General features: G+C 39.5%; 2 protein-coding genes across 60 annotated transcripts in view; one reads left to right on the top strand and one right to left on the bottom strand.

Moving 5' to 3' along the window:
• The first annotated feature begins 46,424 nt into the window (after positions 1-46,424).
• Positions 46,425-299,555, top strand: CAMK2D (calcium/calmodulin dependent protein kinase II delta). 11 transcript variants are annotated; one of them, XM_063458274.1, is made up of 21 exons: positions 46,425-47,165; positions 63,269-63,363; positions 109,792-109,851; positions 176,522-176,576; positions 216,707-216,772; positions 223,377-223,449; positions 229,944-230,046; positions 232,618-232,701; positions 245,549-245,643; positions 245,792-245,914; positions 246,968-247,051; positions 248,754-248,796; positions 258,717-258,754; positions 260,599-260,631; positions 266,842-266,895; positions 268,052-268,096; positions 274,326-274,374; positions 285,531-285,606; positions 292,122-292,216; positions 292,716-292,948; positions 299,235-299,555. In XM_063458274.1, exons 1-20 carry the CDS (start codon positions 47,104-47,106, stop codon positions 292,946-292,948), a joined length of 1,566 nt encoding a protein of 521 aa, XP_063314344.1. In that variant the 5' UTR covers positions 46,425-47,103; the 3' UTR covers positions 299,235-299,555. The 11 variants fall into 11 exon arrangements, with proteins under 11 accessions (XP_063314344.1, XP_063314347.1, XP_063314350.1 ...); XM_063458273.1 differs by lacking the exon at positions 223,377-223,449 and adding an exon at positions 222,644-222,716 and having other exon boundaries at positions 46,426-47,165; positions 299,235-299,554; XM_063458275.1 differs by lacking the exon at positions 223,377-223,449 and adding an exon at positions 222,644-222,716 and having other exon boundaries at positions 46,426-47,165; positions 258,720-258,754; positions 299,235-299,554.
• A 69,520-nt stretch (positions 299,556-369,075) lies between these two features.
• The window catches only part of ANK2 (ankyrin 2), a 540,585-nt gene continuing 332,944 nt past the window's right edge, over positions 369,076-576,716 (bottom strand). For 3 of the 49 annotated variants that reach the window (XM_063458285.1, XM_063458292.1, XM_063458293.1), the window contains exons 4-52: positions 576,050-576,148; positions 537,668-537,766; positions 536,093-536,278; positions 533,422-533,445; positions 524,034-524,132; positions 522,687-522,785; positions 517,784-517,882; positions 513,039-513,236; positions 511,431-511,529; positions 511,115-511,213; positions 506,488-506,586; positions 505,451-505,648; positions 493,679-493,777; positions 493,289-493,387; positions 492,586-492,783; positions 491,849-491,947; positions 489,652-489,750; positions 487,403-487,501; positions 483,986-484,084; positions 481,554-481,629; positions 477,122-477,175; positions 475,530-475,674; positions 471,643-471,654; positions 470,222-470,324; positions 469,395-469,498; positions 466,561-466,596; positions 459,115-459,339; positions 456,698-456,796; positions 455,871-456,025; positions 455,468-455,679; positions 453,938-454,142; positions 445,581-445,677; positions 444,327-444,555; positions 438,706-438,831; positions 426,775-426,897; positions 425,646-425,678; positions 424,318-424,339; positions 415,364-420,973; positions 412,664-412,738; positions 408,626-408,757; positions 408,402-408,545; positions 401,413-401,695; positions 391,094-391,394; positions 385,814-385,906; positions 385,285-385,368; positions 381,161-381,325; positions 379,749-379,925; positions 376,139-376,230; positions 369,076-371,277 (exon numbers count right to left, since the gene is read on the bottom strand). In XM_063458285.1, the coding sequence (XP_063314355.1) occupies positions 371,094-371,277; positions 376,139-376,230; positions 379,749-379,925; positions 381,161-381,325; positions 385,285-385,368; positions 385,814-385,906; positions 391,094-391,394; positions 401,413-401,695; positions 408,402-408,545; positions 408,626-408,757; positions 412,664-412,738; positions 415,364-420,973; positions 424,318-424,339; positions 425,646-425,678; positions 426,775-426,897; positions 438,706-438,831; positions 444,327-444,555; positions 445,581-445,677; positions 453,938-454,142; positions 455,468-455,679; positions 455,871-456,025; positions 456,698-456,796; positions 459,115-459,339; positions 466,561-466,596; positions 469,395-469,498; positions 470,222-470,324; positions 471,643-471,654; positions 475,530-475,674; positions 477,122-477,175; positions 481,554-481,629; positions 483,986-484,084; positions 487,403-487,501; positions 489,652-489,750; positions 491,849-491,947; positions 492,586-492,783; positions 493,289-493,387; positions 493,679-493,777; positions 505,451-505,648; positions 506,488-506,586; positions 511,115-511,213; positions 511,431-511,529; positions 513,039-513,236; positions 517,784-517,882; positions 522,687-522,785; positions 524,034-524,132; positions 533,422-533,445; positions 536,093-536,278; positions 537,668-537,766; positions 576,050-576,148 (11,586 nt within the window). In that variant the 3' untranslated portion in view covers positions 369,076-371,093. The remainder of the gene's footprint in view (positions 371,278-376,138; positions 376,231-379,748; positions 379,926-381,160; positions 381,326-385,284; positions 385,369-385,813; positions 385,907-391,093; positions 391,395-401,412; positions 401,696-408,401; positions 408,546-408,625; positions 408,758-412,663; positions 412,739-415,363; positions 420,974-424,317; positions 424,340-425,645; positions 425,679-426,774; positions 426,898-438,705; positions 438,832-444,326; positions 444,556-445,580; positions 445,678-453,937; positions 454,143-455,467; positions 455,680-455,870; positions 456,026-456,697; positions 456,797-459,114; positions 459,340-466,560; positions 466,597-469,394; positions 469,499-470,221; positions 470,325-471,642; positions 471,655-475,529; positions 475,675-477,121; positions 477,176-481,553; positions 481,630-483,985; positions 484,085-487,402; positions 487,502-489,651; positions 489,751-491,848; positions 491,948-492,585; positions 492,784-493,288; positions 493,388-493,678; positions 493,778-505,450; positions 505,649-506,487; positions 506,587-511,114; positions 511,214-511,430; positions 511,530-513,038; positions 513,237-517,783; positions 517,883-522,686; positions 522,786-524,033; positions 524,133-533,421; positions 533,446-536,092; positions 536,279-537,667; positions 537,767-576,049; positions 576,149-576,716) is intronic. The other 46 variants (XM_063458312.1, XM_063458326.1, XM_063458324.1 and 43 more) reach the window with 34 other exon arrangements.

A 576,716-nucleotide genomic window follows, 5' to 3' on the forward strand; every position in this document is an offset into this window, starting at 1 on the left:
CGCAGCTCGGTTATGGGGTGGTGGCCCCTGGTTATGCCAGGTTGGTCGGTTCCTGTTCCGTCGGCAATCTCTTTTAATATGTCCTTGCTGGTTGCAGGTATAGCAGCGGTTTGGTGGTCGTGTATTGTACCTGGGAGGGTACGAGTTGTTGCTTACCCCTGGTCGTGGATGGGCCGAAGTGGTCACTGCTGGAAGAGGGGCGGTAGATCCATAAGCGAACCGGTGTTGCCTGTTGTCTGTGACTTGTACCGACATCACATTGTGTAGAATCCCCAGGGGCTCTTCGGTCTGATTAAAAAGTATCTCCTGGGTTGCTGGCTCCGCTTGGTAGTGGTGGGCGGCTGCTCTTGGTGCTGGATTCTGCCGTACCTGGCTCCATGCTTGGCGGCTCCGGTTCTGGGTACACTCTCTCGCCATGTGGCCCCATTGTTTGCATGTGTGACAGCGGATAGAAGAACGGTTGTTGTACCTGGGTGGCGGTTGGTAGTTTCCCCCTCCTGGACGAGGTGATGATGTGGTGGCGGTAGCTGGAAGTGGTGCGGTGGTCCCGGGAATGGGACATGACTGTGTCCGTTGTGCCCTCCTGGCATCTTGGTATTCGTCTGCCAGTTGTGCTGCTTCGGTTAGGGTACATGGTTTCCGGTCCCTTAACCAATTCTGCAGGTCTGGGTTTAGTCCTTGAAAGAACTGTTCTAATAACAGCAGTTGCAGCATGTCTTCCACGGTAGTGGCTCGAGCTGCTTGTATCCATCCCTTGGCAGCCCTGGTCAGACGGTGTGCCCACTCAGTGTGTGAATCTCGGACCTGCAATTCCCGAAACTGTTGACGGTACGCCTCTGGGGTGATGGCATACCTGGTCAGGATGGCCTGCTTTACTTTCTGGTAGTCTCTGCTATCCTCGTCTGGCACGGTGCGGTAGGCTTCTGCTGCCCGGCCCGCTAGCTTACCCACCAACAGGGGTACCTGGTCGGCGGCGTTGATCTCATGTAATTGGCATAACCTCTCAAAGTCATGCAAGTAGCCATCGATGTCTTCGGTCTCCACATAGTTTTTAAAAGCATGGTACGGGATTTTAGGCTTCCCCGGTACTATGTGGGGTGTGGTTAGGGACCCCTCTCTGGACCTCCGGTCTGCCCGCTGCTTTTCCATTATGTATTCGTGGACATCTGCCATAATCCTTTCCAAGGTTTCTATGGGAGGCGTACCTGGGAAAAGGCCAGTCTGCTTTGGAGTTCCCTTCCAAACTCATTCTGTGTGCTGTCCGTAAGAGGTGCTGCAGCAGCTGCCCGGTCCCCCTCCATGAATTCCATACGAAATAGCAAATTTCCCAAATTGCTGTAACTGCCGAACAACGGTCTGCTGTGAGGTTTGAATCCCGTCGCTTGCCACCAATTGTAACGGAGCTCCAGTACTCCGACCGAGTACCTCCGCCAAGTCTGCTTCCTTGTAGCTATCAGGGACCCTGAAACACTTCAGACCCAGACGCCGAGGCTTGACTGGGATCACTTAGGGCCTTTTCCACCCTGGACCAAATACCAGACGACACATGATGAAGGTTGAACAGCAACTCTTTTATGAAATCAGCACGCATGCAGCAAAACAACTCCTCCTCAGAGGAAAACAAAAATGACAGTTAAAAACAGACAGTGTTTGAAAATATGACAGTTATTGGAAGTTGCAGAACTGTGCCAGTACCATTTAAAGGGCCAGAACAGTCTTTTAAAACACCAATAAGTCCAAATGGTATTTCTAACTGGCAAAATCTCCCAGTGACCATAGTCATATGGCAAGAGGCTGGTAATTAGTCCTCTCCAGGCACAAGTGGTGAAGGGCACTTCGTCACACAATGTATCTTAGGGATGCTGTAAATTATAGGTGTGCGAGGATGCAGTTTAACCAAAAATTGGTAAAGTTGGGAATCGATGTAACCTGCCGCTAGGGCCAACGAGAGAATGTCTTCTATTTTGGATTGAATGCCTTTGGTGGGATCACTTGATAACAAACTATATGTGTTAGGGTCATCGAGTTATAAATGTAATTCTTCAGCATAATATTGGTAGTTCATGATCACTATACCCCCGTCATCTGCTAATTGCTTAATCATTTTTGTTTGATATTTCGTGATGTTCTGTGGCTTGTTACAATGCTGTGAAAGGAGGTTTTGGGTAATCTTATTTGTAGTTGCCAAATATTTCTTTATCGAGGCTTTATTGGACTGTGGATCAAAAGTAGATTTACACTTGAATTGCTCTATACCTTGTGCTGCTGAATGTGTCTTACTAGTTCCTGAACAATTGAAATATTCTTTTAGGCGCATGGTTCTACCGAACTTAAAAAGTTCCACGTTCCGTGAAAATTGATTAGGGTGAGAGGATGGAGCGAAAGATAAACCCCGACTTAAAAGTTCAATTTCCTTGTCATCTAATGCTCTGTGTGAGAGATTGAAAATTGGCACTACTTCCTGAGGGGTGGCTTGCCCCGCATTCCAGGTCTTGCCTTTATGCCCTCTCCTTGTTCTGCTCCTTCTTGACCTACTGTGTGGCTTCTGGTGATATATATCATATATATATATATATGATAAATCTTTATATATATACCCAATATATATATATATATATATATATATATATATATATATATATATACACATAATTACATAAATAATTTTATAAATATACATGTAGACTTTAAACCCTTAAGGACACATGACATGTGTGACATGTCATGATTCCCTTTTATTCCAGAAGTTTGGTCCTTAAGGGGTTAAATATGTATTATATTTAAATTTTCCGTGCATATTTATGTAAAATGTTTACATAATCAATTAATTTTTTAGATTGCAATTTGGGGTACCTGCCTGACAACCCAGGCTGAAAGTCCATAGAATTTTATTTGCTAGCACTGTATTTAACCCTGTAACTTTCCATGACACCCTAAAATTAATGTGATATTCATATGTTAGCATACCGCTGTTTTTATCCAGGTGTATTGATTTGCTCTAATTAAGATAAGATATCTTTTTAGGCAAATTAAAATTCGGCTTATAGAATCTGGCAGATTATTCTTATTGGATGGTTCCAGGAAATGATTAATGAGCTGGTTTGAATGTTATTTTAATTGAAACTTACAAGAGAATAGGATATGATATGCCTAGGGGGATCTAGCCAGCATTGAAAGGGTTACTCAGTTAACTGTTAGCCAAGGTTTTACAACTTTTCACTGGGCTGTGTGAAGTTTTAGCTTTCTGTCTTTTTTTCTATTAGAAAGGTACATTTCTCAGTATGTATCATTGGGAAATAAATATAAAAGAAACAAATTAAAACCAATGTGGCTTACTAGAAAAGTAAAACAAGAGATTAAAAATAAGAAAAGGGCATTTAAAGCATTTAAATCGGACAAATCAGATGCATCTTATTAAAGCTATAAGGAAGCAAATAATGCGTGCAAAAAGGCAATTAGACTTGCTAAACTTCAAAATGAAAAAATGATAGCTATGAGAGCAAAACCAACCCCAACGCATTTTTTAAGTACATAAATTCTAAAAAAAAAAAAAATGAAAGTGTAGGTACACTAAAACCTGAAACGGGGGTGTTAGTCAATGAAGACCAGGAAAAGGCAGGAATTTTAAATAACTATTTCTCCTCTGTATATATTAAGGAAGAACCCATAGCAATAGATGTGCAAATGATTGCTACTAAAAACTTGCAGAATAATTGTAATTGGTTAACTCAAGACAAGGTGCTGCAGCAACTAAAGAAAGTTAATATAAACAAAGCTCCAGAGCCTGACGGTATCCATCCACGTGTACTTAAGGAACTAAGTGTAGAAATAAGTGAACCTCTGTTTTTAATCTTTCAAGATTCTTTTCTTTCAGGAAGTGTTCCGGAGGATTGGAGGAAGGCAGATATGGTTCCTATATTCAAAAAAAGTTCCAAATCCTTGCATGGAAATTATAGACCTGTGAGCTTAACTTCTGTGGCTGGTAAAATATTTGAAAGGTTATTAAGGGATTATATTCAAGAATTCCTTGAGAAGAACATGGTTATCAGCAAAAATCAGCACGGTTTTATGAAGCACAGGTCGTGTCAAACTAACTTGATTGCATTCTACGAAGAAGTAAGTAGAAGTATAGATCAGGGTGTTGCAGTGGATGTGATCTATTTGGACTTTGCCAAGGCATTTGATACAGTTCCACACAGAAGATTATTGTTCAAACTCAAGGAAATCGGTCTAGATGAAAATGCTTGTTCTTGGGTAGAACATTGGCTTAAAAACAGAGTACAAAGAGTTGTCGTTAATGGTAAATTTTCAAGCTGGACAGAGGTGGCAAGTGGTGTCCCTCAGGGGTCTGTTCTGGGACCCCTTCTATTTAACATGTTTATAAATGATCTTGAAGACAGCATTGAAAGTCATGTTTCAGTGTTTGCAGATGACACAAAAAATTGTCAAATAATACAATGTGAGCAAGATATTACTTTGCTGCAGAGGGATTTAGATAGACTGGAGGACTGGGCACTCAAATGGCAGATGAAATTTAATGTTGAAAAATGCAAAGTTATGCACTTCGGCGTAAAGAATACACAAGCAACGTATACCCTTAATGGAAGCGAATTAGGGATAACAACACACGAAAAGGACTTGGGAATTGTAATAGACAACAAACTATGCAACAATGTGTAATGTCAATCAGCAGTGGCCAAGGCCAGTAGAGTATTGTCATGCATGAAAAAGGGCATTCATTCTCGGGACGAGAATATCATTTTGCCTCTTTATAAATCACTGGTAAGACCACACATTGAATATGCTGTGCAATTTTGGGCACCTGTTCTAAAGAAGGATATTATGGCACTAGAAAAAGTGCAGAGGCGGGCTACAAAATTAATAAAAGAAATGGAACATATCAGCTATGAAGAAAGGTTAACAAATTTAAACCTATTTAGTTTAGAAAAACGTCGCCTGAGAGGGGATATGATAACATTATACAAATATATTCAAGGCCAATACAAACCATTGTGTGGAAATCTATTCACAAACCGGACTTTACATAGGACATGAGGTCATGCGTTTAGACTAGAAGAAAGAAGATTTTGTCTAAGGCAAAGGAAAGGTTTTTTTACTGTAAGAACAATCAGGATGTGGAATTCTCTGCCTGAAGAAGTGGTTTTATCAGAGTCCATAAAGATGTTCAAACAGCTACTAGAAGCATACTTGCAAAAACAGAATATTCAAGGATATAATCTTTCAATGTAGGGTAATAACTGCTTGATCCAAGGATAAATCTGACTGCCATTCTGGGGTCAAGAAGGAATTTTTTCCTAGCTTGTTGCAAAATTGGAAGTGCTTCAAACTGGGGTTTTTTTTGCCTTCTTTTGGATCAACAGCAAAAAACATATGTGAGGAAGGCTGAACTTGATAGACACAAGTCTCTTTTCAGCTATGTAACTATGTAACTATGTCTGTGAAGTACCCTCATAAATCTAAAATCTTGACAGTTGATGCTGTTAGCCATTGGAACGTGTTTAGCCATTACATTGTATTGCATACTTATGTTATACTAAATATTCACTGATTATTATCATGCATGCTGCCTAATATTATTATTATTTTATTTGTCACAATAAATTATATCTAATTTTATAACAAATTGTGATTTTATTTGTATGGAATACATTTCACTCACATGATAACGATCTCTAAGATCTAAGAGAATTGAAATAGTGGGCAATTCTCAACTGTTTAATATTATCATCCCATAAATATCCCCACAGTGGTGTGAGGGCATGCTGGGACATCATTATTATTATAATTATTATAATTTAGGGTCCCCACCAACCGCTCAGGGGTGGGGGCCCGGGGGGGACGGGACATTAGGTCCCCCCCTAATTGGTAGTTAGGGCCCCCACCCACCACTCAGGGGTGGGGGCCAGTGGAGAGGACATTAGGTCCCTCTCTTTATTATAATTTAGGGCCCCCACCCACCGCTCAGGGGTGGGAGCCAGGGGGAGGACAATAGGTCCCCCCTTATTTTAATTTAGGGCCCCCACCCACTGTTCAGGGGTGGGGGGCAGGGGGAGGACATTAGGTCCCCCTCTTTATTATAATTTAGGGCCCCCACCCACCGCTCAGGGGTGGGGACCAGGGGGAGGACAATAGGTCCCCCCTTATTCTAATTTCGGGGCCCCACACTCTGCTCAGGTGAGGGTTCAGGGGGGAGGACATTAGGTCCCCCCTAATTGATATTTAGGGCCCCCACCCACCGCTCAGGGGTGGGGGCAAGGGGTGAGGATATTAGGTCCCCCCTTTATTATAGTTTAGGGCCCCCACCCACTGCTCAGGGGTGGGGGCCAGGAGGGAGGACATTAGGTCCCCCCCTTATTATAATTTAGGGCTGTGGGAATTACGGAGTTATCTACTAAGCGGCTGCAGGAGAAGTCCCGAAGTGCCGAAGTCCGGAAATTCCGAAATGCCGAAGTTCCGAAATTCCGAAGTTCCGAAGTGTCGAAGTACCGAAGTTGCCGAAGTGCCGAAGTTCCGAAGTGTCGAAGTGCCAAAGTGCCGAACTGAACCGAAATCCCGAATTGCCGAAGTCCCGAATTTCGGAATGCCGAACCGAACCAAAAATTTTCCCCATGCACATGCCTAGTTTCTTGTCCACCCAAAAAAGATCAAAAGGGTCAAAAGTTCAGCATAATCTCATTTTATGTATATACCATGCTTTTAACTTTGATTTATTATTTCCCCATTCTAAATAGTGAGAAAACATTACCATATCATGGATATAAACTAAATTCGGAAATGATAAAACTCCTTCTGCTAATCTGGCTGACGTAACTCTAAATGCAATCCTAACATAGGATATAAATAGACAGTGAAATAGTTTAAGTATTTTCTTTGGGACTCTAAGAGGGATTGTACGGAAAAGGTATTCCAATTTTGGGAGTAGATATGCTCTAATAAGGTTTATTCTTCCAAGCCATGATATTTGTAGTTTAGACCATTTTAAGATAGTGTTTCTAAATTATTTAAGGAGTGGGTTATAATTATCATCAATCCACTCTTCAATATTGAAATGAATGTTTATTCCCAGATAACGCAGGGAGTTAGACCAGTTAAGTTTATGATTATTATTCAAATTTCCTATTTGAACACTTGTAAGATTACAATGTAGAACTTGTGTTTTATGCATTTGAATGTTATAATTAGAAAATCTACTATATTCTTCTATACATTGTAATGTAGATGGTATGGAGGACTCAGGATTTGTTAATGTCATAATTATGTCATCAGCGAACATAGTTATTTTTTGTTCTTGATGACCTAAGTCCAGCCCAGTTATGTTATGGTTTTGTCTTATATACGCTGCCAGTGGTTCTATAGAGAGGATATAAAGAAGAGGTGCCAAAGGACATCCCTGGCGGGTTCCATTTTTAATAATGAACCAGTCGGAGTCTAGAACGTTGCGATATATTTTTGCCACAGGAGAAGAGTATAGGGACATTGTCAGATCTTTAAAAAGTCCCTCTATCCCAAATGAGGAGAGTGTAGCAGACATAAATTTCCAATTTAACCTGTTGAATGCCTTTTCGGCATCGACAGCTATAAAAACTGTAGAGATAGATTTTTTTTTCAACTTCCATCATCATGTTCAGAATCTTACGAATATTATCACTAGCTGATCTTCCTCTTATAAATCCAGATTGATCTAAATGAATTAGATCTGAAATTATCTGGGTAAGTCTATCTGCTAGGATTTTTGAGAATATTTTTATGTCTAAATTAATGAGAGAAATTGGACGGTAATTGGATATATAGTGTAGATCTTTCCCAGGTTTTGGGTTTGGGGAAATCGTAGCTTTTAACATTTCAGAGGAAAAGCTTTTGGAAGTTGTTATATCTAGAAATGTTTTTAATAGTAGAGGGGTTATCAAGGTCTCAAATCACTCACCCACGCGACCCCCTCCTTGCCTCTGTAGAGTGGAAGGGGTGGCCATACAGTGGGAGGAGGATGGGGAGGGGTTATCATTGGAGTGGTTGGTGAAAGTGATGAGTGGAATGGACCGTGGTATCACTTCCGCTCTCCACAGAGATATGGTGACACACCCCATCAAGTCCCATTGGAACCACTAATGAAAATAGGAAAAAAGATGATGGACTTTTTTAAAATGATGGCAGATTCCTAAGACTGACTAACAGCTGAATGAAGAAGCTCAGAGGAAAGTGAAATGTGTATTGGCTGACTTTGGATATCCAGATACAGTGTGGACAGTATTTATTTTATTTATTTATTTTACTGTTTTTAACCTTTTTTGTTAATAAATTGTTTAAGTATTTTAAAGATATCCCATTCAGTCTTAAGGAATCTTAATTTTGGGGGGAAGTGCCATCCCCTCTATAGTGGCACTAAACCTTTATACCTTAGAGCCAGAACATTTGGCTCCAGATAAGGTGAACTCAATATTTGACCTCATATTTATTATCGATTTGATTGACATACTACACCATATCGGTCTCTTTCTCTTTTAATTGGAGGATATATCCCTATGAAGGAGTGGTGTGATGCTGCCCTAAGAGCATAACTGCCTGATATGCGAAGCCAATATATATAGGCTCCGTTACATGTGAGTGGTCTGACTTTACACTATTGCACTATTGAAATATTTTTACCATCTGCACTATATTTGTATTCTTTTGTGTTTTATGTATTGAATTTCGTACCGTATATACCTGTTCAAAACAGGGGTAAGTTAATTCCCTATATTCTTGCCCTTTAGCACTTCACTATAGGTACAAGTGTATCGTGTACCATTAAAAGGCGTTTATAAAAAGGTTAGAATAACCTGGACTCATTTGTCAAAAAGATAAGTATTTTTCAAATTTAAGACAGAGTGGTTGAATTAGTCATCAAATTAAATAGTTATTACCATTGGATAGCAATAAAATGAATCAGCTTTTCGTATATCTAAAGAGCTATGGCTAATTCTCCAGTTGCAGCAAAATAGTCCTTCCAATGAATTTTATAGGAGGATAACATGGTATAGTAGATTATGTGCAGGCATGTAATAGCTTACAAATAAAAGATAAGACGTTTTCTCTCTTTTGTATGTTAAGCTGTTTGGTGCAGTTGGGAAAGTCACTCGTTCTAAGTTGCAGATGGGTCTTGTAATGTGTCTTTTAAATGGAGGAATTATGACAATTCCACATATGAAATAATTATCTCAGTAGCCAGTTTACAACATGAGATAGTAACCTTTTCTTAAATTCTTTTATACAAATATGTGTATAAATTAGCCAAATGTAAGATAGAAGGTGTCATCAACCTAGAATTCCTACCCTCTGGCTTATACCTCTTTCACAGCCGGCTTAAAAACTTGAGATGGGTGCACAGTGTCTATGAAAGGCAAATTACCATTTTACTGAGGTCAAGATCTAATGTTGAGTATGTTGCCATTTTCCTTGCCTTGTTAGTGTAAATAATTTATCGTCTATTTTTCATTTATGCACTATAACTACTTATGTTCATAATAAATGTTCTTTTAATGTTCATAATAAATATGTATTTGCCTTTGTCTGGTATGATAATCATATTTTCTGAAGAGCGACCTATGTAATAATATTTCTGAATATAATAGATATTTTGCTAAATTGTGTTTTGTGGGTTTTTAAATCTTATTTGGTGGGGATAACCAAAGAAACCCAATTTTAAATTGCCTTGGTGATGTCAACGTTCAATGCTAGAGATAAGTATGGGCGGTATTAAGATGTATCTTTTTATCATTATTTTGGTCTAATGTGGACAAATAGTGATTTTATTAACCCTTTCACTAACTGAACTAAGTCACATGACATTTTGGGGTAGTGGTGTTCATGAGAGATAGTGCTCCAGATTATTCACTGACCTGTAGAAGTTTTGTAGTTAAGTCAAATAAAGCTCGCCTGGATTAATTAAGAGGTAGAAATTCAATAGTGTGCTTGATTTAGCTCGGTCAGATAGAGCAGGGCTTCTCCGATGCATACTCAGTTTGTTAAAAAGTCAAACAATTGCTTGTAAAGTAACTGTGTTATATCACGTCAATGTGCTGATAAAGGTGTTAACTTAAGTACAGCAAAAATTACCCAAAAACAAGCACGTCTTATGCTCATATGATTGTTTCCAGATTCCATACGTCTCATTCAGCAAATGTATCTAATTAATTAGCCATTTTCAGTTGAATTAGTGAGTGGAACTTTGTTTCTGTCAGAACTGCAATTTGTTAGCAATTTTGCCCGATTGAGTTATTGGTCAAATTCCTGAACTCAAAGCGGAAATGTGACCAAATCATGAACCATACAAAATATGCAATGGCTGAGCACATCCACTTTGGGACATGATTCTGTATTTCACCCATGATGCTAAAAGAAGAGAGGGAAAAAAGGAGGAGCAGTAAAAAAACATATATTATGTATATATTTTGCTGTAAACTGATTGGTCAAATTTTGCATGATGAGAAAGTTCAGCTTGGGACAATCATTTTTGATTGTTGATTTCCAAAGCAGTGTTTTGGTATTGAAATTCTGTCAAGATGGACAAACCTTTTGCTGAAATTCCACTGAATTTGTGAAAAACTGTTGTGTCCAGCAGAATGTTCTCATCGTGCAATCATCTATTTTTTTTTAATTTTAGTAATGTGGCAGAGTAAGAAAGCTGACTTTAATTGTTTTTTGTTGCAAAAGGTCTACTGAGTTTGCAAACTTCCAAGACAAAGTAGGGCTGGGCGAAAAGATGAGGGGCAATTTAAAATATGATCCACTTGTCCCTAACCTACCAGCCCATTCATTACCTTTCTGCAAATGAAATGCTCAGTCCCATTGGAACAAGGAGTTATATTACACTTCCACCCCAACATGCCATGTAAGACAAGTGCCTGCTGCTTCTTGTAATCATAATTTCTTCATTAATTTCATTAGGTCATCCATCTCTGATGATCCACCCTCTTATGTAGGATGTAAGGTTCCTCAATCCCTTTGGCAAGATTCAAGATTTTCACTCATTCACTAGCAATTTGCAATTGAAATTTCACTTTGAGCAAATGTGCCATGAACTACAACTGTCTGTAAGCTCAGTTAATCTTATTAACAGTGGCTGCACAGCTGACATCTACAGCTATAAAGAATATAATTAAACTATAGAGCATTCAAAGCCTTTGGGCACCAAATAGTTCTTCAAATGCTTCAACAAGCAGTCTGCATGTCACCCAAATCAATATTGCTATAAAGGAGTTAATGTACCTCGGTATGCCCATCCGGCAGTGGGGGCATGTCTGATAAACATTAAAATCTAAAGCTAGAAAGTGTCTGGAAAAGGTCGCTAGAAAAGGCCTGAAAGGGTCGCTAGGAAAGGTCTGTGAAATAATGGGGGCGGATAGTCCTCTCCATGCCCCAAGACATGACATTGGGTGTGGGCTACTTTAAATTTTAAGGTGGTGGACATATTGTCCCCCCTTACTCGACTCCCACACATGTTGCTAGGTGAGAGCGAGAGCCCATATAGTTATAATAAAGGGGGGGACCTATTGTCTCCTCCTGCAACTTCACTCATGCTAGTGAGTGGGGATAACTATTGTCCCTTCCCCTGGCCCCACCTATTCCAGCGGGTGGGAGCACTAATAGTTATAATAAGGGGGGCCCCTCATACTTATGCCACCATATAATTAATCCTTGCGCCGCCAACGGTTTTTCACTATTTGACCACTGGCTGCTAGCGCTGAAAGTGGACAAACAGGCTGGTTCAAATTCGAACCTGAATTTTTCAGGCCCAGATTTGTAGCATTCGGTCCAGATTTCAACCGTCCAGGAGTGTTCAGTCTGGCTGAAATCCAGACTAAATTCAGACCTGTTCGGGGCCCGATTTACAAGATCTGGACATTAATGAAATCCATCAGTATCCTGCAGGATGGTTTAACTCCATTCTGTTCAGACTTTAATGAATAACCCTGTAAATTATATTATATTAAGTGCAGGAGTCTGTAAGTCATCCTGTTAACTGGAGGAAAGACCTGCTTCATAGCACTACTTATTAAAGCAATGACCAGAGTTTTCATAATTATCTTACTCATTAGTGGGTACCTTCAACATCTGAGGAAAGGGGTTTAGGGGTAATTATTTCAGATGACTTAAAGCTAGGCAGGCAATGTAATAGAGCAGCAGGAAATGCTAGCAGAATGCTTGGTTGTATAGGGAGAGGTATTAGCAGTAGAAAGAAGAACGTGCTCATACCATAGTACAGAACACTGGTGAGAAATCATTTGAAGTATTGTACGCAGTACTGGAAACCGCATCTCCAGAAGGATATTGATACTTTAGAGAGAGTTCAGAGAAGGGCTAAACTGGTTCATGGATTGCAGGATAAAACTTACCAGGAAAGGTTTAAATAACTTAACATGTATAGCTTGGAGGAAAGAAGAGACAGGGAGAATATGATAGAAACATTTAAATACATAAAGGGAATCAACACAGTAAAGAAGGCTATATTTAAAAGAAGAAAAACTACCATAAATTAGAGTGGCAAATGTTTAAAAATAATATAAGGAAGTATTACTTTACTGAGAGGGTAGTGGATGCATGGAATAGCCTTCCAGCTGAAGTGGTAGAGGTTAACACAGTGAAGGAGTTTAAGCAAAGCATGCATGGGATAGGCATAAGGCTATCCTAGCTATCATATAAGGCCAGGGACTAATGAACATATTTAGAAAATTCAGCAGACAAGATGCAGGGACGTTTTAGCCGCGAGGCAAACAAGGCATGGGGATGTCATATGCCGGCTCCCGGCATCACTCTGCGGCGCGCAAGGGAGCTGAGCAGAGCGCTTAGGGGAAAGTGCTCCCTCGCCAGCGCCGCCCGCCTGCCCGACCGACCAGCAGCCCCACTAGACCCCAGGGAGAGGGAGACCCCCCCCCCAGCACTCCCAAAGGTAAGGAGGCTTAGGAGGAGGGGTTAAATAAAAAAAGTGAGTGTGTTAATGTGACTGAGTGTCTGTGTGTGTCTGACTGTGTGTGTCTGTTAGTGTGTGTGTCTGTTAGTGTGTGTGTGTCTGTTAGTGTGTTTGTGTGTGTTAGTGTGTGTGTGTGTCTGTTAATGAGTGAGTGTATGTGTCTGGTAGTGTGTGTATGTTAGTGAGTGTGTGTGTGTCTGTTAGTGAGTGAGTGTGTGTCTGTTAGTGTGTGTCTGTTAGTGAGTGTGTGTTTGTCTTTTAGTGAGTGTGTGTGTGTCTGTGAGTGAGTGTGTGTTTGTTAGTGAGCGTGAGTGTGTGTGTCTGTTAGTGTGTGTGTGTGTGTCTGTTAGTGTGTGTGTGTTTGTGTTAGCTAGTGTATGCGTATCTGTCAGTGAATGTGTGTGTGTGTATTTAGAAGGCGGGGAAGGGTTGGGTGGGGGTGGCGCGCGAGGGGTGGGGGGGCCTGAGTTTTGTCCTGCCTAGCAGCCTAGGGCAGCACAAAAACAGGATACACCACTGACTAGATGGGCCGAATGGTTCTTATCTGCCCTCACATTCTATGTTTCTTCATAATTCGAGTGCCAGAGGAATGCCCAGTTCTACTGGCATGATATAGTTGCCAACATTTGAAAAAAATTCATGACACTTTGAGGGAGATTTATCGAAGTGTCGTTGGCACTTTAATATCTCATTTTCTGTGAAACTTTGCCACAATTTCTTAAATCCCTCAGGTTTTTCACCATCGTCTTTCAATACATGCCATTTGTTCAGCAACACAACAGATTTATCAGTCCTTCCAACACTTCTTCCTCCAGAACAACCTTCCCCACAGCCACATTCCTCCTCCAGTACATATCTCCACAAGTCACACTCTTATTTCTGTATGGATTATGATTACAGGAGACAGGGATGGATCTTAACTGCAACATTTCTAAAAGTATTTCTATTCAGTGGTAGAACTAATGATGAGAGGGCCATGGTACAATACGTTTTTGTGTCCCCTCATAGGGCTGGAGTAGCCAAGTATCCTCAATGACTGTACAATACCCACCAAGGCTTGCCAGCTGGGGATGTGCCATATCCCCACCCTTGTAAACCATTGTAAACCTGTTTACATTACTGGGCAAACCCTGTTTTTCTTTTAAATGTATATAATTGAATGTATTTCTATGGAAAGCTCACAGTAGTTGTTTGAAAGTCACCAGTAGTAGTGAAAAAAGCAAAATGTTAATATTGTTGTTTTTCTTCTATGCCACAAATCACTCAGTTATGATTAGACTGTCCCTTTAAAAAGAAAATAATTCACTATTCATGAATCAGCTAAAGGAAAATAATGTTATAATCCTCTCCAGACTAGCATTATCTTATGTTCTGGGAAACTCCAGGCATTACCCCTGTCTTTGCATTCCTTGAGAAAAGTGCATTGAAAATTGAAATGCCAGTGTGGTTTTTATGATGACATTGAAAAATGGCTTGCTTTACTGTGGTTTCTTTGTAAGCATCATTCTAAAGGTCAATAACAAAATGTGAGCCCAATCAATTAAATAAATAACAGCTGCTTGAACAAAATATTTCAGTAGCAGGATACAAATATGTATTTAACTTAGGTCACAATCTAGCTCTGGTATTTGACTGATAAAGTTTTTTTGAACTTTGGACTGTGATGACAATATAAAAAATATGGATCTGTTTTCTGCTAGTAATACTGGCAAAACCATCAATCAGGTAGTTTAATCATATGATCTCGTGATCTATACACAGAAATTGTAAGATTAAGGACAAACAAAATGGGTCTATTGCCAGACTTTCAATTATATAAATGGTTAAAGATTGTTGACAGCAGCAGTTATATTGACATAGTGGCATTAACCTGTTTTTTTTTTCTCCAAATGGCACATTTATATCTGTGTATCTTTAAGAATGTTCAAACTAGGGGTTTTGGGTATGGTGTATACAGGGAGTGCAGAATTATTAGGCAAGTTGTATTTTTGAGGATTCATTGTATTATTGAACAACAACCATGTTCTCAATGAACCCAAAAAACTCATTAATATCAAAGCTGAATATTTTTGGAAGTAGTTTTTAGTTTGTTTTTAGTTATAGCTATTTTAGGGGGATATCTGTGTGTGCAGGTGACTATTACTGTGCATAATTATTAGGCAACTTAACAAAAAAAAAATATATACCCATTTCAATTATTTATTTTTACCAGTGAAACCAATATAACATCTCAACATTCACAAATATACATTTCTGACATTCAAAAACATAACAAAAACAAATCAGTGACCAATATAGCCACCTTTCTTTGCAAGGACACTCAAAAGCCTGCCATCCATGGATTCTGTCAGTGTTTTGATCTGTTCACCATCAACATTGCGTGCAGAAGCAACCACAGCCTCCCAGACACTGTTCAGAGAGGTGTACTGTTTTCCCTCCTTGTAAATCTCACATTTGATGATGGACCACAGGTTCTCAATGGGGTTCAGATCAGGTGAACAAGGAGGCCATGTCATTAGATTTTCTTATTTTATACCCTTTCTTGCCAGCCACGCTGTGGAGTACTTGGACGCGTGTGATGGAGCATTGTCCTGCATGAAAATCATGTTTTTCTTGAAGGATGCACACTTCTTCCTGTACCACTGCTTGAAGAAGGTGTCTTCCAGAAACTGGCAGTAGGACTTGGAGTTGAGCTTGACTCCATCCTCAACCCGAAAAGGCCCCACAAGCTCATCTTTGATGATACCAGCCCAAACCAGTACTCCACCTCCACCTTGCTGGCGTCTGAGTCGGACTGGAGCTCTCTGCCCTTTACCAATCCAGCCACGGGCCCATCCATCTGGCCCATCAAGACTCACTCTCATTTCATCAGTCCATAAAACTTTAGAAAAATCAGTCTTGAGATATTTCTTGGCCCAGTCTTGACGTTTCAGCTTGTGTGTCTTGTTCAGTGGTGGTCGTCTTTCAGCCTCTTACCTTGGCCATGTCTCTGAGTATTGCACACCTTGTGCTTTTGGGCACTCCAGTGATGTTGCAGCTCTGAAATATGGCCAAACTGGTGGCAAGTGGCATCTTGGCAGCTGCATGCTTGACTTTTCTCAGTTCATGGGCAGTTATTTTGCGCCTTGGTTTCTCCACACGCTTCTTGCGACCCTGTTGACTATTTTGAATGAAACGCTTGATTGTTCGATGATCACGCTTCAGAAGCTTTGCAATTTTAAGAGTGCTGCATCCCTCTGCAAGATATCTCACTATTTTTGACTTTTCTGAGCCTGTCAAGTCCTTCTTTTGACCCATTTTGCCAAAGGAAAGGAAGTTGCCTAATAATTATGCACACCTGATATAGGGTGTTGATGTCATTAGACCACACCCCTTCTCATTACAGAGATGCACATCACCTAATATGCTTAATTGGTAGTAGGCTTTCGAGCCTATACAGCTTGGAGTAAGACAACATGCATAAAGAGGATGATGTGGTCAAAATACTAATTTGCCTAATAATTCTGCACTCCCTGTATATGTAATTTTTGTGTTAGAATTACACATGTACAGCCTTATATCATAGATACTGTGCAGTTTCTAGTTCTATTGACTACATAAGGAAATGGGAAATCTTTGTTACATTGAAAAGTAATATAAATTTCCTTAATTTGCACATCTACAAGAGTAAATGGAATCACCATCACAGCCTTATTTCCTGACTGCAACAACAACAAAAATGGTATCTCCAACATAACTTTATTCCACCATCAAACATCGTTTCAATGGTAGTCTCTGTGAAACCTTCTCCACATCAATTGTGTAATAAAGTCTTTACCTTGTTTTAATATTTTTTATTACTGTAGTCAGTCATTAAAGCAGGCTGTGGGCTGTATCAATATAACCAAAGGGTTATAATAAAGTCCCCTCACTTCATTTTGCTGAACACATCAAGCTTACTCCTCTGGCACCCAATGCATTAATAAAAAAAAATACATGTTTGTTATTTCTTTGGAATTTAATGATTTTCCCCTTAGGCTATTGAAATAAAAGCAAACAACTACTCACAGTTTACCATGATATATTTGTGAAGGGTCGTTCATGTATTTTACAGTGATGTGACAATCACTAATAGAACGGATTCAGGAAATAAAGTGTGTGCTGTTCTTAAAAGAGAGTCCGTTGAGATTGTTTTTTGTCTCCCATGGTAGTGAGCAATGGTGAACATTTTTTAAGCTGGCAGACTCATAGCTCGTTGGGTGCAATCCAGCCTGTGCAGTGCTGAACATTTAAACTCTGCTTCAAATCACTGACTGAATGGAATATTAGCTTAGACATATCATAAAATATAAAGAGACATTTTGAGAAAAATTATCTGGTCCTCAACAATCATGCTGCATGTATTGGAGACTTAGAAAATGCAGACTGCTTTGTATGTGATTTCCTCTCCTTGTAAATTAAGATGTTCTAAATCATTCGTCTGTCCATTGGCCTTTATTAGATGGGCTGTATTGTAGTTGTTCAGTTTATGACCCTAATCAGATTCCTGTCACTTCCTTATATTTTATCTCTTGAAACAAGTGCAAAAGAAAATACATTTCTATTCAGGGTGACATTTCACTGAAGTCATTTAAAGGTGTTATATGGAGAAACCAGAGTTTTTATTAGCCAGAAAAAAAGAGCTGACAAAGATACTGATAACTCCTATTTTAGATTAAAAATATGGGTATGTAGTTACATAAAGGCCTGTGCTACCCTACCACAAATCCAGTATACCCCATTTCTACCTGGTCCTACCCTTACTTGTAATTCCTATAACAGATTAATCCATATTACATGTCTTGCTTATATAGGACCTTCATTCTTTTTATACCTACTGAGACTGTCCTTAAAGACGTGGTTGCCTCTGTGGATTGACTGTTTCCATCCATGTAACAGCCATGTGATTTTATCGTCTCTGCTGAGATTTTAACATTCCATGACAAAATGATTCCTTCATGAGAAAATTGCAGCAAAATTGGATGTTTCCTGTTGATACTGGGTAGTTCCTTAATTTGCACATCTACCAGAGTAAATATGACCCCCCCCCCCCCCCTCTATCTACAGGGGTTACAATTAGTAGCCACATTGACCAGTTAGATGTGCCTAGCATTTCATACATTTATAGGTTTAATGGTGTAAAGCCTTCTTGTTGACATATCTTGGTATTCATTAAAAGAAAGACAGTTCCTTAGCAAACCCCATTGAATCTCCATGCATGTCTTCTTTGTTTATTCATGATCTGTTTAACAATTTCAGTGCTAAAAAAATAAAAATAAAATATTCATTTGATTTCCCTCCATAAATAGATTTTGTTCTCTTTACCCTTGAAATTCAACCCAACCATCTCCCATTGGAAATATATAACAAAAAACTGTTACCATACCTTTCATTGACCAATGACAAAAAGTGACAAGTACTTTATTTTGGCACTTTAGGTTGTTGTTACCACTTCAGGATTATTATTCAAAATGGCTATGTCTGTAATGGCATATTTTAGGTGAATATATTTTTTATTGAGATTTATCAACATTCTGAAATTAGAGAAATCAAAGAGTTCAATTGAAAACGAGACTCATAGAACCTGGCATTGCAATCATACTGTGTGCAAGACACGCAGGTCTCACAAACGTACAAAGTTGTAAATGGCTAAGTATCATGCTTAAAGGAACACTATAGGGTCAGGAACACAAACATATATTTCTGACCCTATAGTGTTAAAACCACATTTAGCCCCCATGGCCCTCTCTTTACTCCCTAAATATAGTAAAATCTTACTTTTATTCTAGACTGAAGCTGCTGGCACTGCCCCTGTCTGCCTTTGACCTGCATGCTGACATCATCAGAAGTGGTGGTCTGAGCCAATCACAATGCTTCCCCATAGGATTGTCTGAGACTGTGAAGGAGGCAGATGAGGGGCAGAGCCAACACAAGCCAAACACAGCCCTGGCCAATCAGCATCTCCTCTTGAATTGAATCAATGAATCTCCATGAGGAAAGTTCAATGTCTGCATGCAGAGGGAGGAGATACTGATATGTTGTGATGCACACTAGTCAAGACTGAGATAGGAAGCAGCTCTAGCAGCCATCTGAGGAGTGGCCAGTGGTTATCACTAGGCTTTAATGTAAACACTGCCTTTTCTCTGAAAAGACAGTGTTTACAGCAAAAAGCTGCAGTTGTTCTGGTGACTATAGTGTCCCTTTAATAAAAGATTATGCAAAATTAAGAAAACAAGCATTCTATAACCACAAGGTTCAATTATGTGTGTTTTGATTTAGGGTCAATGTCACGACCACGACAACAATCAGGCCTGTAAGGTGGAGGAACTCCTTGACTCTATTTTGAAATAATAAGAGTAATAAAATGTTTTTTTTTTTAAAATAGGCTGATGGTTATTTTATTTTGAATGGGGCAGCCAAGAATAATGTGATAGACAGACATTTTCCTCCTTCCCTGCCAATCTCCAATAAGTCTATTTTTTATTTGAGAACACCCAGCCCCTTGTTTCCTCCTGATTCATGCTCCATAACTCCTAATTTCCTCTATTCCAACCATGATTATTTTCTTTACTCCATCACAGCTATGCCTGATATATTTTTCTTGATTCCCCAACTGCTCCCAAATGTAACAGATACTTTATTTTCCCCTGTCCAGTCTGCCTGTAGTGCATCTTCTTGAGCCTATCACAAACTCAAATTGTGTATCTGTCAAGATTTTTAGCTACACTGAAATGTTCTGTAGAAGATGCATCATACTCCTTAACAAGGTCCTAACTTAACTGTATGTCTCCACCAATCTCATTCAGAAGTATATTTGTATTTCAGTGGTGCCATGAAAAATAGTTATTGAGTTTATGTGAGCCAACTACCTGCCATGTGACATTTAAGGTAATACATGCGTACTGATGAAAGCCTGGAGTAGCAGATGTGACCTTTTGTTAGTCTAAATGGCACAGAGCTGGCTTTTACAGAAGGAAAGGGGATTGTAGTCTAAGGCCAATACATTTCACATATGTCTATAGTGATAGGTCTTGTTCCTTGTGAATTTATAATAATTATTTTTTATTCAGTTTGGGTTTCCCAGCTCATGCTGTGATTGGGGTTGTAAAGCACTTAATATTGTAAACTTTTGAAACTAGAAAACCTTTAACCATTTCTACTGTTTTTTTTTTTCATTATTATTTTTGTTTTATTTCCTGTTGTGCAGTTACATGACAAAAGAGCATATCAATAAAAAATAACAGGTTAGAACAGTCACTCGGTGCAGAAGTTGCTGATCGTGTAATTCCACACTTTCAGTTTAGGTTATCACGCATATAACATTGAGAAAACAGTATAGTAAATGCTCTAACAGGCTAGTAAGGAAAAAGAAAAAGAAATGGAGCCAAAAAGTTATACCTCTCCTTTAAATGGGGGTAACCCAATATTAAAAGTATAGTAAATGGTTAAGAAAAAAAGAGATAAAAAAAAGTGCTAGTGCATTTAGTCACACTGCTTAGTCTATTTAGTTCTAATTATGACCATCATCTAGAGCAGGGGTTCCAAACCCAGTCCTCAAGTACCCCCTACCAGTCCAGGATTTGGGGATTACTCTGTTGTGCTAGCATCAGGGCCGGTGCAAGGATTTTTGGCTACACAGGCGAAGATGAATTTTGCCGCCCCCCCCCCCCCCCCCCACATGGGGCAGTAGAGTGGGGACAGAGGCTATAGAGGGGCTGTTAAGGGGCAGGGGTAGTATGGTGGGGCAGGGGCTATAGAGGGGCTGTTAAGGGGCAGGGGTAGTATGGTGGGGCAGGGGCTACAGAGGGGGCAGGGGCAGTATAGTGGGGCAGGGGCATAGAGGGGCTGTAGAGGGGGCGGGGGCAGTATGGTGGGGCAGGGGCATAGAGGGGCTGGGGCAGGGGCAGTATTGTGGGGCAGGGGCTATAGAGGGACATAGAGGGGTGGGGGCTATAGAGGGGCTGTAAAGGGGGCAGTATGGTGGGGCAGGGGCTAAAGAGGGGCTGTAAAGGGGGCAGGGGTAGTATGGTGGGGAAGTTTGGAGGGGCAGGGGCTGTAGAGGGGGCAGGGGCAGTATGGTGGGGGCATGGGCTATAGAGGGACATAGAGGGGTGGGGGCTATAGAGGGGCTGTAAAGGGGGCAGTATGGTGGGGCAGGGGCTAAAGAGGGGCTGTAAAGGGGGCAGGGGTAGTATGGTGGGGAAGTTTGGAGGGGCAGGGGCTGTAGAGGGGGCAGGGGCAGTATGGTGGGGGCAGGGGCTATAGAGGTGTCAGGGGGAGTATGGTGGGGGCAGGGGCTATAGAGGTGGCAGGGGGAGTATGGTGGGGGCAGGGGCAGTATGGTGGGGGCAGGGGCAGTATGGTGGGGCAGGGGCACTATAGTGGGGGCAGGGGCTGTAAAGGGGGCAGTATGGTGGGGCAGGGGCTATAGAGGGAAATAGAAGTGCTGTAGAGGGGCAAATGGGGCAGTAGAGGGGGCAGGGGCACTATGGTGGGGCAGGGGCTATAGAGGGGTTGTAAAGGGGGCAGGGGTAGTATGGTGGGGCAGTTTGGAGGGGGCAGGGGCCATAGAGGTGGCAGGGGTAGTATGGTGGGGGCAGGGGCCGTATAGTGGGGGCAGGGGCCGTATAGTGGGGGCAGGGGGAGTATAGTGGGGGCAGGGGGAGTATAGTGGGGGGCAGGGGGAGTATGGTGGGGGCAGGGGGAGTATGGTGGGGGTAGGGGCCGTATGGTGGGGGCAGGGGCCATATAGTGGGGGCAGGGATAGTATAGTGGGGGCAGGGGGAGTATAGTGGGGGCAGGGGGAGTATAGTGGGGGCAGGGGGAGTATAGTGGGGGCAGGGGCTGTAGAAAGGGGCTGAAAAAAAAACTTTTGATTTAAAAAAAATAAAAATAAAAATGCTTCTTCCCCACCCCCTTCCCCTCCCAGAAGCTTACCTTGGGCCAGGAAGGGAGAAACTTTCAACTGGTGGTCGGCTGGGAGGCTGGAGCTGCAGTCAGGACCGCTGGGGAGTCTGGGAGCAGTAGAAGTCCCGCCCCCTTCTGACATCATCAGAGGAGGACGGCTGACTTCACTGCCCTGCTCCTGCTGTGTGCTGGCTGCAGGGAGAGAGGGGAGTTTACAAATCCGAGTCTCCAGCCAGAGGCAGGAGATTCGGATTTTTGCGCCCCCCATCACTGGCGCCCTAAGGCGGCCGCCTGTGCCGCCTTATGGACGCGCCGGCCCTGGCTAGCATAGACAGCAAAGCAGTCCCTGAGTCTCCAATATTCAGCTAGCTTAAATTGTTCATGGCATTCAGGTGCATACCATTTGGCACTTTGCTCGATAGCTCCTTATAGCTCATTTAAGCTTGATGGTAGTGCCCCATTATTACAGTGTTCCATTATATATATATATATATATATATATATATATATATATATATATATATATATATATATATATATAATAGATATGTGGAGATATAATAGATATAATAGTTATTAGGTGATATGCATTTAAGACCGCAATATTTATTCTGTGCATACTCCTCAGGGCTCAATTATAAAGTCATTTGTTTACCTGCTAGTAGCTGCACCTGACCCAAAACGCTCCTAGCTTTCACGTGTTCCTGTGGTTCTCCTCTGCTTGCAGTTCCCACATGCCCTCTTGGACTGCCTACAAGCAGGCAGCGGTGTTTGGTTGTCGAGTTCATGGAGCTGAAATCGGACACAAATACTCCCGAACACCGCTGGACCTCCATCATCGCCTGCATTCCGTTTTATACGACTTAGAAGGGCATTGTTACGTGGAATCGTTCCCACAAACAAGGTAAAAAAGCTCCAGGGTAGAACTATGGGTTCCGTTCGGTACTTTGTTCGTTTTTAAACTACCGAACTTGACCGACCGTTAGCACTGATTTCATGGAACTGTTTTGGGCATAGGACCATGTGCACGGTTGGTCAAAATTATGACTTCCAGGAAAATTCCAAACCCCTGAACCGACCTGGGTGATTTTTGGATATGTTGGTCACCCAGATCGGGGCTATCAGGGATGTGTTTGGTGGGGTTTTGATGTGTTTTAAAGGTATTTTGGGGGTTTTGTAATATTGTATGTCTTTCTGTGCCTTGAGATAACTGAGTTAGTTCAGTTCCTGACTCAATTATCTCTCAGGCACAGAGGAGGAGTTTGTAACTTGTAACTAGTCCCAACTCAGCTCCAGGAGAGGGATTATCCTGTTTGTGTGGGAGTGTCAGGGGTGTGCTTAACTGTATCTGAAATTGTATAAAAGCAGACCATCTGGCCAGATTAAAACATTCCAGCTTGTACTATGTGTCGTCTGGTTAATGGGAGGGGAAAGGGCTAATCACAATTCTAGTGTGGAGGATTCAATGGGAAAGTCCTTGTAAGTCCAGTGTCGTCCAGTGCCTGGGTGTGGATAGAGCGAGTTCCCCATTCGGCTCCAGGAGGGAGCAGTTCCAGGACCCCAGTCTAGCCACGGTGACTGTGGGCAGAAGTGCTGCGGTTTGTCCCCTGTTCCGGCTAGGAAGCAGTCCTTGGCGGAGGTACCCAGCCAGGGGTACACCTCACATCCAGTCTGTTACCAAATCCTGTAGATTCCACCTTAAAAACATAGCCCGCATCCGCCCCTTTCTTACACAAGATGTTACTAAGGAGCTTGTCCATACTCTAGTAATCTCTTGCATGGATTATTGTAACTCTCTCCTAATAGGTCTTGCCACAAGTCGTATTGCCCCACTGCAGTCTGTAATGAATGCTGCAGCTAGACTGATTTTCCTCTCCTGTCGCTCCTCTCCCACCTCTCTCAGTCCTTACATTGGCTTCCTGTATCCTATAGGAGTCAATTCAAGGTACTAATCCATACCTATAAAGCACTGACCAATTCTAACCCCTCCTATATTTCTTCACTGATCCTCAGGTATGCCCCTTCTCGGTCTCTCTGCTCTGCTCATGACCTTCACCTGTTCGCTGCTCGTACCCATATGGCCCACTCATGCTTGCAGCACTTCTCGCGGGTGGCTAGTCTTCAGTCTTTTAAAAAGTGCCTCAAAACCCATCTCTTTAGGAAAGCTTATGGCCTCCCAGACCCTCAGACAAAGGAGGAAACATTGTTATTATGGACACTCTAAAATATGTGGAGATGAATAAACGAATTCTTAAAGACCAGACTACTTATAAAACTTTAAAACAAGATCCTACTAAAATATTTGCCGAAAAACTAAAAAACATTCTATTACAAGGTCTAGATGACAAAATAATCTCAAAGGATGAATTTAATTTCATGGTCATTGGTAGTCCCCGCATTTCCACTTTTTATAGTCTACCTAAAATCCATAAACTGTACAGTGTTTTAACAGGTAGACCGATTGTTTCGGGAAATGACAACATGACTCAAAATGTTAGCGTTTACTTGGATTATATTTTGAAACCTTTGGTGACGAAACTCCCATCATATTTGAGAGATACCAAGCAGACGCTATCAGTTCTGACCCAGATCCAACTACCGTAAAATTCCATAATTTGTAGTTTGGATGTAGAATCCTTGTATAGCTCTATTCCACACCTCCTGGGTATTCAACACACAGAGCATTTCCTGAGGAAGAGAGGGACACACTTAGACAAGCACACAGACTTAGTATTGAACCTCCTAAGATTTGTGTTAACACACAATTTTTTTCTATTTGATGGGATGTACTACCACCAGGTGCAGGGGACCGCTACGGGGACATCGTGTGCACCCTCATACGCGAACCTGCACCTGGGGTGGTGGGAGGAACAAGTTGTGTTCACATCTACCCCAAAAAATCCCCTGACCCAGTACATTCACCTCTGGAAAAGGTACATTGATGATATCATAATCATCTGGACTGGGTCAGGGGATCAGTTCCTCCAATTTGTGCAATGTCTGAATGTTAATGATCTGAAATCGGTACTCCCTCACTAAGTTTTCTTGACCTTACCGTATCCTCGGATCAACAAGGTATGATTAAAACCAACCTATTTAGAAAAAGCACAGCTACAAATAGCTTGTTGAATTGGAAAAGCCATCATCCGATCCAACAGAAAAAGGGGATCCCCATCGGCCAATATTTACGTTTAAGACGTAATTGTTCGGATACAGAAGATTTCAAGATAAAAGCAAAAGAATTACTCCTAATGTTTAGGTCCAAAGGGTACCCCAATAAGTGTCTAAAGATGACACACCACAGGGCTCTCCTAACTAAACAGGAAAGCCTTCTCAGAGAAAATACGGCCCCCTCCTTAATTTCAAAGGAAGCAGACCAGAAACAACTTAGATGCATCGCCACTTTCGATGCAGGTTGGGACCAGGTCAAGACAATTATGAATCGTTTCTGGCCCCTTCTAAAACAAGATGCACAGCTGAAAGATGTACTTCCGTCATATGCATCTTTAACAGCTAGAAGAGGCAGTAACCTCAAAGACATGCTAGTGCATAGTCACTTCCAGCCCAACAAACCACCTACACACTGGTTGTCAAATAAAATCAAAGGCACATACAGATGTGGAAGGTGCAAAGCTTGCAGCTATATAAGCACAAGTTCAAAAGATTTCAGCAACAGCACCCATACAGAAAATTTCAAATCATTATCATTTTTTAACTGTAATTCCAAAGGGGTGATTTATTTAATTACCTGTCAGTGCCATCTCATGTATGTAGGTAAAACCTTTAGACCTTTTAAGAAAAGAATTCTCGAACATATAAACTCAGTCAAAACATTGAAACTCCTGTCTCTAGACACGTCAAGACAGCCCACAATGGGGACCCTAGTGTCCTCAAATTTCTGGGCATTGAACTGATCAAACCAGATCAAAGGAAGGGCAATTGGGATCAACGTCTAAGAAGACGTGAATGCTATTGGATTTACCATCTAAAAACATTGTCCCCCAGGGGACTTAACGAGGGTTTTTCATAATCCCCATTTATTTAGAAAGTCTCTATAATCTTTAGAACGCATATAAATATTATATTGTTATACCTCAGTCAGTCTAGTTATTAGTTCACTTTTTTCCTTAACAATAGTCCAATAACATTGCATTATTGGCAGCACTACACTTGGTGATGTTTTATTTAAACTTCCCATAATCCCCCCTCCCCCCCCATTTTTTTTCGTCTCTGCCCCTCTCTCCCTTCTTTTGTCCCTTTATTTGGATATTAAAGATAGGTAAAGTATTATCATATCTATATCTCTACTGTTTATATTGGGGGATAATCTTATCAAGAGATATAGGGCATACAATGATTGGATCAACTATACCTTTACATAACTTGGAGATATCCCCTTGTATATCTATTACAGTGATCGATATACACAAATCATTTGCAGGCATGCAACAATGTTTGCATATACTAATGGGGCGAATAAGAGTCAGTGTGGCCATTCAGTATCTTGTGACAACTTTACAGTTGGCTTCTAACATATTTAATTCGCTTCAGCGCCTCTATAGTCCGGGCAAAGAGGGAGTGTACCCACTGTCAATCATTCTGACAATATGGGTTTCATATCCCGCCCATTGCAATCCCACGTGGTCGCATAGCGATACGTCATCATTGACGAAAATTACTTCAACACCCTGGATTGGCCAATTCACATTTAAATACCGAGGGCTTTTGGGCGGCAATTTTCAGCCCCTGACGAAGGAGTCTCGTACTCCGAAATGCGCATCGGGTTTTTTCTGGGATTCCCTCTATTCACTCGAGCACTTCACTATGCACGAGGGAATCCTCCTGACACCTTCACTTTTGCTTTTTTCGTTAACTTAAATGTTTATCTTCTATGGAGCAATACTAGGGTAGTGGCAGTATTTTAAGGGAACAGTGGCTAGTTAGCTTATCTACTATAGAACACCCACGAAGGTGTCAAGAGGAGATCATAGGAGATTAGAATAGTGGGGATTTTCAGGGGTTTTTCCCTATGTATTACTCTAACCACCGTTTATACTCTAATACACCTACTGCTCTGAATATACTAGCAAGCTATCTACAAGCAATTCAATAACAGCTATTTCGTTTTTCATGACTTTGCTATACTGTCTCCTCTATTGCCCTACCTATCTATCCATAATAAGATACTAAGGTACTATATTCTTTTTTGTCTCCTCTGTGGATAATTTTTATGTGATATACCTCACTGTAGTAGCCTCCAGTATACCTCAATAGAGATCTGGACACTAAGACAGATCCACATAGGATTTCAGGGTTATAAGCATTTTAGAGACACTGAAACATTGTATCCTCTCTACAGTTCAGTTAATAAAGTTGCAATGTATCACTGTTTATGCTTGGATACATGGTTACACAGTGCCTACAATATCATTATATGCTTTCCCTGTAGGAATTACCTTTATTCAACTTTTGACAGTCTTTTGGCATATAACTGTGATATCAGTTGGCGTTTTTTCCACTATCATTACCAGATTTATTGGGAGCCCCCCTTTTCCTAAGGGGAGCTATGCAATTATTATATTTTTGTATCTTGGCCTCCCAGAGTAACCTCTACCTCACATACCTGTCCCTCTATTCTCTCCTCCAGCTCTGCTTCACTCCACCTTGTTGATTGCTACCTCCTGATTTTTAGCAGTATTAGCAGTAGAAAGAGAGAAGTGCTCATACCACTGTACAGAACACCGGTGAGACCTCACTTGGAGTATTGTACGCAGTTCAGAAGGATATTGATACTTTAGAGAGAGTCCAGAGAAGGGCTACTAAACTGGTTCATGGATTGCAGGATAAAACTTACCAGGAAAGGTTAAAGGATCTTAACATGTATAGCTTGGAGGAAAGACGAGACAAGGGGGATATGATAGAAACATTTAAATACATAAAGGGAAGCAACACAGTAAAGGAGGAGACCATATTTAAAAGAAGAAAAACTACCACAACAAGAGGACATAGTCTTAAATTAGAAGGACAAAGGTTTAAAAATAATATCCGGAAGTATTACTTTACTGAGAGGGTAGTGGATGCATGGAATAGCCTTCCAGCTGAATTGAGAGGTTAACACAGTAAAGGAGTTTAAGCATGCGTGGGATAGGCATAAGGCTATCCTAACTATAAGATAAGGCTAGGGACTAATGAAAGTATTTAGAAAATTGGGCAGACTAGATGGGCCGAATGTTTCTTATCTGCTGTCACATTCTATGTTTCTAAGGCCAGTAAGGTATTGTCATGTATAAAAGGGGCATTAGTTCTCTGGATGAGAATATAATTTTGCCTCTTTATAAATCACTGGCAAGACCACAACTTGAATATGCTGTGCAATTTTGGACACCTGTTCTAAAGAAGGATATTATGGCATTGGAAAAAGTGCAGAGACGGGCTGCAAAATTAATAAAAGAAATGGAACGCTTTAGTTATGAAGAAAAGTTAACAAATGTATTTAAATCTAAACTTTCAAAGCTAATATGATAGCATTACGCAAATATATGCAAACTGTTTTTTTTGCCTTCTTTTGGATCAACAGCAAAAACAAATGGAAGAAAGACTGAACTTGATGGACGCATTTCTCTTTTCAGCTATGTAACTATGTAACTTTTTCCTCCTGCTAATATTAATCCTCCTCTCTCGCTCTCCCTTCAGATTGGTGGTACCCATATCAGTCCATCCTTACAAGAATGTTGTCTTGGTGTTACTTTTGATTCTGGCCTCACCTTTGAGCCTCACATCCGGTCTGTTGTCAAATCATGCCAATTCCACCTCAAAAACATCGCCCGCATCTGCCCCTTTCTTACACAAGATGCTACTAAAGAGCTTGTCCATGCTCTAGTAATCTCTTGCATGGACTATTGTAACTCTCTCCTAATTGGTCTTCCCAATAGCCATATTGCACCGCTACAGTCTGTAATGAATGCTGCCACCAGACTGATTTTCCTCTCTAGTCGGTCCTCTCACACCTCACCCCTCTGTCAGTCCTTACATTGGCTTCCTGTATCTTATAGGAGTCAATTTAAAGTGCTAACCCATACCTATAAAGCACTGAATAATCTTAGCCCCTCTTATATCTCCTCACAGATCCATAGGTATGCCCTTTCTCAGTCCCACCGCTCTACCCGTGACCTTCTTCTGTCCGCCGCTCGTCCTATGGAATATCCTATTCCTATGGAATAGCCTTTCTACCACCATCAGACTCTCCCCTTGTCTTCAATCATTTAAGAAGTGCCCTAAAACTAATTTCTTTAGGAAAGCCTATGGCCTCCCAGACTAACCTCTACCTCACATACCTGCCTCTTGCTCTCTCCTAAAGGGCAGCACTCTACTCTCTCCTCCAGCTCTGCTCCACTCCCACCTAATTTGACTTGTTTTGACTTCCCTGTCCTAATGTGTTTTATACCCCACCTCCTATAGACTGTAAGCTCGTTTGAGCAGGGTCCTCTTCAACCCTTTGTTTCTGTAAGTTTTCTTGTAATTGTCCTATTTATAGTCAAATCCCCCCTCTAATAATATTGTAAAGTGCTACAGAATCTGTTGGCGCTATATAAATCGCCATAATAATAATAATAATAATAATAACTTATAATGAATCCTGAAATTCTTCCATTCAGTCACTCCCAGCAACAACAAGAGCATAAGAGCAGCATACATTGTCCAGAGTGTCTTTGCTCATCATAAAACCCACCTGCTCAGGATTACACAAACATGGCAAAAATAATGTCCATCCGTTTGCTACAACAGATTTGCTAGAACAGCATTTTTAACATTAGAGTAAGTCACGCAAACATTACATTACAAAAAAAATCACTTTATGGAGAATTACATTTTATGTAAAAAGCAGGTACATAGATACCTGTCTCTCTGACGATGACCTTGTAATATACACATTTTGTAAATGAAAAATATACTCTGTTACTCATTAATCAAGCATATATTGATTGTTACATGGCAATGTCCTATTTCAGCACATAAATTCCAGCCTGTTGCTTTTTTTTGAGTTATTCAATAAACAATGTTGTACTGAAAACATAATTTGCTGAAAATAAATATCCAGTTTATCTATACTCTCCAGTTTGCTATGTTTTTCCTACAAATGTACAGTTCTGTTTTTAACATCACAATTCTCTGTTAAGTGAATCAGCTCCATTAACTCCTGGTTTTATACAAGAAGAACGTATCTCTAGATAGATGTTTGGGTTTTTTTTGGGTGGGGGGAAGAATTGTAGTATTGTAGAACAGCTTTAGATGTACTCTGGGCATCCAGTAATTTAACATGATAGCTAGATCTGTCATTTCATACTAGACCTCTCTGCATCATGGTCTGAATAATCAATTGCACTGTCTGTTCCCTGGGTTTCTATGGTGTGAATTTTAACAGTCTTCGTGCATTTTATCTCTCTCTATTGTGATCTTTTGCAGGTGGCCTTGAATACCAAAACTCATGGCAATTTCATTACTAGCAGTTTTCTTCCCCCAAACAATGACTTGAATAAATCAGCTACAGTTATCAGACCATAAGCCAACAGCTCACAGTGACTGGGGCATAGTGAATACCCCCCTGACCCCTCAACAAGAGAACGCTTTTAGGGGAGAGGCAGGAGGCGATTTGCATAATACAGATCTTACAATGACTGACAAGGAGTCAAAATGGAAGCATTCAATTCCAAAATCAAAGTAAATAGTTTGGTGAATTTCTCCATTTATTTTAGTGTTCAGACTTCAAACAAAAATAAATGTGTTAAAATATAGAGGAAAAGTTAACAGCAATATGAAACATCTTGAGATGTGACAGTTCACCTTTAAGCTGGCGCAGAGATTGCCTCTACATTTATCTAAGTTTTTAGCAAAACCAAATGGTTTACTTTTAACTTCCACTGTGTGTCAAATCAATTTACAAATCATATTGATGAGGAGACAGAAATCAATGTTATTAAACCTTCTCACTGATACTGGCTATATTACTAAGATATTAAATACACTTTCACCCATTTAATGATATATAAGAATAACAACAAAATCATAAAACTTTAGCCAGTTTGGCTTTGTTTATGTATACTATGAATTAGAAACTTTAGCCAGTTTGGCTTTGTTTATGTATACTATGAATTAGAAACTTTAGCCAGTTTGGCTTTGTTTATGTATACTATGAATTAGAAACTTTAGCCAGTTTGGCTTTGTTTATGTATACTATGAATTAGAAACTTTAGCCAGTTTGGCTTTGTTTATGTATACTATGAATTAGAAACTTTAGCCAGTTTGGCTATGTTTATGTATACTATGAATTACAAAACGCTTGCAGGAGTCAAATGTTAGATTGTGCACTATCTTTAGGCAATCCTGAATTTTTTAGCAGCTCTGATTGAAGCTGTGGTTAGACTATCTGATCGATTGCAGCCTTTTTAAAACCACACTTCTGTGACAAATTGGCTATCATGTCAAACTGCCCTCCAAGTAATATACAAATGCTTTGCCCTTGTGTTACATTTTTTATTGTTACTTCTTGGAAAATGTCTGCTACAAATTATATATACTACAAAATATTTTCAAAATTATAAATATGCATTGATTAAAACAGCAGATATTTGTTTCAAACAAATGTGTAGGAAGGGGAGTTGGTGCCTGCCTCTCATCCTCCCCTCAAGATAAATTATTGAGGGGAGGATGAGAGGCATCAGCTCCTTCAGTTATGCCCTGTTAAAATTTCCCAGATATCACACACATGGGTTTATTAATTAATGTCCGAAGTGCCCTGTGCTAAATGGGGGGAAAACATTCACCTGCATACGGCCATTGCAACATCCAGACATTGTTTATGCTATTCAGCAAAGTCCAGATTTTGCAGTTCAGGCTCCGAAACAGATTTCTGAAGTCCGGGCACGAGCTCTTCAAATCCAAGCCTAGATGCTTGAAATCTGGGCCCGGGTTTAAAATTTGAACTATTTACCTGATTGCAGCCAGCAGGTAAAAAACTATAAACCCTCAGCAGTGTCAAGTTGTTTTTAAATAGTTAAAAACAAATCAATAAAAGGCTTGTGGGGGTAAATAAGGCTATGCCACACAAGAGGTGGGGGCACATCTACTGATTCACAGTCACTGCTGCCAGTTGCTAGAAGGGCTACTTCCCCATAGCCAATGGGTGGGGGACATTATTATAAATAATAAGAGGTGGACAGATCACAGTCCACTTCCCTGTACCCTCCTGTGGCACCATATGGGTTATATTATAATATGCCAGGTTATATTATAATATGCCATATTATAATATGCCCATTGGGCATTGGTTGGGGCCATAAATTATCTCTCTAAATGTTCTCTCTCTTTCTCCACCCGTGGGCAGAAAGTGGTGGTCCTAATTATCATATAAAATGGAAGAGGTACTAGTGTCCTCTCCCCAGCCCTCAGTAGCATGGTTGGCATGCTATTGTTCACCCCCACTCTCAATTACTGGCATGGCAAGGCTTGTTGGCTGGTCAGGCCAGTAATTGCATAATGGCTGCCCACTTGCTAGTATTAAAATTTAGCAGATATGAATAGCAGATGGTGGTCTAGGGAGGTTTTTAACTTCCCTTACAGTAATATTGGGCCATTTTGCCCCCATAGGTTTCTTTGTTTGTTTTAACTTTTTAATGTGCTCTCTTTTTGTGTGTCATATATGTTTGTGTGTCATAGATATTTATTTGAATACCTTTAGTGGAAAAGGAGCCCCCTCTCTTTCTCTGAGAACACCCAGTTTCAACTGAGCTGAAGTTATATTTATTCAGCATCTAATATGGTGGCTTAACCTGCTTTCCTGATTTTTTTCTTACATTAAACACTAATTTATTTGATCGCAATCATGCCAAATAGGAGTTATTGGCCCATTATCAGGACCATCAAAAACGTGAACATTTCAACATATCAAATGACTTCAAATAACCCAAATCATATGTGTTATAGTAGCAGAACTAATTACAAAGGGTCCTGGTGCAAGATGTTTTTTGGCCCACTCTAGACATAATTCCCTTAAAATGTCCCCACTTGCCACTAACAAATAACTAACTGTATACTGTAGTCACAAGAACCTACCTAATTAATTATCTTCCTCCTTCCCCAGCTTAGACTGCCACATTCCCCTGACAATTAACTCTCACCTTGCCCTAGTTCGATTTTGACATATTTACCTGCTTATGGACCCCTATATTCCCAAACTAGATTTGCACATTTGCCTGCCCACTAACCATCTCCCTTCTCTATCTAGATTAGAACATAAAAAGATGAAAGAGCTGTATTATTGAAACACACATACTCTGCAATGTCTCTGTGCAATATAATGGGTTAATTACTCACATGTCACCTATTAACATCAACAGTTAGCGTTCTATAATTAACCTCATAATATCTGTTTATCAAAACGTGACATCATTAAAGGATCACTATAGGGTCAGGAACACAAACATGTTTTCTTGACCCTATAGTGTTAAAACCACCATCTAGCCCCCCTGGTTCCCTTATGCTTCCATAAATATAGCACAATCTTACTGTATTCAAGCCAGAAACTGTAGATCTGCATGCTGTTTGACTCAGAAAAAAACAAGCAGTGTGATGACATCATCAGTAGTGGTAGCCTGATCCAATCACAATGCTTCCCCATAGGATTGGCTGAGAATGGCAAAGAGGCAGATCAGAGGCAGAGCCATCATGATTCACAGCCCTGGCCAATCAGCATCTCCTCATAGAGATGAATTGAATCAATGAATCTCTATGAGGAAAGTTCAGTGTCTGCATGCAGAGGGAGGAGATACTGAATGTTTGGATGCATTTTAGGCAGCTATGGCCCAGGAAGGATCTCTAACAGCCATCTGAGGAGTGGCCAGTAAAGTTACCACTAGGCTGTAATGTAAACACTCATTTTTCTCTGAAAATACAGTGTTTACAGCAAAAAGCCTGAAGGTAATGATTCTACTCAATTCAATAAGCTGTAGTTGTTCTGGTGACTATAGTATCCCTTTAAGTCAATGATGAAATCATAGTTTAGGGCTAGCTTTAACCCCTTAAGGACCAAACTTCTGGAATAAAAGGGAATCATGACGTGTCTCACACGTCATGTGTCCTTAAGGGGTTAACACAATAATACTTTCTGCCTGCATTACTGTAGATAATATAACTAATGAATTGTTGGCTGTGATCTCATTGATAACTGCTGAGCAATAATGGTTGAATATCAGAAAACGTTTACGGATTGGTTTCCAACATCAGACTGTAATATAAGCCATAGTGACTTAGAAAAAATTAACGGAAGAAAAATGTGTAGTATTTTTAAAAACATATGTACGTAAACTTTAATAAAGAGCTTTGCCCTCTAAACATATGTTGGTAACACGAATAACAATTGCATTCCATTCTTGCTCCCGAGCATCCATTGAAAAATAGATATTTTATGTCATTAAGGTTTTTCATTTGTTTCTCAGCAAGCTTTTGAAACAGCAGTTTGGAGATAGTATCCAAAACACTTCAAGTGTTATGTATGGAACACAAGGAGTATTTTTCTTCTTTTTCATTTTTGCACTTTTTAGGAGTTTGTGTATATTTTGGACTTTTTATAGAATTTACTTTTTTTTTTTTTTAACTGGATAAGTATAGTAATCAACTCATCCATGGTACCTCTAAATGGCCTTAACATTTCTATTTAATGTACTGCTTTGTCCTACCAAACTTTTCCCTTCTCTCCAGTTATTAGAGAAGTCCTCTAAAACCCATCTTTGAATGAAAGACTGTCATCTTCCTGAATAACTTCTCTCTTTACAACTGTCCTCCTCCCTCAAATAACTAGTGCGTCAATACTATGCTTCATTCTCTCACCTTCCATCCTACAGCACTCCCACACAACTTGTTTCATATGTTTAACTAGATACAGGCATCACACCTGTCAGCCTGTTCTTTCCTCTGACATGCCACTTCTTCCTACTTTGTAAGATTGCTCCAGCAGGATCCTCCTCACCTCTTGTATATAGTTTGCATAGAGAACATCACCTGATGTATCTTGACAAATAATAAGGCCAAGTCATGTGTTTTGCAACAAAAGTACATGTTGCAATTTATGTGAGGAAAACAGTGTTATTTAAAAGGTACGATATGATCAAAGCTTCTATGAACCCCCGGGAATCATAACACATTTTTATTTTTTTTCAATTCTTTATTTTTGTTGTGCAGGTAGGTACAAAGCATAGTCATGCGCCACAACAGCGAACATTTACACATAAACATAAATAAGGTAAACAATGGCATGTGAACTTGCACATTTTTGTTTAAAGGCATAGTAAGCGAAGCAGGTATGTCTAAACTATAGACTATTAGTGAACGTACAGGTTTGCATCATCCTGACTTCATTAGACCTCAGAATTGCACTTAAGATAAAAAACAATAAGATGGTGTCAGCATTTGTGCCCTTCAACGATGTTGTGTCGTGATGATCATTGTGTTAAGTAATACGTTTTTGTTGTGTGATTTTACCCATTGTATGAGTTGCTAGCTCGGGGGATGCTCTTCAGTGAGTGCGAGGGTAGTCATGGACTTGTCGATCTGGGATGTCCCCTAGGACGTTGGCATGTCCTCTGACTAATGTTAGGTGTAGTAGACTGCTATCTAAAAATAAAAAACGCGTAACAGATCAAAAGCACTAACAATAAAAATACATTTTACGCCCCTCTGGTTAAGGTCGTGCTGAGTCTACAATATGAGGCAGTGTGTTGTGATTAGAGGCCGGGGGGGAGGGGGGGGGGGATTAGCATTGGCTTTGTAGCCTATCCGTCTGGGTGTGTGTTAGCTTCCTTGAGCTAGGTAAATATGTGGTGAACATTGTTAGAAACAAATATCGCATCAGAGACATGTTTCAAAGGATAAGAACAAATTAAACAAAGGTAAGGAACAAATTAAACAAACTATGCGAGGATCTGCTGGGGTTGGTTGGTAATAGTCCTGTTTCACCTCGTTTCTAGGGTAAGTCTTAAGTAGCCGTTGCCGCACCGGCACTGGCTGTCGCTCGTTGTGGGACAAATGGGGTGATTTTAGTGGGGTCCCATCTGCGTGATACCGCTGGGGCCTTCTCCCGTCCGGGGGGTCCCAGACAGTCTTGTGTGAGGCCGAGTGCCTCCAGTAAGGAATCCGCCTCAGACAGTTCTCGTATCGAGTAGGTGGTTCCTCCGTGCGTGACCAGGAGGATTTGGGGTGTCCGCCAGGTGTATCAGATGCTGCGGTCTCTGAGGAGGGTGGTTAATGGCTGGAGCGTTCTTCTCCACTCCATCGTGCTCCCGGAGATGTCCGCGTAAAATGTAAGTCCCATGTTCTCGAAGGAGTATTGGGTGGTACTCTGGAGGGCCGCAGTCACTGCCGCTTTGTCTTTCATGCTTTGGAAGCGGATTATCAAGTCCCTTGACGCCTCTGCTGGGGCCTTCCTCGGCTTAGCTATGCGGAACACACCATCCAGAGTGACGGCCTTGGCGTGCTTGGGAGTCAGCAGCGCTGCCAACAGGCGTCTCACCACATGAGGGAGTTCAGCCTCCAGGGTTTCCTCAGGTATTCCTCGTATTTTAAGGTTTTTGCGCCGTCTTTGATCTTCCAGGGCGGCAAACCTTTTCTCGGTGTTTGCTTGCTGGCACTGGAGGTCTCTCACCATGTTTTCCAGTGTCGCAATCTTCTGTGCCTGTGCGTCTGAGGAGGTCTCCAGCATGTCTAGCCTTCCTACTAGGCCTGTGATATCTGTGCGGAGGGAGGCCACATCGGCTTGGAGAGTCCTTTGGAGGCCTGTGAGTAGGTCTTTCAGTGCCCCCATCGTGACCGGTTGGGAGTCTTGGCTCCGTGAGGGTCGTGGGATGGGATTCCGGTTTGGTGTGTCAACGGGTTCCCCATACAGTGGGTCCTCGTCCGAGGATTCTGTGAATTCATCTGGGTAGTCGGCCAGCTTGGGCCTTGCCGCCTCGTGCACTTGGCGGAGCATATCACCGATATTCATCCCCATCCCAGGTTTGTCGGGTTTCTTCTTTTTAGTTTTCCTTCCCATGCTTGCTGAAGTCGATAGCAGAGTAGTTTTTGTTGTGAAATGTACGTTTTAAGCGAAGTTATTATCACAGAATGCCGGAGCTCAAAGAATGTGCGTCTGTTCGCTTCAGGCATCAGGCTCCGCCTCCATTACACATATTTAAAGGGAAAATTTAAAGTGTTAAGATAGTATGATGCTGTGGATGATGAGAGATATAGTGGATTTATACAGGCTTATTTACTAAAGTGAGAATCCAAGAAGAATTTAAAGTGATTATAGGGTAAAATAGCTGAACTAGAAAAGTTCTCTACGTCAGCCTTGCTTTCAGTTCGGCTACTCTGGCCTTAAATTTAGAATTCACTTTGAAGCCTCACTTTAGTGAATAGTCCTTGTAATCCTCACTTCCAATGTTTGCAGATGTCAGACTGTAGTTAAATTCCCTTCAATAATGTTTCCAATTGTGTGTCACTTGTTAGTGTGGTTCCAACTTCCACTAAAAAGAGTGTTGCAGTTAAGTGGCTCGGACACTGACATCCCTGTGTGCCTCAGCTACAGGCTGAAAATGCAGAGATACTACTGGCAGATAAATAAAAGATTGCAGGTTCCCGATGTTCCCTTCCTTGAACCCCCAAAGGTTCTTAGAATGATTAATAATGGAACCGCAACACCAAAACCTACAATGAAGGAGCCTGCAACTTTCAAGCAAATCACATGGTGTTTGTCAACTACAGGCTTAACAGGCCCAACAAACTGTGAATGACTGCCAGTATTTCCACCCATAATAACACTGCGTTAGGCAGCAGGTGATCGGATCTGATCTTGGCAAACTTTGACGTGGCTAAGTTAACACGGGCCATTGCCTTTTTGGATGCAATTTCCTCCTCTGTTTCCTGCTGCAGGTTGACTGCAACTTGAGGGAAACTTAGAGACTTATACTGCTTCCTCCACTGGCCTTTGAAAATTCATTTTACACTCAAACTGTTTTTTATGGACTCAACTGTTGAACATGTTTAACCCAGCATTAAAAGGGGTTCAGGGTATTTCAAAGCTACCTGTGCACAGCCTCCGTTTAGAGTTGGCTTGGGATTTCTGAGACTTGAAGTTCAGCTATCACTGTTCTACTTGTGAAAGATGTTAGTGAAAGATGTTAGTGAAACTAGCTTTGTGGTGAAATGTACACCATTGTTACCAGACACTGGTAAGAAGGGATAAATAGGGAGCTGTACACAAGCATTGTAAACAGCAAGAATGCACTACTTTAGAATTGAAGATGCAGACAGGAGAGGCAGTGATGCAGAATACTGCAAAATATATTTTGTTATTATGTATATGAAAAGGTATGCAGAGAAACGGACAAAAAGCTATGAAATGTACACAACTTGTTTTAGTGAAAGGAATGTCCCTTTAGCAGGTTCACATGCTTGCATAATGGAATGAATGTTTTATAGCAATGTCTGCCTTGTCCGATCTGTTCCAATCTGCTCCTGGAACTGAATGTTGATATTTACACAAAATATGCTAGGACAGTTGATTTTTAACACATCATTACCTCAACAATAACTATGACCTAAATAGATGCCATTAGACTGTTGCTTATTAATATGTAAATATAACATGCTTGTTTTGGTTTCATTTTAATTGCCCTGTGAATCAGCCAGCTCTCCATTGTTGTTCTCCTACTTACAAAAATTGTAAGTCACACCATTCCTTTGCTGCTTGCTCGGGCTATGTTTATATATTTTGATGATATTGATCATGGTTAATTTTGGAGCACTGGACACCTGAGTGAATTATGATAACCAGGTTTGTGCTGTGGGATGGCTGTAAAATGTAAAAAAAAATCAAAAAATATCACACAGATACTTGACTCCTCTTTGATGATAAATTCACAAGAACAAACGCAAATATGCACAAAAATGATCCAAATGTTAAAGGGATAAACCAAGCACCAAAACAATTTCAGTTTAATGAAGCAGTTCTTGTGTATAGACAGTGGTGTACATGGGTACGGCAGGTATGGCACTTTCCCTGGGCACCACTTGAAGGGAATCCACTGAGCAGTTGCTGGATAGGGCATATTTATTTTATAGTTTTAGCCCTGCCACAGGAGGACTAAAAGAATAAAAAAAACTGGTCTGCGTTCACCGGTGGTCCACACAGAGTAAACCCCTGATGGTCTACAATTACATTGGATTACCAGGGTTAATACCCCCTTCCTTGTCATGCCACTGCTGTCTAATTTCTTAATTCTCTGCCATTTAGAAGTTAAATCACTTTTATTTCTGTTTATCCTGTCCTAGTAACACCTTACTCAGTTGTGACTCTCACATTCTCAGATCTTACAGTGCAGTGTGTTTACTTTAGAAGTGCTGGTCTCCTGCTCTGTTAATTGAACTTTATCCACACACGAGGCTGGTGCAGACACTAGCAGTTTATTGACAGAGCAGGAGAAAACACATTCTAAATTAAACAGTAGTTTAAGCAAAAAATACAATAGGTGAAGCTAAAAAGGTAGACTATTTTCTTCAGGACCTGTGTAGAGAGGCTGTGTGAGTCTCAGCAAGTGGAAGTGTGTCTAGGGCTAAATAAACAAATGTGTGTAACTCCTATGAAGAATAGAGCAATAAGAGTGCAGGGTTGTGATCTATAGACCAAAATACACTGCGTGCAGAATTATTAGGCAAATGAGTATTTTGACCACATCATCCTCTTTATGCATGTTGTCTTACTCCAAGCTGTATAGGCTCGAAAGCCTACTACCAATTAAGCATATTAGGTGATGTGCATCTCTGTAATGAGAAGGGGTGTGGTCTAATGACATCAACACCCTATATCAGGTGTGCATAATTATTAGGCAACCTCCTTTCTTTGGCAAAATGGGTCAAAAGAAGGACTTGACAGGCTCAGAAAAGTTAAAAATTGTGAGATATCTTGCAGAGGGATGCAGCACTCTTAAAATTGCAAAGCTTCTGAAGCGTGATCATCGAACAATCAAGCGTTTCATTCAAAATAGTCAACAGGGTCGCAAGAAGCGTGTGGAGAAACCAAGGCGCAAAATAAGTGCCCATGAACTGAGAAAAGTCAAGCGTGCAGCTGCCAAGATGCCACTTGCCACCAGTTTGGCCATATTTCAGAGCTGCAACATCACTGGAGTGCCCGAAAGCACAAGGTGTGCAATACTCAGAGACATGGCCAAGGTAAGAAAGGCTGAAAGACGACCACCACTGAACAAGACACACAAGCTGAAACATCAAGACTGGGCCAAGAAATATCTCAAGACTGATTTTTCTAAGGTTTTATGGACTGATGAAATGAGAGTGAGTCTTGATGGGCCAGATGGATGGATTGGTAAAGGGCAGAGAGCTCCAGTCCGACTGAGACGCCAGCAAGGTGGAGGTGGAGTACTGGTTTGGGCTGGTATCATCAAAGATGAGCTTGTGGGGCCTTTTCGGGTTGAGGATGGAGTCAAGATTAACTCCCAGTTTCTGGAAGACACCTTCTTCAAGCAGTGGTACAGGAAGAAGTCTGCATCCTTCAAGAAAAACATGATTTTCATGCAGGACAATGCTCCATCACACGTGTCCAAGTACTCCACAGCGTGGCTGGCAAGAAAGGGTATAAAATAAGAAAATCTAATGACATGGCCTCCTTGTTCACCTGATCTGAACCCCATTGAGAACCTGTGGTCCATCATCAAATGTGAGATTTACAAGGAGGGAAAACAGTACACCTCTCTGAACAGTGTCTGGGAGGCTGTGGTTGCTGCTGCACGCAATGTTGATGGTGAACAGATCAAAACACTGACAGAATCCATGGATGGCAGGCTTTTGAGTGTCCTTGCAAAGAAAGGTGGCTATATTGGTCACTGATTTGTTTTTGTTATGTTTTTGAATGTCAGAAATGTATATTTGTGAATGTTGAGATGTTATATTGGTTTCACTGGTAAAAATAAATAATTGAAATGGGTATATATTTGTTTTTTTGTTAAGTTGCCTAATAATTATGCACAGTAATAGTCACCTGCACACACAGATATCCCCCTAAAATAGCTATAACTAAAAACAAACTAAAAACTACTTCCAAAAATATTCAGCTTTGATATTAATGAGTTTTTTGGGTTCATTGAGAACATGGTTGTTGTTCAATAATAAAATTAATCCTCAAAAATACAACTTGCCTAATAATTCTGCACTCCCTGTATATTTTAATTAAGCCAAAGTTACTTTGCTTAGAGTGCCACTTTAGCATCAAGTTGCAATAAAGGGTGCCACCCAAAGTTTCTAAATTATTACAAATAGTGGCCTAAGGTTGGACTGCTCAACTAAACTTTCAGATGAAGTTGTCTGTTTGTAAGGTCCTCCATTACTCTGGCCGAATGAATTTTTAATAATTTAAACTGTATTATTTGTTGTGTGCTCTTGATATGTGCTGGTTCTTCTATTCATAAGTTGGTAGTGTGAGAGGTCCAATTGCCAAGGATGTCCTACAGAAACAATGCCATTGACTACTTAAACCAGACGTCTTGGTCTCTAGGTTGAAAATTGATTGACAAGTGAGGGGAGGGACCATATCTTTACATGGCATTTAAATAAAATATATATATAAATAATGGCATATCTGTCAGTGTATAATATGTGTGATAAATTGGGTAATTATGGTACAATTTATGCGCTGGTTACAGAACAGTAAGATAAACACTGATTCAAAAATATGTTTACATATTCAAATCTTACATTAAAAGGGTTACTTACTAAAGTGAGAATTCAAAGTGGATTTCAAGTTTAAGGCCAAAGTAGTCAAACTAGAAGCATAGCTGACTTATATTATTCACAGTTTGTTTTTTTTATTATTATTCACAGTTTTATTTCAAATTCACTCTGAATGCACTTTGAATCTCACTTTGATGAATAACCCTGCAAGTTTCCTTTACCGGTTATTTTTTGCATGTTAGCAGAACTTTAATTTACTGCAGCAAAATACTAATTTTAAATGTTGTCTCCTTTTCACAAATACCCAGAGTTCTAGAAACCACAGTTCTATCATGAAAATAAATTGCCAGCACACTGTGTAGCTCTGTCATTAGACTCATTTTGTAGTCAAAGCAATACTGAAACAGTTTAAAACCACTAGACCTCTCCATGCATCTTCCTGTTCTTGCAAAGGTGCACTGGAGCTTGGCAATAGCACAAAATTAGTCAAGAATATGACATTTGTGTAGTGCAGACGTGGATTAACTAGTAAAAGATAAAAATCTTCAAGAACCTATTTAGGCTTTATGGGCCCTATGACAGTGCTCTTCGTATTCTTTGGGCCCCATCAAACATAAGGCACAGTCTAATTACTCCTTATATTTCCACCTTAAAACCAAAGGATATTCCTTAACTGACACTTACAGCACTCGTGATATGAAATAGTGATGGCTGGTATTTGTAGTGGTTACAGTGTAAAGAATCTTTGCGTGCCTTCCCATGATTTGAGACAAACCATGAAGAATTTAACAATATCTCCTCACACCTAAAGCCTTACTGCTACACTATGGTGTTAGTGAATGTACACGTTAGTATTATACAACTAGCTTTGGATGGAAATAGAAAGCTGAGTGCATTGCAGATGGATTCAGTACTGCCATCATGGGGTACAGATGATACTTTGTAATGGGATCAAGCATTGGGGCTCACATGGAGTCCTGTAACTCTATACAGTCTAGGAGATATAAATATCTCTCCTAACCAGACCACCATGCAGATTAGAAGTGGGCCTAACCACCTAGTGGGCAGTAATGGCAGAACCTCCTGTTGTATAGTGTTGTATAGCAGTATAGAGAAGATGTGGTGTTATATCACTGCCTCCAAGGCTAGCACTCTAAGGGAGCTCTCACTCTGCACACAGCTCAATCCTCATTAGACTCAGGCAAAGCCACCCTGCTACTTCAAAAAGGCAAGAAAGTGGAGGGTGTATGAAATTAAGCTGTATTTAAACATTGTTATGTTTTTGTGTATGCATGTATGTATGTGGCTGAGTGTACCTGTGGGTATTATGTATCTGTATAGCAGAGTAAACAAAATCAGGATGAGGAGGAGCCTTTTTTATAAGAAATATGTGGCCCTTAGAGAGCGTCTGTTAAAAGGACACTATAGGCACCTAGACCACTTCAGCTCATTGAAATGGTCTGGGTGCTGTGTCCCAGGTTCCTTAATTCTGCAATTGTAATTATTGCAGTTTTGAGATAAACTGCAAAAAACATTTTAAACACCTAAACCACATAAACAAGTGTAACGGATCGCCTGGCACCCCGACTTGGTACCTCCGTTAATGGATGCTCCTAGTGCTTCCTGAGGACTCCAAGCACTCTGGCAGACACCATAATCACCGAATCCGAGAAACCTTTAAATTCTCCCAAGCATATGAATGCAGTAGACCATTGAATAGGAACCATATGAATAGGCTTGTACTCCTAGCAGTCAACTGGAACAGCATGCAATATATCCTTCCCCCCAATAATGAGACGACACATCACTTTGAGGGTAAAACAGGAACTCTGGACTGGCTCATCCAGCCTGGCTTTTATTACACTAATCCACATACAGGCCACACCCAGGGGGAGGCATAAAATAACCAATCACATACATGGTTCAGCCCACACATCCCCTCCCCTCAGATAACATTAAACCCAATTATCCGGTACACTTTTTCAGCCAAGTTCTGGATGTACCCCAAAACCCGGGGGTACACCTTTAAATCCAGCATCGCTGGATAGCCCTTATTCAGGGGGACAACATATCCAAAATTCAAGTAATTCGGATGAATGGTTCGTGAGATATGGGGTTCCAAAGATTTGACCGACCGCATGGGTAAAGTATCCGAAAACAGTTCCATGCATTTTGGCCCTGCGGTCGGTCACAAACAAGGGAATGAAAACAGGCGAATTGCCTGTGTTATAGAGCCTGGAGAGGGTTTGAATGAATTCCCTTGTTTATGGGGTTCTTTCTACCGAACGGCGGGTCATTCGGTAGTTTCCATACGAATTTCTGGAAGTATGGAGGTCTCAGCGGTGTTTGCCTAGTCAAGTGTCCGATTTTAGTTCCAGACACTCGACGGCAAAACACCGCTGTTCGGTAGTTTAAGATGGCCGCCGCCACGTGTTTGTTTCCCGAATGGCGGCCACCCAGAGGACAAAGAATACATTACACTGATTGCCAATTACCCGTTTGCAACATTGTTGCAAACTGTAATTGGAGGCACACTTATTCCTGGGTGGTCTGGTTGTTCGGTAGTTTCACTCAATATAATAAATGGAGTGATTCTACCGAACAATCAGATGAATGCTGCATACATATCCCAGGTTAAACTTAATACACATATAATATTACAGGCAGTACACTAGAATATGTATCACAGTCTTAAAGGGACAGTAGTCCCAAAAGTCCCAATATGTCCATAGATGCTGTTAAAAGGGCCAGTAGCAGCAATATACAGTACAATATGCCCCAAATAACCCAGGGGCCATAGTCAGCAGGTAGGAGGCTAGCAAACAGGCTTCTCCAGGGCCCAGTGGCGAGGTTGGTTTCGCCACAACAAGGAACAAATGATGGGGATTTAGTTACACAGTATATCATTATACATTTATAAGCCTGCCACAACGTCAATATACCCCATTTTTGGCAGGTCCTATCCTAGCAACCTAGCATCAGCAATCTTATAATGTATGCATGTTTAGGTGAGTGCAGCCCTCTTCGGTTTCATATATATATATATATATATATATATATATATATATATATATATATATATATACTCATTGTCCAACAAATAAAATTATTTATTCAGGTTTTGTGAGGGTTTTTTGCATAATTTTCAAGAAATATAATTGTTTTATAAGCTTTGTGGAGAAACTAAATATATCTGTGGGTATCTATGTTTGTGTATAGCAGTGTGTATCTGAGTATGTATGTGTGTAGTATTGTGTAACTATGTTTGTGCCTGTCTCTCTGGCAGTGTGTATGTGTGTATGTATATGAAAGTGTATCTGCGAATGCTTATCTGTGCACATTATGAATTATGTGTTGGGAAGACCCAGCCAGTGTTCCGCAAGAAGACCCTGGGTGAGTAAGACCAAACAAACACTTTCCACCTATCACTATATATTTTTTTAATGCTTCACCATTCACAAAAACTGCTTAGAGTGAATACTGAACATATGGTAATAACGCATTTACCTCTTTGTGCATTATGGGTATTGTAACAGCTGGGGTGTCATAATTTATATACCTTCATTGATATACCTGACCTGTAAAGTACACATCAGAAAATAAAACACTATTATCTGTTAAGTTAACAGTTTATGTGGCTTGCTAAATGGCAACATTTATGATAAGATAATTAAAATAGAAAATATTACTAAGTGTCTATATTTGCCTATTTATATTTTCCTATTTGTGAGACAGGGATCAACTGACCACAAGTCATACGCATAAGTGAATTGTAAAAGAATTTTAAACCTAACTCAAAACAAAAGGTTCAGAATTGAAAGACTTGTCCAATATAGTTACAATTTGACTATTTTTCTCAACATTTTGTCAATTGGTTTTCAATACATTTCATTTCAGTGTACAACCCTTTAGATTTAGGGCATGTTTACTAAAAACTAAAATGTGATTTGAACTGAATACTGAATTGCTAAATGTTAGCTAATAGCCAAAACTGGTATAAAATCCAACTTATCTATAATCACAGCTCAGTTACTTTAGTCTATTTTTTAGATTTTTTTTTTTTTTTTTTTTTTTTTTAGTTCTTCGTAATTGGTTTACCCAGCTTACTGAATACCAATTCCTTCAGTGAAGTCTATGGGAAAATTGCTATTTCAATAAGCACATTAAACCCTTACTCTACTAAATGAATCCAGCCCTTAAAAAATAAACCCCTAACTGAGCAGAGCTCTGACTATCGCTGAATTGGAGAATTTGCTCACTCATCTGAATTTATTTATTCAGGTCTTGAAGCACCGCAATTCAAGGTTTAGAGGTTTTTTTCAATATACAATAAAATATTGTGAATTGAAAACCGAACTGCAAAATGTAGGCAAAACTAGCCGATTAGGTAACACCGTCAAATGAAAGTGAATAACCCAGGAATGTGGTTCATTCACTCAGCTGAGTATTGTGGAAAATTGACAATATAACTGAATTTTAGGCCAAAACAGCAACAACAAAAGAGCAATTTCCACATCCCTATTTGGATCTAAAAGTTGAATTTTCTTGCCAAATCTTCCCCATTCCCAGTTTGCAAATAAATAGGAAGGGGGGGGGGGGAGGTTTGTGTGTGTGTGTATATATATATATATAATATTTATGTTGTTTTTTTTCTAGTAGCAGAAGACATGCCCTTATTATTCTAGGCAGTCTCTGTGTGCTGCTGCAGGGTCGCTAGGGGGAGATATTATCCACCGAGCGGCTAGAGGAGGAGGGAGGGAGAGCAGCTCATCCTTACCCACTCTCCTGCACACTGAGCACTTCTTCTAACCCACATCCTATAACCCTGCTGTGCTTTCCCTTGGCTGTCACTGAGAGCTGGAGGCAGTGTACAGGTTGCACAGGCAGATTTTTTTACAGATAGTGCATACCTGGCTGGGCTACAGGCATTGTTTGCTGCATGCTCACGGATACATTGTTTGCTGCATGCTCTGACAAGCAACTAGCCTCACACCCCCTCTGTTTGCGCGTTCTATTTTTTTAGTTTGACGCTTTGCTGGTTACTTTGTTTCTTAGAACGTTCATGACACCGGACAAGGCAGCAGAATCTCGATTTGCATTGGTTTCAAAGCTTTCCCTGGCGCCTGAGTGGAGGGAGGAAAGTGAAAGTGAAGCCAGAGGAAGATAAAATAAATCTCTCCAGATAATAAGGCAGTAAGGAGGGCTGGGCTGTGACCCTGCTGCGTGTAGAGAGGTGGGGAGGAGGAGGAGAGGGGCTGAGGGTGAAGGAGGAGGGCAGGCACCGCATCCTCCCCAGGCTCAGGTTAGGAGCTGCCCCGCGCCCTTGTTCTCCGGGCTCCCGCCGCCGTCGCCGCCTGTGCTTCTGCCTGTCCCTGCGCTGCTGCGCGGCACCCAGCACCCCGACCCTGCACCACCACAGGAGAAAAGCCAGGGGAGGCGGAGGGATGGCCACCACTACCTGCACTCGCTTCACGGATGAGTACCAGCTGTTCGAGGAGCTCGGAAAGTAAGCAGCCTGTCATTAATTCCTGGCATGTCTCTGTACACTGCATGCAGACTATAAGGGGTGTATTCACTAAATGGCTAGTTTGTGGCGATTTAATATCCCAATGGTAAAATGGAGGCAGACAGAGCTAAGCTGCGACTAGAATTGAGTTGGAGAATATTTTAGTTTTTTTTTTGCCTGAATTCAGCAATTCGGATTGTATTCGCCACAGTTCGGAGTTTAGTGAATAGCCCTGTTTACCTGATCAGCTTTTACTGGGCATGAATATGGAATATGCTTACTGCAGTGAGGCTTTAGAGAGTGACTGGAATCCTGCAGGGAGCATATTTTAAAAAGCTTCCCTACTGAAAGGACCCGGATTGCTACTATAGCCTGTGGCACAATTTGGTTCCTGGTAGTTAATACATTGAAGTCTACTTTTAATAAGCAATTAAACATTAACGTTTACTTAGTGCCTTTCGTGTTGACGCAGGATACAGTAAATTGTCATTTATAGTGATTTTTTCATATAGTGTACAGTTACCTCTGTCATCAAGTAACAATTGTAGTTTATTCACTAAACATCGATTTGAAAACAAAATTGCCACATTTAGACTCAAATATCTGATTTGGAAAATCAGCTTTAATCGTTTTGGCAGTTGTAGCCTACATTTTGCAATTTGACTTTCAATTTCCTACATTTTGGTGTTTTGGTTGGGTTTTTTTTTTTTTAAAGGCAACATTTTGTGGGTTGATCTGTGGCATTGATGTCTTGTCCAATTTTAAAAAAATAAATAAATAAATTTCCACTATAACTTGCCTTGCATCATGGGAAATGAAGTACACAGACAGGTGGGGTGCCAAGACTAGTCATCACTGTTTTAAGAGGAAGGTGAAGATGGCATCAGCCTGATTTTAGATCTGCGCAAGCCTTATTATTAATTAGTTGTGTTTGTTGTGAGTGAATTTATAGATTGGATGGTAAATGCACTGGGTTGATGTGCACCATTTGAATGGGTTAATGAACCCAACCCTGAAAGCCCAACATCCAAATGGACTATAGAAGCAAGAAGACCAGCATAGGACAATCATTAATCATATTTATATAGCCATGTACATACAATCAGTGAGGTGTGCTGTCCTTTATTTGTAATGTTTGCTTCTCTGTGACTTTGGGGAATATGCTGATGATAAGGTGTGTTTGTCTGTTAATCATTTCCCAAATGACTTACTAGCTGGAGTGTGTGCTTTGCAGGGCTCTTGCAAATAGAGATGTTAGTATATTGTACTTAGTTGGAAACTCTTTGCCCTGTATAAAGGCACTGACATCTCCTTTTGGTTTAACCCCTTAAGGACCAAACTTCTGGAATAAAAGGGAATCATGACATGTCACACATGTCATGTGTCCTTAAGGGGTTAAAGTGTGGAGTATTTGGATGATTAAGCCTTACATTTACAGTGCTATGTCTATACAATATTTAAATAACAAATAGCTCATTAGTCATTGCTGATTAAGTGTTGTCAAATTATCTGGGTGGAGATGTCAAACTGGGGGCAGATTTCATTTGTTTTGGAAGGTTGCGCCATGAAAATGGTGAATAAGCTGGCAGTGGTGTAGTGCAACTATAGTGGGTGTGAGCAGCTGGTTTACTGCCCAGGAAGACCTTTCAGGGAGCATTCTAGAGAGGTGGTTGTGAATCAGTCAAGAACTGTATGTTTTATGTCTGAGAGAGCTGAGGAATTTTATCATGTCTTGATGATGGTTAATATCATTACATAGCAAGACCTTGCACATGGTACTGTCACATCAAATATTGACTCTCTGAAAAATCCATGTAGAGTGTGTGTATATATATATATGTGTATATATATATATATATATATATATATATATATATATATATTCACACACATGAGAAAGAGACCATGTTGTATTGTGTAATTGACAGTTTACGGCAAAATAAGTTCTGGTTTAATGGAACTCAATCTCAATAAAGTTGTTTTGTGAGTTGGATTCCCTTTTAAGCATTGTCTTCTTACTTTAAGGTGTTACAATGTTGTAAAATGATTTAACCCCTAAGATGCTCCCAGGGTTTCTGCTTGCATTCTCCTGTCCATCCTCAGCTCAGCTTGTACGTGGCAAGAAGAGAAAGGACAATTGGATAAGTGCACCCAGTGCTATCATAAAACACTGGTTTTGGTTAGAATAACCCTTGCTGTGCTGCTCTGTGCTACTCCTACCCCCTCCCCTCCCCTTCCAAATACAAATTTGCACAGGATTCACATAAACCATCCTTAACACATATATTCCAGGCTGGCTAGTTATGCAGCCGAGGGTGGCGTTACATCTACGGCAGCAGAGGGGTTAAACTCTGTATGTGCAATGTTTGATATGTGCATGGTGCTTGGCGTAACCCTTGAAAGTAGGACTATATCAAGGGACACAGGCCCTCATAACAGCTTCATTAAAGTCTGTTTTTAATTAAATCTGTCAGGCCCTGACCTGACCCTCCATGCCCCTGTTGCATTCTCCTTACAGAGGTCAAACCCTGTGCTACTCCTGTAGCCTTCACTGATTAGGATTGCTTGGGGATTTCCTCCATGATGCCGACACACAGGCTTAATTGCCAGCATGCCGGCAGCAGTTACTCCATTCCTATACTACCTAGTCAGTGTTACCATAGCAACCAAAGCATATGCACTGTGGTTGCTGTGGGTGGAGAGCTGAAGGACCACCTGTGAAAGGTCCCTTCTACTCTCCCAGTCAATCAATTCTTCAGCATAGAATTTATGCCAAAGAGTTGAATGAAAGATGGGAGAAAAAAAAAAATGTTTTTAAATAGGTTTTTCTTCCAATCTATACATTTGCTAGAAAAACTGCTCCATGATGCGGACTGCATCTCTATGGGGAAAGTTCAGCGCCTATATGCAGATCATGCAGAAGCTGAACGTCAGTGCTGCACAGACCCAGGGAGCACCTCAAGTGGCTGTCTGAGTGATTGTCACTGGAGGTGTCCCAACGCAGCAATGTAAACACTACCCTTTCTCTGATTTTTTTTAAATTAAAAAGCCTGCAGGGGTAGGCTATACACATCAGAACTACTACAATAAGCTGCAGTTGTTCTGGTAACTACAGTACCCCTTTAATTTTAAATATGGAAATGTGACGCTGTCTTTTTTTTTTTTTTGTCTCGTCTGGCATATCTGATTGCAGGTATGTAATCCATTTATTATGTGTTGGTTGGTGTTCTGGAATATGTATTATCAAAAGTAGCCTCATTCATGTACATTATGAATTTGTGTGTGTGTATGTGTGAATATACATGCACATCATTCTAGCCTTGTGCCAGGAAATAGCCATTGATGTGCACATCGTTATCAGCACTGACAGTGTATGCATGCAGTATGAATAGCTAACAGATGGATGCAAAGTCATTTCATGGATATGAGCTCCCAGCATAAAAAAGCAAACATTTCCTGCCGAGGGATTCCCTACCCTGCAGATCTTCTTGCATTATGAACAGAGGCTGAAATAAATGTCACAGCCGAAAAGAGCTCAAGTGCTAGAAATTGAAGGTTTGTGAGGAAAAAAATTCTATTATGCTACCTAATACACAGCTAAATAATGTGGATGTGGGTAGCCAGCGGCAGGTTTTAAAGTAATCTGAAATTGTAGATATGTGTTCGCTATTCAGAATTCTTCCAGGTATCTCTGGAAAAGAGTACTTAATGATGGTTGACGATGATTCACTCTTTCAGGAATGTGGCTCAGCACAAATATGCTGAATCTATTCCCTTCTTTTTAGAACAGATGATCTTGGTTATAGCTTATGATGTTAAAATATTTACGGTAATGTGCAGGAATTCCCATGGTTGTGCAACCCACTTGGGTGAACACCAGGTTCATGTTTAACTGCTGGAAACTCAAGTCTGTAGCCTATTAACATACAGATTTCAGAATGTGGATGTTTATTTATTTATTTAAATTTATTTTTAAATATCTATGTGGTTTTGTCCACCAGGGGAAAATAGACTAATCCCAACAAAACAGAGCAAGACTGTATTCAAGGTATTTGTTAATATGAACAGAGCATGAAGGAATAAGACAATGATTAAACTTGGCACAACCAGAATTTGTGTCTTTGGAAAAGCAAATTCTTGCACCAAATTGATGTCAGAATTTGTCAGGCTCTTCTCCAAATAAATAGGATTGGTATGCTTTCACACTCAAAAGCAACTCAAAATGTGCAAAATGGTGCTACTACAAAATTCTGAAAGCATCAAGTGACTTCTGAGGAATATCCAGGGCAGGTTGAGTCCAAAAACACCAAGTGTGGAAAGAAAAATATATATTCTCCCTGTTGCAGCATGTGACATGCAAATTACAAGCCATGCAGAGCTAAACAGAAAGGTGTCCATAGGTTTGTTCATGACACAGGTCATTACTAACCATAAGCACATGTGGACACTGAATCCCTGAACTATGGCTGTGTGCATGAATGAATCAATCTGAAGACATTTTAGAGAGAGGTTGGCAGCCATAATCTTTGCTTGCTGTTTGATGTTACATAGACCCACCTACCACAAAAGGGGCAACTGTTGGCACAAACAAAAAATAACTCAAAATATGAAGGGAAAAAAAAAGAATCAATACCAGTAATACCAGGAACTACCAGTATACCCATAAGAGCCACCATGGAAAAGAGAACACAGATGAAAAACATCCAGTTATCAAGTGTCAGACAGCACTAGGACTGTATGGCTTGACCCTAATAAAGATATTAGAGTGGAAAGAAAATACTCTGTTTACATATAGTGAACCTAGTGTAATATTTGGATACAAAGTAAACTGGCTGTTCTAAAAAGAAAGAGGTTGTAGCCATCTAAATTAAAACTAAAATAACGAATATACAAAGTAGCAAGCCCACCCACCACCTTGAGAGCAATTCAGTTCATAAACCATTACTAATGAAAAGCCTAGTTCACTACTCCTAGAGAGAGGGGGATTGGTGGTCAAATGACACACTAGAGACTGTTCCTATTAATTTGAGTTTTTTTTTTTTTTTAAATGTAATCCAGTCTACTTGGTGCAGCTGCTACTTTTCCAATCAAGTAATCAGTTTGATAACATTTGCTCAGTCCAATTCTTCTGCTATTAAAGTTCTGGGGACAGAAGACACATGCACAGCCATCTACCAATCCAACCAGAGCGAAGCATTATTCACATCCAAAATACAAAAATTGATACCGCACTCAACATGAAGAAAATATATAAAGATTAATTAGCAGAACATTGCCCTATATCTGAATAGAACTCCAATTATTCACATCTGGCATTGTCAAGCTGTGTGTGATGCCACTGAACACCTTCCATTCTTAAAGACCTCTGTGAATAAGTACCTCTACTGGCTGCCACTATAGGCATAGTTTTTAATGTAATCATTGTCGTTTCTCAGAATGGCGGTGTTTTACAACGTCCCCAAAAAAGCGTATTACTGTCCCTTTAACAGAATGGCTATGAGTACCTTATTAAAGGTAATGTCAAACATGTTAAAGGATGATTGCAATTACGTTTCTAGATGTCCTTTATTAATAATTTATTACTTGAAAGATACTAAATGGTGTTGTTTTTAAATTATGTACCGTTATATCTATTGTATTTGAGAACATTTCACATTATCTGACTGGGCAGCCATGGGCGTCCGCAGGAATTTTAATGACAAATTGTAATGACATCTATGCTTGGCCCCTTTTTGACAGTATCATGAAGGGGAGGAGCATAGTGATTATCACATAAAGCCAGGGTGAATAGCGGTTTCACAACTATGGTGTCAGTAATACATGTTTGTATTCCTGACACTATAGTGTTCCTTTAAGCAAATTAAAGGGACATTTGGGTCACCATAAGAACTTCATCTAAATGAAATGCTATGATGCCAGGAAGCCCCTGTGTGCTCTTTCCTTTAAGGGGTTAAACCGCTCTCAAATGGTTTGACCCCATAGGCTTCCTCCAGCTCCAGGTCCCTCAGTGGTATTCGGCATCTGAAACGGAGTGTCAGGAAGTGCAGATTGATGTCAGGCATGGGTGCCACTGATTGGCAAGAGTTGACAGTTGACGCTCTAAGCCAATCGCTAGTTCCCGGTTCATAATTATTTTTAACTTTTTTATGAATGGGGAGCTACTGATTGGCTTAGATTGCCAGCTGACCGCTCTAGCCAATCAGCAACACCCCTACCCAGCGATACTCTGTGCTTCCTGACACTCAGTAAATAAAAGTGAACACATTAACACTGATATTTTTTTTTACCTGGGGAGATGAGAAGGTCCAGAGTTTCCTGCCAGGCCCAGGTACCAAAGCCTTATGATGTGGTGTCGAGAATAAAGTGGAGGGTTCACTTCATTTGTCCTTCCTGCTCCAATCTCCTTTTCTTCTCCTTCATTTGGCAGTCTTCTTTTTCTTCTGACACTGTCTTCTATATTTGGCTCCTTTACCTTTCTGCTTATTTTGCGCCCTTCTGCTCCTTTCTCATTCTGATTCCTTTCTGCTCCTTGCAGACCCTTTCTGCTCCTTCTCCTACTTTAGCTTTGTGCTCCTTGCTGTCCCTTTCTGCTCCTTCTTCAACTTTACCTTTGTGCTCCTTTCTGATTATTTCTGCTCCTTTACCTTTGTGCTACTTCTGTCCCTTTCTGCTCCTTGCAGACCCGTCCTGCCCCTTGCTGCCCCTGCCCCTTGCTGCCCCTGCCCCTTGCTGCCCCTGCCCCTTGCTGCCCCTGCCCCTTGCTGCCCCTGCCCCTTGATGCCCCTGCCCCTTGCTGACTCTTCATTTAGCCCCTCCTCCACCATGTCTCACTTGCCTAATCTATAGGCTGCCCCCCATGCCTCACTTGCCTAATCTATAGGCTGCCCCCATGCCTCACTTGCCTAATCTTTAGGCTGCCCCCCCATGCCTCACTTGCCTAATCTTTAGGCTGCCCCCCCATGCCTCACTTGCCTAATCTTTAGGCTGGCCCCCATGCCTCACTTGCCTAATCTTTAGGCTGGCCCCCATGCCTCACTCCCCTAATCTATAGGCTGCCCCCCCATGCCTTACTCCCCTAATCTATAGGCTGCCCCCCATGCCTTACTCCCCTAATCTATAGGCTGCCCCCCATGCCTTACTCCCCTAATATATAGGCTGCCCCCCATGCCTTACTCCCCTAATATATAGGCTGCCCCCATGCCTTACTCCCCTAATATATAAGCTGCCCCCCCATGCCTTACTCCCCTAATATATAGGCTGTCCCCACATGCCTAAACCCTCTAATATATAGGCTGCCCCCCATGCCTTACTCCCCTAATATATAGGCTGCCCCCCATGCCTTACTCCCCTAATATATAGGCTGCCCCCCCATGCCTTACTCCCCTAATATATAGGCTGCCCCCCATCCCTCACTCCCCTAATATATAGGCTGCCCCCCATCCCTCACTCCCCTAATATATAGGCTGCCCCCCATCCCTCACTCCCCTAATATATAGGCTGCCCCCCATCCCTCACTCCCCTAATATATAGGCTGCCCCCCATCCCTCACTCCCCTCATATATAGGCTGCCCCCCATGCCTTACTCCCCTAATATATAGGCTGCCCCCCATGCCTTACTCCCCTAATATATAGGCTGCCCCCCATGCCTTACACCCCTAATATATAGGCTGCCCCCCATCCCTCACTCCCCTAATATATAGGCTGCCCCCCATCCCTCACTCCCCTAATATATAGGCTGCCCCCCATCCCTCACTCCCCTAATATATAGGCTGCCCCCCATGCCTTACTCCCCTAATATATAGGCTGCCCCCCCATGCCTTACTCCCCTAATATATAGGCTGCCCCCCATGCCTTACTCCCCTAATATATAGGCTTCCCCCCCATCCCTCACTCCCCTAATATATAGGCTGCCCCCCATGCCTTAACTCCCCTAATCTATAGGCTGCCCCCATCCCTCACTGCCCTAATCTATAGGCTGCCCCCATCCCTCACTGCCCTAATCTATAGGCTGCCCCCATCCCTCACTGCCCTAATCTATAGGCTGCCCCCATCCCTCTCTCCCCTAATCTATAGGCTATTTTAAACCCCCCCACCCCATCCCTCACTTACCTGATCTGTAGGCTGTCTCTGGCTGCATGTGTTGCTCCCCTGCGGTTTCAATCAGCAGAGAGAAGCAGGGATAGATGCAGCTTCCTGTCCCTGTCTCTCTCTCTCCCTGTCCCCCCCAACGGACACCCATGTGGGCAGCCATGGTTGGTCATACTCTGTTATACTGCTGCTCAACTTAACTGCAAAGTAACTGAAGGGAATTTAACGTGTCTCCCCTAGTTTGTTTTTGCTCAACCTAACTTGCCTGCTGCTACAGATTCACATAGAACAATGGCACCAGCAGGAAATTAAGGTGAAGCAGCAGTTGGTCAGATAACAGTAGATTCTTACCCAATATGGCTGCACTGCCAGATTAAAAAGTGAAAATTGCTCAATAAAAGGAGGAAGAGTTTAAGGTAAATATTTCACTACCACTTTCCCTCTGGTCACTACAATACAGGTCGACATCACATTGAGGGATGTTTTCAAATCATACAAAAGACCACAGAAGTAATAGTGCCTCTCCTGCCACAGTGGTTATGGTGCCAGAAGTGCCCTGGCCCAATCACAATGTAATTTGCGGAAATTATAGGTTTCTCCTACTGAGCAAAGAAGGGTCACACTCATTTGCTAAAAGCATCAACTGAGCTCGCTTAGCCACTGAGTCTGATCCTATATCATCTGTGATAAGCTAAATAGAGAGATTGTTTCTGCAGAAGAACTGTTCTAAATTACACTGGGCTGGTACTATAACCACTACAGCAGCCCATAGTGGTTGTGATCCTTTAAGGGAGAGACTAGACAATGAAAGGTCCTCTGTTTTAGTTTGACATGTAATTAAGCTTTGTAAGTTATTGAAATGTAGTTATATTTCAAAGCAATTTGCTCATGTCTAATGGTGGCTTAGAGGCAATCCCTTTCAAGAGTCATAAGGTCAAAGATGTCTAAGAAATATAAATGTACTGAAAGTGCTTGTATGCAGACTTTACCTTTACATATTTATTGTATTTAGGATTCATAATAGGGATTTTTACACATAAACCCCAGATCTAAAACTTTCGCATGATTATTTACTAAAATCATAATGAACTCCAGATTAGAAAAATGTGATTAAAACAATAAAAAGTTTGGTGATTTTTATTGAGTAGGCATTCCTTACAATCCAATTGTAAGGATTCACTCTCTGTTAATTTGGCATGCTTAAGTAGGAGGCACATTTGCAAAGTAAATTTACCTGTTTTTGTACCTATATAAATCAATTCCCCAGTGTTAATTCAAGGAAAGTAGTTGACACAGTCAAATGCAAATATATGTATGTGTTCACAGGAATTCAGAGAAAGAAATTTGGAACTTTTTGTGCCAACGGGTGTACAGATGATCCTCACTTACCGACTGGGTTTCGTTCCTGCAACTCGGTCGTAAAACAAATTGGTCGGTAAATGAGGATGTGCTAGAGAGCAGGTCTATGTTTGGGGCACAAAGCACAGGGAATCCCTGGAATCAGTGTTCGAATATAGAATTCAAATATAAATCAGCTCTCTAAGGGGGGGAATCCCTAAAATCCCCACGCTGGAAAGCTGGGCTTAAGTCCGAGCAGTCATTTTACAAGTAAGTCGCTAAGTGAAGACTAGCTGTAAGTATTGATATAGGCACTTCTCTATATATCAATATATGTATTTAATTTATATAGGCAAGTGTCAATAATTTTTAGTAAATGATAGTCCCATGCATAATTGACCAAACTATCAGATTACCATTGTTCAATTGCATATTTTACTTGTTTGGTTTCAGATTTCAAGGGGCGCAACCCAGTGTGTATTTACATCTGTTCAGAAGCTGTGTAGATGGGTTTGATAATCAGCCCATGTGACCTTTACAAGCAAATTCCATTATTCTTAGAAAATTATTAAGGCTAAAATCTATAGCCGCAAAGAATGGAAGACTGGCACTCTCATGAGTTAGTGAGTGATATATAAAAAATAAAAATAAAAAAAATGTATTTTTACTTTTAATTTTCATTCGTAAAACCTCCATAGCTTTTCAGTGAATTCAAGTGCCTCTGAACCATTCAAGATGTTCTGCTGTCCCAGGTTCGATCATTGATGTCTTGCATCATCATTAGAGACCGTCCTGCTGTGCAAACTGCTCTCAGAGCTCTTCCCTGAGGCTGGGGCCCCTAACTTCAATGGTAGTGCAAAGCAGAGATATACATGTCCAGGCCTGCCAAAGATTAGTAGGAGTTACACTCTCAGGCAGCAGCTGTTATTTGCAGCTGCTATCATTGCTATCATTTTAATTGAGCCTTCTTCTGATAATGATATGGAGTAGAAGAGCTGAGGAGACAAAAACAGTGCAATCCTGTCTTCTCAGCTCCACTTAAATTATCGGAAAAAGGATAAATTAATGGTGGCCATTAACAGCTGCGGCCCTGGTATGTAAATGTGTAACTCCCAATATCCTCAAGCAGACTGGGACATATTTGTGCAGCTGACCTGATATTGATGGAAACTTGCCGAACCCTAATCTGCAAACTAAAACTTAGGTAATATAAAATACATATAACACTTTCCAATAAACCATTTTAGATTTATTTATTGTTTGTAAAGGAGTTGTATAATTATTCCTGAAGTCTAATAACTTTACATGCATAATAAATATCAAATAATGTATAACATTATGCAAACAGTAATTTGAATACCGGTACTCCTATCCCAATCAGCATACTGTATTTATTTGCTTGCTACACAATTCACCTCATATTGCACAAATAACACCTGCAATGCTTGCGATGAACATTTTCATATTTCTGGTTTTTTTTTTCTGTCCATGCCATTTTAGATATTTAACATTTAATATTTAGATATATAACTTTCTAGTTAGCCCTCTTTTCCTTTTACCTTTCCTTGGATATTAACCCCTTAAAGACCAAACTTCTGGAATAAAAGGGAATCATGACATGTCACACATGTCATGTGTCCTTAAGGGGTTAAAGGGACTCTCCAGTGCCTTTTGGATGCTGTCCAGTGCCAGATTTGGATGCTGTCTAATCTGTAGACAGTTCACTATATTGCGGCAGGAGATTGTATTTTTGAAGTCTGAGATTTGTAAATTATCTGGTAAACAAACTCAAGCTGGAACTGCTGCAAAGCCACTGTTATGGAGTGTTATGGAGACCAGCACTGAGGCTTGTGGTGTTGTGGAGACAGGCTCAGGCTTGGAGACTATGGTGAGGCCTAATAAGAAAGCAGTTGTTGTTGGTGGGATTCTATCATAAGAGGTGTGCAGGTGATCTTGTGAGATGTCTTCCCAGAGCTACTGCTACAGAGACAGGAGACGTATTTGTAATATTGTTAAGTGAGCAAAGCAGGAAGGGGAATTGGATGTACTTGTCCATCTAGGGACAATGACTTGGCTTGCAATGAGGTTTCAGAAGTAAAGGAAGTTTTGAGTGTTTTTGCAACGTCCGGTTGCTTCCACGCTGTCATTCTCTGAAGTTCTGCCTTGCATAACACTCAGAATCACAGGCGAATGCATATTAGGGACTTTAACTTGTAGCTTGGTGAATGGTGTGGGGAGCAAGCATTTGGCTTTTGTTTCTCATGGTAGCTCTGTTTGGAATGGAAAAAAACTGTACAAAAAAGATGGTTTGCATCTTTCTCAAAAGAGAACAAATATTCTCAGTGAGCAGTTCAGAGGTTTTGCTAGGATGTATTTAAACTAGGAGGGAGGGGGGGCAAAAGGGTGATAAAACATCAATTTAATTGCCCCCCACCCCCAGAACAAGGACAGAAGGTGCCTGTAGCAAGTGTGTTTAAAATGTGATAAGCTTAGAGTCATGTCTTCAAATGCTCGAAGTTTAGGGAATAAGATCCATGGCCTTGTGGTAATAATGGCAACTGATAATGTAGATTTAGTCACTGTTACTGAGACATGGTATAATGAGAAAAATGACTGGGACATAGCAATACCAGGGTACTCTTTTTATATAGAAAAGACAAGTAAAGCAAGAAAGGGGGAGGGGTGGCCCTGTATGTGAAGGATAGCCTAAAATTTAGTGAGGCAAACATAGAGTCCGTTTGGGTTACGTTAGAATTTGGTAATCACACAGTAACTCGTGTAGGTGTGATTTATAGGCCCCCAGGACAAATTGAAGAGTTAGATAATCTACTAGTTGAAGAAATAGCTAAAATGACAATGAAGGGGGAAGTTATCATCATGGGTGACTTTAATCTTCCTGATGTGAATTGGACAACCAAAATAGCTGCTTGTGCCAGGAGCGCACATATTCTAAACTCCCTACTGGGATTGTCTCTAAAACAAGTCGTTGAGGAGCCAACTCGTAAAGAGGCCATACTAGATTTAGTGTTAACAAATGGAGATTTGGTATCAGATATTACTGTAGGTGAACGTTTAGGATCCAGTGATCATCAGTCAGTGTGGTTTAATATACAAACAGTGACTGAGTCACACAACACAAAAAAAACAAAAGTTTTAGACTTTAGAAAAACAGACTTTTCTAAAATTAGAATATGTGTAAAGGAGTCATTATCAGACTGGAGCAATTTAAATGCAGTCCAATAGAAATGGGATTATTTAAAAGTTGCACTACTGAAGGCAACAGAGAATTGCATTAGGCTTGTCTGTAAAAACAAAAAATTCAAGAAACCTCTATGGTACTTCACAGATGTGGACAAAATAGTAAAAAAAAGAGAAGAAAAAAAAGTTAGTGGGAAGACAGAATGATCTATAAGATTAGGCAGAAAGAGGCTAAGCAAGTTATAAGAGCTTCCAAATCACACACAGAAGAGAAAATAGCACAGTCAGTAAAAAATGTTTAGATACATAAATGAGAAAAGGAAAGTAAAACAAAGATTACTTAGATTAAAAGCAAAAGGAAGGAATGTAGAAGAGGATAAAGGTCAAGCTGACTGCCTCAATGAATATTTTTGTTCAGTATTTAAAGATGAAAATGAAGGAAAGGGGCCTCAGTTAGGAAAAAGGACAAATGAGTAATTTGTTATATGTGAGTTTACAGAGGAAGAGTTTATATTTTAACTGTTAAAAGTAAAGACAAATAAGTCAATGAGACCCTATGGAATACACCCAATGTTATTAAAGGAGCTTAGTGGTGTATTAGCAAAACCATTAACAGATTTATTTAACCAATCATTGTGAACAGGAGTAGTCCCAGAAGATTGGAAGTTGGTGAATGTTGTGCACATTCACAAGAAAGGTAGGAAGGAGTCGGGCAACTATAGGCCAGTAAGCCTTACTTCTTTAGTGGGGAAAGTAATGGAAACCATGTTAAAGGTTAGGATTGTTGAACATCTAAAAGCACATGGATTTAAAGATCAGAGACAACAGGGGTTTACTTCAGGGAGATCATGCCAAACTAATCTTATTGATTGTTTTGATTGGGTAACTAATAGATCAGGGTGGTGCAGTATACATGGCTTACCTAGATTTCAGTAAGGCTTTTGACACAGTTGCACGTAGAAGGCTTATAAATAAACTGCAATCTTTAAGTTTGGTTTCCAATATTATTGAATGGGTAAGGCAGTGGCTAAGTGACAGGCAACAGAGGGTTGTAGTCAATGGAGTATATTTGAAGCATGGGCTTGTCACCAGTGGGGTACCTCAGGGATCTGTACTTGGACCCATTCTCTTTAATATTTTTATTAGGGATATTGAAGAAGGTCTTGATGGTAAGGTTTTTGCTGATGATACTAAGATATGTAATAGGGTTGATGTTCCAGAAGGGATAAGCCAAATGGCAAATGATATAGGTAATCTAGAAAAATGGTCAGAGTTGTGGCAACTGACATTTAATGTGGATAAGTGCAAGATAATGCAATCTTTGCATAATCTTTGACGTAAAAACCCAAGGGCAGAGTACAGAATATTTGATAGAGTCCTAACCTCAACATCTGAGGAAAGGGATTTAGGGGTGATTATTTCTGATGACTTAAAGGTAGGCAGACAATGTAATAGAGCAGCAGGAAATGCCAGCAGAATGCTTGGTTGTATAGGGAGAGCTTTTACAGTAAAAAGAGGGAAGTGCTCATGCCATTGTACAGAACACCGGTGAGACCTCACTTGGAGTATTGTACACAGTACTGGAGACCATATCTCCAGAAGGATATTGATACTTTAGAGAGAGTTCAGAGAAGGGCTACTAAACTGGTTCATAGATTTCAGGATAAAACTTACAAGGAAAGGTTAAAGGATTTTAACATGTATAGCTTGGAGGAAAGATGAGACGGGGGGATATGATGGAAACATTTAAACACATATAGGGAATCAACGCAGCAAAGGAGGAGACTATATTTAAAAGTAGAAAAACTACCACAACAAGAGGACATAGTTTTAAATTAGAGGGGCAAAGGTTTAAAAATATCAGGAAGTATTACTTTACTGAGAGGGTAGTGGATGCATGGAATAGCCTTCCAGCTGAAGTGGTAGAGGTTAACACAGTGAAGGAGTTTAAGCATGCGTGGGATAGGCATAAGGCTATCCTAGCTATAAGATAAGGCCAGGTACTAAAGAAAGTATTTAGAAAATTGAGCAAACTAGATGGGCTGAATGGTTCTAATCTGCCGTCTCATTCTATGTTTCTATATTGTTGCTTGAAAAATACAGCCTTGTGCTACATAACTAATCCCTGATGAGCAATATTTGGACTATAATGTATATTAAATAGATTTTTCCTTCAATAGCTATTTTTTTTTTAATGATACATTTATTTAAAAGCAATACAATTTACAAAAATATACACTCCCTCCCTCCCCCCCCCCCCCCCCCCCATCAATATTTATGTACCTTGCTTTCCACCCTTGCTGTACCATCAGGGATTATCGCTACCCTCCCTGCTTAAACAAGGTTAGGGTTAAAACATGGCACAAGTACATTCATAGCCATCAGACCACACACTCTGCATACTACACACAACAAGCACACCCATGTGGGGGAGAACTGAGGGAGAGACTGTGGGGTTTGGAGGTTGAGACACTATACCCAGGATTCTAGATAGGGACCTCAATTTTTGTGATTTAAATTATTTTTTGGGTCAGGGCAAATAGCCTGTCATGAGGGATAAGTACATTAGGCTGTTGCTTTAGTGCTTTGGAGATTTAAAAAAAAAAAGTAAAAATTGTACACCCTGGTAGTTCTGTGTATTTTTGCTTTTGTTTTCATGCTGTTGTAATGGCAAGGACTGACCTCCTATATCTCTGCAACCTACATCAGTATAACCTGTTCATTGTGGGGAACATGTTATAGAGATTTGTGCTTTCCTACAGTCCCTGTTGTTGCTAGTGATGCCCAGAATGTGGAATATGCGTAAATTGCTGCAGGTTGAGATGAGTGATGACAAACACTTCCACAGCGTGCATACTCCTAGCCTAGCAGCCTGGTTATCCCACGGGTTATGGAGCTCTCCCACGGGTTCAGTTCAAGTCTGGAGAGCATTGAGATTGCAGGCCACACAACCTCACACTGTATTGGGATAGCAAAGGCCCCATACAATTTCCTGTCTGCTGCCTTACTCCTGCAGTACTTTGTCAACAAATGTCCAAAGCACTTCACACTGCATTTATTCAACAGAAGAATGAATCTGGGTCTATACCCCACAACCATCTATCCTGCTGGTTTAGTGGCTGCTCGCTCTCACCTGATTGTTAATTTATTCTGTCAAATGTTATGATATTTATGTCAAATAATGTTAGTTTTTTTTGTATAGTAATTGCTTGTTTTTTATTTATTTATCTATGTGAGTGTTACATTCAAAAATCAAATAATATAATTCTACAGTGGATTGGTTATGTGTGGATACAGTGCAAAGAAATGTCAAAAAAAACCAGATAAATAAACTTTCATGATGCACAAACAGTCTGGCATACATAGCTCCATGCAGGATATAAAATACAGCTCGTTTCATTGACATTATTATTTCTCTGTTTAGAACCCTCAAGAGGCCTGTTCAATTTACATACTGACTCTTGTCAATTGATTTACAGGGGAGCCTTCTCTGTGGTGAGAAGATGCATGAAGATTACATCAGGACAAGAGTATGCTGCCAAAATTATTAACACCAAAAAGCTCTCTGCCAGAGGTAAACCTTAAAATGCATTATATATGTAGTATTGTCTTTTTTTTTTCTATTTATTATGAAAGTGTGTGTGTGTGTGTGTGTGTGTGTGTGTGTATATATATATGTATATATGTGTATATGTGTATATGTATGTATATATACACTATATATATATATATATATATATATATATATATATATATATAGTGTGTATATACATCCAATTTTCGTTTCTTTTTCATGGAATTATGGATTCTTTTCTGTAATATATAAATTATATATTTGGGTATAATTTATTTTATTTCCGTAAATCAAGTAATCTTGTTCTCCATCGTAGCGTAACATTTTTGAAATTCCTTGACTGGAATTCAGTAATTGCACGGTGAGAAGAGGCTGTTTTTTGCTATGTAACCAATAAGCATGATGTGTTGTAGCAAGAAGATTCATGGTAGAGCGATATTGCTGGAGGCTCGTTAATGAGCAGTAGCCTGCCTGAGAGCTATCCTGCAACATGGGAGTAAAATGCTCCTGCAGCTTGTTGTGAATAAAATAGGTCAGAGCTTAATTGAATCATATTTCCCTTCATTATTTACAATGAACTTGCTTCAGCAGAGCCTGTTGTATTTTTAACTGTGCAGCTCCATAGAATGCACTGAATGAAGAACCGGCAGCATGTTTAGTACGTCCAAGGCAGAAAACAAGGAGACATTTTCTTTAGGCAGCTTAATATCACGTGGTGACATTGCTTTGCTTGTTTGCCCCCCACCCCCTTAAACATTAATCAAACAAAGGATAACACTAGTTTGCCTGCTAGAAACATGTTTAAAAATACACCAAGTAATCACGTGGTACCTTAGCTGAAGTGTTCATTTGTAGAGCTGGATGTCCTAAAAATGTCCATCTTGCCTGGCTGAAAATAGGTTGCAGTAAGCAAACAAAACAATGACAAACTCTTCTCACACATTATTTTTTAACCTGTGAAATGTACCTTATAAACCATTCTACAGAAACTACTCTTTCCCTTGCCATCATTTGTGTTTTGTTTTTGTTTTTGTATGCCAACTTTCCCTCATAGTTGATATAACAGACACCGGTTAGCAGTAAGGCTCAACATATTTTAGGATTTATTGAACACACCTCAAATAAACACAAGAAATAACAGTCTACAGCCTCAGGGATAATATCAAGTAAACACCTTATGCAAGATGTGGTATTGGAAATACCAAGTTAAAAGTTATGCGGTCAAAGCTAGTATTTTAAGTGGGCTAAGACAGAAGAGTAAATATTCAACAAATGTCTCTCCATCTGATCAAGTATTCTAAAACAATAGGGATTTTTTTTTTGGATCAAGTTTGTTGAGAATATCAATTCGTTATTTGTAATGTTATAAAGCTGTTGTTTATTGGAGGTGTAAAGGGTATATTGCTCCGTAGAACAATGGTAACGTAACACCTGGAAAATATCGGTTACGATCCCACCTTACTAGTAAGTGTCATTGGGCAAAACACCTAATGATCTATATCCTCCCACCTCAAATCCAAATAGATTGTACGTTTGTTTGAGCAGGACTTTCAAATATCCCCATGCTATAATTGATAAGCTCAGTGGAAGATGCTGGAACTATATGAGTGATAATTAATATATGGTTGCCAGATTTAAAAAAAAATAAATGTTTAGTGAATTTATCATTATTGGTACAAACTTCCAGTAAAAGAAAACAAGGGTCGGAGGGTTAGAATGAATCCAGCTTTGTAGAATTAATTTCCTAGCTACAGCTGCCATAATAAATATTAATCTAATCATGATGGTATATTAAAGTAGGAAAAAAACAACAATATTGGTAATTCAGGATATATAATCAAGGAGATGCGTAAGGTGTGGGTAACATATGTTTTGGATATCCCTCCAAAACCTTTGAGTGTTCCTAAACGGAGAGTCGGAGACAACGGTACAGATCTGCAAACTCCAGCTCACACTTCTCACAAATGAACAAAGATCTTCTTTTTAAACAATGTTATAAATCTAAAACTAATCCTTGTAATAAATCTGATTCTCTTGGTATGTGGAGGCTGGTAGCAGTTCATGAATAGAGAGAGAACCTGAGTTTAGAGTTCAGGGCAATGGGTAATCCATTTTATAGGACCAGTGATTTGAGGCTTCATGTGTGAGTAAAGTGCACTCAAGTATTGAATGGTTTGTTGTAAGAAAATAGTGTGCCCTCATTTCAAGAATTACCTCATTCTGAATCAGTGAGGTGTGATCCAGTGGAGTAAGAAAAGCAAACTATGAATTGGAGACAGGGGTAAAAATGTATTATGAGTTGAAGATATTTATTTCTGAGATCCAGAAATGTAAGTAATGCTTCAGTGAATAGGTCTAGGCAGTTGTTAATACAATGAATCATCCCCCCTTACCACTGCAGGTATGAGTATTCTGCTTGTCCCTCTTGAAATAGAGAATTATTCAAGAAGGGCATAAATCGTGAAAATTGTCATTGGAGACCAATGCGTAGTCTGACCAGTTTCTATTTTTTAATTGGTGCATAATGGAGGGGATTGGTTTTGATGTGCAGTGAATGATCTAAGGTGGATGAAGTAATTGAGCAGTTTATGAAAATTTTTAAGAATCATGTCCTTCTCTTGAAATCCAGTCCACAGCATGAGCCACTAAACTATAGTCCATGAGACTGGAAAGTTTGAGACCTAAATTGGATATGCATTGCTGTAATTTATTTCAATACAACCAGAAAGGAAGAATATTAGTTTATCGGAATGAGACCGATTGGTCCTCCGTTTAAAGTCTGTATGTATGATGGTGATGTTTTCATGGGGTTCTAGAGACATCATAACAATAAGAAATCAAAGTCCCAAACAATGATTACAGGGTTATTCACTAAAGTGAGAATTGTTGAGAATTCAAAGTCCAAATATTAGGTCAAAATAGCTGAACTGAAAAAAAACTAAATCTAAAATGCTTCCAGTTTGGAATCTTAGGTCATACATTTGTAAATATTTTGTCAGTATTTTCTTCATAATCCATGACAATAATTTCCCTGTTTAATACACTGACCATATTTTAGATTATATGAGATTTGAAAGTTAGTGTTAGTTTTAGGATTATGGCAAAGATTAAAACTAAGATTTCTGTGAATTGGTAAATGTTTTATATTGGATGGGGTGCCAGAAATGACCAGTTTCCACTTATTCCTCTTCCTGTGGAATGCAATGTGAGGACCTGACACAGATACTGTTTTGGTCCCTTTCCTTGGTCTTAGTCCAGGGTGTGTGTGTGTGTGTATGTATATATATATATATATGTGTGTGTGTGTGTATATTTTTTTTTATTTTAATTGCTTGAAATTAATGTGTCACAGTGCCTGGGCCCCTACCCCTAAGTACACTAGTTCTCTACACTCACTTAGAATTATTACTAATGTACTAAAGGTAAAACCGTGTGGCATGTTCTGGTAAATGCATTCTTTGTTACATTCTACTGGACTGGGTGTTTGACAAACCAGTAATAGAGGGACTTCTGTCAGTTAACAAAATCCTTCCAAACGCACCAAACTTAAACTCCATACAGTCTCTTGAAACTTTTATACAATAAATCAATGACCGTAGTACTTACTGTCTCATTAACCACTGTAACTTAGTTACATAGCTGAAAAGAGACTTGTGTCCATCAAGTTCAGCCTTCCTCACATATGTTGTTGCTGTTGATCCAAAAGAAGGCAAAAAACTTAGTCTGAAGCGCTTCCAATTTTGCCACAAACTAGGAAAAAATTCCTTCTTGACCCCAAAATAGCAGTCAGATGTCTCCTTGGATCAAGCAGCTATTACCCCACTTATTAGAAATTATATTCCTGTATGTTATGTTTTTGCAAGTACCGTATATACTCGAGTATAAGCCGAGTTTTTCAGCACATTTTTTGTGCTGAAAAACCCCAACTCTGCTTATACTCGAGTCAATTGTCTGTATTATGGCAATTTGCATTGCCATAATACAGACAGGGGCTGTGGGGGCTGCAGAGAGATGTAACTTACCTTTCCTGCAGCTCCTGTCAGCTCTCTCCTCCTCCGCCGGTCCGTTCAGCTCTTCTGTCAGCTCACAGTGTAAATCTCGCGAGAGCCGCGGCTCTCGCGAGATTTACACTGGGAGCTGACCGAGGTGCTGAACGGACCGGCGGAGGAGGAGAGAGCTGACAGGAGCTGCAGGAAAGGTAAGTAACATCTCTCTGCAGCCCCCACAGCCCCCTCCTACACAGTGCCCATCCACTGAACCACCAGGGAGGGAGAGCCCCCCTCCCTGGCCAGCTAGCAAGCAGGGAGGGGGGACGAAAAAAATGTGTATATATATTAATAATAATAATAATAAAAATAAAAATAAAAAAATAATAAAATAAAAATAATAATAAAATAAAAAATAATAATAATAAAAAAATGTAATGAAGCAAAAAAAATATTAAAATAATTAAAAAATAAAAATGCCCACCCCCCACCAAGGCTCTGCATCACACTCTGCATTACACACACACTGCATTCATACACACACACACACTGCATTCATACACACACACACACTGCATTCATACACACACACACACTGCATTCATACACACACACACTGCATTCATACACACACACACACTGCATTCATGCACACACACTGCATTCATGCACACACACTGCATTCATGCACACACACTGCATTCATGCACACACACTGCATTCATGCACACACACTGCATTCATGCACACACACTGCACTCATGCACACACACTGCACTCATGCACACACACTGCACTCATGCACACACACTGCACTCATGCACACACACAGCACTCATGCACACACACAGCATTCTCATACACACACACTGCATTCATACACACACTGCATTCATACACACACTGCATTCATACACACACTGCATTCATACACACACTGCATTCATACACACACTGCATTCATACACACACTGCATTCATCCACACACACACTGCATTCATCCACACACACACTGCATTCATCCACACACACACTGCATTCATCCACACACACACTGCATTCATCCACACACACACTGCATTCATCCACACACACACTGCATTCATCCACACACACACTGCACTCATACACACACACTGCACTCATACACACACACTGCACTCATACACACCATTCTCATACACACACACACACTGCACTCATACACACAGCATTCTCATACACACACACTGCATTCATATACACTCTGCATTCTCATACACACACTGCATTCATTATATACACACACTAAATAAATATTCAATTAATATAATTTTTTAAGGATCTAATTTTATTTAGAAATTTACCAGCAGCTGCTGCATTTCCCACCCTAGTCTTATACTCGAGTCAATAAGTTTTCCCAGTTTTTTGGGGAAAAATTAGGGGCCTCGGCTTATATTCGGGTCGGCTTATACTCGAGTATATACGGTATTTATCCAATTGCAGTTTAAACATCTGTAGTGACTCTGACAAAACCACCTCTTCAGGCAGAGAATCCCATATCCGTATTGCTCTTACTGTAAAAAAAACCTTTTCTTTGCCTTAGATAAAATCTCCTTTCTTCCAGCCTAAATGTGTGACCTTGTGTCCTATGTATAGCCCTGTTTATGAATAGATTTCCAGATAAAGGTTTGTACTGGCCCCGAATATATTTGTATAAAGTTATCATATCCCCTCTCAGGCGCCGTTTTTTCCAAACTAAACAGATTTAATTATTTTAACCTTTCTTCATAACTAAAATGCTCCATTCCTTTTATCAATTTTGTAGCTCGTCTCTGGACTTTTTCTAGTGCTATGGTATCTTTCTTTAGAACAGGCGCACAAAATTGCACAGCATATTCAAGGTGTAGTCTTACCAGCGTTTTATAAAGAGGCAAAATTATATTTTCATCCCGAGAATTTATGCCCCTATTTATACTTGACAAAACCTTACTGGCCTTAGCAACTGCAGATTGACATTGCATATTGCTGCCTAATTTGTTGTCTATAACAATTCCCAAATCCTTCTCGGGTGTGGTTATCCATAATTCACTACCATTTAGTGTGTAAGTTGCTTGTGCATTCTTAACCCCAAAGTGCATAACTTTGCATTCATCTATGTTAAATTTAATCTGCCATTTTAGTGCCCAGGCCCCTAATCTATCCAAATCCCTCTGCAACAAAGCAATATCCTGCTCACATTTTATTACTTTACAAAGTTTTGTCATCTGCAAACACTGATACATGGCTTTCAATGCCTGTTTCAAGATTATTTATAAATATGTTAAATAGAAGTGGTCCCAAAACAGAACCCTGAGGGACACCACTTACCACTTTAGTCCAGCCTGAAAATTTACCATTAATTACAACTCGTTGTACTCTATCCTTGGCTATGTTCTACCCAAGAACAAGAATATTCCTCTAGACCAATTTCTTTTAGTTTGAAGACTAACCTATTGTGAGGAAACGTATCAAATGCCTTGGCAAAATCCAAGTAAATCACATCCACTGCAACACCCTGATCTAAACTTCTACTTACTTCTTCGTAGAATGCAATTAGGTTAGTTTGACATGACCTGAGCTTCATAAAACCCTGCTGATTATTGCTAATAACAAAGTTCTTCCCAATTAATTCCTGAATATTATCCCTTAATAGCCCTTCAAATATTTTCCCAGTTATAGAAATTAAGCTCACAGATCTATAATTTCCAGGCAAGGATTTTGAACCCTTTTTAAATATAGGAACAACATCCGCCTTCCTCCAATCTTCCGGTACAACACCTGAAACAAAAGAATCTTGAAAAATTAAACTTCACCACTGATTGATCATTACATGTACTGATGTTACTGCTGCTATACAGAACGTTCCTCTCTTTTAATAAGGTAGGAAGAGGGTTACCTCTGAGCAAAGTGTATAAATGCTGACAGGATGAAATGGTCACCTCCACAAAAGGGTAGAAAACAAAGTGGCACTCTGGGCACCTATAAATGCTTTGCAGAATTCTGCACGATAAGCCTACCTCTTTATCCACACACCCTCACTGCAGAAAAATACATCCTTCGCAATAAGGTACGCACAGAGATCAGCCACTTTTCATGCTGAGAATGCAGCATAGTTAGCAGTATCTGCTTCCTATAATAAAGGACTAGCAACTGGGTGACTGGGCACCTGTGGCAATTAGATGAAGGCTTCAACCCACAGAACGGGAGTTGTCTCATGGTGAGGGGTGTTCAAAATAAATAATAAATCTGGTGCACACTGTTAATAATTATGGGGAGAGGGCATAGTGGCTCCCTCAAATCCCTCCCTGACCAGTGAGTGGGGATTATAATTAAAATGAAGGAGTTGGACTTGGTGTCACCTTGGCCCCACAGGACAGTGGTCAGGAGTGGGTAATCCGGAAGACCTAATAATGAAGAGAACCAAGTGTCCCAACCTCCACCCATGAGTGGCGGGTGGGGACTCTAATATGGATAAATGAGGGGGGTGCCTATGGGTTCTCCACAGTTATCATCAATGGGAGGCGGTTGAGGCTTTCATATTGAGAACTCTTTACATTGAAATAACTTTGCATTTTGATATCGCTATACTACTATTTTTTTTTTGTGATCTTCCCTATCTAACATGCAGCGTTCATTTTACTGTATGCAAACTAGACCTCTTCATCCATACAATCACCTTGTGTTCTGGATTATGTGTAGAGGGCTTTATTTGTTAATCACTAAAGTGTGAATTGTCAGGAAACTAAATGTCTAATTTTAGGCTAAAATAACTGAACTAGAAACATTATTCTAATTCATTTGAATTTGCAACAATTTGCACTAAAGATAAGAACCACGTGAGATCGGATAGAAAGATGCAAGCAAGTCCGCAAAATGCTATTAAAACCATGCAAAGAAAACTATTAAAGTGACAATGTAGGCACCTAGACCATTTCATCTCATTGAAGTGGTCTGGGTGCAGTGTTTACACTGTCTCTTAGTGGCTCTCTGCCAGACAGCCTCTAGAGGCGTTTCCTCGATGCACATGGACTTTAACTTCGTGAAACGACGTTGGACGTCCAGCATCTTCAATATTCATTCAATACTTTTCTATGGGGAAGAACTAATGTGCGTGCGGCACTCGCTCCGCATGTGCATTCGTTTCCCAGATCGTGCTGATGAATGTGGAGAGCACCAAGGGACCTCAAGAATTTAATGTGAATTTCAAAGATTAAAGGTCCGAGTAGCTGAACTGAAAGCATAACTGAAAGACGGTTTGGCTATTTTCACTTTAAATTTGAAATTCACTTTACATTCTCACTTTAGCGGATAACACTCTCTGTAATTACCGTCTGTAATTAAACAGGAGACACTTATTTAGTCTGTATATCTTTAAATTCTAAAATGAATAGTTTATTTTTCTATAGTGTGAGTGCAGGTGTTTCCATGTGTGCCATGTTGCATATTCATCATGTTACTGCGGGAGCAGATGGGATCTCTTCATGATACCCAGATTGAAATCTGATGGGATTTACCCAGTGCAAGCTCTCATTTCACATTTAACCTCTGCAAGAGGAAGCTGCTGAACTTCATTTATGTGTCTGTGTGTATTGTTTGCTCAGTGCACAGCGCTGGTGAATCTGTTAACCCTTTATGTCATAACGTGCCCGAACTGTTTTTGGGTGCTTTTGATAATGCTTTATTTTAACTTCTCAGTAACGTTAGAATGCAACTGTTAATTCATTACTAAATAGTCAGATGTTTTGACAATGATTCATGAAATGTGACTTTTTTTTTTTGTATTCCTTCTTCCCATTTAACTCATGATGCTATGATACTGGATATACTGTATGTATTATGTCTATCAATCAGCCTGAAGCTGATTGCATAACTGCTTCACTGCTATGTGTCATGGATTGCAATATATTTGCTTCAGTGGAGTTATGCAAGGTGCATATTTTCATGTGTGTTATTCACCTCTGCATGGCGAAGTGATTATCTCTGATTGATAAGCTCCTTACTCCTGCTGTGTCTGCCTGTATCTCCTATTGGTGGCCTGTGTGGCTATATTTAGATTCTCTGCTGATTGCACACGTGCTTGCTTGCGTGTTTTCTTTTTTTTTCTTTTTTTTGCTTCTTCTGGACTCCAGTGAATTTCTAGAAATGTTTAATCTGAACATTCTGATTCTGAAACACCTCTCTTGGAAAAAATAAATAAATACATAGGACACAGATAATACGGCCATTCACTCAAATCTCCAAGTTATCTAGAGCTCCTATGTATTTGCACTGATGTACAATCCCTGGAGAGTTAAAGGGGCACAGCCGGGAAACTCTGATGCATGTTATGGGTAGATCCAGGTAACTGTATATGCTAGGTTTCATGCCCAAAATTGTCACAATTTGGGGAAACCCCCCACCAACTCACCCCACCCCTATTCTCTTATCCAGAGGAAAGAATTATAGATTATCAAAGTAACATAAAGTCTTGTGTTGATGCTAGTTGTGAATATGTGCAGACCTACTGTATCTAGCTAAAAGTAAGCAGAATTCATAGTTGCCATATGCCCTTCATTCTTATTTAAAGGGCAATGTAGGCACTGTAATTGTTTCTTCTCATTTGAAGTGGTGATAGTGTCTGGAGTAACTTGGCATAGTCCTTCCATTCAGCACTAAACCATTTAAAGAAATCAAATTATTGCTAAACAAGAGTTCTCTGCTGCCTATCTCCTCTGTGCTGGTGAGCTACTCAGGATGCATGAGCATGAACTACAACAAAACTAGGAGATGAAGGGTTGTGGGTCATGTGCCCAGGCACTGAATAAAGATGAGCTCCACTAGAGATGGATTTACCCATTAGGTCACCACCAGGGATTACACTGGACAACCAGGAAATCCACTTAATCACTAGAGGATGTATTATTACCCCACTTCCTGCTGAGAAAAAAAGCCTCTCCACATACTATCACCCCCCCCCCCCCAACATACTTATCATGCACTCACTCACCCTGTTACAGTCACTCACCTGCAACTTTGCCATACTTGCCACCTTGCCACACTAACCCTGTAACACCACCGCTCACCCCATCACATCACCACCAACTCTCACATTCATCCACCTCACCTGGTCACACTCACTCCCTAAATCTGTCCCACTCACCCACTTTCATCCTGTCACACTCTCACCCTCCACCCTGCCGCACTCACACCCTCCACCTCACTGATCCTAGCGTGCACTGGCTGCCTGCACTTGATCAAAGAAATAAGATGTACCCAACTGAGTCTTTGCCCTGGGTGCAAGACTATTTAGCTTCACCAATGTGCCTGAGTAGCAGTGGCTGCCAGTTATGGTCTGAGAGTGTCTGCTGACTGCTTTCAGTCTATAACAGTTGCTGTTGCTGTTATGAATTGATATGGCTATAAGGAAGTGTTATCTCTGCCTTAGCCATTCCTCCCTTGGGGGCTGGACCTTTGGTCGCCTGGCACCCTCATTCAGAGTTGAATTGTTAAAAAAAAATTGTTTAAAATTGAACGGAGGGACAGCGGCAGGGATCTTCAAGCACTATTACCAAATTAATGAGAAGAAATGGTGGCTAGAGTGTCCATGTAACACCAATAACATTTTTCTTTTGTTTGTTTTTTTGGTATCTTATCATGTAACTTTCACATCGGTTGTAATGAGAATATCACACAAAGCACCCACTAGTTTTCCATTTCACTCCCTTTGTGGGGTAACTACAATTCCATGCTCATTCAATTCTTGACCTACTTTGTGAAGCGGCCAATTGAAAATATTTTCTATGTAGAGATTCCCCGAGGAAATGGAATTGAACAAGCTACCTCATTTCGGAACGCTGATCACTAGCAGCAGTAGTGGATATATTTAGAATCTGTCACATATAGCAGTTTTGTGTTCCAGCTGAAGTCAATTTCCAGGTTGGAACTGTGCTCACTAAAATGGATGATAAATGTTCTAGACAAAGGCAAACACCTTCTTCGTAAGAATAGCAGGTCAATAGCCATGTTGCAAACATTACTTCTGTATTGTATTTGCGGATACCTATTTCTTGACCGCAATACCGGCTTTATTTATAGCTGCCGTTTCACACCTAAATTGATCCTCTTTGTGTAATAGGACCGCAATTTACACATCTAATTATCATACCGTGGAAATATAAAACCTTCACAGAAATTATTGAAATACAATATAATGTAAAGGGTTAATGTATTTCTTGTGTGGAAATGCTTCCTTATATTAGACTGTTAAAAAATGTACTGGTTAAATTATTTTTGTTTGTGTGTGTTCCACTGTTTCTCCAATTACTATTCAATATTATTGGTGTCAACATTTTGATTCTACAGTGTTCTTTCCCACATTTCTGCTTTATATTTTATCATACAATATATAGTGTGCTTTCTGAGAATCTGCTTTACGCTTCTGCAGATGCAGATGTATTTTACGTTATTTGCTCGATTCCATGCACTTTTCAATCAAGGTTAAAAAAAATAAAATCAAGCTAGAATTATCACGCTGTATTACGGTATTTCAATGTGTAATGTGCTTTAGCCTATTAAGTTCTTTTCAAATTGCTAACACTGTTAAATGAATAAACAGCAGTGGCTTGACATCGGTACCATAAATAACTTAATCGTGGATTCATTTGCATTACAGATGTTTCTTTTTTTTTGTAATCATATTTTTAAACCACATACAATGCTGCTACATGTGTAAAATTCTTTTTTTTTTTTTTGTGGCAATTCTCTTAATTTCTTGTTAAAATGGAAAATAAAATAAATTAGTCTTTGGTTAATGTGCCAACTATATCTCCTTATCTCCTTCCATAGGTCCACGTTTCCTTAAATAAACTTAATGGTCACCATAACAAATTCATTTTGATAAAGTTTTTATAGTGCCATGAGGTCCCTAATGTTGGCTCCCCCTTTTTTTATTTTATTTATTTATTTATTTTTAAAATTCTTTATTTTTGTGTGCATAGATTATACAGAACATTTTTCTGGCCATGCCACAAAAACTATCGCCAGGAATTTAGTTGACAGGTAAATACAATGTAATGGCATGAGTAACTGTGCACATTTTTTAAGGTGTAGAACCAAACATCAAACAGATAGTACTAGTAGAGTGTTATTTGTCAGTAGTTGAGAAAATCTCCATAGCTTGGCAGGTTATCTATACTGACGTGTGTGCCCTAGGCACTGAGTGATTGGCTCTAGTTTGAACGTGTTAGCAGATTATTGGAATGCCTCAAATTCAATGTTTTATACGTTTGTACATTAGGGTTAAGTTTGGTGACGCTTGTCATGAGTCAAAGTGGGTGCCTGAGCCCTAATGTTTGCTAGTGTGGCATTCTAGATTGTTTTCCTCGCTTAATATAGTGTGTCAAGCATGCTGTGTGGGTGGAATGCAGTGCGTCTGGCTGAGCACAGTTGAAGTTAGTAATACTATGAGTGAGCATAGTTCAATGTCCCTGGGTTCGAGCAAAGTTGCATGAGTCCACTTAAGTTGAGCAGGGTTTGTGGGGTCGTCTGTGCTTGCGTCGGCACCGAGGCTGGCCAGCGGGAGGGTCTCCTGTGGCTCTTGCTGCTCTGCGTTTGCCTGGTGAGTGCTGCTTGTGACCTGGTGGTGCAGTTGTTAGTTGTCCTGCGCTGTTCGTTGGCTTGTAGCGGTAGTCGTGGTTTCGTGGGACAGGGCAGGTAGGGTGTATCATGTCTAGCAGGATGCAGGGTGGGTGTCTCGCTGTTCCCTCTGACTTGTCTTGTCAGGTTTGGCAGTGCTAGGGTCTAGGGACCTCTGTGGATCTGCTGTATAGGGGCGGTTCAAAGGGTCCCGTTTTGTGGATTCCCCTTAATACTTGCTCACAGCCTGTACCTTAGTCTTGCCAGCTTAGTTCTGCAGCAGAGGCCTGGGTTAAGCTATCCTGGTGGTCTGGTGATGGTTTCCCCCCACTCAGCTTGATCGGTCCAGCAGCTCTCGCACATGGCTGGTGTGCGGCGGCCATTTTGTTGATTGTCGCCGGTGAACATTTCTCGCCAGGGCGGGTGATTAGGCCCCGAGGTGACCCACTGCTCGATGCCCTTGCAGACCGGGATGACCCCCCCGGTCCAGAGGGAGTGGGGGGAAGCACGACCCCGGCCGGAGACCCGAGAGAGCGGCCGTCTCAACCCGGCTCAAGCTCCATCCAGCTCCGGGCCCCAGTCGGGTTACTGTCGGCACCTGGGTAATCAGTTTCCCCGATTTGCCCCAGCTCCTGGGGGCCAGTGCGGATTTGGCGTGGCTTGGTGGTCCCGGTTTGCCTCCAATTTGCGCCGTCTGTTGGGCCCTGGAGCGGGAGCTCAGACGAAGCGCATCTGATCCCGCCGGCGGTGAGGCCCCACCCCCCCCTTTTAAGGGTTAAAACCTTCACAGACAATCTAATTACACAGTCTGTTCTCTACGGGTGATCGATCTGCCCCCATGTCTTTCCACTATCTGAAATGATTGACTCAAGCAGCATCAGGCAGGGGTGCCATTTATTGACTTAGAGCGCTAAGCCAATCAGTAGCTCCCCTTTCATACAAAAATGTATGTATCTTTTTTGAATGGGGAACTACTGATTTAGAGTTTTGGCGTATAAGTAATCTCTCAGGCTTGACGGATAACTGCAAACTTCTTTTGGACCTTATTAGAAAAGGAGAGACACACAAACCATAGTGCACCAATTAAATATAAAGTTAAGTGGTTTTATTAGATTGCACTCACACAAAATCGGTTGAAATCCAGCATATCAGTCACTTAGGGAGTCACAGTGTCGACATCTTTCTTCCCAAAGTATGATGAAAAACGAAAGCCGGATAAAAAACCATAAAAACAATAAAATTACATGAAATAAAAAATAAACAATAAAGTTCAATAAAGTGCTGTTGTGGTCCCTCCGCCCTACGCGTTTCGTCCGAAACCGAACTTCCTCAGGGGAAAAAAATGAAGGTCTTTTTTTGCCCCTGAGGAAGTTCGGTTTCGGACGAAACGCGTAGGGCGGAGGGACCACAACAGCACTTTATTGAACTTTATTGTTTATTTTTTATTTCATGTAATTTTATTGTTTTTATGGTTTTTTATCCGGCTTTCGTTTTTCATCATACTTTGGGAAGAAAGATGTCGACACTGTGACTCCCTAAGTGACTGATATGCTGGATTTCAACCGATTTTGTGTGAGTGCAATCTAATAAAACCACTTAACTTTATATTTAATTGGTGCACTATGGTTTGTGTGTCTCTCCTTTTCTAATAAGGTCCAAAAGAAGTTTGCAGTTATCCGTCAAGCCTGAGAGATTACTTATACGCCCATATTTCGTTTTTATCTTGTGAGTGCAATCTTATCAAGCGCATTTATGGTGTTTTAATTTTACTACACTATATTTTTCTATATTCCTTCCTGTAGATTGTATTTTGTATATTTGTATTAAGAAGATTGAAGGTTCTTCTTACAATCTAACATTTGGTAATTTTATTTTATATATTTTTTACCTACTGGGGAGCACGTGTGTCGTGTGTATACATATATTTCTGATTTAGAGTTTTAGCTGACCACTGTCACATGCCTATGATGACCAGAAAATGACGTTCTTTCACTCTTGTTAAAGCCGGCCTGTCATTTTTGGTATCTCTGCAAAAATCTTTACCCCTACCCACAGACCATTTGTCCTCTAGTGTCTAGTGCCTAGTGCCAAAAGTGCAAAAATTAACTGAAGCTTCCTCTATTTGATGGCTTCCGTCTAAAGGAACCTAATTATCTTTGTATTCTCATACTATCCATCACTGGGAGATTAGCAATTGGGACAGGGTTGGGCAGCCTTATGGAAGGAACTGAAGATGCCCAAACTAGGCAGGCATCCTTAGTAAAGGGATAGGACCACCCACATAAATGGTGTATCAATCTTTTACCTGTTTCTACTCAGGACAGACCATGCATTAAGTTCTTCTGAAACACTAACCGCATAGTTGACGGTGGAACTCTGCCTTTTGTCATGTTTTGTCACCCATAGTCCGCATGCAGCAAAAAAAGGAAAAATCTGAATCCCAGGCCTCTGGCTGGGGATTTAGATTTTTTTTAACTTACCTGTCTCCTTGCAGCCTGCAGCCAGTGGAGTTGGCCGGCCCCTCCCGATGATGTCAGGAGGAGGAGGCGTGACTTTCACTGCTCCTCTCCCAAGACCGCTGGGGAGTCTGGGAGAAGAGCAGAGGAAGTCACGCCCCCTCCTCCTGATGATGTCAGGAGAGGTCGGTCAAATCTGCTGGTTCCTGCCTCCTGCCCACCCTTCCCTGGCCTAAGGTAAGACTCAGGGAGGGGGGGTGGAATACACTTTAGTTTTTTTTTTCTATCCAGCTACTCTGCCCCTGTCCCCCTTACTCTGCTCCTGACCCGCTCAGCTCCTGTCCACCCCCTCTCAGCTCCTGTCCACCCATAACATCCCCACTACAGCTCCTCCCGCCCAATTGCAACCCATAAACCTACTTCAGCCTCTATCCCCCACTACATTTCCTAGCCCCCCAATTAGAGCCCCTACTACAGCCTCTAGCCCCCTACTGCAGCACTCTCTTCTTACTCAGCCCCTGACTACTGTCTTTAAAGGACCACTCTAGGCACTCCGACCACTTCAGCTTAATGAAGTGGTCTGGGTGCCAGGTCCAGCTAGGGTTAACCCATTTTTTTATAAACATAGCAGATTCAGAGAAACTGCTATGTTTATAAATGGGTTAAGCCTTCCCCCAAATCCTCTAGTGGCTGTCTCATTGACAGCCGCTAGAGGCGCTTGCGTGATTCTCACTGTGAAAATCACAGTGAGAGCACGCAAGCGTCCATAGGAAAGCATTGTAAATGCTTTCCTATGCGACCGGCTGAATGCGCGCGCAGCTCTTGCCGCGCGTGCGCATTCAGCCGACGGGGCGGAACGGAGGAGGATCGGAGGCAGAGAGCTCCCCGCCCAGCGCTGGAAAAAGGTACGTTTTACCCCTTTTCCCCTTTCTAGAGCCGGGCCGGAGAGGGACCCTGAGGGTGGGGGCACCCTCAGGGCACTATAGTGCCAGGAAAACAAGTATGTTTTCCTGGCACTATCGTGGTCCTTTAAAAGTGTAAAGTTTGTGTGTGTGTGTGTGTGTGTGTCAGTAAGTCTTTGTGTGCAAGTATGTCTGTGTGTGTGTCAGCCAGTATGTCTGTCTGTGTGAGTCAGTATGCCTGTAAGTGTGTGTGCGTGTGTGTTTCAGTGTATGTCAAATCAACAAGTGTGTGTGTGTGCCTGTCAGTGAGTGTGTCTGTTTGCTTAGGTGACGGCCCCCTCCCCCCTTTCAATCACATGGGAAAGGTGTTTTTACTCTCCTCTTGGTGCAATGGGCCACTTAAATGGATTTGCCCCCTCAATCCCCCAGGCCTAAGGCTGCCAGCCCACACCTGGTGGAAGAGAAATGGTACAGTTTTCTGTTAACAATTAGGTTTACCTCTGGATCGCTCAGTTACAAAGTCACAGCATCCATTAGGCCTTTAAAATTGATTTTCAACTTTTTTTTTTTTTTAAGTATATCTTGTTGTTAATCTAACCAGACTTTGCTGTAAAAAATGCTTTAAAGCTAGTTCTTTAGCCATAAAAAGTGAAGTTGTAATGTTGTTTGACATGTGTACATTATTAGGTGTGTCTTTCTTAGCTTACCTATTTCAATCAGGCTTCGAAGAAATGTCAATAGTTCCACATTTACTGTTCTGTGTGCACAAGAAATTACATTGTGGTGGCTTGTAGAATGTAACACACACACCTTGGTAGTTCTTTGATCATATCTGAAAGTTAATGCACCTGTTCTTTAGAATGAATCAATAACTTTTTTTTTTCTGGGTCACCCAAAGAGCATTATTTATTTTGAGGCCCCCTTCATACTTGTTTGTAGTAGTGCCCTTACTGCGACAGGGAATTCTGCAGCATGAGTTGCCCCAGAGCAGCTCTGACCAATAGTTGCTTAACCCCTTAAGGACACATGACATGTGTGACATGTCATGATTCCCTTTTATTCCAGAAGTTTGGTCCTTAAGGGGTTAAGCAGAGCTCTCTGCAGCTGTTATTAAAGGGTTTCTCCAACCCCATTTCATGTCTAAAAGAATAATGCCCCCTTTTACTTACCTAAATCCAGCACCGGACAAATCTCCCCACCACTGCTCGGCTCGGCGCACCTATGTCTGATGTTTTGGAAGCCTTGTAGAGAAGCCTTGTAGAGGACCATTTTACAGGCTCAGGGCACATGCACACACTCTGAGCTACAAAAGGGAGAGGGAGGTAAGGAGTTGGAAGGAGGGCGACTGCGAGGATTAAAAAAAATTGCCAATGGGATTTGGGGCTGCATTGAAGAAGCAGTTACGACTGTCCTCAACGTTGCACTGTGATTTGCAACGAAATGGCAAAAATACTTTTTTATTTTTTTATAACCATTTTTATGGTGATTATTGGCACATCACAAGCTCCCTGGCCACAAGCAATATTCGTATATATTCTTTAAAGATGGATATTTGTGTTGATTTTCCTTTGTTTAAATTGAAGTGGTCCCTGTACGAAGATAAATACGCCCCAGAGCTGTAAAAATGAGACATGACTAGAAGTGTTAAAGGAAGGGGTTAAACTTGGCAATAGTGTATGTAAATATCTAACTTACGCCATGTTTTGTTGTTCACATCACAAAGAGAAAGGAAAGCAAATGTGTGATCTTTTGTGCTCAAATAACTTGTTCATACGGACGGCTGGTTAGTATTCAAAGGTTTATGATTACGATTTTAGACCTTTTGAAATCATTACCACATTATCTATGTTTGCCAAATGTGGGCTGTGTTTTCCCATAGGCAGCATTTTTGTAAATATCCGTTGTGTCCATGGTAGCAAGCTAATGCAAAATTGTAGATAAGGCAGAACTATTGTCTGTAATACATTAAAAACAAAAATCTACTTTGAAAATGGTATGGTCAAACAAAGAATAAAGGCATTACATTTTCTTCATACATTGAATTTGCAAGTGTTCATTATCTGAGGAAGCTGGAGTGAGGAATCCTCTGAATACCAATCAATTAAGACACTGGATCCTAAAAAACGAGATTCCAAAACGTCCTCCAAACACAAACAAACAAATATAGATGAAAAAAGTAAAAAAATAAATATATGTGTATATATATATATATATATATATATATATATATATATATATATATATATATATATATATATATAGTATGCTGTATAACATGCACTTTATACTACAGTGTGGATGTGATCAGCAGCTTAAAACGCTCTGTGGGTACTACCTTAAAAAAAACACAAACACAGTGTTTAGGTGATATACTCCACCACAAAATCACACAAACAATAATTGAAGTGCTCAAAAATTTAATGACTTGCTCTTTAATAATTTGGGGTGCCCAAGCAATCTGAGACAAAAAATTGTGTGATATAATATGGCTTGGAAAAAAGTGGTTATGGTAATATGTATTACACTCACGGTTTTTAGAGCTTTTTTGCAAACGGGCTGTAGACATGTAAATCTCTGTGCCCTCCCGGCGACAGCACTAGTTTTTATGCAGACTTCAGAAATATCTCTCAACAGTAGGTATACATAACAGATGGAGAAAAGGTAAAGCAAGACCGGATTAATGCAGTATGTCTTGGTTATACAGAGCAAATTAATTAACCAAAGCTGTCTGCTCACCTTATTAGGGAGCGCGTACTAGACTGGCTCCAAGTTCATGAATGAATTAACAGATATACTTAACATTTATTGAAAAGTAACAAATACTATGCTTTTCAATATAAATTAATTAAAATTTTAGAAAGAGCTGCTTGTCCTGCTTTACAATGAATGTGGAATGCCAATGGAAACCTGTTGATACATGTAGCAGTGTTGCTAACATTTTCTGTAATCTAAACTATTATACTCTAACACATAAAAAGATACATGGTTTAAAGTGTGTGTGTGTGTGTGTGTGTGTGTGTATATGTGTATGTGTATAAGTTATAAAATATGATTTGTGCTTTATACTAATGAAAATTCAATATGCTGTGACATAAATCTTAATGTGGTTTATTATTTTTTTTGTTTTAAGTTAAGCTTGGAGTTATGTATTATGACTCTAAGGTTGTCCATGAGATATTTCTCTTTTTTTCCTGTGTGACTTCTGCCAAGCTGCAATCTTTTAAAAGGGTGTGGGCTCCATGATTGGAGTTGGAGGGATCAGGGTATTGGGAGAGTGGAGGGTGAGTTGGAATTCCCACAGTGGGTCACCTTTTTTTTTTTTTTTTAATCTTGCACATATTTAAATAACTAGGTCGGTTTTTAGTTTTTATTTATTGTTCCAAGGAGTTTAATTTCATGTATTTACCTTTTTCACTTGAGAGGTCATGGAGGGCATTCGCAGTTCACTGCCTCAACCACTACTGCCCTGTCCGACATCCCAGGAGATGCTTAAAGTGTCTATGCATCCTTATGTTATGTTTAAAGACAGGGGTGTTTCTTGGACATACAGCTTCCAATGGACAGTAAGTCCAATGTGTCAGAGTATAGCGGCCCTTTTGACTTTTTTGCCCAGTTGACAATGTCCACCCAAACATGTCCTTGACTGTTGTAACTTCAATATTGTTTGTTTTTGTATTTGTACTGTTAAATTATTGTAAAATGGGCACTGTATGTTCAATATGTGTGATTCAGTGCTTTGTGCCTATCCTAAATAAAGAATTAAAAAAAAAAACAAAAAAAAAAAACTTATGAGCATACCATGAGTGCTCCTTCATATATTTCTATGTAAGTGTGGCTGCATGTATTGTAAGATTATACAAATAGCTACAATGTTAAGGTGCTACATATATTTTCTTTTGCAAAATAATTAAAAGAATAAGCAACTCTAAGATTTGTAACAAAATGTAACTCATTCCTGAAGGTTTTTTTTTTGTTTTTGTTTTTTATTTGTGTAAAGTCCAACAACATACATAAACAATGTCATTCTCCATTCATTTTTTTTTATTTATTTATTTATATTAATGTTATCAGGTTGGTCTGGTATGTCTTGCTTTTAAACAATGGAATGCATTCAATTACAAATACTTTTTCACTTCCTTTCTGTTAACATTTTTGTTTTCACTGTGGGCTGTCCTTCAAGAATTACCCCTTCGTCATTGCATGTCATTGGCAGAAGATGTATGGTTACTTGATGAATGTTGTCTCTCTCTATCCAGAAAACTGCATTTTATATAATATATCATGTTCCACTGATGGCAATAATACACATACAGCTGCTTTTACTGTGGAAAAGCAAATTGTGAAAATACTTGGCTTTATGTATAGATTTTTTTAATATATTGTCCTTATCTTTTCGTAACAAATAAGTGTTCATAAATATACTTAGCACTCTCTGAATTGAAGGCCGCTATCGCGTAGCGTTCAATAACTGTGAAATATAGCCCAATGTGTGGTGTGGTTTTTTTGTTTTTTTAAATCTATTTTTACCCCTGCATTCTCACACCACATTAGTTTCAGGTCAGATATTTCAGTAATTTGAAACAAGATTGCTTCTTACAGTGCTGTGTGCATTAGCGTTACTCGTCATGGAATGGACAAATCAAATCACACATTTTTATTTACAAAAAGAGACATTGAGTGAATACCTTAGGTCTACGTATAGATGCGTAAATTATTGTATCTGTTACTCTAAAATCTAGAATTCTATTCTAAAGAGCTGTCCTTGGCAGTGAAACATATGACATCTCTTGCCCATTCTTCTTGATTCTTCATTTTAAAATGGGGGAGGAAACATAAGTTTTATGTCTGCATATTTTCAGTGTTAAATTATTTATGCCATCACACCATTTGTGGGTTTTTTTTTGTTTTTTTTTATATGACTGTAATGTCATGTGAATTAGTTGTGTTACTGCTACAATGAGACCAGTCTTGGAACATTAGAATGTAAAGCAAGGGAGTATAAATTCTTAAGTTTTTTTTAACTTCAGTCGTGATATAGGAAGTTGGCTTTCATTTGTACTGTCTGCAGTATCATAAACCATGGGTGAGTGCCTCTAATAAATAGTTTAAAAAGAAAGTAACACCCTTCTTTAATTTTATCACACAAAGCAAAATATACTTACATTCAGTGGTTGTTTATTTGGTTTGAATCTCACATCTGCCCCTTGTTTCTCTTGCCACAACTTGTCAATCTGGTGTTTATGTATAAGTTTCCATCAGGGACTAATTGTCTACCTCTTTAAGTGAACAACCTCTATGTCAGACACTCTGTGCTTTGGTACCAGCTTTCAGTTTGTGACAGTGCAACCTTTTATTTTTTTACTCTACACTGATCAGCCACAACATTAAAACCACTGATGGGTGAGGTGAATAACATTCATTATATTGTTACAATGTCACTTGTCAAGGGGTGGGATTTATTAGGCAGCAAGTGAACAGTCCTTAAATTTCATATTTTAAAGGACCACTCTAGTGCCAGGAAAACATACTTGTTTTCCTGACACTAGAGTGCCCTGAGGGTGCCCCCACCCTCAGGGACCCACTCCCGCCGGGCTCTGGGGGGAGGAAGGGGTTAAACTTACCTCTTTCTCCAGCGCCGGGCGGGGAGCTTTCCTCCTCCTCCTCCTCTTCTTCCTCGCGACGTCATCGGCTGAATGCGCATGCGCGGCAGGAGCCGCGCTCGCATTCAGCCGGTCTCATAGGAAAGCATTCATAATGCTTTCCTATGGACGCTTGCGTGCTCTCATTGTGATTTTCACAGTGAGAAGCACGCAAGCGCCTCTAGCGGCTGTCAATGAGACAGCCACTAGAGGATTAGGGGGAAGGCTTAACCCTCAGTATAAACATAGCAGTTTCTCTGAAACTGCTATGTTTATAAAAAAAAAAAGGGTAAAAGCTAGCTGGACCTGGCACCCAGACCACTTCATTAAGCTGAAGTGGTCTGGGTGCCTAGAGTGGTCCTTTAAAGACGGTAAAAAAGGCAAGCAGAAAGATCTGAGTGACTTTGACAAAGGACAAGTAGTGATGACTAGACAACTTGGTCAAAACATCTCCAAAACGGCAAGTCTTGTAAGCTGTTCCTGGAATGCAGTAGTTGGTACCTACCAAAAGTGGTGAAAGGAAGGATAACCGGTGAACTGGCATCTGGGGTGTCCAAGGCTCATTGATGCATACGGGGAGCGAAGGCTAGCCTATCTGGTCTGGTCATATAGAAGAGCTACTGCATTTTAAATTGCTGAAACATGTAACTGGAAACTATAGTCACCAGAACAACTACAGCTTAACCTTGTCATAGGCAGCATTTACTTTGCTGGCTCGTAATACCTCTAGTAGCAGTCACTGGGCCACTGGAAGTGCTTTCTGTCTCAGTGCTGCACTGATGTTCAGCATCTCCACACTCTGCATGGAAGATTCAATGCATCTCTAAAAGGAGATCTAAAACATTGGATTGGCTGAAATAATCAAGATTGATGTCAGCCATGGATGTGGGGCAGGCGTAGGTGAGACAGGCTTGGCATGGGGGGAAAATGTGAGTAAATTGGCTTTTTCCATGTAATCGGAGTGGGGAAGGCCACCTTAACAGCCACACCAGCACTATGTCTGGAATATATGTTTGTATTCCTGACCGTAAAGTCTCCCTTTAATGCTGGCCATGAAAGGAAAGGGTCAGAACACAGAGTGCATTGTGATTTGCTGCAGATTGGTCAAAGTGCCTTCAATGGGATGTGCGCATCAGAACTTAACCATGTAACAAGAAGGTTGCCTGGTCTGATGATTCACATTTTAGATCAGATGGTTGGGTGCGTGTGCATCATTTACCTGGTGAAAAGATGGCAACAGGATGCAATATGGGAAGAAGATAGGCCGATGGAGGCAGTGTTATGCTCTCTGCAATGTTCTGCTGGGAAACCTTGGGTCCTGGCATTCATGTGGATTTTACTTTGACACTTAAAACCTACCTAGAGATTGTTGCAGACAACGTAGACCCCTTAATGACAATGGTGGTCCCTGATGGCAGTGGGCATTGCATTGTCTGTCTGTGTAATATGCTGGAACAACAAATCTAATCAACAGAGGCCCCACCTCATAACTTGCAGGACTGACAGGATCTGATGCTAATCCAAGAGGTCTTGTAGATTCCATGTCTCAATTCATCAGAATTGGTTTGGCAGCACCAGGAGGATATTGGGTATGTGATTTTAATCAAGGAGAGTACTAACACTGTTTTTACCGTGAAGAAGTAAAAAGGTGTTTTGTTTGTTTTTAAAGGGTGGTGGATTTGTGTGTCACTTTAGTATAATGCAGTCTGATCCACTGAGAGTACAAAGCACTTTGATTGAAATCCTAAGCAGTCCGTGTGTAAGGAGAATAAAGAAATTTACTGTGTGAAATGTTGCTTCAAGCATAGGATGCAGTGATTTACCTTTTTAACAATGCAAAGAGAGCAGTTTCTTGTAATACTCAATTGTGTTTGTGCTTACAGCTGAAACAACCAAATAGTTTTCTTTATCTCTCTCTAAAAAAAAAAAAAACACATAATGTATTTTTGAGAGGTAATGGTTTTTGCCCTCAAAATGACACTTTTCACAAACAAAATGACTAAATCCCAAACTATACTTACTTAAAAAAAAAAAAAAATTCAAACATTTTCATATCTACCTTTTACATAGAGTAGGTGCACATCTTGTCTGGCATGTGTGTGTAAAGGATATAGATTGTATTAGAGTGGAACAGTGACCATATTCATTAACATGGTAACTAGAATTAAGTGTTTAAAGCCATATGTAAAGTCTGTGGCAAACAAATTATAGAACTGTTTCATACTGCTCTTACTGAACAAGATGCTTATAAATAGTTTTTATATTTTCATTTCTGAATGTTTTTGTCGCTTTTATTTTTCTTTCTGCAAAATATGGTATGGAAGAAGTATTTATACACTGCATTTTGTATAAAGTTATTTAAAATGGGAAGTTATGTGTAATAAAAATGTATTTTATTCAGTTTCAAAATCTAGTGTTCCAAAACTTATCTGATGCTTCCATCTGATTAACATGCTTTTATATTTTACATGATTTTAGACATTAAACACGTGGATAGGTTTGTTTACTTCCTAATGTTATAAAAAGAAAAACCTGCTCCCTAAATTAAGATTTTGCTTACCTCAAATCCAGCTGATATATAATAAAAAATCTTATATTTGGAAAAAAGAAATTGGTTTTCTCACCCCTCCTGGGTGTTATGCTCATTCCTCATGTCCTCTACCAGAGGCCTGGTAGTTAAGGGTTCTACACAGTATCTTAGCTGTTCCTGGAACTGTACTCTTCTGGACCAAGTTCAACCTGGAATATGTTAAAGCCAATCCCCCAACTTGGGAGTCACAGCCCCGAGTGCTCCTATCACAACTGGGACTACTACTAAATAATAATAATAATACTATACAATACACAAGATTTAGTGCATTCACTAGCAACTTTTTTTTTTATACCCCTAACTTAGGCAAAAATAATAGGGGTTTAGTTACAGCTTATGATCATACATTGCATAAGCCTACCCCAAGTTAATGTACCCAATTTTTGCAGGTCCTACTCTAGCAACCTAATGTCTGCTCTTATGAGATTAACTAGGGTTCATAAACAAAGGGATTTAACTCCTAAATGGCAGAGGATTGAGCAGTAAGGCTGCAGGGACATGTTCTATACACCAAAACTGATTCATTAAGCTAAAGTTGTTCAGGTGACTATAGTGTCCCTTTAACAAATGAAAAAAAACAACTGAAATGGCTCAACACAACAAATGTTTTTGAGTGGTTTCCCCAAATTCAACTGAAAATGGTACTCATAATGACTTCTCCAGTCTCAAAAACATTCAACCCCCTGAATAGAATCCCACACAACAGCACAAATATGCAAAACAGGTGTTGTATCAAGCACACCTTATGGAACTAATCAAGGGCTTCATTATTTGCAAAAGGTGTGCTTGAGCTGGAACACTTGAAATACCTGAACTAGCTAGGGGTTTGTTGAGTGTCATGGTTGACTTCATGTTAGAAATATGGTTAAGTCAAAAGAATGATCCACAACGTTAATAGAAGATATCATCGCCCTTCACAAACAAGGAAGAGGATACAAAAGGATAGGGAAGGCACTGTTGGAAGTATAGTTCACAAGTTTAAAGTTGCAGGAACAGTGGTTACACTGCCTGGACAGGGCAGAAAAAGGAAGCGATCCATGGCTACAATTAGATATCTGAGATGGCAGGTTGTGAAAAACACTTGAGTGACCGCAAGACTTGGTGGCAACAAGCACTGAGGTTTCAGTGAGCACAGTAAGGTGCGTACTAAATGCAGAAGGTTTTCATGCCAGAACTCCAAAATGTACACCACTACTAATCCAAAAGCGCAAGAAAAGTCTGCTCAGATATGCTCAAAATCATGTAAATAGAAGTTTAAATAGAAGTTTTGGAATACAGTGCTGTGGAGTGATGAAACAAAACTAGAACTTTTCGGCCCAGTGCATCAGCACTATGTCTGGGGGAAGAAGAATGAACCATACACTGAAAAGAACACTCTGCCTACAGTTAAGCATGGTGGTGGATCAGTGATATTCTGGAGCTGGTTTGCCTTCTCTGGCATGGGAAATCTGCAGCATGTGGAAGGCAAGATGGATTCATTGAGGTATCAGGAAATCCTAGAAGAAAATGTAATGCTGTCTGTGAGGAAGCTGAAGCTTGGGCGTCATTGGACCTTCCAATAAGACAATAATCCCAAGTATACATCAAGAAGTCCTGCAGTGGCCATCAGTTACCTGAATTAAACCCCATAGAAAATCTCTGGTGGAGTTTTAAGAAGGTGGTTGCTGCATACAATCCTTAGAATATCCATTAGAGTAAGAGAGCATATGCTTAATATCAAGAAGAAGTACATGCAGCATACGGTATCGGCCCATTTTGCAGAGTACCATGGAGCAGATATGAGTCTCCTGAATTTTAAAGCCATATGTAAAGTAAAAAAACATTGGAGAGGTGGAGACCATATCAAGCAGTTGGGAATACAAGAAATAAAATGGATATACACTTTAAATACACTGCAACCAAACGGTTTGAATGCAGAATTCGAACTATGCCACTTTTTATGTTGAATCATCTTAAAACAAGCCGATTATTCCCATATAACACCAATCTGAGAAATACAAGAATGCTACAAAATCAACTAGGAAGCTCCTTTGAAAAGAATCTAAAATACTTTAGAATAACAATAATTAAGTAAATGAGTAAGATAGGTCCCTTTAATGAGGACGTTATTATATCTATATTTTTATTCTTTATTCTTATTTTAATTTTAATTTATTTATTTTTTATCTATTTTTTTATTTTTATCCTTATATCTATTATTTTTTTATATTTCATTTATTTTTTTTCATTACATTATACATTTTTTTTTTTTTTTTAAAATTCTTTATTTTTGTTGTGCATGTTTTACATAGCAACGTCAGACGCCACAACAGCGTGTCTAAGAACATACTTAGGTTGAACAGTGGCAAGAGGAATTGCACATTTTTATATATTTATGTTGAACATTGGCTTGGTTATACAGTGAGGTCATTAAAATAAAATGAAAAGGCAGCATATTCTAACCGTATTAACTGAATGTATCCTAATTAACGTCGTCGTGGTTACCGTAGAATAACAGAACTTAACTTATGAACTGATTGGTACAAACTAGGTCTAGCTGCTACATGCAGGTGAGTCACAGATCATTAACTATCATAATAATATATAGAGGTAGCTTTATCAGAACAGGTATAGCTGGGTGCAGCTACGCTAGAGTTACTGCGATTACCATAAGGAAACATATGAACTGAGTGGTACAGGCGAGGTCAGTGCGTTGAGAGAACAGTCAGGGTCTCACAGTTGAGTACATTTAAGCTTATGGCAAAACACATGAGTCAAAGCAAGAGGCGTATCATTATCCCAGTCTATCAGGAGTTATACAGCATGCATAAATGTGATATTTTATCCTTAACAATAGCTATGATTAGAGTGTAAGAGGGAGGGGAAGTTAACCCTCCCCTCGTATATAGGACAGGCCATTAGCATGGAATACTCTTAAAGGCTTTCCTGTCGTGTTATCTAGGAGGGACTACATATTCCTGGTATTTGTTGTGTGTGGTTTAAGCTGGTAGTGAGCAGTGTGTTAAGTGTTGATTTAGTTGGCCGGTATGTAATCATAAGTGTTTAGTCGACCCAGCAATACTAGGGGGATGAGAGGCAAGGAAAGGAATAAACATTTTGAGGTCAGGCATTAAACTTAAGTAAAGTGAGAACTGTCCACTGAAGCTGAAGATACTACAGTAAAATAAACATAAAAATAAAAAAATTTTCGGCGGGCATAGTGAAGCCCCCGTTATGCACTGCCTAGTGCATGAGCCTCACTGGGTTCAAACAAGAAAAGCGAAAAAGAAAAAACCGGGAAGGAAAAGTCCGGTGTAACGTATGGACCTGTGTCCTGTATTAAGTTGCTGCAGCTACAAGTCTCAGTTGTGGTGCGTCCTGCGGAAGCAGGTTCCTGCTGAGATCGCTGGGTCCCTCGCTTCAGGTTGGAGCCGCTGCTGTGTTGTTCGGTTGTCGTGGGACGAATGGCGTGGACCTCGCTGGGTCCCATCGGTGATTTATTTCGGTAGTGACCGTTTTGACTGCGGGTGTGAGGGAATTTTCTGAGAGGCCGAGAGTTGGTAGTAGCCGCATCGCCTCATGCAGGTCTTTAATAGCGTGGGTTTGTCCGTTCATCTGGATCAGTAGGGCTCTTGGTGAGCGCCATCGGTAGGCTATGTCATGCTGCCTCAGGAGCGTCGTGATCGTTTGGAGGGACCTGCGCCATTGCAGGGTATCCCCTGACAGGTCTGCGTAGAAGGTAAGATTAGCATTTTCAAAGGTGAAGGGAGTTTTCCCCTTGAGTGCTGTGAGCATTGTTGCTTTGTCCGCCCCCGAACGGAACCTCACCACTAGGTCCCTAGAGGCACTCTCCGGGGCCCTCCTTGGTTTAGGAATCCGGAAAATCGCCTCATAGCTCATGGCTTTGGCCTGCTGTGGTTTCAGCAACGCACTCGTGAGCCTCCTTAATAGGTGTGGGAGCTCTTCTGTTGGTATGTCCTCAGGGACGCCTCGAATCTTGAGGTTGTTGCGACGTCGATGATCCTCGAGGGCTGCATATCGTTGGTCAGTAACCTCTTGGTGCTTCTTGAGTGCCTGTATTTCGGCATGTGGGTCGGTTAACTCTTGGGCCTGCCCTTTTGTGGAGGCCTCAACAGCCCCTATGCGACTCACCAGGCCCGTCAATTCACCGCGGAGCTGGGCCACATCGGCTTGGAGCACACGTTGTAGCTCCCCCAGCATGTTCCTCAGCGTATCTGTGGTGACCGGTTCAGGCGGCTTTTGTGGTTTAGGTGGTAGTGCCAGCGGGGCAAACATTCCGCTTGTGCACTCATCCAGGCTCAGTTCGTCGGAGTCTGAGTATCCCGCCATGTCGGCGGCCATTTTGGCCCCATGTGCGCCTTGTGCCAGGCGGAACAAGTCCCCGATATCGGGCCCCGATCTGGGTTTGTCTGGCTTCGGCTTTTTCGTCTTCCGCCCCATGACAGTTGTGGGTCTTTGGGCTCGGTTCGTGGGTCGTCGTTCAATTAACAAGCCGGTTTTAGTAGCCGTGAGTGAGGAGCTCTGCTATCATGCGACCGTTTCGGCTGGCTGCTAGGCTCCGCCCCCCCAATTCTTTTCTTTTTACTCCTACATTACAGATTGTGTTATAAACAACCAATACTAAAAAAAAAAGTGTCCAATTCTTCTATGTTACTTCGTTAAATCTGTGTTTAAATTAAGTCTCTATTGATAGTGCTGATTCATAAATCCACTGTACATTTTCATTACATTATAAATTTATGTCACAAATATCTATTTTAGAAATTTTTAAACCTGCAACTATTGATATTGAGAGTCTCACTCTGCCCAATTATGCAGGACATTTTTATTTCATTTATGTCCAGATTCTAATACTGCCATTGAGACAGCTCATTTCTATCTGACAATGTCCTAATTAAACATTAAAAGGAGGACAAGGTCCCTTTAACCCCTTAAGGACACATGACGTGTGTGACACGTCATGATTCCATTTTATTCCAGAAGTTTGGTCCTTAAGGGGTTAATAAATATGTGTGGTAAAACAGTGGGAAAGTCCTATATAAATATAGTACCAGTCAGTACTAATTTGAGCTATTAGTTTAGGTACTTCACCCTGCAAATGAAACACTATTGCAGTATTAGATAGAATATACAAGTATTATCTGTATTAAAATCAGTTTTTCAACTTGCCCATCTAATTTACTTCCCTCCCAGATAGGTACGAATATTATGTGAACTGTTGCACATTATTGAAATTGTTCTTTCTTCCGTAATATACCAATGCGATAAGTGTCTGAGTAAATGACAGTTACGTTTAAAACTGATATTCAGCGGGAGTTACTATGGTTACAAATAGCAACAAGAAGTGTAACATAATATTTAAGATTAAGAATGAGAATTTAAAAATACGTGCCAGTATAATGACAATGTAACAATATTAAATGTAAAATGTATGTAAGACAACTAAAAATGTGTGCTTACTGATATGTGAAAATTGAAGGAAAATACATCGCTATATAAGCGGCAACTGCCCGACAGTCCGTATCCATTGAAAAAGCCGTTTTGACGGAGAAACGCGTCTGGAAGGACTGAGGGCTGATCACTGCAAGCCAGCATCTAGGGAATACTCACCTATATTGTATCCAGCGAGACAACATCAAGCTGCTGATCCGGGAGGCCGTGAGCAATACAAGGTCTGCACCTAACATGCACTTTGCAAATCAGCCTATAGACATATGCCAATGAAGTTTTTTCTGTCATTATTTTATGAAAACTTTTTACTTGAGCTTTTATATATCGATTTCAGCAGAGAGCTAAATAAAGCAAGTTTTATTTTAAATTAATTCTGACTACTTCTTAAGCATTACATTAATACAGAGATTTACTAATTATTATTTTTTTCTCTGTATACTTTTTTCATATATTCAACTCTACTGTGGAGTGTTACTACCGAAGAGAATACCTGGGATAAAGGAAATTTGCACAGACCACAATTGGACTTTAGTATTTAGTCTGTTGCATTCAATACATAAGATCTATAATTGATTCTTTTTTGTCACTTGTGCCATATTATTGTTTGACTATCCAGGAAAGATAGGTTCATTCATATCACTGTAGTAATAGAGACTGCAGTTAGAGGTTAAGGGTATAACCTGTTTCCATTGTATGTAATCCTTAGAATATTCCTGAACTGGAGGTCATCGCTCATGAGCAATGGGCAAAGATTCCTCAGTAACGCTGCCAGAAGCTAGTGTCTGGCTATGCATCGTTTGTTGCAGGTCATAACTGCAAAAGAGTGCTCTAAGGGTGACTAAAGATGCTTGCCATGAAGGGGATGAATAATTTTGAGTAGAAAATTCATTATAAGTTGCATTTTCTTTCTTTTTGGTTTCTTTGAATTTGGAGAAACCACTCAAAGCATTCATGGTGTTGAGCTATTTCAATTGCTTTTGTTTCATTTGTTCATTGCAAACAGCTTAAAGTCTGTACCTAGGCAGCGAGCTTGCGTGGTGGAGCTGATGGTATCACAATTGACTTGGAGGGAGACAGACACATGAGTAGCAACACATGAGGGAGGATAGACCAGAATTTCAGTTTTGGTCAAGTTGAGTTTAAGGAAGTGGGCAGCCATCCAGTTAGAAATAGCAGAGAGGTAGTCAGAGACACTAGTCAAGAGGGACGGGGAGAGATCAGGAGAGGACAGATAGATTTGCATGTCATCCGGGGGGAGCGGTAGATGATATAAATTCTTAAAGGAGTGGATTTAAATAGGCGGACAGTGTGAACTTCAAAAGAATAGGGCAAGGGGGAGTTATGATTGGTTGAAAGGTACTTTGAGGGGAGAGAAGGATGCCTACACCACCTCCTTTACAGTTGAGTGTGAGATAATTGTAGCCCACCAAAACATAAAGAGGCAGGAGTAGCACTATCAGAGGGGGACAGCCAGGTCTCTGTAAGTGCAAGTAGTGTGAGTGAGTTTGAGATGAAAAAGTAGTGTATGGCTGTTGATTTTAAATTACTGCAGACGGAGTGGGCATTCCAAAGTGCACACTGAATGTTGGTAAGTGAGGGTAAAGGGCAGGGTATTGTGATGAGTTTTCTGGGGTTTCTGGTTTTCTTAGTGTGTGGAGAGAAGGTGAAGGGCCCTGGGTTGGGAGAGACATCACCAGCTGCTAGAAGCAGGAGGAGAGAAAGTGACAGGAGGTGTGTGGGTTTTGTATGCATGGGGTCTAGGATGAGATCGATTGTGGGTAGGAGTCAGAGAGTAAAAAAATGAGTGCAAGGCATAAGATGAGCGAAGGGGGAGGGGGTGTAGCAGAGAAGGGCACATGTAAATGTGGATGGGGGATGAGTGAAGTGGGTGTAAGGAGATATTTTTATACTGAGGGAGAAGACCTTGCTAAACTGGGAAAAAGTAAACTGGAAATAATTGGAATATCAAGAGCAGGTGGAGGTAGGGTAAATCTGAAGTTTTATGGGTTAATCAAGTGCAGGAGTGTACTAATAAGAGGCAGTGTGTACACCTGTTATTTTTACTAATCTAAAATTTGGGTCGGACAGACAATCTATAAATGTAATAATGAGTATGGGGTGTGGTGGTGAGGGGCCCAAGGGGCCCGGCCTCCGTGTAACCGGGTGCCTGCCGCAATGTGTTGCAGCCCCGTCCGCGCAGTATAATTGCCGGGGCCATGCTGTTAGGGTCACCTGATGGAAATGAAGATCATCATCAGAGTGGGCCGGTAACAGCGCGACCAGGCCCCCTCTGATGATGTCAGATGCTGGGAGGAAGTGACTACCACGGTCATTCCTACAGGCAACCACCAGGAGCCTGCGCAGGAGGAAGCAGAGGGAGTAAGAGTGGGAACTCTGACTCCCATCGACCTGAGCCACTGGACCCCAGGGAAGTCACCCTCCTGCACCTCCCTCCTGCAAAAGGTAGGTAATAGAAGGGTGACTAAAATATTTTGCGTGTATGTATGTGTCTCTGTGTATGTGTCTGTATGTATGTGTGTGTCTATGTATGTGTCTGTGTGTATCTGTGTGTGTCTGTCTGTATGTGTGTCTGTATGTATTTCTGTGTGTGTCTGTATGGCGGTGGGATGGATGGGGTGGTGGTGTGGGGGCCCCATGGATCAGTTTTGCACTGGGGCCCAGTGGATTGTGTGTACGCCACTGGAGGGCGGGTATCAGACTTTCTTACAGCAATATAGGAGCTTGATAATTCTGAAATCAGGCTGTTGAATAAAGATGTGAGGGTCAGATAGGCTTGCAATAAAGCTGAGGGAGGGGGATATGTATCTAGGCACAGAGATGAAGGGATAGTTATTCAAATAAAAACAAACATATCAATAAAAGAAGGGAGGGGTCAGAGGTCAGTCAGAAATCAGAGGGGAAATAGAGGAATACATATAGGTGAATAAAACAATTACATACATGGCTAGCAAAACTACACTTTAGCATGACAGACAAGATATAAAGGCAAGAAAATATACAATGCACACAGGATATATAAAATAAAATAAATGTACAGGGTGGTTAAATTAAATATAAATGATGCTGTGCAGGATAGTCTTAGTGTGGTCTTCCAAAAGGCTACCTATGCTTAGTGCAGATGATCAGCTGATGGAGCACTGACTTTCTTACAGCAATATTGGGCCTTGATAATTCTGAAATCAGGCTTTACTAAGTGCAGACGTTCGTAATATTTGTCTATGATGCCCCTAATTCTTGCAGGTGGTATAGCTGCCCATTCGTCTTGGGAAAATGCCTCCAGGTCATGCAAAGTCTTTGGTTGTCACGTTTGAGATCTCCCCAGAGTGGCTCGATAATATGAAGGTCAGGAGATTATGCTGTCCACTCCAAAACCTTCACCTTTTTCTGCTGTAACCACTGGAGGGTCAACTTGGCCTCATGCTTAGGGTCATTGTCATGCTGGAAAGTCCAAGAGCGTCCCATGTGCAGGCTTCGTGCAGAAGATTCCCAGTGCCTCAAAACATCAAGATTCCACACACCCTTAAAACATCTGTGAGCCACCACCATGCTTCACAGTGGGGATGGCATTGTTTTCACTATAGGCCTTGTTGATCCCTCTATAAATATAACGCTTATGGTTGTTACCGTAAAGCTCTATTTTGGTCTTGTTACTCTAAATTACAGTCTGCCAGAAGCTGTGAGGCGTGTCAAGGTGGTGTTGGGCATATTGTAACTGGCTTTTTTGTGGCATTGGTGCAGTACGTGTTTTTCTGGCAACTCGGCCGTGCAGCCCATTTTTGTTCAAGTATTTTGCTCCTTGAAATAACCACACAGTTTTTTTTTGTTGTTGTTTTTTTTTTAGAGCAACCTGTATTTCTCCTGAGGTTACCTGTGAGTTTTTGTTTGTATCCCAAACAATTCTTCTGGTAGTTGGGGCTGAAATCTTTTTTGGTCTACCTGACCGTGGCTTGGTATCAAGAGATACACACATTTTCCCCTTCTTAAAAGGTGATTGAACAGTACTGACTGGCATTTTCAAGGCTTTGGGTATATTTTTTATATCCTTTTCCATCTTTATAAAGTTTCATTACCTTGTTACGCTTGTCTTTTGACCGTTCTTTTCTGCTCCCCATGGCTCAATTTCTAGCCTGCTCAGTGCATCCATGTGAGAGCTAACAAACTCATTGACTATTTATACACAGCAACTAATTGCAATTTAAAAAAAACACAGGTTTGGGAAATTAACCTTTACTTGCCATTTAACCTGTATGTGTCACCTTGTGTTTCTGTAACAAAGCCAAACATTCAAGGGTATGTAAACGTTTGATCAGGACCATTTGGGTGATTTCTGTTATCATGATTTAAAAAGGAGCCAAACAACGAAGTGATAATAAATGGCTTTATATGATCCTTCAAAAAAAATTTTTTTTTGCATGTGGCATGATATATATACAGGTGATACTCGAAAAATTAGAATATCAAGCAAAAGTTAATTTATTTCAGTAATGCAACGTAAAAGGGGAAACAAATATATGAGATAGACGCATTACATGCAAAGCAAGATAGTTCAAGTCGTGATTTGTCATAAGTGCGATGATTGTGATATATATATATTATGTATGTATATGTAAACAAAGAAAAATACCGGCACTCAAGGATTTTCCAGAAGTTTACATCTCCATTTATTGTGGAAGGATAATCGACGTTTCAGCTCCTCTAGGGAGCTTTCATCAGGAAAGTTTATTCTAATTGAACTCATTCTGTTTTTTTTTTTTTTTTATTCTTTTTAAGTTTTAGAATTATTTACTTGTAGGATTAGTAATTGATGGATTTACTTTGTTTTGGAAGCAGAATGAGTTCAATTAGAATAAACCACATGGCCCTGATCTTACCCTACTAAACCGACATATAGGTAAACACTTATTCATTATGATTTCATGAGACCTGCATTTCTTTCACTATTATACACTTAGAGATAACTTGGCCTTGACACTCAACAGGCCCCAACCTCCTTCCTTCCAGCAGGTGTACATTCTCTGGGTGCTGGGTTTCAGGTGGAATCCTACATTCATAGTGAGTAGTTTCCTGGTCTTGACATCCATGGTGACCAGTTCTTCTCTTGGCCAGGTTATTATTTCAGCTGGGCACCTGATTACCGATAGGGCATATGTGTTGATGGCTTGGATCTTGTTCTTGCCATTGAGCTGGGACTTCAGGACCTGTCTGACTCTTTGGAGGTACTTGGATGTTGCTATCCTCCTTGTCTCTTCCTGGTGGTTGCCATGCGTTTGTGGTACCCCCAGGTACTTGTAACTGTTCTCTACATCTTCTATTTGGCCTTCTGGAACTTCACCTCATTCTGTCCTGATCATCTTCCCTCTGTTTGTGATCATCCACCCACATTTCTCTAGTCTGAAGGACATTCCAATGAGTCAATGTCTCGCTCATTCTTGGCATACAGCATGATGTCGTCCATGTAGAGTAGGTGGCTGATGGTAGCTCCACTCTTGAACCTGTATCCATATCCACTCTTCTTATGATCTGGTTAAGGGGGTTGAGGCCTATACAGAACAGCATTGAGGATAGTGCATCAACTTGGTATATGCCACATTTAAAGGGACACTGTAGGCACCCAGACCACTTCTGCCCATTGGAGTGGTCTGGGTGCCAACTCCCACTACCCTTAACCCTGCAAGTGTAATTATTGCAGTTTTTTATAAACTGCAATAATTACCTTGCAGGGATAAGTCCTCCCCTAGTGGCTGTCTATTAGACAGCCACTAGAGGGAACTTCCTGCTCTATAGCACAGGTTTGTGCTAGAGCGTTGCTGGACGTCCTCACGCTGTGTGAGGACCTCCAGCGTCGCTCTATTCCCCATAGGGAAGCATTGAAATTAATTGCCGCGCATGCGCATTAGGTCTCCTCGGCCAGTGAGCGGGATCAGTCTCGCACACCGGCCGACGTAGGCAGAAGGTGGAGCGGCGGGGGAGGAGCAGGCAGTGACGTGGGACAGGTAACAAGAAATAGTATAGAAGTGGCGCTAAAGGATAAAATCGGTGGATGGTGCAGCCAAAACCAAGTATATCACCACTATATATACTTAAAGAAACATGTACAGCCAAAAAAAGTTAAAGCGCACACACACACCAAATAGGAGTGATTACCTGAAGTATAGCAAATAGGTATCTCCTCCTTAGTACACAATGATTAGATTGACTAATGGAAAATCCCTATACAAAAAATATAAACACAAAGAGGGACATAGTGCAACCTGTATAATATATATACTATAAAGGGAAATTTTGAGATGGAATCACTCACACTTTTTTGAGCCGTTTAGAAGTAGGCTCAGGACTTATACAGCTTTCATGTCACTTAAATGGGACATGCACATTTCCTTAAATCCTCAGGCCGGTTCCCCTTAGGTCTCAATGATCATCAAGTTTGGAGTCAGGAGTCAGGAGCCAGGAGCCAGGAGCCAGGAGTATCAGGATAAGTAGTTTATTTTAACAAATAGTTAAAAGATAAGTTATAAAAAGCAATATTGCACACACAACGCGTTTCAACCAACTGTTTGTGGTCTTCCTCAGGTGCTCTTCTAAATTACAATGGATATACCACAGTTTATATAGGGGGAAGCATTACATACTTAATTATTGAATTAACAACACTTGTATAGATAATTACCCTTATATGGTCCGGACCGGATGTGGTCTGCCACCTCCAATATGGCTCCACATCCGGTTCGGAAGGGCACATTAGTAAATCCAATAATACATACATAACAGCAAAAACACAGAATAAACAATAAATATATCCTCCCCCCATCATAGTCAACTTCCATGATATGGTAAAATCATGTGTGACTACGAAGATAGGTGTATCTAAAATCCTCTCGATGTTCCGTTGCGTCACTTCCGGTGACGTATCCGAAAATGGAGTCCGTCCGTCGCGTCACTTCCGGTGGCGCATCTAACAGCAGAAACCGTCCGTATCACTTCCGGTTTCATGATCAGGCGGCGGAAACACTCTCTTCACTCTCCTAGGAGTATAGGGATATCCATTTTCGATTTGAGGGCAAGGTGGCCATCTTAAGAGTGGGCAAACAGTCCTCTTTTAAATACACTCATTCGCAGGGCACATATTGCATACAAAAAAGAAAAAACACAAAAACGAAAAAATATATGTATTAATTACATCATCCAATATAAAAGTAAATATAAATATAAATGCAACTCATTATGTGGCTCATTAATACAAATAATAAGTGAACTGCATTATTTTAGAGTGCATAGATCTAAAAATGCTAAATAAACCCAATATAGAATTCCTATGCAAGGATAGCTAAAATATGTAAAAACAGCTGTCCAGTAATAACTCGATCCCAACCGACAAGACCAGAAAAAAATATATAGAATAAAATAGTTGCTGATAATAAAATTCCAAAAATAGATAAAATCTATAAAAAATACTAAAAAGGACCATAAATAAATATGTATAAAAATAGAAAAATATATATTAAAAGAATAGTACTCTCGTGAATGGACTATCTCAGGTAACATCAATTATAGCAACTTATTGATCTCAAAATCAATGTTAAGACCTTTTAGGGCCAGGGAGCGCAATTCAAAAATCCACTTGGATTCTTTTAAACTAAGGGCTTTAGATATGTCCCCACCTCTCCAGTGTCCTACTACTTTTTCAATAGCAAAAAAACTCAGAAACTTAGGATCCGAGCCATGGTGTTGTAAAAAGTGTCTAGATACACTATGGTTCGGAAACCCTTTTTGGATATTTCTCAGATGTTCACTAAGCCTTATTTTAAGTTGGCGGGACGTTTTCCCCACATATTGATATCCGCAGCTACATTGTAAGAGATAGATTACATAGGTAGAATGACAAGTAATTAAGGTTTTAATATGATATTCTTTTTTAGTCACTGTAGAATGGAATTTTTCTACTTTCTTGTTATTCAATCTTAGGGTGTTGCAGCAGGCTCTGCACGACCCACAGTAGAAAAAACCTTTTTGTTCTTGTGTCCAGTCACTCAAAAAGTTTCTCGGTACTTCAGTTTTAATAAAACTGGATGTTACCATTTGTTTAAGGTTTCTTGCACCCCTAAATATAAATTTAGGCTTGTTGCCTATATATTGTTTAATATCCTCCTCATGTTGTAAAATGTGCCAGTTTTTATTAATAATTTTCTTAATGGCACCTATGTTGCTAGAAAAATTAAAAATAAAGGGGATCTGTTTTTGTTCACCTAAATCATTTTTTCTTTTATATTGCAACAGGGGAGACCTGTCCATGTCCCCGACTTGATCTATTTTTTCTTGTAAATCATCACTTTCATACCCTTTTTGTATTAATTGATTTTTAAGGGACATAGCCTGACTAGTGTAGTCCTCTTTTTTGGTACAGTTCCTACGTATCCGAAGGAACTGTCCTTTGGGTATATTGTTTAACCAAGGATGATGGTGGCAACTATCCAATTCGATAAAACTGTTAACGTCTACCTTTTTAAAAAAAGTTTTAGTCATTAAAACTTGGTCCTGGATAAAAACATTCACTTACCTTAATGATAATGAGTGGGGAATCTCCCTCACACAGAATGTGAGTAATAATAGTGTTGACTTTTTGGATCTGAATGTTTTTATCCATGTCCTTTTTAGTATTTTTTATAGATTTTATCTATTTTTGGAATTTTATTATCAGCAACTATTTTATTCTATATATTTTTTTCTGGTCTTGTCGGTTGGGAGCGAGTTATTACTGGACAGCTGTTTTTACATATTTTAGCTATCCTTGCATAGGAATTCTATATTGGGTTTATTTAGCATTTTTAGATCTATGCACTCTAAAATAATGCAGTTCACTTATTATTTGTATTAATGAGCCACATAATGAGTTGCATTTATATTTATATTTACTTTTATATTGGATGATGTAATTAATACATATATTTTTTCGTTTTTGTGTTTTTTCTTTTTTGTATGCAATATGTGCCCTGCGAATGAGTGTATTTAAAAGAGGACTGTTTGCCCACTCTTAAGATGGCCACCTTGCCCTCAAATCGAAAATGGATATCCCTATACTCCTAGGAGAGTGAAGAGAGTGTTTCCGCCGCCTGATCATGAAACCGGAAGTGATACGGACGGTTTCTGCTGTTAGATGCGCCACCGGAAGTGACGCGACGGACGGACTCCATTTTCGGATACGTCACCGGAAGTGATGCAACGGAACATCGAGAGGATTTTAGATACACCTATCTTCGTAGTCACACATGATTTTACCATATCATGGAAGTTGACTATGATGGGGGGAGGATATATTTATTGTTTATTCTGTGTTTTTGCTGTTATGTATGTATTATTGGATTTACTAATGTGCCCTTCCGAACCGGATGTGGAGCCATATTGGAGGTGGCAGACCACATCCGGTCCGGACCATATAAGGGTAATTATCTATACAAGTGTTGTTAATTCAATAATTAAGTATGTAATGCTTCCCCCTATATAAACTGTGGTATATCCATTGTAATTTAGAAGAGCACCTGAGGAAGACCACAAACAGTTGGTTGAAACGCGTTGTGTGTGCAATATTGCTTTTTATAACTTATCTTTTAACTATTTGTTAAAATAAACTACTTATCCTGATACTCCTGGCTCCTGGCTCCTGACTCCTGACTCCAAACTTGATGATCATTGAGACCTAAGGGGAACCGGCCTGAGGATTTAAGGAAATGTGCATGTCCCATTTAAGTGACATGAAAGCTGTATAAGTCCTGAGCCTACTTCTAAACGGCTCAAAAAAGTGTGAGTGATTCCATCTCAAAATTTCCCTTTATAGTATATATATTATACAGGTTGCACTATGTCCCTCTTTGTGTTTATATTTTTTGTATAGGGATTTTCCATTAGTCAATCTAATCATTGTGTACTAAGGAGGAGATACCTATTTGCTATACTTCAGGTAATCACTCCTATTTGGTGTGTGTGTGCGCTTTAACTTTAGTGACGTGGGACATGTCGCTGCCTCAAGTAAGTCACTGAAGGGGTTTTCACCCCTTCAGCAACTGGGGATTGGTGGGTGGGAGGGAGAGGGACCCTCCACTGCCAGGAAAATGGATCGTTTCCCTTTACTGTTCACTTGAGTTATTGTCCTTGAATTGGCTTCTAGAGTTGTTTTCCACTTGCCCATCAAGTTCTTGATGAAGGCTCTAATTGTCTTGCTGACCTTGTAGAGAGCCAAGCATTCCAGTATTCATTGTGTCATAGGCTTTCTTGTAGTCAATCCAGGCCGTACACAGATTGGTCTGTCTGGTTTTAGAATCCCTTGTGACTGCTTGGTCTACCAGTAGTTGGTGTTTTGATCCTCTGGTGTTGTTTCCAATCCCTGGAGTATTGCCCTTGGATCTTGGAGGCCATGATGCCTGACAGGAGTTTCCATGTTGTGGGGAGGCAGGTTATTGTATGGGGCTGTTCCCTTGTAAGGGTCCTTCATGACCAGTATTGTTCTGCCTTGTGTTAGCCAGTCAGGGTGGGAGTCTGTTGCTAGTAGCTGGTTCATTTGTGCTGCTAGGCATGCAGCACTGTTAACTTCTTTATCCAGTAGTTGTGGATTATGTCAGGTCCTGGGGCTGACCAGCTCTTCATGTGTGCTGGCAGCATGCAGTGGTCTGCTTTTAGGTCTAGTAGCTGCTGGGCCTCGGTGTTATGAGATGCTTCTTGTTCCCAGATATTCTTCCAGTACTGTTCAGCATCAGCTCTGGGTGGGTCTTGCGAGGAGATGTGGTGGTTACCCTGTAGCTGTGCATCCACCTTGGATGGTTCTTTGGTAAAGAGGGCATTGATTCTCTTAGCCTCTGCTTCTTTGGTGTATCTGCTCAGTCTGGTTGCCAGTGCTGGCAGTCTTTGCTTAGCTGTTTCCAGTGCCTCCGGTATGGGCATATCCTTGTACTTCCACAGCAGCTAGGATCTATCTTTGATCTTTCCACCTCTGTTAAGTTGATCCAGCTTACTAACTTCCGTAATATTTTGTAGTATTTTGTAATATTTGATCAGGACAAGAAAAAAAATATATATATATTTTTTTTTGTCCTGATTAAAGCTCCATGTGGGGGATGAAAGGTTGACACTTTTATATGGATTAAATAAAAGTAAAATTTTACTTGAAAACTTCTATAAAGAACTTGGAGTGCGGTACTTTCTGCTACATCTACATGACTTTGCCAGACCAGCACCGGGCATCATAGAATATAACCAGGAGTGCAAGCCTATAATATAAAATTTGTAGTCGGGGACAATACGCAGTTATAGTAGTGGTGGTACAAGTCGGTTTTGGTGTGCCGAAACCGAAATTCGGGTAGGCCTGTAAAAGAGGGCAACAAGTTTAACAGTTTAATCCTTAGTACGTGTATGTGTTCTTTTTTTTAAAGGCACTCTTACTTTAGAAATATATAGGTAGGTATAGTCCGTTTTGAGAGTGTGATGACAGACCCTCATAATTTTCCATACCTGGAATATTTGAGCAAGCCCTAACTAGTTACCTTTTACCGTCACATAGGACAGACTTGCTCCATTCATTTTACACTATTTTTATGTGAAACCTTTGACCATTTGTGGAAACTGAGTCCCCAGCCTATGACACAACCTCCCCTGCAGTCATCAATTTGACAGATTGATGGCAGCCCCCATGTAGCTGGAATGCATCCCTCCGAGCTAGAAGCTGCTCTAAGCATGTCAAATGAAGCTTAGTAAGCAAGATAATGTTTTGAAAGCCACTTTTGTATCTTGTAACTGTAATGGTTTGGGAACCAGTTGACTGTTATGCCCAAATTATGTGTGCGTTAAGAAGTAGATAATCCTAAATAATCCATATTTTTATTCTAGACCAATTTTTATAGATGTTAATGTAATTATTACATATCGTGTTTGTATATTTTGTTTATCTAGTAAGTCACAAGTAGTCATATTGCATACCTCCCAAATGTCCCTATTTAGGGACAAAATCCCTCTGTACCACTTTGCTATTCTAATTACCCTCCTTTCTATGAGCTCCATATTGTTGGTGTATCTGAGTGTTTAAAGGACACTATAGGCATCTAAACCACTTCAGAGAAACTGCAATGTTTACTTTGCAGGGTTAAGACAACCACTAGTGGAGACCAATTCACCAAGGTACCTCCTTGCTCAATTCCCTGCCATTTATGCATTAAATCACTGTGCTTATACAGCGCTAGTCACACCTCCATGCATGTGACTTGCACAGCCTCCCTAAACACTTCCGGAAAAGGAATCTATACTATGATCCTTTATTGCACATTCTGTTTTTCTTCTGCTCTATTATATATCATCCTAGACCGTGCAAGACTCTTGTGTGATTAAAGTTCTATTTACAGAGTAGGCGATAAAAACTTCTACAGCAATTTAACATATGTTTGAAAATGAAGGTTTGGCTAGGGCTTCATAAACAGAAACAAAAGTGATGACTAAATGACAGGTAATTAAGCAGTTAGATTGCAGATACATGATCTATACACTCAAACTGCTTCATCAAGCTAAAGTTGATATGATGCCTATAGCATCATTTATATCAGAAGGTCCAGTACACAAAATATTCTCAAATGGCTTTTTAGTATTTTTCCTGACCCTTTACAATCGAGCCCCCCTGTCCTCCTAGCCCTCCCTAAATATAGCAAAATCATACCTTTATTCAAATCTGCTGCTGCTGGCTCTGCCTCTGATCAGCCTGCATCATCAGAAGTGTTATTCAAAGCCAATCACAATGCTTTCACATAGGAAAACATTAGATTGGCTAAGCTTATCAAGGAGGCAGATCAGGGGCAGAGCCAGCACAAGCCAAACACAGCCCTGGCCAATCAGCCTCTCCTCATATAGGTGCATTGAATCAATGCATCTCTGTGAGGAAAGTTCAGTGTCTCCATGCAGAGGCTGGACACGCTGAATGGCAGTGCTGTTCACACACTGTGCAGCACTGCCCCAGGAAGCACCTTTAGCAGCCATCTGAGGAATCACTAGGCTGTAATGTAAACACTGCCTTTTCTCAGAAAAGACCATGTGTGCTGCAAAAAGTCTGAAGGAATGATTATACTCACCAGAACAAATACAATAAACTGTAGTTCTGGTGACTATAGTGTTCAGAGGTTTTTATTATATACAACAATCAGAACAGTGATCGGCTCAGTTTTCAGTCAGGGGGGCCTTACCCCTAAAGTAAAAGAGTTTACATGCATTTTCTTCCTCACCATGGTGCTCTCTATACAGCCAGCCCTGCCTCCTTGGCTGACATTATCAATCTTGACAATCTCCACTAACTTAGTGCTTTCCCATAAGAAAACATTAAGAGGCTAGTGTGATTTCACAGCATAATGCCATAGGGATGTGCATGGGTAACAAATTTGGTTCAGAAATTCGGGTAAGTAAAATTTGGTGGTTCGGCACTTCCGAAATTTGTGACTTCGTCAATTCGGGAATTCTGCAATTCGGGACTTCGGCAATTGGTGAGCATCCCTCTCTTGCCACCACAACCACTTACACATCTGTAGGGCTTCCTAACCCCAAACCCTACCTCTAACCCTAACAGTAAACACAACCACTTACATATTTAGGGGTAGGGTTAGGTGCCCGGACTGCCACAACAACCACTTACACATCTATAAGGCTCCCAGTGCTAGGAATAAGCTTATTGGTCTAGATTCCTGTCATCATTCACGTAATATTCCCTCCCTCTCTTGTTTTGCCACTTTTCAGAAATCCAAAGCACTTCGGCAATTCGGTTTCGTTTGGCACATTCAGTTACATTCGGAACGAACCGCATTGCACATGTCTATAATGCCATACTGCACCCGCTATGAGACCATCTGATTGAAATAGTCAAGTTTCACTCGGCTGCTTTGGTGGAAGAACCTTTAGTGGCTATCAGTGTGACATCCTCTAGAGGCATTTTAACCCTGAAATGTGAACATTGAGATAGTGTCTATTTGATTATTCCTTTACTCATCATATGAGGGCAGTCTCTGTACTGTTGTTTGAGGTGTTTCTCTCCACCACTTGGTACAGGTGAGTATTGTTTGAGGCATGTACCATTTACTGCTGCTTGAATATTTCTCCAGAATTATAGTTAAAAATAAATAATTAAGATACAAATGTGCACACTTTCTGGCTTGATTGCATTCATATTAAGGCAATAGCAAAAAAGCACAAAGGTGATTCATATTGGTGGTGGAGGGATGATTAGAAATTGTGTGTAGTGGTATGGAATAGGACTCAGGGATAGGCAACCTTCGGCACAACAGATGTTGTGGACTACATCCCCCCAATACGCTCTTACTCCCATAATGCTGGCAAAGCATCATGGGAGGTGTAGTCCAAAACATCTGGAGTGCCGAAGGTTGCCTATGCCTGGAATAGGTTAATCGCAGGCAGAAATTTTTTTTCCAATCTGCCGTAGGTTTATTTATTTATTTAGAGTGTATCTCACCAGATGGCGATTAGAACAATTCATTCATAACATTTCATTCACAAAAGGGATTGACTGTTTAAATGAATGTTGGAAACCTTACACACAAATCCTTCCACTTCCAGAACATTTATATACTGACCTCAATAAACCTTTAAGGATTACTGTCAACAAATGTAGGTCAGCCGTTGAAAATTACTTATTAAATCAATTCAATCGTATCTTAACATCTACATGTACATGTTAAAAGATGTTTGGAACAACCTACCTGCACCTGTGTGCAAGTATACCTAAAAGATATGATGCTGTTTTGAAGGCAAAGGATGGTTGTATTAAATAATAATTTGATATCGACAGGTAGTTGCAAACTGTATGTTATATCTCAAAATATGTCCAGCTTTACAATCTGTTTAACAAAACACAACCCATTTGCTGAAAGTGTGGGAATGCCATATCTGTCATGTGTCCACGTCCAACGTCTTTGGTGGTATCAGATTGATATAAAAAATGTTTAGGTATGTACTCTCTGTAATGGCAAAAGATGAGTTAACATCAAGAATTAAGATGGGACCTGCAAACGGGAATTTAGCAGTTGATTGTTTTCAGAAGTCTCTTGTGCTCTGTTATGGTTTATTTGCAAATTGCCTAGGGCCTTGCTCACTGTGCTTAGGGGTGATCAGCCACACCTCACTGATCTAGCTCACCAATGCTGAAACGATCACCTGAGCTTTCCTGTCATTTCTCATGCAGAGGGAGCTGCCAGATAGTATTTTGGATCTGGAGCACCTATGTAGTTAGAGCAGAAAAAAGAAAAAGGTCCAGGCACTCGAAGGCTTAGATAGGCAAATAATTGGAACTATGGTGTCCAGCACTGTAGTTCCAATAAGTTTGCCTATATAAGCATTGGAGTGCATGTACTTATTTCTTCTGTGACTACAAACTACTTTGTGGTTCTTGGGGCTGGTCCCAGGTTTGGTTGCACCCAAGTTTTTATCTATGGATTGAGTGCAGTTCCTTTGTTTTGGCTTTTGAATTTGTGGTCGGTTTAGTCTGATATGCAAATGGGGTTTAGGTTCTCTCTATGTTAAAACTGAACTGAGCGGAACCCATTGAAGAATAAGTAAATTAAATTGTTGTCCATTCTCAGTATTTCCTTTCACCCTGTTTTGGCTTGACAGCTACATTTAGCTCCATTTTGTGACTTTTGTTTACTTGTGAACTAATTTAATAAATGTTTGCATGGATTTGCTGCCAACTGAACCCACTGTGTAGAATTTGAAAATGTGTTATGTGTATAATGCCCTAAACTGAACTTCAGCCTGTAGTATCCCTGTAATCATTTTTTTTTTTTTTTTTAGCTGGATTACGGTCTTATAAGTGCTAGAAGATATGTTCCCAAAGTGTGATAAAACCATGCTGTAAAATGGCTATATTAACATGAAGGTTCAGCATATTTTACTATCCTGCTCTGTACAGCATGATAATCAGTCATTCTCAATCACAGTGTTGTAACATGGTTACTTCATTAGAATGCAAAATAGCTTACTGTGGGTATAATGAATCATCAATTTTCGTGAATGTTTATACACTCTCCAATACATACAATTTCTCAAAATACCTGCACACAGATACTTGTACAATATTTGTTATGTGTGCGCTTTTCCTTGCCCAAACACAAAGATTGACTGATTTTTGCATATATTCATACTTACAGAGAAAGGAAAAAGTCAGTTTTATGACACAGCACGCTGAGGAGGGATGTTCTGGGTGTCAGAACGTCCTCTTTACAGATAAAGCTGAAGCTTCATCAATAGATGTATAATTTTTGTAAAAAATTATTTTTAATTTATTGACAGTGCGTCGAGTAATGAAATATGTTGAAACATAGTCAGGAGAATTGATTGTCAAACTGTGGGACTGCACCAGGGTACTCATGCCTTCATAACCACAACAGCAGACTAGTGGTGCTTTGGACATTGTAGTCATGAGTAGAAGAGGAAAGTGAGCTGCAGGTATTAACACTGTCAGGAAAGATGAGATGTTTTGTGAAGCTAGGTGGAAAGGCACATATCTGGTTGATTGTACAGCCCACATAATTCAGCTAACATCTACTACAGGAATGTGCAAATATAGAATGGCGATTTATAGCAAGAAATTTTCATACTGAATAGGAAGAGTTGATATTTCTCTTAATTTATTAGTTATTCTGGTTTTAAACTGTATCAATCCTTGCTCTTAACTATTGTTTTGGTACGATTTTTATTTTTATGTATTTTTCTTTCTCTAGATCACCAGAAATTGGAACGCGAAGCTAGAATCTGCCGCCTTCTAAAACATCCTAATATTGGTAAGTTATATATTATCTTATTGGTCACATTGCATATAAACTTGTCCAGCTATCTTTAATTTCAAGAGAGGACATTTACATTGAGCAAATTACAGGTCTTCTGTGAAAGACCAAGTCGAGGTTTTTTTATTTCCTTTTAGGAACAGTAAAATTTTCTGAATTTTTAATCTTCGCTGTGAAATAGAAATACTTGACAGCCAGTCAACTTTCAGAGTACTATAAAGGTCAATCCAAGATGTCTTCATCTAAGTTTTATTAAAATCCAATTGAACTTTTTTTGCATTGTCTCATCACTACAGTCACATGACAGAATAAATTTGGATCAGTGTTAAACAAAACCTAGGTTTTAAGCTGACCTCATTAGACTTTTTCCCCAACAACTTTCAAATAAGTCTGTTAAACAAAATCTGATCTTAGGTGTGTGAATTGCATCAAAAGGGAATAACCTGAAGAACAGTACGGTGCATTAAAAGTTTGGGGGGGTTTCCTACAGGATAAAAAGCCTTCATCCGTTAAAGGATCATTTTTCACCAAAAAATATCTTTACAGAACATGAATCATTGTCCTGTGTTTTGCAACTATAAAACCTTGAAGACCAAGTATATTAAAATGTTGTAAAAGGGTTACTTCAAGCACTATGATCACTTCACTGATTTTAAAATGCTGCACTCATGTAGATTAAACTCTTGGCTGCCCATGGTGTAACTTCACCTCCATCTGCGTCATTTGTCAGCCTGGAACAAGAGTTCCAGAATACAAATGCAAAATTCTGCACTCTGATAGTCAATGGTTTCACGCCCCTGTCCCATTTCACACATGCCCTCTCCTAAGCCCACCGTACCTGACGTCTGTCCCCCTTCTGAGAGGGGAGTGATGTCAGCGGAGGAATATCAGAATATCAGGTTACAGGGAGAGTTGAGCTTTGGTTGTTGTGGGTTTTTTAATTATTGTTTTTTAGCAGCAGTGGAGGGCAGTATAAGAAGGGTGTGTATTACCTTCCATCTTGCTACTTCTTTGTTCCACATCTAACTGTCTATTATGTGATTGAGCAGTCAATTATTTCTATTAAATCATGTGCTATCCATGCTACCGAAATTAAAACTATATTTAAACCGTACTTTCCAGGACACCAAATATACTTTGGTATTTATTTATTTTTTGCTTTGCAGTAAAGGGGTTAATCATGTGTTACTCAAACTTATTTAACTTTTTCATTTGGCTATGGCAGTTGAATATTTTGACTTTGAAGTAGCAACTTTGTTGCCAGATTTTAGTAGCCCGTAGTATTGGGTGTATTTGCCATCTGCCATGTCTGCTTAGAAAGCTTCAATCTGCTCAAAGCTTATTTTAAATTGTTTTAAATAGACATTTATTTAGCATTATCTTCATTAAAAGCAAGGCCATCAAAGGATTGTACAGAAAGGAATACCAAAAGGTTTGTAACTTATAACATGAAGCAATAATTATAAATATCAAAATGTGTTTGTGTTGATAAGCATAATCAAAAACATAGCAGATCAAGAAGAAACCCTTACAGGCACAAGAGTTGATAGTGCCCATATCATGAGAGCATAAAGAATGATTACATTATCAGAATAAATCAAACAGTCAGTTTAGCCTCTTAACGAACTCAGTAGCATGTCATGAATATATCATTGAACCTATAATCTGGTTAAGGCAATGGTTTCCTCCCTTATTCCCCAACCCAGGCTTCATAAAATAGAAGAATTCAGAATATCATTGTGATCTGCTGATTCAATGTGCACGCTCTCCCATTATGTTTGAAAACAAGTTATAAGTATACCCACAGAGTGAATCGGGAGAAATACTTGGAAGGCGGAATAGGTGGGCCTATGAGCATTATAGCAGTAATCTATTCAGTGTAATGTTATTATTATTAGCATATTAGAGGGAGAGAGACTGCATCACCAAGCTGCATTCTATAATCTCAGCACTACCAATCATTTATAAGATTGTAATGGTAACTGGCTATGATGAAAAAGATGCTGGTTCAAATGCTCATCATAGTGTTTCCGAAGATCTGTGTCTATGACATACCAGAATGGCTGTATTATATTGCAGTCCCACCAGATGTGACGGAAACAGTGCTAGCATGTGTCTGGTACTAAAGGATCAGATGTGTGAAATGCCTTAGGCATAAGGTACTACCTTGAGTAAAATTTATCGGAGTTTCCTGAAGACAGGCTGAAGCTGGCATCTTTTGTATAAGGTGTGTCATTTTATCCCATTCCTCATTCGTAAATGTCATTTGGATATCTTACTCCCATTTACTAATACAAGGAGGTGCTAACAGATATCTGCCCTCCACCAGGATGCCACCTCAGATATGTTCTGAGGTGCCAGAGATTCCTGAAGACATAGATATTCAAACAATGTCAATTATGTTGTAAGGCTTGGTTTCTGTGGAATAGATTTAATGTAGTTTGTGATTTGTACCATCATGCGAGCTGAACGGACAATGCGGATGAATCAAGGTGTTACACATTACCTACATGGCTAAGACTGCACTTTGCAGAGGGATTAAGTGTGTGTGTGTGTGTATATATATATGTGTGTGTGTGTGTATGTGTATATATATATATATATATATATATATATATATGTGTGTGTATATATATTATTATTATTATTATTGCAATTTATATAGCGCCAACAGATTCCGTAGCGCTTTACAATATTATGAGAAGGGATTTAACTATAAATAGGACAATTACAAATAAACTTACAGGAACAATAGGTTGAAGAGGACCCTGCTCGATCGAGCTTACATTCTATAGGAGGTGGGTGTAAAACACATTAGGACAGGAATTTGCAATCAAATAAGGTGGACTGCCCTTTAGGAGAGGGCAAGAGACAGGTATGTGAGGTAAGGGTTAGTCTTGGAGGCCATATGCTTTCCTAAAGAGATGGGTTTTAAGGCACTTCTTAAAAGATGCAAGACTAGGGGAGAGTCTGATGGCGGTAGGCAGGCTATTCCATAGGAAGGGAGCCGCCCGCGAGAAGTCCTGCAAGCGCGAGTTGGCCGTACGAGTGCGGACAACGGACAGGAGGTGGTCACGGGCAGAGCGGAGAGACCGAGAAGGGACATACCTATGGATCTGTGAGGAGATATAAGAGGGGCTAGAGTTGTTAAGTGCTTTATAGGTGTGAGTTAGTACCTTGAATTGACTCCTATAGCATACAGGAAGCCAATGTAAGGACTGGCAGAGGGGAGAGGTGTGAGAGAAACGACTAGAGAGGAAAATCAGTCTAGCAGCAGCGTTCATTACGGACTGTAGGGGTGCAGTACGGCTTTTGGGAAGACCAATCAGGAGAGGGTTGCAGTAATCCATGCGGGAGATTACCAGAGCATGGACAAGCTCCTTGGTAGTATCTGGTGCAAGAAAGGGGCGGATGCGGGCTATATTTTTAAGATGGAATCTACAGGATTTGGCAACATGCTGGATGTGAGGCTCAAAGGTGAGACCAGAATCAAGTATGACGCCAAGACAGCGCGCTTGCAAGGATGGACTGATGTTGGTACCACAAACTTGAAGGGAGAGTGAAAGAGGAGGATCAGTATTAGGAGGAGGAAAGACAAGGAGCTCAGTTTTTGAGAGATTGAGTTTCAGAAAGCGGGAGGACATCCAGTCAGAGATGGAAGAAAGGCAAGCAGTGACACGTTGCAGGATGGCAGGGGAGAGGTCCGGGGAGGAGAGATATAGCTGGGTGTCATCAGCGTACAGGTGGTAGCGGAATCCAAAAGAGGTAATAAGTTTGCCAAGAGAGGCAGTATAAAGAGAAAATAGAAGGGGACCAAGGACGGAGCCTTGGGGGACTCAAACCGAGACAGGGCGAGGGGAGGAGGTATCATTAGAAAAGGAGACACTGAATGAGCGTTGGGAGAGATAAGAGGAAAACCACGAGAGGACAGAGTCACAGAGACCAAGCGATTGAAGAGTCTGAAGAAGGAGAGCATGATCAACGGTGTCAAAGGCCGCTGAGAGGTCAAGAAGAATTAGTATGGAGTAGTGGCCTTTGGATTTAGCTGCGATTAGGTCGTTAGTGACTTTGATAAGGGCAGTCTCTGTAGAGTGGAGAGGGCGGAAGCCAGATTGAAGGGGGTCAAGGAGAGAGTTGGAATTGAGGAAATGAGACACACGGGTAAAGACAAGCCTTTCCAGAAGCTTTGAGGAAAAAGGGAGCAGGGATATGGGACGGTAGTTAGAGAGGGTGGATGAGTCGAGGGATGGTTTTTTTAGTATAGGTACTACAGTGGCATGTTTAAGGTCAGCAGGGACGATGCCAGAAGAGAGCGAGCAGTTGAAGATGTGTGTTAGAGAAGGCACGAGACAAGTGGAGAGAGATCTGATAAGGTGAGATGGGACAGGATCGAGCGGGCAAGTGGTGGGGCGAGAGGAGCAAAGAAGAGCAGCCACCTCTTGGTCAGTAGCTGGGGAGAATGTCTGAAGGGTAGGAAAGGCATGATCTATGTGTGATTGAGAAACAGAAAGGCAAGGAGGGGAGAATTCTTTCCTTAGGTGTTCAATCTTGTCAGTGAAGTAACATGCAAAGTTATCAGAAGTAAGGTTAGTTTTGGGGGTGGCCACAGCAGGGCGAAGAAGAGAATTAAAGGTGTCAAAGAGACGCCTGGGGTTGCGGGAACATGAACTAATGAGAGAGGAAAAATAGGACTGTTTGGCAAGGGCAAGGGCTGCACTGTATGAACACAATATGAATCTATAATGGAGAAAGTCTGATTGGGTACGAGACTTCCTCCAGGAGCGTTCAGCACAACGGGAGCATCTTTGCAGGTAGCGCGTTGATTTAGTATGCCATGGTTGGGGGCGGGTCCTCCTCGAGGTGCTTGTTTGGAGTGGCGCTGCAGTGTTCAAGGCAGATGTAAGAGTAGAGTTATATATGGAGATGGCCAGTGAAGGACAGGAGATGGAAGGGATGGACAGCAGTTGTGAATCAATGTCAGCTGACAACTGTTGGAGATCCAGAGAATGAAGGTCCCTCCTGAGTTGAGGGGGGTTAGGCTGAGGTTGTTGGATGAGGGGGTATGCAAGAGCAAATGATAAGAGGCTGTGATCAGAGAGTGGATATGGAGTGTTGCAGATATTAGTTACTGTACATGCATAAGTGAAGATTATGTCAAGGGTATTGCCAGCTACATGGGTGGGAGAATTTGCCCACTGTGATAGCCCGAGGGAGGAAGTCATTGAAAGTAGTTTAGTGGCTGCAGAGGTCAAAGGTGGGTTTATAGGAATATTGAAGTCCCCGAGAATTAGGGATGGAATGTTAGAAGAGAGGAAATAGGGTAGCCAGGCAGCAAAGTGGTCAAGGAAGAGAAGAGGGGAACCAGGGGGACGGTAAATAACAGCAATGTTAGCGGAGAAGGGTTTGAAAAGGCGAATTGAGTGTATTTCAAATGATGGGAAAGAGAGGGAAGGGGGGGGTGGGAAGAGGTTTAAAAGAGCAGTGAGGGGAGAGGAGAAACCCAACACCACCACCTTTACATTCAGAGTTTCTTGGGTTGTGGGTAAGTTGGAGACCACCGAATGACAAAGATGCAGGGGTGGCAGTGTCAGAGGGGGAGAGCCAGGTTTCTGTTAAGGCTAGTAAATCTATTGAACGAGAGATAAAGAAGTCATGGACAGCAGTGGATTTAGTAATATTGCAAACAGAGCGTGCGTTCCAGAGGGCAGTATTGAAGGAGGATCTAGAGGAACATGAGATGGGTATGAGATTAGTGTGGGTCCTTGGGTTAGTATGTGCTGTGTTTGTTGAGAGGGGACCGGGGTTTGGAGATACATCACCAGCTGCTAGGAGCAGAAGGATAGAAAGGAAGTGAAGGTGGGAGTAGGATTTGAATGTTTTGTAGGAGGGTATGTATGTAGAGGATTTGGGAGGAGTTGGTGGAGATAGGCTGGAAAGGTATGTGTAGAGTGCATGGGATGAATAGAGAGGGGAGGGGAGTAAGGTGGAAGTAATGAGGATTGTGTTGCCAGGGACAGGTGAGTGAAAGGATAGGGATATTTTAGTGATCAGAGACGTTAGTGTTAAAGTGAAAAATAGAAGGGAGAACATTAGAGAAAATGTGTATTATATAGATATGTAGATCATATATACAAACACACACAAATATCAATGAGTGTTTAAACCAGTGTAAGTATGCAGTGTGTTAAATGAATTCAGGTGAGGAGAGGTTTGGTAACTGGATTGGTGTGTTAAGGAAACCAGCTGATGTGCACTATCTATAAGTAAATTGTTGACCATGGGGTGGGATGGTGTGGGGAGGGGAGGGTGGGCAATCTTCCAGAGATGATACCTCTGCTCAGAAGATTTTGCAGGACTTGGTTGCTTGGGAGTGCTGGGTGTTAATGCTGTTTTAAGGGGCCCAGTCTCTGCTCAGAAGATTTTGCAGGACTTGGTTGCTTGGGAGTGCTGGGTGTTAAATATATATGTGTATATATATATATATATATATGTGTGTGTGTGTGTGTGTGTGTGTGTGTGTATGTATATGTGTATATATATATATATATATATATATATATATACACTTTTTTATAACCTCCCCCCCCCCTACTTTTATCCCTGGCCCACCATGTGCACCACCCTCTTGCGGTGGTCCGAGATGGTCATCACCTCAAGCAGAGCTTGAACATTAATTATACAGAGAAAAGAGTAATGCCATTAAATGCCCTGAATTGTACCATGCATGTCTGCCTTGAAGTCTGGGGTTCTGACCAGGGGAGCATTGATCCTGGATCCGTGGTGAGGTTAAACTTTGGCGGTGAGGTAAAACTTTGGTGGTGCCAAAGCGAGAGAGTTTCCTTGACGAACAAGTTGGAAGTGGCCAAGCATCAACCTTTCTCAACCCTAATACATGGCAAAGCTTTTCCAGTCAGCCTTGACACTAGCTGATTCTAAGGCAACCCACAACTTATGATCATCTGCCTCTGTCCAGCTTCCAACCCTTGTGAAGTGTGTAGCCACAGTTTTTGAAATATGGTAGGGCTAAACAGTTTGGGAAATATACATTGGGTATGGGCTATTCTCTGGGATTTGCCTCACCATACAAATTTCCAATTCTCTGTCCCCAAGGACCTGAAATATGCCAGTAGGATATATATCAGAATGGTCTGAAAGAGAAAATACAATGTAAGCAGGATTGTCATCTTAACTGCCTTGATCCTGCCAAACCAAGATAGAAAGCATGAACTCCATTTTACCATGTCATCAGCCACAGAATTAAGGACAAAATTAACTGCATATAAATTAGGATTTCTCGCTGGTCATATCCCAAACAGCACATCTGTGTTGGGCACCAACATAACAGGTACTGATTGCCAAGCGATCAATGCTGTGTTGGGGAAATAGTCGCATTTAAGATTTCTGACTTGGAATAATTAGTCTGAAGATTAGAGGTCACACCATACCAGTCGAATTCCACCATGATTTCCAATAGAGACTCTATAGGATTTGTGATTCTAAACAATAAGTCAAAGCTTTATTTTAAATTGTGGGTTTCAAGTGCCAAAGTATCAAATGTTTTCTATTGGCAATAATGTCTGTAAGCTCTGCTGAAGGCAATGTGAGGCTAAGCTTTTATTGCACACAAACCTAGCTGCTGAAATTCTGTTCCACAAGCCTCACAATGATATAAAGAATGCGGTAACCAGATCAAATGCCTGAAAACTGAAAGGCTTTGATTCTACCATAATGCTTTTGCAATTCTCAAGCTAGCTTGAAGCTGCATTTTGACAGCTCTAGATATTAAAATAATTGTTTTTTTTTAGACCCTGATTCATCTAAAAAATGCAACAGCCAGCTGCTTCAGATCACCTCCATAATACCTGTACTTGTGACCCAAATTTTTTTTTAATAAAACATGAATTTAGAAGCACAGTATTTATGTTTGTGTGAGCTGTAGAGAAGAAATTCAGAATATTGTTCTTTTCAAACCTAGTAAATAATAGACATGTGCACCAGTGAAATTTTCATTTCGTACGAATGATTTCTTACTAAATAAAAATTTAATTTGTCAATCCCGTTTAGTTTATTGCCCCCCCCCCCCTTCACTATTATTGGGGTGAGGGGGGTAGGTAGTGTTTTTTTTTTTTATTTGGGAGGGCGGGAGGGGGGGGGTGACTAGGGGCTTGAGGACCCCTAGTCACTTTATTATTTGTGGTCATGGGTGGGCACCTTGGGGTGACATTAGGTCCTGCCATTTATATTAATAGCCCCCACCTGGTCACGGGTGGAGGCGCGGGGGGAAGGGGGCACTATGTCCCCCCATTTGAGGTATTTGTGTTCCCCACCATGGGGGAATGGGGGGACTTGTGTCTGGTCCCCCCTTATTGCACTGGTGACTGGGCAGCAATAGCTGCCCAGTCACTAGTACTTTTAAATTTGTTCAGGCGACATGCCCCTACTCGTGGCATGCAGGAGGATTTAACCTCCCTTAGGTTTTAACGTCGGGGTGTGGGGGGGGGGGGAGTGTTGCAATTAATATTTATTACAAGGAGAGAGCTGGTAGTGCTGCCGGCATCCCTCCTTATTTTTATTTTATTTGCACATGCGCATTGTTGTTTCTCCGTGCTGTGGGGGTTAATTCCCCTGCAGCACAGAGTCTATGAAATAAACGAAGCAAATCAGCAAAAAGCAAAAATTTTGGCATTTGCCCTTTCATTTCGTTTATATTTCGTTTGTAGGGCTTTCGTTTACGTTTCAGTAAACGAATACATAAAAACCTGAATTTTCGGACGAAATTGTATTTGTACAAAAACGAATGCACATGTCTAGTAAATAATTAAAGGGGCACTATAGGCACCAGAACATCTATAACTTATTGCATTTGTTCTGGTGAGTAGAATCATTCCCTTCAGGTGTTTTGCTGTAAACACTCTTGAGAAAATGCAGTGTTTACATTACAACCTAGTGATGACTCCACTGGCCACTCCTTAGATGGCTGCTAGAGGTGCTTCCTTGGACAGTGCTGCATGCAGACACTGAACTTTCCTCATAGAGATGCATTGATTCAATTCATATCTATGAGGAGATGCTGATTGGTCAGGACTGTGTTTGGCTTGTGCTGACTCTGCCCCTGATCTGGCTCTTTGACAGCCTCAGCCAATCCTATGGGGAAGCATTGAGAGTGACTTAGACCACCACTTCTGATGATGTCCGCAGACAGAGGCAGTTCAAGGGCAGAGGCAGCAGCTTCAGACTTGCATACAAGTTGGGTTTTACTATAATTAGGGGGCAAGGGGGAGCCTGGGGGGCTAGATGTTGGTTTTAATACTATAGGGTCAGGAAAACATGTTTTTGTTCCTGACCCTATAGTGTTCCTTTAAGTTGGCAACAGCACTTTACAAAGACGGGTAACAAGGCTCCTGGAATATTTTGATGAGAATGAGCAGGGTTATGTATAAACATTGTTTCTGAGCATGAGTTGGGAAGGACAAATTGCCAACATTAAATGTTTTTCTGCATGGAAAACTATGGGCAAGTTTAAATAGGGTAGTGTAATAAAAGTACACTATATGGGTTATTCACTAAAGTCTGAATAGACCTGTTCCTAATGGACTTCGAAATCTGAACAAGTCTGAATTTTCTCTGTATTTCAGTCAGAGTGAAAGCTGCTGAATGGCTAATATCTGGGCCTGGTTGCTTCAGTTGCTTCAGACAAGGGTCTGAATCGGGGCCGGACTGGCCCACCGGGATACCAGGAAATTTCCCAGTGGGCTGCGGCACGTGGGGCCAGGCAGACAGCCCTAATAATCAGGCTCCTGTAATCTAAGTATTTTCCCGTCAGACTGTACCAGGCTATGTCAGACTGAGGGGAGAAATGAGGGAGGAGCTTGTGCAGCTGCAATCAGGCTGCTGGAGGCCAAAGGGAGACCTGTCACAGTCTCCCTTCCAAATGTACATGAATTTTGGCCGCATGCCCTGCATTGAAGCCACGTCTCCTGAATGGAAGCTCCGCATCCCGCATGCAAGCTCCGCCCCCACGCACGTTGCTGACCTCGCTGGAAGGAAGAGGCAAAATGGCAACTTCACCTACCAGTGACAGGTAAGCTTTAGCCATGACAGTGATTGTGTGTGTGTGTGTGTGTGTGTATGCCTGCTTGTGAGAGAGCTTGTGTGTGTGTGTGTGTGTGTGTGTGTCTTCTTATGAGAGAGCTTTTGTGTGTGCCTGCTAGTGAGTGAGCTTGTGTGTGTTTGTGTGTGCCTGCTACTGAGTGCTTGTGTGTGTCTGCTAGTGAGTGAGATTGTGTGTGTGTTTGCTAGTGAGAAAGCTTGTGTTTGTGTGTGCCTGCTACTGAGAGAGCTTGTGTGTGTGTGTGTGTGCCTGCTACTGAGAGCTTGTGTGTGTGCCTGCTACTGAGAGCTTGTGTGTGTGCCTGCTACTGAGAGCTTGTGTGTGTGTCTGCTAGTGAGTGAGATTGTGTGTGTGTGTGTGTGTGTGTGTGTTTGCTAGTGAGAAAGCTTGTGTGTGTGTGTGTTCCTGCTACTGAGAGAGCTTGTGTGTGTGTGTGTGTGTGTGTGCCTGCTACTGAGAGCTTGTGTGTGCCTGCTACTGAGAGCGTGTGTGTGCCTGCTACTGAGAGCGTGTGTGTGCCTGCTACTGAGAGCGTGTGTGCCTGCTACTGAGAGCGTGTGTGTGCCTGCTACTGAGAGCGTGTGTGTGCCTGCTACTGAGAGCGTGTGTGTGCCTGCTACTGAGAGCGTGTGTGTGTGTGCCTGCTACTGAGAGCGTGTGTGTGTGTGCCTGCTACTGAGAGCGTGTGTGTGTGTGCCTGCTACTGAGAGCTTGTGTGTGTGTGCCTGCTACTGAGAGCTTGTGTGTGTGTGCCTGCTACTGAGAGCTTGTGTGTGTGTGTGTGTGTCTCCGCATCCTGCATGCAAGCTCCGCCCTCACGCACGTTGCTGACCTCGCTAGAATGAAGAGGCAAAATGGCATCTTCACCTACCAGTGACAGGTAAGCTTTAGCCATGACAGTGATTGATTGTGTGTGTGTGTGTGTGTGTATGCCTGCTAGTGAGAGAGCTTGTGTGTATGCCTGCTAGTGAGAGAGCTTGTGTGTGTGTGTGTGTGTGTGCGCTTTCTTATGAGAGAGCTTGTGTGTGTGCTAGTGAGTGTGTGTGTGCCTGCTAGTGAGTGAGCTTGTGTGTGTATGCCTGCTAGTTAGTGAGCTTGTGTGTTTGTGTGTGCCTGCTACTGAGAGCTTGTGTGTGTGTGTGTGTGCGTGCCTTCTACTGAGAGCTTATGTGTGTCTGCTAGTGAGTGAGCTTGTGTGTGTGTGTGTGTGTGTGCTTGCTAGTGAGAAAGTGTGTGTGCCTTCTACTAAGAGAGCTTGTGTGTGCCTGCTACTGAGAGAGCTTGTGTGAGTGTGTGTGTGTGTGTGTGCCTTCTACTAAGAGAGCTTGTGTGTGCCTGCTATTGAGAGCTTGTGTGTGCCTGCTATTGAGAGCTTGTGTATGCCTGCTACTGAGAGAGCTTGTGTGTGTGTGTGTGCCTGCTACTGAGAGAGCTTGTGTGTGTGTGCCTGCTACTGAGAGAGCTTGTGTGTGTGTGCCTGCTACTGAGAGAGCTTGTGTGTGTGTGCCTGCTACTGAGAGAGCTTGTGTGTGTGTGCCTGCTACTGAGAGAGCTTGTGTGTGTGTGTGTGTGTGTGTGCCTTCTACTGAGAAAGCTTGTGTGTGCCTTCTACTAAGAGAGCTTGTGTGTGCCTGCTATTGAGAGCTTATGTGTGTGCCTGCTGCTGAGAGCTTGTGTGTGTGCCTGCTGCTGAGAGCTTGTGTGTGTGCCTGCTGCTGAGAGCTTGTGTGTGTGCCTGCTGCTGAGAGCTTGTGTGTGTGTGCCTGCTGCTGAGAGCTTGTGTGTGTGCCTGCTGCTGAGAGCTTGTGTGTGTGCCTGCTGCTGAGAGCTTGTGTGTGTGCCTGCTGCTGAGAGCTTGTGTGTGTGTGTGCCTGCTACTGAGAGAGCTTGTGTGTGTGTGCCTGCTACTGAGAGAGCTTGTGTGTGTGTGCCTGCTACTGAGAGAGCTTGTGTATGTGTGCCTGCTACTGAGAGAGCTTGTGTGTGTGTGCCTGCTACTGAGAGAGCTTGTGTGTGTGTGCCTGCTACTGAGAGAGCTTGTGTGTGTGTGCCTGCTACTGAGAGAGCTTGTGTGTGTGTGTGCCTGCTACTGAGAGAGCTTGTGTGTGTGTGCCTGCTACTGAGAGAGCTTGTGTGTGTGTGCCTGCTACTGAGAGAGCTTGTGTGTGTGTGCCTGCTACTGATAGAGCTTGTGTGTGTGTGCCTGCTACTGAGAGAGCTTGTGTGTGTGTGCCTGCTACTGAGGGAGCTTGTGTGTGTGTGTGCCTGCTACTGAGAGAGCTTGTGTGTGTGTGTGCCTGCTACTGAGAGAGCTTGTGTGTGTGTGCCTGCTACTGAGAGAGCTTGTGTGTGTGTGCCTGCTACTGAGAGCTTGTGTGTGTGTGCCTGCTGCTGAGAGCTTGTGTGTGTTCCTGCTGCTGAGAGCTTGTGTGTGTTCTTGCTGCTGAGAGCTTGTGTGTGTGCCTGCTGCTGAGAGAGCTTGTGTGTGTGCCTGCTGCTGAGAGAGCTTGTGTGTGTGCCTGCTACTGAGAGAGCTTGTGTGTGTGTGCCTGCTACTGAGAGAGCTTGTGTGTGTGTGCCTGCTACTGAGAGAGCTTGTGTGTGTGTGCCTGCTACTGAGAGAGCTTGTGTGTGTGTGCCTGCTACTGAGAGAGCTTGTGTGTGTGTGCCTGCTACTGAGAGAGCTTGTGTGTGTGTGCCTGCTACTGAGAGAGCTTGTGTGTGTGTGCCTGCTACTGAGAGAGCTTGTGTGTGTGTGCCTGCTACTGAGAGAGCTTGTGTGTGTGTGCCTGCTACTGAGAGAGCTTGTGTGTGTGTGCCTGCTACTGAGAGAGCTTGTGTGTGTGTGTGCCTGCTACTGAGAGAGCTTGTGTGTGTGTGTGTGTGCCTGCTACTGAGAGAGCTTGTGTGTGTGCCTGCTACTGAGAGAGCTTGTGTGTGTGTGTGCCTGCTACTGAGAGAGCTTGTGTGTGTGTGTGCCTGCTACTGAGAGAGCTTGTGTGTGTGTGCCTGCTACTGAGGGAGCTTGTGTGTGTGTGCCTGCTACTGAGAGAGCTTGTGTGTGTGTGCCTGCTAGTGAGAGAGCTTGTGCGTGTGTGTGTGTGTGTGTGTGTCTGCTAGTGAGAGAGCTTGTGTGTGTCTGCTAGTGAGAGAGCTTGTGTGTGCCTGCTAGTGAGAGAGCTTGTGTGTGTGCCTGCTAGTGAGAGAGCTTGTGTGTGTGCCTGCTAGTGAGAGAGCTTGTGTGTGTGCCTGCTAGTGAGAGAGCTTGTGTGTGTGCCTGCTAGTGAGAGAGCTTGTGTGTGTGCCTGCTAGTGAGAGAGCTTGTGTGTGTGCCTGCTAGTGAGAGAGCTTGTGTGTGTGCCTGCTAGTGAGAGAGCTTGTGTGTGTGCCTGCTAGTGAGAGAGCTTGTGTGTGTGCCTGCTAGTGAGAGAGCTTGTGTGTGTGCCTGCTAGTGAGAGAGCTTGTGTGTGTGCCTGCTAGTGAGAGAGCTTGTGTGTGTGCCTGCTAGTGAGAGAGCTTGTGTGTGTGCCTGCTAGTGAGAGAGCTTGTGTGTGTGCCTGCTAGTGAGAGAGCTTGTGTGTGTGCCTGCTAGTGAGAGAGCTTGTGTGTGTGCCTGCTAGTGAGAGAGCTTGTGTGTGTGCCTGCTAGTGAGAGAGCTTGTGTGTGTGCCTGCTAGTGAGAGAGCTTGTGTGTGTGCCTGCTAGTGAGAGAGCTTGTGTGTGTTCCTGCTAGTGAGAGAGCTTGTGTGTGTGCCTGCTAGTGAGAGAGCTTGTGTGTGTGCCTGCTAGTGAGAGAGCTTGTGTGTGTGCCTGCTAGTGAGAGAGCTTGTGTGTGTGCCTGCTAGTGAGAGAGCTTGTGTGTGTGTGTGCCTGCTAGTGAGAGAGCTTGTGTGTGTGTGTGCCTGCTAGTGAGAGAGCTTGTGTGTGTGTGTGCCTGCTAGTGAGAGAGCTTGTGTGTGTGTGTGCCTGCTAGTGAGAGAGCTTGTGTGTGTGTGTGCCTGCTAGTGAGAGAGCTTGTGTGTGTGTGTGCCTGCTAGTGAGAGAGCTTGTGTGTGTGTGTGCCTGCTAGTGAGAGAGCTTGTGTGTGTGTGCCTGCTAGTGAGAGAGATTGTGTGTGTGTGTGCCTGCTAGTGAGAGAGCTTGTGTGTGTGTGTGCCTGCTAGTGAGAGAGCTTGTGTGTGTGCCTGCTAGTGAGAGAGCTTGTGTGTGTGCCTGCTCGTGAATGAGCTTGTGTGTGTGTGTGTGTGTGTGTGTGTGTGTGTGCCTGCTAGTGAGTGAGCTTGTGTGCGTGTGCCAGCTCGCACATGCATCAGTGAGCTTGTTTGTGGTGAGCATTTGTGTTTCAGTAAGCTTTTCTTTAGTGAGCATGCATGTGTCAACAAGCTTTTCTGTATGGAGCATATGTGTGACAGTGAGATTGTCAGTCTGTCAGTGAGCCTATGTGTGTGCATCTGTGAGCTTGTGTTTTTATGTCAATACGCTTATGTATATCAGTGAGATTGTCTGTGCATATGCATATAACTATGCTTACTCTATAATTAAATGTTTTACTCCGAAAGGACCAATATTTTATATTAGAAAAATAAATATATATTTAGATAGATATAGATATATATATATATATATATATATATATATATATATATATATATATATATATATATATATATATATATATATATATATATATATATATATATATATATATATATATATAGCTATATCTATCTCATTCGAATTTCCTTGTACTTCAGGCTCAACAAATCTATCCTGGCCATGTACTTAAAGCCCAGGGTTCAATATCAAATGGGTACAAATTTATATAGGCTAGCACTCACGGTCTTGTAATGTAAAATGTCTTCCTTTATTGAAAAATCATTAAAATGTGCAGAATGATGTTTCAGTCCCGGTCCGGGACATTCCTCAGGATAATAGACCTAGAGGTATTAGATCCTGAGGAAAGTCCCAGACCAGGACTAAAATGTCAATCTGCACATTTTAATGATTTTTCAATAAAGGAAGACATTTTACATTACAAGACCGTGAGTGCTAGCCTATATCAATTTGTACTCTGTGTGTGTGTGTGTGTACGTATATGTGTGTATATATATATATATATATATAATGTGTGTGTGTGTGTGTGTGTGTCAAAACTAAAAATAAATAAAATTAAAAAGCCTGTGGGGTCAATATGACCCACATATTCGTAAAAGGGAGCTTTTCAAACTTCATAGTATTGCCTGTTCATACAAATGTGGGAGGAAAACAAAGGCAAAGGTCACGAGTAAAACCAGCCCCGGGTGTTCCTCGTGTCAGAGCAGAGCCCATGCAGGGCTAGTCTGGCATGTCATGAATCCAGGAGATTTCCTGGTGAGCCGTTCATACCTGGGCTGTGCAATGCTGTGTAGGAGAAACTGCGGGGGAACAAAATGCCATTTGCTTCCTCACAATAAAGTGACCTTGTGACCTTGTGAAAGGCTGAGATTTGTGACAGCTTCCAGATTTCAGGCAAAAGGAGTGCTAGAGAAAGAGTTGTGGTGGCCCAACTGGGTAATGTAATATTTACAGTGAGACTGCAGTGAGTGCAAGACAGTGAATGTTAGGGTCGCCACCTTTCTTGGGGAAAAAAAAATACCGGCCGTGCTCATTTGCATAATTAATTATGTATGCATGATGTCACTGGACACAATGTCACGAGATGTTGTGTAACATTTGGAAGAGGAAAGTTACATATAGTGATATACAGACATACAGGCAGTGTCATGCACTGACATACAGGCACTGACATAGACAGACATTCAGTGCTGGGAAGGCAGGCAAGCAGGAGGCAACCACAGCACATTCAGTGGAGTTGTCCTCACTGAGTGTGAGTGAGGAAGCAAAGCAGGAGAAAGAGGACAGAGCTCAATATTAATCTGAGAGCAGACACAAATACCGGCCCCTGCATTGTTGGTATTTCTGCAATACCGGAACCGGCCACACAGCCCCAAATACTGGTCATTTGGCAACCCTAGAATGTGTATATAGATGGAATACTGAAAGATAATTATGCCATACTGTGTGATCTTTTCAGTTCCCCTCTCCCTTCTTAAATATATTTCTAAGGTACTTGTGAAAAAAAAAAAAAAATAAAATTCTGTGATCTTAGCAATGTTATATTTTCTCTCTCTTCCTTTTCCTCGTTTCTTTCCTTGTTTTTATAGTAACAACTTGACTTGTATTATCCGGAACACACACACACACACACACCCCTTTTAATAAGAGAATTTCATAAGTATCAGTGATGGTCACTGATACTAAAATCTACAGAGAGCATGACAGTTGCAGGATAAAGTGTTATTTGCTGGGTAGTTCTCAGCATTATGCTCCTTGTGAAAAAGGTTCTTTGAATTTTGTAATGTGTTTATGTGCAAGGGAAGTAATATTTTTATTTTCTTAATAAACATAAAAAAGGGGGGAAGGGGTTAGGGGGAGACACAAAACTACCAAACCTATTTGAAAATGATCAAAAAATGAATAGGCAATTTATTTATTTTTAAATTTGTATTTTATTGGTTTTGTATACATAAGCATACAATGTTGTCAGCAACTGGGAATAAAAAGAAAACATGACTATGAAATTAGCATTGGGATACAAGGCACATAGTACAGTATTATCTAACAGAAGCTGTGTGGGGTGCCACAGCTCATCTAGTGTGCTGTGGTGGGTCATGGGTAAATAACTGCACCCAGCTGGGCTAAAACATGGCTTTGAGTAAAACAATTGGGGGCTCTGGTAGCATTGACCGCACAGACTGATTTGTGACTAATGGTCATTGTCTGACTCTTGTGGGTATTCGTGCTGTGTACAGGATCGATGTAGTGCCTTTGTCCGGGTCTCTTCCTGCTGCTTTCTAGCCGATGCTGCCTTCACTGGGCCAGCGTCTGAAAGCTGTAAGTTCCTGATTAGTGACTCAGGATCTTGATCTAAAGTTAAGGAGGACCAGCAAGGCTCCATCAAAGCCCCATCTGTAGCGGACTGATCTGTCCCTCAAAATTCTTGGGAGACAGTTTTCGTTTCTCTGCGAGAACCGCGAAGGAGAGGTCTCCATACAGCGACACCATGCTGCCTTCAAATTTAACGGACCCCGTTGTCCTGGAATGGGCCAGGATAGCGGCGTGAACCGCAACATCTCTAGTGACCACAATAATGTCTCTGGAAGTGTTAGTTGGGGATATTGCAGCCTTTCGGATCCAGAAAGCTGATAGCAGCGCGCATGGGTCTACACGTCCCTTAATGCCCATGGATGTGAACAGCCTCTGGATGTAAGGCAATAAGGCCTCTCCACTAACCTCCTGTAGGGCTCCTCTCAAGCGGACATTCTGGTGCCTGTGTCTGAATTCAACGGATTGAGTTGCCGAACTTGGCGGATGAGCTCTGTCATTTGAGTCTCATTTGTTGGCAACCTCTCTTCCTGTGCTCGCTCACTCTCTTGTGTCTACTTCTTTGATTTTCTGGCTGACAATGCCTAGCTCTGTCTGGGTTTCTTACAAATCTGTTATCCAGACTTTATGCAAGTCTAGGAGCAGTCTCTTGATGTCTCTTTTTGTTGAGGGTGTAAAGTCTTCATCAGACTCAGTCTCATGTTCAGCTTCACTATGCTGGGAAGAAGCAGTAGACTCCAGTTCCTTTTGTAATCCTCCGATTCATTCACTGCGGGTTGCGCTGTGCTCACCATCTTGGGAGTCACTTGAGGTGTAGGCCTCTCGAAGGAGAGCCTAATGTCCTGTAATCTTGGGCTCTCAGGAACCCGGAATCTCTTATTCTTGTGGTCCATATTGTCATATGGTGAGGGCAGTATATTAGGTGTCTCTGTAGGGTATGTTCGACTAAAACGGTCTTTAGTGCGGTGCCGGTATGGAGCTTCTCTGGAACACGTCTAGTAAGTTTCATAGTCCGTCACACCCCCCCAGGTATAGGCAAATTCTAAAACTCTATAGTGCATGGGCAGTTTCTGATGACAGTGTCACTTAAAATTGCTATAATTTGATGTTCCAAAATGCTATGTGCTTTTGATATGTTGTAAAATGGAAATTAGTAAAACAGTTCTATTTTTGTGCTAGAAAGTCAGGCAAATAAGAGACCTTACTGGAAAACAGATAATCTAGCGACACAATTTGTCATGTAATTGGCGCTTTCATTTCTGTACAAGGAGGGACCCTTGGTTTTAAAAGTTTCTTTGTCCTTCTAACTGAAGCTCATTTAAGTTGAAGATGATCGTTGACATTTAGATTTATTGTATGGTATAAAATCTTGACAGGGGTCGGATAAAATTAGCAACTTCAAGTATGTATGCATATGTCAAAGATTAGTGAAGTCATTGCATCTTGCCAACTTTTTATTACAATGCTATCTTTTAGATTCAATAGCATCTAACTTGTTGGTTATCACACATCTGACCTATAATTTGTTTCAGTTAAAGCAAGGTTTATTCAGAAAAACAGGAATTGTTAAGAAATGACAACGGGATAGCAAATCTTAGGCCAAAATATGTTAAATGGAAAAAATTGCCTAGTCGGTTCTTCTTCTAGTTTGCTTTTTTTTTTTTTGTTTTTTTTTTTGCCATAATGTGTAATTCTCTTGTCAAATCTCAACACTTCTAAGACGCTTCAGCTGTATATTCAAAGTGCATTGTCTGTCTGTCTTCACTGCTGCATTCTCTAGCATTTGCTCTTGCATTACTGATGTTTTAAATGGAAAACCTAAATTTTAATGGTTTTGAAAATACACTCTAATTACCATATTCACTTTATTTGAAGTGGATATGGTGCCTTGAGTGTGTGTGTGTGTGTGTGTGTGTGTGTGTGTGGATAGACTGTGGGTGCAAACTCATTGGGGAGAGGCAGGAAGAATGCTGTGGCCCTGTAGGAAGCAGGAGAGCTGGGGAGAACTGGTACAACTGAACCCTGTGGATAACGTGTAGAACCATTGAGGAGTTCTAGGAAGACAAGTGCATACCCTCCATCGCCACTGTGAAACAAAAAATTAAAGAAACCCTTGATATGAACAGACTAACCGGCCAGATCCATGACCCCCCCCCCAGGGTTTTCTACAGGACCTAAGATCCCTGGTATGACCGTAAACTATAAAATGGCCTGAATTCCCCATACTTCACTGCTTCTTACATCCCAGTTGTAAATGACAAGTTCTGTTGAGTTGATGATTGATTTGGAAGATTTAGGCTAAAATAGACAAACAACCAGTTGAGAGATTTCCTAGCTTGGACCAGTCCTGTGTGTGTTAAAGGAGAAAAACCCCAACAAAGCCGAGGACATGGTAGTGCTGGGTTGGAAATAAGGTCAATGAATATCTCAAAATCGAACATTGGATGCTTTGTGTGTCTGTGTGATATATTATCTGTTCAATACATTATGGGATGATTTCTGTTAAAGTGAGCTTGTCATGACAGATCAGCTTGCAGTAATATAGAATTCCTTTTTGTTACTGAAAACTAATAAACCATACATGGCAATTTTAATGGGGTTTCTTATTATTGAATTTAACTTTTAACTGTACTTATAAACCTCATATATACTGTAGACTTGTGCATGGCAAGAAAATTAATAAGCAAAATAAATCCCCCCCCCCCCAAAAAAAAAAAAAAAAAATTATATATATATATATATATATATATTTGAGGACAGCTGTATTACAATTCAGCTCAGCAGACATTTGGGAAATTAATCCAACAATTCAAAAAGGCCCCATTAGGTTCACAGATTAAGTGAGAAAATGTAATCAATAGATTGAAAAACAAGAGGCACAGTAAAAAAAAAATCTATATTAATGTTATTTTATATATATATATATATTACTACTTTACTTCTCTCGCTTCTCACTTGATCTGTGAATACAATAAGCATTTAGTGACTATTCCTTAGCCACCAATCCTATTATTTCACTTTATTTATTTTTGCGGCACTGGTGTAATTTAGAATTACAAATCAAACAGGACATGCTCATTCATTAGGCGCTTTGTTTGGTTCGTGATTCGGCTACATTTCGACTCTGAGTCCAAGAATTCGATAGATCACCTGATGGGCCCAAATTCAAACTATTGCAGATTGAAATGAAATGAAGATCTCAAAGTCTAGTATACTTCACATACATAACACATTGTCAGTCCTGTGCTGCTCTTATTGTGCGCACTCTGACATCTGTCTTATGAATACAGGTTATTATATCTGCATTTTCAGGACTTCAAGAATTGTCATGGAATTTCTAGAGAGAAAAGGTTAGCTACTTCAACTAACATATCAAAAGCAGTTAAGAGGTAATGATGTCAGAGGCATGTCTGCTTTGTAGCTCAGATTATTCTGTTCAGTTTTCTGGTAAACAAGAGATAATATGTAAATATGTAAAATTAAACCAATGTCTGGCAGTACTTCAAGGCAGCATATTTTTATTTTTTTTAATTCAATTTCAAAGTCTATTCATTTGTTAAAGAGGACCATGAAAAATGGGTGAACAAAATAAAAGGAATATGAAATGAAAGGCACATAAGCTGGTATTTACCTATTCCCTGATGTAAAGGTTTATTTTTTTTTTAATATATATATTTATTAGTGTATTATTAAATAGCTTGCATGAAATCTCACAAGTAACATAAAAACAAATTACATAGTATTCTCAAAGCAGAACATGGCCGCAAAAAAAAAAAAATCCATATGGAGATGGGTATTGACACACTTGGGCCAAATTTAAATCACAGCAAAGGGAATTTCCATGTTGGGGGAATGGCCTCCCTTTGGCCTATATTGTGGAAGCCCACTGTGGTAGCGCTATTGTTCTGTATTATTCTGCTCACTGTAATCTGAACACTGAAAAATGGAAGGTATTTGATACAAAGACTTGGCACAAGCATTTATGCATGATTCAATATGAATGGAAATTCATTGTGTGATGCTCTTATGGTGTATTCATTATGACACATGTCTTTGGTATGTGTGCGCATATGTTACACATACACACTTTTTGAACCTGTGGTATAATCTATCCCAGTCCCCAAGTGCAATCAGTGTAACGTAACATGAATGTGAGTGATGTCTTAACATAAAATTGTGTCCATAGAAACACAAACCATATTACCAAGTTCAACAAATATACAAACAAGGACATAAAACACTAAGAACACCAGGCAGAACAAATGAGACAGACAGGTAAAAAGAGGGGGAGAAAGTTTATATTGACAATGGAATGACTAAGTGACACTAGAGGACACTAAAGGAAAGACTATATAATAGACAAGAAACTATTTGGGTGTTGAGGAGAGGACCTTTGGTTTCGTGTGTGTGTAAATATTTGGGAGAAATATTGAATGAAAGTGGAATATAACTAAAAAAAACTAAAAAACCATCTATTATTTTTTTTATATTTTTTAAATTAATTATTGCACACATGAAAAAAAGTAATCTAAACTAATATCTCTGTTTTAAGATAACTACTAGAGGATCTATTCTCTTCATGTTGCCTTGCCTCCTTCCTCTAATCACAACCAAAAGGGGAAGCCCCTCTAACAGAATAAATAACCCTCAGTTTGCAATATTATTTTGCAAAGGCTTACAAACCCCCCTTCTCCCACCAAAAAAAAAATGTAAAAAAAAAAATTATTGTTTTTGAGAATTATCAAATATAATCCATGGCAGATATTTGTGTATAAGGCTATACTACATAAAATAAGCATTTTATTTGATGACCTAGAAATGCTTTCAGTACTAGAGCATCCATTCACTTGTTTCCGTCACAGCAGAGGTTCAGTAAGCAAACGTTTTGCTGTTGAACAGATTGCATTACAAAATTAAACTGTGATGATTTGATTTAGTGAAACCTTATCTGGGAATGCCATCTACAATAATGCAATTCTGAATCCTTTCCAGTGCTCCAAAAAAAGAAGAGCATAAAAGTGATCTAATATTGGAATTCCACAAATATTGACTCACTGCATAGAATTGTTTTAGATTTTATAATGTACTCATCGCTTTTAGTATATTTAATTTTTTTTTTTTCCCTGTAGAAAAACAATAAAACATTTTCTTTCAGAAGGTATATTATTAACACAATGACTGATGAAAGAGAATAGCAAGTACGCCCCTTAAACGCCATTTGCATAAAAAAAATGCTCTTTTGTAAAATTTACTTTATTTCATGTAATATTTAAAATGGATAACACATAAAGAAGACATCCAGCTTTGTATGTTTTTTTTTTTTTTTTTAATACTCTTGGTACCAATCAAGGCTCAGAATTTCTGCTTGCTGTTTGCAAATAGAAATGGCTCGATGGACTTTTGTTGAGCAAATATTTATATGCTACTCAAAAGCAGGACTTACATTTTTTCTGTAGGTCTAGTTGGTAGGACGCCTGCTTTCAACTGCGCATTGTTAGATTTCTTGAGGCAGTAAAAAGCACAGGTAGCCTTTGTTATTGCTAAAAAAAAAATACGCTCTGTTGTGCTTACTGTAATGTCTGACCTCACATCTCTATGACCTGCATTTTTACAGAAAGGAAACTTGGCTCATCAGCACTAGCGGGAATCACTGTGTAATACGAGTGTTCACACAAATACTCCTCGGAGTAGAAATGAAACTATCCCACACATAGCCCATCATTGCCATTCTGCTTGGATGGAATGTTAATATGGCTGCAGAGGGGAAAGTGGGTGCCAGAGAGAGCCCAAGTGTTTCCCCTTTACCCACATATTTATCTTAGCTAGTAGGGCTGTCCCAGTTTCAGGGTCCTAAATTGCCCTCTCTGGTGTTCTGAATGTTGGGTGGTATGATTGCATTTAAATAGAGTAGAAATAGAAGAACACTAAATTATATAAAAGAAGCAGAAAAAAAAATATATAGCATGTCATGTAAAATTTAAATAAATATACAAAATATTGCAGATTATCTTGGCACCAATAATTTCTACAAACAAAATAATGTGAGAAAACCAGACTAGGCTCCAGTTTGTGCGTGTGTGTGTTTGTGTGTAAAAATTCACCAGTGCTCTTGAAACATCATGGGTGTTAGCAACAAGGGAGTTCTGTTGCACAAAAATCTATATTATGCTGTTTGTCAAAAGGAGTAGGAGTCTCAATACTGAGGGGACTGTCCTTGGACAGCTTACCACAAGCACATCTTTAGATGTGATTGCGCTGTGAACAAACCAGCACTCTGTGCATGATCCTGTATGTTGGAGGTCGGCATGCTGTCAGTCAGCCTGACTTTGTTGACACCCAGCTGGCATGCCCCTTCCGTGAGCCGGCCAGCCCCTCTTCAGTGCAGGATAACCCATTATGAACAAAGTTGTGGTCAAGGCACTCAAGGGTCAATTTTGCAGCAGATTCATTGGAAAAAGCACTTTTTCCAATAAATCTGCTGCACAATTGACCCTTGAGTATCTGGACCCCAACTATGTTCAACTATCATGGTAGGGGTAGCCAGCCCATGGTCTGGTAGCACCTGGATCTCAGTAAAAGTGAGTATTCCCCTTCTTTTTTGGATAACCCATTATAGCCATCAACAATAATAGGAATTGCGTCACTGGCAATGCCGCCCCTTGCACAACCCACCCACTGTCCCAATCTGCATACCTTCCAGTTTTGGGAAATATGTAATAGGGGTAAACAAAAATAATAATATAAATATATATACAAATTTTTACCTTTAAATAGACCAATGTGCTGTCCCAGCGCAATGTATAACCATCCAAAAAATGAGAGCCCTCACTGGATTTAGTGAATAAATTCAAATAATTGTATTTAAAGTCGCATAAATTCGATCAACGTTTGACTGTCCAGCTGTCTTTATCAAGATAAAGATAAAGATTGCTAGACGGTCGAAACCTTGATCGAATTTATGTGACTTTAAATACAATTATTTGAATTTATTCACTAAATCCAGTGAGTGTGCTCGTTTTTTTTTAGATGGTTATACATTGTGCTGGGACAGCACCTTGGTCTATTTAACGGTAATTTTTTTTTGTTTATGGGGGAAGAGTGTCAACAACAGTTGTGTGTGTGTGTGTGTGTGTGTGTATGTATATATATGTATATATTCATTACTAATAATTATGTATAGCACAGGGCTCGGTAGTTATATGTGTAAATGTATAGAAAACCACTCTGAAAGAGTGTAAATGCCAGGAGCTAGCTAAGTGACTTATGGCTAAAGCAAAATAGATGGGAGATGCTGTACCTTTAAATGTACAATAGGTATGATATCTCTTTAAATGTGAAATAATTGGAACGTGGTATAAAAAAATCACAGAGTAAACTTAACTGCAAATAGACTTAGATGAAAATCTGGACCAAAAGTAGAAAATTAAAAGTAAAAAATAAATAAAAATTAAATGTGGATGAAAAATGATTTACCCCCACTGATTGGAGATTTAGATACTTATTCCTCACATTTCTTGCTGCATACTCGGTTTTTACATATATTTTTTATCCACATTTAATTTTTATTTATTTTTTTACTTTTATTTTTCTACTTTTGGTCCAGATTTCCATCTACGTTTTGTATGCCTAACTCTTTAGTATTCATTTAATGTGAAACATAAAATAAAACTTACTTCTAGTAAGGTAATTCTTATGAGAGAAGAAAACAAACTGACCTAAATTTCCAATGCCATATAATTATTAGATCATTTAGCAGTAAGTCTACTTCTATCTCAACTGAAAAATGCCCAAGTCCTTTAATAATATCAAAATGTTTAAATGTGTGTGCATTTTCATGTATTAAGTTGTGAAAAAAATGCACCTGGTATTTATACCTGTCACATTTATACAATCGAGTGACATAAACAGCAGTAAGAGAATCAGTCTCCAGCTTTCTTTTCTCACAGTTACAGTTATCTGCACAAATTACACCAAGCCTCCCACACAATATTTATAATGATGGAAGAGCAATTTTGTTGCTCAGAACAGTTTTTGATTGTGAGGTTGAAAACTACATTCCCTTATATCTTGGCAACTGCCTCCGTCAGCAACCCATTATATTATCCTTAGAGCTTGATGAGCTATAGAACAGAATGCCGCCTCATAGACAGGAGACGTCCAGGCACGGTCACTTTTTATGCTGCAGCACTTCAGTTTTTGTTTTATTCTATTTTTTATTTTATTTATTCATTCATTTATTTCTTTTATAAGTTATTCCTTGGCAAAGGCTTTTAGTCAGTGATTGGCAAAATTCCTATTTCCTATTGTAGTCTTTATGCTAGTAGAATCCATATGAGATATAAGAAGTATTAAAATACTATTGTATGCTTTGAACAAAGTCACCTTGCTAATGCTGTAAAATGATTAGTTTTTTTTAACTATTCTATATAGTAGTAAGAATTGTCAGGCACTGTATTTTAAATTCTAGATACAAGCTAGGCACCATAGCTACTCACATCAAAACATGTGAATATAGCACAGGTCAGTAGGAATGTCCACCTTATTGTATAGTGTAACCACGTGGAGGTGTACTAGCATGTAGAAAAATGTATAGAATGTTTCTTGCAAAAGCACTGTTATGGAAGCTGTGGCATGGATTGCCCAAATATAATCATTATCGATTCCATTTTTCTCCTCTTCCTGGTAACTCTCCCAGTGAGCCACATAACCTGTGGAGCAGAATACTTCTTCTAGTTGCTTGTTAGGTAGAGACAATTCCACTACAGATTGTATCCACTATATAGAATTCCCTGAAGCTTTTGATTTGCAAAAATCTGAAGAAGTCAGAATTACCTAAGAGATTATTAGCTGCTAAACTCTGATAAAGCGCCATAAGACCATCCAGAGATAACAGAGTCAGACTTACATTATTTTTTTTTATACAAAACCATCATATTTACTCTTCAAGAATACAATCATTTGTGCATTGCAGTCAGGGACATTGCAGTCAGGGACACAAGCCACAAGAAGTGCTTCCTGGAGTTTCACGGAGTTTGATTCCGTGAAACGACACTGGATGCTCTCATGCTTTGCATGAGGAAATCCAGCATGTTGAAAGATCCCATAGGAGAGCATTGCCAATGATTTTCTATGGGGAAGGCCTAATGCACATGCGGGGCTCCCATACATTTGCATTAGTTTTCCCCATCAGCTGGTGGAGGAGACTGACCCAGTTCTAAGGAAAATCAGCGCTTGATACAGGTAAGTTTTTTATAAAAAGGTTTTTAACCCTTTACATGGTGGGACTGAGACATGGTGGCAGAGTGACACTATAGTGCTAGGAATACAGTTTTGTTTTCTACCCTTATTTTTGTACAAAATACTTTTTTTTTTTTTTCTAATTTCTTCACATACTGCTTTTTAATCTCTGCCTTTTGGACTTTCTTCTCTCAATGATGACAGAATGGACGGACCTCAAAGTTCTTCTGAAATAATACCATATATCTAATGTCACTTTGCCCTTGATCTTTACTTGACAGCCGAGCAATCTTTATCTTTGTAAAACATTTATTCTTGGTTATCAGGCATCTGGCTACTTGGAGTGTCCAAATAATTTTTTACACCAATCAACATACATTTTTGATTTTAAAGGAGTTTGTTTATAATGTTTTATGTACTCTCTGCCAGGCTTTAATCTGATTATGAATATTGATATTTTGTTTCAAGATTTGCTCATCATTTTTTTTCTTATTGCCCTACGGCAATTAAGTGTACAGTTGTAACGTTTCTATTCACACAACCAGTGTGATGTTACTTACAGCAGTATTTTAGGTCTCTCGAGAACCAAAATGTAGAGCGAAACAATAACCCTTGAGGCTGGATTTAGTACTTTTAACAGGATTTAAAAAATAAATAAATAAATAAATAATCAAAAAAGACAGCTAATTGAAATTACTCCTCTTCCTCTAAATGTTTCATCCTTGGAATCCTGCGGGGAATCCTATGCTGAGGCATTGACTGACAACTGGGGGGAAAAAAACTATTTTTAAAGAGGCTTTCCTCCTAATCAGTACATTTGCTTGCAAAACTGCTCGAATAATGTATAGATAAAATCTTGTGCTCAGTCGATTGAGCATAAATTGTTTGGGGCATGGCAGGTGCCCTTTAAATAAAATATGATTTAAACACATGATTCCCTGTGCTATTTTAGTTTGTCGTCTGATAACAGTACATCAAATTCCTCAGACCCTCGGACACAGCACACAATAGACTGCTTACTGTAGCAGAACTGCCTTCATGAGTTCATCGGATAAATCTTTGACACTAAAAAGAGTCTAATGAAGGAGCTTCCAGAATAATATTCTATTACATAATAGTTTAAGAATGGGTCACCAATGTAAATGTTTTTTTTTTTTTGTGCATTGCCAAGCTAATGGTCTTCATGTAAATTGTGTTTAAAAAAAAAAAAAACTTTTAATCCATAAGAATATATAGTCTACAAAAAAAAAGCATTCATAGCATTTCACAATACATTCTATGATAATTAACTGTTAAATTCTAGCACACAGGGATTTCTGAAAGAAAAAAATAATTAGTTGCTTATCCGATTCGAGCGCTGATGACCCCTGGCGCTGGGTTGGCACTCTACCTTTTTTTATATCATCCAACAGGGGGACTTAATGTGCATGCACCGCGAGCGCCATAAGCACATTAGGCCCTGAATCAATGCTTTCCTATGGGGATTTCACAACAATGAGCTGAAGTGGTCTGGGTACCCATAGTGTCCCTTTAAGAGGTCACAAATTCTACAGTCTTCTTCAACCTCTATAAGAAATCTTCGAAAAGTTAAGCCATATTGTTTTGTATTTTTTTTTTCTAAACATGCTTAATTTTGAGCATAGCTGTATGCAGTGTTCACTCGAATCTAATGCACCGTTGTATCTAATACGCACCTCAATTTTTGAAACCTTGAAGCTGAAAAATGTTTTTTTGCTGGTGAATGTAATGCGCATTTATGCAAGAAGATACTACTATGCAACACTGTGCTAAAATGTAAATGTTCATTGCGATATACCATAGTAACATTGATAGTATTTTAATTTTAGTGTTACATGTTAAGTCTATTCTTTCTTAAGCCCTCTTTCAGGAACATCATTTGCCTGTGTGAATTAGCCTTTTTTAAATCACTAGTTTTAATACATCAGTTTTAATTCACCTGTGTGAATTCACCGGAATGAAATTTGCCAGAATGAAATTCGTAAAAAAATTTTTACATTTTGGCCCGAATGTAATGCTCCAAATCTAATGCACATTTAAGTTTTGGTAACTTTATTCTCCAAAAAAGTTGTGAATTAAATTCATGATTTCAGTAAATATAGGGTTTAATTTGTTGGAAATGTTTAAACTCTTTTTATATTCTAATTGTAGACGTAAAGTACAGTCTAGGCACTAAATAAAAACTACAGCACTGTGGTTTTTGAGCTAGGAGTCAGCTAGCATCATCTCACAGTTAATTGGAAACCATTTTTGACCATTTTGGGGCTCCTTATTTACCCATGGTTAGCCTGCCATGATGACGCAGACTCTGATATGCTGCTCAAAATGCACTATATGTGTCATCAATGACTGAATCAGTCGCACGTATTTCCTCGCTATACCCGGGTAATCTGATATCAGTCTAGGAACTGCTCTGTAGAGATAGTTAGAATCTTCGGATAATTCCAGCACAGTTCATTGATTGTCTTTATCTTTATGCTTCAGTTTCTTGATCCTTCTGGTATTTAATTATACACATTTTTTTTTTCAACACACATACTTTGTTCTAATTTTACAAGTTATGTTGAGGTACTGAGCACTGCTTAGTCGAGGGCTCCCCCTGGCAAGCACAACTGCAGTAAACAAGCATACAATGTAGCCATTTCTTTGATTGCATTACATGTTACTCTGATGGATACAATGAAACATTTTATGACTATTTACTGCTATATATTTACTGCTCTACCTCTATCAACATACAAATCCAGGGGAAACTTTAGCATCTTTTGTACATGTATATACCTTTTTTTATTTCCCTGTTATTCGTGTATCACTCTATATAAATTCAATATTTATGTTTCATGTTTAAATATGTTGATTACGGATTCCGTGGATCACTGTATATAAATACAGTATTTTTTGTTTTGTGTTGATATATATTGACTATTCACTTAGGTCATACAATTGTATGTTATCGTAACTAACAATAATTAAAAGCTATATTTTAATTGAATCACACACCCCCCCCAACCCCCTGCCCCACCACCCTCCTGATACCAGGGCAATTAGTAGTTCTATCCTCTCCTCTTACTATTCACCTGGGTTCATGCCCCTAATACATATATTTACATTACTCCAGTTCTTCCATTTGTCTCAACCATTTTTGACCAGTTTGACACTTAGGGCTCAAATGTTATATTTTATTTAAGCTTTTCAAATTATTCAATCTGTTAGAAAAAACTTTCCAAATTACTTAGCTACATAAATCACGGTTAAAGTCTATGAAATTTTTATTGTAAAAAAATTTTGTAACGTTTTTCAAACAAATTAAAAAAAAAATCTTATCCAAAAATATTAAATTCATGCCTTACATCGGTTCCCCAATACCAGCAGTCCTTCTGGTCTTCTGTGACATAATGTGGACGTAATCCTTCTACTTTAGCAATACCAACAAGTTGTTATTTTTACATCATTTACTGATTGAGAGTGTCAGCTGACACAACTGATGAATGATGTTAAAATAGCAATAAACATATATATTGCTAAAGAGGAATACAAACGTTTGCTTTAGTGATATATTAGGACTGTGGGCACTCAAGGGAAACGGGAAGTGTCAAACCATTCAGAACAGTTGGATGACCTATTGTGAGAAAGAATCAGTTAAGTCCTTTTTATTATAGTTGGGAAAGAAAAAGGCAAAATAAAGTAATTGCAAATACACATTTTCCCTGATTGTTCTCTTAATGGTACTTACCCTTACCCTTTTCTCTGGTTTAAATATGAAGTTTGCGCTTGTTAGACACCTTATTAGTATTGGCAAAACTGTGAAACCAATTTAAAAATAATGGTGCCAAGTGGGAGGTATGTTCCTTCAAAATACTAATATCTGTTACCAGGTCAACAAACCGAATACAATAGAAGATGTGTACAGATTAGAGTTTAAGATTATAATGAACTCCTGGCAACATACATAAACAATACATAAACAAGAGTCCATGCAATGTTTCTGAAGAAAGTCAATGGAATGCAGTTTTGAAAATGTAATCTTGTACTATAAATTTGAGGCCATGTTTTTCTCTAATGACAATACTAAACATTGTAGAGTCATGCCGTTGCTGGCTCAGTGTGTTATGGGTATTTGTGAGGAAACCAAGAGCTTTCCAGGTCTGCTAAGGCAAGAATAAAATGTGCAGATCATTGGACTCTCTAAACTATACACTTTTTTTTTAACCTACGTGCCAACATTGAAAATCTCTTTGTGCAGTATTTCTATTTCCAGTAGCGGCATCGGAGCATCGTTAGCCAGCCAGCCTGGGACAAGAGTTCTGGGCTGGATAATGGAAGTTCCCTGCATATTTGGCATCTGTTGTCAACATGCACAGCATATAATAAGACGGCCAATGGCAGGACGACTCCTCTGTGCCACCCATGTCTTTCCCTGACCTCCGTCTTCCGTCCCCATCTAGGGGGAGTGGTATAAGTAGAAGAGGACTGGGCTGAGGGTTTACTTCTGACCTTGACACTGGAATGAAGGTTTGTTTTAGCCATTTTCTTCTTTGCTTGTGTTTATTTTTCTTGAGGGGAGACAGTATTAGGAAGGGTTTTCCAGAAAGTGTTTTCGTACAACACTGTTTTTAGGTTGGAGTGACGCTTTACAATGATTCTCATCAAAACATCTGTAGCTTAATGAACCAGTTTTGGTGTGTTCTGCAGTCTCACTGCTCAATTCTCTTCCATTTAGGAGTTATTTATGCAGCACTAGCCACACCTCTCCTGGCTCTGACTCTTACACCTTCCATGAAAAAAGGTTTTCAGCATAGTGTGTTCACTTTAGAAATTTTTATCTCCTGCTCTGTTATGTGAACTTTAATAACACAGAGGAGGTTGTGGTAGACAGGCAATTATCAGTGCATGTCTAAATTAAACACATTGTGCAATAAGGGAAGCTAAAAACAAAAGGTGCCTCTGTTTAGGTGTGTAGGCATGTGTGGCTAAGGATGATGCTATGTTTTTCTTTTACATTTTATATTGAGCAAATGACTTAATTTCTCATTCTTTGTATGCTTTCTCTTTGCCGATTGACCCCTGTAAAGGACAGAGCTTGTAACAGCTGACAGGGAGCCAACATCGAGGTATCCAGTTGGAGAATAACGATGTGTGGATAACTATATATAATTTTTATTTTTTAAACATCAAAAATACATCTTTTCAAAATCATACCTAACCTGATTTCAAATGAACAAACAGGAGACACTTTAAGTTTAAGTATGTATGTGTCTGTGTGTGTCTCTGTATGTATGTGTCTGTGTGTGTCTCTGTATGCATGTGTCTGTATCATACAGACACATGCATACAGAGACACACAGACCCATACATATAGACACATACATATATACAGACTGTATATATGTGTGTATGTGTGTCTGTATGTATCTGTATGGATCTGTCTGTATGTATGTGTGTGTCGGTGTGTGTGTGTGCCTCTGTGTATGTCTGTCTGTATGTATGTGTCGGGGGGGAAAGGATCGGGCGGGGGGTCCACGGATCAGTTTCGCACCGGAGCCCCATGAATTGTGTGTACGCCACTGACGAAAGGCCTTCCAACTATCCCAATGACAATGGGCAGTCCTAATTTTAGGATCCTGTTCCAGTCCCAATTTTACCCCCAAGTTTCAGAACACCAGGGAACTTTCCCCAGGCAGCACAGTGAGAGTACATCATTAGACTTGCATGGGCATATCCAGAACCTAATCTTGGGAGGGGCATGAGCATATTATGTAAAGAAATAATCCAGCCATGATAACCACTACAGCTCTCTGTTCGACAATTTATCTGGGGTCTGCCAGAATAGGGGCAGTAGTAGGGTCTGCTGTAGTAAGGGATTGGGGCAGAGGAGACCCAGCAGAGCTACAGAAGAGTCTCTTCTCCCTGCCAGCTGCCCAGCACACAGTGTCCACTGATCTCCCCTCCGGTCCGTGAAGGCATACAGCAGGGCTGGTACTTGGATAGTGCCAGCCCTACATGGAACAGTAGAGCAGAGGAGAGCAAGAGGGAGTGCCTTAACAATTTTTTTTGGGTGGGGTGATTTCCCTGTAGCGCCGCCACTGGGCCCACCTACACACAACCCGAATCCTTATCTCCCATCATTTGGAATCCATACCTCTCAACATGTTATTGCATTGGAGCCCTGTTATACACTGAGACACACTAAGAATATGGAGCTCATAGAAAAGAGGGACAGAGTAATTTGGGCCTAATATAAAACTGCTAAACCAGAGTAATAAATATAAACCTTGTAATAAAAATAAATTTTGCACTATAAATGCTCAGTGGGGTGTAACTATTAGATCCTAACCTGTCAAACCTGTAAGAAACATGCCTTAATCTATGATCTTCCACAAATCGCTGTAACTATGCTCTCTCGCAGTTCTCATAAAGAAGTCTGTGGACTCTTTTGCCAGCTAAGTGCATGCACACAATCTGAGCTATTGAGGGGAGGAAGAATGGGAAAGATGGTGGGAGGGTTATTTAAAATTTAACAAAAAAAAAAGTGCATGATTTACAATTTATGTAGGTGGAGGGAGGGGGAGGCAACCATCCCCTTACAGGACCCTCTGCCTACAAGGTGAAATATATTTATGGCTGATTTTATGCACTGAATTGACATTAGGTAGCCTGAAACAGAGATAAAATTAGCCTCCAGCACACAATTAACAATATATAATATGTAATTGGAGAACTAAATGAATAGTGGAATCAGGACTGCAGTGGAAACAGCGTCGAATAGGTATAATAGAAAGATAAAGAAAAAATAGGACTAATGGGTTGCAGATAAAAGACCATCTGCCTCGCAAAAAGACCTTGTATCCTTATGTGAAAAAAAGCTACTCTGCAATAATAAATATAAAAGTGGAGCGCAGAGAGCAAAAAACGAAAAACTCTTTATTAATCCCTCTTGGGGGAGAAACACACAGATACTAAACAAACAAGTAATAAAATTAGGATCTAATAGGATAGAATCGACTAGTCCAAAAATAATAGTAATATGGTCAGAAGAAATGCTATAAGTATGTGTGTGGCAGAATTGCCATAAATAGTAGCAAATAACTATGACCAAAAGGGGGGAGATACATTAAATGTAGCAAACTGAAGATCGCTAAATACAAAAGTAAATAAACTCTATAATTAGAACAAAGAGTATATCAAGTGCATAATAAATATATATATGGACCCATTAGTCCTATTTTTTCTTTGTATTTCTAGGGGTTAGGCCCCATTGTATCTCTCAACCATCACAACCTGGCGGATGGACTTGTTCCATTCCTAACCAGTGCTGTGTTTCTCTATAATAGAAAGATGTTTATAGCGGTAGGAATTTGATACAAATATAGAAACATAGAATGTGATGGCAGATAAGAACCATTCGGCCCATCTAGTCTGCCCAATTTTCTAAATACAATATGATAATTGTATCCAATTTTAAGAGATTGTATCAGCTTTTTATCAGACTATTAACTTCCCATGGAATAGACAGGAATGAACTGATAGTCAGGCATCCTATTCAAACCCCCAAGAAACAGCAAAGTTGAACGCATCCAGAGCCGCAGTGGAACGCACGCAGCAGGCAGTGTTTACACCTCACTGTGAGTTCCTGACTCACTCCTGTCTGGCCGGCGAGAGCGAGATGATAATATATTCTGGGTCCTCAGTCAGCTATCTGGTACCTGTGCATCTCTATGGGACATTTTATAAGTATATTACTTTTATACTTTTATATTTTTGATTTGTGTTTTATTTTGACAGTGCCTATCTGAAATAAATATTTAATAGATAGTACCCTGTCTGCTGCACTATTTGATTGATTGAACATCATAACCATTTAAGTTCAATAATACAACACTTTGATATAATATATCATTCAACAACTGTGTATTGTTTTTTTTGTTTTTTTACTTTCAAGTTACAGAACCAATACTATATAATCATTTACAGCTTTATCAGTTCATTCCTGTCTATTCCATGGGAGGTAAATAGTCTGATAACAAGTTGATACAATCTCTTAAAATTGGATACAATTATCATATTTGTATCAAATTCCTACTGCTATAAACATTTTTCTATTATACCTATTTGATGCTGTTTCCACTGCAGTCCTGATTCCACTATTGATTTAGTTCTCTAGTTACATATTATATATTTTTTCCTTAATAGCCTAGGGTGGAGGCTATTTTTTCAGTGAGACGGTGGTTATGGTTGTCTAAATTAAGTCTCTTGATTTAACTTTAGCAGGATATTTTATCATCTATTTAGGTGTGCTATCCTGCCTAGAAGTTGTTTTTACGTACACAATTAACAATAACTCTGGATGTGCAGTGTTTCAAGAAGAAAAACTGCACATCCAACCTCCTACCACCAAAACCACTTCAAATCACTGATGGGCTTATAAAGGTTGGAGTGGCCCTTTAAAATCCTGGGAAGTGAGAGTACCCTTTCAAAAGGTTTCCGCTGGTTGGATTTGGTCTCCTTTTTTAGAAATGTATAATGGAGATAAAGAATTAAACAAAAGAGAAATGATATGGAAATTGTATTGCCAACTCTCTCGACACATCGTTTTATTTTTAAAGTTAATTTTCCACATAACCCATAAAATCTAGTGCAACAAAAAATAAGTGAAAGCCCAGGTTTTTCAGAGGTTTTTGTGGTCAACGAATCTGAAAATCCCTCAAGCTGTGAAAGGATAAATGGTAAAAAGGATAAAAGATAACGGAAGGTATTTTGAGTATTTCCTGAACAGTTCTCAGCTTGAACTTGATAATCCTGACATTCTTGTCCAAGATATTTTCGTGCAGGAATTCACTTGATGCTCTCCCTCAAGAACTTGTCTTGAAACAATTCCGTGTGATAGTGTAATATGGCAATACAAATCATTCTGGAAACATGTCCATACTGCAAGGTTTATTGCAATACTTGAGTATATCGCTCTGATAATGGAATTTTGATTGATTTTATAAGCTTTTATTGTATGTGCCAAAAGGTTGTTGGTTTTTTTTTGTGGTTTTTTTCTTTTTCTCTTGTATTGTGTGGGCTTGAACTAAATGTTTTACCTTTTCTCTGTTGACCTGGAATAGATCAAATAAGTAAGAGTAAAGTGTGTTTACATTCCACACATTCCAAATCATTTCATTAAAGGAACAGTAAATGCAAATAATTAATGTTCAGTTAGTGGTGTTATCTAAATATTTGTTTTAATATGCCTCTTACCTTTCTAAGATGTAAAGCATTAACTATAGTTTATCACAGATACCAGTAGACACCCAGGTGGCGAAAGTGATCACAGCACAAACTAAAGACCACCCGGGAGCTTGTTAAACATTGACACCTTGTAACGATTCTGCCCGCAGTGTTCTAAGTGTTCGTCTGGGTGGCCATCGTTCATATACCCAAACACATGGGGGTGGCCATCTTGTTCCCGAGAATAGAGGCAGTGGCGTTGAGTGCATAGAACTAAATTCGGACACTCAACCTCGCGAATACCGTTGAACTACCATCCCGCCTGCGTTCGTACTTTACATCCTGGAAGAGCGCTGTTTGGTGGAATCGTTTATCTAAATGAGGTGAACAAGCTCCCCGTTATACTTATGGATTATGTTCGGTATTTTGGTTGCATGTGTAAGGAAACCAAGTGTATTTAAACCTCCTTCGGTAGTTTCCTCCCGAACCGCCAGAGCCTAGTATATATAGCTCTCCGTTCGGTAGTTGCAATAGACGAAATCCATACGAAATACCAACAGCTTTACAAGATAATTCCCTTAGTAAAGCATACAAATTCCCAAATATCAGCCGAAGTCAAGAAAAAGGGTACAAAATGAACTGTCTTTAATTATCATACACAGGCGTTTATGCAAGTCCCCATGCAAGGGGACATCCCACAGGGAGGGACAAAATATAACCAATCACATACAGTAAAAGCATAAAACACACCCAGCACAAACATACAATTCCCTCCCCTAGCCCTGGAGATAATCAAGTCTGATAAAGTAATAACTTGATTATCTCCAGGCAGAAAAATCACTATTTTCCCCAATATCTAGAACACCCCTTTATACATGGGGTATCCCCACAAATAATATGTCCCTTGATAGCCCCGATCTGGGTGACCAACATATTCAAATTTCACCCAGATCGGTTCAGGGGTTCTTAAAAACCATGGAAGTCCTCTGTGACCGCTTCACCGTGGGTGGGCTGCCCAAAATAGTTCCACAAGTTTGGGTGGTTTTGCTGGTCACTTTAGAAAAGGGAGAAAAACGAATAAAAGTAGTGAATGGATTTCCCTGGCTCCTAGCAGCGATTGTTCCCCTCATTCGTATGCACAACTGTACTGAATAGCACTCTTCTAGCTAATCGGTACATATAGATCCAGCGTTCGTGTGTTTGAGACCGGTGTTCGGGAAGTTGAGTGTCCGATTTTAGTTCCAGACACTCGACAACCAAGTCCCGCTGCCTTTGTTCGTATGAAAAAAGATGGCCGCGGTTTTCTCAGCCACGTGGCGTTTGTTAGTACGAACGCTGGCCGCACACGTAGAGGGTTTAATTGACGCAGGCTTTGAAGTTAAATGAGCCAGGGGGTGGTCTTTGTTCGGTAGTTCCATCTACTGAAGGGAAAAATGAAGAAATACAGAATAAAAGGGTAATTTATTCACAGCATGGGACTTCCGAAGTTGACCGGCAAAAGCACAAAACGTCTTGGAACTGTTTTGGGCATAGGACCAAGTGTGCTGCTGGTCAGAACTTTACCCCGATGGAAATTCGACTGTGCTCGTGGGATCTGAGCGCTTTTTGAATATGTTGGGCTCTCAGATCCAGGCTATTCGAGGATGTATGGACTGTGGGGGTTCCTATTTGGGAAATATTTATTTTTATGTCTTTTTCATATTTTATGTTTTATGCTGAGTCACAGTGACACTGTATTTCTTGGGCATGTTGTGGGTGTGTTTATAGGTGTGTTTTGGACGTGTCACTGTATTCAGTTTTGTATATAAGTGAGCCATTTTGCTGGAATAAACAGACTACCCCCAGCATTCAATCTCTGCTAATGTCTGTTGGGGGAAAGCTATACATGCCATAATCACTTGCCATACAGCTATACTCTCTTGGAGGATAGGTCTTCCCACTGAGAGCTGGATCCAGGTGTTGGTCCAGGGTGGGAAGGGATGGCGAGACCGTAGCCAAGCTGTGGCGGCTAATGAGAATACGGTGCTCATGGTGTCCAGTGTGGTGCTTATGGTACTCGGCGGCAATTAGGAAGCGCAATTGGCGGAGGTACCCAGTCGGGGTCTCAGGCGGTCCATCACAACCCAGATTTAACAATCCCTGACACTCCACTATTACACCTCTATTCTCATATTTATTTATAAAATACTTTACCAGGAAGGATACATTGGGATTTATTTTGTTTTCAAGTATGTCCTGGGTCCACAATACATTGCATTGTTACAATAGGGTACAATAAAGTACAATATTAATACACAACACATATACAAATTTAATATAGAGCAGGTAAGACATATATAATCTACCATGACAGGTTCTGTTTGGAGATATGTAGAGAGTGATCTCTTGAAGGATTTTAGGCCTGGGGAAGATTTAAAAGTGTGCGGGAGGTCGTTCCATAACTGGGGTGCTCTGTAGGAAAATGAGGACCGAGCAGCTTTCATTTTGTATTGAGGTACTCTGAATAAAGTGCTGGTACTGGATCGGAGGTTATGGGAGGTAGGGACAGCTGTGACTGGCATTAGCATTTGCTGTTAAATCTTTTCCTTTACTGTGGGGCTTAGGAAGGATTTGTTTTTGTACACAGCACCTAGTTTTCGATAGAATTTTGATGAAAGTTTTTCTAGGTGGAGGCCAAACGATAGAGATTGGGGTCTAACACCATTTCCAAGTATTTGAAAGAATGGACTGCGGTCAGTATGTTATTTGATTTCGTTTTGATTGATAGATGGAAATCTTGTAATTTAGGTACTGTTCAAAGATCATTGTGACCGTTTTATCAGTGTTTAGGAAGAGTTTGTGTTTTGCAATCCACTCCTCATGTTGCGGTATATTACGTTTTGGTTTGCTTGCATAGATTACTGTGTTGTCTGCATACATGTGTACATTCAAAGCTTTGCACACATTAGGCTGGTCTTATATCAATAATGTGAATAGTAGGGTTCCAAGTATGGAACCTTGGGGAACACCACACATGACTAGGAGAGGGAGGGAGTCGCTGTCAGAAATGGACACATATTGCGATCAATCCGATACATATGATCAAACCAGGTTAGCGGATGGTCACCAATACCTGAGTTTTTGCAGTTGAATGTCCTGGTCAAAGGCCTTGGCAAAATCAAGGAAAATAGCTCCAGTTAGGTCTTCTTGTTCCATGCAAGTTTGGATGTCATTGCAAACGTTTAAGAGGGCAGTTGTAGTTGAGAGATTCTGGCAGAAGCCAAAATGATCAGGGGACAGATAGTTTGATTGTTGGTAATACTCACATAGTTGCATAAGGACGCATTTTTGTAAAAATTGTTGACAAAACAACATAACCTTGTTCTCCCCTACCCGTCCTGGGTGACTTCAAGGACTGCAGGCACTTTGTCAGCAGACGGTAGGGGAGGGAGAGAGGACACGGGAGCTCAGCTTGCAGTTCCTCCGGGTCCTTCTCTCACTAGAACAGAGCATTGCCGTGGTTACCACAGCAATGCTCCGGTTCTCGTGAGAGTGAACGCTAGCCTCAGGAGCTGCAGGACCATCAGGGATTCTCACCAGACCACCAGGGATTGCAGGAAATATAAAAATTGTTTTTAATTAATTTTTTTTAATTTAAAAACAAGTATATATATTTTTATTATCTGCCCTCCAGCCCCCTGATAACTCCCCACACACATACTGCTCCCCAATATATATACACACACACATTGCCCCAATATATATATATATATATATATATATATACACACACACACACAAACACTGCCCCCCAATATACACACACACACTGCCCCCCAATATACACACACACACTGCCCCCCAATACACACACACACTGCCCCCCAATACACACACACACTGCCCCCCAATACACACACTGCTCCCCAAAACACACACACACACACACTGCCCCAACACACACACTGCCCCAACACACACACACTGCCCCAACACACACACACACACACACACACACACACTGCCCCAATACACACACACTAAATCTCTCACACATACTGCCCCAATGCACACACTACTTCTCTCACACACCCTCCCTCAATACACACACACACACAATGCCTCCCAATACACACACACAATGCCTCCCAATACACGCACACAATGCCTCCCAATACACGCACGCTGCCCCCCTTACACGCACGCTGCCCCCCTTACACGCACGCTGCCCCCCTTACACGCACGCTGCCCCCCTTACACGCACGCTGCCCCCCTTACACGCACGCTGCCCCCTTACACGCACGCTGCCCCCTTACACGCACGCTGCCCCCTTACACGCACGCTGCCCCCCTTACACGCACGCTGCCCCCCTTACACGCACGCTGCCCCCCTTACACGCACGCTGCCCCCCTTACACGCACGCTGCCCCCCTTACACGCACGCTGCCCCCCTTACACGCACGCTGCCCCCCTTACACGCACGCTGCCCCCATACACGCACGCTGCCCCCATACACGCACGCTGCCCCCATACACGCACGCTGCCCCCATACACGCACGCTGCCCCCATACACGCACGCTGCCCCCATACACGCACGCTGCCCCCATACACGCACGCTGCCCCCATACACGCACGCTGCCCCCATACACGCACGCTGCCCCAATACACGCACGCTGCCCCAATACATACATGTACACTGCCCCTATACACACATGTACACTGCTCCAATACACACACACTCACTGCTATCCAATACACACACACTCACTGCTACCCAATACACACACACTCACTGCTACCCAATACACACACACTCACTGCTACCCAATATACACACACACTCACTGCTACCCAATATACACACACACTCACTGCTACCCAATATACACACACACTCACTGCTACCCAATATACACACACACTCACTGCTACCCAATATACACACATACGGCCCCCCAATACAAACACTCTCACATACATACACTGCCTCAATACACACAAACACACTGCCCTAATACATACACACACACACACTGCCTCAATACATACACACACACTGCCTCAATACATACACACACACACTGCCTCAATACATACACACACACACTGCCTCAATACATACACACACACACTGCCTCAATACATACACACACACACTGCCTCAATACATACACACACACACTGCCTCAATACATACACACACACACTGCCTCAATACATACACACACACACACTGCCTCAATACATACACACACACTGCCTCAATACATACACACACACACACTGCCTCAATACATACACACACACACACTGCCTCAATACATACACACACACACACTGCCTCAATACATACACACACACACACTGCCTCAATACATACACACACACACACACTGCCCCAATACACACACACACACAAACACACTGATCTTCCAATACACACACGCTGATCTTCCAATACACACACGCTGATCTTCCAATACACACACGCTGATCTTCCAATACACACACGCTGATCTTCCAATACACACACGCTGATCTTCCAATACACACACGCTGATCTTCCAATACACACACGCTGATCTTCCAATACACACACGCTGATCTTCCAATACACACACGCTGATCTTCCAATACACACACGCTGATCTTCCAATACACACACGCTGATCTTCCAATACACACACGCTGATCTTCCAATACACACACGCTGATCTTCCAATACACACACGCTGATCTTCCAATACACACACGCTGATCTTCCAATACACACACGCTGATCTTCCAATACACACACACACTGACCCTCCAATACACACACACACTGACCCTCCAATACACACACACACTGACCCTCCAATACACACACACACTGACCCTCCAATACACACACACACTTACCCTCCAACACACACACACTTACCCTCCAATACACACACTTACCCTCCAATACACACACACACACACACACACTTCCCCCAATATAGACACACACACTGCCCCCAATATAGACACACACACTTCCCCCAATATAGACACACACACTGCCCCCAATATAGACACACACACTGCCCCAATATAGACACTGCCCCAATATAGACACTGCCCCAATATAGACACTGCCCCAATATAGACACTGCCCCAATACACACACTGCCCCAATACACACACTGTCCCCAATACAAACACACTGCCCCAATACTCACACACTTCTCACAATACACACACACACTGCCCCCTTCCCACCCACACTGCCCCCTTCCCACCCACACTGCCCCTTTCTCACCCACACTGCCCCTAATACACACACTGCCCCCAATACACACACACACACACACTGCCCCCAATACAACCACATACACTGCCCCCAATAAAACCACACACACACACTAAACTCCTCTTGCCCCTATACATATTGCATCCCTCACACAAACAATGCATCCCTCTTTACACACACACTGCCCCCTCACACACACACACTGCATTCCACACACACTGTACCCCTCACACACACACACACACACACTACTGCCCTTATTCCTTACTAGTGTCCCTATTCCCTGGGAGGGCACCAGAACACGCCTGGCACCATAACCACTACATAGAGCTGTTGTGATTATTGTGCCTGGATTGTTTCTTTAAATAATCTACCAGTGCCTCTCCCGAGATTAGGTTCTGGATCCGTCCCTGGGGAGGAGTTGACATTTTCCGGGAGGCAACGTTGTGGTTAAATCATTCTTGATCGGTTAAACCCCTTGATGTAAGGGTGCCTCCATGGGCCTCCTGGCACCATAACAACTTAATTTAGATAACATTTTTGTTGTTGCCTGGAGTGTTCCTTTAGACCATTTAATTCCTTATTAGTGCAGGTTTTTTTTTTTTGGTTTTTTTTTAAATAAGTGGCAAGTCTGCCTAGCTTGTGTTTCAGACTAAGACCACAACTTAAATTAACTCTTTACTGGTAATGCTTGCTGCAGCATGTGTAACCGCTATGCTGACCTTTATAATAGCTAATTGAATCGAGCAGCTGAGTCTCCTCATACAGTGTTCTTACATGATCTCATCTATAGAAGATTGATTCAGTGCTTGTGGAGTGGCCACTGACGTTATTTGTTTTATTGTGCACTGTCACAGCAATACTAACCTCATTCATTAATCTCTGACTAATACCACCGTTTGGCATGCATACGATGTGTCCTTTTTCTAAGGATAGGAAAATAATAGTATTATGTGGCAGAAGGAAAAAGATATTTGAAGTAAAGACAGTGTGAGATGGTATTTATAAGCCACTTTCAATTGGAAATCTACAAAAGTGGGTATTTAAAATCATTTATCAAAGTGTCATAGATTGTTAGGGGCATGATTTCTACTGAAGAAATTGTAAAAGCAATCTTAAAGTGAGTAGGGTGAGGCAAGATTATTAAGAAAATACAACTAAAGGTTTATAGAAGTTTAGTTATAATGATCAAAAAAGATACTATTGGGTTTTAGTATGTGAGGTTTTTTTTTGGGGGGGGGGGGGGCAAGGGGGTTTGTGCTTTAGTAACAAAGCTGACATAAAATAATTTAACTCCCCGCCACCTAAAATAGGAAAAACCTACCTCAATCCAGCAAAACAAGTTCTCTTGGCAGCATAATCCTCCATCAGTAACATCACTCCCAGTCTGGGCGTGCTGAAAACAGAGGCAATGACGCTGCCAAAGGTGGAGCTACACTTCCAGCAAACAAAGAGCATTTTCTATGTACATGCATAGTTTCATTGTGAAATGCTGCACATACAAACTTCAAGCACCATGGCCACCATGGTGCTTTGAGTAACCCTTTAATGCAAGAGATGCTAGGATAGCTATTGAGAGAGCATGTGGCCAATAGCAGCTACACTGTAGGTTGTATAGAACAACCAGAAATATTTGGGATACGGCTGAAAAATCTAAAATTAAAAAACATACATAGTGTAAATCTGTATCAAATAGTGAGTAAGTGTTCATGAAATGCACTCACAAGATTAGACGAGAAATAGCGCTCTAGGGTGCCTCCCCTTGTAGTAATGGGGGACTATTATCTTCCTCCAGTTGCTCCAAAAGAATAGATGGAAAACAGGACTCCCAGGATAGTGGAAAAAATTTAAAACGGCTTTATTAAGGATGAATTTTCACCCAGCAATAAAAAATAAAATATAAACTTAAAATGGGGTCCTACGCGTTTCGTTCACAGTATAGAACTTCCTCAGGGACCAAAAATTAAAACCAAATATTATACAACAGTGACAGAGTATAAAATACAGCCTAATCCCACCCACCCATCAGTCCTGTTATATAGGGCTAACCCCTAAGTTTATTGGTGGCGATCTGGGCGTCCTCCTGGATTCCTTCCTTCATTGGTGTAGTGGTTAATGACATCCAGCTGACTTTTTCTTACTTTGATTGCAGTCAAAATGCAGTCAAAATTCCCGCGTGTCAGCTGAAAACCGGAACCGGAAGTGAGCACTCACTTCCGCGTTCCATTCAGTCGTGCGTTCCAGCAAGGGAGGCCAAGAAGTGTATTAACAGAGCCCTCTGGTGGTCGCCAGGGGAACAGTCCCAAATAGTGAATATTGAAGATAATCATATATCTATTGAGACAAAACACAATAGTATCGGCAGCAACATGGAGGAGTGTAACTATAGAGCATGAATTAATCACTTTTGCCATTTTAAAATCCCCAATAGGTATTTAATGTAGATCTAATCTCAAAAAAATAATTATAATCACAGACTAACAATTGTGGATAATGTGAAATATTAAAATAATAATAAATTTAAAATATATATATATTTTTTTATATATTGTATATTATATCTGAACACAATTTTTTAACTAAATTAGAATATTATATGTAAATTTAGAAGAAAAAGCACACATATCTACCGTAGATAATCTCTCAGTATATAAGTAATTATTTATCCAAATCAAATACCCTTGACTAAATAATAAAACGTATATAAAATGTATATAAAGGATGGTAACGTGAAAGCTTAATCAATACAACTATGTATCTCTATGGAGTTCCCAAAAGGTGAAGGAGGAAACAAGAATAAAATATACCAAATGTTGTTATAATGAAACATAGAGACATGTAAACAGACCAAAAAAACATAATGTGATTTATGAAAAACAGACCAAATCAATATCTACATTTAATCCCATGGGTTCTAATGTTTTTAGTTGGTGAATCCAAAAGGTTTCTCTTTGGGATAGATTCTTAATCCTATCACCACCATGCCAATGGGAGGCATCTCTTTCAATACCTATGCATCTGAACTCCTTCCATGTACTGCAATGAGCAGAGACTGAATGGGTGGTTAACCCCTTCCTGATATTGTTCAGATGCTCAAGTATACGAACTTTAACCCCTTAAGGACACAGGACGGTTCAGGACCGTCATCGGCATTTTTCCATTGCCGACCGCTGACGGTCCTGAACCGTCCTAATTTTAAGATTTACTTACCTGATCGCCGTCGTTCCCCTGGCGGCGATCGGCGGTGCTCCCGTTGTGGGGAGACTGCCTGCAGCCCAGACAGTCTCCCCATGGCAGATTAGGACCCCTGTGGCCATGTGATCGCTCAACAGGGCGACCACATGGTCACAACAGGTGTCCATGTGTCTGCCTGCAGGGGGACTGTCTTATTCAGCGATTTATGACAGATAATATTGTTACAATGTCACTATTGATACATTTTAAAAATGTATGTTTGAAACCGCAATATCCTACTTGTACTTATAGCCCTATAACATGCAAAAAAAATAGTAAAAAGAATGTAAACACTAGGTATTTTTAAACTCAGGACAAAATTTTTAATCTATTTAGCAGTTTTTTTCATTCGCTTTTGTAGATGAGTAAAAGATTTTTCACATAAAAGTCAAAAAACATGTATTTTTTTTAAATTTTTCATCATATTTTTTCATTTTTTAAAAATTTAATTACATGAGGTTATATAAATAATGGTATGTAAAGAAAGCCCCTTTTGTCCTGAAAAAAACAATATATAATTTGTATGGGAACAGTAAATGAGAGAGCGGAAAATTACAGCTAAACACAAACACCACAAAAGTGTAAAAAGATGCCTGGTCGCAAATGTACAACATCGCAAAAACAGTCCAGTCCTTAAGGGGTTAAACATTCTTGTGGTGCGGCCCACATACTGTTTGCCACACGGACATCGCAGTAAATAAACCACAAATTCCGTGTGGCAACCTATATCTGATTTAATATGATATATCTTCCCAGTATTGAAACTAGAGAAGGTGTTTGATCTCTTAATAGTCACAGTCTTACAGGCTTTGCACACATTACATCCCCTACTGAATCCTACATTCATATTAATGGAAGAGGTTTTAATAGCGTAACTAGGAGCCAACATATTTTTTAAGTTTTGATTTTTTTTTTTAAATCACTTGAGGATGTTTAGGTAAATGTGCTCCTAGCACCGGATCTTGTAACAATATTGACCAGTGGTTCTGCAGTCCTTTTTTAATCTTTCTATGGTCAACATTGTATTGGGTCAAAAAGGCAGACCTAAATCGATTATCCACGGTATCAGGTGTAGGTTTATCCGTTAATAGTGTATTTCTATTTGTTTGTGTTAGATGTCGAATTTCTTTTTCCAAGGCATTTCTCTTGTATCCCTTCTCCAGTAATTTATTTTTAATGTGGTGTGATTGAATGTAAAAATCATAATCATGTGAACAGTTACATCTAAGACGTGTGAATTGGCTTTTGGCTATCCCCTTAAGCCACGGCTTATGATGGCAACTGTCCTGGTGTACAAAACCGTTGCCATCAGTTGGCTTGAAATAGCATTTAGTACGAATTTGGCCAACTAAACTAAACAATGTGAGGTCCAAAAAATTAATTGTGTCTTTACTCCAAACAGGAGTGAAAACTAAATTATATTGATTGGAGTTTAAAAAAATTCACGCATTCAAAAAATAAAGTAGAAGGCCCTTTCCAAATAATAATAACATCATCAATATAACGCCGCCAGAGCACCAGGTTTTCCCTCCAGTCATGCCTTGACCACACGAATAATTCTTCCCATCTCCGAACATAAATATTGGCATAACTGGGGGCAAACCTGGTGCCCATAGCGTTCCCCGTGATCTGTAAATAAAACATTCCATTGAAAAATAAATAGTTGTGCTCTAAAATAAATTTAACAGCAAATTAAATACATGTTTTTAGACCCTGTGAAAGATCAGGATCTTGAGCCATGAAGTGATCAATGGCCTCTAGCCCTAACGAGTGGCTATATAAGAAAGTGACATCCAAGGTCGCCCAACTATACTCTGGATCCCACTCGATATTTTCAATTTCTTGTAGGAACGATTTTGTGTCCTTAACGTATGATGGTAAACTTTGAGCATATTTCTGCAGATAAAAATCTGCAAAAGCAGATAAATTGGCAGTAATCAAATTTATCCCACTGCCCGGGGGGTTGGGAAGACGTTTATGGGTCTTAGGGAGAAAATAAAAAATAGGTATGGTATGATTTTTTTGAAATGAATATAAAAAAAAATTTGAGAAATAATTTCATCATTGTTAGCCTGCTCTAGAATGTTTTTCAGTTCTAAATTGAATTGATGTGTAGGGTCAGTTTTCAGAGGTATATATGTATTTATGTCGTTCAAAATATTATAAGATTCCTCCAAATAATAAGTCATTGTCATCAAAACATCCCCCCCCCTTTGTCAGCTTCACTAATAACCAAATCGTCTCTTTTCATAAGATTTTTTAAAATATTGGATTCTTTTTTAGTGAGTACAACTTTTAAATTTTTTGAAATTCTTGATCTACCATCCGTTCAAATATTTCTAAATAAGGACCCCACTTTGTATGGGGAAAAAATGAGACTTCGGTTTCAATTTAAAGTTGGATTGTATATTCTCACTAGGGCCATTAGTATCAAGTGGTGAGGGATGCAAGAGAAAATGCCTTTGGATAGTCATAGACCGAATGTATTTTTTTAAGGTCTATATATAATTTAAAGTCATTTGCTGTTTTATTGGGGGCAAATTTCATCCCCTTGGAAAGTAAATCAATTTCATCATCTGATAACGGTATTTCGGTTAAACTAAATATACCGTTCGCTACTTTTTTCCTCAAGGGATGTGCCATAGGGGGAGAAATATTTAATCTTCCGTCCTTATTCTCTTTTGAGGAGAATCTTGTTGTAACAGGGAGAATCGATTGGGATGTTCCCATGTTTCTGCCCTGGGGAGGAAGTAATTGGTGATGTTTTTTTCTCGTGGGCCTTTCAAACGCCCCTGAAAATTTGATTCTTTATCATTAAACTGAGTGTTAGCCCTTTTTCTGTCGTTAAACTGAGTATTAACTCTTCCTTGGTCCGATTTATTTCTAACAACCTGAGCATAGGAATGAGTATCTCTATTAAGATCAGAAGATGATTTCCTCTGTGGTAAACGAGATCTCTCTTGATGGGGAGTAGTATTAGAGTAATACGAGTTATGATGTTGAAAAGTGTGTGGGCGATATGTATCCCCTTGGCCATCTCTAGACACTGAGGTAGTCCTATTTTTAAAGGGTACTCTAGAGGAAATTTTCCTATAAGTATGGGATCGTGTTTTTTTACGAAGTAATTTGTTTTGTGTTGAAAAAGTGTTAGACATTTTGTCTTCTTTGTCCCTCTTATATTTTTTTGTTTTTGGTCTCAGCTATTTTCTCATCAAGATTCACTGTAGGTTGTGAAAGTAAGCACAGGATGTCAGTCTGTGGGAGAAGCTACTTCTCAAGGAGATGGCTAAGGATACCGCTCAGGTGGAAGGAAAGAAAGGCCTCTGAGTTCGATGATGAACATTGACAAAGGCCGATTGTTCTGCGACTTGGAGAATTAGCTCAGGGTTGGCCCTACTTCAAGAAGAACATTTGCAGTTTGTGTAAATGAAGTTGTTATTGTTACAAATATAGTGCTATATAGATGTAGATTAGAGGAGGCTAAGCATCTCTTTAGTAATTTTCATTTGTTGCTCGAATTTCCACCACCCAGAACATGTATCCCAAGCTCCCACATAGGATATGCTCTGAAACTGCAATGCCCTGCCCTAAAATGTAGGGGGTGGGTTATAATGTACTGTGAGACAATGTAAATCAATACCATATTCTACTTGGGCACTTTAAAGGTCATGTTACAATTTAAAAAAACTCTTGCCCCACATTCCACACTTATTCTTGAATCAATTTTATTATTTGTAAAGTATGTTGGGCTTTCTGGTGGCACTGCTTTTTCTAGGTGTATTTAAGGACAGTTCTGTCATATCAATTTGCAAACCCTATTACAGCAAGAAGGCTTGAGCTATGTGCCGCTTTTGTCCCTTGATACCAATGAACATTTGTCCACTTATCTCTTAAGGTCTATTGATCACTGCTTAGCTGCTACTTATTGTTCTTTTTGTGCAACCGCTTGACCGATTGCACATCTCTCACTGCTGTCTCCCTCTTTCAAAGATTAAAATAAGAATGAATAAAAAAATAATCAGAGGTGAGCCAGCAATCCTTTACATGAACACATTTCCTCAAACTTTCTTTTTTGAAATTATCCAAGTCCTGCAATTGTTGACATAGATGTAAAATTAATTACTTTAACATAATTTCCTACTTACCTTACTAAAATAATCCATGACCATTTTATACTGCCAAGCAGCAGCAGCTGTGATTGATTCTTCGAGTGGAACAAGGTAACTTCATTTTTGCTCATCATGCTGCTGCGCAATCGTGATATACATTTCATGGAAACTGTAGCGATTGCCAGGGAAATATACTTTGCAGTTTTAGTAAAGGATATCAAACACGGCGTGATGTTAAATTTAATATGTTCTTTCATTTATCATAGTCAGCATGGTTTTATGAAGCATAGGTCATGTCAAACTAACTTGATTGCGTTCTACGAAGAAGTAAGTAGAAGTATAGATCAGGGTGTTGCAGTGGATGTGATCTATTTGGATTTTGCCAAGGCATTTGATACAGTTCCACACAAAAGATTAGTGTTCAAACTCAAGGAAATCGGTCTCGATGAAAATGCTTGTTCTTGGGTAGAACATTGGCTTAAAAACAGAATACAAAGAGTTGTCGTTAATGGTAAATTTTCAAGCTGGACAGAGGTGGCAAGTGGTGTCCCTCAGGGGTCTGTTCTGGGACCCCTTCTATTTAACATTTTTATAAATGATCTTGAAGACAGCATTGAAAGTCATGTTTCAGTGTTTGCAGATGACACAAAACTTTGTAAAATAATACAATGTGAGCAAGATATTACTTTGCTGCAGAAGGATTTAGATAGACTGGAGGACTGGGCACTCAAATGGCAGATGAAATTTAATGTTGAAAAATGCAAAGTTATGCACTTCGGCGTAAAGAATACACAAGCAACGTATACCCTTAATGGAAGTGAATTAGGGATAACAACACACGAAAAGGACTTGGGAATTGTTATAGACAACAAACTATGCAACAATGTGCAATGTCAATCAGCAGTGGCCAAGGCCAGTAAGGTATTGTCATGCATGAAAAAGGGCATTCATTCTCGGGACGAGAATATCATTTTGCCTCTCTATAAATCACTGGTAAGACCACATATTGAATATGCTGTGCAATTTTGGTCACCTGTTCTAAAGAAGGACATCATGGCACTAGAAAAAGTGCAGAGGCGGGCTACAAAATTAATAAAAGGAATGGAACATATCAGCTATGAAGAAAGGTTAACAAATTTAAACCTATTTAGTTTAGAAAAACGTCGCCTGAGAGGGGATATGATAACATTATACAAATATATTCGGGGCCAATACAAACCATTGTGTGGAAATCTATTCACAAACCGGACTTTACATAGGACACGAGGCCATGCGTTTAGACTGGAAGAAAGAAGCTTTCGTCTAAGGCAAAGGAAAGGTTTTTTTACTGTAAGAACAATCAGGATGTGGAATTCTCTGCCTGAAGAAGTGGTTTTATCAGAGTCCATACAGATGTTCAAACAGCTACTAGATGCATACTTGCAAAGACAGAATATTCAAGGATATAATCTTTCAATGTAGGGTAATAACTGCTTGATTCAAGGATAAATCTGACTGCCATTCTGGGGTCAAGAAGGAATTTTTTGTCCTAGCTTGTTGCAAAATTGTGCTTCAAACTGGGTTTTTTTTTTTTTTTTTTTGCCTTTTGGATCAACAGCAAAAAACAGGTGTGAGGAAGGCTGAACTTGATGGACGCAAGTCTCTTTTCAGCTATCTAACTATGTAACTATGTAATAGTATTGGTCACCACAAGGTATGTTGATGAAATTTCGCCAACTGTTTTATATAAACCTGCAAAATTGTGGATGGACAAGTAATTCTGGAAAATGTAAAGCAATTGTGAGAATAAAGAGTTTTAAATCAAATAGTTTGATACAATTGTGGCAATAAGATATATACATTTTTTTTTTTTAAATTCTTTATTTTTGGTACGGTTGAACACCACATGTACAATACACATCAATACAAATAACGCCACCTGAACACATGCAGGAATCAATAGAAACATAAGGCACATCGTATAAGGTACATTAGAAGTCTCTTGAAGCTTCGTCGATGTCATCGGCGGGTTGGTAACGAGGCTTGCATATGAGATCGTGGTGTCCCTCCATTTTCATATATATAAAACTCAAAAAGAACTAGAATGGCTATAGCATGTGATATACACCTCCCATTGTGCTATGTAAGTAAGTTCCCCCCATTCTGACGTGGATGTGCTTAAATGCGCGTATAAAGTTATGAGGCCTCTTGGAAATTGCTCCTTTAGGCACATGTTTTCTAAGAAGGTGGGCGGCCACAGCGCGCAGGCTTTATTAGCCGGGGTCTGTGCGTAATCCCGGAGTTGGATGAATCGAAAGAAGTCAGAAGGGCGTAGAGCAGCCCTGGTCTCCAAGTCCTTAAACTGAAGGAGTGATCCTCCTTCGTACAGGTGGCAAAGGCGTTGAACGCCCGTACCCTCCAGCCCCTTAAATTCTCTAGCGTCCATTCCTGGGGGAAAAGCCTTGTTCCTCAAAAAGGGAGTTAGTGGAGATGCTTGGGAGGACAACCTATATTTAAGTGACACAGTGTCCCATAATTTCATCGAGTTTGCTATAGCCGGACATTCTATATACGTCGTCGGTCTGTGTTCCCGAGGGACCCACATGAAGAACTGGGGGATATCCGGACCCATGAGGGATGCCTCCAAGTCAACCCACCTCCTTTCTTCCGGGGGGGAGTGCCAGAGTGCTACTTTTGTGAGCTGGGCCGCTAGACAATAAAAATAGAAGTTTGGTAATCCCAGTCCCCCCCTCGACTTCGCCCTGTACAGAATGTTTCGAGAGACCCTGTGTTTCCTGTTCTGCCAAATGAACTTTCCAGCTGCCTGCTGGAGCGCGCCCAGGTCCGACTTAGTGAGTCGTACCGGGAGTGCCTGAAATAGGAATAAAATCCGGGGGAGTACATTAATTTTTACCGAGTGGATTCTACCAATCCATGAGATCGGTTTGTCTTGCCAGTGCTCCATATCTGCAATAAGAGTGCGAATCAAGGGGGTATAATTCTGTTGGAAAAGCCGGGCGGGGTCCGCCGTCAAGTAAACTCCCAGATATTTAATATTACTCCTTGAGATTCGAATATTGTGTGCAGATCCCACTTGGGCAATTTCCGAGTCGCGCATACAAACAGGGAGTGCGCTAGATTTGGGTAGGTTCACCTTATAGCCGGCCAAAGCTCCATAGGACTCCAGTACCGTTGCTAACGCATTCATTGATTCCGTCGGTTCCGTCAGAGTCAACAACACGTCGTCCGCGAATGCGGACACCACGTACCGCTGATCTCCTATCGAGATCCCCCGAATCTCCTGGGTACAGCGCACTGTTTGCAACAGAGGTTCCAGTGATAGGGCAAAAAGCAGAGGTGACAGAGGGCAGCCCTGTCTGGTTCCATTGCCCAAGGTAAAGGGTAACGCGTTTCGAACCTGCTATGCGGACCCGTGCCTGAACACCTGTGTACATTGCCTTAATTGCAGTGACATAAGCGACAGGGAGGCCAAAGTGCCGAAGAACCTCGAATAGATAAGGCCACTTAACTCTTTCGAAGGCCTTTTCTGCATCAAGCGATAGGATCAACGTCGGGATCTTCCGAGTCGCTTGCCTCCATATAAGGTCAATGTTGCGTCTAGTATTCTCATATAACTGTCTGCTGGGTATAAATCCCACTTGGTCTGGATGAATTAAGTGTGTTAAGAAGGGGCTTAGGCGGGTCGCCAGTATTTTGGCCAAAGTCTTAGAGTCATGGTTTATCAGCGATATCGGGCGAAAGTTCTCAGGAAGCCAATCGTCCCTGCCCGGTTTTGGCAGGAGAACCACGTCGGCCAGCGACATGTCCCTGTCCGGTACTCCCCCCTCCATGAGATCGTTGAACAACGTCTCAAGATGTGGTGTAAGCTCTTCACGAAAAACTTTATAGTATCCGCCCTCAAAGCCATCCGGGCCTGGGGCTTTATTGCCCTTCAATGCCGTAATTGCCGCTTCTATTTCGTCGGCCGTGATCCGCGCTCCCAGGACAGCAATGTCTCCTTCCCCCAGCTTCGGCATAGCCAAGCGATTCAATAAAACTCTCGTTTCCTCAATCTCGTGATGTTGTTGAGTGCTGTCTCCGCCGTCAGAGTGGTTATATAATTTAGAGTAATACTCTGTGAAAACCTTCGCGATATCGGTGGGGTCTGTGCGATACGTACCTGTGGCGTCTTTAATCCGTGTGATATGAGAGTGACCCTGTCTCGGGCGAAGAGATCTAGCTAGCAACGTGTCCATCTTATTGGACTTTTCATAGTACGTCCTCTTAGACCATACCACTGCCCTAGCTGTATCATCCATAAGTGTCTCGCGTACTGACGTGCGTAGTTTCTGCACGTCCGCCAACATACTGGCGGACGGGGCAGCTTTATGTTTCTCCTCAGCTTTTCCCAAGGCCTCTAGGAGGGATGACAATAGTTGCATTTTGCGTTTCTTCTTTAACGTAGCTTCACGGATAAGTATGCCCCGTATGACCGCTTTATGAGCGGCCCATACCGTAGCCGGGCGTACGTCGGACACCGTATTCCGAACAAAGTATTCCGATAGTTCCTTGCGGACTGTCTCCACTACGACCGGATCTTGTAGTAATGAAGTATTCAGTTTCCAGAACCATGGGGACGCCGAACACAAGTTGTCCATTGTCAACGTGACTTCAGCATGGTCCGACCAAGTGATGGATCCAATCGCGGAGTCCAAAACCCTGGACATCGCATGAGAGTTCACCAGGAACAGGCCGATCCTGGAGTAAGTGCCGTGGGGTGCAGAATAGTAAGTAAAGTCACGGTCATCAGGATGGTGGGCCCTCCAAACGTCCAATAGGCCCGTGCGCTGAATAAACGTGCGGAGCAGCTTATCTTGGCCCCCCCTACTGTGTGACCTTGGTATCCCGCTTCTATGGCTCCGGTCAGCCGCTGGACACGGGGCAGCATTAAGATCCCCCTCCTATGACAATCATGCCGTGGGGTAAACAATTGACAGTTTGGGCCATATTGTCCCAAAATGCAGCGGAAGGGTCATTGGGGGCATAAATATTTAGAAAGTGGATCGTGTGGGAATACAGACTCCCGGAAAGCAGTAAAAAGCGTCCAGCCGGATCCATTATCACATTTCCCAATCGAAAAGGGCATCTATGGTGGATAAGAACAGCTACTCCATTCTTTTTATTTAGGGCTCTCGCCTCAAATACAGTCCTGAACGTATGATCCCTCGCTGGTGCTGGCACATGTGTCTCCTGCAGGAATGCTATGTCTGGGTTCATGCGTTTAAGTTCTCGAAACATAAGGCGCCTTTTTCTTGGGGCATTAAGGCCCTTAACATTCAAGGATAGTAGTTTCAACGGCATTACGGTGGGTTAAAAGGCGAGCTCGTCTCAACAGGCAGACCCACCAGGGGTCGACCCATATAAAGCATATGAGGCACAGCGACAACCCCTCCCAAAGGGATGTGGGCAGGGAAGGGGAGAGAGGAAGGGGGAAGACTGAGGAGGGTAGAATAGAGGGGAAAAAGAAGAAGAGAACAATAGAATAATAGAAAGAACAATTGCCTGGTCTTACATATCGCCTGGACAGGATGGGGTATATGTTGAAGCTCCTCCAGAGCGCCAAAAGGGCGCCGGACATGCCTAAACATAGACCAACTAAGCAAAGCACCCCTGGGGTGCCAAGCGAACCTATATTAGAGACAAAAATCGAATAAAGGGGCACGAAAATCCCCATAAAGGCAGGGGAAGTCGGACGGGCCGCAGGGAATGGGATCCCGAGGGACTCGCATCCCGCTCCCCCGGCTCACGACAGCGGGCTGTTGGGCAAGGTATCTTTATGGTAAAACTGCAGGGCCTCAACAAAGAGGGGGAAGCAACATAGGATGCCAAAGAGGAAGGCTACCATAGCAGGCCCAGTTGCAAGAGGGCACAGCCAGGGAATACACGGGTAATAAGTAAGGGGCCACATAGCGCGATAACATGACCTGAGCTAAACATGTCAAACCTCAATTTTCGCATGGATAACAAGATTGGCTACATATGTTAAGTGCACAAACGGATACAACCAGTCCAGTTTAAACCATTATCCCCTGTTGCATAGTGCCTTGTGGCCGCTGAGGGCATTCTCGGGGGGGGGGGGGGGGGGGAACACTAGCGTTATGAAGAAGCCTAAGGCTAAAACCCCTGGGGACCTGCCTGCCCCCCAATAGAACCTATTTTGCAACAATACCGTCAGTTGGGAAGCTATTATGTAGGGGAGGTAGGGGCATAAACGGCTTTCTTCCCCACAAGCTTAAACTTGGGCCCCGTATTACAGGACGGACTGGAAAACATAGCATGCACAGTTTCCCACATAAGATCCCCCGCCGCCCCGGGTCCCAACCCCTCCCGGCGAAACACCCCACCGCCACACAATGAGCATACAACACAATCGGTACCCGGCATAAATATATTTGCAATATACAATCCGAGGGCGCCAGGTGACTGCCTAGAGCCCAGCCCGCCGCCCGCCGCCCGAAACCGTTCCCGCACCCCAACACCAACACTATCAAAACGAATATGAGACCCCAATCTCGAGGAGCCTAACAATAAAGTTATAAACAAAAGGGTATGTGGCATAACAAGCCAACAGTCTATGGAGTCCGCAGATGAGGGTCAGCCCAAGGAAACTAGCGCGGGAGCCAAGGTGAGGCCCAGGGACGTTAAGCAACCCTAACCCACCCCAGGAGAACCGAGCCCACCCTCGAGACCGGGAACCCGTTGACCCACAGGAGCTATATCGAGGATCCCGCCATACTGGGCCCCAAAAAAGAAAATATAGGAAGCGGGGCTCCAGTACCACCCTCCCAAACAATATTATCCCCCCCCCGTGAGGCCTTACCAGCCGGTACAACAGCCAGCCAGCCTGGAATTTCAACGGGAGATCCGCCCTCCTCATTCATCTGCCGCATACCACTCACGGGGGAGAACGGCGAGGACCTCCGCCGACGCCCCCGGCACCGCGAAGTCATCAGGAGTTTGGATCCCAAATTCGCCAAGAAATTTTGTCGGGTCGCCATCCGGGAAGAGAAGTTTCGTGCGGCCATCTTTGAAGGCCATCAGCCGAAAGGGGTGCCCCCAGGCATACCTTATGGAATGTTGCTGTAACAGTTCCGTAATCGGGCGCCAGTTACGCCGCCTCTGCAGGGTCAGCGGGGTGAGGTCCTGGAAGAGAGCGAGGCTTACCCCCTTGTGAACAATCGGGCGGTCTCTGCCATACTTCATCAGGGCCTCCTGATGAAATTTAATTATCACGTCCCTGGGACGCCGGTCATCCGCCCTCCTAGCCCGGAGTGCCCTATGCGCCCGTTCGATATGCCACAGATGATCCGGGATGTCGGGGAGCAGCGGTTTAAAGATCCCCAGTACGACTTCTCCTAGAGACCCTTCCCCCTCTTGCTCCGGTAAGCCCCGGAGGCGGACGTTATTCCGTCGCGATCTATTACCGAGGTCATCAATTGCCGATTCTGCGGTAAGTAGTTGGGAGGTTAGACGATTGATTTGGGTGGCGGCAGCATTGTGGGCCACAACTGTGGATTCCACCCGGTGCTCGAGCGCTGCTGTCCGCACCCCCAAGGCCTGGATTTCGGCCTTCACTTCTGCCGTGTTGCGGGTAATCTCAGTGGCCAGGTACTCACGGACTTCCGCCAATTTAGCCAGGATTTGGCCGGTATCGGAGTCTGAAGAACCCATGGTCACGCCGCTCGCTGGGCTCGAGGGTGAACGGGGCGCACCATGACTGTCCCGTCCGCCATCTTGTGTGCCTGAACGCACTGCTCGAGAGGCCGCGAACATATCGGTCACCGTTAGACCTGTTTCCGTCACTCTTTTCGTTTGTTTTCTCGAGGCTTTCCTATCCATCCTGCTTCCCCCACCGAATTCAGATGTTTTTAGGGATTTGTCTCTGCTTTTGTTAGCCGTTGGCACCGCGGTCGCAGCAGAGCCTTACCCGGACACGTCCAGCTCGCTCGGCCGCAAACCATGCCCCCCCAGATATATACATTTTAAGAGGATAAGAGTGGAAGGTAAGTGGAAGGGCTAACAGATGGCAATGAGCGAGATTTTGGGAGACTCCATACAGGTGTGTGTCTCTATTTCTAAATTCTTGCCACAACTCACAACCCATTAATGAACAAGGAAGCAGCAGGGAGCTCTTCCATTTTGATCCCATCACCAGCCAGCAATATGTAAATGATATAGCCCCCAAATATAAGGCAATATACCCCCCATCACAGATCACATGGGTCGGGGTTGGAAAGAGGAGCAGGGAGCAGATTCTGAGCTTTGCCTCCTTATAGTGTTCATTGTAGTGATTCTTAGATCAGATGCACGACCCTTACCTTTATTATAAACAATAAAAAAGTGTGCATTGTATAAAAACTATAAATAATCTTTTAATATGAACTTTAAAAGCCAAATGTCAAGACCTACAGAGTTGTGAATTGTATAATGTGAAAAAAGAAATCTTATGAGCAAAGCATCAATTAACATTAGCAGGCGGCCACAAAAGTTACCTTCAGGTTCACTACATAACTGGCAGCATGCCAGCATTTCAATTCTCTCCCTCCATAATGGAATGGTTACGCTTTTAACGCATTTCGCCTGACTGCTGCAGGCTTTATCAAGATAAATATACTCTCACCTCCTTATATTGGAAACCGGCAATTTGTAAAGATGGGGCACCCTTTCCATACAGCATAGCTTGACTTCATGTATGAATGATGCAACATAGTAAAAAACTTTAAATTTTAAAGTGCAAATGCACACATAACCTAACATTACACATAGCCAACATATCAACACAATTACGAGCATAACTTTAAAGAGTACCTGTAATGGCAAATACAATTTAGTCTTAAATTATAGAGATTTAAATGTCATGTATACTTTGTGTTAGCAGAATTGCTAGCAAACAGATTTCTTTAAAATCTGATATCAATTGCTGATGATTTGTGTCTGGTGTTGCCATAAGGGGGATACCAGAGCGCAAAGTGGGAAAAGGGCTCCTGGCCTATTCCCACAGTATTGTGAATGCTTTTGGAGGCTGCTTGTTGGATTGTGTTTGTGTTAAGGGGTTGTTTGTTGTGTATTGTGTTTGTGATATAGTTTTTTGTGTCTAGAAGCTGTAGAGAGACTATGTAGAATGTAGTGGTTTTTGCTGTTTGTGCTTGGTACTTAAAAATAAATAAAATAAATGTTTTATTTAAATATAAAATATTGTTTATTCCCTTCTCTTCTCTGGTTGCCTTGAGGTGAGGGGGAGCATCGCTTTTGGCATTCACAAGCTCTGGACTCATTATGCTGTGGTAACCACAGGAGGCATGACTAGGTCTGCACCCAGCAGGGGGTGAGACTAGAGGCTCTCTGCTCCCACTAACTACTAAAAGTGGGTGCCCACTGGCCCATAAAAGTCATCTGATGGGGAAAAAAATAAATATAAAAAAAATCTGGGGGCTATAGGACCCTCGGTTCTGAGCTCCCCATCCTCCACACACACCTGTTATTGATGCCACTGACCCTTAACATCCCAGTGAAATAATTTTTAGATTCCATAGAATTGGAAATAACTTTAAATTCTATAGAACTAATTTCTTCACACCTACAAATATACCATCTATTTAACGACTTTTGCATTTTACTTCACTTCCTTTAGAATGTAAGCTCCAATTGAGCAAGGGCTTTTACCACTTCCTGTTCATGTTTTGTCTGTTTCCAACTCCTTCTTTATTAGTCCACTTGTTGTGTTGTACAGCACTGTTGATGATTCATAAATAATATTGTCATAGTAGTGGCAGTCTAATCATCACCGACTGATGTGGCTACTGCAAAATGTAAACGGTGACATTTCGCTGCAATAGCACCGTTTTCTTTTGTGAGGCTCTAGGGACAGTATCCATACACACAAATAACTGCATTAAATTGATGTTGTTTTAATATATAGAGTGTACCAGTTTTTGTTTTTCAAATCCAGTTTTTGCATATCTCTTTTTCATATATTGCTGGCATTGATGATTTTGTTTAGGACAATATGTGCTTCTTCAGTTCATCATTCCAGGTCAGAATATGAGCATGCCATGATCTATATTAGTATTGTTACACAGGATCTGTATTATGGGAAATGGAGATCTGTCATACTGGATGGTTGTTGCAGTGAGATTTTTAGTTGACATTTTGAAAAAAATCTACTTCGTAAAAAAGTGAAGTTACTCATTTAATATGACACTGGATAACATGCTAGCTGTTTAAGGATGTATCTAAATCCGGACATTCTTGCTTGAATCTTTGAATAACAAAATGCACTATTTTTAGGGTAACAGTAGAGTATTGAAAGGATGAGTTATAGCTGAATTGTATGATAATCTGTGCTATTCTAGGGACACAATTGTACTCAATCTTTATCAAGCACAATATGTGAAATATCTTAACTGGCATACAGCAGTTATGTCCCAGCAAGCGCAAGAACTGAACTTGTAAATTAGACTAAAAAAGTGTATGCAAAGTTTTATTTGCTTTGGAAATAAAATTGATATCAATAGCGTGTTGCTGATTTTTAACTCTTTCAATGTTAGCGCAAAAAAAAAAAAACACCCTTGTTCTTTGCTGGTTCTCACTTCATGGAGAAATTATTTTCATTGTATCTTGGCCAATTCAGCAGAAGCCAGTTTATGTAAGTGCTTATAAAAACAAAGTGGGCTCAATTACACTAAGAGCTAAATAGAGATACATCTATCAAGTATTTTGTATCTTAAGAATGTAGGTTCTTATGTGCAAAATGTGTCCACTGCATTCAATTCCTTTCTAAATAAAGTTTCAGAGCATATAATGTCCTTCAATCTAATGAGTGCAGCACCTTAGTGGGAATGAAAAACAGCCCTGGAAAAAAAATTCTATACCAGCCCCATAATGCATTGCGCCAGCATAGTGTGCAGATATGGAAGCGGGGAAAAAAAAAATCTTAAAACTGAAAACTATCACTCAAACGTGAAAGAAAGCACTCATAGAGCTTCAAAATAAACAAAAGAGCGGATTTATTGTAAGCAGACGTGCATTAGCATTTAATCATTCAGTCCATTTTCTTGAAATATCAAGAAAAGTTTGGTCATTTGGACTGAAATTGTGAATGTATGCTATTGCACAGCAGTAATTTTTTTTTTTTTAAAGTAATAAGAGTTTTATTTCACTTTGGCTTCCAACTAGATACATTTCAGTCAATTCCAATTCAATTCCCATAGGAAAGCATTGGGGGGCTATTGTGCATGTGTGGCAAAATGCTTCGCTTCACTGCACCAGTCCCATTGTCTTTCTCCCTTTCATCAGCCCTTCTGTGAGACTCTTTCCCAGGCCCCAGAACCTCTATGTGTGTCTTCCCCACAGCTCCTCTGTGTGTCTCATTCTCCCCTTTCCCAGCCCCTCTGTGTGTCTCTTGTTCGTCTTCCTCAGCTTCTCTGTGTATGTCTTCTGTTCCCCTTTCCCAACCCCTCTGTCTCTTTCTCCCCACACACCTCCTTGTGTGTTTATACTTCCCCTTCCATGTGTCTCATTACCCCACAGCCCTCCATGTGTCTCATTTCAGCCTCTCCAGTCTTCCTTGTGTCTCAGTAGCCCCCACTTGTCCCATTAGCCCCCAGCCCTCCATGTGTCCTAATAGCCCTCTCTCCATCCATAGAGCTCCCCCCCAGCCCTCCATGTGTCCCACTAGCCCTCCCTCCCAGCCCTCATTGTGTTCCTATAGCACCCTCCCAGCCCTCCAGGAACTCCTAGACCCCCTCACAGCCCTGTATGTGCCTCATTAGCCCTCCCATGTGTCTCAGTAGCACCCCCATGTGTCCCTTTAGCCCCCCTTCTTTGTCCCATTAGCCCCCCCCTCCATGTGTCCAGTTAGACCTCCCTCCCAGCCTTCCATGTGTCCCTTTAGCCCCCTCGTAGCACTTGATGTATCCCAATAGGCCCCATCCCAGCCCCTATGTGTCCCACTAGCCATCGCTGCCAGCTCTCCCTGTGTCCCATTAGTTCCCATCCAGTTCTCCTTGTGTCCCATTAGTACCCCCCAGCTCTCCCTGTGTCCCATTTAGTTCCCCCCCAGCTCTCCCTGTGTCCCATTAGTTTCTCCCCCTCCTAGCTCTCCCTGTATCTTGCTGTTGCATTGCCGAGCAGGCAGACCATGGTGGAGGAGCTCCTGCTCACTGTACCGGTCTGACAGGAAGCAGTCATGTGCTCTCTGTGAGCACTTCCTGTCAAACCAGGTTTTACCACGGTCTGCCTGCTCGGCCACGCTACATTCTGTGACCAGCAGGGGGGAAGCGCATCCCCTCCTGACGGTCACGCACACTGGCCCACTAGTATGCCGGCCCACTGGGAAATTTCCCGGTATCCTGGTGGGCCAGTCTGGCCCTGAATGAGTGGTGAGGGTACAAGTGCCACTCTTTTATTTAAAATATCTTGTATCATATCTAAAACATTTTGTTTTAAATTAATTGGCCTTTATCTAATGAACTTTTCAGTCTTTCTTAAGCCATTTACATTAAGCTGAGCAGTGAGCATGGCAGTAACAGCCTAATAAAGTGGCCATAATAAGTATGGCTAATGCAGAGTTATACTACCCCTTGGCCATACCTACAGTGGGGGTTGGAGCCAATAAACCCTCCTTCAGTGTTGAGGGGAGTCCAGGCACCATAACCATTTCAGTGAAAAGTTAAGTTAAGTGGTTATGGTGCCTAGAGTGGCTCTTCAAGCTTTGAGCTAAATTCAGATCCAGCAACCAAGTACTACTTTAGATCCAAGTCGTAGGTGAAAAAATGAATCATAGTGCTAAAAATAACCTGCTTGAAATAGCAGTAGCAAAACAAAACAAAACAAGAGCACAGAGCTGGCAACTCGGGAAAGTGCCTTTATGACCCATGTTACTTTTAAATGCCTCCGTTTAGCAGCTGTTTTTGTTTATTTCAATAAATAAACATATGTACACCCAAAAGATATGGCTGTCCTTTGCTTCTTCGACCAACTCTGTAACTTTGCATTAACAAAAATGTTTAAAAACAGCAGAGTGTTTTATTATTGTGTGCCTAATACTCCCTATGAACTGTATAATGTTACTATATAATGTTACCACTGCATGAGTCTTCTCTGTGGTTTAAAATGATGAAACCTATGGTGTATAATGACTGAAACTGACAGTTGGTGTTATCATTCATATTGTTTTGATAGTAGAAATTGAAGTTAACAAGAAAGTGGTCTAATAGGCTCGAACATAATGAATATGGCAAGAGATTAACACAATATAACTATTTAATAAAAATACAGACGCAGAACTGATAATCCCTATTTTAGTTAAAAGCATTTTGAGTAAGCACTATATGTGGCATGTTGGATATAGTGAAAGATCTCGGCAAGGTTGAGATTCAGGCATGGGATGAAACCACATTTCAAAGTGAGAGCGGCTACTTTTGTGTATGGTAAATGTTTTGTGTATGTTTTTCCCTTCTACTTGTGTGTTTTGATTTAGAAAATTGTGCATTGCCTGTTAAAAAAAAAAAAAAAAAAAAAAGCATAAGTATTTTTGGCGCCTTGTGTACTAGCAGTGAAATGTCTTCCCCTGTTGTTTGGGGCTTAAGGTAGCTGTGTTTGCTGTTGCATCTTATCGCCATCTGAAGTCTGGTTTGTAAAAGATGGAGATGTTATAGTGATTTTTGTAGAATATGTGCAGATTGGTTATTACTTTAACAAGCTGTGTAAGAAACCATTAAACAACTGATATTCTTGGTTTCTGTTTCTCTGGGTAGGACTGGTGCTTTCTTACATAATTCCCTGTGCTGTAGAAGTCAATCTTTGTGTATGTTTTTATATAAATAGTCTCTCGCTTTTATCTGTCAGCTCAGTTAAAAAGTGCGTGGTAAAGGACTTGTCAAGCTGCCATATTTTTTTCTTTTTTACAGCTTGTTCTGAAATGATGAGATTCATCACGTTACATTGCAATGACAGTGCGGTTTTTAATTAATATGCAACTAGCCTATATGAATATGTGATATGTTTGCTTTGTATGACAGGTGCCTTTTTTTTTTTTTTTTTTTTTTTTTAAATCTTGTACTCATAGTATTTTAGAGATTGCTAGTTAAAGCACCAGTTTTAAGAGCTATAAAACCGCAGGTTTGATTCTCAGCAAGGTCGATTCAACCTTTTATACCTTCTAAAGTCAATAACTAGTTGAGTAGTGTTTAGTATAGATAGTGAAATTTTTAATACAAATCAGGCTTGAAAACGAAATAGTTTGTTCTTGGCAGAATATATAGATTTACACAAATCTGCTACGTCTGCTGACTAAAAATGTAATCTGTACATTGTCCTAGAAAAGCTGGCAGACAGCTCACAGAGTAAAAGATGGTTGCTACGGAGAACACTTTTGGATTTGTGCATATTCTTCCTGCATCTAAATTCTACATGCAGTATCCCACAGTGTCTTGTACACGCATTAATTATAAGCATTGTGAGTTGCCTTTTGGCAGTAGGGTATGAGTGAATGAGAGCACTCTTGCTGTGGTCACATTTTAGCTAGACAACATTCTTGCAAAATACATAATTACTTTGTAATCTATGTTAAGTGATACCATATTGTTTTTACATGATTTGTATACTTTCACTATACTTAAAGGAAACTATAGTGCCAGGAATTCAAAGCTGTATTAAAGTGCTGCCACCATATTTAACTGTGGCCATGAGGTACTTTTCCATACGGCTTCCTCGCTGTGTAGACCAAACCCACCTCTGGTGTTTATTGCCAAAAGGCTCTATTTTAGTTTTATTTGACCATAGAACACGATCCCATTTGAAGTTTGAGTAGTGTCTGGCAGACTGAGGACAATTGAGTTTATTTTTGGATGAGAGTAGAGGCTTTTTTTTTTATCTTGAAACCGTTCCAAACAACTTGTTGTGATGTAGGTAATATCTGATTGTAGTTTTGGAGACTTTCTGGCCCCAAGGTGCAACTAACTTCTGCAATTCTCCAGCTGTGTTCCTTTGAGATTTTTTGGCCACTTGAACCATCCTCTTCACTCTTCTTCAGCGCATTGAGACTTTATAGACACACGCCCTGTTCCAGGTTGATTTATAAAATTCATTGTTGATTAAAGGTTTTTAATTATAACCTGATGGTTTAAAAGGCAATTTACATTCCTTTTGCTCTATACTTTTAGCCATTTCCCATTTTGTTAAGCTCAACAACCTTTTGCCGCACATCAGAGCTATATTCCTTTGTTTTACCCATTGTGATGAATGACTAAGGGCATTTGGCCTCTGTGTTGCCTCATATTCATACCCCTGTGAAGCAGGGGGTCATAGTTGAACAATATCCTGCTCATAATCACCTAGGTGTTCTAAATTATCAATGGGAATATGCTTCAGATATATTTTCTCATAGGGGTGCCAATAATTGTGACACATATATATTTACTTTTTTTGTTGTTGTTGTTTATGATATACATGTGTTGTTTTTGCAATTGTTTACCATCCATGAGAGCAGAGCATTTGCGTGTATTTATTTGAACAAAATATCAAAATGTTGAACAATAAAAACTATTTTTCACAGCCTTCTTTGCTCATATTTACCAAAGGTGCCGATGTTTGAGGAGGGCACTGTATATTACCAGGTAGGCTTCTTATCAGAACTTAAAACTTGGAAGGCATTGCCTTTGATGTAATTTATCTTGTTTCAGATTCCATTGTAAATTGAACTTCTCCTTATCTTTCCAACCCATTTTATCAGTTGTACCTTGAGGAAAAGAGATAAGCAATATAAGAGCCAATGAAATTGTAATTATGTAGGGGAACGTGTGTAAAGAAAAGCATTCTGAGTTTGAAGCAGATTAAGCAGTCAACACCACTTGCTCCCTATATACACTTTTTGCCAGCGTCATTTATATATATATTGCTTTGTATTGTACTGTGGAGATTGCCAGATTGGTGATTAGTGAGGTCTTAAAAAGTATGATAGAGAGGTCCTCATTCTTCATTGACATCCCTCTTGAATTTAGTAATTACTGAATCAGTGACAGTTGAGGCAAATAAGCCAAATAATTTGAAGGAAAAAAAACAAACAGACTGCATTTTTATTATTTGTATTTTCTTTGGAGAGCATAAGGTCATACCTCTAAATTAAACTTGCTGCTAATCACAGCTTCACAAAGTTCTCAAGGTTTACCAGGGCCGGTGCAATATTTTTTCCCGACCTAGGAAAACAAAAAATTGCGCCCCCTACCCCCCCCCCCCAATATAATCTGCCCACCATGTGACATCACAATGCCCCACCCATGTAATCTGCCATATGGGCCAATGCCATACACACAGTGTATTTTATCTTTTACATTAAAAAAGCCTGCAGAGACAGGCTATAGACACCAGAACCACTACATGAAGCTGTAGTGGTTCTGGTGACTATAGTGGCCCTTTAATGTGAGGTAAATTAGAGATTAGTGCCACTAATAATATACTGAATTGCAAAAAATCAACGAACAGGAAGCAGCCCCATTTTTGGGGCCCCTTACACAGCTTAAGGTCTGGGCCCCCAGGGCCTGACTGTGAGTATGCCTACAAGGCCCACCCAGAAGTCCACTTACATGGCCCACTTATGAGTTTGCTCACAGGGAGTGGAGTGTATATGTGTAGGGGATGTGTTATTGTAGAGGATGTAATGTGTGTGTGTGTTCTTATAGAATGTAGTGTATAGGGATACCAATTTGTGTAAGGGATGTAGCATGTGTATAGGGGGTTTAGTGTGTGTTTGTGTGTAAGATATGCATTGTGTGTTTCTGGGTGTGTAAAGGATGCATTGTGTGAATCTGTGTTTTTATGTGTAAGGAATGCAAGGTGTGTTTCTGTGTATGTCATCTAATGCAGTGTGTGTGTAAGAGATGCATTTTGTTTCTGTGTGTGTGTGTGTGTAGGGATGCATTGTGTGTTTCGGTGTATGTGTAAGGATGCATTGTGTGTGTGTAGTGTGAAAGAAAGGATTTGTGGGGTACAATAGGGGCTGAGAGGGGAGCACTTCCTGTCAGTGTGGCCGGGTACAGAAGCTCATATACTGCAGTCCGCGCCGCCTGGCCATGCTATGTTGAGTTACTGGCAGGAGGGAGTGCTGTGTACTTCCCTCCTATCAGGTCACCCAAATCTGGCGCCCCCCCAGGGCCGGTGCGCCCTAGGCGACTGCCTAAGTCGTCTATAGGACATGCCGACCCTGAGGATCACTAACAATTCAGTATTTAGGGAATACCAATTCATGTTCCATTGAAGGTAAATAACACTCTGAACATTGGATCTTGAGAACTGGTCTCAAAAACAACAATGAACAATTTTACCAGCTCTGTAAGCATTTCAGTCTGTTTTCTACTCAGATGATTGTGTTGTCTACCTATGAAAGTCCGCATATTTGTTTTTAAATGACAGTTCTCTTACATTAAGCATTAAAGGTATGTAAGCTTTCACTTGGTTATATATGTTTCTTTATTAAAAATATATTCAGACTTGGTTATTAATTTTATTCATTATTATTGTGTTTCCATTCACAGTTCGACTCCACGACAGTATATCAGAAGAAGGATACCATTACCTAGTCTTTGACTTGTAAGTATTGGTCTGTTAGCATACTGTTTTATTGTATAAATTAAGTTGATTCTAAATAAAACACAATCTGGATACCCCATCTGTTTAATAAACAAATATTGACAAGTGGAAAGCTTTTCAGGAAGTACTTTCAGAAGATGATATCATATATGATGTGCATGTTAGTGTGGGTATAGGTGTGTATGTTTACCTGTGTGTATATAGTGTTTAATTGCAGGGGTGTGTTTGCACATAATGTTGGCTTATAGTTTGATTGCTTATAGTACTGGCATTTGATTGGTGGAGTGTATTTGTATGGAGTGTTGATGTTTTAATTTGAATGCTAGGATCCATGCACACATGCAGCTACAAACTAACATACAGATACACATGCACACTGACACACAAAGATACACATGCACACCTATACCCACACTGACATGCACACAGACAGGGACACACACTGACACACACACACACACACGCTGAAACACACATTTGCATACACACACAAGTCACAATTTACATATTTTTCACTGGCCCCTGCTTCCATACCCTTTGGCTTCAGGAGAATGGCTTCATGAGCTGGTTGGATATAATGGGAGTAGGAGGCTCTCTGCAGTGCTCTCTGTCCTACGTCCTCCCAGCCTCTACATGATATGTAAGCTGGGAGGAAGTGACAGGTAGTCATTTCCAACCAACACTGGCTGACATAAATAAAGAGGTCAAGTATCTCTGCTAAATGGCCACAACACCTGACCCGGCCCCCTGATCTGACCTGTCTGCCTATCGAGTTTACCCTAGCATGCCTCCACCCATGGGCAACTGGCTATGCTGCTCAAATGGAAACTCAATGGGATGCCCCTGAAATTCATTCATAAATGAGATTAGGCAAAACATGACCAATTTCAAATCTATCCCATTTTTTGGCAGGCATAGTTGCTCTCAAAAAAGCTTTTCCACACAGCCACGAATGAGGTGGAAGGGGTCCTGCAGAATATAAATTACAGAATTAAAGATTTTTAAAAATCTGACATAGTAATCTAAAAAGTATAGGGGAAAAGTAGATCTAATTTCTTATTTTAGTGTTTCTAAAATATTGCAAATACTTTTTTCCCCTCGCAGAAACTGGTGGTGAACTATCCCAAGTGCTCTTATACACTAGTCTCCACTGAATCTGTTGCAACATTGTGTGTACTTGGTTTACCAAATCTGCTGGGTGGTTTCAATTGCAACATTATACTCATTATTAGGCTTATTCTCTGCCAGTTTATAGGCAAATTATGTGACTACTAAATAAATGAAGTGTTAGCCTTTTAGTGAATATAAAGTCTTTGGGTCAACACCATGAAATTTTGTGTTGCATGTGCTTATTATCTGGTGTATTTTTGGCTGATTGAAAACCTAGACAAAACAACAATTTAGAATAACTATTAAATATATATTATAAAAATAGATACTTTGTAATAAATATTAAAATGGCTGTCACCGTTGGGGGCATTTTGTACATTTTGTGGGCACTTCTTCCTTCTTCTGCTCATGGCACTTTATCGTGCAGGAGCCCACAACATCGCTGTGCTCATGTGCACACTCAGGAGGAAAAACACTGAGGACTATGTATAAGGCTCTGGATCTCCTTTGGATAAACTTGCATGATACATGGCAAGATGCCTCTTTTCCATCAATAGCGGGAGCTATGCCTTTTTTTTTTATCAATCTCTGGCTTTACATTAAGACAAATTAGTTTCTTTTTATTCTCATGATATCTATTGATTAGATGGAATTTCAGTGAAATTCCAATGCAGTAAACTTTAGTAAAGATTTTATTTTATGAACTATTCATAAAGTGACAAAGTTACACAGCAGCTTTAACCCCAAAATGCTGTACAGCAACAGCAACATTAGCTATCATGTGGAATGACTGGTGTTCACAACTTTGATATATGAGTTTAACAATTAAAAATATAACGTACATACTAATTAAAAATAAGATCCACATTTATTATCATACAACATTTCTAGAGAAATGAACACAATGCAGTTTTAGCCATTAATCAGATTGTAAAACTGAAGATGATTTAATTCAAAATGCAGATAATTTTATTTACGAATACATAATCTAAAATGATGCTATATGCTATTAAACTATGTTTCAACAAATTAACATTACCATTAGCAAGAGTGTATTCTTTTTTTTTTTTCTACCTTTTTATTTATTTGTAGAGCTTGCTTTTCAGGGTTTGTATCAGGTTCTTTCTCAAAAAAATCTTCCACCATCCTCCTTGTATTGTACACTACACACAGTATTCAAAACCCAGTATCAACCTTACAAATCCAAAATCTAATCCCAAACCTCATCAGTTTCTGCAGGCTCCGTGACTTGTGTCAAACCAAGAAAAATGGGTCTCTGGCTTAATACTGAGGTTTCAAGTCCGATAAGATGTAATAGATCATATACTAGGTTTGCCTGGACATTGCTTTATAATCATCTTGTCTACAAATGTTCTTAAATCCCTCATTACTTTTTCTGATTCTTATAGAGAACCAGATGGTAGAATGGGCATAGAAATAAATGTTCCAAAATAATGAAGAGAATCTGTTTTCTGTGTTTTTGTTAGTAAATCAAGAGAGGTAGAATGCTCTATGGCCTGGGTTTTCCTTTATGCTGGTACCATTTTGTATTTGTTTTTTATTTGTTATAAAATTTTCTTTAAAATGTTAATGTCTTTTAGAGTAGTTAAATCACTATTAATTCATCAAGTCCCGCTAAATTGACACAGACAATATCGCACTAGCAAAAGCATTTGGTTAACAGTGGTTTGGTTGCTGTGATGAGCATAATTGATACACTGAATGGTTAAATCTAGGGATGTGCATTGGCAAAAAATTCAGTTCGGGACTTGGGCACTACGGTTCGGCACTTTGGTTGGGTGGGGGTTGGGGTAAAGGTTGGGGTAAGGGTTGGGGGTTAGGGCAAGGGTTAATGGTAGGGTTAGGGCTCGGGTTAATGGTAGGGTTAGGAGTAGGGTTAGGGTTAGATTTCTGTAATCATTCCCTTAACTTTACCTCCCTCTCCTGTTTTGCAACTTTTTTCAGAAATCCGAAGCACTTTGGCACTTCCGAAATTCGGCACTTCGGGACTTCGGTAATTCAGCTCGGCACTTCTGAAATTCTGGACTTCGGCAATTCGGACATTCGAATTGCTGAAATTCATCCAAATTTAAATTAGGACCGAAACAAATTGCACATGTCTAGTTAAATTCGGATCGAATTGCAAATGTCATCCAATGCTTAGGGTACGCACACAGTGCATAGTGAATTTCCTCATTGTGATGTCTACAACTGAGGGAGAGGGAGCTGGGGGATCGTTCCTGATAAGGGCTTAAACATAACCTGTAATTTAAAATTTCACTTATCTGAAATCACTCACATATACATTGAATACAACATAAATCGCAAAGATATATGATGTATTCAATGCAAAATATATTCATTTTCTCACCTTTCCTCTGTTCCAGTGCTCCTGTGTGGGTGTTACTCTTTATATCACACCCAACTCTTAGCCGTCTTCTTCAATTTGCTCTGCTTGGCGACGCATCCACAAGCAGGGCAAATCTGTTCAGTGATGTCAGCATGCTGGCTGCATTGCCAGTGTGCTTGGGTTGTATCAGAGAGACATCATGCCACTCCATTCCTATACTCCCTAGCGAGCGCTAGAAGTGCCTGCCTAGGGAGTTTCCATAGCAATTTACAGTGCATGCGCCATGGCTTCTATGGGTCGAAGGCAGAGAGACCTCCTGTGGAAAGAACTTCTCTGATCTCACTTGTCAATTACCTTCCAAAGCATTGACTCACAGCTGGGAGAAAAACTTAATTTGAAATCTGTTTTCTCCACTACAGACAGATTTCCTTTTATATATACAGGATGCACTTTCCTTTAAAGGAAACCTTCCCTGAACCATACACAATTGACTAAAGCATTAGTAGAAAATTACCTATAACTTGAGTTAACATTTTTTTTTCATGAGATGCTCTATTTTCTTTGATATGAAGGATTTAACATACGGCATCATAATCCAGTTCACACAAGGCAAAGCAGACTGTATAAAGCTGGCCCTCTTACACTCCTCCTCCTCCCCCCCCTTCCCCCCACTGTATTTAGTTAGTGCTATGTTTTTGATGTTTTGCTCTGTAAAAATGAAGATTTTGTGCTGCCTTATTAGTAAGGTAATAGCAATTGTTTTTTGAGTTATTAACAATTAAATAAAGGTCACCAAAGGCTAAAGCCAAAAACACATGAAACTTGGCTGGTTGGTTAGTGCTACGTTCATGCCGTTAAAATATTTATTTGTTCTGCTTTGTTTGTTTTTTTTGTTATAACAGTTTGGAAAATATGTCACCTGACATACAATTCGACTCAGCTGTGTAAGGTTGACACCCCATGTTTTTAAAAAGGGAAATAAAAATATACGATTCGTTTGTACTGCAAAAATTTACAATTGTGCCAGTTAGTTTTGGAGATATTAAGCATTACATATGATCAAATTCCATCCATTTTGCGCCACACAATATTCAATTTTAGAAATAAATATGCTGTTCGTTTGTACTGCTTTGTGTCGCCAAAATGTATGTTTGTGCAAGTTTCGTTTTGAAAGCATTGCACGTTATAAATGACCAGACTCCGTCCACTTACATCCCACATTACATTTTAAAAACCATTATACCATTAATCTGTGCTGCCGTTTTTTTTTTTTGTTTTGTTTTTTAATGCTGATTGTATTTAATTTTTTTGTTAATACAGTTAGATTTTATTTATTTTTTACCCTCAGGGAAAATCATGTAACCCAGAACCCAAGTTGACTCCAATTTTATCCAAACCTGACAAGTTTGCTAGGGTTGTATATGTACCTGTTTGTGCCATTTAAATAAATACATCTTATAGTTTCTGAAATATTAATGATTTGAAAATCACAAAAGATCACCCAGCCCCCGACAACAGCCCAGGGATTTGAAACTAGTCTGGTCTGTTAGCGCCATGTTTGTGCCGTTTAAATCTCAGTTCTGTTTTTTTTTTTCTAAATTATTAACTACTTCATCAAGGTTTATCAAAAATTGAAAGAGGCAGAACTGATATTTAAACAATTATTTATTATCATTATTTGAAGATGTGTTATCGGATATGCTATAGTTTTCTCCAATGTTTTTGTTAAACTTGTATGTAATAGTGACGTTTGGTATTCACCACTAACTTAACTTTAAATTGCATATACTGGTATATTATGCGTTATTAAAAAATGTGTTTTCAGGTGGACATTATTGATTGGTTGAGATAAAATGTCTCCCTCTTAATATATGGTGCTAATTGCACAACTGTTCCAGTGGAGCTGGTGGTAAGACATGCTTTTTGTAGTCTTATTTCACATTTTCATTTGCTCAACATTGAATTAATTATGGATAGTGACAGAGTGCTCCCTGGCTGCACAGAGTTGTCGCAAACCAATCAGGTGGATCTTTGATATCCCCACCGACATCGGGAGTGGCATTGTGTCCCCTTGGAGCAGTGTTTGTGCATTTAAGGATGATGGCACACGACACACACCCTCTGCGCATACTTATGCATCTATTGTTGATCTAGTGGTTTAAAGACCAATATCCGTCTTTTACAATGTAGGTAAAAGTTTAAATCATTCTAGTATTATTTCTTAAACACAGTGTGAAATTTGATCATCATCATCAATAATCATTGATAAAATGCATTTATTTATTTTTTATTTGACACTATTAATTGCTATTTGTTTGCAAAATATGTTACTGTTTTAAAAGGATTTTTGGGGGGAGTGCCTTTACTTCTGTAAAATACCATCTTCCTACTGAATGATACAGTATAATATAAGACATGTTTTACCAGATTGTTTTTATTATGGCACTGGCTTATTTAGCAATGAAAGTATGTTAATGACTACATCATTATGGTAGTCAAAAATCTGCCATTTCAATTGGTACTTTAATTTCCCTTTTCATGTTTCAAATATAAATAAAAATGATTTATATTCCAACTGAAGTGCTTATTTAAACGCTTATTTTGCCCCCTTCTAAGGACTACTACATTTGTAGCAATTTTCAGATTTAAGGAAAATCGGTGTCAAATTCGGTGCTGGATTACATATTATCCTTTTTAAGAAAAACTGGTAAAACTAAAAAACTAAACCGCACAAAAACATTTTAACACACAAACACAGCACAAATAATTGTTAAATTTGTTTTTAAAGTGTAATAATATGGAGTACAAAGTGGACGGGGTTTAATCATATATCATGCTCAATACTTCCAAAACTAAACTGGCACAAAAGCCTGTTCATTACGACACAATGCAGCCCAAACAAATGGTATATTTGTTGTTAAAATGTAATGTGTGGTGCAAAGTGGATGGATTTGATCATATAGTTGACAATAAACCTGATTTTTAATGGGGTTTTAATAATTTTGATTCCAACTATATATAATGCTTAATATCTCTAAAACCAAACCGGCCCAAACATAAACGTTTGTTTGCAACACAAGCGAATAGTATATTTTTATTCACATTTTAAAATCATGGGGTGGCAACTTTGATGGCATGTTACATAATCTTCCCTGTCGATTAAAAACAATGTGTTATAACTAAAAATCAAACCAGAGCAGCACAAATACAAATTTTAATGGCACAAGTGCAGCATAGTGATGTCCCGAATGGTTCGCTGGCGAATAGTTCCTGGCGAACATAGCTTGTTCGCGTTCGCCACGGATGGCGAACAGATGCGATATTCGGTTTGCACCCTATTTGTCATCATTGAGTAAACTTTGACCCTGTACCTCACAGTCAGCAGACACATTCCAGCCAATCAGCAGCAGACCCTCCCTCCCAGACCCTCCCACCTCCTAGACAGCATACAATTTAGATTAATTCTGAAGCTTTTTTTTATACAGAAGTGTGTTATATTTGAGCATGCTAGGCTGAACGTGCGTATATCATGGCTAGTTGCACTGAGGGTATGAGTATATAGCAGTACATTGTTGTGAAAGATGGCTGTCATGTTTAGGGTGTAGCTTGCACGTTATCAACTGTGTATTTATATCAGCAGCTCCACCACTAGTTATAAATCAAGTGTGAGTCGCCCCATGAGATGAGACTAGTGAATAACATAATACATGAACGGTTAAGGTAAAGGCATGTAAGGAACTACGACAATAAACAATTTAGGAGGTGAAATAATGACCTGTTTAAACGCTTGCTACTTTACGATTAGTTAATGTGCAGAGAGCAGTTCATGTGATCAAGGGCATGGTGTGGAGGATCGGCTATAGTGGGACATGCTTGGCAGGCTGCTGTTTACTGCTTGTGCTCATCCGATCCCTTCTGGGCGCCAGGTGCAGACCCTGGGAGTTCCTGATACCTGGAACAACAAAGGCAAGTCTCTGGCTGAGTGCCGGGTTCATGACTTGAGGTGGTGGAAGCTTGTTTTGTCGGGTGGTCGGATCTGTCCCGGTAGTGCTTCACGTCCGGTGCGGGACTGTGGTGGATTAAGGTGGAGGCGAGTGCTTGACGTGGGGCAGGCTCTGCATTTCTGATTGTGCCTCCGGTCCCGTCTTCGACGCCTTTTGCGTTGGTGGATTTTAATGGGGACTGCTTCGCTTAGCTGTGGTGGAGCTTGTTGGGGCTGTGGTGGAGCTTGTTGGGGCTTCCTGCTTGTTATTTGCTTCCAAAATTGATTAAAGTCTGTCCAGCTTAGACTACATATCCTGCCATGCTTTGCTGGTACCAGGAGGACATGCGGCTGCCGCCGTATTGGGAGAGTCGCAGATGAGTATGTCAGCCTGGGCGGCTGTGCTCTGTGTATCCATTAGCTCCAGACAGCCTCTCAGAGGTGGACCGGGATAACCCCCACCGGTCCGAGGGGGGGGGTTAACGGAGCTCCTGCCGGGAAGTAGCTGCTCCTGGGCATCCCAGGATCGGGAGATTGGCCGCCTCTCCCGCCCGATGAGCACCAGGCCACACTTGCCACGCGGAGGTAAGTAAGACTCTGTCGAGTTGCTGACCGCTATTAAGCATGTCGGGTCGGTCAGGTAGGAGCAACATTGCTGGGTCATCCCCTTCTGGATCCCCCGGAAGCTGCATTCTTAGTGAGGGACAGTGTAGCTGCTGCTGCTGATTTAATAGGGAGATCGATAGCTAGGCTAGTGTATTCAGTGTCCACTACAGTCCTGAAGGACTCATCTGATCTCTGCTGTAAGGACAGCACCCCAAAAAGCCCTTTTTAGGGCTAGAACATACGTCTGCTTTTTTTTTTGTGTAATCTAATTGCAGTTGCCTGCCTGCCAGCGTGTGTGTCAGGCTCACAGCGTATACTGTGCCCACTTGCCCAGTGCCACCATATCTGGTGTCACAATAGCTTGCATTAAAAAAAAACACTTTTTTGACTGTAATATAATAGCAGTCAGTTTCCTTCACACGTGTGCGTTTCAGGGCCTGCCAGGGCACAGTGTCACACCAGTGCAACTCATATCTGGTGTAACAGTAGTGTACATTAAAAAAAAAAAAAAAATAGAAATTTGACTGTGAAATAATAGCAGTCAGTTTCCTTCACACGTGTGCGTTTCAGGGCCTGCCAGGGCACAGTGTCACACCAGTGCAACTCATATCTGGTGTAACAGTAGTGTACATTTAAAAAAAAAAATACAGGGGGCTTGTTGTCACCTTTCGGGGACCCTTGGTGTTGTACGTGGCTGGGTGGAGGAAGAGACCTTCAATGACATCAGTGAGGACAAGGAACGGGACATGGCTAGCTTGGTATCCAACCTTGTGCAAATGGGGAGTTTGCGGTTGTGCAAACGGACTGTTTGCGGTTGTTTGCGATGCTTTAAATGGGGAGTTTGGTCTGTCACTGTGAAGCGGCGTAACCCTTACACTACCTGATCGATACAACATCATACCTGATGTTTTAAAGCACGTTATTCCAAACAATTTAGGAATGTTAGGTGATTTATGCACTTTATGGATTAAAACCAGACTCTGCATAAACTATGTAATTTTCCATGGGAGTTTTGCCATGGATCCGCCTCCGGCATGCCACAGTCCAGGTGTTAGTCCCCTTGAAACAACTTTTCCATCACTATTGTGGCCAGAAAGAGTCCCTGTGGGTTTTAAAATTCGCCTGCCTATTGAAGTCTATGGCGGTTCGCCCCGTTCGCGACCATTTGCGGAAGTTCGCGTTCGCCGTTCGTGAACGGAAAATTTTATTTTCGCGACATCACTAGTGCAGCACTAACCAACTAGCCCAGTTTAATGTCTTTTGGTTGTTGTTTGTGGAATTGTGAATTGGCCTTCAAATTAGTTTTTGCATTTTTCACACACAAACAAATATTAATGCTAACTTTGGCCAGAGTTTGTAAAATAGACTGGACATACCCCTGTTGGGGTTAATTCAGCTATACACGAAACTCTCTTAGTTAGATGGATATTTTGCTAGAGCCACACCCTCTGTGATAGACAGGATCCCGGGAATCAGTCAAGAAGACAAGAGATGTGTTCTATAACCAATTCAAAGTTTATTTAAACGTTAGTAAGATATATACCCCATTTCCATGTTGGTGGGGGTCATGAGCGTTTATTACATAATATGTTGGTCACAAGTTATAAACAGCTGTTTCTAATTATAATCTTTCGCAATACATATTTGATTAAAACCAGATATTTACAAAATACCGATATCTTGGACAATTAACAAGAACATTTCGAAATCAGTATTTTTCCAGCAAAAAGGATTTTATACAAATCCTTTTTCCGAGAAATAAAGATGAAATGCCAAATTCATTCTTTGTTCAAATTAACTCTTATATGGACAGCTAGGATAGATATCAAAATGGATATTTGCATCTACAGTTCCCCTCTTAGATCATATCATGATCTATCTTACGGTAAATATCCATGGGAGGCCTGCGGCAGAGAAACAAGAGGAGGTATATTCAGACGTGCTAATCATGTCTGCGGGACTTTTATTATTTCTTCACCTCGATTTCCCCCATTTGCTCTGTGCCATAGGTTTTCCCTTAAAGAGGAGTTCGAGCTGTTGATTTCAGCTTTTTCAATTATCTGTTGAACACATCTTTTAAGTGTACATCATGTTATCTGTATCTTGAGTCTTGGGTCAATATAGGCAAAGTGTATTTGTGAAGGCAAAGTGTTATTCCCAACAACGGGAATATTATTATTATTACAATTCAAAATGTAAGCTCGTATAGTCAAAACGGGAATAAGATCCATCCCCTCTTTGGACCAGGGTCTTGGATTACCATTCCACCCGGTGATCTGGGGCCAGGTCAAAAAAAACCCAGTGGCAAAAACTCATATTTGAGGAAAAAAGCACATCTGGGGAAACTCTGAGTGAGGGCCATCCCCTCACGTTGACAGCATTAGTGACTTATAAAACCCTGCATTTGTAAGTAAATAGCTGGGTATCGGGATTGGGAAACATTTCTTGATTAGTTTCAAAAGGCCCATTTACATATTAAATCATGAGATAACTTATAATCAGTTTGTAATTCTAACAATAATACCAATCATGACCTTGCGTCCTATGCCTCCTAATCACATCGCTATTTCGATGGTCCAGTCATATCCACACTTAATAAATAGGAATCCATCCTTAGTACACTCAACATACATCAATGACACACATAGTACATCCATGCCTGAGTAAGTTAACACTTCCTCTCTCTCCGGCTAACTCTACAAAAATAAAAATAACAAAATAGTTCAATAGTCCAGCATAGTCCAGCATAGTCCTAAAAAATAGAATAAGTCTTTCAAGGAGAATAACGAATGTTAGACACCATAAACTTTGTTCCATAATCTTAGACACCATAACATAGCTAAGGGTAGCAATATGGCTGACAACAAGACAATGTCAGCTTCCACATAGTTCTTAATTCTTCTGTTTGCTGGATGTTCACCACAATGCTCTGTGCAACACCCCAATTGTTGAAAGGGTTAATACAGACATAGCGGCATTAGACAGCACTGCACCTTCAGGACTTTCCAAGTCAGTCTATGTACTCATAAGTAAGCATTTTAGTTTCTTCGGCCAGCATGGATTTTGACCAAACAGATTTAATTGCAAAAAAAAGGTAGGTAGGTAGGCAGGTAGGTCAGCCAGAGAGATTGGTGTGTAGTCCCAAATATCAGGCGGCACAAATACTCCAGTATGGTCTCTATAATCATACAAACACAAGGATCAGTACGACATCAATAAATTAATTATCTAGGCTAAACTCAAATTAGAGACTAATGTTAAATCCTTAACTTGTGTAACATGTACTTCTCTCAGTGTTGCTTATATTTCATTGCATTGTCCTTTATACAATTGTAATACATAATTTCCCTTTAGAGATGAGAGAAGCACTCATTCTATATAAATGCTTGTTGAGTACTAAAACACTAGCATATACATATTGGATTCCTAATAATTCCTAATAAAATACTGTTCTTAAACTTAAACCTTAATTTGATAATCCCAATTAATTACTTTAATAGAATTGGAATGCTGAATTCTGTCAAAAATGTTGTGGACCCAGGTAAAAATTTTTTTAAACCAAAGCCTTTTATAGATCCCGATGTCCAAAAAGCCACCAGTTCTGTATGTGTGTGATCATGTTTAATACATGGTGGAACCTCCATACAGTTATCCCACTTAGACAATATTTTTTTTCAGAACAACTAGGAATGAAATAGGAGAAACAAAATGAATTACTGTTGTTGCAAAGTGCTTTGTTTAATACAGAGTTGTCTTGCTTTGCTAAGGTTGCAAGTGGTCTCTGATAAGGAAGGGGCAGCAAACTGTAGACATATATTATATTAAACTCACTTATTTCATTGCAGATGCCTCTATGATACCACGTTACAAATTGACTAAGCATACTTATTATTATCCTATTTTATAGCCTATGCAAACAATGTCTACATCTCAACTTCAGCTTGTACTTTCCCTAAGAGCCAGCATTAATACTGTTTTATCTATATATAAAACATTAAGAACATGAACCATCTGTGTATTAGGCTGAGGTTGTTGACCAGGAGTACCAGTGGAAATGGGCCAGCTTGACCGGGTTCACCACGAGCACCTTGGGGTGAACCCCTGCTCTCCACAATTAAAACAATTAAAACAGTGCTGAAGTTGCCACCTCTACAAAAGTTAGACCCTTTGATAAAATTCTCTACCTCTGTCTCTAAAACATTTCTGATTCAATCTCCTATCACCTCACAAATGTCCTTGTCTCGCCTGCTTAAAATCACAATCCTTTGTGACCGATACAACATACTTTTCTTTATATCAAAACAACCTGCCGTATCTTTCTCATGAAGCATATTCCATATGCAGGTCGAGATTACCTAACCCACACCCCCTCTTTGTGTACACTTCTTTGTGTACCACACAGATATAATATTAATAAGCTTTTGAAGAATTAGTACGTAAACAGTGAAAGCAGAGTCTTCCTACAGGGTCTGCAATACTGACAGTTTGGGTCATAGATGTAATGCAGTTAGTTACTTTTCTATTGTTAGAATACATTGAAAACATATATTGCAAATATTAAAATCATATTGCAGCCGTTTCCTACACCTATAAGGATATGTTTGTTATACTTCAATTGAGTTCAAATTGAGAATCAAAAGACTAACCACAAAAACTAAACTTTATATGCTTATACAAAAATGAGTTTAACCCCTTAGAGAGTTAATAGGGTGACCTCTTCCCATAGTATGGTTCCTTTTAGAATTATTATATTATTTATTCTCTCCTGGGTCTGCAAAATGCTTTCAATATACCAATACAAATATAATACAGTAGTTTAGAATTGCCTCAAAATATTGTCTGATCTCTATTAAAAATACCATTTCATCATTTTGCTATAATCAATGAGGCACATAAGATTAATCTTAATCTGGGAAAAAACTTATCCTATATATCCATTATTTTTCTTTTCTTGTTAAATACCCATATAACATAACAATTGTTTATGTTAAAGATAACGCTAAATACTCCCCTAATAATATGAAGAATGAGAGATCCACGATTTTGAGAAGCAGATTTTTTTTCCAGGGGCCCCTTTTTCGTGAGCTGATCAGCATTTAATCTGTTGTAAAAAGACACTAAAAGCTTGCGTTAATGACATGCAAATATTCTTTAAATAGTCTTCATACTCATTGTAATATCACACATGTCCTCTTATAACACAGAACACAACGAATGTAGCAGATATCCAGCAGACATCCCAACACAAAAACCCATTAATGGACAGGCAATTAACTCAATCCAAAATAAATTATTAAATGTCACACCCAAAAGGAACACAGACATAATGTAGGTTTCCCTTGTTTGTGCATTCTGCAACCATGCAAGCAGTACTGCTTTAAGATCAGAAAACCTGGCAGCTGGACTAGAAAGTCGAATTTTGGCAAGAAGTCCATTATTACAACAGAATTTTGGAAAACAGCTAAAACTTAGCGTGTTTTTTTTTTTTCTTTTGCTTTAAGGATTACAACTCATATTGCTCTTGGATTAGTATTCAATAATAAATCAGTTATTTAATAGATTATTACGCTGCCATTTCCATCTATGTCAATACTGAGACAAACATAGTTTAAATATAATTTAAAATAGCACAGCAAATTACCCATTAACATACATGACAATCAAACTGCATACTTTAAAATGAGTAACCAAAACACATTTATCACAATCACCATTTACACAGAATACACTTTTAACAGTTAGTATCAATTTTATTTAAGAGTTCTGGTACCAAAGGTTTTCTTATTAAAGAAGGGATCCCGTATGGCCATATAACGCGTTTAACTTAAACATTTGTATAACACTTGCATTAACTGCATTAACCAGTTGCAACATATGTACCCTGTCAATAGAATTCCTCTCCTATACGCTTATAGAACATTTGGACCAGATTACACAGACATGGTATCACCTGCATTTGTCAGAACTCTCAAATACTCAAAATATTTATACTACTCCATGTTAAAGGCATGGCAAAATTTTGACCGGTCAATTTGAGTTCCCAAAAGTCATTAAAAACACAGGTAAAAACCTTTGTCCATGGTTTCTGATCCTACATTCCATGACCAAAATTTCAAACCCACTTCTGCACAGGGGGTCCACCATTTGGGTCACAATCAATAAAATCTCTGCATCCCCAGACAACAATTTACAGATTTTCACAATTCTACAGAATACATACAATTTAAAGCATTTACAACATGTCAGGTACCTGTAGCAAGCAAGTTAGTTTACAGCACGAAATGAAGCATGTGCTGAAAATATAAATTTCATATTAATTTATAATCACCTACATTTACAACATGAATTTGTAGACCCCCTTTAATTAACCTCTATTTTTTCTTTTATTTATCATCACCTTCTCATGTACCTTTGACATTCCCTCAATTATTTTATTCCCTTAATTCTTATACCTGGTTTAGACACCCTCAGGGCTTTAGAGGAGCTGCCCAATCCTTTCTTCCTGGGGAGGGGGTAAAAGGGAACTCTATGGAGCAGTGGGTACTAACTACCACAGCAAGGATAGCACCCAATCATCATTATCTTTAGGTAATCAGGAGGGGGCAGTGATTTGCAGGTATCAACAACAGTCTCTCCTCTTGGGAAACAGGGTATCAGTGAGGTGCAATCTTAAGCCAATTCTCACCCCCCTGTATCATGTATTCCTTATCCCATCCTGGATCTCCCTCATATCAAGGAAAATATTTCTTATCTCACAAACATAATCCCTTAACCATACTCAGAAAATCATCATTAGCCCCGTCTTTAGGGAAGGGAGTTTCACTACCCTGTCATGGTGTCCACCCTGACATATTATCCACCCAAGGATCCTCTGAATAATCCCCCAGCTCACCAACTCTAGCAACATACTGTTTGCAAGTCTCCCCTGGATTAGGGCGAGGGTCTTTTTTAGACTGGGAAGTACCCATTTCAAACTCAATGAGAATTGGATTTGGAATAGCTGATTATTCAGTGGATAAAGAACAGCTGTACGGAATCAAATGTTACAACAAAACTGCTACTTCTCCACGAGCTGTATCGCTTAAAATCAGAAATTCCAATCCCTTGCAAAAAGCACAAAAGCCAACAGATATATCGCAAGCAAGCAGAACAGCCAAACAGGTTGCAGGACAGCCAAATACCCATCAACAGAGTACGTAGTTTAACACAATTGCCTTTTTAATTTTGTTTTATTTATTTTATTTTTTTTCCTTTGCTAAAACATTACAGTTTGCAAAAGTTTTACCTGTACATAACTTTACCGCAGTCTGCTAAGAGACTGAATTATACACCGCAGTCTGTCTAACAGACTGAATTATACCGCAGTCTGTCTAACAGACTGAATTATACCGCAGTCTGCCAATACCTGTCAGACTGAATACCTTTTTTTTACAACCTTAACAAAGGCAACCTCTTTTCTTTCAAAGAAAGAGGGGTCCTGGGACGTCTCCCACAGTTATGTACAACCTCATCTCCTACCTAAGGAGTGAAAAAAATCTCAAAAGTGAAATTCCCCTTTAAATAAAATCATAATCTAATGTGCAATGTGTAAAGGTTGGGAAAAGACAGGTAAAAGAATAAAGGTCAAAAAAGACACCAAATCCTCCTACCTGATTTCCTCCTTTAATTGACCCCACTTCTGGTACCAAGTTGTTGGGGTTAATTCAGCTATACACGAAACTCTCTTAGTTAGATGGATATTTTGCTAGAGCCACACCCTCTGTGATAGACAGGATCCCGGGAATCAGTCAAGAAGACAAGAGATGTGTTCTATAACCAATTCTAAGTTTATTTAAACGTTAGTAAGATATATACCCCATTTCCATGTTGGTGGGGGTCATGAGCGTTTATTACATAATATGTTGGTCACAAGTTATAAACAGCTGTTTCTAATTATAATCTTTCGCAATACATATTTGATTAAAACCAGATATTTACAAAATACCGATATCTTGGACAATTAACAAGAACATTTCGAAATCAGTATTTTTCCAGCAAAAAGGATTTTATACAAATCCTTTTTCCGAGAAATAAAGATGAAATGCCAAATTCATTCTTTGTTCAAATTAACTCTTATATGGACAGCTAGGATAGATATCAAAATGGATATTTGCATCTACAACCCCATTTGCAATACCTTGGGTTGTCTACTTGCAAATGGTATGCCATCATGGGGGTAATTCTTATTCCTGGGCTACCATATGGTCTCAAAGGCAACATAACCAATCTGGCGAATTTCAATGTGAAAAAACTGAAATATGTAACATGCTATATTTGACCCTGTGACTTCCCAAAACACCATAAAACCTGTACATAGGGAGTACTGTTTTACACGTGAGACATCGATGAATACAAATATGTGTATTTTATTGCAGTAAAAGCAAACAGTATGATGACATTCACAGTTAAAATATCATGCAGAACTAAAAAAAATAACAACATTTCTTAATTTCTCACATTTTTTTTATATTTTACTTATATTAAATGATGTTTCATAGCAAAAACGTTGATGTTAAATGAAAGCCCTGTTTCCCCTGAATGATATATGAATGATATATAATAAGTGTGGGTGCACTTAGTATGAAAGAGGTGAATTACAGTTGAACAGACATATAGTCAAATTTCAAGTTTTGTTTACGTTTTATTTGGATCAAAACATGTACATTTGACTCAGTCCTTAAGGGGCTAATAACTCAAAAATGATTTGCTATTATTTTAATAATAAAAGCAGCACAAATCTTAATTTTGACTGCACAAAACAGCACAAATGTTGCACTGATTAAACAGTGTTTTTTTGTTTTTTTTTTATTTGTAGGGAAACCAGCTTCACACCTGACAAATGCATATTTGTAAAATATAGGGATAATTAAACATAATATAAGGCTGACAAGTGCAAAGCTCCATTCTAAACAACCATATTTTATTTCTGTGCTATGACCTGGGAAATGACACATTAGGCTCTGTGCTTGATTAACCCCTTAAGGACCAAACTTCTGGAATAAAAGGGAATCATGACATGTCACACATGTCATGTGTCCTTAAGGGGTTAAAGGGACACTATAGGCACCCAGACTACATCCACTCATTGAAGTGGTCTGGGTGTAGTGGCCCTGTGCCCTTAACCCTGCAATTTAAAACATTGCCGTTTTAGAGAAATGGCAATGTTTACATATCAGGATTAAGACTGCCTCTACTGGCTGTCTACCAGATAGTTACTAGAGGCACTGCCTGCAGTTTTATAGCGTTTATCTTTATGAAATGATCCTGGACACCCTCATGCTTTGCATGAGTATGTCCCATGTCTTCAAAATCCCCATAGGAAAGCATTGATTCAATGTTTTCCTATGTGAGCAGCACCTGATGTGCATGCATATTCGTTTCTACCTCGCAATGACATCTGAGGAGATGGATCCTTAGTGGTGCAATCAGTTGAGTGAAAAGTTTTTGTTTTTTGTTGTTGTTATTTTTCCACCCTTACATTCCTGTGGGGGGCTGGTCAGAGAAACACTATAATATTGTTAATATAACTTTGTATTCCAAACACTATAGTGTGTCTTTAACTAAATTGTTCTCTACTGAAAATGGTCCAATCCACACAGCAAATAACATGATATGGTATAACACTGTTTGTGTTTGAGGCCATTCACACAATTTATCTTTGTGTAAAATAGTTTATAGTATTTTTTTGCAAGGGAGGTTTCCTGTTGAAGAAAACCCCATCATATTTTTTAAGTATTGTTCATCTCATTAATCATTGCTTATGAACAAGCCCCCTGCAGTGCTTCTTTTAATGATAATGCAATGACAGTGGTGTAGTGTTTGCCTTTCCACCCACACACAACTGTTCTGACTTAATTATTGCTTTTAGTAACTATGCGAATTAACCATGCCATAGTGAAGTATCTACTGATGGCATCCTACCCTATGACAGCGGGTCCTTTAATTATGAATAAGTCATTTCTACCTGTAGCCACTGACTGCTCTGGAATTACTGTCAGCGGTAATTGTTTTCTGCTGCTGAAGAAAACACTCTCCTAATATCTGAACACAACTGCTGCCATTCCTGATACACATATTAACTATTGTGCGACACCTATGCGCTCCTGAATATGGTGATCATTCGTGTTGTTAGAAATATGTTCTCTTTAGTTTTTGAAGCCATACATTTTCTGGAAGAAGAAAAAATAATTGATAGAAAAGGGGCTTTTTTTTTTTTGTGACATTTGTTCTTTTTCAAGATATTTCATAAGTACTTGCATTCGACTGTATTTTATTTCAACAACCTCATCAGATAAAGACTGATGAGTGAATAAGTTCTAGGTTTGTAAAGTAGTAGATAGTTACTAGCTAATAATTAATAAGTTTGCATTATGCAAAATTTTGGTCAAGAATGATGCTTTGCTGACAAAATACTTATTAGTGGGATGGATACTGTTAGGCTTTGCTAAATAGAGCATCTCAACTCTTTTGTGAGTTTTAGGTTTAAACATGCATATTTGCTGTAGTTCCTTACTAAATTAAATTGGCTCTGGTATGTTTAGCTGGCACGAATGGCTGATCTAAAGAATTTTTTTATCTTATTAGAAATGTTTCTGAAGTCCACAGTTGTGTGGACCGCTGAGCTTATTATTGTATACAGCATCATGGAACACACTGCCACAGACAATGGAAACACATCATTTGGCAGTAACAAGCCAGCTCCATTACCTTCCAACATTTGAAGCAGCAGCATGCCATTCCATTGATTCAAGTTGGCAAAGACATTGTGAATGTTCGCTGCCTAAATATCAAGTAGTGCACTGAGCATGCTAAACGATATTATAAACTGAATAATTTGTAAGGCCCTTCCCTCTAAAAAATAAATTAACCACTCTTTATTTTGGAGGAGAGCCCAGACATGGCAGTAACGTTGGAGAGCTACTAATACTGTTCATTTAATAGGCTGCATCAATCTGCAAGGTTTGTTCAAACATACATAATGCAAGTTTTATTGCTTCTCCAACTGTTACTTGTTGTACCGTGCATGAATAAATGACTCCTATGGAGCGTCACTATTTTAAGAGTACAATCAATATCTAAGCAGGAATTAAAAGCTTTGATAAAAAAAAAAATTGTTTGACATTTGTCACACTAACCAAAATCACTACTCTCTAGTGAAGTAAATAGGGCATGACAAACATTTTTAGAGGGTCAGGTCAAAATGTATTTTTTTTTTTCCTATTATAATTGATCAGTTTAGATAAAAACTTTCTAATACCATCTTGCAAAGTGTCAGATAATTACCAATAGTCTTGAGGAAGTGATATTTCTGAGAACGAAAGCAATGATAACCGTAAACGCGTGAATGTTTCCAAGGATTGGTAACATGCTAATTTATTAAATTTAAATGTAATTGCATATGGTTTTTTTTAAGCCTGTATTTATGGCCAGTTAGACTCACCTGGCTATAATAATGTATATAATTGTTGGGGAGATGATCATAAATAAGTAAACCTACTCTTAGTGTAAGTGTGTGTGTGTGTGTGTGTGTGTGTGTGTGTGTGTGTGTGTGTGTGTATATATATATATATATATATATATATACACACTGAGTGAGGCATAGAATGGAAGGCAATGATGCTGAATTGGAAAGAAAGAGGTACGAGGATATGAACAAGCGATCTGTGAGAAAAGGCCTGAGAGACTGAAATTAGCTATTTAAAGTCTTGCTTAAAGGTTTGATCCATTCTTGTGACCCCTTACCTTTCTATTGCACTTCTATTTGATAGGCCTTTCATTTATTTATTTTGACACTGTACACACATCCATCAAATCCTTCACCTTACCCTAAACACGTTAAACAGTTCTATTCTCTAATAGCATTGGCTTTAACCTCCTGATATTGGTGTTATATTGCTTTATATCTTATTCATGGGTGCAAATGTAACAGTTTCTAACCTGAAAAGGTGCACTGGACAAACTATATACAGAGCACTTCTAAGTACTTCATAGTACCCTGATACTACTCAGTGCAATACAAAAGCATCTGATGATGCACTTTTACTCTGGGCAGATATGAGATAATTTCCCTGGTGTCCCCAGATACAAGACACCTGAGACCACTCGAAGGACCAATTCAGAATGGTCTGATAAGCTGGGACAATTTTAAGTGGTATCAGCCCTGCTGATTTTCCCTTGGTTCCTCTACTCTGTGAAAATATCCGTGCTGTCAGAAAATGGCTTATTACATGATTGGTTGTATGGTTGATATCTGTGGGCATCATATGAGGCATTAAACAGTACAGCAGGGAGCTGGCAGTTTAAAGCTCTGCTGATGTGGTAGAAATCTGCCAACAGCCCTCATTCAGTGTGCAGGGAGTACTTAAAGTGCTGCAACATACAGCCAGTATACCTCCAATATGGGCAATTAGATCTAAAAGAAAGACAAGTTACACTTTTGGCACACTAAGTTGACTCGCTAACTACAAATATACTCCTGTGCAGCTGAACGCTGCTGGAAGAAGTCGTGCACCTTGTCAGACTTTCTCAGTTACAAATTCATGCTATTCTCATACAGCACAGCCCTCTTCCTTATTTATTTATTTATTATTGCCATTTATATAGCGCCAACAGATTCCGTAGCGCTTTACAATATTATGAGAGGGGGATTTAACTATAAATAGGACAATTACAAATAAACTTACAGGAACAATAGGTTGAAGAGGACCCTGCTCAAACGAGCTTACATTCTATAGGAGGTGGGGTGTAAAACACATTAAGACAGGAATTTACAATCAAATAAGGTGGGCTGCCCTTTAGGAGAGGGCAAGAGACAGGTATGTGAGGTAAGGGTTAGTCTTGGAGGCCATAAGCTTTCCTAAAGAGATGGGTTTTAAGGCACTTCTTAAAAGATGCAAGACTAGGGGAGAGTCTGATGGCGGTAGGCAGGCTATTCCATAGGAAGGGAGCCGCCCGCGAGAAGTCCTGCAAGCGCGAGTTGGCCGTACGAGTGCGGACAACGGACAGGAGGTGGTCACGGGCAGAATGGAGAGACCGAGAAGGGACATACCTATGGATCTGTGAGGAGATATAAGAGGGGCTAGAGTTGTTCAGTGCTTTATAGGTGTGAGTTAGTACCTTGAATTGACTCCTATAGCATACAGGAAGCCAATGTAAGGACTGGCAGAGGGGTGAGGTGTGAGAGAAACGACTAGAGAGGAAAATCAATCTAGCAGCAGCATTCATTACGGACTGTAAGGGTGCAGTACGGCTATTGGGGAGACCAATCAGGAGAGGGTTACAATAATCCATGCGGGAAATTACTAGAGCATGGACAAGCTCCTTGGTAGTATCTGGTGCAAGAAAGGGGCGGATGCTATGTTTTTTGCTAAACAAGCGTACTTTTTTCTCTTTTAATAGTTCATATTCGCACAATCCCAGACGTCACTGCTTCACCCCAATGTGGTCATCCCACATACTAACCTTAAAGCTGATAAGTTTACATGCTATGTTACTGACTAGATTAATCAAGGAAAGATTTCACCCTACTTTGCTCACCTCCCTCTTAACCTGACTTAAACTTTGCTTTTCGTACCCAGCATGCCTTCTCCCAAGCTACTGAACATGAGATGTGTATTTCTCCTTTCCTTTTATCCAAATGTTAGGCCCTATAGCCCTGTATTTTCCTCACCAAATGCTGGGATGGCCCTATAAACACTGATACTATGAAGCATGGAGCTTGCAAGCTATTACACAAGATCTTCTCCTGGTTATATGCAAACTGGACAACGCAAGAATCAAATGTAAGCCCCATCTTACTCCACTTTCACACAAACTACAGCCCCTATCCCATAATACATCACACTCCCAGCACCCCTAAACATCCCTAGTACAGACACACACTGCATCAGCAGCCCACACAATACATTCCTTGCACCTTACCCAGACTAAGTCCCCCTACAGAAACAGTAATTCCTCTGTGCACACTGCGTCTTATGTAAACATACACTGCAGCCTCTATACACACACTTTTCTCACTGCTGCCCCTAGACACACATACTACAGCACAAACAAAAACGTATTTACACAAGTACTACATCTCAACCATCCCGTTTAACATGAACATAACCCCACAAGCAGCCTCCACGTTCACAATACTGTTTCCTACGCCTGTCCCATTTTGCCCTCTGATATCCTACTTAAAGAGATACCAAAGAAAAAAAAAAGCCACCAACAGTTGTAAGGTTTATTACAGTGGAACTCTGTTATACTGATATACAAACTTCACATTACTCTGTATATTATAGCCATGAAGCTATGTTATACACTACTATGCAAATTACTGTAAGATTTTGTCTTTGCCAGTGGGTGCCTATCTGTGTGTGTGTGTGTGTGTGTGTGGTGTCAGCCCGTCTGTCTCTGTGTATCTATGTGTGTATGCCAAGAAGCGTGTAACTTATTTAGTGGGTCCATTCTATACTCCATTACTACTTCAATGCCATGTTTTTATAACCCATCTCCTCTAGATTGTAAGCTAGTTTGAGCAAACTCTTCGTCATCGTTCCTGTCAAGATTTGTATTAGTTTATCTTAGTTGTTCTTAAAGTCCTACTAATACATTGTAGAGTAATGTGGTATAAGTTGGATTTATATAGATGCCAATAATCGTAAGTTCCCTTCTCCCTCTCATATATGTAAATGTGGAAATGTGTATTGGACTTGCATAACTAATGAACCTTAGCTGGTGCTAAATCCATACCAATCATGCTTAATTAGGTCCACCATTCTGATCAAGTGGCTAATCTGTTGTGGTTTACTGTACTCCTTAGCTGTTGAGCTGATCAATAAAAGATAATGAGTACACTTTCTAGTTATGGAATGTGCATAAAAGAAAATAATTATCTGTTTAATTCTTTAAATAACTCACGTTTACTTTGAATGCATCTCAGTAGGAACTTATTTAGCCTCTGTTTTCTCAAATAAGATTCAGTTTTAAAATCTACACAAAACAAGCAACAAATGGGAAATATTATACCAGTATATATTGGATTTAGAATGTATATTGCAAACATTTTTCAATGCCCAAAAAACTTTAAATATTTACTTGTTGTGTGTTATGTTTCAGTCAAGTGCTCTGTTTGAATAGAATTGTTCTTGACAAAGTGCAGTTCCAATAGGAAATGCGTAGACATTGCTTGTCTTGAGATTATATCTGCTTTTACATGGCGCTTGGATGTTTCATACCGAAACACTGTTGTTATGGTAATTTTAAAAGACCCTACGAGGTGAATAAAGTGTTCTTGGATTTTAATATATGGCTGCCGGTTTATTTTCAAATATATGGAGTTAAGTGTTTGTGGGATTGACTGTCATTTTGAATTGTGGCAGCAGTGAATACACATTTATAACCATCTGTTTGTAAAAACAGGAGTGTTATATTACAGTGGACACTATCTGGGGTGAATTTGTCCATAATGTCATATTTGTTTATACATAATGAAATTAATACAAAACACAGTTTTAATTGTGGGAAGTGCCATTTCAGGCGCAGAGTATAGACCATTCGAGAAAAAAAATAATACACAAATACAATTTTGACAGAAAAAACGGTCAACATGCACTACTAGCAAAATGTAATGGCTTCACATTAAAGGGACAGTAAAACTCCTTACTTTTATTTCTGATTACTTTTATTAGCTTTATATAGCGCAAACCTTTTCCACAGCAATTTACAATAATACAATAGGGATTTTTTAATAAAAAAACAATTGACATAATGGTGACAAAAACACTGTAAATAATGCCCTGCTTAATCAAACTTACAAATCTTCAAAGAAAAGAGCATTTTTACTAGTATTTTGTCATGAAAGTTCTGTCCAAATACTTATCCTCGGGGGCGGGGCCGGGCCGCCGAGCTGCATGGCAGCAGACTAATGTAGCTTGAAACCTAAACAAACCAAAATGGCTTTTAAAATGACTACAGAAGGCATAAAGACCGGATTGCCCACTGCAACAGCGTGGAGGATAGCCCCAGCTTTATGGCGATACTAACTGGAGCCCAAAGGCAGGCTGTGAGCACCGCAAACAAATTTCACGGCCTCCCTGTGACCGCAAGACCAGACTCGGGTGCACATGAGTCGGTCAAAACACGTGCAGATCCCCCGCGCCAGGAACCAGGCAACACGATGGAGAAACTCGCCCTGGTGGCGGAGGCAGCTGGCTCGGGGCACGGCCCCGCTCCCCCCCTCGGCCGGTGGGGGAAATCCCGGCCTCATGGAGGCGACGCAAGCCGAGACGGGAGATCCAGTACTGGGCCGGGCCGTCCTCCTGGACTGGCAAAGGCTGCCGACAAGGAGCCCGCGAGCAAATGGGATTGAAGAGCTATGATGGGACACCCTGATAGTGACCAAAGCGACATATGCAACCACAGGTGCTACAGAGGATGAGGACATAGGTGCGCCTGCACCCCAATGCCTGTACATTCTCTACAACTACACATTTGCCAGATCCGCAATGGAGATGAGGGGAGGACGAAGTATTGCTTACGAGGGGCTGGCCAGGATGGCTCAATTGACCATAGATGCCGCAGACATCCGGACGGATTCCCCGACTGTCCGCCCGCCGGAGGAGCGGGTGCCCTGACCTGCCGAGTCTGTGGGGGTCCTCGGCGGGACCTGCCCCTGGTGTTGCGAGCCCGGTGGACCAGGAGCCTGCGGGCCTCCCGGCTGACAGGTGGCCGGGAGTAACACGCACCACCCCCAAGTATGCGGCCGGCGCCAGGAGAGGCAGGGGGACACACGCTCTGCAGAGGCTTGAGAGGTGCAGGGGGCAGATTGTACTCGGACTCTAGGTGTGGGGGTCTCGTGGACGATCTCCACCTCTGGGTGCCCACAGGGCCAAGGAGAGCCATGCTGGTGGGCTGAGACCTGTACGGGGGGGACAGATGGAGACCTGGCGCACTGGGGTCAAATGGTAGCTGAGATGTGGACGGCCCTAACGTGATTAATACAGAGTCCTGGGCTACAGTTAATTTGAAGCTATGTACTAACCTTTTTACACTCCACTCTAACTGCTGTTTATATTTTCGTTCTAAATTTGCAAGGTACCACTGATAGATGAGCACTCGTCCATGCAGCAATGCAGCTGACTGCTCTAATTAAAATGCAAAATACAGTTTAATATACAGTTAATGCTTTTTTATACGCTGTCATACTAAGAACATATAGATTATTGTTAGCGTTACTAATACGTGTTCGAAGATTGCGGTCAATTAACCAGTCTATATTATTTTTGCGCAACTGGTAACATTCACCTGCTTAGCCGTAGGGTATTCAATAAAAGGCACGCAAACACAACACCCTTTGCCATAACACATGCCATATTGCCATATATCGCCTCACCAAGAGACAGGCAGCCACAGGCCGCTCTCACCCACAGTGCTCAGGAGTCGAGCTCCATTCACAGCACCTAACGCAGGCACCTGGCTTGAGAAGAGCCCACTTAACGCTCACAGACCTGAACATGACTGCGACTCAATAAGATATAAGCGCTCCCTTTTAGCCGCGCATCTAAGCAAGCACTGCACTTATTGACCATCTTAGACTTAGCACCCGCATATAACGTGCACAACTTTTAATCATAATTACGCTTCCCTTTTATCAGTACTATTGCTATGGTTTTTTTAGGATTTATTTAAAGCAAAAACAAACCTCGCAAAGTTTATGTACGCTTAATTTACTTAACTGCATGTATATTTCAGTAAGTATAAGACTACTCATACGGAAAGCGCCATCGCGCGCATAGTTAGACATAGGTATGGCTCGGATGACTAAACAGCCTGTATAATGCGTTAATATGCCTGTTGCATGCCCTTGCTATATCAAATCTCGCAAAGTCTATGTACATCCAATTTACTTTATTGCTTGTTTCTTCTGACTGATATGCCTCTGCGCAGGCAACCATATGTTACCTTCAGCAATTCATAAAATGTCTGCCTACGCTTTTATGCAACTCAAATAAACATATTCAAAACAAATACTTATCCTCTTCCTTTGTGTCTGGATTCAGAGACCAAGTCCTTAAAGGGACACTTTAGGCACCTAGACCACCTCAGCTCATTGAAGTGGTCTGGGAGCACTATCCCAGATCCCTTAACCCTGCAAAGGTAATTATTTCAGTTTTTAAACTACAATAATTACCTTTGTGGGCTAACTCCACCAGACAGCCACTAGAGGCACTTCAGGGTCGGTAGATGACTTTTGGTGGAAAGCGGATGCAGGACATCCTATGCATGAGGACATCTAGCGTCACCTGAAACCCCATAGGAAAGCATTGCATAATGCTTTCCTATGGGGGAAGAGCAAGTGCGAGAGTGGCAATTGCTGCGAAAGCGCATTCGGTCTTGTGGGGGGTGGAGCGGAGGCAGAGTCCGAGCAAGCGCAGGGAGACACAGAAGTTTTGGGGTTTTTTTTGTTTTGTTTTTAACCCCTTCTGCACCACTGGGACCTAGGGCTTAGTTTTCCTGGCACAACTATTTCCCTTTAACTACAGAATTATTTAATTTTGCTTCATGTAAGTGTATGCGAATGTAAACTTCAAATTAGCTGTATGGAACAGCTGTTATGTCTGGCTTCAGGATTTAATTAGGAATATGGAGTTAAGTTATACAAGGTTAACATGTAATTCTCTTTTGATGCAGGACTGGGATGATTGTTTACAACTTTATTTAGTTTTCAATTTTAGGGGGGGGGGGGGCTGTGTGCATTGTGTAACCATTGAAACATTTTACCTATACATAAATCACAATGGGTGTGAACAAATGATTGGGACATGGCCATACCTGGGTACTCTTTTTATATAGAAAAGACAGGGAAGGCAAGAAAGGTAGAGGGAGGGCCCTGTATGAACAAATTGAGATTTGGTATCAGATATTACTGTAGGTGAAAGTTTAGGATCCAGTAAACATCAGTCAGTGTGGTTTAATATAAGAAAAGTGACTGAGTCACACCACACAAAAACTAAAGTTTTAAACTTTAGAAAAACACTTTTCTAAAACTAGAATACATGTAAATGAGTCATTATCAGACTGGAGCAATTTAATTGAAGTCCAGGAGAAATGGGATTATTTAAAAGTTGCACTGCTGAAGGCAACAAAAAATTGCATTAGGCTTGTCAGTAAAAGCAAAAAATTCAAGAAACCACTGTGGCCAAAATAGTAAAAACACAAAAAGTTAGCATTTAGTAATTATAAAGAAACCCAGAGTGAGGAAGACAGAATGGAGTATAAGATTAGGCAGAAAGAGGCTAAGCAAGTTATAAGAGCTACTAAATCATACAAAGAAGAGAAAATAGTACAGTCAGTAAAAAAAAAAGGGACAAAACATTTTTAGATACATAAATGAGAAAAGGAAAGTAAAACAAAGATTAGTTAGATTAAAATCAAAAGAAGGAAGGTATGTAGATGAGGATAAAGGTCTAGCTGACTGCCTCATTGAATACCTTTGTTCAGTATTTACAGATTAAAATGAAGGAGTGGGACCTCAGTTAGGAAAAAGACAAATTAGTCATTTGTTACATGTGCGTTTACAGAGGAAGAGGTTCTATTTCAACTGTCAAAAGTAAAGACAAATAAATTGATGGGATCTGATGGAATACACCCAAAGTTATTAAAATAGCTTAGTGGTGTACTAGCAAAACTATTAACAGATTTATTTAACCAATCATTAACAGGAGTAGTCCCAGAAGATTGGAAGTTAGTGAATGTTGTGCCCATTCACAAGAAAGGTAGTAGGGAGGAGTCGGGCAACTATAGGCCAGTAAGCCTTACTTCAGTAGTGGGGACAGTAATGGAAAGGATTGTTGAACATCTAAAATCACATGGATTTCAAGATCAGAGACAACATGGATTTACTTCAGGCAGATCATGCCAAACTAATCTTATTGGTTTTTTTGATTGGGTAACTAAAATAATAGATCAGGGTGGTGCAGTAGACATTACTTACCTAGAATTCAGTACGGCTTTTGACACTGTTGCACATAGAAGGCTTATCAATAAACTGCAGTCTTTAAGTTTGGATTCCAATATTGTTGATTGGGCAAGGCAATGGCTGAGTGACAGGCAACATAGTGTTGTAGTGAATGGAGTATATTCGAAGCAAAGGCTTGTCACCAGTGGGGTGCCTCAGCGATCTGTAATTGGACCCATTCTCTTTATATTTTTATTAGTGATATTGCAGAAGGTCTTGATTGTAAGGTATATCTTTTTGCTGATGATACTAAGATTTGTAACAGGGCTGATGTTCCAGGAGGGATAAGCCAAATGGCAAATGATCTAGGTAAACTAGAAAAATTGTCAGAGTTGTGGCAACTGACATTTAATGTGGATAAGTGCAAGATAATGCAGAATACAGAATATTTGATAGTCCTAACCTAAGGGAACTTAGCATGTACAGCTTGGAGGAAAGACGAAATGGGGGATATGATCGAAACATTTAAATACTTAAAGGGAACCAATACCGTAAAGGAGGAGACTATTTAAAAGAATGAAAAAGTACCACAACAAGAGGACATATTCTTAAATTAGAGGGGCAAAGGTTTAAAAATAGCAGGAAGTATTACTTTACTGAGAGGGTGGTGGATTCATGGAATAGCCTTCCAGTTGAAGTGGTAGATGTTAACATAGTAAAGGAGTTTAAGCATGCGTGGGATAGGCATAAGGCTATCCTAGACTTATGATAAGGCCAGGGACTAATGAAAATATTTAGAAATTTGGGCAGACTAGATGGGCGGAATGATTGTCATCTGCCGTCACATGCTATGTGTCTGTTGTATAAAAATTGTAATTTAGCAAGATAACTTTCAAATTGGCCTAGATTTTCTTTTTTTTTGGTGATCCATAAAATTAGTCAACTACCCCTTTGTACTTCATCTTATATTCTTACCTGTTAACATTATTTTCTGATCCACTGAAGGTTGCGTAATATTTTTATGTATGCTTTTCAGTCATTCATATCACTCAAGTGAGGGAGTTTGTTTATATTACTCAACATGACTGGAGCCTATACTACATTATGATGTTTATTCAGTAAAACAGAAATTGTGGAGAATTGACAAGGAATTTGACATCCTAGGCCAAAATAGCTGAGCTGGAAATATTTGGATATTTTAGCCAAACATTGTAACTTACTAACATCCCCTGGTTTAGTGAAGAAATCGTTTAAGCATTATTGCAGGCCACAGAAAATAACAAAAGAAGTCCTGTGTATCAGAAGCACTGATGGGGTCCAACTACTGTGTAATAATTTGTTTGGTGTATAGGAGGAGTTGACATTAAATATAGTAAAATATTTTTCCAAAGGATATGGTTAAAGGTTTCTAATGAGTCATCAAGCCGCCAAGTCTCTTGCTAAAGAATACACACACATGTCTGTGAAAGAGGGAGTGAAATGGAAGGAAGGATTGAGTATTAGTGAGAAGAGATACTTAATAAATCTTGATACCTTATACATGACTAGGATAAAAGAATACTCCGGGGTGGGTTTACCATACAATTTTAATAGGTTATAGACATAATGAATTTTAAAAATACATCATGGCAAAGTAGATGTATACATTCACTGAATGTCCCTCTTTGAAATGCTCCCTCAGAATTCAGATGCATGCATGCATGTGTATCTCATGGAGTCGTGTTAAACGTTTGCTTTGTGTAGTTTAACATCTACATATGTTTTAAAGGAACACTCCACGCACCATAACAACTTCATCCCAGTGAAGTTGTTATGGTTTGTGGAGGTCACAGGTGCCATTTTACCTTAAGGGGTTAAACAAGTGGAGAGGCTCAATAAATTGTTAGGAACACAGTTGTGTATTCCTAACACTATAATGTTCCTTTAATTTGGAACTTTTTGTAATATTTTTTTGTTTTAAAATAGAAAATCTGTGCAGGCTCGGCCTAAATGCATATGCATGATTTGCAATATTATATGCACATTTTAGTGTCTCTTGCAAAGCAAAACGATTTTCTGCATGCAAATCATGGTAATTGCAGAAGATTACAGCCCTGTCCAACCAAGGAATCTTTTCCCGTGAAGAAGTCCATTAAAGGTAGATGTATTCCCGAGTTCAGCAGGCCTCTTGGACTTTATTTCACTGTGGATAATGGATTAATACAAATGTAAGATTTAACAATTACTAGCTTCGTATTTTGGTGTTGACTATAATCACAAAATGACATGGTTTCATAATAGATGGGTAAAGTTTAGAACGATTTGTCATGGGAGCATTTCTGTGATTTAAAAGGAGTAGAAAGAAAAACACATTCATTTAAAATTATGCACTGTGTGATGGATTCCAGCACAACAATGTTCATGCTATTTTTTTCTTATTTGGAAGTAGTTTGAAAACTCAAATATAAAATGTTACGCAGACCTGTAAATGAAGGTTGCAGTTTGAGAAATAGAAAGAAATAAAACTGTGGGGACTTACAGCTGGAAGCTCAAGATTATACTGCTTCTTATTTATCAGATAAATAGTATTTGGAAGCGATAGTGATCGTAAGAATTTGTACCCAGACATGAAGCAATGGATAGCTCCTAAAACTGTCACCAATTGTATGAATGATGAAGAGATACCAGGAGATTGGGTTTAATATACAGGAGCAGGTTTGGGGATGCTTTGCAGGTTAGAAAGTAAAGCCATGTTCACAACAGACAGGACAATGGGCTTCCTTTATAATTTAAAGGAACACTCTAATTATTAGCAATACAAACTTTTCTTTCTAACTATACTAGAACTGTTATACTAGCTTTTTTGATTGGTCTCCCCCAGTATAAAGGAAGTAAATCGTTTTATTTACCTTATATCTCCCAGTGTGCTGGTCTCGCTGCAAACTCTGCTCCTCCTCTGGCTGAGAACTCTATAGACACCAGATCACTTCATCTCAATGAGGAGATCTGAGTGCCATATCCCCCTTGTTTTAACCCTGCAGTGTAAAACATTTCAGGGTTTAATGCCTCTAATGGATAGAACTCTGACGGCCATTAGACACGCTTCCTCTGAAATGCAGAGTGAAACCAGACTATTTCATTCGGATGGTCTCTATGAGACCATCTGATTTGGCACATGTGCACTATCCTCCCAATTCTTTCCTAAAAGCATTGGATTGGCTGAGATTATCAAGCTTGATGATCGCAGCCAAGGAGGTGGTGTCAGTCACAGAGAGAGCAGCGTGGCGTGTGATGGTAAGGAATACCTTTTCAAACCTTGGTGGGGGTGTTGGGACTAGGACAGTATAGCATTAGTAATACATATTTGTATACCTAGTTCTATAGTGTTGTTTAATGATCTCGGCAAATCCAATGCTTCCCCTATGCATGCACATAGATATATGTTGACTAATGAACTAAATGAACACACTGAAAGTGGGTACTACAATCTGTGCAGGGCTGCTGTAGGAAACCCCTCTAGTTACTGTCTTAGTGATCACCTCTAGATGTGACATAAAGCACTTTTGAGAAAATGCAGTGTTTGTTCCTGCAATCTTAGCAGTGTAGTCTCTTTTCCCCAGAACCATTACATTAAACTGTAGTGGTTCTCTTGCTTAATGTCCATTTAAGTCATTTTACAACTTCTCTTTAAGTAATAACTAAAGAACATGTGGACTGTGCAGATAACTGAAAGACAATGTGAAAAATGACCAAAACAATATCAAATGTGCGATCATAAATCAAAATAATTTTCACAATATGTGTACAAACATGTGGTTGGTACATCTTTAACAATTGGTTAGTTAATCTGTAATTCTGGAGAATTTCACATGTTAGGCCTGAAAAAGCTCATCTAAAGTAACTTTAATGGAATTTTATTATATATATTTTTTTCTTTTTAGAGATTGCCTAATTTTGCATAAAACTTTTCTTGGTTAATTATCTACAATCCCAATTTAACATAACACCAAGAGTGTTTCTTTTCATGAGTGGTTTTATGTGACCATAAAATATAGATTTAATTTTGAAAACTCAGAGTTTGATTAACACAGCAAGATTCATATTACACAGGCATTTAAGATGAAATGTAGAGTTTCACATGGGTTTGAGCAGCTGGTGTGCCCAGACTAATGCCTCTCTGCCTCTGTTTAGCTATGTCATTTTTTTGAAAAGTTGATGTTATGGATATATATGTAAATGTATAAAGCCATATATATAGTTGTTGTTGCTGCTGTGTTTTTTTTGTTGTTTTTTTTTATTTTTATTTTTTATTTTGTTTTTTTAAGCCAAGAATCATCTGTTCATCACCTGGCTATCAGTAAAGCAAACTATTTTTATTTTATACCTAATTTTTAGAAATTAGCATATTTTAAGTCAATATTGCATTTTTTTAACTGGGTGCACACATTAATACATTGTACTGTGATAAAATTCTACAAAGTGTACAAAGTTTACATAGAACTTCTTCACCTAGAACTGTTTGTCATTGCTGTTGATATGCTGTAAGTTTTGTCACGTTACACAGCTGAAAAGAGACTTGCGTCCATCAAGTTCAGCCTTCCTCACATTTGTTTTTTGCTGTTGATCCAAAAGAAGGCAAAAAAAAAAAACAGTTTGAAGCACAATTTTGCAACAAGCTAGGAAAAAAAATTCCTTCTTGACCCCAGAATGGCAGTCAGATTTATCCTTGGATCAAGCAGTTATTACCCTACATTGAAAGATTATATCCTTGAATATTGTTTTTGCAAGTATGCATCCAGTAGCTGTTTGAACATCTGTATGGACTCTGATTAAACCACCTCTTCAGGCAGAGAATTCCACATCCTGATTGTTCTTACAGTAAAAAAAACCTTTCCTTTCCCTTAGACGAAATCTTCTTTCTTCCAGTCTAAACGCATGGCCTCGTGTCCTATGTAAAGTCCGGTTTGTGAATAGATTTCCACACAATGGTTTGTATTGGCCCCGAATATATTTGTATAATGTTATCATATCCCCTCTCAGGCGACGTTTTTCTAAACTAAATAGGTTTAAATTTGTTGACCTGTCTTCATAGCTCATGTGTTCCATTCCTTTTATTAATTTTGTATCCCGCCTCTGCACTTTTTCTAGTGCCATAATATTCTTCTTTAGAACAGGTGCCCAAAATTGCACAGCATATTCAATATGTGGTCTTACCAGTGATTTATAAAGAGGCAAAATGATATGCTCATTCTGAGAATGAATGACTTTTTTCATGCATGACAATACCTTACTGGCCTTGGCCACTGCTGATTGACATTGCACATTGTTGCATAGTTTTTTGTCTATAACAATTCCCAAGTCCTTTTCGTGTGTTGTTATCCCTAATTCGCTTCCATTAAGGGTATACGTTGCTTGTGTATTCTTTACGCTGAAGTGCATAACTTTGCATTTTTCAACATTAAATTTCATCTGCCATTTGAGTGCCCAGTCCCCCATTCTATCTAAATCCCTCTTCAGCAAAGTAATATATTGCCCACATTGTATTATTTTACAAAGTTTTGTCATCTGCAAACACTGAAACATTACTTTTTTTAATTAAACGTAACATTTTCTTTATTTACTTACTGTATTTTGAAGGCATGGATTGATTATTTTATCTCATTCATGGCAGAGGGGGTTACAAACAATGTAGTGTCAGCACTCACTTTCCTATGGATTGCCACAGGTCACCCATCTGTTGTCTAATAGATGCAAATGAAGGACACTTTATTGAACACTCACATCAGTAGAACTACCATGTTTTGTCTTGTGACCTTTCTCAAGCCCTATTATAATCACAGCACCCACACCTGTGTAAATCCCTAACTAAGACCATAAAATGCAAAAGGGAGTGTATAATATTGCCATAACAACCAATTTATACAAAACTTTACCAAAGATAGTAAACAAAGTTAAACTTTTATTACTTCAACAATGTATTTTAATTCATGTTGTATAATCTCACTATTTATATTAATAGCTTGCAACATTTGTTTTAATATAGGCTCTGCATAGGATCAAAGGCAACAATGTAGTCATTTACATACAAAATCTACCAAAGAACAGAAAACAATAGTTCTATTTCCCAATATTCCAGATTAACGGTCTAACTCAGCTAAAATTATTTAAAGGCAAAACACTTCTAAATGACTAATATTACATTATAATCCTCATTTCTTCCCAGCTAAATAAGAATAGTCACCAAGTATTCCTTATGTAAACCAAATCATTAATCCATGTGGAATCTATTAATCCACGTAATTTGACTTTTTTTTTTAAATTCAATAAAGAAAACTGTGATAACCCCACCCAGCACAATGTTTAGGCAGCAGTAGAGGTTGCTTTAGCAGCTTGCTAAACAAGGGAAAGCTTGGGTAGTCAGTCACCATGTTTACCGGACTCCCGGGTGATCTGTGCATACCCCTATATCAATGGTGTCTCAGTGACGTGTTATTCACCCTTGACAAAGGCCCCTCCCTGCTGTAACATTGGGTGTTTTGCGGTAACATTGTATGTATGGACTGTCTTTTGTCATTGTATTTACATTTATTATAGTTTCCTTTTTTGCCTGTATTCTGCATATGCATTAACATGAACCAACACTTTTTAAAATTATGAATTATATATGGGATACTGCATTTTGATTTCCATATAATTTTTTTGCATAGTTTTGTGTATATTAATGAATTCTAAAATAATTGTTTTATTTTTAGAATTGGTGTGCAGTGGGTATTTTGTCTTTTTGCAGTATTTTAAATGGGTCTCGTGCTTCTCTTTCTCTGTCACTAAGGGCCTCAGGTTAACACATAATTTTACATTTCTTAAACAAGTCTCGTCAACCCAGATTTCAGCAGAAACTAGATGCCTCACCCCAATCAATTTTGGGGTTTTCCTAGCTAATGAAGTAATGGTATATTTAAAGTGGAAACTACATCAATACATTATTTTGATCTGTAGGTTTTACATATAATTGACAAGCCAAACCACTATCTTGTTTGTATGATCAGATGTTTAACAGAGCAATGTTTTCCAAGTCAGCAGAAAAGGTAAATGTAATACCTTCATTATTTAATCTAAGTCACAAAACAGCCAAAAGAGCCTTTGAACCTCCAAGCAACCAAACATTATCTATAAATCTATATGCTTTTGCATATCTAAAGGGACACTATAGTCACCATAACAATTACAGTTTATTGCATTTGTTATGGGGAGTATAATTATTCCCTCCAGGCTTTTTGCTGTAAACTCTTTCTTTTCAGAGAAAATGCCGTGTTTACATTACTACCTAGTGATAACTTCACTGGCCACTCCTCAGATGGCTGCTAGAGGTGCATTCTGGGACAGTGCTGCACAGTGAGCAGCACTGCCATTCAGTGTCTCCTCCCTCTGCATGCAGATACTGAACTTTTCTCATAGAGATGCATTGATTCAATGCATCTCTATGAGGAGATGCTGATTTCCCCCGGCTGTGTTTGACTTGTGGTGGCTCTGCCCCTGATGTGCCTCCTTGACAGTCTCCGCTAATCCTATGGGGAAGCATTGTGAATGGTTCAGACCACCACTTCTGATTATGTCAGCAGACATCATGTAGTTTTAGAGGCAGACAGGGGCAGAGCCAGCAGCTGCAGATTTGAATACAAGTAAGAATTTACTATATTTATGGTGGCAAGAAGGAGCCAGGGGGCTAGATGGTGGTTTTAACATTATAGGGTCAGGAATACATCTTTGGCTTCCTGATCCTATAGTCTTCCTATAACAATAAATTAAATTAAAAAAATATATCAGAGTATATCTTCAATGTTGGACATTAACACATTGATATATAATGAGGTCCACATTAGAACCCATGGCTATCCCCTTAATACCCTTGCGTTAAATAAAAAAAATAAGCATCTTCAAACAAAATCAACAAAACAAATTCCTCTTCAAAACATTATCCAACATGGAAACAAAAAAAACGCACTGTTTCTCCAAGTAAACAGTGCCCTCTTGTAACTTAGTTACATTTAATGTGGCCAAAATTCTCATCAACCTGTAAATCCCCAATTTCCACAATATCCAATGCTATCCATTACAAAAGATACATTTTTGGCATGAAAGGTTTTCAAACACATTATAAAAAACTAGTTGATGGATAAAATATAGATTTGATGCCAGTGATTATCAGTCTGTCAGGGGATAATCCCGTGCCTTGTGCAACACAGCTGTAATGGGGTTCTTTTGTAGAGGAAAAGTGCACAATCGCCTCCGCAATGGCCCAAACAACAGAAAGTGTGAATCTCCTGCTGCATTTTAAATGTTGTATCTTCATTACATTTATTATAAACCTCTGTGCTAGTTGTTTCGAAATTCATCTTCTCTATTTCCTTGTCCATGACTTTCAAGCACTTTAAGCCTCTGTGTTTATCTTATCTTCTCTTTTCCATAGACATGTAAAATATCTTTTCAGTAATATAACCTGACATAAAATCTTTAGAGATAATGTAAACCATTCTATACTGCCGTCCGTCACCTTTTTTTTTCCCAGCATGCATAGTATTTGTTTATTGTGCCATGTTAGAGCAATAATGCTGATTAACAATGATCCTTGATCATTGCTTTTGATCAGTCACCAGGGAACGTAACAGTAAGCTTTTAAATCTTTAAAAGTTGTTATACATTATAGTTTATCCATCAATCAATTAATCTATTGATCGGAAACAGCAGAATAATTGATCTATGTTTTACCACAGTGGAGATACAGATAATTCAGTAAGTTGGCCGTTATATGACCATCTAAATGCTCTTAAATTTGTTATTTTACTCTGGGGAATACCTTTGCAAGACTGCGTGTCAGATATATGGCCAGTTCATTGTTTAGCAATGTATGACACTTCTAGCATTCAAAAGGTTAAAGCATGTTTATCTGTTTTCTAGTATACACATCATCATATGCCAATATGTGAGAAACTGATTATATACTAGTATGCTATCTTTGTCTAGATTATTTTGCCATCAGTTAAGCCATAATTTGTAACACACTGAGGATATTAAACAATGTGTATTAAAAAATATGATTTATGTTATTCAATCTTAAGTGTGTGGTGGTAATACAGCACAGCTCATAGTTGTAGAAAGTGATAAGAGAATACAAAACAAATATATAAATACGAAGTAATATTGAGTCCATAGATTTGTGTTAAAGAGTGAGAACCGCATGGTAGTGTATGTATTGTAGTGTGTTGATAAAATATATCACATTTCCCATTTCTGTTACAGATGTTTGAAGAGCATCACCCCTATATGGCTACAAGGTCACAGTCATGTAGGTCATGAGGATGCAAATTCCTCACCTTTGCTCTCAAACTTCATGAACTTGGTATCTCTCTGTGTTTGAGGGCAATCTACTGATCTGTAATGACTGTGTTGGGAGCTATAATGGATTTTCCTTTTAAGTAGCAGGATTAGTAACCAAGCCTGACACAGTTGTATAGGGTAAAGAGTACCTTTATGAAGGTATTGAGAGCATGGATGCCTAGTACTGGAGGGGAGTCCTGACTATCTCCTTCTACACAGGGTTGTTTCTCTTCCCACCATGGACTATAGACATTTTTTAAAATCTAGAATCTAATTTTTATGGCTTCTGGCTTTAAATCTGGAATGCTGCATTACCCTAATAACTAGCTAGAAAAGAAAAAGTAGTTTTCCACACGAATCACAATGGGGAGTGAAGGCAAAAAATGATTTATTGGAGATCAAAAAGGACACATGATTAAGGCCTCTAGACCAAAACATTATATCGTTTTTTTTTTTCTTTTTTGATCTCCAATAAATAATTTTTTGCCTTCACCCCACATTGTGATGCATGTGGAACTCTACTTCTTGGTAATCCTGGTATATGTGGACCGCCCTCCACAAAGCTCATACGTAAACTTACTTGTGGGCAGCACTCCTTTGACTTTATAGCTAGAAAAGAAGAACTAAACACCAAGATGTTCTTTACTGCTCAGTTGAGATAATTATCCAAAGACCATAACCACTGCAGTGCAATAGTGGTAGTGGTAACAGGAATGTCATTGTGCATGGCGCCTCCCCCCATATACACTAATGCTGACAGAGTGTAACAATATTCCTTTCAATACTGGGATGTATGGAATGAGGCAGGTGGGTAGGCCATCAGGGTGCATCACCAATGACACTACCTGTGTCCCTGGGATTGCCCACAATGAGTGTACCCACCCAGAAATTGGGCCATCCCCTGAGGGATGTGCAGGCTGATATGAACTACACCAGGCTGACAGGAAGCCTCCAGGCTGGCCCTCTGCATGAAGTGCTGATGACGCTTTTTACATGGTCCTAGTGCCCACCGCACAAGCGTGAGCACGTCTAATATGCAGCTGTGCTGCCAATTGAAGGCAGGATTGGAACCCAAAATAGGGACTGTCTTGCTGAAAGCAGAAGAGTTATGAGACCGTTAGCTGTCGTGAGCCCGTTAGCTGTCATGAGCCCAGGACTAGCTTATTGGCTTAAAGTATCAGCTGATTGCTCTCAGCCAATAAGCTAAACCTTGCACTGCAGGGCTAAGCTCATGACAGCTAACAGAGTTTCCGGCTACAGTTTTTTTTTCTCTGTACGCTCAGTCACTCACTACTTTTCATGTACGAAAGCCTTGGGTTGGCTGAGATCATAAGTTTTGATTATGTCAGCCAGCAGGCAGATCAGGGGTGGGGTCAGTGCCAGCAGACCTGTGCAGTGCTGGAAACAAGGTAGGTCAAGAATACACGTTTGTGTTTCTGACTCTATAGTATTCCTTCAAGGACTCTTTCCAGGAATTAAACTTGAACTTAAGCAAATATTACTGCATACTAAGCACTGAGCGGCCTTACTAGTTAGCTAGCATTCCAGAGTCATTATAGTTTAGTGTATTTTTCATAAAGGTATCAAACTGCTTTAATCGCCGGAAAACAATTTGTTTTCTGATCTAGTGAAACTATAAACTTTTAGCCCACTCTACATCCATTGCATTGTTGTAGGCAATATATACTAAAATCTGTGATGCACTAGGTCTAGAACAATCTATTGCTTTTCAAAACATGAACATGTCTATTAAAATGTCTACAACATGAGCATCTAGTTGCAGAACATTACCTGGTGGAGAGAAGACAGAGACCAGATCAAATAGGTTCAAGCAATGGTGATCTGCTGCAAAGACACCCATAATCGTGAGAGGAAAATCTTTTTTTATTAGGTTATTCAAAACATCAATTTTAATGTCTGCGCCAAGTCTCTCTCTATTGCAATTTCAATTTGATCATTATGGGATTTCCGCAGTAATAAGTCAATTACAATAAACCTTTTCACACATTTATGAAAGAACTGCCTAAACCATCAGTTTTATTTGTTGGTTTAATCATAGAAAACTGTGTTCCTGGCTTACATTAAATTTTCAATACCCCATCCCGTTTCATAATTATATTAATTTACAAAAGTTACTTTGCGTCTTGTAACTGGGACACATATTATGTTCCCTGTCTGATGGTTATTTTACAAGAATGTTGCAGAATTAATGGCTGTGGTAAAAATACTAGAATAAAATGGCGTTGGAAAATTAACCTGATTGCTCACAAAATCACAGTAGAACCCCAAAAATGAATCTGTATCTGAGAAATAACATTGACATAGCAAAAGTAAGTCTCTATATAGTGTGTAACATTGAAAAGTAAAGCTTATTTATGATTTGCGTTAATGGTTTCATCAATACCTGTGAAAAACATGGGTGCGATATAAATAATAATCGAAAACTGAAAACCCATTTAAAAAATAAAAATGTGTTAAGCAATTTAAAGCAAATGTTACATTCTCGTGTAGGAGTAGTCTCTGTATGTACTATTTATTCTTTTAACTATTGAGTACGATTTATTTATTTACTATTATGGTAAACACCCGACTGAAAACTAATAATTTTAACACTGTGAAATTGTGTTTTTAGTACATGGCAGTGATCAATTTGTTTGTTAATCTTTCCAAAACGGCATCGTTTTTGTTTGATTGTTTTTATTTTACTTTCAATTATTTAAAGTTTGCACCTTTCTGTGTTTTCACAGAGTTACTGGTGGGGAACTATTTGAAGATATAGTAGCGCGGGAATACTATAGTGAAGCAGATGCCAGGTAAGTTTTCTTTGTTTGTTCTAATCATTGAAGCAGGTCAACATCTAATTTGCAATAGATCTTTGTAAGCTAGTTGCTGATAATTTGTCTGCTGATTAGTGATCACACTGTAATCTCTATTTGTAGTTAGTTGGGGTAGTGCTCCATAACCAAATCCGTGGTTATATTGCCATGAGTTCCTTGGCGCTGTCCTCTGGTCAGACCATTTGCAAAATATTGCTAGTCCTCTCTACCACCTTTGTTGCTTCATGATCTCCATAAAGCTACAGTGGAATTTTGGATATCACTTTAGCTATTCAAGTTTGTGCAAGTTTTTAGGGCACTCATTGACTGAGATTATCAGCTGTTGTTAGCACAAAATTGACATGACAAAAGCAGATCTCAACATTTCCACTAGCCTCTAGCCATTGGCAAGTGAAAATGTATTGCTGGTGAGTAAATATTTACTCTTGGTGTGTGTGCTATGGCTTGCAGTGGCAAGTTATTGTTAAGACCTGGCTGGTAGCATAGGACATCAAATTGTAAGCCCTTACTAAAGTGATGGAGGATACCAGGAGTAGCGTGGACATCCATAAGGGGACAGGTAAGTGTAGAACCATGTGACACCTTACTAGCAGACTACTGGCACCATAATAATTAAAGTGTGTTCTAGTATGATGCTTATAGTCTCTCTTCAAACATTAAAACAGAGCACATTTGCTAAGGCAGCTACTGATTGTGAGACTTACTATGGACCAGTTTAATATTAGCATACTTAATGCTGTCCAATTGTAATTTGAAGGATATGGAAAGGTTACATTTGGCACTTAACGGCACTATTGTCCACAGAACAACTACAGCTTAACGAAGTGGTTCTGATATCTAGAGTCTGTTCATGCAGGCTGTTTAATGTAAACACTGCTTTTTACCTGATCTGCTATCTTGGACTTTGCAGCTGACTTGTTATTGTTTCACTGTCCACAGTACAGTAAATAAACCCATGCAACTGTAAGTCCTAGTTTGGCCTATTTAATTTATTGAAAATAAGTCTGCCAAATATCTCCAGTCTCAGGACTGTCATTAAAGAAGTTATCCTGATGATTTGAACTACGAATTTCGTAGCTGCAGCGCACATTGACAAATATAAAGAGCATGAATAAAATATTGCATGGCTATGATCACAATGACAGGACTACTATTGAGAGATACTGTTGGAAAAGCACGTTCATAGATTGTCTAGCCCTTGAAATTGCAGATAGATGTACATTGTGCTGATATTGTTTACTTTTTTTTCTCAGCTATTTTAATCGGTTGTCTTTCATTATTATGTAATTTGCAATATGACATTAATTCCATGTGCTCAGAATGTTTTTCTTCCAGGTATCATGCTGCCATGTTGGATTGTGATATTTGTAGTGCATCAGATATTTTAAAGTCATTGATGTGACAATGATTCTGCAAAACCTGTGTGAAATTGATACATGTATACTGTTTTGTCTAAACATATATTTACGCAATAAGTAATATATGTTACATGTTGTTCACATATTAATCTGTATTTCATTTTCACACCTGCATTTGTGCTTTGCTCTTTTTCCTTTCTTTCTTATGGCACTTTTCAGTAAAATTAGTCAAATGATTATTTACAGAACATGTTTTTCTTTTGTTTTGTTTTGTTTTTATGGAGCCATCATAGGTCATTCCTAGGTGTGCATGCAAATCCAGAACTCAGTCACTTTATTTGTTTAAAATAAAATTTCTATAAAGTGCCATCTACGTGTAGCTCATGTTGTGGTGGTTTATCACTTGAAAGTTTATTTACATTATTTTGAAACAATGTTCCAAACATTGTGAAATAACGCTCGGATAATAAAAAATGTTCCTATAGGGACAAACATTGACATTGCTAAATGCGGAATGTTAACTATAATTCAGATAAATCTGTTGACAAGACCTGAATGACCCAGGTAAGTATTGAACCATTAGAAAAGCAGTTGGCTCCTATGATGACACAGCACCAACAAACCACTAGTGCCCAGTGATCTGTTAATGGGTGCTTATTCTGAAATGGCATAGTACATGTAGCCAGCCAACTGCAATGTGCATACTTCAGGAATGAGCTTCAAAGCTCTAATGCCTGAGGTGTTTTTTTTGCAGTTAAAAACAAAAGTGTTGCACTCTGATTACTATTTTGTCTGCAACATCTTTTTACTAGTAACAGTTTTTTGGTTTTTTTTTAGTGTGGGGAAAGTCATCATGAAATTTTATCACAATTTGCCAATTCTCAGAGTTATCTAAAAACAAAAACAAAAAAAAACTATCAGTGGGACATGTAAGGTACAATCAGAACCTTGAATTTTAATCTGATTATTTTACTGTACAGGCTGTTTAACCTGCCTCATGTAGAATGTATTGTTAATAACAGAGTTACTGTTTATTATTCCTTAAAAAAAAAAAAAAAAGATAAAACTGCACAGATTGAAAAAAAAATAATAATCATACAGATTGATTTATAACACTTTTTGTTTTGTTTTGTTTGCTTTTTTGTTTTATCCATGATATAGACTGCCCTCATTATAAAATAAAGGTCATACTTACGCTTTATGTTTCTGAGTATGCTGCCAATCTCCAGCAAATTGCTGCTGTTCTAAGCAGTTTATTGCTGGGAAGCTCCTTTCCTTAAAATCTAGAGACATTTAGTTGATTTTGTTTGAATAGTAAAAGCCTGTTCAGGTCTGTATTCCCTACCGTGCCATTTTCTGGTGAAATAGACACCTCTAGAGACCCTTACGAATTTTACAGAATAGAGAAAATATAGAAAGAACAGGAATTAATTTACTACATCAACTTGAATATCTAATGAGAATCTGTAAGTGTTCTATAAGACAATCAAGCAAGGGCTAGACTGATGAACTTTTATAACGCTCTAATAGATACTTTAGATATAGAAATAAAAACAGGAGTTAATTCATGGTTGTCAGGAATGCCCTGCAGTACAATACAATATAGTAATAATAGAGAAAGCAGACAATTCCAAATTGACATAAATGTCAATATTGGTTGTGGGAAACAGCTAAAAGAGTCATGCCCAACAACAACAACGCATCACTTACACAACAATATTATGTTGGCAGGGTGCTACACCTTAAAGCTTTGCCATGGTTAGTCTGGACATGGAAGAGTTTAACCATACATCTATTGTTCATTTCTGTTTTTTTCCGCAATACTAGGAATAATATAGAAGTTACAATACTAGGCATAATTTAAGTTTTTTTTTCTAATCCATGCCGCCATGCTAGTTAATTTTTATTTTTATAGAATACTTTTTTCAGAAAAAGTAACTAAAAAGATAATAAATAAGCACTATTTATATATGTGTGTGTATGTATGTGTGTATATATGTGTGTGTGTGTGTGTATGTATGTGTGTATATATGTGTGTGTGTGTGTGTATGTATGTGTGTATATATGTGTGTGTGTGTGTGTATGTATGTATGTATATATGTATGTATGTATATATATATATGTATGTGTGTATGTATATATATGTATGTGTGTATGTATATATATATATATATATGTGTGTATGTATATATATGTGTGTATATATATATATGTGTATATATGCATATATATATAAACATACATACAGGTGTACCACACCACACAAGACCCAGAGGGCAGATTGTGCAAAGCAGAATCAGATACAATCCAGCACAAAGTATCTGGGTGCAAGATGTTAGCAGGGACAGCATACAATGAGAGGCCCAACCAAGTTGCTTAAAAATATTTGCACCGAATATGGGCTGGACCTGCCTAAGTCCAGATGGGAGATACCACAAAGGGTATTTGCAAATGATAGGGTTAACATCCTGTGGGGCTTTCAGATCCAGAAAGACAAGCAAGTACTGGCCAATTAACCTGACATTGTGGTTGTAGACAAGGAACAGAAGACTGCAGTGGTGATTGCTGTGGCAATACCCAGTGACTTTAAATCAGGAACACTGAGCATGAGGTGGACAAATACCAAAGAGGAGCAAGAAAGGATGTGGAAAGTGAAGGCATTAGTTGTCCCAGTTGTGATTGGAGCACTTGGGGCTCTGAGATTAGCTGTCCAGAACAGTGCAGTTCCAGGAAGAACACATAACATCCAGACTCCCAGGCCTCTCGTAGAGGGCCAGAGAATAAGGAATACTCCAAATACCATCTGGAGGGTCAGACAGTCAAATTAGAAAAAAATAAATGATACATTTATTTTTTATGCAGCCATCAAACCTGTTTTGGTGGCATTCCAACATGTGAATCAATGTAGGGCACACAATCAAATAATCAAACGCTTTGGTGCCTGTGTTGCAGTCACAGCCCTTGTTTACTGAACCAATATATCCATGAAATAACAGACAACCTGGCACACTATTTTTCCATTTGATATTTAAAGTGCTACACTACTAGTTAAGACTAAACGTTACACCAACAGTGATTTTCTAATTGCCAGGGCTGATTTTCTAATTGCCAGGGCTGAATTTTTAATTGCCAATATATTAGCTTGTCCAGAAGAAAATCAATCTGTAAATTTCATGTTTGATTTACTTGCTACATGAGTGGTAAATGAAAGAAGAAAATGTCTACCAAGAACAAGCAAATGCCAAAAAGCATGATATGTGCCATGCTACTGAAATGTTAGGGGGCGGGAGGGCAACAAACTAAATATACAGTTGACCCTGCCACAGATGATAAGAGAGTGCCACCATCTTGAACCCTAGGCGCGGAAAGTTAATTTGTTAATAATTGGTTTTTGCATGACCATTTATTTTCAATCACATTTCCATACCCCTTGGATTTAAAATGTGTGCTAACTGCAAAGAGCCATTTCTAGTTGAATGTTTTAACCCCTTAAGGACCAAACTTCTGGAATAAAAGGGAATCATGACATGTCACACATGGCATGTGTCCTAAAAGGAACACTATAGTCACCTAAATTACTTTAGCTAAATAAAGCAGTTTTAGTGTATAGATCATTCCCCTGCAATTTCACTGCTCAATTGACTGTCATTTAGGAGTTAAATCACTTTGTTTTTGTTTATGCAGCCCTAGCCACACCTCCCCTGGCTATGATTGACAGAGCCTCCATGAAAAAAAAAAACTGGTTTCACTTTTAAACAGATGTAATTTACCTTAAATAATTGTATCTCAATCTCTAAATTGAACTTTACTCACATACAGGAGGCTCTTGCAGGGTCTAGCAAGCTATTAACATAGCAGGGGATAAGAAAATCTTAATTAAACAGAACTTGCAATAAAGAAAGCCTAAATAGGGCTCTCTTTACAGGAAGTGTTTATGGAAGGCTGTGCAAGTCACATGCAGGGAGGTGTGACTAGGGTTCATAAACAAAGGGATTTAACTCCTAAATGGCAGAGGATTGAGCAGCGAGGTTGCAGGGGCATGTTCTATACACCAAAACTGCTTCATTAAGCTAAAGTTGTTCAGGTGACTATAGTGTCCCTTTAAGGGGTTAAATACTAGTAGTTACATATAAAGAGTGATTCTGTGGCAGAGTTCTGAAAGTGGAGCAATCGCCCGGTATTGTTGCTCAGTATACAGAACTAATTTTTATGTCTGTTTAATGTGAATGTTTGTTTTCATTTTTAACTTCATATTTGTTTCCAAAGACACTGTGATGTCTAACATAAATATATGTGTGTTTTTCCTATGTTTTGTTTTGTTTTTAAGGTAGCTTTCCCATTATAATGTCTAAATGAAATAAAATGTGATTACAGTTGATGCTGACATCTTTGTATGTGTCTGCCGTTTGTTTCTTGTTTAATGTGTATCAATTTGTGATTATTTTACCTTTAAACGTTTCCCTCCCATTTTGCCCTTGTATTTTCACAGTCATTGTATACAGCAGATTCTAGAAAGTGTAAATCATTGTCATCTTAATGGCATAGTTCACAGAGACCTAAAGGTCAGTATTCTGGTGCTCATACATTGTTTATCAATCAATATGTGGGGAGAGGATCAGGAGCAAATGGTTAGAGATTCTTTCTTGGCCAGTTCTTCTTTTTCCCCTCTCCAAAATTAAAGAAATGTAAATGCATGATGCCTCCATTTGCCAGTCTGCAGGCTATATAAGCAACATGGCTACAACATATCAACAAGAAGTATCATTTTTAGTTTTCTCTAATGTCAGTGTCCCACATGTTGGCTTATTTAGTCTGCAGATTTCAACACCACTTCTGTCCTCAGACACTGGGTTCCACTTGCAGAACAGCTGGCTACTTGCAGTACTTTAATGGCTCTTCAATAATCACGTTTACAAAAAACAATGTAAACAAACTATTATGCATTTAGAAAAAAACATTCATATTGACCAACTTTTTTGCTATATATGTTAAATGATGAAATAGAAAATACATAGTGTTTTGTAATTTATGTCATTATTTTAGTTATTATTTGCAACTACAATAGACACATGACATTTTTTAAACTATTCACTTAATGCGGTTTGATCTGCATACCCCCAGTTTTTTTGCTTGCTTTAAGTTTTAACCCAGTTGTCATGAGGGTACACAGACAGTAGGTGCAAGCTTGGAACTAACACAAGCCCCCTGGTGTTTGCATGCAGTCATTGCATTCAGCAGATCCTGGAGGCTGTGCTTCACTGCCATCAGATGGGCGTAGTCCATCGAGATCTAAAGGTAAGTGAATCCTTCGCAAAAAAAAAGCTGCTATTTTTGGATGCTGTAGTTTGGCTGCTGTCCTGCATGTGTGGCTGGAATATGCAAACATCAAATATGTTCATTTTGTAGACTGTGTGTTATGCTTGAGCACATGGTTTCGCAAGTAAGAATAAAGAGTGATTGTTCTATTAAAGTAGCATTGTCATTTTTTTTTTTAAATGAGGCCTTCATAATTTATAAAAATATAAAATATATATTCAGAAATATATATAGTAAAGCCCTACTGGCTCACATAAACTAGGAAGGGCCTATTCAGTTTGGTAGTATCAATTCAGAATGAGGCGTTTGTCTAACATGGGATGCATGTCCCTCTAACTGATAACTGTTGAATAATCTATCTTCAGGTTCAGGTAATATATACAAATAAATTTTACAGCAAATACAGTTTTTCTTTTTTTTTTAGTAATATTATAGAGTTGCACTTCTGCTTGAAAGAATGATGTCATATACAACTTAATTGCATGATTTTGCTATTACATGACGAAATGTCATGATTTTATTAAAGACACGGAGGCGAGTATTGCATATCCCTTTCTTTACTGTCCACCAATAGCAGCAAAGGATATAAACAGAATGAAAAAACAATGAACATACAGTGACATAGGCCCCTCCCTGCACAGGTCCCAGTATAATAGGCAGCACTTCCCTTCCATTTCCCTCTTTCTGAAGATGCGACACTATACACAGAGTCCAAAACAGGAACAGCAATACAGTCCAGAGATAAACGAAAATGTAAAACTTCAATCCAAGAGGATGATATAACATCAATTAACATGGAAGCACAACTTGATGACTGCCAACCAAACAGTATTCGCAGGGAGAGATCGTCACATGCCGAAGCCAGACATTCCACCGGAGTAGATGAGGCTGTGAAAACATAAAGAACAGGAACCCAAGGGTTAAATCGGTACTTGAGACTGGCATCCAGGCCAGACGGAGCAAGGCCCCACCAATATCTGCAGAGAAGCAACCAAAGAGACCAAAATTGACATAGTTACAAAGTCAAATCCCCTCCAACACAGATCCCACTTACCGTACCAATCAAGCGATATGTGTCACCTTTAAATAGAAATAAACTGGGGGGGAAAAACAAACCAGTCATAACCTGAGTAGTATAAATGGGTGGGACAATACTCGCCTCCGTGTCTTTAATAAAATCATGACTTTTCATCATGTAATAGCAAAATCATGCAATTTTATGACAAGACACGGAGGCTCATATTGCAAGTTTAAAGCTGATCGACTACCACTGCGAACGTATGAGGAACTGGTCTGAAGTCGAATTCCCGACGTTGTGTAGTCCTGGCAGGTATTCCGCCTGAACCACCAGGTCCCTGGCTAAGCAAAAATCCCAAGTCTTTTGCCAATCTGGCCAGGAGCGCAGATTGAGTACCGCCCAAGTGGTTGACATACCTGACCGCTGACATATTGTCCATGCGGAGGCGGATGCATGTATAGGCTTGGTCCCTCGCGAAGCTGCAGATCACGAAGGAGCCTGCCAAGAGCTCCAATGCGTTGATGTGGAGTCGGGATTTGGATTCCGTCCAGCGACCCCCTGTCGCCACACCCTCGCAATGAGTCCCCCAGCCATGGAGGCTCGCATCTGAGTCGATGGTGAACTCCGGCATGGAGCCGAAGATTGCCCTGCCGTTCCAAGCAGATAGGTTGAGGATCCACCCTCGCAATTAGTCTTTTGTCTCCTTGTCCAGCGATACCAGGTCCGTGTCGGACCTCAGGTGAGCTATTTTCAAGCGTTGCATCGCCCGGTAATGTAGCGGACCCGGGAACACTGCCTGAATAGAGGCTGCTAGGAGGCCGATGAGGCGCGCCAGTTGCCTCAGGGTTAGTTGAGGTTGTGTGAGAGCCCTGCGGAGCTCCTTGCGTATTGAACGAGTCTTGGACCCCGGAAGGCTCAAAGTGGCCGCCTCCGTATCCACTAGGAATCCCAAGAATTCCATACGAGTGGCGGGGTTCAGGCACGACTTTTCCTGGTTGATAATGAAACCCAGGCAGGAGTGCAGGTTTATTGCCAGCTGCAGGTGTGTCAGGAGTATGTCGCGATCCTGGGCCATGAGCAGGATGTCGTCTAGGTATATGATTAGACGAATGCCTCAACTGCGTAGCCAGGCCATAGCTGGGTGCAGCAGTTTTGTGAAGCACCAAGGTGCTGATGATAGGCCAAAGGGCAGGCATGTGAAACGCCAAGTCCCTGTCCGCCAGTGGAAATGCATGAGATCTCGGGATGCTTCGGCTATAGGCACGGTGAGATATGCATCCTTGAGATCCAGCTTTACCAACCAGTTTCCCTGAAGGAGTAGATCTCTCAACAGATGGATACCCTCCATCTTGAAATGGCGGTATTTGACCATAGCATTGAGTGGGCGTAGGTTTATTACCGGGCGCATTTGGCCGCCCTTCTTTTCCACCAGGAAGATATTGCTTACGACTCCCGTGGAGTCCGAAGGTGCCCTTTCTATCGCCCTCTTGGTGAGGAGCGAGGATAGCTCTTTGTCGATCGACCTGCGATCCCGGAGGGAAAAGCAGATCGGTCGAGGAGATGGGATGGTTACAGGGTTCCCTACGAGGTCTATGTGGAACCCTCGAATAGTGTTTAGAACCCAGGGGTTGGAGGTGATCTGTGCCCAGGCTGGGAAAAAATGTTGGAGTCTAACCCCTACATAAACATGTGAAGAAACATGAGGTATGAGTAAACTCACCATAGGGTCTTCTGGAGCCGGTGTTACCACGGAAACCTCTGGATCGCCACAGGCGTCCACGTGATGGGAAGAATGAGGAGCGGGTATTTGTCTCCTGGAAGTTGGAGCGGTGTTAAGAGACTCGTCCCGAGCCACGGGACTGACAGTAGGACCGGCCGGACAGACGGCTCCTGGATCTGCCGGCCCTGGTGGAGACCCGTCCCTGAAAGACCCGCCTCATGGAGGTTTGGGCCTTGTCAAGGGCCATAAATGCCCCCACAAAGCGGCCTAGGTCTTTAATGAAGGAATCGCCAAATAACAATCCTCGGGCGTCCTTCCCAGCCCCTGTTAGGGCAAGGTTGGCCAGTTTAGGCTCAATTTTAAACAAAATGGCTTTACGCCGTTCAATAGAGAGGGGGGTGTTTATGCTCCCAGCGATACAAATAGCCCTTTGGACCCAACCACGGAGGTCTTCTGGGTCAACCATATGGTTTCCAGCTCTGGCATCTTCCTCCAGTTCGAAAAGTTTTGCCAGTGGGCCAAATATGTCTAAATGTTTATCCTGGCATGCCTTCAGGGCAGAGTCTAGGCCCTTACGTGGGTTCCAGCCCAATTTGGTTAGGAACTGGGTCATCTTTGGATCGACTTCAGGGGTAGCACAGACCTTATTAGGCACCGTAGGCCTTGAGCACTCTGTCCTCAATTTGTTCCGTGCCACTTTACTGAGCGGGCGCCGTACCCAAATTTCTAGGTACTTGGCTACATGGTCCGCTGGGAGCCACTCCGCCGACCTCAGATGGTGAAGCTCATCCAGGTCCAAGAGAGGTTCACCCAACGGATCCAAGAGGGTGGACCCCGCGGTAGCTGGGTGAAGCACCCCCGTGTCACCTCCGGACGTCACTGCCTGAGCAGAGGGAAGGAGGTCAAGGCCAATCTCAGCAGAGTTAACAACCGAGTCGTTATCCGACTCAACCATAGCCTCCTCACCTGACCCGATTTCTGAGTCGTAGTCACTCTCAGGTTGTGCCCTAGCACATTTCCAGAGCCGCGCCCGTTCTGCCTGGCGCGGAAAGGCTCTCTTGCGTGGGTGGGACACGCTTTCTGGGGCGACCGTAGGTACGCCAGTTGTAATAGTTCTGGAGGCAGAGGGGTGTTTGGATTTATGGGTCGCCTTCTTAGGTGCGCCCTCAGACAGGTCCATAGAGGGACGCGGAAGAGGCGTCGTGGAACCTGACCTATGCGCGTCCAAAGGACGTGGCAGGAGGGCTTGGGAGATGTAGAGGACATGAACCCCATGGCTGCCATAATGGCCTCTGTCATCGAGCGTTGTAGCGCCAAGAATTGGTCCCCTTCAGGTTGGGTGGGCCTATCTGCCATAGTGGATGGCGTGTCATATATGACGGGGGTCTCTCCCAAAGGCAAAGGGGCATCAATTACCTCAGAGGGTGGTGAACTGGAAGGCATCCTGGGTTTGGGCATATTGGATGCAGTTCAATATTCTTATCAGTGATATACAGAGTAGTAAGGGTTAGTCACCCAAACTATAGGGAAAAGAATGACAGGGATCTCACCAGGGTCCAGACCAGAGACACACAGACACACACGAGGCAGTAGGAGAGACAGGAAGTCGGAAAATGGCCACCGCGAGTCTCGCGAGGTTCGCAGCAAAACCAGTGAATTCATAAATGGAGAAAAACATCGGACGTGCGGTCAAAGAGGCGAACTCGTATGAAGGAAAACAGGCGAATAGTAAACCACACTAATAAATTAGTCGAACGCGGCAAATAGGTGAATTTGCTATATGCCGGTGAAACTAACGAATGGTCTGGATTCGTGAATTTAGCTGGACGGCATGATACGTGCATAAACAGCCGAACGGAACTGAGAAAAGTAGCGCAAAATGGCACCAGAGGACAGGGAGAGGAGAGATGGCGAGAAAAATAAATAAGAGGTCGGAGCAAACACAGAAAAAGTTAAACTGAGTGCAAGATAGACATTTCACACAGAAGGTCTAGAACCCTGGGAGACAACAACATGTATATACAGACATGTAATAAACAGAGATAGATAAACTGAGGAAAAAAAGATTCCTAATATAATCAAAATAATAATAATACAGAATCAATCAATAAGGAAAATAACAGAATAACAAATGACCACAAATAGCAGAAAAAACAACCATAACTGACATAATAAACAAGTAATCAATGAGAGAAAAAATGTGAGCTGTTACTTATCTTTGGAGCAGCAAAGAAAGAGGGAAATGGAAGGGAAGTGCTGCCTATTATACTGGGACCTGTGCAGGGAGGGGCCTATGTCACTGTATGTTCATTGTTTTTTCATTCTGTTTATATCCTTTGCTGCGATTGGTGGACAGTAAAGAAAGGGATATGCAATATGAGCCTCCGTGTCTTGTCATAAAATTAATAATTAATGCAGATCTAGTTTCTGGCCTTTTGTGAAAATGCAAGACCATATTTTGTTTCTTTATGAGAATTGGTTTTATTTACTTTTAATATAGAAATGCTTAAATTATACTGTACACCTTAACTAAATCCATCACATTTTAGTCAACTAAAATCTTATATTTATTTGACTAAAACTAACCTAATTTAGGATACTAAAATATGACTAAACTAAATGTAATTTGAGTCAAAAAACTATGACTAAAACTAAATCCAAACTTGCTTATAAAATTAACTGTTTATCTAATTTGGAAAACAAAAATCTTATCTAAGTTACCCAGTCAAGGATCAATAACAAGCTATGCATGTAATGAACGATATGCCCAACCTCTAGGTTTAGGTGTAGAATGAATAAATAATGTAATGACCATTGTACTGTACATAGAAATTGAGATAAATTAATCCTCTATATTTGGTTTCTGTAAATATGGATATATTTGTTAACCAAATGTGATGTTAAGTAAATGATGTATAGTATCTTCTTCATGATAGTATCTTCTTTACAATGTCCTTTATATATTGTTTACCAAAGTCGGACCATGCCCAGAGAAAGAATAGTACATATTACTTATTTGTTCCAAGATAAGGTCATGATACAGCATGTCCAAAAAGTGTAAAAATCTGTAAAGTATTACATTTTGCATATTTATTGGGAGATTTATCAAGGCAAAACGCTAATGGATCAGTCACCATGGAAACCAGTAGAGTTCCATTCAACATTTAGCGGTTTGATTCAAAGTAGCAAATGTTTTACATTGATAAAGCTCCCTATTAGCTTAATAATGCAAACGTCATACTTGTTATAAGCGTTTCCTGGGGGTTTATTTATTTTTAATAATATTTGAGTGTCATTCTAAATGAAAAAGAACATTATAAGCAATTGGTCTGCGCTTTTCTAAATATGCATCAATGATATAAAGCGTATGTCCGTTATTTTCCTTGGTAAAAGAAAAATGAACCAAAAAAAGCTAATTTAAAAGTACACACTAATTCAAGTTAGTTTCTTGCGACACAAGTCCTGTCCCTCCAGGCGGGGTGGCACCTGATCCTTTCCCAACAAATATACAAACTGTATAAGACCATCATTTTTTTTTCTTCTTCGCTTTTTTTTCTGCATATGATTCAGTTGTCAATAGATTTTTACTTAAATGGTGTCATCAGTTGATTTGCATCAACATTTGTTTTCCTATAAAGATATGTACAATTCTTTATTATATGGTAATAAAATTATTTTATCTTTGTTAAATAAATCTAATCTGAATATTTTTTTATTTTTCTAAAACAAATTAAGCCTGAAAACTTGCTGTTAGCTAGCAAGTCAAAGGGTGCTGCGGTGAAACTAGCAGATTTTGGCTTAGCGATTGAAGTTCAAGGGGATCAGCAGGCATGGTTTGGTAAGCAAAGCTCCTTTGTAATATTTAATGTTTAAAGTTTTTAAAATCTTTATTTCTATGTGCAAAATAATGTATCTATTTTACCAATGTTGTCTTTTTGATTACATGGTGAGACCTCACTTGGATTATTGTACGCAGTACTGGAGACCGTATCTCCAGAATGATATTGATACTTTGGAGAGAGTTCAGAGAAGGGCTACTAAACTGGTTCATAGATTGCAGGATAAAACTTACCAGGAAAGGTCAACATGTATAGCTTGGAGGAAAGACGAGACAGGGGTGATATGATAGTAACATTTAAATACACAAAGAGAATCAACACAGTAAAGGAGGAGACTATATCTAAAAGTAGAAAAAGTACCACAGCAAGAGGACATATTCTTAAATTAAAGGGGCAAAGGTTTAAAAATAATATAAGGAAGTATTACTTTACTGAGAGGGTAGTGGATGCATGGAATAGCCTTCCAGCTGAAGTGGTAGAGGTTAACACTGTGAGGGAGTTTAAGCATGCGTGGGATATGCATAAGGTTATACTAGATTTAAGATAAGTCCAGGGACTAATTAAAAGTATTTCGAAAATTGGGCAGACTAGATGGGCCGACTGGTTCTTATCTGCCGTCACATTCTATGTTTTTATGGCATACTAATGTTATTTTACAGTTACAATTTTGCCATGGTGAATGCAAAAATGATAACATTTATTTAAAAGAAACATTTTTAAATTGTTACAGTGACCTGGACACATGCTACTTATATTAGATACAAGTTAAAATGTAGTTGTCAAATTATGTAATCGTCAAACGACTGCATAATTAGCATAATAACTTTTTAAAATACATTAATAACCATGAGGGATAAAAGAAAAGTAGTATTGTAACAGACTTTATTTAATGATGTGTGAAAGTTAGTGTTGTATGAGAGAAACATTCGAGAAGGATGTCACTGCAGTTTAGGTCACATGACGGGGGGGGGCAACATAATTCGGGGCTGATAAAAAAAAAAAAGTGTAGAAATTGTATTTAGGGCATAAAGAGAGTGGAGGGAGGTGAATAAAGAAAAAAAAAATCAAGAGCATCTTAAAGATTGAACGGGATCCCAAGTCATAGGACTAATGTTGTAGATCTGCTTGACATATAGACTAAGAAAATTTAAAGTGGAAGGAGCAAGTTTGTTTTGAAGTCTGATATAAGTCTAAGGTTGTTGCTCAAGTGACACAGAAGAAAAGTATCTGTACTTGTGTGTGCTCCATATTTATACCTGGAGGTTTTATTCATTATACCTTTGAGGTTTTTCTCAAAAAAAATATGCTCACTCGTGTAATTTATGGGCGGAGAATACAATATGCATACGGACTTATTTGATTCCTGGAAATAAAAATAATCACGGATTGGCTTTTACCCATGAGTGAATAGCCTCTGGTCCTGGGGCTTTGTTTACAATAAAGTTATTTAATTGATTTAGCACTTTGTTCTGTGTCATCCAATCCTATTTGCTATAGGTTTTGTTTGCTTGTAGCCAAGATTGTCATAGCTAACAACTATATGTACTTAATTGCTATATACTGAAAAAAAATATTTAAAATTTGTACATTTTCCTTATACCCATGTATTAACACACTGTTTCTGAGTTTGGTCAACCAACACTTTCACTCTTGAGTTTTTTTGGTTTTTAAGTTACTTTAAAAAAAACAAAAAACATTTTTTTTTGTGGATGATCTTACTCTCTTTGGCTATCTGTTTTTGAGTTTCTAATATAGTCCATCGAGTTGCCCTTTTGCAAGTTTGGTGGCATCTTTATGTTTTATTTATGATGCCTCTGATGTACCTGAATTAAATGCTGAAATGCCCTTTTCTGTTTCTTGGCACAGCAATAATGGTATTATTTATATGACTGGATAGACAATTATAGCTGTGTCTATTACTAGTTATACTTATTAAAATGTTGGCAAAATTGACCATTGTGAGACTTGCATTGTTCAAGCTCTACCGTTCCACCTACATTTTGACCTGCTTAAATATTTTGCAAAGAACCTAGCACACCCTTAGGGACAGCCCTGACTGCATCTAATATTACATTGTAAGTAGCTTGCATTATCCCTCCTTTATTAACATTCCATTTTGTAACTGAGGCATATTTAAAATGGTATGCGAATCACGCTGAGTTTGAATTTATAATGCAACCAGAATCATTTGCTAGACGTGGGCGAGATGGTCTTCATGTCAGATACAGCTTGAATTAGCATAAAATGAATCTGCTATTGTTTCTGCCAAGAGCATCAATTTGTCCCTTTTTCAGAGCTAAAATATAACACCATTTTACACTTTTCACTGTTGGGTAGACTCTGAAATATTGAAAGGAATACAAAGGCTGCAGATATCTGCAAATGTTTCTTGGGACAATGGAAAACCAAACTAATTTGTACATCCCCCAATTCGGTTTCCATCATGTTCCCCCCACAATATTTCCATAATTATTTATCATTATTATTATTTCTGTGCATTTGACTTTTATCTGCATACCTTGAACTGTTGATAATGACATTTATTTAATTTTTTTTAATTAATCATTCAGGTTTTGCTGGCACCCCTGGATATCTTTCTCCAGAAGTATTACGAAAGGATCCTTATGGAAAACCGGTGGACATGTGGGCTTGTGGTAAGCATTAATTCCAAATATTTAGCGTTCTTTGTAAGAGTTTTCTCTTGAGGCACAGCCAACCTCCAACACACACATGCTAAATTGGATAAATCTTGGCGATTATGTGAAAAAGGCAAAGAAAACGTTATCCAAAACTGAATTAAACTGTAGAACACATATAAACAGGGGAATTTCAAGGCCAATAGTTTTAAGATGAATCTGACTTCCTCCATGTGGTAAACACATAGATAAAAGTCATAGTTCAGTGGAAACAGTGTTGCAAATGTGACCAGACTAGGAGCTGTATCCCAGACAAAGGACTCAAATATTTTGTGTTTATTTTATGTGGTTAGAGCAGGGGTTCCTAATTAATTTTTCCTGTGTAACCCTTTGACATACTGTATCATCAACATCGTGGAACCCCTCCCCCCTCCCCCCCCCCAACCCGGAAAAGAAAAAAAAGTAAATTGCACCATTTTTTGTATGTGTCGGTGTGTGTCAAGGTGTGTATATCTGTGCTTGTATGTACCAGTGTGTGTATGTGTATATCTGACACACAGATACACACTGGCACATAGATACACACACTTTGACACACTGTGTGTGTGTGTATGTATGTATCTATCTGTGTGTCAAGGTGTGTGTATCTGTGTTTGTATGTGTCTGTGTATCAAGGTGTGTGTCTGTGTTTGTGTGTGCCAGTGTGTATGAATCTGACGCACAGATACACACACACTGGCAGATAGTGGCACACAGATACACACACTGACACAAATACACACACCTTGACACACAGTGTGTATCTGTGTGTGTATGTATCTGTGTATCTATGTTTCAAAGTGTGTGTATCTGTGTTTGTATGTGCCGGTGTTTATATGCGCCAGTGTGTGTATCTCTGTGTCAGTGTGTATCTGTGTGTGTATATGTATCTGACACACAGATAAACACACACACACTGGCACACTGATACACACCTTGACACACACACTCAGATACACACTGACACACACATCTTGAGTCACAAATACACACACACTCAGATACACACAGTGACATATACACACACTTGCACCCACAGATACACAGGCACATACAAACACACTGGCACATACACACACACTTATATACACACAGTGACACATACACAAACCTTGACACACAGATACACACACTGACACACTTAGACACACATACTCTTTGACACACACACATACACTCTCACTGACAAACACACATGCTCTTTTACAGACACACATACAAACACATATACACTCTCACTGACAAACACATACACTCTTACACTCTCACTGACAAACACACATATACTCTTTGACAGACACACAAACACATAAAAACTCCCTAACAGACACACATACATTTTTTTTTACAGTTTACTACACCCAGCCCCTTACCTGTAGGAGTGCTGGCATGGAGTCTCTGTGGTCCAGTGGGGCTGCTGGGATGGCTGGCGAGTGGTCCCTGGGGTCCAGTGGGGACGCTGAGCGGCTGGTGTGTGGGCAGCAAGGGAGCAATGATCTCCCTGCTCAGCTCTCTTGCGCGCCGCTTAGTGATGCCGGAGTGATGTCATGTTCCAGCTCCAGCATCACTTCTGTGCACATGAGCGAGCAGGGAGATCATTTCTCCCTCGCCCCCCGCAGTCATTTTATTTTTTAAACTTTTGGCGGAACCCCAATTGGCGGTCCAGTTTCCGCAGAACACCAATTGGGAAACGCTGGGTTAGAGTAAGCATGTGATCATCAAGTAACCAGGAACATTGGAGAGGAACATATATCAATTCTGGTACCTGTGTTGTTAAAATCTTCCACACCGTTCTTCCAGAGGGTTGTAAATATTTAACATAAGGGAGAAAGTGGATGAGAGAGTACTTGAAAGGGGGAACATTAACCCCTTAAGGATGGAGGCATATGTCCAAGGTCTGAACCAAAACCAAACCGAAAATTTGCACTATAGGTTTGTTCAATTGTAACTTGAGGGTTACTCTTTAAGTGCTCCCATATACCTTATATACTGTTTTAAAAGGCAGTAAAGGCTTCATTTTAATAACCTATAGGTTTACCTAACACGACATTAAAGGGACACTATAGTCACCAGAACAACTACAGCTTATTGTATTTGTTGTGAGTATAGTCAGTCCCTTTAGGCTTTTTTTGCAGTGTATAGTCACTCCCTTTAGTCTTTACCGAGAAAATGCAGTGTTTACATTACAGCCTAGGGATACCTCCACTGGCCACTCCTCAGATGGCTACTAGTGGTGCTTCCTGGGGCAGTGCTACAGAGTGTGACTGACATTCAGTGTCTCCACCCTCTGCATGGAGACACTGGACTTGCATTCAATACAATACATCTCTATGAGGAGATGCTGATTGGCCAGGGCTGTGTTTGGCTTGTGCTGGCTCTGCCTCTGATCTGCCTCCTTGACAAGCTCAACCAATCCAGTGATTTTCTTTGAGAAAGTATTGTGATTGGCTTTGATCAAGACTTCTGGTGTCAGCCAAGCAGGTAGATCAGGGACCAAGCCAGCAGCAGCAGACTGGAGTAGAAGGTGGGGGGGGGGGGGGGGGGGATTGGAGCTAAAGGGTCAGCCATACATGTTTGTGCTCCTGACCCTATGGTGTTCCTTTAAATGTGATTACATTTTAAATAATTACGGGGGGAAATGTTTTCACATTTTTCTTTTAATAATGTTTACACATTCAGTGCAGTTAAACACAAAAGCGCAAAATAAAATCATGTATACGTCCTAGTTATTGAATATCTCCCATGTCTAGGATGTAAACACATTTTTGGTTGTCAATGCCAACCCTATGCCTGCACTAACTCTAACTATAAACCTGCCCTAACCTTATGCCTAACCCTAAAACAGCATTAACCCTAGCCCAGCTCTATCCCTTACCTTAACCCTATACTATTATCATTACTGGGCAGATAGGTTTCCTAGTTAAAACAGTAGAAAGCAACATGCTACTGCTATTTACTGGCTGCTTTGAGAATTACAGGGATATCGTAATATCCATGACCTATTACAAAGTGTCATGATTTATTTAACAAAAATAAACCCAAAATGGAGAAAGTCATGTGTGAAAAATGAAGTACACCTTATGATTCAATAGCTTGTAGAACCTCCTTTTGCAGCAATATCCTAAAGTAATGGTTTTCTCTATGACTTTATCAGTCTCTCGCATTATTGTGGAGGAATTTTGGCCGACTCTACAATGTTGCTTCAGTTCATTGAGGTTTGCTGGCATTTGTTTATGCACAGCTCTCTACTTTTTCCAATTGTACTGTCATGAACGTTAACATTTAACATGCTAATTGAGGCCTGTAGAGTACATATAACTCTTGGGTTTTATTGCAATTTCTCTGAGCATTGCATGGTCTTAATTTGCTGGGACGTCCACTCCTGGCGAAACGGTCTTGAATGTTTTCTACTTTTTAATAATATTTCTCACAGTTGAATAATGAACTTTAAATTGTTTGGAAATTGCCTAATAACCATTCCCAGTTGGATGGGCAGTAGCAATTGCTTTATTCCTGGTATCTTGTCTCATTGGTATTGTGTTAACACACACCTGAATGCTCCACACAAGCTGTCTGCTACTCAGCCTCTATGAAAGCAGTAAGGGTGTACTTAGTTTTTTTACACGTAGCTTCTCCATTTTGGCTTTATTTTTGTAAAATAAATCATGACGCAGTTTAACATCTGAGGTTGTGTTTACCTAATTTTAAGAACTGCTAAGGAACAGATGGTTTATGTCCTATGTAAAACCATAGAATTCAAAGATGGTGTACTTTCTTTTTCCCATGACTGTATATACCCTCTCTGCTCTAATTATTATTATTAGAACTCTCTGTTCAGAAATGCAGCACACTTAATAAAAGGGAGAATCTCCCGAACACTTATGTTACAAAGTTCTGTTAGTTCAATTAAAAAATAAATAAATAAAAAATAATTAATAAAAAACAATAAAAATATATAAGTAAATATATATTATTTATATATATATATATATTATTCATAAGTCCTCCAAGTCCTCCAACACAGCCACCTTTTTACACAGATTACGATGTAAACGTTTGAAATAGCAACCACTAACACAGATGAATAAAAATAAAATCAGTTGTAAGAGAGAAATAACTACAACTGGATGCAACATTACATAAAAAAAAATGTGTAGCAGTATTACTGTATCCCAAAACAGATTCCCACCATGAGGTCTGACCATCTTGTTTAACAGCAGCAGAGACCTGTTTAAGAATCCCTTGTTTATGTGTGACAGTAATTTGAGCTTGGTGCGAAACACTCTTTAATGAATTAAGCAATGTCGTAATTGATGTTGAGTCAGTTAACCATTTTTTCATCTCAGAACCCATACCTAGGGGCAAATCTGACATGGAAAAATCAACAATACGTTCCCATGATAAATCCAAACTTACCGTATATACTCGAGTATAAGACGACCCGAATATAAGACGAGGCCCCTAATTTTATCCCAAAAAACTGGGAAAACTTATTGACTCGAGTATAAGACTAGGGTGGGAAATGCAGCAGCTACTGGTAAATTTCTAAATAAAATTAGATCCTAAAAAAAATATATTAATTGAATATTTATTTACAGTGCGTATGTGTGTGTGTGTATGAGTGCAGCGTGTGTGTATGAGTGCAGCGTGTGTGTATGAGTGCAGCGTGTGTGTATGAGTGCAGTGTGTGTATGAGTGCAGTGTGTGTATGAGTGCAGTGTGTGTGTGCATGAATGCAGTGTGTGTGTGTATGAATGCAGTGTGTGAATGCAGTGTGTGCAGGGCCGGTGCAAGGATATTTGCCGCCGTAGGCAAAAAAAATTTTGCCGCCCCCTCCCCCCCCCCCCATATGTCCTGACTTCCCCTCCTCCTCCCTCAGTGGTCCTTACCTCCCCACCCCCGTGTTCCTTCACCCCCCCCCAGTGGTCCTGACTCACCCCTCCCCTAGTGGTCCTTACCCTCCCCTCCCCTAGTGGTCCTTATCCCACCCCCTCCCTCTCATAGTGGTCCTTATCCCACCCCCTCCCTCCCATAGTGGTCCTTATACCCCCCTCCCTCCCATAGTGGTCCTTATACCCCCCTCCCTCCCATAGTGGTCCTTATACCCCCCTCCCTCCCATAGTGGTCCTTATACCCCCCCTCCCTCCCATAGTGGTCCTTATACCCCCCTCCCTCCCATAGTGGTCCTTATACCCCCCTCCCTCCCATAGTGGTCCTTATACCCCCCCCCCCCCTCCCATAGTGGTCCTTATACCCCTTTTTTTGTTATTATTAATTTTTTTTTTATTCTTATTATTTTTTTATTATTTCTTCTTATTTTATTTATATATTTTATTTTTCGTCCCCCCTCCCTGCTTGATATATGGCAGGGAGGGGGGCTCTCCTTCCCTGGTGGTCCAGTGGCATTGGCAGTTCAGTGGGGGGAGAGGGGGGCTGGCAGAGCTGTAACTTACCTTTCCTGCAGCTCCTGTCAGCTCTCTCCTCCTCTGCGCCGTCCGGTCAGCTCTTCTGTCAGCTTACACTGTAAGTCTCGCGAGAGCCGCGGCTCTCGCGAGACTTACACTGGGAGCTGACCGAGGTGCTGACCGGACGGCGCAGAGGAGGAGAGAGCTGACAGGAGCTGCAGGAAAGGTAAGTTACAGCTCTGCCAGCCCCCCTCTCCCCCCGGTCTGTATTATGGCAATGCAAATTGCCATAATACAGACCTTGACTCGAGTATAAGCCGAGTTGGGGTTTTTCAGCCCAAAAAATGGGCTGAAAAACTCGGCTTATACTCGAGTATATACGGTATGTTAGTAAGTTGAGGCATAGTGAAGTTCCATACTGAAGAAGCAATGTAAGACACAGGAATGGAATTACACCACGTGCCAGGCAATAAGTGAGTGCTGAGAAGGGATTCGTCCATTGTTTTAAAAATAATTTGATCAGGCTGAAATAAGTGAAAACAAACACGATCTAACCCCAAGTAGTAGACAGGATTTGTAACATTAAATTGACCATGAAAACTGCATTCATCCTGATTAACCCAACATGTTTCAGTAGTAGTTTTATATTGGGATGGAGAACATATATAAGAATTAGCATTCGAGTGACACAAAGAAATGTCTACAAGGGTCCAGTTGGAACTATCCGTACCCTGGGCTACCCATTGATGTGAAAGTTCAGGCAACAATAATGAACCATTAGATGGTAGGCCAATTGTAGCTAAACGATAAATAATAGCATCTTTGCCTGCCCATGGTATTAATGTATGAATGACACATGTTTCAAGTGAGCAGTCAGATAGAAGAACTTCCCACCACAAAAGATGAGTCATTGCAAAGTCAGTCACAGATTTTGAAGCAGCAAGACTCAACGAAGCAGGCCATCTACCAGACCATAAACTTTGCAACTGAAGTTTAAGATCGGCAGACAGATCAGCCTGAACCTGTGAACATAGCATTGCCCATGCAGTAGCATGAGTAACATTGTAAACTGAGTCGACCAGAGTGTGAAACTTATCAGAAATAATCTCAGCTGTATCTACCATAACATGAGTTTGATGCTGTTGAAGCTTAACAATATTAGTATTAATACCATATTGGGTATCCAGACCTGTAGAAGTATGAGAGGCTAAAGAAGCAAGTTTATATCTTAGAATTTCTGAATTAATTTGTGCAGCTGATCCCACGACACTACCATATGTACCTAACCCAGTAGCTATAATATCTCGTCTAGGGCAATGGTGTGATCGAAGTGATACATTATATAACATGCTTTCATGAAACCACCACTGAAAAGCTCTTTCCTGTACTGATACGAATGGCGTACAATTGGAATATTGTGTGGAAACCAACCATTTATTTAATTGTAAGTGCCAGGTAACCAAACGATATGAAACGTCATATGCTACTTGTGTAGCAGAGTCTAAACGAACTTGAATAGGGTCACCTTCCTTAAATGGAGGTGTGGTAGATTCTGGTATAGGAGTAGAGGGAGATACAGAAGCTATAGGAGTAGAAGGTTGAGCTATTTCATCAATTCTAACTATAAACTGTGGAATACCATTGTCTGTACATTGCCATTCACCTACAGAATCAGAGGGGTTGGAAGTATCAACCAAAATAGTCGCAGGCATTGCAACCGAAGTAGAATCCTGGACTTCTGGACTTCCACAGGTATTAAGATTATCCATGTTAGCCATAGGGCGGCGGTTAGAATTATGAAAAATGCCAGAAGTAGTAGATTGCAAATCAATACTGCATATCAAACAAATATTTTTATCAAGATGCGGAAGTGCACCATATTCTGGAATCAGAAGATGGGTTTTATTAATAAACCATAGCTGAGCATAGTCAAATTTTGGAACACTTGCAATAAAAAGTGCAACAAATTGTGGGGATGCAGAACTATGAGAAATATGATATATGGGACGGTTAGATTTAACACTATTACGCTGAAAGTTAGACAATAAGGAAAAGATAAGGTCAATGCTGGTAGTAGGGTGTGAGACTAAATATATAGGTTTAAAAGGAGCAAGCACTTCAGAAGAAGTGACAAGACGCTTCTGCAGATTATGATTATCTGGATGCCAAATGTTAGTAAAGGTATAGAGCAAACAAATCACTGTAACGCATCCCATCAAGCAACATGTCCAAGATGCCATAGTCTAATTTGTAGGTTATGAAAACCAATAAAATAATTAGTTATGATCAAACTGTAAGTTACGGACACCAAACTTCAAATATAACATGAAAAATGTGGATAAGGAGATTATTACACAACGTTACTATTTATTATTAGTAAATACATAAAAAGTGTCACACTAGGCTAGGAAAACATGCAACACGTGCAGAAAGTAGTCTAGCCAAAGCTAGTTTTGTACATCCGGTAGGACTGTTTTTCTTTTTCTTTGTCCATATGAAGATTAGATGTAAAGGCGCCGATCATTCATAATGAACAGTAGAGTCTGGAACAGCCGTTCTAGAGTCTCAGTCCCTTTGTATACTTTCTGAAAGACAAAGTAAATATAGAATAACAAACACAGGGCTTTAAGAGCCCTTAAACAATTTAAGCTGCATTGCATGCTTGTAGACATTTAAACCATCTGATTTTTGAATAAGATAAACTGAGGGTCCCACTTTGTCCACAATAAGACATGGACCTTCCCAGCAATCTTTAGGACATTTCCTAGGGTTTTTCTGTCCTTGTTTAAGCATGCACACAGAATCTCCCACTTGGTATTCAGTGAGGTCAGATTTTTTATCAAAATCACTTTTACTTTTTAAGGCGGACACTGCATCTGTGTGCAGCGCCTGTTATGTTATTTCAGAAATCGGAGAGGGTGTAGAATATCTAACCACTACAACTTGCAAACGGTCAAGCCATGAATTAAAGTCCACATTCCTCATGTCACCGTAACAGATGGTCATAACATGAGAAATGTTACTTGGTACAAGAGTGAAAATTAACTCCCGCACTGCTGGATCCAATTTAAGGTCAGCTTGTATGTCAGAACGTTTTTCTGAAGAAGTAGCCCCATTAGTAAGAGCAGCAAGGAAAACAATTACTCTGTTAGCAGTTTCTGTGATTGACTCATTAGGAAGTGAGATAAAAGCTTTGTTAATCTGGAACGGACTAGACAAATGAAATGGCTTATGGCAACACCGTTCTAACAGCTGAGGAAAAGTTTGTGCAAAACCTTCTATAACAGCTGAACAGGATCCCAGACCTTTTAGAAAAATCTCTATTAATTGTGAATCCGAAGAACCCCAGCGAAGGAGTTTTCCGATCCAATGTGTGAATCTATTGAAATCCTCAATAGTACCCTTATTTATAGGAGCCTGTCCTATCTCAGATAAAACAGCCCTGGCTTCCGTAGCTTTAACAGAAGAAGGAGCTGACATGTGTACATTAACGGGATCAGAAATCACAACATGTCGTTTAGATTTAGCCTCGTTAAGGTCACTTTGCAAATGTTTGTTAGTAGACTTAAGGTCTTGCGTAGTATCATGCAATATGCTAGCAGTTTTTTCCTGTTTTCTAGTAGTAGCCTTAAGTTTGTCATTTACACGTTGTAACTCGTCATTGTCAAGCCGAAAACGTTCAAGGTTAGTTTTAGTCTCAGTTAATAGTCGTGCAGCCTCAGACAACTCTGCTTCTAAGTTTCGTCTCTGCTGGTTTTCTTGCGAAAACGATTGTTTTACATTATGCAAAGTCATTTCCATATCATTATTTTACTTTTTCTATTCTAGCATGATGTGCAGAAATTTCCTTCAATTTGTCATCTGATAACACTTCGTTAGCCTCTAATTGAGGACCACGTGTTATAGGATTACAAGGAACAAGATCAGTTTTAGAGTGTTCAATTGACAATTCTGGATACAAATGTGTATACGTGGGAGGAGCAGTGGGGACAGAAGTTACTTGTGAAGGAAACTCAATATTTTCATTTTTATGCTCCATCCATATTGCATTGTCGTCTTCATTAATTAAAGCAGAAGGAAGATCGACTGACAAGGTGGCAATCTGATACCATTTGTTTTCATGAGCAACAGGGGATTTTTTAAATATAGCACTTCCCCGTGTTTTACCTCCTAGTTTTAAAGAAGGAGAGTGCTTTGTACGCAGGCATTGTAAGGTGTCTACAGCTTGATCAAGAATTATATTTTTGGATTCTAACTTATGAACTTTATCTTGTAAGAATCCAGCAGTGTGAGCTGCATTTTGTGCCTGGGTGCGGTAATCTTCTATTTGTACATGCAGCGTATTAATAAGAGAAGCTTGCAGATTAAAACTAACTTGCAACTGTTCAATCATTTGAAGGGACATTAATAGCATATCTAGTAAAGCTTGCAAACTTCTACCCTTTTTTACTTTGTTATCTTTAAGCTGCATGATTGAGGGTAATACTTGAAAAATGTCCTCTAGAAACAGTGCATCACTTATATTTTCGCCCAACTTAAATGGACCTCCATATTTTTTTATCCAACATTTGATAAATTCTTGAAACACAGAAGGGAAAGAAAACAAAACAGGGGAATCAACGGATCTCTGTTCAGTATTTAAATCAATAGGGTCACTTGAACTAGTTTCAAGATTACCTATCCTATTTGGAAACTTAAAGAAAGACATACTTACAAAACGAGAATCCTCCCGGCAACTGAGTACACCGTGTTCTCCACTGCAAAAGACACGACTAAACCTCCCAAGGACGAGGCCCCCAGAATGTCGGTTTCGGTGATACTTCAATTTTGATAGTTATGGCTCGCTTCAGGTATGATGTGGACCTTTACCGACAAAAGGTCACTCCGGGTCATTCTAAGCTTAGCGTGTCTTTATGCAATCTATAGCTGTATACGGAGTAGACCCTTCCGTTTCCAAATTACTTATAAATACTGTTTTCTTTAACCATTCTAGATGATAATTACCACTAAAATGATTCAGAGTCTGAAGACCCAAAAGGCACTGTAATAATATTGTAATAAATGAAACAATGACTCAAATAAATATAAGATAAAAGTGTATTGAATGAATGTAACAGAATGCAAAAATAGTCAGTAAATAATTAATCTTACCAAATATTAGTGACAGCATATGTCCTTGTGTATGATGCTCTGTGTGCAAGTGAGAATGGAATAATGGTTGAATGACAACATCCTATCCTTTCTCCTTCAGTTAAATAGCCATTTTGTCCTCCATAAAGCAGCCCCCACCTGTGTGATTTTCCCAAAAAGGTTTTCTAACTTGTTACATGATGTAATGTATTGCATATCTAAGTTTGGGATATTCCCTAAATGGCTCGAGCTTGTAGTTAGCTTACGAAGTGTTTTTGTATACATTTAACTGACAGCACATGTGTTTTTGGAATATTCTCTAGAAGGCTCTTGCCTGTAATTAGCTTACGAGTTTTGTATACATTTGACTGACAACACATGTGTTTGTTCTAATTTAATTTTAACCTTTTTAGCTGTTAACCTTGTGGGATGTCATTGAAATGTTAACTTTTTCAAATCTAGGCAAAAGGGCCTGCCATATTTCATACACCTATTTTATACAGCTAAATGTACATTCATATTAGATATATATATGCACCATACCATATATAATACACATATATATTGCAAACTGCACATTAAATAATGATCAATACTCCACAGCTTGTACCTGCCTGTCATGAAGATTTATATACACACAAATTTTTACTTAATAATTTATGTTGGTTATTGCTCAACAGCAACCACCCCTATCTGTTCCAGACAGTCTTCTGAGGTGTCTGTCTGGTGTCTTGCTTTTTAACCACTGGTTTCTTACTTGTGGGCAGTTTGAACTGCGTTGTTGTTTGGGTAACACACTTCGGTAGTGTCCACTTAAAAGGAACACTCTGTTGAACATTTTTTTAATTTTTTTAATTATTTTTTTTTTAAAGTTATTTAATAGATATATCCACAGTGAAAACATGCATGCATTTATTTCTGCCTTTGTTTTTCTTGGGGGTATATATAAAAATAGCTTGCAAAAGCTGAACATCTCTTTTCTGCTGGCATTGCTAGCCCTCCCCCTTTTACCCAGCACTGACACAGACTTTCCATCTGTGCTAGGGAATATTCTATTCACGATGTCCTGAATTAAGTGTGCAGATATCAAATATGAAGTGCACAATTCATTTCCATCTGAGGTTACGTGAGTTTCCTTTACTATTTAATGTAACCCTGACATTTGTGGGTTAGTTGGCTTGGAAACAAGCCCCTCCTGCGGCAATCATATCTATATTTCATACCTATGAAATATTAAACCGAAACGTATTTTTCCACATTTTATTGTTTTAAATAATTAACATCAGTGAACTCACTACAGGCCAAGTGTAGAATTCAGCTCATCTGTGGATCTAGCAAAGTTGATCCTTTATATTTTTCCTTTCCTTTATTCCTGTATTGTCTTGCAGCCTAAAGTGTGCTATTAAAGTGATGTCCCTGGTCTTTCTGAGCAATTAAACTCACTGTCAGAAGTTCCTACCCACCATTTTATGACACAGATCACTTTGATGTGTTCTCAATACTGTTGAAAAGAACCCTTTGTGTTTAACCCTTAAGTAGATACGGTTTTACAGACAAATAATGTATACTAATCTGTAACAGAGCTCCTATACTCTGGCTGCGTACCTCTGTCAGGTGATTCCCACAGACCCCCAATTCCATCTTGGAGGCAGAATAAGCATTCAGGGGGTCTCCATAACATGGACCGATTCTTCCTATAGTCCTTCTTTTCATTTTGGAATGGGCTTCCTTGACAAAACCATAAGGGATTGAATTCAATAGTGACAACGTTCTTTCCAGGAGGTAATTCTGACTCTTGGATACCACAAGTAATGGCATGAATGGGATTATTTATGCTTAATATAATGGATGTTTTATTTGTGAAAGGGGTATGCTGGGAATTTAACAAAATATTGTAGGGTGAGGCAGTTTTGGATTGTCCGCTCCTTATAAACAACAGTGAATTTTTGATTGACTGTGATCATTAACAACGTGCTGGAGAACCAAAAGTCTCAAAAAGATAAAACCTAGTTCCTGTTTTGTATGCTACTTCCAAACCATGTCTAATATCATACTACATAACTAGTCCAATATGGAGAGAAGAATTTGTAAACTTCAATGCTCTATTTAACCTCATAAGGTAATACTTTTTTGTCTTCTGAATATAGATTGGAAAAAACTGTGTTTCTCATGTGCACTCATTTAAAGGATTTCTAAACATTTTCAGTTGTAAATAGGGCCAATAAATTTAATTAAATACTACTCTACTTCACTGTCTAAATAATGGTGGTTTTCTTTTATTATATATTAAGGTGTCATTCTTTATATTCTTCTGGTGGGGTACCCACCTTTCTGGGATGAGGACCAACACAGGCTGTATCAGCAGATTAAAGCTGGTGCTTATGATGTAAGTATACATTTAGTTAGCTTTTCCGTATTTGTTTTAAGAAGTGTGTTTTACTCTTCTGTTCTTTCTGTAATGTAAGGATCACGTGTGGTTTACAGTGTATACCTTTTCCTTATATTTTGTTCTATGAATATTTGTTCTTGTGTAGTTTCCATCACCAGAATGGGATACGGTGACCCCTGAAGCTAAAGACCTCATTAATAAAATGCTCACAATTAATCCAGCCAAACGAATTACCGCTGCAGAAGCACTGAAACATCCATGGATCTGTGTAAGTTACAATTTCTTCAATGGATTGATGTATAAAAAGTAGAATGTATAATATGCTTTATGAAAGGTATATGCTCTTTTTCGTGCTCAACAGTCTATACAAATTATATGGAGTACAACATTACTCTGATATTAAAAGTACACTTTCAACAACATAACTACAGCTCGGTGTCTTAGTTATGATTTTAGAATCCTCACTTTTACAAGTTGTATTTCAATTGGCAACATAGGTACAATCTAGTCACTTGGGCTGTGCATGACCATCATTTGGTTCATGGTAAAGATCTATGAGGTAGGCTATCTGCCTTCCACAATGCAAGCCTTACATCACTATTGCATACTCAATTTATATTACAAACGAAGTGTAGCCAGGAACATGAAGATGTTGCTTGCACGGAGTATGTACAATATGGTTATGAAGAGAGCAACAACATAAATCTCAAATGCCCTGCATATCTAAAATGTCATGTACACAATGAGGTTGCAGGTGGAGCAGCTCTCACAAGTTCCCAATTGCAACTGCAGCACCCTCAACCTATGGTTCAAATTTAGTGAATCTAAGAACTGTATAGGTATCAGGAGCTACAATCTAAATGTCAAATTTGCATAGGTTTCATAGAATTTCTCCTATTTGCTTAATTTCATTAAACTCAACTTGTTAAAGATAAAACTTGCAATGTACACTAAAGAAAGAAAAACAATACAATCCACAGTAGATTTAATTTATTTATACCTTAGGTTATTTACCTTGCCACTACAAAGAACCACTGCTAACTTGCTGTGTATTTCAATAAAAATGTGTTTTGTTTATGTTGTTGTGAAATACAAAAGAATAGTTATATTTAGACATAATCAGTTATTCTACACTGGAATGACCCCTGGTCAGAGGCAATAAATAAATAAATGTATAATTAAATATCTTCACCCATGATTTGTAGTTTAAACTTATAATAATGAAATTACTGTAAAATTGATCATTTGTTAAGTGATTACTATGCCATCTGCAGTTTTCTCTTTATTATTGTGTAATGTGCTCTCATCTTATTCCTTTTAGCAACGCTCCACTGTTGCTTCAATGATGCACAGGCAGGAAACTGTAGACTGCTTGAAGAAATTTAATGCAAGACGAAAGCTGAAGGTAAGCAAAGCCCTTTTTGTATTGGTGACAGATTTGACAAGAGCCTGAGATTGAATGTTGGTTGTAAACATTGATTGCTTAATAACCGGATTATAACTTCTTTGAGGGCAAAAGGGCAGTGACCGTGATCAAAGAAGGGTAGGAACAGAAAAGATCAGTGGTTTGCACCTAACAGAAAGTAGTTTGGTTTGGGGCAGAACTGGCTTGGGGGACTAAGAGGTGAACAGGCTTGCCTCCTGCCTGGATAACATAGAACCAGCAGCCAGTTCTCTTTGTCTGGGCATGCAACCAGTTTTCTACATTGGTCAGAGCTTAGCAGCGAAGTACTAATAATCATTAGCAGTTGTAGTCATGTGCATAAAAAGGTCCCAGTTTTCTCTACTAGCTGTTATCAAAAACATTCTGCCTTGATTGCATTGCAAAAGGTGTTGGGTGGACATTTTGGCTTGTTTTCTTACCAGAGAATTGTGCTAAAATTACCACAGCATTTCACTGTTTAGATTAAAGAGGAGTATTTTTTATTTATTTTTTGATAATCTATTTTGCCCTAAATGTTTCTTGAAGTGGCGCAACAAAGCTTTTTAATTATTTCTCTATTGCTTTATGTAGTATATGACCTGTAGGGCTTTTATAAGATTTGTACAGCAGTGTTGAACTAAACCATAGCAATACATGGCAGAGTGTAAGATTAGTTCCAAATATGACTGCCTCCAACAATGGGAAAAAACATTTCTGTTTAGTTTACAATATCTCTCCGTTGATCTTTTACTCATTGCTGATGAAACCATGGTGAAAGTAGTGTTTATAATGCATCTACCATAACTAAAATGCCCCATATACTATAAAGCCCATCTCAAAAGTCAATTTAGTCAGGTAGGTATGTCAAGTGCATGTGACTGTTCTTTAGGGACTGAGATGATCTTATGACCTCAATAACTCATTGGACTCTAGATGGACAGGTACTAGATGGTCACATATTGAAAAGTGCAGAGAAAACAAGTCTTCCTCTTGAATTCATGCTAAACAGGACACTAGGGGAACTATCTACTCCTTTCTTAAGGCCACAAATTAATCTAATCCGATACTTATAGCATTAAATCAAAAAGAATGCTAAAGAGGGGAGTCTGCACAAACTAGTGCTGCCAAAGTTTTACTCTAAAAGCAGTAAAAGATAGGGTTTGCTACTAAATGTATTTATATAGCTAAACTATATATAGAAGGACAAAGGAAGAATGCACATTGCTTGTTAATAATTTAACACCTTATACAATCAGATTTTAAAAAAGTGGGAGGACAAAGCTTTACAGCAATACAACTCATTGTCAAGTTTATTTAAATTACAGTAAATGTGTGGATAAATATGTAAATAATGTGTTTTCCTTTTTGTAGATTACTAAATAATTGCAAATCTATATCTAGATATTCTTGACTTTGCTCAGGCCCCTTACAATGCCTACAGGCACTTCCCCCAAACCATTAAACTACATATAAACACAAAACTATTGTAACATTAACTTTTTATTTATTTTATTTTACTGCTGTAATGTAATTACCATCCAGTTTTACCCTCTCTCTCCCTCCTCCCCTCCCCCCAGGGATGTAAAATATATTAAATATTGTATCTTTGGTTCTTGGTGAGATATTTAAACTTTTATCTTGTTTATAGAGTTTTTTTTCCTCTAATCACCCTTTTTCATTTAAGGGAGCTATACTGACCACCATGCTAGCAACCAGAAACTTCTCAGGTATGTCCCTTTACAAATCTCAGACTGTCGTTTTCAATTTATCTCTTCTTATTTTAGCATCATTGGGTGATTACATTTTGTCTTTCTGTATTTCAATGCTCTTTATTTATTCCCACCAGTGCACACATCTAAAACAGTAAGTGAAGTCACAGTACTTGGCTAACACTAAACATACACAGATTGGGATTACAAAATGGCCTACACCCATTAGGGAGCCAATATTTTCATCTTGATATGAGATTCCGTTGCTTGTGGAACATTGCTTAAAAGACGTAGCACGTCAACCCCTAAGAACGTTTTGAAGCAAAAGGCGAGATTAGAGATTTCACTTAGTCCATTTGGAAAGTATCTTATTCTATTGTTAAACTGTCTCTACAATGCTAAAATATGTCTGCTGTATAATTAGAGCAAAGTCCTTTGTATTATTGTTTTCAATCATACAATACTTGCAAGGATGCAAAATATAAATTACAAAATACATTAATAGGACTGAGCAGTTTTAAAATAAAAGACTACGGGAAAAACTAGCAACTAACATAGTCCAAATTATGGAAAAATGCATCCTGCTTTTAAAAACTATTAAGGTTTTAAAATGTATTCAGCTACTTAATGATGATTTACATCTGATCAAATGTAAATTGCGAGTGCGTTCTTCTAGCCAGTTAGCAGAACCTTTTGTTGCGAATATTGTCAGTGGGGAAGCTTATATCACATTTCCCCCAGTAAGACAAGTCTTCACATGCAGTCTCAATGAAGAGGTGTAGACACACTCCTTTCCATTGCATTTGAAAATGAAGAATTTCTTACAACAAGGAACTGTTGCTTATGAGATCACCATGTGTGCTTTATATTGAAAAAAAAAAAAAATTAAATACTGATTATGAGGCGGGAAATGACATGTCTGCTAAGACATACATGTTTGCTGCATTGTAATAATTAACTTTAATTTCTAATAAATAAGCCAACGTTAGATTTTAGATGTGAGGGCACTCTAGACTCTGGACTGCAACCACCATGATTCCCAGCTAAAATGTCAGTGGGCTTAGCGTCATTGAACATGTCCTTAAATATATACAATATTCTTGTTTGTCAAAATTGTTGTATAGTAATGATTTCACATACAATTTTTATCCTATCTTACTAATTGCTTTACGTGTCCAAATCCAGCCCCAAAGGTTAAAGAAACATTATAGGATGAGAAACTCAAACATGTATTCTAGACCCCATGTTAAAACCGCCGGCGCCCAGAAATATAGTAAAACTTTTATCTTTACTCCAGTTGTCTGCTGCTGGCTGTGCCTCGCCTTTGCCTGCTTAGCTGACATCATCAGAAGTATTGATCAGAGCCAATCACAATGTTTTCCCATAGGAAAGTTCAGTGTCTCCATGCAGAGGGTGGAGACACTGAATGTCCCACTGTGCTGCACTGCCCCAGGGAACACCACTAGTAGCAATATGAGGAATGGCCAGTGAAGGTATCCCTAGGCAGTTACTGCAAAAAGCCTTAAGGGAATGATTTTACTCACCAGAACAAATACAATAAGCTGTAGTTGTTATGGTGACTATATTGTGCCTTTTAAATGCGGTGTGTTGAATAATATCTTTCATTAATAATGTTGTGATTAATAATGGCTGAAGGGACATTATTTGATAAAGATGTAATGCTTGAAAACACTTTGCATACTGTATTATATATCTAATTTCAGAAGTTTAACTGCTTCCTATGAAATTGCGAGTATTTAGACAATGCCAAAATATATATCCCTGATGCTTATTCTAGTGGAATACTTTGGGAGAAATCTTCAAAATATAAAATGCAAGAAAACATTTATTTTTTCCAGAATTTAAATGTAGGTTTCCAATATGTGTCTGTATACTGGTACAAAATCCTTTTTAATACCAATAATAATGTAATAATAGTAGAATGTAAAAACACATTCTAAATAATCTAAACAAAGCATTAAATGCTTTCTTATTTCTCCATGAATATTACATGATTCGTTATGTACACCCAATTAAACCTTTATTATCTTGCCCTAGAACCTATTCCCTTTTAATATTATGTACAACATTAAATGGCAGAGGTTATGACTTCACATACACTATTCCAGAAAAAGCACTAGGACCCTGTATTTTGATTTGAGGATGGCTTTGGGAATTAAATGTAATTTATGGTTTCTGTTTGCTTGGAAAAATCACTTTATCTCTGTATGTGGAATTTAGAATTATAGCAACAAATTAGCCAACAATATGATCTAAAAACCTGTAACAAATATTCACACACAGACAAATATCATCATGTAGCAGAGGGGCAATCAGGTGCACCAGATGCTGCCAACTTATGCCTTACCTGTCTTTTAACAAATTTAGACAAAGGTAGACACCCAACCTTGTGTACACGTGTAATCTTTCTATTGGATTTACAGCAACTTCAGAAATAAGCTAAAACAAGATATGTACTCTTCAAAAATCTGTTTTTTAAAATAATAGCTATGTAATTCCTGTTTACATTGATCTATGTACATGTCAATATCTGTTGGTATTAATAATGCAAGCATCTCTCCTTAAATATATCGCTAATATACTTTTCGATAATTAAGTTCTAATAGAAATCGGTTGTATCAAAGTCCAGGTTTTAAGGTCTGCAAGTTCACTACATGAATGATAGAATTTTTAAATATTCGGCATAACCAAAGGCCAGTTACTTGATAACCTTTGCATGGACATATGGATGCATACTTTATGTATGACACAGCTCGCAAAACACATGAGCAAAACATGGCACCAAAAACAAGTAGAACATGCAATGTGTAAGGTGTTAAAAAAAAAAAAAAAAAAAAAAAAAAAGGAATAATATAAATCTACCTTTATTTGCTGTATGTCTACAACCATGAGTAGATAAATATTTATTTAGCAAGAGGAGGGTCTCTTTAAGTATACATATGCAAATGCTTTCAACATAGAACTATACAATTTTATTTTTGTTACATTGTATTCATTTTGGGTTGTATTCAATGGAAAATTAAAGTTTGGTTGTTTTTTTTTTAAATAATTTATTTTTCTTCAAATTACATTTTTAAACTTCTTACAGATCATCAAATATAATGGTCATAATAGACAAATACTAACTGAACGGAATAAATTTTAGGATAATCAATAGATTAACGGTCAACTTAAAACTTCTTGCCTTTTATATATTAAGCAAAAAGTTAAAATTTTAATTGTTTTGCATACTCTTCGCTAACTATATTTACATATTATGTATTTGTTCATACAGGAGGCACTTCAGGTAAATTATTTACATCCAAAATACTAAAATAGGTAAAGCACACAAGATTGAAATTCTAACAATGGTGGGTTTTTCTTTGTTTTTCTAAATAAAAAGAATGGTAATTATAGTTACTGATTACATGTCAGAACTTTCCTTTAGTGTAGCGTTTCCAGACACATTCTTTATGCCTTTTTAATGTATGAACATTTTAAGTTGTTCATTTTATAAATTTAACATTAATGCAATAAGAAAAATACTACAATGTTTAAAAATCTTTTTTTTTTTTTTTATGTAAAGTTTGCAGTATTGCTTTAATAACATAGAGACCAGAATCCACATACAGCAAAAACATAATGGTAACAAACCTTTCAATCAGTGGGGTAAATTCGTTCTCGCCAGTTCTCCACTTTGCCAATGGAGACTGTCATTACCTACAGTCATCCATACCTACTATGATGTGGCAAAGGTAGTGCATGAGCCAATTTTGCCAATCCGATACAATGGACATCCAATAGAATGCTTCCCTATGGAAGTTCTCACTTAAGGTTCAATGATTATCCCATTGGAATTAATCAGGAAGCCCTCCTGACTGGGCTGACAGGTGGTTGTTCCCAAATTAATTAATAAAAATACAGATTTTTCTTGAAATCTGCACTTTTATGAATGAAGACAAGTGTGACAGACAACCCCTAAAACGCTTTGGTAAGCAACCAGAATTGTTTTAGATACTTCTAGACTAAATGTGTTTTTTCCCATTTATTGATTTATATTTGTAGAAAGTGTACTGGCTTTCTATAGGTGACCATTTCAAATACATGATCCATTTTAATTATAGTTTTTAAATGGCCAAGAAGTATTTCAATTATTAAAATGACAGAATATCTCACTATGATCTATATCCCTGTTCCTATTCAACAGCACAAGGGATTTACATCTAGCTTTGTTCTTGAAAAACATTTTTTTTTAGAACCCTTGAATTTCCATTCAATATAACCCTCCTAACTGTTGGCAATGCATGCCATTTACATAAATCGCTCATACGGCTATTGTTATAATTGTGTTTTGTTTTTTTGTTTGTTTTTTTATTTTTTCCTTTTTCTAATTTTCCTTTTATGTGGAATGTATTTCATGTGAGGTAAGACTCAAAAAAGGTATTTTGCCATCTCTGTCCATTTTAACCTGCTTACTATTTCAATTATCCCTGCAAATTTCAGATTTTACCCTAGCTGCTCAGACTTTTCCATGCTTAAATATTAATACATTTTTATTTTTTTATTTATTACACTAGAATTTCTGCTGGCATATTTTTAATGTCTATAAATGCTTTGTGCAGCAAATGTTGTGATTCGCTGCACAAACTGGATCTAGGCTAAAATCTATTCATATTAAGTACATGCATTATTTTTGTGAATATTACAGCCCAGAAAACATGCGTGTTCATTACTGTCAAATACAGAATACAGTTGATGGATTGTAATGATAACTGACTTGTCTACAGACACTACAAATGGTTTTTCTAACATAGTGTCTTTTTTAATTAATATGATTAATAAACATTCTTGAATATAGTCCAAGAAAATGGCTCTATCACTTAGCAGCAATGATCCAGATGTACTTTGTTACATTTTATTGCTTTGGATTGTATGTAGAATACAAAACAAAACAAAAAATATACCACACCACACTTCCCAATAAAAGACATAGGTAAGCACAGGATTCAGGTAAGTATGGCTTCACTAATGCCACCAATACCGTTGTATTTGTGATCGTTGGAAGTCATCTAATTCTATTTAAATCATGAGGAAGTATAAGGAGCGAAGTATTGGAAATGTAAATGAAACTATAGAAAATAGGAAAAATTTTACCCATACGTACTGGAAATTTGTTTCCTGGCCATTTCTATGGCAGCATCACTAATGGATTAAATCCCCACTCAGCAGTCATGACAGGAAGTATCAATTAACACATCTTAATAAATTCCCCTCCCTCTTTAGACATCTCAGTCTTCAATCCATGAAGGGTGGGATGTTGATGCTGCCATGGAAATGGCCAGGAAAATACATTTCTGGTAAGTATGGCTCAGAATTTTCCTATTTCCTGGCCAACATGACAGCATCACTAAAGGGAAATTCTTAAACCAAGAAAGGAGAAAGACATAAGTGTACTGAAAAGATTAGGTGTATTTGAAGCATCATTAAGATGATCTGGAGAATAAAATAAGGGACCCAAACTTAGAACCTTTAGCCTTAGGATTGTCTACCTGGTAGTTCCTTGTGAAAATGGAATCTGAAGCCCAGGTAGTCCTACAATTATTTTCCTGTGGGAACTAATGCCCAAGATATTGGCACTGCCCAGGTACAGTGAGGTCTGATGAATGAGGGAATGTCAAATCCCTATCCAGAGAGGGATATCTCAATAGCCTGTGAGAGCTATTCAATGATTCAGATTACACTGTATATGTGATTTGGAAAAACTCCGGAAACTCAAGTACAGAATGTGGACATAAAGTATAATGGGATATCAAGCTTTACAGATCTCATGAAACAGTACGACAGCATATGAAACTCCCTAGATCTCATTATACAGGCAAAGAAAACTCAAATTTGCATCTTGGTACTGTCAAATAAGATACATACGGATAAGCAGCAGAGCACTCGGTCCAGACCCAGAGAATGAAAATAAGTAGATGCGAAAAATCTGTACTTGATTATAGTACATAACCTCCAAACAAAAATTACTGTGAACTGATGTCCATGCCTCTGAGAGTTCAGTCACTGCCACATATTTTACTGCTAGTAAATCAGTGTCAGAAAGATGATAGGAAAAAAACAAAAGTCTAGAATACACATATTCCCAACATACATTGATCACCCGAAAAGAGCAGAAGTCCCCCTACACCTTACACTGGACATTACATAGTTACATAGCTGAAAAGAGACTTGCGTCCATCAAGTTCAGCCTTCCTCACATTTGTTTTTTGCTGTTGATCCAAAAGAAGGCAAAAAACCCAGTTTGAAGCACTTCCAATTTTGCAACAAGCTAGGAAAAAAATTCCTTCTTGACCCCAGAATGGCAGTCAGATTTATCATTGGATCAAGCAGTTATTACCCTACATTGAAATATTATATCCTTGAATATTCTCGACATTGAGTCTCTGATACTGCAAAGTAAGATCTGGAACCAAACATCACATGCAGGTTCACAAAATATATATAATCTATAATCAGCAGATGATCCCTACAGATAGAGATGTGAAACAGGTGGAAAAAAGATATTATGGCAAATTACAAATAACTATATACTGTCCAATATATTTACATAGGTCTAAGCAACATACTAGAATGAGTGAACTTTAGCCTTAATTTTTAAAGTTGCTGTTGTGCAATGAAATCTCACCAAACCACCTACCAAACCCTGGATAGAGTGGTGTAAAATATATAGCACAGGGAAGGATATAGGCTAAAATCCACCCATTTTATAAAAAACACCTGTAGGTAACTTGACACAAAAAGGAGACATGTTATACCATAAAGTATGTGATCAAATAAGACATTATCATAACATTCTGAAATTAGTCTGCATGTTCAAAAATTTAAGTTTCTTAGTATAGATGTAAAAACCCTGTATACCTATACAGACTTTGTCTAAATTATAGTCATGTAGAACCTAACTTACAATGCATAACCATTTTCCAGTACCTTTTTAACCTGTCTTATCTGCAAACATATGAACATTGGTCAAAAAATCAGCATGTCAGAGGCAGATGTGTGGCATAATGCATTTGGTTATAGTCATCTGCAATACCAACCAAAACCATACCGCCTGACATTTCAAATAGACAAAAAGGGACACTTTAACCCTAGGGGTGTGGCTAGGTGTGGAGATGTTTAAGGTGCCTTATGAATAATTTATGAAACTAAAATGTAATTTTGAGCAAGAACAATGTAAGTTAATTACACAGGCTGATTTCCAAACACACTTATTGTAGTTTGAAGACACGTTACTGGGAGTGTTATAACTGAGGCGCTCTGGTATACCCTCAGATGCACCAACTACATGGAGCTCCTAGATAAAGAAGGACATCAAGACACAGGGACTTGAGCTCAAACTAATGCAAAAGACCTGTAGGCCAAGACATAAAACATCTAACCAGACCAACAAAGAGGGAGTATATAGAAATGTCTCTGCTATATAAAATATAAAGGAGCCATATATAAAAGGCCTAACAGGATCTAGAACCAGACAAATATTGTCCACAGATAAATTACCATGATATGGCCTCTGAACCCACCTTCAATGTATCCTAAAGCATTAAGCCCAGATAGCTGGAAGCCTGGAAGCCCAGATAGCTGTCAGGATGAGAAACAATATAAACTCACAGAAGTGGTTTACTTGCACAGGGATTTTTCTAATTATTTTAAAAATTGTAACACATAGTAAACTGCCTAAATCTGCCTACCAATAGAAGTCATTGCACACTTACCACAAGTGAATTTCTACTTGCCAGGGCTTATTTTTCACACTCTAGTTGCAAGTGGAAATTTTGAGCCGAGTGTAAACATTGTAAAACCAACAGATGTCCCTTTACATATATTTTCTCCATACAAACAAATACAGGCCCCTCAACAGCCCCAGTTTTGGCAGGACATTCCTGATTTAAGGGTGCTGCCCCGCTGTCCTAATTTAGTTCCCTGGTGTCCCACATCGAGGGACAACAGGGAACTATCCATTAGATGCGCTTGTGCTGTGCACGGGCACTAGTACCCTGCAAAGAGTACATCAGTAGTGCTCTCTGCAAGTCCCATCTGCGTCTCTATCTGCACAATTCCCAGTATTGAGAGGTATATATATATATTTTCTGTGTACCACAAGTATGTATAATATGTATATTCTATACTGTGCTTATCATATCACTTGTGGCACACCAAGAATGCATGCCCCATATTAATAGTACACATATTAAGCCATGTTCTGTGAGAAACCTGATTTTTATGAGTTTGAGATCATACATCTCATTTCATAATGCATGTTTAGCACATCCTTCTTGGCATTTTAAATTGTACTTGCATTGAAAAAAACCCATTATACTCTTATATTAAAGGATTTACTAAAATATTATTATAAAACTTATCTATGCCTAAAGGTTTAAATACCAAGTATATGAGATGGCAAAATCACAAATCATACAAGCCTTATATTTTATCATTAATTCATAAAGCGCCATCGTACCCTGCAGTGTTTTATCAGTGGCACAGGTTAACCTTCCTTAAGTAAGATATGTTCCATTGTATATAATTTGTTTCTAAATGAGGTGTTTTGGGGTGGTTTTTTAATTTTTTTTCTTTTTATTGGCTAATACTTTTTTTGCATAGTTAATTTACTTCCTTAAAATACATAACACAAGCATTTAAAACTGTCTTGAATCTAGAGCATACGTTTGTATATTACTCTCCAAATCTCCACCACTTCCACACATTTTATGTGCAAAAACCCAAACACACAAAAGTAGTGATAGTTCAAAGTAAAAATTGCCATGAGATCACAAAGCAAAAGCACTCACAGTATTCTGATTGTACTAAATTACAGAATATGGTGATACTATACATATAAATTAATGTTACAACTGTGAATACAAAAAAAATACATTTATTACAGAATTTTTTAACTGAGCTAAAAAAAATAAAGAAATAAATAAAACTTTCGAGTTAAAAATTGGACAGAAAAAGATGATAATCGTGGGACACAAAGCAGCAGCTTAAAGGTTGTAGCCGAACAATATATACTATGATGCCTAACAAAGTGTAAATTTCAAATTAAAATTGGATGGAGAAAGTTTCAGGAATCTGACTGACCGGTAGGAATTTTACTGCTTATTTGTCTTGAGTGGTCACAGTACACATACCACTATGTGCAGCAGTGAAAGGTAGCGACTTGTCTATCTTTTCCATTTGCTGCTCTCTCGGTTTTGCATTCACACGTCACAGGCTAGAAATTGTGTTTATCCTGTTAATCCCCTTGAGTGAGAGCGCTACTACGTGGTACTTCATTCGTTTTTGGGGGGTTCCCTCAATTAGTGTAGCATTAAGCACAATAGACTTCTCTTTGGTATGTGCTGGATTTTTTATTTCTACTGTGATTTAACCTATGGAGTACTTTTCAGTCCCTAAAACAGTACAACTATTCAGTGTAAGAACCCATCAAGTTACTACTAAGATGACCTGCAGGGGTGGAACAAGTCCAGGCAGTAGAAAATGGGTTTAAGATGAAGTAACTTTTGAAAAAGTTTACGTTTTTTAATAACCATTCTTGATCTTTGTGTCTTCATACAGTGAGCAAAAAGAAAAACAAATCAACAAATATTTGTTTCTTTATAAATCTTTTGTTTAAAATAAATTAAACTAAATAAGGATACTATAACATAGTGGGGCATTTCAAATAAAACAGTTACTTTTAAAAAATCTCTTCTGTTATCCAGCAAATTAACCAAATGCTTGCTTTTCTCTTGTATAGTTCCTACTTTCAATGCAGACTTAAAAAATATTTTAAATTGCTTATCTTATGCTATTCTTTAACCTAAAATCCTGTCTTCTCTACTGCCACTGCCCAGTATGAAAGTTTACTAATATACAGTTTATCATCCCATTTACAGCAGCAAGAAGTTTATTGAAGAAACCAGATGGAGTCAAGGTACGTTTGAATTGTGCCTCAAAAATCTGTTTGATGTTTTAAAGGCTTTCTAACATATTTTGCTTTCTTTGGGAAATGAGAAGGTCCCTGGATTGTATATTTGTATCTTTTTATATACTGCACCTCCATTTGTAATACTTTCATGAGAGATAACAGATGAAATTGGCTGCAACAGAGGACAGCTGAAATCTGAGGACAAACTCAAAGGGTTCGGTATCATGCCATGGTGGAAAAGCAGATAGGTGTAGGAACGAAGATTTTTAATAGTGAATATATGTAAAGTTAACAAAAGACATCTCTCCACATCTTTTAGAACTAAAACGCCTGTGATGCTATGCCCATCTATTAGCTATAGGCATGCGGAGCATCAAGGGGGCTGTAGTTATGCAACAGCTGGGGACTATGTGTTTGTCGCCATTACTTAACCATGTTCTAGAGCAGTTGTACGCAACCTTCGACGTTCCAGATGTTGTGGACTACATCTCCAATAAAGCTATTACAGCCATAACGACATCTGGGGTGCCAAAGGTTGCCTAGCCCTATTCTAGAGCTTTACAACTGCTACAATCACATGTGGTGTGGTTATATAGCACAAAATGCTTTGCCATTGCAATAACAAACCTTTGTTGAATGAGAAATGTTGTTGTCAATGGACCAGTAATGATGCTTCCTGACCCTGGAACCTATGTCCATGCACATGTTCTTTCATTGCATGTGGGGTGCCTTCTTTTTCTTTAAATTTTTTGTTTTAACTGTTGTATCTATTTTGCATATGCCGTATAGTTTCCTTATTGAGTTAGTGTGGTAAATAAAAAATATATATATATATATTTCTGTCTTTGCTCAAAATTTTATAGTTTTGATCTTCTTTTCCCATCATTCTTCAGGTATTGTAGCATTTATATATCACTACAAAATGGGAAAAATCATAGGGAAAAATACTAAACTGGAAGCAATCACTGTTGAAAATTCATGCAAATTGCTTCAGTGTTGACGTAATAGATAAAACCACTTGAATCACAGTCTTTGTTTATAAAGTAAAAATATAAAGTTTGTTTTCTTTAAATTTAAAGACCTATTAGAATTTTTCCTGATTGTGTCCTTTCTCAGTGCTGTGTAAGAGTGACAAGGCTTTATTAATAAAGGCAATACTGTGGCCAAAATATTACTTTTAATTTTGTGGTGATTTGATTAAATGTAACAAATTTCCTTCTGTTGCTTTAATGTAGCCTCTGCAAAGCACATAATCATATTTATTCCTACAAATTACCAGTTTATTCCCAATTTAAAATACATTTTACCAGTCCTTAAATTGAGTTTTTTCCCCATTAATAATTTATCCAGCTGTATTTTGTTTTGCTTTTTAAGGGGGATGGGGGGGGGGGGGAGGGGGGGGGGGGGGTGATTGGTGTTCTATTTTCTCATGTGGTTTGACAATAACAGATGAAACCTCTGACTTTCAAAAAGATGCTGTTCCTGCCAACTGTGATAATTGGATATTCAGTGATTTGTGGCAAGACCATTACTCAATAATGTTTACTATAAACTTCGGTATACTGAGCTGTAGATGTTTCAGTTAATATTTATTTGTGTAATGTTCAGTCCGGACAGAAGGTTATTTTTCTAGCCACCTCTTATCATACTTGCATATACCCAAATAGACATTTCTATGCTGTCAAGCGCTTTTCCATCCAAATCCCCCCCCCCCCCCTTTTTTTATCTCCTTCTGCCCTTTAGTCTTTCCTATGGATAATAAATAGTACCCAGTAACTTTTCACCATCACACCAGTCACATGTTTTATTTTTATTTTTTTCTCCCCCTTTTCTCTGACTGGTCATTTCAGAAAAGGAAGTCCAGTTCGTGTGTTCAGATGATGGTGAGGACCGTTGTCAAATATTTGCTTTTAATATCAAATTAGTTCTGCTAGAATTGTAGAGTTTTATATGTTTGTTTAGTGTCTGGAAAACATATACCCTACTTGCTTCTGTGTCTTTAGCTTCCAAAATGTCTTCACTTAAGTCCATAAAACAGTGTTCCAACCAGAATTGCTCGATTATCCAATTTCAGCATTCGGGGAAAGTTGACCCTATACCTTGCAAAGACAAATATTATAACTTTTTAATATTTTTTTTATTTTACACCTTATGATATTGATTGATATTTTATCAATGTAATCCATGTGTAATTATTATTATGCATGTTTCATTGCTATCAGGTTACAAAATGTTTCATTTTAAGGTTACATCTAACATTTTCTCCTTAGGAACTTGGACAAAAATATCTTATTTTCAGTTTCTTGTTTGGGCACATAAATTGCATACTGTGGTGACACATGCTGCTATGTTTTGCAGTCTCAAAAATATTTTCCTTCAAATGAAGTTTGTATAACCCTCCTGTCTAGAGTGCATTATATTCCACAAAGTGGGGATACAACTGAATATATAATTAGACATACGGCTTTTAAATAAAGTATTTATTTAAGTACCCAAACATCTTTAGCTTAAAGGGACACTCCAAACCCCTAAAGCACTTTTGCTTGCTTAAAAGTATTATGTGTGAAGAGCGTCACAATCCTGGTTAGCTCAGTTAGGCTTAGAGCACTTATCTTGCAAGGACTTCTCAATGTGCTGGATTGTAATATCTGTAATTGGGCAGCCAAAAAAAATTTCCCTCTAGTCTCCCTCTTTCCTTTTTTTACTCATCCAATTCCAACGCTGATTTCCCTCAGCACTGGGTTGCCGCTCCGCTTCCTCCCATATCATATGACAGGGGTGCGGTGGGGGAGGTTGTTAAGCGCACACGTGGGAGCACATTAGGCCTTCCCCATTGGAATTTTACCGACGATGGATGTCCTCATGCAGAGTCAGTTAGCGATCAAAAGTCAGTTAGCCACCAGTAAATACCTCTAGTGGCTGTCTGATTAAAAACTGCAATTACTTACATTGTAGGACTAAGTGGGACACGCACATTGCACTCAGACTATTTCAGTGAGCTGAACTGGTCTCATTGTCTCATTGTCCCTTGAACTTATTTGAGAAGTTTTTATCTCCTGCACTGTTAACTGAACTGTAATCACTCATATCACGCTTCTGCAGGCTCTAGCAGGCAATTAACGAGCAGGAGATAAGACATTCTAAGAAAAACACACTGTGCAATAAAGGAAGTTTAAACATTCGATCTCTCTTTACAGAAAGTGTGTTGGGAGGATGTGTAAGTCACAGGCACAGGGTGGTGGGACTGGGCTGCAAAAACATAGCGATAAAACTTCTACATGGCAGAAAATTGAGCAGCGATACTGCAAGGGCATGATCTATACACCAAAACCACTTAATTAAACTAAAGTTGTGTTGGTGTTTATAACGTCCCTTTAGATAATCATATGTGCAAAATGTGTATATATAAAATATACAGTGTCTTAGGCACAAAACCATAAGTGCTTTAGTGTGCACCCACACAACCCAATGTGGGATAATACTGTTTTACCTGGAGCAAGTTAAGCATATGATGCAAGTTTGGATTGGAACACTTCCAGGTTGGTAATAGTATAAAAGGAGACAAAAGTGTTTTGTCTGCTATTACCATACCTGAGAGTGTTCCAATCCAAACTAGCATCATATGCTTAGCTTACTCCAGGTCATAGAGTATATTATTCCACATCGGGTTGTGTTGTGTGGGTGCACATTACAGCACTTGGTATTGCCCCTAAGACACTGTATGTTATATATACATTTTGCACATATTATATATAGAACCATAAGAGGGTTTGTCTTCTAGGCAGCACTAAGATATCACTAATTGAAGATTGCACCTTTTTATATTATATTAAACATTAATATGTTAGTTAAAAAAAATAAAAAAAATTCCACATAACCTACAGTGGAAATTCTAACAAAATGTGCAATCTGTGGCATGGTTGGATTTGTTAAATTGTCAAGTTCACTGGTCAGATTGTTTTCCTAATTACTAATGTGGTAATTGACAGCATTTCAAAGTGAATTTAAACTATAAAGCCAAAATGGCTAACTTGAAAAAATATGCTTCCAGATCAGGTACTTTAGCCTTAAATTTTAATTCACTTTGGATTCTTAAAAAATTTCACCTTCAACTTCAACTCACTTAAAAGTTAAATGTTCTCCGTAACTATTTTTAAATTTCTCTACCAGTGGCCTGCTACAGTCTGGGGATAGCAGTTGCCAGTGAAACGGGACATTGATTTGAAATTTGCTTCATTCCCTGATGGTTGGAGAGTGTAGTGACCCAAAATACTCTAGTGCCCAATCACACCCAATGTCCGGTCACAACTGCCCCCACTTGCCCTCTTCACTATGCCAATGCAATTTTCTGTTAACATATCACCTTAATGTGATAAGATTGTTGTTACAGTGAATGTCACTGTAAATAAGGTCTTCTCAAGGTTTAGTTCATCTGAATTTCTCAAGTTATGTATGTAGTATATGATTAAGTATACACATTTTTGTTTGGCCTATGAGCTCACTATACATTATAGCGAGATGGCCACTATAGTGCACAGGGATTTAACATGTAAGATATAGTATATCGTAAAAAGGCTTTCACCAGAGTTGACAATGCCTGATGTAATGATGTCATCAGAACACAGTTCCATAGCAGAATGAATGTATGCCTGCGTAGAAGCCATTGAGCTTTCTTTTACCAGTATAAGCAGACTGTGTTTCAGGTGTTGTTATACTATTGAGTAGTACCCAGGCTTCAAGTGATTGGGGTGGAGGAGGAGGCAGAAAGCTTGATGAAAAGAAATTATGGAAGAAATTCAGAAATGTCATGGTGTATCCATAAATGGCCCAATATAAAATAGTTTATGCGTAATATAACCATATTTTCCCTATGTGTGGCTTAGAGAGTGTTTAACGTCTTTGCTAGTTTTGATTTGAACTTCTCTGACTTTGCAGAGTGGAGAGTGGTTATGACTTTGGCAAAATCCCACCGCTCCACCCAATGAAATGCCAGTGCATGTTGGGCTGCTATGAACAGTCTTTGCAGCCACACAGTGGGTGATGATTTTTCCAAGACCCTTGCACATGCCTATTTGGCCACACTACAGGAGTTATAATATGACTGGTGGCGTGGATCAAGAAAAAAGAGATATACAAGAGATATTACTTGCCTTCATCATTTATATGTTGTTTAATGTATCACCCTGCAGGTCTCCATTAAAGTCATTGCTTATGCATTGAAGAGTGCCAGCTTCCAAGATAAGCCACTGGATATCTACTGATTTCAAAATCAGATTTGTTAGCCTACCTGACCTGTCACTTGTCAGTTTTGCCAGTCCTGGTTTTCAAGTTAATGGAAAACGATCAGCATCTAAACCACTTTATCTTAATGAAGTGGTCTGGGTGCCATGTACCTCCTTTCTCCTATTTTAACCATGCAGGCAGTGTTGTCATTGCAGTGTGAACCTGCCTGAGGTTTCTGCCATACTGCCATTTGCTAGAGCGCTTCCATAAAGAAAGAAAAAGAAAATTCCACAATTTAAATCAGATCATCAGATGGCATGTTGATGTACATACATACTAACTTCTCAATGTTTTCCTATCGGAAAGCTTTGGGTATGTTGAGATCATCGATCTCCATGATCTCAGCCAATGTGTCCCAGTGTCACGCCAGAGACCAGTTCTGCGAGGGAGAAAAAGATAACTCACCTAATAACCTAAATGGTAACTTAGGGGTCTGTATCATTGGGAAATACACATTCCTTTAGCACAACTATTACTACAATCACTTATCATGTACTCTTGATAACTTCGACAGTCTTCGCTTGTTTCAAGTAACAAGGATGTTACAGCCAACTCCTCCAAACCTTAAAATACTTCTCAGTTCTACCTCTTAGGGCCGTAGTTTGTTCCTCTATCTGATGGATCTCTTCCACTCACCCTAACCAACTTTAGTATGTTGGGGCACGTTGTTTCATCCTCAGAGCAGGGAACAGTGATTTAGCTGCAGTGAGCAAATACTTAGAGGCTGTTTGTTTTTTGTTTATTGTATTTGGATATGGGAAATTCAGTATGAGTAAGTAGCAGGTCTGTCTGGTGAAACTCCACTCCTTCATCTGCCACTGAGGACATGGCATCATAGCTCCTCCTCCAGTTAGGAACAGTAGCAGGACATTCCTAAAAATATATGGGACAGTTTTCCAACCACCCCTTCTCCAACACCAATCCGAATTCTGAGGAGTGATTCTGTATAATTTTTGAGTGTTCTTATACTAATTCATCATAATCTTATAATTTGGTTTAGAGAACTAAACAGGGAAAATGTTATGGTCTTGGAACATTCCGGATCTGTAAAAAGTGCAGAGCATCATCGCAGAAAGAAGTACATTTGAATGGGGGATATTGTGTTTCCAACAGGAGCAATCATGCATGAAAGAATAGAAATACCATGGATTCAGCCTGTGAGTTATCTATGCAAATAAATCCAGGGAGACAGGGACCTATAGAGGTGTTTGAGCTGATACAAAAATGATTCTAGTATGGTCCATTGCCTCCCTGAAAGTAAGTTTGACAAGGGTAATAGCACAGCATCAGAGCTAATGGTATGCACATAAAGGGAATCATGCCCATTCAAGAACCTGAATGTTCTATTGTCTAGACCGACCGGGACGGACATATTGTGAGTCAGCGGGTACATAGTCAAGTAGAGTAGAAAGAGACTGCTGATTTCATGCATGATACCAAACCTTTAGTGGATGTGTCTGGATCACTAAAGAAATCCCCCGTGAGGCCATACTCCCGCTAGGATTCTCAGCTCAAGTGTATTTCAGTGGGTGTTTTTATGAGCCATTATGGTGCCATCTGAGTCTGAATTATGGATGATTTTATTGAGGAGAAAAAAGGCTTGGGGCTGTTGGACTGGGATCATCTGAAAGAGGAAAAACAGCCTAGGTAAAAGGTTAATCTTCACTGAGTTTATTTGGCCAAACCTCAAAAGATGGGGAATAGAGAATGCCCACATATCTGGTTAAAACCTGAGCAGAATCAGAAGGAAGGTAAGCTAGCGTATCATTGAAACATCGCCAAGAATCGAGATTCCTGTTTGTTGGAGGTGCTCCCTACACCACCAAAAAGGGTGTCTGTAAATGGGAGGCTTCTTGACATGGAGTGGATATGTTGAGAACTTCAGATTTATCTCCTGCAAGTATTTGATTTATTTTATGTTACACTTTAATACAAAAGCTAAATAACATTCTGTTATACTCACTGGTAGTAATGGAGATTACCCATGTAGTTCAGCAAGTTTAAAGATGAACAAAAATGATTAAAAAGATGGTTTACAAGCTATTTGAATTAGAAGGGCAGGCTTATAGGCTCAGTTAAAAATAAGTTGGAGAAGGATTGCAGGGCCCTTGTCCTGTTATTTATGAGAGGAGCATAGTGTATCTTTAATGTTTTTACATTTATTTTTAAACCTCAAATTCTCCACCTCATTATCTGAAGCACTGGTAATATTTTTGTTCAGTGAATGGTACATATGTTCATGTTTGCCACGGTGATGTAAACCACCAAGTTGCTTACAGAGCCTGATGCATGCTTCCATGCAGGTAGGAGAAAGTAGCATTTTCTCTTAAAATATAAATTCATGTGAAAAGTTTGTATCTCGTGAAATAATGTTTTTCAACTTTGGAATAGATGGACTATGATATATATAATATTTATTAAGCCCAGCTTTATCTCTGAAATTCCTTGATAAGGTGTGCAAAGTGTAAGACACAATAATAAAATATTTTGAAGGAGAGCACTCAATGGACTTCTTGCAAAGTGACAGTATTCTTAATTTATCACTCCTGTTATATTGACTTTATCAGGATAAGTAACTTAGAGTGCACAAACATTTAAATTATTTGTTAAACTGTGTGAATATGTTGCTGCAAAAAACATATATATATATATATATATATATATATATATATATATATATATATATATATAGTATATACTTGCTTATCTATTTCTGCTTGTAGACTGTAATTTTGGATTCTCTCTAATGTTCACTAGTAACTGAAATAGTCTAAGGTTCTTTTTTGTTTCTATTTTCTGTACACCTGCAGATAAACAACAAAACCAACGTAATAACGAGTGCTAAAGATTCCACTCCGCCTCTGGTATAATTAGTACTTACATTCCACCCACACCTATTTTAACTACTGTATCTTCCGTTATTTGTTTCCTCATCTCCTACTTTCACTTTTGTTTAGCTTTTAAAGACCATAAACTGTTGTATTTCTGTGGTTGTGGTTTTGTTGGGGAGGGGGGAGTTCTTTGTGTAACAGATATAGAAGGCATGCAATGGCCGTAGACTTGTCAGTAGCAGTCAGTGAGGATTTTGCATGTCATATCCCACTGTTTGCAGAGTGTGCTTTGTGTTGCCCTTAGCTCTCCTTTTGATGGACATTGCTTTATCCAAATATAATTCAATGTTCCCTTTGCCTTAATTTAGGCTTGGACATCAAGAGGATCTAGCAAAAGTATTGCTAGGCAACCACAAAATGACCTTATTCATAGTTCATTCTTTCATAATGAATGGCACAGTCAGACATTTTAATACTTTTTTAAAAAATTGTCTGCGCTATAGCTAGCTTTTGTGAAATAAAATATGGACTTTCAAAACTTTCATATATTTTAATGAAAAGGTGGGGGAAAAGTATCAAGCACTGACATATTTTATATTGTATATCGGCTTGCATAACGGTGGGCATTTTGTTTCCAAAACACTGTCTCTGCAAACATATTTTTTTTGTTTAGCAGCAGAGTAGATCGGCACAAGAATCTATCTCCTCTTACTTTATAAATAAATAGGAAAAGAATCATGAATGTAGAGAGATTTAAAGCATGACATTTCTTTTAACTATTATCGAAATCATGGAAGCCGAGTCAATCATGTGCTTTTTTGAGTGTCAAAAGTTTGCTTTGTCACCTCATGGGTATCTATTTAGATTTCAGAATTCAGCTTCCATTACAATGAACCTTCTTCACCCCTCTAAATTTAGCAAGAGGTTAGGTGGCTTCTATACTTCTTAAATATTTCCATATTGTTCATGAATAAGGTCTTTGCATGCTGCTTTTTTAGGTATAGTGAACATTTCACAGACATTTCTTGTCCAGTCAGAGACCATCTTTAATATACACGTCGGTGGCGTTTACGTTCTCTTGCATATTATCGGAGTTTGGATGTCGTTGGCTCTTAATGCTGTCCCTCATACGTCTGCAATTGTACTTACCAATAGGTACTGTTTTTCTCTCTATCTTGTTCTCACTCAGGAGCCCCAAACTACAGTTATCCACAACCCTGCTGATGGAAATAAGGTATTCAGAAGGAATCAAATCCATCGTGCTTTACAATCCGCATATTTCATCAACAAACACGTGTAACAATATGTATCCATTGCAAGAAAATGATGGGGGAATTCACTAAACTGAAAGAGCATTTGATATTTTAAGATTATCAACACTGCTTAACTTTTAGTGAATGTCTCCCAGACAAAAATATCAAACTCTGCAGCTTGACCCCACACGAATAGCCACCCAGAATTCATTTTCCCCCAAAAAACTGAAGAAGCAGAAACAATATGTTTTACGTGTTTAAGTCTTCTTCATTTTTGCCATTTGTTTCATGTTTTTTTTTCTACACTTATAAATTTTCTGCATGAAAATATATTTTTTTCTGTTTTTTTTTTATGTTTAAAGTAAACTTTTGTGTTGCTTGTTTTGTGTACTGATATTTATTTTCCACATTAACTTATGGAACATTCATTGCACATGCTGTAGCGCTTCTTAAATCATGACCGTGATCTTTTACAATATAGGACGTTTATTTTGAGCTAATATAAAATGTCCACATTACATCATTGATAATATAAATCAAGAGTATAGATATATCAATAATTTTTTTGTAAAAATACTGTGACATTGTATTGCATGCAAAAATCTGACGCCTACGAGATAATTTAAATACTAAGAATCTGGATATATTTAGTTGCAAACTTTAGGAATAATCTCCACATTTGACCCAAAGGGTTAATTTGGCATCTGTTCAGAACATTTTTTTGCATATTTAGAGATCAGCCACAAATAGGCATATTCTTTACAGAATAGTTTGGTACATTCTAACCCAATCTGTGAACTATATGGACATTGTAGGAATGTAGGCATATATCAAACACGTCAATTTGTCTAAACAAAAGCTTAAAAGTGCAGCAGCATCCTCTCTCTCACTAACCCCAAGTGTTATGCGTTGAAGAGGGAGAATGTGGGGTTCTTAGAAACTCATTGTAATTACTGGATGTCTTAGTGTGAGCAACAGCACTAAGATTAATCATCCAAGTGAGTGGGCATGATATTGACCACCTACACCTTCATGTGAAAGTAATCTTGGGTCAAATAACAACTGATTTTGGATCAAGAATACACAAAATGGCTATTCACACTGGATAAACAGGGGGGATGTGGGAACATCTCCACAATTTCCATATATACTGCATTAAAGGTAAAGATACCTACAGAATATTAAGTAATATGAACTTGTAAAGTTAAATGGAAGAAAGTTACAACTTTCATTTAAGAACAGAAATATTTAGTAGCAAACTTCAATTACTTAAAAAAAAAAAAAAAACCCACAACAACAATTTTTACTTATTTTAGTAAAACTTAAATGGTTACTTCAACCACCATGACTACTTCACCATTTAGATGGTAGGAGCCTGCATGTGCAGCATTATATTACAATCAGAGATATATACACTTGTGTGCCGTGGGATAGTTACACCCTTGGCACTTGTGACTCCCTTGGAAGACTGTTCCTTGCTGGCTAATATTAACGTTGTGCACAAATGACATATGTTGTCAGTGTGCTGGTGACAGACATCCAGAGGATCAACTTTTGCAGGAAGCGCCTGAAAGGGACCTTCAATGAAGCCTGTCCCACCATTCTATAACTGAAGGTTATCTTTTTTTCCTTTTTAAATGGTCCCTTCTACACGCCCTCGTTACTCCCTTCCCTTTCTGGCTCCTAACATACGCTGAATTTCAGGTATACCTTTTTTACATTAAATGAGGGAGAGAGGGATAAAGAACATTGCACCTTAGGAAAAAAAGGTTGAAGTGACATTAAATAAAAAAAAAAAAAAGCTAAGCTATATAAAAAAGTAAAGTTGCAGCTAAATAAAGTTTAAAAAGTTTTGGTGAAGTTCACCATATAAATCCTGCAGCTTCTAAACAGAGGTGCATCTCCTTTCCAGAATTTTAAACCCCTTTTAGCCACTTTGTGTGTGGAGATTACACATGAATGTATCTGTAAGTGTTTTGTTTATTTATTTATTGTATCTCCAATATATCACAGTGGTGGATATAGTAGCAATGTATTGTCTAATCTTTACACTGCAGATGTTTGTAAACTACATTTTTTTTTTTCATGTGACTGACTGAACACCATGGTAAATTCACTAATGTCTGTATTGCCAAGGTTAGATGGATAACATGCTACCTACCCTTTACACTGTTAGTTGAAGCAATCAGAAGGTAACTTACAGATGAAGTTCCACCACAGTATGATTGAATGAGTAATTGAGACCTTATCTTCGTGTTGCCATGTGACTATTTTTTTTTTCCAATTGTTCGATTAGCTGTAAACTAATAATTGGATAGCCATACACGAGAAACTCTCTTGGTATGGTACCATAGACACACCATAACATATGTCTCATTGATCATCCTAAGTGATGGAAGTGTCTGCTGTAGTTTTTGTTAGCATTAAGCAAATGAAGACATCTGGAGTTTTATCAAGTATTTTATGAATAAATTTAAGAAAGTCAAAGGGCAATAAACTGTACATTTTGAAAGTCAACACCAAACAGTATTTTACAAAGCTGCCAAGTTTTGCAATCTCATCTTAGTATTGGCACTGTTTAATTTGAAGAAGTGACACAGTTTAGTGTAATCTTATCCATTCTCCCTGTGCTCAGTTGTGTGAAGGTTTCTTTAAATCTTTGGCTGTAAATATGTAGAATGAATTTGGCGGTCAGACTGATAGAAACATAGACAATAGGATACAACTGATGAAGGTACGGTATATTTAATATTGATTTTTCATGCACATTTTGTGTTCTGCATGGCTTCCATAAACACACTCTGTTGCCTCCATTGTAAGCAACATATAATAAAGCAATAATGACACATTCTGCATTTGTAAACTCCATATGTCTATTGGTATTTTTAGAATTTCTGTGACATTTAAAAAATATTTATCTCACCATCTTGAAATGATTTGCATTATTATTACACCTGAGCCAGCTATTCTCTCACAGCAGTTTAAGAGACTATGGTGAGAAGTCGGATGAGTTCAGATTATGTATTTTAATACATATTTAGAACATGCCACAAAAGGCTCAACACAGTGCTGTAGTTCTATAGAGTAATTATGCCAGGCAATATTTGTTTCTATATATTTAGAATTATTAGTATGGAATAATTTTACATATAACTAGATACTTGTCTAATCTAGAAAAGTTCATTTTCGGTGACCGAATTCATTTGACAGTCGACTTTACAATACAATTATTACATTATATGACCGTCACTCAAACCATATAACATTGTCTGTTCTGTTCTATTGTGCTGAACATTTGCACCATTAAGGCTTACATGTTCCAGATGTATACAACATATCATGTTATAGTAAGCAATCAATTGATGTGAATTTTAAATGTCTCCTATCCTGATATATGAATATTTCTTTTGTGAGATTATTTCAATGAAGGTTTCTGGCCATGGCATTCTTGTTCATTCTTGTTTTTGACACTGCTGCATTTTTATGTGCAGTGCTGATTAGAGTATAGATCATATTTTTTATATTTGTTTGTTTCTTCCTGTAGTCCATATGTAATTGTACATTGTTACCTATGGTTTGTTCAGTTGATGGATTGAATAGGCATGTAGTCTCCATATTGATAAAATAGTTTTTCCTTTGTGTATGATATTTGTCTCAGTTTGCCCACCTGCAATGGTCTGTTAAATTGTAACCCATCTGTAACAACAAATTATGTTGTATTTTCTTCCACATTGTTCTTTTGTGCCATAATTCTAAATTATAAGATGTCTTAATGTGATACTACGTACAATATATTTGGTCTCCAAATGTAGTTGCCTAATGTTCTACTCATTCTCTCTCTCCCCCTGCCCCCTATTTCTGACTTTATAATATGTAAAGTGTTGCTGCATGTGCAACTTTAAAGTGAAATGCACACTTTTTAGTATTGCAATATATCTTAGACCACCAAATTTATCAGGCAAGTTTGCATACTATTTGTCTGAGGCTCCTCTAGCAATGTTATAATTAAGCATGCGGCAGCTATGTAGAACTCTCAAGGTAGCCACCACAAAATATATATATATTTTTATATTTTTAAGAACTGTTAAATAAAAGTAAATGCCATATGATCATTCACTTCTTTAAATTATGGCAATTTTAGGGTTTGTAGCTTAGTAATGCCACATGGACTAGGCATCCACTGCCACCAAAAGAGGACGTTAATGGGGGTGATGTGGGGAGGACAACTACCATTGACCGTACCATTTCCTATTGGAGGATGGGACAATGGTATGTCCCTACCTCCATTATTTTTAGGCATCCCAAGAGTGCTGCTTGTGGGCAAGTTTTTAAAATTAAGTTTCACATTTGAACAGTCTAGTCCTGAATATTAATCTTTTGATTCTGAATTTGTCTTTTAGTAGCACCTGAAAACCAGACTGTATTAAACAAAATCAGGAACTGTGTTGCAAAATCTAGATATTGATCAATCTGTTTCCACATTTTGCGTTTTCTAAATGCCCCCGATGCCGGATTATTTTTACTATATTGTAAAAAGGACACATCAAGATTTAAAAGACTATGTTGCACAGACAATGACGTCATCCATCCAATTATCCTTTTAATGGATGGCTAATAATACACAGATCATCTCTGTGCAATCTAGAGACTCTAAATCTTTGGAAAACTAGGTGTCATGCTCTGTTATTGGGAACTATACTCCCAAGCATTACCTATTGCCATTGTAATGATGTCAAATGAAATAACTGCTGCTGGGACTGTAGTTCCCATTAAATGTAGGCAGCATTGGGACATGATTTCACCGTTCTGGGCTTAGGTAACGTACTCCCTTTAACGCTCTACCCCAACACACAATCACTAACACATTAACCCCCACATTACACTACCCAATAATCCCCTCACAACCTTAACACTTACAATAACACTAACCCTAAAATAAAAATCTCATGTCATATAAAATAACAGTGAAGCATGTATTAGGGGAACATATTGCCATATTGGCAGTCTGGAGATATTTATAAGCAACTAGCAATATAACCACTTCATTGGGTTGCTTGAATGCAGGTCTACAGCCACCCTGGCAACAGTATAATAGAGAGCAACATTTCATTTTATTTGTTATGTTAATTTCTGCTTTCCTAAATAACCTATTTGTGATTTGATTCATGAATCTTTCTCTCATTGCTACATTCAATTTGGTCCAAAATTTTACGTGTCCCTTCAAATGAAGTCCTGATCTTCTTTATATATATAAATACAAAAATACCTTGCACTCAAGCTCAAATTGTGTTTAAAGTCCGTAACAGACTATTACTTGCCGGGTGCTCGTTTTTAAGGGTGGAAAATGTAAACAGCGGTCTGGAACTGCACTCTCGGTCCTTTTAAATTGAAAAATTTCTTTATTGCATCAAATTAGATTAGATGCAATAAAGAAATTTTTCAATTTAAAAGGACCGAGAGTGCAGTTCCAGACCGCTGTTTATATATATATATAAATGTTAGAAATCAAGTTTGCTGGAAAACATCAGCTTAGCAAAACTGACTTTGATTCACTATTTCTAATCTGTGTTTCGTGCTGAACATGGCAGAAAACTCACAATGACCTCAATATATTCAGATGAATCCTGCATCGTACTATAAGCATCATTAAAGTGCAATCCATATGCTTATGTACAATATTAAATTAGATTTTTGGCAAATAATTTAATTTCTTGGTAAACTATTGTCGACCAGTTGTGAGGAAGAGAAATATCCTTTCTTCTTCCATTCCACAGTTTCATGTCTCAAATAAAACCCTAAATACTAAATAATGCATATTCTGTGTTCCCTTTAAAACTTCATAACATGCCATCTGGTACTGAGATGATAAAATGTTAATGATTTGTTAGATAATGAGGAATAAAACTAGGACATTATTATAGTTCTGTTTTGTGAATTTTGTTCATCATACTGCCGTTCTAAATGTCAGCATTGCAGTTACCTATTGTGGATGTTTTTATGTGTCCTAATGTACTTTACCCAGCATTCTTCCATCCTGTTTCTAATGTTTCAGAGATTCAAAAACAACACATATAAGATATGTAGTGTTCAATGTGACTGAGGTCTTGGTTCCGTGTTTCTTACTGTAAATAATTGCCGGTTTCTTCATCAATTAAAGCAGCGCGATGGCAATGGGCGTTACTTCATTATTGTGTTTTTACTTCTCAACAGGAATCGACTGAGAGTACAAATACCACCATTGAAGATGAAGATGTGAAAGGTAAGATGAAAGCACAGATAGTCAAAGGCATGACCTTTCACTGCTGTGGGTAGGCCTGTACCGAATAAAAGGCATTCATTATTAAGATAAATTCAATAGAAAGTATCATGGTTACAGAATTAATTTAGAATGTAAAAGGTATGGTTAATTTTTCTAGTAGGCGTCAAAGAATGATAATGTTATTTCATTTCATATATTTAGAACCGTTTTATTTTAAACTAATGAGCACCAAATAATATGAAATGAAATAGACCTAATATACATACTACATTTTGGGTTTATCTGTGATTTATTTATTTTTTTATTCTGTTCAGATGCCTTGTCTTTCAAACATTCTATAAAGATGATTTTGAGGTCTGATGTGACTAATTTATATATAACCGTTTTACAAATCAGTGACAAACCGCATTCTGTCCAGTATATTAAAGTTGCATCTATATACTAAAGACTGTTTATGGATGTGACTTGATGTGCCATATTAAAGAAATATATCAACCTGTCCATTATTAAACAAAAGTTGAAGTCAATTTGAATGGTGTATTTGATGGATAATGTTTTTTTCAGTCATTGAAGAGTTATTTTGTAGAACAGGTTGTGTCTGAAGTCCGTTCCTGTTGTCCTCATAGCAGCATTCCTACAATACCTCATTGGTGTTTTGTCCAGAAAAAAATGTGTTCTTCTACACTGATCTGCAATAAAAACTTCTGTTGATGTTGGCATACTATTTAAAATATAATTTCAATTCTAGATTTGCCATAGCTATTGAGTTTGCCCACCTGTGGAAACTTTTCTTTGAACTATCACACTCCAAAGTTATTCTGATCCCATTAAAAATTCAACATAGTGCTAGTAATGCTTTGTATACTTTAAAGAGGACCTATAGTCCTGGAAGTTACAATTGCTGTTTTGTTTCCGCTATAGCAAAGTAATCACTGCCAACTCCTTTTGCTCAGTAAAATTAAGTTTAAAAAATAAAAATAAAAAAAATGAGTTACCCAATTTCCAGTGCCAGGACTCCAGCTTCTCCTCTGGCGATATCAAAATCCAAGCTGACATCACCCACAATCTACTCCAATTCACTGTTTCTATGTGCAAAAGGGTCCACTTTGCTAGGTAAAAGTAGCCATGGGGAGGGGAGAGGCTTGAGGAAGTTGGTGTTGGGTAAGGGGGAAAAATGGTCTTTTGCATCATGGTGTTTTCTTACACTGTGGAAGAGGCTTACGCCATTCTAAAACTTCATAGAGTTTTTATTCCTGCTTTAGTTAGGGGCTCTGATGATGAGGGTACATATCTGCATGAATGGTGGACCTGCCCTAGAGTTAACCAAATGTTCTCGATGTCTTAGCAAAGCCCTACACTAAGGCTCATGGGTTTCCCATTTGAACAGGGAGTATTGAGATTTGTAACTTTTCTGAGCTGTGCACCAGCTTATATAAAGAATCTGTGCAGCCTTGAGAATGTGTCTTTCCAAAACCTGGAAGGCAGACCCACCTACGCAGGTCCAGATTGATGCTCAGATCTGGTACTTGAGCAGAATGAATAAATTACAGTGGCTTTCAATGATGCCACTTATAACTTTCTGAAAATTTGGGACATCTGGATTGAAGCCTTAGCTCCACAGGGACTCCTGATGGTTTAATTTTTGGAGGTGGGTGTCACCTTGAGTGTAACTACCCATTGTGTCCTCTTTTACTTTTCTCTTTTACTCTCCTCTCTCTAGTATCTCATAGGCTCACTAGTCCAACTACTTTTTAGTTGTTTAACGATGCCTGTCTTTTTGTTAAATGTCATTGGCATTGTGCAGCATTTACCATTGTCATGGTAAATCACGGCAACACTCAGGCTGGGCTTATGAGAGAGAAGGGGCCCAGCGGAAGTGCAAACAGAGTCTCCTGGGCTTCCTCTCCAGCCGGTAGTGGCACACAAGGGAGAGCTTTGATCTCCCCAGCGGGCCTACTCTTCGACTGTGTATATGTGTATGTATTTGTTTATATACAGAAATAAAGATTTGAAACTGTGATTTAGGGTTCTAAAAGAAAAACAAATGAAAAATGTGCTTGTAAAAAATATATACAGGTCTATTTGGAAAAAGTCCAGCCATTGTTAGTATAACGAGAATGGTTTGATCTACATCGATGTAACCTGGCAGACAAGGAGAGTGGAATAAAATGGGACTGAAGCGTCATTATTCTATTTCTTTCGCCTCTTGTATTTTCTTCAATAAATGTCTCTATTTTTCATATTACATGGCTGGATACTTTCCAGACAGACCTTGTGTGTGTGTGTGTGTAGATGTGTGTGTGTGTATGTAGATGTGTATATAAATATATATATATATATATATTCAACATGTATATCAAAAGAAATAAGAGCACAATTTATTTTTGTCTGTTTTGCATACGTTGAATAAATAAAAATTGTTTCAATCTCAATATTTAATTTTTGAACATAATGCATATTCTGTGTCATTAAACATCATTCGTAAATGTATAACCTTTTATATCCTCCACTTTACCCACACACATATACTGAAATCCCTCCATACTCTCATGATTTTGTATCATTATACAATGCTGGGCAAAGTGTTATCTTTGTCAAGGAAAAAAAAAACAGGACCTATTCTTGGGCAATCTCCCAGCATGTAGCACTTTGCCCTTGAGAGATATGGCCCAGTACTACTTTTGATTGTTGTACTTTTCTGTATGTACTGCATGCTGTAATTTGCTCTCCCTTTCTAACTTCATTCTTTCATCGTGCCCCATTGCATGGTAAAACCTCCAACCTCCACTTCCGTTAGAAACCATTGTCCTGTTTAAGAGTGACCAAATCTCTTCCATAGGGAAAGCATTGGAATGGCTAAAAGCAGCACAGGGCAGGGCAAAAATGCAGTTTTGGCCAATCAGGACCTCCTCATAGAGATGCATTGAATCAATGCATCTCTTTAAAGAAATTCAGCGTCTCCATGCAGAGCATGGGAACGCTGAAAGTCAGTGCTGCTTTTTTGGCAGCACTGACCCAGGAAGCACCTCCAGTGGCCATCTAAAGAGTGGCCAATTGGAGGTGTCCCTAGAGGCAATGTAAACACTGCCTTTTCTCTGAAAAGGCATTGTTTACATGAAAAGAGCCTGAAGGGAACTATTATACTCACCAAAACAACTACATTAAGCTGTAGTTATTCTGGTGACTATAGTGTCCCTTTAAAATATATGGGCTTCCGTAGCTCCTTAATGCACACAAGCCACATTTTTAACCCCTTAAGGACCAAACTTCTGGAATAAAAGGGAATCATGACATGTCAGATATGTCATTTGTCCTTAAGGGGTTAAACAACATAGTGTTAACAAAGTCCTTTCACACAGATTTACACACATCTGTATATTGTGAATTAACAGGCACTCACAAAGCATGCCAAATGTAGTTCACACACGCTTACGGAGCCATATTTAAAAAACATTAGCACATTTTCTCCCAAGCTTTTGACTATATTCTGGCTAAGAATCATGGGGGATGTAACTGACAAATCTTTGGGGTACCAGTGTTACACATTAATTACTATTATATGATATTGCATCTGAATGAAGGACCCGGTTAAAAGCAAGGATGTTTGATTTAAATCAAACCCCCCTACCCCCCCCCCCCAAATAAAAAATACAATTATAACCTCTCAAGTAGTGCTTTGTGTGTCTCTGGATAGCAGCCGTGCTTCTAGCATTCACAAATAATATCCCTATGATATGTGAATGTATGAAAAGAGCTGGCACAGGCATCTGAACAGGTGTGCAGTATATATTGGAGACTAGACCTTCCTAACACCTCTACACCAGTTCTGCACCTTTATCTTTATGTTGTGTTGCATGCTGTTTTCTGTTTCCTTAATATGTTTTGTTCTTCTTTTCCTTTATTGTTCTTGCATGCCCAAAGTACAGTCTTCACAGAGGAGTGTAGTACGAGGAGCTGCTTTTCTGCTCATCAGTATTCCTGCTACTCCTTCTCCTCCTTCTTCTCTTCTGTTTCTTCCTCCTCATCATCATGCTGGTTGCCATCCTTTCAGTGCCCTAGTGGTCGTTCCTGCTGCCAGCTATTGCTGAAGATTCTGGTCACCTTCTACATCTTCATTTTTGTTTGTTCATATGTTGTGTTTCTTTCCATCAATTCAACAGCAAAGTGCACAAAAAACACTAACGCAAAGTGTCACTCCAATGAGTCTGAGCCCTCCCAGTCCATGTCTTCAACTGTGCAGTGTAAGTCAATCATTTAGAGGAACCTATACTGCACAATATGACATGTGGTACTTAAATATCATCAGGCATTATAACATAATTGCAACAAATGGTCTAAGAACATGACTAATTACACAGAGGCTTAACTAGAAACCACTGGGCCCCGGTGTGTCTCATTCTCCCCCACATCCCCTCCATGTGTCTCATTCCCTTGCCCCCAGCCTCTCCATGTGTCTCATCCCCCCCCATTCCCTCCCTGCAGCCCCTCCATGTATTCCATACCCCTCCCCAGCCCATCAAGGTGTCCCATTCCCTCCTCCCTAACATCCCCTCCACGTATCTCCTCCCTCCCCTCTTGTACCTGTTAGCGGTACCCGTCTGATAAGAATTGCCTCTCATTTCCATTTCCTCTCAGACCAATGGGCCATGCTACATACAGGGGCAGGAGGGGAGCAGCACAGTGCTACCCTCCTGCTGGCAACCAAGGTACCTGGGCCGTTGCAGCTGTGCAATGGCTGTGAAGGTATATTGGTGGCCCACGATCGCAGAGGTTGCAGCTGCAGGTGGGCCCCCTGGAGTGACAGGCCCAATCTCAACTGCGACCATTGTGACCGTGGTAGCTATGCCACTGTGCATACATGTAAATTTACCTTCAGTCTCACCTTACCCACATAATAATAGAACTGTTTCTGTAGTGTTAAAATAATTCAACGGTACTTTAAAGTTAGGGGGAAAATAGATGTGATTTTTTTTTTTTTTTTTTAAACCAGATAAATGTAATTTTACAGATCCTATAAACAGCACAGACAGAGCCTTGTTTGGATGTATGTTTTGTTGGCCAGGACTGCCATGTATCACACTGGTGCATAAGCTGAGCTCATTATACAGTAATGGGATAGGCGTTTGTCTATCTTTTATTAAATTTTGTCATGTGTTTGCACAATTATTTTTGTGTGATTGGAGACATTACTGCAGAATAGGTCAGTACTGTATGGAAAAATCATTAGACATAATTGAGATTTAGTATTCTGAGACAATGGTTTATGGGTGACAAAAATACACACACAGTATTAGAAATGCCGCCTGGCCATACAAGACTGTAAATTTGTAGACTGCACAGCGATTTACCTTGCCAGAATCAGGAAGTCACATTCAACTAACTGCAAATTTGGGACACCTCTTCAGCTTAAACGCGGACTCTCATGCCACTCTCGTAAATACAGCACTCAGAATTAAAGGAATACTATAGTAACAAAAAATAACCTTCTTAGTGAAGCAGTTCTTTTGTATAGTTTATGTCCCTGCAGTCGCACTGCTTAATTCTCTGCTATTTAGGAGTTAAAACACTTTGTTTATGCAGCCCTATACCTCCATATATGTGACTTACACAACCTTCCTAAATACTTCCTGTAAAGAGACATCTAATGTTTACACTTCCTTTATTGCAAATTCTATTTAATAGAGAGTTTCTTATCCTGCACTGTTAATAGCTTGCTAGACTCTGTAGGAGCCCCCTGTATGTAATTAAAGTTCAATTTACAGAGCAGGAGATCATATCTTTTAAAGTGAGTTACATCTGATTGAAAATGAAACAATTTTTTCATGCAGGCGGTGTCAGTCACAGCCAGGGGAGGAGTGGCTAGGGCTGCAAAGACAGAAACAATAGTGATTTAATAGTGATTTAACGCCTAAATGGTAGTGAATTAATCAGTGAAACTTCAGAGGCACAATCTATACACCTGCCACATCAAAGCAGACCTCTTAGGTGGGTCCTACTCTAACCATTTGCCTTGCCTCCTTGAGCTTCTGGCAAAAATATCTCCAATGAGACAGAAAGGGGTATTTTTTATATACATCACTACATGCTTAATAACCCTTAATAGGGAACACATGGGATCGGCAGCAGCATTGCACCCAACAATCTATACACAAAAACTGCTTCATTAAGCTTTATAAAGCTGTTTTGGTGACTCTATTGTCCTTTAACAATAAATAAAGTTAATCTGGAGCTCACAAACCATCCCTGGTTTTATGTATATTTTGGAAAATATATTTCTGCTCTATATTAGTAAGATTTTTTTATTTTACTTAATTTTTTTTAGAAATTAAAACTTAACCGGATTCTTGAATAGCACAATTTATATTCATTTATTTATTCTACCATTTTTTGCCTTGTGTACATAGCAATGTCAACACATCACAAATATCACAAAGTTTAATTTTAACACGAACTAAAATGTTCATTAAGGGAGTATAATAATGTAAAACTTCCCTCCATGATAACTTCAACAAAATCTTTAAGCCACCATTATTAATAGTTTTCTCTACTTTAGGTTCCACTATTCTCTTTAATTCTTTCTTTATTCTTTGACTAAACGTGATATTGTATTAAAACACATGCATGCCCTTAACACAGAAGGAAGTAAGGACAATAATGGTTCAATCAAGATTTCCTTTCATTGTTTAGCTTGGGGAAATGAATGATCACATCACTATTAAGCATTTAGGTTTATTGTAGGTTTTTTAAAAAATATTTGTAATATATTTCATATCACTTAAAAGGACACTGTTGATACCCAGACCTCTTCAGCTCATTGAGATGGTCTGGCTGCATTGTCCCATGTCCCTTAACCCTACAGTGGTAATTATAACAGTTTCTGAGAATAATTGCAGTTTCTGTGGAGTGTTAACTCCTCCTCTAGTGGCTACTAGTGACCGCCTAAATCACCATAAGGCAGACTGACATGTCGGGTCTTCGGTCCATGACAGAGGTCCCGACATCGGGAGGGGACCCAGCAGCTTACCCGTTATGCTGCCGGGTGTGAGGCCCCTCCAAGCAGTCTGCCCTGGGAGGAGAGCGCCTACAGTCAGCAGCTCCGCCGGGTGTGAGCTGCAGACTGTAAAGTGTCTAGCGACCTCCAGCCCAAGCAGCCCACACCCAGCGGAGCTGCAGACCGGATAGGAAGCCCACTGGACCACAAGGGAACCAAAAGGTATTTGTACACCTTCCCTCCCACTGCCACCAATCACCCCCTCACTTGGCCCCCTGTCACCCCCTCACCTAGGCCCCTGTCACCCCCTCACCTAGGCCCTTGTCACCCCCTCACTCTGGCCCCTGTCACCCCCTCACTCTGGCCCCTGTCACCCCCTCACTCTGGCCCCTGTCACCAGGGGAGGGCTGGCAGCCTCAGGCCTGGGGGGCAAATCCAGTCGAGTGGCCCTTTGCACCCCCAAATCAACTCACCCTCCATGCCCACCTGTGTTGAGCATTGCCATGGTAGTGCACGGCAACGCTCCACACAGCCTGCTTGCGGGAGGAGCGACCTGCCTTACAGGTCCGCCTGTCCTGCTGCCCTGGGTCCTAGCTTCCTCTCTGACCCAGGTTTCAGGTCTTCCAACCTTCCTGATTTCAGAAGCACAGTCCTGAATTTCAGATCCTGTCCCAAATTTGTTCCTACCCACCACTACTTCACTGTACCCCAATATCGGTGAGGTTTTTAATTGCTTTTATCACATGAATTTTGCATTATATATACTCACAATGCTCTTACAATAGATTAATTAGACTTTAACATATTTAGCACTAGTACTATTTAATTAGTCTCCCACATTTTTTAATTAGTTTATTACCCACTGATATTGGGGAACTGTGAAGTAGTGGTTGGCTTAACACAATATGGCCATATGGTGGAAATGAATCCCCATATTTGCGTAGATAGGTGATTTTAAGTATCCTTATACGATAAAAAAAAGCAATGTTCATGTGTGTGCTAACTTAATCTATACTATGTATGAATTTTGGTCACTAAGGCAACGCCATTCCTGCACAATGCATGTTTCAAGTGTTTCCTTTTTGTCTTTTGTAAGTGAGCCTTTCCCAAGTCTGCTTTATCAAGTGTCATAACCCATATAGATGCCATCCCCAATAGCAATCAAAAATCAATCACAAAATATTTTAGGCATTGGGAGGCATAAGGCTGTGCATGCAGCATTCCACGAGGCAGAGTCGAGCAGCCGATCTCACGTCTGCCATTTCTTGCACCCAGCCTAGTTCATTAAACTGGGCTATGCATGAGTGTATAACTGCCACAGTGTGGCTGCTATCGGATTTTAGAACAGTTCCAGTCATCCTATGTGATGAGTGTAATTGCCCTTTGGGTTTAAACAACTCAATTTATAATTGCCAGATTGATAGGTGTTTATGGGATAAGAATAGACCCCATTGATACAAATGAGATTATCCTGACTGTAAGTCTCTCCCTGGTTAAGGAGGAGTCTGCTTTCTGAAGAGGGCAAACAAACTAAAAAGTGATTAGACTGGGAACTTTTATGCTAATATATATATATATTTTCTTAATTTACTTATTTTGCCCTTTTGAATCCATTATCTAGATAATGCATTAACCATTAGGGGAAACTTTTACACCCAAAATTTATAAGTAAAATAAAGAATTACTCCCCTTTTAATTCTCGCGGCAGCCATCGCTCTCCTTTCCATGGAGACCACCCAGTCTAATGCTTCTCAAAAGAATAGAACCGAGTGGCCTAACGAGCATAAAAAGCGATCTCTATGCCAGTCAGCATATCTGTCTCTATGCTGAGCATAGGGATGCTGAATGTCAGTCCTGCAAACATTGTGTCACTGTAAGAAGGAAGCACCTCTAGTGCCTGAGAGAGTTACAGCTACTAGTTGTGCGTTCACAGTACAATGTGAACATTGCCTTTACACCAAAACCACAACATTAAGCCCTGGTGATTAGTGTCCCTTTAACTTACAATACAATAGTTTTTTCCATTCTGTGTTATCTCTAATATTAGATTATCATTTATTCATTAATATGTTTTTCTTGAATGTAACATAAGTTACAACCATAATTAAATAATCTGCACTGGTCAAAAGATCTGTGTTACTTGTGTTATACGCACAGAATGTTATAGGTTTCTGATTAGTAGATAATTAAGCCTTGGCATTTGTTACCGACATGGCTTAAGGTGTTTGTGGCAGGCAAATAATATTCTGCTAAAAATTCATGGCAATAGACTTGCTATATAGGCTAATTTATAGTATCGTGGTAGATGTTTTGAGATATGTATAATATTCCCTATTGTCTTTACTGTAATTCATGATTTATCAGAACTCCATCTGGATAGAAGTCCACATCAGGTATAACTATGCTTTAGTGCCTGGGTAACCCTGTGCTGGGTAAACTGCTTTAAATTGACTAATACACATGTAGTTGTGGTGCTTATGATCCCAAACTCCACCATATCTCCTGTCTGTGTTTCCAGAGAAACAAAGCGGTAAGCATAATATGGTTATTATGTTAGCATTTTGTTGTTTATTTTGCAGTGTGCCTATACTTGCTCTGTGTGGGTGCTGACAGTGTGCCAGACACCAGCCTACAGGACTATGCAGAGAGCACTGCTGAAGCGCTCTCTGCACGGTCCTAGTGCCCAATCACAGCACAAGCGCAGCTACTGATGTGTGTGTGCTGAGCTGCCCAAGCAAGGGCAGTACCCATGACACCAGAGAACAGAATCTGGACAATGGGACAGGACCACAAATTTAGGATGATCCTGACAAAATTGTTGGGCCGGTGTATATAGTAAGTGTGAAATTTTTATTGTGGTGCCCTTAGCCATGGTGGGGTTTGGATTTCGGTGCCAGGGAATCTCACATTTTAGTTTAAGAGCTTTAAAATATTTGACCAAATTTCAATGTAATGCTCTGCAACCCCCATGCACTCCCTTGCTCTATAAGGTTTGAACTAACCATGAGTCAAAAAAAAGAACCTGCCACCAAGTTCAAGGAGTTATTTGGCTGGCCATCATTAAAAAGAAAATGTAGAGTTTGCTGCACCAGATTTGTGTTAAACACAGCTATGCATTCCAGTTATTCCAGCAGTTTATTATTTAATTATCCTATGTGACTATAATTACTGTTATAGCAGTTTAAGTTAAAATATGTTTAATTACGTTTACATTTAGTTTTCTCAGTGATGCTGGAATATGTTATATATATCCTTTCAGCTAGCCCATCTGTATCTCTACTTGTTTTTTGGAATATGTAACCTTCATAAACAAGCCAGCAAGGCTTTCTGTAAGCTACTTAAGAGTTGTTTCTCCTGCATTAATTATGGTTAGTATGAGATTCCAGGCCAGTGATAAACTGTTGCCAACAATCCAGATGAACTGAGATGAACGTGAGCGACTAATGTTAGTTGTTACTGTGTAGTAATACCATTGTGTGAGTTGTTCTATTAATTTTAGGAAGTCGGGAGATAATCGTTTCCAGATGCACATGAATCCTTGCAAACAACAAGCAGGATTGTTCGCTGAGCCCACACTCTCAGAGTGACAGAGTGCAATTCAGAGCAAACTCCAACACTCTAGTGAACAGCAGCAGCTGGTCAAATATTGCTGGACTACAGCTCACATGACTCTCAGCTGAGGGTTATAGGAGATGAAAATCCAACAGCAGTTGGTGTCCACTGATCTGTCAGCAATGTTATTTCTGTATGCTTCCTGCAAAGAACATTCTGTGTCATACTGTTAAGTTGCAATTAGTATTTGTCACAATTACATTCTTGTTACATTGGCTGAAGAGAGACATGTGTCCATCACGTTCAGCCTTCCTCACATCCATTTTTGCTGTTCATCAAAAAAAAAACATGTTTGTAACACTTCCGATTTTGCAACAAACTAGGGGGAAAAAATCCTTCTTGACCCCAAAATGGCAGTCAGATGTGGCTATATAAGTTAAATTAATTAAGTGTATATAAATTTCTATTTACAATACCGTTGTGAATACGTGTAGAGACTAAATAAAAAGCGCAAGAGAAGTAACTTGCAAATGGATCATTGTTTTACAGAATGTGTATTGTGTTAAACTGTATTTCAGTGTTCCTACTAAAACATGTTCCTTTTACATTTTAGCTCGCAAACAGGAAATTATCAAAGTTACTGAACAGTTAATTGAAGCTATAAACAATGGTGAATTTGAAGCATATACGTAAGTTAAATTTGTGGGCATACAGTGTAACATTACATGCAGTATAGCATTTATAAGTGCAGCCAATCTGCTGACTCGCATTGCTTTCATATGGATAAATGTGTGTGTATCATTGGCATCACATGGATGATCCCTAATCTCTTATTGGGATCGAATAAATGTGGCCATGAGTGGGTATGTTACTCCCTGATAAAAAAAATACAAAGAAACTGCTCACATTAATTAATGGACAGTGTCTGTGTGTATATATGTGTATATAATATATGGAGATATAATGTATATTTATTATATTTAGAATGAGGGGAAAAAAAACTGCATTCCAGAATACCAAATCATCAAGTCCTGAGAGTGCTAATATATATATATATATATATATATATATATATATATATATATATATATATATATATATATATATTGATCCATCAGAAAACAGTCTTACACCTTTCAATGCCTAGTTATGTCTTTAAGTGTTACTTTTTGTGCAGAAAATATAGATTTCATATGATGCTTCTGGCATAGTCACTGGAAAAAGGTGTAAAACATCAACATAAGACATTACATATAAGATAGAAATTCATATAAATGCTTATCCTATGTAATTTAGAAAATGTCATACTCAGGAGAAATCCGTTCTTATTTACTGTTTCAGTCTGCTTTAATTACTGGAGTCCTTGTAGTGATTGCTGTTCGTTAATGTGATCCCCTTGTTTTATTGTAAGCTAATTGATATATAAGAAAAAGGCACAGCGTGTTCACAGAAGGTTAATTGGCAAAAGACCCTGAACTACATTCTGAACACAGATTTCTGCTTTCCATTGATAATAAATTACAGGGCTTGAAAATCCTACTATTCTGTCAGACCACTCTGTAATGTGTGCCAGTGACTGATGGCCAGAGAATGCCAGTCTCCATTAGCAACCAAAAGTCTTGTTACAAAATGAAACACATTCTATTATTCCTAGCAGTAGAAATACCACAACTTCAAGAGAAATGATGTAACGGCTTCATGCAATGCTTATCTAGACAGTGCGGTGTTTAACATTTTACCAAACATGTGCACAAGGTCTTCTTAAGTAAATATCATTTCTGTCTCTTGTATCTTCACACTGCAGAAGTTAAGAAATTCAGTTTACCTTGAAACTTGAAAGCGATTAAAATGTACATAGATAATGACCATGCATGATTTATAGGATATTGTCTAAATGTAGATAACATAGGCTGTGACAGCAGATAATATACGTTTGTCCATTTGGTCTTCTTACTAAGAAATCTCATACTTATTTGCTATTCAAGATAATTTCTGACCGTGATATGGCTGGTAAAGATACCTACCACAAAACAAAACTTCACTAGTGAATAGTGTGCAATGCTTGGAACAATCTTGATTTAGTAAAGTGATACACAATACACACATGAGGACACACCTTCTATAAACCATATCTATCAGTATGGTTTTATTCAATAAAGCTACATATAAACTTAACAGCTGGGAAAGCGGTAAAATATAGTTAGCAACAGATAAAAAAAAAAATGCATTCACAATGCCAAGAGCAACAGTTTGTTTGGATTTTACTGCCCAATGAAAATGTCTTCCTGTTTGTACACTCAAGGTACTAAAGTTGTGTTGCGTGTAAAAAGCTAAGCACAAATTGTGAAAAAACATGTCGCCAGCGAAACTATAACCATGTTTATTCAACAAATCATTGAGCATATACAATAATTAATATCTATAATTCCTAGAGTGGTGATTACCATACACATCTAACGCTTGTTACATTTTACATTTCTAAGCAAGATTCATAATTATTTTTATCCTTCTGCTGATATAGAAAGTGATGACTAATTGGTGGTTTAGGAAATGGCATTAGACCTTAGAACAAATGTCTTTATTGACCCCAACTAACCTCATCCTCACCATCACACTTAGTACAACCCAGATGATCTCATTACTTTCTTATTGTATTCCCAAGGGCCCATCTGTGGAACCAATGCTTTACTCTCATTGTCTTTTCCCCAGTTTCAAGTATTAATTGCCTGATTCCACCTCTGCTGTGCTCAATGATGTGTAATCACACTCATATACAGTGAAGGGAAAACGAATTTGATTCCCTGCGGATTTTGAACGTTTGCCCACTGACAAAGAAATAATCAGTCTATAATTTTAATTGGTAGGTGTATTTTAACAGTGAGAGACAGAATAACAAAAAAACATAATCCAGAAAAATGCATGCCAAAAAAGTTAGAAATTGATTTGCATGTCAATGAGTGAAAGAAGAATTTGACCCCTTTGACTTAGTACTTGGTGGAAAAACCCTTGTTGGCAATCACAGAGGTCAGACGCAGTGGCGTACTACGGAGGAGGTGGAGGGGGCAGTCCGCCCTGCGTGCCACTCACTAGCAGGGTGCCCAGGGCACATTTTCATGCCGCTTGCAGGAGTCTCCACATCCAGCAGCAGTATGTTCTCTGTTTTTGCGAGAGCATTGCTGCGCTTTGCTATGGCAACGCTCTTGCGGATCTCGAGAACAGAGGACATGCTGCTGCTGGATGTGGAGACTCCTGGGCCCCTCTTCACTGTGACACCGGACCACCAGGGAATGTAGTGTGCCCCCCCCCCCCCTCCCATGGACACAGGTAAGAGTCAGGATACACACACAAACAATACACACTGCTCACTATACAAACTATACACACACACACAGCATACACACTATACACACACACTACATACAACCTATACATACACACACTGCATACACACTATACACACACACACACATCACATATACACTATACACAAACTGCATACATACTATGCACACTATGTGCACACACAATGATACCTGTGTGTCTGTATATGTATATCTGTGTTTGTATCTGTGTGTTTCTGTATGTGTGTCTGTGCCTATGTGTTTTTTGTACATGTGGGTCAGTGTGTATGTCTGTATCTATATGTGTGTTTGTATCTGTGTATCTCTATCTGTATGTGTGTCAGTGTTTGTCTGTATCTGTGCATGACTGTTTCTATGTATCTGCATGTGTATACCTGTGTGTCTGTATGTACCAGTGTGTGCATCTGTGTATATGTATCTGCATGTGTGCCAGTGTGTGTACATTTGAGTAAATGTGTATATGTGCATACATCTCAGCATTTTCCCAACACTACACACAAATACACCCCTGCATTCAAATGCCAACACTACATGCTAACACACCCCTACATTCACTCACACTTACTTCATACAAAAACAGGTTTGCACACATCTCAGGAGGGATTTTTTCCCACTCCTCTTTGCAGATCCTCTCCAAGTCATTAAGGTTTTGAGGCTGACACTTAGCTTGTGCCTTTAGCTCCCTCCAAGATCATGATCATTGAAACTTCATGAGGTGAGATCTTATATGGAGCACCAGACTGAGGGAGACTGACAGTTATTTTGTGTTTCTTTCGTTTGCGAATAATCACACCAACTGTTATCACCTATTCAGCCCATTCCAGCCTTTTGTAGGTCTAAAATCTTGTCCCTGACACCCTTGGACAGCTCTTTGGTCTTGACCATGGTGGAGAGTTTAGGATCTGATTAATTGATTGCTTCTGTGGACAGGTATCTTTTATACAGGTAACTAGCTGAGATTAGGAGCACTCCCTTTAAAGGGAAACTCCAGTGCCAGGAAAACAATCCGTTTTCCTGGCACTGCAGGTTCCCTCTCCCTCCCACCCCCCAATTCCCAATTGCTCAAGGGGTGAAAACCCCTTCAGTCAATTACCTGAGGCAGCGGCGATGTCTCTCGTCGCTGTCTCCTCCTCCGCGCCGCTCCTCCGTCTGATTCCGTCGTCCGGTGGGCAAGACTGATCCCGCCCACCGGCCGAGGTGACCTAATGCGCATGCGCGGCAATGCCGCCCATGCGCATTAGCGCTCCCCATAGGAAAGCATTGAAAAAGATTTGGGGAAATGAGCGACGCTGGAGGTCCTCACACAGCGTGAGGCCGTCCAGCGACGCTCTAGCAAAGAAAATCTTTGCTAGAAATCAGGAAGTTCCCTCTAGTGGCTGTCTAGTAGACAGCCACTAGAGGAGGAGTTAACCCTGCAAGGTAATTATTACAGTTTATAAAAAACTGCAATAATTACAGTTGCAGGGTTAGGAGTAGTGGGAGTTGGCACCCGGACTACTCCAATGGGCAGAAGTGGTCTGGGTGCCTGGAGTGTCCCTTTAACAGAGTGCTCCTTTTCACAGCTCGTTACCTGTATAAAAGACACCTGGGAGCCAGAAATCTTGCTGGCTGATAGGGGATCAAATACTTCTTTCACTCCTTGACATGCAAATCAATTTATAACTTTTTTGACATGCGTTTTTTTGGATTAATCTTTTTATTATTCTGTCTCTCACTGTTAAAATACACCTACCATTGAAATTATAGTCTGATCCTTTCTTTGTCAGTGGGCAAACATTCTGAATTAGCAAGGGATCAAATACCTTTTTCCCTTACGGTATGTCAAGCTCAATTTATATTAATGGTAAAATGAATACAAAACACATTGTACTTTTTTTTTCTCCTTCAGCTGCAGGCTCTAGCAAGCTATTAACAGTGCAGGAGATAAGAAATACTACATTAACCCTTTTAGGACGGCAGGCATTCTATGCCACCCTTTTTGGGGCGGTCCTAAATGCTGGCGGGCAGAAAAGAACATCCCTGCCGTCCAGGGTAGTTACCGGGTCCCCGCCGTTCCCCCATCGGCGGTCACAATCCTGGGGTCTGCCTGGGAGCTCAGGCAGACCCCTTCTACCCGATCCCCCCTCCCCCCACCGACCATGTGATCGCGGGGCCCTTGCGATCACATGGCTGGAATACCTGGCTTATGCAGGGCCTGCAGGGGGCCTGCATAAGCTCTCATGCAGTCCCCTTAATGCCTGCAAAAAAGTTTATAAAGCTAATAAAAGTTAATAAAGTAAATAAAAGTACTTAGATTATATATATATATATATATGATCCAAGTACTTTTATATGCACATACATAAACCATTAATAAAAGTGTATTTTTTCTCATATATATATATATATATATATATATATATATATATATATATATATATATATATATATATATATATATATATATATATATATATATGTATGTATATATGTATGTATTAAAATACACATAGAATGATGTTAAATATATATATAAAACTATAGTTATATATAATTATAGTTATATGTGTGTGTATATATATATATATATATATATATATATATATTAAAAATAATCAATAGATACATTTAAAAAAACCAATAAAAAAAGAAATACCAGTTGTAATTTTTTATAACTGTATATTGATATTAATATACATATAAATTCTTAAAAAAAATTATATTTAAATTCTACAAATATATTTATATAATATTTTTACATAATCAAGTCAATTTAGTAATTAAAATTTGAGGGACCTGCCCGACAACCCAGGCTGAAAGTCCAGAGAATTTGGCTCACAAGCCCTATATTTAACCTTGTAACTTTCTAGGACACCATAAAACATGTACATGGGGGGTACTGTTTCACTCGGGAGACTTCACTGAACACAAATATTAGTGTTTAAAAACAGTAAAACATATCACAACGATGATATCGTCAGTAAAAATTTAGTTTTTTTGCATTTTTTTCACACACAAACGATACTTCCACTGACGATATAATTGTTGTGCTACGTTTTTCTATTTTGAAACCGTAATATTTATGTTCGGCGAAGTCTCCCGAGTATAACAGTAACCCCCATGTACAGGTTTTATGGTGTTTTCAAAAGTTACTGAGTCAAAAATTAGGCTTGTTTCCTTTTTTTCACATTGAAATTTGCCCGATTGGTTATGTTGCTTTTGAGACCGTATGGTAGCCCAGGAATGAGAATTACCCCCATGATGGCATACCATTTGCAAAAGTAGACAACCCAAGATATTGCAAATCGGGTATGTCCAGTCTTTTTTAGTAGCCACTTAGTCAGAAACACTGGCCAAAATTAGGGTTCAATTTAGTTGTTTGCATTTTTCAAACAAATATGAATTCATATTAAATTATGCTTAATATACAAATATTCGATGTGACATAAAAGCCCTGTTTTTCCTGAACAAAATTATATATGATAAGTGTGGTTACACATACTATGAATGAAGCCTTTGGAAGGCTCTGTCAGTTACATGCAGGGAGGTGTAACTAGGGCTCCATAAAAATTAGTGATTCAACTCCTAGATGGCAAATAATTGAGCAGTGAGACAACTTAGGAATGTACACCAGTGAGGCTGCTTAGACATGTACAACAAAACTGCCTCATTAAGCTAAAGTTAAGCGAAACTTGTTTTGATGACTATAGTGTACCTTGATATCCCTTTGGCTCACAATATATACTTGACAATCAAACTGTTGCAAAGAGTTGAAAAATGCACTGTATAAAGTAATGTAAAATACACAGGTTGATTCCAGGAAAACAAAATCAAATATTTCTGTTTTGTGTTTTTACCAACAGAAAGATTTGTGACCCAGGCCTTACATCATTTGAACCTGAAGCTCTAGGAAACCTGGTAGAAGGAATGGATTTCCATAGGTTCTACTTTGAAAATGGTACTTGTCCTCTTACATTTTTCTATTTGTTTTGTGTAAATCTATCTCTGTCTGCAGTGGTGCATGTTGTTTAATTTCAATTAAAATGCACTTTGATAGAGTTCACTCCATTGTTGCTTAACCCCTTAAGGACACATGACATGTGTGACATGTCATGATTCCCTTTTATTCCAGAAGTTTGGTCCTTACGGGGTTAAAAGGGTTACGCAAAGCACCATGAGAATGTCAGTGACTGTAAATATTGTACATGAAAAATGTCTGTTTTCCCTGCTGGCAACAGAGAGGGAAAAAAGTGGCCTTGGTACAGGACTACATTGATGTTTTCTTTTAATTTTTTGTTTTATTTTATAATGGGGGTACTGTTTCAGCAGGGCTTGCTGCAATCAAAAATATGTTGTATTAAAACACTGTTTTTGGTTGGTGTAACCCTTTACTATTATAGTATTTTTCATGAAAATCAAAAATTGTGATGGATTTTTCTTTTCTTTTTTTTGTACAGCTTTATCGAAAAGCAACAAGCCAATCCACACTATCATCTTAAACCCACACGTTCACCTTATTGGGGAAGATGCTGCCTGCATAGCTTATATCCGTCTTACTCAGTACATGGATAGTTCTGGAATGCCAAAGACCATGCAGTCTGAAGAGACCCGGGTCTGGCACCGCCGTGATGGAAAATGGCAGAATGTACATTTCCACCGCTCTGGCTCGCCAACTATACCCGCCAACTAAGTAAGAATCAATATATCTAGAAAGAAAAAAAAATGCCAGAAATAGATGGTAAACAGAATAGTCAGGATATGTTTTTATTATAAATTTAAGAGTAACTATTTTTAAATGCAGTATTTTTCTTGTCAGTCTGAGTGATACATGCATTTCAACACATCATAGTTTAAAGCTACTTTGACAAATGGCTTTGATTTTTTTTCTTCATTACTTTATTGTATTTTTCTAATTCTCTTCTAAAGAAAAATACTTTTACAGAAGTAAATCTGGGACACTGATTTAGATGTTTTTTGTATTGTTAAACGGGACATAGGGATACAGCGATAACCACATTGTCTGGGTATAGCGGAAACCCCAAGTGGTTGAGGGCCTGCATTTGTCTGAAAAATTTGAGATTAGAAGATAGTATGCGTATAACATTAACCCCTTAAGGACACATGACATGTGTGACATGTCATGATTCCCTTTTATTCCAGAAGTTTGGTCCTTAAGGGGTTAAATTAAATAAAACATATCCTCTTTATTTTATGTTTATTATTGTTGTATTGAAAAATCTTCAATATACAATTTAATTACAAAAAAAGTAGAAAAACATAAACCTCTGAATGAATTATATTATTTGAAGACGGGCAATTTTGTTTTTACATTTATGTGTGCAAAATATGCTGTAGAAAAGGGAATTCAAATTCCCAAAAAGTATAATGCTTTTTTCCCCATTGAGATAATTCTAGGGACATATTCCTATTAATTTTTGTAGTCTGTGTTCAGATGAAGCCCTTTCCTTGGAAAGCAGTAAACAACTGGATTACAAACAGACAGTGCATGATATGTTATGTGTGGTTCTTATACCGTGCTGCAGATAACAAGCGTTGTGGGGTATTTAGCAAAGTCCGAATGGACACTTTATAAATCGGGAAAAAAAATCCGACCATATACAAAGCCAATGGTACTGCAAAATCCAGTCAGTGTACATACTATTTAAAAATGTCAGAATTTTGCTATTGAGGCCCCAAGTGGGACTGAATTAGGTTATAATTCCAGCCAGACTGAATACTGATTGTCAGGCTCCAAATTTAAAAATAAATCCAAACTATTTGCCCACCCGCAATGGATTTCCACTGCAGTTTGCAAGTTGGAAGGTGAATTGAATAGGTGCGTTATTTTGTTTAGATTTATTGGAAGGCGAAAACTTGTATTTTTAACAGATGTGCTTTGACTTGTTGGATTTCTGCAACTCTGCCAGAATACCTTTGTACTATGTGATCCATGATGAGTCCATATTTGGTTGTTAGAAGAATGATCAATGAGCATAAGAAAATTTTAAATTCACATTCGTGTATGTAATGATTTGTATAGAGTATTTTGATCTTAACCCCTTAAGGACACAGCTTCAGAAGCTTGTCTTTCACTTAATGACACAAGCATTTTTTTGCATTTTTTGCTGTTTGCGTTCAACTGCAATTTGCATTTTACTAATTTATTGCACCGACGCATATTATATACCGTTTTTTAAAGGACAGAAAGGGCTTTAATTTGATGTAACATATATTTCCATAAATGCTTATTTATTATTAAAAAAATACAGAAAAATGAAAAAAAATGAAAAATCTTGATTTTTTTTAAAGTTTTTGCAATAATAATGTGTGCACAATTAGTGCAGGTTACGGAAAGTAATTAAAAATAAATTCATTTAGTTGTTCTGATTTACAGAATATATAATGTGTCTGGGATTTTACGTTTTTTTTGGTAGTTACAGGTCACAAAGCACAAGGAGTAAAATAAACTTTTAATGTGGAGCGATTTTAGAATTTGGTATGTTTGTCTTGTAAGCTTAATTGCCATAAAAGAAAACAAAATTGCCACACAAAAGTATATATTTATATAAAGTAGACACCACAAGCTATTTACCTAAGGTTGTTTTGACACTTTCTACGTAGCCATTTTACCACCAACCTCTGCTAAATATTGGAGTAAAATTGTGTTTTTGGGGGGTTTTCGCACACAAACTTATAACAAAGAACTTCTCATGTGTATTTTGTAAAGTTGGTGTGTGCTATTCCTGTACAAAGTTTTATTATGTGTTCATTTACTTCTGCTGATGTATGTCGTTGGCACTATTTTGTGAAGCTACAGTGCCATATAGGAGACCTGTCCTTTTCAGTATTCACAGTAGAATTTTGAGAGACGGATTTAATGAGCCTATGCTTCCATTTGGGGTATTATAACCAGGGCCGGATTAACATAGGGGCTGATGGGCCCTTAGGGTTGCCAGATATTTCTCAGAAGTATTTCTCAGGTATTTGAGGCTGCCTAGCCGGTGCCGGTATTGCAGTAAAACCGGCAATACAAATGTCTGTCTGAGTATAAACATAGATTATTCTGCAATACCAGCGCCGGCCAGTAGGGGTCGCTGTTTGTGTGGAGAGAGACAGTGATAAGAAGTTACAGCATCTCCCTCCCTGCCTCTCTCTACTCACTGATCCGCGGGGGAGCAGCTCTGCACATGGGGACACTGAGTCCAGACAGCAGCTCCGAGACATGGGGACACTGAGACATTGGGACACTGGGGAACATGGGGACCCAATATTTGGGGCATTTTTTTACATACGGATTGCATTTTTGCTGGGCATTTTGTATATTTCATATGTGCCACTAAGTTCAAAACCTCCAAATTATGCTCAGCTAAGTCTTCTGAGTAAAAAGACATCCCCAATGAATGTCTTTGGCACTATTTTGTGAAGCTACAGGGCCATATTGGAGACCAAGCCATATCAGCTTTTACAGAACTTTGAATTTTGACGCTGAGCCTATGTGCAATTTCCAAGCATCTTCGCAGGTTTTAAATTCAAACTACCCCACAAAGGCCTACCATTTCTAAAAGTAGACACCCCAGGGTATTTCAAAAGGCATATTTTGAACCTTGGCGTGGGATAATTTTTCCGCTAGCTTGTACCAGGTGTAGTGGTAATAAGCGTTTTTTCTGCCTTTTTGACACACAAAGTGAGTTTGCACAGTATATTTTGCAAACCTTATGTGTACCACCACTCTATAATACTTTATATGTTGCTCAGCTATGTCGGCTGAGTACAAAAATACCCCCGTATGTACCTTTGCCAGGTATATGTGGACATCGGAGGGGCACATTTGGGACACAGCCATTCAATTTTTTTTCAAACTTTTAATTTTTACGCTGTGCCCATGTCCCATTTTAGAGTATTTTACCAGGCTATATAATCCAAATACCCCATAAAGCCATACCATTTCTTAAAGAAGACATCCCAGGGTATTTCAAAAGGCATATTTTGAACCTTAGCGTGGGATCATTTTTCCGCTAGCTTGTACCAGGTGTAGTGGTAATGAGCGTTATTAAATGTATTTTTTAACTTTTTAAAACTTTTTTTACTTTTTAAAACTATTTTTTAAACTTTTGTTTTGCTTATTAATTTTTTTTAAGTTTCCTAAACTTTCATAAAACTTTTTTATACAGATTTAACATTTTTCTAAGCTTTTTCTTTTACCGTTAACCCCTAACTAGCAGTAAGCAGCACTAACAGTAAATTCCCCATTTTCCCATAACTCCCACCAACCCCAGCTAGCAAAATATTTAATTATACAATATTTAAATTAGTTAATTAAATAAATTTAACCCCTGAGGGTTAAAAAATAAATAAAAGTTCATCGTCAGGGGTTAAAAAATGTATTTTGATCACTGTAGGCAGTGATAGACTGGGAAGGGGTTAATTTTTATTTGGACTTGGTAAAGGGTTTATTTATTTTTAATTTTTAACTTAAACGTTATTAAAACTTTTTTTAAACTTATTTTTTTAACTTTTTAAAGCTTATTTTAAAACTTTTTTTAACGTTAACCCCTAGTTAGCCTAACACTAAATCCCCCAATTCCCCACTAACTTCCACCCTCCCCAGCTAGCTAAATTTATAATTTTAAAATATTTAAATTAATTAATAAAATAAATTTAACCCCTGAGGGTTAAAAAAAAAAAAAAGAATTAACCCTCAGGGGTTAAAAAAAAATCAGATCATATTCAAATGTAATCCCTGCCAATTGATCACTGTAGTCAGTGATCAATTGGCAGGGAAGGGGTTAATTTTTTATTAAACTGGGTAAAGGGGGGTGGGATTTTAATTTTACTTTTTTTTTTTTTACAGCAGGGGGCAGGATCATCACTGATCCGTCTCTCTGCACTTCACAGTGAACCCGGAAGTGCAGGGAGGCGGAGGTAAGTATACAGAGCACATGTGCTCGCTCTGACATGCTGTCAGAGCGGGCACATGAGCTGGGACAGCCCGATCCGGTGCTCCTGGTCTGCCTCTAATACAGAGGCAGACCGGTGCACCATTAACCCCGCGATCGCCGCGAATGCGACCTTGTCCGTCACCCGTCCTGAAGGGGTTAAAGGGATACGCTAAGCAACAAAACAACTTTAGCGTAATGAAGCAGTTTTATTGCATACCCCTGGAGTCTCACTGCTCAGTTCTCTGCTATTTAGAAGTTAAATCACTGTCATGCCAAGGAACAAATTTGGCCAGTTTTTGTTAAGAATATGGGTATAAATATGATTATGGGTGGAATGCCATGGTTACACATGTCAAGTAACATATTTGATCTATCTCTGATAATAATATGGTTATAATTATTTTTCGATATGGGTATTATGGGTGAAATGTCAAGGTTAGACATGCCAAGGAACACATTTAGCCTTTTTCTGATGGAAGCATGGATATTTCACCCATAATCTCTATATATAAAAATAATTATACCCATATTCTTACCAGAGAGGTCAAATATGTTACAGAGCATGTGTAACCACAATATTCCCCCAATAATTCCTATGTTTAAAACCTCCATTACAAGGTTTCTACCAAAACAGGTCAAATGTATTGATTACATTTTCTATTATTTCTACTATAATTTACGGGTACTATGATTCCTGGAATAGTTAAACATTTGCAACTACTTTTTGCAACTTGGTATAGGGCACATCAGAAAAGAACAACATATTCTGAATTACAACATTACCATGTATGTGTGTAAAAAGTATACTGACACCTAGTGATAGTGCTGAGCATTTGAGCCAGTCGTCCCAATATTCTGTTAAGCATGTCCTCAACTACTGCTTTATACCTTTGTTTGCGGTAATTACTGATAACATACGTTGTTGGACTCTATAGCGGGCACTCTGGAAATGACACCATTAGTTGTTAGCAGGACCTCCGGGGTAGTGATATTTAGCACTATTTACTGAACCACAGCCTCTCCCCCTTTTTTTTTTTTTTTAGTTGTACCATGTTTAGATAATCAAATCATCTAGTGGAAATAAACAAAAGAAATGTGCACTGTATCGCTTAATTGCTATGCTTCGTATTAAAGCAGGGCTTGACTAATTTGCTAGGAATCTAGGAGTCAGCTAAAGAAGTTAGGAGCCACTTTTTTTTTAAACAAACAAAGCTTTCTTGTCAATGACAAATATACAATTTTTAAAGGGACATTATAGTCCACCACTACATCTTATTGTAGTGGCTCTGGTGGCTATAGAATGTCCCTGCAGAGAAAAGTATTTACACTGCTGCCTAGTAACACCTCTTTAGACAGTCACTCAGATGGCCACTAGAGCAGCTTCTTAGTTTATATTCATCATCTCCGCCATCTGCAAAATGTTCCCCATAGAGATGAACTGATTAAAATTATTTTGCCGCACATGCACAACGGCCTCTGCTTGCTTTCCAATAGAAAAGCATCGCCTTGGCTGAGATCATCAACATTGGTGATCTCAGCAATGGAGGCGGGGCCAGCCTCAGCGAGACTGGTATGGCATGGGAAAACAACTTTACAATGTGATCAGAAAGGGACGGTCACCTACACAAACACCCTCACTGACAGACCCACACATACATACATACATACCTACTGACAGACACACACACACACTCACATACATTCTCTCACACAGTCACAAATTATTATTTGTTGTTTATTTAAATCCACCCACTCTCCCTACCAGTGTGTGGCTCATGTAATCTGATTGCTCGTCTTGCTCTACTGTTTAGTGATGCCTGGGCTGGAGTGATGTCATATTCCGGCTCCTGGCATCACTGATTTAGTGGTGGAAAGTTTTAGTGCCCCCCTGCCCCCCATCATTTTGACTGTTGTATCTTATGTTCCACGACCCATTGTAAAGTATTTTATTTTAAGACATAATCAATTGCAATGAAACTGTGTTCTAAAATGGAGTCACAACATTAAAACAAATGTTTTATCTCACTTTTTTTCTAGCTAACTAGAAGCCTTTTATCATAGAACACTCAAGACAACTGGATGGTAACTCCTACACAAACTGTGTCCTTTCCATTGTGTCCTGACCACAAACCTTTATTAAGGCACAAGAAGTCTCTCTGTAATGCTTTTGCGTAGTGATATATTTATTTTTCATTAAGCACAGATTAACATTTTATTACTCTTCCAATAGAACACTGATACAAATTATTTGCTTAAGTGCAGAAGAAAACAAAATATATATTTTTGCCTAACCTACATTATGTAAGATTTTGCCAAGTCTCCACATGCCTAGGTTAATCAATTTACATATTTTTTTTATATATATATATATATATATATTTTTTTTTTTTTGGTTTACTATAATTTTTCCTCTGGTTTAACAATGGAAGGAAATACACAACAAAATATTTAAAGGCTCTCTTGTTCCTATGTTTACATTCCTAAATATAATATAACAGAACATTTACTAGTAAATTGTAATCCATTATCTGCATATGCTTGGACGTTATTTGGACAGTTATTAGTAATCTCGACAAAGTTGTAATTGTATTCTCTAATGCTAATTCTAATAAAAATGACAGGTGGGGTTTTGGAGTGTTTTTTTTTGTGAATTGCTTCCTTTATTTTTCTCCCTTTTTTTTTCCATCTCCTTTTTTTTTTTCTGTATCTCTTACGAATTTTTATATTCTCCACAAATAAATATTAAATGCATAAGTATGGGTAACAATAAATAGGTTCTATCTGTTTTGATAATTAATGATCGAAAAAGTACAATTTTGCATTCAGGGTATTTTGTCCTTTCACAGAATAATATGTATTTTTGTGTTAGATTAGTTCTGGTTTAAGATTTAAATATTGTGTACTCTATACTGTATGGGCTTTAAGGGATAGGGTTTAAAAATGGTACTATGAATTTGTGACAAATTTTATTAATGAATCTATATATGCATCACTTTCATTATAACAATAACTTTTTACTGGCGCTACAATGTTTTGTCACAACGCATAGAATGCTTTAGTTTATGTACATTATGAAAAAGCATTTGGAATGATCTGCTCGAATGAGACCAATTTTTTTTCTTTTCTTAAGGTATATACAAATATACATAGCACTGCATATACTAAATGCAGGGAATGCTTTAGCTGTCTTTAAATGTTTTCTAATCGAAACTTAGTGAACCAGATTTCTATTGATTATGTTATGTAACTGTGCACAGTGTGTTCATACCACCCTCAAACAAGCGTACGTCATTCCACATTTCATAGTTTTGTTTGACTTCTGTATGGAATGATTTCTTTAACGCAATGCTTGCATGATGGGACAATGTCATTTTTTTTTTCTGTTTTACATCTTCAAATAAAGTCTTTATGAATTTGTACTGTTTTACCCTTTTTGTCAATTCTAACTGTTTATTTTCAATACTAGCTGTTGTTGGGTAGTGGCCTGTAAGATGAATATTGCTAGCATACAGATAAACACTCAATTTTCTACTATACATCTATCTATATACATATATGTACAAGCAAATTATGTTTTGAGACATTTTAAGCTGCCAATTAAATATGTGAAACTGTAATTATCAAAATGATTTCCCTGTACATCTCTATACAAGTGACTCCATTGATGATATGTAAGTGTATTAATGTAAAGTTATAGTAGCTTCATGATTCTATATTTTTCATTTTGAAATAGCATGAGTTTCTAACAGTACTATAGACCAAACTGTCTTCCACACAGCCATGAGGAAAGCTTATAATTCCTCTGAGCAATGGTGACTTTATTTTATCATCTTCTTGGAATGTTGTAATATACCAATGGACACTGTGTATATATTTCTTGCCATAAAATCACTGATAAAAATTCAATAAAATTGTGTTTTTCTGTTGCTGTTGTTATAGTGTGGTTTCCTCTAACCAGATGGATGTGATTTATATCTCAAACATAACCCTGACCACAGTCACACATGCTGAAAAATCCTCAGTGCATAATGAGTATATCATACGCTCTGTATAATGACATCGTGGAATATCTTACCCATCTTGCAATTGTGGTGAATTGAAAAGGGAAATTTAATTTTGACAATTTCCGATTGAGTGAACAAACTCTATAGTCTTACATGGTATTGTTCTTTCCCATTATAATTGAACCACCTGTGTTTCTTCATTATTGTTCTTTTTCTAACTGTGTTTCAACAGACATGTTATGTAAAGCATGATATTACAAATATATTATTTTTTCACTTCACCTGTATGAGGTTGGAAACTGGAATAAAATAACTCCCCAAACTACTGGAAGGGACGCTGCAAGCATCAGAACAACTTTAGTTTAACCCCTTAAGGACACAACTTCTGGAATAAAAGGGAATCATGATGGAATATATCCGTCATGTGTCCTTAAGGGGTTAATAAAGCAGTTTGGGTATATAGACCACGCCCCTATTGTCTCACTGCTTAATATTTTGCCATGTAGGAGTTAAATCCATTTTGTTTCTGTCCATGCATCCCTGATATTATAGTGTTCCTTTAAACTAAAGTTGTTTTGGTGTCTATAGTGTCCCTTTTAAACTCTACATTGTGGAAACATATGTGTTTTTATCTACCAATTATAAAAATGTATTTTTAGGGCCCAAAAAAATGTTTCTCTTAAACTTACATAATTTGGTACACCGAAGACCAGAATTAACTTTAATATATATGTGCTAATTCTAAAATATGTTGGTATGTTAGTATGTTGTATTTAAATTGATATCAAATTCCTTGAGCTACAAATTCCAGAATGTTGTGCCTGCTTATGACTTACAGAGACTTATGGGAGTCATAATAAAATACCACTCTCTCAGGATTTGCATTATTATTTTATAACTCCCAACACTAAGTCACCAGTGATGTGACTTGCATAAGCGACACCCATAATAGGTGGCTCCACCACCTTGGAAAGTGGAAGGCACTAAAGGGGCATGACAGCCTGGCTGTCCCTTTGACAGGACTATACAGGGAACGCTGTGGAAGTGCACAACAATGGCAGGACATCAGTGAATTCTGGACTGTTGGAAGGCATGTTTTGTCCCTAATTACATTACTTGGGTCATGCTGGTTTTGCTTAAGTGCTACTGAGCCCTGCTATGCTAAGATAAAATAATTATTAACTCTTCAAACACTGATTGAAATGTAACAAAAGCAAACACTAGAACATTTTTATAAAATGCACAAATATATACTCCGTAGCACTTGAGTTCAAATGTTACAGTTCTTGCTGTAACTCAGATTTCTCTTATCCAATCTTGATCTTGCTAACAAAGTCAATAGCAAGTCAGGAAATATTTCAAACTAGTGTTAAAAGCTAAATTTGGTGTAATCATCAGAAATTCTTAAATGTTCAATGGATTCTGCCCCTGGCTGGCTGCATTGTTGGCCTGCTTTAAAAAATGATCTAAGCCAGCTGAGCTGATGGGTAAATTCGATTTCACAGGTTGAAGTCCCAACACACACACAAAATATACTTTTGCAAAGCACAATAGCAATATAATCAAATAAAACTGAAAGATTAGAAATGAAAAATCATCTGACAGGATGTCTCCAATAAATTCCTTCAAAGACTAAATGGATTAAAGTTGCCTCCTGCCATAGATCATTACAGTTTATTCCCATCTACTCCCTCCAATCGGGTTTACATTTTTTTATTTTTAGAATAGAGAATAAATGTGATTTTTGTTCCCATAACAATGTGCAATACGAATGGAGAATCAAAATAGTATTGGAACTTGTAATTTTTTTTTTTTAAACATTATTAATAGGAAAGTATAAAATATGTTGACCTTACCAAATGATCTAAATTATGTTTTTAAGCGTATTGTTTTGGTCTAACTTTTGCAAGACTTTATCTCCACACAATCCATTGTTATCCACTGTTTAGTCGAGAGTGTGTTACATTTCTCACTATTTTGAGAAACGGACTGTTGCTTTTCAAAATCGCCTAACAGAATATATTGCTCATGAGTGGCCCTTATCTACTAAGCTGCGTATTGTTACCTCCTGTTTTTGCTATACTGAACATGCACAATAGCCTGTTACAAAAGAGTGAGCAGTGAGTCCAGTATCTGATAATCAAACCAAAGGAGCATAAAGATGGCTGTCAGAAAGGGAGAGACAGGAAAGGTAAGCAAAGGATTTCATAAAAAAAAAAAAAAATCAATATACATGAAACAATGAGATGGTGGGTTATTAAAATGAGATCGATACATGTGCCTTCCCTCGGTCATCTGGGGCCATTTGTAGACAGATGGGTTATATGCAGCATTCATACAGTCTTTTAGATATTATTAGCAAAGGATCTCCTTATGGGTAGGGTTAGAGGGACACTGTAGGCACCCAGACCAATTCAGCTCATTGAAGTGGTGTAGGTGCATTGTCCCATGTCCCTTAACCCTACAGTGGTAATTATTGCAGTTTCAGAGAATAATTGCAGTTTCTGCAATAATTACCTCTGAGGGTTAACTCCTCCTCTAGTGGCATTCTACCAGACAGCCACTAAAGGGACTACCGGAATTGAAACTGACCTTTGGTCGGTTATCTGACGCTGAATGTCCTCACGCTCTGCATGAGGACCTCCAGCACATGCGCATTAGTAGGTCTTAATGCTGGGTTAGGGTTAATGCTGGGTTAGGTTTAAGGCTGGTATAGAGCAGGGGTTCCCAACCCACTCCTCAAGTACTCCATACCAGTCCAGGATTTTGGGATTACCCTGCTGCGTTTAAAGTGGTAATTTTCTTCTTCTTTCTAAAAACACCTTTGACACAACTGCTTAATCCATAAATCCTGGACTTTTAGGGGGATACTTGAGGACTGGGTTGGGAACCACTGGTATACAGAGTTTGTTATAGTGTTAGCGTTAACTATCAAAAGTTTGATATATATTTTATATTTTTTTTATTATTGCATTATAATACATTGTTATAAATGTATTCTATTTAGTTAATCCAAAATTTTCTAGTTGAATGAATAAGGGATTAAGGACTGTGTGTGCCTAAACTTCCAATTGAAGGAATATGACAGAAATAACTCAATGAAACTAGCAGTCCATGCCAAATAATACTTCTAGCCGTTTTAAGCTGAGGAATAAACATTAACCGATTTTTGTGATGGATTTCAAGTGTCAGATTGCAACTTCTCTGCAGGAGAAACTGATGGGTTGAAGACTTCAATTTCATTATGATCGAACAAGAGGTATCAAAGGCAACATTAATCTATGCCAAGGTCATTCTGAAAATAACCCATTATTGATTCTTAAATGAAAAATGGATTCAAGTTACTGGTAAAAAAATAAATAAAAGAAAAATAGAACGGACACCTATTTTCATCCCTTCAGGACAAAGTTAGGTTAATCCTCTGATATCACAGCAATCCTAGCATGTCATCCTTCAAGTTCTTAAAAGGGCAACATGTACAGAAGTGTGTGGGATAAGGATTTTCTTCTACTAGTTAATCTTAAATTTAAAATTGTATTTATCATATGTACAAATGAATTTTTTTTTTGTCCATAAGTATGGTTAATTTAGTAGCTGGTGAAACAAAGCCCAGACTTTCTTGCATATCGGCAGCACTTAATTGTTTGAATATGATGGATATTGATTCAAACATTATACAACACATAATATTAGAACAGAAAATATTTTTAAAGAGACAACAATAGCAAATTTTTACTTTATAATTTAATGCATTGTCTATATATAATGCATTGCATGAAGTATGCATTTAAAGGGGGAAAAAGTATATATCTGTTAATATATCTCTATTTAGTAGCTATTTCAAGCAAACCCATGAGCTCTTGTAAATTCCACGGCAATCACAAAGTGGTTGAGATATTTCAATCAACTTCTCCTTTTTGAATTAATAAGAAATGCTCATTCAGTAAAGTAAGTCAGATACGCTTGCCTACGTGGAGTGCTGTTGCAAAGGAAATGAGAACACCAATTTGAACACTACGAACCTAGCAACTCCTGTCTTATTGCTCAATAAATGTGCGGGGGAGGGGGAGCTAATTATACGTGCAAGGATCCGCACAACAGCATGAGAGAGAGACTGAGAGTATTGCCTCTGTCAGGATCTAATATAACTCTTGCTTGCAGAGAATAGATCAGAACAGACAGGAGGGAAAGAACACAGCACAGATACATTTTATGGATTTTTACAGTGGTCGCACACAGGGCTGGATTTGCCACAAGGCCACACAGGACATGGCCATGGCGGCAGTCAGGAGATGGGAGGCATGGCCAGTCAGGTAGATCAAAGATCTCCCTCACCAGCTAGCCCATTCTCCTGCAGGAACGGTGCTCAAATAAATTTCCCAGCGCCAGCTTGAAGGAGCCCCATCTCCCACCATGGAACCGGATTCTGCCCTCCTGTTAGCCTCCCTACAGTCCCTGTCACTCCACAATAGCATTTGTCAACCCACTACAGTCCCTGTCACTTGACTATAACCACGATCCTCCCCACAATAGTCTATCACTCAACTACAGCCTTTTTGCTTTATTATAGCCTCTGTTACTCACCTACATCCACCATACATCCACCAATACTCCCTATCTTCCCACTATATCCATTTTACCCCAGTAAAACCCCTATACTCCCACTATAGCCATTATTCCCTCACTGCACCCCAAATACTCAAAAATAAAAAACACAAAAAGCAGCCACCATCATGGTCCTCATCACCATTATCCAGACCTATCCCCTCACCATAGCCCTAATCGTCCCACTACAGCCCCTTTCTGCACACCACATCCACTATAACCCCACTGTAGCCACTACAGACCCAAATACAACACAACAATCAGCCATCAGACATGCAACTCCACAAGCAGCATTGCCACAAACGTTAAATGCCACAAGCACCCTCAAACCTACACACATGCTCTCTCCCAGCACATGCATGTAATTGAATACTCCAAACTTTCTCTGTGTGTCTATATATATATACACACATACATATATATACATATATACACACATACATATATATACACATTCCTCCCTAACAGACACACTCTATCCATCTACCATACACGCACACTGTATCCACTATTCACACAGAACATCCACTATACACACACTCCATCCATTATACATACACACTACGCATCTACCATACACGCACACACTGTCTGTATCCACTATTCACACAGAACATCCACGAAATACACACCCACACACACACTGCATAAACTATACACACATTCCATCCATTATACATACACACTACACATCTACCATACACGCACACACTGTATCCTCTATTCACACAGAGCATCCAGTATACATACACACTACACATCTACCATACATGCACACACTGTATCCTCTATTCACACAGAGCATCCAGTATACATACACACTACACATCTACCATACATGCACACACTGTATCCTCTATTCACACAGAGCATCCACTATACACACTCCATCCATTATACATAAGCACTTCCTCCCTTACAAACAATGCATCTTCAATACACGTGCACTGCATCCCCCTACACAAACATGACCTCCCTTACCAGCTCTAAGTGCCTGGAAGATAGTGGTGGAATAGGGGCCTGCAGTGTCAGACTCAGTGGTGGGTCTTGGAAAACTCAGGACAGGAGAAGATGAAGGAGAAGGAGAAGGAGAGAGTGTGTGTGTGTGTGTGTACACACACACACACACACACACACACACACATCAGAGCATTCTATAGCAGTACAGCATAATTAAGTCACAGTTATTTGCAATGTGTTTGGTAGAACTCCTCAGGAATAAACACAGTAATGTGAAATATTATCAAGTGTATCACAATACAATTCATACTAATTTACACTTTATGTTACTATACCTGGTAGTGTCCTGGGATGCACACCCAGTAACGTCTGGTGTGGTTGAGCCCTTGCCTATCTTCACCTATATATATTTTTCATTCAGAAAGTGTATAGACCCCTTCATATTTTTTCAAGTTTGCTGCATTCAACTTTTTCACCACTCTTTTAAGTCCCTGCTGCTTAAAAAACACCTCCAAAGCATGTTGCTACCACCACCACCACGTTTCACCGTTGGGTGGTATTACACAAGCAAGCAATGAGTAGCTCATGGTGTCCCTTTGAATTGAGGCCAAATAGTTCCATCTGATTGCTCTTATTCCATTTAAGGATTATGGAGACTCTTGGGAACCTCCAATGCAGCCAGAATTCTTGCAGCCTATCCCTGCTCTGTACCTTGGCACAGTCCTGTCTCTCGGCTTTGACCGCATGGCTTTTTTTTTTTTTTTTTTATCTAATATGCATTTGCAGCTGTGAGACCTAATCTAGACAGATTGGTGCCTTTCCAAATCATGTTCAATTAATTGAATTTGTCACAAGTGGAATCAAAGTGTAGAAACATCTGAAAGATGATCCAGTGAAGTGGCAAAAAATATCAGTGAAATTTCCAGTGTTATAGCTAAAGGCCTGAATATATATGTCTTATTTCAGTTTTATTTTCTAATACATTGGCAGTTTTCCAAAATCTTTTTGTCATTGTTAGGTATTGAGTGTAGATTAATAAGAAAAAAAAAATTACAATTTAAACAATTGTTAGCATAAGACTGAAACATAAAAATTTAAGGGATTTGAATACTTTCTGAATGCACTGTACATAGTCTTAGAATACAGTGAATAAATTGTATGTTAGTAAAACAAAGTGAATAAATTGTATGTTCTTGTGAGGAAAATAAATTATAGCCTGGTGCTTCTAGCAGCAATAAATTCAGCTTGTTGTGATTCAGATGAACATCACAAGCCAACATAACATCTTAACAAGACTGAAGTAGGAGCCGCTATTTATAGTTCAGAATAAAGTAATTAAGGATTCCTATTTATTGTTCAGCTTCAATCAGTGGCAAATTGCAGCTGCATCCTTTGTATAAAGAAACCATGCTCTCACTTCAATTGCTTTTTAGCCGCAGGCATATAAAATTATATAAAATGTGTACTGTGCTACTAGCCAGGCCTTAAAAGTTACTCGCCACTGCAAGCCACACTCTAAAATGGAGGCGTTAATCTCTGCTCTCCTGATTTTCACTTGCTGATGGCAAGAATGGTAATTTATTTATATATATTGCAGAGATTATTCTTCCACTAGTGACATGTGATATTTAAATTATTTTGCCAAGCTGTATAAAATCAATATGTTTAATATTGCATTTTTTTCATCCTTCGTGGTATGTTATAGATTTATTTTGACAGGATATGGAGTGAAGGGAATAATCCAATACATTTAACATTTTTGAAGTATTGAATAAGAAACCTTGCAGAGACTTTGTGAGCAGAGGCATAACTAGAAACCACCAAGCACCAGTGCAAAAAGTCTCCCCGCCACCCCCCTCCAGGTCTCTCATTCCCCGCCCGTCCATGTGTCTCATTTCTCTCTCCCCTCCTGTACCTGCTCACCACGGTGAGCACTTCCTGTCAGACCGTGGTCTGCTCGGCCAAGCTACACACAGCAAAAGGAGAGCAGCAACATATAGTTCCCCCCCTTGCCGGCCACCCAGCAACCGTGCATCCGGGGCCAGAACAGCTGTGCATGGGCCCTGGAGTTATGCCGGCCCACGGTCACAGAGGTCGACAAAGTTGTGACTGTCATAGTAACACCACTGTTTGTGAGTTGGAAATAAATGTTACATTCCATTCTGTTGCCTAGATGGAAAGAGTTGGAAAACACTGAAAAAAAGATAATCATCTATAAAATGGGGCTTTCTCAAAGGTAAAGTTGATTTTAAACATTTTGGGTCAGTTTAGTAGATTTCAGAGAACTTGCACCATATAGTATTTTCGAGCCTAGCTGCATTATAGCTGCAAATAGCAAATAGCAGCTAACATGTTGCTAAATAAATACACCATTCCCCCATTGTGTCTTTCTGTCTTACCTATTTATTTGATCACATTTCTAATTGATTCCATAAGATGCAACAATGGCCTGTAATGCAATTCCTTATGTGCCAGTAGCAGAACTACAGCCACTGTGGCTACACCAGAGCACGCATGGTGGCCCATGCACTTAAGGTCACATATTGAATATTTCTGAACAAGGGCCTGGTCAGGCACTGCAGCCCTTTAAAGTACGGCCCCTGTAATAGCAGAAGTGGGAGGATCTGAATGTATGGGGACAAATAGACAAAAAAAAGGGGCTGGGGACAATGAGACACACAAAACGGTCTGGGTAGGCAAAATATGCAAAGGGTCTACAGAGACACACAGGGGGGCTGGAAGGGGGGCAAGATACATAGAGAGTGGCTGGGGGACAAAGAGGGCTGAAGGGGGCAAAAAGGTGCACAGAAGGGCTTAGAGGGACAAAGACATACAGAAGGGTTGGGGGGACAAAAAGACAGACAAAGGGGCTGAGTACAAAAAAAGACACAAAAAGGGACTGGGGACAATGAGACACACAAATGGGGCTGGGAAGGAGAAAGAAACACAGAGAGGCATGGGGTGAAAGAGACCCACAAAGGTGCTGGAGAAAAAGAGAACCAAAAAAGACTGGGGGCAAAGAGACACAAAAGGTGTAGGGGCAGAAAGACACAAAGAGGCTGGCAGAAGAGACACAGAGTGGCTGAGGGAAAAAAAGAGATGCCCAAAGAGTCTGGGGTGGGAAAAAGACACACAGATAAACTGGGGGGGGGGGGGGTTGCAAAGAGACACACAAGGGGGCTAGGAGGAGAAATAGATGCAAAAGGGCTAAGTGAGGGAAAGAGACACAACGGGTCTTGGGTAGAGACACAAAATGGGGCTGGGGGTGGAAAGAGACACAAAAGGGTTGGATGGGAGACACACAGAGGGGCTGGTGGGAGAAAGAGAAACACAAATGAGCTAGAGTACAGAAAAGTGACATACAAAGGGACTGGGTGAGAAGTATACACAAAAAATCTTGGGGGACAAAGAGACACAAAGGGTTAGGGGGTAGAAAGAGAATCAAAGGGGCTGGTGGAAGAGACACACAGAGGGGCTTAAGGAGAAAGAGATGCCCAAAAAGGCTGGGGCGAGAAAGACACACACAAAGAGAGTGAGGATACAAAAAGACACAAATGTGAACAATTCTTATTGTCAGTTATGCGTCCATGTGGCTGCTTTGGCCCTCCATTTTTGAGTCCCTAACATTTAATTTTTATTATTTTAAGAAATTAAATATTTTGTGCTTTCATAAAATAGTGAAAACAAGATCAATAATAGTGGTTTATGTGAACAGAGTTGGTCCTTTTTTCCCATTAAACAAAAAGTGCAGAATTCAAAATAAATTAGCACTTTTATAAATAACCTTGTTACATCCACCTGGCTTTCAAGCAGTCAATTGGTTGTTTAGCTCAGTGAAGCTAAACTCAAGAGGCAACAATTGCCCAGAGCACCTTGCAAAAATGAGATACATTGGGAAAGTCTGTGATTGGACAGTCATAGAAAGTTTGGGCAGGGTAGGAAGCAGGGGGCTTGCTAAGGCTGCAGAGAATAGATCTGCAGCTTTTTCAAGCGGTTTTAGAAATACTCACAATGAAAAAATGCACAGTTAACTGTATGCATTTTTTCATTAGGTGTACAACTACCCAATTGTGATTTTGTTTTCTTTTGGCAGTGCAGTTTCCTTAAAAGACTTTGTAAAGATGCCAAAATGCCAAAGAGTGATGAACAGAAGAAATAATATGGCAGGAGAAGACGAGGAACGGGACAAATTCATACAGCTTTAATTACATTTGCAAAGATATTTAATTTTTCATGTTTAAGAGGAATATCTTTTTATCAATATTACCATGTTGTAAAAAAAAATAATTTCAAAAGGTTCCTTTCTCAATGAGCAGTTTTTGTGATTCCATGTTATACATGGAGCTATAATGTACTAGTCTTATCTTTTCTTTTATAAAGCATTCTAATTCCTGAGGCAACGTTATCTACAATGTGATATGTTGAGTTTGTACATTGACAATGAAATGCCAGGGGAAGTAACAGGATTTTCTCACTTCAAACAGATTATGTAACTAAGTGATTCCCTTTTCTCAGGTGTTTGCTAGAAATATTCTCTTTGAAAAGATGCAAAAATATAACAAGCATATTTTTTTTAATTATTGAAATTATACAAACTACTGTGAGAAATGTGCAAATAAAACCACAATATAATTTTTAGCAACTCGAATGACAAAAGTAACACACTTTGACATATTGACCTTTGTCATTTAACATTAATATCACGAACTGTTATAGCCTACTCTAGTGGACGCTCCTACTAAAGCAATGTATTCCCTAGAGAAACCTCTTTAAACACAATTTAAAATCCCACACCTTCTGGAACTCTTCTTCTTAGTCTGATTAATTTGGATGCTTTGATAACAGGATCTTTCATGACATGACAGCTTTGATACATGCTATATATCTAATGTTTTTAGCCTTGCACTGCTTTTCTTCAAACACAATGTTTCTTTCATTAAATTCTGCCAATCATATTTTCTACTCATGTATAGTATAATTTGGGAATAAAATAACAAGATACTGAAAAAGTTCTTACTAATGACGTATAAGAAATTGATTCTTTATGTTCTTGATGAATATAAACAGCACCACAGAGGTTTGTGAACCACATTTCCAATTACACTAAGCCAGAAAAAGCCACAGAGATTGATTCCAGTAACATGACTAAATTGGGCAATATAGTTCCAAGTACCTATTAAGATAAAGCCCACAAACAATTTTACATCTTGGCAGGGCTTCAAGTTTTTGTAAAGTATTTCCCACAAATTTCAGTCAGCCTACAGGTACTTGGATCTTTAATAATCAGCTCTGTGTGTTGGACCCGGCATTTGTAGCCCTCTTTACAACTAACAACAATTATTGAATGGAACGAGTCCCTACATTGCTCTTCAGTAATGCCAAAATCTGGCCCTGTGGATGAGTTTCTCATAAATCTTGTGCACTTCCAGGGAATATCCACTGGTTCCAATATGGTGCCTATCGCACTGGTAACGGTCATATCCGGAGCCCCTACCATAGCAAAGTCAACTCTCTCAAACCTCTGGCACACCTGAAGATGGATCTTCAAAGCTTTTATGAATCTATGTCCGTGAAAGTGGTCATATCTACCTTGGCAATTCATATATGAGGCGCCATTAGTCTGAAACTGTCTTTACTCAACAGCAACATTGCAGGCCTCGACAATAGAGTATTAGTCTTTGAGGCCTTTACGCAGCAAACAGTCCAGCAACACCAGGTTGTGAAACTAGACTTGACATGCCAGGGGATTATGCTTCTGGATTTGTCAAGGTACATAGAGGACCTTGATAATCTTAGTTAACACCACAATATCCATGTCCATGGCCTACGTGAGATGGATCAGGTAGAGTCCCTTGATAAGATGCTCGATTAATTATCCTGGGCAGTACTGATCAAGAACAGATCGTCCTTGACATAGTTCACTGAGCATTTTGTCCACTGTTCAACATGGGGTCTTTAGGGATGTAATCTGCTGCATGCATCAGATTATGTTTTTATATATTTAATGTAGCTAATGCATTAAACTATACACACAATAATAACCAAGTCTAAAGGATCATATAATGGCTAAAGCACAAGACAGCTTTCACTCATTCACAGTCAGCCTATATCAGGACTTATCGGTCTGGAATTTTCTATTAAACCTTTTTCCTAAGTAGATTGTAATGATGAGCTTGCATCTTGGGTATGGTAATGGGAACCTGTTGGGAACCTGGGAATCCCTGCTCATTTAGCTAAATCACTGTATATATGGTATAGTGGTGCCTACCTTCTACAATGTATACATTACCAGGTCTTGCTCAGACCTGGAGTGTTACCCTGTGGCTGCTTAACTCCTTACATTGAGCAGTACCACCAAATTTCTACCTGTTGGAGTGAAGTCTAAGGCACAATCCAAGATGGAATTGACACATTGTAATGCACTTAATATGTTTTAATACATTTAATGTAGCTAATGCATTAAACTATACACACAATAATAACCAAGTCTAAAGGATCATATAATGGCTAAAGCACAAGACAGCTTTCACTCATTCACAGTCAGCCTATATCACGAGTCACGACTTATCTGTCTGGACTCTAGAAAACCAGCAGGCTCTTTGCTCTGTTACTACCCTACTTGGGGAACAAAATATACCCTATTGCTGGGGTCACCTCTTTAGTTTACATACAAGATCTGGAGACTCATTGTTTACTACCTTTCTAGCCACCTTGTACCTGCCTGATATTATGGTGCAAAACCACCCAGCCTCTGTCCAGTCCCACATATGCTCTCCATGGCATCAGATATCACCTGGTAGTGCTGCTTCAACTCCCAGACACTCAGAGGAGTTATACTATAATCACTTTGCCTACTTCCCTAGATAGTTGCAAACCTGGATCATCCTTGTTTAGGTGCCCCGGCAGTCCTGAGGTACCTCTTTCCATTTCAAGAATCCTGGGGTTCATAGGTTGTATAAACTTGTGTTGAGGAGAACTTGTGTTTTTGTTTTTTACCTCTAATTGACGTTTTCTTCATTTTATGGTTGGGTGGGGGACAGGGTCCTTTTATTGGGTCCGGATCAGTTTTTGGCCTGTCTACTGCACATTTTTCACTAGGTCCTCCCCCCCTTACTTTTGTTTTGGGCCCCCACCCACCGCTCAGGGGTGGGGGCCAAGGGGGAGGACATTAGGTCTCCCCCCCAATTTGTGTTTAGGGGCCCCACCCACCGCTCAGGGGTGGGGGCCAGGGGGAGGACATAAGGTTCCCCCCCATTTTGTATTTAGGGCCCCCACCCACCGCTCAGGGGTGGGGGCCAGGGGGGAGGACATTAGGTCCCCCCAATTTGTATTTAGGGCCCCCACCCACCGCTCAGGGGTGGGGGCCAGGGGGTAGGACATTAGGTCCCCCCCCCTTATTCTTGTTTTGGGCCCCCACCCAACGCTCAGGTGGGTGGGGGCCCATCACTATTGTGGCCAGAAAGAGTCCCTGTGGGTTTTAAAATTCGCCTGCCTATTGAAGTCTATAGCGGTTCACCGGGTTCGCGAACATTTGCGGAGGTTCGCGTTCGCCGTTCGTGAACGGAAAATTTCATGTTCACGACATCACTATTCAAAAACATAGCTACGATTTTTTTAGTACATAGCAACATAATTACAAATAATCAAAACAGAATATATTTCACAAAGACTATGTTTGTAGCCCTGGGAGCTGTGACATATTGATCATTGATCCAATATGTATCAGCTAAAGTGACGAAACAATAAAACATGAAAATATATATTTATTGCTGAAGAGCCCATGTACTTGGAATCTCACAATAAAGTGCGCAAATATCACATTCTCTTATGTCAAATATCATTTAAAAAGCTCTAAAACAAACATAAAAAAGGAGCAGAATACGTCCTTTGTATGATATGCCACATCTGTCATTCAAATATCAATAAGAAACAAATTACGTGACAACATAAAAATATAAAAAATTACAAGTCATTTAAAATCTGAATGGTTCTAAAATGACTAATCCTGTGTCAACAGTAGAAGAATTTGCAAAATACCAAGCTAAGCCTTATAATTCAACTGACGGTTTTCTATTTTAAACCTTTTTCCTGAGTAGATTGTAATGATGAGCTTGCATCTTGGGTATGGTAATGGGAACCTGTTGGGAACCTGGGAATCCCTGCTTATTTAGCTAAATCACTGTATATATGGTATAGTGGTGCCTACCTTCTACAATTTATACAATACAAGGCCTTGCTCAGACCTGAAGTGTTACCTTGTGGCTGCTTAACTCCTTACATTGAGCAGTACCACCAAATTTCTACTTGTTGAAGTGAAGTCTAAGGCACAATCCAAGATGGAATTGACACATTGTAATGCACTTAATATGTTTTAATATATTTAATGTAGCTAATGCATTAAACTATACACACAATAATACATTAAAACAGTTAAATATACTAAGGCACTTACAGTTAACTGTATCTGCTGTAAATCCCCAGGACTTGTAGATTCGTCATTAGTTTTTGCCAAAAGGAGGAAGTACCAGATTACCAAAACCTTCAATAGCAGAGGTGAGGGTACGCCTATATATCCATACAAGAAAGATACAATTTAATGAGCGTTAAATGTTTCTAACGTTGGGGGTTTAAAATACTTCCAGTGCCAACGGTAAATCACAGTCACTGGTATACATACAATGGAGGGAAACATAATGCACAGCTGTGTGAGAGGAGGAACAAAGGAGCTGAGGATGAAGATGATAGTAGGGTGAGGTGGTAGGGGGGAGATTTATTAATAGAGATATGCCAAGTTGGGGATTATGATAGTAGTAAATATACAGGGTTATTCACTAAAGTAAGAATTCAAAGCCACATTAGCTGAACTGGAAACAAATCCTAATAAGATATTTTTTCCAGTTTGGCTATTTTGGCCTTAAATGTGACATTCCATTTGAATTCTCTCTTTCGTGAATAACCCTGTAAGAGTAAATTTGAGGAATGGCCTTGAAGCCTATTACATAAGAAAAGGTGGTGAGTTAGTGCAAGTGACAAAGGGCCAGATATGGAGTTAACTGATATGAGGAAGGGAGGAACGTATCCAGAACAAAATCTGGAACGGGCACTGGTGGCGGGCTCTGGCGGGATGAAAAGGAATGTAGCAAAGGGGTAGGGGGCTCTAGTGTAGGGGATAGGAGCTGTACACATGTGTGGCCACACACACAGGAACACAGAAACACAATAACACACATATACAAACATATACCTAAATAGGCACACACACAGATACAAATATACCTACACATACACACACTGGCGCGCGCACACACAGATACACACACTCACAAACTGGCACACAGATACACCCATACATGCACATACACACAGATACACAGATACACATACTGGCACAAAGATACACACATGCACACTGTCACACACCACATGAGGGAAGAATAAGTGTAATAGTGAATTGTGGACACATGATTTCTTGGAGTTACTGTGAGTAGGTCCTACATGAGGTATGCAGAGATTAGAAATATTAAATTAGCAAAATTCAGTTGGAAGATATTTAAAATTTTGCTTTCACTACACCATATTTAGCACCAACGCAAAATTAAAGGGGGAAATGGGACGGAAATGGAATTTTCACATTTTGAAATGTTATTAAACCAGTTTTCCTGTATTCTTGTAAGGGCTTATAGCACACATTGATTTACCTCTTTGAAAATGATCCTGGAGCAACGTGAAATGTAGCTGTAAAAAGCAATATTATTTATTTTGTGTTTATATGTCTTGAAGGGAAAAACTACTGAAGTTTCACGATGACTGTAATAAAACAGCACCAAAAAGTTTCTAAACAATCCATTAATTTCACCTAAAGGCATGTCATTAAGATGCAATCTATATTGTTGCAAAGTCATTTGGTTCTCTTCCCAGTTTCACATAGAATAACGAGATCGTGAGTTTTGCTTTAACGGATCATAATAGTGTCAGGAAAACAAACCCGTTTTCCTGACACTATGTCATCCTTGGGGGACCCTCACCCTCAGGGTCCCCCTTCCTTGGCGCTGAAAAACCCCTTCAGTTACTCACCTTAATCCAGCGCCAGGCTTCCTCGGTGCTGGTGCACTCTCCTCCCCCTGCCGACGTCAGCTCCCGAGTGCAGCTGAATGCGCATGCGCGGCAAGAGCCACGCGCGCATTCTAACAATCCAGAGGAAAGCATTTCTCAATGCTTTCCTATGGACTATCTGCACGCTGGATGGAAGACAGCCACTAGAGGTTGGATTAACCCTGCAATGTAAACATAGCAGTTTCTCTATTTCTTCCTATCCCTCCCTTTCTCCACACACACAGCGACCCCTACTGCCCGGTGCTGGTATTGCTGAGAAATCTCTGTTTATACTAAGAAAAATACCGGCATTTGTATTGCCTGTAATACTGAAATATCGTCAAGGCCAGGCAACCTTAAATAAATACCGGCCTGGTGGCAACCCTAAGAGTAGTGTGTAAAATATAAAAAATTCAAAAACAAGTTAAAAAAAAAATCAATGGGGTGGAGCTGTTAATCCGACCCTGACATCAGTTTGGTAGTCTTGACAGAATATCAGGAAAAGAGAGTAGTTTTCACATTTTAGGACAAGCAACCTGCACTTTTTATTTTTATTTTTTAAGTAGTGAAAAGCTTAGACAAGGAGAAAGATCAGGTTAAGTATAAACACGAGAGAAAAAAGTGCTGCTTTGCAAACATGCATATCAGACAAAATTATAACAATTTAAAACAGCACTAATGAGTGAGAACTTGGAGTAGTACCACCGGGTGCAAGCCGCAATATTATGTGTCATATTAAAACTAACTTATAGACAGTATTGCCTTAAGAGCAGTTTAATATAAAGAGCCGGCTAAACTGAGGCTCGAAAAGCATTAGGGGTAAACAGGTTAATTAGCCAATGCCTAATGTGTTGTGTGTGCTGACACCAACTGCGGTGGAAACCCCAGTCCTGCACATTCATACTTCACCAGCCCCAGGCTTCTACACGGTCTGAGTCGCTTGACCCATAGGTCCCCATCTGAGCTCTTTCCAGGATTTGGTCTCTGAGTCTTCCGACTTGCTTTTTCAGCCTTTGAGGGCATGGGAGTTGTTCGGGGCAGTGTACCGAGGTGGACTGTGGCCCAAGAGGGTGGAGATTCACAACAGAGCTGCGCTGTCTGCATCAAGGTGTCTCCCATGACTTTCATCTCTGCTTCCGCATTGACCTTTGGACTTTGGTTTAGGGTTTTGCCCAGGGGTGTGTGACTGTGTGTCGGTGAGCAACAGGCTGGTTCCCAACAATATTGCAAAATGTGCAGCTGAGAGCAGGAGCTGCAGTGGTACACTTCTGTCCTGTTCAGCAGTCAGGCCCTTCCCCCAGTCAGTCAATTTCTGTGTCAGACAATTAGTTGGAGACCAAACATGACATATATTTCATACATAATGCCCAAAAACTAAAAAAAAACATCTAAAATCCTTGCAAAACTGAGTGACCCTCCATTAAACTTACAATTTACATTGTTTGCATCATGTTGTCTCTCAGCTCTTGCAGTCTATTAGATAAGTATATTACTGCCCCCCAGAGACAAGTCCTACAATTAATTGTTTGGTTTACAATCAGGAAAATAAAACTTAATTGCTATAATGTTTCAGATATTAGCCCTTATCATGCTGTAATAAATCATACCACCTCTATTGTGCAACCATTCCATGCAAACCATACACATTAGTTAAAGGACCACTATAGGCACCCAGAGCACTCCAGCTCAATGAAGTGGTCTGGGAGCCAGGTCCATCTAGTGTTAACCCTGCAGCTGTAAACATGAAACTGAAACTGCTATGTTTACTGCTATGTTTACACTAGGGTTAATCCAGCCTCTAGTGGCTGTCTCCCTGACAGCCGCTAGAGGCGCTTCTGCGCTTCTCACTGTGAAAATCACAGTGAGAAGACGCTGGACGCCCATAGGAAAGCATTGAGAAATGCTTTCCTATGGACTGTTTGAATGAGCATGCGGCTCTTGCCGTACATGCGCATTCGGCGCTGACGTTGGCAGAGGGAAGAGAGTTCCCCAGTGCCGAGGTAGCCCGGCGCTGGAGAAAGGTAAGTGTTTAACCCCTTCAGCCCCCTTCAGCCCAGTGGGAGTGGGATCTTGAGGGTGGGGGAGACATAAAGACCCTATAGTGCCAGGAAACCATATTTTGATGGTGAAACAATGAACACAGCCTACATTAGCTGGCAATATTTGTTTACAAGGAACAATTAACCCCTTAAGACCGGAGGGCGTACAATTACGCCCTATTTTAAGCGTCTCTAAACGCCACTGGGCGTAATTGTACGCCCTCCGTTTTTTTCTTACTTACCCGGTCGCCGGCGATCCCACTCCAGGGAGTCCCCCGCAGCACATCCGCCCTCCAGCAGCCCCCCCGGCCATGTGAGAGTGAGGTCCTTGCAAGGACCTCACAATCACATGGCCGGGTTAGCTGGCTCAGGCATTGCCAGCAGGGGCACTAACTGTAATGACAGTTAGCCCCCCTGCTGGCTAGAAATAAAATAAAATTAAGTTAAATAAGTGTAAAAAAAAATTATATATACTTAGATCATTTATATATATTATATATATATGATCTAAGTATATATATACACATATATATACACACACATACACTGTCTAGGTGTATTTTACTATTAATATATATAATTATATATATATATATATATATATATATATATATTAATATCAAATTACACGTAGACTGATACTGATTAAATATATATATAATTATTGTTATATATATATTTATATATAATATAAAAACAAATACGTAAAAAAATACAATTTCAAAAATAATTAAAAATAAATAATTAAAAAATATATAGATGTGTGTTATTTCGTTCTAACTGTATTTTGATATTAATATATATATATTTATATCGAAATACATGTAGAACGAAATCATATATATATATCTATATACATAAATATATACGTATATATCACTATATATATATACCTATATATAAATAAAAATATTTTTAAAAAATTATATATATATATATATATATATATATATATACACATATATATACACATATGTATATATACCGTATATACTCGAGTATAAGCCGAGTTTTTCAGCACATTTTTTGTGCTGAAAACCCCCAACTCGGCTTATACTCGAGCATTGCCATAATACAGACTGGGGCTGTGGGGGCTGCAGAGAGCATTACTTACCTGTCCTGCAGCTCCTGTCAGCTCCTTCCTCCTCCGCGCCGTCCGTTCAGCACCTCGGTCAGCTCCCAGTGTAAGTCTCGCGAGAGCCGCGGCTCTCGCGAGACTTACAGTGGGAGCTGACAGAAGAGCTGACCGGACGGCGCGGAGGAGGAGAGAGCTGACAGGAGCTGCAGGAAAGGTAAGTAACGCTCTCTGCAGCCCCTCTCTCCCCCCCACTGAACTACCAATGACACTGGACCACCAGGGAGTAAGAGCCCCCCTCCCTGGCCAGATAGCAAGCAGGGAGGGGGGACGAAAAAATAAATGAAATAATAATAATTAAATAAAAAATAAGAAGAATAAATAATAATGAAAAAAAAATATTAAAATAATAATAAAAAATAATAATAAATAAAATAATAAAATTGCCCACCCCCCCACCACTGCAACACACACACACACACACACACACACTGCATACATACACACACACTGCACTCATACACATACACACACTGCACTCATACACACACTGCATTCATACACACACACACACTGCATTCATACACACACGCACTGCATTCATACACACGCACTGCATTCATACACACGCACTGCATTCATACACACACACACTGCACTCATACACACACACACTGCACTCATACACACACACACTGCACTCATACACACACACTGCACTCATACACACACACACACACACACTGCACACATACACATACACACACACTGCACTCATACACATACACACAATGCACTCATACACACACTGCATTCATACACACACTGCATTCATACACACACACTGCACTCATACACACGCTGCACTCATACACACGCTGCACTCATACACACGCTGCACTCATACACACGCTGCACTCATACACACGCTGCACTCATACATACACTGCATTCGTACACACACTGCATTCATACACACACTGCATTCATACACACACTGCATTCATACACACACGCACTGCATTCATACACACGCACTGCATTCATACACACATACACTGCATTCATACACACACACACAATGCATTCATACACACACACACTGCACTCATACACACACACTGCACTCATGCACACACACACACTGCACTCATACACACACACTGCACTCATACACACACACTGCACTCATACACACACACACACACACTGCACACATACACATACACACACACTGCACTCATACACACACTGCATTCATACACACACTGCACTCATACACACACTGCATTCATACACACTGCATTCATTATACACACACTGTAAATAAATATTCAATTAATATATTTTTTTTAGGATCTAATTTTATTTAGAAATTTACCAGTAGCTGCTGCATTTCCCACCCTAGTCTTATACTCGAGTCAATAAGTTTTCCCAGTTTTTTGGGGTAAAATTAGGGGCCTCGGCTTATATTCGTGTCGGCTTATACTCGAGTATATACGGTATACATGTATTAATTCTACACATATATTTATGTAATATTTTTACATAAATAGGTATCCTAATTAATTACAATTAGCGGGACCTGCCTCACAACCCATGCCGAAAGTATAGGGAATTTAATTTGCTAGCACTATATTTAACCCTATAACTTTCCAAGACACCATACAACCTGTACATGGGGGGTATTGTTTTACTCGGGAGACTTCGCTGAACACAAATATTAGTGTTTCAAAACAGTAAAATATATTACAACGATGATATCGCCAGTAAAAGTGAATTTGTTTGCATTTTTCACGCACAAACAGCATTTACACGGACTATATTATTGCTGTGATAGTTTTTACTGTTTTGAAACACAAATATTTGTGTTCAGCGAAGTCTCCCGAGTACAACAGTACCCCTCATGTACAGGTTTTATGGTGTTTTCAAAAGTTACAGCGTCAAATATAAGGCTTGTGTTTCATTTTTTTCACATTAAAATTCGCCAGATTGCTTACGTTGCCTTTGTGACCCTAAGGTAGCCCAAGAATGAAAATTACCCCTATGATGGCATACCATTTGCAATAGTAGACAACCCAAGGTATTGCAAATGGGGTATGTCCAGTCTTTTTTAGTAGCCACTTAGTCACAAACTCTGGCTAAAATTTGCGTTTTTTGCATTTCTCACACACAAACAAATACTAACGCTAACTTTGGCCAGTGTTTATGACCAAATGGCTACTAAAAAGGACTGGACATACCCCATTTGCAATACCTTGGGTTGTCTACTATTGCAAATGGTATGCCATTATGGGTGTAAATTTTATTCTTGAGCTACTATACAGTCTCAAAGGCAACGTAACCAATCTGGCGAATTTCAATTCCAAATGTAACGTGCTATATTTGACCCTGTAACTTCCCAAAACACCATAAAACCTGTACATAGGGGGTACTGTTTTACACGTGAGACTTTGCTGAATACAAATGTGTATTTTTTTGCAGTAAAAGCAAACAGTATTATGGCATTGACAGTTAAAATGTCATGTAGAACTAAAAAATATATCAACATTTCTTATTTTCTCCCATTTTTTTTCATATTAAATTATGTTTCATAGCTAAATATTTGATATTAAATGAAAGCCCTGTTTCCCCTGAATAAAATGATATATAATAAGGGGGGGTGCATTTAATATGAAAGAGGTGAATTACGGTTGGACAGACATATAGCGCAAATGCCAGGTTTTGTTTACGTTTTGTTCTGTTCACAACGTGTACATTTGGCTCAGTCCTTAAGGGGTTAATCATACCCACTGGTCATGATAGACTTTGTTATGATGCTTAGTTTAACCTTTAATTTAAATTTTATGACTAAAAACATTATATAATAACGTAGCATTGCTTTGACCTACCATTAATGTTATGTTAGATACATGTCAATTGCATAAATTGAATTTTATCTACACTAGAAATATTTTTCTCTACTCATTTCAATGCGCTTTCAAACCAAGTCAATGGAGCAGGGGTAGGCAACCTTTGGCATGCCAGATGTTGTAAAGTCTATTATTTAACAGAAAATGTGCAAAGGGAAATCATGAAAGAGCAACGAACAGTTACATAGCTTTCTATTCAAACTCAGCTTTATTATACTTTACCTTGAACATGAATGAAAGGAGATATATTGGAGTAATAGAGAAATATAAGTGCACAAATTCAAACAATGTAAGCACTATAAGAGCAACGCTTGAGATATCAGTTGATCATAATATGGATGGAGATGAAAGAATAGGGAAGATAAAAGACAAAATGAGATTACAATGATAGCCTAGTGTAAATAAGCAAGCAGTGCCTGGAATGTGTGATTAGTCCGTAGACACAATAAAAAAGCAAGCATCCTGCTGTGATTGCTCATCTCCATACAGATATGACCTACTGGTTGATGAGATTGTTGATGGATTACACAAAGTTGTGAATATATAAAAGCATTATTAAGTAATATAAAAAAAAAGAATATAAGGATATGTCTGGCACGCATCCAAGATGGCCGCACAGTTTGGAAGCATCATGCCACATACAGCATACAAGTTTTTTTTTAGTACCTAAGCACTCCTCTGAAGGAAGTGAGATGCTAAATGTCTCCCCAAAGCCCAAAGCACAATGGACGAGGCTGCTGTACCAGGCTCAACTTACATGGCAGTTACATCTGCAGTTTTAAGCTGTCCCTCCTGCTCAAAATAAGATGTACATGAAGTAAATTACATGCTGCAGTGCTTGAAAAAGATACCTAAACAAATATCTTGTGGATAATCTGGTGACCTGTCCAAAGAGCTTTCTGCTCAGACTGATCACACAGAAAGTCTGGAGGACTACACAGATACCCCCCGTGAGGAATAAGCACCCAACATGAATGAATGGATACCGTCTTTACCAAATATAGGCAGTAGGAAGATGCCTTAGACCAGTGACGGTGAACTTTTTTGAGCCAGAGTGCCCAAACCGCAATACATGCCAACTTTTTTTTACTCAAAGTGCCAACACAGCAATTAAATCTGAATATTGAGGTTTAAGTTTATAAAAAACAACTCCTACAGTTGCCCGAACTAATTAACATCTTTTGTTTTCAAAGAAGAACACAACAGAGAGTTCAATGATACAATTTTCAAATAATGATATAAATAGATAAAAATAAGCTTATATTTATTAGTATCTCCAACAAATGCATAACATACATACAGACTGCTGGACACATTCACACGCCAACTGCTCAATACACGCCAACTGCTCACACACAGACACACAGACTGACTGCTAAATACACACACACACAGACAGACTGCTAAATACATACACACAGTCCGCTAAATACACACACACAAACATACACACAGTCCGCTGAACACACACTGCTGAATACACACACTGCTGAATATTCACACACACTGCTAAATAAATGCATACACACACACTGCTGAGTACACACACACACACACAGACAGACTGCTGAGTACACACAGTCTGCTGAATACATATACACAGTCTGCTGAATACACACACAGTCTGCTTATTACACACACACACACACTGCTGAATACATAAAGACTGCTGAATACACACACATATACTGCATTGAGGGGTGCAGTGTATGTGTTTGTGTGTAAGGGTGTGGAGTGTATGTAGAGTGCTGTGTGTGAGGGGTGTGTGTGTGAGGGGTGTGTGTGTGTGTGGTGCTGTGCTATGTGTGTGTGAGGGGTGCTGTGTGTGTGTGAGGGGTGCAGTGTGGGGGGTAGGGGTGCTGTGTGTGTGGGGGCTGGTAGGGGTTCTGTGTGTGGGGTCTGGTAGGGGTGCTGTGTGTGGGGGGTAGGGGTAACGCACGGCAACGCTCCACACAGATTGCTCGCTGGAGGACAAGAGAGCTGCTTCCGAGATCCCTCTCCCTGCTTCCAGTCCTTTCGACAAGAAAGCAGAGTAGGCACCTGCTGTTTTTTTTTCCATGCATGCCCTTCATGTTTCCTGTACTGGTTGAAGTATGTATGTTGTATATGCTGATGACTTCCAGTGACAGAGTTTAATGACATGGACTAGAACGTGCTGCCCCTATCATACACGAGTGTCATGAATAAAGGCTAGGGTTCATTCCGAGCCCTGTTAAATGATAACCGTATGTATAAGATGCCTTAGAGGTAGTGAGGATACTCCCGTGAAGGGACAGTAGCGGAAGACATGCGATATACGGTACAGTGAGGAGGTAGGAATCAAAAACCTTCACCGGCACCATATATTATTCATGGGATAGTATGGCATGTGGACTGGTTGACCCAGTTGACTTGTTTTGGTCGCGGGTAGAGTCAGTATGTGATAATCTTGATGTTTAATTAGGTAGGAGCTTTAAAAGCAATCTTGTGCATTGTGTTGGCCACTGATGGTGAATTCTCGTGGCTTCAGTAAGCCGTAAAAGGCCAGGTAATTAGCGGTTTCAGAGTTAGTGAGATATTTGAAAGGGGCTGAATCTAGCAAATTAGACAGGTTTGGATACCCTTAAGTATAGTCTGATTGGACAGGATGAAATGAAACTGGCTTTGTTGGAAAGTAGAGAAACATGTGGTGTTGTGGTGATGACAGTCAGATGTAACTTGATGGTATAGTGAGATAGCCTAAATTGAAGGTGGCAAAATGAGATAACAAACATAACCAGAGACATAACCCACATTATGCAATGAAGGACCACTTACCTGTGATGTGAATAGTAATTGAAAGACTAGGTGACAGCCATTGCTGGGAGACCACTAAGGGCACAACTTGAAATACCTTAGAACCTGGAGGAGTAATACAGTGTACATTGAAATATCGGAATCTGCCAGACACGTGAGCCCTACCAGGGCTAAGAAAATAGTTGAAAACTTGTGACAACCAATATATACCTTGCCAACAATTGAAGGGTAAAATGAGCGACTTAGACTAAACCAGGTGGCGTGAATATGAAAATACCAGCCTGTGACGTCAAACAAATTGAATAGCATTAAGGCATATGGCAAAATTCTAATAATGCAGAAACTCTGGAAAGTAAGTCAATCGTGAACCTGTCACATGTATAAGCCCCTGTTTCCTGAAAATAATGGGATAGCCCAGAGACAGATGAATGTAGTGATGATCATAGATAAATGATTAATATAGCGAGGGCCAAGTTGACAAACCAACTTATATAGGGGAAAAAACAGAGTAGAAAGGGTTGAGAAAAGTATCACTACTGTAGAAAACCACATTAGCATAGGTCCCTAGTATCAGTATCAACAAGAATATACAATTAGAAGTATCTACAAGGACCATAACGGTGGAAAAGTCAAGCTAACAAGTGTATGAGGAGTCAACAAACAACCCATAATTCGTATAACTAAACCAAGTAACTAAACCATTTGTATAGCTGATGAGTCCCATGGGGGTTGTACTTAGTGCAATAGGTGACGCATGCGTTTCATTTACCACGTGACGCGGACGTCATTTTAACCCCTTAAGGACACATGACGTGTGTGACACGTCATGATTCCCTTTTATTCCAAAAGTTTGGTCCTTAAGGGGTTAAACGCACGTCACGTGGTTTTCTTTAAAATAAATTCTTATCATACCGGCACTTCGTTTTGTAAAGGCATATGTATGTTTATTTTATATATATATATATATCTATATCTTATCTACATTATTATAATTATTATTATAATATTAATTTGATATGTAGTAAAGTGATGATGATGTCATTTTGTCGGGAAACTTTGAATTCTAACACAATTAAGGTATCCTATATAAAGCAATGTAAGTCAGGATTATGTTTTTACTATACCTATAGGGGATTGGAGGGTACTCCCTTATTTATAGGTGTGCTGCCGATTTATATTTATATTTACGTCTATTACATACTTTCATACTCGTGGCATTTTTAGCGCTGATCCAATTTTGAACAATATGTAAGTCCATAAAAATGAAAAGTAAAAAAATCCACTTGTAATAGAAGAATATCTCACATGTAGAAATAGCCTTCTTAGAGTGTAGTGTAGAGAAAGTATTCTGTTAATTCGGCGGTACGGTGTAGCTCCAATTTTCCCCAGGTGTTCACAACATTTGGAAATATAAAAAAAAAAAAAAAAATAGAAAAGTCCAATAGTGTAAAATGTTTAAATCATGAGCAAGGTAAAAAAAAAACCGGTGGTAATCAACTCACATGTATTAGAGCTTGGCCAGCTCTAGTATATTTCGCTTGACAAAGGGCAGAGTGTATCTGTAAATAATCCCATATGATGGAACAACATAAAGGTCAAATGGCTGTTCAGCGTCAGCAGAGAGAAAGATTGAGTTGCCTGACTTTCTGATGATATGTGCTAGATTGGGAACTCTGAGAAAGAAACACTGATAAATAAAGAAACCACTTACGAGAAAATGTAGGTAAGAACTACCTACTAGTGTTTTGAGGTGAGATACACAATCCTGTTAAAAAACTGTACTTCTGGTTCAAGTTTGAGATGTTACATATTACATTTGCATGTGTAACGGCACCCCCAGGCATAAAAGGGTTAAACCGCCGTTTAGTAGATCTTCCCCTTCCAGAGACACAGGCACAGCTACTGCAGAACCCCAAACTCCCGAACAGGATACCAAGTAGCACTCCAAAGTCCCGAACTGTAACCTCACGAATAGCTGCTAGCAGCTGAACAGGAAAAGCACCCAAGCGACTTACACTCCTGGCAATCAGTCTCTAACAGCATACAGTAAATCCCCCCAAGAACGAGACAAAGCTCGGTGTTGAGGGTCAAGCAGTGAACAGACAGAGCTGTGGGTTTATTGTTCTTATATACAAATTAGTACCACCCACAGGGTTTTGGAAAACAACCAATAAACACGTACAATACACTCAGACACTCCCACACAAAATCCTCCCATCTGCCTGTGATACAATTACCTTACACAATGGGTAATGTAATTATCACAAGCAGAGAAATACAGTTTTTCCACATTATTCATAACTTTAAAAGTATGCAGCACATTCACATAATTTTTTTTCAGAATCAGCATACTCCAAATACGAACATGTCAAAATCATCCACATTGATCCATTGGTTCAAAAGATAGATCGAAGTCCTTTGTGACCAAAGAAAGCATGGCTTTTCTGCCCAAAACCAGTTCCACAGAGTCTTCTATCCTGGAGATAATTGAGAAGTAATCCAACTATCTCCAAGGACAGAGGCAAAACTCCATTGAACACATGGCAGTAAAATACAGTAAAATACAATAAAATACACAAGGTTACATTTATTACATAAAATACAGACATGCAACATAAAATACATAAAATTTATTACATAAAATACAGATAGCTTAGGTCTGAGCACACATTATTACTAAATGGCGCTCAGACCACACACATACAGTTCAATTGCCATGGAGCCAAAGTCTTTCCCATACTCTTTCATTACACGAATGGGCTCCATGGCATAGCTATCTGGGGTATCACCGCTCAAACAGGGCAAGCACCGAATGACCCGGCTTTCATGTCTTTTCAGGGGAAAATCAAGCGTTTCAACATGGGGCCATAGTCTAAAGGCAATTGGTCTCGTCACAGCATGTACATGAGCTTAAACATTATGAGTCACAACTTGGTTGAGAATAAGGAGAAGAAAAAAAGATACTGGCTAGAATTGTAAGATAGTAAATGTAAAACATGTAACAGACAGTATAACTGGTAGACAGTACAAATCATTTCTCTCATAATACATGTGCATAATACATACGAAAAGGTAAGGTGCAAGAAACCAATGCAGAAAGTAATTAAATATATGGAAACATATTCCTAATCAGGTGGGTAAGAAACCCCTAAAATTGTGACAAGGTGATATGTGCTAGGCATTGTGTCTAAATAGTGGCATAGAACATAGCACAACACATCTTAACAGTGATTTAAGGAAATGCAAGAAACGTGTACAGATTGTTGTTCTCAAACATTCCAGGGTGTATGTTAAGCTGTTTAAAGTAAGTTATACATAATAGAACACATTTCTGACCAGTATTCTGATAAAGTATACCGTAGAGTAAAAGGTTAACGGGTGAAGAGGCTGCTAAAAGCCAACCATAGCGCCACTGTCAAGGAACATATTCTAATAATAGGGACTTGAGATATTGAAATAAAGAAGGGACATCTAAACCAAAAATTGATAACCGGTCACATGAGGCTACCAACAAGGGTTAGGAGTGCATTTGGCTAAAGAGTTAGCATTCCTTATTGTGAGCTTATGATGGAGTCCTTTAGATCAGACTAGGCAACAGAGAACAGGTATTGAAGGAACAGCCCAAAATAGATCAACATAGATTCAATGTTACCTCTGAAAGAACAACAGATGAGCTACTAAAGATAACCATATCGGACTTTGGTGATTCTGTCATCTGGAAGTATGCAGGCGCGTTATACTCTGTTGGGTTGGGTGCAGGATCCAATTCCTGACCGTACTATTAGGCAGATCCAATCCTTTCAGGAATGCTGAAGCATCCTCAGTCCATCTAATGGAGCCAATCATTTCCCCTCTGGACCAAGATAGCAAAGGGCAAGCCCCAGTGATAAGGAATAAGTCTGTTCCATAGCTTAGCTGTCACAGGTTGACCTACGGACTTCAAAAGTGAGCAGGAAGAGTTCTCTTCCTTAGAAGAGCCAAATTGGGTGCAATGTTGCCTTTTGCATTACCTGGTTCTTGACTTTTTTTATTCTTTATTTTTGTTGTGCATGTGAAAAAACAAAGATTGCTTAATATAGAAATATATCACAGATTAGGTTTGTCAGATGTAAACAGTTGTACATAGAAATCAGCACATTTTTGTTATGAGATAGGCATAGTGCAGATTTAAGTAGACTTTACTAAAGGTTTAATAACTGGTGAGGTTTGCTGCTAGCTAAGGGATGAGGTTGTGGCCAACTTGCTTTGGCATAGTTAGTGACACTAGAGTGACAAAGTTAGAGGCTAAATTGACTCTTAACACAAAGTGAAAACTAAAACGATTACTTTGAAGCTTGGTGAGCCATAACTGTGTGGATAGGCTTAAAATGGGTAATTAATGCTGCTTCAGCTGATACCACAGGTTTGCCTCACTTTTGAGCCGATCATGCTTCCCGGCCAAGGTAAGCTTGGTGACATGCAACGCCAGTTAGACATACTGGTGTGATAACTGAGTTCTATCTCACCCACTAAGTGATTAGCATAATAGGAGTTCACCTCCTTGGATTATTAAGCTTCACTTTTTCAGATGATCATTTATGGCTCACCAATTAAGATAATAGGGGCATCTTGTGGCTGAGAAAAAAATAAAATAAATAAATAAAAAAAATGCACAGTTTGCTCTCTTGGCCCCTCGAGGTTAAAGCACGTGATTCAGTTAGATAACAGGCTATGCATGCTAAATGCAAACTAATATGCTGCGCTGGAAATAGGAGAAAGGACCTCCCACATTGAACAGTTGATGGCCATGTCTTATCAGCAATAGACTTGTAAGTAAGCACCAGAATTGAGCCTTACATCTTACAGGAAGCCTATTGTAGGGCTGACTGAGGGGGAGGCATGGGAGGTGCGGGCAGACAGGAAGATTAGATTTGCCACTGCATTCATTTTAAACTGCAACATGGCAAGCTGGGAACTGAAAATGGGATTGTAGTAGTCAAGGCGAGAGAGAACAATAGCATGGACCTGTACCTTAGCAGGGTACGGTGTTAAATAGAGGCGGATGCGCTCTATGTTTTTGAGATAGAAGAGGCAGTATTTGGCAGACGACTGGACATGGTGGGGCGGGAGGACAATAGCCGACACGTAACATTTTTATTGGTCAGCACAACTGGGAGATATGTGAAAACTTGAAGAGAAAAAATTGTTTGTAAAGTGCAAACATATTTCAAGAAGTGAAGTGGACCCTGCTCAAACAAGCTCACAGTCTAGTAAGAGTTAAGGAAGAAGAAGTCAAGGGGAAGAAGAATATGTCCTTTTAATCTCTTCTCACATGGTCACCTCCCCAATTCCTTACCTTAAGACCAGACTGTTCATTCTGTTTCCCACCCTCTGAAGATGTATGTGGGAGTTCTCACGCAGCTGTGTTCTGTCAGATATATTGCAAAAAATGGTGATGCCGATTGATGTGGGTTCAATATAATGCAACTCATAATTGTCTTAGATATTTGCACATTGAATGCACTTTTCAATTTGGTATCAGTTTGAGATTCATCAGCTAAAGCTGAAAAATGCAACTAAAACAGACTAATGTAGCAAATAGGATCGATATCTGAAACAATTCATTCTCATTACTGATACTACTGACATACAATGGCATCTCAAGTGGTGATCCACTACCCTCTCAGTAAAGTAATACTTCCGGATATTATTTTTAAACCTTTGTCCCTCTAATTTAAGACTATGTCCTCTTGTTGTGGTAGTTTTTCTTCTTTTAAATATAGTCTCCTCCTTTACTGTGTTGATTCCCTTTATGTATTTAAATGTTTCTATCATATCCCCCCTGTCTCGTCTTTCCTCCAAGCTATACATGTTAAGATCCTTTAACCTTTCCTGGTAAGTTTTATCCTGCAATCCATGAACCAGTTTAGTAACCCTTCTCTGAACTCTCTCTAAGGTATCAATGATCTGACACTAATAAGTCAGCTTCTCTTGTATAGTTTATCTATATAATAGAAATTATTTCAGGAAGTATTGCTTAACAGAGAGGGTAGTGGACACATGGAATAGCCTTCCAGCTGAAGTTGTAGAGGTTAACACAGTGAGGAAGTTTAAGCATGCGTGGGATAGGTATAAGGCTAGTATGAAAGTATTTCGAAAATTGAGCAGAATAGATTGGCCAAAAGGTTCTTATCTGCAGTCACATTCTATGTTTCTAGAGCTAGACAGAACAAAACAAAACTTCCTTCCTGTGAGTACACTAACATGTTCACATGCACACAAACAGGAACCTGAATTAAACAACGCCATCTACTGCTCAAATGCTATTCATACATATGGTACAGTACATATTGTTGTACATCTATAACAGATTCTTGAATATAATAAAGAAATACAATCATCAGAGCCGGCGCTACCATAAGGCGGCACAAGCAGCACACCGGTCCTAAAGGAGCAAATAAGTCCGGGTGACCGGCAGGAGGTGGGAGCACAGAGAGCCCCTCTCCTGGTGGTCACTTAAAGGGAATCTCCAGTGCCAGGAAAACGATCCGATTTCCTGGCACTGGAGCGTCCCTCTTCCTCCCACCCCCCAATCCCCAGTTACTGAAGGGGTGAAAAAATAATTTCAATGCTTTCCTATGGGGATTTGAGCGACGCTGGAGGTCCTCACACAGCGTGAGGACGTCCAGCGACGCTCTAGCACAGGTTTCCTGTGCTATAGAGCAGGAAGTGACCTCTAGTGGCTGTCTAGTAGACAGCCACTAGAGGTGGAGTTAACCCTGCAAGATAATTATTGCAGTTTATAGAAAACTGCAATAATTACACTTACAGGGTTAAGAGTAGTGGGAGTTGGCACCCAGACCACTCCAATGGGCAGAAGTGGTCTGGGTGCCTGGAGTGTCCCTTTAATGTTGCCATGCCAAATTTACTCGCTGCTGTACATTGATGCCGGCGCCGGCGCCGGGATGGAAAAAAAATACTGTGCAGCCTCAGAGGGGATGGTAGCTGAGAGGAGCAGCCACGGCCAAACGCGTTATGAGCTAAAGGCCGCTAGGATATATGACGTCCTGAGAGCCTCTGTGTGTGTGTGTGTAAGAGTCTGTGTGTGTTAGAGCCACTGTGCATGTTTGTAAGAGCATGTGTGTGTGTGTGTGTGTGTTGGAGCCTCTGTGTGTGTGTAAGAGCCTGTGTGTTAGAGCCTATGTGTGTGTGTGTGTATTTGTCAGTGTGTTTGTGTATTTGTGTGTATGAGCCCGTGTGTGAGTTTGTGTATGAGCAAGTAAGTATGTATATGAGCCACTGATTGTGTGTTTGTATGGAAACAAGTATCCAGTGTGTGTGTGTCTATGACCCAGTGTGTATATGCCTAAGTATGAGCCAGTAAGTGCATGTGTTTAGGATAAGGAAAACATTGTCATTGAAAGTGAATATGGGTCAGTGAGTGATAGTGTGTGAGAGGTTTTCCATTCCTGTATGCTACAGAGAGGAGTAAGAAACTCAGAGTAGGTAGAGAGACATAAAGGTGGGTAAAACACAGAATGGGGTAAAGGAGATTAGTTATATTAAAGGGGGAAAACATTCAGAAGGGGGATGAAAGACACAAGGGGGTTAAGATCCACAAAAGGTGGGATAAAGGCTCAAAAGTATGAAAAGAATGACAAACAGAGGATACAATTTGCAGAAAGGGAAAAGAGAAACAGCAGCACTATGCTCAAAAGAGACAAAAGGATGGGTACGATAGGCAAAAGGGGGTTAACAGACACAGACGTATAGACAAATTTTGAGGGCAGCAAAATGTGTCTTCACCTGTGTAGACAAAAATCCTTGCACTGGCCCTGACAACCATAGTGCAAGTTGAACAGTCAACTTTAATAAATTATTGCACTGACAAAGTGAAGAAGTAATAAAAGCCTATCTCGTCACAAATGGGATGATCCTGGATTCTCTGTTGCTTGTGCAACAGTCCTGAGGTAGTCACAGGTGTCAACCAGACAATGAAGTAATAAAAACAATATGGACTAGAAAACAGAAATACATGCAAAACAAATAAATGAATAAATACAAAGCTTAATCCTAATCCCTGCGTGTTTTGTTCATCTGGCAACAAGTTCCTCAGGGAAAACATCATCAGGATTCATGCGCGACAGTCTCCGGGCTTTTAAAGCCCCAATGTCCCAAACTGCAATCACAGAACTGCTGTTTACTTCCAGAATTCACATCTCCAAGTCATGTGTACCACCATTATGAAAACAGAGAAAAATTATAATATCATATGAAAATAATAATAACAACAACACATTTTATTATATACTTCATAAAAATCATAATACAGACAAAAAGTTATACAAAAATAAACCAAATCAAAATCCACATTTAAACAATGTGAATGGAGAATTTGGACTTTGTGAATCCAGTAACCCTCTTTTCTTCTCAATTTATTGAATATATCTCTCTCATCTAGCCTTGTTCTATACCAATACATGAAAAATCTTTAGCTGTAAACAACGGACAAGTGTTTGAGTGCACTAGAACAGAATGCACTGCACATTTCTTATTGATATTATTTAGGTGATCTAGTCATCTACCTTGAGTAACATAGAAACATAGAATGTGACAGCAGATAAGAACCATTCGGCCCATCTAGTCTGACCAATTTTCTAAATACTCTCATTAGTCCCTGGCCTTATCCTATAGTTAGGAGAGCCTTATGCCTATCACATGCATGCTTAAACTCCTTTACTGTGTTAACCTCTACCACTTCAGCTGGAAGGCTATTCCATGCATCCACTACCCTCTCAGTAAAGCAATACTTCCGGATATTATTTTTAAACCTTTGCCCCTCTAATTTAGGACTATGTCCTCTTGTTGTGGTAGTTTTTCTTCTTTTAAATATAGTCTCCTCCTTTACTGTGTTGCTTCCCTTTATGTATTTAAATGTTTCTATCATATCCCCCCTGTCTCGTCTTTCCTCCAAGCTATACATGTTAAGTTCCTTTAACCTTTCCTGGTAAGTTTTATCCGGCAATCCATGAGTACCCTACTAGTTCTTCCCACATATTGTTTACCACACCTACAAGTCAAATGATAGACTACAAATATTGAATCACAACTAATGGAATCTTTGATATTAAAACTTTCTTACCTATGGGAACTTTTCAAGTGGGTTAACTAGTTGGGGGGAATCGACATCCCTTATATCTGCTTTTTTTAAACTACCCCTTCCACTCGTAGTAATAGAAAGTGTGTTGGATCAAAATAAACTAGATGCTACTCTGTTCTGCATAAGTAAGAAAATTTGCACATGCTCTGTTAAAGATTACTGTGGTTCCATACGTAAGAAAATTTGTAAATGGTTATCCTCCAGTAAAATGGTCCAAAATTTGTTCAACACCCTTTTTATATGAATTGTTATATTGTTGTAATTGGTAATGAAACCAAATCCTAATGTATCATCCTGTTTGGATTCTATCTGATGCAATAATAGAGATGACCAATCTTTCTCGCCTGCTAATTTAATTTCTAAATCTAATTCACTGCTAATTAAATTTCTAAATTATCATAAATAATAAATAGGTTTTATTGGTTTTAACTAAGCCGCAGGAAACCAAGTTTGCATTCTGTAGGCAAGCACAAATCTCTGTATGTATCTATGTATATGTATGTAAATATATATATATATATATATATATATATATATATATACATATATATCTATATATATATATATATATATATATATATACACACAAGGAAGTCTGGCACTCTACCTTTAAATATTTCAAATCAATCCACCTCGGTGCTGCACAGTGTGGTATATAGACATGAATGAAGAGAGCACTCCAGAGGGTTTTTCAAAAAGAATTTTGACCCGAAAAGGTCTTTGTCAAGATCCATTTATTTCTACATGCCCCGCTAAGTCAAAAGTTGCCAGTCTTTCCTGTAAGGAACAGTTGCCATACCCACTAGCTCACCTATGGAAAAGAACCAGGCCACATCTATTCACTAAATATCTACATATACAATTGAGCCCGTAATCCATCAACACTGTTGAACAATCCACCAATCCAGGACAGGGTATGCCTAATCTCCTGTTCCTCCACCTGACACATCTGTCTAGCTAACATGTAACTAATCCCTACAAGCCCCAAAATCCAAATAGTTTTTACCTGTCTGTTACCACCTTGCCTCTAATTATTAATATCAGAAGCAATTTTATAAATTTTGAGAAAAAAAAGTGCAAACATTTTTTCAATTTCCAGTAAGTGCTCAATTCTCAAATGTCACATTCTACATTTGAAAATGGACCACACCCCCAAAAAATGGGAACACATCTTTTTCAAAAATGTTAACTAAGAAATAAAAAAGTAACAAAATAAAATCTATAACTCAAAAACAAAATTCTTTAACCCCTTAAGGACCAAACTTCTGGAATAAAAGGGAATCATGACATGTCACACACGTCATGTGTCCTTAAGGGGTTAAACCATTAAGACTGTAGTTGGTCTTACTGCCATCCAAGCACAAAGCATCATGTAAGACTTGCTCAGTAATGACACAAAGATAGTCACAAATAACTGGATGTTACCTGGTCCTGGAATGGAGGAAGGTTGCTTCACAGTTTTGGGCATAAAGCTTGGGAGCCATAGAGCACACCATAAATAAATTTTACCCTGCAAATAGGGTTTCTGGGTTATAGTAATGTGAATAAGCTGTTTATATTCGAGTTGTGCAGCTACCATTCTGTTCTCACCTGCAACACCGAAATGGTTAAATTAAATGCATAGTGAACAATGCTTTAGGGAATTTAAATCTGGTTAATCTGAGTTGAGTGTGTTGATTCATAGCTGGATTTGATCAGGTAACAGGATTAGTGGCAGGCACTGAACAATAGTTTCTTTTTGTTTGTTTTGTTTGCTTCTTACATTTTTATTTTTAAGCCTATTTGTGATTTTTATCTCACCTCAAACTTTTTTATCATTGGCAATTTTATTGTCGGGTATACATTTTAAGTTTAAAGATGATGCAGTTAATTCTTCCAGAATATTCTTCATGGGAATGATGCACAGAACTACAAAAAGAGGGGTTTTATCAATCTTTTAATATGAAATACAGTTATAATAGTGTTGTGATGTGGGGGTATATAACAATAGTGGAGAAGTAATATAGATTACACCATCTGCACATCCCCCCAAATTTGTTTCTGCCAATATAGACACCGTTATTACTATTTTAAATCTACAATATAAATATAAGGTACATGAAATTCTAGTGCATCCTTCCACTTTTTCTATGAATGCTGAGGAACACCAATGCCCCTTGGGACACCAGATGGTAAGTAATTTGCCCTCAATTAATTAATCGTTCTCCCCCATTTCAGAGGTGGATAAAAGTATCAGCATAGTGTTGTCACTGATCATTTCCATTGTAATATCTTATAAATATTCTCAGTTACTAAATTGCTCAATTCCATTTGTGCCTCTTTCAAAGTAAAACTTCCCACGCAATACAGCAAAGTAAATTGTATGAACTGATGAATTTGGCAATTGTGATTGATTTGAAAATTTTAATAGAGTTTCCTCATAAATATTGCATTGAACGCCCATCGGGGTTTGGCACATATAGTCTCCTTTTTATTGTTAGTATGATTGATTTTAACTACATTGATTTCAAATATTGTCATTTAGTCTTACATTTATATATTCATTAAATAAATCAGTCGTCTGCAACCTAAAATAAATAGTTTATACTCAGATTATTAGTCTTCGTCTTTTGGTATTTATGTTGCTGTCACGAATGACCTTCTTTAAATGTAATTCTGCTATATTAGTTTGATCGTGGCTGTATTTTAGATCATTTAATTAATGTTAACCTTATATTTAGGAGCTCAGGACAGAGAGAACACTGAATTTTAATGAGATATATAGATTTCCTTATTACCACTGGAAGAACTGTACAAACAAAGAAAAAAACATTGAACCATTTCAATAAAGTAGTAAAGACACGTTATATTGCCATTTTACCAAAATAGATTTGTTTTATATTGACAGCACAATAAATGTAATAAGCAGGGCTGACTTCAGCTGTAATAAAATATCCCCGGTCTTAAAATACAAACTAGAAATTAAAGATATAGAGTATATATAAAAATAAAGTCAAATATAACTGAGAATGTTTATATTTCTGTTTGTATTCCTGTATTTTGCATGCATGTTTTTCACCTGTTATACACCGATCTACTACAACATTAAAGCAGCACTTTCACCATCTGGGGACTATGCAGTATTTGGGAGTCCAGGGCAGGGGGCAAAGGTGAGTTCTACTTGCCTGAACCTGTCCTTCGCAGGGGCCACCTTCTTATTCCACAGATTCTCTTCAGCTCCTTGCACATAAGCACCAGGAGCCGGTGTCACTGCTGTACACTCATGCATCCACGAGAGTACATCATTGAGGACATCACTGCTGTACACTCGCAAATGCACTAGAGTACATCATTGAGGTCTATGGAGGGTCCCATGAGACTGCAGGATCCACCATTGATAGAGCCAATACCCTGCATACTTCACTGGTGATGGCTGAGGGGATTTATACTTCTACATATCTCTTGATACTTCCATCCAGTGTCTAGAAGTGTCAAGTGTAAAAAATATACAGAGACAAAGTAGTTCCTATTTTGTCTCAGTATTCCTCTTTATTGGATTGTAATTTCAGTGAAATTCTAACACAGTCAATATGAGTATTTCATAAGGATTCTATCTTTATGAAATACTCTTTTTTTGGGGGGGGAGGGAGGTATTCTCCAAAACAGTCTTGTCGGGTGTTTCTGGTATGCAGTGGTTAGTACCTACCAAAAGTGGGGCAAGGTAGGACAACTGGTGAACCAGCTTCAGGGTCATGGGCGTCCAAGGCTCACTGATGCACATGGGGAGTGAAGGCTAGCCCATCTGGGCCGATCACACAGAAGAACTACTGTAGCTTAAATTGCTGAAAAAACCCTATACTGATCATGATAGAAAGGTGTCAAAAAACACAGTGCCTAATAGTTTGCTGTGTATGGAGCTGTGTAGCAGTAGACCTGTCAGAATGACTATGATGACCCCTGTCCTCCACTGAAAGCGCCTTCAATGGGGATGTGAGCCTAAGAAATAAGGTTGCCTGGTTTTATTAACATATTTTATTTTAGATTAGATGGTTAGCCGGGTGTGTATGCAGCATTTGCCTGGGGAACTGATGGCAGCAGGATGCACTGTGGGCAGAAGGCAGGCCCATGGAGGCAGAGTTATGCTATGAGCAATGTTCTGCTGGTAAACCTTATGTCCCGGCATTTATGTGGATTTTACTTTGACATGTACCCCCTACCTAAAGATTAGCCAAGTTGGTAAATTCAAGTTGGTAACGGTAGCTAAGTTGGTAAATTCCCTGACTACAAAGCTTGTTCAAAAATGCAAGGTCACAGGTTCAAACCCTGGCAGGGTAACTCAGCCCTTCATCCTTCTGAGGTCAATAAAAAGAGTGCCACCATCCTTCTGAGGTCAATAAAAAGAGTGCCATCAATTGGGTAACAATAACATTGTTTACTGTTCAGCTGCCGATTTGGTTCATTCCGAGAGCGTGCGCTGAAAAGCACTTTGAGTCCCACTGGGAGAAAGGTGCTATATAAATACTAGTTATTATTATTATTACATAATACATTTATGTAATAATACATTATTATCACAACTTGCAGAAACTTAAAGGATCTGCTGCTAATGTCTTGGTGCCAGATAACACAGGACAAATTTAAGAAACTATTCCCTTTATTATTATGTGGTAATTATATAGCACCAACATATTCCACAGTGCTTTACTGCAGAGGGAATGCAGACAAATAATCAACATGTACTGATACAACACTGAACAGAAGACCATCTATGAAATGTATTTTAATCTAAACTCTAAACTTTAAATAATTACCATCACAAAAGCCAATACTTGGTAATTAATTAATAAATAAATTCAAATATGGAAGCATATTTTTCATTGAATACATATAAATGAATGTTATGTGCTTGCAGAAAATGTTAACTGATCAAGAGTAGACCATACATGGGTTACTCCTGGACTCTATGGGGATGATTTACTAGTTGCTGTAAAAACGTAAAATTAGTTATGCTTGTGATTCAGAAATAAACGCAACGTGATTTACTACCAAAGCTTCTAATTAGAAGAATGGTGTAACTAGTCACTTGAAGCATCAGTGAAGTTCTGGCGGAAGTAAGGAGAGCTCACATTGAAAAGGCAATAACCTGCGTGTGAAGTGGTGAGATCAAATGAAAGCAGTCAGTCATCAATTCAAATACTGGCAAAAACTAAAATGCAGTCACCATCAAACAAAACACAGTTTCACCATACTGTGTTTACACATTCTCACACGTTCTCTGAGTCAGAGTACAGTGCTTAGAAGCTGAGGTTACTGGCAACAGAAGAGAGGAGACAGGAAAGAACATTTGAGGTATAGTTGAGGAGTTTTGAAGACAGCATCACACAGCAAAAACAAACATAACACACATTTTTACATAAACACAAAAAAAAAAATTATCCAAGCACTCAACTCTTCAAATGTGACAGCTGCCATGGCTTGATAAAGGTCTTGGTTTGTGATGAAATGTTGACTTGTGAGCCTGGTCATATGCTCCATTAAACAGCGCTCATATTTAAAGAGTTGAATGCCTTGGACCCTTTTGTTTTCTCTGGACATTGAGACAAAGCAGTGGAGACTGGAGTGATAGGGACAGGAGAAAAATATATGGATCTTAAACAAGGGGAAAATAGGTAGAGGTAGGGAAGCTACTCACCCCAAGTGACAGGTACACAAGAAAGAGGAGAAGGAATGCCAGTGGGACATGATTGGGCAGAAGCTACACAGCCAGATTTAGCACCAGCAAGGACAAAGCACTCACATGTAAAAAAATTGTTGTGTTTTTTTTGTTTTTTTTTAATAATCCCTGGTGGAGAATAATGAATCACCCACCTGGGATTATTAAAAAAACAAACACATTGTGGTGGGGGCGATGCTTATTGCGTGGTGGGGCGGGGCCAAATGACGGTGGGAGCGGGGATAAATGTGCCCAGAAGACATTGGTCGGGGTAACTGCTGCACCGGCAGGGGGAAAGTGGAAGGAGTCCCTGCTTCCCCAACATCCAGACTCCAGGAGCTGCACTGCCCCTACTCCAGCCCATAATGAACAGAGGTAAGTGGGTGTATCTGACTGTCTACCTGTATGTGACTGTAACTGTGTGTGTGTGTGTACGTGTGTGTGTGTGTGTGGCTGTGTGCCTGTTTGTGCCTGTAACTGTGTGTGTGACTATCTGCCTGTGTGTGTGTGGCTGTGTGTCTATCTGTAACTGTGTGTGTGTGTGTGTGACTGTCTGCCTGTGTGTGTGTGTGTGTGGCTGCGTGCCTATCTGTGACTGTAACTGTGTGTGTGACTGTCAGAATCTGTGTGTGTGGCTGTGTGTCTGTGTGTAACTGTAACTGTGTGTGTGTGGCTCAGTGGTGGATATTGCATCATCTGTCTTTTTCTTCCACATACGGAGTAAAAGACCAATACCTCTCTACATATCATTTAAGCAGGGATTGTACTGCTGTATGAAATCCACACTGGAGTTAGTTTAGCTCTACTGCACGTGAGTAGGATTACCATAGACCCTTTCTTCCTGATATTCGCTTTTTATACCAAACGTATTGCACTATTATCTTCTCCTCTCTTTACATACGGATCCTGGGAAGCTGCCTTCATTTGATCCATACAGAGAACGTTCCTCTACATGGGCCGTTGGCGTCCCATCAGGCTTTACTTAATACTTTGTTTTGGTAATTTGCTATTTTTTTAAAGGTTTTTTTCTCAAGATTTACCACACACTGCATACAAATGACATCCACAATATGGAAGAAGGGGGGAGAAAATACATGAAAGGGAGGGGAACAGAGACATGGATGGCAGGGGGGGCAAAAAGATATGGATACTTCAATCCATGGTGTAGATGCGAGCTGAACGGACAGTGCAGCTACATATAAGATGTGACACATTACCTACCTGGCTGAGACTGCAGTTTGCAGAGGGATTAAGGGAACATGTGTATATACACACACATACATGTTTTATAACTGCCCCCCCTACTTTTGTCCCTGGCCCACCATGTGCAACCCCCTCCCCCCTAAAAAAACAATCCTAGAGACACCACTGATGAAGAAATGAATGAATGGTGGATTAGTTTTTCACTAATATAGATTCTGTAGAACATTGATATCAGCCTCAAACATTGACCAGAATGTTTGTCCTGCACTACTGGCTATCTGTGGCTTGTGTTTTTTTTTTCCTTGTCATTAATTCAATTATACTCACAAGAAATGACAAATGCCATACAACTCTATTTATTTGGACAGGTTGTAACCAGAGGGAATAGGAAGTACAAGCGCTTATGTATATAGGTCAGTAATCTGGATAGTTCCAAAGTTATATATTGTTGTGAGCTGCTATGCCACCGTGCTTATCTTTCTATCAAAGATAGTGGAAGTGGAAGGGATATCCGGTGTAGCGCTCTAATAGTAGTGGATATACAGAAATAATAGAAAGAAATCCTAACTGTACCTTAATAGATCATATACTTTTATGAGTAGTATCACTCTATTCAGGGTAACCTTAAACAAAAAACACAAATATACAGAACATAGTGCAACCTGTATACAAAGTGTAAATACAAAAAGGGAGTGCGTAGATAACTAACTCACACTTTCAAGAGCTATCACACTAGCTCAGTTGTTGTAACCAGAGGTTTTGCTAGAAACTTAGCTTTGTGAATCTAATCTATGATTTCTTTTTTATGATTATTGGAAAGAAGATGAATCTCTTACATAATATACAACATAGACCTTAAAGTGATAGCCTAAGCACAAAAACAACGCTTAATGGAACTGTTTTGGTGTATAGATCATGGTGCTGCTCAATTCTTTGCCATTTAAGAGTTAAATCAATTAGTTTATTCAACATTAACAACACTGCACATGGCTGAGGCTCACACAGTTACTGAAAAAGCCAAGTTCAGTGCTATCCACCAATAGTTCTGGGTGACTCTTACAAGGCCAGGATAATGTCACCTCTCCCATTTCTCTCCCTGCTGAGTGGGACTCTCCTTCTTGGTGTGCTCTGACCGTTGAAGTTAGGGTCTATTGTTTGGGCTTTTTTCTTTCACCCTTATTGTTAATTTTTCTCTAATGTACAAATGAGTGCTTCGCACAATATGGAATGCAGTTTGGACCTGTTGGCCAACTTAAAGTGGATACTATAAATATATTATTTTAATGATGTGTGACCCTCAATTCCATTATCATAAGTTATGAATCTGCCATTGTGTTGGCATTTCTCTCCTGTTTATGAAACTGAAAAACATTTAAACAAAGATTGTAAACAGGAGGGGGCATGGCCGTGGGCGTAGGAACCCCCACAAATCTGGGGGGGGAAGCATTCTTACTCGCCGGGTATATTCTTATTCAGTAAACTGGGAGTTGTTTATCCCATTGTACAGCGCTATGGAATTTGATGGCGCTATGTAAATAATAAAATAATAATAATAATAATAATGTTAAATTTTAAGTGTGTGTGTGTGAAATAATATAATGTGAATCATATCAGTGTATCGCATAGCTCCACAGCAAAACAACTGACAGTAATGTGTGAGGTGCAAGTACATCACAGATCACCTCAGCAATAAAATGCATGGGAAAGTGCAGTGTGTGAGTGTATCACAAGCTCTAAAAATAAAATAACTCACAGGAACGTGCAGTTTGTGAGCGTATTACAGATCACCTCATCAATACAATGCACAGGAATGTACAGTGTTTGAATATATATCAGCCAACCCAATGCGTGGCAAAACACTTCGCTGCACCAATCAGCATCTCCTCACAGAGATGCGTTGAATCAATGCATTTCTATGAGGAGTGTTCAGCGTGAATGCTAGTGCTGCACGTTGTGCAACACTGGACTAGGAAGCACCTCTACCGACCGCCTGATAAGTTATTTGTCTGAAAAGGCAGTGCGATTACATTAAAAATCCTGCAGAGACATGCTATAAACACAAAAACTACTAAGTTTAGCCGTTGTTGTTCTGGTGACTATAGTGTTAGATGTGAGCATTCCATGTGCTCAGAAATATATCCCTGTCTAGATGTGAGCATTCCATGTGCTCAGTATGGCATCCCTGGCTAGATGTGAGCATTCCATGTGCTCAGAATGATATCCCTGTCTAGATGTGAGCATTCCATGTGCTCAGTATGGTATCCCTGGCTAGATGTGAGCATTCCATGTGCTCAGTATGGCATCCCTGGCTAGATGTGAGCATTCCATGTGCTCAGAATGATATCCCTGTCTAGATGTGAGCATTCCTTGTGCTCAGTATGGTATGCCTGGCTAGATGTGAGCATTCCATGTGCTCAGAATGATATCCCTGTCTAGATGTGAGCATTCCATGTGCTCAGTATGGTATCCCTGGCTAGATGTGAGCATTCCATGTGCTCAGTATGTCATCCCTGGCTAGATGTGAGCATTCCATGTGCTCAGAATGATATCCCTGTCTAGATGTGAGCATTCCATGTGCTCAGTATGGTATGCCTGGCTAGATGTGAGCATTCCATGTGCTCAGAATGATATCCCTGTCTAGATGTGAGCATTCCATGTGCTCAGTATGGTATCCCTGGCTAGATGTGAGCATTCCATGTGCTCAGAATGATATCCCTGTCTAGATGTGAGCATTCCATGTGCTCAGTATGGCATCCCTGGCTAGATGTGAGCATTCCATGTGCTCAGTATGGTATCCCTGGCTAGATGTGAGCATTCCATGTGCTCAGAATGATATCCCTGTCTAGATGTGAGCATTCCATGTGCTCAGAATGATATCCCTGTCTAGATGTGAGCATTCCATGTGATCAGTAACCCCTCTATCCACCCGTCCCTAATCGTCTCCCCTCCAACCACCTAGCCTCCTAACCCCTATAAAATAAGTAATATTTCTTCTTGTACTTACAGTACTGAAGACACCAGCAGTGCTCTGGGCTCAGGGTTCAGGGCTGAAAGCGTGAGGCGCTGCTCTGCAGTTGTAGGAGACCGAGGCCAGGGCCGGTGCAAGGATTTTTGCCGCCCTAGGCAAAAGTAAAGTTTGCCGCCCCCCCATGTGACATCACAGTACCCCACCCCTATGATCTGCCATGTTAACTAACGCCAATGCTGCAGTGCCGCCGTGTTTACATTAAAAGGCCTGCAGGGACAGGCTACAGACACCAGAACCACTACATTAAGCTGCAGTGGTTCTGGAGACTATAGTGTTTCTTTAATATGAGGTAAGTTAGAGATTAGTGCCACAAATAATATACTAGATTGCCTACTTACAACCAGATGAGGATGATGATGGGCTCTAGCTGCAGTCTGGCTCCACTGGTCTGGTGTAGAACAGGCTCTCTGGAGGCTGTTTGTAACTGTGGTCACAAAAATCAATGTTCTGGGAGAACGGGAAGCAGCTCCATTTTTTGGGGCCCTTTACACAGCTCAAGGTCTGGGTCCCAGAGTCCACCTTCATGTTCCACCAATGAGTGTGTTCACAGGGGGTGGAGTGTGTAGGGGATGTCCTGATATGTGTGCAAGGAATGCATTGTGTGAATCTGTGTTTGTATGTGTAAGGGCTGCAAGGTGTGTTTCTGTGTGTGTACGGGATGCAGTGTGTGCGTCTGTAAGTGGTGCATTGAGTGTGTGTAAGGAATGCATTGTGTGTTTCTGTGTGTGTAAGGGATGCATTATGTGTAAGGGTTGAATTGCTTGTGTGTGTGTGTGTGTGTGTAATGCATTGTGTGTTTCTTTGTGTGTAAGGGGTGCATTGTGTGTGATTGTGTGTGTGTGTGTGTGTGTGTGTGATGGATGTCACTCTCCCCCCTCCCCTGTCACTCTCACCTCCCTGTCAATTTCTTTCTCCCTCCCCATCCCCCTCCCTGTCAATTTCTTTCTTTCTTTCTCCCTCCCCACCCCCCTCCCTGTCAATTTCTTTCTTCCTTTCTCCCTCCCCACCCCCTCCCTGTCAATTTCTTTCTTTCTTTCTTTCTCCCTCCCCACCCCCTCCCTGTCAATTTCTTTCTTTCTTTCTCCCTCCCCACCCCCCTCCCTGTCAATTTCTTTCTTTCTTTCTCCCTCCCCACCCCCCTCCCTGTCAATTTCTTTCTTTCTTTCTCCCTCCCCACCCCCCTCCCTGTCAATTTCTTTCTTTCTTTCTTTCTCCCTCCCCACCCCCCTCCCTGTCAATTTATTTCTTTCTTTCTCCCTCCCCACCCCCCTCCCTGTCAATTTCTTTCTTTCTTTCTCCCTCCCCACCCCCCTCCCTGTCAATTTCTTTCTTTCTTTCTCCCTCCCCACCCCCCTCCCTGTCAATTTCTTTCTTTCTTTCTTTCTCCCTCCCCACCCCCCTCCCTGTCAATTTCTTTCTTTCTTTCTTTCTCCCTCCCCACCCCCTCCCTGTCAATTTCTTTCTTTCTTTCTCCCTCCCCACCCCCCTCCCTGTCAATTTCTTTCTTTCTTTCTCCCTCCCCACCCCCCTCCCTGTCAATTTCTTTCTTTCTTTCTTTCTCCCTCCCCACCCCCCTCCCTGTCAATTTATTTCTTTCTTTCTTTCTCCCTCCCCACCCCCCTCCCTGTCAATTTCTTTCTTTCTTTCTTTCTCCCTCCCCACCCCCCTCCCTGTCAATTTCTTTCTTTCTTTCTTTCTCCCTCCCCACCCCCCTCCCTGTCAATTTCTTTCTTTCTTTCTCCCTCCCCACCCCCCTCCCTGTCAATTTCTTTCTTTCTTTCTCCCTCCCCACCCCCCTCCCTGTCAATTTATTTCTTTCTTTCTTTCTTTCTCCCTCCCCACCCCCCTCCCTGTCAATTTCTTTCTTTCTTTCTTTCTCCCTCCCCACCCCCCTCCCTGTCAATTTCTTTCTTTCTTTCTCCCTCCCCACCCCCTCCCTGTCAATTTCTTTCTTTCTTTCTTTCTCCCTCCCCACCCCCCTCCCTGTCAATTTCTTTCTTTCTTTCTTTCTCCCTCCCCACCCCCCTCCCTGTCAATTTCTTTATTTCTTTCTTTCTCCCTCCCCACCCCCCTCCCTGTCAATTTCTTTCTTTCTTTCTTTCTTTCTTTCTTTCTTTCTCCCTCCCCACCCCCCTCCCTGTCAATTTCTTTCTTCCTTTCTCCCTCCCCACCCCCCTCCCTGTCAATTTCTTTCTTTCTCCCTCCCCACCCCCCTCCCTGTCAATTTCTTTCTTTCTTTCTCCCTACCCACCCCCTCCCTGTCAATTTCTTTCTTTCTTTCTCCCTCCCCACCCCCCTCCCTGTCAATTTCTTTCTTTCTTTCTTTCTCCCTCCCCACCCCCCTCCCTGTCAATTTCTTTCTTTCTTTCTCCCTCCCCACCCCCCTCCCTGTCAATTTCTTTCTTTCTTTCTCCCTCCCCACCCCCCTCCCTGTCAATTTCTTTCTTTCTTTCTCCCTCCCCACCCCCCTCCCTGTCAATTTCTTTCTTTCTTTCTTTCTCCCTCCCCACCCCCCTCCCTGTCAATTTCTTTCTTTCTTTCTTTCTCCCTCCCCACCCCCCTCCCTGTCAATTTCTTTCTTTCTTTCTTTCTCCCTCCCCACCCCCTCCCTGTCAATTTCTTTCTTTCTTTCTCCCTCCCCACCCTCCTCCCTGTCAATTTCTTTCTTTCTTTCTCCCTCCCCACCCCCCTCCCTGTCAATTTCTTTCTTTCTTTCTCCCTCCCCACCCCCCTCCCTGTCAATTTCTTTCTTTCTTTCTCCCTCCCCACCCCCCTCCCTGTCAATTTCTTTCTTTCTTTCTCCCTCCCCACCCCCCTCCCTGTCAATTTCTTTCTTTCTTTCTCCCTCCCCACCCCCCTCCCTGTCAATTTCTTTCTTTCTTTCTCCCTCCCCACCCCCCTCCCTGTCAATTTCTTTCTTTCTTTCTCCCTCCCCACCCCCCTCCCTGTCAATTTCTTTCTTTCTTTCTTTCTCCCCACCCCCCTCCCTGTCAATTTCTTTCTTTCTTTCTTTCTCCCTCCCCACCCCCCTCCCTGTCAATTTCTTTCTTTCTTTCTTTCTCCCTCCCCACCCCCCTCCCTGTCAATTTCTTTCTTTCTTTCTCCCTCCCCACCCCCTCCCTGTCAATTTCTTTCTTTCTTTCTTTCTCCCTCCCCACCCCCCTCCCTGTCAATTTCTTTCTTTCTTTCTCCCTCCCCACCCCCCTCCCTGTCATTTTCTTTCTTTCTTTCTCCCTCCCCACCCCCCTCCCTGTCAATTTCTTTCTTTCTTTCTTTCTCCCTCCCCACCCCCCTCCCTGTCAATTTCTTTCTTTCTTTCTCCCTCCCCACCCCCCTCCCTGTCAATTTCTTTCTTTCTCCCTCCCCACCCCCCTCCCTGTCAATTTCTTTCTTTCTTTCTCCCTCCCCTCCCCCCTCCCTGTCAATTTCTTTCTTTCTTTCTCCCACCCCCTCCCTGTCAATTTCTTTCTTTCTTTCTCCCTCCCCACCCCCTCCCTGTCAATTTCTTTCTTTCTTTCTCCCTCCCCACCCCCCTCCCTGTCAATTTCTTTCTTTCTTTCTTTCTCCCTCCCCACCCCCCTCCCTGTCAGTCCGGCCGGGTACAGGAGACAGATGCTCCCTGTACCCGTGGACCATACAGGGCTCGGCCACGCTACAGTGAGGGAGTGACAGGAGGGAGCGCTGAGCGCTTCCCTCCTGGCAGCCCCTCTCCTCATGCAGCTCCGGGGCGGTGCGCCCTCATGGACGCACCAGCCCGGTGGACCTGGGGGGGATTTTTGCATTATCTGTCCCCCCCGGATGTTTTCCTGGGGGGGAAGCGTCCCCCCATCCCCTCTGGTTCCACGCCTCTGGGCATGGCTTGGAGTTTCATGTGAGCAGACACACTTGAGCACAGCTCCCGCTTAGCAGATTGGCAAAGAGCCAAAAACCATGACTTGAACCAAACATGGGGAACAAAAAAAAAATTGACATTCCACCATGACCACCTAGACCACACAGTGGGCAAACAAGCAGGCGATCTGGACAGTTTCTTTAGGGAAAATCATGGATCCTCAATGCAGACATGGAGGACAGCATGGAGCCACCATCTTTACCATGCGATTCCCGGCTGGGAAGTCCCTCCGCATCAGAAAAATCCTCGGCATATAAAGACACAGACCTGCAAGACATTTTTTAAAACGTACCCTCCAGGGATGACATGGCAGCGATGATGTCGAAATCGGAGACTACTTTCCAAGATAAGCTGGCTACACTGACAACTGGAATGAATCAAACAGGCCACAGAGTAGCAGACCTGGAGGAAGAAAGGGAGGTGATTCAAAAGCATATACAAACTGTAGAATCCATACAAACGGCAACCAATACGAGACTCACTCACATGATGAGACATATCGATGACATAGACAACAGGGGATGGCCTCCCTGACCCAAATGAAAATGGGGAAAATGTGAATGCCATTTTGCAGGAGGAGGAGCAAAGACCTTGATATGTACCTTGATAACACAGTGCACATGCTGCACCACACCACTCCACCAGAGGATGCATATCAATCTCACCCCCTCCCCCCCGCCCCAGAGCGGTGCTTTTAAGGAAGAGTACAATTCCATACTATTTTCATGCCGCCCAGACCCAAAATCGGAACAACAACGGGGTTTGCACCATCATACTGGTCCAGATGAGTCAGGAAATGCTCATCCATTGGTTATGTTACATGGTCTCACTCATTTATGTTTTATGTTTAAATGTTACAAACGTCTCTGATACAGCAAGGTATTATGCCACGGGGCCAAGAAGTTGCAAAGGTGTAGCCCAGAATCAGGGGGAAAAGTTCAGAAATTCATGTGATGGGTACAATTAACCTTACCTCCTACAATGTTAGGGGATGGAACTCACCGGAGAAACGAACAATGGCAATGAGGGAGATAGCCAAATGCGGTCTGAAATAATTTTCTTACAAGAAACGCACTTTAAGGGCCCAACAGCACACAAGTTATACCATAAAAAATTCCCTCACATATATTACAGTAACTTCACCAAAAACAAAACTAGAGGCGTAGCAATTTTGGTGGGAGCACATATACCCTTTACTTATAGCCATCACATCTTGGACAAAGGGGGTAGATTTCTGATATTGAATGGCACAATATGATTTACTAAGGTGACAGTGGTTAATATATATTTAGCCAACAGAAACCAAAGTGCCTCCGCCGCATAATGGCAAAAATTAATTCTGAGAGGGAGTGTGAATTGATCATAGGGAGAGATTTTTAATGTGTCATTGGATGCGGGCAGAGACAGCACATCTCTTAGCCAGGCTTATCTGGCAACCACAAGAACACATGAAACAATTGATGCATAAAAATCAATTAGTAGACTGCTGGAGAGTCATGAACCCAGGCCTAAAGGACTTTATGTTATACTCACACTCCACCAACATTTATAAGAGGCTGGACATGTTCATTGTCCACCATGAAACCCTGAGCATGGTCACAAAGCCCGAAATAGGACACATAATGTTCATAGGCGAGCGCAGCTTATTGCATTAGGGTGTGCACCCTAAAGCACAAACACACGCCACGCGTATATGTATGTATGTATGTATTTATGTATATATATATACATATATACACACACACATACAAACATACACTGCTGTGTTTGTGCTGTTAGTGTGCGGTGTGAGGGTGCTGTGTGTGTGTAAGTGTGTGAGGGTGCTGTTAGTGTGATGTGTGTGTGAGGTTGCTGGTAGTGTGCTATGTGGGTGAGGGTGTTTGTGTGTTTGTGAGGGTACTGTTTGTGTGTGAGGGTGCTTTTTGTATGCCGTGTGTAAGGGTGCTGGTAGTGTGCTGTGTGTGTGTGTGAGGGTGTTTGTGTGTGTGTGTTTGTTAGGGTCCTGTTAGTGTGCTGTGTGTGTGAGAGTGCTGTTTATGTGCTGAGTGTGTGTGGGTGCTGTTTGTGTGCTGTATGTGTGTAGGTGCTGCTTGTGTGTTGTGTGTGTGTGGGTGCTGTTTGTGTGCTGTGTGTGTGTGTGTGTGTGTTGTATGTTTGGGTGATTGTGGGAGTAGAGGTGGGGACAGATCAGTTAATATCCCCCCTCCCTTGTTACCTTATGTAGGGAGGGGGGATCCTTGTTGCTGCTGCCATCTCTGGTGGTCCAGTGGAGAGTGAACTCTAGCCTGCAACCACACAATAGCTGTTACGTGGATGAAGAAACTATTGTCATACTTACTTGCTATACCAGTTTTTATTTTGCAGTATGTTAAACTGTAACCTTCTGTTATATTTTATATTTTGTATCCAGTTATATTTTATGTTGCACATTTGGTACTATGGTATATAGTGATGCATGTACCGTGTACTAGTAACTATGTTACCACAAGGAAGATTAATAACATGTACTGTAACCTCTGATGTTGATCAATGATGCAAACAAAAATAAAATAAAAATGTATAAATAATAAAAAAAAGATTGTAAACAAATGAAAAATGAAGAATGTCCGTAGTTCTAGCGCTAGTTATGATATCTAAAAAGTTAAAAAAATACAACTGCTTGGGGGCATGGTCTGAATGCTCATGGAGTCGGATGTGTGAGTGATCAGCTCCGAGCGAGATTCCCCTAATACAGCAATTACACCAGCATAACTTGAGAAATTAATCTCCTGAGAAGCAACATACCTACCCGAGTACTTACCCACCATCATGGCTCAACGATCCTCTAAAAAACCTAAACTGAAAGAAACTTCCTCGCTCCAGATCTCGGCGATGTCCTCGCCGCCACGCCGCACACAAAATGGCGCTGATAGGCCAGTATCCCCGGCCTCGAGTTCAGGCCGTAGCGATAGCACTACTATTTCTCAACGAGAACTCCCAGCCACTGATTCATCGATACAAAGAATGTTAAAAGATTTACAAACATCTTTGCAAGCCGATTTTGCAAAATTGGCGAAAGATATTAGAGCTGATGTACAGGCGTTGGGGGAACGTACAGACTACCTCGAGAACAAAACCGAGGAAATTATTACTGCACATAATAATGTGGCTGAGGCCTATGATCTCTTAGACGCAAAAGTCGCTTCTATAATTAGCAAACTCGCCGACCACGAAGACAGAGATCGGCGAAACAACGTCCGAATTCGTGGCATCCCAGAGGAGGTAGGCCCTAATGATTTGGCTGCATATGTCCAGGCCCTGTTTCACTTACTGGCCCCCGATCTCCCAGAATCGGCACTGCTGCTGGACAGGACCCACAGACTGCCTAGACCTCGACAGCTCCCTCCCTCTACACCGAGGGACACAATAACGAGGATCCACTACTACACCACCAAAGAGGCGATCATGTCAGCATCAAGGAAGAAACCAACTCTTCCAGATGCATATAACAAGATTCAGCTGTACACCGACCTCTCAGCGACGACATTGGCGGCAAGGAAAAGCTTTATGCCCATCACTAGGGCTCTCAGAGCAGCAGACGTACCCTATAAATGGGGGTTCCCGGCCCGCATCATCATCAGGCGCAACGGCACGGAGAAACATCTATTGACCCCAGAAGCGGGAAAGAAAGCTTTGGAAGAATGGAACATACCGTTGACACCAGAAGCAAGTGAAGGCCTAACTACGGAAAAGCAGGCTAAAGCACCGATGAGACTTACTCACGATTGGGGAGTTCAAGCCCCAGATAAATGACTCTTCCTACACGTGGCCCTAGAGGCATTAAGGGATCGTATGATTACTCTTACTATTACGGCCGGTTATTAGACCCGGTGGTAACGTATGAAAGTATCTAGCAGGGCTGCCATCAGAAATTTTGGGGCCCCTGACAAAGCACAAGGTCTGGGCCCCCCCCACCCGACCCCTCCCTCCCGGGCCCGCCCACGCCCTACCTAGTCTGCTGACAATGATGCGGGACTGAATGTGGTGTGTATAGTGTAAGTGAATTAGAATGTGTGTAATGGATGTAGTGTTTGTGTGTATTAGATACTGTTTGTGCAGTGAATGCAGAGTGTGTTAGTGTAGCAGATGCAGTGTGTATAGTGAACGCAGAGTGTGTTTGAGTAGTGGATGTAGTGTGTGTACAGTGATGTAGTGTGTGTTTGTGTAGTGGATGTAGTGTTTGTATGTACTAGATGAAATGTGTTTAGTGGATGCAGTGTCTGTAGTTGATGTAGTGTGTGTATTAGACGCAGTGTCTGTGTATAGTGAATGCAGAGTGTTTCAATTTGTGGTGGATGTAGTGTGTGTACTGTGAATACAGGATGTTTGTGTAGTGGATGCTGTGTGTACAGGTGATGCAGAGTGTATGTTAGTGTAGTGAATGCAGAGTGTGTGTCAGTATAGTGAATCCAGAGTGTGTGCATAGTTTAGTGAATGCAGAGTGTGTGTTAATGTGTAATAAATGCAGAGTGTGTGTTAGGGTGTAGTGAATGCAGAGTGTGTCAGTGTAATGAATGTAGTGTGTGTGTAAATTTGTAGTGAATGCAGAGTGTGTGTTAATGTGTAGTGAATGCAGAGAGTGTCTTAGTGTAGTGAATGCAGAGAGTGAGTTAGTGTAGTGAATGCAGAGAGTGTGTTAGTGTAGTGAATGCAGAGCGTGTGTTAATGTGTAGTGAATGCAGAGAGTGTGTTAATGTGTAGTGAATGCAGAGAGTGTCTTAGTGTAGTGAATGCAGAGAGTGTGTTAGTGTAGTGAATGCAGAGAGTGTGTTAATGTGTAGTGAATGCAGAGAGTGTGTTAATGTGTAGTGAATGCAGAGAGTGTGTTAGTGTGTAGCGGATGCAGAGTCTGTGTTAGTGTAGTGAATGCAGAGAGTGTGTTAGTGTGTAGCGGATGCACAGTGTGTGTTAGTGTAGTGAATGCAGAGTGTGTTAGTGTGTAGCGGATGCAGAGTGTGTGTTAGTGTAGTGAATGCAGAGTGTGGTAATGTGTAGTGAATGCAGAGTGTGTGTCAGTATAGTGGATGCAGTGAGTGTGTTAGTGTGTAGTGTATGCAGAGTGCATGTTGTATTAGTGAATGCAGTGTGTGTATTGTATTAGTGTATGCACTGTGTGTGTTAGTGTATGCAGTGTGTGTTGTATTAGTGTATGCAGTGTGTGTGTTTGTGTATGCAGTGTGTGTTGTGTCAGTGTATGCAGAGTGTGTTGTGTTAGTGTATGCAGTGTGTGTTGTGTTAGTGTATGCAGTGTGTTGTGTCAGTGTATGCAGAGTGTGTGTTGTGTCAGTGTATGCAGTGTGTGTGTGTTGTGTTAGTGTATGCGGTGTGTGTTGTGTTAGTGTATGCGGTGTGTGTGTTGTGTCAGTGTATGCGGTGTGTGTGTTGTGTTAGTGTATGCGGTGTGTGTGTTGTGTCAGTGTATGCAGAGTGTGTGTTGTGCTAGTGTATGCGGTGAGTGTGTTGTGTCAATGTATGCAAAGTGTGGGTTGTGTAAGTGTATGCAGTGTGTGTTGTGTCAGTGCATGCAGAGTGTGTTGTGTCAGTGTATGCAGAGTGTGTGTTGTGTTAGTGTATGCAGTGTGTGTTGTGTTGGTATGTGCAGTGTGTGTGTTGTGTCAGTGTATGTAGTGTGTGTTAGTGTATGTAGTGTGTGTGTGTGTTGTGTCAGTGTATGCAGTGTGTGTGTGTGTGTGTGTGTTGTGTCAGTGTATGTAGTGTGTGTGTGTAAATTTGCAATGAGGAGGGAGAGGGGGGGTCATTTTAACATTATTTAAAAAAAAAAATTAATTCATTAAATTGTTTCTCCCCCCTCCCTGCTTACCTGTGTCTAGGGAGGGGGGAGATTCCATCCCCGGTGGTCCGGTGGTCCGGTGGGGCCCCCCGGCTCCCTGTTACCGCAGAGGGGGCCCAGGCCTCCAGCTTCTCCTCTTCTCTCCTCCAATAACTCTCGCGAGACCCGCGGAGCGTTGCCATGGCAACCGGGTCTCGCGAGAGTTATTAGCAGGGAGGAGAAGAGAAGAGGCTGGAGGCCTGGGCCCCCTCTGCGGTAACAGGGAGCCGGGGGCCCGCGGCTGCACTCATAGATCGCGATATTCGCGATCTATGTGTGCAGGGAGGGAAAGTGGGGCCCAGGACTGCCAGAGCAGTCCGGGCCCCCCAGGGCCGCCGGGCCCGTGACAACTGTCACGGTTGTCACCCCCTGATGGCGGCACTGGTATCTAGTTATATGTTTTGCACGTTTATCTGTGACTGAATTGCATTGTCCTCCATTTGCTGCCCCGCATAATATAGTATGATGTCTAGTCTCAAAGTACTTCTATCTATGGGATAGTGGCCCTAACGGGCAATTCTCAAGGTCACAAACTCTTATATATACCGCATGTGTTATCCCCATCGGATCGCTTCATGCCTTGGGAGCAAACCCGGTTGGCTGGAGGGATCCGATCTGGGAATTTCTTGGGACAGTCTGAACTATAAGATGTTTGCTCACAGTACGCATGCCGCCACAACTTTACACCGGGTTACTGAATTCGGTGGTAACATGTGAAATTATCAAAGTGTACCTAGTACAGGCTTGTTTGAGTCTGGGTTGTTTTAAGTCCACACCGCTGCCCTACGTAGTATGCGGTCTAATCTCAGAGCACATCTATTAATAGGGAAGAGGCCCTCACGGCCTTTGGGCCCGTCAAACAATTTTTTCTCGGCCTCATATCACTTCATATAGCATTTATGTTGTCCCCATCGGATCGCTGCATGCCTTGGGAGCAAACCCGGTTGGCTGGAGGGATTTGATCTGGGAATTGCTTGAGACACAATGATCCAGATGATTTAGATCTATTATATGCATGAAGTTTGGGAGGCTTGTGGTACCTAAGGAAACAAATCGGATTCCTCCTTACATACAAACCCTGGCCACCACCTGATCATGTACAGAGATAGGGGTGCAGGTCGCTCTTCCCACTACATACCATATCACGACGGAGCTGTACTAGGGCACGTTAGTCTACATTTATGTCACATTTGAATATGATGTTAAAAGTTTGCATGTTATGTTTGTTTAACGTTTCAGGATGTACTATAAGAAACCACCCATTTCTCGGAGGTACCATTGAGAAAACTGGGAAAGTTAGACTCTTAATATCCTGAACTGGTTCATATCTTGGGTCCGGGTACACTGTTGCTATAGAAGATGGTATGGGAAACACAGAACTCAACCTGTGTACATAGCCCTGTTACCAAAGGATCTCCCTGTAATGATGGGGAAATCTCCACCCCCACGAGGGCTTAGATGCCCAACACTTATGAAACTACCAGGTCTCTAGCTAGAGACCTTATTCCTGTAAATAGTTGTTTTTATGTTATCTCTCCCTCCCTTCCATTCCACCCTCCCTCCTTTATAGTGACACGTTGTCGCCACGACATGACCGTCAATCACCTATACAACCCTAGCGCACCTGCGGTTAGGCGCCTTATTAGGACTCGATATACTAAGTTACTATCTCAGAGAGGCCCCCCTATCGACACGTCAGTCGGGGACAGACCCCTACCAAGTTACCTAGTACTGCAATCTATGTCCCACAGCAATATTATATGTCATCCAAAATACCCATTTTAAATGGCACTTAATATCCTCTTGTTAAACGTTAAAGGCTTGAATTCACCCCACAAACGCCGCATGGCCCTAATGGAAGCAAGAAAACACAAGGCGCATGTGGCTCTATTTCAGGAAACTCATTTCCAAACCTTCAAACTACCCAAATTCTCTTCCACCCATTTTCCAATAGGCTACCACAGCACTTATAAGACAAAGAAGAGAGGGGTTACAATTTTAATCAGCAACACAGTCTCCTTCCAACTAATTAAAAAAATAAGCGACAAGAAAGGTCGTTATCTCCTATTGCAATGCATAATTAATAATGCCCAATACACAATAGTTAATATATATGGCCCACACAATGGCCAACACATATTTTTGGACCATGTTCTTAATCTCACGAAAGCTCATAAATTTGGAGAGATCCTTGTGGGGGGTGACACAAACTTTATCATTGATCAAACATTAGATATTACATCCTCCTCCAGGATAGCACCAAAAACGACACAGCAAAGGGCACGTTCGACTTCCCTAATCACAGCTACCTTACTCACACACGGATACGTGGATATTTGGAGAACTCTCCATCCTCTGGAAAGGGATTACACACACCACTCTCTAGTACACAATACTTACTCCCGAATTGATCGCTTTTTAATTCCATCAACTCAAGCCCCTACAACTTGCAAAGCCGATATCGATATTATATCATGGTCTGACCATGCCCCAATTACACTCTCGATTACCACGCAACACCCCACGAGTGGAAACCGCACTTGGCGGCTGAATGACTCTCTCCTCACAGACCATACATTGGTAACGCAAATTAACAAGGAGTTGGAAACATATTTTGAGTTGAATAATACGGGCAATGTAGGGGTTGAGACTTTATGGCAGGCCCACAAAGCGGTCCTTCGGGGACAGTTCATTAAGCACGCTAGCTACAACAAGAAACAGCGCACGAAAAAACACATAGACACCCTCACTGAACTGTCCACACTCACCCATATAAACAAACAAACACCGTCACATGACACCACAACGCGGATACTCCAACTTCAAGCCACGTTGAGAGATATGGAACAGTCCAAAACAACATACCTCCTAATGAAAATGAAACACAAATTTTTCAAAGATGGCAATAGGGCAGGGAAAATTTTAGCTGCTCAACTCAAGACGAGAGCCTTATCATCTAAAATAGCCTTTATCCAAAACAAGAATGGGGAAAACAAAATCACAAATCCTCAAGAAATAGTAGAGGAATTCAGTAGGTACTACAAAGACTTATATAACTTAATTGATCAAGAAGGCTGTCATACTCCTAAACAGGGAGACATAGATTTATATTTGACAGATATTCGCCTCCCCACACTTACTCAAGAGGAGTGCGAGAAACTAGCCCAACCATTCACCCTACAAGAAATCCTAGACGCGATAGAACAACTACCAAAGCACAAAGCCCCCGGGCCCGATGGGTTCACAAACCTATACTACAACACTTACAAACACATCCTTGCACCCCACATGGTTGCCCTGTTTAACCACTGCTTTCAAGCGGGTTCCATGCCTACAGCAATGCTTCAGGCCCACATATCAACCCTGCCGAAACCGGGAAAACCCCCGACCCAATGTTCTAACTTCCGACCTATTTCCCTTTTAAATTGCGACACCAAACTTTACGCCAAATTATTAGCAAATAGAATAAACCCTATCCTGAATCGCATTGTACATAATGATCAATCAAGTTTCATCAAGGGAAGGCAGGGATCTGATAACACCAGAAAAGTCCTTAATTTACTATCCCACATAGCATCAACGAAGACCGAAGGCCTTCTGATGGCCTTGGATGCCGAGAAGGCCTTCGATAGGCTTAATTGGATGTATATGTCATCGGTACTAAGCAAGTATGGGTTTCCCCAAGAAATGATTCGGGGAATAATGGCACTCTACAAACACCCCACCGCTCAGGTGAACCAATCGGGCTTTGTCTCGTCACCTTTCGTTCTTACCAACGGCACAAGGCAGGGATGCCCTCTATCCCCCCTTCTTTTTATCCTCGCTTTGGAACCCCTAGCCCATAAGATCAGAGAAGACACTCTTATCTCAGGCATACGCATAAAAGACACTGACTATCGATTGTCCATGTTTGCAGACGACATTCTACTAACTCTTAGCAACCCAGAATCATCCTTGCCTCGTGTTATGGAACTGTTACACGATTATGGAAAGATATCGTATTATAAGCTTAACAAGGCCAAAACACAAGCCCTGACATTAAACCTACCCAACCCACGTAGAGAGAGGCTCCGTCAGTCATTCCTGTTTGACTGGAGACTGACACACATTACCTATTTAGGAGTGAAACTAGCTCTACATGCCCACAAAACTGTATCCTTAAACTATGGCCCACTGCATCGCATATGCACCTCCCATTTTCAGACTTGGAAGCGTGTCCATTTATCCTGGCTTGGTCGCATCCACACTATTAAAATGGTCCTACTCCCTAAAATCTTATATATCTTCCGAATGTTGCCAATGTATGTTCAACGGCACGTCCTCACCACCCTCCAGTCCAGCCTAACCAAATACATCTGGAACAAAACTAAATCGAGATTACCTATCACCTTACTCCAATTGACATCTCAATCAGGTGGCCTAGGGGTACCTAACTTACGCGCTTATTATGAAGCGGCCATCCTCGAGTCGGCTATTCGACTTCATGTCCCCAGACACACTTTCCAGTGGGTGGACATGGAGCATGAAGTGATAAACCCGCATTCCCTGCTCCAGCTGCTGTGGTCTCCAAAAATATACAGACTGCCAAAATTGAAACTATACCCCACCACTTCCTTAACGTTGAAAATATGGGATAAAGTAATGTCCACTATTGTGGAAAAATGAAAATTTTGTGCATACGCCCCAATTGAATCGCTAGAACGGTTGACCCCATGGTTATCGATGAAAACATGGTCCACATATGGTATAAAAATCATCAAAGACTTATGCCAACACAATACAATCAGGGCTTTCCCAGACTTACAAGCCCAATATAATCTCCCTAACTCTCTCATTTTCCAATATCTACAAATTAAAAGCATTGTAAACACGAAGGTGTCACCGAGACCCCAGATCTCATCACACGTTATGGCTAACGCCTTTACTATTTTCTCCAGATGCCTCTCTGCACCGCTTAAACCCAAATCAATATCGCTATGCTATAAACTGTTAGTAGACAGACAACCCCCCCACTCTTTCAAATATGTGACTCAATGGGAAAAAGAAGGGTTACCCATACTTGCTGATGAACAATGGCTCCAAGCTTTGAACGCCCTTAAAGGCCTCACATCTTGCTTTTCTCATATAGAGGCTCATAAGAAAATGATATACAGATGGTATCTCACCCCGCAAAGACTCCACCAAATTTACCCTACGGTAAATTCTGTTTGCTGGAGATGCAACTTGAAAGAGGGAAATATGACGCATATCTGGTGGGAATGCGAACAGATAAGACCTCTATGGTCAAATGTCCAACGACTTTTGCACAAGATAACAAAAAACCCAGACCCTATCACACCGTCTCTGTCACTCTTACTCCTGTTCCCATCTCACTGGGGTAAGGAAACTAAACAAATAGCTTCCATCATTCTCCTAGCAGCGAGGCTCCTATTGGCCCAATATTGGAAAAAGCCACTGTGCCCCTCCGAATGGAGCTAAGGTAAAAAATTTACCAATTCTATAGGTATGAAGTTCTCGCCTCAGACTCACATATCAAAACTGACAAAATAGTTCAAATGTGGAAGCCTTGGCTCCCACTGCTGGGACAGTGAATCCGATAGGTCAATCAAGAGTTTACATGACGAAACATAGGAATAACAATGGGCTGGACATGGGACAGGGTGACTACTTGCCGGAATGTTTATTGCTTAAACCTTTATTGTATCTGTATTATATCACATATTGCCTGTTATCAAAGAAAATGCTATATTGGTCTTGTCGACCTCTCACCCCCCCCTTCCCTACCCCCTTTTTTTATTCTGTACCCCCCTCCCCCTTTTACTTATTTGTATGAAAATAAAAACTTTAAATGTGAAAAAAAAAATACAACTGCTTGATTCAATTACTAAGCTGCTATAACACTGTGTGCCATCTTTTCTATTTACACAACATACAACTCCAATATACAAAACAGTGTGGTGCTTAAAATGTGTGGAAACTGGATTGACATACAAAAAACTGCCATTCTGGGGTCAAGAAGATTTTTTTTTCCTAGCTTGTTGCAAAATTGGAAGTGCTTCTTTTGCCTTCTTTTGGATCAACAGCAAAAAACAAATGTGAGGAAGGCTGAACTTGATGGACGCAAGTCTCTTTTCAGCTATGTACCTATGTAACTATTCTGTACCTTAAGGAAGTGCTGACAAATATAGTCTCTAGGTTATGTACCTTTAAAAACAAAAATAGATAGACACAGTTGTGCAAGACATCACAATAATTTCTTATAGAAAAAAGTGTTACGGAGACACTCACATATTAATGAGCTATAAACTATAACTCAAGTGACAACAGCCTTGGAGTCCTTAAAGGCGACCCTTCCCTTCTTATATAGTGGGTCCTTCCATTTCTGAATCAAGAAGACAAAATATGGTGCAATATCGTAGTGCACACACTAATATCTATGTAGCAATAGAGTCAATACTCACAAACATGGAGCCAAAGGTTAGGCTCTGTTATTAGTGCATTTTGTAGTTAATGACTACACTCCTCCTTTAAATATAACCGGAAATAAAATGCCTTGAGTGACAGTAAAATTACAATTTAACATTAAAACAAAACCATAATAAAAAATATGAATATACACTGATATTGCAATGTCCAAAAAAGCTCACTGTGACAGTTAAGCTAACAGTTTAGCTCACTGGCACCCCTGAGATCTCTTTGAAAAGGATTTAAACTCACCTTCTCTTCCATGCTGGTCTCGCCTCCATGGCTGAGATCACAAATCTTGATTTTCTTAGCCAATTCAATGCTTTCCTATAGGACTTTGCAAGACTATCTATGCTGTCCAATGCAGCTCGAGGAGAAGTCTTTGCACAGCAGGAGGTTGGGCAGTTGTCTGCCTTGAGTTTAACTCCAATGAGCTAACCAAACCAGGAAGTAACTGTTCTGCTAATGAACAGATTATTTGTATATTGTATTACTGAAGTAGACAATGTCCAAGTTTTTTTCTGTTAGGAGCTTACCATCTGCTTCTTCTACACAACCAACGTTCTTCCTGGAAGCTGCCATAGCACAGAAAGGTGTTGTTATAGCTTGTCATGATTGTGCCCCATCTGGTGGCCAAAACTAATACTACACCCCTAAAGGTAAACTACAGGGACAGTAGTTTTGCTAATTTGGCAATGACCTTACCTGAATGATGTAAACCTGTGTAACTTTTACCATATGGCTCTATTATATCTCTACCTCAGAGAGCAGTCTATGATTTCTAAAGATTCCTGTTGTGACTTGTTTAATGTTAATTTCTCACCTGACTTGTTTTTATTTTTTAAAGTATTCTGCCTGTTGGTTTTATTGCTTGTTTCTCAACTGGTACCCTGACTTTGACGTGTACTGATTTAGTATAGTTCAACCTATTTGGATGTGTCTATTTCTTTATTTAAATCTAGCCATCTTTATGTTCAGTAATATATCTCTCCAAACTCTGCTTTTTTCTGCATCTAGGGATCTGATGCATCTTAACATTAAATAAAATCTTTAATTCGACTTATATATTATGTAGCATGCCTCTGCAGGTTTTCTTTTCTTTAAATATTTTTCTTTAAAAATGGACTAAAAAGTGCACCACCTGTAAATGGTGGGATCTTATCATTGTTTTAGAAACACCAAAAATGGCAAATAGACAAATGGGGCTCTGTGAGCAGTCTCTTGTTCTTCTATTACATGTGCTGGAGCTTGTCCAGTAATTTGCAAGTAACACTACCTCTACCCTCTGTTCTTTGGGTGAGATAATGTATTCATTTATTCGGAGTGAACTAGTTACTTCACAGGCCTACTAGCACATAAATGCATGAAATATGGTATGCCCAAAACAATGCCTCTTTAATGAAATAGAACACTGCAAACCAAGCATGTCAAACTTGCGGCCACAATGAATATTTTTGCAGCCCGGCGAGCCACGAGTTTGCCATGCTTACTAAGACAGAGTAGGCACCTGCTCTCCCCATATTGCAGGCGCCTACTATGTTAAAATTTACCCAGCCGGGGAAGAGGACGCTGGCGGCAGCGAGGGAGCTTGTGCGCCTTCTGTAGTGATGCCGTGTGCCGGAATATGACGTCATTCTGGCACCCAGCATCACTAGAGGAAACAGTAAGAGCAGCAAGTCTGAGCTCCCGAAAGAAGATCCCCACTGGACCCCAGGGTCTGTGTCTATGTGTCTTCAGTGAGTGTGTCTGTCAGTGAGTGTGTCTGTCAATGTGTGTGTCTGTCAGAAACATAGAAACATAGAATGTGGCAGATAATAACCATTCGGCCCATCTAGTCTGCCCAATTTTCTAAATACTTTCATTAGTCCCTGGCCTTACCTTATATTTTGGATAGCCTTATGCCTATCCCACGTGTGCTTAAACTCCCTCACTGTGTTAACATCTACCACTTCAGCTGGAAGGCTATTCCATGTATCCACTACCCTCTCAGTAAATACTTCCTGATATTGTTATTAAACCTTTGCCCCTCTTATTTAAGACTTTAATGTCCTTTTGTTGTGGTAGTTTTTCTTCTTTTAAATATAGTCTCCTCCTTTACTGTGTTGATTCCCTTTATGTATTTAAATGTTTCTATCATATCCCCCCTGTCTCGTCTTTCCTCCAAGCTATACATGTTAAGATCCTTTAACCTTTCCTGCTAAGTTTTATCCTGCAATCCATGAACCAGCTTAGTAGCCCTTCTCTGAACTCATTCTAGAATATCAATATCCTTCTGAAGATACGATCTGAAGTACTGCGTTCAATACTCCAAGTGAGATCTCACCAGTTTTCTGTACAATGGTATGAGCACTTCTCTCTTTGTACTGCTAATACCTCTCCCTATACAACCAAGCATTCTGCTAGCATTTCCAGCTGCTCTATTACATTGTCTTCCTACCTTTAAGTCATCTTAAATAATTACTCCTAAATCCCTTTGCTCAGATGTTGAGGTTAGTAGGGTATCAAATATCCTATACTCTGCCCTTGGGTTTTTACGTCCAATGTGCATTATCTTGCACTTATCCACATTAAATGTTAGTTGCCACAGCTCTGTCCATTTTTCTAGTTTACCTAAATCATTTGCCATTTGGCTTATCCCTCCTGGAACATCAACCCTAGTAGATTATCTAACTCTTCTATTTGTCCAGGGGGCCTGTAAATCACACCTACACGAGTTACTGTGTGATCTCCAAATTCTAACGTAACCCAAACAGGAAATGGATGTTCCTGAACCGCGGACCGGAGAGGAGCTCGACCATGCTACACAGGGAAGAAGAGGGGGGTGGGGGGAAGGAGGAGAATGTGGGTCAGGGGGGAGAGGCAGTGCTGCAGCCGCCTGAGGCTCTCTATAGAGCGCTCAGGCGGTTGCAGCATTAGAAGGGCTGGCGATCAGGGCGCCCCCTCCTAAGTGGCGCCCTAGGCGGCTACCTAGGTCACCTTATAGGAAGAGCCGGCCCTGTGTCTAGGGGTAAATACATCAACCGTGAAAGCATAGCCTTCATACAGGGTTTGCAATACTGACAGTCTGGGTCATGGGCCTAATGCGGTACTTTTTCAATTGTCAGCACAAATAAAAGTTTTGTAAATATGTTGAAAACACAAAGGTGTTGCAAATGTTAAAAAGCATACTTCTTCTTGTACCTGCAAGGATGTGCTTGAGACGTAGTTCAAACTGAGTATCAAGAAGTCTCTAACCACACAAGCTAAATTTTATATGCTTATGAAAAAAACGAGTTTACCCGTTAGCGAGTTCATTGGGTGACCTCTTCCCATACTAGATTAGAATTGCCTCACTTATAAACGTCAGAAATTGTCTGACATACCATTTTATCATTACCCTATGATCAATAAGGTATACTAGTTGAATCATACTTTGGAAAAAACGTATCATACATGGTGGAAATCCATATTTTTTTTTTATTTTTTTTTTCAATGGTGGCAGGACCATGACAGTATAAATAAGTTTGAGGCTTATTAATAAAATCATTATCCATCACCTAGAAGGACTTATAGCTGAGATACCTTATCACTTCAGGAAAGTAAAATCATGGAGGCCTATATAAAAGAGTCCTTACAGAAAGGCCACATACATAGATCTTCTTCTCCTGCAGGAGCAGGTTTATTTTTTGTTCCAAAGAAAGATCTACGTCCGTGTATTGATTATAGGGAATTAAACAAAATAACCATTAAAAATGCTTATCCCATTCCTCTCATCTCATTTTCGGCACTTTCAGAGTGTAATGGTGATATGGAGACAGGCATTGAGGCTAGTGGTGTTGTGGAGAGAGGCACTGAGGCTAGTGGTGTTGTGGAGAGAGGCATTGAGGCTATTGTTGTCGTGGAGAGAGGCATTGAGGCTAGTGTTGTTGTGGAGAGAGGCACTGAGGCTAGTGGTGTTGTGGAGAGAGGCATTGAGGCTATTGTTGTCGTGGAGAGAGGCATTGAGGCTAGTGGTGTTGTGGAGAGAGGCACTGAGGCTAGTGGTGTTGTGGAGAGAGGCATTGAGGCTAGGGGTGTTGTGGAGAGAGGCACTGAGGCTAGTGGTGTTGTGGAGAGAGGCATTGAGGCTAGTGGTGATGTGGAGAGAGGCATTGAGGCTAGTGGTGTTGTGGAGAGAGGTTTGGAGACTATGGTGAGGCCTAATAGAAAGCAGTTGTTGTTAGGGGATTCCATCATAAGAAGTGTGGAGATGGACAATGGTGGTCTTGTGAGGTGTCTTCCCGGAGCTACTGCTCACAGACACAGGAGACTTATCTGTAATATTGTTAAGCGAGCAAAGCAGGAAAGCGAATTGGATGTACTTGTCCATATAGGGACAAATGACTTGGCTTGCAATGAGGTTTCAGAGGTTAAGGACGTTTTTATTGTTTTTGCCAATGATATACGGCAGGTTGCTTCCACACTGTCATTCTCTGAAGTTCTGCCTGTGCATAACACTCAGAATGACAGGCGGATGCGTATTAGGGACTTTAACTTATGGCTTGGTGAATGGTGTCGGGAGCAAGGATTTGGCTTTATTTCTCATGGTAGGTCTGTTTGGAATGGAAATAAACTGTACAAAAAAAGATGGTTTGCATCTTTCTCAAAAGGGAACAAATGTTCTGAGTGAGCAGTTCAGTGGTTTTGCTAGGATGTATTTAAACTAGGAGGGGGGCAAAAGGGTGATAAAACATCAATCCAACTGTCCCCCAAAACAAGGACAGAAGGTGCCTGTAGCAAGTGTGTTAAAAAATGATAAGCTTAGAGTCATGTCTACAAATGCTCGCAGTTTAGGGAATAAGATCCATGAACTTGTGGCAATAATGGCAACTGATAGTGTAGATTTAGTCGCTGTTACTGAGACATGGTATAATGAGAAAAATGACTGGGACATAGCAATACCAGGGAACTCTTTATATAGAAAAGACAGGGAAGGCAGGAAAGGGGGAGGGGTGGCCCTGTATGTAAAGGATAGCATAAAATCTAGCCTAATAAAAGTTAGTGAGGCGAACATAGAGTCCGTTTGGGTTACGTTAGAATTTGGTAATCAAACAGTAACTCGTGTAGGTGTGATTTATAGGCCCCCAGGACAAATTGAAGAGTTAGATAATCTACTAGGAAATAGCTAAAATGACAATGAAGGGGGAAGTTATCATCATGGGTGACTTTAATCTTCCTGTTGTGAATTGGAAAACAAAAATAGCTGCTTGTGGCAGGAGCACACATATTCTAAACTCCCTACTGGAATTGTCTCTAAAACAAGTCGTTGAGGAGCCAACTCGTAAAGAGGCCATACTAGATTTAGTGTTAACAAATGGAGATTTGGTATCCGATATTACTGTAGGTGAACGTTTAGGATCCAGTGATCCTCAGTCAGTGTGGTTTAATATAAGAACAGTGACTGAGTCATCCAATAGCTGCGGTAACGCTGTTAAAATAATAAAAAAATATACCTGAGGCAAGTCAGCTTGCCATTCAGCACCCTCGTGGAGCGATCCCTGACCGGTGCAGCATTCTAATGAACGCTGGCTGCTGCGGTCACACGAAGCAATATAGTTTTTTGCATTTTGAACACACAAGCAAATATAAATGCTAACGTTGGCCAGTGTTTGTGACTAAGTAGCTACTAAAAAAGACTGGACATACCCCATATCGAATACCCTGGGTTGTAAAATATATGGTTTGATGGGGTAGATTACATTGGCTGACTTCAAAAATGTCCCAAATAGGACATGGGTGCATGATGAACAGCTGTGCACCCCACACCACAAACATTACACGCAGCCAACACATACTACAAACATGACACCCAGCAAACCACACACACACTCTAACTCTATATTTTTGAAAATGTAATCTGAATATCAAAAGTGAGACAAAAAAAACAAACAGTTGTGACTACAGCTAAATTTGGCAATTTTCCAGATGAGCTATTTTAGCCTCAGTTGTTTCATTCTGATTTAATTTGGGAGAGCTCTGAGATTAGTGAATAACCCTTCCAATGTCCAGTTCTAAGCAGAGTCTCTAAACTTTCTAATTTTAAATTGTTTTGTTTTAATACAAGTAGATTGTCATGACGGTCAAGTAGATTGGGCTACCAGATTATCCCTTGGACATGTAGATGCTTTGCTGACCGGTACGTTGAAATGTTGGAGATCTTTCTGCACATGTGTGGTTTCAACAGGACGGGGCCACAGCTCACACAGCACAATGTTCGCTGAGAGTGTTGAGGGAAATGTTCCCAGGGTGTTTGATCTCTTTAAGGAGAGACTTGGGATGGCCGACACGGTCACCAGATTTAAGCCCCTGTGACTTTTTTCTTTGGGAATACCTAAAGGAAAGGGTTTTTAAACATTGTCTTCGATCTCTTTAGGATTTGAAGGAAAGGATCAGACAGAAAATCGACACCACTCCACCTGAGATTAGTAGAGTGGAGAAATTCCGAGAATGTCTTCAGCAATGTATTACCAATGACGGCCGCCATTTTTTCGGATATGATTTTTAAAACAAAACTGTTTATGTACTTTTTCAGAAATTTATAAAAAATAATATTCTAGATAGCTTTGTTCATTTTATACCCCTTCAAAGTGTGGGGGATCTTTGTGCCCCACCCTGTATTTACACCTCTCCTATCGGGTGCCTGTATGTAAAAAAAAAATGCAGAATAAGGCAGAATAGGGGACATACAAATTCCAATAATAATAGTAATAATATGAGCAAGTAATGCTTGAATTTGTTTTAAATGTATTATTAGCACCATAACTTTATATAGGGACAGTGTTACAAATTTTAGGATTATAATTTGTGTGATAAAGTAACTTCATTATATTTGGCGCTAGCTTATTTTGCTGTATTAATAATGGATCATACTAATCCGTGCAAACCATTCATGGTTGCAGCAAAATTTAATTACAAATATCATACAGCTTTGAAAGTACATACTTGCATTTAAAAAGGATTTGACTATATTTTGCTCGCTGAATTGTAATTAAGGGGTTTCTGTACATGGTTACAAGATCCTGTTTATAGTACAACATCATCAAAAAAAAGAAAGTGTATGTTTTGTGCATAAGGTTGCAAACAAATGAACATCTATGTGAAATAGGCCCATCACATGCAAATCAAAGGAAAAGTAGAATCAATGTGAACAATTCTTTAAAATATTCTGATAGGCTAAGTTGAAATTAATTTGCTGTATCACTAGAACATTGCTTTAAAAGTGATTAATGATATCACCAAATAATAAAGTGGATTTTTTCTTTTCCCTTGAAAATGCAATAGGCAATGACATTAATGAATAGTGTATCTGCAATATAATCACTCACTTTCTAATGCGTGAAGAGTGTGTCATCTTTTTCATTTTATAAAAAGTGTATATTTCAATAGAAATTGGCAAATTTATAAATTAACGCTATTACTCCCAGCTGGTAATCGGTCAACCCGTTCTGTTACCTGGTTTGTTTAGCTCAGTGCAGATAACCTTAATAGGCAGGTAATGTTCAGAGAACCTGCTTTGCAAAGACTATTCATTGAGCTGCATTGGAAAGTCTGTGATTGGACAGCCACAGAAAGTCTGGGCCGTCTAAGAAGGGGAGGGCTTCCAAAGGCTGCAGACCAGATAACTTCAGCTGCTGGAAGCTGTTTTAGATATACCCACAATAAAAAAAATGAATAATTAAAATTTAAGCACTTTAAACTACTACAGCCATTGCAATTGCTATGCAGCTAGGAGACTGCTAATGCCATATCTTGGCTCTGTTGCAAAATGTTCTTGAACAGTCTAACATAAAACAGGGATATAAAGCCAGCGTCTGATAGTACTATAACCACTACAATGGGCTGTGTCAGTTATTGGGTTTAGACAGCACCTTTCAGGCTGAACAGGACTTTATTATTCAGCATTAGAGTTTATTACTACGTAACTAAAATTCAGCATGGCTACCTCTGGAGATATCACACACCATATTACAGTAACTGCTTGCAGTGTTTTGCTGTGAATCATTTGTGGATGCCTGCTTAATAAGCGCTTATACCACCTGAAAACCAAAATAAATCTTAATGAATATCAAGTTCACCAGCTTTTAGGGGAATCCAGAAATACACAAGGAGGTTTCTTTGTACATTTAACACTTTATTTAATTAAATCAGCCATTGTACACATTGCAGCTATGTATTGTTAGTGTTGATTTATTGTTGCCATTTTAACTAAGACATGCCCTCGTAGATATATTAAATTAGTGTTATCACCATGGGAACAAGATGCTGAATCTTCAACTTAAAAGTCACTTCTCACAGTAGTAAAGTTCTTTGATAACACAGCAGAGAGAAAAAATATTTTAAAAAAAATAACAAGATCGTACCCCATAGAGTGATTAGCAATTCATGTTCTTACACAGACATCATCTGCACTGCAAATAGCACAACAGAATTTTTTTTTATTTTTTTTTGTGTATGTTTCTTCAGATTTAGCTAAACATCTCCCACCTTGTTGCTTGATTCGTGATAAGTAAAAGTGTCAATTACCTCTCCTTGTCTACTGAGAAAGTAATTTAGCAAGGGTTCTGCCAGAGAAAAAAATGAAGATATACAGTAAGTCATTTTACTTAAATAAAGCTAAGGATTTGTGTCCTTCTTTTTGTTGTGTTTGTGGTATTTGAAGAATTCCTATGAATTAAAATAAGTGACATTCATAGCTCTGGGTGAGTTGTTTTCCTAAACCTATAGGAACAAAAGCCTAATTTGTTTAATTTCATTTCATTTTTTTATTTCATTTATAAATTAGCAACTTGATTAATGCAATGTTTTGTTCATTTTTTTTTTCAATTTCATTTTACTGATTTCCAATCTATACTTACATTAAATAAACGGGTTTAAAATGTATAGTGCTTATATGTATTTATATATATATATTTATATTTGTACGTTAAAAGGCTACAGAATTCAAATCACAAGTAGAATAAGGTACAGAAGACAAAAAATATTTCCTTTTTTTCCTTATAATCCCTTCTTTAAAAAAAAGTGCATAAATGCTATAGTCATTTCCAGAGGATTAGTTAGAGATGAAAAAAAAAACATAAAAAAGAGCAAAACATAAACCAGCATTGTGTCTTTAGCTTTTGACAAGAAGAAATAAAAAAAAAAAAAAAAAAAAATACAGAAAATAGGAGAGGAGACATTTGTGAAAAATGCTTGCTCGGTGCTAAGAGGGTTTACAAGATCCACACATGATTACAAGAGTTTAGTTTAATCTTGATTTAATGCCACATGCATGTGCCAGAGGAAATCCTGATAAACGAGGTGACTTGTTCAATATTTTTTTTTTTTTTTTTTTACTTATACTGGAGAAATCGCTCTCCCGTTACTATATTTACAGTGTGCTGTGGCCAGCATACATTTGCACTAGTAATAAGACATCATGAAGAATGGCTGCTGTCACAGTATTATGCTCGCAGACTGGACACTACCAACTGTCCAGCCTTGAATATTGGAGTAAGCACAGGTGGTTTCCGATAAGCAGCTAGCAAATTAGATACCAATTTGGTTTATTATATTATATTTCCGGTAATCTCAGAGTAGTCTTTTCTTCTTTTTGATTTGTTTTATAAGACACTGGAGTACCTCAAAACATCTTGATATAGTAGCTACACAATGAATCATATTCTTGATCTAATAGCTGAATGTTGTAAATCTCAGAACAAACTCATCCATTTCCTACCTTGCCTTTCATGATGCAAAGCCTAGTCATGATCTCCTTTCCTGAAACCCATGCACATTTGTTATGGATAGGAACATGGCGTAATAAGCCAAAATTTAAAGGTCGTCTTTACAGACACTATGAAGAGGCCTGTGGATGAAGCTGATGTTAAGAGAAAAATGGATCATTTGGATTAGGGTCAAAATAAAAAAAATAAAAAAAAAATAATAGTGGATATACCATCCAAAAAAAGGATGCTATCTTTGGTCACAAATTAGTTATGCATTTATAAACAAGACACGTAGAATTGATCAATTTTAGAACGCTTGAATCAGTGTTGCCCAGTGCACGCTCATGGCCTTTTTGCATGGAGGAGGATGTAGGTTTTGCATATTGAGTATGGATATGTGCTGTAAGTAACATGTGGTAGCCACTTATTTAGCATCTTTCTCCCAGTCCTCTCCACAGAAGTGGTTAAGAAGTTGCTGTAGGTCGCGCTGGAGGTCATCCTTGTTGAGCAATTCAGGAATATCCTCCAGTTGCTCAACAGAAACATGTTTTCCGTGCTGATCCTTCACCACAGTCCTCTTCTGTGTGCTGGCTTTATTCATTGTTGTCCTAAGAGAAACCAGAAATACAGAATGATCAGTGACTCATTGGACAGACAGAAATACACTTTCCTTTTGGGTCATCTGAGATATCTGACTTTTAATCAAGTTCTTCTTGACAATGATTTTTAAATGCTACATTCTATTATATGTATAACATTTTCATTAGTTTTATATCTCAACATACGTGTATAATATTGGATGTCTTTTGCAAATAATGTATTTTTAGGGTCGTCAAAGAAAAAATATACAATCTGCAGATTGATTTGCTGAATTTGTGCTAGCATGCAGACTGCTCATAAGTATTGCATTTTCTACACATATAATATGCAATTTGGCGGTTATTATGAGTCATCTGCTCGAGGCAATTATGCACAAGCCATCTGCCAAAATCCAGGCATTTATAATTTAAGACTAATATTTCAAATTTGTGGTGCCAATTATTTCCAAAATTTCTTTAAATACAATTTACATGATAATCCTCAGCTTGGCACATTACAAATGTTTCACTAATGAATAAAGTAAGACTCAGATGCTTGGCATTACGGCCTCAATGCATGAATTTAAGATAAATAACAATTTGAGACAATCGGTATACCAATGATTAATGGACATTCTGACAGAGCAAGGTACTGTTTTGTGATATCCCAACATGAGTATGAAATATTATCTACTATAAGGTATACAATAAAATGATTGTAGATAGTATATTATAACCATTTAATTGTTGAACATTTCTGTTCGAGCTGCATTTTAACTTATTTTGTTTGGCTGCATAAGTATAATTTTTTTTATTTATTTTACTCTACATTTCCATGTATGGTCATAAACAAAGCCTGGTATAATAAGCACATTTAAAGGGGTACTTATCACAGCTATAGATTATGTCTACTTTAACACTTTTTGGAGAGAGTCAAGCTGCTAGACAGTGCTGGATAGAATGCATTGTGTCTATTACTGCACTTGTTGCCATGTTAGAACATTTCCCATAGGACCCACTGATAGACCCACATGAGCCTTCTAATTTGGTAACGCACATGCCAATGTCAAATACAGTAGGGCATGATATAAGAAAGGATTGATGATCTGAAGTAAAATGAGAAGTCTCAATCTTTAAGTGCAATATGACATAAAGTGTCCTAAATATGATGCTGCAATAAGCTCGTGTCACAGTGAAACACAAGTTCTGTTTTCACATTCAACATGTCACATGTATTACTACACACCTGCAAGAAAATATAATGGATGACAAGTTACAAGTGCAGACATTTGAATCCTCAATTAACCTCACAATATTCTCTTTTCCTTAGGCAGCAATTATCATTAACACTATTCAAGATTAATTTTTTTCTTTTATTTAAGACACAAAATAACGATGTTTCATGTTCTTGCTGCTTGTAGAACAGGAAGTGAAGTAGAAGTTCTAGATGTCTTTTGTTGCTGACCATATAGACATAAAGATGCCACAACTTCCTGCATGCTCACTAGTGACAAAGCCTGAGAGCTTAAAAAACTGTTTTACTTTAACAATAGCTTTTTTTTTTATTTAGGGGGACATTGAATTAAACCAGCATAAGAACATACAATCAAATAAATGCTGGAGTAATGGTCCATTAAAAGCAGAAGAATCATATTATTGAAATACAATAGGGTTTTATTCTTCCAATTCAGATTGTTTGTATTACAGCTCCCATTATTTATTAACTCATTTCATGTGGAGATGAAAACCATACCTGAGGGCAATTGGGAGGTATTAAATGGATTAAAATGTTGGGAAGATTTGGCTCTTAAAATACAAATTAGCACAATTCATCATCAAATATGTTCAAAAAGAAGAAATATCTTGTGAGAAATATTTGTGATGCACCTACATCCATCAAGCTCAATTCTAGCTATACTGTTAGGCACAGCATGGTAAGCACTACCCTGCAGTATGAAGAATTGCTGTAGGGAGGAAATCAGTAAATGGATCAATACTGGAGGACTGACAATCCTACTCCCTGCCTGTAATTAACATTTTCCCATATTTATCTTACATAGATAAATGGATCAACAATAAACCACCATATCCAGCCATAACACATTCATAAATGAAAAAAAAAATTCCCCGTCCCCCCCACGCCCTGTTATCTGTGTTACTAAAATCCCTCAAAATTGTACAATTGTAGGAACGTACTACTTTACGTTTTAATGTTCTTTTCAGTAAATAAAATTTGTAATGTCGCTTACTTTCTGAGCTATAGGATTTACATTTGTATCCTGCCTGTATAAGTATATCCTGTATAAAAGTTAATAATGCCAGTTGCAAACAATCATTCTAGATCTAGATGTTGCATACTGTAGGTGTCTGTCAATAAACACTAAGCTGTAATGACATGACAACAGTCCTGCAAAACCCATTCAGCCAGATGGAGATTTTGCTCTAATTCATGGCTTGCCAAACTTTGCAAATCAATCATAAACGTGTTGCTTCATGAAATGCTCTCGTAGATAACTGGAGAACTACAGTACATTGTATCATTCTTTTACGGTACATTACAGTACTTTTTGTCAGTTTATTTGTTAAGGAAACACACGTTACATTCTTCCCAAATACTATTCAAACATACCAGTGTTTACTCACCATGGAGAAAATGTTTCTTTTGACTTTTTATTTGCTATTTAACTGTTATTTGATGGAGTATATGACTGAAACAGACCTCAGTCTGGATGCTCGGCTTCTATTTTCTTTATAGTTTTAAACAGATTGGGCGTAATTGTGAAGCATTACTTCTAATGACTGCAGCCTTCCATCCTTTATATAAATGCTGTACACTCAAGGACATGCATCATCAGACTGTCATGCAGTTAGAAATTAGTTGTTAATTTTCACCATACCTTCGAGGTGCTATTAAAATACCATTATGCTAGATGTGTTGTCATTAGATTTAGCTATTGCATTAGCTGCTCTATTTAGATCTGTAGCCCAGAAGCTTACTTTGTGGGAGCTTAACCCTTTCAGTACAAATGGTGTCTTTTGTGTGTCTATTGTTCCTAAGAGGTTTGCGTTGATGTGGCTGGGTAGCTTACATTTAATATAAATATGCATAGGGATTAGGGATAGTGCGCAAGTATCTATTTTCTTTGTGTTTTTATAAGCGGGAATACCAACATGTACCTTTTCCTGGTTAACCCCTTAAGGACACATGACGTGTGTGACATGTCATAATTCCCTTTTATTCCAGAAGTTTGGTCTTTAAGGGGTTAAATACTTTATTATTATTTTTATTATCATTAATTCATCCTGCAGAGTCAGCAGTTACCCATGACAACAACATTTTGAGACATAAGGTGCCCATAACACAATAGCCTATTTAATATCCAGTCACTAGTCACAACTCAGCCTCGCATGGTTTTATAATGTACTCCTGAGCAAAAATCAGCTAAAAGTAGTCAAGCTGTGACTCTTGCTGGGTTGGTGATTTGGCTGTTTATGATTGCACTGTAGTGGTTATGGTGCCAGAAGTGCCCCCTATTGCACAGAGTCAGACTATTTTAGAATGGACGTCACTCACTGCCTCCTCTACAGTTGGGCGAAAGCAGGAAAAATCTCAAGAAATTTCTGTCAGCTTTCCCAAGCTGCGTCCTGCAATGCAGGACTAGCTCATTACCTAAGAGAGAGGTGTGGAGATAGGGAGCAGCATATAAAAGGTCAAACCATTCAAAATGGTTTAGACACCTTACAATTGGTGGGCATCAGGGCACTCCTAGCACCATGACCAGCACGGCTCGCTGTAGTGATTATAGTACTTGGAGTGTTCCTTTGAGAAACAGGCCACTAAAAGCTATTTCTATAAAGAAGTTTAAAACCATATTCCATACAGAGTAATGATATATTGCATCTTACCAAGCTACAGTAAAATTAGCTATTATTACCACTCAAAGGGGTCTGTTCACCTAAATCCATATTATAACACGCTGATATCGGAATGAAAAGATTTAGACTAAAATATCCAAGCTGTGGCTACAGCAGAGTTTGAGAAGACTCTCATTGCAGCTACTTCAGCCTAAATGTAGTTTTTTGATTTACATTTTTCAATTTTGGTTTAATTTGTGCTCAGGACTACATTGTAACACCAAGTGAGGCTGAGCTGTGGCCACTGGCCGGATACTAAATAATTTCAGAATGTAGTAAATATATTTTTCAGATCGAAGATGGCCATCACAATATTCAAACTCTCAGACATCCAATGATAAAATATTTTTTTTTAAAGTCTGCAAAGAGCATGAGATGACAGGAGTTACATAGAACATGACTGGGTGAGTATTTTCCAGCTATATTGTTTTCAGTAAACAATAAATAGTTACTTGAAGTCTCTGACCACCATGCCCAAAGTTAGCAAGAAATCTGCTGGAAACTGTTTAACACATTGAAAACCACATGGTTTGTACATTATTATATACTAACTACATGATGGGGTTTATACAATATCTGAAGGAAGGGCCACTTTAAGTAGTGGGTAGAGGGCACTATTGATTTTCAGTCTGTCAGTTTGTAAAGAGTCAATCATGTTGGCCAATATTTTAGACTACATCAATTTAAGATGGGCACTGAAAACTATTAATGACTACAGGTACACTTATTACAGAACTGAGACACCAGAGTATGTCAGCTGTTATCCCCAAAGACATCAACATCCCCATAAGAGTTTCAACTGTCCTTTTATGCACTCAGAATGGTGATTAGTACATTGTAAACTACTTAGAGTGGTAAGATAGTTAAGGATTAATTACTCTATAAGTAAATAATGTTATGTAGGTAACAAGATACAACTCAAATCGATATTAGCTTCACTCTGGTTATTTAAAACTGGTGCCAAGCCCAATCAAACCTTTTTATAACCGATCCATCATCCTTGACAATTTCTGTTTCCACTAAATTAGGTAGGTGAATGCTCATATCACCACCTGCATAACTTAATGCCTGAAATAAAACATAGGAAATCCCTCTAAGATATTCAGAGACATGAATGGTTGTAAGTATACATACACAATGGAAAGAGACATATCCTTAATGCAGCTTCCCATACAATAAAAATATTACATACAATGATATATTGCATTCAATCACACACATTCAATACATGCTACCAAAACAGTTTAATAACTGAAACAATATTGGACTAATTAATGGGACAATGGAGTAGGCAAAATGCATCAAAAACAGTTTGCCTAAGATTTGAAAGCGGTTCTACGATTGTATGGGTTCTTTTAGACAGATATACTTGTCCTGTAACAGAAGTAATGGGTTAATTTATACACAATTCAAAAAACACAGATTCTCGATTACCTGTACCGGAGACCGGAGTGCTCTCTTGCAATATGATTGCTACCCAAAAAAATGCAAACTTTATTTTTGAGCAACAGTGTGTAGCTTTTAATATGATCCAAGCTGAACTTATTTTATCCCATAATATTCAGGGATAACAGTTTAAATAGTCCTGTCATGTTGTCGAAATTATAGCTTGATCCAGGGATTAATCCGACTGCCATTCTGGGTTCAAGAAGGATTTTTTCCCCTAGATTTTAATTAGAAGGTTTTTTGTTTTCAGATAACAAGACAAGGCAATTGAACTAGAGAGGTTCTTATTTGCATTCATTACATATCACAATACTGACAATAACATGGCATAATTATTCACTAAACCCTGACTTGTCAACAATTTGGCTAGGAATGGTAGATTTAAAGTCTTGTAGGATTCCCCTAAGAGGTTTGCGTTGATTTGGCTGGGTAGCGCACATTAAATAGCCATTGGAGTGGTACGTAAAACCTCAATTTATATAAATATGCATAGGGATTTGGGATAGTGTGCAAGTAACGATTTTCTTTGGTTTTTTTATAAGCTGGAATAATGGCTGAAGTTTTTTTTCCTAATTCAGCTAATTTAGCTTACATTTGCAATTCCCTGGTGAACTCATGTCAACTCATGGATTAGTGAAAAAACATGTTATTCACTGAAGAGGAATTGCTGATAAATGCAAAAAAGGACAAATTGGAAATACATCTTGTTTAGTGAATAAACCCAATTTGCATTCTACATTTTATACCACAGCCTTTAATGAAATAAGCAATTTGCAATACGGTTCTGATTACAGGGGTTGATAAGAGGAGTCAGATTTCTAACATGTAATTAAGAAGAATGCATTATGCATTTAATCTCTATCCCAAATCTCTAACGTCTGGCAAATCTCATAATTAGAAATGATGCAGTGATTAAACTTCGGCTAAGGATTCTAGGTAATGGTATCTATGCCTGTCTTTGGAAGTCAAACTGTAACACCTACACAATCACACCTAATGTGGAATGAATGCATTTATATTTAACACAATGCCTTCTGCATGACTGCAATGAATTTAATGCAGCCTAGTCATAGACATAAAACACCCCTATGCAGGCACAAAGCAGAGCTAAGGAACAAAAAATATTCAAATATGATGGAATGATTCATAACCGCTTCAAGCCTTTGTAACTTTGTCTGTAGTCACTCTCAGTCTGTCTCATGTAACACTAAGATACCTATTCACACAAGACGGAGAGGGTAAGAACATAGTGAGCTTGAAGAACAGGAATAATACATTAGAGGTTGAAGAAGTTTAATTAATACATATTGTATTAGAAGTCAGGAATTAGCCGAAACATGTATTTCAGTTGTTATATACGATTTCTAATCTAATCTTTGAGCAACCAAAACCTCTGTAAGCACCATAAAAATGTACCTTGATGTATGTTCATTTAACTATATATAGTATGTCCTCACAATACATTGTAATTGTACTAAAAGGGGGACTGTCAATTCTCTGGAAATTACACCACTGAATGAAGTATAACTTATGTATCACAGCCAATTTCATTATAGGCACAGGCAGGGCACACATTGCAAATGAGGAGAAGTAGAATCATTGTTTCATTTACCCTTTTTCTCTATGCGGACTCCCAGGGGTTTGAGTTTATAACAGTGATTGACAGGGAGCTATGATGGAGGAGCCCAGTTGCAGTTTAAATAATATTTTTTTATGATAAATGTTGCTATTTCCAAGTGAGAAGTACATATTTGGTAAATAGGAAATATGTAGCCATACTATTAAAACTAATTAGAGCTATGTTCCACCTTAAAAAAAAGTCTAAGACTAATGCATTATATGGATTATTGAAACATATCTGCTGTAATCTGCTGCTTGTTGCGGGATTTCTTCTTTATTTGGTGAATTGTATACACTTTCCTGGTATTAGTATTCATTCAATGTTTCAGGCTGTAGAACATTTGCATATATCCATATATTTACAAGGAGTGCATCCCTGAGATGCTCTTACTGATTAATGAACAGCTTGTAAAGTAGGCTTTGCTTGTCTTCGATCATGTATGTTTTTTTTTTTTCATTTACAGGGATTAATTTTGGAGGAACCAAATTTATTATGTAAATATCTGTGCTTCTGGGAATAGCAGTAGGAATTATGTGAACACTAGAATATTGCTGCAGGCAGGGAGATAGATCAGCAGGGATGTTTAATCTTAAAGAGCATTTGGCTCACAGGCACTAGTAGATGAACAGAGTCTGTTCAAAGTATTCAAAATGGCCTCCTGACTTTATTCCATTTGATCAAGGGAAACTCTTAAACTGTCCAAGACGTTATCATGTTTATTAAAGACAATATAACAGTTGTATGTCCAGTATTGCACATTTTTAAATTTGTTTGTTTTGCACCATGCACACGTTTTACTATCTTGTACACACAATTTAGTAGATTGTACCCATGAGATAGTTAACTCGTGTGCAAGCTTTAACAATTTTGTGTACACAATGTAGTTAACTTGCATGCATTATATACTAAATTGTGCACGTAAGATAACAGTATTGTGGCCTGCTTCCATAAGCACCTACCTAAGTCCGGCCTGGCCTGACAGACCTACGATTGGCAGACCCCAGACACAATGTGCAAGACAGCAGGGGAGGTGGAAGTAGCTGCCTCCTGACGTCTTCCGTGGGGCTCGCTGACGCCATCACCATACTTGAGCTCAGTGAGTGACCAGAGCCGAGGCAGCATCAAGTGAGGTAGGTGCTTACCGAAGTGCCCACCTTGCCGCCCCCATTATAGTTATCTCTTGTTTTCTCAAGTTAAGTATATTGTGTACATGAGCTACCACAAGTTACTATTTAGTGCACTCAAATTATATAATTATTTAATGTGCACAAAATAGTTAGTATGGGCATGAGTTAACCATCTTGTGCGTACGCTGTACTATCTTGTGGATACGATTTATTAAATCATGCAAACGAGATGGTACAGCGTGCACACAATGACATTTTTTTTAATTTATTTGGCACCTCTGGGGCTCTGTAGTATTGTAAGCAAATACACTGCACATTTTCTCTCCCCTGCCTTTCCCCAGGGGTAAAGTACATTTGCTGGACTCTTTCATGATGTAGACACTGACATTTACCTGTTCAAAGTCATCTTTGGCTGATGGCAGATCAGATGCTAAACTAAGGTCCCCAAGATATTTTTCTTTTCTTTCACCATGAACCATGGTTGTCTTTATGACTTTGCTGACCTTTCGTCCTTCCACAGGTTCAGCTTGGAATTCGGAAGATAATACTCTTGGCTCAGAGAAAGTGATCTGGTGACACAATTGTAATGTTTGCTCTTAGTTTTGTTTCTCTGCTCCAGCAGTTTTATGTAGGCTTGAAAACTGTGCATCAGAAGGATATGGATGTATAATGCACTTTAAAATGAATATTAGAAAGACTAATTTATATGAATCTCCATTTTCTTTGGTCCATTTGGATTTAGCTTTTATGGAGATGGGAACGTGACTAAGTCATGGAATGTATACAAATGTATGAAATAGAAGGGACTAATTTATGTATTGGACACATTATTTGAAAGTGGTTACTGTAATACTGGATGCCATCGACATAACGTTTTAGTATGGTTATATAAAATGTAGGATAAAGACAGAGTCAAAACAGTCATGTTGCCGAAATTGTTAGTCATTACTCATGATATTATTGCAAGCAAAAAAGTGATGTGAAAAGACAAAAGTTGACAAAGTCAGCAAGCAGTTGAGCTCAACCATACATCCTACACAAGTCAGCAGACTAATTTTTTCCCACAAATCATCTCCATATGTAGTGATTTGTCTACAGCTAAGAAACCAGACATGCAAATTTCTTAAGGCTTAATGAAGCCCTTCTGTATGTACACTGTACATATCATAGCAAGAGATACAAGGCATTCTATAAAATATTCATGCAAAGATTCCTCAGCAGCATCTGACAAACTGCATTCTGGGGATGGGACATTGTTGGAAGCATTCATTGTAACTGTTATACTAATTAAGGCAACAATAAAAAACCTGCCACATGTGAACCAAGGTATACATACCCACACGCTTTGCAAGTTACAGCAAAGGATTCTGGTTGTGGGTATACAAGTGTGAGTTTACCTTTATCTCCTGTATCCATTTCACAATCGGCAACTTCAGATGTAGGCACTTTGTAAGTCTCAATTGCAGACCCAGAATCCTTAGTTTCCCTTTTCATTATTTTACATATACATGTATACATTTTATAACATCTTGTCTATAAGTCTTCATACAGTATCCAATGTATATATTAGTTAAGGTTTCGTTTTAGCCAAAATGTTTTACACTGCAATTGTAATATTAGGGGTGCTTGTTGTTATCATGCAGATTTTTCATGCATTTTAGTTTTTCTCAAAGTTGTTGACTGGAATGAAAACTCACTATCCTAAACGTTGAACCAAAAGTAATACTGAGCCGTTATCTAAATGTAATAATCCTGCTAGTATAGGTGGTATGAACTGCATGGGTTAGGAAACAAATGTGATTACCTCAGACTCTTCACTGTCACTCTTGAGTACGGTACGCTTCAAGACTTTAGATACGGTGTCACCCTCTTCCATTGTTACAGGCTCCTGTGGTCCCCCGTGCACTACAACCTCTTCTTTTTCTGTACCATCAGGTAAAACAAACCTTCGGATGATTTTACGAGTCACCTGTACCAGTTGATAAGGAAACATTTATAGTATTTTAATTCCTGCTGCCTACTAAGAACTTCAGAGAACAAATGCGGTAAAGCATGGTAGAAGATTGCACAAAAGCATTGCGCTCCATTTGGCAATTTATATCAACAACCCACCAAAATCCAAACACAGTGTCTACAACTAGGACCACTTCATCTCACAAGGCTTGGATGGCTTTAGAGCTTATTATAGTTGCAAATTTGGGCTTGATTACAACCTTGTCACTACTCTTTAATGACCAGCCGGTACTCACTAAATGCTAATAGTGTGCAAAAAGTGGAGCGCTACTTAAATTCCTAAGGAGGAGGGTATATATAATAGGAAACCTGACAACCTATTAAGTAAATGATATGCAAATAAGTGAAAAGTATACCCTTTGCCTCTAGAAAAATACACAAATAAAACGTCAATAAAATTACTCATGTAATAAATGCAACAGACTAAATAATAAAGTCCAATAATAGTCTGTGTAGGTCCCTTTGTTCCCGATGTTTTCTGGTGTTACATAAAACGTGTGTACCTGGGATTCCCCTTCTGGAACAGATAAATGATCTGGAAGTTTTGTCTTCCAGATCATTTATCTGTTCCAGAAGGGGAATCCCAGGTACACACGTTTTATGTAACACCAGAAAACATCGGGAACAAAGGGACCTACACAGACTATTATTGGACTTTATTATTTAGTCTGTTGCATTTATTACATGAGTAATTTTATTGACGTTTTATTTGTGTATTTTTCTAGAGGCAAAGGGTATACTTTTCACTTATTTGGTACTCACTAAATGCCTATTTACTACAATTAGCAAAGAGTGCTTAGTTACCGAGTGCAAAGTTTTAACAATAGCAACAGGGAGTTACAGGCACACGCTACTAAAAGATAGTTGCTAAATTGCGGCTAAAGGGTGCTACTAACTGTTACTTTTTTAACTTGCTTGTCACTACTCATTACCGGCTGTCACTAATATCATAACTCAATACCAGCTTCTGGCTTAGTGTAAAGAAGTTAATCCATACTAAAGAAAAAAATAAGTATTGTTCTTGATTGAAGTGTACATACTAAGGTGTGTATTTCTTGGCCTTACCAGCAAGCAACAAGTATGGAATCTGCCGTGGCAGCTTTTCTTAGCAATGTACAATTTACAAAAGATTGAACAGATTAGACAGCTCCCCCCACTCTCACTTGCAGAGCCAAGCAAAGGGAGAGAAGAGCTATCAATCAACCTGGTATATTGGAGAAAATAGAGCAGTGAATAATATAGAGATATGCCTATAGTTAAGTCCAAGAAACTAGGTATCTATAAGTTAAACACAAAAATATTAGAGACACTGAAAAGGTATGTATCTTAGCATAAACAGTAAAAACTGTAACTTTATTGAGCAGACTGTAGAGAGGATACAATTGGACAGTGTCTAATAAATGCTAGTGAAAATGACTACGAAATTCCCAGTAGATATGCTTGAACGCCAGAGGGTAGGAATTAAAGCATAAAAAATGCTATACTATGTAAATATCCCTATTAGGTGTCCACATAGGAAAACAAAAGAAAACGTAGTAGATTAGATACCTTTGAATCTTACAGAGGTTGGACAGTTAGGTAGAGGGAGACAGAGTTGCACAGTGATAGAAAGGACATAAAGTGTCCATTGTACATCAGCTTACAGAATAGCTATGGGGTGTAAAAGGTTAATAGGATGTATGATGATTGTATGGTAGAGTTAGGTTTCAGTACCCAGTGAGCCTCTAAATCTCATCTCCTATAAACTCCCCCCAACACCTTCGTGGGTGTTCTATCGCTAATAAGCCCTGTAGACTGTCCCCTTAAGCTGCCGTTACACTAGTCCAGCTTGTAAGTTCAAATGAACAGACATCAGATTAACGAAAAAAAGGAAAAATAATAAAAGTGGTCAAAAGGGGATTCCCTCGTGCATAGTGCTCGGTGAGTGCTCAGTGAGTGAGGAATCCGCCTGCAAACGAAACCCGACGCGCGTTTCGGAGTGTAATACTCCTTCGTCAGGGGCTAGAATTTGCCGCCCGGTCTCCCCTCGGTATTTAAATGTAGGCTAGCCAATCCATGGAATGAACGTCAATTACGTCATTGATGACGTGTCGCTAATGCGATCACGTGTGAAAAAAGTGGGCGGAGTGAACCGCTACGTCAGGATGATTGGCAGCCGAATGTCCCGTTCAATTACCTGACTCTCCTGTTAACGAAGAACGTTTGAGAGTTAGGTGTAAGCTCCATAGTGGGCAGTGGGACATAATCAGGCTGGTTGACAGTCAAATGTACCGTTCAATTACCTGACTCTCCTGTCAACAAGGGACATTGGAGAGTTGGGTGTAAGCTCCATAGTGGGCAGTGGGACATAGGAAATCTCTCTTAACTATCAGGACAGTGTTAATTATCTGTCTTGCTGATGGTTTTAATTTTATGTAGGTATATGCTACAAGTCTGCACACAATTTATACTTGACTAATAGTTGTGGATATATACAAAATAAAAGCTTCGATTGGGTTTATTATTCACCAATATATTGTCTCAATTATTTAAAGAGGTATATATCCTGTTGTTTAGTATCTTTTAAGGGTTGCGGAAACCTTTTTAAAGAGAGAGGGGGGGGGAGGGGGGAGGGGACAGAAAATCCTTTTAGATTTGGTGCTTATGGTGATTAAAAAATTGTATACCTATACGTTAAAGAGTATACATGTTCATAAGTGATTGGACTCGCTGGAATCTGGCAATAACTATATTGCTCTAGATTCTAAGGGATGTTATTTTTAGAGACTTATTAAATAAAAGGGGTATATGAAAACCCTTCGTTAAGTCCCCTGGGGGACAATGTTTTTAGGCGGTATATCCAATAGCATTCGCGTCTTCTCAGACGTTGATCCCAGTTGCCTTTTCTCTGGTCTGGTTTAATCAATTCAATGCCCAGAAATTTGAGGACATTGGAGTCCCCATTGTGGGCTGTTTTCACGTGTCTGGAGACAGGAGTTTCGATATTCCTCGTGGTCTTTACTGAATTAATATGTTCAAGAATCCTTTTCTTAAGGGGTCTAAAAGTCTTCCCTACATACATGAGTTGACATTGGCATGTAATAAGGTAGATCACCCCTTTAGAATTGCAGTTGAAAAAGGATGAGGATTCAAAGTTTTCTGTACGGGTGCTATCACTAAAAGTTTTAGAACTTGTGTTTATATGGTTACAGGCTTTACACCTTCCACATTTATAAGTGCCCTTGATCTTGTTCGACAGCCAATGTGTTGGAACTTTTTTTGCTTGAAAATGGCTATGTACCAACATGTCTTTTAAGTTCCTGCCTCTTCTAGCTGTTAAAGAGGCATATACCGGGAGGACATCTTTCAGCTGTGCATCCTGTTTCAACAGAGGCCAGAAACGGTTCATAATTGTCTTGACCTGATCCCAACCGGCATCGAAAGTGCCTATACATCTTAGTTGTTTTTGCTCTGTTTCCTTGGAACTCGAGGGTGAGATTGTTTGTTCCCTAAGGAGACTTTCCTGTTCTGTGATTAATGCCCTGTGCCCTGTCTAATCTGTTCAATCTTTTGTAAATTGTATATCCATATCTGGGTTCAAGCCCAACTTAGGTGGAACTGGTACCACCATCCTGGCCCGTTACCCTAGTCTCAGATTCAACAGTTTGCTGGTCAGAGACAGGGGTACTTTATACCCAATCCTCTCATTTTTCTTAGCAATGTGCTACATAAATCCATAAATTTGGCAAAAAGGTTAGAAACCCAATGGGTTTTCTGTAGCTTTTACATGCTACCAGCTTTCAGCAGCTATTTTTTGTATTTATTTACAGACAAGGTTCTAAACAAGCTCTATGGATTTTAAGTTGTATAGAAAAGTTGTATCTTATTCAAAATATCCATACAGAATATATTTTAGAACTGCTGTCCACAGTTTACCTTTTTAACCACAATATGACCATGCTCATCTGTATACTGCTCCTCAGTCACAGTCTCTGGGAGAATGTCAGGCATATTGTCAGCCTAAATTAAAGAATACAAAAATAAAGAAAAACATTAACTAAATTCATCATCACATTTAAAGCACAAACAAAATTAGTGAGTGCAAAACAAACATAACGTAGGTTTGCAGACATCAAGCGAAACCCTCAAATTAGTTTTGCAAATAAAAGTGTTAAGTACATGCAGGAGACCACAAACAAAAGTACAGCAGAAGACCTTATGATGGTAAGCATGGTCTCCTATCTGGCCTTTGGAGGGTGGCGTGTCAGATCTAGAATTCTCTACTTACATTAGGTACTTCATACTCACAGTTAAGAGTGAACATGCACTAGTCAAGGGTAACATGCAGGCAGCCATGTTGCTTGGTAAGTAGTTGCCCCAATCCAGTCTCAAGGACTCGCTGCAAGTACAGCCAGGACGTAGCAGCCACTGGCTCAGGGACGTGCAGTAATTAAACACTCTGTACCTGAATAATCACACGGCGGCGAACGACCCTGGTAGTTACCATCTCGTCCTCATCTGAGTTGGTCTCTAGCTCACCTAGCTCCTCAGCTAGCTCCTGGTGGAAGCATGGAATCAGTGCTCTATTTATAATGCTGTGTGTGGCTGACTTAAGTACTATGTTGCAAACTAATTTATTGCTCAATAGAAATTAAAGGATTTCCAAGATACAACTATAAATATTTCCATACAATCCTTACTAGGGAAAACTGGGTGTGTGGAAATGAAATATTATTTTATATTATTAATTAATGTAATACTGAAGATAGGTCAAATCATTAGCCAGTTTTCGATATGGCAATATCGTCAGATAAAAAGGCCATGCTAGAATCTACAACTAAAGGCAGTAAGGTAACGCATGGTTTTCTCAAATTAATACATTTTTATACTTAGAAATAAAGGTTCTACCATTTGCAAGTTGACATTAAAAGACTATTACAGTAAATAAAAATTTTAAATGCTTTATCATGTTAAAGTAAGTTGTATCAGAGGTTGTTAATCATCTATATCTCTGTGTATTAAATAAAACATATTTAAGCCTGCAGCAGGAACGATGCTGATTATAATATTTAACTCTCTAAGAAGTCGGTTACCTGGAAGATAATGGAGTTTTTTCACTAAACTGGAGATTGTGGGGACTTGACAACCATAAGCTGGGAAAAATGTGACGGTAAGTTGTAGAATTTATCCAAGTTGTCTATTTTGCAAAACTAATATGTATCCTCCATAATTCTCAGTTTAGCAAATAAACCCCTATATTTAATAAATATATTTTATATAAATAAGGGTTTATTTATTTTTACTTCTCTTGATCTTTTTTCCTTTATTGGTTACTTTTTCACATTTGATCTGTCTAACAAATGGTGAGGAAATGCTCCTATCAGTGTACTGCAAAATATACACATGATAATAAATTGATTCTATTTTGCCCATTTCCATGCCCTTCTAGATCTAGTTCTCTAACCGGGGTTGCCATAGCCATCACATCATCCATTTCTCCCATCATTATCCCTTTCTTTGGCACCACGGGCAATGCTTTGAAACGTGAATCAAATGAACATGATCCATCCATTGCGCAATAGTTTGTTTCATGATTAGTCTAAACGGCGGTTTGGAAATCAGGAATTTGGTCGATCACACAACTTGTACAAATTCTGACAAATTGTTGCTAACTAAACAAATGTCCAAGTCTAGTAAGGATAAAATTATTTAAACAAACACCGTCCTGTTTTGAAATATCTTTCTTTAACTGCACTGTTTGTGAAAAAAAAATGTATAGCCAAAATTGTGAAAAAATAATCTTTTTTTATACAGACTTCAATGTTTAAAAAAAAAAAAAAAAAAAGCTCTATCTATCTTTTAAAAATAAGAGACCAAATGAAAAGCAGAAAATGATGCTTAAACAAATACAAAGAAAAACACTAAAATACTCCTAGGTCTAGTGTGATAATAGCCATGGGGTTAAATAGGCTATTTCATCTAGACCGAACAAAAAAAAACAAGTGAGCACTTTAGCATGGTAATGCTCCCAAATGTCCTGATTTTGGTGGGACAGTGCAAATTTTAGGATTCACCACCCCAATTTTATTCCCTGGTGTCCCACATCCAGGCAACTGTCCCCAGCTGCACAACACAAGTGCATCTTAGATGAGCTTGCACTGTCCTACATCACAAGGAGCATGCAGAGAGCACATCAGCTGCACTTTCGAAATGGTCTTCTACTTTAGGGGCCAGCCAGGATGGTGTGGCTTGATACCATGTACTGCCAGTGACACAGATTGCATCAGTAGAAATGACTAATGGGCTCACCCAGCCACATTCTGTACCCATACATCTGAATATTGGGAGGTATGTATCCTTTATAATGGATCACATATCAGAATTGTCATGATAAGTATCTCAGGTATCTTACCTTACCTAGGTTAAACAAAGACAATTATTTAAGTATATTTTTAAGGAAGAATACAAACACTGAAAGCAACAAAACATGCCGTCCTGTAAGTGGCATTTATTTGTGCTAAATTGCTTCTGTGTAAAAGTAATATGTGCAGTATATGATATTTCTAATATTTTGTTAGATTATAAAAGTTTAATATTGACCAGGAACTAAAACTGAATTTTTTGTTATTTTTTTTTAAATAGAATTTAAAATATATATATATATATTAATGATCGCATTGCCAGGTATTAAAATTATAAGATCCAATGCAAATAACTGCAATATGCAATATTGGAACTGCAACTGCAATATAATGTTATATTTTGATATGAGAAACCATTTGCAGTGTGATATAGAGTACAACTGGTCTGTGGTCTACATTGCTTTTAAATGGATCTAATGACACCTTCAGGTATTAGACAGTTTTTGTTCAGTTATCATTAGAAGTACAATGTTTACTGCACAATTTATACATATATATATATACACACACACACACACACACACACACAATCATACTATATTGGTCAATGAGCGTTTATATATGCCAAAATCAATTTAGAGGAGATGCTCATGGCATACATTGCGAACTTAGAAGACATTTTCTAAACCTTTTTGTTTGACTAGAGCATCTTAGTCCTCCCAGTGAATTAATTCCATTGCCATCTGCGTAATGTTGTTTCTTAACAAGAGAGACATAGTTTAGAAGTCCACTGGCAGTGGTATAGTGGAAAATAGATATATCAATGCCCGGGAATATTGGAATTTTTCCACAGCTATCTGGCCAAGAATTCTGCTTCTCCTGCATTGTGTTTCTAGTTTAAACTGTGATTTATTAAGAGTAAGTAGACTGGTATTTTTGCATTTTTAATTACTTGGGTTAGTAACTAAAGTGAAAATTCATAGAGCATTCAAAGTGACTTTTATATTTAAGCTCAAAGTAGCCAAAGGTGATTCCCTCACCCCAAGAAAATTAACATAAACATGGCAGATGCCCCACAACAGCAGTCAAACAATTTGTTTTGGCTTGTGCTGTTTTACATTTCTACGCTTCACTGTATAACAGACACTTAGTGGGGAGATGTGGTTTCCGTGTGGAATGTTAAAAATACAAAAATACTTATCTCATTAAATTGTTTCCAAAACTAGAACACTTTAGTAAACACTTCCCTAAGAGTAAATTTTAGGGGAAACTCCAGTGCAAATTAGGTCTCCCAAATATTAAAGGGAAACTATAGTCACCTGAACAACTTTAGCTTAATGAAGCAGTTTTGGTGTATAGAACATGCCCCTGCAGCATCACTGCTCAATCCTCTGCCATTTAGAAGTTAAATCCCTTTGTTTATGAACCCTAGTCACACCTCTCTGCATGTGACTTGCACAGCCTTCCATAAACACTTCCTGTAAAGAGAGCCCTATTTAGGCTTTCTTTATTGCAAATTCTGTTTAATTAAGATTTTCTTATCCCCTGCTATGTTAATAGCTTGCTAGACCCTGCAAGAGCCTCCTGTATGTGATTAAAGTTCAATTTAGAGATTGAGATACAATTATTTAAGGTAAATTACATCTGTTTGAAAGTGAAACCAGTTGTTTTTTTTCATGCAGGCTCTGTCAATCATAGCCAAGGGAGGTGTGGCTAGGGCTGCATAAACAGAAACAAAGTGATTTAACTCCTAAATGACAGTGAATTGAGCAGTGAAATTGCAGGGGAATGATCTATACACTAAAACTGCTTTATTTAGCTAAAGTAATTTAGGTGACTATAGTGTTCCTTTAACAAAAAATGACTTTTGAAAATGCAGTTTCACAATACGTGCCAATGTTTTATTTAAAGGGACACTCCAGGCACCCAGACCACTTCTGCTCATTGGAGTGGTCTGGGTGCCAACTCCCACTACCCTTAACCCTGCAAGTGTAATTATTGCAGTTTTTTTTAAACTGCAATAATTACCTTGCAGGGTTAAGTCCTCCCCTAGTGGCTGTCTATTAGACAGCCACTAGAGGGAACTTTCTGCTCTATAGCACAGGTTTGGTCTGTGCTAGAGCGTCGCTGGACGTCCTCACGCTGTGTGAGGACCTCCAGCGTCGCTCTATTCCCCATAGGGAAGCATTGAAATTCATTTTCAGTGCTTTCCTATGGGGTGCGCTAATGCGCATGCGCGGTCTCCTCGGCCGGCGGGCGAGATCAGTATCGCCCACCGGCCAACGTAAGCAGAAGGAGGAGCGGCGGGGGAGGAGGAAGCAGCGACGTGGGACATGTCGCTGCCTCTGGTAAGTGACTGAAGGTGTTTTCACCCCTTCAGCAACTGGGGATTGGGGGGTGGGAGGGAGAGGGACCCTCCAGTGCCAGGAAAACGGATCGTTTTCCTGGCACTGGAGTTTCCCTTTAACATTATGTTTGGGGCTGGAAGGGTGGCAATTATTTCCCTTCTAAAATACACCAATAAAATTATAACGGGGTAAGATTATAACATACTGTTTTGATAAATTGGGATAATGTGATTAAGAATTGCATCTACAGCTTTACATTGTAAAATTGTGTAAAAAATGTGTAAAATTGTGTATTTGGAGATGTTTTTAAACAAGGTGGAACCTTGTATTCCCTGGCTACCACCCATGGCTAGTGAAGATCATGGGAAGTACAGATTATCTATATGTCATTGATTACTACTGAATTGTAGTAGGTGTTTCAAATCAGATAAATCATTTGTTAATATCTATAAATCTCCGACGGCTCTTCTAACATTGAACGCTACTCAATGAGTAATGTTATACTACATAAGAAGCAACATCCTTACTCACCTCCTGCTGCATGGAGCGAGCCAAGCTAATGCCCCTATTATTCCTGAACAATAATATACACTACACTGACACTTAACATGCATTGAAGACAGCTTCTTTGCCGCTTCCTGCTGCTTACGATATTGACTTTAGCTTGTCATTTGGACCTATGTATCTAATGTGTTTGCTACACTTACAACCGAACCACTGAATGTTGCAACTGCCTCACAAACATATTGCTGTCCTGTTACATTGAAACGATCAGTATACTATCCCTGCTGTTACTGCAAAATGTTACTTGTTATAAGGATACTTAGCCTCAATTATAGGAACCGTGTTGGCTGCAATATGTGGCTTAATCTGTTAACATGTACCAGCCATTGAGATCTACGTGTCTAGTTTATCTGTTGCATACTCAATTGTACTATTGACTGCTATAACGTTGCTCAATAAACAGTTTTTTGAACTATTAAAATATCTATAAATCTTTAGTTAAACTGCAGATGTAACACCAAGATTGCTTACCTTCTCAAATGATTCCAAAGACTCATATTCTGAGCATTTTTCCAACTTGTCTGGTTGCTCATCGGATGACTCCACAATGTAGAGGTCACGTCCAGCAGCATCATGGTCTTCCTGTTCTGAAAATTCTTCTGGTTCTTGCACAATGGGGGAATTGCTGAGCTGATCAGACACAGGGGTTTGGAGGCATTGTCTGTCATATGCTTCGCAGGTTTCCAGTGGAGACTGAAGGATTTCTTTACAAGACATGTAATCTTGAGCTGTATCTGATGGTTGTACTTTCTCAAGCTCTGGCGATGTTACACTTTAAAAGAGATATAAAAAAGTAGTGGGAATAAGTTAGTTACTTTGCACATGAAGATACATTTATAACATTTTGTCCACATAAAGAGGCTGTGACGACTTTTAATAGGGCAAGTTTTCTAACAGGAGTTTTAGAAACTTTAGACCTTTCTTGTTCAAGTAAATATATATTTAGAGAAACACTCCAGACTCCTAAAGCAATCAGACAACATGACCTGTTCCGTCCTAGTTTGGCTAGCTCAGTTGAGCTAAACTCAATAGGCATACTACTGTCCAGAGCACCTGCCTTGCAAAGGCTTCTCACTGAGCTGCATCAGGAAGCCACAGAATGTCTGGGCTAAGCAGGAGGAGAAGGCTTATAAAGGATTGAGACAAGCGATCTCCATTCATGTATTTTTTCATTGGTGGTATATTATTCATAATATATTTTACCACGAAGGATACATTGAGATTTCTCTCATTTATGTCCTGGGTCCACAAAACATTACATTGTTACAAAAGGGTAAAATATTACAAAAGAAAAAATAATAATAATACTATATATATATATATATATATATATATATATATATACACACACACACATACATACACACATATATAATTGTGACACATAACAGGTAATAAATATATTCAACCATGACAGGTGCATTCTGTGCTGAGGTATATCGCCATAGATCTCTTAAAAGATTTTAGATTGAATGACGATTTGACTGTGTCCCTGAGGTTATTCCATACTTGCGGTGCTCTGTAGGAAAATGAGGATCGAGCCACTTTGTTTTTGTATTGCGGTATGCTAAATATCATGCTAGTACTGAATCGGAGGGTAGAGGAGTTGGGAACATCCGGGACAGCATTCTACTCAGGTAGGGTGGGAGCTTCCCAGAAATGCTCTTGTGCACAAGGCTGGAAAGATGAAGAGTGCGTCGGGATTCCAGCGATATCCAATTTAGCTCTTTTAACATGTCACAATGGTGGGTCAAGTAACAGCGGCAGAATTTTTTTTATAACTTATATTTTTTGGGGGGGGAGAGGCAGTGGAGTGTTCAATAAAGTAAGATTTTTTTGCATTTTAGTTTACTGAATTATTATGGAAAATGCAACACTATTAGGAGATTTTTCGTAAACTATTTAGATTTTATGATATCTATTTTGACTCAACAATAATTAGTTAGATTCTAGAGTTATTTTGATTCTATGAGAACAAATAGGATTTGATTAGGACATTGGGAATATACTGTACTTCATGTTGTGAGTAAAAATGACTATATATATATATATATATATATATATATATTTCAGAAAACAGGGACGTTGCTTCCAAATTTGCCAAAAGAAAAAATATCACAAGCTTTTTTTATACTGAAAGTATTAATGCTATGTTCATCATACCCAGGACATACTTGAAAACGAGAGAAATCTCAATGTATCTCTCCTGGTAAAATATTTTATAAATAAATAAATGCTAAGTAGCTACGTAAACAAACAGTAGAAGAAATTGTGTGTTAAACACACTACACAAATTAAACTAAAATGCAGACTTACCAAAATAATAAATGTGTAGTCTATATGGCACTATCTAATCATAGTGCAGATGGTCCTTATAACGAAAGATAAATAAATTAGTATAAATTAACAACTCACAAGTGTAGAGCCAAAAAGTCACCTGGCTCAGTGTGAAGCGCCTTGGGATCTTTCAAGGGAGATCCACTGCCCTCTTTTTATCTCCTTCTGGTCTCCTCCCCATCCAATTAGGCATATAGGAATGGACAGGATGACTCCAAAGATAAATGTAAAGACATTTATTAAATAAAATCAAACAAAAATCAAATTTAAGAAGATCAATTGATCAAAATAATAAGTTAAATGCTCTAAAAAAAAGTCCAAAACGCATTTCGCCATTGATTGGCTTCCTCAGTTGGTGTATCTTTCATGCGGCGTCCTTTTCCTCTTTTATACAGCCTTAATGATCAAATTGCTGGCATCTGTGGAACCAGAAATTGGTTCCGTGGAACGCACACAGATTAATTTGGAACGCACGTTCGTGCATCAATCATGTGACTCGGCTTGCGGTTTCCTTTTTCTTCGTGGAACGCATCATATGCGTTCCACCTCCATAGTTCTTCTCAACATACTATGTTGAATAACCAGTCCTTAGCCCAATCAATTCATTTATCCCTCATAGAAAACGAGGAAATGGATATAATTAAAAACACATTATTAAATAAAAGACTTAATACATAATTTCACACAAAATAACAAGTTCTTATTCTTGTATCTAAGATGTTGATTATCTATGCGTATAGAGATTGTTTAAAGTATTCTAAGTGTATTACATAAATGAATTAAACCAATCCCTTACTTCTTAGTATAACTATAGTTATTTTTAAAAACACATCATTAAATCAGACTTAATACATAATTTTATATAAAACAACCAATTTATATTATTGCACTTAAAGTGTTTGTCATCTGCAAGCATAGAGGTTGTTTAAAGTGTTCAAAGTGCATTACATAAATAAATTAAACTAATCCCTTACTTATTTGTGTAAATATAGGAATTTTCCACTTCCCCATAGAATACTAATAAACCAAAGAGAGAATAAAAAATGGAGGGAGAGAGATATACTACAAAATATAAATGTATTTTACCTCAATTGAGAACCTATTATGAAAAAAATCGTAAAAACTACACTCTATAAAATTCATGTGACGAGAAAAAAAGAGAAATATCAATTAAGATAAAAAGTGGCATAATTCGAAATTCAAATTTAATCCATGAGGTGCCAAAGTATTAAAATTGAAGATAAACGTCATTTCTTCAATCCCAATTTTCTTTAAAAAAAATCTCTGCCCCTCCAATTTTTTTAACCAATTTTAGTGCACAAAATGTGAGATCCTGTGGGTTTTGATTGTGGCAATGTTTAAAATGCTGGGAGACACTATGTGTTTCTACTCCTTTTTTGATTTTTCTCACATGTTCAGAAATTCTGACATGTAAGCATCTAATTGTCCTCCCTATATACATCTTATTACATGGGCATTTTAACAAGTAAATAATATTCTTTAAAAGCATGTGAGTTGATCTCTTATCACAAAGTCTTTCTCTATGATTTCATTAGTATTCTTTATATTTCTTTTTTTTACTGTTTGTTTCCCTACATGCCAAGCACGTTCCACACCCATAAAAGCCTTTACTTCCTGTAAGAAAATTACTATTTACATTAGAGGAATTTTTTAAGTTACTATTCACTAGGAGATTTTTCATGTTCTTGCATCCCCTATGTACGATTCTACGTCTTGATGGTAGCACTTCTTTCAAGATCGGATGAATCTTGTAAGAAATGCCAATATTTGTTAATGGCATATCGTACTTTCTTGTTTCTGGCAGAAAAATTACAAATAAAAGGAACGTTAAATCTATTGTCTTCTGTACTTAGTTTTTTTCTTTTTGTAAGTAAGTAAGTTCTTTCTTTCAAGTCCTTTAATTTCTTCTATGCTCTTTTGGAGATCCTTCTCTTTATACCCTTTTTCCAAAAAATGTTCTTTGATTATCTGTGTTTGTCTTATAAAATCTTTCTCTTGTGTGCAATTTCTTTTTAACCTCATAAACTGGCTCTTAGGTGCATTCGTAAGCCACGGAGTATGGTGGCAACTTGTTAGATCTATATACCCATTACAATCCACCTCTTTTAACTATTTTTATAGAAGATGGTAAGATCCATACTAAAAATTATTTCAATCTAAAAAATTCATTTCTTTTTTACTCTGGGTGGATGTGAGGTTAATCCCCCCAATCATTACAATTAAGAAAACTTAAAAAAATCTATAAGACTCAAATCATCTCCTTTCCAAATAAAAAATATATCATCAATGTAACGGCGATAGGTGACCAAACTCGCATAAAAATGGCTATGTAAAATAAACTTCTCTTCCCAGTACGCCATAAATAGATTGGCGTAACTGGGTGCGAACTTGGTCCCTATCGCCGTTCCATTGATTTGCATGTAAAAACTATCTTTAAACCAAAAATAATTACTGATTAAAATCAAAAATATACCTTCTTTTATAAAATCTATCTGTTCCTGTTTACAATTAAATTTCTCTAGAAAATATTGCACTGCCTCTATTCCCTTATTGTGTAGGATAATACTATAAAGGGAACTCACATCACAAGTAACCAATATGTAATTTTCTTCCCATTTGATATCTCCTAGGATTTGTAGGATATGTATTGTATCCTTTAAGTATGATACATTTTTATTGCTACTGGTTGAAGTAGTATGTCAATATATTCTGAGACCCTCGATGAGATACTTTCTACTCCATAAATTATGGGTCTTCCTGGTGGAAATTGTTAAATGTTTGTGCATTTTTGGCAGGCAATAAAAAACTGGGATTTGAGGATTTAAAATATTTAAATACTTAACCTCTGTATCTGTTAAAATATTTTTGTCCAATCCCTCATTGATGTATACTTCAAACTTATCTCTAATTTCTCGACTAGGGTTGGATACTAATTTTTTATATGTTTTTGCATCTAATAGGAGTCTCTCGGCTTTGCCTACATATTTCTCCTTAGACAAGACTACCACTCCTCCTCCTTTGTCTGCAGGTTTTATAATTAGATCATAATTTTTCTGTAGGCTCCTTAAGGCCTTCATTTCTATTCGTGAAAGTTTTTTTGGTACTTATTTGTATTCTTTATTTTGCTAACTTCCTTCATTACCATGGTTTCGAAGGTTTGAATTTCACTCGAGATCATATTTTTAGGAAATAATTTCGATCTGTCTTTAATATTGCTATGTACATACGGGGAAGTGGTATCTATTTCCACAGAATTTTTATTATAAAAGAACTTTTTCAAACATAACGGTCTAGTGAAACGGTTGAGATCTATAAAGAATTCAAAGGGTTTAAAGTCTGAGGTTGGAGCAAACTTCAATCCTCTTTTTAAAATCCCAAGCTCATCTTTGTCCAATACCTTATCTGAGAGGTTAAAGATACCCTTACTGTCTACATCCGTCCTCGTTTCTCTTTGTTGTGACTTCTTTCGTCTTCTATTTCTCCTTCTTCCCACGATCTTCTCCGTTTGCCCGGTGAATCCCACTCCAGTGATTCTTGAAGTTGTTTTAATCTGGGTTGGGCTGGGCTTTTGTGAAAAAAATGGAGACTTAGGAGAAGTATTGTTGTGTTCTAATACTTGGAAGTGGTTACCGGTTGGGATGTTATGGTCCCTATCTTCAGACGGCTTCCGTCTCTTGATTGGGGACCCATGGGTGTTACGTGGAGGGTTTCTATTCCTATCATTTCTTAAGGGACTAGTAACTGCTCTACTATAGCTCCTAATGTTGTCCTCCTTCCTTTTATCTTGCCTAGGTGCATTGAACTTGCAAATGGTGACCGCTTCGCTGTGATCTCCAAATTGTTCCTCTTGCCTTTTATTTTGTCTGATTTCATTGAATCTTTGATTGGATGCATAATCCTTTATTCCTCCTGTATTTCTATAGGTATGGTTAAAGTCATCTTGATTAGCATATCTTCGGTAGTGGTATCTTTGTTGATCTCGGGTTCCTTTATTTCTCTGTTGGTAATCTCCTTGTTGGTAATATCTCTGTTGACTCAAAGTTCTCTCTCTTACTTGGTTCCTCTGACGGCTATGTGTTCTTCCTCTATTCGGTTTATTGGGCTTATTCCAATTGTTAGATTTTTTATTTCTCACATTGCCCGTTTTGTAATCCTCTAAGTCTCTCAAATATTTTCGTTTCTTCGTCTCTATCACTTCTCTTTCTGTTTTATCTATTTTCCTTTTCATTTCTGTTGTTACTTCATTAAATATTTCTAGACTTAGTATTCTCTAATGTAACAGAGAATGAGACTGAGGATATATACATTAATAAAGATGTATATAAGAATAAACTTGAAAAAACAAACATTCATTAGAGAAATGAAATCAAAATGGGAAATTGCTACCCTTAAGAAATATGTTAAGGAAAAAATAACGCCAAGGGGTCTAAGATTTTCTAAAGACCCTTCTTTTGATTGTGAGGACCAATACTTCATGGAAGGATGGAACAAATTACTAGATGGGTTTTCGTTCAGCTTTATGGGGTAAATAGTAGCTAGACGGGAAGAAAATCTCCTTAAATTAGATGAGGATATAAACAAATTTAGGAAAGGCTGACACAACTAGCCCAGAAATGAAGTAACAACAGAAATGAAAAGGAAAATAGATAAAACAGAAAGAGAAGTGATAGAGACTAAGAAACGAAAATATTTTAGAGACAGAGGATTACAAAACGGGCAATGTGAGAAATAAAAAATAGACAGTTATGTTTGAAAAAGTTCTTTTATAATAAAAATTCTGTGGAAATAGATACCACTTCGCCGTATGTACATAGCAATCTTAAAGACAAATCAAAATTCTTTCTTAAAATCGAAATTCTTTCTTAAGAACATGATCTCAAATGAAATTCAAACCTTCGAAACCATGGTAATGAAGGAAGTTAGCAAAATAAAGAATACAAATAAATACCAAAAAAATCTTTCACGAATAGAAACGAAGGCTTAAGGAGCCTACAGAAAAATGATGATCTAATTATAAAACCTTGAGACAAAGGAGGAGGAGTGGTAGTCTTGTCTAAAGAGAAATATGTAGGCGAAGCCGAGAGACTCCTATTAGATGCAAAAACATATAAAAAATTAGTATCCAGCCCTAGTCGAGAAATTAGAGATAAGTATACATCAATGAGGGATTGGACAAAAATATTTTAACAGATACAAAGGTTAAGTATTTAAACATTTTAAATCATCAAATCCCAGTTTTTTATTGCCTGCCGAAAATACACAAACATTTAACAAATCCACCAGGAAGACCCATAATTTCTGGAGTAGAAAGTATCTCATCGAGGGTCTCAGAATATATTGACGTACTACTTCAACCAGTAGCAATAAAAAATGTATCATACTTAAAGGATACAATACATATCCTACAAATCCTAGGAGATATCAAATGGGAAGAAAATTACATATTGGTTACTTGTGATGTGAGTTCCCTTTATAGTATTATCCCACACAATAAGGGAATAGAGGCAGTGCAATATTTTCTAGAGAAATTTAATTTTAAACAGGAACAGATAGATTTTATAAAAGAAGGTATATTTTTGATTTTAACCAGTAATTATTTTTGGTTTAAAGATAGTTTTTACATGCAAATCAATGGAACGGCGATAGGGACCAAGTTCGCACCCAGTTACGCCAATCTATTTATGGCGTACTGGGAAGAGAAGTTTATTTTACATAGCCATTTTTATGCGAGTTTGGTCACCTATCGCCGTTACATTGATGATATATTTTTTATTTGGAAAGGAGATGATTTGAGTCTTATAGATTTTTGAAGTTTTCTTAATTGTAATGATTGGGGGGATTAACCTCACATCCACCCAGAGTAAAAAAGAAATGAATTTTTTAGATTTAACTATTTTTATAGAAGATGGTAAGATCCATACTAAAAATTATTTCAAAGAGGTGGATTGTAATGGGTATATAGATCTAACAAGTTGCCACCATACTCTGTGGCTTACGAATACACCTAAGAGCCAGTTTATGAGGTTAAAAAGAAATTGCACACAAGAGAAAGATTTTATAAGACAAACACAGATAGTCAAAGAACAGTTTTTGGAAAAGGGGTATAAAGAGAAGGGTCTCCAAAAGAGCATAGAAGAAATTAAAGGACTTGAAAGAAAGAACTTACTTACTTACAAAAAGAAGTAAACTAAGTACAGAAGACAATAGATTTAACTTTCCTTTTATTTGTAATTTTTCTGCCAGAAACAAGAAAGTACGATATGCCATTAACAAATATTGGCATTTGTTACAAGATGATCCGATCTTGAAAGAAGTGCTACCATCAAGACCTAGAATCGTACATAGGGGATGCAAGAACATGAAAAATCTCCTAGTGAATAGTAACTTAAAAAATTCCTCTAATGTAAATAGTAATTTTCTTACAGGAAGTAAAGGCTTTTATGGGTGTGGAACGTGCTTGGCATGTAGGGAAACAAACAGTAAAAAAAGAAATATAAAGAATACTAATGAAATCACAGAGAAAGACTTTGTGATAAGAGATCAACTCACATGCTTTTCCAAGAATATTATTTACTTGTTAAAATGCCCATGTAATAAGATGTATATAGGGAGTACAATTAGATGCTTACATGTCAGAACTTCTGAACATGAGAGAAATATAAAAAAAGGAGTAGAAACACATAGTGTCTCCCAGCATTTTAAACATTGCCACAATCAAAACCCACAGGATCTCACATTTTGTGCACTAAAATTGGATAAAAAAAATTGGAGGGGCAGAGATTTAAAAAAAAAAAAATTGGGATTGAAGAAATGACGTTTATCTTCAATTTTAATACTTTGGCACCTCATGGATTAAATTTGGATTTCGAATTATGCCACTTTTTATCTTAATTGATATTTCTCTTTTTTTCTCGTCCCATGAATTTTATAGAGTGTAGTTTTTACGAATTTTTTCATAATAGGTTCTCAATTGAGGTAAAATAAATTTATATTTTGTAGTAAATCTCTCTCCCTCCATTTTTTATTCTCTCTTTGGTTTATTAGTATTCTATGGGGAAGTGGAAAATTCCTATATTTACACCAATAAGTAAGGGATTAGTTTAATTTATTTATGTAATGCACTGTGAACACTTTAAACAACCTCTATGCTTGCAGATGACAAACACTTTAAGTGCAATAATATAAATTGGTTGTTTTATATAAAATTATGTATTAAGTCTGATTTAATGATGTGTTTTTAAAAATAACTATAGTTATACTAAGAATTAAGGGATTGGTTTAATTCATTTATGTAATACACTTAGAATACTTTAAACAATCTCTATACTCATAGATAATCAACATCTTAGATACAAGAATAAGAACTTGTTATTTTGTGTGAAATCATGTATTAAGTCTTTTATTTAATAATGTGTTTTTAATTATATCCATTTCCTCGTTTTCTATGAGGGATAAATGAATTGATTGGGCTAAGGACTGGTTATTCAACATAGTATGTTGAAAAGAACTATGGAGGTGGAACGCATATGATGCGTTCCACAAAGAAACAGGAAACCGCAAGCCGAGTCACATGATTGACGCATGAACGTGCGTTCCAGCTGAATCTGCGTGCGTTCCACGGAACCAATTTCCGGTTCCACTGATGCCGGCAATTTGATCATTAAGGCTGTATAAAAGAGGAAAAGGACGCCGCATGAAAGATATACCAACTGAGGAAGCCAATCAATGGTGAAACGCGTTTTGGACTTATTTTAGAACTTTTAACTGATTATTTTGATCAATTGATCTTCTTAAATTGGATTTTTGTTTGATTTTATTTAATACATTTCTTTACATTTATCTTTGGAGTCATCCTGTCCATTCCTATATGCCTAATTGGATGGGGAGGAGACCAGAAGGAGATAAAAAGAGGGCAGTGGATCTCCCTTGAAAGATCCCAAGGCGCTTCACACTAGAACCAGGTGACTTTTTGGCTCTACACTTGTGAGTTAATTTATACTACTTTATTTATCTTTGGTTATAAGGACTATGATTGGTTTGTTTATTATTTGCAGATTATTGTAAAAGCATTTCTACCAATACATTCATTTGTTCAGGTATTTCAGAGCTAAACTTATACTTTTTTTTCTTTTTCTGATTATATTGTGAGAGTTAAGGGAATCATTCACCTGTAGAGCCTGTTCTACCTTATTGCATTTGTGTGCACTTGTTTGTATATTTACATTATATGGCACTATTTTTTTTTTTTTTTTTTTACAAAATTGTATTTTAATGTGTAACATTTTTGTACAAAATTGTGTAAGGTGTTTATTATTTTTCTGGGTTCCGTAACTGGCAATTCACCAAATGCTTGATGGAAACACTTTGCCCACGCTCAAAAAAAATAAAAAATAAAAAGCTTAAACAACTTGTTTAAACCGATGAAAACTTACACATATTCTTGCTGCTCAGAAGATGATGCTCTTGTTACATTTTGTGGTTCCCTTGAGATATCTGTTTCCACTTTTTCTTTCTGAAGCTGCCTGAGCATTTCTACAACAGACTTGTCATCTTCAACCCTGACAGTGCTTTCATGGAACAATGAGCAACTGATTGAAATGTCCTCCTCAGATACCAAGGGAGGCTGTTCAGTTGTCTCCCTGTCATGAGAGTTTGAGTGATCAACAATAGCCTTCTTTTGGGGGCTACAGAACTCTTCCTGCAGAGCAGAGAAACCTGGAGATACAAACAAAACACAGTGTTTCATTTATTATTGCTAAATATACACAGAGGATGGTGTAATCGTCTGAATGACAAACTGATATAAAACACTTTATACAAAGGTGTTTATCATGTACTGTTTTTTAAAATAAATATGCCAAATATTGTGAATGTGATACAGAGTTGCAACAAAGGAGGGCCCATAGGGGAGACAATTGTCCCCAGGTGCCAGAGTGAGGGGGCTCAGCAGGGTCGACCATGCATCTATGACGGGCGGACGGACGGAGAGTTGCATTTTTGTCTGATAAAGGCAGCAGGTGTGGAGCAATACCTGGAAACTGTTCCACATGCAGAGGGAAATCAGGAACAAATCTCTGCTTCTCCCTCACTAGATATTAGGGACTCTGGACTCCTCCTTCCATTGGGAGGACTGTGTGTGTCCAAGAACTGTGTGTGTCTATGTGTATGTGACTGTAAGTTTATGTGACTGTTACTGTGTGTATGTTATTATGTTTGTGTATGTGTGTGTGACTGTGTGCATGTCACTGTGTATATGACTGATACTATGCGGGTATGTGTATGCAACTTATATGGCGTGTATACGATTGTGTGTATGTGACCGTTGCTTTGTGTATGGCTGTCTCTGTGTTTATGTGACTACATGTGTGCATGTATCGGTGTCTCTATGCATGCGTCAACATATAATAGTGTGATTATGTACAGTATGTGGCTGTGCACATGTTTGTGCGTCCATGTACAGTATGCGACCATGCATGTGTTTGTGTTTCTGTGTATGTGACTGTGGTTATATATTTGTGTGCGGTGTGTGATTGCATGTGACTGTGTACACATGTAAGGGAGATAAAAAAGGCAAGCGATTTAAGGGAGATTTAGAAAAACACAAGACAGAGCAGGTTAGGAGACACACAAGGTGGAAAGAAGAAATGAGAAGAGAAACATAACGAGAGACAGGTAATGTGCAAAGGGTATGATGGGGGTGCAAAGCACCACACAAAGGTTTAGAATGGAAGTGCCAGCATAGGATTAGATTTAGTATGCTTTCCAAATGATTCAATAATGTTAGAAAAACTCTCAAAATGATTTATCTACAGAAGTCGCCATTATACTCTAAGGGAATTGTTGTAGATAAATCATTTGGAAAGTTTTTGAAAACTACTGAATCATGTGGAAAACTTATTAAATCGAGGCCATGAATATACATAGATATACACATAGGTCTCTGTAGCGGATTGTGTTTGGCTGTCCATAAGTTTTATTGTTACACCATTATTCTTTATGGGTTTATCACTTGTAAGCAAAATATTATCTAAGCATTCGTCTGGTTGTTCGGTAGGAGCAGAAAGGATACAAAGTTGAATATCTCCGTTCGACATACAAACAAACTACCGAACAACCATACCACGCTGGGAGAGAAGTGTGGCTCTAATTTACCTCCCCATTGTTCTTCACACCAGCCTGATTGGAAAGTATACGAATGCACTGTGTATTCCCTGGGTGGGCGCCGTTCGACATGCGAACACGCGGCGGTGGCCATCTTGCCATACGAACGCCCAGAGGTGTTTGGTCGTCGAGTGTCTGGAACCCAAATTGGACACTCGACCATGCGAACACTGCAGAGACCTCCATACCTCCACCCATTCGTGAGGAAACACACAAACGGCCCGCCGTTCGTTAGAAATATGCCCACGAACAAGGGGATTCATACGAATCCAGGCAAAGCCTAATATGTCAAGTATTTTCATGCTTTTTACCACACGAACAGAGACCGACTGCAAGGCCAGATTACATGGAACTGCTTTCAGCTATTGCCTCGTGTGCGGTCGGTCAAACGAACACTTCCAGGAAATTCCCGAACCCCTGATCCGATCTGGGTGATTTTTGAGTATGTTGCTCACCCAGATCAGGGCTATCAGTGGATGTAACATTTTGGGGTGTATGTCATGTCTTTGGGGTACATCTGGAAAACGGTGGAAAACGTGTGTTGAAACTGTTCTGTTAATTGTATTATCTCTCAGGCTGAGGGGAGGAGCTGTGTGGGCTTTAACCTGTATGTGATTGGTTAATGTACATTTTTCTGTGGGTGTCTCCCTTGCATGGGATAGATGCATAAAAGCAGGGTATGTGGCATTCAACATCAGTTTTGCTCCTGATACTGTGTGTCGTCCAGTATTGGGAAAGGTGATGGGATATTCGTGGATTGTTTTATTTGCTGCTTATGCTGTGCTTTGTGTGTTAACTACTTGGTCCTGAGCAATTCTTGGATTACCAGCGGTGAAAGTCTATGTGGAACTAGCGCTCCGCTACGGTCTCGATTTAATATTTGCGAATAGGCTTTTCAAATAATCACAATCTGTTTGAAAAACTTTTCAAATGATTTACATACACAGACTTTAAAGATGTAGATAAATCATTTAAATTGTGTTTTCTTACAGGTTGTGATCACTTACAAACGTTATCCAAAACTATCAAATTGAGGTTATAGATAGGCAGGTCTATCAAGAAAGTGCCCCCTAGATTTTGTTTAAAAACAAAATGGCGTGGTAAGGATTAACCTAGGCCTAAACAGCTAAACTGCAAAAAGTCTCCAATTTAAATCAGCTTTGTTGGCCTAGATATTGGCATTCCTTTACTAATTTACCTCACTTCATTTTTTAGTGAATAGACCAATTAGGATACTAGCCTACTCACACACAGAAGATATTTATTAAACTTAATGGGTCCCTAGACAATGTTATTACTATTTTTATTTAAAAAATAATCATAGGCCAGGGTCCATCAAAATGTCAGATATGATAAAGTCTCATGAATACATTAAAGAGGAATAACAAATTTATCTCCAAAATTTATAATTATCTGGCTACCAACCAATATTGGGGTACTTTGATGAACTTATGGGCATCACACTATTTGGAATTAACTAGAATATCCACTAAAGGAACAAGCATCATAACCACTACATCCCACTGCAGCAGTCATGGTTCCACAAGTGCCCTGATGGTCAGTAGTCTAAAATCTTAGTAGGTCCCACTGGGCACCTTGAACACAGCCTCTGATCTCCTGTCTCTCCTGGAGGCAGGCCGTCTTTAACGCGGGGCAAACGGGGCAGCTGCCCAGGGCCCTTTTATTTCTAGGGGGCCCAAGGCAGCTGCCCCACTGGCCCCAATGCCCTTGACAACTATCTTCCCCCCACCCATGGGCCCCCGGTGCATCCTGGGGACGCACACTAAGGAGACCCATGCACTAAGGGCCACCCGGTGGGTGTTTGTAACCAGGAGCCCGGTCGCGCGCTGTGGCCCTTTAACAGCACGACTGGGCCCCTTTGCATTTTGGCAGTATGGGAGGAAGTGACTGCCATGAGTCACTTCCTCCCAGAGAGAGAGAGAGACGCACGGGAGAGACCACACCAGGGAAGCAGAGATGAGGGGGGCAGGTCCGGATTGCCAGTCGGCAACCCCAACAGCCTCAGCCACCACTCTGGACACCAGGGAAGAAATTCCTCAAGGTAGAAAATGGGGAGTAGATTTAAAAATGTGTCAGCATGTCTGTGTGTCTGTCAGTGTATGATTGTGTGTCTCAGTATGTCTGACAGTGGATGTGTGTCTCAGTATGTCTGACAGTGGATGTGTGTGTCAGATTTTCTGTCAGTATGTGTGTGTGTGAGTGTATGTTTGTGTCAGTAAGCCTGTCAATGGGTATGTCAGTATGTCTGTCAGTGTGTCTTTGTGTGTCTGTGTGTCAGAATGTCTGTCAGTGTGTGTCAGTATGCCTGTCAGGGTATGTGTGTCAGTATGTGTGTCAGGGTATGTGTGTCAGTATGTGTGTCAGTGTGTTTGTGTCTAGGTGTGTCAGTATGTCTCTCAGTGTGTTTGTATGTCTGAGTGTGTCAGTATGTCTGTCTGTGTCAGCATGTCTATCAGTATATATGTGTGTTTATGTCAGGGTATGTGTGTGTCAGTATGTCTGTCTGTGTGTATGTGTCATTATGTCGGTCCATGTCTGTGTAAGTATGTATGTGAAAGGTGTGATTGCATGCCAGGGAGTGGGGGGTGCCCAGGGGGTCCAAAACAATGCTTTGCCCAGGGTCCTAATGATATTAAAGATGACCAATAATGTCAGCTGAGAGCTCTCAATGAGCATGGTCCAACATTGGTCATAGCTAGTTCCATATGTGCAGGTGCCAAAGGGTCCATTCTAAAATAATATAACTACATACAGTGGGACAGTAGGATGGTGCCAGAACATCCCTGGAACCATAACCACATCAGGCTGGTGGGCTGAGGAACAGTGTTAGTAATACAGAGATGTATTCTAAAGTGCCCCTTCAAGAAGACAATGTCAGCTGCTTAGAAGTAGAAGAAAAGAGCCAGCAGGGGTCCAAGCTGCAAAAGAAAGGATGGAGTAGCTTCCTTTTTCAAAATTGTGACCACAGTTTCCGTATAAAACACTTAAGGAGCATTCCAGATGAGGAGTGATTTTATTTATTTATTTAAACGGGACTAGTTAATCTTGACTTGCAATCTTGATGACTTGGGCAGGTGGAATAGAACCTCAACAGTAAGTCAGACAGTAGTCTGCATAATAGATGAGTGAGTTCTGTCTAGGCGGTCTCAGCTGCTAATCTAGAACTATGAAAATTTTTCTCTACAGCTTATTCTCTTTATAATCAAGTTATAATTGGTATTTTTCTTGTGCTGGGTGAGAAGGCCATCCTCAGTTACAATGAGCTAGTCTATGATTCCATTAAGCTCCTTATTAAATTGAAAAATATCTGCAGTAATATTAAATCCTTATTTTGTCAATAGGTCCTGGATACAGAGAGGGAGTCCCCATCAGGAAAATAAAGTTGGTGCAGGGGGCCCTCACCAGGTACTCTTCAAGAGTGATTAGCTGAAGAAACCTTAACCAATGAGAACAGCATTTTATTGGGCCTCTAATGCCTATTCGCTCAAGTAACAGTCTTAATGTAAAGATTGTCTGGCAGTATATCTGGACCTTGCTTTTCTTTGGCCATTATAATAATAACAACAAAGTAGTTAACCAGGAAAGGTACATTCAGATTACTCTGGTTTCCAAGTACCACATTGGGATGTTACTTTTGCCCGACATCCAGTGGATATTACTATTACCCAATTTAATGGTACTCATTTTATCTACCTGGGAAGGATGAAGGGCTGAGTCAACCCTCCCAGGAAATGCACCTGCGACCCCCAATGATTGAACAGATTCTGCTGATGATGCATTAGCTCACTGAAAATGCAGGGGCATTTCAAGTATCCAAGTACCTGGTGAGATATATCCTGCTTCCAATGACCACCGCAAACTGTCCAAATGGTTTCCCTCCTGCTGCTGCTTTATAAAGCACGGTATGTGGCTGTCTGTAGCCACATGGATGGATCTGCAGATGTTTCAGCAATGAGCTCTCGTAGAACTCTAAAAATGTGGAACTTGGCTAGACTCTCCCAGCCTTAAACCTGTATTCTCTGTTTGTGCTGATTTCCTTTATTGCTTTTTGTACATTCTTATACTGTCAGGCTTTTAGAGAAAAAAATAATCTTTCAAGTGTAATCATATAAAAACAATCTACTTGTCTGTATTTCTTGCTTGCAATAATGACACCTAGTGGGAAATTATGGACAGTGAGTCTATTTCACAAAACATACTTAATCCACTTTCATTTTTCAGGGTCCCCTCCTTAATTAAAAAAATATATATTTTCTTAAAAAAATCAACTTTATTCTTTTACTTTTTCTTTGTTTTGTTTTTACCCAGAAGCAAGCACTCTCGTCACAATATATTGCTCATTTAGAACCTCGTCACTACTTTATACTGGCCAGTCACTACTCATTAAAAAGCATGTCACTAATGCTAGAGGGTAGCAGCTGGTTACCAAAGGCAATCTTATTTCAGTAGTGACAGAGCTACAGGCAGCTGCTACTAAAAGGATGTCACTAAATAGTGACTTACAGCTCCCACTATTTTATAACCGCTACTTAGCGACTACTTTATAACTTTTCTCTATCTGTAATGATAATTTAAGCCAGATGAGGAGCTACATTTGTGACAAGACCAGTGTGCCACTGTATTTAAGGTAAGCAAGTCTATTATGATAGAAAAAAAAACCACTCTAATGTTAGAAATACATGTTTGTATTCCTACTTTTATAGTGTTCCTTTAAAGTACTTCTGAAAGGATTGAAAATCATAATCTGTGAATATTAGATGTTTTTAAAAATAAAAATTTTTCATATTCTGTATATTTGCTTCTTGCTTTTGAACATCTTAACAAAAAATGGCTAGGTAAAAAAAGAATGAATGTATTTCCAAAGGTTAACATACAACGTAAAAATGTCAAAATTTAAAATGAACCAACCTAGACTCATGAACAATTTGACAATTTTAGTCTAGCCTCATAATTTATCCGTACATTCTAATCATCAAATTAAACAAGATGGTCATTTATCTATCGTAATTAATGCACAATCTGAAAGCAATGAGAACATCTGTTGTAGACTGATTGGAATATAATTTTGCTTGACATTACGAAGCAGAGGGAAGTCTATTGAACAGAGCCTGGCACTGACAGATGGAGCAAAATATGAGACACTAGTAATAAATATTAATATTTTGCAAATATGTTTCATGTTAGCCCACATCGACATTCTATTTAAGTATAAAGAATTTAATAATGAACTGTGATGTACCTTCACTGTGGTCAAGGTTTATGGTTTGCTCCATGTCAGCGTACGTGCGGTTGGCGTGACTTAAAGGCTTCTTGATATAGGTTTCCATTAGATGAACTATATCCATACGGTTAATCTTAGTGAGGCACTGGTTTAAGACGGTATCTGAATGAAAAACGACAAAAAGATTACAATCAATAATACTTTAAGAATTTTTTATTTTTTTTAATTGTCACCCGATTTACCTGTGGCGTTCTTTCCATCCCTTTCAAGCCAATATTTTAGCAGTGCATGGCTCTGATCTTGTAAAGAATTGGGATTTTCAACTCTTATTTGGTGCACTTGTTCTTCTGTGAAATCCAGGTCCCTTGCAAGTTCTGCAAAGCAGAATTTAGTATTAATATTCTCATACAAAGTCCCATCTAACTGCTTGATTGGTCAACAATCACCTATTTCAAATAAAACGGTAGTTATTAATACACTAAGCAAAAGTTGGTAAGATCTGAAAATCTCTATTGCATGTGCCTTTTCAAAAACTGCCTTTGGTCAAATGACAGTGTTGAGCAAGCTTAATTAGCAAATCTACAGAGAGTGGTCTGGACATTTTAGGACTCATCGGTCCACTGAATTCTGTCTATGCTTCCTTCTTATTATACAATGCAGATACAGAAATGAAGTCAGGTTATCGAAAAATGTTCTCCTTTAGGAGATATAGCAAGCAGCAACATTTAAAGGGACACTAAAGGCAACTATCTCAATGCAGTGTCCCTGACGTTTTAGTCCTGCAATTTTGAAAAAAAAACATTGCGGTTTATTAGATACAGCAGTGTTTTGATTGCAGGGCTAAACACATCTTTAGTGGCTGTCTTCATGACAGCTACAAGAGGGTGCTTTCGCAGCAACGGAGCTTGACTCGACATTGAACGTCAGATTTTGGAGGTATTCATTTCCTCCTGTATTCTGAACGAGATTTTCACCATTAGATTTTCATTGTTATTACATTTTGGGAGACTAAATGTCTCCACTTAAAAATGTACATGGATTTTTGCATGTTTTTTTGTGAGAAATTTCTTTAATTTCCTACATATCCAACAGCTCAGACTTGTCGAGAATGTTTCAAATATTCTAAGAGTGTGATGCATGAAGTTTGCAGTCAGAAGACAGAGGTGCAAATGATGACGCTTTTCCTCAGATACTTCAAGGTTAGTATGAAATTGTTTAATTTTTCAAGGTGTTATTTATTTTTACCATGTGCAGTTTAAACTGAAATGCATAAAGAGACACACGTGGTTGGAATTCTCTGAATACCATTAGTTACAAGATGATTATACAGGCACGGAAGCTATTCTCTAAAATTTTCTCAAAATTACTACAGGCACAAGATGTTGTTTCTTTGGTACTTAGAGGACTCTAGACTCACATTTTTAAATTAATTTTGACATCTTTGTCACCGAAAATATTGTTCCAGAGGTTATGGATCTAAGGGTATGTGCTTTTTCATGTTTTGGTAATTCAGAGAGGTTGTGTGTAACAGATCACCTGGCCCCCAACTGGGTACCTCTGTTGATGGATGTTCCTAGTTCTTTCCCGAGCGCTCCAAGCACTCCACTAGGCACCATAACCACCGCAGACCCCACAAACCGCCGCAGCTTGGTTGGGGTCTCGCTGTCTTCCACCCACATTTTTTTTTTTTCAAGCAGTGAGTACATCTTACATGTCAAAATAAAATGTCAGAAATAAATCTGCCATGGAAGCTATTCTCTAAAATATTCTCAAAATTACTACAGGCACAAGATGTTGTTTCTTTGGTACTTAGATGACTCTAGACTCACATTTTAAAATTAATTTTGCCATCTTTGTCACCGAAAATATTGTTCCAGAGGTTATGGATCTAAAGGTATGTGCTTTTTCATGTTTTGGTAATTCAGAGAGGTTGTGTGTAACAGATCACCTGGCCCCCGACTGGGTACCTCTGTTGACGGATGCTCCTAGTGCTTCCCGAGGGCTCCAAGCACTCCACTAGGCGCCATAACCACCGCAGACCCCACGAACCGCCGCAGCTTGGTTGAGGTCTCGCTGTTTTCCACCCACTCTGGACCCAAGACCACGATCCAGCTTCCAGTAGGTAGACCTCTCGTATAATCCAGAGATCAGGAACAGCTCTTACAAGAGTTAAAGATCATACTCTGGGGAGTATAGTGATTATAGCAATCCCCAGAGTGTAGGTCTTCAATCCCCCAAACATGAGCCAAGAGTTCATGAAGGGTAGAACAAGTCTCCAGGTTTATTGACGCCCAGGTAGGCCTTGTGGGGCACAGGACACAGAATTAACAGACCAATAAAAACAGAGTCTTACATGCAGACACTCCCCTACAGTGTATACAATCCCTCCCATCTGCCTGTGATACAATTAACAAAGACAATGGGCTAACTCAATTAACTCTAAACAGAAAAAACATACATTTTTTACAAACCCCAAAATGTACCCCAAAATACAACATATCCCCACAAAAGTCTTAGCCCCGATATGGGTGAACAACATATCCAAAAATCACCCAGATCGGTTCAGGGGTTCAGGAATTTGGAAGAATTCCTGGAAGTCTTATTTTTGCCCCACTGTGCACATGGTCCCGTCCCCAAAACAGTTCCATACACTCGATGACAAAACACCGCTGAACAATTTAAGATGGCGGCCGCCGCCACATGTTTGAATCTGTTCCAGTTAAAAGTTCAAGGGGCAGAAACAGTACTTTTGAATATGGGTTATCACATGGCCCATAATCCCAGGGTAGGAGGCTGGCAAAGAGGCCCCTCCAAAAACCAGTGGCGAAGTGGATTACGTCACATTGTGCAACTGTTTGCATGAAATATTTACCCCATTTGATACACATCTAGCCCCAAAATCCTTGTCTGACCCTGCTCAATAACTCATTGAAACATTTTGGCCTCTTTAAGTGGGCACATAACATTTGTACGGCAACATGGATCTGTATGGCCAAAATTACTACAAGGCCGGCCTCCCCTTTCCCTTCAGTACTTGAAAGAAATAGGTAAATTTACACAATGGAGTATTTCACAACTTCTGTACATGACGTCATAAATCATTTCGATAAGATTTGGAACTGTTCCATTACTCTTAACACTTCTTGCCCTCCTCAAGTACTCTGTATGTTCTGCCTTTTCATTCACCTCTTATTTGTCCTTCTAGACGTCCATCACTTACTGTACAGATTGTAAGGTTTCAAAGCTTAAGTGTCATTTGTAGTCAATCTGTTTTTTTTGTCTGTTTTACTCTACAACTAATATTATCTACTCTTACTATATTTGCTATGGTGAAATTCAAACGCTTTGTTACAAAATCTTAAACTGTTCCCCTGCATTTTAAATTGTTATTCTAGAAACATTTCCCAAATGATAACACAACTTGTAGATGGATAAAAAGATATCCAGAATCATTTTAAATTGTTATTCTAGAAACATTTCCCAAATGATAACACAACTTGTAGATGGATAAAAAGATATCCAGAATAATTAAACAAATAGGAACTATTGCTTCAAACTTACCTTTACTTTTTCTAATGACCATTTATATTCTGTACCCGGGACCACTGTGAGATAGGTAGCTTTGTTTGCAATGAACAGATCAGGAATCCTTCCATGGTCATACTAAAGCACAATTTTCTTTTAGCTTTCAACTAATATTCTGTAAGCAGCATTCATATTACAAATAAAAATGGGCACACATAGAATATCAGTGATGTTTTTAATGAAAAAAGAGTGCAGCAAAGTAGTAGTAGTAGTAACCACCAATGCGATAGGCCTGATTCAAGGGCTTTCCGTGGTGACTGGTCCCCGTTTTCCCCTCTTTCACCACTTTTTGTAGCTCAACACTTTTGGAGATCTTCAGTTACGTGTCCATTTTTAGTTACAAACTGCATCCAGAATAGTAGTTGAAAGCGAGTATTTATTAATTATGCCTGAACTATAGTATAATCGCAAGTAATATCTGATGCAATATCCAACTGCTTACAACAAGGGTAATCTCTTGCTTTTTTAATCCATAGCCACTAGTAACATCATTTTCAATGAAAGTCCACCAAGTTCACACACCCATTTCTGCTTTCATTCATGTATAGGGCAAACATGTAGTTAGATGTGAAAAATGTTGCCTTCAAAGGTCATTCACTAAGATTTTCCTGCTTAGGACATGGACAGTACTGACAATAAGGTTATTTAATTGAGCAGCATATAGTAGATTTAAGGCTCTGGGGGTAGGCAGGTACCTGTCCAGCTGAAGCCAAGGTGATCAGCAATGTAGGCCAATCTTTGTTCCGTTCTCTCTTGATCTTCCTGTGAATCTAGATATCGTTAAACAAAATAACCAGATAAAATCACCAGATAAAGATTTTTTTTTTTAAAGAAGTAAAACAAAATAAAATAATATACATAGAGGGATTGATTTATTCTTCATTTTACTTTAACAATCGAAAGTGCTTTAGGGCCATTATAAAACAGGTAAGTAGAAGTTATCATTGTAAGCAAAATAAAGATATTTTAAAAATACCAGTAGCCAACATATATATATTTAATTTACCATTTTAAAGGGAATCAATCATTGCAAGGCCATGTGCTTTTTACATTTATACATAAGGCCCCATAGTAAGCCAATTAAATATTGCTTTAATTTATTTCAGCCTCTACTAAAGATTTATAATGAATTTGTCCTTTATGATATTTTAAATCTATGCAATGTTTTCACAAACATTGTGATCCATACGATAAAGTAATGAAAGAAATTTGGAGATTTGCAACAAAAGCATAAGGGTTTAGAGTAAAGGACTGTGGATAATCACTGCTGTTCATTTTTACTGCATTTATGATGGATTCCCTTTAATTTAAATAAATAGTGTGGCTGAGTTATATCTTCCAAATTATTAGGAACAGAGCACAGATCCAAAATTGTCATTTTATCTCATAAGTAGGCATACGATAAGTGCTACCACTGCATTGAAGAAAAGTGTAACAAAGGAGAGAAAAAAACAAGTTATTGGGAGGCCTGCAGAAAAGTGAGTTTCTCAATTATTTAAGCAATATTCTGTTCTGAATATAAACCAGTTATGCTGTTAAAGGGACACTATAGTCAGTCTGGGTGCAGTGTCCCTATCTTTTAAACCCTGCAATGTAAAACACTGCAATTTTTTTAGAAACTGCAATGTTTACATTGCAGGGTTAAGTCCACCTCAAGTGGCCGTCAGTATTACAGCCACTAGAAGTGCTTCCGCTGCTCTTACCTAGTAAACTTGATGTGGAAGAACCCATAGGAAACCAATGATTCAGTGCTTTTCTGTGGGGAAGGTTGAATGCGAGCACGGCTCTCGCTGCACATGGGCATTAGGTCCCAAATGCTCCTCGATAAGGTGCATTGGACTACGCCAGAAGAGGCCATGCCTCCTCCATGATATTGCAGGAGGTGGACGGGTAAGAAGTTAGGTAAAATATTTGTTTTTTGTTTTATTTATATTGGTTTCTTGAATTGTGTCTACTTATTTTTTAACAAACCACAAGGTCATCTGTGCCTGTGTGAATGCAAATACAGAATGATAGAAAAATGATGCCCAGTAAGCGCACATGCACAGGCCATCAGAGGAACATTATAGCTCGGAAATGATGGGAATGATATAGGGGTAAAATAATATGTACTGTACACCACATATCACTCCAGTAAATTATTTAATAATGTTTAATGAGGTTAATAGCAGAATTGTTGTCTTCAACAAAAAAAAAAAAAAACGGGACAGTCCCTCTTTAAAAGTTAAACCACTTCATTGAATGGTCCTTATATAACAAATGCATTTCTACCCATGAGTTACCATTCCAAACAATCCTGGAATTAAATATATATGTGTTTATTTCCACCCAAAGCATATATTACCAAATTGAGGCTAAATTCTTTTTAGCTAAAATCAGAATGTTCACTGCCAATTTATTGCCTAAGGATTATTCTAATCAACTGTTGGGATGTTATACAGAGTATCCACTGGGAAAATGTGCAATGATTCAGCTTGATAATATCTGCAAACACCACATTTTATCAGCAATAAAGATCAAAGTAGGAATGAACTTGTTAATATAAATAAATGTGCATAGTTACAGTTACTAAGCCATAAATATAGGGAGTTGGCAAAAGGGTCGACCAAAATAGTAATGCCGGTAGTGTTAGGAAAATGGGGCCTAGACAGTTAGGGAATGAGGATAAATGTACTGACGATTAGTTGTCAGACGTTTTCCAATCAATTCAACGTCCTGCAACTGTTACCCCTAATATATACCTCCATCCAGAAACTTTATTAATTTTACTACATCAAAGATAACATTTGTTAAACTCTTGTCGAAATCAGAAAGCACTATATGTACAAATGTGATCACTGATATCTGGTATATGAAGCACATAATGCAGATTCTGGTATAATTCCAATCCATCTTGGAAAATATAAGAGTTTGTTCTCCCTTCATTTTTGTTTGTGTGTTGTTACCTGCTTTGTATTTTAAAGTGTAAGTCCCTAGCTCTGCCATTAGTTTCAACAGAGAAACATTGTCCAATTTACTTTTCTCCACTCTACTTATTAGCTTCTAGTTCACTTCAGGCAATTAAAAGTGAAACAAAAAAAAAATAATTTTTCCATCAGGGTATACCAATTAGCAAGGAAATCACATGTCTGCAGGTCTCAATCCTCAATTTATTCAATCATTTGGTGAAATTGTATTGTTAATGCTTTATAAAGCATTCACAATATCCAATCTTGAGATTTTCCACAGAAAATAACTACACATAGGACATAAAACCAGACACGACATACACAAACACAGCCATAATCACAAAAATAAACAAACAAAACAAAAAAAAAAAACTTTTTACAAATCACAGAAATTATAAAATCTATGACATGCAGAGCAGAGGGATTCCCACTCTTTATGGCAAATACCTTGATTATTGTCATGACAATGCTCATCTGGGATGCGCTGTATTTGTGTTTCAATTAAATCATCCCATATTGGTCTTGTGTCAAAGATATCTTCAGGAAACGATTGCTGTGGTGCATCCATTACAGGAATATTTTCAATTACAGAAATGTCAAAGGCACTACTTTCATCATCAGATACTGACTCTTGCTCCCTTTCAGCCTGTGTGAGTCGGTCCACAAGCTTTGATGCTTCATCACTTATATCCTCAAAGAAATCAATAGAGTTCTTATACATTTCGAAAAAACGTTCTTGTTCATCACTTATGGAGGTGGCTGTTTGTGAGGGTGGTAAACTTTTTGCTTTAACTGGTAGTCTTGAAGAATGCACCTTTGGTTTCGTCACTTCACTCATTTCTCCTTCAAAGATGGGCATGGAACTATCCGTAATTTCGCTTTGAGTCTCAGCATAGCTCCTAGTTTTAGTTGTGCGTTTAGATTTTGTATTTGAAGATGAATGGGCATCTGACTCAGATTTACTTCTGCTATCTTGTTTTATTGGTATCTTACTACCAACTTCCGACAGTTTGGACTCAGATGTTTCTGAAAATGAAAATTGCTGCTCAGATTTTTGTACAGATGATTTTACAGGAATTTTTGACTTTGGCTTATGATCTTCTGCATTAGTGATTCCATCTATTAGCAAACTACCTTCTGTGCAAAGTTGAGAGGATCTGGAATGTTCTTCAGATACAGATGAAGTGGACCTTACAGGAATTTTTGACCTAATTTCAGTTGACGAACCATGTTCCATAGCTGCAGTTGGAATTTCAATTACTGATTTTTGATCTTCTGGTGAAGAATCGGGTGATTCATCTATCTTTCCAAAACGAGTAAAATCTAACTCCATGTCAGTCTCCAATTTTTCAGGCGATAAAGACAATGAATCCTTTGAGGTATCACAGCTTAATTGCCTTTCCAATATATTTGTTGATATTTCCTCAGCTATTGGTGACTCCAAATCATCCTTTCTGGGAGATAATCCAGATGCAGAGACACCCATCTTAATAGGAATCCTTGATTTCTGTTCTAATTTTCCGACTTCTGTGTCCACAGCATATGCTGTTTCTAAATCGTCTTCATCTATTTGTGCTTCGCACAAATTTGTTGACATTTCTGTGGTTTCCTGAAATTCATTTACTGATAAATCAGTTTCGACTGGGGTGAATGGGTCAGACAAACATTCAGGATTAGGTGACTCTTCTTCACCACTCTCTTCTTTTATATCTTCTTGTACTGGCTCTACTCCACATTGCTGACCGATTTGGAAAAAATGAAAGCTTTCATCGGCATAGGTTCTCTTAGTCATATCTATTGCACCACTGCGGGTCATTTCAAAAAGTTTTCCTTCCTGAAACAAAAAAGGATTCTGTTCACTGGTTGGTGTACCTTCTTCTGTGGGTGTGCGTGCAGGAGTGGTATCAGGTGTTGTTCCCTGTGAACGTTTGTCTACCATCAATCCGAATATCTTTTGTTCTTCTTCTTTAACTCGTGCTTCAAAGGCTTCATCATCTTCTCTAATTGAACTCCAGTCAGGATCAGCATCTGGCTTAGTTACTATCACTTTGTTGCACTGGTCCTCAAATGTATCATGTGATAAGACATGTTTTCTAAAGCTTTCATCTGTTTCATTGCTTGATGAGCACCAAGGTGTTATGTTCGTGTCCGACTGCATATTATCCAGTGGTTCTCCCCTGAGTTCTAAGTCATGGTCTCTACTTAAAGACTCCTCAGTCAAACTTCTGTCTTTGTTTAGTAAAATGTTTTCTTCTTCCTCTGTATCTGCTAAACTATCATGGCTGGTAAAAAAGTGTTCAAATGGGACATTTTCATATGGACTTGTTATCTCTGGAACATAGTCCCTACTTTTAAATGATTCCCCATCTGCTAGTACAGGAACTGCAAAGGCCACTTCATCTATTTGTTTGGGTGTAGAAGGCATTATATTATAATCCGTTTCGATTACATTTTTTGATGTATCAAACAAGTTTTCTTTTTCTGTGAAATTATCTTTTACTGGTGATATCAAAGATATACAATCATGTTCCATGGTATAAGATACACCATGATCATCTGAAACATGGTCTAGGCACTGAGTGGTATAATTGTCTTTGAAAACATCTACACTAGTTGATGTACTCTCACTAGTAGTAAAATGGTAAGGAAATATATTTTCTAGATCATCACTATTGTTCGAGGTTTTATTTTGTTGATTACTTTTTTCTTCTTTGTCCACATCAACACTTACATTATCTATATCAACATAAGTCTGAGTTACTGGCCCATTAGGACTCATTGGTTTCACTGAGTCTAGGCCCTCAATCACGGAGTCATCCATTTTATCCTCGGTGCTATCAGAATAAATGCCCATTTTACCCCTTATAATGTTGGTACTACCATGTTCTACCTGTACTGTTTTTTGTGATTCCTCAAATTGTTGTTGATTCTCTTCTATCTTGAAAGAATCTTTAGCAAGTGTAATTGGTTGAAACGATGTTTCTTCAGGACTTGAACTAGAATCTAAGCTAGGTGGTAATGGTGATGGAGGCTGAACTCTAATAACAGGGTCCATGAGCAGACCAGAGTCAGCACCCTTTTTAAGTTGTGTTAGTTCTGGTTCACTTTCTGATGAAGATGAACTTTTCCTGCTTTCTACAGACATCACTACTATTTGCACATCCTCATCTTGAACTAATTTTATATCACCATCTTCTAGGTCATCATCATTTACATTCTTTGGATCATTTTGTATGGCACATTCTTGTTTGAACTCTTTTTTGTGTTCCCTTTTCAGCTTTGCTTCCTGTTCAAGTTCATCAAACATTTTGACCTTTGTAACCATTTTGAACATTTCTTCTTCAGGTGTAAATCTTCTTGTTGGTTTATTTTCTGAATCATCTTCAGGTTCTTCAGCAACTTCTTGAATTACACCTGGTTTTGGAAGCATAGAAAATGCCTGTAAATCTTGAGTTTTGGGGGTAACCTCGTAACTTATTTCTTCAGAACTGGGAGTGTCTGGAGAAAGAGGACTTTTTCCTGAGCTCTCCATGAGGGATGTCTGTTCTATACTATCATCCTCAGCACTTCCATCTGGATCTCTGAGAATTCTAGAGCGCAAAGTCAGCTCTGTGGTCAGATCTGACTTAAGACCTGTGTGAAGACTAATGGATCCCAATGGAATTCCAGATTTAAATTTATTTTCCACTGGACTACTCTCAAGGGAATCATGACAAGGTGATTCTTTGCTTGGACTTGGCTCTAAAGAATCTGGAGTTTTACGAGAAGAGTTATCTTCTAAAACTGGGCTTGCTTCTAAGGAATCTTTGTGACTGATTGCTATTGATTCATCAGCTAGTGGGCTGCCTGCCTCATCATCTTGGGAAGTAAATTTTAGTTCAAGTCCTTGGGAGCTTTTAAGTGTCATTAAAAGTTCAGACGTTACTGGAGAATGTCCAATTGCTTCCGTGCATTCTGACAGACTTGCAGTTGCAATTGATTGCTCGGCATGGAAAGCATCCTGTTTTGTGAAGGTTTCACTAGAAGTTTGGACCCCATTAGGTAATTGTTTAAAATTATCACTGGGTGGTAAAATAGTTTTACATTCAACTGGTTGACTTTCCTTTTCAGAGTACAAATCAGTTTCTTCCACTTTGGAAGGTGGCTTACACGATATGGTTGAAGACGTTTTTAATTCTTCATCAGCCTTCTTGGGTGAAAACGAGAGGCTTTCAGGGCTTGTTCCTGGAGTCTCAGCTAGACCTTCATGTTTGTAGCTATCCTCTGAGCTCATATGGGGTGTATTATCTAGTAAACTGCCAATTGGAGAATTAGCAACTCCATCCTTAAGACTATCAGAACTATCATCATATGTTCCACTTTGTAAATGCAGAGCTGGAAGAAACCCATCTGTGCCATCATCCGAAGGAAATGCAACATTAAAAGGACTAATAAGAATTTGATCTAAGTTTAACTGAGCTCCTTCAGCTTCTGGAAGATGTTTGAACTGTAAATATTTATCATTATCCTCAAGTTCTTCCTTAATAACATCAGAAAAATCTGTGGATGTTTTTCTATCAGGACTAATCTGTGGATCCCCTTCCTGATCACTAATGCTTACTCTTAATTTAACAGTAGATCGCTTTTTGGAGCTCTCTTCATTAAAAAACTGATAAGACATTTCATTTAATTTAGGAGTCTGTCTCTCTCCTTGCACATTAGAATATGAAGTAGAGGTTTCTTCATATCCTTTTTTATGCTCAGATGATTTTAAAGGGCCTAGTTCTTTCTCAGCCATCTGTACGTTATACCTGTCACTTGAATGTTCTGTATCTGTACAATCTAGCTGTAATTTAGACTGCTCATCTATGTGCATTTCTGTATCTTTTACTAGACAAGCAGTTTTGCTCTCTATAGATGTTGATTTTTGTATTGGAGCTTTTACTGCTTTGTACTCAAACAGTCCTGACTTTTCTTTTGATGGATCGTGGCCAGCTTGAAAAGCTCTCATTAACTCACGAACAGACATAGTTTCTTCTAGTCTCTCTGTTTTAGCAGACGGGGAAATGGGTGGTTGGGCTATTTCATCTACTCTTTGTGTTTTGGAATATTGAGAAATGGATGGTTGGGCTATTTCATCTACTTTTTGTGTTTTGGAATATTGAGAAATGGATGGTTGGGCAATTTCAGCTACATTTTGTGTTTTAACAAGTTCATTTACAGCATCCTTAACTGGTGCTTTGCTTGGTACACTTCTAATACCCTTTTGCTCCTCTTCTACACGTTTTTGAAGAGCCTTTACTTTATCTTTTATTGATCCAATTGGAGTTTCCTCAATTACTGGTGAAACCTCCTTCACATCAGTAGAATTTGCAGTAAGGCCTACTTCGTCATCTAACGATTCCTCAGAACTAAACTTTTTTAGTCCAGATTGGTCATTCATGCCCTGTAGCTCTCCTTCCTTTAATCTTTCCTTGAGTTTTCTTCGGATCGGCTTTTTAATTTCTAAAGGTATTTTACGTTGTTCTTTTTTTTCTATTTCACCTGCCTGAGTGACTTCAGATGAGTAAGCATTCAGATCATTAGTGAGATAATTCACTATTTCTGTCATGTCAGATTTTACTGTTGGTTTCTCTCCTTTGCCGATTCTTATTTCTACACATGGCGTTTCTTCAAGAAGTGCACTCAGTTTGGCTTCTTCAACTTCATCTTCTCCAACAATAACCCATTCCTCTTCTTTGCTGTAGCGTCTTGAAGCATGTGCACCCTCAAATGAAGTTTCTTCTCTGGTATAACGTCCAGTTCTAAGAATTTCATTAACCTTTTCTAAGTCTTCTTTTACTTGTTCAACAATTTCGAAAGGTTCTCCCGGATCCTCACTGTTTTTTTCAATGTCCTTCTGCTTGACAGAACTTGTCTTCTGAGATGAATCAGTTGTTAGAATTGCAGTCATTTTAATCAGATCTTGCTTCATCTCACAGACTTCAGAGAGCAAATCAGGACTTGCCAACACTGGCACATCATTAACAAGATGGCTTTTCAGGATGGATGTCTCTGTGGATTCTGTCTCTTCATCATCTTTGAGGTGAACGAGAGATATTAAAATAAAATGGCAATCAAAACAGAGACTGAATAATGTAATAATGAAGGAAATAATTACGACTTTGTCTGAGGTGGAATAGGTGTAAATGCAATGGTTTGTATGGCTGGTGGATCCAAACGTTCTTGAATATCATGCTAAGGAAAAAAGGTAACTGGGAAGGAAAATGGGCAGGAAATAACTTGCTTAAAATGCACACTAAACCACATTCGCTCATACAACACAACAACAATTTGAGACAAAACAACAAATGAATAAATTAATAAGCTGAATAAAAAAACACCATGAAGTTGTACACAGGCATCTCAAGATTGTTCAGATGCTATACATCAATAGAAATAAAAAATAGGAACAAGTGTTGTAATTGCTGAACGTGGATTGCTTCTAAGTGAAAGCCAGTGGTAGCAAACTGTCAGAAAAAAATGGTTACATCTATATGTACAAGTTGTCATTTTTATAAAGATGTCATCACAAGAAAATGAATGAGTGGATCTGTGTGTCAAACTACTGGAAGTCCGATGCTTACTCAGAGGCTTGCAATAGAATGCAAACAATAGCAAGATGTGTAATGTGACACATTTCATTGTAACATCTTGTGAAAATGTAAATTGGCATTATCCTTATCAATTCTAAATCCTGTATTTTTCTAAAAAAATAATAATAATGATAAGATAGACAAGATATAGCAACTGCTTTTGTTATGCTTTTTAAAAAAAAAAAATTCTTGCAGCAAAGAATCTGATTGATAAGAAAATCACTATCTGAATCAGCTGCAGACCGGCATTTCATCTAGGAAGGAATCTTAAAAAAAAAAAAGACATAACTTTTTTTAAGCTACGAGGTATGATCCTTTCCTAGGAACATCCTCAAACTGAGTGGACAAATAAGGTGTGGTATAGACAATAATAGGAAAGAAAGGAGTAATCATGATTCAACATAAAATGATTTGAAAAACAAGATGTTATGCACAGCAACCAAAAATATCTGAAATATTCACTCATAACACACACACACACACACGGTATATGTAAGTCAAGTTATTTCCATGCAAAGCAAAAGGTACTACAAGCACAGGCGGTACGGGCTTCAACTAGATATTTATGATGTAAATATAATCTGCAACATACTGCGGTGAAGTATATCATATATAGTTAATACAGTGTTAAAAAAAAAATCTGCACCCCAGTCAAGCTATAAGACTTGCCACAGAAATCACAAATCTGCAGTGATGTTACTACCGCAAAGGATTCTGGGTGGGCATATGCAAATTAGTTTAACAAAGAATCACATTTTTGCCTCATTCCATTTTAAACATGGATTCCTTTGAGTCTGTGTTTGCTGTATACAACAGCTTTGAAACACAACTTAGGAAAAGATGCAAAGCCAGTAAACCGTGGACAGCTGTTTTATTGTTAATGCAAATCATCAGCATGTTGTTGGTTACTGGTTTGCTCTGTTCCTAAGTTGTGCTTCAAAGTTTTTGTATACAGCAAACACAGACTCAAAGGAATCCATGTTTAATATGGAATGAGGCAAAAATTTGATTTTGTTAAACTAATTTGCATATGCCCACCCAGAATCCTTTGCAGTAGTAATATCACTGCAGTATGTGATTTCTGTGTGAAAAGTAAGTCTTATGGCTTGACTGGTGTGCAGATTTTTGTTTAACATTGTATTAACTATCCACAGACTTCAGGTGGAAGGTGTTTTCAATCACAATTGTTCCCTACCTATAACCTATTTAGATTTTGCTATATATATATATATACATACATATATATATATATATATATATATATATATATATATATATACATATATACATATATATACACACACATCCACACAATCCATAATTATGTTCACTATACATACCGAACAATTAAGGAACAATTCTGGGACAGTTGTAAAGGTGGCACCATCAGCATGAAACTGTGTTGAAGACAACAGTGACCACTCCAGAATTACAGAAATACCTCTTCACCCAAAATATCAAATCTGTAACTAAACATAGTCTTCTACTGTAAGCAAATGTGTAAGCGAATATCTAAACATGAGCTGATAATCTAAGCTCAGTAATAAGAAGACAATGTAAATCAACCATATAGCATATTGCATGATGTAGTATAGTATACATCAATTATATACTACTAGTAATGAGAATATAAAATGATTTTGTCTAGAAGAGTACACTTAACTTTTGATAGTTTTCAAGTTCTGGAGTACTGATGTTAGTGTCCAACTTACTGGTACTGATATTATCAACTTTATAAGTATAAAACCCTAAGATGTCCCTGCTAGGATTCATACCTCCTACACATCATGTACATGGAGCACCAACCGTGGGAGGTTATCTTGCAAAAAATGCTTCTTACATTTTAATCACACACCTTCTTCCTATATATATATATATAAGTAATGTGAAATCATTACTTTCATGGCTGCACTTTAATTATTTAATTACTATATTAACTGATCAAGATCACGGATTAAACTGGGTCACTACTGAATCTTGCTAATTGATAGATATGGTGCATGTTTATAATATTATATACTGAGAGATTGCCTGATTACGCACCTTGAATTTATTATTTCAATTTAAGATGTAATACTGAAACTATCAGCTATATATAGAAACAGTTAGAGTGAGAATACCTATACAATGCGTCTAGTTTTATTGTGTCTAGTAGTGACATTGTTTTTCAATTCGAAGTTTGATTGAAAAAGTATTCCTGCTCTATAATCGTACCAAATCTATGAAGACATCTTAAAGTACTTCATTTATGTTCAATAGACAGAAACATTTAGTGACCACCATGACTGTACAGAAACTTCACCACAGTAATGTTGACTAGCATTTAACACAATTTGACAGTATCTTTCTTACCAAGCAGTAATGTATCGAATGAGTTAAAATGTTAAAGAAATCAAAGTGCTCACAAGCATTATTGTGACAAAAAGCCTGTAATGCTTGTAAAAGTGATACTGTCATTTAGCTGATTAATGGGGTGACAATGTCATGTCAACGGATGCAGAGCAAAACATAAAAATGAAATGGGCTTTATAGCAGGGATAACAGGAAAGGTCAAAGGGGAAATCAGTACTGGGAAGGGCCTAGTAAGTATTTTGCAATCAGTTATGCTAATGCATGTTTGCTATACCACAATATTAGATCAGTGTGTTAGCATATTACATGTCAAATTTATCAAAGCAGCAATGTTAGTATTTTAGTTATTTAGTATTATGAATTTAATTGTTTGCATTCTTTATTTCATCACATTCAAAATAATAAATTTCAAATATATAAAAAATAAAATCTTACTTTTTTCTGACCTTAGGTTTTCCTGGAAGAAAAAAATGACTATCATGAAATAATAAGCATGACACACATTCACATTTTCATTTTAAAGAATACCTAACACAGAGTGTGTGCCTAGCACGGACACATACATATTGGGACCACACTGCCCTTTGATTACACAAGCTGGTTAAATAATCTTTATCTGATCAAGTAGTTTAGACAGGGCATCCTCAAACTACACTTAATTTGTCTGTGGAACCTGGGCTGTTATTTATATATATATATATATATATATGCATATACACACACACACACACACACACACACTTACGGGTATCCTGGATGATGATGTTCATAGTCAAGCTGCACTTTTTGGCCTCCGTTTAATATTTTTGAATAAGCTTTTAATATCAAACCAAGGATACAAGACATTCAACTAGATGAGACTAGAAAATCAACATACCTGCATACCTTGTGTAATGCAAACATTTCATGCATAAGATAAACTATTAACGTGTGTCCTCATCCTTTGACCATTCTTATTGCCATATTTTCATTTTCCGTAGACACATATTTTCCCACCCTATACCAACACTCACACCTCTTCCTCATTTCTTCTCCTTTTCTGTTACTTTTCCATGTAACAACCCATCGTTTGACCCACACGCAATTGGCTATTAGGGGAGATTTTGAGAGTGTCTTCATGTGCTTTTTTTCATTCAAAATATGAGAAAAAAGCAAAGCTTGCAGTTTTCTGCAGAAGCTGCTTGCCTTTTTTCAGTTATTCACATACATGTAAATTGTTTATGGATTCCATTCCATTTCCAAACTACATTGACCAATTTTACATGGGCTACTATGCCTATCAATAGGTCACAGCAGGTCTTACCATTTGCGGTAAAAAGAAAGTACCAAATGTAACATTAAAGATCAAGATATTAATGCCTACAATATATAATATAGTGTATAATATGGTGTTTTACATGCTGGAAAATCTACAGAGTACAGTTTGCTGGAACTAAATTATGTTTCAGGGGTTCTTGAGTCTGCTCTTAAGACCTTACAATATTTGTATAGTTTACACACACCTTTTCACCATCTTTATCTACATACATCATACGTTCAAGGCTAGCAGTGATAACCAATATCTGACCCAAGGCTACCATTCATGATTGTGGCTTGTGGAGCAGCAAAACTATTTAGACACTGTGTTGATATGTAGCCATCACTACTTCAAATGGGACAACGCATTGCACACTCTTCAATATGAGATGTAAGCATGTATTGCACGCTATGGTGTCCATAATGGAAAAAAATAATTCAGAAATTGTGATTATTTTTTTCATTACCTCATCCTCAAGTTCTGGATCTGATTCAGATTCCTTTCAACCACAAGAAGCCAAGCAGAAATAAAATAGAAATGAAAAAAAAAGATTGTTAAACAGGAACACAGTTTACTGCAAAATACATAAATCAAAAAATTATTAATGAAACATTGAAATTGGCATGTTAATAGTTTTATTAAAACGTAATAAAGATAATACGATAACATAAAAATAAAGGATACCGTATAAGCAACTGTTATTAGAGGAAGGATGCCACAGAATTTGATAAAACATCTAATGCTTTATTGTCCATGAAAGGCCCACATGATGTTGTTCGACCCACCTCCATGATTGGTTTATATTCCATCTATTGGAATATTGCTAATAATAAATTCCATATGCCGATTATGGATATCCGCATGTGGCAGAGAATGCAACATTCTCGTGCTTCGCGATATATATATTTATATTTATACGCTAAGTGTACAGTGTTTAGGTGGCCATGCATCTGAATATCTGAATAGCTACACCTAAATGACTTACCTTCAAGACTGTTTACAAATATAGTTATACACGGTTTCCTTTTTGTGTCTGTCAGCCTAAACATGTTTATATTTATTTATTGCTCACTCTTATAGCGTCCTATTGTGTCAATGTATGCCAACGCCTTCTTTAAGAGTAGGCCTGGCTGCCAGAGCTCTAAATGTTTCTGTAATTCCATATTTATGTACTAGGAACTACATTTTCATGACATAACAAATGTGCCACTGGGAGTCACTGATGTGACTATTAAATAACTTGCCATTATATATTCCATTCATGGATGTTCACATATATCAGAGAAATAATAGTTTTTCTTGTTTTTCATATAATGAAGAATGTATAGGCAGGCAGCCAGGCAGATAGAAAAGTAGATAGGTTTAATAGATAGACAGACAGACAGAAGGGTAATAAAGTTATCATATACGATGTAAGTATATAATTACAGAATTTTTTTAAATTTTTTTTAATTTTAGGAAGTCACTGATGTGTCCATTAAATGTTTACTTTTCTTTCCTCTGTTAATTTCATGAAATAAACCAACCACATAGATATATATAGTATATATAAATATAGAATAGATAAATTCCTTAAACACGATTTCACAACATACTTTACTATAAAGTGGCAATGTGATATTCAGGTTGCAGATGGCTTGATATACAAGGCCTCGTGTAGATTTTGGCTCCTTCATAAAAGACAGACGTCCACAAGGTTCCTGAGTGGTATCTCGTACCTAATAGTCAGGAAAAAAAAAAAAAAATATATATATATATATATATATATATATATATTTGTGGTGTAATGAGGCCCTCTACAGGTAAAATAGATATATAGCCAACTTATCAAAAATATACTTTTTTACTAATTGCATATGGATATCAATTTATACTCAAAATATCTAGTTATGTCCTTTATATCCACACAGCAAAATATGTTGACAGCACAGTCAAAACAGAATTATATCTATTCTGAGATTCTGCCAGGAAAGGGGTATAAGCAACACTGCTGTTTACATGCTATTCGATTCTATCACATTTCTGAAGTGGATGCAATTATTGTGGAGTACTGTTCATCAAGCATGCATTACTGCAGACAGAAGTAAATAGGGAGAGAGAGAGTCTGATCTCATTGCCTATATTAGGTTGACATAAACAGTGTAAAAACTGAACTATACTTTAATCATTGGGTAAGAGACACCAATCTAGAAAAAGAAATTCGGCCGTCGCTGTCTAACTAGACAATAAGTCGATAGTGGCAGCTAGGGTAGAGGGCATGAAGAGAAAAAATTATAATATAATAAATGATACAGGGATATATAGAATACAGAGGAAAAAAGAAAGCAGATAGTGAAAAGACCCTCACAGATTATGAGGGATAAAACTAAAAAGTGTGCTTGGGAAGTTCCCACCAGTTTGCCACAGTAAGCTGACGGTGAGAAGCCCACACAATGTCTTTGTTGGATAAAGTTGTTGGATTCCTGTGTATCAACAGGGGTATATACTGTAGCGTGTCCCAGGTGGTCGAATTCCGATAGTGTCATGAACCGTACTTGTGTCAATGTATCAGGGTTTAGGATACAGTACAGTGTTTTTTGCGTGGTTCGACTAAAAGGGGATGCTGCTGCAGATTAGATTCCTGTGTATCAACAGGGGTATACACTGTAGCATGTCCCAGGTGGTCGAATTTAGATACTGTCATGAGCTGTACTCGTGTCAAAGTGTCAGGGTTTGAGATACAGTACAGTGTTTTTTTGCGTAATTCGACTAAAGGGGGATACTGCTACAGAAAAAGTACATCTTATTCCTATCACAGCGAGTGAATATGTAGTCAAAGTTGTATGCGGTGGAGTATGTGTCCAACAAAGCATACAGGTAGCTAAATCCGTACTAAGGCGTCATACTGGGTTTTTTCCTCGATGGCAGATGTAACTGCTCTAAATACCTATACCACGTAATGCCGTTGTGGCTAGTGACCGGAGTCTACAGGGTCTCAAAGCTCCTAGGTAGAAATAGTGAGAAAGGGTACCTTCAAGGGTACCTGGTATAGGAAAGGAAGATAAGAAAGTTTATACTGCTCAAGAAATGGCAGACTAACACCTTGATGTATGGAGAGGCTCTAGCCTACAGATTCAGTCGCTGACTCATATTGCATACCATGGTCGGTGTGTGTCCCTAACTGGTCATCCGCTGCCTCCCCGCTACGGGTAGGTAATAACCAAAATAATGCAAAGTGTAGGGGGGGAGAGGTGACGAGAAACACAGCAGGCAGAGTCTGGTGAGTTTAGTGATAGGAAATGTTGAATCGTCGCGCCCCGACGCGCGTTTCGCCTCACTTCAAAGGCTCATCAGGGGGAAATGATTTCCCGACATGCTAGGGTTTAAAAAGGCCGCCCTTGCATCGGATTGGTCACTCATTCGGTCAAGGGGTATGGTGGCCGAAATGGCTGAAAAAGGTTAAGGAGAAGCCAACGTCCTTTTCAATATTAGACTGACTGAACATCAGTGGTCCATGCATCCGTGGACTCAAATTTCTTGGCATGTCAGCCAGTAGGAGGGGTATCCAAATAAATAATCATCATGAAAACGATAATATTGATAAGTTAATATTGTGGTGGTGCCCCAGTTGTTATGATTATGGGGATGATTGGTAGGTTTAGATTAGATAGGAGGAGATATGAATAGTTGGACATTATTTATCTTTTGATGGTACACCGACAGTATCAGTTTCTGTCCTGGAGTAGTACATAGTACTAGGGGTTGTCAATTAGTACAGATCGACATGTGAAGATCGCTTACTACATGTAGCTTGTTACAGGTAAATAGACAGACAAATAGACACAAAAGCACAATTGGATAATGTCAGGTGATATAGTACGGACGCCAGGTATGCCGGTTAAAGAGGGGGAGGGGGGAAGGGGGGTTATGGATAGAGAACCGCAGAGTCAAAGGAATTCCATCAATCAAAGGAACTCTCCCTGGTATGTTAGAAGGTGTCCTGGGATGATCGTATTCATAATTTAGAATAGAGGGATTATATAGACGTAGACTGAAAGTAAATACATAGGGATATCTGAATGGTGAGTGCAGTGATATGGTAGAGGTGCCCCATTAATAGTGGAGGTTCCAGATACCAATAAGGCAGTTTGGGTGTTAAATTTTATTTCATACTCAAAATTCAAATAGCTACTTGCCGTAGCACAAGAGGGGTTGATTGCCTATTGTTGGACAGCTGAGCCACTTCCGGAATTAGAGAAAAACCTGTCTGGAGTATTAAGGAGTATGTTGAGTAAAGAGATAGATATTATTAATGTATGAATGCCGTGTAATTAAATTCCTCATTAAGACCTAGAGGAGTCAGGGTCTTAAAGGAGAAAATCCACTGTGATTCTTTTCTGAGTAAGGTCTTGTTGAAGTCGCCCTTCCTCGGATATGGTAGTAGTTTCTCAATTGCCTGGAATCTTAGATTATCAGGATTCCCATTGTGGAAATTGAGAATATGTCTTGCAATAGGAGTAGGCGTAATGGTATTCTTAGTAGATGTTATATGCTGCAGAATCCTCCGTCTAAACTGTTGAAAGGTTTTGCCAATATATTGGGCTCCACAGCTGCAGGTGATCAGGTAGATCACTCTTGTGGAGCTGCAGTTGACTAGAGCGTTGGTCTCAATTTTGATCTTGGTTTGAGTTGACGTGGTGAACTTTGAAGGCAAGATATATTGGCAAGCCTTGCAGTGTCCACACTTATAAGTCCCTTTTGTGTTAGATAGCCAATTAGGTGGTGATGTAGAGGGTGCCAGATGGCTGTGGACCAGTTGGTCCTGTAGGTTGGTTGATCGCCGTGCTGTTAATGATGGATATTTGGGTAGTATCTGTTGAAGTTCTGTGTTGTGCAGAAGTATCGGCCAGTTTTTCTTAAGAGCTTGTGACATAGGACCCCAGCCTTGGTCGAATGTGACAATACATCGTGGGGCCTTACTGTCTTCTTTTGGTTTAGAGGAGTGAAGGCTGGTATGTCTGTCGATACTACATACCCTCTGGAAGGCACGTTTGAGGACACGGTTAGGGTAGCCAAGCTCCTTGAATCGATACTTCAATATCTTACATTCGTTGTAGAATGTTTGTTCAACAGAACAGTTACGTCTGGCTCGCAAGTATTGGCTAAAAGGGATAGATGCTTTCAATCTATAAGGGTGGCGGCTTTCCCAATGCAACAGACTGTTAGTTGCTGTTGTTTTTCTAAACAGTTCTGTTTGGATTGAGCCATCTTGTTCAAGTAGAATTTTCAGGTCTAAGAATACCAATTCATGTTCGTCTATTACATGTGTTAATTTCAGATTAATATCATTTTCGTTGAGAGCTTTAACAAAATCCTCAAACATGGGGACGGAGCCTGTCCAAAATAGTCGAATTACGCAAAAAAACACTGTACTGTATCTCAAACCCTGACACTTTGACACGAGTACAGCTCATGACAGTATCTAAATTCGACCACCTGGGACATGCTACAGTGTATACCCCTGTTGATACACAGGAATCTAATCTGCAGCAGCATCCCCTTTTAGTCGAACCACGCAAAAAACACTGTACTGTATCCTAAACCCTGATACATTGACACAAGTACGGTTCATGAAACTATCGGAATTCGACCACCTGGGACACGCTACAGTGTATACCCCTGTTGATACACAGGAATCCCAAAACTTTATCCAACAAAGACATTGTGTGGGCTTCTCACCGACAGCTTACTGTGGCAAACTGGTGGGAACTGCCCAAGCACACTTTTTAGTTTTATCCCTCATAATCTGTGAGGGTCTTTTCACTATCTACTTTCTTTTTTCCTCTGTATTCTATATATCCCTGTATCATTTATTATATTATAATTTTTTCTCTTCATGCCCTCTACCCTAGCTGCCACTATCGACTTATTGTCTAGTTAGACAGCGACAGCCGAGTTTCTTTTTCTAGATTGGTGTCTCTTACCCAATGATTAAAGTATAGTTCAGTTTTTACACTGTTTATGTCAATCTAATATAGGCAATGAGATCAGACTCTCTCTCTCCCTATTTACATCCAATTCTCTGTGGGTTACCCCCCGCTTTTCACTCTGTTCTCATGAGACCAATAAACTTTGACCCTTCGGCCATCTCCTATTAAAATTCTACTTTTCAAGGTTTCAATACCACCCCTGGCCTCCTTATTCGATTACAATTAATTCACTGACAATTGATTTTGACTTGTCCCATAGCACCAATCTAATCAATGGCTGACCTCCTCGACAGACTAATAGACTCAAGCCTTGGACAAGAGGAGATCGTTAATGTCTTTTCAATTAACCCACTATCAGCACAAGACGTTACTAGTAGCAACATTAATACAGCTTTCTTTGAGATCCAAAAATCCTATCAGGATCAAATAAAAAGCTTTTGGGAACTCACAAGCCTTAAACAATACCTGGAACAAAAACTAGTTCCTAAAGACTGCGCCCTGACATCCTACTACCCGACAAAGTCCAAACAGAGGAGCAGCTCAGTGAATGGAACACGATTTTACTGGACTGCTCCTTCAAATTAATGGACTTTCTGGTTAGACTAGAATCAAATAATTTTGAATTGGTAAACACAAAACTTAAAGATGACATTACTCTGATTAAAAAACACAAAACCGATGACCTGTATGTTCGGATGGAAACCAAACTACAGCAAATTATTAACAATTTCAGACACCATTTGAAGGTAAAAAAACATACCCAATTCCAAAGGGACTTCAAGGACTTTAAGTACGGGAAAATCTTCAGACAAACCAGTAAATACTCAAGACGTAAAAGCACCAACAGAGGCTCCTCCTCTGGTGAGACGGACTGGTCAGATCAAGATCAGCCACCACAAATCATGCGAAGAACTCCCAACAACCCTAACAAAGAACATACTAGAGACCCTAGTTCCCAACCTAACTACAACAGGAGTATCTTGAAGGTTCCAGATAAGGCAGTGTCATTCTTAGATATACCAATCCCCACGGACATCAATAACTCCCAGACCACCACCTCCAGTGTATCAAACTCTTTTTTAGAACAGGATCAGCCTCGTCAACAAAGAGGCCGTCTGAGGGACAGGGATCGGTGGGCCTACAAGAACCAGAGCCGGACACAGAGGCCTTAGCCTCTAACCAAATAATCAACTTGTCCACTTTCCAACTATCTACTCATCACGTCACTTTGCTAAACAGAGGACTATCCTTTGTACCAACACCTTCCTGTAATAATTTTAACTGGTCTAAAAACGTGAACTTGTTTGGAAGGAAGTTAGCTCTGAATATAATGCATGCCAAAAAGAACCTAACAGAAGCCAACGAATTGGGTTTGTCACTAAAGGACTATGAACTTTCCAAAACTTTAGAGAGTCTTCTAGATGAAAATAATCCTTCAAGACCGTTGACAGACTTCAAACCTCGGAGTTATTTTACTCCGAATTTCATTGACACCCCACACGTTGACCTGTTCGTGCAAATGTCATTACAAGAATTTGATAACATTAATAACCCGCCTTTAGACAAGAACTTAAGCTATTGTGAGTGCAAAGCCCTAAAAGAACTAGATGATGTGATAATAAAACCAGCGGATAAGGGTGGTAACATTGTCCTTATGAACCACCCTGATTACATCAACATGTGCATGTTACACCTTGAGGACAACACACACTACAGGGCCCTTCCCTCAGATCCCACTACCAAGTTTTTAAGCGAACTAAAAACCTTACTTCAGCATGCCCTTGATGAACAGGTGATCTGTAAGGACGAGTTCAGATTTTTAACACCTCTAAACCCTACATTTGCGACATTTTATTGTCTACCAAAGGTCCATAAGGGTACTAGACCACCTCCAGGTAGACCCATCGTATCCGGCAACAATTGCTTGACAGAATCCCTCAGTAAATTTATAGACAAAATTTTACATCCAATGGTATTAACACTACCATCTTACCTTCAAGACACTAAGTCAACTCTAATAACCCTACAAAACATGAGAGTTCGGGGGGCGGGGCCTGACCGCCATGCTGACCGGTCGCATGTCCCTGAGGCTCCAGCTAACTTTACCTGTAACCGACAGAAAGCATGGGCTTACCGCTGACAGTTAGGCGGAATAGCCTGCTGAAGTGTGCAGGAGAGGGTTGGCACCACCGTGGACTCCGAGATCGGGAGTTTCGAGGCCCCAACGGTACGAGACTTTGGAGCCTGCGGCCTACACGGGAAGATGCTGGGCAGACGGCCGCTGCCCTACTCAAAAGCCTGGTTGCCACACCACAGCCCTGTAAGACTCCTCACAGGCCCCGGTCCCCCCCCCCTTGGGCCGGGGGGGTCATCCTGGCCCGTACTGGAGGGAGCTAAGGTGGTATGACAGGCTCCCCGGAGGGCAGGCAGAGTGCCTGAGTGCGTGTACTGTGCCTCCAACATGGCGGCCCACACTGGGCGCAAGTGCATACACCGCCAGCAGGCAACATGATACTCCTGTCACCTCGCTACTTAGGAACAAAGCAACAGAACCTTACTACACACTACGGCAAATCCTGGCTCACCTGACTCACAAACCCAAGATCTGGACCTGGTCCCCACGACAGCCTTCCTGGGCCTTGAGCCCCCAGAGAACGTTCCTCGAACCGCAGCCCCAAGCACACTCCATCAGCCAGGCATCCCGCTACCGACCAGAATTTGAACCGGAACCAAGGGCACAAGCAGTCGCTTGAGCAGAGTCCAGGGATGGCAGAGAGCGGTATGTACCAGACCAGCCCTCTCATCAAACCCCGCACACAATAACATCGGGTGGGAAGCAGGTGAGCCACAAGCCACAAGAACCCGAACAGCAGCTCAGTGCAATGGAACCAGGGAAACTGCATGATCTCTCCGGTGAGAATTCAGTGGAGCCTAGCACACATCATTTCTGCTCACAGCTTATCACTAAGTTTACCACATGTATGATACCACGCAGAATTAACACCGATGCTCCCCCAGATGTCTGCCGACGCGTACTCACACAAACACACTCCACCTAAGGACTGTCCTCCCCTTACTTTCTTTCGGTCTGCTACACGATCAGCTAGACATTCTAAATATATTTTGCATAGCAAAGTGCAGGGGTGAAGGAACTATCACTTACGAGCAATGGCATGTTACAGAGCAATGTTTCGGCGGACAATTAATCTTGAAGGTTCACCATAAATAATGGCTTCTATTCTGCATAAGCCTCATACCTTTATCTTCCATGACCTGCTATCACTCTTCTCATAAATAACACTGTCTTTAGCCGTTATAGGTCTAGATATCCTGCAACACCATTCTTCACTGATCAGATTAATGCTAAATAGGACTTTTGTGTGTTATTTTTAGTTTACATGTTGAGTTTATTCTTATCTATCAGACTTAAGGTACTGTTTGAATGCCATTACAATGTGTACTAACTGCAGATTAACTCTATCCTCACCATATTGTTAAGCTTTCAACAACAATTAAAAAAAAGAAAGTGCTGTTAATAATTGCCATGATGCTGTATAATCTGTATTATCTCACCGGCTTGGACTTGCTATTGTGGCAATACAAGCATGTTTGTTAAACCTAAGCACTGCAAAAATAAAGAATAAAAAAAAACAAAAAAAAAAAAAACATGAGAGTTCCACCTTACACCCAACTGGCAAGCCTTGATGTTGTATCATTATACACAAACATTCCCCACGATATCGGGCTAAAGGCATGTAAATTCTTTTTGGAGAACACCACATATGAAAATAAACAGAAAAATTTCATCCTGTCCGCCATGGAATTCATTCTCAAACACAATTACTTCATGTTTGATGGATGTTATTACCTACAAATCTCCGGGACAGCCATGGGGACGGCCTGTGCACCCACCTACGCCAACTTGTTCTTGGGGTGGTGGGAGCAACAGGTCGTCATGACAAAAAAATGTATCCGCTTCTATGAACAAATTCTGAGCTGGCATCGATACATCAACGACATGCTGCTATTTTGGACAGGCTCCGTCCCCATGTTTGAGGATTTTGTTAAAGCTCTCAACGAAAATGATATTAATCTGAAATTAACACATGTAATAGGCGAACATGAATTGGTATTCTTAGACCTGAAAATTCTACTTGAACAAGATGGCTCAATCCAAACAGAACTGTTTAGAAAAACAACAGCAACTAACAGTCTGTTGCATTGGGAAAGCCACCACCCTTATAGATTGAAAGCATCTATCCCTTTTAGCCAATACTAGCGAGCCAGACGTAACTGTTCTGTTGAACAAACATTCTACAACGAATGTAAGATATTGAAGTATCGATTCAAGGAGCTTGGCTACCCTAACCGTGTCCTCAAACGTGCCTTCCAGAGGGTATGTAGTATCGACAGACATACCAGCCTTCGCTTCTCTAAACCAAAAGAAGACAGTAAGGCCCCAGGATGTATTGCCACATTCGACCAAGGCTGGGGTCCTATGTCACAAGCTCTTAAGAAAAACTGGCCGATACTTCTGCACAACACAGAACTTCAACAGATACTACCCAAATATCCATCATTAACAGCACAGCGATCAACCAACCTACAGGACCAACTGGTCCACAGCCATCTGGCACCCTCTACATCACCACCTAATTGGTTATCTAACACAAAAGGGACTTATAAGTGTGGACACTGCAAGGCTTGCCAATATATCTTGCCTTCAAAGTTCACCACGTCAACTCAAACCAAGATCAAAATTGAGACCAACGCTCTAGTCAACTGCAGCTCCACAAGAGTGATCTACCTGATCACCTGCAGCTGTGGAGCCCAATATATTGGCAAAACCTTTCAACAGTTTAGACGGAGGATTCTGCAGCATATAACATCTACTAAGAATACCATTACGCCTACTCCTATTGCAAGACATATTCTCAATTTCCACAATGGTAATCCTGATAATCTAAGATTCCAGGCAATTGAGAAACTACTACCAAATCCGAGGAAGGGAGACTTCAACAAGACCTTACTCAGAAAAGAATCACAGTGGATTTTCTCCTTTAAGACCCTGACTCCTCTAGGTCTTAATGAGGAATTTAATTACACGGCATTCATACATCAATATCTATCTCTTTACTCAACATACTCCTTAATACTCCAGACAGGTTTTCCTCTAATTCCGGAAGTGGCTCAGCTGTCCAACAATAGGCAATCAACCCCTCTTGTGCTACGGCAAGTAGCTATTTGAATTTTGAGTATGAAATAAAATTTAACACCCAAACTGCCTTATTGGTATCTGGAACCTCCACTATTAATGGGGCACCTCTACCATATCACTGCACTCACCATTCAGATATCCCTATGTATTTACTTTCAGTCTACGTCTATATAATCCCTCTATTCTAAATTATGAATACGGTCATCCCAGGACACCTTCTAACATACCAGGGAGAGTTCCTTTGATTGATGGAATTCCTTTGACTCTGCGGTTCTCTATCCATAACCCCCCCCCCCCCCTTTAACCGGCATACCTGGCGTCCGTACTATATCACCTGACATTATCCAATTGTGCTTTTGTGTCTATTTGTCTGTCTATTTACCTGTAACAAGCTACATGTAGTAAGCGATCTTCACATGTCGATCTGTACTAATTGACAACCCCTAGTACTATGTACTACTCCAGGACAGAAACTGATACTGTCGGTGTACCATCAAAAGATAAATAATGTCCAACTATTCATATCTCCTCCTATCTAATCTAAACCTACCAATCATCCCCATAATTATAACAACTGGGGCACCACCACAATATTAACTTATCAATATTATCGTTTTCATGATGATTATTTATTTGGATACCCCTCCTATTGGCTGACATGCCAAGAAATTTGAGTCCACGGATGCATGGACCACTGATGTTCAGTCAGTCTAATATTGAAAAGGACGTTGGCTTCTCCTTAACCTTTTTCAGCCATTTCGGCCACCATACCCCTTGACCGAATGAGTGACCAATCAGATGCAAGGGCGGCCTTTTTAAACCCTAGCATGTCGGGAAATCATTTCCCCCTGATGAGCCTTTGAAGTGAGGCGAAACGCGCGTCGGGGCGCGACGATTCAACATTTCCTATCACTAAACTCACCAGACTCTGCTTGCTGTGTTTCTCGTCACCTCTCCCCCCCTACACTTTGCATTATTTTGGTTATTACCTACCCGTAGCGGGGAGGCAGCGGATGACCAGTTAGGGACACACACCGACCATGGTATGCAATATGAGTCAGCGACTGAATCTGTAGGCTAGAGCCTCTCCATACATCAAGGTGTTAGTCTGCCATTTCTTGAGCAGTATAAACTTTCTTATCTTCCTTTCCTATACCAGGTACCCTTGAAGGTACCCTTTCTCACTATTTCTACCTAGGAGCTTTGAGACCCTGTAGACTCCGGTCACTAGCCACAACGGCATTACGTGGTATAGGTGTTTAGAGCAATTACATCTGCCATCGAGGAAAAAACCCAGTATGACGCCTTAGTACGGATTTAGCTACCTGTATGCTTTGTTAGACACATACTCCACCGCATACAACTTTGACTACATATTCACTCGCTGTGATAGGAATAAGATGTACTTTTTCTGTAGCAGTATCCCCCTTTAGTCGAATTACGCAAAAAAACACTGTACTGTATCTCAAACCCTGACACTTTGACACGAGTACAGCTCATGACAGTATCTAAATTCGACCACCTGGGACATGCTACAGTGTATACCCCTGTTGATACACAGGAATCTAATCTGCAGCAGCATCCCCTTTTAGTCGAACCACGCAAAAAACACTGTACTGTATCCTAAACCCTGATACATTGACACAAGTACGGTTCATGACACTATCGGAATTCGACCACCTGGGACACGCTACAGTATATACCCCTGTTGATACACAGGAATCCAACAACTTTATCCAACAAAGACATTGTGTGGGCTTCTCACCGTCAGCTTACTGTGGCAAACTGGTGGGAACTGCCCAAGCACACTTTTTAGTTTTATCCCTCATAATCTGTGAGGGTCTTTTCACTATCTACTTTCTTTTTTCCTCTGTATTCTATATATCCCTGTATCATTTATTATATTATATTTTTTTCTCTTCATGCCCTCTACCCTAGCTGCCACTATCGACTTATCTAGTTAGACAGCGACGGCAGAGTTTCTTTTTCTAGATTGGTGTCTCTTACCCAATGATTAAAGTATAGTTCAGTTTTTACACTGTTTATGTCAACCTAATATAGGCAATGAGATCAGACTCTCTCTCTCCCTATTTACTTCCAATTCTCTGTGGGTTACCCCCCGCTTTTCACTCTGTTCTCATGAGACCAATAAACTTTGATCCTTCGGCCATCTCCTATTAAAATTTTACTGCCGACAGAGTTATACCTTTAATGTAGGATACAGAGCTAATTAATGTATCTTCCTCATGTCACTGAAGAGAAAAACCTCAATTCATTTATTTTTTTACATTTAGGATTTGCCCGTACATTTTCAATAACAATAAAAAAGTAAATATTACCTTGACAAACAGCGGAAGTCTGTTTTCTTTAAAGGCATAGAAACTAAATATGTGATGTTGACCACTCTTTATTAATGGCACCAAGTTGCCAAAACAGTCTAGGTAGATTGGTTTACCTTCCAACACCTAAAGGAATAAAGAAGAAGAAAAAAGATGGTCCACTAAGAAACTTCATTTTATAAAATACATGTAAATTTCAGCTTTGCAAACAATTGCCTTGATTTAATTCTATTGGCAAAATTCAAATGTTAGTTATCAACTATTTTTTGTCGATTTTATTTTTTTTCTTCAAATTTCAATTTCAGATAAACTGTTTGACAGCTTGAACTAAAACTCAATATAGGTGGGGGCTCAGGGGCAGCCACTAAGGTACCCCCACCCATTAGCATCAGGTGAGGGTCGGGGGCACTAGAATGTCCCCCCACTTTGTTTATTTAGTAGCTCCCACATACTTGACACGGGTGGTGGCAGTGAGGTGGAAAGTGGCATATCCACTCTCCCATTTATTTAATTTTACCATCTGATGCCTCTGTATTATATTTATAGTTGCCTATTGTTTTTATTACAGTGAGTGGATGCTTGCAGCAGCAGACATTGTTATTATTGGGTCTTAGTACCCCTTTTCATCTCTTTTGAGCTATTGATATTATTTTTAGACAGCTTCTTCTGTGACATTATTATGACCAGTTTCTTATCAGTTGTTGTAAAATCCAACCAATGATCAGATGATGTTTCCAATGCCTTTTCTACAAATCCTCTAAACAGATCTCAAGTAGGCATTACATATATCTATCAAGCATTTTTTTCTGTACAGCAACTTTGCCAACAACAAATAAGGAGCTATTGGGAATTAGCAAGCCTTAATCAATATATTGAACACAAACTGGTTCCATGTCCGGACATACTTTTGCTAGGTAAAGTTCAAACTGAACAACAAGCCAAGGAATGGAATGACATTTCGTTGGACTGTTCCTTTAATTTAATGAAGTTTATAATCAAAAGTGAAATCAAACAGTTTCAACTGATTAACCAGAAATTAGAGAATGAGATTGTTATAGTCAAAGAATTCTAAAAATGAACCACAATTCCCTTCTATGGAAAGAAAAGTACAAAAGAACATTTAGACATCTAAAAGAAAATACATTTTCAGGAGGACTATATCTTTAGCCAGAATCTTTGATTTCATAAAATACTGAATAATTGGGGTAGTTCCACTTAAAGAAACACTATAGTCACCTAAATTACTTTAGCTAAATAAAGCAGTTTTAGTGTATAGATCATTCCCCTGCAATTTCACTGAATTATGGACATTGGCACAACTGCCATTTATGTTCATTTAAGTTACTTGCAATGGTCTCAATTTATTCTTTCAATTCGCATTATGATTTACTTTTTAGTAGTCTTGTGGTTACATTATTTCAGGCTGCTCATTTTTCTCTTGGACCAGTTTGCACTCTTGGGGACCTAGCATGGTAATATGGACACATATGTATACATCCATTTGGGATTAACACAATCTTAGATCAGGACTGTATCTGTTCGAAATATATGGAGGTACTGCGCCTCTTACTTTCTATAACTTCTAGAGGCCACTGCCATCATAAATATTTATTTATAATTATATATATTTTTTCACTATTTTAATACCGAGCTGAATGCTGTACTTTTGTATAATTAGTCAAGGAGTGTTGTCATGGTTAATGGGCTAAGTAATACTTCAGCCTTTTTCTTATTGCCTTTTTATAAATGTTTACATTTACTTTTCACTCTTGTTAGACATCTTTATGAGCATCCTTTTTTTAATTTGTCAAACCAATTATCCAACATATATAGAACAATAATTTACTTTTCAAGTAAAAAATATTATTTATATGTTATCTTCAGTTATTCATGATCAAATGGACGGTCATTGTGACAATTAAACTGGCATTTTACATTAAGTCCAAATTATAAATAAATTCTGTCTATGGCCAATGCTAGTTACCTTTCCGGTATCACTAGAGTAATTTACTATGCTTTTCACTCAGGGCCGGACTGGCCCACCGGGATACCGGGAAATATCCCGGTGGGCCGGCAGACTAGGGGGCCGGTGCGCGGCCGCCTAGTGTGCAACAGACCGGGCCGCAATTACAGGGTGACCGGATGGAGGGGATGCGCTCCCTTCCTGCCGGTCACAGAATGTAGTGTGGCCGAGCAGGCAGACCGGGTAGGGGAGCTTCTGTTCCCCTACCCGGTCTGACAGGAACCCGGAGGCGAGAACGCTCCTCCCGCGAGCAGGCAGGTTGGAGCGTTGCCGCACGTTACCATGGCAACTCTCCTTCCTGCCTGCTGTTCTCGCGGGAGGAGAGCGAAGTCAGCCTGCAGCCAGAGGAGCTGCAGGCTGAACAGCATGCGCCACCGCTGGACCACCAGGGATTGAAGAGTTCCCCCTCTTCCCTGACCAAAGGTAAAGGGGGAGGGGGGAAATGTGAAGCTTTTTTTATTTAACTATATCAATGCCATAACCCCCCCCCCCATACACACACTACACCCCCCACCAACAGAACCCCTCCACACACTACACCCCCCACCAACAGAACCCCTCCACACACTACACCCCCCACCAACAGAACCCCTCCACACACTACACCCCCCACCAACATAACCCCTCCACACACTACACCCCCCACCAACAGAACCCCTCCACACACTACACCCTCCACACACTACATCCCCCACAAACAGAACCCCTCCACACACAAACAGCACCCCTCCACGCACACAGAACCCCTCCACGCACACAGAACCCCTCCACGCACACAGAACCCCTTCACGCACACAGAACCCCTCCATGCACACAGATCCCCTTCACGCACACAGAACCCCTTCACGCACACAGAACCCCTCCACGCACACAGAACCCCTCCACGCACACAGAACCCCATCCACGCACACAGAACCCATTCATGCACACAGAAACCCATCACGCACACAGCACCCCTTCAGGCACACAGCACCCATCCCCACACAAACGGCACTCTCTCCACACACACACTGTACCCCCCACACACACTAAACCGGTACACACACTGCACCCCCTTCAAATACACACAGCACCCCCCACACACAGAACCCGTACACACACTGCACTCCCCACACACTGAACCCCTACACACACTGCACTCCCCACACACTGAACCTCTACACACACTGAACACACACACTGCACCCTTCACTGCAGTCTGTGTGTGTGTATTCACCAGTCTGTGCGCGTTCACCAGTCTGTGCGCGTGTAATCACCAGTCTGTGTGTATAATCCGCAGTCTCTATATGTGTGTATTCAGCAGCCTGTGTATATATTCAGCAGTCTCTATATGTGTGTATTCAGCAGTCTGTGTGTGTTTTTTGCGGTTTGTGTGTATTCAGCAGTGTGTGTGTGTATGTATTCAGCAGTCTGTCTGTGTGTGTAAGTATTGTATTTGTTGGAGGTACCAATAAATATAAGCCTAATTTTATTGATAATTTATATTTTTATTCCTTTGAGTGGTTGCGTAGTCAGTGCATTGGTTTGCCCAGTGGGCTATTATGCTGTTACGATGACCCTGGTCTAGGGTATGTGTGCGCTCTGATGATCATGCTCCTACAAAATGTAAATGAAAAGACACTCATTTGAGTACCAGGAAGGGGATGAGCTGTAACAGCCACTTCTGGCCAATCCAAATGACCAAACATTTCTTAATATATCAAGGTAGTTGGACTGAAACATGGATTATATGCAAATGCACGTCTGCGTCTGCTTACAATAAATCTGCTCTGCTTTATTTTGAAGCCCTATAAGTGCTTTCTTTCATGTTTGAGTGATAGTTTAGAGTTTTCAGTTTTTTTCCCGCTTCCATATCTGCGCACTATGCTGGCGCGATGCATTACGGGGCTGGTATGTATTTTTTTTCCAGGGCTGCTTTTCATTCCCAGTCCGGCCCTGTTTTCACTACATCATTCTCCAAATATTTAACATTAAATAATTTGGGTGTGACCTCCTTAGTATCAAGTTAACTTATTATTATTATTATTATTATTATTATTAATCATCCAGATGCACAACATACATGTTCTATCTCTATGATTATTAATAGACGCTGGTTTATTATCCACATCTAACGTGACATTAATGAACCAGTTATTTTGTACTTCGTTTTTCGAGACATGTAACCACTTTAGCTTTAACCACTGAGATCTGTTGGGACACTAGTTTACGGACAGTTAATCATGGTATCTACAAGATCTACTGCCCTCCACTTTGCCAAGCATTACTATCTAGGCATGCTTTATTTTTATATTTCTCATCATGTAAATTTCAGAATTTGTTTAACCCTAATATTTGTTCTGTTTCTTTGATATATCTTTGGCTGACATTTCCCCATCCTTTAAATCCATCATGAGTGACTTGGGTGATCATAATTTTTATTCTTGAATTAACATTACTGATAACTTTATAGGCAACCACTAGGAGATATTTTTAAATCTGAATCCAAATTTCAATTGTTTTCTGAACATACTCACCCGGGGTCTCTTACACTGAGTGAGCAAGTATTGGCCTAATGACTTATAAATAGTTTCCTTGTTGACCCTTGCTGACAATTTCAATCCCATGGATCACTCATTAACATAACACATATCTATATTAATCTTCCTCTAACTTACTGCACACAGTGATATTAACTAGTGATTATTTCGATCTCATTGTACATTTTACATTTTATTATTGGTGTTTTTTTTTTTTTTACATTTGAGTATCTCCCATCAGGAGGGCTCATATTGCACATCACTCCTTATCGCCTTGGTTTATTTTAATGTGAAATCTAATTCTGGACCAATGATTGGACATTACTGCCAACGACTGACCCTTTATGAGTGTCTGTTTTTAAGAGGCAACACGTTTGACTGGCAAAACATGCGTTGGGGCTCTATCTATATCCAAGTTAATTGCCGTTTTTTTTGATTGATTTGATATATTGTACTTTCTTGGGTTCCAATATTTTTGGCTATAGGTATAGAGTGACTATTCAGGGTAGCTAGCATATGTTGCAGTTTTAGTTGGTAGCTGCTATCTAGCTCGACAGCTTAGGTGCCCTCAAAGACACGATCTGTGACCTTCAGTGATCAGTGACGTTTAGTGCACGCATAATACTAGGTGCCCTCGAAGACACAAAGTTAGGACAATTCTGATCTTTCCTCTGTCCTTTTCTCCCGCTCTTTGCAGCAGTTATATTCTCTGCTGTAAAATATATGCGAAGTTTGTACATGCCAGATTTTGTATTACTATTTTAAGTAACACCTGAAACTTGATACTTAAGATTATAACAATGCTGTGAGCAGGGCATGACATCCAATTGGGTCAGGGGTTTAGTTCAAGGGGATAAGTGGGCAGAGCTCAACAAGTCAGAAGAGTGGGGGTACCACACCATCTTTAAATGTCACCAGCCACCACTGCCTCTTAAATGCATTGACCATTGACCACCTGACTGTGACAAATTTGAGGATTAATAATTGGCATTATGGCAAACGTAAGGTGTTGAAATCTTAGCTCTTAGGGAGATGGACCCAGCCCTATAAATAAATAATAAATATATGATTTTTTTTACCTCTACATCTCTACTTCTAGCAACTTCAGCAAAGTTTTCTTGCTGCTCCAGTGTTTTATCCACCTTGTCATCCGTCATGCAAAAACATCGTAGTCGGGCTTCTATGGGGTCATGGGATTTGGCAAATACAACAAATTTGGCCATGTAGGGCACACATATAATTTCTCTATACACTTGGCTGGCGAATGTAACAGACTCTTGGATTTGTCGACAGTCTATTAACCAGAACCTACAGTAGGAGATTGAAACATTAATCAGAATACATTAATATAAGCTTGATAATATAGAGTTCTTAAAAGCAAGGAGTAAATTCACAGTGTTCTAAACAGTTATGTGCATTTTCTTTTATGTTTGACTAAAATTAGTTGATTTTAAAAAGAATTGGTCATGTGATGTGATCATGTGAATCACCATGTGATTTTAAACAAGCATGCTGTAAACCTAATATGTGATGAATTACAAATATGTTACTAAAACCTAAATAGATGTTTTTGCCACCAATGCCAATTAGAAAATTAAATTACTAAAGCAGTAACTATTGAAATCTATTGTCAGCACAGTTCACACTTACAAAGATAACATTGATTTTTAAAGCAGTTAAAAGACAAGTTAATCTCATCAGCCCATTTTACATTTAACAGCACCGTCTTTATTTCTGATTTGATTCACATTCTGGAGAGCAGTTCATCATACCTTACTGGTTTTAAACTCCTTCATTGGAGAGGAACCAGCATGATACAATAATGAAGCAATCTCAACATTGTAAAAAAATATATCAGTATATTTAATATTTTCGCAGTGTAAATTAAGAATTTAGTTTAACAGGGACAAACAATGCTTTTATGCATAAACTTTGTTATTAACAGTATGTGCATAATTGTATAATCTTTATGAAGTACATTAAAATAATTATATTATCAGAGCTTGAGTTTGCTTATCAAATGATCTTAAGTTATAACACTCCAAGATTTTATTAACTAATACACAAAAAACAGATACAAGATGAAATGCTTCCATAATTCTCACATTACTATTTCTAATATTTCAACCCTATGGGCAAAATTATTAAACAGGATTCAGAAAAGCATTTTAAATTGTATGTATTTTTATGAAGTCATAATAATCATCTTATAAATGTGATTATTTAATATAATGTAGACGTTTTCTCTACAAAATCAAGCCACTCATCCTTTACCCAATAAAAGTCCCTGTGCTATTGAAATTATTCTAACTCAAAAGTTTTCACTACGTTACCTGGCAGACACGTTAGTGGTAAAAGAAACACATTCATTAACAAATGTAAGAGGTGTGGTCCCAGTGATATCCTCCCATTGAGCAGGAGTTGTACCACCTAAAGCAATAAAGATAAATAGACAATCAACAAAATATTACAAACATGCAATATCCACAGCAACACTACAACATGTATATTCCTGTTTAAAAGGACATTATTTAACACTGTAACTAGTACAGAGCACTGTTGTGGTTATGGTGTCATAAGAGCCCTGACACACCCACATCCCACATTGAGATGTCCAGCCCAAAGAGGACACGTTCATGAGCTGGGTTACAGGAGAATATATATCACATAAACATTTCTCCCAAAGCAGATAAGAGACAAAAAGAAAGTGGAACTGGTATTTTATCTTACACCTTAGCATAGAGGAAGACATTATTTTTGTCAGTAGATATGACTAAAACCAGATAGGTAAATAGATCAAATAGCCTGCTTACAGTATTTATAAGGAACCTAATAGCAAGATCTAACAATCGGGATTTACAACAGTCTGTATGTAAGCATACTAAATAAGCTGGATACAAACAACCCTTTCTAATGTTCAAATATTGTAACAACCAAGTTGTTCTTTGCAATGCAACATGCGAGCAGGGCCAGCCTTAGGCATTTAGACGCCCTGTGCGAAAAATCTTCACAGAGCCCCCCCCCCGTCATCCATGTATGCTGCAATGTTTGTGTTGTCTGTGTATGTGATAGTAGGTGTGATGACCGTGTGTGATATGTATGCTATGTGTGATATTTGTAATGGGTGTATTAACAGTGTGTGATATGCGTGTATTGGTTGTATGTGACACACACACACAGAGTCAGATGGCCATACACACACACAGGAAGACATCCACACACACACACACACACACAGGCAGACAGTCATACACACACACACACACAGACACACAAAGTCAGACAGTCTCACACACAGGCAGACAGTCAGTCATACACACAGACACAGACAGTCATACACACAGACACACACAGAGGCAGACAGTAATACACACAGACACACACAGTCATACACACAGACACACACAGTCATACACACAGACACACACAGGCAGACAGTCATACACACAGACACACAGAGGCAGACAGCCATACACACAGAGGCAGTCATACACACAGAAGCAGTCATACACACAGACACACACACAGTGGCAGACAGTCATACACACAGACACACAGTGGCAGACAGTCATACACACACACACAGACACACACAGACACACAGAGGCAGACAGTCACACACACACAGGCAGACAGTCTCACACACACAGACACACACAGGCAGACAGTAATATACACACACACACAGGCAGACAGTCTCACACACACAGACACACACAGGCAGACAGTATCACACACACAGACACACACACACAGGCAGACAGTCTCACACACACAGACACACACAGGCAGACAGTCTCACACACACAGACACACACAGGCAGACAGTCATACACACACACACAGACACACACAGGCAGACAGTCATACACACACACACACACACACAGACGCAGACAGTAATACACACAGACACACAGTGGCAGACAGTCATACACACAGACACAGACAGTAATACACACAGAGGCAGACAGTAATAGACACAGACACACACAGTCATACACACACACAGACACACACAGGCAGACAGTATCACACACACACACAGACACACACAGGCAGACAGTCTCACACACACAGACACACACAGGCAGACAGTCATACACACACACACAGACACACACAGGCAGACAGTCATACACACACACACACACACACACACAGAGGCAGACAGTCATACACACACACACACAGAGGCAGACAGTCATACACACACACACACAGAGGCAGACAGTCATACACACAGACACACACAGGCAGACAGTCATACACACACACACAGGCAGACAGTCATACACACAGACACACACAGTCATACACACAGACACACACACAGGCAGACAGTCATACACACAGACACACACAGAGGCAGACAGTCATACACACACACACAGGCAGACAGTCATACACACAGACACACAGAGGCAGACAGTCATACACACACAGACAGTAATAAACACAGGCAGGGAGTCACACTCACCTGACAATCCCACAGTTACCTGTGGAGTTCATGGTGGAGGCAGTGCAGCTCCTGGTGACTGTTTGGTGGGGAAGCAGGGACTCCTTCCTGCTTCCCCTGCAGCAGTTTTCCGGCGCTTTTAGCTCCGCCCCCGCCGCATGGTAAGCTCCGCCCCCGCTGCAAAAGTACCTCGCATGCAAGGCCGGCCCTGCATGCGAGGTACTATTGTCACGATTCGGAGAACCCAACACGCTAACACACACACAGACACACACACAGAAAGTGTGCAGTACCAGTCCTTAGAGTGGCCGGGTTGAGCACACACAGAATAGTCAGGAGACAAGCCGAGTAAGGGGAACCAGAAAACAGAATAACGAGAAACAAGCCGAGGTCAAAGGGTAGGAGAAAGTCACAAAGTCAGTATAACAAGCCAGAGAGTACGTAACCAGAAAGCACACGTTCAGAATCAATACTATAAAGCAAAGACCACAACAGGGCAGGGAGGAACAGGAAAGGTAAGTATTTAAATCAGAAGGTTACTTCTGATTTGCTAATTTCCAATCAGAATTAACAATCACACGTGGGAGATATCTAAACCTCCCACTGTGATTGAGGCACTGTGCCTTTAACGCCGGGTCAGGTGACTGACCCCGGCGTGTAACAAATTGGGCGGTCTCCCAGCGTGCAGCGTCATGCATGCTGCCGCTGGGGGACCCGGAAGAAGACGCGGGCGGCACCCGTGGCTGGGAGGATGCCGCCCGCCGAACACATGGCAGGAAGGGGACCGCGGACGGCTGGAGGGTGAGTGCCGCGAGCGGACTGCAGCCTCCCCTCGCAGCCGCCCGCGGGATCCTGACATTACCCCCCCCTCGAAGACCGCCGGAGGGCGGGAAGCAGAAGGCTTCAAAGGAAACCGGGCATGAAAGGAGCGGACCAAAGAGGGAGCGTGCAAATCAGAGCTCGAAACCCAACACCGCTCCTCAGGGCCGTACCCCTTCCAATCCACCAGATACTGTAACCGACCCCTAGAAACACGAGAGTCGAGAAGGGCAGCCACCTCGTACACGTCACTGGAGACCGCGCAAGGGGAAACGGGCCGCCCGAGGGGACGAGAGAACCGGTTACACAGCAAGGGTTTCAAAAGAGAGACGTGAAACGTGTTCGGAATACGCATGGAAGGAGGCAGGTCAAGAGAGTAGGAAACGGGGTTAACCCTACGCAACACCTTGTAGGGACCCAGAAATCTGGGAGCAAATTTCATCGAGGGAACCTTGAGACGGAGGTTCCTGGAGGACAACCATACCCTATCACCCGGAATATAAGAAGGGGCCGCAACCCTACGGCGATCAGCAAACCTCTTCTGAGCAGCTGCTGAACGAGACAGCGCAACATGGACCTGATCCCACATCTTCCGCAAAGAGGCGAGGTGCTGGTCCAAGGCGGGCATTCCCTTGTCGGAGAACGCACCGGGAAGGACAGAAGGCCGAAACCCATAAGCAACCTCAAAAGGACTTAAGCCAGTAGACGAGTGAGACACCGTATTCCTGGCAAACTCAGCCCACGGAAGGAGGTGAGACCAGTCATCCTGGTGCGCATTAGTGAAGCAGCGCAAATACAATTCCACAGACTGGTTAGCACGTTCGGCTGCACCATTAGATTGCGGGTGATAGGAGGAAGTGAACGACAAGGAGACCCCCATCTCAGCACAAAAGCCCCTCCAAAACCGAGAGACAAATTGAGGACCCCTGTCAGACACGATATCCTGAGGAACCCCATGCAAGCGGAACACTTCTTTGGCAAACACCTGAGCCAACTGAACCGCAGAAGGAAGCTTTCTAAGCGGAATGAAGTGCGCCATTTTAGAGAACCTATCCGTCACAGTCAAAATCACCGTCTGACCATCAGAAAGAGGAAGGTCTACAATGAAATCCATGGATAAGTGGGTCCATGGTTTCTTTGGTATAGACAGAGGCAAGAGTAGACCCTGGGGTCTCACATTAGGGGACTTACACTGCGTACAGACCCGACAAGCCTGTACAAAATCTACTACGTCCTGCTTAAGCGAAGGCCACCAGAACTGTTGAAGGAGGCCCTTATAGGTTTTGGTTACCCCCGGATGACCAGCAGTTTTGGCGGTGTGAAATAAAGTTAACAGCTTTTTTCTGTCCTTTGTTTTAACATATAGTTTACCAGCCGGCGTCTCAGGGGGTGCTTGGGTTTGGTATGTCTTAATACTATCAAGAAAAGAAGATGAAACAACCAAACGGGTAGCAGCTATTATCTGAGACGCAGGAACAATAGGTACAGGAGTCAGGTTAACAAATTCTAAAGGTTCATGCTGTCGGGAGATGGCGTCAGCTTTGGCATTACGGCAACCAGGTCTATAGGTAATAACGTATTGAAAACGAGAAAGAAATAGAGACCATCTAGCCTGCCGGGCAGATAACCTTCTAGCGTCAGCTATATAGGAGAGGTTTTTATGATCAGTAATAACCATGATTTTGTGTCTAGAACCCTCTAATAAGTACCTCCATTCCTTAAAAGCTAACACAATAGCTAATAGTTCCCTGTTCCCAACATCGTAATTCTTTTCTGGATCGGACAACCTTTTTGAAAAGAAACAACAGGGATAGAGGGGTTCGTCATGCGATAACCTCTGTGACAGTACTGCTCCCACACCTGATTCAGAAGCGTCTACTTCCATAACAAAGGGAAGAGAAGGATTAGGGTGGTGCAGTACTGGAGCAGAGGCAAATGCCTTCTTGAGAGTTTCGAAGGCCTTAAGGGCTTCTGGAGTCCAAACCCTGGGGTGTAGACCTTTTTTAGTCAGCTTCGTTATAGGAGAGATAAGGGGTGAAAAGTTCTTTATAAATTTCCTATAATAGTTGGCAAATCCTATAAAACGCTGGATAGCCTTAAGTCCTTGGCGAAGTGGCCAGGACAGTATGGCTTCCAATTTAGCAGGATCCATACTGAAACCCTGTTCAGTAATTATATAACCAAGGAATTGCACCGAGGTTTGATCGAACAAACATTTTTCTAACTTACAGTAGAGTCCGTTCTGTAATAATTTCTTGAGCACCATCCTAACATGATTATGGTGTGACTTCAAATCAGGGGAATACACAAGTATGTCGTCAAGGTACACCACGGCACAGACATGCAAAAGATCCCTAAGGACATCGTTTATGAGGTCCTGAAACACAGCAGGTGCATTACACAGTCCAAAAGGCATGACCAGATATTCGTAATGCCCACTGCGCGTATTAAACGCTGTTCTCCACTCGTCATTCTCCTTTATACGGACAAGGTTATTATAAGCCCCCCTGAGGTCTAATTTGGTGAAGAACTTAGAACCTTTCACACGATCAAACAACTCAGTGATGAGGGGGATAGGGTAGGCGTTTTTAATCGTTATGTTGTTCAGACCCCTGTAGTCTATACATGGCCTCAAGTAGCCCTCCTTCTTTGCCACAAAAAAGAAACCAGCACCAGCAGGAGAAGAGGACCTTCTAATAAAACCTTTACTTAAGGATTCCCGTATGTACTCCTCCATGATCTGGTTTTCTTTCTCAGAAAGAGGGTAGACCTTACCCCTAGGAGGCATAGTACCCGGTAACAGGTTTATGGCACAGTCATACTCCCGATGTGGGGGTAGTTTATCTGCCTCCCTTTTTTCAAAAACCAATGCAAGGTCTGCATACACAGAAGGGACAGAAACAGAAAGTGGTTTAGCCGTGGGCACATTGAGTGAACAAACAGGACGTACATGAGCCATACAGTCTCGTTGACAAGATTCCCCCCAGGAGAGTATATCTAAACAACCCCAGTCAAGTACCGGGTTGTGTTTCACTAACCAGGGAAAACCCAGAACGATGGAAGCAGTAGGGGAGTCAATTATTTGGAAGGTTAACCTTTCCTTGTGCAAAGCACCCACAGACATAATGATTTCTTGGGTTTCATGGGTTACCAGAGGTTTCTCAAGCGGTCTACCATCTATGGCCTCAACGGCCAAGGGTGTGGCCTTTTGGATCAAAGTCAAGGCTGCGGTTTTGGCAAAGTTCTCATCCATAAGGTTGTCTGCCGCACCTGAATCGATCAAGGCTTTAGTTGTTATGGTGGGTTTTTTTTACCAAAAGAGAAACTGTAATAAACGGTCTGGAGATGGACACATGAGGGGACAAAGTCATAACACCCGAGGCCTTAGGTGCTGTAGTTTCCCTGTACCTTAGGGCAGGCATTACAGTGGTGCCCCCTCTTTCCACAATAAAGGCATAACCCCTCCCTTCTACGGTACGCTCTTTCAGCCTCAGTTAACCCCGTAGCACCTAATTGCATGGGTTCAGGGGATGGTGGCCTAGGAGCGGGTAATGCTAGTAATGCAGTACTGGGTAGAGCAGGTAACACCCGTGTATCCAGCCGTCTTTGACTACGCCTCTCTCTAATACGGTTATCAATAAGGATCACATAGTCTATAACATCATCCAAAAGAACAGGCAATTCCCTGGATGCTATTTCATCCAGTATGTAAGCGGCCAAACCCTCCTGAAAGGCTGTTACGAGGGCGTCATTGTTCCAAACCACTTCAGCTGCTAGAGTGCGGAATTCGATAGTGTAATCCGCTACAGATCTATTACCCTGTCTTACCCTAAGCAGAGCTTTGCCAGCAGAAGCAACCCTACCGGGTTGATCAAATGTGCGTTTGAAAGCGGTCAAAAAGTCTGCAAAGGACATTGGGGAAGCATTCTCCCACATGGGATTAGCCCATGCTAAAGCTCTCCCTGACAAGTGGTTTATCAAAAAGGCTATTTTAGATCTGTCAGTGGGATAGGAACGTGGATTCATCACCAAATGGATGTCGATTTGGTTGAGGAAACCACGACACAATGCTGGGTCACCGCTGTAGCGCTGTGGCGGCGTCATATGCACTACATGAGCAGGAACGGGTACCGGAGTGGGAATGGGCTCGGGCACAGCAGCAGCAGCCTCCTGAACGGCAGGCTGCAAGTGTGCAGTACGAGCCAGTATGGTTTGCAAAGATGAGCAAACTGATCCATACGGTGGTCCAAGCCATCCATTCTAGCCTCCTGATTAACTAGGAGCTGTGGTATGTCAGCAGGTTCCATTATGGCCCTGTTGTAATGTCACGATTCGGGGAACCCATACCGCTAACACACACACAGACACACACAGAAAGTGTGCAGTACCGGTCCTTAGAGTGGCCGGGTTGAGCACACACAGAATAGTCAGGAGACAAGCCGAGTAAGGGGAACCAGAAAACAGAATAACGAGAAACAAGCCGAGGTCAAAGGGTAGGAGAAAGTCACAAAGTCAGTATAACAAGCCAGAGAGTACGTAACCAGAAAGCACACGTTCAGAATCAATACTATAAAGCAAAGACCACAACAGGGAAGGGAGGAACAGGAAAGGTAAGTATTTAAACCAGAAGGTTAATTCTGATTGGCTAATTTCCAATCAGAATTAACAATCACACGTGGGGGATATCTAAACCTCCCACTGTGATTGAGGCACTGTGCCTTTAACGCCGGGTCAGGTGACTGACCCCGGCGTGTAACAAATTGGGCGGTCTCCCAGCGTGCAGCGTCATGCATGCTGCCGCCGGGGGACCCGGAAGAAGACGCGTGCGGCACGCGTGGCTGGGAGGATGCCGCCCGCCGAACACATGGCAGGAAGGGGACCGCGGACGGCTGGAGGGTGAGTGCCGCGAGCGGACTGCAGCCTCCCCTCGCAGCCGCCCGTGGGATCCTGACAACTATGAATGTGCAGATTGTTGGGAGAGATGGCTATAAATAAAGACAAGTTCGGTACATAATGTGTCAGTAATCTCGTTTCTTGCTAGTACAGTCCAGATTTTATGGTTGAATAAAGTATTTTCTACTGCAACTAACTATCATTTCCTTTGGCAAACTCATTATTTACGGTTTCCTTGTCAGGCCAAAGTGCAGATTTTAATGATGAATTACAGTTGGAAACAAGTCTTTATACAACTAATAATTGTACACAGAAAACATAAATAAGTTGGCCTATTGATAAAAAAATATATATATATAGCCCTATGCTGGCTAAATGATATTATTTGTTAAAAAAAACATTTGTTCTAGTTATATCATCAGGAAGAAAATAAATATAAGATAAAGGCTTAGTAAAACAGTAATGTGAAACATTTAGATGATACACTTTAGAAACGTGTGTCTGCTGTTATCAACCTACCAGTTATACTGCATAGAAGTCTTAATGTGGGGGTTTCACCAGCATATCCGTTCAGCATTGCCTCAGAGGAGGCTTTTGGGACAGGTATGGTCATGGTTATTGGCTTATGGAATTTCCGTCTTCTAGGCTCCAAAGTTACAATAGGGCTGAAAGAGGCTTTGTTGCCCAATATCTTCTTTACCAGTTCGCTATGCATTGGCTGAGCCTTTATCCATAGGACAGAAAAAGAATTGTCATCAAGTTAAGGAGAAGTCTCCACAGTAAACCACTAGATATTCATGGCACCTAGGTGTAATTTTATAGAACTAGCAACTCAATGGATTAAGGCTGTCCTAGATTGTTCTACTACCTCGGTGTAGCAATCTAGCAACTGAAAGTGCCAAAAATTATGCCTGCTTATAATTTTTTTTAAGCTTTTAGTATGGTACGTTTACAGTCTATTCACTATACTGTAAAGTGTGGCAAAGATGGAAAGAGTGTAAAACAAATTCCATCAAAGCCAAGTCATTTGCAACATTCTGCTTCTTAAGTAAAACCTATAGACAGTGAACCAGGTGTGTGTCATGGTATGTAATAGAATATTTTTGCATGGGTTCTTACGACCAACAACTATAATATTTTGAAAGAAGATCAATAAGGGGCAGACCAACCCAGAAAAGGCTATTACAGCTGATTTGCTGGCCCCCTGCCTTTAACACCATGCAGAGAGCGCTGCTGAAGTGCTCGCTGCAAGGTCCTAGTGCCCGCTTTATACTGAGAGCGCATCTAATGATGGACAGCGCCCTGGTGTCCCCAGATGTGGGACAGGAGTGAATTAAAACAGGACGTCGGGATAGGACCCCACAATTAGAACTGTAGTCTGTACCACCTGTAGTTTATATGCTCCATTCACAATCAAGTTCAGGAACAGGCATTGTTATATATGCTATACACTATGGAACTGCTTAAATCATTATTGGAAAATGACATGTAATTTTAATAGAGATACATATTTTATACCTTACATAGGCCTTGATTTAAATATTGTGGATATGCTTTTCAAATATAATATTATTTATCTACAGAAGTCACCATTAAATAATTTTTGCGAATAAATCATATAAGAAGTTTATCCAAATATATAAAATCATTTGAAAAGCTTATTAAAAAATATTAAATCAAGGTGATGGTTAATATCAACACTGTTGGTCTTAGCATTGCAGATCTTTAAAACAGAACTATAAAGATTAAAATATATGCTTACACGTACATGATTGAATATTGCATTTGGTAGTTTTAGGATAACCTTTGCAGTGAATGTAACTCAAATACATCCTCCAGACCTCTCCACATGTTGTATTTGATATCCCCTAAAGTCGACTATGTAGGCTGTTACACAATTAATTTAATAGAAAATGCATTTCTATTAAATTACATTAAATAGAAATTTACTTATCTCAATGTAAGGATGAACTTGTTGCACATCAGGTGCATTTCAAACAACGAAATAAATAAACAAACTATGAATTACATCTACAATCAAGGGCATACCTGAAGGCCAACACGTATCCTCTTAGTAAGGGCACCTTCTGGGAACACTGCTTGGACTTGGGGGACAACAGTACTGCTCAAAATACCACCCTCAGGTCCAATAAGGTTATTGTCCTGTTTAACGCGGGACACCACAGCAAAATATTGTGGAAAGTCTCGAGTGATAATACGACAAATTCGTTTCTTTTCCAGTTCCTCAGGAGAGTCCAGGACTATTGGAAAATACAGCATTTAATGTAAATGTTATATTATTCTATATATACACACACACACAATTTACTTTGTCAAGAATTTTTTTTTTTGTTTTTTTTATATAACAGACTGGTCGGGAGACATTTATTTAGCAAATCTCAGAATTCTATCAAATACATTAAAATGGCTTTTAAACATCAAAATACTAAACCTTCATCCATTCCGTTCAGTATTTCATTTAGTTCATCCTCGGTGAATTCACAAAAGTGTTCCTTCCAGTTGTCACCAGTTTCGCTACGCAGGATAACAAGTTCCCGTTCTTTTCCCCTCAGAGCCGCAAAATGAGGAATCTCCACAATGACGGGTCTAAAGTAGCAATGTGTCACATTAAGGAATTAGGAAAACATGTAATTTAATGCTGGGGCAAAGTAACCTGGAGTCCATTAATAAATTCCAAGGATGCACAAGAGATCTTAGGCAGACAGATTCACTGCTGATGAAAATTGAAAATGAGACTATGTTTAGGGGATAGCTGTATATTTAGGGGAAAGCAAAGAGTACAGGTTTAGGTTCTATAACCCTGTATGAATTAGAAAATGATCAGAACATGGGCTCTTCAATTATTGACAGAAAGCAATGTAATATGTATAGTAGTAAGGAACAACACTTTCCAACTCTTGACTTGGACATTAATTATGACTTAAGATCCAGGTTGCTCCGTCACAGACTTGACCAAAGTCAAATTGCAGCACAAAATAGACCAAAAAAAGTTAACATGCTCAGGCAAAAAGTAACACCACTGAACAATACAAAGAGGCAGAAAAACAGACAAACTGTACCACTAAAACAAAAATAAAGAAATAAATCACAAAGATTAAACTATTTCATCAGACTACATCCACTATCAAAAGATTCAAAATAAATCACAAAGACAAGATCATGGGAACAGTCGCTGACAAACAAAAAAATAAATAGTGAAGAACATGGGGACAAATGGGGAAGCCGGCATCCATCAACTTGATCTTAAGTCTCTCCTACCCAAGGAATTTTGTCCCAGGAGGTCCCAGTTGAAGGATTCGGCTGACCAAGCTTTCTCCCTCATTTAGAGGGGGAGGAGCCGTAGGAAGGTGAAGTTTACTGAATACATCCAAAGCAGCAGTGGAAGAAAGAACATAGGTAAAAGTAATTTTAGCTTAGTGTTAGAGATGATCAGATTTTGGGAGTCAATTTATAAAAGGTATCTACAGGACTTTATCAAAATAAAATACTTATAAAGCAAGTAACATGGCACACATAGGTTACAGTGGGAGATGGGAGGATAGGTTTCCAGATAGATCTTTTGACCCCGAGTTTAGTTGCAAGTATCGAGTCTAGGCACCAATCTGAAATTCTTAATATAAGCAAAGTATAGTAAAGTAACAGAAAAGGTTAAAGCTAAGAGTAAAAAAATTGTAGAAAAAAGAGAAAAAAGCAATGTTAAAAAAAAATGTTATTTTTTCTTCTCACATTGCCAAATAACCTAATTAATTGACAACATTCATAGTATTTGTAAACAAATATGCAATTGGAAAATGTTTCACCCCAGTACTGTAAAATAAAACCTAGAAAGTTCACAAAAAAGAAATAAAAACCAACATGCTAAAAAAAAGCAGCAGATGTATTACACATATTAGGTAACGCTACTGTTAAAACTGTGTAAGGACTTTGACACTCTTGCTTCAAGTGTGTACCACCAAAACAGTTAGTTGGTCAGCACTCCCATACTGATGCACCTTCTTCGATCAAAGCAATTTCAACTCAATGGATTTCACAATGTTGGCAATCCTGTTATTCTAGCTCTTAAAGGGATACTGTAGTGCCAGGAATACAAAATTGTATTCCTGGCACAACCGATCCCTCTGCCTACCCCCTCCCCTGCTCCCTCTCCTACCCGGTAAATAAAGGGTTACAATCCCTTTATTTACTTACCTTATCCCAGCGCCGATGTCCCTCAGCGCTAGGTCTAATCTCCGCCGCCTCCTCCATCCCGCGACAAGCGGGGTCTAATGCTAATGTTTTGCATTGCAGCACTAGGTGTAAAAGGGACACAGCTGAAGTGGTCTGGGTACCTACTGTGTCCCTTTAACAGATTGTGGAATATTTCGTTCAGTAATACGTTGTCCATGTACAACTCTTATTGTGTCTTTAGATAATGCCTCAGCCTTGTGCTTTGAAGGAAATCATAAATACGTATTCTCATTGCGTACAGCATTTACTGCTTACTGTCTCCTCCAAACTCAGACATATTGCAAAATATCTATTGGGTGGTGGCTGTGTGCCCTTTGCTCAGAGTGAGGCAATATGTTACACCTGGTCTTTCCTCTTTCCTTTTGTAGGTCTAAAATGATCAATAGAACTATTATGTTATATATCCATATTGTCAGTATGATGAACGAACATCTCCAAAACCGATTTGCTAAGAGCTCAAAAACCTGATGGGATCTTCTTAGAACCACGTGTTTGTATATTATAAATATTGAGAAGATACTTTTGTTTCTTTTGGAAACTGCATTTGGATTTTCTTTACATCCATTTCTGTCTTTATTATCAGTACTTTCTGTTTTTACTGTCTGTAAATTCTGCCTTATCTCTAACTTGTCATTATAAGATGTGACTTCTGCCCTGTTCATTAAATATTGCTATATTGCTTTCACTATCTGCTTTTAAAAGACCACTAAATGCAACTGGAGCACTTCATCTCAATGTTTTAACTCTACAATGTAAACCACAGTAGTTTTGGAGAAACTGCAATGTTCATATTGCAGGGTTAAACACGCCTCTAAAGTCTGTCTTCCTCTGAACAACAAAGAATTGGATGCTTTCCTGTTAAAAGCATTTGACTGGATGTGCACCGCCACGTCATCCCCAATTCACTCCTTTGACGAGCACCAGATTGGACCATGGAAGAGATGATTCTATGACATCACATGATGCAGATCAGGCAGCAGTGCGAAGGTTGTCTCAGTGCTGAAAAAAAAGGTGTTAGGAATGCAGGTTTGCATTTCTAACACAATAGTGTTCCTGTAAAAGGGAAGTCCCTGGTCCTGGCTTTCCGTTAGGGAACTGTTTAGCTCTGCCTCTGTCCTTCTGTTTCTCACATTCTTGGGCTTTGACCAATAATACCTTTATGTTGAATAAATAAGGCTGCTCTGTTGATTAAGATTATGAATTCCCTTCTTTCTTCATGTCCTATCATCTGGTGCACAAATTGTGAAAGGAGAGTTAGCTCAGTTGTACCCATGTTTGCTGCTTAAACCTGCTCAGTGAATCCTCTATTAATAAGCAAAATCTGCATGCATAAAAAGTACATTCATATAGAGTTGGGTTCTCATGAATATTGTGTATGTTGATCAGTGTTCTGTGCTCTGCTTATAATTGTTATACTAGAGTGACATGAAGAAAGGAAAATGTCCTACCCAAGAAACTGAGCACCAGAAGGACCAACTTCAATGAGACGACTAGCCAGACCTTCTCCTTCCACCATTGGAGGCATTGTGGCCAACCGATGGCGCTTGACCAAACGACATGTTACTCGTGTTGGGGCAGTGCATTTCCGGGGTGGAATAATTATTCTTAGTCCATTGTGCCGGCATCCCTTCATGGCCCCTCCACGAGCATCCACCATGAAACTAACAAGGAAACTGGGAAGAAAGTGCAATAAGATACATAAATATCAATGCAATGTAACATATGACATGCAGGATCAGCTAAATCAGCAATTCACTTGAATATAATTATTTTCTCTTTCCCACACTGCTTCATACCTTGGGTGAAAACAAAGTATATATATATTTTATATGTCATCAGTGAAACCAGAATATATGGAATAAAGCTACAACAGCTGTCTTCTGAGAATGAATATTTGAAGAACTGTAACCAGTTAAATCAAACATATTTGGGTGTTTAGATCATTTGCAATAAAGCCAAACTTTATTATAGAATTGGATCCCTTAAAGGACCACTATAGGCACCCAGACCACTTCAGCTCAATGAAGTGGTCTGGGTGCCAGAGCCCCCTGGTTTTAACCCTGCAGCTGAAAACATAGCAGTTTCAGAGAAACTGCTATGTTTACACTGCTGGGTTAATTCAGCCTCTAGTGGCTGTCTCAGTGACAGCCACTAGAGGCCGCTTCTGCGTCAGATAAGATCCCCATAGTAATGCTTTCCTATGGGCGGGTTTGAATGTGTGCGCGCCTCTGGCTGCGCATGAGCATTCGGCCCCATTCGGGAGCTGACGTCAGCGGGGAGGAGAGGTCTCCAGCGCCTGGTTCCCGCCGGCACTGTATTAAGGTAAGTGGCTGAAGGGGTTTTAAGCCCTTCAGCGCCAAGGGAGGGGGGCACTCCAAGAACCTATAGTGCCAAGAAAACGGGTTTGTTTTCCTGGCACTATAGGATCCCTTTAAGGACCCTGGTCATTTAGGCAGCAATGCAAAGGGAGTTAATGTACCAGCAGGGCCGGATTAACATAGGGGCTGATGGAGCTGCAGCTCCAGGCCCAGGCCCATGGAATAGGCCCATTTAAAAAAAAAAAATATATTTTTAATTTTTTTTTTTTTTTTACACACTAACTCTTAGGTTTGCCACCTGACTGGTATTTTACTGGCACAGCTGGTATTTGAGGCTGCCTGGCCAGTGCCAGTATTGCAGTTATACATTATAATATTTTTCTCAGTATAAACGGAAATTACTCTGCCTCCCTAAATTTAGTAAACTCTTAATTGTATTCAAGTCTGCAGCTGCTGGCTATGTCCCTGTCTGCTTCTGGACTGACTCTGTCTGCTGACATCATCAGAAGTGTTGGTCTGCGCAAATTACAATGCTTCCCCATAGGATTGGCTGAGACTGTCAACTAGGCAGATCAGGGGCAGAGCCAGCACAAGTCAAACATAGCCCTGGCCAATCAGCATCTCCTGATGAAGATACATTGATTCAATGCATCTTTATGAGAAAAGTTCAGTGTCTGCATGCAGAGGGTGAAGACACTGAATGGCAGTACTGCACCCAGGAGGCACCTCTAGCAGCCATCTAAGGAGTGGCCATCAGAGTTATTTTCTCTGAAAAGACAGTGTTTACTGCAAAAAGCCTGGAGGGAATGATTCTACTTACCAGAACAAATACAATAAGCTGTAGTTGTTCTGGTGACTATAGTGTCCCTTTAAGTTTGGAAGCTTAAGAGGGATGCATGAGAACAAAACCTGTGTGGATTGGCTGACAATAAAATTAGTTTAGATAATGCAGACTTTGGTCTCTCTAACACTGTGGCATGTCCCCTTTCTTCTACACTCACTACATACACCTTTTCTCTGTCTCAGACTATATACCAGGAACTTCTGCCTGCTAGTAAGATGATAAGGAGACAAGTGGACATGAGTGCTAGGAGACAGTCCTTAGAAAGCATGGAGTAGGCGCATCATTTGATGCATGTTTGATGCATGTATGTCAAGCTCAGGGTAATACCTGCATAGTATGCCCTTAGTTGGACAGCCTGCATGATTGGCCGGCAGTCTGGCATGCATTCATGCCAGGCTGGCCTTCCAATACTTTGGACAAACATGCCCCCTTTTTGGGCATGTTCACCCCTTTTGGCAGGTCTGGTCACGTGATTTGCGCTAGTGGCACACTCTTTTACCCTGCACATTGACTTTTACCCTTCCACATTGACTTCACTGGACACTGCTATTAGGGGATATGGATTTACTTGAGAGATGAAAGCATAAATTAGAGAGAGATTAGCATAGTGTATGTGTTTTCGTATAGCTGCATCCTTTGAGTTTCCCTCCACCACCATCTCCATCAGATACATGATGCTTGGGAGGTATGATTGTTTTCGTGTTTTTGGTCGATAAGATTCTGTAAATAGGCCCATCATAATTGTCAGCACCAGGCCCACTGGGCTCTTAATCTGGCCCTGCTGCTAGTAAGAAGGTTAGGAGAGGAATGGACCTTTGTTGGCCTGCATGCATGACTGGTAGGCAGCCTGACGTGCATTCATGCCAGGCTGACCATTTAATTCTTCTTGCAGACACACACCCTTTTTGGGCATGTTTGTCCCTTCGTGTGGTTCTGGTAACGTGATTCACATCAGTGGCCCACCCTTTTAGCCTGCTCACTGAAATCCTGCTTCACCGGACCTGCTGTTAGGGGGTATGGATTTACTTGAAAGATGAAAGCAAGAGATTAGCATAGGCTAATGTGTTTTCTGATAACTATATCCTGTGAGTTTCCCTCCAGCACCACCTCCACCAGATACATGACACCTGGGAGGTATAACTGTTTTAGTGTTTTTTGTCGATAAGATTCTGTAATTAGGCCCATCATAATTGTCAGCACCAGGCCCAATGGACTCTTAATCCGACCCTGTGTACCAGTATGGGGTAAGTGTATTAGTTTACAAACTGTGCTGTGTCTCTATATCCTATGGCACAGTTTAAAAGCCCACCAATAGAAATGACCCCACAATTTAGAACATACAACACAAAACCTAGGTTATTTTACTTAAAGGATTAATCAGACATTAAGCAATGCATCTGGAATGTAAAGAAAAATCTGATTCCAATCTAACAGAGTGGCTTATCAGAGGGAGATTAATTAACACAGAAAATAAATACAGTAAAATCTGGTTACACCTGTCGGGTGAATTTAAAAGACCCAGGCCACTACATCTCAATTAAATGCTCTGTGTGCAGTGGTCCTTTAGTTCTAACTCTGCAATTTAAAACATTGCAGTTTCTTAGAAGCATCAATGTTTCCACTAGAGGATTAAATCCACCTCTAGAGCCTGTCTTTCTGACAGCCAAGAAGAGGTGCTTCCACTGCACTGACCAGAACAGTCTCATAACAGTGCACTGAATTCAATAGTTTCCTATGCATGCGCATCAGTGTCCAATGTGGATGACGCTGCAGTCGCATGATGTCATGGGAGGTGGAGGGGCTAAAATAAATCTGCAAATAGGGCACTATAGCATTAAGAATACAGGTTTGTATTCCTGACGCTATAGTGTGCCATAAAATAGTGCATTTTTATTTTAATACTTAAGAATATGAAGAGTACATACAGGCCAATAAAATATATGTGAATAAATTAGTTATATTTTACAAAGCCTAATTGAATCCATTGGTATTTTTAATCAGAAGTAAAGGAATAAAGTAGTTACATAACCCTTTAAAGCCAATTGGTTTGTATATCAAAAACAATACTTAGAAAAATAGGGGGAAAATGCATACAAACAAAACATTCATTAGCGAACACAAGCTATAATTCATTCCACATGCTGTTGATTGGATAAAGAGCATCTACAAGTCAATGGATAACAGATGGAAAATATATCAGGTATTATATAATTTCCCATAGGAAGGACTGACATGCATAACAAAATACATTCATATGGTGCACGTTTTTGGAACATGCACATAGATATTATTACAAAAATCACTGAAGATCAATGATTTACCATGAATATTAGTATTTCTTCATGTTATCACTAATATTCAGAGTATACAGAATCATGTTGATGATTCAAAGGAAGATACAAAACACTTAAAACAAAGGCACTAATTAGTTAATGTTTCACATCCTATTTTGGTAAAATGTTATAAATTTATCATTATACAGTTTGTCTAACTCTTTAGTGGATTCATTCTATTTGGTTTATCATAATGAGACACTTGCATACTTTTGATATTAAACTGCTGTAAAATATTATTAATGAATATATGTTTAAAGTATTTATTTTAAATCAATTTTGACTTCACAAATCAGGTAAGTAGCTGAAAATGATCATATCTCTGACACATGTAATAATGTTATAAACTCACAATACACAACACTTGTGTATTGGGTGTCCTATCTCTACAGCAAGTAGATTCTCCAATGTTTTAGAACTCAAAATTCCATGATGCTTTGCAATTCTAAAGGCTGGAAAAAACACCATGGGAGGTGTAGTTCCAAAACAGCTGGGGATCAAAATTTTTGGGCAGCCTTGCTCTTTGCTTAGGTGGCCCAAATAAAACAAGACCTGCTGCCATGCATTAGAAAGTGCATGCGCTGAACTTGAAGCATGTACTGCATTTTTCATTACACATGTTCACATATTAGAAGTTTTCTTTAGTTTAATTTAGTGTCTAAGAGAAGTGAAACAAATGGAGGAATAATTTGGAAGGATGGGACTCCGCTCCAAAATTGTGACAGTCCTGTCAGACTCAAAAGAGCCATTTACATTTCATGTGCTTACATATATTTCTTTGAAACCTTGCTAAAAAGAATGAGACCAAATATTTGTTTGTTACCAATAAATATATAGTTTTTCATAAAGTCTAGTATTTATTATAGCATCTGCTGTTATATACAACGTCTCATATGACTTCATTGTGAGGGAGGTGCTTGAATGAACTAATATTGAAAAATGTAAACAAATGTAAACAAAGAACCAAACTGCTTATTATATTTTTTTTTTACAGATTATTTTGCAAGTTTTTTACAAGTAGACAAACAATCCAAAACCAATTTAACGCCACTAAGAGACACTATAACGAGAACGATCCAGAAACAGAATTGTAGACAATTCTGCACACAAATTGGAGCTATGTATGATTTACCAGCAGCTGCAGATGGATTAGAACCACTTAGTGGGGTTATATTTTGGGAGGAAAACAACATAAAACTCACTGAATATACCAAATCAAAAATTACAATTTGTTTATGATTAGCATTCCAGGGAATCAAACAGGTGGAAGCATGAGTATTGGTATATTCAAACCGATCAGGGTGCTTTAATGTTTAACACAGTAATAAAACCTCAGTCAGTGATAGCAAATCAATATCTATGTAGGTAATTGTAGCTATTGTTGTAGGTAAGAGATTTTGTTAAATCTATTTAGCAACAGATAAACTTTACGTTTTGTAGGGTTTTTTTTGTTTTGTTTTTTTTAAATGGATCATTTATGTTTCTAAAGACGTTTTTTGGAATGGCATCACATTAAAAGACTTGGCCTTTGGATTCCTTATTCTAATTGAGTTAATTTTTAAGCAATTATGTAAGAATTTTAATGTGGGGTATTTAATTCAGTTTTGTTGCCACAATGCAAAGTCAAGAATGATACAATTACATAATTAACCCCTTAAGCACATATGACAGAAATATTCCGTCATGGCTCCCTTTTATTCCAGAAGTTGTGTCCTTAAGGGGTTAAACTTTTCATGTCAAACAATCAAAAGAGTTCTGGCATGTGGGTCATTATGGAAAAGCCTATAAAAATATATCTTTTAAAAAAACATCACAAGGATGTGTCAATACATTCTTTTTAAATAGGTTCACCAGTTTTTAATAATTCATTCCAGTATATACCTAACTTCCTCTATTTGATTGCCGGTCCATTTATTTATTTATTATTTTAATATCCATAACCAGCTTTGTTGGCACAAACCAACCTAATAAGAGGAGGCTTAGATGTGAGCTCAATATGACCACTGCGACCAACAGACAGGTTGGTTGAGATCTTTTAACTTGAAATAAAAGTGCTAACATCTATTCTACATAGATTCGTGTAAACATCAAGTGTCAAAGCCACATCAAAATGTATCATAAGTACTGAAAGTAATAATTTCAGGGACACCATGATGTTTATCTTTGAGGAATAACTCTGGGGCAAAGTTCTAAAAGTGGAGTAGTTGCCATAGGAGTCATAACTTTTAATTCAGACCAGTACAGATGTATCACCAACTAGTTCTCCTGCTTATCCCCTATACTAATATAGCAGAATAACACGGGAGAAACAGTTTGCCAACGTGTTGGACTATCTACTGGGTATTATCTGTTAGTAGCAGCTTGTAGGGCTAACTATTTTACTGGTATTACTGGTTCTGATGGATACAAGTACTGAATGTTTGCGCTGCACTTGTTTTGTATATTTCTTTCACTGATTTGTTTGGTGCATGTTATAGGCTGAGGATATCGCACAAAGTGTGAAGCTGCAGACAATAATTTCAATTTTCTGTTTTGGTTTTTAGAGTAAAAAATGATTTACATTTAAAAATAGCATGGATTTTTTTTTGTATTTTCTCTTTGAATTTGTATTTTTAGTGCTTTTACCATTTCTTATTTTACTGGTATGTTGTGTGTTAATTAGTTTAAAGGGTAACCATAATAGTGCTACATGTATTGGGTTAAATGTAGTTTATCAGTGGAAATAAAGTACTTTGGCATTTAATTGATTCATTAGTTGCAATACAGAAGTCCAATAATTATTAATTAACATGAATGTTATGTTTAGTGGGAGAAGAGTTGTACAGTTGTCTTTAATTCTAGCTGGTGCTTATTTGAATAGAAGATGAATTTTATCTGTAATAATGTAAAATAAAGATTTGCAATTCAGATCACCCAAATGAGCAAATCAAGGAATATCTTAGCAAGTAGATTGTGATAAAATACTCAGTTAAGTATTCCCTTTACACGGAAGACCGTACAACGCCCTACACATACTAAACAAACAAAAAAAGCTAATTACGCTTTTCAATTTTAAGTATCGTATGAAAGGCTTAAATAAGTATTTATAAAGTATTAAAAATAATAATAAAAAAATGAAATGATCCATACATATAGCTATACATTTTACATGTATAGTGTGTCAGGGTCGTGTGCTTGAAATATGTATACTAATCATTAGCGAGTGTGTAAATCCAATTTTATCTTTATAGCTTATCATACTGTGACTGGTTTTTATTGAGTTGTATTGTATTATATCTATATTTTTGTAAATAGTCAGCATTTGAATAGAAGTGAACACATTAAAGCATCCTGAAGTGAGTTGCCTTTATGGAAGTGGGAACAAGTTAATCACTTATTCAACACAAAACTCAAGTTCACCTGCTGTTGTCTCGGTCAAGACATGGAGATAGGTGGCTGCAACAGAACAGATCATTTAGAAATGAGAAGAGAGGAAAGGAAAACAAGGAAGAAGATACGTCACAAATACAGTAAAATAGTAAGAGCCAGGAATAAAAAAAAGAAAAGAAAGAAGAAAATAGTTCAGCGTGAAAACCTATAACATCCACTGCATTTAAAAAGTATTTCTGCTAACTCTGCTGTCCTTTATTTTGAAAAGTAGTAGACTTTGTGTTTTATTCTCCCAACACATTATACTATATGTAATATTATTACACGTTGTTATGTAATAATAATTTAGCCCTGCAGAATCTTGCATTATTACTTATTGTTGCAATTACAGCAATTCCCGCAGGGACAATCAATTACTTGTATTTCCAGTCTACTTTCATTCTTCTCCCGCCTCATTCTGACTTTGCCAAACACATAAGCTTACATTAACTGATAGACGTAAATCACTGGGCAGGAATAAGGATGTAAATCAAGTTGAGACAAATTACCTAGCCTAGCAAGATACTGAAAAGACAGATGCAGTAGAAACGTTTGTACCTTTATATAGTGTTACTAGGAAGATTGCTTAATATTAGCTACAAACAAACATGGATCTGTATACTTTAAAAATGTATACTGGCTAATGCTGAACAGATTAATCTTCAATACAATGTTATGTATCATGTGTCTCTTTTGATAGCCCGCAGGTTTTTCATTATTCCTAATTGGAAACCGCCTTATATTGGCAGCAGAGTAAGCAGGTTCCCAGTAAGTAAACTAATAATTGTATGCACATCTTGAGAAGAGAGAAATGAGACATCACAGAAACATTAAAAGTCATTTGAAGGTTAAATAATGTTGAGAAATGAAGCATTTTCAGCAAAAAAAAGAAAATTATTGATTAATATAAGATGGATGGTCAAAGATTGGGGTAACATTAAAAAAAAAAGCTAATCTATGTAAAAACCGTTAGAGATACTTGGAATATGTTTTTAGATGAAGTACACTAACACATGAAATTAGGAATACAGAGGGATTGAATAAAGTTGGTTTAAAGAAATAACAAAATAGAAGGTTACATAAAAGGCAGACTTTTGTTTTCATCTTTAGATCCAATATTTTTGTAAAACCCTGTAAAACTACCTGAAGTGTAATTGTCCCCATGTAGTTAAAGAGAAGCATGTTGCCTAATATAGTACCAACCAGTAGAGGCCACAAAGTTAAAATGGTACTAGTTTAGAGGCTCTGCTGATGTAACTAGTCGCTTTCATTGACCGTGTGTTTATAGCTATGACTTGTTTATTTTGGTATTCATACTTAGGAGTTTAATCACAAAACAGTTAGTGTAGTTAGTTGGCAATCACAATGCAAAATATAGGCAAGCTGTAAACATTCTCCAGCATGTCTTGTTTTAAACTACATTTTTCAAGTTGTTGGTCATCATTTACAGATGAAAAATGCTGCTAGAGAACAAGACTATAATTCAGTATCACTGGAACACATTTTGGATACAATGCACAAATTCACAAAAATCTGAGTCATTCGGTTTCCTAGTAGAATTGCACATATACAGGTAAGTATAAATGCTGTCAGAATGAAAATGTGTATACTCTCTCTCTTATTGGCATGTGACCAGTGTAGTCCGTTAACATACAGCATCCGAGCTGTTTTAATGCTATCTTTACCATCATGTTTTTCCAGGGTGGAACATTCAGACATCTTCCCCTAAGGTACAGCTGTATATGGATTGCTACCAAAACGGTACATATGTTTGTGCTTGTTAGTTCATTATAGTGAATCATTTCAGTCCTAATTTGCTGTAATTTAATGCTTGGGGCTTGAAGAAAGTTTCAGCAAATAAATATTTGAATTTATAATAGCTGGTGTTTAACAGTATCCATTACAAGTTGAAAGAATCATGCTATCAGCAATGTGCATACTTTTCTTTTAATTCCAGTAGGCATTCTGCACTATTAACGATGAAATGCTTCCAAATGTATCTAACATACATGGAAACATTCCTCAACTACTGTGGCATCTGCACATAGGTTACAGTACTAGCATTGCTGGCAGGCACACACACACACACACACACACACAAACAAACTAATCTGGAGAAATTCTCCAACTCAGTTTTCCAATTTGGATTTCTATTTGCACAATTCTAAATTTAGTGAATAAATCAGACACTTGAATATTCAGGACAAAGCAATGGATCATGGAACCGCTTCCACCTACAAATTACAACATGCTCCATTTTGAAGTGCACTGCAAAATGTCTACACAGATGGTCACAATATCTTTTGTCCACACTCCTAATAAGCTAAAAGGAACAAAGGCAGTAGTGTATTAACATAGGTGTCCAAAAATAGCTCACAAGGATGTACATGAACTTTTTTGCTCTGGCCAATTTTTGACTCAAAGGCAGTTTTAGAGCTTCAATGTACTTTAAGGCCCATTGCTAACAAAAGATGCATTTACATTTAAACTAGCTGGTGAATGTAATAAACAAGTTCATTTGAGGATTTTTTTTTTTAAATTATACCACATTATTATTACACTATGCCTCACACAAATAGCAGTCTTACTCTCATTTAGGAGTAACAACACACACAAAATATATGTTCATACAAAGATTGTAATATGCATCATGATTCCTGTTCCCATTGGTATTTAACAGTTGCAGATGATACACAAAAACAACCCAAACAACCCAATGAAATACATCTTGCATGATGAGACACTGTCAGTTCTAAAATCTATTTGATAAGGTAGCATATATAATAATGGTCAATATATTACTTAGTTTGTGCCCCTGTACTTACCCAGAATGAATAGGACTAGATGAAAGCGCAACATTATCTAGATTGTCTGTCCCCCAGCTGAGACGGTAAGTGTTCTGATCTGCTTGCTTAGCTAAGTACGTCACCTGAAAGGTCACAAAGACTGAATTATGTCACATACTATAAATGCCTGAACAATATAACAGCACATGGTCTATATTAATGACACGACAAAAGAGAGGAGAATTAACAAAAGTAATCAACCATGTACATGTATATTAAAGTGCCTGTCTGTACACGGATATTGACTGGACTGTTCAATTATTAATAATTACAACAAAACGCAAGCCCAAGCTAGCTCACAGACTGACTATCACTATACGGGGATTTACAGTGCAAGTGGAACTACTTTCGAGATCCACTGTCAAGCTAACAACAAAACTATTTATAGAAGAATACCAGAGCTTTCACTTTGACATTTCACTTCTTATGGGATGGCAGTCACTTGATTTACATTTTCTTACTTTTCTGAAAATTGGACTCCAATTATGGGACCACTAGCCAAATCTATGTATCTGCTCATCCATCTATCAGTCTACATCTCTGTCTATAAATCCCATCTATCCATCCACAACCCACTCTATATTGATGGCATAGTGGTCACATGCTATATAATGCTACACTGGAGCTTTTAGAGTGCTTGTTATGTTGGTTATGTATCAGTAAAGGGCACTGGAAGCTTGTGATAATGCAGCATTAGGCTTTATCCCCTTGTTCTAATGTCCTTAAGACAGAGTGTAATAACAGACGGCAACAACATTCCTGACATGGGGCAATCCGTTTAAAGATTGACTGGAAGGTATACTCACCTGTTCATGGGGGATGATCATGGTGTCGTCTATCATGGCACTGCCTCTCAGGTACGATGCATGGCTCAGGGAGTGTGCCCTGTCTGAACTGAAGGATTGCAGGCTGGTTGGTGGGCACATGTAAAAACCAGAAGCAGTGTTGGGTGTGTGGAGGTGAGATGAAAGGAAAAAGCAAGGGAATGAAAAAAGTGAGCTATTAGCATTGGATGCAGCTTCCAGGGGAGAAAACATACGCAGCTTCTCCGAGACCAATCACCGCAGTACATCTACTACTTAACTCCTTCATGACCAGAATTGGGAAGTTACATTATATCTTGCCAGGCACGGCATATGATATGTCAAGGAAATTGGATGTATAAAGCATAGCTTGCAATATATATACATACTTGAAATAGAAAATGTTTTCTAGCAAAAGTACAACAAAGAACAAGGACACAAAATATCTCATCCCCTGGAAGATACAGTATAAGACATTCACATGGTCAGCTATAGGCTTGCTACCAATCACCGCAGTAGTCATAGCATTTAGCATTTAGTCTGATGCTGTACTGGGGAAAGCTTTAAAAAAAATGCTTGACAACAAACAGAGGAAAACACTGCAAAATAGCAAGCTGGTTGCTTTAGCAATCAGAAACACAAAATCACGATGCATTAGATCAAACAATGCATTTACGAAAGCAATCTCCTACACAGTTTTCCTTGTCAAATTGTTTCCAACACCCACATTAACATACATATTCTAAAGAATGGAGAGAAATCTCCAATGTGTCTTTAAATGTTATTCATTTTATAAGTGACATAGGTTAAGATGACAGAAACACTGCATTTGTGAGCGGCATCTGGTATGGATGCAATTGCTTCCCTCTGAGAGAAATAAAGATTTTCATGTTTTTTTTTTTTTGTTTTTTTTTAAACAAAAAAGATTTACAGTTACTCCACCAATCAGCTTCTGCCATGTGAATTAGCTGACGGCAGATTAGCTTGCGATATAATCCCCCAACATTCCACAAAACATGCTAATTAATCATCTCTACATAAACGTCAAAAATCTAAACGTCAAAAATCTAAATATTCCTAGATGTAAAATATTGATATTTCTGTTGATCGCCCCTGACAGTTTTTCTAATCTCTTGTATTAATTTTTTTATTTGTTTACATGAGCAAATGATCTGCAAGTGCTATATATATGTTGGAAAAAAACAACAACATATGTTTTATAATTTTTAACATATAATGGGTTATTACTGCTTCCAAAGCAAGCTTTATTAGGGCAGCATGGTGTTAAATATAATGACTGGTGCTTGACATTAAGGCATGTATGACATGAAGAACATATAATTAAAAGAGAAGTGGGAGGCATGTTTAAATGTTTAAATGGGTGTGTAAATATAACACATTATGACATGCAATGTGATACCTACCTAGGCATAGCACTGTGGAAATCATCCACAAAAGGAGCAAAAGAAAAAAAAAACAAAACAGAAACCATAAATAATGACAGATAACAGTTAGGAAATGAATTGTAACTGCAGTATTAGTATAAAAAATTGATTTACATGAATCGATGTCAAGTCCCATAATGTAATTAGTATTGCCTCATTTTTAAGTGGGATGGCATGCTGTTATTTGATATGTTGGGACATCTCAGTTTGCTCTGTACTAATACACATATCACAGAAGCAAAAATTGGACACTGTATATTTTAAGGTGACCTTATTTTATTTTGTTTGTTTGTTATTTTGCAGAAAAACAGAAAACCAAATATGTTTCTTTCATAATTATAAGTTCTTATTTTGCACATATGAAATAAATGAATTTATCAATATTAAAGTTCCCTTGCCGTTGGGGTCACTTTAATTAAAGTTGCTACTACATGTTACAGGGTAATTCACTAAACTATGACGTTAAATATAAAGAAATACATTTTTAATGGAGTAAAGAGGCCTGCTACTGATCTGGAAAGACATGGAAATTTGTGTGGGTCCTTACTGCATTCTCAATCTAGAAAGCCTCAATTAATTTTATTTTTGCTACCCCAAGAGTGTCACCAGGACATCAAATACCAATTAAAATCAGTGGCACAGCATTCACCTAACATTTATAGCAAAATATCCATCCTGCCAGTTTTTCCAACAGTTTCTCCTGCCTCAGTTTAAAACAGGGCTGTTTCACTAGGCAAAAGAAAAAAGATTATGCTAACATGTCTAACAACCTTTGATACAAACTTCTGAAGAATGGATATCACCTGTCTCTCCAATGCTTTGAAAGGGATACTAGAAGCATCAAAACAACTTAAGCGGAATGAAGCAGTTTTGGTTAATAGATCATGCCCCTTCAGTCACACTGCTCAATTCTCTGCCATTTGGGAGTTTCTGTTCATGCAACCCTAGCCATGCCTCCTATGCTGTGACTCACACAGCCTACAAGGGAAAAACATGTTTTGTTTTCAATCGGATCTTAACTTGCTTTAGAAGTTTTGAATTTTTTTATCTCCTGCTCTGCAAATTGAACTTTAATCACAGACAGAAAGGTCTACAAAGCTATCAAAGTGATTACATAGTGTTGAGAATAAAAATCTGTATTCCTAACACTATAGAACCCTCTGACCCCTTCCTCCTATCCCCCTACTTGATCACCCAGCTCAAAAAGGGTTAAAAATAAACTTTACTATGATAAACTTGAAATGATAAACAAGAACTGTGAATGGAAGTTTACCCCTCCCTTTTTCCTTTCTGTACCCCGTTTACTATGAAAAAATCAATAAAAAAAAACTACAAATTGAAAAAAAACAAAAAACTTTACTTGCTCACCCAGGGCTGCGCTCTGTCTCCTTCAACATCATCCAACAAGTGGGGGAGGCTAATGCGCATGCACGGCGAGCGCCTAAGGACCTCCCCATAGAAGAGCATTGCTTCAATGATTTCCTATTGGGATTTTATTGATGCTGGATGTCCTCATGCAAGTATAAACATTAGATGTCTCTTTACAGGAAGTGTTTAGGAAGGCTGTGTAAGTCAAATGCTGGGAGGTGTGAATAGGATGGCATAAACAAAGTGATTAGACCAAAACTTCTTCCTTAAGCTAAAGTTGTATTGATGCCTGAAACATCCCTTTAAAGGACCACTATAGTGCCAGGAAAAAATACTATTTTTTCCTGGCTCTATAGGGTCATTGGGCCCCCTTCACCCTCTGGGTCCCCCTCCTGCCGGGCTCTAGGGGGATGAAGGGGTTAATCCCTTACCTTTTTTCCAGCGCCGGGCTCCCTCGGCACTGGGGACTCTCCTCCTCCTTTACCATCATCGGCTGAATGCGCATGCGCAGCATGAGCCGCTCGTGCATTCAGCCAGTCTCATAGGAAAGCATTCTCAATGCTTTCCTATGGAAGCTGGCGTCTTCTTACTGTGAAAATCACAGTGAGAAGCGCGGAAGCGCCTCTAGCGGCTGTCAATGAGACAGCCACTAGAGGCTGGGTTAACCCATTTGTAAACATAGTAGTTTCTCTGAAACTGCTATGTTTACAGCAGAAAGGGCTAATCCTAGAGGGACCTGGCACCCAGACCACTTCATTAAGCTGAAGTGGTCTGGGTGCCTATAGTGGTCCTTTAAACAATCATGCACTCTCTTCAGCATCCACTGGAGCTGCATCCTCTCGTCTTCTTTTCTCCACTATAATTCATCCCCATTTCCTTGGTTACTTTATTTTTTATTTTATATACATAATGATTTTTAAATTATGGTTTAAAATGGGTCCCACAATTATTTGTTTTGCCGTGTTTTAGCTCTCTACTCACAGTACATAAAGTGACACTGTAGGTACTCAGACCACTTCATCTCATTAAAGTTGACTGGGTGCACTGTAGTCACCAGAACAACTACAAGTTACTGTAATTGTTCTGGTGAGTATAGTCAGTCCCTGCAGGCTTTTTAATGTAAACACTATCTTTTCAGAGAAAACACAGTGTGTACATTGCAGCCTAGGGACACCTCCAGTAGCGAATCCTCAGACGGCTACTAGAGGTACTTCATGGGGCAGTGCAGCACTGCCATTCAGTGTCTCCACCCTCTGCATGGAAACACTGAACTTTCCTCATAGAGATGCATTGATTCAACGCATCTCTATGAGGATATGCTGATTGACCAACGGGGGTTTGGCCACACCCCCCGTCCACCTCCTTGGCAATCTCAGCCAATCCAATGGTTTCCTATTAGAAAGCATTGTGGTTGGCTGAGATCCTGTATTCTGATGATATCTGCCAAGATGGCGGATCAGGAGCAGAGCCAAATGCCAGTGCTGGAAATAAGGTGAGTTTTTACCCCATTTAAGGGGGCAAGGGGGAGGGGGAGCAGGGGACTAGATAGTGTTTTTAACACCATATAGTCAGTAATACAGGTTTGTGTTTCTATCTGACTCTGTAGTGTTCCTTTATAACTGCCTCTAGTGGCTGTCTACCAGAGAGCCACTAAAGGTGCTTCCTGCAGTTTCATAGAGTTTAACTCAGTAAAAACATCTCTGGACATCCTCACACTGTGCATTAGGACATCCAGCATCTTCAATCCCTCATAGGAAACCATTTATTCAATGCTTTGCTATGGGCAGGCTTAATGTGTGCGGGTTACTTGTTGCGCATGTGCATTAGGTTCCCCGTTGGTGCTGACATCGGAGGAGGAACTGACGGAGCCAGAGCTGAGGGATCTCGGGACTGGAGAAAGGTGAGCATTTCTAAGTGGTTTTAACCCTTTAATTTGCATGAGGGCAGGGGTCCCGCCGAGAGGAAAGGGGTGCACAGGGACACTATAGTGTTAAGAAGACAGTTTGTATTGCTTTCAAAGGGAAGATTTATCAAAGTGTTGTGTACTAAAAAGTAGGCCATCACTCCTCCCCTTATACATTTTTTCACCACTCTTTATAATAGAGCACTTTGGATACATTTCCCCATGAGACAGTTATTTAGAAAAATCAGTCATTTGTGGCATCTAAGTAATCTCTGCATCACAAAATATGCGGCCATTAGTGGTGCTTGCATGTAATAATTGATGGGTAAATAACAACCAAATAAAATTGATATCTAATTAAATTATTCTGATAAAGTAATGCAAGAGAGATTAGGCTCCCTCATACAAATGAGACAATGCTACACAATATTACACATATGCATGTGAACCAAGATTATATGGGGGGATTTTGTGAATTGGTACACACTTGTTTAATTTCTACATATCACATGAGCATAAGAATTAATATGCCATTTATTGACATTATAATATCTAAATATTTACTTTAAAGAAGAGAGACTTCGTATTCACATACCTGTCAGAGCGTCCCCCATCCAGGCCGTATCCTAGATAGTTCATGCCATCCAGAAAATGGCTGCTTGGCAGAGAATCATCTCCAAGTTCTTTTAAATCCTCAGGTCGAAGATACTCTCCCCCGTCTCCAGTCATTGTATCATCTCCTTGTGCAAAGGTTTGAAAAAGCTTTAATAGTCGTCACAAATGCTGAACAGCATTATAATGCTCACCATAATCACTACAAGTTAGCACAGGGACATGGCATTCAAACATCTTACATGGCAAATTATCAACACATATAAAATATCAACCCATTCAAAACATAATGTTAGTAGCTTTTCCTGTCAAAGTATCATCCCATGAAAAAAAGTATTCTTTGGTAAAACAATCTTGTTTTATCATTACCAGAACAAACATCAAAATGCACACAAGGATAAGAGATAGGATGCAGAATATGTAATTGTGTGTTAGCAATGAGTAATTGTCAGGCATACAGCATAATTGTCAAGATGTAATGAATAACATTTCTTTTCGCATGTAATAAAAACATATACCGGTAGATGCAATCCATCAGAGTCTTAGCCCATATATTACAAACCATTATTTTCTGGGTAATACAAACATAATTTACTGTTTTCCTTAACTTGTTCTACTATACAATATAGAGTGTGTTTAAAGGAACACTCCAAGCACCATAACCACTACATCTAACTGTAGTGGTTACATTGCCACTTGCCAGTATTGCCCTGGCGCTGGCGCAGTGCAATTTGTAAAATCATTTTAGAATGTATCTGTGTCCAACCAAGTGCCTGCAGACGCATCATTTGTTTATAGATTCTCCTTCAGGTGAATCTGGTTAGCTCTGCTGAGTTAAGCAGGCCATGGAGAACTCTCAGTCTGTGTGTGCAGTCCTGTATCAGACCTACTTAGCTGCCGAGATACATTTGGCTTTTCTTACAGGATTAGACTGGTTGCCAAGGTAAGTTGTTACACTGGTACAGCACCAGGGCACTCTTGACATCATAACAACCACAGCAGCTGTAGTGTTTATGGTTGCTTACAGTATTCCTTTACAGCGATTTTCACTATTGATTTCAGAATACATGCACCTAGAAACAGTTTGACGGTATAACATTACAGGATATACCATTGTATGTATAACATTTTACTTATAATTGTATGGTGCCTCTCAGCCACCACAGAAACAGTGTAGTTACTTGTTGTACACATTCCTCTCAAACACTGGCAACAAAGGGCGCTAACTTTAGGGGTCCTGTTGTGCTAGTTTTCAGTTTTTGAAAATGAAAGTGTTTGCGTACCAAACAAATTGGATATGTGTGCATCCATGCATTCAATAAAAAAACATGTGTTCAAAGTACAATGTTCCTCTTTATGAAAATTCTTAGGTAGTTGATTTATATGGAATGTATGGTATACAGTGGAAGATTGATATGCTCTGCAATAATACTATATTAATGTAGTGCTTTTTGCATCTATCCTCCCATTGTCTGACAATTTAATGTTAGAAAATCGACAAAGCTGACAAGCAGATCTGCATCAAACACACTCAAAATCAAAAACTCAAGTCACACGAGAACATTGATTCGATACCTTCCACATCGAGAAGTTTCTCTTCAGACAAGTATTCACTCATGAGCTTAAAGGCTGCGTGAAGCACAATTCATTTTGACAATGTAAAACAACATACTCAAAAGGATAATCCAATACTCCGCAGGAGAGTATATATCACATAGATGTACTGACCATGATGTTGCTAAGCAAGTGTGCCTGAGAGTCGAGCAATGCAGTACTGGCAGTAAACTCTAAACCCAAACTGGATAATTAGAACAATGATTCAAAATATCCCGTGGTGAGCTTGTCAAGAGTACTGCCAACATTGAACACACCAGTGTACTTGCTTAGCGAAAATGCTAAGCAGGTTTTCACCTATACCACCGATGTTCCATTCACTGCACAAAGAACCCAGCCCTTTTTAGACAGACAATAATGCAGTATTTCTAGGAAAAAGAGGAACATTTTTGAAGGTGGTGGAAAAGTGGAGTAGCATTCTAAAAGTGGAGCAACCACCATATAAAGCATTGGAATCAGCAGGCATGTTCCTTTGGATATTATAAACAATTCTACAAGGTTACACCAGCTTTGCCATCATGACACTTTGATAAATCTCAACAAAGAGTTTTCTCTGGAACAATTGCCATAGAGATGAATGGAATGTTCGCACGGATTGCGTGAAATGTGGCACTTTGCATCATAGTTGCCATACAACATGCCTATCCTTCAGTATTGAAAAAAAACATCAGTGGCTAAGCATCTCAAATCATATGTGTGCATGCATGAAAACTGGGCATCTTTTAAAATTCAAGAATAACTGCAATATAGTTTTGAACCTAAAAGTAAAAAATAACACTTTAACGATTCAACAGAGTGTAAATCTCTGTATGCAGTGTTAGTCTACTGTGATTATTCTGGTTGAAAACAAAAGGCCCAAGAAAACATGTCATATACATTTACTATTGTAAAAGCTGTTCTATATGTTTCGGTTATTAGATTTTTAGCCGAGCAATGCTTAATAAATTATTGCTTATTATTGCATGGATTTTGTAAATAGAGTAATTCCCATAAAGTAGGAAATCAGACATAATAGAAATTAAATGAGCCTCTTAAAGGGGACCTCTAGGCACCATAACCTGTAGCAGTTATGTTACTTGGAGTGTTCCTTTAACCCCTTAAGGACACATGACATGTGTGACATGTCATGATTCTCTTTTATTCCAGAAGTTTGGTCCTTAAGGGGTTAAAGGTTGGTACAGTCTGTTTTTTTTTTTTAACCATATCCCATGAAGCTACAGCCCATCCACTGTTTGGGATGATATATTGATGAAGCTTCACTTCCTCCTTTTTTTGACCAAATTATTTGTATAGGGTACAGCAGGATTTGTCTGTGCATAGTTGTTGCAAATAATCCACTATAGCCCATACAAGTTTGGGAGAGTGTTGGGATATCCAAAGCAAATTATGCCATTAGCCAGACCGTAGCAGGCAGGCTGGGCCTATGCACAAGAATATCCCTGTTTTTTGCCAAACCACTGCCATAAAACCAAACGACTACAGTAAACTGTTATGGTTCTTAACCCCCTTAATGACGTTGAGACATTCCATGCACAGAGTGGGCTTTAAGGCCTGTAGGACCACATGAAACGTCCTGTAGATTTGGATACCTGGGACTCTGTCTGTTAGGGCCATTTTTAGAGGCCAATTCTGCCCAGCATCAATCTCATTGTCTCAGTGTGGGAAAAACACGCAGTTTAATTATGAAAATGGCCAGTAAGTGGCGGCCACATACCATTTTCTATCAGAATTGATGTTAGTTATGGGGTTAGGGTTATGGTAGGGTAAAGGTTAGATTTAGGGGTAAGAGTAGGGTTGGGTTAGAGCTAGTGTTAGGGTAGGGCTATGGTTATGATTAGCTTTAGTGTAGTGGTAAGTGAGGGGTTAGGGAAAGGTCTGAGTTAATGCTTGGTATGGGTTTATAATGTTTTAGGGTTGGAGATAGTGTAGGGCAGGGGTAGGCAACCTTCGGCACTCCAGATGTTGTGGACTACATCCTCCATAATGCTCTTACATTCAGAATGCTGGCAAAGCATCATGGGAGGTGTAGTCCAAAACATCTGGAGTGCCGAAGGTTGCCTATGCCTGGTGTAGGGTTAAGAGTGAGATTGGGGTCGGCATATTGTTAGTGTAAGTGTAAGCACTGGTAAGGGATATGGTTGGTATAGGGTTAGTGTTAACTATCAAAAATTCATTTTAATCCTAGACATATTAGACACTTAACAATCATGACTAATATATTAATTTATTTGAGTTATTTTTAATTAGTTGCACTGGTTATTAGCAACAATAATGTGAAAAAAAAGTTTTTACATTTTATTCACATGTAATGTTGTGTTACAAAAAAGGTTATTAACCCCTTAAGGACTGAGCCAAATGTACACGTTGTGAACAAAACAAAACGTAAACAAAACCTGGCATTTGCGCTACATGTCTGTCCAACCGTAATTCACCTCTTTCATATTAAATGCACCCACCCTCATTATATATCATTTTATTCAGGGGAAACAGGGCTTTCATTTAATATCAAATATTTAGCTATGAAACATAATTTAATATGAAAAAAATGGGAGAAAATAAGAAATGTTATTTTTTTAGTTCTACATGACATTTTAACTGTCAATGTCATAATACTGTTTGCTTTTACTGCAATAAAATACACATATTTGTATTTAGCAAAGTCTCACGTGTAAAGCAGTACCCCCTATGTACAGGTTTTATGATGTTTTGGGAAGTTACAGGGTCAAATATAGCACGTTACATTTGAAATTGAAATTCGCCAGATTGGTTACGTTGCCTTTGAGACTGTATAGTAGCCCAGGAATTAAATTTAAACCCATAATGGCATAACATTTGCAATAGTAGACAACCCAGGGTATTGCAAATGGGGTATGTCCAGTCTTTTTTAGTAGCCATTTGGTCACAAACACTGGCCAAAGTTAGCGTTAGTATTTGTTTGTGTGTGAAAAACGCAAAAAACGCCAATTTCAGCCTGAATTCATGGAACTCTTTTGAGCAGGAGCCTTTTGTGTGGTCGGTCAAACTATGACTTCCATGAAAATCCTGAACCCCTGAACCGATCTGGGTGATTTTTCGATATGTTGGTCACCAAGGTCGGGCTATCATGGGATATAACATTTGTGGTGTTTCCATGGGTCTTAGGGTTACTTTCGGGGTATTGCTGAAATGTGTGTTTTTCTGCCTGGAGATAATTGAGTTAGTACAGTCCATGACTCAATTATCTCCCAGGCTCAGGGGAGGGATTGTCTCATTATGTATGAGAGTGTCCTGGATCTGAGAGCCAATGTAATTGTGTGGGTTTTTTTCTGCTGTGGTCCAGGGGGGAGTGACCCTTGCATGGGGACTTGCATATAAGGCCAGTTGTGGCTACCAATAAACGAGTTCCTGCTTACCCTCAACATAGAATCTCATCTCATGTGTGGGGGAAACGGCTGTATCTACCCTAGGGATTGCTATATCACTATACTCCTCTGGGATTATAATCACTTGCTCTTTTTTTTAGAGCATACTGCTACACTCTCATGGAGGAGAGGTCTACCCACTGGAAGCTGGATCCTGGTCTTGGGGCCAGGGTAGGTGGAGGACAGAAATACCCCAACCAAGCTATAACACTGGAAGTGGGGACTATAGTGCTTATGGTGCCTGGAGTACTCGTACTAGGAGCATCGATTGGCGAAGACACCTGGTCTGGGTGCCAGGCAGTCCGTCACAACTGTCTTAAAAAAAAGAATTAAAAAAAAAAAAGCAGTGTTTACAGTACAGCCTAGAGACAACTCCAGTGGCTACTCCTCAGACAGCGACATTAATTCAATGCATCTTTATGCAGAGATACTGACTGGCCAGGGCGACATTTGGCTCCGCCACCAAGCCTGCCTACTTGGCTGAGATCATCAGAAATGACAATCTCAGCCCATTCAATGCTGTCCTATGGGAAAGCATTGTGATTGGCTGAGATAATCAATTGTGATGATCTCAGCCAAGGAGGCGGAGCCAGTGTCAGCAGACCCTTCCCGCACTGGAATTAAGGTAAGTTATTACTAAATTTAAGGGAGACATGTAGGGGCAAGGGGGTCAGGAAGACACGTTTGTGTTGCTGACCCTATAATGTTACTTTAATTTTATCAATAATTTACATTTTCATTCCTGTGAGTGTTTGTGTAGGCTGGGCCTCCGTGCACAGCTTTGCCTGGGGGCCTGTAATGCTGTTAAGACATTATGGTACATTATTGGGTTATGGTACTATTGTGGTAATATGTTTATAATCAATTCATAGTAGATATCCTACATGTATTGTTTATTTGCTATTTTCTTAGCTTTATTAAATCTCACAAAATATTTTGCCACTAAATATTTAAACAAAATGCATACTACAAACAATTGTATTAACACATACCTTCCTCATCAGAAACATCAAGCACTTCCGTCATTGTTTCAGGCACATTCAGTTTGTGTTTCTCGGTAACGGTCTGCTAAAATACAACACAACAACAACAGTTTATACATTGTACAGCCATTAGATAAAATAAATCATTAGTAATATTGATTTAAAATGGCACTCTTGTCTGATGAAACGGTTTCAAATTAGCTTTAATTCGAATTATGAAAGCACATTTACAGTATCTCAAAGTGTCTGCAGGGGTTTGTAGCATTGATAACGTAAAGTATTTAAAATATATATTTAACAGCAAGAGCAATACATAAGAAAAATATTATGTTATAAATATTAGAAAAAAATAAATATATATATCAATGGGTCTAGATCAATACCAGCACTTTAGGAAAAAAGAAAAGACAATCAAACATGAAAGTTTGTAACACATTGTGCAATTGTGTACATTGAATATACCGATTCCTAAATAACTAAAGGGTTAAATAGAATGTGTTTGTTTCACTTTGACTACGGAAATCTGTCCCAATTCTGGTAAAGATAGAAGTAACAGACGGCAGGTGGGTAGATTTGCCGTGGGAGGAGGGAAGAGAGAGAGACAAAGCATGAATACCAATCAGTGATAATAAAGCTATAGCATCACGTGACAGCCCGTAGTAAGGCCAAGAACAAACAAAGATTAAGACTCACCATTAAGGACATACAAAGAGATACTTTTAAAGAAGTACGGTAATACTGTTCAAAAATGGATCACACCCGACTTGAAGATAAGAAGCCTTAAAAGATTAAGAGGTTTGATTTTCTAAATAACTAACATATCTAATGGCCGACACTCCAGTATACCTGCAAACATAGATTTTCAGGTACTTTATTTCTGATAATGATTTGTATATCATATGTATATGATCTGAAAATATCTGTGTAGATAAGGGAGCTAAGATGGAGGTACCCAGTTGCATGAAAAAGAGGTGTGGATTGGTACATTTAATTGTATTTTTCACACCTTGCAAATGCATATTTGTTAAATATAGGGACAAATAAACTTATAACTAAAAATCATGTGAAGAGATTGTTCTTTAAATTGAAGGGTAAAGACCATTGTAAAAATGTCAATATTAATGATTTAATTTTTTATTTTTTTTTAAATTGACTCTGCCCTAAATAGCAAAATATATATTTTTTTAAAGCATGGCTGTTAGAAGTATGTAAGGTGTATAAACAAATAGTTAAATTGTTAAGTAAATAATAAAAATGCACTTGGCCACTAGGTTGAACATTTGAATTGTTCCAAGAGAAAACCAAGCATTCTGCATTCCATAAGGTGTCCTTGAGGATGGGCTATGAATGAGGAGAGGGCCTTAGGTATTGCAGAAGTGTAGTATACAAGTAGGTTATCTTTGCTTCTATTGTGCACCAGTTTATTGTGCATTTTGGCAAAGGGAATGCTATTCTGGTCTTCCAAAACAAGGTCAACTTTCCTGTTAGAGCTGGAAATTCTTAATTCCCAGATACTTAGTTAGGACACATTAGCACATCTTGTTAATTTGCAACGTTTAACTTGGTGCATGAATAAAAGTAACATCCAGGGTTTATTTCACTAAACTCGTGAATTTTGGAGAATTAAATGGGCGTTTCATACTTAAAGCGAAGCCAAAAATGGGAAAACTAGCTGATATTTTTTTCTAATTATTTTATTTTGCAATTCTCTTGCCCATTCTCAACAATATCCAGTTTAGTGAATAAATCCCACCACGGTGATGTATGTAGCTAGTAGGGCATATTGGTAAATTACTACATACAGTGAGATGCAATGGATAAATTGTAGTAATGGGTGTTATGTTTTCTAGGAGTCTGCCGCCTACGCAAGTAACAGATTGCTCATTATTTGCAAATGCTCTCTGTTAGACTGAGAGCCCGTTTTATGCTGGTCTCCTAAAGCTGCAAACGGTGACATCATTTTATTTTAACCCTTTATTGCTCGAGAGAAAATGTATCCTCAGTAGCACAGATACTTTTTCTTTGTTAGAACATGATAAATCAATATGTAGTACTTTTTTTCCCCTCTCAGCGATTCAACACTATATGTCACTTTATTGAATAACCATAAGGTTTTTCATTTTGTTAATCACCGTAGTCAAAAATACAGAATAATAATGGAAAAAAAAGTTTTGTCAACTAACTGGTTTTATGTATGTAGTACAGAAAACCACACTAAAATGACTTTTGTTTTTACATTTTCTACAATTAACACCAATATTGCATATATTTATATAAAAGGTATCACACCATTTTATTTTTTATTTTTTTTGGAACAACATTTATTATACAACAAAACCGAAAACTTCAAGGCAAATCTCTACATTCTCTAGATACTCTATATCTTTAATCAATGAACCCACAGTTAACACTAATATTTTCAGAACCCAAGTAATACTTACAGTTGTTGTGGTGACGATTTCTTCAGTAACAACCTTCAATGTATCCACCACCGAGATATATCCTAGGCGTCTAGCAATTGCGAGGGCGGTGTTGCCATTCTGTAAAGAGGGAATGAGGATGAGAGAATTGGATTTAGTGAGATCACACAGACTACAGTGTATGAGCCAGCCTTTCCATCTCCAGCAAGTCACCAAGCACAGAATAAAAGGCACTAGTTTCTACCAATAATCGGTAGCTAAGTTGAGAAGTAGTTTGCCTTTGCTTTTATCGCCATGGCAACACAACATACCGACATCTGCCAGCGTTTCTGCATAAAGCCTAGTATCTGCTTTAAGGCTGTCACACACTAATTCACATTTGCCTTCCATGCAAATGACTGAAGGCTGTACCCAAGCGCAGAGTAGGCTTCTGTAATGTATTTTATCACAAAGCAGAAAAGGAAAACAAAAACAGAATTTAAATGCTTCAAATCCATTTAGAGAGAAATAGATCCTCTCCAGAATTCAGTTTGTCTAAGGAAGTACAGTGCTAATGAAAGCTGGATTCATCTGGACGTTGTACTCCCTTAAGAAAAATAAAGCTACACGCTCACATCTGACAGTCATTTAGTCCAAGTGCATGTTATTTCCACAGAGGAAAGTTTTACTGTAGCATCTACAAAATACCTTCTGCTATATGTCAGTAACATATATTATTCACAAACCACCTGACATTGTTTTTTTCCTCATCTGTAAGTAATAACAAAAATAACAGATGCAGATCTAGTAATTGGATCATGTACATCAGGAAGTGATGTGAGAAATTACACAATGGATCACACACACCTTCTATTGCTAAAAGTCTGGAGAATATATGTGGCTGTATTAACTGTAATACAATTAGTATCACACACACAGATGGACACATGCATCACATTATATAATGTACCAGTCTCTGTAATGTACACTGTATGATAACCAGTGAATTTGTAATATGTTATTTCATATAAATGATTCACAAACAATGCCAAGCTGTCTACTAAACCAACGTTATGAAAGGTCCGCTTGCTGTATGAGCAGCCAGCAGGCATTATATAATAAAATGTATAATATATAATAAAATGTGATTACATTTCAAAACAAAATTATCCCTTATCCCTAAATCCCTTAGGACTTCCTAATAACAAATCAGAATCAAGATTTGGATCTCCAGGTCCACTTTTTAATTCTCAGGTCACATCATACAGCCTAAGACAATTCTGGCAAACCTATGGCATTCATAAACGTCTCTGCTGGCATGCTTCTGTGGTTCGCAGCATTGTAGGTAATCTGGGGTACGACTCTACTGTAAGGCAGCACAGGCGATTGAAAAAAAATGATTTCCTGGTAGTCAGGTAGTGGGGCTTATGGACACCATATTAATCAGTCCTTTGCGGTTTCAGCAGACAGCGCATAAGTGATTCATATGGTCTGGGGTGCGGCGAACAGGGCACATACATCCACCTATGGTGGCATTGCCCGCACATAGCCCGGTTATGGCAAGACATTGTGTGCACAGTCAATGGAATACTACATAGCGACCTCCCACTAGACCCCTGGATTTGGCTCTTGTCAAAACCTCATGACTCCCTTACTAGGGCCCAGAACAAACTGTCGGCACGAGTCGCTCTGGCCACCCGGAGAACCATAGCTCAACATTGGGGAAGCAACTCACTCCCATCCACCCCGGAAGTATTAAAAAAAATTAACGAAATGATGGAAATGGACAAACTATCAGCCCTCGCGCACGACACCACACAATCCTACCATAAGATATAGGACCCTAGGCTCATCGGGACCGCACTGGCACCCTAGGGACCCTGATATCCCCACCTGCTAGAACACTCGGGACCTCCCCCTCCCCTTTTTTTTTCCCCACGACCCCCTCACCCCTACGTCCCCCCTCCCTCCGAACAAAACCAAGACGCACCTACAGAGACTGGGAGGAGGACCCTCCGCCCCACCAAACAAATAGACTCGAGTACCCAGACCTCCGGGGGGAGGCCTCTCTGCCAGATACACAGTACAGAGCGGAGTCGCACGCACTCTGAGGAAAAGGACGCACCACCCTACCGCAAAGAGACCCCACTGCTCAAGAACCGAAAACCGCACTGCAGACATCCCCGAAAAATCCCACAACCTATCTCCCAATCCATCCGATCCCAGCAAGACCTCCTGACAAAGACTTATGAGAAAAGAACCTCGTACCTGCGACACTACCCCACACAATGGAAGACACACAATACCACACAACCCACAACACATACACCCAACAGCTTTGCTTTTTATACAGAACTCAAATTCCAAGTTACATAACTACCCCAAGTTACATTTCACCCAAAACCCCCCTCTGACACACACGACGATTGGAAGTCCAAGTACAGGAACCTAAAAGCACTGAACATCACAGCCCATAACAACACTCCCTGCACAGCACCCAGCAGGTCCAACCCACCACAAATAAACTACAAGAACACCTACACCAGGACACTCAGAAGGGCAAAGGTTCATGCCCTCTACACGACATGTGCACCCTAACAAAGGTTAACCTGTACGGAATTTCACTGTAATGTGTATAACATGTTCAACATAGCTACAATGAAAACGAACAATTGTACTTTTTGATACCTCCCTTCCTATATGTAACCCCTACCCTTGTTTCATCAAAAATGAAATAAATAAAGAATAAAAAAAAAAAGAAAGAAACACTTTACTTCCCAAATATAAAAAAAAAAAAAAAAATAGGAAAAGAACTTAGGAGCGTGAAATGAAAACATACACCCCAATGAAAATATTCATGATTAAATGCATGTAACACCTGCAAAAGCTGCAGAACTCTTGTCTGAGACCTTTGCCTCTTGTCCTCCCTTCTTCCGAAGCCTAGACTTCGTCGTTGTTCAGTCACAAATTTCCCAATGCAGCTCAATGAGAAGTCTTTGCAAGGCAGATGCTCTAGGCAATTCCGGCCGCTTGAGTTTCTCTCCACTAAGCTTACCAGTGGAGCCCTTTTGGGCAGACTAGATAGGCCGAATGGTTCTTATCAGCCGTCACATTCTATGTTTCTAACCAAACCAGAAAGTAACAGGATCTGTTATCTGATTGACAGCCAGGGGGTGTAGCCAGGTTGGTTTATAAATGCGCCAATTGCTTTTGAAATTTGCACTTTCTAGGAGTCCGAAGTGTCCATTTAGTTATTTTGTTTACTGCACTTTTTATAAAACTAAACAGCTGAATATTTATGCATGTTACTATAGGGTTTATGATTGACACCAAAAGGAAATCTTAACCAGCCTACCCTGACAAACCCTCTAGTCTAATGCAGTAATGGGGTCATAAACACAACAATTGACTTCTAGAGACAATACTGGCATCAGCAAGAAAATGAAAAAGGTAACGTACCGCAGTTGTAGCATTCGGTTTGGCGCCATGCTGCAGCAGGACGTTTATGATGTGGGTATGTCCTTGCTGGGCGGCTTGATGTAAAGGGGTGTAGCCGTTCTGTTTGGGAGAAATAACAGTGATTAAGCAATTAACACAAAGATCATGGCAACATGGTTTATAGCAGGTTCCAAGACTTAAAGGGAAATCAAAGCATAATAAAATAATCTATCAAAATGTTTATTCCTTTATATTCCTATAATATTCCTGTAATCGCCAGGTATATCATATCAGTGAATTTCATTTACTTGGAAAGCCACCTAATGCCGGCATAGACAGATAGACTGGCAGCTAACATGGCAAGTTGATAATACAGTAACTAGTTAGCAAGCAGTCTATAACGCGGCTTAAAGTTTCAGTCAACTTTGCAAATTATTTATCTACAAGGTATCCCATAGACATTAATGGTGACTGTGGTAGATAAATCATTCGAAAAGCTTTTCTAACAAATTCAAACAAATTAAATCAAGGCCCTGACATGTGTGCCAAGAGATTGGTAAATTGTGCAGGTTTAATTTCCTCCTTGTTCATTGCAAAATGAGTCCTTGCATGACAGAGAAATGAGCAGTGAGACTGTAGGGGTATGATCACCAAAACTGCTTCAGTAGGTTGCATTTGTTTTGATGCCCATAGTGTTCCTTTAAAGATTTTATTTACAGATAATTAAAATCAACTCTTTAGTTTAGCACATTTCTTCTTTAAGCCAAAAAAGAATAGGGCACTCTGTGTGTGTTTGGTTGTTTAAGAGAAATAAAAGATGTGAAGCAAATAAAACCATTTAATATCACTGTTTCCTGATGTGACACTATGCTGAGCTGAGAAATGCTGAGAAAGGACACATTGTTTTAGGGCCGCTGACGTGCTTGCCAGATTAGGTTGAAAGCCACATTTAAGACCTACTTCAGGGTGACATCATGTGTAAGGAATACTGATTTCTTCTAGTTAAACTAAACATTGTTTTTATTTTAACCACATGGCTTGTCCATTCATCCATAAAATAAGGCTTTATCACTATTCTAGCAGTTTGCTTAAGATTAAGAATAGTGTCTGTGTATTTACCAGGTAATCTTAGTTTGAGGATGTCAATTAGAGTGTTACTGTGTATATAAGTAGAATGATTTAAGTTTTTGGATCTTTTTATCTTTTTTTAAACCTTAATCACAGGTCAATGATTAAAGAGATACTCCAGGCACCCAGACCACTTCTGCCCATTTAAGTTGTCTGGGTGCCAACTCCCATCACCCTTAACCCTGCAAGTGTAATTATTGCAGTGTTTATAAACTGCAATAATTACCTTGCAGGGTTAAGTCCTCCTCTAGTGGCGGTCAATCAGACAGCCACTAGAGGGACTTCCGGATTCTTAAAACCTGAAAAATGTTTTAAACGACGCTGGACATCCTCACGCTAAGCATGAGAACCTCCAGCGTCGCCGGAATCCCCATAGGGAAGCATTGAATAATGTTTTCTTATGGTGAGGTCTAATGCGCGCGTATGGCCATTTCTGCGCATGCACATTAAGTCTCCCCTGTCGACATCAGACGAGCGTGGGCGAAGCCTGACCCAGTGCCGAGGGACATCGGCGTTGGATTCAGGCAAGTCCCTGAAGGGGTTTTAACCCCTTCAGCAACGTGGGATGGGAGGTGGGAGGGAGTGGGGGCACTGCAGGATCCTGCAGTGCCAGAAAAACAGATTTATTTTCCTGGCACTGGAGAGTCCCTTTAATGACAGAACACAGTACAAAATGTTTAAGCCATTGTGTCATTGTATGCTCTGATCACTCTGTTGTAACAATATTTTAATTGTTGAATTAATTTTAATGAAATAAAGTATATTTTTATTAGAATTGTTGTGGATTCATGGAGACAAGCTTAGTGATTCTTTTTAGTGACTGAATATGGTATTCTGTATGTTAATACCACAGGTCACAAGTACTTTATCCTTTTTACTATGAGTGCATAATGAATTACTGAATGGCAGATAGACAGATGTGCACATAGAAGAAGTTAGATCTAGCTCAGACACTGTGTATCATGGAAGTTCTAGTACAAGAACAAGGGATGCTTCATGTTTGCCTCCCCCTCCTGTGTACATCTAAAAATTACAGACCGATGTCTATATTGAGATGACAGCTTTTTTTATCCATGTTTACTGTTGAGCAGAAATGTGCTGAATATAAATTTAATAAAATACATATGAAATAATAGCATTACCTTTGTTTTAACTGAAACTCCAGCTCCGTGTGTAAGAAGGAAGTTCACCATCTTAATGTTTCCATAATGACTTGCTACAATTAGTGGCGTGTAACCGAGCTGGAAAAATGCAAATTAATTAATAAACTAAAGCCCAAAGACACCAGTTCCCAACAGATGACTGACTGTTGACATGCATAGGTATCATCACACCTTCCACACCAGTAAACAAAAATACATAAAACGTGTTCGACATCATGCATGTAGGAAGAACAGACCCTGTTTATTATTTTCACAGTGATCTGTTAATTCTGCCTCTGCAGACTTATTTCCCTGGTCATGAGCATCACAGAGCAGATAATTTCAGGGTTCTAGAGTCACTGGAGTTAAGAAGAAGTGATAATGGCCAAAAGGAGGAGAGTTGGAAAAATAGCTGACTTGGAGATTTTTTTCTCACTTAGCTAAACGATCTAAAAATTGCAACCCATTTAGTTCATATAGTATGTTTCTTACAACACGTGAAAGGTTGTTGCAAGTGGGCTGGCCATAGCAGGACACTGGGTTTATGTCTCGAGAAGTATATCCAAACATGCAGGAAATGGGAAGCCCAACAGGAGAAATAGATAGAGACGTATTACCAGACCTTAAAATGACCTGGCTTAACGTATATAAACAAAGAGAGACAGAGTCAGCATACTAGCCAAGGTCAAGGATACAGATAGGCGGATAAATGAAAGGACAAGCCGGGTCAGGATTACAGAGATATTCAAAATTCCTACAAACTAGCCGAGATCAAAACCAGAATACACATAGAAGACTTAAAGAACTCACTAATCGGAAACTAAAATAGAAGCCACAATAGGGCAAAAAAAACAGGGTCAAAATATGATTAAATATGGATACCTACGCTCTGATTGGTCCACGTCCACTCTGTGACCCCCAAAAGTGCAAAAATAAGGTTTTGTGGGTGAGGCGAAACACTCAGAGTAGGAAGTGATGTTGAGTGAATTTTAAGCACTTTTGGACATGTCCTTAGAGCAGACAACATCTGAATTGCTATACAGAAGCAGGTCAGGTGTCCGAACATCTCATTCCGCTCATTCTAGCTGATATTGCACCACAGCAATACATATCATAGAATATACAGGTAAAATACATAGATATTTTTATTTGCTAATCTTGGCTCTCACCAAAGAACGATCAGGGGCAATTTATGTATTGAAACGCTTGATTACTTATTATACTTATACATAATTACTGATAACAGGGGAGCAAGTCAGGTCTAACCCAGTGCTAGCACTGGTTAAGGAAGGTCTTAACCAAGAATTTTAATCATCAACGAGAAAGGAATAAAATAAAATCTTCCAAAGTTTTTGTATGCTAGTGTGGAAAAAAATATTTGTGTATGTAAAGTTGAACGTTGCATCAGAAACAAATTATAATTCAAAAGGAAACAAAGTATATATAATAATGTCACCAGGTGTAACCGTAATGTCTCAATTTCACTGTGTTTACCATACATCAGAGAAACCCTTTCCTGGGCTTTATTTAGTATTGCCTCCATAGGGAAATAGATCTCATAAAATTCCTTAAACTGTGTATTACTTTTCAGTTGCTAGGAGTCCTGATGTGTAAACATTCAACAAACCTATCTTATAACGTCAAACTAGATATTATTCAACCAAGTGATCTGTGCCTAATGCACAATATATCAGTTAATGGCTAGAATACTATTCAGTGAATATTCAAAATCCTGCATCTAACCAGCTTACTATACTAGTAGAAGAGTTTCAGTCCTGTGTATATTGCTGACACCTGACCACTTAAAGCAAAAATAGAAAATAAGAAGAGGTCAGTGAATATTGAGGGAGATACGAGCACAACAAGTGAGAGAGCTGTTTAGTATCTATCCCTAATAAATTCATCTATACCAGTTTTGCTCACACTTTCTATCAAAGTATCAGAGTTTACGCAATACTGATCAGCTGCTCTTCTTCCTCCCTTCTTTTTTTTAAAACATACTACTAGGTTTGGCACTATGAACACTCTGCTTGCAAACTAAGTAACTAATATAACTGCACCTGACTTATTGTAATGACTTTAATTGAAGGTACCTTATCATAAGGGAAGGAAGATTGGTGGATCACTGAAACATGAAGTGCTCAACAGAGAATTATCTTGGAACAATCATTATTCATAGCACCTGGACAACATTTACCTTAGTTTGAGCATCTAGGTTGGCTCCGTTCTTTTCCAGGAGTGTAGCTACATTCACCTTATCTTCCTGGGCAGCAAGATGCAATGGTGTCAGCCCATTCTGTGAAAGGAAACAAAGATTAATTTGAAGAAGATTTGTAATCCAGTAAATAGACATTAACAAACTTGCAATCTGCTGACGTAAAGAAAAGCAGGAGTACTTGGAATGTTTAGAGTTGACAAGACCAATCTATGTTGCTAGGAATCTCTCACGGTACTGTATCGGTCTTCAAATCCACCCCCTCATTTAATGGTATTTATGCAATTCATAAACATTACTTAACCCCTGCAAATTTTGCTTGATATGGATAAAAATGTTGATATACAGCCTAAATTCTCATACACCAATAATTAAAATACAGGGTTTTCTCACCAAGATTGAAGTCATACGTCAAAGTTAAACAGTTAAAATAAAAGGCAACATAGCTAAAAATGGCACTGTTATTATTTGCTAGGTTAAACAAAGAACTCCCCAGAGGGGTGTCACATTGATTAACTGGCTTGATTAAAGTCTAATTCTAATAGTGAGGTGCAGAACTAGTTCAAACTAGTCACTGCAAGTTAGAAGATGGCCAGACCTCACCCTCTTACTCCTTCCAGGGTCAAGGCAGTTGTGACCAAGCAATACAGGTGAAGAACCCAACTTGTAAGAAGCCTGTTTTTTTATAGTTTCTTTGCATGTTGAAGAAGAATTCTCACCTTAGTTCCCACATGAATGTTGGCTTTCTTATTCAGCAGCAGTGTTGCCATATCTGCATGTCCTTCTTGGGCTGCTAGGTGAAGTGGGGTCACTCCCTGTTTTGTTAGAATATTGGTATCGGCACCATAGTTGAGCAGGGTAGTAGCAATCTCCATCTGGTTCTTCTTGGCAGCAATGTGAAGAGGTGTGTAGCCATTCTAGAACATTCCATAAACAGAAAAAACATTTTCTAGAATTTGGTATGCATGGAGTTTATTAAGATTAGAATATCTGTGATTAATAAAATAGGCCATTTCAAAACCTTATTTCAAGCATGTACCGGACTGAACTACAGACACTGTAGTCACTTCAATGAGATGAAGCAATTACAGTGTCCCTACAGTAGGATGAAAAATTATATTCAAAAAACATATTATTGTAAAAAAAAGGTGTACCACACACAATCTAAAAACCAAAAAACATGTTCAAGGAAGGATTATTATTTTACTAACTGAATGGCATCCAATGGCCAAATGAGAACACTTATACAGACTCAATCTCATAAATAATTTTGAGTGTTTATTGTGACACAGCTTTATACTGAAAAGTAATGACAATTGCAAAGCAGGTTTACCAGAATAAATCTTGGTAAAATATAACAAGGAATTCAAGAAAAGGAAATAAAAGAAAAAAAAGGATTTTATGCAGCAAGACAGAGCTCACCTTGGCAGTAACATGAGGAGAAGCTCCTTTTTCAAGTAACAACATTGCGACCTTCTGGTTATCATAGTGAGCAGCAACATGGAGCGGTGTGAGCCCATTCTGCAAATGGGAATGTTAGTTAGTTACTGCATTTTAAAAGTTAGCTTTTCAAGCTAGGAAGGAAGTTAGACGTTTAACAATAAATGAGAAAATTATGCAACAAAAACAAAAAACAAATTTGTCTTGAATTGTTATTAAAGAAATTGACAAAGATGCAGCACCAAACTCCACCAATAAAGTTTCTAGAAATAATGAGATTAATGTTACAATAAATAGGTCTAAACTGTATGATGTTTAATCTAATCAAGGAAATATTATTTCTTATAATACTTGTTTATCACCCTACTCTACCTTTCCAGCGGCATCCGGAGGCGCTCGGCGTTGCAACAGTAGTTTAGCCACATCAAAGCTTCCATATTTTGCTGCAACATGCATTGGTGTGAATCCCTTCTGTAAAATAAAACAGGCATAAGGTGTACATTTTAAATGATGTCAAATAATGCAATGATGTCAGCAAGTCGTAATCTGTTTGTGCGGTTAGACGGATATTTTGACAGCAAGCATGAATTAATTGGTCCGTTTGTGTTCCAATATTCACATGTAGTTGTTCTTCAGAACAAAACTATGCACATGTCAGGTAACTGAGAATTAGTTAACTGTCAAGGTTACTCAGTAATTAGGCAACAGGAATGATAAACTCTCAGAATAACTTCCACCAGGCCTGACACCCAAACAGCCTCTAACAGCATATTCATGACACACACCAAATGTATACTAGTCCCAGAGTTTCCTTTTCCCCACACCAAAGGCAATCCTAATTAAAAGTAGTTAAGATCCTAATAGTCACAGCTTGTGAACCAAGTTAATTTCTCTACCACTGACTGAACAATGGATAACACAGGCCATTCCCTTCTGTTGACCACACAAACCCAAATGCAAAGAGCAACTGCAGCACAAACTTCTAAATATTTAATTCCTTAAGACGTCATTTGGATGTGATGTTAAACGGATAGTCGTACATTCACAGTACTGCTTTAGAAACACGAGCATTTTATTTCAGTCATCTCATTTCAAGGTAGATTATTATTAACTACAATTTTAGCTTAAGGAAGCAGTATTGGTGTATCGATCATGCCCCTGCAGTCTCACTATTCAATTCTCTGCCTTTTAGGAGTAAAGCCATGTTTGTTTCTGTCCATGTAGCCATTGCCACACCCCCCGACTGTAACTGACACAGACGGCAAGAAAAAAATAATTATTAAATCAGATGTTAACTTACTTTAGAAGCTTATAGCTCCTGCTCTGTTAATTAAACTATAATCACACACAGGAGGCGCATGCAGGGTCTAGATGGCGATTAACAGAGCAGGAGATAGGAAATTCTAAATTAAACAGAATATGCAATAAAATAAGCTTAACCTTAGATCTCTCTATAGAGGAAGTATTTAGGAAGGCTGTGCAAGTCACATGCAGGGAGATGTGACAAGGGATGCATAAACCAAGTGACTTAAGTCCAAATGAGACTGCAGTGGTCATGATGTTTACACCAAAACAGGTTCATTACGCTATAGTAGTTTTGGTGTCTATAGTGTCCCTTTAAAGGGACATCATAGGCACCCAAACCACTTCATCTCAATTAAGTGGCCTGGGTGCTATGCCTCGCCCTATTCCTGTTTTAACCCCTTAACACCGTTAGGGCGTTTTATGCCATTCCCATTATAATGGGCTTTAAAGCCGTCACGGCGGCATAGAACACCCTAACATTTTTTTAGCCCCTGTGACTTCCATTTACTCAGCTCCGCCGCAATCCTCTTCTGGGGGACTTCCTGACAGCCCAGGCAGCCCCCCCCCCTCACCAATTTAGCCCCCCCGGGCCATGTGATCGCTCTGAAAGAGATATATATATAAAAAACCCATAATAAGTGTATTTTTATATTGATAGTTATATATATCAATATCAAAATACACTTGTTATGGAGTTGCATATATATATATATATTTTATAATTTTTTATAAAATTAAACTACCGTACATTTAAAAAATAAATGAATAATAAAACATGTAAAACAATTATATATACATGCAATTTCCTTCTAAAAGTATTTTGATAATATGATAATATATATATATATATATATATATATATATATATATATTGTTATCAATATACACTTAGAATGAACATATATTTATTTAAATAAATATATGTTCATTCTAAGTGTATATTGATAACAATATATATATATATATATATATATATATATATTATCAAAATACTTTTAGAAGGAAATTGCATTTTTATGTGTATATATATATATATAAACACACACATAAAAATAGATATATATACAATTTTCTCTGTGAGAAAGATGCTTAAAATACAAAAGATATATCACTGATAATAACGCTGCAACACTCTAGTGGGAATCCCTCTTACCCACCAAAAACATGTACATGGAAAAGTGGAAAAGAGCCCCAAAAAAATGGATATCAAGGCATATATTATAATTATATTATTATTTATATAGCACCATCAGATTCCGTAGCACTGTACAATGGGTGGACTAACAGACATGTAATTGTAACCAGACAACTGGACGTACAGGAACAGAGGGGTGGAGGGCCCTGCTCAATGAGCTTACATTCTAGAGGGAGTGGGGTATAGTGACACAGAGGGTAAAAGTAGGGATACGAAGTAGGTTGTTAGAAATGTATTCACTGAGGGTTTAGTAGGTAATTTTTGACAGTTGCAGGAAAGGAGTCATGGGGGAATAAAAACCTACTAACAGTTTAATTGATATGCTTTATTGAAGTAGAGAGTTTTCAGTGATTTTTTGAATGAGTGGAGACTGAGTGAAATTCTTACGGAGAAGGGAGTTACACAGAAGAGGTTCAGCCTTGGAAAAGTCTTGGAGGCGAGCATTAGAGGTGGGAGTACGGACAGAGGATATACGTAGGTCTTTGGCAGAGCGTAGGGGCCTCGACAGGACATACTTGTGTATTAGGGAGAATAGGTAGGCTGGAGCAGCATTATGTAGGGACATGTAAGCAAGCACCAGAATTTTAAATTGAGCCCTATATCTAACTGGAAGCCAATGCAGAGACTGACAGAGCGGGGAGGCGTGGGAGGTGCGAGCGGACAGGAAAATGAGCCTTGCCGCCGCATTCATTATAGATTGCAACGGTGCAATCTGGGAACATGTAAGACCACTGAGAAGAGTATTGCAATAGTCCAGGCAAGAGAGAACAACAGCATGGACCAGCACCTTAGCCGCATCCGGGGTTAAATAGGGGCGGATGCGCGCTATGTTTTTGAGATGGAAGCGACAGGATTTGGCGATTGATTGGACATGAGGGGTGAAGGAGAGGTTGGATTCAAAAAGAACACCCAGGCAGCGATGACAAAAATGGGGGAAAGCACATAGCATAATACTGTAATAGAGAAGGGAAACGTATTGAACTGTAGATTGACAATTCATATGGAGTAGAGCCTCACATAGGACAGGCTCAAATCTCTTTGGTAGTAGTGCCTTCTTTTACTCCAAATGGTATTCCTCAGAAAATGAGACAAAGGTAACAAAGCAGGAGATTCTTTCTAGTGTAGTAAGTCACAGTATAGAGAATAGAGGTATTAAAGTGCAAGTAATTGCTCACCTTGTCCACAGCCTGTAAACCTGGTTCTGGGTAGAATAGATTGGGTGTCTGTAAAGGGGACACCACCCTTCTTTGAAGCAGCAAAGTAGGAGGACCCAGAGTAGACTTAAAATGTATTTATTATGGTATTGAAATCCTCCACTTGCAGGGTAAAAATAAACAATTTAAAAACTAACTAAAAGTCTCTCTGAAGCAAAGTCCTGAATCCTTTCCGAGACGCGTTTCACCCTATGGAAGGGCTTTTTCAAGCGGTATATGCTGACATGCAGTGAGTCACTTCCAGTATGGACTAAAGTGAGATATGGGAATCAGCTGAGTTAAACACACCTCCAAACTACCGGACTCTGATTGGCCAAATCCCACAGAGAACCACCAATGAACAGCAACATCACCGTATTTAAAACGGAATAGATCAGGAGAAGCATATACCAATTAAAAAAGCCCTTCCATAGGGTGAAACACATTGTGGAAAGGATTCAGGACTTTGCTACACAGAGACCTTTATTGACTGTTTTTAAATTGTTTATTTAATACCATAATAAATACATTTTAAGTCTACTCTGGGTTCTCCTACTTTGCTGCTTCTAAGAAGGGTAGTTTTCTTAATTTCTTGTACTTTTTTAGAATTTATTCACATTCAGTTATGTTTCATATATAAATATTAGATAGAAAATGAAAGCCCTGTTTCTCCTGAACAAAGTTATATATAATAAGTGTGGGTGCACTTAATATTAAAGAGTTGAATTATGGTTGAACAACATATAGCGCAAAATCCAGGTTTTGTTTACGTTTTGTTTTGATCACAACTTGTACAATTGGCTCCGCCCTTAAGGGGTTAAGCCTGCAAGTGAAAATATTTACATTGCAGGATTTAAATGCCTCTAGTGGCAATCACTTAGACAGGCCTTCGAAGTGCTTCCTCTGAAATAGCAAAGCAAAACTCTGCTATTTTAATTAGATAGTCTCAGAGGGATAATCTGATTAGCCCAGCACAATGTCTTGACGGACATGTGCACTGGCCTCACAATTCTTTCTTATGGGAAAGCATTGGACTGGCTGATATCATCGCTCTCAATGATCTTTAAACTAAGAAGGTGGGACGGCAGCGCAGGGGCCAGCTCTGCAAGGGAGAAAAGGTAAATAAAATAAAAAAAAATTCTCCCAACTGGTGGGACCTAATCAGGCACTAGGTCACTAAAACGTTAGTAAACACACATTTGTATACCTAACACTATAGTGTTTCTTTAAATGTGTGAGGAGCATGACTGGATGCAGAGGTTGCGCTTACTAGACTTCTACCAGTGCCACATACATTACCATAAGTATCTACTAAAGATTAAAATCACCCTTATTACCCCTTATGTTATGAGAAAGGTTCAATAACTTGGTGTATGGCTAAAGAGGGAGAGTACTTCTATACTACTACCTTGAGGACATTACATATGAAAAGTAATTAAACCATATCAAAATAACTGTGATATAGAGTTTGACAAAGAAACAACTAAATAGCTTGTAGATTTATATGCAGTGTACTTTGCTGCCCTCTGGTGGCTGATGTGAAAACATTATTATGCAACAAGTTTTTTCAAGGAATATAAGGCAATGATGGCTAACTTGGTAACACAAATGATTGTAAACTATACGTCCAATGAGGTTTAGCCAACCCAGAATTTGGGTGAGCATCACTAAAATATAGCACAAAAAACAACAACAACAAAACAAACAACACATCTGAGATGACAAGTTTAATCACTGTTAAAAATGAATGTGACATTGAAAAATGAGAGGGTCATAGTGATCATACCATAAGGAGTTAATGATTATTTCAATTCTCTGTGTGTGGGGGGGAGGGGGGAATAAAATAAAATGAAGATTTACATAATAAATGATGGACAAATTAACATCAGGATTGATTTTTAGTCTTGAAGGAAAATTACTGTTGGGTATATATAGAGACAGCGTATGCCGTTTGTTATAAACTTTGTAGTCTGCTGTGGATTTCAAAGTGGAAAGCAGACCTTCTGAACTTTTGCCTAGCACTGCTTACACTGTCCATCTTTAGAGAAAGCATGTCATCTCTTGGCTGGGCTCTCAGCCAACAGCCACTTATATGCTAGAGTAAAGCAAAGCTATGTAATTTTTCAATGGTGGGCAGATCAATTCTTTTTTACACTTGGTGACTTGTGTTGCAGTGGAACATTATCTACCTAAATGTATTCATGGTTAAACATAAGCTCTCACCAGCTGAGATAACTGTATTGTGAATTAGATCAAAAAAGTTCATGGTAGTATTTCACTATTGAAACCTTTCGAGCGCATCTTCAAATTTCTTCTAAGTACGAATTGCTTCATTCCGCCAAACCAATGTTAAAGACAAAGCTCCAAATTAAGTGGGAAAGTGATTTGAGTCTTCAAATCTCCAATTAATATCGAAAGAGGTTTATTAGCAAATTTAGAGAAAGTGTCAACATGCTTCTTCCCTGAAGGAGAGTGGCTCTAAATGTTTGATCAGATGGCACTTAGATGCTGTCAAGCTTCACAGTATTTATCCAACTAGCTCTTTGATGTGTTGGTAACCTTTTCATTTAAGGTGGGCATGTTGTGCAGTTTATCCTTTCTGGTCTGATGTATTTAGCCTCGTGAGTATGGTTTTGGAAACCATCTTCACCTAGACCTCTTTTCAGTTTTGCTGAATGGCCATTATGGAAGGACCTGACTATAGTGCATGATTTTGAGGCTTTAACAAATGGTACCATTTTTTTTGCCTTTTAATTTAGGTGTAGCATCACTGTACTAACAAGTTTTTACAATTTAGTATCCCACCTACGATTGCTTTATGTATTTTTCTGAATCTCTCTATTTTTAAAACATGTCATGGTTCTGTCTTTGTAGCTTTTTCTTCAACTATATTAAACTGCAAATTGTTTATCATTGTTTATTGTTATAGGTTATTATTTAAAGATAACGAATCAATAGACAAAATAGCTATTTGCCTTGTACTTGAAAAGGGAGATAATCAAAGGGCAAAATATGTGCTATTCTAGTGCAAGGTGCTAATTATGGCGCAATCACCATGGAAACCAATACAATATCTCTACATGTAGAACTTTGTCCCTATAATAGCATCTGTTTTGCATTGATAAATCTACAGACAATGTGCAACATTTTGTAAATAAGGGGGGAAAGGCATAATAGCACTACTAAAGTAATATTAATCTATTCATCATGAACAAATTTGCATATACATCACCCCCATTCCAACTACCACCTATATTGCTCAATCACAAATCAATGTGAACTTCCACGTACAAGAAATTGATGCCAATCAGAATACTGAATGTGGCAAAGGGACTAATACCACTTTACTGGAAATAGACTGTCCCCCTGCCACTCTGAGTGTGGTTTCAGTGCATTGAGTAACTGCGCTCTCTGGAGGACCTAATTATTGGATCTTCGCAATGCAGCCATATATATATACCTAGAGATTTGGACTCAGTGGATGGTATCTACAGAGTCAAAAGACTTCCAAACACTGCTATAGTGATAGTTTCTCCCTGTGTTTAACCTCTCCATGAGGAGTGTTAGGGAGAGGGTCTCAGTGGATCTAGAATGTGAATGCTTTTCAATGTAACCAGGCCTTTTTTTACCATCATTGTACTTGCCGAAGAGTATCCCCAGCTCCGAGTCTATTACGCTATGGTTGGAACTGTTAAAAGGAGCAGATGCCATGCCTTCTAGATAGCAGTCCAACCGATTGGTTAATATGATATTGTGCACAATATCAAGACAAACTTGTATCCCACCCCCCACCCCTCACTTTTTTTTTGTTTCTTTCTTTCTTTCAATAACCAATAAAGAAAATAGCAATGGAACTAAAAGTTAATTAGACTGAGTAACAGTTACTTTGAATTATTATTGCACAACTGGACACAACACCTTTGAATATAGACTCCATGCACAACATTGTACGTGACGAAATGTTGTTTATTGTGCATATCCCTCGTTAACCCCTTAAGGATGCATGACGGAAATTTTCCGTCATTGCAGCACTCCCCTTAAGGACGCTGGACGGAAAATTTCCGTCATAAATGAAAATTAACCCACAATCGCAGCAATCGTGGGGTTAATCTTCCTGTAGTGTGTCTCCCTATCGGAGGCACACTAACACAGGCAGTTTCACTTTCACAGCCCATGTGACCTGGAGTCAGAGTGATCAATAGTGTGCACACTTCCTTTCAGTCCCGCCGGAAACCGGAACATGAAATTAAAGTTCCTGTACCGCGGTGCAAGCTGTGAAGCCGGCCCACGCTTCAGGACAGGTAAGTAATTATGGGAGGGGAAGTACACTATGGGAGGGGAGGGGAAGTACACTATGGGAGGGGAGGGGGGGAAGTACACTATGGGAGGGGAGGGGGGGGAAGTACACTATGGGAGGGGAGGGGGGGGAAGTACACTATGGGAGGGGGGGAAGTACACTATGGGTGGGGAGGGAAGGGGGGGAAGTACACTATGGGAGGGGGGGAGAATACTATGGGAGGGGAGGGGAGAATGGGAGGGGAGGGGGAGAATACTATGGGAGGGGAGGGGGAGAATACTATGGGAGGGGAGGGGGGAAATACTATGGGAGGGGGAGAATACTATGGGATGGGAGGGGGAGAATACTATGGGAGGGGAGGGGGAGAATACTATGGGAGGGGGGAGAATACTATGGGAGGGGAGGGGGGGAGAATACTATGGGAGGGGGGAATACTATGGGAGGGGAGGGGGAGAATACTATGGGAGGGGAGGGGGAGAATACTATGGGAGGGGAGGGGGGGAGAATACTATGGGAGGGGAGGGGGGGAGAATACTATGGGAGGAGAGGGGGAGAATACTATGGGAGAGGAGGGGGGGAGACTACTATGGGAGGGGAGGGGGGGGAGAATACTATGGCAGGGGAGGGGGGAGAATACTATGGGAGGGGAGGGGGGGAGAATACTATGGGAGGGGAGGGGGGGAGAATACTATGGGAGGGGGGGGAATACTATGGAAAGGGGGGAACACTATGGGATGAGGGGGGAATACTATGGGATGAGGGGCGGGGGAATACTATGGGAGGGGGGGAAATTTCCTGGAATTTCTTTCTAAAAATGAAGTGCGTGTTATACGCCGGTGCGTGTTATACGCCGATAAATACGGTAGTTGGAATATATAGCCTGCTAAAAAACTTCAAAGTGGGGTAACAACACAGCGTAAAAATTCAAAGTTTGACAAAACCTGCAATGGCTGTGTCTGAAATGTGCCCCTTCAACATCCCCATATAACTGGCAAAGGTACATACAGGGGTATTGCTGTACTCAGACAACATAGCTGAGCAACATATAAAGTATTATAAAGCCGTAGCACACATAAGGTTTGCAAAATATACAGTACAAACTCACTGTGTGTCAAAAAGGCAGAAAAAAATGCTTTTTACCACTGCACTTGATACAAGCTAACGGAAAAATTATCCCACGCTAAGGTTCAAAATTTGCCATTTGAAATACCTTTGGGCGTCTTCTTTAAGAAATAGTATGCCTTTTTGGGGTAATTGGAAAAAGCAGCCTGCTAACATATTTAAAAATAGAATACGGACCCATTAAAACTCTCCATGTAAATTCACACTTAAAAACCTGAACTTATCACATCTCTTTCACAGCACTGTAACTTCACAAAATAGTGCCTGATTCATATATTGGGCATATTGTTTTACTCAGAAGAGGTAACTGAGCATACTTAGGGGGAATTTATGGCAGTGGCACTTTTCAAATGTAAGAAATACCCAGCGAAAATGCAACATGTATGTAAAAAAATGTAATTTTTTTTTCTCACCACAAAATTTGAAATAAATTGGTGAAAACATGGTGGCAAGTTAAGGTATAATATATGCCTAATAACATACCCTTGGGTGTCTGCTTTCTCAAATGGAAGGCCTTTATGGGGTTATTTGAACAGTCAAATGGCTATAATGCCACAAATTCAGACATATGACCATCTATGAAAATTCCAACTATAGAAACTGAAATAGCATGGTCTCCTATATGGCACTGTAGCTTCACAGAATAGGGGCAAAGGTATACAATGGGGGTATCGTTGTACTCAGCAGATGTAGCTGAACACAATATGGGGTTCTGTACAGGGATAGCACACACTAGATTTACGAAATACACATTACAAAAACCTTGTTATATGTGAATGTGCCAAAATAGAGAAAAAAACACAATTTTACTCCAATATTTAGCAGAGATTGGCGGTGAAATGGCTACACAAAAAGTGTCAAACTAACCTTAGGTAAATAGCCTGTGATGTCTACTTTATATAAATATATACTTTTGTGTGGCAATTTTGTTTCCTGTTATGGGTATTAAACTCCCAAGACAAACATACCAACTTCTAAAATTGTTTCACATTGAAATTTTATTTTAGACCTTGTAGTTTGTGACCTGTAACTTTCAAAATAAACTGAAATCCTACACATATTATGTACTTTGTAAATCAAGACACATAAATTAATTGATTTTGGGGGGGCGGGGCCTGACCGCCGAGCGGGAAGGACGTGGGGCACCTCGGCTCCCCAGGGAAATGGCCACAATCAGGCAGAAATTACCTTCTAAGCCTCTGTTTGGCGAGCAGTGGCCACAGGAAGGCAAGGAGGACACAAAGAGCCACTCGCGGTGTCAATGTCAGCCCCCGTCCTGACAGCAGAGTGGACCACTGGGCGGGCGGGATTGAGGCCTGCCGCGAGGCCCTGGCTGGAGAAACGGCCGATCTCCGGCGCTTGGTCCGGCGGGTCGTCTCGCGCGCCCACTAAGGGCTCCGTTCCCCCCCCTGTGGGCCGGGGGGGTTATCCCGGACCCCACCGGAGAGAGGCAGTGACCGCACTCACTATCCAAGCGGCAAAGAGCTCAAAGCATGACCGCGCGGCAAATTCCAAAATGGCCGCCGCGCCTATTACAAACCGGAGAAAGTGCTCACATCCAGCTGAAGCTACAACTCCCTGTGCAATCGGCAGACCAAGGGGTTCTTACCTGGACTCTCACTTTGCTCACACAGAGCGGGCACAGCACGCAGGCTCCCTCAGGTACCCAAGGCTGAAGCAAGCAAAACATCACAAGCGACCTAGAGAGGGCTGAGAAGCCAGCCGACCCAGCACAGCTGCAGCAGCAATCAAGCGGATGCTTACCATACAGAATGAAAATCCTGCAGAGTACTGTATATACTTGTGTTTTGCACTGACTCTTTAATATCATTTATGATTGTAACACAGACGCTTTTATCACAACAGGGCAAACATTTACACCTGTCTATGCCTGAAAAAATGCATTACCCGGCAAGCATAGTGGCTAGCTGCCCCCCGGTGGTCAATCTAAAAAGTGCGGAGCTATCTACACCTAATGCTGTTTGATATAACCTGCAATTTACCAATCTATGTTATTAAGCATGCCATTAGTTTAATTACTGCTCCTATCTTGTGTATTGACTATTGGTAGCATATCAAACTCGTTCTGTTTCCTTTTACTTTGTCTCAACACACTAACATCTGTCCTCGACTCAATTCTATTAAGCGATGTCTTAGCATGCTTTTCTACTCCTACCATTCCCTAACGTTTATTTTTTCTTGACTATCATAAAAAAATGTGCAACTATATCCTGTGCCACAATTGTAAAATCCTGTTGTAATTCGGTACATGCTACTGCTGTTGTGGCAAAGCATGAAAGCTTGTAATATTAACTCTTGCACGAAAAAATAAAGAATTTAAAAAAAAAAAATTAATTGATTTTGAATTACTTTTCCTAAGCTGTACATATTATGCACACATTATTATTGCCAAAACGTGGGGAAAAAAGCTTTTTTTTTTGTTTTTTCCACATTATTTTGCATTTTTTTTGTAATAAATGAGAATTTATACATGTATAGGTCACATCAAATTAAAGCCCTTTTTGTTGTCTAAAAAACGGTATATAATATGTGTTGGTACAATAAATGAGAGAGATGCAAATTGCAGTTGAACACAAACAGCAAAAAATGCAAAAATTACTTGTGTCCTTAAGGGTATGTCCAGCTTCTGAAGCTGTGTCCTTAAGGGGTTAACTGTTGAATGTAAGCAAATTATGAGGCTCAATAAATATTGATTTACAAAAAAAAAAGTGGAAACTCAACCAGTAAATGTGCATTGCTTTAGTTTTTAAAGTATTCTGAAAAAGAAATAAAATGTAACTGTTCTGAATGTCAGATACTAGCTATGCTTTCAATGTTTCAAATAATTGTTCCATTTAATTGAATTATGTTTTGTAAGATTTCAGTAGTAGCTCAAATGTCATGAGAATTAATATAACTGACACTTACCAACCTATTATCAGTTTGTACATTTAAATAATTAAAATCAGTCATCTATCTGGGTTGTTTACAGAGAAGTACTAAATATCCCAAATATGGAGGGAAGATCTCACCTTGGTGGGCAATGAGTGAGCAGCACCAGCTTCCAGCAAGACTGATGCTACATCTACTTGTCCTTCCCTTGCAGAAATGTGAAGAGGGGTGTATCCATTCGTAGTAGCAGCATCTGGATGAGCCATGTGTTGGAGTAACAGCTGGACAATTTCTGTCTTACCCAAACGGGATGCAATGTGAAGAGGCGTCTGTTCCTCCTAGTCATGAAAAAAGGGCAGTGGTGTTCCCTTAATAGATAATTATCTAACTGTGTGTAAGATATTCTGCTCACCAAACCACTCAGGAACCATTGTTTATTATTTTATTATTTTTTTTCTTAGACTAATGTTTAAATTGATGAATTATCAGTCGTAAAAAAATATATATTTATGTATAAAATACATTATGTAAATTAAAATTAACAGTTTGTATATTTTTAAATTGTGTTAGAAACTTTATTATAACAAATATAAATTTAAACAATGAGGTCTGATCTTGACGCAAGGAAAAGTTCAGATAGAGTTTTCATGTGGGTGAAGGGGGCACAAACAGGCCTTGTATTAGGGCAACAACTGCTAAAGTGTTAAGCACCTTCTTAGCCACTTTGCTGGCTTCATAAAATATTACATTATGTAACTTTGTGCTATAAAATAATGGTGATTTTTTTTTCTTACAATTTGTTCTTTTTTTTCTATGCAATCCTTTTACTATTGTTCTCTATCGTTTTTTTTCACATCTTTTTTTATCTGTGCTGCTTGAAAGGCTATTAGTTTTGACTCTCATTTTTATTTTTTGCAAAAGAAAGGGGTAATCTGAGATATTAATTTGACCTTTTCCATATTGTCATGCCGAATATTGGGTTTTTTTGTACTTTCTTTCAAGCAAAAAACAATTGGATTCAGGCACTATAAATATATCATATAGGTGTTAGCTGGTATTATTGGCTTATGTTCTTTATATGCTTTGGAGAGGAGTAAGACACCAGTGGACTGCTTTATGTTATCTGCCACGGGCTTTAACCACATTTCATTGCATTTTTTTACACAAAATAACCTACCCTGGCCCTAGCATCAACAAGGGCACCATTTCTCAGAAGGCAACGAACCACTTCTACCTGCCCAGCGCGTGCCGCCATGTGTAGTGCTGTCTCGCCACGCTGCAATATCACGGAGAAAGGAAGTTGAGAGTGTTTCAAAAACATATTTTCAGACATTTCATATAATTTACAAGGCAATGTTGAAAATTCTTTGTGTGAAAAATGTGTAACCTGAGAGCAGCTTTAATATAAACTGAGAAAACTAGTGGCGAAATGAACTAACAACGGGAGACCTGTTGCATAAGTGAGAGGAGCCTTCTTGCTAATTCTCTATGAACTATAGAGTTTATACTGTTTTTCCTAGGCACATACCACATATTCATATTTATGGGCACCATATAAAAATGCTGCATTGTGGTGTGTAGAATTTAAATGTTGCATTTGATTTGTCATTCAAGAATCTTACAGCTAATACAATACATGGTGACTTTGACATCTACAGTGCTTTGCAAAAGTATTCACCCCCTTGACTTTTTACCAATTTTGTTACATTACAGCCTTAAGTTCAATTTTTTTTATTAATCTTAATTTTATGTGATGTATCAGAACACAATAGTCTAAGTTGGTGATGAGAAATTAGAAAATTATATACATAAAACTATTTTTTAGAAATAGAAAACAGAAAATTGGCATGTGCGTATGTATTCACCCCCTTTGTTATGAAGCCCATAAAAAGCATTGGTGCAACCAATTACCTTTCGAAGTCACATAATTAGTGAAATGATGTCCACCTGTGTGCAATATAAGTGTCACATGATCTGTCATTACATATACACACCTTTTTTTAAATGCCCCAGAGGCTGCAACACCTAAGCAAGAGGCACCACTAACCAAACTCTGCCATGAAGACCAAGGGACTCTCCAAACAAGTAAGGAACAATGTTGTTGAGAAGTACAAGTCAGGGTTAGGTTATAAAAAAATATCCAAATCTTTGATGATCCCCATGAGCACCATTACATCTATCATAACCAAATGGAAAGAACATGGCACAACAGCAAACCTGCCAAGAGACGGCTGCCCATCAAAACTCACGGACCGAGCAAGAAGGGCATTAATCAGAGAGGCAGCACAGAGAACCACCCTGCCCACAGATCAGGGCATCCGATCCCACTACTACAATAAGCCGTAGGCTCCATAGAGTTGGGCTTTATGGCAGAGTGGCCAAAAGAAAGCCATTACTTTCAGCAAAAAACTAAATGGCACGTTTTGAGTTTGCGAAAAGGCATGTGGGAGACTCCCAAAATGTATGGAGGACGGTGCTCTGGTCTGATGAGACTAAAATTGAACTTTTTGGCCATCAAAGAAAACTCTATGTCTGGCGCAAACCCAACAAATCACATCACCCAAAGAACACCATCCCCACAGTGAAACATGGTGGTGGCAGCATCAGGCTGTGGGGATGTTTTTCAGCAGCCGGGACTGGGAAACTGGTCAGAGTTGAGGGAAAGATGGATGGTGCCAAATACAGGGATATTCTTGAGCAAAACCTCTACCACTGTGCGTGATTTGAGGCTAGGATGGAGGTTCACCTTCAAGCAGGACAATGCCCCCAAACACACAGCTAAAGCAACACTTGAGTGATTTAAGGGGAAACATGTAAATGTGTTTGAATGGCCTCGTCAAAACCCAGACCTCAATCCAATAGAAAATCTGTGTTCAGACTTAAAGATTGCTGTTCACAAGCACAAACCATCCAACTTGAAGGAGCTGGAGCAGTTTTGGAAGGAGGAATGGGCAAAAATCCCAGTGGTAAGATGTGGCAAGCTCATAGAGACTTATCCAAAGCGACTTGGAGCTGTGATTGCCGTAAAAGGTGGCTCTACTAAGTATTGACTTTAAGGGGGTGAATAGTTATGCCCATTGACTTTTTCTGTTATTTTGTCCTATTTGTTGTTTGCTTCACAATAAAAAAAAAAAAAAAAAAAATTCAAAGTTGTGGGCATGTTCTGTAAATTAAATGATGCAAATCCTCAAACAATCCATTTTAATTCCAGGTTGTGAGGCAACACAACACGAAAAATGCCAATGGGGGTGAATACTTTGCAAGGCACTGTATGGTCACATTTAATTTGGTACAATGTGAACAACATGCTGAACTTTTTCTCGCTAGAGCCTTTCCATGTATAACCAATATTGAATGGCCTATCCCTTTTCTGCCGAAACACACAGAATTTACAAGATTTAAAGAAAGTATGGTGGAGAAGGCGCTTTAAATATTACTTTTCTTGCAAATCAAATTATTTTTGCTCTCACATAGCTTTCCATTTTAAGCACTTAATAACCATATAAAAAAAAAAATGAATATCTTCCCAACATTTTTGGACTTTTGTAATTTGCTATAGAATTTTTTAAAAATATGAATTGTTGATTTTAGAACAAAAAGTAACAAATTCTGGAACAGGTAAGCTATTTAAAAAAAAAGAATTGGTAAATTCAAATCACTTTACAATAACAATTTGACATACAACAAATGTTTATCTAGATATTTTCCATTGCGGTTCCTAAACACGTGCTCATCATGGTACATCTCGGGCTTGATCAACACTGGTCCTATAGCTATTGAACTTGGTTTTTCATAAATCTTGGAAATAAAACTATAGGAACTAAAGGGCAAAGTTTGGACAAAGAAGGGATATTCATATTAATGATCTATCAAAGTGTATGGTACAAATGAAAATTATAGCAAACAATTATACAAAATCCTACTTGACAACTATGGCTGGATGTCGCGTTATAGGGAAGTTTTAATCTATACATTTTATTTGCAAATTGCCAACACATATATAGATGAAAAGCTATTCCATTCATTATAGTTTTACTTTCAATGCATATTTACAAAGAAAGTGAAAATGAATTATAGTTTTACTTTTTACTTTTAAAACCATTATGGTTCTACCTTTTTGCCATCAGCAGACAAGTAAAGACAAAATATGGAATCCATTTAAAAAAAATAAAATAAAAACAACACACGGCTGGGTAGGTGTCCTGTCCATTTTGACATGTTGCGGTGTTGGTAGAAATCATCAAGTGCGCATATCTTTTAAATTGTAGATTAGCATGAGATTTTTCCAGTACATATTATATATTATATGTATACCCACTGGAACGTATACATTGGTCATCAAAATATTTTGTGGTTGGCAGATTCAGGATCTGTATCTTAACATGTTTTGTCTTTTTGTCCAAAGTAATCAGTTAAAACAGTTGACATTTAAACATGATCCATTTGTCACTGTGTTACTGGAAAATACACAATGATTTTCTTTTCGATCTTTCTTTCAAGAGGAAAATAAAATGCACGAAAACAATACTGCCAGGGATGATACGATGAGTGTTTTAGTAACAGGAAAATGAAACATTATTATTTTTTTTTTTTAATATAGTTGGTCTTATTTTATTTATTGTTTTATTTCATTGTGGTAAGTTTACTAAAAGGTGAGACGTTGTAGAAGCCCCCTGTCACCATGTGAAAATACGAGCATGTGCCAATGTAACAAATAAAGTAGACTTACCAGATATGTACAAGGTGAATTGTTGGGAATTCAAACTGAATTAAAAATTTTAGGCCAAATTACCCAAGCTGAAACCACAACTAACATGAAGACGGTTTCCTTTTCGGTTACTGTGGCCTCACAATGCTTAATTTGTTTTGGATTTACTTTGAATTCCTGACAAATCACACTTTAGTAAAAAATAATACCCTGCTGGAGTTCTCCTACTTCCTAACCCACCCTCTCAGTGTAGTTTTCTAGTAAAGATAAATTATTCCTTGTCTTTAAGTGGTTGGCACATGGCCTGAAATTCAAGGTCAACTTTGTCAGGATAATTAATTCCCACAAAGCAAGCATGAATGCTGCACCTTTCCTTGTACATTGGCACCTGTGGTGAAATATAGTTCTTAAAAAGCCGTTTTCAGAGGCCAGGCAATATAAACACCTTTACATTGCTCAACAGAGTTAATATACTGTTTTAAAGGAACATTCTGGGCACCATAACCACTACAGCTCACTGAAGCTCTCAGCCAGTGAGGTAGGCCATTACTGCAGGGCTTAGATCTGGAGAGCAACTGAGGCCTAAATAACCAAAAATCCAGTTTAGCAATTGTGGCCTAACATTTGTTACTCACTTTGAATTCTCGGTAACTCACACTGTAGTGAGTAACCCTTGGAGTTTTTAGTGTTTAAAAATGTCACCTCTTAGTAAACATAAACCCAAAAAGAATAAGGTTACATTTTATTATATATTTAGACAACAATCACAAACGTTAATTTACACCACTTATTCAAAATATATAGTTAGGGTTTCCATTTTGACAACCTATAAACTGCAGGCCTCTCCAGTATGGCAATTTACAATGGATTATCAAGCACAAAGAGTACATAAAATACATTTTGAACAGCTGACAACGCAACACAAGAGGACAATGGTATATTATTATTATTATGTCTTCAAAACATTAATCTTTCAACAAAATACATGCACATTAAAAAGTTAGCTTCTTAAGAATGTGGGTGAAACCGACCTATTGGCAATGTCCAAACACATTCCAATTTGTACACTGAATTAGGTTATTTGAGACATACTCACAATGTTAGTGACATCTGGAGAGGCTCCGTTTTGCAGCAGCAGAAGTACTATGTTCAAGTGGCCCATGAAAGCAGCCACGTGTATTGGAGTAAGACCAGACTGTGAAACAAACGAAACAGGTATTTTACTCCCCTGCACATGTCCACTTGGGCTTCTACAACTAAAACTCAGCAGAGGTTTGAAAGGATGGAGAGAGGGGACAGTAAATATTGCACGACAAACAAATAAGTGGACACGGAGGCAAGACAATGGAAAAAAAGGGAGGAGGAGGACAGGAGATAACTACACTGTATAAGCTAAGAAAACCTTTTTCTACCTCTGTTATAGCTTGGATTGAAGCCCCATATTTCACTAGGAGTTCCATAACTTTGATACGATTTTTCTTGCAGGCAATGTGCAATGGAGTAAAACCATTCTGTACAGAGAAACAACTGGTTAGCAAAACTCATGCACACAACACGCTCAGCAGTTCATGCCCACCACACGAGAAAGCAGCCCATCTCACAAAATGGAAACTGAAGCATGGAAATGCATGTGATCGATTGTTGGTCGACAAGTGATAAGTTAGGTTTCACCATCAGGCATGATCATTAGTGGAAACTCACTTAATATCAAGTTAGGTTTTATACGTCACTGACTTGATGGGCAAGGATCAATATGAAAGGCTAGAAAACCACTTCAAAAAGTTAATTTCTTCCATTGAATGCTGCCAACCTCCTATAAATGAACTGTGGCTGTGTTTATGTGTTTATTTTTGTATGTAAATATACACCAAAATAGCCAGAGAATTCAAAGGTATGAAATGATACCTTTTACTTCAACGAACAAAATATTTAAAATACAAGGTTTTGAGAGCGTTCCTCTCTTGCTCGAGTCTGAAGCAGTACAGCTAATCCAATCTACAATTATATATATACAGACACACACACATACAAATATACACATATAAAGACACCGTTCATTTAAGATATAGATCCATGAAGTGGCATTTCCCTGTAGAAAAGAATGTTAACATAAAATACATTCCTAATCCAACACCAAATGATACAGTGTTCTACATTGGAATGGACATAAAATATGTAATGCTTTCTGCTTCATCCTGCATACGAGCTTAAGGTAATATGCCTTTCAGAAAGGTTGATACCAGGTAGTAAGTTTAAGGCTGCAGCCGTGGAAATTGGGTATTTCTTTTCTTGTCTGTATTAAGTTGAGACTGACTGTGGGAAACACTGCAGTGACTGCATTGAGATGCAGAGAGGCAACACAGTGATGGAAACCGCCTCCCTGGCTCCAGGACCTGCAGTGTAACAATTGTCTTGCTGACAGGACTAACTAGACTTTGTATATAGAAGACACTATGCATCAAAGATAGTGTTTGATGTTGATCTTCTTCAGAATTCAATGGAAAACACTTCCTACATATTCTAAATTCATTGGCTGGGGAGCAAAGTGTAGATATAGCTTTTAATGGAGCCATTGGTAGGGACCCCAACTAAAAAAAAAAGAGCTTTATTTAGTATAATTGGTCCTTGTTATGGTTATTCCAACAATCCCACCATTTCTATGACTGCAGCACCATAACACGGATATGGCATAACTCACCATATTTAGCGCATGGTGCCTATACAGATTTGGATCAAAGATCTATTTTGAACTATTTTGGTGAATTTTACAGTACATGCTGTACTTCTAGCATTTCTTGATCCTTTGAATCATACGACTCAATTTGTTTGTGATGGCAAACTATATGAATGGGCCTTTCATTTACAAAGCTATAATATAGTTTCTATAGTGCAAATAGTTCAATGACGCACACGTGTCTAAAGGTATCACAAAATGGGGGGAAATAAGTCAATATATTTGATTATGAGATTTAACATATTCTTTAGACGAAGCATTTTATATAAAAGTTATATCAGGTTACCAGGGCGCGGGCATTAGGATTTGCCCTCTTGTCTAGAAGAAGTTTTGTTACTCGATAATGTCCACAATGAGCTGCAACGTGAAGGGCAGTCAGGTAATCCAGAGTGACATCATCAACAGGGGCCTTGTGCTGCAGCAAATGTTTCACACATTCAACGTGATCCCCCTGGGCAGCCATGTGGAGAGGAGAAAGTCCATTCTGCACCAACAGAAGACAAGTGTCAACCCTTCAGACTGACACATTTATTTACAATATAATCAGCAGAGCTCAATATTCACCTTACACTTAGCTAGAATGTATAAATTGGAAAAGAAAACAGGTCTGCGAGCTTGGACCAACATTGCTCTAGTTACCTTTCATGACATAAAAACAAACTGCCATGTTTACAATAGATGGTGAATTAAAGTGAACAGAAAATAAGATCTTATATACATTCTGGACTGTACCAAAGTCAATGACAATTCCAGTGAAAATTAGATATTTTATTTCAAGTAATCTTATTCCATCTCTGATGAATGAGCTCCACGTATTTTACTGGAATATAATCCCTCCACGTCATTTATTATATATATATATATATATATATATATATATACACACACACACACACACACACACACACACACATACATACACAGTGGCGTACATACTGCGGTCACAGGGGTCGCATCTGCAACATTGGCGGATCCAGGGGGGGGGCAACGGGGCAATTGCCCCCCCCGAGATTCTCCCCTGCCGGCTAGTGCAGGGCTGGCATTGCCCAAGCGCCAGCCCTGCAATGTGCCTGCGGACCGGGAGGGAGATCAGTGATCTCCCTCCCCGGTCCGCAGGCACATTACTGACAGCCGACCGGAAGGGGAGGGAGAGAGGACCCGGGAGCTGTTACCAGCAGCTCCTCCGGGTCCTCCTCTCGCGAGATTTGGAGCGTTGCCGCGGTTACCACGGCAACGCTCCAAATCTCGCGAGAGTGAACTCTAGCCCTGGAGCGCGGGCTAGAGTTCACTGGAACCACTGGACCACCAGGGATTCCCCACTGGGACCACCAGGGATCCAGAAATGTCCCCCCTCCTCCTCAATAAAGGTAAGAAGGGAGGGGGGACATAAATATATTTTATTAAATACATTTAATAAAAAAGCCTCCCTTCCCTCCTCCCCTCCCCCCATACACACTGGCCCCATACACACTGGCCCCATACACACTGCCCCACATACACACTGCCCCCATACACTGCCCCCATACACACACTGACCCCATACACACACTGACCCCATACACACACTACACACACTGACCCCATACACACACTGACCCCATGCACACACTGACCCCATGCACACACTGACCCCATACACACACTACACACACTGACCCCATGCACACACTGACCCCATACACACACTGACCCCATACACACACTACACACACTGACCCCATGCACACACTGACCCCATACACACACTACACACACTGACCCCATACACACACTGACCCCATACACACACTACACACACTGACCCCATACACACACTACACACACTGACCCCATACACACACTACACACACTACACACACTGACCCCACACACACACTACACACACTGACCCCATACACACACTGACCCCATACACACACTACACACACTGACCCCCCACACACACACACACTGACCCCCCACACACACACACACTGCCCCCATACACACAAACACTGCCCCCATACACACAAACACTGCCCCCATATACACACTGCCCCCATATACACACTGTCCCCATATACACACTGTCCCCATATACACACTGTCCCCATATACACACTGTCCCCATACACACACTGTCCCCATACACACACTGCCCCACACACACACTGCCCCACATCCACTGCCCCATACACACACTTCCCCCTTACACACACTGACCCACAAACACTGCCCCACATACAAACACTACACACACTTACCCCATACACACACTGCCCCCATACACACACTGCCCCACAAACACTGCCCCACAAACACTGCCTCCATACACACACTGCCCCACAAACACTGTCCCCATACAACACTGTCCCACAAACACTGTCCCCATACAACACTGTCCCACAAACACTGTCCCCATACACACTGCCCCACACACATACTGCCCCGCACACACTGCACACCTATACACACACAGTGCCCTACACACCCTGCTGCCCCCCCATACACACATTGCCCCAAACACACACACACGACCCCCCATACACACAGTGCCCCCCATACACACACTGCCCCACACATACATACAGTGCCCCCCATACACACACTGCCCCACACAGACATACAGTGCCCCCTAACACACACACTGCCACCCTTACGCACTCACACTCACTTCACCGCTCACACACACACTGCACCTTTCACACACACTTCACCCCTAACACACACCACTTCTCCTATGCCCTATATCCCAGCAGTCCCCAGGTAAGTTGTCAAACTGTTCTTAAACGGTATGACTACTTACTCCGGGGTGGGATCCTGGCACTATTGGCACCATAACTACTACACTGAGCTGTAGTGGTTATTGTGCTAGGATTATTTTTTTTAAATAATCTACAAGTGCCCCTCCCGAGATCAGGCTCTGGATCCGCCACTGATCTGCAACCAGGTACCCGCCATCATCTTTTGTGGCACCGTCCCGGGCTGCCCTCCAAGGGGTCCATCGGATGGCCCATTCTGTCAGGGCCACCCGATGGATATGGATTGTCAGGGGGCCTGGTCAGCGCTAGGCGCTTTAACAGCGCGACCAGGCCCCATGTGATGATGTCAGACATAGCTAGGAGGAAGTGACTGCACGTCACTCCTCCCAACTATCTGACAGAGCCGAGCGGGAGGAAGGAGTCAGAGTGGGAACTCTGACTCCCATCAGGCTGAGCCCACACTGGACCCCAGGGAAGTCACCCTCCTGCAAAAGGTAGGAAACAGGAGGGTAACAAACATTTTGTATGTGTCTGTGTGTATGTCTGTATGTATGTGCCTTTGTGTCTGTCTGTATGTATGTGCGTGTGTGTGTTTATGTGTCTCTGTATGTGTCTGTGTGTGTGTGTCTCTGTATGTATGTGTCTGTATCATACAGCCACATACATTCAGAGACACACATACATAGACACACACAGACAGACATGCATAGATACCCACACACACATACAGACACACACATATAGACTGTATGTGTGTGTGTCTCTGTATGTATCTGTGGGTGTGTCTGCATGTATGTATGTGTCAGTCTGTATGTGTAAGTCTGTATGTGTCTGTATGTATGTGTCTGTATGTATGTGTCTGTCGGGGGGTGTATGTGTGTCTGTGTGTGTGTGTCAGTCTGTATGTGTCTGTATGTATGTGTCTGTCGGGGGGTGTATGTGTGTGTGTGTGTCTGTATTTATCTGAATGTGTGTCTGTGTGTATGTGTATGTGTCTGTATGTATGTATGCCTCTATGTATGTGTCTCTGTGTATGTGTGTGCCCCTCTATGTATGTCTGTGTCTGTATGTTTTGTCGAGGGGGGGGAGGGGTAGGGCACGGATCAAGGGGGGGGAGGGAGAGAGAGTGGCGGATCAGTTTCGCACCGGGGCCCCATGTATTGTGTGTACGCCACTGTACATGCACATTTATTCATTCAGAGGTTATTCTATTCTGTAATAAAATCGATCTTTAAACGTGATAAATGGAATAATTTTATTTGAAAAATATAAGTAACAACGACGTGTATGTTTTTACTGTTTTGCTATGGTATATTATCAGACAGCCTCTGAGATAAAGCACCACACCCAGAAAAATTCTACTATCCCTGCCCCCTCCCTTATACACTGCAGAGGCTGAGGATTGTTGTTAATCCAGCAGATGGCGATGTAAACTGAGTAACTGGAAATAAAGTGGCAGCAGTTTTAATGTTGTTTCTAATGTACTGTAGTACTGTATATTTTAATTATATATATGCCTTTGTTAAAATTCTAGAGAGTTTGTATGAAATTATTTTCCCCTCAATTCTACCCCTCCTTATTTCATATTCTCACATTCTAGAATCTTCCTTCAATTACCTTATGTCTCACCCATTTATTGTCTGGTCTATTTGCTGTTTTTACTCAGACACACCCTAATTGATCTCTCTTTATCATATTTTTATTTCCACTGTCTCACTGTCTCCCTACACACAGTTTTATTTGTATCTTAAGCAATTGGAATTCGGTGTCTATCCTTCATACTTTTCCCATCCTTGGTTTTCTCCATATCCCTCATCAATCTAAGCCACCCATTCTAGACTTTCATGCCCTCAACATCTATCTAATCCAGACACCATATCCACCCAAATATGGTGTTTATCTGCTTAAAATATGAGCCATAGTAAATTGTTAAGAAAAAAAAATTAAAACAAACACAATTAATAATATCATACAGCCCTCTGTGTTATTCAATAATTTTATTAAAATAGCACATGTTAACCTCACATCTGTATATTTCTTGTGGCCAAGACCACACATTGCTTTACTAAGTTGATTTCAAAAAAATCTAATGCAGATTGGTTGTGTGTTGCTTAAATCTACCTAAGTCTCAGGCTTGTTTGAGTTTTTCAGTATACTCTGATATCAAATGTTCTCTGATATTTTCTACCAAATCCTATGCAAATACGCTTAAACAAACATGAATGTAGAAATGTATTTTAAATGACTTGCTAACTATGTACAAACATAGAGTGAGTGCTATAACACTTGCCTTGGTCCTTGCAAGAAGTGGTGCTCCCCTCTCCAGAAGCAGCTCCACTGCTTGGTCATGTCCACTTCTCGCCGCACAATGTAGCGGAGTAAGTCCATCCTGAAAGGAAATCCAAGAATTATGATTGCAAAATATACATTTCCAGGAATTTCTTAAATAAAATCATGTGGCTTACTAAAATCCCTCAATTATTCAGACATATCAAGTGCCCCTTCACATTTCACATGAAATGACCCTGCTGAGCACCCATGAGACAATGGCTCTGGAAAAGCAGTATGAAGTTCAATCAATAGGTTGCGGGTGGGGGGCTCCACTTGACTAACTCATGAACTGGGATTATTAGTTACACTGCTGAATATTTGGATTTGTCATATGATAAGTAACATTACTCTTTTTGCTTGGGTTATCCAAGGCAAAGAGCAATATATCCCTGTGTTATACTAATCACTAGTTCCTTGTAATTGGTATGAAAAGGAGCTATGTCAGCCAAGAATTACCCAGCTGTTCTCAGTCTGAAACAGAATGCAATACAGTAAAATGCAATGCCACATTTCTCGTATTGTACCGTCAAAATAATATATAGTAATTCCAGCTGCTCAGAGCAAATCTTCTCTTTTCAGAATTCTGAGAACATACAGTGACATTTAATACAAGCAGCAGATCCTTTGAGTTTTAACAGCTTCATGACAGTGGGTTAGACAAAGTAGTTTATCTGATGATAGTCCTGGCACATCATTTGTCATGAATGGGTTAAGAGTAAAAACTGAGAGATAATGCTCAGATCGGAATGATATAAAGATAGTCTTGTTAACCCTCAAAATGTCAGCTTATTTACATTTAATGAAAAAAAAAAACATATATAGGGCTCTGTTAAATAAACACTCCATCCCCCCAAAAATATTTGTTTTGCATTTTTTTCTTTGGGGGTATATGAAATTTTGGCTTGCAATAACTGCAGATCTAGTAGATGCAGCTACTGGAATCCCTTATCGTCTTTAGCAGCAAATACTTTCTGTGGATGTCAAATCACAGATTTTTCAGTGAGTTGCATTACAGCTCATTGAGAGTTCTTTGCAAGGTAGGTGCCCTGGGCAGTTGACTGCTTCTTTAGTTTAACGGGACTCTCCAGTGCCAGGAAAACAAACAGTTTTCCTGGCACTGCAGGTCCCCTCTTCCTCCCATCCCACGTTGCTAAAGGGGTTAAAACCCCTTCAGTGACTTACCTGTATCCAGCGCCGATGTCCCTCGGTGCTGGTTCAGGATCCGCCCACGCTTCTCCCCCGCCGACGTCATCCGGCGGGACAGACCTAATGCGCATGCGCAGCAATGTCGCCCACGCGCATTAAACCTCCCCATAGAAAAGCATTGAAAATGCTTTCACTGCTTTCCTATGGGGATTTCAGCGACGCTGGAGGTCCTCACATAGCGTGAGGACGGCCAGCGACGCTATAGCACACTTTTCGTGTGCTATAAACCAGGAAGTGCACTCTAGTGGCTGTCTAGTAGAAGAGTTAACCTTGCAAGGTAAATATTGCAGTTTCTGAAAACTACAATAATTACACTTGCAGGGTTAAGGGTAGTGGGAGTTGGCACCCAGACCACTCCAATGGGCAGAAGTGGTCTGGGTGCCTGGAGTGTCCCTTTAACTCCACTAAGCTAAACTACTTGGAAGTAACATGTCTGCTACTCCAGAGAGGGGTCATTGCTGAGGCTGGGGTCAGACCAGCGGCTGTATCTCCCCCCCGCTAAGCTGTTCTCCATGCACAGGTCTTTCTGTAGCCCATGGATCAGTGCATCTAAGAGCAATAGACCTTGACATAGCCAGGAGGTAGGCATAGCAGCCACAGGAAGTTAGTGACAGCTAGCATGCTGGGTAGGGCGGAGCCATAAGGGGATTATGTATACCAGCCATTATATGAAGTGCCCATTTTAACTGAACCTATGCTTACCTGTCAGTTGTCCCTCCCACCCTCCCTGTATTTGGTTAGGTTAGTTGATTTCCCATTTTTTCACAGCGGCGGGGAATGGCCTGGTTAAATCGGAGGGTAGATGGAGGAGAAAGTGGGCATCCTGAGGTTTAGTGTGGATTGGGCAGTGTTGCACGTGGTTGGTAGGTTCGAGCCAGTCGATGGCTCCAAACCTGGGGGTGTGGTGGTGTCGTGGTACACCCTACACTGAAACTGGTGGGTAGCGGTGTCTTGGTACACCCCTACAATGGATATGATGAGTAGCGGTGTCTTGGTACACCCCTACAATCGATATGGTGGGTAGCGTTGTCTCGGTACACCCCTACAATTTAACCTGGTGGAAATGTGGTCATTTTAGGCGGCCAGTTTCTGTATTAACATGTTATTTAGATTGTTATCTATTGTTATTATTGTGGGGTCATTGCTAGGGGTATGTTATGTATATGGGGGGATGTTAATTTTAATAAGATTTGTTGGCAATGACCCCATTTGTTATTCCTTAATTATTTTATTAATAATTTAATAAAGCTGTGGACTAATTATTTCCAACAGTATAACCTATGTCCGTGTTTTAACGGGGGTTTAGGTAAGGTTAGTGCATATGCCGGCAAATCCGACTGTGCGCCTGTCATGTGAATGCCTACTTCCAAGCAGGTATGAGTCCCTCTGACTATGTCTTTCTCCAAGCAGGGATGGACTTCTTTGTCTGTAGCCATCTTCCTCTGCCTGTATGTTCCTGGGCATAAGCTTTACAATGTAGCTTGTAACTCACTGGCCACATGATATAGCTTAATTCACCAATAGGCCCCTAAACACTATTAGAGGGACTATACCCAATAACATATTTTCACAATAATGGAGACAAAAAGCCTCATCAAAGTAAAATCCCATCATTACTCTATTATTTTTGAACAATGACTAGCCTTTAGTTACTTGTCCTTCAACATGTGCTAAAAAGCACAAACATAGCTAACAACGGTGGTCAAGTAATCATGATTAACACATCAAATGTATAATATAAATACCACTTTCTAACATAAGAAAATCAAAAATAAATACGGTACATGTAACTGCTTATTTGGTTGCACCAATTTGCATATCAACATTATGTAAATTGACACATTTCCAGTTAGTCAACAGAGGGCGCTGCAAAATCATCTCCAAGACTTTAAGATTTTAATTCTCCCCGCTGCTAAAAAATTTACTTTGTTTGTCTTCAAAATTTTAAGTGGAAAAACAGGCTGACTTTCAGTTAAATTATGTAAAGATGCACTATTTTTCAAAAGACTGAATGTTACTTTATCATTTATAATTAATTCCTTAACAGATTTATATCATCATTAGGTATTGAATAATTAAAATGACTCTGAACCACTGCATGCTTTAAAAAGATTATTCATTCTCCATTATGCTTGGAGTAAAGTCATTTGCACTCGTTCAAAAGTCATCCAAGGCTTTTACTAATCTGGAGACATAACTGGACCAGATGTGTAAAGCAGCAGTAATCTGGATGGAAACTGCACGGATAAAGAAAATCGGGGCATACAACTGAACACACATCATGTAATAATCAAGATACAGTCTTTGCCAGTTGCCACAAGATGTCCATTTGCAAAATGACCTTATGTCACCGTATGTTAGATACAAGAACAATTTCTTTACTACTATGCTTGAAAATTCTGTGAACAAAACCGTAACATCTACTTGTATTCTATGTTCACGATAGATAAAAGCAGCATAACTTTATCTGTATCTAAATTATAGATGTACAAAACAGCACAATAAGAAAACATTCGGTATAAGTTGCTTTTATGTGCTGGAAAAAACTATTAATGCAATGATAAACTAGGTCTCCTGTGAATACAAGTAAATATTCTGTTCAACAACTGGACTAGGAGACTAAACAGAATTGCAGTTTTAAATGGAAATACATATTTCTTCCAATTTATCACATCTTACCTTAAGAAAAAATATATGCAAAATGTTTTGCTTTTTATGGATGTGACTACTGCTCTGCATCTCGGCCTGCTTAAAGGGTCATTCTAAGCTTATTGTTGTAGTTAAATAAGGAATGTTGTCTTACTCTGAAAACAAAAACAACAAACACCAATGGCACCCACAACCCGGTCCATGTGTACTACTTAACAAATGTGAAAGTTCTGGATTATTTAGACAGAACTGAGAAATCATAGGTGGCAACTGTAAGCTTTGAGTATAGGAAGTACAATTTTCAAATGATCTGAGTGGTAGACAAAGAGACATGATTTGGGTGTTAGTAGAACTGCATTTTTGTCAATCTGTTATCCCAGTCCTGTATATCATAGCACCTTTTGTCTTTCTATGTAACATTTCTCTTCTGTTCCATTCTTGTTCCTGCTCTCTTCTTTTTTCATTCTTCCTTCTCTTTATTGTTAACACTCTCTACAGTCTTTATTTTCATTTTAACTCCTCTAGTTACAGTTTTGTTAAACCTACCTTCAAAAAGCACTAGCTGGTGCAATATGGCCAAGCTGCAAAACTAACAGATTAGCTGATTATTTACCGGGAGGCAGAACCAGATTAGCTGATCATTTACCGGGATGCAGAACCAGATTAGCAGATCATTTACCAGGAGGCAGAGTTAGATTGCCTGATCATTTACTGGAAGGCAGAGTTATATTGGCTGATCATTTACTGGAAGGCAGAGTTATATTGGCTGATCATTTACTGGAAGGCAGAGTTATATTGGCTGATCATTTACTGGAAGGCAGAGTTATATTGGCTGATCATTTACTGGGAGGCAGAGTTATATTGGCTGATCGTTTACCAGGAGTCAGAGTCAGATTGGTTGATATGTTACTAGGAGAATTACCAAGATCTATTGACTATTTTTATTTGGAGGGCACCTTACTTTACACTCTGTATATGTTCCATACATATCTATACTGAAGTCTTACCCTGGTTTTGGCATCGATTTGCCCTCCTCGATCCAACAATAACTTCACCATGTTTGTGTTTCCCCTTTTTGACGCCACGTGCAGAGGGGTGATTCCATTCTGTGACAGTAATACAAAGTTACAAAGCGAAAGCCTTTTAGTTAACCTACCAGCACAGTGACAACTAAAGACAAGTAATTCAGTCATCTACCGCTATCTGTGATTACCAACAGTCAAGAGTGTCTTAGTTTTAACAACTGCCAATAATAGCAACTGTTTCCTAGCAGTCAGATAGCTCAGTGGTTTATTCTCCAACTGCATATTTTCAAGGTCACATGGTAGATTTCTAGAATAATCAAGTGAACATTTTATTGTTCTGAGAATGATAAAATAGTATATTGAGTAGGTATTAATATCCTCTAAGACACCAGGACATTACTGAAAACTAGCGGAAGCGGAATGTATCTGTCTTGGTTAAATGGCTTGATATTTCTATTAAAAATAATTAATGAAAATCATTCAGATGTAATTAAATATCCATTTACCCTGTCCAAGTAATTTACTTATGACAGGCAGAATAAAGGCTGATGTCTAAACATAGTCTAAAGTATTAAAAGTGTATCACAGTCACCATAGAAACTAGCCATGTACATTTCATTGGTGACTCTTCTGTTTGAATTTGTGTACTCATTTTTTTTTTATATATCATCCATTATATTTATAGAGGACCAATTAAGTATGCATTACAACCTGTTAAGAAGCAAATTCTATCATGTTAGGACTCTAGATGTATGCATAAAAAATATTTTCTTAACAAGATTAGCTCACTAATGCTACTGAGAAGAGCCAAGTTGATTTTGTTTAGCGGAGGCAAAATTTATGCTAATATTATTAGTTATAAATACATGAGTTTATTCTAATAACATTGGCCTCCGTTTAATATTTTTGGATAAGCATTTCAAATGATCACAATCTGATTTCAATTTCTGTATGTACAAAAACTCCCATAGACTTTTTAAATTATTACAAAAACTTTTCTAATGATTATAGATAAATCGTTAGAAAAAGTTTTTGTAATAATTTAAAAAGCTTTCCCCAAAATATTAAATTGAGCCCATTGTTTGCAAACTAATTTATCAATCAATATACTTTCTGAACAAATTGACATTAGTAAATATTACCCATCATTGCTTACACGTGAGAGCAAGCTTTGACATATGCTGTATTCTTCATTCAGGTATATCATTATGTGCTGTTATTGTGTGCCCAAGTTGGTTTATTTAGAATTCTTACAATATAATAATTAGGTGCTACAAGAATACCATTCTTTTTTCTCTTCTAACTGCTATGTAGTATGAAGATATTTACCCTGGCTGTAAAGTCCACTGCAGCTCCTCTGTTAAGCAAAAGTGTGGCCACGTTTACATTTCCATAGTGCGCAGCGATGTGAAGAGGAGTAAAACCACTCTGTAGAAGACAAGAAAGATACTTATGTAGCATGTGCAAATCCACTGATTTTCCTTACTGTACTAGACAGCACAATGAGACTTGCGATGAAGTAGCTGCGGCTTAGCACGGGGTTCCACGAATAAAACAAAAAGTTGGAAAATGTTAAGCAGCCACATTAAATTGAGGAGGAGTAAGCAAAGTTTTTTTTGTTTTTATGAACAGGTAAAATAATTTTTTAAAAGCTCATTATTATAAAAAGCAGGATTCTTGCATAGCTATCCTTACACTCATCATGTAGGAACCAAAGAAACTTTTGGAGGGCAGCCTACAGTAATCCCAGCCCCACTTAGAGATCATACAATTTTCTATTGGCAAATTACGGAATAGGATAACTAACAATCTTTCTTTTCTTATCTGTCTTAAACATATGATCTTAGAAACTACACTGGGAATTCCCCGCCCCCCACAAACCCACGTTTGCACTCATCCCCTAACCTTGATTACTAAACAAATATATATATATATACATATATGAAACAACACATCCCTCAGACTGTCACTCACTCCGTTTTTATGGTGTATAGCAGGGGTAGGCACCTTTTGGTATTACTGTGCCAAACCAACATCTTTAAGTCCTTTGGCGTGCCAGCCTTATTCTTTTAAATTGAGGTGTTTATATTGCCGTATTGTGCTTGTGTACTTTATGGTGCTGCAGTTTCTTTGAAACATTGTATTTGTGTGTATGTGGGTCGTTATATTGTATACGTTCATGAGTAGTTTGTGGTATTGTGTGTGATACCTATGAATGTAGGGTCTGTATGAGGGTTGCTTATGGAATTGTGTGTGTGGATGATATATCACATTGTGTGTTTGGTGGTGTGCGTTTTTTTTGTGGGTTTGCTTTTGGCATTGTATGTGAGAGGCTTTTGTGGGGATTGTGTGTGTGTTTGTGCTCAAGATGTTTGTATTATTTGTTTGAGGGGGGAGTCTTCTTCTGCAGCTCTGTGTATATCTAGCAGTGTTGGTGGCTTCCCTCGGGTGCACTGGGAACTGGGTTGGCAAGGTACAGGTCAAGGGCAGGCGCACCAATAGCTGCTGTAGGCTGCTCTATTCCAGTGCGGATTCCTGTTCACAAACACGGAGAGGAAGTAATCTGAGATCACTTCCTTTAAGTGTTGCAATGCGTAAATTGAGGATTGCCTCTCACCATCTGCAATCGCTGCACGGTTTGCAGTAGCAGAAAACTGAAGTCCCACTGAGACTCCTGATAGACCAGAGCCTGTTTGGCACCTCGAGTGTCATGCATGGAACGCATGCCAGAAGTTCCTGAGCCCTGGTGTACAGTGCCTTGCAAAAGTATTCACCCCCCTTGGCATTTTTTGTGTTTTGTTGCCTCAAACCTGGAATTAACATGGATTGTTTGAGGATTTGCATCATTTAATTTACACAACATGCCCACAACTTTGAAGAGTTTTTTTTTTTTTTTTATTGTGAAGCAAACAACAAATAGGACAAAATAACAGAAAAGGTCAATGTGCATAACTATTCACCCCCCTAAAGTCAATACTTTGTAGAGCCACCTTTTGCGGCAATTACAGGTCCAAGTCGCTTTGGATATGTCTCTATGAGCTTGCCACATCTTACTACTGGGATTTTTGCCCATTCCTTCTTGCAAAACTGCTCTAGCTCCTTCAAGTTGGATGGTTTGCGCTTGTGAACAGCAATCTAAATCTGACAACAGATTTTCTATTGGATTGAGGTCTAAGCTTTGACTAGGCCTTTCCAACACATCACGCACAGAGTGGTAAAGGTTTTGCTCAAGAATATCCCTGTATTTAGCACCTTCCATCTTTCCCTCAACTCTGACCAGTTTCCCAGTCCCGGCTGCTGAAAAACATCCCCACAGCATGATGCTGCCACCACCATGTTTCACTGTGGGGATGGTGTTCATTGGGTGATGTCATGTGTTGGGTTTGCGCCAGACATAGCGTTTTCTTTGATGGCTGAAAAGTTACATTTTAGTCTCATCAGACCAGAGCACCTTCCTCCATACATTTTTGGAGTCTCCCAGATGCCTTTTCACAAACTCAAAACGTGCCAATTTGTTTTTTGCTGAAAGTAATGGCTTTGTTCTGGCCACTCTGCCATAAAGCCCAACTCTATGGAGTGTACGGCTTATTGTCGTCCTATGTACAGATACTCCAGTCTCTGCTGTGGAACTCTGCAGCTCCTCCAGGGTTACCTTAGGTCTCTGTGCTGCCTCTCTGATTAATGCCCTCATTGTCCAGTCCGTGAGTTTTGGTGGGCGGCAGTCTCTTGGCAGGTTTGCTGTTGTGCCATGTTCTTTCTATTTGGTTATGATAGATTTGATGGTGCTCCTGGGGATCATCAAAGATTTGGATATTTTTTTTATAACCTAGCCCTGACTTGTACTTCTCAACAACATTGTCCCTTACTTGTTTGGAGAGTTCCATGGTCTTCATGGCAGTGTTTGGTTAGGGGTGCCTCTTGCTTAGGTATTGCAGCCTCTGGGGCCTTTCAAAAAGGTGTGTATATGTAATGACAGATCATGTGACACTTATATTGCACACAGGTGGACATCATTTCACTAATTATGTGACTTCTGAAGTAATTGGTTGCACCAGAGCTTTTTATGGGCTTCATAACAAAGGGGGTGAATACATACGCACATGCCAATTTTCTGTTTTCTATTTCTAAAAAAATAGTTTCATGTATATATTTTTCTCATTTCTCTTCACCAACTTAGACTATTTGTGTAATGTAACAAAACAGGTAAAAAGTCAAGGGGGTGAATACTTTTGCAAGGCACTGTATTGAGATCAATGCGTGGGTGCATTAACAAATTATACCAAAATCATTCTTGGCAATTCTAGTTGGAATTTTTTTTACATAAAATAAAACTCTAAAATGATTCAAATTTAGCTCCACACTGAGCTAAATCTGGACCACATATCTAAACCACATAATGCACTGTACCAGTTGGTGAGCCATTCCCTACCAGCTTTGTTGATAAATGGTTCCAAATTCCTTGATAAACTTTATTCACAAACCCCCACCAAGTTCAGTCAAGAATCACTCTACACTCCCAAGCATGGGATGTAAAAGTGACGGTGGGCTTGTACCCCTTTGGTTGACATGCATAGCTAAACTTCATCGAATTGGAGTACCTATAGCAGATCCTACCTTGTAAGTGCCCCTAAAACGTTTTAGTTTAATAATTAGAAGACTTGGAAGCACAGCTCCAAGCAACTCTTCCAAACCCTCTTGATAGGAGAGCTGGAACTGTTATCGCCCAGCTCTCATACCTAGGAATACTATGATGTTACACATGCATGCGCAGAGCTATCATGGCTCGTCAGAGAATCATTGCATTCAAGGATTCTTTATGACAGGAGAACCACTGTCACATTGCAGCGAGTGCATCACATTCTGCTACAGTCCCCAAAGCTCCTTTATGAGGAGCATTGGATTAGGCGAGGGGCAGGCAATCTACAGCACTCCAGATGTTGCGGACTACATCTCCAATAATGCTCTTACACCCATAATGCTGGCAAAGCATCATCGGAGGTGTAGTCCAAAACATCTAGAGTGCCGAAGGTTGCCTACGTGAATTTTTTTTAATTTATTTTTTATTATTTACAGGGCACGCTAGGGGGCTCCAAAACCTACTAGGGACATAAAGACTATAGCATTAGGAATACAGATTTGTATGCCTAATGCTATAGTGTCCCTTTCACATTGAACTAGTAAGCTTTACACGTTGATGTTTTTTATAGTCATGTAGCAATGTCATGGATGGCAGTAATGCAAAGGGTGAAAGTAAGGTAAGAATTACAGTGAGAGGAGAAAACCAACATTTTTATAAAACACTAGATTTGCTTGTATTACCCTTTTTGTGGTGTTTTGCTACCTTCACTGTCAGTCTAAGTGCAATGAAAAGAGCTTCCAGCTGTGAGCAGGTAGGGATCAGCATCAAAAGATTAGCAAACTGTTTTACTACTTAAATTCTAAGATTGCAGGGCACTTCTGGCACCACAACCACCACAGTGCACTGCAGAGGCTCTGGTACTTGGATTGTTCCTTTAATATAATATCTTCAAGTTCCTTGTTGCTTTTTCCCACCCTTTTGAAATCAGAATTTGGTAGGAAATGAAACAGTGCCTCTCTCATTAAACATCCAAGTTTCATAAGTACCTGTGACAAGTTTTCTGCATGGCCATATGCATGACGCAATTCTATTAATAAATCTATTAATAATCACCATAAAACATACGCATACTAGATAAACAGGAAATTACAAATCTTGAGCCAGTGTAGAGTAGGAGGTGGAAAAAAATGACTCAGAGTGATATTTTCTGATGATATGAATCAATATAAAGGCAGAGAAAAATCTAAAATATTTTTATGTAAAAAACAAACAAACTAGAAGACAATTCAACTAGAACAGAACAAATTCACAGCAAGTCTAAGTACTATGATGAGCGCAGACATCACAACAAATTTGTTACATTGAGTCCAATAAAGGGTCCCACTCCCACCGGGCTGACGTTGGAGGAAGGGGGTTAAACACTCACCTTTCTCCAGCGCCGGGCTCCCTCGGCGCTGGGGACTCTCCTCCTCCTTTGGACGTCATCGGCTGAATGCGCATGCGTGGCAAGAGCCGCACGCACAGTCAGTCCATAGGAAAGCATCCTCAATGCTTTCCTATGGACGCTGGCGTCTTCTTACTGTGAAAATCACAGTGAGAATCGTGGAAGCAGCCTCTAGCGGCTGTCAATGAGACAGCCACTAGAGGCTGGAGTAACCCATATGTAAACATAGCAGTTTCTCTGAAACTGCTATGCTAACAGCAGGCCGGGTTAATTCTAGATGGACCTGGCACCCAGACCACTTAATTGAGCTGAATGTTGTTTAGTTGTGTTTAGTTGTGTTTTGTTTTGTTTTGTTTTTTAATTGATGATATCATTGTCATTATATATATATATTTAACTGCTCTAAAACACTCATATTTGTGTTCAGCAATGTCTCACAAGTAAAACAGTACCCTCCTGTGGAGGTTTTATGGGGTTTTCCCATTTCTGTTTGGCAGATTGTTTAGATGGCCTATGCTACCTTTAAGACTATATGGCAGACCAGGAATGAGAATTACCCCATCTTGGCATACCATTCATAAAACTAGACAACCCAGGGTATTCAGAATAGGGTAAGTCCGGTCTTTTGTAGTAGCCACTTAGTCACAAACCCTGGCCATATTTGTGTTTTTTTTTTTTTTTAATTATAGGTTTTAGTGCTCTAAAACACTCATATTTGTGTTCAGCAATGTCTCACGAGTACAACAGTACCCCATATGTACAGTGTTTTGTCGTCGAGTGTATGGAACCGTTTTGGGCAGGGGACCATGTGCATGGTGGGGTAAAAAATAAGACTTCCAGGTTCAGTAGCTGAAATGAATGCATAGATGATTTCGAGTACATTTCCATTGGGCTGTTTTGACTTTCCATTTGAAATGCACTTTGAATTCTCACTTTAGGAAATAACCCTGATAATGATTATTGACGGAAGGTAGAAATTAGAATTATTCCGTATTCTAGGCATTCATAGCTTGGCCTTGATTCAATATTGCCAAGCAATAGTTAAAACAGATAATAGTAGTTTGAGGTTTTTGGAATGGATTACATATAGTATGATTGATCCAGATTCCCTTTAAAGAGTTTAAATCTATTGTCTAGATTATAGGTGGCGAACAATGGTGCTATTCTGGCTTTGAGCATGTGTTAATAGTGACACGGCTGTACATGCAATATGGCTGATTCTTAGCAACAGGTGTTCTTGCCCTTGTTTCAATGTATAACTATGCATTATTTGACATGAGGAACAAGACAACAAGAAATTCTGCTTCGTTAATATTTTAGTGAGTGAGCATAGTGGGGAAAAAAGAAAAAAAAGATAATGTATTGACAATAGCAACGGGGAAGTGTCCATTTCTATAGTTTCTCACTGCCTCAGACTCGCCTGCTGATGTCAGCTCTGTCATTGTTTAAATCTGCAGTTCTACTGTTTGCAGGCGTAGGCTGGCACTTGGAAAAGCTGGTTGTGCGTCTGATATCTGCTCCCCCAGCTTCTCTGCAATGCAGCAACAAACCTACACTGCATCTAACTCCAAGGTCTTCCTTACAGAACTATGAACAAGCAGCTGGTAGAGCCTTAATCTGCATACTGAGCATTGCTAAACATCTTTTAATTATTCGAAAATTCAATTATTCCCCATTTCAAAGGATTACAGCAGCAAAATAATTTAATTATGTTCAAGAAACGTGAAATAATGCAATCTTATACATTGTAAAACATAGATTTCTCTTACATGGATAATTGTATACTTAGGTAAAACACAGAGGGATAACAGACTCTCCACATACTAAGAGCAATGGATCATTTTATTGTGTGCTTAACATTAACCCCAATGTAGGCAACTTTTTAGTAGTACTGTGCCAAAACAAGATCTTGAAGTTCCTTGGTATGCCGTACAATTTGTTTTAAAAGGGAGGAGTGCATGTTGCGGTTTTGTGCTTGTGGTATTTATGGATGCTGAAGTTGCTTTGTAACGTTGTATTTGTTAATATGTATGCTGTTATATTGTATATGTTCATAAGTAGTTTGTGGTTTTGTGTATGATACTTATTGAATGTGGGATGTGTATGGTGGCTGCTTGTGGGGTTGTGTGCGTGTATCTGGATTGTCGGTGATGTATTTGTGGGGAATGTGTGCGTTTGTGTGTGAGCTGTCTGTATTATCTGCATGAAAAAAGGCTTCTTGCAGAGCCCTGTGTATAACTAGCAATGTGGGTGTCTTCCCTGAAAGCCAGTGGGAACAAGGCTGATCAAGTACAGGTCAAGTGCAAGAGATGCGGAAGGTGCTGCAGGCTGCTCTACCCCAGTGTGGATTCCCGTTCACAAGTACTAGGAGGAAGTGCTCACTACCCCTATGTGCTGCAATGTGTGAATGGAGGGTTGTCCCTCACCACTTGGGTTGCAGTAGCAAATATCTAAAGTCCCACTGGGACTCCTGGTAGACCAGCGCGTGTTTAGCTCTGGCAGTCTTAAGTGCCGTGCAAAGGCAAACCGAGTGCCAATGCATGGTGCACGTGTCATATGTTGCTGACCTCTGTTCTATGCTATACCTAGAATGCAGAATTGTCATATACAAATTCCTTCATTCCTTTAGCCCAGTAAGTGCTAGTGACAACAAACTAGTGCTTACATAGAAAGAGGGTTGTTAAATATTAGTAGAATTGGGAAGCCAGGTAGTCACATATAAACTCCATGTTAATAAATTATCTATAGAATATAAAAACTAAATAATTATAGCAAATGAATACAACTCCCAATAAAGGGATTAGCAATATGCTTATAATTTAAGTGTACCTGGCTTCTTTCATTTCATGTATGTGGCTCATTACATACCGCATTCTATATAGTGCCACAGATGAAAGATGTGTTTTACAAAGGTGACTTTTATCCAGTTTGTTGGATATAAAATGAGGGATGGGAGAGCAAAGTGATACCGTCCTGCGAAAGTTTGTGAATTAAACAGGACATCTTGGTGATTTAGTGGGACTCGGAGAACAAAGTAGGTCTTTGGAGATTGGCAGTCAGCATGGATCTGCTCAGGCACCAAAGATGTATTTAATCTGGGGCGCTATACAGGGTGAGGTGGAGTGACTTGGCAGAGTGTGGCCGGTGTGTGCCTCCATTTGGATTCCTGATACTTTGAGGTCCTGTGTGGCAGAACTTTACACTTTACAAAACGCTAATAACACCAGATATGGTTGGAGTCAGCACTTCTGAGAGCCTTTCCATTGTGTTATTTCTTGTAATTTGTGCAATACTGCCCTGTGGGGGTTCTCTTTTTTTTATAATTTTAAGGTTTTCTGACGAATAAATGTCTCTAATAAGTTTCACTTCTCAATCCTTATTAGGTGTTTATTTGCACATATTTTAAATTCACATAATGATTACTATATTGTGCTCACCATATTTGTGTAGTTTTCAACAAAGCAACCTCAGAGAGTTTCAGAGAGCTTCGACAAAAACATTGAATGCAAACCCATGACTGGTAAATGTAAAGCAGAAATGACATGGCTATAGTGCCAGGAAAACATACTCATTTTCCTGGCACTATAGTGCCCTGAGGGTGCCCCCACCCTCAGGGTCCCCCTACCGCCAGGCTCTAGGGGGTGGAATATAGTAATCATTATGTGAATTAAAAACTTACCTCTTTCTCCAGCGCCGGGCGGGGGACTCTCCTCCTCCTGGGCTGAATGCGCATGCAGTGAGAATCACGCCAGTGCCTCTAGCGGCTGTCAACGAGATAGCCACTAGAGGCTGGATTAACCCTAATATAAACATAGCAGTTTCTCTGAAACTGCTATGTTTATAGAAAAAAGGATTAAACCTAGCTGGACCAGGCACCCACACCACTTCATTAAGCTGAAGTGGTCTGGGTGCCTATAGTGGTCCTTTAAGATCTTCTGTTTGCTTGGTCCCGTGATGTGTGGCTGTTTGATCCCAGAATTTAACTCCACAAAGGTAAAGGCATGTTAGCATATTTCTTTTGTTTAAAATGAAAGCACATTTTGTTGTTTTTAATTAGTGCTCATTTTAACAGACAGTTTGTTGTAATTTTTTGCTTATGGTTTAAGCATTTATAAAGAGGTACATATGAGGCTGGTCAGTGGTTATTCAAAATCTAGAAAATATAATAACACTCTCTCCCAGGTTAGAATTTAATATAACAAGTCTTTTCAGAAAATACATATTTTATTTTTCCTTTTTTGTTAGTCTCTCCTTATTCATCTCAATTTTCCCTGTTATCCTGTTACTTACATCATCCCAGTTTCTAAATGACCCATTCCCTCCTCCCTCAAAGCTCCCACCATCCGTCTGCCACACACACAGTAATGTTGGCACAAAAATAAATTATTACATAACCTTCAGATTTCATTACACAGCAATGAAAAATCTGCTATCCATTCCTTCCCACCTGAAAACCCATTCTGTGTAACCTTAAGGGTGTTAGATCAGGGAGCAACACCGTTAAAATATGAATCAAATGCTTACCCATCTGGTACTACCCACTTTAATGCTACTAAATTATTTATTTTACACATAGGCATACTGTCACATGGAATATGTAAGCTAAAACAAAAACACTCCAACATAAAATGGAGGTATATGGAAAAAAAGATGCATGCAACAAAGCAGTGGAAAAGAAAATGGGATGGAAGTACCTCAGTCGTCCTATTCACCATCATCTGAAGTAGCATAATTTGAAAAAAAGTACATATTAGTCAAACTTGATAAGTCAAAAGACTGCTTAATGAGGTGTACAAAAGTATCATAAGTCTTGGACATTTATTCACTAAGGTCTCAACTTAATATTGTTGGTAAAGCTCTTTAAATTATTTAATACTTTTGGATAAACATTTAAAATGATTTTATATTATCAAAACATTTTTAAAATGTAATATTTTTAAAATATATATATATATATTTGATTTTGAACGTTTTTTCACTGACAAAGAAATGATCAGCCTATAAATTTAATGATAGGTGTACTTTAACAGTGAGAGACAGAATAAAAAAAAAAAAAAAGCCAGAAAAACACATATCAAACACATATCAAAAAAGTTATAAATTGATTTGCATGTCAATGAGGGAAATAAGTATTTGATCCCCTATCAGCAAGATTTCTGGCTCCAGGTGTCTTTTTTACAGGTAACAAGCTGAGATTAGGAGCACTCTCTTAAAGGGAGTGCTCCTAATCTCAGCTAGTTACCTGTATGAAGGACACCTGTCCACAGAAGCAATCAATCATTTATATTCCAAACTCTCCACCATAGCCAAGACCAAAGAGCTGTCCAAGGAAGTCAAGGACAAGATTGTAGACCTACACAAGGCTGGAATGGGCTACAAGACCATCGCCAAGCAGCTTGGTGAGAAGGTGACAACAGTTGGTGTGATTATTCGCAAATGGAAAAAACATAAAATAACTGTCAGTCTCCCTTGGTCTGGTGCTCCATGCAAGATCTCAGTCCAGGAATCAGTCCAGAAACATGAGGATCTTGTTAATGATCCCAAGGCAGCTGGGACCATAGTCACCAAGAAAACAATTGGTAACACACTACACCAAAATCCTGCCTGCAAGGTTCCCCTGCTCTAGAAAGCACATGTAAAAGGCCTGTCTGAAGTTTGCCAGTGAACATCTGAATGATTCAGAGGAGAACTGGGTGAAATTGTTGTGGTCAGATGAGACCAAAATCAAGCTATTTGGCATCAACTCAACTCGCCGTGTTTGGAGGAGGAGGAATGCTGCCTATGACCCCAAGAACACCCTCCCCACCGTCAAACATGTAGGTTTTTTCTGTCTCTCGCTGTTAAAATACACCTACCATTAAAATTATAGACTGATCATTTCTTTGTCAGTGGACAAACGTTCAAAATCCGCAAATACTCATTTCGCTCCCTGTATATTAATATTTAAATTTGTTGAACGAAGCATTTAAAAAGTTTAGCCAAAAATATGAAATCATTTGGAAGACTTATGCCGGAATATTAAATCGAGGCCTAAATCGGCTGTTGTGAAAAATTTCCAAGGGAATCGCAAATATTTGGCTATTTGGACCTTAAGTTAGCAATCCCTTTCTACATTTTACACAATTCCAAGTTTAATAAGTGAACCCCAAAGGGATTTTACTTCAGTAAGAAAATCCTCTCGCAAATTGTTAATGCTCTTCCAATACGTTTATAACATCACGCCAAGCCCTTCTCACCTTGATATATAGGCTTTGGTTACACGGTGAGCAGAGCCAGACTTTAAGAATAATACCATGTAACAAGCTATAACAGACATCTTGTCCATGGCAATGTCTCACTTCACCTGTTTCCAGTTGTCCCAGGTAATAACAGCATGGGGTTTGGATAGGCATTTCTTACTTGAGTAAAAGCTACCTTTGGCTAACATATTGGCATATCATCTCACCCAAAGATTAACTGTAACACCTGTAACTAATTGCCTTAGTCAATTCACAGATATTTTCATTGGTAAAATATAAGTAACTAAAAATGTTCACAAAAAACAGGCCATGAAGACACATAGGATATGTCATACGCAAAAACAATCCCCAAACTGCATAAATAAACACATGCCAATTCTGTACATAAAATTCAATGCACTTCTTTAGCATACTTTCTCTTTTAAATTATGGTGCATTTTCTTCAAAAATATACACAAAAGAGCTAAATGGCCTTTTTGAGTTTTTCCTGAAAGAAAGCAAAAAATAAATCACTGAATGCTTAGTTAACTACTTTGCTGATATAACTTTGTTTCCATAAACTGTAAAGTTGTTTTGTAATCAATTGCAACTTTGCTGTATTTATATGTTTTATCATAATCAAACAAGCAGCAGAGTCGGTTCACTGTAGTTCTATTAACTCAACTGGCAGCTGTGGTGAATTGACTTGTAAAGTACACTCCAAAATAACCGAACTGGAAACATCTACAATTCGGGAGGTTTTTAACTTGGGCCTCGATTTAATATTTTTTTCATACACTTTTCAAATGATTTCAGATTTTTGGATAAAATCTTTTAAATATTTAAAAAAAAAAAAAATATTAAATATACCATATATTAAAAATATCTTAATATATTTTAAAAATGAATAATTATTACAATATTTTTTCTAAATATGAAATCATGTGAAACGTTTATCCAAATATATTAATTCATTTGTAAAGCTCTTCTAAAAAATATTAAATCAAGGCCTTGGTTAGTTTAGATAAAATTCTGTCATTTCACCACAACTTGCTGTTCAGCGAATAGAGACATTTGGCAATCAAGACAGCTTAGTATCCTCATACCTTGGAATTGAGGAGGACACTAGGGCTACACTAGCTCTTACCTTTGACTGGACATCTGCATTATGGTCGTTCTGCAGCAAGAGAGCAGCAGATTTAGTGTCATCCTTTCTGGCTGCGATGTGCAGGGCAGGAAGCCTGACTTTCCCTTTTGTATCATTCTCCAGAAGAATCGCCACTACTTGGTTGTGTCCTTGCTGCAATGCCACAGCCAGCGGAGTGAAACCGTCCTAATGACAGAAATAGAAAAGCAGTTTGCGGTAGTCTATCATAGAATGTTCGGAGCATCATCCCATCATGAGTCTTAATCACAGGTGTGTTTTAGTTACCGCAGTGCTGGAACAGCTTTTTACGGAATAACAGTCCAAGACACAGACATTAGTGTAACTAGATTTACTGAGCTTAAAATTTTGGTTACCAAGTACGTAAGCTGTAGCCCATAGAAAACTTCACAATTACAAATAGGGAAATTTGCTATTATAGATTGAAATGTGCCAACTACATTGAGCCTTTACTGGTTTTAAAGGATTACTTCAACCACCATGACGACTTCTGCTTTTAAAAGTGGTGATGGTGGTAGGAGTCTGTAACTCTGTTCCTAGCTGCCTAATATTAATTCTGTGCAAAAGGTAAGTCTTTCATCAGCAGGTACAGAGGGCTGTTGATAGGTGTAATCAACTTCTGCATTGAGAAGCCCAGCTCTCCCCTACCTTTATCTCTCCTTCACTCGAACCCTCCCTGCCTTCCTGCTTTCATTGAAATAGCCTTTTATATAGCTTTTATTGAGTCCTTATTCCCTCCCTCTGTCCTCCCTCCTGGCTCTATGAGAAGCACTTGACTTGAAGCACTAGAGTACACCAAAGCTGTTGGAACAGATTCCAGGGTGTATAATGGTGAAAGCATTGCTTCAATGTTTTCCTATGGGGATTTCACGAATTCTGGATGCCCTCATGAAGAGCGTGAGGAAGTCCAGCTTCAGTTAGGCAACCAAAAGTTGCAGAGCAAGCAGAAAGTTCCTCTAGTGGCTGCCTGATTGACAGCCACTGGAGGCCGTCTTAGTCCTGCAATGTAATGATTGCATTTTCTCATAAACTGCAATAATATACATTGCAGGACTAAGTGGTAAAGGGATGCTGCACACATACCACTTCAATGAGATGAAGTGGTGTGGGTACCTATAGTGTCCCTTTAAGTTGTGGCTCTAGCCATGTTGGAAAATTTCTCCAAATCAGCCATTAGGGCTCAATTCTAAGTGAATTTCCATTTTAAGATAAAATTAGCTGAAATGTAAAACATATTTCTAATTCAGCTATGCTTCTACTTCTTTGGCTTTAAATTTTAAATTCAATTTAATTTTACTTTACATTCTGGGTTTGGTAAATAACACTGTTCATGTTCGAAGTCTATGTACCTTTTTATGAATGAGGAGCTACTGATTGGCTTAGAGCATCAGCCATCTGCTCTTAGCCAATCAGCGGTGCCTCTGCACATCAGCAGTCTGTGTTTACTCTAGCTGAAATTCAGAAACCCCATGTCAATGAGGACAGAGAGGAATGGCTCTGGATAGCCAACTTTAGGGTTGAACAATTTGTGAATAGTTTCACAATAATATTTGGTACCTCTGTGGCAGTGCTCTGATTGGCTCCATTTTCCAGTAGATATTTGACAACTTCCAGGTGGTTTTCTTGAGAAGCCATATATAATGGAGTAAAGCCATTCTGAAAAAAAGAAAAAATATATAAATTTTAAATATTAATGTTAAAACAATAATGACATTTTATGGGGGTTTTATTCCCCAGTTATTTCCTGAAATTCTATATCCTTGGAACTGGTTAGGTAGAACTGAATAATTAACTTATACATTCATACACATATTTTCCATTTTCCATTATAATTTTACTTAGTGCAGTTTTGTAATTTTTATGTAGAGGTAAATCATTTTTAGTAAGCATTCTAAACGAAGTCTCTTTATGAACCAAGAAATGTTACTACCAATTTTCACACCGCTACATGAACCAAGGAAGGCACCTGAATTTACTCTTTGCTATTTCTTGGGAGAACATATATTACAAAAAAATGTATATACTTAGTATAATGCAGGCAGGAGGAGATTTGTGTCAGGATTACTGTTTGATCCAGCACGTAGAACTGTATAGCACGGATGACAAATAAGTAACGTATTACCGGTCCTTAGAATGGCCGGATTTAACGTACATAGAATAGTCAAAATACTAGCCGAGGTCAGGGAACACAGAAAGGGACGCAGCGATGAGGAAAGCCAGGAGTGAGGATACCAGAATATAGAAAAGTCAATAAACAAAGCCAAAGTCAAATTAAAAAAACAGGTAGAAAACTAATAACAGGAACACGCTCTCGGACAACCACAAGGGAAACCACGACAGGGCACTGATCAGGATGAGAACTGGGCCTAAATACCCCTCCTTTAGTTCTGATAGGCTGTAACCGGCCTTTGACCCCAAAGTCAGTTACCAGGTTTCATTTGCATAATTGCTGCTCAGCATTAACCCTTCTGTGGATTAGGTTGCTGCTCGGCACAACTTTTCCTGTGTGGACAGTAAATGTCATTAACCACATTTCTATAAGCGGATGAATACGTGACAATATGTTAGCCATGGTTAATGCCTTACCTAAAGTATGTTTCCTTTTATTAAAACATTATGTGTTTGTCTTGGACAATAAGCAGACATATTACGTATTGCAATGATATAAACATTAATTGACAGGCAAGCAATATTCACGCTAGTTAATGAAAACTATCTAATCTTATGTAACAAGTCGGTGCGAGCATGTAAATAAATATGTATAAGCCACGTTAAGTCATCAACTGTCTTTTAGGAGCCATAGCAATGCTATGTGACTATAGGAAGTCAGCTCTGTAAATGTAAATATCTGTCAGTGTTGGTTGACATGGTGGGCAATGCAGGTCTTTGCCAAAAACCTATTATTAACGTGTGCCTGACATATTAATGTATAGTGTGAATGATGCAGTTGTAAATAAGAAAAACAAAGACCATTACTGACATTACTGATAGCAGCCCTGTTAGTCACCTAGTAAATATTCCCTGTTAACACAGTGTGTAAAACCAACATTGTGGCTGCACATGTAACATAGTTACATAGTTACATAGCTACATAGCTGAAAAGAGACTTGCATCCATCAAGTTCAGCCTTCCTCACACCTGTTTTTTGCTGTTGATCCAAAAGGCAAAAAAAAACCCCAGTTTGAAGCACAATTTTGCAACAAGCTAGGACAAAAAATTCCTTCTTGACCCCAGAATGGCAGTCAGATTTATCCTTGAATCAAGCACATATTACCCTACATTGAAAGATTATATCCTTGAATATTCTGTCTTTGCAAGTATGCATCTAGTAGCTGTTTGAACATCTGTATGGACTCTGATAAAACCACTTCTTCAGGCAGAGAATTCCACATCCTGATTGTTCTTACAGTAAAAAAACCTTTCCTTTGCCTTAGACGAAATCTTCTTTCTTCCAGTCTAAACGCATGGCCTCGTGTCCTATGTAAAGTCCGGTTTGTGAATAGATTTCCACACAATGGTTTGTATTGGCCCCGAATATATTTGTATAATGTTATCATATCCCCTCTCAGGCGACGTTTTTTCTAAACTAAATAGGTTTAAATTTGTTAACCTTTCTTCATAGCTGATATGTTCCATTCCTTTTATTAATTTTGTAGCCCGCCTCTGCACTTTTTCTAGTGCCATGATATCCTTCTTTAGAACAGGTGCCCAAAATTGCACAGCATATTCAATATGTGGTCTTACCAGTGATTTATAGAGAGGCAAAATGATATTCTCGTCCCGAGAATGAATGCCCTTTTTCATGCATGACAATACCTTACTGGCCTTGGCCACTGCTGATTGACATTGCACATTGTTGCATAGTTTGTTGTCTATAACAATTCCCAAGTCCTTTTCGTGTGTTGTTATCCCTAATTCGCTTCCATTAAGGGTATACGTTGCTTGTGTATTCTTTACGCCGAAGTGCATAACTTTGCATTTTTCAACATTAAATTTCATCTGCCATTTGAGTGCCCAGTCCTCCAGTCTATCTAAATCCTTCTGCAGCAAAGTAATATCTTGCTCACATTGTATTATTTTACAAAGTTTTGTGTCATCTGCAAACACTGAAACATGACTTTCAATGCGGTCTTCAAGATCATTTATAAAAACATAACATGTCAACCAGGTCTGGAAATGCACTTTAGCACCAGGGTTATGAGTAGTGGACACAGTATAGCTTTCCACCTTTATAAACGCAAAATATTAATAACAATGTAAGCTAGCACTCCCTCGCAAGTCATCACCTTTAGGAGGGACAGTATCTAATTTTAACCTTGCTGTTCATTATATCTACAGCTCAGAAAGTGTGGTGTGTGTATATGAGTATCACAGAGTAGCAAAGTCCACAATAAGTAGCAAAGTCCACAATAACGTATGTTGGTTTCTATGAAATATTTGATTCTTCCTCTAAATGCTATTCAGTATTACCTCAAAAAAAATCTTGCTGTGACACTTCATAAATACATGTATATAAATGTACATGTAAGGGTCAGTGTGTGTGTATGTATACAGGTATGAATGATAGTTGCATACACACTCACCCTTATACTTACATACACTACACAGTCATGCATACATAAATACGGTACATACATACAGGCACAATCGTATATATCTATAGGCAAATTCAAACAAACACAAATCAAGACTCTAACTTTCATTTATTTGCACACTGGGGCTACATTCTTAAACACCATGACTTTTCACACAAACACATATTTGTTTACAAACTGCTAGGCAGGGCCTAGAGACAAGATGGCCCTTTTGGAGCCTAAATGTGCCCCTGAATGGGGTCCAGTGAAAAGGACAGTCAGCAGAGCTCAAGAACGTGGTTTACTGGCATTTGTTCAGTAAGATGGATTCCCATTTGGATCTCTCTTTATCTCCATTTACATTACAGCCTTTATATCAGAGAGTTATTTCATTGCAAGTTTTAAAGAATTACAAACAGCCCGTTAATATTGAAATGAGATATGGAATGTCCGGAGTCAGTGGATGCATAGAATTTGATACAGTTTGAATTTCCCGAGGTAGGCACACATACTTCAATGTAATAGCCTCTGAATACTTGTGCAGTCTCTGCAGGATCAAATTCTTTCATCTCTATCATTTAAATGTAAGGGCATTTCACATAGTATTTTTATTGTGGCAGTAATCGCAAAGCTGAGCTCTTTCCAATTCCCATCTGAAGTTACCTGTAATGCATTCATTAAGCTTTGAACACAATTATGTAGATTTGATTTAACTACAACTTGGGTTTGCCATTTTAATGACATGACACACTATGCTTAAAATAGTGTAATCATTATGTAGCTAAAACAAATGTTTCTTCCTCCTGTGGTAAAAGTACAGAAATATCTAGTGTTGTTTGAGACATGTACATGCACATGCACATCTTCCAATATTCCCTGCCCACCCTCAAGGACAAAGGTGGGCAGGGAAGAGAGCAGGCTGCCAGTGCACTGTGCAGAGGGTGGAAGAAGGTAGACCTAGCTGCTTAGCGCGGGCTCAGCCACAGGGGCGGCTGCCAGGAGCCCAAAATTATTAGGGGTGCAAAATTTCAAAAGAAATTTAAGAAAGTAGTAATAAATAAATAGTGCGCTCTCCCCCACAAGAAAATCTCCTAATGTTCGAATATGCTACACAGTTTTTCAACATGACGGGGCAAATAAACGTTGCCACATATTCGTTTACAGTTTTCTTGCTAATTACAGCTATACTGTCCACATGTAATAGCACTCCCACATACAGTACAGTACAATTACACTAGAAGCTGCACCGCTTCCCCTATTTCCCTGCCCTCTTCTCTCCTTTTTTTCCTGTGCGGTACCTGTAAACCAAGAGAATCAAGGGTTTGGGGGTCACCAGAGCACACATACGCCCAACTGACTTGAGCCTATCCAAGGAGGCTCTGTCCCATGTGAGTGAGACCATTGCGATCCGTACCACCAAAATCACTTCAAAATTCTGTATCACTACAATATTGCACTATGTTAGCTTTATTGTTACAGATTTAAATATTGAAACACATTGTTTAAAAACAAGGGGTAAGTTCAGAAACTATAAGCGCTCCACTTATACACCAGTGGTGGGATATGTATATTTTTCACTTCTGTGTGCATCTTTTCTATACAATTTTGTGGGGGAAGAGAGTCCCTATTTTGTGTGGAAGCTGCTAAATTAATGTAAAATATCAGATATTTTTTCAAAGCGCCTACTTTTTGCACACTTATATTCGTTTCATTTCAGTTTAGGATCAGGCTTACAATTGAAAGAAATGCCTGTTTGAATTGGAATTTCTTAAATAACTAACTGATCACAAACTTGCATTCTACAGATGTGCGTTGATCCCACTATACGTTGAGTCTAAAGATGAGGAGTAACCGAGATACAGAAATATTGACAGGGAATTATTACACTTGTGCTTGTCAATTATTCATAGCACAATACTTTTTTGTAAGTTTCGGAGCAAATTAGAAGCTCAGAAGCCAAAGCCGAAAATTAAAAAAAAATTGTGTCATGTCAGTGAGTGCGTGCTTTTTATCCCCTGCAGACTGTGCATAGTGTATACTATTTGTTTAGAGCCGAATGTTCCCTTGGAATAAGTTTACCACCAGGAGGAATGTGCAGCCTCTGCAGCTGTGCTCACATTTATTGGAGAGTACTGTATGTCTTGCTATGCAGAGATGGAATTACTCCCAACTATGCACCTAGCAACAAATATACGAAAAGGGATACAGCCTTCATTCAACAGCTTGTACGGATAACTTCAACATGTTGAACTCTAATGAGATTTTTATATCCAATTCCTAACCCATTACATTTGGAAAATAAAAAAAAGTATTACAGAGCAGTCATGTGAACATATTGTGAGGACACATTAAGTCTTATAGTATTATGTTTTACATTAAATATTTGGTCTTGCATGGGAAGAAACTGAATTAAGAATGCATTTTGAATTGCTGCTTGTTTTGCAGTAAGTATATTTAACGGCTTTACTACTTTTATGTTAGTGTGTATAAGTTAGATAGATAAAAGCAAACTATCAGAAATGGTTTGCTAAAATGGAAATTGTCAGGAATTGCACCTGGATATTGAGAATTATAGGTCTAAAAATATGAGTTGGAGAATTTTGCAATTTTGGCAAATGATTAAGAGGAAATGAGTAGTGATGTCGCAAACATAAAATTTTCCATTCGCGAATGGCGAACGCGAACTTCCGCAAATGTTCGCGAAACGGGCGAACCGCCATAGACTTCAATAGGCAGGCGAATTTTAAATCCCACAGGGACTCTTTCTGGCCACAATTGTGATGGAAAAGTTGTTTCAAGGGGACTAACACCTGGACTGTGGCATGCCAGAGGGGGATCCATGGCAAAACTCCCATGGAAAATTACATAGTTGATGCAGAGTCTGGTTTTAATCCATAAAGGGCATAAATCACCTAACATTCCTAAATTGTTTGGAATAACGTGCTTTAAAACATCAGGTATAGGGGGCGGAGCTAGCAGCAGACCCGGCCAGACGCATCTCCCGCTGGCTCCGACACTAAGTGGGCCAAACGGCAAATTAAACCAACGAAAACCGGAGCACACGGGCTTTCACCTACCCTGCAGCTGATCTCACTAATATGGGCCGAAAAACAAAGAAGACCAAGGCGGATCGGGCGCCCATCAGCCAAGATATCGGCGATCTTCTGCGGCGCGCACACCAGACCGCATTGCCCAATATGGCGCCGCGGGATGAAGCATCCTCATACTCCTCTGAGGACTTCCACACTGATCTGGACGGAGGAGCCATGCTGGGAGCAATACCGAAGGTACAACCTCCACCACCTGAGGGCCTAGAACCGATCACTAAAAACATGCTAAAATCTATGCTAGAGGAGCTGCGCTCCAATATAGCAGCAGACCTCTCACAATTTAAAGAGACAGTAGCTGGTGCACTTACCCGACTCACAACCCTAGAGGCCACGTCCAGCAACCAGGACTCCAGAATAACTAAAATGGAGCAGAGGCTGGAAGAGATACAACTAGCCCAGAAAGGCATGGAGGCCAGAGTTGACACCTTGGAACACCAGAGGCGACGGCACAACCTTAAACTGAGGGGCATCCCTGACACAGTGAGCACCGAGGAAACACCGCACTACATAAGGCGTCTCATCTCAACCCTGCTACCAGCCAAACAGGCAAAGACACTGAAACTGGAAGGCATGTTCAGGCTACCAATGCCAAAAAACGCCCCTACCACGGCCACAGCGGATCTCATCCTCCCCTTCCAAACGATGCACGACAAAGCCTTAATTTAATAGGCAGTGAGAGGGAAAACCCCAATCCAATTTGAAGGCTCATCGCTGCTCCTATTCCCTGACCTAACCAAAAATACATTACTCTGGTGCAGGTCTATGAAACCCCTACTCCAAATCCTAAGAGCCCAGGACGTGCACTTCCGCTGGGGAAACCCCAGACTACTCATACTCACCCACCAGGGAGGCACCTACAGAGCCAAGAACCCACTAGAACTAGAGGCCAACATGCGCAGCCTGCAGCTGATACCAGAACAGGACGCCTCAACCTCCCGCCTCAGAAACATGGACCCATCTAAGATCCCGACCTTTACGCCACGGTCAACTACCGGACGACCACCTGCACCACAGGTCACTTGACTGGCCCACGACACGCAGTCCGCCGGCAGGAGATACCTCCACCAACAAGCCAGAAGGACAAGATCATGCAGACGAACTGTGCACTGACAGTTTTATAACTCTTTAATGTTTTTTTCTTGTTTTTTTATTTTTTGATGGCTATTATTCTCACCCGCTGCTGCGCTCCCACTTATGCCTTACTATCCTATTCCCCCTCTGTAATGAAGCTGTAACCTCAACGGGGAGCTGATACACCCCGACCTGGACGCTATCCTGACAAACCTACTCAGAGGGGGCACGACACTCGAGAAGTCCCCCCCCCACCACCCTCCCCACCCTTTATAGCACGAAACACATGCGCCATAGCTATGTTACAAGAGGGTGCTAATCTGTACCTTGAGAAAGGTTCTAATGCCACTGTTTAACCTGTCTAATTATATATACACTGTTGAAGTGTTGGACCCTAATATGTTATCTTACAAAACTAAAAATGTGCTGTATACTCAAATGCCACGTTATGTTATAACTGTTTGTTACATTACTGCTTGGAACTGCTATTGTGGCTGACCAAGCCTATTGTTCTACCACGCACAACAAAAATAAAGAATTAAAAAAAAAAAAAAAATCAGGTATGATGTTGTATCGATCAGGTAGTGTAAGGGTTACGCCCGCTTTACAGTGACAGACCAAACTCCCCGTTTAACGCACCGCAAACAACCGCAAACAGTCCATTTGCACAACCGCAAACTCCCCATTTGCAAAACGTTCGTGTGTGGGGGTGCTGGAATGACGTGGGCCAATGGGAGCCTGAATCAACTTTTGGCTCCCACTGCCCCTTTAAGAGCGAGCTCGTGACTCGAGCCGTGCTCCTAGTGCCAGGCAGGCCACGTGACCGATCACTGCGGTCAGTGCACACGGCCACGTCAGAAGAGGAGATCAAGCCGCATGCGGCTCGTGTGGAGGCAGGAGTGATCCAGCCACGCGCGGCTCAAGCTTAGGAGCCAGGTCGGTCCCAGGATAAGGTAAATACAGCCACAACCACTTATCCCAATCACACACCTTTCCTAACGTCCTATCCCATTAAAAGCATATTACCGCGTATTTAATAAAACAGATAGACCCCCTACTTCATTCAGGTTACCGATCGATGGTTCGATATTCTGAGCCCTCTCTGATTTACTGTACACGACTATTCGATATTCCCACAAATTTTATATAGCATTTTATGTTTGTTTGAGACCACCTTAAAAATATTGGACATCGCTAAAAATCATGATCACTATATACTTTCTCTACAAACCTCTAAAACGAACCAAACTACTCATCCATCCGCTATACCACTTTATCCCACCTAGAACTAGTGCCCAGTTGAAATACTTGACTCTTACTTACCCACACTCAGTCATGCCACACACATTTCACCACTACTCTCACTGAATCCCTCTGACTACGGCTAAATTCATCTTCTACATCAGAACACTACTCCTAAGATTGGGTTGTATCCATGTCTCGGGTCTTTCATTTAGAATAGGGGCAGCTTCGGTCTCCTTCAACACTGACACTCCAGTGCATATTATTAAAAGATTGGGCAGATGGAAATCCTCAGTCTACAACCGATATATTCCTCATCCCGAGAAAGAAATGAGGAAAGCTTTTAAAAGTTTGGCTTTGTAAATTTGATGCAATAAGTGTTTTTCTTTAATACCTTTTCACCCTCTTTGCATGAACCCGATTTACATATATTACTAATATGTTTCTGAACATATATATTATATTATTCACTCACTCACTCTCTGGGCCGGCCTAAGACATCATGCTGCCTAGGTCCAACGATAAATGACTATGGGGGATAATGTATAATAAACACAGGTTACTGGCTATGGGAGGGATAATGTATAATAAACACAGGTTACTGGCTATGGAAGGATAATGTATAATAAGCACAGGTTACTGGCTATGGGGGGATAATGTATAATAAACACAGGTTACTGGCTATGGGGGATAATGTTTAATAAACACAGGTTACTGGTTGTGGGGGGCTAATGTATAATAAACACAGGTTACTGGTTGTGGGGGGATAATGTATAATAAACACAGGTTACTGGCTATGGGGGAGTTAATGTATAATAAGCACAGGTTAGTGGCTATGGGGGGATAATGAATAATAAACACAGGTTACTGGCTATGGGAGGGAGAATGTATAATAAACACAGGTTACTGGCTATGGGAGGATAATGTATAATAAACACAGGTTACTGGCTATGGGGGGATAATGTATAATAAGCACAGGTCCTGGCTATGGGAGGATAATGTATAATAAACACAGGTTAATGGCTATGGGGGGATACTGTATAATAAACACAGGTTACTGGCTATGGGAGGGATAATGTATAATAAACACAGGTTACTTGCTATGGGAGGGATAATGTATAATAAACACAGGTTACTGGCTATGGAGGGATAATGTATAATAAACACAGGTTACTGGCTATGGTTAGATAATGTATAATAAATACAGGATACTGGTTGTGGGGGTATAATGTATAATAAACACAGGTTACTGGTTGTGGGGGGGATAATGTATAATAAACACAGGTTACTGGCTATGGGGGATAATGTATAATAAGCACAGGTCCTGGCTATGGGAGGATAATGTATAATAAACACAGGTTAATGGCTATGGGGGGATACTGTATAATAAACACAGGTTACTGGCTATGGGAGGGATAATGTATAATAAACACAGGTTACTTGCTATGGGAGGGATAATGTATAATAAACACAGGTTACTGGCTATGGAGGGATAATGTATAATAAACACAGGTTACTGGCTATGGAGGGATAATGTATAATAAACACAGGTTACTGGCTATGGAGGGATAATGTATAATAAACACAGGTTACTGGCTATGGTTAGATAATGTATAATAAATACAGGATACTGGTTGTGGGGGTATAATGTATAATAAACACAGGTTACTGGCTATGGAGGGATAATGTATAATAAACACAGGTCACTGGCTATGGAGGGATAATGTATAATAAACACAGGTTACTGGCTATGGTTAGATAATGTATAATAAATACAGGATACTGGTTGTGGGGGTATAATGTATAATAAACACAGGTTACTGGTTGTGGGGGGATAATGTATAATAAACACAGGTTACTGGCTATGGGGGATAATGTATAATAAACACAGGTTACTGGCTATGGAGGATAATGTAAAATAAACACAAACACAAAAAAAAAAATTTAAAAAAATAAAATAAAAAAAAAGAATGCAGCTTCATAATTAATCTAAATTGTATGCTGTCTAGGAGGTGGGAGGGTCTGGGAGGGAGGGTCTGCTGCTGATTGGCTGGAATGTGTCTGCTGACTGTGAGGTACAGGGTCAAAGATTACTCAATGATGACAAATAGGGGGTGGACCGAACATCACATATGTTCGCCATCCGTGGTGAACGCGAACAAGCTATGTTCGTCAGGAACTCTTCGCCAGCGAACCGTTCGGGACATCACTCGAAATGAGTGAATTTGTGAGAATTTCCTGCTGGTGATAGGTGTATTTTAAAGAGACACTATAGTCACACAGACCACTTCAACTCACTGAAGTGGTCTGGGTGCCAGGCCCACCAGATTTTAACCCTTCAGATGTAAACATAGTAGTTTCTCTGAAATTGCAGGGTTAATCCAACCTCTAGTGGCAGTCTTCCTGACAGCCACTAGAGGTGCTTCTGCAACGAAATTTGCATCCAGTGTGCAGAACGTCCATAGAAGAGCATTGAGAAATGCTTTCCCATGGACTGTTTGAATGCGCGCGCGGCTCTTGCCTTGCATGCGCATTCCGCTCCACTCGGGAGCTGATGTCAGCAGGGGAGGAGAGGTCACCAGCACCGAGGGAGCCTGGCGCTGGATAAAGGTAAGTGGCTGAAGGGGTTTTAACCCCTTCAGCGCCAAAGGAGGGGGGCCCTGAGGGTGGGGGGGGGGGGGTCCTAAGGATGCTATAGTGTCAGGAAAACGAGTTTGTTTGCCTGACACTATAGTAATCTTTTAACAGTGAGAGACAGAATAACTAAAAAAAATAATCCACAAAAATGCACATAAAAAAAAGATAGAAACTGATTTTCACGTCAATGAGTGAAATAAGTATTTGACCCCTTCGACTTAGTACTTGGTGCAAAACACTTGTTGGCAATCCCAGAGGTCAGACGTTTTAATCAGATTCCAAACTCTCCACCATGGTGGGCACTACAGGATTTCAGTCCTTCACGGCGTAGTATGTTAGCAATTGTTTTCTTGGTGACTATGGTCCCAGCTGCCTTGAGATCATTAACAAAATCTTCCCATGTAGTCCGGGGCTGATTCCTCACCATCATGATCATTAAAACTCCTCGAGGGGAGATCTTGAATGGAGCACCAAATCGAGGGAGACTCAATTATTTTGTGTTTTTTCCATTTGCAAATAATCGCACCAACTGTTATCACCTTCTCACCAAGCTGCTTGGTGATAGTTTTGTAGCCCATTCCAGCCTTGTGTAGGTCTACAATCTTGTCCTTGACATCTTTGGACAGCTCTTTGGTCTTGGCCATGGTGGAGAGTTTGGAATCGGATTAATTGATTGCTTCTGTGGACAGGTGTCTTTTATTCAGGTAACAAACTGAGATAAGTAGCACTCCATTTAACCTGTATGAAAGACAGCTGGGAGCCAGAAATCTTGCTGATTGATAGGGGATCAAATACGTATTTCACTCATTGACATGCAAATCAATTTATAACTTTTTTGACATGTGTTTTTCTGGATTTTGATATTGATATTGATATTCTGTTATTCTACCATTCTACCATTAAAATTATAGACCAATCATTTATTTGTCAGTGGACAAACATTCAAAATCAGCAGGGGATCAAATACTTTGTTCCCTGTAAGTCTAATGACAGTATGGACATTGCAAACAATTGTGTCATACAATGGTTATGCATTAAATCCAGGCATAACATCTTTCAAATGTTTGCATATTTGCTAAATAAAGAATGATGCAGAACTGCTGGGGAACAGTAATTTCTACACCATTTAAGCAGAACAATAGCAAAACTAGATATTTTTTTTTCATTCCAATAGTTTTTGGGTTCTGTTAGCAATTAAATTATCTGGTCTCCACATTTCTCGATTTAGTCAGGCCCCATTTCCCCAAAGTGACAAAGAGTCTTAAACTAGTTAATGCTTTTTACTCTCAGCAATTGTTGCTTACATATGTTCATTGATGTATTGGAAAATCTGGATGAACCCCAGTATAAACATGTATCCCTAACACTATAATGTTCTGCTTACAATCTTTATGATCTCATCCCACCCAGTGCTTCCCTGCAGGGAAAGATTGGTAGCCTAAAGCTCCTGCACGTCAACATGTTACTCTGCGCCAATCAGCATCCCCTCAGTGTACCGACATGATGTAGATCGCTCTCTTCGCTCATGACTATTGCGTGACATGTATATCTCTGTAAGAGTCATTTGAAAAATTGTAACACTACTGGCATAGTTCCACATTAATACTTAGAAAATCCCCTACGGCTAGGTTAGTCACCACTGTATGAAAAAATCTCCATTGCTACATAACTGGTGGCTGGGATCAAGCTTTATTTTAAACCGTAAATCCAGCAATGACAGCAATTTTAATCCTGCTCATGCTGCAACCCAGATAGCTCAGAAACTCTGGCAGTGTACGTTTGTGAAAGGGTACATGATCTGAAGAGTGAAAGGGATTTCCAGATCCTCAACTGAATGTAAAGCTACAGTGAGATGAATCTCTAGCATGCTGAGGTTCTCAGCAAGAATCATTGTATTTTTGAAGCTCCAATGAGAAGCCATTTAATCCAAAGCATTGTAAACCTGTGTCACTAACACCCACACAGAGAGTATTTACAATGTTCTCAAATATTCTCATGCAAATCTTTAAAATAAAAAAAAATCTAAAAAGAAAGAGCTATAGGAGATAAAATATGTGTCAAATAGAAACCCAAGTAACATTGGAGTTGCTTATAAATAGTATTCTAGTGCATTGTTCTAAAAGTGGAGTAGTCAGCGGGAATTTTCATGTTACCATGGTGATTGCTCCATATTTAGAAAACATAAGTGGTATGGCACACTCATCTATATTATAGAATATATTTGAATCTGACTGTAAGACACACTCCAAGCACCATAACCTCTGCAGCTTTATCTAGTGGCACATGGAGTCAAGGTATGTAATCCCCCTATTATTGAAACTGCCTGGCTCCCAGAGCCCACCGATTCACCTTGGGAGATCGTAATAAAAAGGAATGCATTTTTAATAATACACACAAAAATATTTCCTGCACTCAGACTCCCACTACTCCTGGGCGGCAGCAATGATCATAGTACACAACAGCCCCAATACATTCAGTAAAACCCCCTGTAAACCCTCCAAATAAATGGAGGTTTTTTTAGTTCCATTCCAATGGCCACCTGCTACATCGAGTGTTCGTGTAGGACCCACCTAAGAGGTTTGCCTTGACGTGACAGGTGGGCTTGCATTTCATGATTTAAATCTAAAGCGTTAAGAGCAGGATTTAACATATCCAAGATTAATTTTAAGGGCACACTTTTTGACCACTTAAATGAACCCTCTACACAATGATATTGGCATCCAAAAGTTTATTTGCCTTACCATCTCTTTAACAGGTTGGAGAATGAGATGTAAAGAATCCCCACAAGTGAATGCCAAAGTATTTAGAGATAAAAAAGTTTCCATCAAAATAGAGTAAGTGGTGCTAAATAGGCCGAGGCAAAACAACAAACAAATCAGCAATATCATGCTCATGCCACAAATCATTCCATTGCTATTACAATTTTTAAATAATTTATGAAAAAATTTAGGTCATATGATTTAAGAAAATGTTTAGTATATTGACTGAAAGTTTTTTGAATGTGTTTACGGACTTTTGACACACAATGAAATATTGGTGCTCTTGTAGCAGTATTTGATATATTGTATGTATTGTATCTCTAGGAATGTAGAGAATACATTTAAAAACAAAAACATGGGGGTCAAGCATAGATGTCAAGAAAAGCTTTGAGAATAATCGGGTTAAATACACCCAAACATTACCCCATCCAGCACAAACCTCAACAAAGCACAGATGGAAGGACGAGCAGGAGGCAAGAGTGGCATGAAAGCCACTCTCGGAGAGTAAATGCTCTTGTCAAACAAAGCTCTCATTTACAGAGCGTGTTGCTTAAATGGCAACGGGCATGGAATTGGAAAGTGCCAGACTCTCTTCAAGGCTTTCTAGCCCATGCCATACGCAAACACCCGACCTAGAACCACAGATAGAACTGCACTACTTGCTGCAAGAACTAGTAACAGACATTAACAGAGATCCAAAAGCTCTCACAGAAGACCTCAAAAAATTGTTGTTAGCACTGGGAAGGAGGACAAATGCCTTGGAAGACCGCATTGATGAAATCATCACACATCATTACACTTGCAGATCACGATGCAGAACTCCTCAAGGAGGTGAAAATGCTCAAAGTTACAGACCTGAAGGACAGGTCACGAAGAAACAATCTTCTCAAAGGATATTAAGCCATTTGCCAAAATATGCTCAAACATTCCTAACCTCGCTACTGCCAGAGAATGAGTGAGATGCTGCCTGCCGGACCACACTCATGGCGTGCCAAAAAGCCAAAGGATGCCCCTCATGATGTTACCACCATAGTGCATTTCTAGAATGTCAAGGACACCACTGTACGACAGGCAATGACACTGGAAACTGCCCTGCACAGTCCTCACACCTCAAGGCATTCGCTGACCTTTTGCTTTTTCACCATCCAACTAAGGAAGGAATTCTTTTCTGTCACAGCAGCCCTTCGGGCACAACAAATACCCTATTAGTGGAGTTTTTTCCAGAAAGGTTCTCATCACAGGAAGGAATGAATAATCTGATATAATGGGACATTCCCTATAAGTCTGGCAAATCTTCTCCAACCTCCCAATCCAAGTAATTCAGAATGCATCCATAGCGGTTCTTGGAAGGCAGGAGTTCCTCAGGCTCCTCTCCTTACTTTCCTAGAAACCAAGGCTGAAATGACACGCAAGAGTATCAAGGGATCCTCTACGCCAACCGAACTTGACATTGCTCATTTGGCAGATTCCCAACCTGGGACCACTTTTCCCACACTACTATACTCAATTGTTCTATAAACCAAAATCTTTTATTTATCAGGAAGGTGGACAGGTAGGGAATTTGGAAAAGTAATTTATTTATCAGGACGGCAGACTGGGAGGGAATCTGGTCCTTTATAGAAGGTACATTGATGAAATTTTTATGGTCTGGAAAGGGTCAGAAGAAGATTTTTATATTTTTTTTAAATGATGATAACTGAGGCATAAGACCAAAGGCATTAGCTCCAGTAGAATATATATATTTTTAGACCTTAATATTTATGTTTTTTTTTTTTTGTCAATCTCTGTTTTATTGAGACAGGTGATAAGTACGTTTCACAAAGTAAAGACTTAAAACAAGCGTAGACATATACATAGAAGACAGGGTTATCACATGTTAAGTAAACTGTAAAGAATAAACTCTTAGCAGCTGACTCTTTTTTTGAAACAGGTTATATAGGTTAAGTAACATAAGATGCAAACATAGCGTGTAGAGCTTCTCGCTCCGGAGGAAAATAACATGGGCAGTACAAGTAGTTACGTTACGTAGTAGAGAATGCCAACTGTCTTTGTGGCGCATTTGTATATAACTAAGAATAATTGTGTCATGACAGGGTCGCCAAAGGCTGTCGCCCACAGTGCTAAGATTGGGCTGTTAATTCAATGTGGGGGTGCAGGGAAGGGGGGGTGCGGGAAGGATCGTATGGGGAGGCAAAATCCCCTTGCCAGCTAGGCCGTACAGAAGGGCGGGCATTTAAGGTCACTTGATATGCCATGGAATTAAAAATATATAAATAAACAATTAAACAAACATAACACAATTTTATGGCAGGACAGGAGGCTTCATATTTGCTTTACCTTCTTTACTGAAACCTCCAGCAGCAAAGAAACAGTTAACAGAACTTTTCAAAACAACCAATCAGAACAAAGCAACAGTAGTATAAAACCCCTAAGCAGGCTCTTCCACTTCCTCTTTCATAGAAACATAGAAACATAGAATGTGACGGCAGATAAGAACCATTCGGCCCATCTAGTCTGCCCAGTTTTCTAAATACTTTCATTAGTCCCTGGCCTTATCTTATAGTTAGGATAGCCTTATGCCTATCCCACGCATGCTTAAACTCCTTTACTGTGTTAACCTCTACCACTTCAGCTGGAAGGCTATTCCATGCATCCACAACCCTCTCAGTAAAGTAATACTTCCTGATATTATTTTTAAACCTTTGTCCCTCTAATTTAAGACTATGTCCTCTTGTTGTGGTAGTTTTTCTTCTTTTAAATATAGTCTCCTCCTTTACTGTGTTGATTCCCTTTATGTATTTAAATGTTTCTATCATATCCCCCCTGTCTCGTCTTTCCTCCAAGCTATACATGTTAAGATCCTTTAACCTTTCCTGGTAAGTTTTATCCTGCAATCCATGAACCAGTTTAGTAGCCCTTCTTTGAACTCTCTCTAAGGTATCAATATCCTTCTGAAGATAGGGTCTCCAGTACTGTGTACAGTACTCCAAGTGAGGTCTCACCAGTGTTCTGTACAATGGCATGAGCACTTCCCTCTTTCTACTGCTAATACCTCTCCCTATACAACCAAGCATTCTGCTAGCATTTCCTGCTGCTCTATTACATTGTCTGCCTACCTTTAAGTCATCAGAAATAATCACCCCTAAATCCCTTTCCTCAGATGTTGAGGTTAGGACTCTATCAAATATTTTGTACTCTACCCTTGGGTTTTTACGTCCAAGATGCATTATCTTGCACTTATCCACATTAAATGTCAGTTGCCACAACTCTGACCATTTTTCTAGTTTACCTAAATCATTTTCCATTTGGCTTATCCCTCCTGGAACATCAACCCTGTTACATATCTTAGTATCATCCGCAAAAAGACACACCTTACCATCAAGACCTTCTGCAATATCACTAATAAAAATATTAAAGAGAATGGGTCCAAGTACAGATCCCTGAGGTACCCCACTGGTGACAAGCCCAAGCTTCGAATATACTCCATTGACTACAACCCTCTGTTGCCTGTCACTCAGCCACTGCCTTACCCATTCAACAATATTGGAATCCAAACTCAAAGATTGTAGTTTATTGATAAGCCTTCTATGTGCAACAGTGTCAAAAGCCTTACTGAAATCTAGGTAAGCAATGTCTACTGCACCACCCTGATCTATAATTTTAGTTACCCAATCAAAAAAATCAATAAGATTAGTTTGGCATGATCTCCCTGAAGTAAACCCATGTTGTCTCTGGTCTTGAAATCCATGTGTTTTTAGATGTTCAACAATCCTATCCTTTAACATGGTTTCCATCACTTTCCCCACTACTGAAGTAAGGCTTACTGGCCTATAGTTGCCCGACTCCTCCCTATTACCTTTCTTGTGAATGGGCACAACATTTGCTAACTTCCAATCTTCTGGGACTACTCCTGTTATCAATGATTGGTTAAATAAATCTGTTAATGGTTTTGCTAGTACACCACTAAGCTCTTTTAATAGCTTTGGGTGTATTCCATCAGGTCCCATTGACTTATTTGTCTTTACTTTTGACAGTTGAAATAGAACCTCTTCCTCTGTAAACTCACGTGTAATAAATGACTCATTTATCCTTTTTCTTAACTGAGGTCCCTTTCCTTCATTTTCATTTGTAAATACCGAACAAAAATATTCATTGAGGCAGTCAGCTAGACCTTTATCCTCATCTACATACCTTCCTTCTTTTGTTTTTAATCTAACTAATCCTTGTTTTACTTTTCTTTTCTCATTTATGTATCTAAAAAAAGTTTTGTCCCCCTTTTTTACTGACTGTGCTATTTTCTCTTCTGTGTGGGATTTGGAAGCTCTTATAACTTGCTTAGCCTCTTTCTGCCTAATCTTATAGGTCATTCTGTCTTCCTCACTCTGGGTTTTTTTATAATTACTAAATGCTAACTTTTTGTTTTTTACTATTTTGGCCACATCTGCGGAGTACCACAGTGGTTTCTTGAATTTTTTGCTTTTACTGACAAGCCTAATGCAATTTTCTGTTGCCTTCAGTAGTGCAACTTTTAAATAATCCCATTTCTTTTGGACTCCATATAAATTGCTCCAGTCTGATAATGACTCCTTTACACATATTCTAATTTTAGAAAAGTCTGTTTTTCTAAAGTCTAAAACTTTTGTTTTTGTGTGGTGTGACTCAGTCACTGTTCTTATATTAAACCACACTGACTGATGATCACTGGATCCTAAACTTTCACCTACAGTAATATCTGATACCAAATCTCCATTTGTTAACACTAAATCTAGTATGGCCTCTTTACGAGTTGGCTCCTCAACGACTTGTTTTAGAGACAATCCCAGTAGGGAGTTTAGAATATGTGTGCTCCTGGCACAAGTAGCTATTTTTGTTTTCCAATTCACATCAGGAAGATTAAAGTCACCCATGATGATAACTTCCCCCTTCATTGTCATTTTAGCTATTTCTTCAACTAGTAGATTATCTAACTCTTCAATTTGTCCTGGGGGCCTATAAATCACACCTACACGAGTTACTGTGTGGTTACCAAATTCTAACGTAACCCAAACGGACTCTATGTTCGCCTCACTAACCTTTATTAGGCTAGATTTTATGCTATCCTTTACATACAGGGCCACCCCTCCCCCTTTCTTGCCTTCCCTGTCTTTTCTATATAAAGAGTACCCTGGTATTGCTATGTCCCAGTCATTTTTCTCATTATACCATGTCTCAGTAACAGCGACTAAATCTACACTATCAGTTGCCATTATTGCCACAAGTTCATGGATCTTATTCCCTAAACTGCGAGCATTTGTAGACATGACTCTAAGCTTATCATTTTTTAACACACTTGCTACAGGCACCTTCTGTCCTTGTTTTGGGGGACAATTGGATTGATGTTTTATCACCCTTTTGCCCCCCCCTCCTAGTTTAAAAACATCCTAGCAAAACCTCTGAACTGCTCACTGAGAACATTTGTTCCCTTTTGAGAAAGATGCAAACCATCTTTTTTGTACAGTTTATTTCCATTCCAAACAGAGCTACCATGAGCAATAAAGCCAAATCCTTGCTCCCGACACCATTCACCAAGCCACAAGTTAAAGTCCCTAATACGCATCCGCCTGTCGTTCTGAGTGTTATGCACAGGCAGAACTTCAGAGAATGACAGTGTGGAAGCAACCTGCCGTATATCATTGGCAAAAACACTAAAAACTTCCTTAACCTCTGAAACCTCATTGCAAGCCAAGTCATTTGTCCCTAAATGGACAAGTACATCCAATTCCCCTTCCTGCTTTGCTTGCTTAACAATATTACAGATACGTCTCCTGTCTCTGTGAGCAGTAGCTCCGGGAAGACACCTCACAAGACCACCATTGTCCATCTCCACACCTCTTATGATCGAATCCCCCAACAACAACTGCTTTCTATTTGGCCTCACCATAGTCTTCAAGCCTCTCTGCACAACACCACTAGCCTCAGTGCCTCTCTGCACAACACCACTAGCCTCAGTGCCTCTCTGCAAAACACCACTAGCCTCAGTGCCTCTCTGCACAACACCACTAGCCTCAGTGCCTCTCTGCACAACACCACTAGCCTCAGTGCCTCTCTGCACAACACCACTAGCCTCAGTGCCTCTCTGCACAACACCACTAGCCTCAGTGCCTCTCTGCACAACACCACTAGCCTCAGTGCCTCTCTGCACAACACCACTAGCCTCAGTGCCTCTCTGCACAACACCACTAGCCTCAGTGCCTCTCTGCACAACACCACTAGCCTCAGTGCCTCTCTGCACAACACCACTAGCCTCAGTGCCTCTCTGCACAACACCACTAGCCTCAGTGCCTATCTCCAGGACACCACTACACTCTGAAAGTGCAGAAAATGAATTATGTAGAACAACAGACTGTGCAATATGCCTTTTATCCACAACTCCAAGTCTACCAGATCCTACAGTAATCCATCTGCCATTCCTAGTATGTCTCTGCGGCAATGGCTTTGCAGCAGTTCCAGCCTGAATTTGTTTACCAGATAATTTACAAATCTCAGACTTCAAAAATACAATCTCCTGCCGCAAGATAGAGAACTGTCTACAGATTAGACAACAACCAAACCTCCAAAAAGTGGAACGTGAAACAAATGCAAAGCAACTATTACACTGAACTAAGTCTGCCATTCCAATGAAGCGAATAATTTAAATCAAACAAATTTTACCTTTTTTTTTTTTATTTATCCTCCTGGATACCTCAGATTACCTCCAGTTTATCTCCAGAATATCTCCAACCACACACACACTTAGAAGCAACACTCTCCAGAATATCTCCAACCACACACACACTTAGAAGCAACACTCTCCAGAATATCTCCAACCACACACACACTTAGAAGCAACACTTAGATGAAGCAACCAAGCTCTATTAGCCAAGCTAATGACAACTACCCTTATATACTCCTAAAATCACCTCCCACTAGGAATGTTTAACACCTGGGTAGGCCTCTGCTTATTAGCAAACAATAGCTAATTTAAATAGCAATCAATAGCAAGTAGCTACCTAATCCAATCAAATGCCTTATAATTACCAACAGGAAATCAAACCTTGTGCAGTCAGTAACCTTTTCCTACAGATGAATCTTACCTGTAACAGTAAAAAAGAACTCTTAGCACAGCTCTTAGACAGTTGAAGCTTCTGTAAAACTCTCCAGAATATCTCCAACCACACACACACTTAGAAGCAACACTTAGATGAAGCAACCAAGCTCTATTAGCCAAGCTAATGACAACTACCCTTATATACTCCTAAAATCACCTCCCACTAGGAATGTTTAACACCTGGGTAGGCCTCTGCTTATTAGCAAACAATAGCTAATTTAAATAGCAATCAATAGCAAGTAGCTACCTAATCCAATCAAATGCCTTATAATTACCAACAGGAAATCAAACCTTGTGCAGTCAGTAACCTTTTCCTACAAATGAATCTTACCTGTAACAGTAAAAAAGAACTCTTAGCACAGCTCTTAGACAGTTGAAGCTTCTGTAAAACTCTCCAGAATATCTCCAACCACACACACACTTAGAAGCAACACTTAGATGAAGCAACCAAGCTCTATTAGCCAAGCTAATGACAACTACCCTTATATACTCCTAAAATCACCTCCCACTAGGAATGTTTAACACCTGGGTAGGCCTCTGCTTATTAGCAAACAATAGCTAATTTAAATAGCAATCAATAGCAAGTAGCTACCTAATCCAATCAAATGCCTTATAATTACCAACAGGAAATCAAACCTTGTGCAGTCAGTAACCTTTTCCTACAGATGAATCTTACCTGTAACAGTAAAAAAGAACTCTTAGCACAGCTCTTAGACAGTTGAAGCTTCTGTAAAACTCTCCAGAATATCTCCAACCACACACACACTTAGAAGCAACACTTAGATGAAGCAACCAAGCTCTATTAGCCAAGCTAATGACAACTACCCTGAGCACTCACCAACTCAGAGTTGTCTCTGCTCTGGGTTGTTTTTTTATCCTGCATGCTGCTTGCTTATTTGAACAGTCTGTTTAATCAGTCTATTTACTAGGTTTGTTTTAGCAGCTTAATTGCTGCATTTATTTAGGCAGGCTTCTTGCTGAATTTATTTTAACAGTTTATTGCTGTGTTTATCTAGGCAGTCTTTTGCTGGCTTCAGCTAGGCAGTCTCATGCTGTGTTTAGCTAGGCAGTCTCATGCTGTGTTTAGCTAGGCAGTCTCATGCTGTGTTTAGCTAGGCAGTCTCATGCTGTGTTTAGCTAGGCAGTCTCATGCTGGATTTAGCTAGGCAGTCTCATGCTGGGTTTAGCTAGGCAGTTTATTCTGTGTTATTTCCTATACCACTCCATGCTATGTAGCATGCAGTTCTCTCTCTCTGCTGCATGGGGACTGGATGTCCCTGCTTTAATGCTTTTACTCTGCCTGTACTCTGTTTCCCCTCCCTGGGTCTCCCTGCTGGGCTCTGTAGCCCATACCCTTTCTCCCTTATTCCCCACCTGCTCCCCGCGGCCCCTGGCCGCTTGCTGAGCAACTTTTTCAACTGTGGCAGTGCGGCGGTGGCCATTTTGTTGGAGCCGCGGCGGCCATTTTGTTGGAGCCGCATGGCCTCCATGCATCGCATACAGCCCGGTCTCACCCACCGAGCTGCCCTGCTACCTGCTGGCCATGTGGCCAGCCTTCCCTCTCCCTATACAAGGGGAGATAGCCCAATATTTCAGCTATCCCCCTACTTACTGTGCCTGTCTCACATGCTGCATGTGTGACAGATCCTGGATAGCAGGATCTGTCCCAGGCACTCTCACAGCTCACACTGCAGCTTACTATGATGTCTGCTGCAATGTGACTAGGTTCTCTATCCTAGCAGTAAACTTGCCACACCTTTTGCTACTAAGGAGAATCTTAGATTTACAGGGGTATTATTGCTCAAATAAATATCTTTGTTTAAAAATCATTGTGTAACAAGACTATGCCAATGTAATATATGCTAATCAAGCCTTTCTCTCAACAAACATTATATGGTCTGTTTTCAGCACCTAGCTCCCCAGCCAAGGTTTTGCTGCCCTTCCTGCAAGGGGCTTAAAATTTTCCACTATACATACACTTCAAATGTATCCTATTATTATTATGCCTGTGTGGTCTGTAGCTGTGCATCAGCTTCTAGCTGTATGGACCCTTCTACCCCTCAAGGGGGCTAACCGACCCCACATACAGTCCTGTCATAACCGTAATGAGAGTGGCCCCCCCCTCTCGCTGACCGCACTACTGGGTGTACAGACCTCTATGATACCACCCTGAGGGTGACCCCCTCTTACCTACAGCTCTGCTGGATCTGCAATGCCCGGTTATGGTTATATGAGGGTGACCCCCTCCTGCCGTCTGCACTGCTGGACTGGCAATGTCTGGCTACTTTATTATACGGCTAACCACTACGGCACTACTGTACCTACAGTGTCCGATTATGTTCAGACTGAGGGTGACCCCCTCCCCTGCTGGCCTATACTGCATAGTATGCTTGTGCTTGTTGGGTGACCCCCTCTTGCACGCTGGGTGACCCCCAGCTGGCCGCACCAGGTATCACTCAGACAGTGTTACCTCTATGGCAGTTATGCAATCACGTCTGAAGGCCAACCACTACGGCACTACTGTACCTCCAGTGTCCGATTATATTCAGACTGAGGGTGACCCCCTCCTCTGTTGGCCTATACTGCATAGTATGCTTGTGCTTGTTGGGTGACCCCCTCTTGCACGCTGGGTGACCCCCAGCTGGCCGCACCAGGTATCACTCAGACAGTGTTACCTCTATGGCAGTTATGCAATCACGTCTGAAGGCCAACCACTACGGCACTACTGTACCTCCAGTGTCCGATTATATTCAGACTGAGGGTGACCCCCTCCTCTGTTGGCCTATACTGCATAGTATGCTTGTGCTTGTTGGGTGACCCCCTCTTGCACACTGGGTGACCCCCAGCTGGCCGCACCAGGTATCACTCAGACAGTGTTACCTCTATGGCAGTTATGCAATCACGTCTGAAGGCCAACCACTACGGCACTACTGTACCTCCAGTGTCCGATTATATTCAGAATGAGGGTGACCCCCTCCTCTGTTGGCCTATACTGCATAGTATGCTTGTGCTTGTTGGGTGACCCCCTCTTGCACGCTGGGTGACCCCCAGCTGGCCGCACCAGGTATCACTCAGACAGTGTTACCTCCATGGCAGTTATGCAATCACGTCTGAAGGCCAACCACTACGGCACTACTGTACCTACAGTGTCCGATTATGTTCAGACTGAGGGTGACCCCCTCCCCTGCCGGCCTATACTGCATAATATGCTTGTGCTTGTTGGGTGACCCCCTCTTGCACGCTGGGTGACCCCCAGCTGGCCTCACCAGGTATCACTCCAACAGTGTTACCTCTATGACAGTTATGCAATCACGACTAAAGGACAAATCTCCCGTGCCCAGAAGGTCACTTGTCCTGTCCTCATGCCACCCCGCTGACCTCACTGCCAGAAACCATCGGTACCCTACAGGGGACACTCCACCGGCCATCCTAGACGCTACACCGAGCACCCCTGGTACGCGTTGGCTAACGGATGGATTCATCTAGAGGATCAGTCTTCATGACGGAGTCCGGAAAGGTCCCCGCAGACACCTGATACAGGGTTTGCACTCTATCCGGGACTAACCACTGGATGTCGATGACACGCGGACACAGATGTTTCCTCGGGACAAATGGCGCGTTACAGCTTGGAAAGCGAATAATACTAAATTCCATTTTGGAATGTACCTATATGACTTATAGGTATCGCCTAGTTGGTTTCTACCCCTGAGAGCCGCAAAACGGGGATCAAGGTTACAGAATCTTGGACCGTTCCAGGAGCAATACGCATGACCAAATGAGGCGTCCATTTCGAAGTTGCCATGCTGGGCGAAGTGTGCGGCGGAGTGGACTCCTGCCCCATCCCCATCCTACATGCTCCCAATGAATATGTCGCCTGTGGACACTTTGAGACGGAGGGCACTCATTCCCTCAGAGCTGCTCGGCGTGGATGATTGGTTCTCTCCCTCAACTGGACATGAGAGAAACCCACATGGATTTGCCATCAACATAGACATATTGAATCTGACTCACTCCCAGAAAATGCCAGGCATATGCTCCGCAACCTGCGGGTCACACTTAGGGGCCCAACCCGGTCAATTGACCAGTTGTTATTCGCCATCGAGGCCATACCTCCAGGATCCGGTACTATCAGCCGCTCCAACATGACGCTTTCTCGGGTCCTCGGCCTGGTATAGCCGAATCATGTGACCTTCGGATGAAGATCATCTAAAACTTAATTTATTACTCCGACATAGGGGGACCTGGCCTACCTAGGAGTTTCGGACCCCAACCAACTTCGGCCTGGACTCTGGAGTTCAAAGGAGGAACCTCTTCACGCCAACTGCATGGAACTATCTGCAGGTTTGTTCAACGTTTACAGCTTTCCCAGGGGAAGTGGTACTGCTCGCTACCTTCCGGCCTGGACTTATCACTGGTTGCCCACTTTGGACTGCAGTCGGATCTCACGTAGGATCGCTATCTATAGCGTCTGGACAAGTATTCGTCGTTTGTGACAATGTCTGCGGGACGAGACACTCATGTGGCGGACGGCTTCATCCGACCATGGAGAGACCCCAATGATTAGTTGCCTCACCCTCCGGGGTCTCGACTACTGGCATGATTAAATTCAGTACGAACTGCCATACGGAGCGGTTCTCCAGCTGGCTGCCGGACCCTCAGCAAGGCGAGGGACGTGTTTTCCAAGCTTGGTCTCCTTCGGGGCGTACGCATTCTGTTTACTTCCAGGATACTTCAGGCTTTGCTTCAGACCGAATTCCTGGGAGTGTCGTTTCGCCTGGCCACACCACTTCGGAGGAGTCCTCCGTGCTTCCCCCTTTTGCGGGAGTTTGCCATGGGAAGGCAATCTACGACTAGCTGTCTCCAGGTCCTGTGTGGGATCCACAGGGGTAGCCTGCCATGACTGGTGTCGGGAGAGATGTTTGGGTCCCTATGGCTGTCCCCATTGTCTGGCTGAGTTGCCCTCTCAGGGTAGGATCGTATGGGGCCATTCACGTCCTATGTCAGCTAGAGGACGACTCATGTGCGTTTTCGCAAGATTCTGGCATTGGTAAGGATCTCGTGGTCTGCAGTCTACCAAGAGGAGTATACCTTACAGGAGCCCTATCTCTTGCTATTCCTCAAGTCTAGTGGTATCGTGTGTTCTGCATTTCCTTGAGGAATGACCTGATGACAAGGACTTGCCTTGCGCCAGTTTTTCCGCTTACGGTTTTCCCCAGTACATCTTGTATTTCATGACGTTCTGACGTCATGGTATTGACGTAGTGTTTTCTTCCTTCTTGCCGTTCAGTACATCGGTTTCTGCTCCAGACATATTTCATTTCTATTCGTCCTCTGTGTTGTACCCCTACTCTCCGGATAGGCCACGGCTCTGACAGGTTGTACACGACCATGTAGATCCAGGATCTGGTTCTTTCCTCCGTCTACTCATGGACAGCTGTTGATTTCTGCGTACGGACGTTTTGATCTGTTTCTGCATTTTCTATACACCGCTGCTTGGTTTAGGGAATGGGTTTTCCATTCTCTTTTCATTTCAGTCCTATGTCATATTGCTTCTGGTTCTACTATTTGGGCGTTAAAATTGCAAATATGAAGCCTCCTGTCCTGCCATAAAATTAGGGATTATTCTAGCCTCGGTGAGGGAATAATCAAAATTTTATTAAAGACAGGAGGCGAATATTTCCCCCCCTTTTCTTACGTTCCCTCCCTGGATTTGGGTCTTATAATTAATTGGGGATATTGTTATGTTTTGTGAATGCATTGTTTTACATAATAAAGGTTATTTCTATTATTTAGTGATTGTCTGTGTGCATTTTTATTCATCATGTTTGTGTTGTAATTATGTTTCGTCCATGCCTTTTAGTTTAGGTACATACTAGATACTAGGTCTTCATAAGATCTGTAGACTTTGTTTATTCATCAGGTATTATAATGTGCAAGTGATATTGTATGGATATGACATCTTGCCTTGACAGTTTACTTTCACAATGTTTTCCTTTTTCTTGCAGTGTAATCTATTTTCTCTCTGGGCTTGACGATTATTTCTCTGGATATGTCTGCTACAAGGTGGATTCGTTGGTTTCCTTGCTCTCCTGCTCGACCTCATCAAAGAAAGAGGAAGTGGAAGAGCCTGCTTAGGGGTTTTATACTACTGTTGCTTTGTTCTGATTGGTTGTTTTGAAAAGTTCTGTTAACTGTTTCTTTGCTGCTGGAGGTTTCAGTAAAGAAGGTAAAGCAAATATTCGCCTCCTGTCTTTAATAAAATTTAGATTATTCCCTCACCGAGGCTAGAATAATCCCTAATTAACAGTGAGGGGCAGCGTAGTTTGTCTTCAGGTTGAGAACACGGTATCACTGCAGTTGCGGGATTTCCCCTCTGCACTGTGTATTCACATAGAGTATATTCAGATAACCGTAATTCTACTTTACCAATTGTATGGGCGTATTTTCTGTCCCCCCCCCCCCTCCCCCCCTCCCCATCGAGACAATAAAGTGTATGGGGTACAGGATGAGAAAGGGGATACATTCCAAGTTGTACGCAGTATGTGTGGCCGCGTACATTATGCTTCGTCATAGGGTTCTTGCTGGCCAACTTTGTAAGTGAGCATGGGGGGCTAGTAACTTGTAATCAAGTGTAACATGTAATGCATTAAAGCCCTACTTTGAGAAGTCTTTTAGCCATGAGCTGACTTCCTGGTAGTCCGTTGTCCTTGAGTCCTGTCGTGCTCTAATGGAGCGTAGTCGTAGGCTACTTGTATGGGTGAGGGGTGTTTGGTCGATGTAGGTTAGGGGTCGGGTTAGTGTCGTATGGAAAGTTCCCTCCATTTCGTCACTAGTTGTATCATGTCTAGTGGTCAGTATATGTTGCGGTCATGTGGGGCTGTCTAGGGACCTGTTGGTAGTGGGCGGGGCAGCCCGGGGCCCAGTCCCTCTGGTTGGTTTTTGTTTGGTTGTGTGTATGTTCGGGTTGGTCAGGGTATCCGGTGGGTGACGTCCGTCTGTCCCACCCTCTAGACATAGCTTTGTTCCCAGCCCTGGGGTACAACTTCAGTGTGCATCCCTCTCTGGCGAGCCCCTCCCCCGCCCCCCACTGGTTCGCCTATGTAGGCTCTGGGTTCTCTCCTCCCCTCGCGTCCCCTGTCCGTCGCCGCCGTGCCTGTGGTCTCCCGATTGGCGAGGGGGAAGGGGGCTGAGGGTCTGGGTTGGAGGTGGGGGGAAAGAGAGGAGAGGGGGAAGAGGGAGGAAGAGAGAGAGAGAGAGAGAGAGAGGAGAGAGAGGAGAGAAGAGGGAGAGGAGAGAGGGGAAAAAATGGGGGGGGACGGGAACATGGGAGTGCCTGTATCTTTTGTGGTCTCTGTGGGGGATGGGGGAGATCAAGCGCTTCCCTAGTTCTCCGCTAATATTTATGTTTTTAACAATACCCTCAGGCCCTTTTTTAAGCAGGAAGACGGCAATAGTTTTATTGAGAAGGAGAGTTGTCACCACTGCCCCTGGTTAGAAAATGTGCCTAAAGGCCAATTCTTGAGGCTAAGACGTATCTGCTCAACTACTAAAGATTTTATGGATCAATCAGATGTTTTAAATAAACAATTTGAACAAAAAGGTTTTAAAGGGGATAAACTTCAAAATCAGATTTTAGAAATTAGCAAATTAGATAGATCACAACTCCTTAAGTACAAAAAGAAACAAAAAGGAAATAACCAAACCAAACAGATCCCTTTTATTTTTAATTATAGTACAAATGTTGGAATTTAAAAAAAAGATTATAAACCACAATTGGCATATTTTAAAACAAGAAAAAAGGGGAGAAAAGGCTGCGCCAAGAGATACAATAAAATAAGTCCCAATAAAAATATAAAAAGGATATATATAAATATATATAAAAGTCAATATAAAAAGGAGGATAAATGTCTATGTTGCGCTGGTGTTCTCTCTTCTTATGATGCTTTGGATCCTCCCGTGATATGTAAAATATAAAAGGGAAAAGGACCAATGGTGCAGATTGTGGGGTACGTGGAAAATGAAGAATAAAGATGTAATAAACTCACATTTGTATGAGCTATAACCAGCTCAGGTGGAATGGGCGTTCTGCAGTATAATCCCTGCTAGTAGGATATCAGGAAATTCTGATCCACTGGTGCTGTCCAATTCTCAGGAGAAGGGAAAAAAATATATAACAGATAGTGCTCTCTGAAGATAAGATGTGGTATATACAAAACAAAATAAATATACTCACAGTATACAGTGCAGATGACACTGCACTTGAGATATGGCGTGGGTGGTATAATCCCCACCTTAGGATATATAAAATGCCAGGAAAGGATAATATAAAATTGGAGTGATAAAAATATATATAATAAAAATATGAATGGCACAGAGATAAAGCCAAACGTAATTTATTATTAAAAGTATACAATAAAATCCATTAACGCGTTTCACCTCAAGGGTTTTATCAAATAATTATTCCATTTTGATAAAACCCTTGAGGTGAAACGCGTTAATGGATTTTATTGTATACTTTTAATAATAAATTACGTTTGGCTTTATCTCTGTGCCATTCATATTTTTATTATATATATTTTTATCACTCCAATTTTATATTATCCTTTCCTGGCATTTTATATATCCTAAGGTGGGGATTATACCACCCACGCCATATCTCAAGTGCAGTGTCATCTGCACTGTATACTGTGAGTATATTTATTTTGTTTTGTATATACCACATCTTATCTTCAGAGAGCACTATCTGTTATATATTTTTCTCCCTTCTCCTGAGAATTGGACAGCACCAGTGGATCAGAATTTCCTGATATCCTACTAGCAGGGATTATACTGCAGAACGCCCATTCCACCTGAGCTGGTTATAGCTCATACAAATGTGAGTTTATTACATCTTTATTCTTCATTTTCCACGTACCCCACAATCTGCACCATTGGTCCTTTTCCCTTTTATATTTTACATATCACGGGAGGATCCAAAGCATCATAAGAAGAGAGAACACCAGCGCAACATAGACATTTATCCTCCTTTTTATATTGACTATTATATATATTTATATATATCCTTTTTATATTTTTATTGGGACTTATTTTATTGTATCTCTTGGCGCAGCCTTTTCTCCCCTTTTTTCCTGTACATCCTTATCCCAGAGGGTTAGAGGGTGACCCTCTGTAAGGTTGCTGCCTCCTTTGTATATTATTAGCGCTAACCTACTCTACACTTTTTCTTATATTTTAAAACAAGACCATGAGCTTAACGAATTTACAGGATCAAAACCAAAATTAGTTTAAACCTCAAGTTATGTAGATAAGAATTTTTTTTTAAACAAATGGTCCAAAACTCAAACAGGGTTTTATCATTGCGGGAGCTGGAGTGCATGTAAGAATACTAAGATTATAAGCAAGAAAAAATAAAATTTTACCGCTATGGTAAGACCACATATTGAATATGCTGTGCAATTTTAGGCACCTGTTCTAAATAAGGATATTATGGCACTAGAAAAAGTGCAGAGGCAGGCTACATAATTAATAAAAAGAATGTAACATATCAGCTATGAAGAAAAGTTAACAAATTTAAACCTCTTTAGTTTAGAAAAACTTTGCCTGAGAGGGGTTATGATAACATTATACAATTATATTCGGGGCCAATACAAACCATTGTGTGGAAATCTATTCACAAACCGGACTTTACATAGGACACGAGGCCATGCATTTAGACTGGAAGAAAGAAGATTTTGGAAAGGTTTTTTTACTGTAAGAACAATAAGGATGTGGAATTTTCTGCCTGAAGAAATGGTTTTAGCACAGTCCATACAGAATATTCAAGGATATAATCTTTCAATGTAGGGTAATAACTGCTTGATCCAAGGATAAATCTGACTGCCATTCTGGGGACAAGAAGGAATTTTTTCCTAGCTTGTTGCAAAATTGTGCTTGAAACTGGGTTTTTTTTTGCCTTCTTTTGGATCAACAGCAAAAAACAAATGTGAGGAAGGCTGAACTTGATGGACGCAAGTCTCTTTTCAGTTATGTAACTATGTAACTATATGGTTACCAATACATGTTTTTAAATTAAATCCCTTATCACCTGTGAAACGGAAAATTTCATATATCTATTAAAATGCCCATGTGGCCAACAATATATTGGCAGGACAGGTACACCGTTAAAAGTACACATAAATTAACATATCAGGAACATTAAAAAGGGTTTTATTAACCATAGCGTGTCTAAGCACTTTCTGGACCACCATCAATCTGATCTGAGCGGATTAAAGTTTTTAGGGATCAATAGGGTAACTAATCACTGGAGAGGGGGGGCAGTGCCTGCAGTCTGGATAGACAAGAGCTGAGGTGGATTTTTGAACTGCAGACACTGTCCTCAAAAGGTTTCAATATAGACTTTGACATTGGCACTTTGTTATAATATTTATTACCTTTATTTATCCTCTGGTCACATCTATTGTACTATAGAGTTTTATTGTTGAATTTTAGTATTTCAAATATTGGATCATAAATGTATGTACATATTTTACATATTCTATCTCCTTATTTCTATTTTTACTATCCTTACTTTTCCCTCTCTAAGACGATATATCTATATCACAGTTTTCCCTTACTATCGCCCATACTTTTATTCCTACCCCCCATATCCAACCACGTACGTAATCAACAAGTATGATTACGCCCCCTAAGACACGACTGGTCAATTACTATCGATGTCAGCAAACTAAGGGGCGTATATATATATATATATATATATATATATATAAAGCTCTAAGAGTCTGCACTTTCAGTCTAACAGAACTCTTCAAAAAGGGGCATTCTTTTATATCCTTAACTCTATCCACTGTCAGTTGTTCCCTGACTGTAGTTTATCATGTCTGGCGACTGCTGTGGACTTCCCAAATACTCTCTGACGCTCTATCCACTTATGTATCTATCAAATACCTTGACAGACAATATTGAATTTTTACCACATATTACTTGCGATATATTTACATCCCTTTGCCATTATCAACAATTATTAGCACATTATCGTCACCTTTTCTACTTAGCATATTTGTTGCATATTCCCCCATGGATACTGTTTCTAGTTTCTACTTAGATCAGTTCCATTAGTTGGCAATTTTGTAACAAGCAAGTACTTGTACTCATTAGCTTCAGCTGTTGGACCTATTTTATCTTTATATTTTTACACTGTATTATTTTTCTGTTTTTTTTGGTGTTTTGGTACACTTAGATGTGTTTATCCATTTAGGGAAATTAAAGTTTTTTTGTTTTTATCCTATTTTATTCTCAGAACTGTTATGCTTATGTACATTAGGCACTGGACGCCGATCACCTCTATTTAGTAATCACATAAGGTAATAGGACTGGAATCAGGTGTGCTCTTTTGCATATCCGTACCAGCCCTTTCTATCTATTTTACCCCTAAGTTTGTTGTGTTTTATATGTTAAAATAAAGTATATTTTTACTTATTTACTGGTTCCTGAAACTTCAATTTTGGAGCATTACATTGTTGGGACAATCTTTACTGCTGCAATTGTGATTTACCTTTAATACCTGTTGCGCTATCACCTTACTTTCTCCACTTTATACACACACCAGACACACCACACACACCATTTATATACAGGAGACGTAGCAAAGCTAAAGCACCCCATGTTACAAACCCTTGAGGATCCTATCAGATACCATTCTATGACCCTCTGGAAAAAAGAGGGGTTTTAATCCTAATCCATAAGAGCATTGCATTCGCCCTTATTTAAAAAAATTTCAGATGGGCGAGAAGAATATCTGATCCTCACGTTTGCTTAATAAGGTCACGTCTGACCTCTGTGATTGCCAACAAGGGTTTTGCCAGCAAGTACTAAGTCGAAGGGGTCAAATACTTGTTTCACTCATTGACATGCAAATCAATTTATAACTTTTTTGATGTGTGTTTTTCTGGCTTTTTTTTTTTGTTATTCTGTCTCTCACTGTTAAAATACACCTACCATTAAAATTATAGACTTATCATTTCTTTGTCAGTGGGCAAACGTTTAAACTCAGCAGGGGATCACATTTTTTTTCCCTCTCCGCATTAGCTACTTGAGAATTGAGTATTTTGTAGTTGATAGGTCCACGTTACAGCTCATGTATTATAGGTCATTTATCCTGGTCACCAAATGCTCTCTGAGGCACACAAATCCAGTGGAAAGGGGATTGGAAACTGAGTGAGTATCTTCTTGCAGATGCTGAGATGTGCACTGAAATCTGAGGACATACTAACTATTTCACAGAAAACTCACTTCAGGAACACCCACAACAATATGGTTAGCTAATACAGCAGTGATCAGAGCCAAATTGATACAATTAGCTTTCCAGCATAAAAAACACAAGGCGGAAGAGCACTAGAAAAAGGCTTAAAGGAGAACACTATTCACAAATTCTCCCCCTCTAAGACATCTGCAGCAGGGCCTTCGAAAATTAAACAAATGATTGCTGAAATACAGCTCAAATCAACAGAGCAGTACTCAAACAAAGATATTAATCTCAATCTAACAAAGCAGGGAAGTGGCAGGCCAGGAAACTCAGGGCAACAGAGCGATACCAGGAATGGGCTACTTACCATTTCTGGCATCTTCAGCCAGACGAAAAACGTCCTGCCTCCCTAAAAAACAAAAGTCCTGGCCCAGATAGGTACTCAAACTTATATCACTTCATCTTTATGCAAACTCTTCTCCATACTTCACTCATTGTTGTAATTACATTCACTCCTCCGCCCTGGTCCCAGATAAACTCAGCCTGCCCGCATAGTAACATTACCAAGACCACGGAAGAAACCAACTGCATGCCAACATTTCTGCCCAATCTCATTGCTACCAAATTGTATGCAAAGGTTCTGGCAAACAGTCTGCAATGTTTGCTGATGACATTATGCTCTCTCTGATGCAACCTCTCACTCCCCTCACCAACTTACAAACCACACTCGCCCAGTTTAGTGCTATTTCATAACATAAAAAAATAGAAATATAGAATGTAATGTTAGATGAGAACCATCCGGCCCATCTAGTCTGCCCAATTTTCTAAATACTTTCATTAGTCCCTGGCCTTATCTTATAGTTAGGATAGCCTTATGCCTATCCTACGCATGCTTAAACTCCTTTACTGTGTTAACCTCAGTGACCTGTGTTAACCTCAGATCTCTGTGGTGATCTCAGTAAAGTAATATTATTTTTAAACCTTTACCCCTCTAATTTAAGACGACATCCTTATATATGGTCCCCCTGTGATAAAAAAAAAAACTTACCGTATATACTCGAGTATAAGACGAGTTTTTCAGCACATTTTTTGTGCTGAAAAACACTCACTCGTCTTATACTCGAGTCAGTTGTCTGTATTATGGCAATTTTCATTGCCATAATACAGACAAGGACCGGGGGCTGTCAGGAAGCTGTAACTTACCTTCACCGCAGCTCCTGTCAGCTCCCTTCTCTCTCCTCCGTCCGTGCAGCTCCCAGGTCAGCTTCCTCTGCAACTCTCGCGAGAGCCGCGGGATCAGAGCGTTGCCATGGGTTACCGTGGCAACGCTCCGCGCGGCCGCGAGAGTTGCAGAGGGAGCTGACCTGGGAGCTGCACGGACGGAGGAGAGAGAAGGGAGCTGACAGGAGCTGCGGTGAAGGTAAGTTACAGCTTCCTGACAGCCCCCTCCTACAGCCCATCCACTGGACCACCAGGGAGTGAGAGCCCCCCTCCCTGGCCATTTAACAAGCAGGGAGGGGGGACGAAAAATAAAATAAAAAAAATAATAATAAAATAAAAAAAAATAAAAAAAAAAAATAATAACATAAAAAATATATTACAATAATAATTAAATAATAATAATTAATAAAATGCCCACCCCCACCAATGCTCTGCACTCACACACACACACTGCACTCACACACACACACACTGCACTCACACACACACTCACACACACACTGCACTGCATTCATTATATACACACACTGCATTCATACACACACTGCATACACACTGCACTCATACATACACACTGCACTCATACATACACACTGCACTCATACATACACACTGCATTCACACTGCACTCATACACACACTGCACTCATTATATACACACTGCACTCACATACTGCACTCATATACACACACTGCACTGCATTCATTATATACACACTGCACTCATACACACACACTGCACTCATACACACACACTGCACTCATACACACACTGCACTCATATACACACACTGCACTCCATTCATTATATACACACTGCATTCATACATACATACTGCACTCATACATACACACTGCATTCACACTGCACTGCATTCATTATATACACACTGCACTCACACACTGCATTCATATACACACTGCATACACACTGCACTCATACACACACTGCACTGCATTCATTATACACACACTGCACTCATACACACACTGCACTCATATACACACACTGCACTCCATTCATTATATACACACTGCATTCATACACACACAGCATTCATACACACACAGCATTCATATACACACTGCATTCATACACACACACACACTGCATTCATTATATACACACACTGTAAATAAATATTCAGTTAATATAACTTTTTTAGGATCTAATTTTATTTAGAAATTTACCAGTAGCTGCTGCATTTTCCACCCTAGTCTTATACTCGAGTCAATAAGTTTTCCCAGTTTTTTGGGGTAAAATTAGGGGCCTCGGCTTATATTCGGGTCGGCTTATACTCGAGTATATACGGTACTTTAGTGAACCCCAACCCTTATAGTAAAGTGCAGCAGCAGCCTACTGATAATCGTAATTGTTTTCTTCTTTATTAGATATTATCTACCTTTGTGTTCAACTTGAGTTGGCTACAGACCGCAGAGTAATGCATTCAAACTTTGATACTACCTATGTTAATCACATTTCTTAGCAACATTGCATAATGTGGACAAACTCACTATACACTCATCTGTACAACTATATGCTGGCTTGTTTTATTGTAAATCGGTATTTGTGTTTAATCAATAAAACTTTTCAAGGTGAAAAAAACAAAACAAAACATGAGTAATAGATCAAATATTCAGATTAACAGCATTATTCATTTCCTACATAGTCTATAATGCATGTGTTTCTAGGCACAGATCAGCATCACACTTATGGGGTCTAGATGTTACTTTTACCCAACTTAATGGCACTCATTTAATCAGCATTCAGAAGGTTGAGTAAACCTCTCCAAATAATATTAAACCTGTGACTATGATATACTGCAGCCTATACACTGAGCTATTTCACCATATGTTTTTTGTTATATTTTTACTAAGCACCTCACCATGCTTGCACTTATACTGTTCATGCTGTCATTCAGTGAGCCATTATTGAAGCTGTGCCAAAATCAAAGTTAAAATTCTAGCAAGAAAATCTAGAACCTGTGGGCAAAGATGTTAAGTTAAGCATTTACTTGTTTATTGATATTTGGTCCCCCATCTAAGGATGAAGAGATGCAATGTAAAAGTGATTTATTTATTGCAAATCAATACGTTACTCCTGTAGATTGCAACCCCCTTTACACGCGCACTGGGAAAAGTCCAATGTAGAACCCACGGATTAAAGGAGAAAACATGATAACATGCTAAACAGCACAATCTGTAGAGCATGGTGTATAATGAGGGCTGTGGAAAAACAAAGTGGGGGAAGACACAAGGCTGAGGGTGGGGAGACATAAGGTAAATGAGTGGAAGATGGTGAGACATAAGAGAGAACATACAAGGTGAAGAGATATGAGATGGAGAGACAAGTTCAGAGGTTTGAGATTGGGATACATAAGGTGCAAACTGATATACAAAGTGGGGAATGGGAGATTGGGAGACACACAAGGTTGGGGTGGGGTCTGGAAAGTTATGTCAAAGTGTCATAAGGTGACAGCACAGGGAGGGTGGTGGGAATACACTGCTTGAGCTATTATGGCTCCTTTTACTCTTTTACATGAAGAACTGTTCAAATATAGACCCACCCGAGCTTGTCTAAGTTTTAAACAATGAAATATATCAGACTGAATATAAGGATCGGTAGGCCAGTATACTAGAGATGTGTTCACTTTGACAACTCACTTGTTTTGTTATCATCCTGGGCGAATTCATGCTTTCTGACTGCAGGGAGAATGTAACTTATACACCTTTCCAACAGAGTAAACATGCCATTTAGTGTATGCTTTTTGAAAACCGTAAGAAAACACAAAACGCCTGCTGAAGGCAATTTCTGTCTGCTGCTTATATGTCATCTCAGTAAGAGTTATATCATACTCTACTCCTACTCTATACATTTACTCTATTAGCTCCATTTCACAAAAGGTAATTTAATAGAACGTTTTCCACTTACACATCGTTAAAAAAAAACTCCTATCGGAAATATCAAAAAACACAGGGAAACATAAAGAAACAGTCCAGTAAGACAAACATGAATTGAAAATCCGCAATTGGTAATGAAGTAGTGTCAGTATGTGAGTAATTGTGCAGTGTATGTGCTCTATTATACACATGTTATAATTAGTTTATTGATCTGGTTGCTGCACATTGGGAAGCCAATAACACATAGATTTTCACCTTATTGACTATAATGGTAGGCTGTGACAAAGCTTTTAATAGTGTCTCCACTATCCTCTCTAATACTATGTATTTCAACACAAATAATAAAATGAAACACAAAAATAAAACCTCATGAGCTATTGCTCTGAAGATTTGTGCCGTCTACATCTGCTTTCTTTTCTATATTAGGATCTGGCAATTTGCCTTCATTAAAGGAACCATGAAATCTGGAATCAGGGAAATGTGAGGCCACCTTCCGTGAGCTGAAACTAAAGTGAAGCTTGGCCATGCAGCAAAAATATGATCCGAAACACTCAAGCACGTGTTGATCTGAATGGATAAAGGTTAAAAGAATATTTTACAATGGCTTTTCAAAAGCAGGAACCAAAAAAAGGTGTGTGATGGAGTACACCACATTTCTTGCATCAATAATTAGAGAAATATCTCACTGCGACAGTTTCTCCTAAAGATGGTGTAGCCAAGATCTGAGTTTAAGGTGGCATTTCCTGTTTTGCACATTTTATTAGATGCTAAATACATTTCTGCTGTATTAGGTAGGGAACTAGTGAGCTCTTTGATTCCCAGGCATCTTTAATTTAATGTTGGGATCTCTGTTTGGAAATCTAGAAAACATTCAGTGGCATAAATATACAACCTTGAGAAAATTCAAGATGGTTGCAATATGTTGAATTGCAACTTAATTGCTCCTTCAATTCCTACTACTGAATAATAAGCTATATAATGTTATGACCATCCTGGAAGCAATACAGCATAAAACTGTAACTCTAGTTTAAAAACAAACAAAAAAACACAGACTTACTTGAGACTGGGCATTAATATTGGCTCCTTCCTTAACCAGAATTTTCACCACGTCATTCTGACCAGCAAGCGATGCAATGTGTAGAGCTGTGTTTCCTTTCTGCAACACAAACAAATACACTATTCATAAAGTTTCCATTGGAGTAATAAAGCCATTTTAAAATACTTAGGACGAGGACAAGATATCCCATGAAGAACAAGACCAGGAAACAGCAGATTATTCTCAAGAAAAGAATTTGAGCTGGTAACTGTATCTAGACTCTCCAAAAAGCAAAATGTAAAACAGTTCTCTAAGCAAGAAATATTCAGAGAAAACAGAAGGAGAAAACAGGAGGAAAGTGTGATCCTATAGTCACAGTGTGACCACGAAAAGATAAACCTAGATAACAAGACCCAACATTTTTAAGCTCTGGAGAGGGGAGCAACCATGAACCTGCCTTTGTCCCATACCACTAACGTTAAGATGAAGCACCAGGCATATGTGAGATTGTGGACACACAGCATATCCATTAGAGGCTCCTATTCTCATTTAGTGAGATGTGACTACTAAACAGAGATCTTGGAACAGTGTAAGGCCCCATTGTGTGGTACTTTAGGGGGGTATCCCTTATTTTCTTCAGTAATAAGTCTTTTGTTGTAAAACAGTGCTTACAAAATGTACACAATCT

The sequence above is a fragment of the Pelobates fuscus genome, chromosome 6, assembly GCF_036172605.1.
Source record: "Pelobates fuscus isolate aPelFus1 chromosome 6, aPelFus1.pri, whole genome shotgun sequence".
Classification (NCBI taxonomy): domain Eukaryota; kingdom Metazoa; phylum Chordata; class Amphibia; order Anura; family Pelobatidae; genus Pelobates; species Pelobates fuscus.

Coding starts and splice junctions, on each gene's coding strand:
- CAMK2D (XM_063458274.1), top strand. CDS start 47,104: ATGGCCACCACTACCTGCACTCGCTTCACGGATGAGTACCAGCTGTTC. Junction 230,047..232,617: donor GGATCAGCAGGCATGGTTTG/GTAAGCAAAGCT, acceptor TTAATCATTCAG/GTTTTGCTGGCACCCCTGGA. Junction 292,217..292,715: donor TAGGTTCTACTTTGAAAATG/GTACTTGTCCTC, acceptor TTTTTTGTACAG/CTTTATCGAAAAGCAACAAG.